At 41.2% G+C, this 576,716-nt stretch overlaps 5 protein-coding genes, 2 long non-coding RNA genes and 1 pseudogene across 24 annotated transcripts in view; 5 read left to right on the top strand and 3 right to left on the bottom strand.

Annotated features, from left to right (window-relative positions):
- Positions 1-7,635, top strand: part of NUDT4 (nudix hydrolase 4) — a 16,275-nt gene extending 8,640 nt beyond the window's left edge. The window contains exons 2-5 of one of the 2 annotated variants that reach the window (XM_082636135.1): positions 1,671-1,781; positions 2,571-2,615; positions 4,426-4,513; positions 4,806-7,635. In XM_082636135.1, coding sequence (XP_082492261.1) covers positions 1,671-1,781; positions 2,571-2,615; positions 4,426-4,513; positions 4,806-5,008 — 447 coding nt within the window. In that variant the 3' untranslated portion in view covers positions 5,009-7,635. The remainder of the gene's footprint in view (positions 1-1,670; positions 1,782-2,570; positions 2,616-4,425; positions 4,514-4,805) is intronic. The other variant, XM_082636136.1, reaches the window with a different exon arrangement.
- A 7,273-nt stretch (positions 7,636-14,908) lies between these two features.
- UBE2N (ubiquitin conjugating enzyme E2 N) lies at positions 14,909-49,149 on the bottom strand. The gene is made up of 4 exons (XM_082636137.1): positions 48,982-49,149; positions 16,839-17,085; positions 16,505-16,645; positions 14,909-15,647 (listed from the first exon to the last, which is right to left on the bottom strand). The coding sequence occupies exons 1-4, from the start codon at positions 49,009-49,011 to the stop codon at positions 15,607-15,609; spliced, it is 459 nt and encodes a 152-aa protein (XP_082492263.1). The 5' UTR covers positions 49,012-49,149; the 3' UTR covers positions 14,909-15,606.
- A 16,281-nt stretch (positions 49,150-65,430) lies between these two features.
- Positions 65,431-98,620, top strand: MRPL42 (mitochondrial ribosomal protein L42). Of its 4 annotated transcripts, none has more exons than XM_082634827.1 (6): positions 65,431-65,453; positions 66,985-67,171; positions 71,671-71,734; positions 72,934-73,018; positions 79,365-79,528; positions 98,453-98,620. In XM_082634827.1, the coding sequence occupies exons 2-6, from the start codon at positions 67,102-67,104 to the stop codon at positions 98,496-98,498; spliced, it is 429 nt and encodes a 142-aa protein (XP_082490953.1). In that variant the 5' UTR covers positions 65,431-65,453; positions 66,985-67,101; the 3' UTR covers positions 98,499-98,620. The 4 variants fall into 4 exon arrangements, with proteins under 4 accessions (XP_082490953.1, XP_082490952.1, XP_082490954.1 ...); XM_082634826.1 differs by having other exon boundaries at positions 65,435-65,488; XM_082634828.1 differs by having other exon boundaries at positions 65,435-65,488; positions 67,033-67,171.
- A 57,179-nt stretch (positions 98,621-155,799) lies between these two features.
- On the top strand, positions 155,800-171,215 carry SOCS2 (suppressor of cytokine signaling 2). Of its 6 annotated transcripts, none has more exons than XM_082634823.1 (4): positions 155,800-156,097; positions 158,561-158,921; positions 160,566-161,017; positions 168,972-171,215. In XM_082634823.1, exons 2-4 carry the CDS (start codon positions 158,783-158,785, stop codon positions 169,056-169,058), a joined length of 678 nt encoding a protein of 225 aa, XP_082490949.1. In that variant the 5' UTR covers positions 155,800-156,097; positions 158,561-158,782; the 3' UTR covers positions 169,059-171,215. The 6 variants fall into 6 exon arrangements, with proteins under 6 accessions (XP_082490949.1, XP_082490946.1, XP_082490950.1 ...); XM_082634820.1 differs by lacking the exon at positions 155,800-156,097 and adding an exon at positions 156,116-157,129; XM_082634824.1 differs by lacking the exons at positions 155,800-156,097; positions 168,972-171,215 and adding exons at positions 156,119-157,129; positions 164,424-166,625.
- CRADD (CARD and death domain containing adaptor protein) lies at positions 169,010-443,848 on the top strand. Of its 8 annotated transcripts, none has more exons than XM_082634814.1 (5): positions 247,886-247,983; positions 248,094-248,281; positions 249,405-249,647; positions 251,445-251,748; positions 440,192-443,837. In XM_082634814.1, the coding sequence occupies exons 4-5, from the start codon at positions 251,451-251,453 to the stop codon at positions 440,491-440,493; spliced, it is 600 nt and encodes a 199-aa protein (XP_082490940.1). In that variant the 5' UTR covers positions 247,886-247,983; positions 248,094-248,281; positions 249,405-249,647; positions 251,445-251,450; the 3' UTR covers positions 440,494-443,837. The 8 variants fall into 8 exon arrangements, 7 of the variants coding, with proteins under 7 accessions (XP_082490944.1, XP_082490942.1, XP_082490940.1 ...); XM_082634815.1 differs by having other exon boundaries at positions 248,094-248,233; XM_082634816.1 differs by having other exon boundaries at positions 247,883-248,281.
- Positions 303,961-310,143, bottom strand: LOC309811741. Its single transcript, XR_014295247.1, has 2 exons — positions 308,707-310,143; positions 303,961-308,488 (listed from the first exon to the last, which is right to left on the bottom strand). It is a non-coding gene; the product is annotated as an uncharacterized lncRNA (long non-coding RNA).
- A 1,306-nt stretch (positions 443,849-445,154) lies between the features above and the next one.
- On the top strand, positions 445,155-446,722 carry LOC309811740. The gene is made up of 3 exons (XR_014295246.1): positions 445,155-445,945; positions 446,056-446,164; positions 446,684-446,722. It is a non-coding gene; the product is annotated as an uncharacterized lncRNA (long non-coding RNA).
- An 86,434-nt stretch (positions 446,723-533,156) lies between these two features.
- On the bottom strand, positions 533,157-534,302 carry LOC309812523 (small ribosomal subunit protein eS6-like; annotated as a pseudogene). Its single transcript has one exon. The product of its transcript is annotated as a small ribosomal subunit protein eS6-like (transcript).
- Between the last annotated feature and the right edge of the window lie 42,414 nt (positions 534,303-576,716).

Consider the following 576,716-nt stretch of genomic DNA (forward strand, 5'->3'; position numbering starts at 1 on the left):
GTTGCTGTGTGCTGGCTTCTCCTTGCGGTGGCTTCTCTTGTTGCAGAGCACGGGCTCTAGGCGCACGGGCTTCAGTAGCTGTGGTTTGCAGGCCCAGTAGTTATGGCTCGCGGCCTCTAGAGCGCAGGCTCAGTATCTGTGGCACACGGCCTTAGTTGCTCCGCGGTATGTGGGATCTTCCCGGACTGGGATCGAACCCGTGTCCCTTGCATTGGCAAGTGGATTCTTAACCACTGCGCCACCAGGGACGTCCCAACAAGCTTGTCTTGATAGGCTAATTCAACTCAATTGGTGGGAAAGCAGAAGAGCTAGTAATGGCCAACAGTGCGTATTTAGTCTAGGATCTAAGGTATTTAATACTAACACTCAACAGTCTTGAAAGGATAGTTACTTCTTTTTACAGAGGACGACACTGGTACCCATCACCATGTGCATCAAGGAATGAAACACATCTTGTTTATGATTAGTAGAGTTATAAACATCTTCCAGTTGAAACCTGTGCTTTCTAGTTCTTGCTAGATTTGTTTACTCTGGCTCTTTAGTTTCTAATTTTGATACATAAGCCCTATTTGCTAATACTTAAGAAAGCTCAAATTTAAGGCTGTCTTACATTTTACTTTACCAAAATTGCTGTATTTGGACTTGGTGGTTCCCTCAGTGTCAGCCATTAGTACTTTAGCTAAGGCTATATCAACTGTTGTGTTAATTTACGGTGCTTTCTCTGGACTTGGCACTGTTCTGCCAGTTATATACTTGGAGGAGTGATGCTGGTAGGAGCAGTAGAGTCCTATCCAGATCAAGAATGAGAGAAATGGAGCTCAGATCACTGGAGCATTAGTTGATCCACTGCTCTGTGGTGATGGTGTGTCCGTAGGCAAAGGTGTGCTGCTTTTTTTTCAAGTTGAGGGGGGTTGTGCACCTGAACAGGTGTTCCCTCATCTTCCAACCCTGTTTTAGAGGTTTGGGGGAAAGGTGGGACTTGCTAAACTACTGCTGTCAGCCGGGAACTTTCCATTTGGGGAAGGTTGAGTTCTGGCAACTTACTCAAGTAGGTGAATTCTGGGCTGGCTGTGAACTCCTGAGGGCCGTCCGTTCCTCTGGCGGTAGGGAGGAAGCCGGGCAGACAGCTGGCACAGTGTCAGAAAACCAGAACCCACATCGGGGATCAAGCTTTGCTCTCAGTTGATTAATTTCTGGTGAGAATTCTTTGCATTTACTTGAAGGCAATATACTAAGGAAATTTTGCAGACATTTTTGTTCAAGTTGGTCAAGATGTTACCTTCGTGAACATTATTTGGTTATTTATCATAGCCTTTCCCCACCCCACCCCCAACTTCGGTGAACTCCAACCCAACCTAGCACACAAATTTTCACTTATAGGATGAATATATATTTCCTGTTTCAGATACCATTAAAAAGTGAACTAATAGGATACTGCTCTGTGATAATAGAGTATTTGTTTTTGTTTGTTTGTGCACGTTTCAATCTTAATGCTGTTCTTGACCCAGATTTGCCGAGTTTCTTGTAAAGGCCAAACAGTGTTTTAGGCTTTGTGGGTCATACAGTTTCTGTTGAAATTGCCCACCTCTGCTGTTGTCGCATGGGAAAATGAATGTGAATGTCCATAGTGCTTCTGGGGCTGGAGTTTACAATTATGGTCGATCTTGCAGGTGCTGTTGGTGAGCAGCAGTCGGTACCCAGATCAATGGATTGTCCCAGGAGGAGGAATGGAGCCCGAGGAGGAGCCTGGCGGTGCTGCCGTGAGGGAGGTTTATGAAGAGGTAAGATGAAGAGTAGCACGTTCTGGGTGAGATTCACAAACAAGGCACTTTGCTGTGTACACCGGGGAGAAGGCAAGAAGACAGGCAGATCCCACAGGTGCTGTTTGGTTGTCTAATTCAACATTTTAAAGCATGTAACTACAGCTAGTGCTTTGCTAAGCAGATTTTTTTTTCTACCTGGTAAAAATAGACAGTAAGTCTGATTGGTGATCAACATATAACATGATGGCCTTGCCCCAGGGCAAGATTTGTATTAACTGAGCAAAAATGCACAGAGACATTCCTCATATGATACAATTCCTTTTCAAATAAATAAAAAAGCCAGTTGCTTTTATTTTACTGGCTTTTTCTTAAAGTTCAGTAAAATAAGGGGGCACACGTGCACAGAAGCACACTTGGCCTGCCTGTCTTCTCACACCTGATGAGAGATAGAACTTGCTTTACTCAGGGGCAAAACAGCATAGATCAAGTGCCATAAAAACTTGAACAGCATTTAGGGCATAAATGAGAAGTGAATGGTAAGGCTCTCATTGGGTGTTGATGCATAATTGGAAAGGTTTCCTAGAGACGGGTCTTAAGGGATGAGCGTCCTCTAGGAGACAGCATGTGCCAGTTTGTTACTTTGCAGTATGGGTTTGAATGGGGCACACAGTGAAGTTCCAGTGTCACAGTACTAGGTAAAAGGAACAGGACTGTGCAGTGGAAGTGTAACACATAGAAAGAAAATAACTTGCATATAAATTTTGTTATGTAGAGGTAAAAATTTTACATTTCATCTTTTTTTAATAGGCTGGAGTCAAAGGAAAATTGGGCAGACTCCTGGGCATATTTGAGGTGAGTTACAAAAGTAATCCTCATCTTGCTGATGATAGAATTAATGACTTCTTCCTTCCTAACAGGCCAGCAGCCTGAACTAGACATTCATCTAAAACTATCAGTAGGCAAGCAAGTCATAAGGATTAGGAGGGAGGGAAGTAAAAGCTGCTTAACTTTCATATACCATTAATTTTATACAGCATTATTACAGTGGTAATTTGTTTTATATGACAGTACAGTGGGGCTGATATGACAGACTTACCTCTTGGTTCACTGTATACAGTTTAGGTATAGACTTTTTAGGAGGTGATATCCTCAATATCACCTAAGGGCTTAGGTCTCTCATGGATACTGTCTTGAAATGTACCCTTTGCCTTCAGCATGTAACATTGGGTGATATACATAATGACTTTATCCTGAAAGGACACCATGAGGATGCATAACTCAGATACACAGACTAGATACTGGAAACGTAGAATTTTCTTGTATAATTTGTTATGACTGAAGTCAGAATGGAATTTGTGGAGAGGAAATTTGGAAGTGACAGGTACTCTATGGAAGGTGGGGAGAAATGAGACCCAAGCTGTTCTCAAATATATTTTCATCCAAAATTCAGACCTAGGTACATGGTATATCAGACACATTGTGACTTTTTTTTCCCCCAAGATACTATTTAAGTGTTAGCTTAGTCCTGCTGGTAGGACTATGTAAATACAGTCCCTACAGATTTTAATTTTACGCCTTTTACAGGGATTCAGAAAAAATTCTGATTGTACAGCACTTGATAGAATTGATGACTTCCAGAATACAGTAATTGTTAAGAATAAAGTTCTTAAGGTACTATTCAAAATTTTGCAGAATTCAGCACTTGCTTTACCCAGTTAAATAGCACCATCTCCTGGTTAAACTGGAAAACATATTGCGGGTTTTCTTTCATTCTCAAAGACATAAGACACTGAATGAGTGGATTACTCAGGTGATTTGTGGTAGGAAAAAAATAAGTCAATTATCTAAAGTCTTAGACTATAGCAAACAAGGCTAACTTTAATCAAGATGAAGATGAGCCCCTTCATCTTAAGGCCAACTTGGGTTTAATTTTGAACCTAGAGACAAGGCTAGGCAGCAGTTTTAATATGGTTAAAAATTGAGTTTGGGCATATAGGATTAAAATATCAATATAACATTCCAGAAATGGACTATCCTATTATTCTATACTATCCTATTATTCTCAACCTTTGCTGTGCATAGTTCACCTGGAAGCTTTTAAATACTTAGGCCTCCTCTCAGACTCACTGAATCAGTGTCTCTGAAAAAAAATTTTCATCCTGGGTGATGAAGTAGATGGTCAAGGTTGAGAGGCCCTGGTCTACGTTAATAGGGCTGTGCTCTGTATGCATCTTGTGACCCTCTGAGAGGCATGTTCTAAAGGAGCTGGGGCTATTTGCTCTTCTACAGAGGTCCTAAAGGAAGCAGTTTCCATTGTCACAAAAGACTGTTGGGATTAGCCCACAGGAATAGGACCTAGGATAAAGATGACAGGAATGCAGTTCTTTTAATATAGATTCCATTCCAATCTTAAGATTTTCTTTATGAAAATTGTCTAATGGACAGAAACCAAAGTGCTAAAAGTTTAGTATTGGGAGCTAATTTCACCATTTTAAATGTTTTGTCTCATATAAACTCACTTTTATGCTGGGTTATATGACTGAGTATACTTGCCTATGTTGGCAAATAGACTATGCTAATGTATGCCACACTGAATTTTTCACTCGAAAATGTGTATATGGCTAGCTCTTGTAGATTAACATGCTTTTCTTTTATATTCAAGCAGAACCAGGACCGAAAGCACAGAACATATGTTTATGTTCTTACTGTCACTGAAATATTAGAAGACTGGGAAGATTCTGTTAATATAGGTAAATTCCCTTTCCTTTTGCTATCTGAATTCTCTTAATTCAAATACTACATATGTGTATTCAGTTTTCACCCTAAATTATTTGGGGTTACTTTTTAGAGAAGATCAATATACATCTCCAAATTTGAATTATCTTAAAATTGTTCCCCAATATATTGTTGTCTAAGCCATTCCCAAAAACATAGTCATTATTTGTGGAGACAGTTGAGGGGGCATTGTTAATAGCGTATAGCTTTTTTAAATTGACCTCATTATTTTTTATTTTTAGTAACCAATTTCATACTGTTTTTTAGGAAGAAAGAGAGAGTGGTTCAAAGTAGAAGATGCCATCAAAGTTCTCCAGTGTCATAAGCCTGTACATGCCGAGTACCTGGAAAAACTAAAGCTGGGTTGTTCTCCAACCAATGGAAATTCCACAGTCCCTTCCCTTCCAGATAGTAACACCCTGTTTGTAACTGCTGCACAGACCTCTGGGCTGCCGTCTAGTGTAAGATAGAGAGAATTGGAAGGACCTCTCCCACCATGTGCAGTCTCGTGGGCAGAGGCTTTATTATCCTTGGCAAACATCTGAATGACGCTTTCAAACTGTCTGAATTTGCCATGCAGGATTTTCAAACAATCTGCATGTTTTTCAGATGCTTTCAAATCTTCTTTTAAAAAAAAATAGTGTAAAATATTTTAATAAGCCAAAGCCATGTGGAATTTTTTTTAGATGCCTTAACTGTGCCCCCAGCTCACCCACCTTATTATTTTGGTTGGCATTTTCACAGCATTTTTTTTTTCAGTTTTTTGTCCATTTGATGTCAGTCTGTGGTTTTTGTCAGTTCAGCTTATTCGTGGGTATATTTTTCCCTTAAATTGTTTCTCATTCACAATATTAACATATTCAACAAATCCTTCTGTTGTGGGAATTTACGACAGTAATTCTTGATATTAAAGCAGTCCATCAACCCAAAAACTTGTTTCATAGGATCACAATTTTGATTCATAGATTCCAGATTTGGACTATTTCTATATGGCCCTGTTTTCAGGAATTTGTCAACTCGTTTGTCTCAGTTTTCACAACCGGTATTATGTCCCTAACTACCTGATATGGCCAATTCCCCTAAAACTCAATAGTCCTTTAACACAAAGTTTAACTCTGTAGAGCTGGTGATTGTTAGGCGGGTACAGTAAGCAAAATACATGTAGTACATAACATCACGAAAACTGTATTCATGGAATTTGAGTTAGCGTGCTCCATTGCCAATTCCTTTCATCCATAATCTCTCTTTACACAGAATACATGAGAACCATATTTCCCTCAATGTAAATTGCTTTTAAAAACATATTTCCAGTTTTTTAATTTAGTGACATCTCTTCAGTTAAACTTGCTGGTTACCACCTTAAATGCCAGTCAGTGCTGACTGCATCACAATTGAGTAAATGGCCTTCTTGTTCAGCTGTTACAGACCTAGATTGTTAAGGCACCTTAGAACATCTCATCTTTTACAGCTGGTTAGTAGGTACTATTTATCATATAACTAAATATTGGGGCACTGGAACATACCTGAATTAAGAATTACTTTGTCTTACACTTGTCTTTATATTCACTTAAATCCAAGAATCCCATCTAAAACACATAAATACCTTGTCTGAAACACCTGTACTTCCCTGACCAAGTCAGAAATGAGGTGGGGCAAGTGAAAGATGATTCCATATGTAGACATTTGTTAGCTTCTTGTAAATAATTGTAACTGGTGGAATATAAAGTAGAAAATAAGCATAGTTATACATTTGTTCTATAAATTGTTAACCTTTAAAAATATAATTGCTGCTAAAAATAGAGTGCTGTTACACTTAAGGGAAATTGGTGCCACTGTTTTGAAAATGAGATCTTGTGCCATAAATGCAGCTGAACTATATAAATATTAGTTCACAAATTAATGCTGTCAGAGGAATGAGTGAAGTAGAAAAACTTTTAACCAATGATATTTCATTCTAAATTATGTAGTGTGATCAAACATGATCATCCAGAATTTTTATATTTTTCTTTGTACAGAGTTTATGTATTCTGGGTGTTTTTTTAAAAGGAAACATTTTAAATCCCACAGATTGACACTTTGTATCAATCTTCAATGGACTAAGAGTTTTTTTCTCAGTGATCTCTGAAGTTTCTTTAAATTATATACTTAACACAGCAGAGAAACTGGATTGTTTTTGTATATAAGACTGTGTCCACCTGAAATGTTGTCAGAAGTACTGGGGGTTGGGGGGAGGGCTGGGTATCTTGTATATGATATTATTAGAAGTAATAATGCATGAACTTATTTTATAAACCCTTGGACTATGTATTTGACATGTAAAATATGTACAGTATTAATGTCAGCCATTTCTTAAAAGTGAGCCTATAAATATTGTTGTATAATTTTCTTTGGTCAGAAACATTTGGACTAAGTAGTGCCACTGGGTTAGGTTTTCTTCAGTGCCGTTTAGCAAACCACCTGTCTTTACTATGCAACTAGCAAAAATTTGTATAATGCATCCGAATATTTCAGTCGTCACACTTTAAATTTCACATGAGGTTCTTCGCTATTCTTTTGGAACCCAGCCTAGCAAAATTAGAGGAAAGGCCCTAAGGAGATTTATGTCTGTTAAGAGAAAGAAGCCTACATTTGCAGACTCAACAGTTGAGTCTACTATAGGTAACGAATAGTGTCTACTATCTCAACTCTTCGAAGTTTACAGTGTTGGGACTGTCATTTGTGCTTTCTGTGGGGTAGTTGGATAAAATTGGGCAGCTAAAATTTTCAGTTCCGTGTGGCTCCTAAATTTTAAAAACTTTGTAAATTGATTCACAGACACAAAGTAGCAACTATCTTGCATGTTTGTTGTTGGGTTTTTGTTCGTTCATTTGTTTGTTTTTTTGTAAACCGGTGAAATTTTCCAACCAGGCACATGCCATTCAATTTTCTGTTGATCACACAGTTGTATAAAGCAGCAAAACTGAAGGGGGAATGATTGTTGTATACACTTTAAATTGCTTTGCATGGTCTCATTTGAGATAATTGGTGTAAGAATCTTGACTTTTTTTATATTTGGAAACATCAAATAAAAAATGGGAATGAATTTTTTTTTAACATATCTTAACACTGTCCAAGTGAAAACTTGTCTGGCATCCCACAGTAACAACTTTACTGTTTTCCCATGGGTGGCCATATAATTATCTCTTAGTAGTTCATTTATACACTTCCCTTTTATGATCCTTACTAGTGGAACTGAGTTAAAAGGAACAGCTCACCAGTAAGGTGTTGCCATTACTCTCCTAATGTATGTTTTCCATCTTATTGGACACCGGTCATGCCACTGTGGTTGTCTTATTTATTGCTAGTCCCCTTTCCTAATGGGGTTTGTGTTATAATTATTTTAACAATTTTAAAGGGCTCTTGGCTTATTCTGTATTTTGCTGTAATATGTTGCAGACACTTTCTACACTACCATCACATTTTTTTTTTAATATTTATTTTGGTTGCGCTGGGTCTTAGTTGCGGTACTCAGTATCTTTGTTGCCACCTACAGGATCTTCAGTTCCTGGACGCGGGCTCTAGTTCCCTGATCAGGCATCAAACCCGGGCCCCCTGCATTGGGAGCGTGGAGTCTTAACCACTGGACCACCTGGGAAGTCCCCATATTAATTATTACAGCTCTGTTTTAAAAGGGTGACTGGTGAGGCCATTATATTTACCCAAAATATTATTTACCTAAGATGAGCTTTAGAATCCTCACATAAAAGTTCTACTCAAATCTCATTTGGTTTTTTATTAGGATTGTTAAATTGGAGGAAAAGAGAAAACTTGGCATTTTCTAATGTCTTCACGTTGGAATACAAGAATTCTCTACATGTCTCTTACACAGACTAAACACTAGTTGAGTTCATTAAAGTATAATTTGTAATGGATTTGTGACAGCTGGAACGTTGCTGTGTAGCTGATTGTCTCGAAGTTTCCATCCAGTACCTTGTTTCATAAATTCTTAATGTAACTGTTTACCATTAGCTGCACAGTAGTCAGCATCTGCTTTATGCCTAGCATTAGAGCTACAGAACAGAACAAGTTTGTACCCTCAAGGATCTTATATTCTAGTGAAGTAGAGATGAGTGGTAATTATTTAAGTTATTTATACATCAGAAAATTCCTTTCAAGGTGTTAGATCTATTTTTTTAAGACAGGTACCATCTTCAAAAGCAAAATTTTATATAAAAATGTGATCCCCATCAAATACTTTTATACATACATTTTATATGGAATTGTAGAACAAAGGTTGAAAAGTGATCTCATCCCTGGTGCTACTTTCCTTATTTTTAATACCTTCCTGACTAGTGCCATTGGCTAAATCCTAGCAGTAAGATGAGAAGGTTCCTAAGGGCCATCTTGGCATTGCATTATGTCAAAAGACCCTAGTTTACTCTGAAACTAGCTTTTTTTAAAAAATAAATTTATTTCTTTTTGGTTGCGTTGGGTCTTTGTTGCCGTGCACGGGCTTTCTCTAGTTGCGGCAGGCAGAAGCTACTCTTCATTGCAGTGCACGGGCTTCTCACTGCGGTGGCTTCTCTTGTGAGCCAGGCTCTAGGCGCGTGGGCTTAGTTGCTGCGCTGCATGTGGGATCTTCCTGGACCAGGGGTTGAACCTGTGTCCCCTGAGTTGGCAGGCGGATTCTTAACCACTGCGCCACCAGGGAAGTCCCCAGAAGCTAGTCTTCAGTTCCTCTACTTTGATGCGATTTCAACTAATTATGATCCCAAAAGTTACTCTTCCCAATATGTGGAATACTACCCTCTGGACATCCCATTTCCTGGTTCTATTAAACACCAGCGCCAGACATTATAATAGCGCCATTATTCTTAACAGCTTTTCTCAATTTTTACTCAAATTCATTCCTTAGTCAAATTAGTGAAATAAAAAACACTTGGCCATTACTGTGTATCAAGAAATAAAATACATTTTAATCAAGTTACTACACTAGGAATCTAATCTCCAGGAACGTGGACACAGATGTACCTACCAAGATTAGGCAACCAAAGTGGCGAGACATGGAAATAAAATGCCCAGGCCCAAAGGGGTAATGGTTAACTAATAATATATGCATAGAATGGAATATTATACAGACATAAAAATGGCATTCAGGTTAAGGATGCAGAGTACACTGGTATGGCCTGTTTGAGAGCAACAGTAGTAGTAACTATCAAAATTTTAAATGCATATAACCCGTTCACCAATTCCACTTCTGGGAATCCAGTCAACAAAAATACTTCAACAAGTTGCAAAATCAAAATATGGTCAAAGATGTGTATTGCATTATTCATAAAACTGGCATCAATTTAAATGCACAAACCGGGGGGTTAAATTATGGTCACCTACTTGATAAACACCACACAGCTACCAGAGAAATGTGCTGCCACAGATGGAGGTCCTTTCAATAGTGCTAATTGAAAAACAATACAGCATTACCTGTTAAGGTCACATTTTTTAAAGGAGCCTGTACAGATTTCATATTTTCTTTAAAAATCCTGTATAGGGACTTCCCTAGCAGTCCAGTGGCTAAGATTCTGCACTTCCACTTCAGGGGGCACGGGTTCGATCCCTAAGATCCTGCATGCCAAGAGGCGCAGCCAAAAAAATAAAATCCTGTATAGTTTTTAAGTGAACGTTCTGAGAAATTTTCAAGGTGAAAATGTTCAATAATCTCAAATGAAAAAACTGGGTTTTATAAGTGCCCAATCTGTATATAACTTACCAAAATATATATGTATTACTATCAAAGCAGAAAAAGGACATCTGCATCACAAATCTTTTCCGTTATTGGAGTAACAGTAACGTATCACTTTTTTTTAAGGGCTTCAAATGCTTGGCTATTATTTTTTATTTATCTATCTATTTATTTATTTATGGCTGTGTTGGGTCTTCATTTCTGTGCGAGGGCTTTCTCTAGTTGTGGCAAGCGGGGGCCACTCATTATCGTGGCCTTTCTTGTTGCAGAGCACAGGCTCCAGATGCGCAGCCTCAGCAGTTGTGGCTCACGGGCCCAGCTGCTCCACGGCATGTGGGATCTTCCCAGACCAGGGCTCGAACCCGTGTCCCCTGCATTAGCAGGTAGATTCTCAACCACTGCGCCACCAAGGAAGCCCCGTATCACTTTTTAAAAGGGGGAGGAGAGACACATCTCCCTCGGTTCTAACACAAGAGCAGTGGAATAATCAAATCACTGCCAAGGAGGTAGGGGTTAACTCAGCCTACAGAACAAATGGAGTCCCCAGCCTGTTTTTTGTATAATTCACAAACTTGGAATGTTTTTTACACTTCTCATGGTTGGAAAAAAAAATACCTTGTGACATGTGAAAAATTAAAGTTTTGTTAGAGAAGAGCACAGCATGCCCATTTGTTTAAAATTGTCCATGGATGCTTTCTCACCACACTGACAAAGTTCAGTAATCGAGACAGACTCATGGCCTGCAGAGCCCAAAATATTTACCGTTTCAAAATGAAAAAACACGGATTACAAGAATTTGGCCCTACTCCTTTGGTTACTCACAGTCCTAATGCTTCCTGCCAAAACATAAGGAAAACAGCACCAAGTTCAAATTTAGTGTAACCAACATATCGTGTCTGACCTGCTTTTGACAGGTCTGAGTAAGTCTTCTTGAGTAGTCTACTGTTGAACCTAAGCCAGAATACTCTGTAAACTTGCTAGGTTATAATGAAACAAGAGTTACTGGGATTTACTAATCTAGATCATGAACTATTTCAAAAGGAGTCACATGGTGGGTGAATATGGATCAGGAATATGTAAAATGGAAATGTGCTAGTTATTCCACATGATAGGAACCTGAGTTATCAAATCTTTCATAATTTCTAAAACTTCTTTTGTCCCATAGGTAAAAATGCTTAGCAGAGCAATGTTAAAGCTCCTTAATGAGCACCATAAAATGTACTTCTATGAGATCATGGGATTTCAGTTGTTGCTCTGCTACGAGACAAGGTCGGTCTAAATATTCAGACAATTACCATATGCTTCTCCAACCAACCAGAAACAACTACATCAAGTCCACAGCGGCTCAGCTTGGTTAGCAAGTCTGCATTCATACGCTTTCGAAATGCTATGCCAACTGGCACATATGAAATGAGATCAGCTAAAGGGTAGCAAAGGTGAAATTGCAGGGAGAAGGGAGGACCCAGACTCTTCATGTTGAGTTCCATACTTAACAGGAAAAACTTTAGTCCAATTCCCAGTTTTGCAGCCAATGGGAACTTGTCCAATTTGTAACATAAAGCTGTAGCAAAGCCAACTCTTGGAACAAATCCTCCCAATTTCCAACCTCAATGATAAAAATGGAAATTAACTCAGGGGGTGGGGGATTTGGTTAAGGAAACAAAGTATCACCAGTCTGGATGGCGGAGTACAGATTTTTATTCTTAATATTTCAAGTTATTACAGTCAACATATTTTGCTTTTGTGATCATTTAAAAATAAACCCCTGATATTTCTTAAACTAAGCAGCATGCTAAATAGCTAAATGAAATGTTGCCCCCAGCCCCAAAATACATTATTCCAATGAAATATTACATTTGTTTAAAATAGACTGTTGAATTAGCTGCCCTATAATCATGGCATTTTTTTCCCCACCTTTTGTAGGTAAGGCTGTATTTTTAAACCTTTGCTACTGCAACTAACAAAAAGTTGATGTGGCTAGAGTAAATAGCCAAAACATTCCTGAACCATCAAATAGAAACATAAAGCCGATTCCTATCATTCCCATGATACCATTTAGTTCCATTTAGCTAAAACTGTGCTTATGTCTTAAAGGATACCAGATTTCCCCGCCACACTCTCCTTTAATAGTGCTAAACCATAGCACCTATGGCTTTTGTGTATTGATCTATTTTTAAATGCTCTGAAACTGTATTAAAAGTGTGTTCTTGGTGTAGAACAGGGTTTAAGTTCTACATAATTTGAAATCTGAGATCTCATTAGACAGCCTCTGAGAGGACCAAGACTAACTAGTCTTGGAAGCAAATCACAGCAAAGGAGACAACAAAATTTAAAAATCACATGAAAAACAAAGCTCCTATTAATACCTCAGGATTTCAGAAAAGCTTCTGAATGGGCAGAGTTGACTTTCAAGAAGCACTTATCAAAATATTCAGATTCTTTTCCTCTCCCAGGGCTTTGCACATGCTGTTCCCCAGCCTGGAGGTGTTGAATCCAGAAGAGTGGCCCCTCCCAAGTGCTTACTTCCCTTCTCCATCAGAGTGGAAACTGCTCTTTGTCCATGCCCCCTCCCCCATTAGATTAGAAGGTCCACAAAGGAACGTCCCATGCCAGTCTCATACACCTAATCATCCCCAACAAGTAGTACAGTGTTGGGCACATATGAGGCACTTTTACTTGACGAATAACTGTGTCCATAAGCTTAGTAGTTACAAAGTCAAAGGCTTACAAGTGAAAAGAACTACATAAAGGAGCAGGTGGGCCAGGAGAGGACTCTCACCAGCTGGAGAGTCACTGAATTAAGAGAAGAATGACAAGCTCTTCTTAGGATGGCTGCTACTCAGCTCCTCCCAGAAGGTACCCTACATAAGGCAGGTCATGTCTGCTGCTGCCAGAACTTCAGATCATTCAAGTTACCAGAATTCTAGACTTTCATGTGAGTCTCCTGATCCTTTTAAATGTTGGCACTGAATTCAAAATGTTTTAACCAACCACACTGTGTGGGCCAAGGAAAATAGGCCCCAAAGCCAGATGTAGCTCTCAGTTTTCGAACTCTTATCTTGGACTCTTCCAGAGCCCCTTAAATCCTAAGAAAGCTCAACACACTGGTTCTTGTTTCATCTCACTGGTTGAGAAAGGAAGTATTACCAAAACAATGGGGACTCTTATCAAAATTACAAAGGAAAAAACCATGATGCCATGAAATTAGGAATTCATGTATTTGAAATGAAAACTGAATTATTTCATTTCTGTATTTCTATAACTCAAAAACTCAGTAGATATCAGAGGCCTATTTTAGATACATTTTTGTAGAGCAACAGATTTAAATCTGGAAGTTTATAACTTATAAATCACTATGTAATACTAGCTATCATCATGAGCAGTGCCATCTGCAATAAATAAAGCTGATCTCTATTTAACTGCTTGAAGTGTTCACTCATTTTGGCCCCAGAATGAGATTCAGTTTCCTCAGTGGCAAGACAACTTCTAAACAGCTCAAGAATTGTTATAAATGACAACTGCTGTTAAGTCTTTAAATTTACAATATTAGGGTTATGAACAATTTTATTCTGAATTAAACTAGCATTTGTTTCCAAGCAATGCATTTATTTGGAAGGATACCAGTTACCAGTCATCAAAAACTTTTGTATGTTGAAAATGTAATTTTAATAGATAATTCTTCATCTTACATAGGAGCACAATAAAATACACCACATTCTGAAAAAACTCCAGAAGTTACGAGAATAAGAGGGGGGGAAAATTCAGATGGGCTACAATATCCATTACCTTAAACTGCAAGAGACAAAGGTTCCAACCCACAGGTTAACATTTACATACTTTATGACTGACTACATTTATGTCTTAAAAATAACAAGAATCAGGAATTAGATATGGAAGGGTGGGAAAGAACAGTTTTGTGGGGGAGGAACTCTGTCAATGCAGAAAAAAGAGTTGATTATCAAATTAAAGAATAAAAGGAGCTCCCGTAGCAAATATTAGAGGGATGACAGTAAGAATCATTAATTGAGGATATGATGCCCTCTAAAGGAGAAATCTTTCTGATGACACTTATGCAAGCTGGCTGCTTGAGATTTGCTCAGCAGGTCTGTAAGAAAGACTCATAAATGGCCTGAGCAAACCCCAAGTGATTATCAGATTGGTGTTTCCTAATAACACACACCAGTGGTCACACATGAAGTTCCGAGACAAGAACTAAGAGCAAGGTCATAATGCAAATGCCAGACACAAATGTGGCACATGTGAAAGTCCCACATAAAGCCAGTCACGAGTGTGGCTGTGCTGTGACTCTCCTCTACAGTAATTTTCAAACATTGTGGCAAGACACCAATGATCATCTAACTAATCAGACAACACAAACACATTTATTTCAAATTTCTAGGAGGTAAAAAATGTCACATACTGATGCTTTAGGCATGCTCAGGGCCAGCTTATAAATACTCCATTCAGTGATATATCTTAACACAAATTTTGCATTAGTGAAAAGAAACGGGCAAAATCTACCTCTCGCCATTCAATTTGTCAGACGTTGAAGACCAAAAGAGAATGTTCTATCAGTTTTAATTTTTAAATACGATTGTCACATTGGGAAAAATGAAATAAACACAGTAAAATAAACTGTACAAAGGCAAAGTAGAATAACAAAAAATATTTTACTAAAACATAAGATTTACAGAAGTTTCCAGACAAGCCATACAAAATGGTCACAAGCTTTTTCTTGAAGGGAGGATTCTACACTTGACAGCAAAGTCACAATGTTATTAGTGAGGGCTGTGATGTTTGTTTAATGTTCCCATTTTGGTTCAAACAATCAAGCTTGTCCATCTACAGTGTCTAAATAAAGTTAGACTTGGCTAGAGAGCATATTCTAAAGAACTGGTTAGCTGCTTTTAACCAATGCAATTAGATCACCATAAAAAGGGGGAAGGAGCCCATAAAATTAAAATAAAACTACCTTCCCCCCCCACCAAAAAAAATAATAATAACAAAGAAAAACACCCACACCCCTGCAGCTAACCCTGACAACTAACTTCATTCACAGTGCTTTACACTCAAACCATGATGGGGAAATGAATAAAAGCAGAGAAGGGCCACTGCTTTTAAACATTTCGCAACAATCCAGATGACACTTCTAGCCTCTGCTCATGCTTTACAACAGTGAATCAGGACAAGACATAGATTTGCTAATGTGCATTTAATCACCAAAGGACTGAAGATGTCTGGGCTTTTATTCTGTAATGTTTCTAAGACTGTGTCCATTAAATGCAAACAAAAAAGGAAGAAGTCTTGGCAGAACAGGAGAAGTGATGCACACTTGATGATCGGATCGATTTAAATATTATTCATGGCATATAGCCTAGTCCATGCTCTAGCTGTAGACAAAAACAAGCACGCAATTATTACTTTACTTACTTCAATATGTTCCTTTCCAAACTCTATAAAAAGTAAACAAACAGTATTAAGTTAATTATGGAAACAGCATGCTGTAATCCCTTAAATTCATGCCATTTTCTATAATCTGGATCAGGGCAGAAAGATTGTCTGTATGTCTAATTACCAAAACACTACAATAGAATTTTAAAGTTCTACAAAATTCAACAGGATGAAAAGAGCTGTCTTCTTTTGTCTCCTTCATTTCTAGACATATAATGCTCCTCATTAATTATGTTAAAATCTGTAGCAAGAAGCTTACTGATTTCAAACTCCCTAACTAAAAACTGACACATAGTTCAGTTTAATCAAACAGATTGCAAGAACAGCTCAAAGAAGCTTAAAGGTCTTCCATTATCTTTAAGTATTGCTAGATGAATGGCAGGCACTCAGGTATTTGTTAAATCATGTGTAGTTATGCAAGAGTCCAAGATCTCCCAATTACAGGTCCTCTTTGAATTTGGGAGTCATGTAGCAGGCTATAAGATGGCGTTTGAACATCTTTTGTTAAGAGGTTATTTACATACTATAAGAAAGATCTGATTTTTTCCTTTTAATGTATTTTTCTTTTTCTTGTTAAGACTCTAAACGATGTTTTTAAAACGGTGGTACAGGGGAATTCCCTGGCGGTCTAGTGGTTAGGACTCGGTGCTCTCACTGCCCAGGAGATCTTAGGCCCAGGAACTAAGATCTGGCAAGCTGAGCACAGTGCAGCCCCCGCCCACCCCCACCCCCCCAAAAAAGGTACAGGTTGTTTTTTAAAGTGGAAGTGGTGTGAAGGAGAATGAATATTAAATACCTGTTTCTATGGCTTGGGCTTCGTTGGTCTTCCACTGCTCCGCTACATCATTTGCTAATGGATCATCTGGATTGGGAGCACTTAACAAAGCCTGGATCGATAGCAGAACTGTGCGGATCTGCAGTGCTGGGGACCACTTATCTATGAAGGCAACAGGCCCAGAATGACCAAGCATGAAAAAAACAGCCACAGAACTGCTGCATTTCCCTCCTACAGAGTTCTGTGGTCTTTATATTATATAAGGTAAGATTACAATATTCAGATTCTCAAAAGGGAATGCTTAAGAGAAAAAGAAGAAATCTTAATAGCATATAATGATAAAGATAACACTTACCTTTCAAAATATCTAAACATATTCTTCCCAACTTGTCTACATTAGGATGATAAATTTTGGTCATGAAACGTACTTTAGGGGCTGCCATTGGGTATTCTTCTGGAAGGAATAGTTCAAGTTTAAAAGTCCCTCCCTCAAAGGGGGAATCCTGAGGGCCAGCAATGACCACATGAAAATAACGGGCGTTGCTCTCATCTGGTTCTGCTTTAATGCCGGGAACTGGCTCTGCCAGCAAACGCTGGGTTTCCTACAACAGAAAAACATAACACATTTGTGAAACAAATATCATTTTGCTAAACACAAAAATAAAAGTTAGAAAATTTATCTCTTGGAATTGGACATAAAAGAACCTCTCCAATCTCCCAAATGGTTTTTATTTAGCTTAATAAAATGCAAAGTTCAAAGGAAAAAACATAAATAATCACAATCAGCTGAAAGCAACTGCAAGCAAATACTGATGACATCATATACAATTCCAGCTACAAATGTCTACAAATATGTTGAGAATAAAATTAGACTAATAAAACTGATCTTATACTCAAGGGAAAGAGAAAAAAAAACCACTATAATTACTACATAGGTAAGGTTAACTTGCTCTGTTTAAACTTTACCAAAATCAAGCTGTTTAAAAAGTAAAATTAGTTTTTAAAGCCATTGAAAATCTCCCCTCTGCAAAATATAATGGAACAAAGTAAGTACAAGTGCCTAGGCACTTAAACAGGGCTAGAGAAATATACACAACCACACCGATTAGTCTCTAAAATTGACAACGACTCAAATGGACCCTTCCTGCTCCCTCAGCAATCATATCATTAGTTCTCTTTTCCATCTTTCTCCCTCTCTCCTAAATAACTGTAATATCCTTCCTCCACTCTGTTCAAACCTCCAATATCTCCATCCACATCCTCACTTTTGGCTGATAACTCTGCTTTGTATTTCACGAGAAAATAGAAACCTCCTTAAGTTCCCACTGTAGCATTTGTATACCAACCCGCATGTGTGTGCCCGTGTGCTCTCCTGTACTAAGGATGAAATGGCTGTCACTCTGGCTAAGACCAACCTCTCCTCTAGATCTTATCTCCTTTTCACCTACTCAAGGACACTGCTCTAGCATCGCTTTCCTCTCTTGAATCATCAGTTTCCCCTTTATTGGATCTTTCCCCAAACTGTACAAACTTACTGTAATTTCTCTCCCCAAAAAGGAGAAAATGACCTTGACCTGACTCTCCCCCACCAGCTACTGCCCCACTGCTTTGCTCCTCTTTTAAAGTTATCTATACTTGCATGTCTTCAATTTCTCTCTTCCCCTCCTATCTTGAACACAACTCTCCAATCAGGCTCTAGCCACCAACCTGCTTGTTGAGGTCATCAATGATTCCCACATGGTAAAATCAAATGGCTAACGCTTAATCTTCATCTTAATTGACTTAAACACAACATCTTACCCAGCTGGTCTGCCCTCTCCTTGGTCTGCAAGGCTTCATCCAGCTTCTTGCAGCCACACTCTCCTGGCTCTCTTCCTACTTGTATGGCAACAGTTTCTTCCCACCTCCCCAATACTCCAATATTGAAGTGCGCCAGGGCTCTGTCCTAGGTCTTCTACTCTGCCTACACACTTCCAGAGTGATCGCATCCAGTCCAGTGAATTTAAATACTCAATCCACTCCATATATGAAGCCCCAAGAGCATATCCTGCACAGATATCTCCCTGAATCATGCCTCTTCTATCCATAACTGTCTGCTTGACAGCCGCTCTTAAATGTCTAATACGCATCCCAAATTTAGCATAACCTTTCCCCACGCTCAACCTGCTCCTCCTCAAAGCCTTCCTCATGTCAGTTAACCAGAAATCCATCCTTCCAACTGACCCACCTTTTCCTTCATACCCCACCCATCTAACCTGATAAGTAAACGTTGTTGGCTTGAACTTCGAAATCTACCCGGAATTGGACAGGAGCCTCCTCACTCCACTGCTACACTTCTGATCCAAGCCACCGCCAGCTCTCACCTGGCAGACTGCAACAGCCAACTAACTTGTTCTACCTGCTTCCGACCCTCAACCCCCATCTGTATTCCACAGAACTTTTAAAAATCAAAGTCCTTATAATGCCCCCCAAAGAAGCTTTACATGATCCCCTCATTCCACCTATCTCTTAGCCATCTTCGGCTATGCTTCTGCCACCCTATCCCCCCTCCTCATCTGCTTTGTTCCAGCCAGACTAGCTTCTCTGTAGTTCTTCAACCTGCGAGGCATACTCCTCCCTCAGGTGCTTTGTGCGCACTTCTCTTCCCCCAACTTTCTATAGAGCTCACCCACCCAGTTCCCAAGATCTCCATTCAAATGTGTTTTCTCAGTGAAGCCTCCATAATTGAATCTGAAAACCCCACTCCACCCTATCCCACACCCTCCCCCTCTATCCCTGCTCCCCCCCCCCACCCCGCCACCAACTGTATCTCCAGGGCCTCCGAACATATTACATCTCACTTGTTTTGTTTGGAATGTAAGTAACACAGAAGGGGAGATTTGGGTTTATTTATTGCTGTATCCTCAGCATTTGGATCAGTGCCTGGCACCATAGATGTTCAGTAAATATCTTACTGATTTATGAATCTAATGTTACAAAGAACGAAGAATAGACGATCGGAAATTTCATCTTTAACATTAATGTTATTCAAAGCAGGATGAGCACATCACGAGAAGAAAAAGAATCCACTCAGGTGTGGGAAGAAATAATCTAATTTATAATTATTTAGCCAGAAGAATGTTAATATTCAATATACAAACTGACAATAATAGTACATGTAGTTTTAGATACTAGTAATATATTTTCAACACTTTGAATACGTCTGTGTCGTCAAAACCATTTAGAACACTGCAGTGTGTAAGCTTTTAGGTATGAAAATCAATGAACGAGAATATGGTATTCACACTGCCTTCACTTAAAAAAATTATACACCTTACACTACTTCACTTTACAGCCTGCAGTGCATATACTAAAAAAAGATTCCTCTGTTGGCATGGTTATATATGGAAACAGTCACAAGATGCAGATACAAAATCAAATCCTTTCCCAAAATGTGTTAAACTTATTTAAAGTAATGCTTTCAGTACTTTAATTCAAGACTGGTTTGTTTTGTTTTGTTTTAATCATGGCAATGCAAGGGCAAATCAAAAACTGAAATGCTATATACTACTTTCAGCAAAATATTCTTTAGATTCAAACAAAGTAAAACATTTTTGGAGCATTAAAAATCTCGAGGCAATAAAGAAGCCTCCCATCTTGGGAAGTCCTCCAGCATGTAACTAGAACAAAAGAGAAAAAGTAAAGATATAAGGATGAACAGCAGGCATGAAGGAATGAGAACAGAAGTGGATGGTAAAATTCCTTGAATTTTGACTCCTCACCTCCATCCTCCTTTGGTTTTACCCCAGGTCTTCATATTTTTAGAAAGCCATAAAGAGAGAGACTGGGGGGAAAAAAGAGAAAGCTGGGGTCCAAGAGCCCCAAAACATCATTCCCTGGTTACACGAAATAGTAGCTCTATTCAAAGCTATAAAAAGCTTCCAGAAGGGCCTCCAAGATCACATCCCAAAATAGCTTCAAAATCACTCTCTGTAGACATTGTCAGAGGCAGAGAGGGCATTCTCCTCATCTTCAGTTCACCCTCAAAATCAGTCTTTCTAAAGAACGTACATACTAAACATATCATGTGGCCTGATCAAGTATCAGATTTAATCGGAACACATTCTAGAATAAGCTCTTGGGTATGGAAAACTTTTTGAAATAGTTTTTATATGCTCTCAAGTCCTAATGGATTTTGATATAATGAATAGATGCATAATTATTTGACGACACAGCACTGATTTCCCAAACCCACAGTATAAATTACAGGAGGAAAAAAAGAATAAAATCCAAACCAAATGGAACAACTCTCTCCCACAGAAGTTGTCCATTTTTTTTCCCTAAAAAGGCAAAAAACTGGGTAGGAAATAAAATCCTTCCTGCTACTACTCGCACACATGGTTAACTGTGAAACACGTTCTAGTTTTATCCTATCCTCTGGTAGAAAGACAGTGAAGTATTCAAGTCTAGAAATAAGGGGTTCAAATTACTAGTGCATTGCTTAACTACAGTTTTGAGCAAGTATTTTACATTGCTCTGAGCCTCAGCTTCCTCATCAATATAGTGAACATTACCTCTCATGCAGAGGTGCTATGAAGAGCAAATGAGATAACATTGTAAAAGGACTTGGCAAATGAAGTCACATAAGAAGGCCACAGTCACATTATAGCCAACTCAAAAAGAATCTAGGGGCCTCCCTGGTGGCGCAGTGGTTGACAGTCCGCCTGCCGATGCAGGGGACGTGGGTTCGTGCCCCGGTCCGGGAAGATCCCACATGCCGCGGAGCGGCTGGGCCCGTGAGCCATGGCCTCTGAGCCTGCGCTCCACAACGGGAGAGGCCACAACAGTGAGAGGCCCACGTACCGCAAAAAAAAAGAAAAAAAAAAAAGAATCTAGGGTAAGAACAAAGCACAGTAACAAGTCTAAAGATTTATTAAATAACAGTGTTTGTTTTTAAAGAAAACAATAACCTTTAGTTGCATTTTGTGATCCTATTTGTTTAGAAGCAACCCTGGGACTGAATCCCAGGTAGAACTTAGGTTAGGCCATGCAGAATAGAAAGTAATGTAGACTAGTTTAGAAAATTGGTTACAAAAAGTAGAAAAGGAAGTACATAAAAGGAGAATATGAATTTAAGTGGAACAAGATTAGGTCGCAAGGAAACTATGTCACCTTACAGAATGTATATAGCAGTTCATGCTACAAATACTTTAATGGATTTAAATAACATCAAATTGATCTGATTATCAATAGATCTATTGGGACTCAAAGAGCAAATCCCAGAATAACACCACAGTAATGACAACACTTGACATTCAATCAACTAAACTCCATTAACTAGGACTTTTCCCATTTTTAGGTTCAGTAATAATTTGTGTGCACTATGAAACAATGTAAGGTCTTACAAATTTTAAGGCAATGAATTATGTACAGTAAAATTTTAGATAATAAACCACTCTTAGAAAAAGAGTGCTAATTTTCATGTAGGAAAAGCTGTCTCACTTATTAACTGTATATACCCCCAACACATTATATCTAAAGCAATTAGGTTTTTCCCCATTTAGAATATTCTCTGAAACACAAAACTGCAGTTGTGGATCTTTTAGCTGATCTCGCCTAAGATCTGACTATACTCAATAACTCTATCAGGGACTCCCCTGGTGGCGCAGTGGTTAAGAATCTGCGTGCCAATGCAGGGGACACAGGTTCGATCCCTGGTCCAGGAGGATCCTACATGCCGTAGAGCAACTAAGCCCATGCGCCACAACTACTGAGCCTGCGCCCTAGAGCCCTCGAGCCACAATTACTGAGCCCACGTGCTGCAACCACTGAAGCTCACGCGCCTAGAGCCCGTGCTCCGCAACAAGAGAAGCCACGACAATGAGAAGCCCGCGCACGGCAACAAAGAGTAGCCCCCGCTCACCGCAACTAGAGGAAGCCCACACACAGCAGCGAAGACCCAATGCAGTCAAAAATAAATTAATAATAAAAAAAAAGAGTTCGCATGCTGCAACTAAAGATCCTGCACACAGCAGTGAAGATCCCGCGTGCTGCAACTGAGACCCAGTGCAGCCAAATAAATAATAAAATTAATTAATTTTTTAAAAAGTAGTGTGGTAAAAAGAAAAAGGTAAAATTTTAATATTTTATTTAACCCAATATATTCAAAATAGCATTTCAACACGTAACCAATGTAAAAATTATTGATGTATTTTATAATCTTTTTTCATAATGAGTATTCAAAATCCAGTGTGTAATTTATACTTAGGGCACATATCAATTTGAACTAGACACTTTTCAACTGCAATCTCTACATGGGACTGGTAGCTACCATATAGGACAGTGAAACACAGGACAATCCTGTTATGTGATGATTTGACTTACAGGTCATTAAGAATAATTTAACTTACTTCATATAGTGAGTAAAATTTGGTAGAGAAATTTTAAAGCATCACTATATTCCCCTCAAAAAATTCTTTATGAAAAGTAACGTCAGGGAATTCCTTGGCAGTTCAGTGGTTAGGACTCGGGGCTTTTCACTGCCAAGGGTGCAGGTTTGATCCCTGGTCGGCGAGCTAAGATCCTGTAAGCCTCACAGCACGGCCAAAAACAAACAAAAAAAAGTAATGTCAGAACATCTGAATCACCAATGACGGGAATGTGTGTTACTGTTTTTACAGTCACCAGATTGTGTTTGAAAATGATTTGTAGCAATTAAAAAAAAAAACACTGCATGGAGAAAAATTAATTCAAACAAGGCAAGTTCACAATGAAATAAGGGTTAATCGGTGAGAAATAATTTTAATTTTTATGGTCCACACTACCCTCTAGTGGACATAAGACATCATCTACTTATATCAACCCCTTTTCCTTGGCAAATGAAAAACCTGACAATCATAAAAGTTAATTATTTTACCCTAATTCACTGTTTTTTAAAATGCTTATCCTAAAGTTAGATGAGAATAATAATTCTAAAGGCACACCCTCCTCCTCCTTTTTCTCCCTCTACTCCCATACCCTTAAATCTCATCGTTTCTTAGGTGGTACACTCAGAGATGGAAAAATGGAGGTAACTGTTTCAAAGGCTCTGGATACCAAGATAGCACTTTGTTGAAAAGCTTTATTTCCGGTCAGACCGATAAGTAACAAACAGTTAAGAAAGTACTCCTGTGTTCCACTTGGAGTAACACCCAATAGATAGGGTGGGATGACTTGGGCAAGAAATCTCTCCATTCTAATTTTTCTCCCCAACCCAAGACCAGATCAATACTTCTGTTAAGTTCAGTGAAAAGGAATGGAGACTTAGGAGCCAGAGAAGGACTTTTCAAAGGCTAAGTATATCCAACCAACTTATTTCTCAGGTCTGAATTTGTCTGGAAGCATCTCCCTATACTTCCAGTTTCCTGCGCATTAATACCTCCACTCCTCTTACTATAACTAGCACAGTAACTTGGTTTACTTGTCAGACCCTACACTATTGGAAGATGGGAACTCCAGCTAGCAAATGGTGGTGGTAAGTGCTAAATAAAGGCTTCTTCCAGGAGTAAATGCATGCACACTCAGGTCCCACACAGAGCTGATGAGAAGGATTACTATACCCGCTGTCAGTTAGTAACTTCTATCCCAGGAACGGCATGTACGATTATTCCAATCAGTGACAATGGACAAAAATCTGAAAATCCTACTCACAAACTGTGCATCCAACAGGGAAAACTATTAGGCTGAATTCCTTGACTTCCTTGTCTACTACCCCCCAATTCTTTTGCCCCCTAAACACATCAGGTTATGTTGCAGTCTGTTTCTTTTCCCCCCGCATCACTAGCCTGTAAATTCCATAAGGTCAGGGACTCTGTGCAATTATCAAGCAATGTTCCCAGATCAGCAGAGAATCTATAGAAGCTCAAGGAATTAAAAAAAAACTAGGTCAAATACCGATCTAAGTGCTTTAAATGTATTACTAACTCATTTAATCCTCAGACCCATTTTACAAATGAGGAAAATGAGGAACTAAGAGTGAACACTTAACAGTATAACCAAAGCTAGCAAGTGACAGAGCCAGGTTTGAAACCCAGGCTGTTGGGCTCTACTCACTGTAGCTTCAGAGCCTGTTTTCTTAATCTCAATGGTAAATAGAAAGACAAGTAATACAAACAGTGTAAATATCAAATGTTTGGCAGGACAATAAATAGCACAGAAGTTAAGGAAGGGCTTCATAATCCTGAGGAAGTGCTTCATGAAAAAGGTAAATTAAGCCATGTCACTTATTTTTTTCTTTTGGGATTGTCAACTGAAGAAGTATATAGTCTTACTAAGATAAATAGGGTAGGAAAAAAATCTGCTATATTTGATTTAAAAATTGGTATAGGGGCTTCCCTGGTGGCGCACTGGTTAAGAATCTGCCTGCCAATGCAGGGGACACGGGTTCGAGCCCTGGTCTGGGAAGATCCCACATGCCGCGGAGCAACTAAGCCCGTGAGCCACAACTACTGAGCCTGCGCATCTGGAGCCTGTGCTCCGCAACAGGAGAGGCCGCGACAGTGAGAGGCCCGCGCACCGCGATGAAGGGTGGGCCCCGCTCGCCGCAACTGGAGAAAGCCCTCGCACAGAAATGAAGACCCAACACAGCCAATAAATAAATAAATAAATAAATATAAATTTATTTTTTAAAAATTGGTATAGACCAATTTTTGCATTCTTTTTTAAATTTTAATAATGGTTTTTAAAATTTATTTATTTATCGGGCCTCCCTGGTGGCGCAGTGGTTGAGAGTCCGCCTGCCGATGCAGGGGATACGGGTTCGTGCCCCGGTCTGGGAGGATCCCATATACCGCGGAGCGGCTGGGCCCGTGAGCCATGGCCGCTGGGCCTGCGCATCCGGAGCCTGTGCTCCGCAACGGGAGAGGCCACAGCAGTGAGAGGCCCGCATACCGCAAAAAAAAAATAAATAAATAAAATAAAATAAAATAAAATTTATTTATTTATTTTTGGTTGCGTTGGGTCTTCATTGCTGTGCGTGGGCTTTTGACCATTTTGACCCGAACTATCTGTTATATGGTAAGCTATTCTGTCTCTGATATTACAAAAACCATTATGCTCTGAAATGTTCTGTGACTTTGAAATATGAACTTACTAACAAATGTATTAATTCCTTATTTTGCTCGTGGTATCGTGGCATCAACTAACTCTAAGTAAAACAGAGTCCCTTGCCTCCTCCCACCCCAGGAATTTATTTCAATGTGAGTATAAATATACATAAAAGTCAGGGTTTTTTTTAAACATCTTTGTTGGAGTGTAATTGATTTACAATGTTGTGTTAGTTTCTGCTGTATAACAAAGTGAATCAGCTATACGTATACATATATCCCCATATCCCCTCCCTCTTGCATCTCCCTCCCACCCTCCCTATCCCACCCCTCTAGGTGGTCACAAAGCACCTAGCTAATCTCCCCGTGCTATGCAGCTGCTTCCCACTAGCTATCTGTTTTACATTTGGTAGTGTATATATGACCATGCCACTCTCTCATTTTGTCCCAGCTTCCCCTTCCCCCTCCCAAAAGTCAGTTTTTGGAAGATGCGTTTTAGAATGGGTATCTCAAGGTCTTAGAGTAGGTACAGGTGTGAGTTAGGGACACTATATGAACAACAGGACTAGACTGGGGGCATATTTTTTCTTGGCTATTTCTAAAGACACTTTAAAAGTTTTCTGGAAAGACAGAAACTTTACATCTCCATCTTTTTTTCCCTTTGTTTTTTTTTTGAAAGATTTCTAAATACTGGCATCACAGTTAAAGACAGTATCAACTACTCCTTTATACAGCACTCATGAAATTCTTGGTGGTAAAAATGTCCTTTGAATACCCAGCACTGTAATTAGTAGACTGATAGAAGTTATGTTTCCCCATTTCTCTTGGTTTCTTATTTGATGATGCCATAACACTTCATGGCTTGAAATGACTTTAGCACCAGCTCAAAAAATAAAAATAAGTCCTTAGTGATCTGAATACTTTAACTGTCCATCTTAATGAATTCTGTGTCTTAGGAATGATATCTTAGACCTCTGAATGAAGAGAGGACCTAATAGCTTAGTAACACTTCATCAGTGGGATTGCTATTGTGCCAAGGTACTTAAGGCACTGTTAATAAACCCATTAAAAAAAAAACTTGCATATTTAAGATTCAGGTAGGGAGTGTGTAACTTAGCAGGTGGGGAAGGGAAAGTCTTCTGAATTCATCCTGAATGGAAACAGGGAAAAATTTTAAATGCCGGTTCCTGTATGGTGAACACTAATTATGAGTGATACATTAGCAAAAACCACTGAATACGTACTTTTAAAAAAATTCATCTTAAGTTAGAAATGATGTAGATTGTGGGTTTCTTTCTTTCTCAAAGTTTTAACTCATTGTTTGAAGTTGATAATTCATTTTAAGGCCCTTATGTGTGAGTTTAGACAGTTGTCTATAAATCTATCCACTATTAAGCAATGGTAAAAATTCCCCATTCGTTCATACCTTTCCCTCCTCTTCCTTAGAGCAATGTTCAGGTTGGGAGCTTAAGAAGAATGCGAGTGACTTCCCTGGTGGTGCAGTGGTTAAGAATCGTCTGCCAATGCAGGGGACACGGGTTCGAGCCCTGGTCTGGGAAGATCCACATGCCGCGGAGCAACTAAGCCCGTGCGCCACGACTACTGAGCCTGCGCTCTAGAGCCCGTGAGCCACAACTACTGAGCCCGCACGCCAAGAGCCCATGCTCCGCAACAGGAGAAGCCACCACAATGAGAAGCCTGCACACTGCAATGAAGAGAAGTGCCCACTCACCACTACTAGAGAAAGCCAGCACGCAGCAATGGAGACCCAACGCAACCATAAATAAATAAATAAATATTTAAAAAACATAACCATTATATAATTTTAAAAAAAAGAATGCGAAAATTTGAAGTAACTGTTGTAGAAAATAGAAAAACTTATCTATGGTCACACAGAAGGACTGTCTGGCAGCAGAAGGCAAAATGAGGTTCGTAGTAGACATTCGTCATTGCTTTTGGCTACCCAACAGCTAGAACACCCTTTTTTGGGAAGCACACTCCCCAGCCTTCATGGATCCTCACCTCCCTCAACAGAAGCTTTAGTATTATTTCCTAACTCTCTTGCAACCTAGCATGTGAGACCTAGGCTCAGTCAAAAACCTGTGCATCAGAAGTTAAGAAATAAGGATCCATTCTGGAGAGAACAGCAGTAGTTACCTCTAGACAGCCAAGTGCAGCCTCCTGTACTTGGCATCAGCAATCACACTGTAGTGTGTGTCGCATGCAATGCCCACAGTGAAGTCCGTGATGTGAGTCTGAGCCTTGTTCCTGACTGTCTCTCTCTTTGGTGCTCCTAAAGACTGTGTTAGATATCTCATAACTCAAAAAATACTACTGCAGATTAAAATAGCCAAAGTTGGCTTCCATTGTTTGCTGAAAACAAAGTCTAAATTAGACAGAAAAGAAAGTGAAGGAAAGGTTAAGAGCTAATAAACTGGGGACTTCCCTGGTGGAGCAGTGGTTAAGAATCCACCTGCCAGGGCTTCCCTGGTGGCACAGTGGTTGAGAGTCCGCCTGCCGATGCAGGGGACATGGGTTCGTGCCCCGGTCCGGGAAGATCCCACATGCCGCAGAGCGGCTGGGCCCGTGAGCCATGGCCGCTGAGCCTGCGCGTCTGGAGCCTGTGCTCCGCCAACAGGAGAGCCCACAGCAGTGAGAGGCCAGTGTACCGCAAAAAAAAAAAAAAAAAAAAAGAATCCACCTGCCAATGCAGGGGACACAGGTTCAATCCCTGGTCCAGGAAGATCCCACATGCCGTGAAGCAACTAAGCCCGAGCACCACAACTACTGAGCCTGTGCTCTAGAGCCCGCCAGCCACAACTATTGAGCCTGCGTACTGCAACTACTGAAGCCCACGTGCCTAGAGCCCACGCTCCACAAGTCAAGCCACCGCAATGAGAAGCCCGTGCACCACAATGAAGAGTAGCCCCCCAGGCTTCTCTGGTGGCGCAGTGGTTGAGAGTCCGCCTGCCGATGCAGGGGACATGGGTTTGTGCCCCGGTCTGGGAAGATCCCACATGCCGCGGAGCGGGCTGGGCCTGTGAGCCATGGCCACTGAGCCTGCACTTCCAGAGCCTGTGCTCCACGATGGGAGAGGCCACAACAGGAAGAGGCCACAACAGTGAGAGGCCCGCCTAACGCAAAAAAAAAAAAGAGTAGCCCCCGCTCGCTGCAACTAGAGAAAGCCTGCGCACGCAACAAAGACCCAACACAGCCAAAAATAAAAATAAAATTAATTAATTAAAAAAAAAAAGCTAATAGACTGTGGGTAAAATGAAGAGGCTAAGAAGCAGCTATCTCTTTGGAATTAAATGGGGCCAAAGGAGGAGAGCCCTGAAGCTGGCTAATTTCTTTATCAAAGAACTTCTACCTAGTTTAGGAGCCTTTAAAGACGGAGCTAATTTACGTTAGAGAGCTTCACCAGGCATCCTGGTGTACCTACTAGGGAAAAAACTTTAGAGCTAGGAATCTGAACTTAATCCCAGTTCTAATTGTACTAAATTGTTATACAACCATGCAAACTCTTTTACCTCCCGAATCTACTAAAATTTAGTCCCTTGAACATTTCAAAGGTTCTCTCTAGCACTAAACTTGGCTAAACATTTTATTATTGGAATGGGTTAAATCTTACTGCTATATGCTTCCTTCTACTGGACGGTCCCTTTTTGTAATACACTTTATCCTTGTAATTACTGTTCAATACTCACTATTTCATCTTCCCTGTTGAGGGAAGGGATATAAATGAATATACTGTATCCCCAGTATCTATGACAATGCTTAATACCTAAATAAGGAAGAAATTTGTTGCAAATGATACCTGCTTTTTCCCCCAAGTTTATTTCACCTGCTCATTAAAGAAAAATACATACGAAATCAACTTAAAATCGCTCTATTCCTAATAACCAAAATCCGGTTAATATTCCAGTACATTTGTATTTGTTCTGACAAAGACAAAAGTCCTTAAAAACAGTTTAATGTGTTTACACTTTTTCACTTATTATGTACCTGCACTTTATAGATAATCGATATTCTTTGCAAACCATATGACATAAACAGGCACTTATCCTGGCCTACCAGCTAGTGGCTACACTTCTACAACTACTATATATTATTTATTCAATCCTTTTCCTTGATTACTAGTTATTTCAGGTTTCAAATGTGGCAATCACACAAAATTTAAGTGCTAAATGCCTGATGACTCCACTAATAGGAAAGGCCTCTGTTGATATTAACACACAAGAAAACAGATGGAAGCTCAGCAGTCGAAATTTTCAGTGAGGCAAACAAAAACAAGTTACAGTTGGTCCAGATTTGAATTCTCAATCCATCTGTGTCACTGACATAATTTTGTCCAAAATCCAAACCACCAGAAAGGAAAAATTAAGTTTTTTTCACACTCTGCATGCAACTGTGTGATAAATTAGGAAGCAATCCGATATTAGGGTCTGTCTCCCCCAAATAAGCATCCTTTAACAAGTCTGCCACATTGCACAGCTCCAAGAGAGGACCATTCACATCACAGTCTGCATGAATAACACCCCTTGAAGTTGTGCAGTGCAAAATCCTAAATACTCTGGATTAAAATAAAACTTCAGTTTAGCGCCTATAAAAATAAAGTTTAGTATTGTCTAACACATGGAAAATTGACTCCATATATGGTAATTCTAATAAAATCAAAATATATTATTTACCCCAAACATCCCATTTCCCTACCCACTGTTGACAAATGGGTGTTCACTATGCTTTAAAAATCTATGCCCCATGGAACTTCCTTGATGGCACAGTGGTTAAGAATCCGCCTGCCAATGCAGGGGACATGGGTTTGATCCCTGGTCCAGGAAGATCTCACATGCCGCAGAGCAACTAAGCCCATTCACCACAACTACTGAGTCTGTGCTCTAGAGCCCGCGGGCTACAACTACTGAGCCCATGCACCACAACTACTGAGCCCGTGCGCCGCAACTACTGAAGCCCGTGCGCTCTAGGGCCTGCGTGCCACAATGACTGAGCCCGCGTGCTGCAACTACCGAAGCCCGCACGCCTAGAGCCCATGCTCCGCAACATGAGAAGCCACCTCAATGAGAAGCCTGCACACCGCAACGAAGAGTAGCCCCCACTCGCCCCAACTAGAGAAAGCCTGTGCACAGCAACCAAGACCCAATGCAGCCAAAAAAAAAAAAAAAAAAAAATCTATGCCCCATTTCAGAGTTATGTTTAATATTAACTATTTTGTTGAACAAATAGGAAATGACAATGATAGGTTTCCCACACAAAAGACGTTCATTCTTCTTAGACTTACAGTGAGGCAGTATCTTTGCAAAATCAGAACACAGTAGTAAGCAGTATTAAATAAGGGTCAGAATTACATTAGGCTGTTCTATGCAATCCAACTCTCCCAACCACCCTAGAGCAAGAGTAGTATATTAAGCAGATAAAGAAACAGAGAGGTCAAGTGAGGATGTCCACACTAGTATTTGGTAGAGCTAGAAATCAAGCCCAGAGAGCCTGGCCCCAGATTCTGTACTCCTTCCACACATAACCACACATCTCCACATACACAAAATCCTTTTGCTCTTGAGAATTAGGAAGTAGACTTAAGCCATTTAAGCCATAAAACATTATTTTGCCCACAAAGCAGCATTTCTACAATTTTGAAAGTCAACTGTCAGTTAAGACGTAAGCAACTGACTAAATGCTACTGAATATTGTTGGAAAGCAGGGGTACCTTCTGTAGAAGGCCATCCCTTACGCAATTCACCACCCTACTGTTGGTCTCCCAGCTATACCAGTTCCTATAGGTCAAGGCCCAGGTCTAATGTTTGCAGTCCCAATGCTGAGCACCACACCGTGTCTCACATTCTGTACCAGCTGAATGAACAGATCTAACTACTACTGACTGGGTAAAGGGGGATCCAAGAACTTCCAAAAATGGTAGGCCCAAGGCTTTAAGGAGCCAGATGGTGGCTGTATATGGCTGGAGCATGCGGGGAAAAAAAAAAAAAAAAAAAAAAAGGACTTTTAAAAAATTCCAAACCCAATCTTCACAAACTATTTCAAACTTTTTGCTCAAAAGCTTTGGCCTTGGTACCTTCCCTACAGGTTGTGCACTTAAAGGACCAAATACTAAGCACCAGAGATAGCAGGCTTAAGTTTCTCTAGCCCCTTTAGCAACTCTGAAGACCCAATAGTCATCTTCCTCAACTTTAATAATGATCATTTGCTCAGTACTAACTGGTTGACATATTAAAGATTCAGTCCTCTACCTCAAGGTTTTTGGAAGAATTTGGAATGAAATTGCTCAAGAAACCAAATTAACATGAGGTTAAGGATTTTAATATTTCAAAGACTATCAATTTGGTTGAAAGTTAAGTAATCTTAAGAGATCCAGCTGCAGTATAACTTAGTACATATAATATTTTTTATTCTTCTGTGATTTCATATGATTATTTTGTCCTATGCTACTGAGCCACAGGAGAAAATGACGACGACAACTCAGATTTTAATATAACTGAAATAAGCACAAATTTACATACTAAGGCAGAAGTATTATATGATACAGCACCTGTGTACAGTAATACTGGTCAAATTCATCCACTTCATGTGGATAGCCTGAGTGTCTGAAACAATGCAACCATACATCTTAAAGAATATGAATGCTAGACTTAGGGCTTGCTGGCAATGTGAGCTAATATATTATGTAAAAATACGTCTGAACAACAACAAAAAAAACAGGCTACAGAATCATAAAATAACTGATTTAAATTGTCCAAATAAACAATGGCTTCTTTGAGGAAAGGAATCACCTGAAAGTGGAGACACTTTTCAATGAGTACCCCGCTTTGCTGAATTCTGTAACATGTGCAAGACCAAAAAAAAAAAAAGTTTTTAAATAAAATCATCTAAAGAAATTGTGCGTTTTGAGTAACCCTATTTTGAAAGTAACAATGTCTCATTATCAAGACAATCCTTAAAACTCAGAATAGTCAAAGATGAAAAAAACAATGCTATTTAGTGCTGTGGAGAAAACTGGATCTCATACACTTGGCTGGTGGGACTACACGCTGGCCCAACCTCTAAGAATTCCACCTCTTGGAACCTATCCTAAAGAAAAACTGTGGATGTGCTCAAAAGTACACCTCCAGGGCTTCCCTGGTGGCGCAGTGGTTGAGAGTCCGCCTGCCGATGCAGGGGACGCGGGTTCGTGCCCCGGTCTGGGAGGATCCCACATGCCGCGGAGCGGCTGGGCCCGTGAGCCATGGCTGCTGAGCCTGAGCCTGCGCGTCGGGAGCCTGTGCTCCACAACGGGAGAGCCCACAACAGTGAGAGGCCCGCGTACTGCAAAAAAAAAAAAAAGACCTTAAACTACTAATAAATGGCCAAACTTTGGGCAGGACGTTAGACTTTCAGAGCCTAAAGAACTGGCGAGCTAGATAAATTTAGTTAAAACTCCCATGTGCAGGGACTGACAACTGGATTAATCCCTAAACTTGAGTTGGATGTTCACGTACATTGTTTCATTTAATTCTCGGAAATGCGCACAGAAGCCTATCCAGTAGAAGTCCGCTCGGGAGTCAAGGGCTCTTTTCACACATCACAGTTAGAGCCTGGAGTTCTCAGCTCCGGCAGTGCTTCACACCTCTGCCTTCATGTTAGGCGACTAACAAAGAGTTTATAACTAAAAGGTGTGAAGAGAAAACATGTCTCTTAACTTGCTCTGGCAGTATATGAAGCACTGTCCTTAGGGCTAACGCAGAGTCAAAGGCAGGTGGAACTTGTCCCCCTTGGCATTTTCTCTCTTTAATCCCCATTTGAAGGCATGCAGCTCTGTCTTTCCCGAGATTTGATGGCTGGCCAAATAAAGTGGAGGATTCCAGTGATTTGGTACAAAGGCATTTCTCTGTAGTATATAATACTTACAAAAAAAAAAAACCCAACAAATCAAAACAAATACACAAATTTTTAAAAACTGTATAAATTCCTAATTCTGTAGGACTAAAGTCAAGCCAAATACTGCCACATCTCAAGAGCTTCTTGCCCTTCCCTATCATGGGCTGCAGCAGAAGGTCAGGCAGCTTTCTATGTTTAAAACGTCTATACTGGGGACTTCCCTGCTGGCAGAGTGGTTAGCAATCTGCCTGCCAATGCAGGGGACACAGGTTCAAGCCCTGGTCCGGGAAGACTCCACATGCTGCGGAGAAACTAAGCCGTGCCCCACAGCTACTGAGCCTATGTGCTGCAACTACTGAAGCCCACGCACCTAGAGCCTGTGCTCCACAACAAGAGAAGTCACCGCAATGAGAAGCCCACGCACCTCAACGAAAAGTAGTCCCCGCTCGCCCCAAGTACAGAAAGTCCACACGGAGCAATGAAGACCCAACACAGCCAATAAATAAATAAATAAATAAATAAATAAATAAATAAATAAATAAATAAATTTTTAAAAATTAAAAAAGAAACCAAAACCCTCTACACTGGGAAATTTATATCTGTGCCAGATGTAAAGTAAGTATCTCTCACTTATCCTTCTATACTTTGTGATTCTGGAGGTGGGACTCTGCAAACCACATTTCTGCTCTGCCAGGGGCTCCCTGTTAAACTCTGCAGATGAGGTGGGCAGTGCCAAAGCTGCTAGAGGGGACTTGCCTCTTCCAGGCTTCTTGTCCACCTAAAGTGCCTGTGAGCATCACCCAACATCCCTGCAGCAATTCATCCAATTCGCAGTTTATCCCACACTGAGAGAGCCAGTTTGTCACAGCACCTCTCCCCGCACCGCCCCACCGGCTCCCCCACCAGAGGGCGAGACTCTCTTCAGAGTTCTGGATCCCAGCCAGGGCTCCTTCTCTCAAGTTTCTAAATTTTAATAACTTCAACTTTTTCTCTTCGTTTCTCCCCCCCCCCGACTTAGGAGACGTAGCTGCTTCCTACAGCTGCTACCTCCACAATACCTTAAAGTTCTCTTTTCATCTTTCAGTCACCTAAGTAACAACTTGACATATGTGACAGCTCCCAGGCGTTCACAGACTGCCAGAGTAAGGATCAGCCCAGCCGCCTGCACTCCACCTAGTACCACCCCACCCCTCTGGCCCTCCACTCAGCAAAAGACACGAAAGACAGCTGGGAAGCAGGAGGGAGGCTGTGCCAGTTAAGGAAATGACAAGTCTAGAGGGAGCCCACACAAGCATCTTGGCCCACAGATGTCTGGGAGCCTTTCCACTTGACACAGGCAAAAGCCACAGTGCCCATATCCAACAACTAGAAAATAATCAAATTCGGGATTCAAAGGTGATTTACTGGTATCAAAGTGAGTTTCACAGAAGTCAGGACCAACCCTACACTAAATAAAAGCCACCTTTCCTTGCCTTTCAAAGCAAAGGATCTCAGCTAGATGCTCTTTAGAGAACAATCTGATAATGTGCTCTAAGTAAGCCACACCCAAGTGTGAATGACCCAACAGAATTTCACAATCATGGGAGAATTCTGAGACTCCCAACCACTATCCAACCAACTTCTCCCCAACCATACTTCTCCAGTACCCTGATAAAAGATTTAAAGTCCCGGGCTTCCCTGGTGGTGCAGTGGTTGAGAATCTGCCTGCCAGTGCAGGGGACACAGGTTCGAGCCCTGGTCTGGGAAGATCCCACATGCCGCGGAGCAACTGGGCCCGTGAGCCACAACTACTGAGCCTGCGTGTCTGGAGTCTGTGCTCTGCAACAAGAGAGGCCCGTGCACTGCGATGAAGAGTGGCCCCTGCTCGCCGCAACTAGAGAAAGCCCTCGCACAGAAACGAAGACCCAACACAGCCAAAAATAAATAAATAAATTTATTTAAAAAAAAAAAAAAGATTTAAAGTCCAGCAATTCTGCACACGGCTTGGTAATACTTTGAGGCAACAATTTCACATATGTGGGCATCAAATGAATCTAAAGAAAAAGGTAAGCTGCACAAATCAAGATTAAGGAAAGTGATCTTCCTGCCAGAGGATATAAATTACGTTTCTCAGTCTCTCTCACTTCCATTATAAAGCTTTTTCAGTGGATGTGAGAACAATAAGACTCTTGATACTGAGCAAAATGGGCAATATTTCTGTAGTTCACAATCACATTTTTGTTTTCCAACAGAAGTTATATGATTAACTCTGTGATATAAATAAGAGAGACTAACTAGTATGATAATGTAAACACCTACAATTTTATAATTACAAGGTGAATCTTTGGACTTGGAAAGCAACATCTGGGGCTTTAAAAAATACAATCTTCATACAATCTTCTTTTTTTTTTTAATGAATGTTAGTGTGTTTCTATACTACCCCTCTCCTCCTGCTCCAGTCATACACTGGCTTTCATTTTACTAAAATCAAATATGTGAATTAAATCATTCTACTACACATGCCAGCTAATGGCAAAATGAAGTAGCTGATATGTACCAAGCAAAAAAAATTATCTTGAGTATTTGTTTTAGTCTGCCATAAACAATAGAGGGACCTGTCAACAATCAGTACAAGGAACACAGTAGATATTCAGTGTACTCACTAATACTCATAATGTTTAAAATATTAACATACATTGGTCATAATTTACATAAATACATAACCCCAATTGGCTTAATGATTCAACCAAAGAAATAAAGTAGCGGGACTTCCCTGGTGGCGCAGTGGTCAAGAATCCGCCTGCCAATGCAGGGGACACGGGTTCGAGCCCTGGTCCAGGAAGATCCCACATGCCGTGGAGCAACTAAGCCCGTGCACCACAACTACTGAGCCTGCGCTCTAGAGCCCTCGAGCCACAACTACCGAGCCCATGTGCCGCAACCACTGAAGCCCACGCACCTAGAGCCCGTGCTCCTCAGCAAGAGAAGCCACTTCAATGAGAAGCCCGCGCGCTGCAACGAAGAGTAGCCCCTGCTAACCGCAACTAGAGAAAGCCCATGCGCAGCAACGAAGACCCAACGCAGCCAAAATAAATAAATTAATTAATTTAATTTATAAAAAAAGAAAAAAATAAAGTAGCACTTTGCAGTAAAGAAGTGTATGTGTGCACTCTTAAAATATTAAAATTGCTGTAACTTATGCACTCTTAAAATATTAAAGGGCTTCCCTGGTGGCGCAGTGGTTGAGAGTCCGCCTGCCGATGCAGGGGACACTGGTTCGTGCCCCGGTCCGGGAAGATCCCACATGCCGCGAAGCGGCTGGGCCTGTGAGCCATGGCCGCTGAGCCTGCGTGTCCAGAGCCTGTGCTCCACAACGGGAGAGGCCACAACAGTGAGAAGCCCGCTACCGCAAAAAAAAATATATATATATATATTAAAATTGCTATAACTTGATTACTCATAAGAGGGAACACATGCAAGTTCTACTTTCTTTTTTCATTATAGTGGACCTAAATATCTGCATTTTTACATCCACACCTGAGGGGCTTAGGGAGTGAAAGCCTGCTGAGTAGGACTGGGTTCTTGGCTATCGGAGTCCCACTGCATACTAATACAGTAAAATCTTCTAGTGAAATCCCTACAACAAACGGAGATGACATTGGACTTCTCCAACTCCTATGTTTATGGCCCTGTTACAACTAAACCACTATTATCAATTAAGCAGTAGAAAACAAAAGGCTAGTGTGTATGTATGGGAACCATGAGGGCAAGGGTATACAGGCTTTTTAAAAAAGTATACATGGCGCTTAAAACCCTGACCCAAGGAGTGTCAAATATTTTTTTCTGACGTCTACAAAGAGCAAATTAAAATATCTTTTCACCAGTTTTTAAAAAAGAATGAAATCTTGCCATTTGTAACAATGTGGATGAACCCAAAAGACATAATGCTAAGTGAGATAAGCTAGACACAAAGACAAATAGGCATGTCACTTATGTGCAGAACCTTAAAAAAAAAAAAAAAAAAGTCAAACTCAAAATAACAGAGATTAGAAAGGTGGTTACCAGAGTCTGGAAGGTGGAGGGAAAGGGAAGATATTGATCAAAGGATACAAGCTTTCAGTTAGAAGATGGAGACCTAATGTATAGCATGCTGACCATAGTTAATAGTAATGTATTATATACTTGAAATTTGCTAAGAGATCTGTAGACCACCAGAACAAAAGAGATCTCTCTGACCATCAGAACAAAAACAACAAAGGTAAGTAAGTATGGAAAGTGACAGATAATGTTAGTTTGTGGTAATCATTTCACAATGTATATATATATCAAAACATCACCTTGTACACCTTAAATACACACACTTTTTATTTGTCAAAAGTTAAAAAAGGGCTTCCCTGGTGGCGCAGTGGTTGAGAGCCCACCTGCCGATGCAGGGAACACAGGTTCGTGCCCTGGTACAGGAAGATCCCACATGCCGTGGAGCGGCTGGGCCCGTGAGCCATGGCCTCTGAGCCTGCGCATCCAGAGCCTATGCTCCGCAATGGAAGAGGCCACAACAGTGAGAGGCCCACGTACCGCAAAAAAAAAAAAAAAAGTTAAAAAAAGTTTTTTTCACTACGATGACTCAATTAACAATAGGACCAACATTTGTTTCCTAGAGTGCCTTTACAGGATTTCAGAAAATAGAGCAAATGAGTTAAATTTTATCCCTGATTTTCTTTTCATGCAGAATATAGTATTTCTAGTTTCTGTACCACAACATACTTCATGCTAGGAATATAAGCAAGATGACTACAGTCAAGATTGTCTCAGAAGGAGAAAAAAAACCCAATCCCAACCAACACAGAGTGCTGGGCAGTCACATTTCATACAAAGGATGTTCCCTTGCCAACATGGCATAATTCAAAAGTTGGAAAATACATCATTTTAACTGGTAAACACCATCAGTATCAGAGGCTGTATAGGAGAGGGGAGACAGGGAAGGAGATGGCAATGAATTAAGATGAAAAGACCAGGTTGTGAAAAAGCCTTGCATATGCCAAGTTAAGGAATCTGAACTCTAGCCTGAACACAGTAGAGAGTAACATGATCACATTGGGTGTTTTTAGAATAATGTGGCAATGTGGAAAACGAAGAGAGAAAGAGAGAAACAGCACGTGTGTGTGTGTATGTGTGAGAGTGAAGACAGATTTGTTCTCCGATTACTGCAAAAACGTGCAGGAGAGGGTAAGAGTCTGAGAGGATGGGAGACAGGAATGGGTTAGAAGGACAGGCATTTCTAAGGTTCAGTCGGCTTATGATTGAATGTCTAAGAGAGAAGAGCGGGGAGGAGAGAAGAGGAAACAGAAGTAAATTGTAGGCAACTGGGTAATGTTAATGAATAAAGAAAAGAAACACCAGAGGTACTAATGCATGGGAGGGGGAGACAGCAAAATGAATACAGTCCACTGTAAAATAAAGTTGATTTTAAAATGTCTGCAAGACATCTAAGTGGAGATAAAAAGTAGGCACCTGGAGAGACCTGAAACTCACCACTAGATTTTGGAATCATTGATCAATGCTGACTGCCGCCAAGAAAATGAATAAATGTGTTCAGGAGAACATACAATGAGAAAAGGCCCAATGTCTGAACCCCAAGAGAACATGAACATTTAAAGGCTTTAAAACTATCATAGGGCTTCCCTGGTGGCGCAGTGGTTGAGAGTCCGCCTGCCAATGCAGGGGACACGGGTTCGTGCCCTGGTCCAGGAAGATCCCACATGCCGCGGAGCGGCTGGGCCCATGAGCCATGGCCGCTGAGCCTGCGCAGCCGGAGCCCGTGCTCCGCAATGGGAGAGGCCACAACAGTGAGAGGCCCGCGTAACGCAAAAAAAAAAAAAAAATTAATTAATTAAAAAAAACTATCATAGCAGATAGGATACAGGCCTTCATATTAGCTATACTGGAAAGCTATTCAAAATTTCAGAATACTGCTACTACTCAGCATTTGTCCTGGGTTGTGTTTTTTTTTTTTTTTTTTTTGAGAATTGCTTAAAGCCCAATTTAAAAGCCAAAAAGGAAAGTCAGCTCCAGGATTAAATGATCATGGCTTTGTCTCAACGAGAAGTTTTTTAAAAGGAACTAGAAATAATGGAGGCCCAGGAAAAGTGAGTTGGCCAAGGTCACAAAGTTTCTTACTACTTAAGACAAAAATAAAAGTCAATGCTGTTCCCACCCATTATTCACCAGAATTGGCTCAAGTTTTTCATTCTCCAGCAATCAAAACCAATCTTTTTTTTTTTTTTTTTTGGCTGTGCTGTGCAGCTTGTGAGATCTTAATTCCCTGACGAATGATTGAACCCAGGCCAGGTGGTGAAAGTACCCACTGGACTGCCAAAGAATTCCCCAAATCCAATCTTTAACGATAAAAATTTACTGGCTGCTGACAATTTAAAAAATAATAATAATGGTTCACAAGGCTAAAGGATACTTCTTAAACATTAGAAAGCAATGCAGCTTGCAAATGTGATTAGTTTTATGGGAACCAATACAGATTTACCTGCTAAAACTTCTGCTTTGCCTCATTCAGCATTGTAATTTCTTAAAAGTATTTACTTAGAGAAATTTCAGCTAAAAAAATTTTTAAAAGGAATGAAGTACTGATACATACTACAATATGGATGAACTTGAAAACATGCTAAGTGAAAGAAGTCAGACACCAAAAGCTGTATTGTATGATTCCATTTATATGAAATGTCCAGAATAGGTGAATCCATAGAGAAAGTAGCTGCACGGGTGCCAGGGGCTGAGGGAGTAGGGACAGAGAGGGACTGCTAAAGGGTAGAGGGTTTCTTCTTCGGACGATGAAAAAGTTCTGGAATTAGAAAGTGGTGATAGTTTCACAACTTTGTGAATGTTAAAACCACTAAACTGTACATTTGAAAAGGTGAATTTTATACGTGATTTGTATCTCAAAAAAATGAAGCATTTTGGTTTTCCTTTCATATTCAGTAAGATTTTAGCATTTTTTCTATGAAGTAGAGACTGGAATAGCAAAAGAAAGTGAAGGGGAAATCATCTGTACTGCTTGATTATTTTTAGTTTGTAACAGTTTGTATATTGACTTTTTACTAATGACTATATATCCATGAATTACACTTCTAAAGGAAAAAAACTCTTTCAAATTAAAAGACTGCATTTGAAGTGTCTGTGGTCCAAGCGAAGAAGTGCTGACTCATGTTACAGTTTTAGCACTGCTCAAATATCTTCCTAGAGTTTGATATGTCTAACCTGGAATGATATTCTTCTCCCCCCACCCCGCTTTTCTACTTATCTTTCAAAATTCAGCTCAAATGTCACCCCCCTAAAAACCTCTTTCCCTAAACCAAACTTGGAGGGTTTCCCCATCCGGAATGTCACATCTTCGGTGCTCCCACTGATGCTTTTGTTTTCTATATATGAGAAACTACTGGCTTTATGTATGATTTTAGTTCTACCACATTCTACCCAACTTTGCATTGAAGCCAAACATATACTAGGCCATTGTTTCTGCAAGGTGCACACTAAAATCATCTGGAGATCTTAAGACAAAATGTAACCAAAAAAACATTCTGGGGCTGGCAACTGTTAAATTTATAAACACCCAGATAATTCTGATGCACTACCATAAACTAACTGCTCAGATTATAGACCAGTAGTCACAGAAAATATCTTCTACTTCCTACCACTCAAGACATCGGCAGCCCGCCCAATTAAACTAAGGGAAGATTCTGATAAGAAATAGGCAAGGTTTGGCCAAGTGTGCACTGACCTCTAATCACAGTCAGTGGCAGGAACCTGAACGGAGATTGAAGCACTTTTAGTTTCAGTTAACCCTTATCTGAACCACAACAATAAAGACAGGGTAGACAGAGTACTTCATTCAGGGGGAAAAAAAATTGACTTAATGGGAATAGCTCTTTTACAGCTAAAGGTAAGAAACTTCAAGCTTTATAGCTGTAAATCACTGTGCCTCCAACTGTGAAAAGAAATGACTTTTTAAAAAAAGCCAAAGCAAGAACTGCAGTGCCAATGTAGGGGGAATTTTACTGGAAAGCACTTTTCCTTATTCTCTCTAAATACAAGTGAGGAAATTAAGTAGGTACAAATACCCTCCGCTTAGTGGAAAACACAAAATTCAAATTAATATATAAACAAGTGTAAGATAATTCTATCTTTAGGCTTACTGAATGAAAAACATCTTGTGTAAAACTCACATTAGAGTGGTTATGGTCTGATGCAGTGATACCTCAAATGTATTTTCCACCTGCTCTTTAGTTCCTTCTCACTGGAATCCCAAACTTCCCCAAATCCAGGGACCCAGGAGAGCAGGAGAGGAATATGCCACCCCAGAGAGGCAGTCCATCTTAAGGTAAACTATATTACTAAACAGGATTCATGCAAAAGCCTGTAATTAAACTACAATAAGACACTATCCACCACACATCATGGATCTCTGGAATATATAATGCAGTCATGCTCTCTTTCTCTTCCTCTCTCCCTCTCTCCCTCTCCCTCTCTCTCTCCCTCTCCTTCCAGCTTTCATATCTACTATTCCCTGCATCCACTCTCCCCCCTGCTCTTCAAGTTTAAAAACACTCAACAGATATTGATACCTTTCCTCAGACTATGGTAAATCCCAGATATTCCTTCTTTTATAACACACCTCACTGTAATTTCTTGTTTCACAGCTCTATTTTTCACCAGACAGGGATGCCTATCTTTTTTACTGGCTTAGTGAATACATACTATGCATTCAATAAATGTCCATTTAATTGAACTGAAACATGTTTTATGAATGGATAATAAAAAGGCAAACAAATCGCAATGTTATCGAAGATTGAAATTTGGCCTTGGGCTCTTACTAGCTTACTAAAGCCACTTTTGCCCCTGCTCCACAATAAGGGGGTAAAGGGGATGGTAATCCCAATGGTCCTTAAAGGTCACTAAAAACACAGTGACTTTACAGCAATAACACTTTTCCTTAGTATAAACTATAAAGAAATCTTAGAAAGCTCTAAAGAAATAAAAAGCACCCATAGTCTCAAGACACAACGATAACATTTGTTAGATTTCTTTCTAGTATTTTCTCCACTACAGTGCCTTCAGTCACTGGATTGTAAAGACTTTAAAAATAAAAACTGATTTGCCCACAACAGACCAAACCTCTGACAGTGACATATTGTGATGGCATTGAAAACTAAAGGAGTTTGAAAATATGAAGAGGAAAGAGCCAATTAAAAAAAAAAAAAGCAAAATATGTCAACATTAGATTCTGAAACCAATGCCTAGAAGTACTTCAAATTATAGCCTAATCCTAATTATTCCGAAACATCTGAGTTACAGGCCAACTCAGAACTATAAAAATTTCTATGCCTAAGTATCCCTAGGGGATTTTAGAATAGCTACATCCAGGATTTTAACAAACACACAATGCCCTGAATAGTGTGGTGTAGCTCTTGGAAAAATGGATAATAAAGAATGCTTTCTGTTGATTCTCTGAGGGCTCTTAACCAGTTACCTACCCATTTCTTCCGATCACACATTAATGGTCTCTGTCACCAGAGATGCCAGGGCCACAGATCTCACTCTCAGACTATGGTGATCCCACATCCTATTTAATCTACAAATTGAAGATGACTACTTAATATTTAAAATAAAAAAAACTTGGGAAGCATTTTTAAAAGTTGCTAAGATTTTAGCTGAAGTTAACTGATTCCCTATTATTCATCTCCTAATTTGTATATCCACGCTGATGTCCTTCATACATTACATTTCTTCCATATAGGAAAAAAAAGAATTATTATTTCTTGAGGTAACACTGCTACACATATTATGCCTTTCAGATCTATTTCGTTTTTAGAAAGTAAAATTATATAATATAGTAATTAGACACCCACATCAGAACTGTGATGACTACAACCATAATGTCCAAAGCTCCTGCTGCATGCCATCCCCATTTCCTTGGTTCTGCTATTTATTTCTACAGTGCTTATGCATCAATGTTCATGACAGCACATTCAAATGTATGTTCAGAATCCATACTACTTGAATCCGAGGTGCGTAAGTTATTTTCTTCTTAAATCCATTTACACACAGGTAAACCAAAACACTAGATACAGCATAGGGAAAAAAGCAAAGATACTGACTTGCAGGCCAGGAATCTTAGTCATCCAATTTCTTTGGCCTACAGTCTCCTCATCAGAGAAGGAAAAGGAGAGTGTTCTCTACTGTATATGGCTGTAAGTCATCACAAGTGTGGGAAAAAACTCAATTTCTACAAAGCAAATGCATAATATTTCTGATATCATTATTTAGCATGCTGGATACTCAGGAAGTACTTAATAATTGGACAAATGTTAATTTCTATTGTGTGAGAGCTGATCAATCTGGACTGAAGAAAGTGCTTGACAAAGAAGTGCTTAAAAAACAACACTCGACTCGATTTTCAGTTATGCCTACATTCCATAATCAAAACATTAGGTAGTATATTAAACAATATCCATATAGCCTGAAAGTTTAATCACTACCAAAAGTAGTTCAGGGATTCTTAACCTGGAATCCGTGGAGACCAAGGGGATTCACAAATATGCTTGTCAAGAATCTGAATCCCCAGAAGTCATATGCAAATACGGTTTATTGTACTAGGAGGAAGGTCAGAAAATTATTAAATTGGGACAACAACCAAAAGAGCTAAAAACTACACTGTTTATACTCAAGTTTTTACTATATGAGTTTATCTGCTTCCTAAGAATGTTTTAATTACGATTTATAACAAGTCCATCTTCATCATGGTAAGTTTTCATGCCTTTTTTTTTTTAATGGGAAAAAACATTATGAGCCAAAGATTCTCAGGGCTTAAAAAAAGGGTCAGTTTTCTGAATTGCTTTTCTTACTTATGTACTAAAATACATATCAAATGAGTGGCTTTTAAATGGTGATAAAAGGGACTTCCCTGGTGGCACAGTGGTTAAGAATCCTCCTGCCAACGCAGGGAACACGGGTTCAAGCCCTGGTCCAGGAAGATCCCACATGCCGCGGAGCAATTAAGCCCATGCACCACAACTACTGAAGCCCGCACGCCTATAGCCCGTGCTCTGCAACAAGAGAAGCCACCACAATGAGAAGCCTGCGCACCGCAACAAAGAGTAGCCCCCGCTCACCACAACTAGAGGGAGCCTGAGTGCAGCAACAAAGACCCAACGCAGCCAAAGATAAATAAATAAAATAAATTTATTATAAACTATAATTTTAAAAATCTGTATTTTGTTAAATAAAAATTATTAAAGTAAAAAACAGAACTCAAGACTCGGTCAGCTCATAACAGGTTTTTAAGAGTTTGAAACTAAACCTCACCAAACAGAAAATAAATTGTAGGGAAGACTGGCGAAATTCTAATTTCAGAAGGTTGGTTTGCTAGGTTTTAATCAAATAAGTCAACTGCTTGAGTAAGTTAACTGTTTCCTAAGCCTATATTTTATTGACTTCATGATTAATTTTGAGAAGAAAATTAAAGGAATGTCATTTTGTCAGTGTAACATGTAAAGCTGAAATAAATCTGTTTTTGACCAAGCCACAACTACAGATTTCATTTATTTGTTCGCAAAATACTCCGGTTCTTTATGACAGAAAGATTAAGGAGGATCTCTTATTTTAGGTGGCTTTCAACTTATGTGACTTTAAGCTTTAATTGCTCTGTCACTTTTAGAAACTAAAAGAGGTTTTGCCCAGGAAAAAAAGAGAAAAAAAAATCCTATAATTCTAGCTAAACACGTAACTGCCAAGATTCAGTATAACTCATACATGTGCAAAATATCACTATATATAAAACCATTCATTACAGCACTGTTTGTATAGCAAAATATGGGGAACAATCTAATAGTTATCAATATGCAATTAGTTAAATTAAGGCCTAATCACAAGGTTCCACAAAACAGCTCTTTAGAAAATTAGTCACCTCGAAGACATAGGTGGGGGCAAGGGGAGGAATCAAGTACAGCATTTACTTGGGGAGGAGGGGAATAGGCCTGACATATATGCACTAAGTCTCTCTGGTCTTTGGGGAATAATATACAATAAAAGTTGTGGCTGTCTGGGGAGGGAAACTGGAATGCTGAAGGACAGATGAGTCTTAATTTTCCTCTATGTACCCTTTAGAACCTTTCAAAGGTGCTCTATGTATTTCCTAGTCAACAAAATAAAAGATTGATTTGTTTTGTTTGTAACGAATTTATGGGTAGAATTAGAAACTTTTAGCTCAGGCACAGATTCAGATAGAATCTACTGAGCAGTAACAATGTCAAATTATATAGAATAACTCTCCTGAAACTTTCTTTCAAAGAGACTGAAGCTCATTCATTCATTCAATCAGTATTTCAGGGCCGAGACATTAGATTTGCAGATTATGTGTTCTAGGCATTTGAGCAATGCCCAAGTCATCCAAGAATTCCTGCTTTCATGGAGCTTTAGTGGGAGTAGAGATAAACAGTAAATAATATAACTTTGAGTAATGATATGTGCTATACAGAAGAGGCGAAATAGGGGCTAAAGAGCAACCATGGGGGAGGAGGGAGGACTGCGTTTTAGGACAGTTAAGGTAAACCTCTCTGAGAATATGACATGTGAGCCAAGAACTGAACATTATGACAAAGCAAGCAACGCAATAAACAGGAGGAAAGCCCTGTGACTGGAACATGCGTAGCCTCTTATTGTTCAGGGTACAGCAGAGCAACAGTGTGGCTGCAATGGAGTGACCCAAGGGGAGAAGTGTGGGAGATGATCTCAGAGGTAGGCAGATCCCAGATGGATGGAGGGCCTTGTAGCTAGGAGGGAAAAAAGTCAAGATTTTCAGTGTGCTGCAGAACCTCTGTGGAGTTCTGAGCAGGGAAGTAACAAGATCTGTTTTTAAAAGTAACACTAGCTGCTGTTTAAAAGGAGATCAATACAGTACGCCAGGTAACAAATGATGGAACTGAACAGTGGTTTCAGAGAGATAGGGAAATGTGTCTGATTCAGGATATAATTTGAAAAATAGAGCCCAAAGAATTTGCTACTGGATTAGAAATGGGAATCTGAGTGGGATAGCAACTGGGTGAACAGTAATTCAAAAAATCATCTTTATATGTATGGTTACAGTTGTTAAGGTACTTTGACATATATCACGTCATTTCATAATAACAAGAGGCAGGGGAAGGTCACACTGGGTCAAGATCCAAGTTCTGCCTCCTGCCAGTTTTAAGACCCTAGGAAAGTCCTTTGAATGGGTTTCTAGCCTATATAATGTATTGTCTACTTCACAAGACTTCTGCAGGTACCAAGTGGTTGAAGAATTTTGCAAATGTAAATAATGCTCATTTTGAGGTAGAAAGCATCACACTGTCCAATGAGAGATGGTACATGCCCATCATTCAGAACAGTAGTGCTACCCCATTATATTCCACTGCCACCACTATTATATTCCACACAGAACCTTGTATTGTAGTTGACAGAGAAGAGACAAGCTTCTTTTTTTTAATTCTGATTAAAAAATAAACATTTTCACAGATTATGGAAAAGCCTATATAATATAAGCATGGGCACTAGGAAAAAATGCTATAAATGGCATTAAAGTAAAACCACCGAACTCTTACAAGATAATACCCAAATCAAGGGACCTTTCATTAGAGAGATGTTATCAACAAGACTGTAAAATTAAGAGTTATCACTGTCTGGTTTTAAATAGCAAAATGCAAAAGCCTGATGTAAACTAAATTATTCTGTGCCAAATGAACTGAATTATGAGGACTTCAACTTATTGCTTCAAGTCATATCTGTAAGTTTATATACAAGGTCCCACAGAATTTATTTTTCTATCTAAGACTTTCATATTATTGCAGAATATCTCCAGCATTAAGCAAAAATGGAAAAATATATGTACAATCTTTAATTCATTATGTATTTTGGAGAATTATCTTGAATGTCAATGTGTACTAGGTACTTAGTCGATAACCTGAATAACAGTAAATAAAAATCCAAGGATATCTGATGTATAGCTCTATCTTCCACCCCTCATTTTCAAGTGGGGCCTCAATAAACATGACCACTGGGGCCATGTGATCGTATTACAACCACATTGTTAAGTACCCTCCAACACAGCCATTAAACTGCCTTGGACGCAGTAGAAGACAAATCTTTAACACAACAAATGAAGGTTTTGTTTTACACAACACTATGAAGGTTCACATCATTAGACTCCAGCGCACAATGACAATCTGTTCTACTTCTCTCCTTGCTAAAACTTGCTACTTTACAAAACACGTCTTACTTCTCTAAATTAAGCACCTTTAGGTCAGAGACACCCCTATCTCAGATATATTTCATTGCAATCGCACTACACAATACACCATCCTTCAATCACTTAGCATGCATCTCCCCCCAAACTTTAAGGGCAAACTAGATTAAATACACGTTCAGAGTTACAGCAAACAAAATGATGCTGCAATTCAGACACTTTAACTCGCATACTGAGCAACACAGAGGTTCAACTAATTTCCTTCACTAAAACTGACAAAAAAGCCCTATAGGTTTTGTCTTCGTGGACTGCAAGAAACATTTCACGTCTGAGGACTTGATATTTATGTGAAGAGTTTACAAAACCAAGATGAATTTTTCATGGTTCCACTGACTGGTACTTGTCCATATTCATGAAGAGCTGAAAAATGGTATTGATAATTTAAAGCGCACAAAATCGAGAGGCAAAAGGTTTCACAAGGTCCCCCGTACCTGTACTGCACCCCTCCCCCAATCCCCGCTCGGTCTCGTGTTAGAACTATTTCCTCTAAACAGAAACAGTCCTAAAAGAGTTTGCCAACTAGAGTAAACTTACTTCGCGGAGATAACGAACGGAAACGCATTTTAAAAAGAGGAGGAGATCGCGGAAGCGAGGGCGGCGGGGCGCGGAGCCCCCACGTCCCCCGAACCCCTGCAGCAAGGGCTGAGCATGTGCCGGCGGCTGCAGGACGCGCGGCGCTCCCGGAGCCGCCTCCCGTGGCACAGGGCCCCGCCCGGCCTCACCCTCCCGGTTCATTCATTCTGAACCTGCAGCTGCCGCACCCCTGCGCTCCCGCCCGGGCCGAGACACGGATCCGAGGCCGAGGGGCCGTGTCGGGCCACAACCCCCGCCTAGAGTCCGGGCCCCGCCACGATTCCCGCGCGCCCGCGGCCTCCGCTCGGGGGTGGTCTGAGAGGCCGCGGAGGCCCGCTCCCAAGACCAGAGCCCCGCAAGCCCGCGGCCCCACCCTCCGTCAGGGCGCGGGCCAGGCCTTCCCCGCTCGCGGGCCGACCGCCTGGGAGCCCCCAATCCCCGCTGCCGGGCTGCCCCACTGCGGCCGGAAGTCTCCCCGGCGCCCCCTCCCCAGCGCCCGACTTCCCTCGCCGCCGCGGCCAGACCCTCTCCGCGCTGCCTCGGGCCTCCCAGCGCGGGCCGCGGGCCGGAGGAAGCGAGGGGCCGCTCCGCCCGGTCCGCCGAGAGGGCAAGAGCAGAGCGGGTAGCCGGAGGCGGGCCCGGGCTGTTACCTTGATAATCCTGCGGGGCAGCCCGGCCATCTTGTCAGATCCCGAGTTCGGCCTCTGGTCTCGTCTCCGGCTCCGCTCGCCTCACGCACGAGTGGAAGTCCCGGGCTCCACTTCCGGGGAACGTTGCCGCGCCCGCCGCCGCCGCGCCGAGGCCCCCCGGGAAATGTAGTCCCTGCTAGGGCGCGGGCGGGCTTCCCTCGATCCTGGCCCCCTCCCCCGCGCTCCCCGCCCCAGCCGCGGCCTGGGGGTGGCGGAAGTGACGCGCCGCGGCGGGGCAGGGACTTGGGAGAGGCGGTGCGGAACGGCGCGGAGCAGCGCAGATCCCCGTCGCTAGTGGCCGGTCCTGCTGCGCGCTGGTGGGACTGAGTGGTCTGCGACCAGCAGGCCTCTTATCCGCGGCCACGCCCGCGCCAATGGGCGACGAAACAGAGGCCCGGCCGCAGACGTAGCCCATTCATTCATTCGTTCGTTCGTTCGTTCATTCAACGCTACTGCAGGGCGCGCGGTCGGGGCTGGCGCTGGCCGAACGACTGAGGTCAAGTTGATCCGCGAGCTCCTTCCTCACAAGTAGGGGAAGACCAAAAGTCAGTAGCAAAGCTCCCAACTGTGGGTCTCGAAAGTTATCTAGGAAAAGCCTAGCCAGAATTTTGAGGTTTAAATTTCGCATAAATCGGGTGTCTTTGACACACCCCTTAGACCCGGGAAAGCTTAAAGGGTTTGGAGAGAGTTGGGGGCGGGGAAGAAGAATGGCCTCTGAACGCCTGGCCCTCGTGGTTGACTCGCGGATTGGAGAGCTGGAGGAATGACCCAGGAGAGGATTAGAGATCCCAGTGTAATCCCTAAAAGAGGGATTACCTTTAGAGTGCGGGGCCCTAAAGGAGGATTAGAGTGAGGGTGCCCGGAAATGGGATTGTTGGGGAAGCATTTCCTAACATCCTGATGATTGATTGCTTGCTCTGTAATGGGCTTTTTGCGAGAATTATTTTACTTTATCGTCAGAGCAATCTTAAAGTGCTTCCTCCACTTTACAAATGAGGCTCGGAGACATTCACTTTTTCCAAGGTTATGAGGGAAATGGAGCTGTTTGCTTCCCACGCAGGTCTGCCAAAACGTGGACCCCTTAACTCCTTAGCCACCGTGTTTCCTAGCACAGTAGCACAGAGAGTAGTTGGTGAATAAAGATGTGCCAGATGCTGTGTTAGTGGATGAGAATACAAAGAGGCTGATCCTAGGGAATTCCTTGGCGGCCAAGTGGTTAGGTCTCGGGGCTTTGATCGCTGCGGCCGGTCCAGTCGCTGGTCGGGGCATTAAGATCCCGCAGTCCGCGCCAGGTGGCCAAAACTCAAAACAAAAAAGAGGCTGACCCTGCCTTCCAGGAACTTAGAGTCCAGCGGAGAAGAGAGGCTAGTGAACAATAATTACAATCCAGTGTGTTAAGGGCCATAATAGAGAGTCCTCCAAGGTGCTATTTGAGCACGAGAGGCATTAATTGCTTGAGAAGTCAGAGAAGGCTTCTCAAATGAGAAGTGGCATCCTAAAGGATGAGTAAGAATCTAACTGACCTGGTGGGGGGAGCATGCCAGGCCTAGAAAAAAGACTGTGAAATGGCATTGAGCTATAAGAGAAAAAAAAAAAAGTGCATTAAAGAAATGGAGAATATGAATGCAAGAAACCTAGTAAGAGTAATAAGAGAAAACATTATCATTAGCACGATGCTAAATGATTACATGGATTATCTCATTTAATGATAAAGTATATAAGGTATGCTTTCTTATTACTGTTGCTTTTTAGATGAGAAACCAAGCCTCAGAGGCAATAATGAGAACTTCAAATAACCAAAAGTCTGAAATGAGTGGTTCTGTATTTAGAAGAATCTGGGAAAGTAAATGACATTGGAGAAAGATACTTCCAGAATATTTTAGAGAGGGTCCAGAACCCACCCTGATAGGAAGAAAGGCAGAGTGAATATGGGGTTAGAAGGGTACTAGTCCAGTTAGCTCTTGCATAACAATTCAGCTCCAATTTAGTGCTTAAAAGAACAGTAATCATTTGTTTAGCTCTTGAATCTGCAGTTTAGGCAGGGCTTGGCAGGAAAGGCACATCGCTGCTCCATGCTGTGTCAGCCTGGGCAGCTTGACTGGGACCAGAACCACTTCTAGGATGGCTCATATAGCAGGCAAGTTGGTACAGACTGTTAGTTCCTCTCCAAGGGCCTCTCCCTGGAGCAACTTGGGCTTCCTCACTGCATGGTGGCTGGGTTCCAAGAACGAGTGTTCTAGCAGGCAAAAGTGGAAGCTGAGTCACCTTTTTCGACCCAACCTTGGAAGTCACGTAGCATCACTCCCACCATAATCTATTGGTTGACTCTTCACAAAAGCCCACCCAGTTTGAAAAGTAGGGGACACGGACCCCTTCTCTTGAAAGAAGAGCCCAAGATTCTGGAAACTAGCTGGGTATGTGTGATACAAGATACGGTTGTGACCAACTTCGAAAAACACAAACTGCCACAGGTATATTTATCACAGTATGCTTACAAGCCACCATGCTTACAATCACCTGCAATGCTGGTTAAAATAAGCATTCCTGGAGCCCTTCCCAGAGATTCTAATTTTCTAGTTCATTGCTGAGGCCTGGGACTCTGCATGTAAACATCACGGGTAATTTTGATAGATCCTAAAATTTGAGAACAAAAGATTTTGAATAAACAACAAAAATTGTTGCTGTGTGCCTTCTTTTGGCTATTCTCTATTGGAATAGATAGTGAGTATCCTGCAGATTAAGAGTGAGGACCCCGAAGCCCTGCCTAGATTTGAAAACTTAGAATTTGCTTAACTTGTCTGACCTTCGTTTTTTTCACCTATAAAGTGTACTTCATGTTCTTGTTGTGAAGTTTCAATATATATTAAGTACTTAGAAGGTATTATTTTCATAATCTTGATAAGAACCAGGTATAGTTTTCTTTAGGAAACCAGATTTTTAAAATTTGACAGTATAACCTTGTTTGGCAGAGATTCGTTTGATGGCATGAAATTCTCTTAGATAAATACATAATTTTTAATGTCTTTTCCCATTCTTTTCCTCCTTGAGAACAACTCACACTATACGCATCTGGAAAATAAAATCCGAACTTCTGATTCATGTAAGTCCTGTAGAACAGGATATATTCTAGAAGGACATGTTGCCACATGGCTGAGATGTAGTGTTTATTCTCAGGTTAGAAAGCTGGTTAAGAATCCTACTTACTATACCCATAAAATATGGTTAAAATAAAGATAACCACAAAACTAATTCCTTCAAGGCAGGGGTGTTAGACAGCTGAAGAATAGAGGTAAAACAGACTTTTTACTTTATACTCTTGTACCTTTTGGATTTTGAGCTGTATGAATGTGTTACCTATTCAAAACATAAAATAATCCAATTCACTAATTTCAAAAGTCTAATCTAAAAGGTGTTCAATGCTCTTTACATGCTGACCAAGAATGATATCATACAACTAAAGGGGAAAAAAAAGAAAAAAATAATTTAAAAAAAGAAAAAGAAAAAAAAGAATTATATCATACACTCAAAATTCAAAAGTTTCTGGTCCATGGTATGGAATAAATAAGAGTGACCAAATAGCTTCACTAAACTGAACAGTGCTAGGCAGAACTCTTAGCTAGTTAATCTTTTTTTGGCTCTTCATCAGGCCTCATTCTTGGCCATTAATTTTTTTCCAGGCTTTGCTCCTTTCAGGACTCAAACTCCAAGTGCCTTTGCATTGTAATATAAGAAAGAGGGCCCAAGAACGCTGTGTTGAAGAAATTAGAGGAATCCTGATCTATGCAAATCTTACTCCCCAGAATAATATTTAGTGCCTCCTGTTCCTTCCCCACCCCCTACCCACAAATATTTCAGTTTCACTACTTTGGTCCTATAATAGCAGATGCATAAGTACTGTTTACCCTGCAGGTAGTATCTTAAGACATTTATACCTGAGCTCCTGAGAGCCATGGATCTCTTCCATCTTGGGCACCCCTCGATCCCTGGGGCCTAGCTCAAGGCCTACAACATGAGAGCTCTCAAAAAGTACTGGTCAAGGGCTTCCCTGGTGGCGCAGAGTGCTTGAGAGTCCGCCTGCCGATGCAGGGGACACGGGTTCGTGCCCTGGTCCGCGAAGATCCCACATGCCGTGGAGCAGCTGGGCCTGTGAGCCATGGCCGCTGAGCCTGAGCGTCTGGAGCCTGTGCTCTGCAGCGGGAGAGGCCACGACAGTGAGAGGCCCGCGTACCGCAAAAAAAAAAAAAGTACTGGTCAAGGGAATGAATGCATGAGTGCAGGATGAAGATAAACACCTGTTTGAGAATGGTTGCCTTAAATTCATGATCCATAAGTGAAACACAGGATGTTTATGTTCATCCCTAAACTTTTCAACTTGACTTCCTGGAAGACAACAGAGCTTTTTTCACAAACTCTCTCATACTTTGCAGAGACAAAATAGAATAGTTTGGAAAATGATAGATCAGTCACCTTTAATAGAAGTCCTGTTTCCATTATGAGCAATAGTCTTCATGGAGATGTATTTGTTTGCAATACCCATATTGTTTCTTGCAGCATAGGACAACTTCTGTGGGCTATCAAGCAGAAGTATCTGTGAGAAGAGGGTTCCTGAACACTGACTCGGAAGAAGTGGGTGGGCAGGGTGAAAAGGCTGCGCACTGATTTTTAAAAAGAAAAAAAACCCGAAAAACACCTGCTACCTCACGTTCATGACTTCAACATACATAGCTGAGGACTTACAAACGGTTAACCAACACAATGCCAGCCCGTGAGAAGGATCTGAGCAGGGCCACCCAGGGTCATAGGAGCACTATCTCAAAGTGGGAGGACTCTGGAAAGAAGACACCCAAGAGAACTGGAGTAATAAGGCTGACCTTTGTTTAGCGCTTCATGCTTTACAAAGCATTTTTGAATGTTATCTCATCCGCAGAGAGCTTTAAGTGCATGTACCACTGGAGGCATTCTGCAAAGCCCATCACTGATTCTGCGATGTTTCTATAAAGGTAGAGGAAGGGGGGTATTCCTCTCTTTGTGCCAGTTCCCAGTGGAAACAGGATTCCAGAGGATGGTGACTCAAGGCTTGGCCAGAAGCCTGGATGGAACAGGAACTCTGAAAGCAAGGCTCGTTCCCATGCCTCTGTGTGTCACCCATTCAGGTTCCCAAGAGAACTGTTTACATTCCATGTCCTTGGGCTCCAGTCGCTCTGTGACTCCAGCTGTGAAGTGCTTACTCAGCCTATCCAGCCTAAACTGTTCCCCCACTTCCTCCCAGCTGGTGTGCCCTGCCCAAGCTTCTTGTCAGTATGCTCCCATCACCTTTCTTCCTCCCCACCATCACCAATCTCTCTCCAGTCCTACTGATTTCTCATATGCTTCTCACTTGTGTCTCTTGCTTTCTGCAGAAAACTGCCCACCTGCTTCCAGTATGATTAGAAATGTTTTGAAAACTTCGTTTTGCTTCTGAGTACAATGATTTGGGATCTGATATACTCTGAAGCAGAGGTTTTCAAACTTTGGAGTGCTAACCACCTCCTAGGCTGGTTAAACATACAGCTGCAGGAGACCCACCCAAGATCTTCCGTATGCAAGTCCCAGGCCCTATGCATCTGTGATTTTAACAAGCTCCCCCGGCACCACTGAAGGGTCCAAAGCTTGAGAGTCACTGTCCCATATGTCCCATACTGCTCAAGAAAACAAAACGGTTCCAAGAGCAACCTTGACTTACACATTTCTTTTATATTTTTTTGAATTTTATTTTTTATACAGCAGGTTATTAGTTATCTATTTTATACATATTTGTGGAATTATATATTTCTTGTTCCTGTTTTTCTAATTCCTGTTGGCCCAATACCCATCTTTCCTCTTGTCTGTTCTAATTCTCTTGATCCAAGTGTTAGATATTCCAGATAGTTGGAGTTTAAGTTGGCCCAGGTGTTCAGTATTCCAGATTGCTGGGTTTTGAGGAGGCCAATAAATAACACCCAATTTCCACTTCTGAAATTATAACCAGTTGAAAGAGATGGAGACCAAAATGTTGCCTTCATTACCAGTAAAGCTGATTGGAGAAAACAGTTCTAAGTGGGCAGTCATTTGCGCTTATTAATAGTCCTCCCACCAGCTCCCCAGTTGCAAGCACAGCCACCCAGTCGCTTAGCACAGCCAGACAACTGCAGGCCCCTTAAGCCAAGACAGAGCAGATGCCCATGCATGAGAGCAGAAGACTACTTTAAAAAAAAAGGGGGGGGGGAGGAAGGAAGAAGGAGAGAAAGAAATAGAAGGGAGAAAGGAAAAGAGAGGGAACAGGGAGGGAGGGAGAAAAAGAAAGGAGGGAAGGAGACAAGGCTGAGAGGACCCAGCTCATTATTTTAAATTCACCAATTAGAAAACTTACTCCTCTCACCTTCTAATCACAAAACCACCTGACATTTTCTTAAACTACTGCTTACTTTCTATCTCAGTTCCCCAAAGGCAACCTCAGCCCACAGTCTGGACAATCTCATCGTTGCTTTGAATATCCTGTGAGCCATCATACATATGCTCTCTCTAACATCATCATTTTCACATCTTGTTGCCTTGTCACTGATGTCGTGTTGCCTTTTTACCCACCCATATTCTTATTTGCTGTGTGTCCAGCAGTAACACAATGCTTAGCACATATCCCCTCCTTCCTGCCTTCCTTCATTCTCTACCTATTATGTACCACACCTTCCCTAGGAGATGTTTTTTTTTAAATGAGCAAGATAGGATCTTTGATCTTGAACTTATGTTCTTATAGGGGAGACAGACATTTAAACAAATTAATATATTTGATGTGATAAGTTCTGTAATTGAGATACCACATAAGATACAGTGAAGAGTATATGTAAGACACAGGGAAGGTGTTATTCACTCAGTTATTCAATAAACATTTAGTAAGAGCCTGCTAAGTGCTAGGCACAATATTAGTTTCTGCAGGGAAAATGATGAGCCAAACCAGACATTGAATTACCCAGGGGGAGAATGGATGCAAATATATATTAATGACATTAATACAAGGTAAGTGTGAAATGTTATTTTAGTCAGGGTTCCTGGGTGCAGGCATAGAAGCTGATTCAGACTAACAAACAGATACAGAATTTATTGGGAGGATATCAGGTGTTTCATATAGTCACAGGGAAGGCTGCAGACCAGAGGATGCTGGCATTCTGGAGGTGGGCAAGGAAGGGAGCCTGGGGACTCACCTGGTCAGTTTCCTGTTGGATGCTTCTCCCTTGCCCTCCTCCAGGTATGTGTGCCCGAGTCTAGAGCTTCTCAGATTCAGATTCCCATTTCTGACCAGGATGGGCTGGCGTGTATGGGAGTCTTGCACCTTATACTGACCTTCAAATATTCCATCAGTTTTCAGCCCCTTCCTCACTCCCTCTTCCTGAATATATGGTGCTACCAATTCCTTGAGCCTTGGTACAACCTGCATGCTTAACTTTCCTCTGCTCTGATAAGTCAGGAGCCATTCCTGCATCTCTTGACTTTCCCATCTTGTTCTCATTGTTGTTTGAGTATAATTTTTGAGAGAGGAGGGCAAAAACATCTTTATGCTGACAAGAGTATTTTTGGTGTCTTTGAGGCAGTTTTCCTGCACAAGGAGATATTTCACAGATTAGTTTTTAATTAACATTCAATTTACTGTAGTGACAGTAAAGTCTAGTTTTTCCTTAAGCTTTCAAATTCAGTTTACAAATCTTATTATTCTGTTTATAAGACTAGCAACTAAAATAAAACTCTTTTAAGGGAATTTTTCATAAAAGTAAATTACCTACATTTAAACATTTTAAATTGCACTTGTAAATTTAACATATTCAGTTTTCTTTTCCAGCCCGTCAATTTTGACAGATAAACATTCCCAAGCACCTAAATAATTCTTATAAATGAAAAAAAATTTTTAATACAGTGAGTCTTCTATTAAGTATTGTAATACTGCTTCCAAACAATATAATTCTTTCACACCCTTCAACACAGAATCATAAACCTAAATCAGTCACCTAATGACAAGTTCAAATTGGAATCACAATTTACAGAAAACACAAGGGACTTAGGAACATGTTAAAGTTTGCTCCAGAATGTACTCAGCAAAGCCCAGATTGTGGGAATCTCTACAGGAAAAACACCTGATTTCTTTAACAAATAAGTACAAGGAAAAAAGAGAAAGACAAATGGAGAAGGAACTTATAAGTTAAAGACACTTAAAAATTATATTAATCAATCGAAAGGTGAGGATCTAATTTGGATCTGATTCAAACAAACAAACTAAATAGAAAATATGACATTCTTGAGCCATTTGGAAAGTTGCATGTTGACTGGATATTTAATGATGTTAAATAATCATCGTCTTTTTTTTTCAGTTGTGTAATATTGTGGTTATGTTAGAAGAAAGGAGGCCTTATCTTTTAGCATTTTTTTACTGAGCTATTTATAGATGAAATAATAGGCTACTTGAAATTTGCTTCAAAATGATATAGGAGAAGGAACATTGTGGGAGTATACATTTACTTATTTATTTATTTATTTTTGGCTGTGTTGGGTATTTGTTGCTGCATGAGGGCTTTCTCTACTTGTGGCGAGTGGGGGCTACTCTTGGTTGCGGTGCGCGTGCTTCTCACTGCGGTGGCTTCTCTTGTTGTAGAGCACAGGCTATAGACGCGTGGGCTTCAGTAGTTGTGGCACATGGGCTCAGTAGTTGTGGCTCGCAGGCTCTAGAGCACAGGCTTTGTAGTTGTGGCACACGGGCTTAGTTGCTCCACAGCATGTGGGATCTTCCCGGACCAGGGCTCGAACCCATGTCCCCCACATTGGCAGGCGGATTCTTAGCCACTGCACCACCAGGGAAGTCCCCAATGGTGGGAGTATAGATGAAACAAAATTGCCCATAAGCTGATCATTGTTGAAGCTGAATGAGGGGTACATGGTGGTTTATTATACTTTTCTTTCTAATTTTGTATGTGTTTGAAATTTTCTGTAATAAAAAGTTTTAAAAAATTAGAATCAAAAAGCTATCTAACAGCAAATTTAACAGTCCAAATTCTCTTATATATTCTAAATACTTAAATATAAACATAGAATACACATGTTTGTGTGTTATATTCTCAATGCTAACTGGAAAATAATACTACTCAGTGGGTTTGATTTACATCATCATTTCTACATTTAATTCAAAATCTTTATGGAGCTAAAAGTCACTTACACCCAAGGAAACAAGTAACCCCCAAGTAACCTGGGGTAACCTACACAAGCAGTTTGGGGTGCCTTCCAGGTTGGTTGTGAGGGTGAGGTCTGGAAGTGCAGTCTTCCAGGACCTTCTTCTATATGACCTGAAAGTAGAAGCAGAGCCCTCTTTTATGGTTGCTGTGCCAATAGGAATTCCAGTCCATACTCTCCAAATGGAGTGGTCTCACCACTCATGTCACTCACCACCCATGTCACCTAAATTCACGTTATACATTTTACCAAATCTTCAGTGTGATTTGAGTTTCTAACCTCCTACCCAAGTTGTTTCACTTATTTATCAACATATTCAATAAAGGTATTTACTGCTGGAAGCTATTCAGAATTCTTTTCACTTTCTATCAGTATGGGAGGGTCACCCTGTTTATATTTAAATAACATCCAATTGGATTACTAAACCAATCTCTGGCTTTACAGTCAGAATACCAAAGGCTTCCTAAGGACACTTATTCTGACATAGTGCCAGGAACCTCCCTTTTGTTCCTCCAAATCCACTCTTCATCTTGTCCACTCTGCTCTCTGCCCAGGAAGCTGACTTGAAAAGACTACACTATATGGAGGGGGTTCCTTCACCTCTGGTTTCTGTTTGGTTTGGGCCAATGAGAAGCCCTTGCAGGAGATTAGAGAGGGAAAGGACGGGGAAGTCAGAGTAATTATTACCCTGGGTTGCTCCTGGCAAGGTCACCTCAGGCTGGCTATGCCCTTCAACAGATGACTGCTCTCCTCAGGGTAGCCAACTACAGGATTCTCTCCTTCTGGGGTCCAGTTACTGCTCCCTCTCTTTGTCCCTTCTGGCCTGGAAGGAACAGCCAGTGGTACTAAGCCCAGGTTATACCACTACTGCTCCTGGAATGATACCAGTTTGAATACGTCATTTGCTTTCCTCTGAGACTAAGTGATATGCCAACTTAAAGCTAGAAATCATTATTGTCCATTTTAGACTAAGTCCATTTTTTCATTTTTAATTACATTCAGTAGATTATTCCTGACAGTCAAAATATATATTTTAATGCCAAAGAAATAAGTAATCTCTTTGGGTCAGATGTTCATAAAATTTATTATACAAATATTTATTAAGCCCCTACAAGATACAATTATTGCTAGTATTGATTGAGTGCTTACTTACACCGCAACCAGGTACTTTGCAAAGCATTTTACTTACCTTCTGTTATTTAATTTACCCAATAATTCTATAAAGTAGGGAATATAATTTTTTTTTTTTCTTTTTTTTTTTTTTTTTCTTTTTGCGGTATGCGGGCCTCTCACTGTTGTGGCCTCTCCCGTTGCGGAGCACAGGCTCCGGATGCGCAGGCCCAGCGGCCATGGCTCACGGGCCCAGCCGCTCCGCGGCATATGGGATCCTCCCAGACCGGGGCACGAACCCGTATCCCCTGCATCGGCAGGCGGACTCTCAACCACTGCGCCACCAGGGAGGCCCGGGAATATAATTATTATTCCCCCTTTTATAAAGAATAAACTGAGACTAAAAAATATTAAGAAATTAAATTTCTCCAAATATCATAGCTAGGAAGTCATGGAATCAAGACTCAAATTTAGGCAGAGATTCTCAGAATCTACATGTTAACCTCTGCGCTCTACTGCCTTCTTAACATTATGCTATACATGTGAGCTATATAGTTGGAAAATAAGGTCCACCTACATGCAGGAAGCCCAAGATCTTATAGGTAGAGAAGACATAAATGTAAAAATCACTTGGAGCACTCATAAGAGAGCTTTTGAAGGAAAAGCGATTTATAACTTGTGCTCCGTATTATGTTCAGTGTTATGGAGGCCCTTACATTTTATTTTATTTATTTATTTATTTATTTTAAGAAGGAATTTCCATCTTCAGGAAACAACTTTATTTTTTTATAAATTTATTTATTTATTCATTTATTTTTGGCTGCGTTGTGTCTTTGTTGCTGCCCCAGGGGCGACTCTTGGTTGCGGTGTGCAGGCTTCTCATTGCAGTGGCTTCTCTTGTTACAGAGCACAGGCTATAGGCACGTGGGCTTCAGTAGTTGTGGCACGCAAGTTCAGTAGTTGTGGCTCGCGGACTCTAGAGCACAGGCTCAGTAGTTGTGGTGCACGGGCTTAGTTACTCCGCAGCATGTGGGATCTTCCCAGACCAGGGCTTGAACCCGTGTCCCCTGCATTGGCAGGCAGATTCTTAACCACTGTGCCACCAGGGAAGTCCGAGGCCCTTACATTTTAATCAGTACTAATCCTTTAGATACATTTTTCTTGAATCATTTGTGATTTGAACTATTTTCATTCTGTCATTTCAGTGAGGATTGGGTTCCACTATTAGAAAAGAGGCTCAAAGTAACACTGAGTTAAACAAGATAAAAGTTTACCTCTCTCTTGTAAAAATCCCTAAGTAGGAAATGCAGGAACTAGGAGATCTGGTCCACAAAGTTATCAAAAACCCAGACTCCTTCCAGCTGACTACTCCATCATTCCTAAGTCTAGGCCCTCTAAATGCTAGTGTTCTAAGATAGTGACCAGAACATCCACTCTCCTGGAGAAAGGATGGAGTAAGGGGCAAAGAGTGCCCACCAGCTATCTTTAAGGAAGAGAGCAAAGCTGCTGCAAGACACATTTGCTTACATCTCATTGGCCAGCACTTAGTCACATGACTACATCTATGCTTGCAAGGGAGGCTGGGAAATGTAGATTTTTAAATTCAGAGTAGACATACACTCAGTAGAAGATTAGGGGTTCTATTAACATGGAAGAAAGGGAGAAATAGCTATAGGGGAATAACAGTTTCTGCTGTAAATTTCTCAGTTTCTGGTGAGATTATTTATCAATGTGATTAAAGGTGTGCAATTAATCTTCACAAGGCAAAACAAACACTTCTTAAGGACAATACTCAATGCATACTAGAAAAACGGGGTCTTGTTATTTTGGACAAGTTTCAAATATATGTGGTCTTCCAGGAAGCCCTTTATAAGCATTACCTGCCAAATGTGAAATAGTTCTTAAAAATATAAAATAGATCTGCCTTTGTCACCAGCCTCATTGTTTTTGCTAGCACTCTGTATTCTAGTCACATTGACCTTATTTTTGTTTCTTGTAAGAATCATACTACTTCCTACCTTAGGGCCCTCACTCAGGCTGTTCTCTCTTGTACTCTTCATCTTTATAACTTCTACCCTTCCTTCAGATTTCTGCTTAAATTCATATCCTCAGGGGAGCCTTTCCTAACCCTAATAGACTAGTCAGACACCAACAGACTAGTTATATGCTCCGTGGCATTTTTTTCCCTCTGAGCACTCAGGACAATGATAATAAAATAACTAATTACACAATTATACATTAACTGTCTGTCATCCCCACTTGATGTATAATCTCTGAAGACATAAACTGTTGCTCTGGTGTTTGGTACATCTAATAAGTGCTCAATAAATAGTTGTTGAATGAATGAACAAAGTAGAATAAATTTAAAATTTAGGAGTCGCAGGAAAGCATCTAATAATGAAATAACTTTAGACTATAGTGTGAGGATCTTTAATAATCTAAATTAAGTCGTGATGATTTCTAGGAGGCTTGCAGTTTGAAACCGACAATATTTAAGCTATTCAGAGGAAAGATGTTCATGATACACCGTTAAGTGGGAAAAAAGATATATTAAGAAAGAAAATCTATTGTGCATGCATGTTTATCTGTATATGTATATTAACAGTAATAAAAGAAAACCTAAATATAATGTGTTTGTGTGAAAGAGAGGGAGACTGAAGGAGAATCAGGCTGGCTGGTTCACATCTCAGCTCCATCACTGGCCAAGGGCTTTAAAATAGTACACATCATGTGTCCAGTAAATGTTAGCTATTATCATAATATAGATATACGAAGAGATAAAAGTGAAAGGTTTTACATCAAAATATTAGCAGTGATTATCTCTTGGGTTTTGTTTTTAAAATCTGTGTTAGCACTTTTTTTGTTTTGGCCACACTGCGCAGCTTGTTGGATCTTCGTCCCACCCCGCCCCAACCAGGGACTGAACCCGGGGCCACAGCAGTGAAAGTGCAGAGTCCTAATCACTGGACCACCAGGGAATTCCCGGTGTTAGTACTTTTTTAATCTACATTTTCTATTTGGAAATGAGCATGGCCTAGTCTACCTCAGTGGTTTTAAGCTCATGGGTGATTCCTGGGTTCAAATCACAGTTTCACCACTTGTAACTTGCATGACTTTGAACAAGTTATTTAACCTATCTGTGCTTCTGTTACTTCATTGTATAATGACAGTCACAATAATTATACCCAACTCCTAGAGCTATCAGAAGGAACAGACAAAAACAATACGTGTAAAGCATTTGAAGAACAATGTCTGATACATAGTAAGTGCTCAAAACCAGAGCCAATTTTTTTTTCAATCCCTGCCCTCCAGCCCCCAGGGCCAGTTTTATGTAATAATTTTTGAAAAAGTTTTTAGAAAGATTTTCTCTAATGGCTTGGCAGTTAGATTGCTCTGGAGTCTTCAATCTCTGATTTTATAAAAAGTGACTTTATTCTGCAAAGTTAGAGAAGAAAAAAAAGTCAATCCCCTTTTCAACTGAAGCCATTTGAAACCAACTCCAAAGTTCTACAATTTTGTCTGTTTTGTCATTTTACTAGCATGAATTTGAACTGCTTTTATGTAGGACAATGTAAATTATTAACTGGTACTTGAAGTTTGTAGTTTAGGAAATTATAGCTTTAAACTTGCTGGCACTGAACTCTAAAGTTATGAAACTCTTCCTGACATACCTCTCTTAGCTACTCTCATATTGCAGTCTCTTGGTTTTCATACTGCCTCTCTCCCTGCCACTTCTGAGAGGTGCTGGATGGCTGTCCTCCTCCACTGGACTGCTAAATGTTGGAATTCTCTGGGGCCAAGTTCTGGGTCCTTTTCCTTTTTTTCTGCACTCACTCCTTATGTGCACTCAACATTCCCATGGTTTTTAAATCTACATCTAGCCCAACTGCTATTTTCCAGACACATTTGTCCAACTACCTGCCTCATTTTATAGGTCTACTTGGATATCTCAGAGTTATCTCACACTCAACAACTCCCAAATGGAATTATTTATTTCCACCTTCAACAGACCCCCCAGATCTGTTCCTCTTTCAGTCTTCCCTATCTCATGAACCACCCACCTTCAAGCCAGTCATCAAGGCATCACCTGAAGTGTCTTTCCACTCTCTCAATTCCCACAGCTAATCAATCCATCATCATGTTCAGTTATCATTTCTGTACTTTTACACTATATCTGGACTCCTTTCCTTTCTCTCCATGCCCACTGTTGCTGCCATCCATCACGTCATCATCACCATCTCTAAACTTGACTGCTGTGCAGCATTAGCCTCATTAGCCAGCATTGCTTGCAGTCTTGCCTCTCTCCAAACTGCTCTGCACAGTGCAGCCGGAGTAATCTTTTTTAAAAAAATAAATCATATCGTGTCACTTCTTTTGTGTTAACACCCTTCAGTGATGCCCTACTGTATTAAAATAATATCTACACAAATGGATCTGTGTCCTAATTCCATTTTATTACCACCAAGGCCTATAAAGCCCAACACGACCTGCCCCTTACCCCATCTCCTGCTGCTCTCCTCCACACTATACTCCAGCATATGATAAGCTGTTTCCACCCCCTTTTAGACTTTTACATTGTTCCCTCAGCCTAGAGCTGTCTCTGCTCTCTTTCGCATGCACATGGCTGGTTTCTTTCCTGGTCTCAGCTTTGTGAACTTTTCCTGGCTGCACTGAGTCTCCCTGTTGGTCAGTGGTCCCCACTCTACTCACAGCCATCAAGACGTGTCCTGTGGAATCATCTTTGATCCGTCCCTCTTCTGCTTTGCACACTGAATGTTTGACAAGTCCAGCTGATAGTTTATTCAAATATGTTTCTCCTCTCTGTCTCTTCCTACAGCATAGTCCAGAAAGACATTACGGGGTGGCTTTGAAGGATGGACAAGATTCGAAAGGACAGAGATGGGTCCTCAATGTGAGCTTCCATAGGAGCAAAGATAAGCAGCAGAACCAGACTGATATTCTGTGGGAAGTGAGGAGAGACATCACAGCAGTCCACGTTTATGCTGTGAATGTAAGTGAACTTACATTCACTTATTTTCGATATTAAGGACTACTTCAGGGCTATGGCCCTTAAATTTTTGAGAGGTTGATTAACCCCCTTGATTACATGTTAAAAGCTATGAATCCTTTTCAGAAAAATGTACATAAATCCGAAATTCTGCAGATCATGGAGGAAAGGAATTCCCAGGTGAAACTCGGCTTTATCAGTCAATCACCTACTATCTTGAATACATGCAGTGTTATTTAATTGTTTTATTCATTCAACAAATATTGGAGGCCTACGATGAGGCCAAGCACAGTTCTAGATATTAGATTTGTATACCGTATAGAACATACCTGTCCCTCTCGGCCTACATGGATCTTGAATTCTGGCATAAGAGACAGACATTAAACAAGGAAACAAATGAAAATATAATGTCATATAATGGTAAATGTTTTGAAAAAAATAAAGGAGGGCAATGGGACAAGGGCGGGTGAAGCTATTTTAATGATGTGGTCCTCTCTGAAATGATATTTGAGCAAGAGCTGCATAAACTAAGGCAGTGGTCATGAGAAGCAGTGAGAGAAGACCACTGCTGGCAATGAGAACAGAAAGTGCACAGGCCCAGGGGCCTTTTCTTCCCTCTAAGATACATGGCGAGGTCCAGGATCCTGCACGTCCTCCTCCCATAATGAATAACTGTGCCGGTTAGCACAGTTCTCAGAACATAGCTTAAAGGCTGTCCCATGCTTCCCCATTTCAAACGTCAAATCCAACCCCACCCCGCTTCAGTACTTCCCTGAAATGCCTCTTCCCCTGGGAAACCTAACTCATCCAAGAAGGGATCTCAAGTTGCTCTAATTATTAGTATAAACTTTAAAAAATAGTGTTCGTTACTTTCTAAGGATATGTGTGGGGACAGTGAATTTGGTTTTTTTGGGTAGCGCCGGTAAAGCTGCAAGCAAACTGCTGCAACTAAACGCGGGCGCACGTTGGATGGATCCCCGCCTTACCCACGGCACCCGGGGCTCTTTCCCGCGGAGACTACATTTCCCAGAGTGCCCCGCGAGCCAGGAAGGCGCGTGGAGCGGTGTCTCTAAGGGCCCGGGTTGAGGTAAGATGGCGGGCTCGCGGTGAGTCGCAGTCAAGGTAACCATTTCCCTCTCCTTCTCCCGTCTAGGAGTCCCTAAGAGCTGGGCAGGCCCAGAAAGTTTATAGGCAGCTGTCGAGGTCTCCTGCCTGTCGTTTGCGGCAAGATAAAGCCTCTGGCATTACCAGACTCGGTCCGTCCTGCAGAAGGGCCGGCGTGTGGCCGCGCGCTTGCCGTGGAGTCTGGTTCTGGTAGCCTGTTCCTCAAGCCTCAGTCCCTCCCAGACTCTCCGCAGTCCTCTATTGCTCCAGCGTTGAATTCCGGGCCACGGGGTTTACCCTCTGAATTCTCTCTCTGGGGTGAATAATGTGACCTCTGGGTCTCGGACAGAGGGGACCTAACGTCCTCTAAAGTGCTTTGTTTCTCATTTCGTGGTTAGAAGCTGTGGGCTTGCGTTACACCCATAGTACCTATTAAGCAGCGGTAAAGTGGCAGGTAAACCGTTGGAGCTTTCGGAGCCTCGATTCTTAGTGTTTTAAATGGAGACGCCTACTTCGCAGACTTGTGAGGGAGCATATAATGTGTAGGAAAATGGGTCGTAAAGTGTAGGAGGCACACTAGGTACTCAGGGACGGCAGTGCTAATGTACCGACAGAGCAAGGAATCAGCCTGCATAGTTCAGCGACTAAGACTGATGAAGTAAGCTTTTATCACTGTGCGGGGGGTGGTGGGAGGGGAATAGTCATCGAGCCCAATTGAAAACAAGTGATGTATGTCATTTATTCACAACAGACCTGGAGCTTGTGGTTGTTTTCCCCCATTTTACTGTGGAAGGAACTGAGGGTTGCTTCGTTAATGACTTGCCCAAACTTTTCCAGTTTGTAAGGGATTGACTCTGAAGTTCTTGGAAGCAATTTATTTAAATTTTGTACCTTAGTTTCTTCATGAATCAAAATAAAGATGCCTCTTATGATTAGGATGAGAGTAAAATGAATGGTAGTGGAAGCACCTTGGAAAGTTAAAAAGCTTATATAAGAGGGTGAAATTTTATTTGGGACTTTGGGTGTTTATATGTGTTTTTCCAAGTCAGTATTTAATAAGCCAAGGCTAGGCCTTCTTGTTTAATATTCCATTTAATCAGAAACAGAATACTCCTTTAAGAGATGTGATAAGATCTTGTGTATGGTACCTGGGAGGTTGTACACCGACACATTTGCTTTATGAAAGGAGGAGAATGCTCTGTGTAGCACGTGTGAGTGACTGTTTCTAAGAGTAATTACACATTGGCTGAGCACTCATTGAAAGAACTACACTAGGTGTTGAGAAGTTTGCATTTAAGAGAAATAGTAATGGACATAGTTCTTGGGTTTCTGATCTTACTGTACATTTTGATGATGTTGCTCTTTATACTGTATTGCCTGGAAATGGAAAGTTGTTTAAAAGTTCTGTTAGGCCACTGTAGTTCTCGGTAGTGATCCTATTTTGTAGTGTTCAGTGTATTGTGTCACTTTAATTTATCATAGGTAACACTGATTTTTCTTTATCTCTTATACAGGGGTGAACATAGGTATACCTAGAAGCAGTTTTCTTTTTTTTTTTTTAGAAGCAGATTTTAAAAGCACTTTCTCTTCAAATCATCTTTCATACCAACTGATAAGCATCTTGGTTCACCATGGCATTGGCAGCACTAAAACGGGCTATATCAAGCAGAACTATCTTGAAACATTTATTTCCAATTCAAAGTAAGTGAGTTTTTTAATGTTTAAAAAGTGTGTTTTTTTTAAATATTTATTTATTTATTTGGGCTGTGCCAGATCTTCGTTTTGGCACGCATGTGGGATCAAGTTCCCTGATCAGGGATCGAACTCCGGCCTCCTGCATTGGGAGTGCGGAGTCTTATCCACTGGACCACCAGGGAAGTCCAATGTTTAAAAAGTTTTAAACTTTTTGAAATTTATAGTAATACATGTTCATTGAAGAACATTTAATTTAGTTATTGTGTATGCCTGCTATTGTATAGGAGTGTAACGTGGAAAGATCTCTGTATAGAAGGGGGAAAAAGTATGTCATAGAACAGTATATATACCGTATGATCTCATTGTGCATTTAAAAGATGATCGACCATATATGTGTGTGTGTATATATGTATAAATGCAGAGTAAAAGATGTGGACCAAATAAACTATCTCTGTAGACCACAAGTGGGATTTAACCAAGGGCAAGGGAGGGATTGATAAAGAGGAACTTTTTCTAGTTTGAATCACTTATATTTATATTTTCACATACTGTTTTTTTAGTAGTTCTTAAAATTAGCAAAGGGCAGATTTACAATTCCATCTTACAGGGTGATTATTGTTACTATTTTGGTGTGTTCTTTTGTGTTTTTTCTGTGTAATTTAAGAAAAAATGTAATTTATTCCTTTCTTTTCTGAAGAAACATAGTCACATATTTTCTTCAAAGCCTATTAATACATGTTTGATAGTCAAAACATTGATCTATATAAATGGTCTATTAAAATCTTATTTCCTGACCAACCTTCTTTTCACTTTACTTTTCCTCTGTCTGTGAACTGCATTCTCCCATTTGTAAAGAAGGCATGGTTAGAAGGCTACAATAGGTTTGCTTATTAATGTTTATTCAGCCAACTTTTTTTTTTTTTTTTTTTTTTTGCGGTACGCGGGCCTCTCACTGCCGTGGCCTCTCCCGTTGCGGCGCACAGGCTCCGGACGCGCAGGCTCAGCGGCCATGGCTCACGGGCCCAGCCGCTCCGCGGCATGTGGGATCCTCCCGGACCGGGGCACGAACCCGTGTCCCCTGCATCAGCAGGCGGACTCTCAACCACTGCGCCACCAGGGAAGCCCCAGCCAACATTTTTTACACATCTCTGCCTGACCTTAATTGCTTCCTTCATGTTTCGTATTGACTACCATTTGTAATTGAACATTTTTATTGAATTAAGAGGAAAAGAGTTGTTTGAAGACTAGGGTAAAAAGCTGTATAAATGAAAGTATAATTAAGTAAACAGAGGAGATTGCCAAGAGACTGTAGGCATACACCAAAATCATAGTGAAAACAAAACTGTAGTCAGCTCTTGATTACCTAGGAGCATTTTTTGTTGTTGTTGAGAATTGGGTGAGAGACCTCTGCTGCTTAGTTTCCCTTTTGCCCTGATAGGAACTCAGCCCCAAGGCTGATGGGAACTCAGACGTCATCAGTTTTTACCTAGCTCATGTCCTGAAACAGCAACTTGTCCTCCCTTAGGTTAATCTGCAAACCAGTTCATCTGCCCCTGGATAAGTTAAAATTGCCTGTGTGTACTTTACCAACTAGATTGTAAATTTGTACAGTGTCTATGTTGGTGTCCTCAGTGCCTCTCATACATGATAGGTGATAAATAAATGTTTGTTGAATGGATCTCAGTGAATCGCAGTTGTCAAAATATCTGATTAGTGAAGAATGAATTTGGGTTACCCCAGAAAATTATTCCATTATCACTCAGTCATCCTAGTAATTAGTGACTACCTAACTTCTTGCATCCTTAAGCCTCTTGTTCTACACAATTTCTATTATTACTATTGAAGGTAAAGTATTATTACTGTTACTATTGATATTTTATATGAAAAGGAAGGACATTAAGATTAGAGGCAAAGAAAACTGTGATTGGAAAGTTCAATGAGCACAGATAAAAAGGCCTCCCTGTATTCCAGAAGGAACATTTAAGACCTTCCAAAATATACAGTCAATGTGGGAATTTTACAGCTGAAGGAGCATTTAAAACCTTCCAAAATATACAGTCAGTGTGGGAATTTTACAGCTTTTAAGCATATGAAGTCATTTGGTCTTTACAACTTTGAATTTTACAATAACTTACCTATCACGTGGCATTATTCTCTTTCTGAAGACGAAGGAACTTGAGTTCTCTTGCCCTCAGAAGCTCAACCGGAGCTGCATATCTGGTAGATTAGAGCTCTGATCAAAACCTATGTCTTCCCAATATATTTTCTGCTACAATGCCTTTGTTGTTGTAACTTAAGATATTCAACATTCGAAAATGAAGTGGGACCATCAGCTTTTATAGATTATGTCAAAATGCAATTAAATGTGTGTGTGTATAAATATATATATGTAAAACAAGAAAAGCTTGGGAGCTGCGGAGAGCTGACTCTCATTGAAATTCTTTTCGGCACATTGAGTTGATATGGATTGATTAATGTTAACTTTGGCATCCGTTCTAATTATGCATTTAGAACCTCTGATATTTAACCATATCTAGAATTTTTCTCTTGATAAAATGTCAAATGCATTTTTCAAGTATTAATTCTGCAGAAATTAACATTTTAGAGGCGGTTTGGCAATCTCTTCTTTATTAGTAGGAACTATAGGGGACATAGTAATGAACAAGGTGAGATTCCTGGCCTTAAGGAACTTATTTAGACTTGTAGTTGAAACAGACACCTATGGAAACAATACCTGGAATATGATGTGGTAGTATGTGATGTATGTCATGAGGGTACAAACAAATGTCTAAGTTAGTGCAGAGTACAAATTTTGCAGTTTCCTCTTGAACTAAATACTGCTGTCTTGAGTTTTCCCTCCTGCCTAGTTAAGAATGGTAAATTCTGTCTTTCCTGCCTCTGCCACCCAACCCTGTTTCTTTCAGCAAACATGTACACCACTTAGCTGGTGTATTCAGAGAATACAAACTGTTTCTAATATTAATCCATACATAATTAAGAAGATCCCCAACAGTGTCAAACAAGAAAATAAAATATGTGTAAATGATTTTTACATTACCCTCTGATTTGTCTTAATAAATGCTCTTCTGTATGAGCACAGATAATTGAAAATTAATAAATCTTTTGAAAGATGAGGTTATATTTCTAATTCTTTGTATCTTGTTATCTTTACATCAATAGAATTTTGGGGTTGACATTTTGCTGAGTAATCTTTTATGATACTAATGAATTTTGTTAAGGTACTTTTAATGCCTTGGAGTAAGAATTTATATTTAGACCTCTAAGTATATGCAATCCTTGGGGAAAGGAGAGTTTACAAAGATGGAAAACACATCTTTGTTTAGACAGCTTTGATACATATAAATAACTGATGCATTACAAAGGACACAGTGATGGTATAGCATTGTCATGTGGAGTGTTGGTTGTGGGACATGTAAAATAGACAACTCTTTCTGTGACGGGGGATGTAGGGCAGGAAGGGGGGAAAGGATTTCATGGAAGGGTAGCATTAGACCCTTGGAAGATGAGTGGTATTTGAACAAAGTGGGGATAGCATTCCACACTGAGGAGTAAGTGGCTCAGCTGAGAGAAGCTGATCCTTGGTTTTAGCCAAGATATATTCAGAATTTTTTTTTTAACCATACTGAGCTACATTTACGTTTTTTCTTTATATTTAAAAGAACATAATTTCTCTGAACATAGAGGGACCTTTCACAAGCTTAAAAAAAAAGTAGTTATGGCTCTTGAATGTGCAGGTATTCTAGAAACGGAAAATATGCTTTGAAATGTTGCATTTTGGTCAAGAAAAGTTGATTTTGAACAGTTTATTTTGTATTTCATTACTTAAACACTCGCCCTTTATGAACTATGCACTCCAGTCACACTAAAGTTTTTATTTTATTTTATTATTTATTTATTTATTTGGCTGAGCCGCGCGGCTTGCGGGATCTTAGTTCCCCAAGCGAGGATTGAACCCAGACCCCAGCAGTGAAAGTGCTGAGTCCTAACCACCGGACCACCAGGGAATTCCCAACACCAAAGTTTTTAGAACACTCAGAAACTTTATGTTCTTTCTTTCCTCTGGTCCTGGCACTTTTTATTCCCTCTGCAAGGAACACTGTACTCATCCCCTAACAACTCCAGCTTACACCGTCATCCTTCAGAACACCTTAAACATCATCTCCACCGGAAGAGCATTCTTGAACCTGTACACTCCTGTTCTGTAATCTGTCCATGTGTCCCTTTCACTCCCAATGCTTACCCTTCCTAGCAGGGCTTATCTTTATATTGGAATTGTTTGTTTTCTTGTCTCTCTCTCACCAGACTTGCACCCTTTTTGAGGTCAGGGACTGGATCTTGTTGAATCCCTAGCTCCATGTGTAGCCCTGTTTCATAGTGAATACAGTAGATAGTGGTTGAATGAGTGAAACTAGCTTTCTTTACATTGGTGTGAGGACATACGCTCAAATTAACTAAATCCATCTTACTGTTTGGGGTTTTTGCAGATGGAGCCTTATATTGTGTTTGTCATAAAACTACGTATTCTTCTCTTCCAGATGACTATAACTGGTATGTATTGAAATCCAATTGAAAAAAAAAGTTCGTTAGCGCTATCTGAAATGATTTAATTTTATTTCTTGTTTTGGTATTTTCTGCTTTTCTGATTATTCTTTCTTTAATTTTGTTTTTAAACATTATTTCAGTGATCTTATTTACCCAGTGTCTGGGCTTATAAATGGTTTAAATAAAAATCATTATCATTGTGTTTCAGTGAATACTTCATTTGTTGTAAGACAGACTTGCTGATAGAAATGCTGTCTTTTCTTCCTGAAACATTCTTTAGCTTTTTGGAAAAGCTAAATACTTTTTATGGTTTTCTCTTAGGGTTCGTATCTGTTAGCTTAAGCAGTTATTTATCTTATCTTTTGTTAACATTGAATAATCCTAAATTACAGATATTTAATTCAACCACAATTTATTTGGTACTTATTCTAGTCAGTATGCTAAGAACTAGGACTAACGTATGAATGAAATATTGTCCTTTATCTTATAGCAGCGTCTTATGTGCAGAAACTACAACATGTTTTCTTAAGTTACATTGTTTTTATTGTGAATTTTAGTAAAAATATATTTTCTTCCCTCTTGACACCAGTTTTAATTGTAAATTTAGTAAGTGTTAGGATAGTGATGAAATAAGACTAGGAAATAGGTAGCACTTTTGAACCTGAAAAGATTGCGTCTTATATGACGTGTTTTGTATTATGCCAAAGGCGCTTGGAGAAATGCTGATCTAGAAAAAGTGCTCAGCTACAATCTTTATGATTGGAAATTCAGGTGATCCTTTACCTGGAAGATTATGTATTTTGCTGATCTTCGGCTTTAATAATTTAAGTAATCTCCTTACAGCTTTTTGAAGGTAGCTTTTAGATAAGGAAAAGAAGGTCTATTAATAGTGATGAATGAACATGAAGATCTCTTCCAAAGGTTAAGAAAACAAGTAACTTTAACAAAACAAATAATTTGAAGAATAATTTAGATTAAATAGTGGGTAATGCAGTAAAGGTTTGTTGTGGTAGTTAAGCTGACATATTGTGTGGGATGGTATGAGTTGTCCCCTGTAATATGTATGGGTACCCTGGTTTGCCAGTCCAGTGACATGATGGCATTTATTCTTCAGGGATTTGTGATTAACAGATTTTGGCTCTAATAATCATTTTTCCTTGAATACAGTATAACTCTGTTTCTAAAACATTCTTTTTTTTTTTTAGCAAAGTAGAGCTTGCTTTGACATCTGATGGCAGGACAATAGTATGCTATCACCCTTCTGTGGACATTCCGTATGAACACACAAAAGTATGTATAAGAAAGTCTCTTGTAATTTTAAATTGTTGTTGGACCATTCACCCTTCTTTACAGTATCCAAAGAGAAGGGAATTGTTTGATTTTCTTTATTTGGTTTAGATCTTTTGGCTTTTTTATTTTACTGTTTTGATTTTTCTCTTATTTCTTTTCATCATTTTTCTCTAAAGGTTTTTTTCAGTACACAAAGTGAAACATTTAAACACAATTACAGCATAAGTTTTCTGGTCTAAAATTTGGTAGATTTCTGACTAGGGATCAAACACACCTAGTATAAATTTTAAAAACACATTGTCCCGGGCTTCCCTGGTGGCGCAGTGGTTGAGAGTCTGCCTGCCGATGCAGGGGACACGGGTTCGTGCCCCGGCCTGGGAAGATCCCACATGCTGCGGAGCGGCTAGGCCCATGAGCCATGGCCTCTGAGCCTGCGCGTCCGGAGCCTGTGCTCCGCAATGGGAGAGACCACAACAGTGAGAGGCCCGCGTACTGCAAAAAAAAACAAAAAACAAACAAACAAAAAACACATTGTCCCATACTACTTACTATATATTGCATTCTAATAAATTATGAAAAGTTTGTATTTTAGTGTACTGTTTCATAACTTTTATATTGTGTTGGTTTTGATAATCCTTTTAATGTTTGGTGAATTTCTTCTTTTTTCAGTTAGTTTTTTCTTTTGGTTTTTTTAAAAAAATAAATTTATTTATTTATTTATTTTTGGCTGCGTTGGGTCTTCGTTGCTGTGCACGGGCTTTTCTCTAGTTGTGAGTGGGGGCTACTCTTCATTGTGGTGTGCAGGCTTCTCATGGCGGTGGCTTCTCTTGTTGTGGAGCATGGGCTCTAGGCATGTGGGCTTCAGTAGTTGTGGCTCGTGGGCTCAGTAGTTGTGGCTCATGGGCTCAGTAGTTGTGGCTCACGGGCTCAGTAGTTGTGGCTCACAGGCTTAGTTGCTCTGCGGCATGTAGGATCTTCCCGGATCAGGGCTCGAACCCGCGTCTCCTGCATTGGCAGGCGGATTCTCAATCACTGCACCACCAGGGAAGCCCCTGGTTATTTTTTTCTAATGGGCCAACATGGGCATATATTTTAAGTGGCCTAGTTTAATTTTTGCCATATTTCTTCAAAAGCCAGCACTAGATAAAGGAGTTTTTGTTTTTATTTTTAATATAATTTAATTTGACCCAAGTCTTTTTATTATTTTATATATGAATAGCTTCCTCTTATTTCTTTAAGCCCTCTTCTACTATATTCCGTAATGTTTGATTTGCTTTTTGAGGAGAAAATAATTCGTCACATGATGCATCTAGTGATACCTATTTTTAAGAATCATGATTAGGGCCAGAGTACCGGTTTGACAAAACAAATTAATGTTATTTTACTAGTTTGTATTCCCTTTTTACAACCTCACCATTTTGTCTGCCTGCTTTGTATTCTAGCTAGATACCGTAGGCAATATTCCAGTATTCCTTTTTTGTTTCATTTCTTTGGACAGTGTGTAGAAAATAGGAGTAAGTCACTGACTTTTGGCCTGTAAACCTCTAGCTCATACTATATTGTGCCTTCTTACATTGTTATTTTTTGTTATATTTCTGGTTACGTGCTTTATCCTTGTTTTAGCAGTTTATACTAAGAAGCCCAGGACTGTGTGGTCATTTCTCAGTATCCAAACTCTCATCCCCATATGGCTCTTTGCATCCCTGAATCTGATGCTTTTCCTATCTTTCCCAACTCTCAAAACTTTTCCATTGTACTTTTAGAACTTACTGTCATCATTAAAATCTCTCATAACCTTAACTTTTTCCAGAATGTTGAAACCTTCTGACTCTAACAGAAACTTAGCTGTACTCTGGTGTCATTGCTTCCCTAGCACTCTTAAGTAGTTGTGCTTTTCTCTCTTAAACCCTTTTACTACTGAGCATAGAGATGGAATAGGTGTCCCTGTGGCTCTTCACTGTCATATCCAGATCATCTTTCCTCCTCCATAACAATTTCTAGCTTTGTAGTTTGTATCATTAAACCATACCATCTACTTATCTTTTTTCTTTTGCTGTTATCTGTCATCACGCATTTCACTTCTCCTCACCCTCACGTGCCCCCATCCCCCCACTCTTCTTTGAAGATTTTAGATGTACTCTCACACTCTCCAACACTGTGTCCTAATTCTTTGTTATTTCAGCGTCCATGTAGATGATCTGTCTACTACCCCCAGCCTCTTAACTTTTTGATCTTTTTTCTGCATGGGAGTGGAGCCCCACTCCTGTGGTTGTACCCTAGAGATGCTTTAATCACAAATAACTCCTCCTCCTTCCTCCCAATCTAGATTTTTAAGAATTCCACTAGCTTACTACCAACTCCCCCTAGTTTCCCAGCTTCAGGAATTATTCATCCCCTCATGAAGACCTGCATCAGTTGATCGAACCACTTGTTCACAGTCCTTCATGTATCTTGTACATTCTCACTTCTTTCCTTACCCAGCATAGATTCCATGGTCATCATCATAATCACTCCCTTGCATACATACCCATCTCCCTGCCTCTTTCTTTTTTTTTTTTTTTTTTTTTGTGGTACGTGGGCCTCTCACTGCTGTGGCCTCTCCTGTTGCGGAGCACAGGCTCCGGACGCGCAGGCTCAGCGGCCATGGCTCACGGGCCCAGCCGCTCCGCGGCATGTGGGATCTTCCTGGACCAGGGCACAAACCCGTGTCCCCTGCATCGGCAGGCGGACTCTCAACCACTGCGCCACCAGGGAAGCCCCTCCCTGCCTCTTTTTCTGTTGAACTCCCTCTGTTGTATCAGTTGTCTGCTCTCCCGTGTCCTCAGTATTCCTCTCTCTAGTCCAGGAGATCACTCCTGTCAGCTCACACGAGTCACTCTACTGCTACCACACTGGCCTCCATGCTGTTCTTTAAAGTACGTACTTAGGAAGCACCTGCCTCAGGGCCTTGATAGTTACTGCTTCCTCTGCCTGGAATGCTTTTCCCCCAGAAATCCTCATAGTTTATTCCCTTTCCTTTAGATCTTTCCATATTTGTTACCTAGAGACCCTCCTTGCCACTACATTTAAAATAGTACCCCTGGGCTTCTCTGGTGGCGCAGTGGTTGAGAGTCCGCCTGCCGATGCAGGGGACATGGGTTCGTACCCCGGTTCGGGAAGATCCCACATGCCGCGGAGCAGCTGGGCCCGTGAGCCATGGCCGCTGAGCCTGTGCATCTGGAACCTGTGCTCTGCAACGGGAGAGGCCGCAACAGTGAGAGGCCCGCGTACCGCAAAAAAAAATAAATAAATAAAATAAAATAAAATAAAATAAAATAAAATAAAATAGTACCCCTGCCCCTGGAATCCCTATTGTCCTTCACTTTGCTTTGCTTTTCTTAATAGCATTTATCATTTCTGGCGCACTGGATATTTTCTTGCTTTTCTGTCTGTCTCCCTCCATTAAAATGTAAGCTCCGTGAGGACAGGGGCTTGTCTGTTTTGTTCCTTGCTATATCCTCAGCACCTGGAATAATACCTGTACTTGGTAGGTGCACAATAAATATTATTGATTAAATAAATAAATTTGGCCCCCTCTCTTCATGCTTAAGAGTTTTCTGTTTTAAGGCTAAGAGATATTTACATGGAGAAGCATGGAAATTTTTTGTTCCTAAAGTAATAAATTATAGATTGGACTTTATTTACAATAAGAAACATTCTCGAAAACATGTTACTGTTAAAATATGTTCCTTTTGAATCAGATTTACAAATTTCATGAAGATAGTACATAACATTAAATAACTATATTTAAAGGTGACTTAAAATTTAGATTTGATTTTCTTCTTTTCTCAAGGAAGGAGCTGCAACTCTAGTGGGCCCTTTCATTCTCTAGGCCCTGGAAAGCATATTGCATACAGAGATCCTGGTCATAAGTAGAAATACCTACTGACACTGGCTTTAGGAAAGTTAAGATGATTTGTATCTTTGGTTTTCTGGTAATTTACATTTGAATCTAAAAGATGTCGATTATTTTCCATGAATCCAGGTAAAAAGATCCTTCTTTCTGTTTCGGCTAGGTATGTGTTTTATTACAACTAAAAATACTTTTCTAGAATTTAGGATTTCTAGTTTAGGAAGATAAAGATTTTAAACCAGGGGCAAGAAATAATGATTTGGAAAAATAAAGTAAAAATGTAAGTACTCAAAATTCTTTTTAGTGGTTGATTTAGTGGAAAATTTCAAAAGTCAAATTTGAAAATTCTTAAGAAAAACAAGGGAAATTCAGGATGACAGTTCTGAATGTTTTTTTTTAAGTTGACATTCAGTTTTGTTTTAGTTTTTACTTTTTACTGAAATATTCATGTACCCTTTCTTTGAAGTTTGATCAAGGAGATCAAATACAACCTAAAAATCAGTTCTGAGTCTGCAGAGGCTTTTGGTTTAGACTTCTAAGAAGCCATTAATTCCAATGTCTTTTATCTGTGTGCCTGGAAAAGAAATACAAAGCAGAGAGAATTTGTGATATATTAGAATTGAGCCTGTTGGGAATAGGAAGAGAGACAATGAACATTTATTAACACTTGAAAATAACTGTTTGATAGTAGTTAAAACATTTGATCTTTAGCAACAAGTAGAGTAACCTAAAAGAGAGAAAACTATAGGCTCTAATCTAGCATTTACTAGTATACCTCAGGGTCTGATAGTAACTTGCAAAGACACAAATATTAATATTTCACTCTACATGTAAGAGATGATCATATAAAATTACTTAAAATGTCTAAGGAGCACTTTTTCTTTAAATAAATTTATATCACTGTTTTCCTGTTTGAGGCCTTAAAATAAATGTTACAGCTACCTACCATTATTGAACTCAAAGAGTACGAGGGACAGCTCAGCATGTTATCATTTCACTTAATCCTCATCAAACCCTTATTAGGTAGATAATTACTCCTTAGATTTTATGAAAGGGAGATTAAGAGCTTAAATAACTATTCCAAGGTCACAGAGATAGTAGTTATTGACCAAAGCCCAGTTCTTAACCTCTTTACTATACTTTCTCCTTATTCCCTCCCACACTAAGGAAGTGATTCCTTATTTCTACTTAAATCAAATTGTTACACTTAAATCTAACTTTGAAAGCTTTTCATAATGTGATTTCTCGAGATCCATTTTTTAAGATCACCTGCTTATTGTATGTTTTTACCTACCTTGCTTTATTTATAATGTTTGTTATTCCTTCTAGAATTCATTCTGCACTCTGTGACAAGGCTCTGACTTGGCTCCTGTTCTATTTCTCACTAATATCTTTGTTAATTTGCATCTCTATAGTACTTAGTCAGTTGTGCCACCATCATGTACCTATGTATTGCCTTTTAAAGAGGTTTTATTTTTTCCTGTACATAAACTAAATAAATATGAGTCCATGCTGTAACATTCAGTACAGTGGTAGAATGTAGCGGTTGTCATTAATAGTGTGTGAATGTAAAGAAGACATCTGTGTTTGAATTGTTTCCTTTTTGATGGTAAATTCAGGTTTTCATTGTGTTGTAATACATATCTATGGTATTTGTAAAGCAAGGCAATGTTACAGTCTCGTGTTACATATGTTATCACTTAATATTTAAAATATAGGTAGCTTGACTTTCCAAGACACTGATTTTTAAGGGCTTTAGTCAGCCAGCGTTGCTGATGGGCATATGTTATATCACTCATGTGTTGGGAGGAGATGAGTTTTTTTTAGTAATTAATGTCTTTGGGGGAAAAAACTACTTGAATTACCATAAAGCATCATTTGATGGCATTTCAGGCACCTAAAATGAAAACATTGAAAAATTTCCTGCTTCTTTTGGATATAAGAAATATCATTTTCTATTAAAGGTTTTTCATTGTATCTCACTTTAATGGTATGCAAGGTAGAGACTAAACTTTTAAGTTAAAAAATAATAATGGGCACAATTTATAGTTTTGAGAAATAGAAACTAAAGTAATAAGTACTTTATTATTGGGGGAAAATAACTTTAAATAAGAACTTTATTATTGGAAAGGGAACCCAAAACTTGATATGAGAAGAAAAATATTTCTGGGGAATTCCCTGATGATCCAGTGGTTAGGACTCTGTTCTTCCACTGCAGGGGGCACGGGTTCGATCCCTGGTCAGGGAACTAAGATCCTGCATGGTGTGACCAAAAAAAAATTCTGATTCTTTAATGAATAGCGCAGCTAAGTGAAACTGTTCTGATGACTTATTTACCCACCTTTAGGTACGATAATGAAGTACTCAGTGTGGTAATTATTTTACTGTAAACTCAATCAGATGCTGGCTAACATTCCTACATTTTGATGTTGTTCATTGCTGATTATTTTGCAGCCTATCCCTCGGCCAGATCCTGTGCAAAATTATGAAGAAACACATGATCTAGTGCTGAAAACCAGATTAGAAGAAAAACGTGAATATTTAGAGCAAGGACCCATGATAGAACAACTTAGCAAAATGTTCTTTACTACTAAGCACCGTTGGTATCCTCGTGGACAGTAAGTTCTATTTTCTTTTCTTCTTCAACTCTCACTGAACACTATAGAAATAACTTTCCTTCTATTAACAAACTTCTGAGGTTGTACTTTGTATGAAGGAATTAACACCCAGTATGATCACCTATTAAATTGTATTTTTAAGTCTACATATATAGAGTGGCTAAAATGAAATAGTACTTCTTTCCCTTTATTTTAGTGGGGGAGTTTAACCAAAGCTTTCAGGGAATTTTGCAAGAGTTCTTGAAAATTTTTCCATTCCATGATGTAGTCATTTTATGTATTGTTTTTATTCATCTTCTTGATGAATACTTCATCTTGTCCTCAGCCCTCTATCCATTTATTTAACAGATTTTGAGTTATTGCAGAAAAAATTGGGGTACAGCAAATGATTGGACAGTATATATATTTTTCAGTTCCTTTAGGAACTACAGTTGCCCCTCTGTTTCCCAGTACTCACATTTTATTACATTGATTCTTACCTCGTATCTAATTCTGAGTTTAATTTGTTTACTTCTTTTTTTTTTTTTTTTTTTTTTTGCGGTACGCAGGCCTCTCACTGTTGTGGCCTCTCGCGTTGCGGAGCACAGGCTCCGGATGCGCAGGCTCAGCGGCCATGGCTCACAGGCCCAGCCGCTCCGCGGCATGTGGGATCCTCCCGGACTGGGGCACGAACCCGTGTCCCCTGCATCGGCAGGCAGACCCTCAACCGCTGCACCACCAGGGAAACCCTGTTTACTTCTTTTGATTCTTATTTCTTTCATATCTATCTTATTCCCTACTAAACTAAGAAACTAAAACCAAGAAGTGGCTTTTTAAAATTGTTTGTTTAAGCAAACTTTGTTTTTATTCACTTGTTTTATTCACTTTGCTTTTATTCACCCAGTAACTAGCACTGGGCTGGCACATTTATGGCAGGACATGCTTATGGAATTAATGAATATGCAATCATCGAGCTGCTTGAAGTGATGAGTGATCAAAAACACAATCGTTGTTTGTCAGTTGTTTATAGTCAAGGAAGGAAGATAGTAGAGTAAATAAACAAATCAAGAGATTGACATTTGAAGGATGGTTAGGAGTTAGCCATGCCGAATGGGGAAAAGGCTTCACAGGCTGAGCACAGTATGTCATAGAGTAAGCTGGGGAAACTGCAAGTAGTTCAGCCGGATGGGACCCAGAATATGAGGAGGGAACGTAAGAAGGGTCTCATGAAGGATTTTGTGTCGTGCTGAGGAGTTTAGGTTTTATTTTCATTGCCAAATTCTAAGAATCAAACTGACATCCCCAAAGTTTATGCATTAGGAAATCCTTAAGTAGGTTCTGTATTTGGGATAAGGTGATACATGGAAAGATTGGAGTCAGAGGGACTTGCTATGAAACTGTTACAATAGTCCAGGTGAAATTTGTTGAAGACCTACATGAAAGGACCAGCAACGGAACAGAAAGGGGGAAAGTTAAAGAGAGAGATAGGAGACCTCTCAAGTTTCTGACAGAGGTGTTCAGGTGGATGGTGGTGCCACTCATACAAGCGGGGAAACAGTAGAGAGTGAGGAAGATGAACCTATTGTTGGTTATGTTGAGTCTGAAGACTCTGGATCATCTGGTGGGGAGCAGTTCTGAAAGCAGGTGCATGTATGGACCTGGAGCTTGGTTTACTTTTTTAGTTTCTCTTTAGAAGGTACTTTCTCCCTTATCTGTAGTTACAGTAGAGATTCCTCAGGGCTCTGCCTTATACTCCATGTCTTGCTAAAATTTGTTCTGAGAGCTTCAGTTACATTCATTATCTAGATGACATGCAACCTGCTCCATTATACATTTTTTAATTTCCTCAGCCTTATTCCCAATGTCATGGTTCTTAGAATATTACTAACTAGATAACTGTCCAAAGTTTTAAATTCATTATAACAAAGCACAGCTCTTCTTTTCCTGTCTTAAAAAAGCCCCTCCCTTAATAATCTTTCTGTAATACAAGTGATATTTCTGTATCAATTTCCCAAGGAAAAAAATCTGTGATTTTTTTTGGACCACTGTAGTGCCTTTTTTTAAAAAATAAATTTATTTATTTTATGTATTTATTTTTGTCTGTGTTAGGTCTTCGTTGCTGCATGCGGGCTTTCTCTAGTTGTGGCAAGCGGGAGCGAGCTTCTCATTGTGGTGGTTTCTCTTGTTGTGGAGCATGGGCTCTAGGCGCATGGGCTCAGTAGTTGTGGCACATGAGCTCTAGGCGCACGGGCTCAGTAGTTGTGGCGCACAGGCTTAGTTGCTCTGCGGCATGTGGGATCTTCCCGGACCAGGGCTCGAACCCGTGTCCCCTGAATTGGCAGGCAGATTCTCAACCACTGTACCACCAGGGAAGTCCCCTGTAGTGCCTTTTTTTTTTTAAGGTAAAACAGTATTTGTTTTTATTTATTTGTTGAAGTACAGTCAACCTACAATGTTACATTATTAGTGTACAACATAGTGATTGAATATTTTTATAGATTATACTCCATTTAAAGTTAATAGAAAATAATGGCTATATTTTGCTGTGTTGTGCAATATATCCTTTTTGTTTATTTATTTTATACATAGCAATTTGTGTTTCTTAATCCCATACCTGTATCTTGCCCTGTCCCCTTTTCTCTCCCCACTGGAAACCACTAGTTTGTTTGCTATATATGTGAGTCTTCTGTTTCTGTTTTGTTATATACATTTGTTTGTTTTACTTTTTAGATTTCACATGTAAGTGATAACATAGAGTATTTGTCTTTCTCTGTCTGACTTGTTTCACTAAACTTAATACTGGGAATCCCCTGGTGGTCCAGTGGTTAGGACTTCACGCTTTCACTGCTGAGGGCATAAGTTCAATCCCTGGTCAGGAACTAAGATCCTGCAAGCCACACTGCGTGGCCAAAAATAAATAGATAAATAAAACTAAAGTTTTAAAAAAAAATATAATACTATCTAGGTCCATCTACGTCACTGCAAATGGCAGCATTTTGTTCTTTTTTATGGCTGAGTAATATTCCATTGTGTGTATTTATCACATCTTCTTTATCCATTCACCTCTTGACCACCAAGTGTCTTTCAATTTCTGCATCTGTTTTATGTCCCCTTCCTTGATTTTTCTTTCTTATTTAGTATCCAATTTGTTTATGCATGCAGTCTGGGTTTTTCCCTCTTTGTAATTGTAAGTTAGGCTATGGGAAAACAAATTAGCAAGCCATTATATAGCCCCGTATCTAAATCACTGCTGTATTCTAAGATTTCTTTCCATGATTCATAACATTGTTCATGTTTATCTTTTATTTCTGTTCCATTAGGTAGATACTTTAGTTCAAGCCCCACCTTGAAATTTTTCTATAATGGCTTTCAGTACCTGTTTCTTTCCTGCATGTTTCATGTTGCTGCAGTTTTTTTGCCATCTTTTGTTCGTAACCAAATCGCTGAAGTTATGAAAATCCTCTGTGGATGTGTAACATGAAGGGGGCAAGACTGAAGGCAAGAAGCCCATTGGGGAGTCTTAAAACCAAACATGTTATCTCCTGACGTTTTTGCCTAGTACCCCACCTATGTTTAATCTTATTACTTACTTAATCTTATTACTGCTAATTAGATTTGACTGCTAATTAATTTAAACTCTATGGTATGTCTTGTCCCATCAGGATTTCTAGGCACTTTCAGTTATAAGCAGACTTTAATTAGACACAATTGATTATCCCAATGTCTCTCCTAATAAAGAGTTCAACAGGAAAACTCCAGATGCTAGCTTATGTATATAAAGAAAATTTTAACCTGTAGGCATTATCCTTGTGATGCATCATCTTTCAAAATTTTAAATAAGCTAATGTGTGATTACTGATACTCAACAAGTATTTATTTGGTATCTACATATATATTTTGGATTAATGTAAGCCATTTTCAAATGTTGGTTTCTAGATGTTAGCACCTCTTAAACATCAGGCAGTATATAGAAGGATGTTTTACTAAATATTTAACAATTTTAGATTTATAACAGAAGAATGGGACCCATTGTGAATTTAATAATTAGAGATATATAACATCTTTCTAAACATTTTTTTAAATTTATTTTTATTTATTTTTGGTTGCATTGGTCTTTGTTGCTGTATGCGGGCCTTCTCTAGTTGGGGCAAGCGGGGGCTACTCTTTGTTCTGGTGCACGGTCCTCTTATTGCGATGGCTTCTCTTGTTGTGGAGCACGGGCTCTAGGTGCATGGACTTCAGTAGTTGTGGCACACGGGCTCAGTAGTTGTGGCTTGCGGGCTCCAGAGCGCAGGCTCAGTAGTTGTGGCTTACGGGCTTAGTTGCTCCACGGCATGTGGAATCTTCCCGGACCAGGGCTCGAACCCACGTCCCCTGTATTGGCAGGCGGGTTCTTAACACTGCGCCACCAGGGAAGCCCCCTATAACGTCTTTTTAAATATGTTACTGAAAGGTATAAAATGCTTGTTTAAGAAATATTTTTAAACAATTCAGAAGTATTTAAAGTATAAAATAAAAATCTTTTTTTATACCTACTAATGCCCTATTCCCCGTAGATGAACACTGTTAAACTCTACCTATGTGAATAGCCCAACCTCATATTATACTCAATTTTGTGCTTTTTGAACTCCAATAAAGTAGAACACTTTGCTGAGAGTACAAGTTTTTGTTAAAGAGGCCAGACTGACTCAAATCATCTTGTCTCTGCTACTTACTAGCTAGTTATTCAATCTTATTATCTATTAAAGAAAGTAGAAATAATAATGCCTAATTCACTTGGTGTTTTTGAGATAAAATATAATCATTTAAGTTAAGCACCTGGCATACAGTATATGTACAGTAATAATGTGGTAATGATAATTATTAACATTGTCTCCTACTCATAGTTTTTCTCTTATTCTTTTAGAAGCGTCTTTTTTTTTTTTTGACTGTGCCACTTGGCTTATGGCATCTCAGTTCCCCGACCAGGGACTGAACCTGGGCCATGACAGTGAAAGTGCCAAATCCTAACCACTAGACCACCAGGGAACTCCCTGAAGCATCTTTTCTTAAATAGGCTCTTTTGAGGTATAATTTACACACTTCAAATTTACCAGTTTTAAGTATACAACTTCATGAGTTTTGACAAAATGTTTTAAGTAAAGCATTCACCAGTTTAAGTACACAGTTCGATGCATTTTAACAAATGTATACAGTTGTATAATTGTTACCGAAAATGGGGGTCCAGCTACTTGCCACTCAAAAGCCAATGAAGAGGCAAGGTTGGTGGAAAGGAAAGTTTGCTTTATTTTGGAGGCTGGCACCCAGGGTGGGGGTGGTTTACTGCTGCCTGTCCAAAGGCTGAGCCCCCCACTGACTATCAGTGGGCAAAAGCTTTTATGGACAGAGGGAGGGAGCTACATGCAAAAACAGCACAGTCACCTCTGACAGTCACCTTGAAATTGGTTATCAGTGGTCTGGCCAGCATCATCCTGATTGTTTTAAGTACAGTTAATCTTCAGTTCCAGGGTCGGTTTGTTCCCATTTCTTTGAGGCCAGCTCTCGGAATTGTGGCAGCTTATGTCATGGCTACAGTCTGCTCATCATGTAATTAACTTCTTCCTCCTGGTGGGGATTTCAGTATCTATAAGACAGCTCACAGGACATGGCTCAGAATATTATCTACAGCCCTTGAAGAGGAACTGAAGGTCCTTGACTACGCTTAATGACTAAACTTGTCTTGTTGGGCTGTTAGTCTTGTTGGGCTGTTTTCCTTTGTTTCTGCATTTTCTCACTTCTCTGATTAAACTTATTCCTTGGCTAAAGTTTTTCCACAGACATAAGGCAGGCTGAGGACATGGGGGGCAAGGACCATAGCATCCTGCTACGTTTCATAATCACTACTACAATCATAATATAGACTATTCTCATAACTCCAGAAAGTTCTTCCATGCCCTATTGCAGTCAGTTCCCTTCCTATAACCCTCACCCTGGGCAATTACTTCTCTGCTTTCTATCACTTTCTAGAATTTCATGGATTTCTAGAATTTCATGTTTTACCCTTTCTAGAATTTCATGTAAATGGAATTATACAGTACGTAACTTTTTGTGTCTGACTTATTTCACTATGTACAGTGCTTTCAAGATTCATCCCTGTTGTTGTGTATACCAGTAGTTTGTCCCTTTTTACTTCTGAGTAGTATTCCCTTGTATGGATAGACCACAGTTTGTTTATCTATTAACCAGTTGGACATTTTGGGTTCTTTCCAGTTTTTTGGCTGTAAATCTGCATAAACATTCAAGTACAAGTCATTGTATGGACATGTTTTTATTTCTCTTAAGTAAATATCTAGGGGTAGGATTACTTGGTCATGTGATAAGGACATGTTTAAATTCATGAGCCACAGTTAAAGTGGCTGAACCATTTTACATTCCCACTTAGCAGTGCAAGAGTTCTAGTTGCTCTACATCCTTCTCAACACTTGGTATCATCAGTTTTTAAAATTTCAAACATTCTGTTGGGTGAGTAGTAGTATTTAATTGCGGTTTTAATTTATGTTGCCCTAATGAATTACTAATCATTTTGAGCATCTTTTCATGTGCTTATTGGCAATGCATACATCTGTTTTTTGGGGGTTTTTTTGTTTGTTTCTTGGTTAAGTATCTGTACAAATCTTTTGCCTATTTTTTATTTTATTTTTATTTATTTATTTATTTTTTTGCGGTACGCGGGCCTCTCACTGTTGTGGCCTCTCCTGTTGCGGAGCACAGGCTCCGGATGCGCAGGCTCAGCGGCCATGGCTCACGGGCCTAGCCGCTCCGCGGCATGTGGGATCTTCCCGGACCGGGGCACGAACCCGTGTCCCCTGCATCGGCAGGCGGACTCCCAACCACTGCGCCACCAGGGAAGCCCTTGCCTATTTTTTAAAAAGCAGATTGGTTTTCTTATTAAGGTGTAAAACTTGTGGATCAAAGTCCTTTCTGAAACAAATGTTTTGCAAGTATTTTCTCCCTGTCTGTGGCTTGGATTTTCATGTCCTTAATAGTGTATTTTGAAGATCAGAAGTTTTTTAATTTTGGTGAAGTTCAGTTTACAAATTTTTCAGGCTTTTTGCATCCTGCTTAAAAAATCTTTGCCTAACCTAAGGTCACTAAGACTTTCTCCTATGTCTTCTTCCCACAGTTTTAATTTTTATGCATGGTGTGAGGCACAGGTTGGGGATCTTTTTTTTGGCATATGTATATCCAGTTGTCCCAACACCATTAGTTGAAGATATTATCTTTCCCCATTAAATTGCCCTATAACACCTTTACTGAAACCATATATGTGGGTCCTGGACTCTATTTTGTTCCATTAATGTATGTTTGTCTTTGGGATACCACACAGTTTTGGCTGTTGTAACTAAAGTCTTGAAACCAGGTAGAGTAAGTCTTCTCATTTTGTTCTTTTTTAAAAAGTTGTCTCAGCAGTCATAGGTCTTTTGCATTTTCTTATAACTTTTAGAATCAGCTTATCCGTTTCTACAAAAAGCCTGCTGGGATTTTGAAGGAGATTGCATTCAGTCTCTAGATCAATTTCAGGAAAATTGATGTCTTAACAGTACTGAATTGTCCCATTGATTAAAATAGTATATTTCTCCATTATTTAGGTCTTTTAAAAAAATATCACTTAACAGTGTTTTGTAGTTTGCAGTGTATGAATACTGTACATTTTTTGTTAAATTTATCTCAAACATTTTGTATTCTTTATGCTATTGTAAATAGTATTTTTAATTTAAATTTTCAGTGGATTATTATTCATATGTAGAAATACAGTGGATTCTTGTATATTGACATTGTATCCTGTGATCTTGAGATAATTCTAGTAGCTTTTTATTTTTTTGAATTTAATTTTATTTTTTTTTATACAGCAGGTTCTTATTAGTTACCTATTTTATACATGTTAATGTATATATGTCAATCCCAATCTCACAATTCATCCCACCCCCCAACCCGCCCCAGCTTTCCCCCCCTTGGTGTCCGTACGTTTGTTCTCCACATCTGTGTCTCTATTTCTGCCTTGCAGACTGGCTCATCTGAACCATTTTTCTAGATTCCACATATATGCGTTAATATACGATATTTGTTTTTCTCTTTCTGACTCACTTCACTCTGTATGCCAGTCTCTAGATCCATCCATGTCTCTACAAATGACCCAACTTCGTTCCTTTTTATGGCTGAGTCATATTCCATTGTATATATGTACCACATCTTCTTTATCCATTCCTCTGTCGATGGGCATTTACGTTGCTTCCATGACCTGGCTGTTGCAAATAGTGCTGCAGTGAACACTGGGGTGCATGTGTCTTTGGGGTGCATGTGTCTTTTTGAATTATGGTTTTCTCTGGGTATATGCCCAGTAGTGGGATTGCTGGGTCATATGGTAATTCTGTTTTTAGTTTTTTAAGGAACCTCCATACTGTTCTCCATAGTGGCTGTATCAGTTTACATTCCCACCAACAGTGCAAGAGGGTTCCCTTTTCTCCACACCCTCTCCAGCATTTGTTGTTTGTAGATTTTCTGATGATGCCCATTGTAACTGGTGTGAGGTGATACCTCATTGCAGTTTTGATTTGCATTTCTCTAGTAATTAGTGATGTTGAGTAACTTTTCATGTGCCTCTTGGCCATCTGTATGTCTTCCTTGGAGAAATGTCTATTTAGGTCTTTTGCCCATTTTTTTTTTTTTTAATTTATTTAGTTTGGCTGTGTTGGGTCTTTGTTGCTGCATGCAGGCTTTCTTTAGTTGCGGCGAGCAGGGACTATACGTTGCAGTGGGCGGGCTTCTCACTGTAGTGGCTTCTCTTGTTGCAGAGCATGGGCTCTAGGCGTGAGGGCTGCAGTAGTTTTGGCACTTGGGCTCAGTAGTTGTGGCTTGCAGACTTCAGAGCGCAGGCTCAGTAGTTGTAGCGCACAGACTTAGTTGCTCTGCGGCATATGGGATCTTCCTGGACCAGGGCTCAAACCTGTGTCCCCTGCATTGGCAGGCAGATTCACCAGAGAAGCCCCTTCTGCCCATTTTTTGATTGGGTTTTTTGGTTTTTTAATATTGAGCTGCATGAGCTGTTTATATATTGGAGATTAATCCTTTGTCCATTGATTTGTTTGCAAATATTTTCTCCCATTCTGAGTGTTGTCTTTTCATCTTGTTTATAGTTTCCTTTGCTGTGCAAAAGCTTTGAAGTCTCATCAGGTCCCATTTGTTTATTTTTCTTTTTATTTCCATTACTCTAGGAGGTGGGTCAGAAAAGATCTTGCTGTGATTTATGTCATAGAGTGTTCTTCCTATGTTTTCCTCTAAGAGTTTTATAGTGTCTGGCCTTACATTTAGGTCTTTAATCCATTTTGAGTTTATTTTTGTGTATGGTGTTAGGGAGTGTTCTAATTTCATTTTTTACATGTAGCTGTCCTGTTTTCCCAGCACCACTTATTGAAGAGACTGTCTTTTCTCCATTGTATACCCTTGCCTCCTTTGTCATAGATTAGTTGACCATAGGTGTGTGGGTTTATCTCTGGGCTTTCTATCCTGTTCCATTGATCTATATTTCTGTTTTTGTGCCAGTACCATATTGTCTTTATTACTGTAGCTTTGTAGTATAAAGTCCGGGAGCCTGATTCCTCCAGCTCCGTTTTTTTCCCTCAAGATTGCTTTGGCTTCTTGGACTAGGCCTCAAACCTATGTCCCCTGCATTGGCAGGTGGATTCTTAGCCACTGTGCCAGCAGGGAAGCCCATACTTAATGTTTAAATACCCACTAAAACTGGGAAAAGGGCAGTGATGTCCACACTCAACACTTATACTCAGCAGTGTACTAAAGGTCCTAAGCAGTGCAATAGGACAAGAGAAAGAAATAAAAAGCATACAGTTTGTAAAAGGAGAAGTAAAATTGTCTTTATTCAATGATGGCATGATCATCTATGCAGAAAACTCCTAGGAACATATTAAAAAGCAGCCAAAAATAAATTAATTAATTTAAAAAATCATCTAAACATTAAGTATGATGTTCAGTATGGGTCTTTTTTTTTTTTTTTAATAAATTTTATTTATTTATTTATTTTTGTCTGAGTTGGGTCTTCGTTGCTGCGCGCGGGCTTTCTCTAGTTGCGGTGAGCCAGGGCTAGCTACTCTTTGTTGCGGCATGCGGGCTTCTCATTGCGGTAGCTTCTCTTGTTGCAGAGCACAGGCTCTAGGCACACGGGCTTCAATAGTTGCGGCATGCAAGCTCAGTAGTTGTGGCGCATGGGCTTAGTTGCTCTGCGGCATGTGGGATCTTACTGGACCAGGCATCAAACCCGTGTCCCAGGCATTGGTAGGCGGATTCTCAACCACTGTGCCACCAGGGAAGCCAGTATGGGTCTTTTTGTAGATGCCCTTTATCAGGTTGAGAAGGTCCCTCCTATTCCTAGTATGGAGAGTTTTTATCATGAATGGGTGTTGAATTTTGTTTGACGCTTTTCCTGTATTTTTTAAGATGATCATATACTTTTTCTTGTTTAGTCTTTAATATGATGGAGTAAATTGAATGATTTTAAATGTGAACCAACCTTTCATTCCTTGGCTAAACCCCAGTTGATCATGATATATTATTTTTTTAATGTATTGTTAGTTGTGATTTGTTAAAATTTTGGGTAGAATTTTTACATCTTTGTTTTTAGGGATATTGGTCCGTATTTTATAATATTTTTCCCTGGTTTTGGTATCAAGTAATGCTTGTATGTTAGAATGAGTTTAGAAGTATTCCCTCCCCTTCAGTTTTTTTGCAAGAGTATTTGTAGGATGGTTATTATTTCTTTCTCAATGTTAGAATTCACCAGTGAAGCTGTATGGGTCTGGAATTTTCTTTGTGGGAGGATTTTTAACTACAAATCCAATTACTGTAGTCAATAGCTAGGGCTATTCAGTTTATTTGTTTCGTCTTGAGGGAACTTTGGTAGTTTATATCAAGGTATTTGCCCATTTCATCTAAATTGTATATTTGTTCATATTTTCTCATTCTTTTAATATTTTTATAATCTGTAGTGAACTCACATTCCTTATTCCTGGCATTGTTGTTTTGATCTTTTTGAGAACCAGCTGTTGGTTTAATTGATTCTATTGTTTTTCTGTTTTTTTATTTCATAAATTTTTTGCTCTCTGTTATTTTATTCCTTCTGCTTGTTCTTTTTCCTCTTTCTTAAGGCTTATTGTTTGGAAGTCTCTTCTTTAAGCATTTAATGCTATAAATTTCCCTTTCAGCCCTCTTTTAGCTACATCCCAGCAATTTTGATACGTTTTGTTTTTCATTCAGTTCAAACTATTTTCTAATTTCCCTGTGATTTCTTCTTTGACCCAAGAGTTATTTAGCAGTGAGTTAATTTCCAGGTGTTTTGAATTTTTCCAATATCTTTTTAAAAATTTGCTTATTTACTTATTTCTTTTGGCTGCACCGGGTCTTAGTTGCGGCATGCAGGATCTTTAGCTGCGGGATCATGGTGTGTGGACTCTTAGTTGTGACATGCGGGCTACTTAGTCGCGACACGTGTGTGGGATCTAGTTCCCCGAGCAGGAATCGTACCTGGGTCCCCTGCATTGGGAGTGCAGAGTCTTACCCACTGGACCACCAGGGAAGTCCCTCCAATATCTTTCTGTTCCTGGTTTCTACTTTAATTCTGTTGTGATCACGAAACATACTTTGTATGGTTTCAGTCTTTAAATTAATTGAGATTTGTTTAATGTTGCAGATTATTGTCTGCCTTAGTGAATGTGTATTTGAAAAGAAAATATATATTGTGCCATGGTTGGGGGTAGTTTTCTAAAAATATTAATTAGGGCTACTTGGCTGGTGGTAGTGTTCAAGTTTTCTACAGCCTTACTAATTTTCTGTTTGTTTAATCAGTTATTATGAGAGGAATGTTGAAATCTGCAACTGTAATCACAGGTTTTTCCGTTTCTCCTCCCAGTTCTGTTTTGTCTTCATATATTTTGAAGCTCTGTTATTAGGTGTATATTCATTTATTATTGTTATATTCTCTTGATAAATCGACACCTTATCTTTATGAAGTGTTCTTTTTTATTTCCACTGATATTTCTTATTATGAAATCTAATTTGTCTAGTATTAATATAGCCTGTTCAGCCTTCTTTTGATTAGGGTTCGCATGATATATCTGTTTCTATTCTTTTACTTTTAACCTACATGTGTCTTTATATTTAGAGTGTTGTGTTTTTTTAACATGGTATAATATTTATTTATTTATTTTTGAAGTTTTAAAGTTTTTATTGGAATATAGTTGACTTACAATATTGTGTTCGTTTCAGGTGTACAGCAGAGTGAATCAGTTATGTGTGTGTGTGTGTGCAGATTTTTTGGATTCTTTTCCCATATAGGTTATTACAGAATATTGAGTAGAGTTCCCTGTGCTATACAGTAGGTCCTTGTCAATCTATTTTATATGTAGTAGTGTGTATATGTTAATTGCAATCTCCTGATTTATCACTCTCCCACTTGTTTCCCCTTTGATAACCATAAGTTTGATTTCAAGATCTGTGAGTCTGTTTCTGTTTTGTAAATAAGTTCATTTGTATCATTTTTAAAATTAGATTCTACATATAGATATGCTATTATATGACATTCTTTCTGTGTCTGACTTACTTCACTTGGCATGGTAATCTCTAGGTCCATCCATGTTGCTGCAAATGGCATTATTTCATTCTTTTTTATGGCTGAGTAAAATTCCATTGTATATATGTACCACATCTTCTTTATCCATTCCTCTTGTTGATGGACATTTAGGTGGCTCCCATGTCTTGGCTGTTGTAAATAGTGCTGCAGTGAACATTGGGGTGCATGTATCTTTTTGAATTACGTTTTTCCCCAGATATTTGCCCAGGAGTGGGATTGCTAGATGATATGGTAGTTCTATTTTTAGTTTTTTAAGGAACCTCTGTCTGTTCTCCATAATGGTTGTGCCAGTTTACATTCCAAGAACAGTGGGGGAGGGTTCCCTTTTCTCCACACCCTCTCCAGCATTTATTGTTTCTAGATTTTTTGATGATGGCCATTCTGACCAGTGTGAGGTGATACCTTAGTGAAATTTTGATTTACATTTCTCTAATAATTAGTGATGTTGAGCATCTTTTCATGTGCTTTTTGGCCATCTGTTTGTCTGTCTTTGGAGAAATGTCTATTTAGATCTTCTGTCCAATTTTTGACTGGGTTTTTTGCTTTTTGATATTGAGCAGCATGAGCTGTTTGTATATTTTGGAGATTAGTCCCTTGTTGGTTGCATTGTTTGCAAATATTTTCTCCCATTCTGTGGGTTGTCTTTTCATTTTGTTCATGGTTTCCTTCGTTGTGTAAAATTTTTTTAAGTTTAAAGTGGGTCTTTTTTAATGAATAGAATATAGTTGGATTTTGCTTTTTTATCCAATGTGACTTCTCATTTCAGTGTCAAGTCATCTTAAGTGCTTTCTGTTTTGATTTTCAGGACTTTCACTCTTCCTCTGCCATTTGCTCTTAGCTCACTTTTTTCATGAAACTTAATTTGATTATAGTCACTTTGAATAGCTACTATACCCCTGTTAGCATAACTATATGCAACATATTAGATATTAGATATCTGTTATTAGAGATCTGTTAATGTTATATTTGTGGGTAATTTTTTGTTTTCATCGTTTGCTCTCGATTATTCTGTCTTTATCAGGAATGCAACTTCTGTTTTGTAGTTTTCCAGAAGACCTCTAATACAATATCTTTAATACAGTGTATGTGTGTTAAGTTACTGTCTGATGGAATATTATCTTACCTAATTATCTTCACAGCTTCTTGAAGGTGTTCAGTTTTCCTTTGAGACCATACTTTATGCTAGTCTTTTTTTTTTTTTTTTTTTTTTTTTGTGGTACATGGGCCTCTCAGTGCTGTGGCCTCTCCCATTGCGGAGCACAGGCTCCGGACGTGCAGGCTCAGTGGCCATGGCTCACGGGCCCATCCGCTCTGTGGCATGTGGGATCCTCCCGCACCAGGGCACAAACCCGTGTCCCCTGCATCGGCAGGCGGACTCTCAACCACTGCACCACCAGGGAAGCCCTATGCTAGTCTTTGGGTTGGTCCACTGGTAAATTTCCCAGTGATTCTTGGAAGTTTTATTCCCAGAGTTCAGCTATCAAGTCATGTGGATTTATCTAATTTCAGTTTTATCTAGGTAGGTCACCTGTGGATTAAGATGTTCTTCATTATCAAATTCTGAATCAAGGTCAGCAGAGGCTTTATGATCCCAGGCTGTTGCCCACCTCATCCAATCCCGAACCTACCTGCATTGAATTACTGGCCTCACCCAAGGTGGGGTGGACTGAGAGTATAGGTAGTATGACTATACAGAATTGATGCTGAAATAGTCTAGTAGGCAATAAACACTGGAGATTAGATTATCTCAAGTCTGGAGATCAAAGGTTAAAATTGTTACCACTGAATTTATGATTTGGATATTACTGTTTCCTAATCCTGGTGATCCTGTTTGCTTTAGGATGGCAATTCAAAGAGTCTTAGATTTAGGCTTTATACTGAAACTGGATACTAGAACTGTTTGAATTTTTAGTGTGAGAAATTAGTGGTGAGGAAATCCAGGACATTGGGTTTGAGGTTAAATTGAACTTTTAGTTCCCTGCTCTCTGCCTTTGCCTGAATGACTATTTTTATATTCAGTTGTGCAAAGGTTGATTTAAAAAAATAGCATATGTAACCATGAGGCTCCTGCTACTTCCTGTTTGATGATATTACAGGTGATGAAAGCAAATTAGACTAGCTTAGCCACTGCATTATAATTTACCTGAACTAATGGGGCTTCGAACATATTCTTTGAAAGGTGCTCCTTATGCAAATCAATTTTTTTGTACTCCTGTAGCAATTTGCATTAGATAGCTCCTCTGTAAATAGTTGCTGGGGACATGATTCTGAGTTGTTTTGCCCTTCTCTGCAACCCCTGAGGTATCTCATGTCGGCCTCTCGTGTTGCCCAGTACTCCGGAAGCAGGACATATCAGTGCCCTCACTTGCCAGCACCTGTGTACAAGCTCTTTTTCCTTTTTTCAGTCTTCCTCAATTGGCATGAAAAAAATAAAGTCAGTGGAGCATTCCTTCCATTATAATTCTTTGCAAAATACATCATTTCAGCAATATGGCAGAGTTCCTAATGGTTTTCTTTGAATTTTCCATTATTTTTCTCATTAATTCAACCTTAATAAGTTTGTTGAAACTCTTTTTATGTACTCACAGTTCATATACTATCTTGGTTTCTCTTGCTGATTCCATTTCATTTCCCTTATCTCTGCTCTAAATTTTGGAGTTTCCCAAGGATCAGTCCTTGGTTCTCTCCTCTTTTCTGTCCCATTCCCTAAGACAGTGATCTCATCCAGTCTCATGGCTTTAAATACCATCTGCATTGGCTCCCAAATGTATCTCTTCCTGTCCCTTCACCTCCAGACCTGTATATCCACGGGCCTACTTGTCTAATGGACACCCCTAACTTAACGTGTCTCTAACTGAGCTTTTCGTGGTCCCTCACAAACCAGCTTCTTTTGCAGCCTTCCCTGTCTCAGTTAATGCCAGTGCCATTGTTCTAGCTGCTTGGGCCAGAAATCTTGGTGCCATTTTTGACTTTTCTCTGTGTCTCACACCCAACATCTGGTCTATCAGCAAATCCTGTTGGCTCTATCTCCAAAATGTATCCAGATTTGACCATTTATCGCCATTCCGTCTGCCATCATCCTGGTACACGCCACCATCTTTTGCCTGGTTCATAGAAGTGGCTTTCTAACTGGTCTCCCTACTTCTGCCTTTGCTTCCCTGCGGTCTGTTCTTAGCACACAGCCAGAGTAATCCTGTTAAAAGTTCCATTAGGTCTTATAATTTTTCTGTTGAAAACCCTCCAACAGCTTTCCATCTCACTTAGAGAAAAGCTATAGGCCTTAACTATTATCTACTAGAACCTATGTGATCTGACCCTCTTTCACCTTTCCATCCTCATTTCCTACTATTCTCTTCCTTCTTCACTCTGTTCCAGCCACATGACCTCTTTTCTGTTCCTTGAACATGCCCTTCCTTCTACCTCAGAGCCCTTATACCTGCTGTTTACTCTACATAGAATACTTTTTCCTACTGATATCAGCAAGATAGCTGTCTTATTTTGCGTTTTTACTCACTGAAGCCTTCCCTGGTCAACTTGTTTATCTTGTTTTTCTATCTAATACACTGGAATGTAATCTCCATGAGGGTGGGGATTTTGTCATGTTTTGTGTACCACAGAAACCTTAGCACCTAAAAATGGTGCCTGGCATGTGGTAGATGCTCCACACATTTAAAAATGAATGAATAAATGAATGAGCAAATGATTCTGATTTTCATAATATCTCTTAAAAAAGAAAATAGCTAACATAACTCCACTAAATGTAAAGTTATGTTGAAAGAAAGAAGGATGGAAGGATTGAAAGAAGTCTGGATAGAAAGTAAGAAGGATCTGGAAAGTAATTCTAAATTTCTGAAATATAAAGCAATTCTATAAATGTATGAATAGCTGCACAACTTTATTTAAAGGACTACTTTAATATTTTTCCATGGAGGCAACAAAAATTAGCTACCACCATGAGTAGGAGACATTTGAACATCTAGCTGCATTGTGAACCAGGAGGTGAAGTTCTGTCTTGGACTAAGAACTGTAGACAAATCTTTTAGATATCACTGAGTCACCGTGTAATTTAAGAAGGGTAACAATATGTTTTGGTTTGCCAGGGACAGTCTCAGTTTAACTCTTTTGTTAATTATTAATAGAGTGGGTTTTTATTCTTTAAAGGATCCCAGTTTGGATGATAAGTTATAAGGGCACCCTAAAATTCAGGTGCTTGCTTCTGAGTGATTATAGCATATATTGACATTCATGCATGATAAGAAATCTGTAAATGCTATTTAACATTTATTGAGCATATTTCAGAGTTTGACTTTGTTAGGTTTAGGGCTATCAGGGTCTCAAGCATTTCCAGTCAGTCTTGAGTAGTGAAAATGGTTGAGCATTGTAAGCTGAATCACATTTTTATAGGATAATGCTTAGATTTTTAGGGCCACAGACTTCATTGAGAATCTGATGAAACCTATGAATCCACTGCCCAGAAAAACACATATAGAAAATTTTTATAAATAATTTCAGGAAGTTTGTGACTTCCCAAACCCCCCTATTCTGGTATCTAACTGCTTTGAGAGAACACCTTTCAGGGATACTGTTGTACTAGTAAAACCTTGATTATCTGACACATAACTGGAACCCTTAAGAAAACCATAATTTTCTCAATGCCAATATAAGCACATGTAGAAATGTTTATTTAGATAAGTGATATTATGCTATATGTATTATTCTACAACTTAGGGCTCCATGTTAGTATATACAGATATGCTGCATTTTTTTAAGTTAATTTCTGTATTTTGCAATTTGTCAAAAAATCAATATCAAAAAACAGTGTATAGGAAAGTTGCCTTATGAAACCTTAAAATAAGCAAAAAATACTGAAGATCATCTTTTTTTTTTTTTAGTTCATTTATTTATTTAATTGGTTGTGCCAGGTCTTAGTTGCTGCAGGTGGGCTCCTTAGTTGTGGCTTGCTGGCTCCTTAGTTGCAGCACGTGGGCTCCTTAGTTGTGGCATGTGGGCTCCTTAGTTGTGGCATGCAAACTCTTAGTTGCAGCATGCATGTGGGATCTAGTTCCCTGACCAGGGATCGAACCCAGGCCCCCTGCATTGGGAGCACAGAGTCTTATCCACTGCGGCACCAGGGAAGTCCCCCCAGATCATCTTAATCACAACTAAAGAGCATAAGAACATGTCTTATCATTTATGGTGTAGAAATCTTTACATTGAATGTCCACACTAGCAAAAAAATTTAAAAATTAGCTCAGATCAACTTGCAAGATTCTGGCCTTAAGGGAATTTTTGAAGAGAATTCATCACCGAAAGCAAATGTACTCTATGCAGACATTTTCTTAACTCAATAAAGAAAATAAGGAAATGTTGAGAAGAAGAAAGAATTCTCCATGGCGAAATCACTTAGTCACTGCTAACAATGCATTTTATTTCTCTTTTTCTTTCTATACATAAATTTTATTAGTTTGCATAAATTTTTACATGGTTTTAATCATACTGTATATATAAATTTGCATCCTGTATCATCCCTTTCCTCATTAATATTTTAATATTAAAATAGTTAATATTTTAACTGCTTACTTATTGCTTTAGGATAGATTTCCAGAAGAGGAATTACTAGGTCAAAAATTACAATTATTAAAAAAAACTTTTTAAAATATCGCCACACTGGTTTTCAAAAGTGTTATACTGATTAATACTTTAAGCAGTTGGGTCTGATATTACTTGCTTCACCATACTCATACTTGGATTGTGCATTATAATTTTTAAAATATTTGTGATTGCAAAAAAAAATAAAAACGTTTCTCACTGTTTTAATTTGCATTTCTTCCATTTTTGTGATATTGCACATTTTTCCATATACATATTACTAATCGTATTTTATTATTAAAACATGATCTTGCAGCTTTAGAGGCCTCCATTTAGAGCTGATCATCCCCTTTTGAATAAAACTTTAATAGAGCACGTTCTGCATGTTCACAATGTTTAAGGAACAGTCATCCAGATTGCCATGTTGAAACTACCTCAAGATCTGAAAAAAGACTTTCCAAATGCTTAATTAATAGAAGATAATTTTCACAGCAGGAAAATGTGACTTATTATTAAGAAGTATCTTCTACCTGAGGTGTGTCTAACTGTGTGTGTGTGTGTATTAGGTTTCACTGATTTTTTTGAATACCAGTAAACAGCAGGGTAATAGAAATTTGATATTTCTATCAGGAACAGTTGACTTTTATTAAAATAATCTTAAATATTTTCTTCTTTTCAAGGTATCATAGACGTCGTAGGAAACTGAATCCTCCAAAAGACAGATGATATTGAGGTTTTCAGGAATCAAAGAGAAATGTTATCCTGCGTCTCATTTGCCATTTGAGAAAATACAATTGGGTATATTAACTAATATGTTACCTAGTAAAATAATAAAATGTCTTCTCATATATTAGAATGTGTATTTCTTTATATATATTAAGTAATTCTGGATTTCACATTCTTATTTACGGAAGCCTATTTTTATTTTCCTTTTGAGTTATTAAAGTCTACTATTTATTTTTATGTGCCTAGTATGATTAAGTACTTTTACATTATCAGCCATATTAGTAGTATAAGTATGATTAATAAAAACGTGCATGATTCTCCTGAAGATTTTTACACTGCCTTTGAAAAGAAACTCATGAGATCCACACAGAAAATAGATGTTACAATGTTTCCATTTTTGTGGCTCTAGGAAATAATTAGTTACATTTTAATCAGTTTCTACTACCTGCTAGGTCCTTAGTTTACATTATTATTAAATTCTCACAATAGTCCTTTGAAGAAAGTGCATCATCCCCATTTTACAGATAAGGCTAAGTGACTTGAAGCCTACCTACCTAGCAAGTGGGAGAGCCAGGATCCAAACTGTCCAGAGCCTTTTTTACAAGGCATCAATCACTATGACAAGAGGTGTTTTCTTTCACCCAAGAATGTGCTTTCCTAGAAAGAATATTATATTATTCATTTTGAGGTTTTTTTTCTGGCTGTCTTAAAAATTATGCTTGCTTCAGAGCACATGCAACTCTGTGATTAAAATGTTAATATAGGGCTTCCCTGGTGGTGCAGTGGTTGAGAGTCTGCCTGCCGATGCAGGGGACGCGGGTTCATGCCCTGGTCCGGGAAGATCCCACATGCCGCGGAGCGGCTAGGCCCGTGAGCCATGGCTGCTGAGCCTGCGCATCCGGAGCCTGTGCTCCAGAATGGGAGAGGCCACAACAGTGAGAGGCCCGCGTACCGCAAAAAAAAAAAAAAAAAAAAGTTAATATTACTAAACTAGTCTTACAAAAATGTTAATAGTCTATTCTGTTGATTATCCCTACCAGCTTATATATGATCCTTAATAGCATTGATGCCCCTGTGATTTCTATTTAGGAGGTGAGGAGTCTTTCTTAAGAAGGTGAAAAGGTGCTTTATTCAAACTTGTGCAATATTTGTGATATTTTAAAATTTGGTGTGAAAAATGATTTCACATTCAAAGTCTATTGCTTAATCTAGTTCTTTGAATAAAGGAAGGTGAAGGGTCAAGTGTTGAGTAAAATGTAAGGAATAGTGAATAGGAAAGAGTAAAGAAAATAATTAATAATGGCCACCCTCTATTACAGAAAGGAAGTGGGTTTTTTTTGTTTTGGTTTGGGTTTTTTAGATGTTGGGGGTAGGAGTTTTTTATTAATTTATTTATTTTGCTGTGTTGGGTCTTCGTTTCTGTGTGAGGGCTTTCTCTAGTTGTGGCAAGCGGGGCCACTCTTCATCTCGGTGCGTGGGCCTCTCACTATCGCGGCCTCTCTTATTGCGGAGCACAGGCTCCAGACGCGCAGGCTCAGTAGTTGTGGCTCATGGGCCTAGTTGCTCCGCGGCATGTGGGATCTTCCCAGACCAGGGCTCGAACCTGTGTCCCCTGCATTAGCAGGGGACTCTCAACCACTGCGCCACCAGGGAAGCCTGAAAGGAAGTGTTTTTAAGTGGTTTATGCTCTTTTCATTAATATATTATTCATTTGGGGGGAAAGATCAAAGGAAAAACAAGTCGATAGAATTTGATAATGAGAAATATTAACTGGCTGTGTTTGGTGACATCGCTTCGAAAACAGTTTTTTTCTGGTTGATTTATATCCAGATTTTTACAAAGATTGAGGTATGCCATGTATTAAAAGTAGGAAGAAAGAATAAAAACTAAATTAATTAAATAACAAATTTTCTTCTAAGTACAAGGATCTACTAAGTAGAGATTGTTCAATTGTAAGCTGCCCAAACCACACATTCACATGTCAGTGTTTTGGAGAATTAACTTAGTTTTTGTTGTACTGGAAATATAGTACATTGTAGTTAACACTGTAGTTCCTGGAATTTTGGTCTTCATGAGTTGCTGAATAAGTACGTATTTCATCACCACTATCACTTCCCCTGTGCGTCTCCACCTCAGAGGAGTAACCTGTTATCCACTATCACTAACACTTTATGAAAGGTCAGTTTGTTTTTTTCAGAAATTTAAAAAGTACATAAAGGCTGATGGTTCTTTAAATGGAATAAATTCAGCTTCATGAAAATCTTACTACCCGGTTCTTACTCTCATATTTCCTTCCATTGGTGATGTGGATTAACACACTTCAAATTCATAAAAAGCATTGTCAGTGAAACCACCAGAGGGCACTCTCACATAGGGTTTAATTTGAACATTCCTCAACCAAAGGATAGTCTCTTAACATTCAACAGACAATATGTGGATTTCTTTAGGTAAGAATGACTAGTAGAGTAAATGACCTAGTGAAATTAAGTGTGGCCGTTATTGTATTCATTCTATTGATCTAGTCATTAAGCATTTATTGAACCCCTACTACATATGGAGAGGCATTATACTTTTTGGCAGGCCAATAACAAAAAATGGGCCCTTCTTAAGGAGCATAGTATCTACTTAACTAGTATCTATTGAGCTACTTAACTTTTCTAATGACGTTGCTTTTTCTTTTTTTTTTTTAATTAATCTTTGGCTGCGTTGGGTCTTAGTTGCTGCGCACAGGGTTTCTCTAGTTGCAGCGATGGGGGCTACACTTTGTAGCAGTGCGCGGGCTTCTCCTCGCGGTGGCTTGTTGCGGAGCACGGGCTCTAGGCACGTGGGCTCAGTAGTTGTGGCTCGCGGGCGCTAGAGCACAGGCTTAGTAGTTGTGGCACGTGGGCCCAGCCACTCCTCAGCATGTGGAATCTTCCCGGACCAGGGATTGAAGCCGCGTCCCCTGCACTGGCAGGTGGCTTCCTAACCACTGCACCACCAGGGAAGTCTGACGTTGCTTTTTAACCTTGAATATGATGCATCATTATTTTTTTAAGTTAGAGACTAAATAAGTAGAAAATAAAATTACCCATAATTGCCCCAGCTAAAGATAACACTAACATTTTTGCTACCTTTCTTTCTTGTTATTTTGCTGCATAAATATATTTCAAAAATAATTGTATTTATTATGCATGTTGTTTTATAACTTGCTTTTTCACTTAATATCATGAATTTTCTTGCCATATCAGTAAATACTCTCACTTAATGGATTCATATTATTTTATAATCTAGATTGTCATAATTTAATTAACTCCATACTGTTAGACATAATCATTGTTTCTGTTTGTTCCCTGTTAGGAAGAATGCTGTTATTAACATCCTGGTAGATACTCTTTATTGAAAGCTGTTTTATTTTGTAAAAATTTTATTCTAATACAGTTGATTTACAATGTTGTGTTAGTTTCAGGTGTACAGCAAAGTGAATCAGTTATACATATATATATATATATATATATATATATATATATCCATTCTTTTTCAGATTCTTTTCCTATATAGGTTATTACACAATATTGAGAAGAGTTCCCTGTGCTATACAGTAGGTCCTTGTTAGTTATCTATTTTATATGTAGTAGTGTGTATATGTTAATCCCAATCTCCTGATTTATCGCCTCCCCCCATGTTTCTCCTTTGGTAACCATAAGTTTGATTTTGATATCTGTGAATCTGTTTCTGTTTTGTAAATAAGTTCATTTGTATCATTTTCAAAATCAGATTATACGGGCCTCCCTGGTGGCGCGGTGGTTGAGAGTCCGCCTGCCGATGCAGGGGATACGGGTTCGTGCCCTGGTCTGGGAGGATCCCATGTGCCGCGGAGCGGCTGGGCCCGTGAGCCATGGCCGCTGGGCCTGCGCGTCCGGAGCCTGTGTTCCGCAACGGGAGAGGCCACAACAGTGAGAGGCCCGCATACCGCAAAAAAAAAAAAAGAAAAAAAAAATCAGATTATACATATAGATGTGCTATATTATATGATATTCTTCTTTCTCTGTCTGACTTCACTTAGCATGGTAATCTCTAGGTCCATCCATGTTGCTGCAAATGGCATTATTTCATTCTTTTTTATGGCTGAGTAAAATTCCATTGTATATATGTACCACATCTTCTTTATCTGTTCCTCTGTCAATGGACATTTAGGTGGCTCCCATGTCTTGGCTGTTGTAAATAGTGCTGCAGTAAACATTGGGGTGCGTGTATCTTTTCAAACTATGTTTTTCCCCAGATATATGCCCAGGAGTGGGATTGCTAGATGATATGGTAGTTCTATTTTTAGTTTTTTAAGGAACCTCTGTACTGTTCTCCATAATGGTTGTACCAATTTACATTCCCACAAACAGTGGAGAAGGGTTCCCTTTTCTCCACACCCTCTCCAGCATTTATTGTTTGTAGATTTTTTGATAATGGCCAGTGTGAGGTGGTACTTCATTGTAGTTTTGGTTTGCGTTTCTCTAATAATTAGAAATGTTGAGCTCTTTTCATGTGCCTGTTGGCCATCTGTATTTCTTTGGAGAAATGTCTATTTAGGTCTTCTGCCCATTTTTTGATTGGGTTGTTTGTTTTTTTGTTGTTGTCATTTCTATCCCTTTATTTTTAACCTATATGTGTCTTTATGTTCAAAATAGGTTTCTTGCAGACAGCATATAGTTGGTCTTGTTTTCTGATCCACTCTGAAAATGTCTGTCTTTTAATCGGTACATTTAGACCATTGACATTCAAAGTGATTATTGATACAGTTGGAATACTATCTGCCATATTTGTTACTGTTCTCTATTTGTTGCCCATGTTCTTTATTCTTATTTTGTCTTCTACTCTTTTTTGCCTTTTGTTTTAAATAATAATTTTATATGATTCTGTTTTCTCTTTCTTAGCATATTTCTCATACTTCTTTTTTTTAAAGATCTTTTATAGTGATTGCCGTAGAGCTTGCAATACATATTTGCAACTAAGCCAAGTCCACCCCCTACTGCTGGATTATTTTGTTATTATAAGGTTCTTGCACTACCCCATAACCCTATACTGCTTCATGGGTAGTGCAAGAACCTTATAATAACAAAATAATCCCGATTCCTCCCTTCTATCCCTTATATCGTTGCTGTCATTCATTTCTCATACACAAGCATATATATGCATAATCAAATACATCGTTATTATATTTATTTATTTATTTGTTTGGTTGCGCCAGGTCTTAGTTGCTTCCCGGTGGGCTGCTTAGTTGTGGCTCTCTGGCTCCTTAGTTGCAGCACGTGGGCTCCTTAGTTGTGGCTCTCCGGCTCCTTAGTTGTGGCGTGCAAACTCTTAGTTGCAGCATGCATGTGGGATCTAGTTCCTTGACTGGGGATTGAACCTGGGCCCCCTGTATTGGGAGAGTGGAGTCTTAATTAGTTCCAAAAAAAGTTTTTATTTCACCTTCACTTATTCCTTCTCCACTGCTCTTCCTTTCTTTATGTAGATCTGTGTTTCTGACCTATATCATTTTACTTTTCTCTAAAGAACTTCTTCAGCATTTTTCACAAGGCAGATCTACTGGCAGCAAATTCCCTCAATTTTTGTTTGAGAAAGTATTTATCCTTTACTTTTGAAGGATAATATTGCAGGGTACAGAATTCTAGGTTGGTGGATTTTTTAATCTCAGCATTTTAAATATTTCACTTCATTCTCTTCTTCCTTGCATGGTGTCTGAAGAGAGGTCAGATGTAATTCTTTTCTCCATAATACTTGATAAAAGTTTTTAATTAGGAATTTTTGCATGTGTGTGATTATTTGATAAATGTCCATCTTCCCTACTAGATTGTAAACTCCATGACTTGCAAAGACCCTTAGTGGCTATGTGTACCACCATGTCCCTAGAGCCTAATATGGCCTGGTACATTCATTGTACCACAAGCATCTTAATATGATTTGTGAAAGAAATTACTCTAGTGCAGAAGATTTTTTTTTTTTGCGGTACGCGGGCCTCTCACTGTTGTGGCCTCTCCCGTTGCGGAGCACAGGCTCCGGATGCGCAGGCTCAGCGGCCATGGCTCACAGGCCCAGCTGCTCCGCGGCACGTGGGATCTTCCCAGACCGGGGCACGAACCCGTGTCCCCTGCATCGGCAGGCGGACTCTCAACCACTGTGCCCCCAGGGAAGCCCTAGTGCAGAAGATTTTAACCTAAGGATTCTGTAAATGGGATTTGGGGTTGGGATTATCTATGAAACTCCTGAAATTGTGTAGAATTTTGAGAATTTTGTATCTGTGGTTTTTCCTGGGAATAGTTTTTCAGCAGTTCCTTAAAGACTGTGTCACATTATGCCCTAGTTCTTATTTGCCTGCAGCTAAGCACATAGTAACATTAGTACTGGAATGATATTGATATGCCTGAAAGAAAGTGTGGTTTCCACATATTCTCAGAAGCAACCTTAATTAGATTCCAGCATTTTTAAGAAAAGAGGAAAACAAGACATCATGTGCCTTCATTTTGGATGGGATAATTCCATCAAGGAATATTTTTCCAGTTTCAGATGTGTATTCGGAAATGAGTCAGCTTGGATATCAGTGCATAAACACAAGAAGTTAGCAAACCATTTCTTCTGCTGAAGGCATAAATAAATATCTCCATTTATGGAGGGAATCATTCAAAGGGAATGATTTCTTAGATTTTTTTTCCACGGAAGTTCAAAATTACTTGCTAATATTTTTACCAAAGTAATTTGCAAATATTCTAGTGCTAAAGACATTTTTCCCTATTACAGCTCAGCTATTAGCCCCTTACTGTTTTCTAATGTGCTGTTTAACCTTTGAAAGTTTAACAGTTAAATGCACTGGGAAGAAATGCTCAGAAAGAGTATGTACTGTGTTTTCTAATTCTGCAGAAAGGCATCCAGTTAGATTTAGTAACATCACCTCACATTTATATAGCATCTTCCTGCAGGAAGCCTAAAATACTTCACAGCCATGATTGCCTGAATTTTTGTTATGTTGCTTAAAAAATGAGTGCCTGTTTTTAGATGGAGAAACTGAGGCAGAATCTCACTGTTACACATGGTAATCTCAAGTAGAACTTCATTTCAGCAGGATTTTATCTTCTTTTCTAAAGTTTTATCCAGGGGCTAATCATTTCAGCAAATTTTATTAAGCACCTACAGAGTTCAAGCCACTGTGGATTCAAAGATGAGATCTCATTCCTGATTGATAAAATATCTTGCCCAGACCTTCTCTTCTTTCCCCTCTACTCAGAATTCACCTCTTCCTCCTCCATAACCCAAAACACATTTAATTACTACTATACCATCACTTTAGTTTGCATTGAATTAGAGCAAAGTTTGTGGTTAGTAGCGTGGTCATTGTGATCATTTGAATTGCTCCCATTGGCCTTTTCCGTCATTGCCATCCAGGTATAATTACCATCATTAGGATCATAGAAGATAGAATAGTAGACCTGAAAGAAACCTTAAAGATAATTTTTGGGCACGGACTGATTTTACAGATATGGGAACAGATTCAGCAAGACTAATTGACTTGCCCAAGATCATATATCATGGCAGAACCAACCAACGTCGTCGTCTTTTTTTTTTAGATTAATTTATTTATATATATTTTTTATTTTTGGCTGCATTGGGTCTTCAATACTTCACGTGGGCTTTCTCTAGTTGCGGCAAACAGGCTTCTCATTGTGGTGGCCTCTTTTGTTGCGGAGCATGGGCTCTAGGTGCGTGGGCTTTAGTTGTTGTGGGCTCGACGGCTCCAGAGTGCAGGCTCAGTAGTTGTGGTTCATGGGCTTAGTTGCTCCATGACATGTGGGATCTTCCCGGAGCAGGGATCAAACTCTTGTCCCCTGCATTGGCAGGCGGATTCTTAACCACTACGCCACCAGGAAACCCTAAGGATGTTTTAATGTATATATGTATGTATACACCTGCTGATGAAATTTGCCTCCAATAGCAGATGTGCCCAGTGGTATACTAGTAAAGGTTTAACAACTGGCTCTGATTGGGAGTGCTTGCCAATTTCCATGGTGTAAATACACTCATCATGGCTGATTTAATCTACCAGTGGTTTAGCAACTGGCTCACAGAATTTCTGAAAATTTAATAATTGGATCTCACAGGTTGGTGTGAACTAGCTCTAGCATTCCTCTGGCTGTGCCCCTGAAATCATACACTTACTATTAAAGCATTAGATTATTTCCTCACTCATTCTAGTTATCTATTCAGAGACACTTTACCTTACTTTCTGATTAATATTTCCAGGGAGAAATAAACTATTCCTTACGTGGCAGCTTCAACCTTCACTTTCAGTTTCTTTTAAGGATTTAATGACTTGTTGATAAGCGTCTAAAATTATTTGGTCTGTCTTTTAAGAGAACTTTGTATGAATTCTTGAGTATTTGTTATCTATTGCTAAGTTACAAATTACCCGAAAACTCATTGGCTTAAAATGACAACTTAGTTCACAGTTCTTTTGGGTACTCTTCTGGTGTAGGCTGGGCTTATACATCTGAAGTTATTAATTGGGTTGATGAGACTGGCTAGTCTTGGATGGCATCATCCATATGTCAACAGCAATTGAATGGCTGTCAGCTGGGGCAATAAGAGGACCTTTGTGTTTCTCATTATCCAGCAAGCCAGCCCTGGTTTGTTCACATGGCTTCAGGGTCTCAAGGGTACAAGACTGGAAGCTGTAAAGTCTCTTAAGTCCAAGCCTTTGAACTGGCTCAGCATCACTTCCACAAGGCCATCCCAGGTTCAGGGAGTGGGGAAAGAGACTCTGCCTTTTGAAAAGAGAAGCAGCAAATATGATGGCCGTTCCATCACAATAGGTATCACTAATCTTAACTGATTTACTTTTGCGTTTAGATCATCATGTGTCTGTAGGACAGAGCTGAATGCACATGGTATGGTTGGCTCTTAGTAAGAAATTGAAGTTTTCTTTCCCAATGTCCAGAAGAAATTGAGACAATTTCTTTTACTTATAAACCAGCTCTCCTTGAATGATCACTCACTGATATGCTCAATAACTGATAATTTCCTTCAATTAAACCATATATATATATATATATATATATTTTTTTTTTTTTTTTTTTTTTTTTTTTGCAGTACGTGGGCCTCTCACTGTTGTGGCCTCTCCCGTTGCGGAGCACAGGCTCCAGACGCGCAGGCTCAGCGGCCATGGCTCACGGGCCTAGGCACTCCGCGGCATGTGGGATCTTCCCAGACTGAGGCGCGAACCCGTGTCCCCTACATCAGCAGGCAGACTCTCAACCACTGCGCCACCAGGGAAGCCCAAACCATATATTTTAATAGTGTCTCTTTTCCACACACACTGGTTAGCTAAGGGTGGGGTGGGGGTGGGAGAGAGCTAAACAATAAGGCAGCATGGTCTGCTTAACAATTGGAGGCCAGAATAAGATGTTAAGTAATCAGCTGATTCAAGTTCAGGAAAAGAAGCAGTCACTGAGGATTACATTAGTTGGGGAAGATTGTTTCTTAGCGAACCATTTTTAAAATCCACCTTATTGAGGTATTATTTACATACAATAAAATGCACATATTTAAACATAGGGTTTAATGATCTTTGATAAATGTATACACTGATGTAACTGCCAGCACAATCAAGATAGAGAACATTTAAAAAAATTGAAGTATAGTTGATTTACAATATTAGTTTCAAGTATACAACACAGTGATTCAAATTTTTTATAGATTATAGTCCATTTAAAGTTATTATAAAATATTGGTTATATTCCCTGTCCTATATATCCTTGTAACATATTTATTTTTTTTTATTTATTTTTTTATTTTATTTTTTTTGTGGTGCACGGGCCTCTCACTGTTGTGGCCTCTCCCATTGCAGGGCACAGGCTCTGGACGCGCAGGCTCAGCGGCCATGGCTCACGGGCCCAGCCACTCCGTGGCATAACATATTTATTTTATACATAGTAGTTTTTACCTCTTAATCTCCTACCCTTGTCTTGCCACTCCCCTCTCCCCACTGGTAACCACTAGTTCTCTGCATCTGTGAGTCTGTTTATGTTTTGTTATTCATTTCTTTTACTTTTTTAGATTCCACATATAAGTCATAATCTACAGTATTTCTTTGTCTGACTTATTTCACTAAGCATATTACCCCTCCAGGTCCATCCATGTTGTTGCAAATGGCAAAATTTGATTCTTTTTATGGCTGAGTAATATTTTAGTGTGTGTGTGTGTGTGTGTGTATATATGCCACATCTGCTTTTTCTATTTACCTGTTGATGAACACTTAAGTTGCTTCCATATTTTGGCTATTGTAAATAATGCTGCTATGAACATTGGGTGCGTGTATCTTCTCCACGGAGTGTTTTTGTTTTCTTCAGATATATACCCAGGAGTGGAATTGCTGGATCATATGGTAGTTCTAATTTTTAGTTTTTTGAGGAATCTCCATACTGTACTGTTTTCCATAATGGCTGTACCAATTTATATTCCACCAACAGTGCACAAGAGTTTCCTTTTCTCCACAATCTCACCAACATTTGTTATTGGTGGTCTTGATGATGGCCATTCTGACAGGTGTGAGGTGGTTTCTCATTGTGGTTTTGATTTGCATTTCTCTGATGATTAGCAGTGTTGAGCATCTTTACATGTGCCTGTCAGAGTATTCTGCCTATGTTTTCTTCTAGGAGTTTTATGATTTCTGGTTTTACATTTAAGTCTTTAATCTGTTTTGAGTTTGTTTTTGTATGTGGTGTGAGAAAACATTCTAACTTCATTCTTTTACATGTAGCTGTCCAGTTTTCCCAGCACCACTTGTTAAAGAGACTGTCTTTTCTCCATTGTATATTCTCACCTTCTTTGTTATAGATTAATTGTCCATAAACGTGTGGGTTTATTTCTGGGCTCTGTTCTGTTTCATGTGTCTGTTTTTGTGCCAGTACCATGCTCTTTTGATGATGGTAGCTTTGTAGTATAGTCTGAAATCAGGGAGCATGATTCCTCTAGCTCTTTTCTTCTTAAGATTGCTTTGGCAAGATAGAGAACATTTCCATCATCCCTCAGATTGACCTCTTGCCCCTTTTGCTGTCTGTCCTCCCCAACTCCCAGCCTTAGACAATCAGAGACAAGTCCAAAGAATTCTCTTTTTCAGCTTCATTGTGACAAACATAACTAACTGTAAACAACAGAAAGCTGTGAAAGATTACATTGTCAATGAATGTGGTTTGAAATTTTGAGTAGGAATACAATTAGATGCATAGCTGCAATGATAAGAAAACATTCTGGAGTAGTTTCTTAAATTAAGGACCTTGACTCAATATAAGTTAACATACCACTCCTTTCTTTCAGAAAGTCTTAGTATAAAAAGTTCATCAGGGCTTCCCTGGTGGCGCAGTGGGTGAGAGTCCGCCTGCCGATGCAGGGGACACGGGTTCGTTCTCCGGTCTGGGAAGATCCCACATACTGCGGAGCGGCTGGGTCCGTGCGCCATGGCCGCTGAGCCTGCGCATCCGGAGCCTGTGCTCCACAACGGGAGAGGCCACAGCAGTGAGAAGCCCGCGTACCGCCAAAAAAAAAAAAAAAAAAAAAAAAAAAGTTCATCAGCTGAATTAAAGTGTGCTAGTGACTTAGTAAATATTATAAATTATGTAAAGGCTAATGCAATAAATTTGAAATTACTCTTTATTATGTGATAATTGGGAAACATCATAAAGAACTATGATTTCATGCTGAGATATGATGGTTATCTGGGGGGAAATTCTATTGAGTATATTTGAATATTTAGCATCATTGCAAGAAACCAGCTTGGTCCCAACTTTTTAGATATAAATTGGCCAGCTAGAGTTATTAATTTGTTTGATATCTCCAGAATTTTAATCTTCAGAATTTGTCCACTCAAAGGAGGAACGCAAGGTGTTTTTCAGTGGAAGATAAAATCAAAGGGCAAAAACAAAATGTAGAAGCCTGGAAGAACAGGGTTTCTACAGATTGTGATTACATGTTCCATAATTTAACAATTGTCAGTGGAAGAGGTGATTATCTTGATGTTGCACATCTGCAAAAAGTTATCATCAAACTATTATTAATTTGACATAATGCTTTGAATTTTATTTTCCATTAAAAGAATGTCCAGACAGTAAATTCTTAGATGTGGTATCCATTTATTTCATCAAAAGATGATTTAAGTTTAATTATAGACTTACAGGATACATTGTTCTAACTGTCAGCTAATGAAGAATTAAAATAATATATATAAAATTTGAAATTGCAGGATCACTCCCTTCATTTTGGACAAAAGTTAAAAATGAATAGTTTGAGCATGCTGAAATTATTTTAAAACCTCTCTTTTCCATTCCCATCATCATCCCTTTATAAAGTCAGTTTTTTTTTTTAATGGTATGAGCCATAGGTTTTTTTTTTTTAACTCAGTTCTTTCTTATGAATGATATTAAAACATCTTATAGAAGTAGTTTAGATGTACATCATTCCCTGAAAGTACCATTGTTGTCAACCCAACCTGGATTAAATTTTTTTTATAATAAATTTATTTATTTATTTAGGGCTGCGTTGGATCTTTGTTGCTGCGCACGGGCTTTTCGCTAGTTGCGGTGAGCGGGGGCTACTATTCGTTGTGGTGCATGGACTTCTCATTGCGGTGGCTTCTCTTGTTGTGGAGCATGGGCTCGAGGCATGCGGGCTTCAGTAGTTGTGGCTTGCGGGCTCTAGAGTGCAGGCTCAGTAGTTGTGGTGCACGGGCTTAGTTGCTCTACGGCATGTGGGATCTTCCGGATCAGGGCTCGAACCCATGTCTCCTGCATTGGCAGGCGGATTCTTAACCACTGCGCCACCAGGGAAGCCCTGTTGTAGATATTTTAACAAGAAAGAAACAAGCTCATTTGTCACACAGTGTTCTAAAATATTAAAACTTTAAAATATTAATATGCAAGGCATTTATTCAAAGTATGCATATATTGGGCTAATCTAGAAAACTGCTAATTCACTCAATTTTTTTCAGTTACAATTGAACAAAAAAATGTTAATAGTTAGAAATTTTCTATATTAATCCTAAATGTACATGTTCAATGAACAAGTTTTATCTTTTTTTTTTTTTTTTTTTTTTTTTTTTGCTGTACGCGGGCCTCTCACTGCTGTGGCCTCTCCCGTTGCGGAGCACAGGCTCCGGACACACAGGCTCCGCGGCCATGGCTCGCGGGCCCAGCCGCTCCGCGGCATGTGGGATCTTCCGGGATCGGGGCACGAACCCGTGTCCCCTGCATCGGCAGGCGGACTCTCAACCACTGCGCCACCAGGGAAGCCCAGTTTTATCATTTTTTAAATTTCCTTTATGTTTGTTCTAATTCTATTTATTAAAATTTAAGTTTATGGGCCTCCCTGGTGGCGCAGTGGTTGAGAGTCCGCCTGCCGATGCAGGGGATACGGGTTCGTGCCCCGGTCTGGGAGGATCCCATATGCCGCGGAGCGGCTGGGCCCGTGAGCCATGGCCGCTGGGCCTGCGCATCCGGAGCCTGTGCTCCGCAACGGGAGAGGCCACAACAGTGAGAGGCCCGCATACCGCAAAAAAAAAAAAAAAAAAAAAAAAAAATTTAAGTTTATATTCATTGAATTAGGTAATAAAACTTTTGAGCTTGTACTTTTAATTTTTTTCTTTTCATTCTACTAATTTAGTTTTATTATAATTTATAAAAGTATTGGACCACAGTGGATTAAAAAAACTGTACTTTTATCACAGATGGTTTGACATCTCCTGTTTTATAGCATTCTTTCCAGACAGTTATTCAGCTTTGGCTTGAACCCTTTTAGTAACCAGGAATTCATTACCTTTCCAGACAGCTAACTCATTGAACAGTTCCAATTGTTAGAAAATGTTTCCTTATACTGAGTAGAAATCAATCTTCCTATGATTTGTAATCCTCAGAATTGATCCTGTCCTCAGAACTATACAAAATATATTTAGTCCCTCCTACATATGACAGCTCTTTGGATATTAGAAAATACTTGTCATATCCCTATTTTTCTTTAAGCTCCACTTTTTCTGATTATCCATATGACATGGTTTCCCTGTCCTGGTTGCCCTCTTCTGGACATATTTTAAAAATAATGTCTTACAATGTATTACCTAGAACTGAACTGAACATCATTTTCTTGTTCTGGACCATATACTTCTGCTAATGGTGTCAATAATGCATTGTTTTTTAGCAGTCATGTCACTCTGTTGATTTGTATTGAGTCATAAGGCGTATCAAAATAGTGTCTAAATTCAGCTGATCCTCGTGTAAAAGTAAATTCTTCCACCCTTCTTAATTCCTTTTAGGGAGAAAAGAAAAGTTTTATTTCAGTGCTAACCTGAGTGATTTTTAATTTTACCATTTAAATGTTAGCAACATGACTGATAATGTAATAACCAAAGAAGATTTTAAGCAGGGATGATATTTTTAGAAACTTCATTCTGGCTAACTGGGGGAGGGTAGAGGATGGACTGGCACAGGAGCAAGATGAAATGTGGGGTGACTGATGTAGTAATTCAGATGACAAATGATAATGGCCTGGATTAGAGAAGCAGAAAAGAAGATGGAGAGAAGGGAACAGATTCTAGAGATATGTAGGAAGTAAAGTTAAGAGGACTTGGTAAGAAATTTATACGTGAATGACAGAGTAATGAATGAGAAAGAGGGGGAAAAAAGCAGCTGTTGACATCCAGAATCTGACCTGGCATTCAGAGTTAAGCCATGTTATTTTCTGTTGGCATAAGAATCTCACAGAATACCAGCATCAGATAAGATTATTCTGAGACCATCACAACATGAGACAAAACAAGTCCAGTTGGTAATTTTGTTGAAGCACAGACAAAAACAGGGTCACTGTGCCATCCACAAAACACAAAACGCCCCGCCCCTCTCTCGGCTAAAATGAGTGACAGCTACTTCTTTACCAATATATAGTGCTATCCTTGCTCTGGGGCGTCCTTCCTGTAGATAAGATGTATTGAGATGCTGATCATAAAATGCCTCTTTCCAACAGTGGCTGATCTAGAGCAGACCCCTGCTTCCTCAGCCCTCTCTCAAATCACTCAACCAAATCTCAAATTCTCTAATAGTTTCCTTCAAACACTCTCTTTCTGAGTCCTGGGGTTCCCTAGGCTGTGTATCCTCCTTCACTACAATGAGTAATAAATTCAGTTTGTTCAACTAGAGATGTGTTTCTGGTGATCTCTGGCTGAAGTGCACTGACATTAAGAATAACCCCAGAGTTTCTTGCTTAGACAGTCAGGCGTTGGTAGTATCGGTAATAGAAATAAAGAATACTAGACGAGGTGACGAAAATGTCTTCAGTTTTTAACAGGTTATCTTAGAGGTATCAGTGGGTTAACTAAGTGGAGATATCCAGGAGGCAATTGGATGGACTTATGGTTCTGGAGCTTTAAGAGAGTTGTCTGTGCTAAATCTATCTCTCCTCTGCTACCTACACATAAATATACTTGGAAGTGTATATTTGAGAGCCATTGTTTATATAATAATTGAAGCTGTGGGATTAGCTAAGATCACCCAGGGAGGGAATAGAATGAGAAAAGCGCTGAGGACAGAACCCCAAGGAACACCTGTATTTATGAGGTGGGCAGAAAATGAGATACCCAGAAAAGGCTCTTAGAAGGAGCTGTTATTGAGAAAATGATGAAAAGTTAGAGGACATGAGAGTTTCAAGAAGGAGGATGAGATTAATAGTTTTATATACTGCTAAGAATTCAGTTAAGATAAGGAGCCCTACAAGCTCTTTGACATTCCCCATCAGTTTTGAGCGCCTCTGTATCTGCTGGTACAATAAGATATTTCAGGCTCCTCTTGTACTTCCCTCCTCTAGCTTTGGAATCAGCCATTTCTAAGGACTCCTGTTTCCTTTGAGTGGAAAATGGTACTTAGAAACCGAGATCTTGCGTATTGCTCCTTTTAAGAAGCATGTCTGTGAAGGGCTGTGGCTATGCAGTGTCACGTAGGAGAATGGAAGGACGGAGAGAGGGGGAAAATTGGCTTAGGTAAAGATGAGCAAAGCAGAGGTCTGATTATTAGAATTGAAACTTAAGGTCAAAAGCAGGTGAAAGATGATTTGATCTTGAGTCCCAGAGTGGCACATAGAACTCCGAGGTTAAGGTTAGGATTCATTTTAGGAAATCTGAGCAGAGCTCTGACTTTCAACAGACATTACATGATCTCAGCAGGGTAGGGAGGCCATCTGACAAGTGTGGACAGCGAGCAAAGCCTGACACCACCTGTGAAATGTTTGGGTTATCTACCTGTGCCAAGCATTTTATCTTGGTGTGTGGTCTTTAGCATTGAAATTGTAACTCTCTCCTTGTTAAAGTGATAATTATGTTTATTGGCATTAATATCCCTTATTATTAAGGAAAAAATTGGATGTTTGATGTGAACATCTCTGGTTTTGTTGACCTAGCGTTTCAACCCTCTTCTGGAAAATGCTTATTTTTCTAACACAAACATCTTGTAGGGAGTCCTAACTCCTGGCCTTAGCAAACTGGACTAGAGATGAGTAACCACATCAAGTAGGGCTGATCAAAATACAGTGTTTTGGTCCTGAGTTTGCAGATAACCTAAACCAGGCCAATGAGAGTCCTTCTTCAGGATTTGAAAAACTGGCCCTGGGCAAAGAGGCTTACTCCCTCCCTAAGACAAATTGAGAAGTGGAACATTCCATTTGTTTTTGGCATAATTCCTAGGAATAAAGCCAGCATACGAGAAACAGAGATAAGGGATTAAAGGAGAAGACTCGGTGGTGTTTGAATCTCTGATTCCTTGTCTGTGAGGCCCAGGTGTGCCCTTGCCATCTCAGGACTATCTGAGCCTTCCCACATAGATTCTTTTTTGCCTAAGCTAGTTTGATGTGGGTTTCAGTCACTTTTTACCCAAAGAGAGAGACCGCACTCATATGACTTCAAGTAAATCTGGGTTTAACTGACATTGTCGAAAGCTAACTTCACTTACATTGTCAAAAGTTAACTTCATTTTGATAAGCATCTCAAACATCCCACCCAAAATGGTAAGAAATAAAGTGACCATAAACGGCTGTTGTATTTTTCCTGATAAGAGTAGCAGTTGTCCAAAATGGTTTTTTTCTATCTATGCCTAACATTAGAACACCTATCCACGCAGTGTCCCAAGGATCTCTTTCTTGTTAGCAACCTTAGTTTAAATTGTATTTCCATTCCTACCTCCCCCATCACACTATTACACTGAATGTGTATTATCTTGTCACTTTATCAAATACTTCCTTTTGTAAAGCAACAAGAAATCAATCAGTTTTGTAAGAGAAAATCTTTCTTTCCTTTACTTACAAACAACTTCCCAAGTGCCTACTCAAGCTTACACTTTCTCTAATGAAGAGTTACTTTAACAGGTTTTACTGTCTCTATTAGCTTTTCTAGTCCTTAAGGCTAAGTAGAAACCCTAATCCTTGTGTTTACCCAGACATTTGCTGAGTTCAAGGACAGCTATCCAAGCTGGTTAATGGCTGCATTCTTTGAAAAGAATCTGGGTTTGGTTCAATGCTTATAATCATCCAATGCCGTCAATGGTAGTGTTAATCATTGCATTCCATCATTTTTCTTTGCCTACCTCTCCTTGCAGGATCAGCCTCCAATTTTCTTCTGGGGATTTACCCTTTCCCCACTCTCAGTCTGTGAGGCCTCAGTGGCATTCTGATCCCTACCTCGAGTGGAGCCATGACCCAGGCCCAAGACAGCCTGCACATGTGTTCCTGAGTGGGTACCTGACCTAAACCAGTGCAATTCAAGGACATTTCAAGACTTTTATGAATGTCACCAGCAGATATATTTTTTCTCTTCACTGGATATGAACTTAAGGGTCTGTGAGGCTGGCATTCCTGCAGCCATCTTATGACCATGTGGGGATTGTCTGAGAATGGAGCCAACCCAAAAGACAGGAAGCTGAGAGATGGAGAAAGAAAAACTACGTTCTAGTTAGTTACTATGAAACTTACCTTTTGCTTAATCACAATTGAATGGATCTTTCTTTTACTTCCAACCAAGAGTCTTAACTGATGTAACAATGATCACGTAAAATTCACTTGAATAAGAGTCAAAATTGGATAAATACATATAAATCTGAATTTTTTAGGAGCAAGATCTGAAAACAAATGAAAACTCAGAATCTATTGGCCACAACAGCTCCTCCTATAGGCTTGCCAAAATTAATTGTCTAGAAAAGAGAGTAAAACATAAGAAAGCAGGCTTTGAATATTCTGAAAAATCCAACCAATTGCTTGGGATAACTGAGAGGCTGAGATTTAATCTACTCCCTTAACAATGCATTACAATGAGAACAGTTCTGAGTTGTGACCATGAGACACTAGAAAGGCACAGTTATCAGAGAGTAAGATTCATAGGGTCATAGAATTTTAGGTTACTACTTAGTAATGCAGGGTAATGAACTCATGCCATTTTCAACAATATACGGATGAGCCTTGAACAACACGAGTTTGAACTGTGTGGGTCCACTTATACGCAGATTTTTTTCAAGAGTAATACTTCAGTACTACACCATCCCCGGTTGGTTGAATCCAGGGATGCAGAACTGCTGATATGGAGGAACTGCATATATAGAGGAACAGGGTATATGGAGGGCCAACTATACATCTTATGTGGATTTTAAACTGTGTGGAGGGTCAGAGTTGGCACCCCTAACCACTGTGTTGTTCAAGGGTCAACTGTAAATTCTTAAATAACTGAAAAATATATGAAAACAATGGTTTTCCAATCCCTTCTACTGACGAAGGCTCTATGATACAAGGGGATTTTACCATGGCTGGGCCATCTTAGGTCTTGGGCAACATAGAAGCTTAAAAACCAACGCCTACCTCTTTTCTCCATCCTATAATTCATATGTGGGATAAATGGTCTACTTTTTAAAGTAACCTTTGAGGAATGTCACACATTTTGATTCACATTATTTGGGAGGAAGCATGTGAAATAGAAAATGGAAGAAATTTAGAGTTAGCAGATTTTCATTTGGGTCTTATCCCTGTCCATAACTGTGTCAGCTAGCTACTAGATGTAAGCCCATGAGGGCACAGCCCAGATCTATCTTAATTCACTGATGAACACACCATGCCAAGCACATATATTACATGCTCAATACATTTTTTTTAAACATCTTTATTGGAGTATAACTGCCTTACAGTGTTGTGTTAGTTTCTGCTGTATAACGAAGTGAATCAGCTGTATGCATATGTATATCCCCATATCCCCTCCCTCTTGCGGCTCGCTCCCACCCTCCTTATCCCACCCCTCTAGGTGGTCACAAAGCACCAAGCTGATCTCCCTGTGGTATGCAGCTGCTTCCCACTAGCTATCTATTTTACATTTGGTAGTGTATATATGTCCATGCCACTCTCTCACTTGGTCACAGCTTACACTTCCCCTCCCCGTGTCCTCAAGTTCATTCTCTACATCTGTGTCTTTATTCCTGTCCTGCTCCTCGGTTCATCAGAACCTTTTTTTTTTTTTTTTTTAGATTCCATATATATGTGTTAGCATACGGTATTTGTTTTTCTCTTTCTGACTTACTTCACTGTATGACAGACTCTAGGTCCATCCACCTCGCTACAAATAACTCAACTTTGTTTCTTATTATGGCTGAGTAATATTCCATTGTATATATGTGCCACATCTTCTTTATCCATTCATCTGTCGATGGACACTTAGGTTGCTTCCATGTCCTGGCTGTGGTAAACAGTGCTACAATGAACAGTGTGGTACATGACTCTTTGAATTATGGTTTTCTCAGGTACATGCCCAGTAGTGGGATTGCTGGTTCATATGGTAGTTCTATTTTTAGTTTTTTAAGGAACCTCCATACTCTTCTCCATAGTGGCTGTATCAATTTACATCCCCACCAACAGTACAAGAGTGTTCCCTTTTCTCCACACCCTCCCCAGCATTTATTGTTTGTAGATTTTTTGATGATGGCCATTCTGACTGGTGTGAGGTGATACCTCATTGTAGTTTTGATTTGCATTTCTCTAATGATTAGTGATTTTCAGCATCTTTTCATGTGTTTGTTGGCAATCTGTATATCTTCTTTGGAGAAATGTCTATTTAGGTCTTCTGCCCATTTTTTGATTGGGTTGTTTTTTTTTTTTTAATATTGAGCTGCATGAGCTCCTTGTAAATTTTGGAGATTAATCCTTTGTCAGTTGCTTCAATTGCAAATATTTTCTCCCATTCTGAGGGTTGTCTTTTCATCTTGTTTATGGTTTCCTTTGCTGTGCAAAAACTTTTAAGTTTCATTAGGTCCCATTTGTTTATTTTTGTTTTTATTTCCATTTCTCTAGGAGGTGGGTGAGAAAAGATCTTGCTGTGATTTATGTCATAGAGTGTTCTGCCTATGTTTTCCTCGAAGAGTTTTATAGTGTCTGGCCTTACATTTAGGTCTTTAATCCATTTTGAGTTTATTTTTGTGTATGGTGTTAGGGAGTGTTCTAATTTCATTCTTTTACATGTAGCTGTCCAGTTTTCCCAGCACCACTTATTGAAGAGGCTGTCTTTTCTCCACTGTATACTCTTACCTCCTTTATCAAAGGTAAGGTGACCATATGTGCATGGGTTTATCTCTGGGCTTTCTATCCTGTTCCATTGATCTATATTTCTTTTTTTGTGCCAGTACCATACTGTCTTGATTACTGTAGCTTTGTAGTATAGTCTGAAGTCAGGGACCCTGATTCCTCCAGCTCCGTTTTTCTTTCTCAAGATTGCTTTGTTTATTTAGGGTCTTTTGTGTTTCCATACAAATTGTGCAATTTTTTGTTCTAGTTCTGTGAAAAATGCCATTAGTAGTTTGATAGGGATTGCATTGAATCTGTAGATTGCTTTGGGTAGTAGAGTCATTTTCACAATGTTGATTCTTCCAATCCAAGAACATGGTATATCTCTCCATCTGTTTGTATCATCTTTAATTTCTTTCATCAGTGTCTTATAGTTTTCTGCATACAGGTCTTTTGTCACCTTAGGTAGGTATATTCCTAGGTACTTTATTCTTTTTGTTGCAGTGGTAAATGGGAGTGTTTCCTTAATTTCTCTTTCAGATTTTTCATCATTAGTGTATAGGAATGCAGGAGATTTCTGTGCATTAATTTTGTATCCTGCTACTTTACCAAATTCATTAGCTCTAGTAGTTTTCTGGTAGCATCTTTAGGACTCTGTATGTGTAGTATCATGTCATCTGCAAACAGTGACAGTTTTACTTCTTCTTTTCTGATTTGGATTCCTTTTATTTCTTTTTTCTTCTCTGATTGCTTTGGCTAAAACTTGCAAAACTATGTTGAATAATAGTGGTGAGAGTGGGCAGCCTTGTCTTGTTCCTGATCTTAGAGGAAATGGTTTCAGTTTTTCACCATTGAGAACAATGTTGGCTTTGGGTTTGTCATATATGGCCTTTATTATGTTGAGGTAAGTTCTCTCTATGCCTACTTTCTGGAGGGTTTTTATCATAAATTGGTGTTGAATTTTGTTGAAAGCTTTTTCTGCATCTATTAAGATTATCATATGGTTTTTATCCTTCAGTTTGTTAATATGGTGTATCACATTGATTGATTTGTGTGTATTGAAGAATCCTTGCATTTCTGGGGTAAACCCAACTTGATCATGTTGTATGATCCTTTTAATGTGTTGTTGGATTCAATTTGCTAGTATTTTGTTGAGGATTTTTGCATGTATGTTCATCAGAGATCTTGGCCTATAGTTTTCTTTCTTTGTGACATCTTTGTCTGGTTTTGGTATCAGGGTGATGGTGGCCTCGTAGAATGAGTTTGGGAGTGTTCCTCCCTCTGCTGTATTTTGGAAGAGTTTGAGAAGGATAGGTGTTAGCTCTTCTCTAAATGTTTGATAGAATTCACCTGTGAAGCCTCTGGTCCTGGGCTCTTGTTTGTTGGAAGATTTTTTTTTTTTTTTTTTTTTTTTTTTTTTTGTGGTACGCGGGCCTCTCACTGTTGTGGCCTCTCCCGTTGCAGAGCACAGGCTCCGGAAGCACAGGCTCAGCGGCCATGGCTCACGGGCGCAGCCACTCCACGGCACGTGGGATCCTCCTGGACCGGGGCACGAACCCGTGTCCCCTGCATCGGCAGGCGGACTCTCAACCACCGCGCCACCAGGGAAGCCCCCTGTTGGAAGATTTTTAATCACAGTTTCAATTTCAGTGCTTGTGATTGGTCTGTTTATATTTTCTATTTCTTCCTGGTTCAGTGTGGGAAGGTTGTGCTTTTCTACAAATTTGTCCATTTATTCCAGGTTGTCCATTTTATAGGATAGAGTTGCTTTTAGTAATCTTTCATGATCCCTTGTATTTCTGCAATGTCAGTTGTTACTTCACCTTTTTCATTTCTAATTCTGTTGATTTGAGTCTTCTCCCTTTTTTTCTTTATGAGCCTGGCTAATGGTTTATCAATTTTGTTTATCTCTCAAAGAACCAGCTTTTAGTTTTATTGATCTTTGCTATCGTTTCCTTCATTTCTTTTTCATTTATTTCTGATCTGATTTTTATGATTTCTTTCCTTCTGCTAACTTTGGGGTTTTTTAATTCTTCTCTCTCTAATTGCTTTAGGTGTAAGGTTAGGTTGTTTATTTGAGATTTTTCTTGTTTCTTGAGGTAGGATTGTACTGCTATAAACTTCCCTCTTAGAACTGCTTTTGCTGCATCCCATAGGTTTTGAGTCATTGTGTTTTCATCGTCATTTGTTTCTAGGTATTTTTTTATTTCCTCTTTGATTTCTTCAGTGATTTCTTGGTTATTTAGTAGTGTATTGTTTAGCCTCCATGTGTTTGTATTTTTTACGTTTTTTTTTCCTGTAATTGGCATCTAGTCTTATAGCGTTGTGGTTGGAAGAGATACTTGATACGATTTCAGTTTTTTTAATTTACCAAGGCTTGATTTGTGATCCAAGATATGATCTATCCTGGAGAATGTTCCATGAGCACTTGAGAAGAAAGTGTATTCTGTTGTTTTTGGATGGAATGTCATATAAATGTCTATTGAGTCCATCTTGTTTAATGTGTCATTTAAAGCTTGTGTTTCCTTATTTATTTTTATTTTGGATGATCTGTCCATTGGTGAGAGTGGGGTGTTAAAGTCCCTTACTATGATTGTGTTACTGTCGATTTCCCCTTTTATGGCTGTTAGCATTTGTCTTATGTATTGAGGTGCTCCTATGTTGGGTGCATAAATATTTACAATTGTTATATCTTCTTCTTGGATTGATCCCTTGATCATTATGTAGTGTCCTTCTTTGTCTCTTGTAATAGTCTTTATTTTAAAGTCTATTTTGTCTGATATCAGAATTGCTACTCCAGCTTTCTTTTGATTTCCATTGGCATGGAATATCTTTTTCCATCCCCTCACTTTCAGTCTATATGGGTCCCTAGGTCTGAAGTGGGTCTCTTGTAGACAGCATATGTATGGGTCTTGTTTTTGTATCCATTCAGCCAGTCTGTGTCTTTTGGCTGGAGCATTTAATCCATTTACATTTAAGGTACTTATTGATATGTATTTTACTATTACCATTTTCTTAATTGTTTTGGGTTTGTTATTGTAGGTCTTTTCCTTCTCTTGTGTTTCCTACCTAGAGAAGTTCCTTTAGCATTTGTTGTAAAGCTCGTTTAGTGGTGCTGAATTCTCTTAACTTCTGCTTGTCTGTAAAGCTTTTGATTATTCCATCGAATCTGAATGAGATCCTTGGTGGGTAGAGTAATCTTGATTGTATGTTTTTCCCTTTCATCAATTTAAATATGTCGTGCCACTCCCTTCTGGCTTGCAGAGTTTCTGCTGAAAAATCAGCTGTTAACCTTATGGTGATTCCCTTGTATGTTATTTGTTGCTTTTCCCTTGCTGCTTTTAATTTTTTTTCTTTGTATTTAATTTTTCATAGTTTGATTAATATGTGTCTCAGTGTGTTTCTTGTTGGGTTTATCCTGCCTGGGACTGTTGGCGCTTCTTGGACTTGGGTGGCTATTTCATTTCCCATGCTAGGGAAGTTTTCGACTATAATCTCTTCAAATATTTTCTCAGACCCTTTCTTTTCTCTTCTTCTTCTGGGACCCCTATAATTCCAATGTTGGTGCGTTTAGTGTTGTCCCAGATGTCTCTGAGACTGTCCTCAATTCTTTTCATTCTTTTTTCTTTAATCTGCTCCCTGGCAGTTATTTCCACCATTTTATCTTCCAGCTTACTTATCCATTCTTCTGCCTCAGTTATTCTGTTATTGATTCCTTCTAGAGTATTTTTAATTTCAATAATTGTGTTGTTCATCACTGTTTGTTTGCTCTTTAGTTCTTCTAGATCCTTGTTAAATGTTTCTTGTATTTTCTCCATTCTGTTTCCGAGCACTTGAATCATCTTTACTGTCATTACTCTGAATTCTTTTTCAGGTAGGTTGCCTATTTTGTCTTCATTTATTTGGTCTTGTAGGCTTTTACCTTGCTTCTTCATCTGTCACATATTTTTTGTCGTTTTATTTATTTTTTGATGGGTCGTGTTGTATTCCTGTCTTACTGGTTGTTTGACCTGAGACGTCCAGCACCGGAGTCTGCAGGCAGTTGGTTAGAGCTGGGTCTTGGTGCTGAGATGAGGACCTCCGGGAGGCCTCACTCCAATTGATAGTCCCTGGGGTCTGAGGTTCTCTGATAGTCCAGTGGTTTGGACTCAGAGCTCCCACTACAGGAGCTTGGGCCCAACCTCCGGCCTGGGAACCAAGATCCTGCAAGCTTTGTGGTGTGGTTAAGAAAAAAAAAAAAAGAGGAAGAAAGAAGGAAAAGAAGGAACAATATAATATCAGAGAATAAAAAGCAAAATAAAATTAGAAAGATAAAAAATATATTAGGAAAAATAAAACTATCAGGCTTCCCTGGTGGCGCAGTGGTTGAGGGTCCGCCTGCCGATGCAGGGGACACGGGTTCGTGCCCTGGTCCGGGAAGATCCCAATATGCCGCGGAGTGGCTGGGCCCGTGAGCCATGGCCGCTGAGCCTGCGCGTCCGGAGCCTGTGCTCTGCAATGGGAGAGACCACACAGTGAGAGACCCGCATACCACAAAATAAATAAATAAATAAATAAAACTATAATGGAAACAACTGCAAAAAGGTCAAATAAAACCACAACAGAAAAAAGAAAAAAATAAAAGAGGTGTGTGGGGGGAAACAAGCCAAAAGGAGAGAACAATAACAAAGTATAAAGAATAAAATAAAATTAGGAAAATAAAAGATTTATTAGGAAAGATAAAACTATAAAAGAATCAACAACAGTGAATCAACAAGGTAAAACAGAACCCCAGTCTAAAAGAGGAAAAAAAAAAAAGCCTTGGCTATGGGGGCGGAGTTTTGGCAGGGATGGAACTTAGGCAGGAGCAGGGGCCTAGGTGAGGCAACGTTCAAGCGTGGGGTGGGGCCTCTGCTTAGGACCTGCGTGGAAGGGGAGAGGCAGCTGTGGAAAGGAGGGCCTGTGGAGTGTGGAGTTCCGGAGTTTGGAGGTAGGGCCCTGGGTGAGGGTGTGTGGGTGGGGTTTGGGCCCAGCGCATTGGAGAGGGCCTCCGAGTGTAGAGGTGGGGCCCTGGGTGGGGGTGTAGGGGCGGGGCTCAGGTTTTGCGCAGCAGGAGGGAGGCTCCGAGGGCAGAGCATTAGGCCTAGGAGCCCAACAGGCTCCCCCATGCCTAAGTGGACAGGGAAAACACTGGCCCTGTTCCCTTCCGTTCTTTCGTGCCCCTCCCACACCATCTCCTCCAGGGTCTCTGTCGCCGCTGGACCCCTAACCGTGGGTGGGTCCCACTGGGTGTAGGAACTCCTCCCGTCCCCCCAGCCACCCTTCAGGGGTGCCAATCCCTGAGGTCCGGCCTTTACTTTTGCTCCCCCTTCCCTCCCTCCCTGTCCCTTAGGCAGGACCCATGCAGCTGGAGGGGGCCTAGGTGGGCCGAGGATCAGGCCCGAGATCTCAGCAGGTTCCTGGAGACCCGAGTGGGCAGTGGAAACCTGGCCATGCTCCCTTTTGATCCTCTGCCCTCCCAGTGGTCCCCCAGTTTCCCCCTTTGGGTGTGGGATCCCTTCCCCTCCCCCAGCCGCCCCTCAGGGGCCCCAGTCCTGTCCCACCTCCACTTCTCCTCCCCCTTCACTCCCCCCACATCCTACCCAGTTGCTGGGGGTTCCTCCCATCCCCTTAGGTGTCTGTGGTCCTCCACCAGTGCCTGGTAGGTGCCCTTCCATTATTTTGTTAAATAATATATGGATTTTGCACGAGTCCCTTAGTTTTTCTTATGTTACTTTGGCTAACTGGCGCAACCACGTCAAAATGTCCTGGACAGAGGAAGGGCTTATTTCTCTTTACTGCTGTACTCTCACTTGGGTCAATGAATGGGAAGAACGTCTCTGCTCCACAGAGTCATTCAGAGACCCAGGCTCCTTCCAGTGGGTGGCTTCACCATCCCTTGAGGCCACGAACTCCTCTACTGGATACCATGCATCTGGATGCCAGGCAAAGGAGAAGAGAAAATGTGAAGAGAGGATTGTATGGTGGGTCAGCCCTAAAGGAGGGGGCTTCTGCCATATTTCATCGGGTAGAAACTTAGTTCTCTGCTGTTCTACCCCTCCAACTGCAAGAGAGCTAGGAGCAGTGATCTAGTGACACACCCTAGAAGAAGAAGAGAAACTCATCCATCAGTAAGAATTCACGTTCTCTGCTTCACTCTCTGAGCCCCAACTTCTGAAAAGAATTAACAATTGCTATTTGTCAGCACTTTATGGGGATTTAATTAGGCAATAAATGTGGAAGTACTTGGTAAAGTGCTAATCAAATGTTAGTTATGAATATTCCTGGGTAATTTAGTCCCTTTACTCCTGCTTTCATGGGTGAAATGTATAGGCTGAAATGCCCTCTAAGAATCCTTTCCAGCTCTAAAATGCTTAGCTTCTGTGGTTCTTTTAAACCTTCAGCAAGCAGGTGCCTTTCTGACTTTGTGGTGGTGCCTGGGATAAGCCCTTTAGGATCCTACAACCCAACCCGCCTGTCCCCAAACCCTCTTTTTTTTTTTTTTTTTTTTTTTTTTTTTGCGGTATGCAGGCCTCTCACTGTTGTGGCCTCTCCCGTTGCGGAGCACAGGCTCTGGACACGCAGGCTCAGCGGCCATGGCTCACGGGCCCAGCTGCTCCGCGGCATGTGGGATCTCCCTGGACCAGGGCACGAACCTGTGTCCCCTGCATCGGCAGGCGGACTCTCAACCACTGCTCCACCAGGGAAGCCCCCCCAAACCCTCTTTGATTGCTATAATATTGCCTGTGTTCTTTCTGAGACATAAGCTGACTCAGTCTTATTTTAATTCTGTTCATTCCAACTATGGGTAAAAGATAACTTTTGCTTCCTGTTGCATCAGCAAGTTGTAGCCCGTTAGATTCTTAATTTCAGAAGAAAATTGTAAAGGGTGAATAGAACCCAAGAAAGCATTCTACAGATTTGAAATACTAAAAACAAACAGGATTACTTTAATCCTGCCTTGAAAGATTCTGTGTAATAGATTTGGTTCAATCTACTGCCTTTGTGGTTTCTTCAGTCTCTTACCCCAGCTTCCCAACCTTTTTCTCCAGCTAAATTCCCTTTGTGGTTCATTGACAACTGTTTTGTACAACTCCTAGAGGAGGTGAGCAAGGAGAAGTCTGAATTCTCCTCTGTTAAGGACAGAATATGCATTGATGATATGCATTGATGCTCAGGGGTATTCCAGCTTCTAGATAATTTGAATAAAGCAGAGGAAATGATCTTCCCACTTCCATTCAGGCCCCTTCTTATCTCCCCCCCCCCATACGCGGGCCTCTCACCATTGTGGCCTCTCCCATTGCAGAGCACAGGCTCCGGACGCGCAGGCCCAGCGGCCATGGCTCATGGGCCCAGCCGCTCTACGGCACGTGGGATCCTCCCGGACCGGGGCACGAACCCGCATCCGCCTCATCGGCAGGCGGACTCCCAACCACTGCGCCACTAGGGAAGCCCCCGCTTCTTATCTTTTTCCAGACCACAGCAAGGGGGCTTTTTTCACATTGCAAATCTGATGTCATTCCTGTGGTTAAACAGTTTAATGTGTATTGTACTTTTTAAAAAAACTTTGATATATATTATACAAATAATACAATGCACAGATCTTCAGTACAGTTTGAGGAGTTTTGATAATTGGATATGCTTGTGAAATCACCACCCCAAACAAAATATAGAACATTTTTATCACCTCAGAAAGTTCTCTTGCTCCCCTTTTCCAGTGATTTCACTCCTTGCCCAGCCCATTTTTGGATCCATACAAATATAAATACACAGTATGGACTTTTTTTGTGCCTGGCTATTTTTACTCAAAATAATCTTCTGGACAGCATTCTGTGTTGTGTGTTCATTCCTTTCAGTTGAGTATGAATATACTGCAATTTATTTATCCATTCTCTTGTTGATGGACATTTGGATTGTTTCCAGTTTTAGGCTATTTTAAGGCAGCTGTGAATATTCATGTTAAGTCTTTTGGGGATATAAGTTTTCATTTCTCTTGGGTAAATACCTAAGAGTGGAATTGTTAAGTAATAGGGGCTTTAACAGTCTAAAGACCCATTTCGGATGAAGACCAAAACCCTGCATGACCTTGATCATGGGGTCATCCCACAAACTCCCCCCTTCTCTTCACTCTGTGACTGCAGCCCCTCTGTTCATGCTCTTCCCTCTGCCTGATACACACTTTCTTGCCTCTTTTCCAGTTCATCCTTCAGATCTAAACTCCAGCAACAGCTGCCCGCCTTCCCCATTAAGGTAAATCCTTTATCACAGGCATCCACAGCCCTGTTTTCTCGATGCCCTGCACACACCAAGACTGTGGTTTTATATTCATGGGCATGAGTACAGCTGACCCTTGAATAACTTGGGGGTTAGGGGCACTGACCCTCTGCACAGTGGAAAATCCACATATAACTTATAGTCGGCCCTCCCTGTCCACAGTTCAGCATTCACAGATTCAAACAACCCTGGTGGTGTAGTACTGTAGTATTTGAAAAAAAAACTAAAAAAAATAATCTGCATATAAGTGGACCTGCGCAGTTCAAGCCCATGTTGTTCAAGGGTCAACTATATTTGTTTAGTGTTTGCTTCTCCCTCAGCTCAGGCTCCATGAGAGCAGGCTATCTGTCTGTTTCACTCACACAGTGCCTGGTCTAGTTTCTGGCACACACTAAGCATTCAGTAAGTCCCTGTTGGATGAATGAATGCTGGTGCTGTCCCTACCACACTGCAGATTCTGCCCTCCACTTTGGTAAAACCCCTTTTGTTTATCCAGAGAAGAAACTCTTTGTCCTCCTCATGGATTTCTCCATAGCCGGGACTCAGCTGGAGAAAAAAAAATACCAGGCAATCAGTTATGTTTAGGCTGCCTGGCTTCCAGGAAAGAGAAGAGCTTGAATTTCAATCTTAATCATCTTTGTCCTAAGCAGACCATTATATAAATGAAATCCCTGCTAAAGGGGCTTCTGATTCAAATAAGACTACGAAGCAATGCAGTTAGCAAGTATTCCACCTTGAACTACATCGAAGGGGACTTGCTCCTAGTTGTCTTTGTTTCCCCTAGTTTTTCTTCTTGAGGACGAAATACTGGGGGCATTCTCAAGACAGCACTGGTTTTCTTGGAAAGCAGAAATTCTTCTTAGTAGAGAGGGAATGAAGTGGTTCCAGAAGAAAAATTAAAGGATAAAATGCTATGCAATGAAATTTGCTTATATATTGAAAAGCGCCTCCGTGAGGCATTTTTACCAGTTGACTTGCCAGAGCAGAGGTGCTGTTATTGTGAGCAAGGCTAATCAGGGAGATGCTTAACTATACATCCTGTCTCCTCCTCAAACCCCCCCAATACGTAGAGGAATGAAGATGATTACTCGAATCTTACATACCTTTGCATGATTCCATATTTCTCATGAGTGATTTCCTTTCTGAGTTGAGCCCTTGTTTGCATAGAGTGATAACAATGAGCAGATGAGTGTGTGGATACTCTTTCTTCTCTAAGTATTTTGCCTTTGCAAAAAGAGTGCAAAAATGTGCTCCTAGAGGATGAGTATAGTACCAAAAGGACTATAGGTGTTCAAGAAAACAACTGGAGTTCTATCACGCCAGATTACTTTTATTGCCACGAGGAAATGAAATTATTTTAGGAATCAGCAAATCTCTGTAGAAGGAATGGAACATACTCTCCTGTCTTTAAATAGGGGTGGGTGATTCTCCCTTTGATGAAGATTTGAGGAAGTCAAAGGTGGTAATATGCATCAGAAACTCTGCCAGGATGTTTATTAAGAAACTTTAGAGTGTTCATACCCTTTGATCTAGTAATTCCACTCCTAGATATCTGTTCTGAAGAATTAATCATAGATATAGACAAGAGACTATTGCAAGGAAGGTCATTGCTGCATAATTTACAATAGGGAGATATTGGAAATGGTCTAAGTGTTTAACAAAAAGAGAATGGCTAAATAAATTCTGGGGTCTGCTTATCATAAATATTATGATATTAAAGTGTTTACAAAGTCTAGTTAATACGATAGGGAAAATTCTCCTAGTGAAAGAAGTACCTAGAATAGGGCCTGAGATATTGTAGGTACTTTGTAAATATTTGTTCAAGTAATAGATGGATAGATTATTTTTATAACCAGAAAAAATGATTTGAAAGTCTGCCAGAGAAATGGAGGTTAACATTTTTTTTAAAAATAGGTAGGGTTAACACTTCTGGAAAGGCATGTTGCAGAGGGAAAGAAGATGAAAGCAATTCTCCCCTCTCCTCCCTAAAAACCAACAAAAAACTTGACCTTGAATGTAGGCCAACAGAAAGATGTCTCTCCCAGGACATTTTAGATGGAAACAGAGTCCATTTGCAGTGACGGCCATGGTAGGGGGGTGCTTTGCTCTAAAAGGAGAATTTGTTAACTTAATAGTTCTTGAGCACTTTTTTTGGTGTATGTGCTAAAAATTTTGCTGAGATATTGGTTTGAGAGATTTTTCTAACTTAAAAGAGTTTTGTTCCTTCACTGTTGTGTTAGGTGAAGAGTTGGAAATATTTCTGCCTCATCAAACAGCCTCAGTTCCAGAGAGACACCCAGACAGAACATCTGCCATGTAAGCCTTTTTCCTCCTCTTGCCCTCTAAAGTTGAGACTGGCAGCTGTGGGCATTCTTAGAAGTGTTTGCCTTGTACATTTGAGCTCAAACAACTGGCTCATTGCCAGTCTGCACTCCAGATACTTAAATCTTAAATACTTAGTATTCTTCTGAAACTTAAATAGAAGATGCAACTTCACCAGATATAGATGAGTGTGTGCGTGTGTGTGTGCGTGCATGTGCGTGTGTGTGTGTGTAGGGGGGCAGTGGGGAGAGGCACAAAAAGAAAATCGACAGAGGTATAGATTGGAAGCTATACTCTGAGCCAAGCGCTGCGCTTCAGTGGAATTAGGGGTCCACCTACAACAGGAACATTTCAAAACAAAGATCAGGACAGAGCCAGCAAGGTCCAAGGTCACCCCTAGTGATACATGGATTCTGAAGCAAATTTCCCTGGGCTTCACTGACTGGGAAGACCCAGCTTTGGGAGGTGAAGGGAGGCATTATAATTTTGGCAAACCCTCTTTAAGAAAAGAATACAATTTTAGGATGCAAATACTATAACAAGAAGACATGACAGTGCTTACATCTACTAAACCCCTCTATGTGTATCCCCAAGCCAACTTTCCTTTAGCCAGATCCCAACATGTCCAAGGACTCTCCAAACCTCCCTGACACGTGGGAGATTGTGATAGGAGGAACGTCAGAGAACAAGGACAGAGGTCTTAACTGACTGCGGTTACAATGTCTTAATATTGCAAATTTAACAAAAACATGTGCCCTTGTGAGCACTGTTGGACTTTTCCTAGGGCCTTTACAAGGTAGGGGCTTTGAAACTCAAACTTCATTAACTTTGAGATGAATCCCCTCTGACCATGCCCCCACCCTTAGCATTTTTCTGCAGATTACATCAGACTAAAGTTAAAGGCAGCCATAAGTGTAACGCAGAAATTATAGAAAGGGAACTCATCACATACATTCTTATAAGTCCTGTGATCTGATGAAGGACATGTTAGGTCTTCTGGAAGATTCAGTAAAGGAATCTTGGGGCTGAAGATCCAGCCTCCTGAGATAAGCATTAGCACAAGTTGGGAAACAAGGCTGCTTCAACCCAGTGGCGAAGGGAAAGTGACTTAGAAGGGCAGAGGAGTTACTTGGAGGTGAGAGCGGTAGCAGATAGTGCCTTGTCCAGGGACCTTACTTTGCTACTTGGCTTGGCAATCATTGCTAGCTTTGCAGTTCCCTCCAGGAGGGCAAATGAAGACCTTGGAGCAAGTTTCTCAGGGAAGAGGGCTACACACATGTTGACTTTTGGGTGGTCTAGTGAACCTTAAGTTCTGGGGATTGGGAGTGAGCGGTTGGCGGAGGGACGATGGAGAGCACTCTTCCAACTCTAGGAATCCCTGAGGCAGCAACGGCAGAAACAGTGAGAGCGGCAGAAACAGTGAGAGCGTTAGGTGGGTGCAGGCACCGGATGGGTGATTGTGGGGGGCGTGTGGCAGAGAGAACTCTTGAATGAGATGTGAAGTCAAACCATTTAGGTCAATTAAAAACACGAGCTTACCAAACAGCACATATTTTATAAGAACACACAGAAACAAAAGAATGCAAACTAAATACATGAGAAGGGGTGTCTGTGGGAGAGGGTTAAGAGTAAGACTGGGGTTAAAACGGAACATATTACTCACCCAGTTCTTAATAAACAAGAGAGGAGCCATGAAAACAATCAAGTAAAACAAAACACTCCAACAGCAATGGGAGAGCATCAGTCTTTTGTGAAATGGCGAGATTTCCAGTAATAACTCTGGGTGGGATCTGCATACAACAGTTTCAGACTCTCCGTAGTCCCAAGGTTGTGTAGCTTTGGGAAACAAGAGCTGCCCATGTATGAGAATAGAAGGGATATTTTAAAAAACGGCTTCATAGTTTTTTGGGGAAAATGATACATGATTTTGGTGTTCTTAAAAATGCAAACCTGGGGCTTCCCTGGTGGCGCAGTGGTTGAGAGTCCGCCTGCCGATGCAGGGGACACGGGTTCGTGCCCCGGTCCGGGAAGATCCCACATGCTGCAGAGCAGCTGGGCCCGTGAGCCATGGCCACTGAGCCTGCGTGTCCGGAGCCTGTGCTCCACAACGGGAGAGGCCACAACAGTGAGAGGCCCGTGTACCGCAAAAAAAAAAAAAAAAAGCAAACCATACAGATTATTGAATGAATTTAATCCATGTAAAATACTTGAAAGAATGCCTGACACATAGTATGCCCCCAATAAATGTTACAAAAATAACCTGAAATTCCACCACTCGTAGATAACTAGAATTAAGATTCTGGTAAACGTCCTTTCCAGGAAATATAGCAATTTACTTCTTCAATTGTATATAAATGAGATCAGACTCTACATGATGTTCTGTAATAAAATGAAACTCAGTCTCTATATACACACATCCTGTCTGTTCTGCTTCTCTGGAGAACCCTGACTAATACAGTTTGTTAGGTTGCCCAGCTCAAATGTTTATTGACTTTCTGTATTTATTTCTTTTCTTTTAACCTTTCCTTTCTCTTTCTCTCTCTCTTTCTCCCTCTTTCTTTCCTTTTTCCCTTCCTTCTTTCTTTCCTTTTCTTTCCCCTCCCTCCCTCTCTCTCCCTCCTTTCCTTCCTTCCTTCCTTCCATTCTAAAAATTATATCCTAGCCCTGTGTCTGGATCTTTTTCAGCCCCTCTGCTTATGCCTGACATGAGGCAGCGTGACCTCGGGATCCCCCAAAGTGAGGGGCTCTAACCTATAATCCCTGGGTTTTTTGGGGAGTGAGGAGCCTTTTTGACTAGGGACTTGTACTTCAAATGAGATTATAGAAATAAATAGGTCGAATAAATAAAGCCAAGTAATTGAGAATTACTGGCTTTAGTTAAGGGAACTTACTTGAACAACCAGTTCCTCCTTCATTTATCAGTTTACAGCTGAATGTAGAATTTCCTGTTGTTTCTTTTTTTTCCCCCCCTTGTAGTAGTTGATGTCATCACTGCCACCTAAAAGAACAATTTTCTACAGTGATGGAGGTTCTGTGATGTCATTGGGATTACAAAAGCTGGCAAGGAAATCTGCTATCAGCACTTATCACCGGAAATTACAAAGGAAATTAATTGTAAGCTTTCTAAGAAAGGACTGTTCAGTGAAACTAAACTTTCTTTTTTCTTCTTAATTTATTATACAACGAGTCTTTCCTCTCTCTACAGAGAGAATGCCCTACAACTTCAGGAGACTAAATAAACAGGGTTTGTGTAAGAGGTAGATTGTCCTACTTTGTGAGTGCTTGATTGGCTAAGTATCTGTGCCAAGATGGTAACTATCTTCATACTGGATGGTTTGGTGATGGGCTGTTTTTCAAGCAATCAATCAGACCTTGCCTGAGGAAGCTTTGAAATTTCCCCCTTTCTGTATCTTAGGTCAGATCTCCTAAGCAGGGATCCCCTGCCCCCGCCCCCCCCACCCCAAGCCATTAGAATGGAATTAGCATGTGTTGTAACCAATTACCACAAACAGCGTGGCTTAAAACAACAAGAAATTTATTTTCTTACAGTTCTGGGGGCCAGAAGTTCAAAATCAAGGTGTCAGGAGGGTTGGATTGGAAATCACACCTGAACAACACCGAGCAGGGAGAAGCAGTTGCTGCAAGTAAGGGCAATACTGTCACCAGAAGGAAGGGGACACATGCAGCTGGGCAGCTTCAAACACCAGACCAAGAGTGCAAGGACAAAGGCAGGGAGTTCAGTTCAGACATGCTGAGTTGTGGCGTGGCTGGTGAGGCACCCAAGTGGTGATGCCCGTCTATTGGATTTGGTAGCAGGTGCACCGTGTTTGCCTTCAGGGAGAATGCTTTCAGTGGCATGTAAGGCAGGGGGACTGTCGAAGGGAGGTGAAGAATGAATGGGAATTGAGGAAAGCTGAGATGGGGGTGGTCAGAAGCCAAAGAGAATGAGGATATTTTGCACTGAGGACAGGCTTTCAGGGCCCAAGGCGATGCCCTAGAGCAGTAGCTGTCGAAGGCTGGTACTCAAACCTGCAGCAGCAGGCACCCGGTAACTTACCAGGAAAGCAAGGGACCTACCCAAGACTTAACTGAATCAAAAACCATAGGCTAGAGCCCTGAAATCAGTGTTTAACAAGCTCCCAGGTGATTCTGATGTGGGCTAAAGTCTGAGAACTAGGCCCTAGGAGGCAGGAGAAACAAGCTTTGATAGAGCTGGTGGGGCCATCTGTATCAGGGAGGCATCTGTGCGGGTTGTGAATGTGTTGAGACCGGCTGGGCTTGCTGGAAGCAGAAAGTCTGGTCTGGGGTGGGCGGGGGGTGGTACTGGACCTAAGGGCATGCATTTCTGTAAAGCAAGCAAATGAGGAAAGGGACTGGTTCCTTCCCAGGGCAGGATCCCTGCTGCTTGAGTATGAAGTACACCTGTTTTGATCTTTCAAGCAGACCAGCAATTCGACATCTTTCCACTCCTCTGAGCAACATAATAGTGAGCGGATCTCTTGAAGCAGGAGCCTGGTGTTTGGCTGAAGCTGTCACAAAGTGGCATTTCTCACAGTGTTTGCAGAGCCCCTGGGAAATGTTAACCAGAAACTCGGTCTGCTCTTTGACTTCACTCTTTATGGTTGAAAACCTTTCTAAAATGGATATTTTTGTCACTTCAGAGACTAGGGTAATATCCAAAGTAGCAAAGTTGTGAAAGATTTATTATCTTTCACAGATAAAGATAAAGCAGAGTGGCTTTAAGATGAGCTCTCTAATAGTGGCACTCTTACTTGTGTTCTGATTTGCCTTCTCGAGGGGAAAAGATTGGGATGGAAGGAGTTCCTGCTGGGTGCTGGGACTTGCTTATGACCTTCAGGATACATGATCTATGGCACACTCTGTTCTGAATGTCTGTATCGGATTTCCCTTTAATGGCTATAATGAAAGTCATCTGTCCAGTGGCAGATAGCAGGAAGGATGGCACAGTGTAAACCTGATGAGAGCAGGGCTGGTTAGTTCTTGATTTTCTCTCTAAAACATAGAATTATAACAGCACCCAGTAAACATGTTGAATGAATAAAAATACATGGTAATTATGGGGCTTCCCTGGTGGCGCAGTGGTTGGGAGTCTGCCTGCCGATGCAGGGGACGCGGGTTCGTGCCCCGATCTGGGAGGATCCCACATGCCGCGGAGCGGCTGGGCCCGTGAGCCATGGCCGCTGAGCCTGCGCGTCCAGAGCCTGTGCTCCTCAGCGGGAGAGGCCACAACGGTGACAGGCCCGCGTACTGCAAAAAATAACCCAAAAAAACATGGTAATTGCAATTGAATTTTGGATCATTCTGGAACCTACAGGTCTCAGGGCCACTATTCCGAGCATTACTTCTATCATCTGGGACCATAAATACAACATGTATAGGCAGGACTGGCTACATAATCTGTGGGGGTCAGTGCAAGTTGAAAATGCAGGACCCCTTGGTCAAAACATAAAGAACTTCAAGATACAGGAGAGCATTAAACCAAATGTGGGGTCTTTCTGGGTGTGAGGTACTGTGCTCCTGCACAAATCCCATGAAATCAGATCTACAGTTAGGAGATGGGGTGAAATCTTTCTAATCCTGGTAATGTAAAAAAATTTTCTGCAGAAATCCTTGAAGTGACCTCTTTATGTACTTATTTTCTCCTTTTCTATGAACGAGAAGGACAATATCAAAATGGAGGGTGTCTATGATAGGATTAGATTATCCCAATTCTCTCCCACCTTGGAATGCATCCAGTCTTTGCCATGTTGCTCTACAGTGCCTCCCACTGGAGAGATCAGAGTATATTTCCCCACCCTCCGATGGACTTGGCATATGACACTTTTTGGGCAATGGAATGTTAGTGGCCATGACATGAGCACAGATCTTGAAGATGCTCCTGTAGTTTGGCTTGGCCCCTTGTGCTCCTGTCCTTTACCACGAGAAGAACTGTCCCAGGTAGCTGTTGGTCCAAGGAAAATGAGAGAAATGTGGAGTAGACCTGATCCCGATCCGTAACCCAAAGCAGAGCTGCCCCAGCTGCTCCACAGACCTGTGAGGAAGAAAAAGAAATGCTTTTGTTAAGCCACTCAGACTTTGGAGAATTTGTTACACAGCATTTAGGTAGCAGAAACCTAATTAAGAAGGGGTCTTTCAGGTGAATCCTAGTAAACGTATTTTACTGCATTAAAAAAAAAAAAAAGACGACTTTGGGGATGCTGAGAATGACAAAGGGGAGGCTAGAGAAAGAATCCAAATCAATGTTGGACATTGATGTACCATCCTGATGCTCAGCTCAAGCCAGTGAGTACTAAACAAAGGACCAAACAGTGCTAAGCTGAATATCATTAAAGAGATCTTATTCTAGTTGTCTTTGTTTTTTAGAGAGTATTTGCATACTTGCATAGTACCTCCCTGAAAGCAGCAGCAGGAGGAAGAGGCTTCATTTTTAAGAATGCTGGTCCGGTCTTTTGGCAAGGAGGATCGTCTGGTTATTTAACAGCCAGAATGGAAAGGGCTCCAACCAGTCAGGGGGAGGCCCCACCCCTGACCGGTCTTCAGAGCAGGTGAGCAGTGATCTGTTCATCAAAAGCGGGATGTGAGGGCTTCCCTGGTGGCGAGGTGGTTGAGAGTCCGCCTGCCGATGCAGGAGACACGGGTTCCTGCCCCGGCCCGGGAGGATCCCACATGCCACGGAGCGGCTGTGCCCGTGAGCCATGGCCACTGAGCGTGTGCGTCCGGAGCCTGTGCTCCGCAATGGAAGAGGCCACAGCAGTGAGAGGCCCGCGTACCGCAAAAAAAAAAAAAAGTTAAAAAAAGCGGGATGTGGGCGTAGGGGCTGTTTGCCAGAAAATCCAGTAAAGGTCCCAAGCCTGCGCTGTGAGCCAGGGTTGTTGGGTTGGATAAACCCAGAATATATGACCCAGGAGTGAAAAGGAGAGTTTCACTGTGCCACATAGAGTAATGCTCTCAACCCCACTCCAAAGAGGTCTATATCCCAATCTGGAAGGAACTGTGAATAGGTTACACGGCAAAGAGGAATTAAGGTTGCCAATCAGCTGACCTTAAACTGGGGAGATACTGGGCAAGCAAACAGACCAGACAGATGGGTGCTGTGGACTAGATCTCTGGGATCTCTTGTTCTGTGTCTCCCTGGATATTTTCCTAGGGGAGACAGAATATACTAGACAAAGTGTTGTCAATAGTAGCATGCACATGTTCCAAAAAACCGAAGTTCACGGCACTTGCCAGCAAGAGCAGAAAAGCCTGAGAGTGTTGCTCTGAAGGCACTCCACCTAGCCTGGAAACCTGGTTCCTTCACCCATCAGCTGAGTTACTGTAGGCAAGTTAACCTCTATGTGCCTTAGTGAAAGAGGATGATAAATATGTATCTGATGGAGTTTTTATGAGATTTAACACTGTTAATACATAAAATTAATAATCATGACTGGCATGTGGTTAAGGCTCAGTAAATGTTAATGGTTGCTGTTATGACTAGGCAGTATGTATAGAGGTTAGTAACCCTGGATCTGGAGCCAAACTCCCTGGGGTCAGAGCCAGCTCTGTCACTTACGTCATCTATGCTGGGGCAAGTTATTTAACATCTACGAGGCCTAGTTTTTTCATGTGTAAAATGGGGATATTAAAGGTACTCACAGTTGTGTTGGGAATTAATCAATTAATACACGTAGAGTCCTAGAACAATGTCTGATACATCCAATAAAGGTCATCTGTCGTCATCATCATCATCGTCATCAGTATTATGGGACCACTGTCCCTCTGGATGATTAACAACGAAACAACCCCCATCATGAATTCAGTAGCATCTCATGTGATCATCCAGACCTTTTAGGTTAAGGAGAAGCATGGTTCCCAGACTGTGGGAGTTACAGGGAGCAACACCATCTTTCTTCTTATCAGGAAATCAAATCATAGTAGCACCTAGATAAGATGCATATGCAAGGAAAGTGAAAAAATTAGTCATCAGAAACACCAGTAAGGAAAGGCTCTTAGATAAGAGAGAGCCTACCTACTTCTCTTTTTTCTCTACTCTGCAATTATGCAGGGCTGTACTTCCCTGTTGCTTTTGATTCAATGTTTTTACACTTCGTAACCTAGTAAGAACATTAGGTTAAGGAACCTTGCCACTTTCTTATTCAGAGTAGTCCTCTTCACAATGCCAAGAATTCTCACTTCGGTAGATAATGACAAGAAATACGACACCCCATTAGTAAACAGGCAAATCATTTCATGGCAACAGCCGATTTAATCAAAACATTCTGGTTTTTCCCTCATCTGAACCCACACAAGGGATGAACCAATCCAATGGGAAAAAATATTTGTTTTATCTTTGCCACATTTATTTACTCTTAGGGACTGTTTAACTTCATCGGGCAGAGAAGTTGGAAAGAACAAAAATCCTCGAGGCACTGAACAGCCTTCTCTGTCTCTGGCACCAGATGGGAATGGCCTGGAGGTATTTCCACAGGGACCTGTTCTTAAGCTTTTTCTTGAAATCCTTTGCCCTCTTCTTCACTGGGGAGAATTAAACTGTTTGTGCACCACGTTTTGGGGGGTAGGGTGCAGAATGGGAATTGAAGGATAAGTCAGTCGTTTAACAATCCTGCCCATCCATGCAAATGATTTCAAAATATGAAATACTCATTCCAGAAAATTTATTGACCATTTATTATGCAAGGTATTGTGTAGGTGTTACAGAAAGACAAAGGTAAATTTCATATGGATCAAATCTCAAGGAACTCCCTGTCAAAGAAGTCATGTAAAAGACACACAGATACCTGTGGGGAGTAGAAAGCTATGGGTGTGTTTTAGGTTGGATTCCTGGAAGTACAGCTAGAGCAGGGCTTGTGGGCTTTATTGAGGGAGGGATCTGGGGTGAAAACTTTGAGGCTGTGAGCCGAGAAGGACAGAGCAGGAGAGAAGCTAGGCCAAGAGGTGGGTGTAGCTGGAGCCTGATCCCATGAGGAGCTCTAAAGGATGCTTTGTGCCTGTGGTATAATAAAAAATATATATCTGGTCTTTGTCCCTGATTTTGGAGTACAGAGCTCCTAAAACCCTTAGAAGTTATCTTTTTGTATGCTAATGGGGTGAGTCCTGTGGAGGCCCCAGATAGCCTCAGGATGGGAGCTGGTCACAAGAAAAGCCAGCTATATGATCAGAGGGTTGGAACTCTCAGCCCCATTTCCCAACTTCTGGGGAGGGCAGAGGGGCTGGAGATTGAGGTCAGTTCCCCAATGGCCAGTGACTTAATCAATCATGCCTGCATAATGAAGCCTCCATAAAACCCCTAAACAATGGGATTCAGAGAGTTGCTTTTTTTTTTTATTGACGTATAGTTGATTTACAATGTTGTATTAATTTCTTCTGTAGAGCAAAGCGATTCAGAAATATATATCTATATAAGTAGATATAGATACATATACATAGATATACATATATATACATTCTTTTTTAAAATATTCTTTTCCTTTATGGTTTATGACAGGATATTGACTGTAGTTCCCTGTGCTCTACGGTAGGACCTTGTTGTTTATCCATTCTGTATATTAAAAGCTTACATCTGCTGACCCCAAACTCCCACTCCATCTCTCCCCCAACCCCCTCCCCTTTGGCAACCAAAAGTCTGTTCTCTATGTGAGTCTGTTTCTGTTTCATAGATAAGTTCATTTGTGTCACAGTTTAGATTCCAAATATAAGTGATATCATATGGTATTTGTCTTTCTCTTTCTGACTTACTTTACTTAGTATGATAATCTCTAGTTCCATCCATGTTGCTGCAAATGGTATTATTTTGTTCTTTTTTATGGCTCAGTGGTATTCCATTGTATATATTATTATATCTTCTTTATCCATTCATCTGTCGATGGACATTTAGTTTGCTTCCATGTCTTGGCTATTGTGAATAGTGCTGCTATGAACTTTGGGGTTCATGTATCTTTTCAAGTTATAGTTTTGTCTGGATGTATGCCCAGGAGTGGGATTGCTGGATCATACGGTAATTCTAGTTTCTGAGTTGGTGAACACATCCATGTGCTGGGGGGATGGCTCACCCCAACTCCATAGTGCAGAAGCGCCTGTGCTTGGGACCCTTCTGGAACTTGCCCTATGTACTTCTTCATCTGGCTGTTCATTTGTATTCTTTGTAGTAAATTGCAACATAAGTGGAGCACTTTCTGGAGTTCTCTGAGTCATTCCAGTGAATTATCAAACTTGAGGGGGCATCATAGGAACCCTTGAATTTGTAATCAGTTGGGCAGAAGTGTGGGTCTCCTGGGGATCCCACTTGTGACTGGCATCTGAAGCGGGGGGCCGTCTGGTGGGACTGAGCCTTTTAAATTGCGGGATCCAGTGCCAGCTAACTCCAAGTAAATAGCGTTAGAATTTAACTGAGTGGTTGGATACCCAGTTGGTGTTGGAGGATTGGTTGGTGTCAGGAAGAACCACACATTTTGTGTGAGAAGTGGTGTCAGAAAACAACATGTAGTACCACAAAGGGGAACAGCTGTTGTTCACTGTATCAGCTAGCCATCGGCTGTGGGCTGCCCCTGGGGATAGAATAACCTCCCAAACACTTCTGGGCAAGGTGGCTCCCATGAGTCAAGGGCAAACTCTCCAGAGAAGGAGGCAGCTGTAAGCCTGTAGCAGCTGACACAGCAACTGTGGGATGCCCACATCTGCCTGGTAAAAGCAATCTGGACAGGGCACAACAGCACTGACTACAAGGGAGCATTCAGAGGAGGATAGGGAAGTGCTGGGGGGAGTTCCAGTGAGAAGTGAACTGAGCCGTTGAAATCAACAGGAGAGAGGTCATTCAAACGGAGGTTCTTCCAAAGGAAGTTAGACGAATACCTTAGACCAGTCATCGAGGAAGCTCCTGCCTGGAGATTCCAGTAAGACATAGGTGATTGTATCAGCCAGGGTTCTCCAGAGAAACAGTACCAATAAGGGCAAGTAACTTGCTAAGGGTCACTCAGCAAAGGAGTGGGGTTCCTGCCCAATCCGTGACTCCCACTGCCGCTGCTCCCCACACCATGCCACCGCCTCCTCCTTCACGCTTTCTCCTTAGCTTCCCTATGACTCAGTGGTTCTCAAACTTCAGTGTGCATCAGAATCACCTTGGTTGCTTCTTCAACCAGACTGCTGGGCCTGGCCATAAGAGTTTTGATTCAGGTGGTCTGGACCCAGGCAGAGAGACAGTCAGCTGCAAAATTCACTGCGTCCAGTGCAAAAAGAAAATGCAGGGCCCTGTCCTGGGGGGAAGTCCATCTCCCCTTCTCACAGGCCCACGGCCCTGGTCCACCCTTAACAGATACCCTCGCCTCTTCCTAAGGAAATGCAACCTCCACACCAGGATGCGCTCAGCACCCGGATCAGGGCCAGCGAGAGGCCCCTGAAAAGTTGCTGTGGCACTGCCCACCTGGGGTAGGGACGGCGCCACCTCGCCCTGGCCTGAGCACCGAGGGGGCGAGGGGTGCGTGTCCCACCCCTACCCTCCCTGTGTCTGTGCCCAGGGCCCAGCCAGGGGCAGAGGACAATGGCAAATGCAAGCCTCCCCTCATCACTGCCACTTGGCTGCCCACCCCCCTTCCCTGAGTTGGGGGAGGCAGGGTCCTGGGGCAGGGAGGGTGGAGGCAGAGGGCCTAGAACCCGGGCAGGGAAGCGCTGGGAGGCTCCAAGGTCCTGAACTTACACCATTGTCCGAGCGGACTTCACTTAGGAAACACTCAAAGATAAACTTCAACTGCCGGGCTCTTCTGAACCCGTGGCTGTGTGTAGCTACACGGGTTGCACGCCGTGAATCCCGCTCTGGCCACAGGATATTTGCATTTCTAGCAAGTTCCTAGGTGTTTCTGAGAACCGTGTAATCGTTCTTGTTTTTTTTAAGTGAGGCAAAACATTGCTGCATGCTGTGGCTTTCCTTCCCTTCTCTGTAAAGTGGTGACACTTCTGCCTCACTGGATTGTGGGAGAGCACACAGGGGAGCAGGCTTAGCACAGAGCTGAGAGCACAGGCCACGCTCCAGCATACTGACGTCAGGAGCAGCAACGGCAGTAGTGATGATCGCTCCTGTCCTCACTGCGTCTGCTGTTGCGCAGGCTACCGTGTCTGATGCTTCTATCTGTTGTTTGTGTCCTGCTTATTTCCTCTCCGCTGTCTGTCGCCTCAGTTTTGAGAAGGAACTGAAAGGTGCGGGGGAGGGCTCGGGCTGGGAGTGGGGAGGGACACCTCTGGCCAAAGCCAGCGATGGCAGGAAGCCGCATCGAGAGGAAATGTATAAGGATGCTGCCATTTGCCTTAACAAATATCAACCTGGGATCCTCTGAAATTGGCACTAGAGGGAGAAGCTAAGTGCGAGGAGGCGTGGGTGGACCGCTGCACCCCATGTTCCCCTGGGGACTGGGCTTCTGCTCTGTAAAGGACATATGAATATCTTCAGGGAGGAGACAGCTCCAGGTGTTATTCAGAAAAGGACAAGATACAGTCCTGAGGATGGAGATGCAGTTCTCACTGCCACCCCTCCTCTCCCTTCAGGTGTGAGTGAAGAGGGGCCACTTGCCCATCGGCATCTAGACCAGGTTAGGACGTCCAGAAGCACAATACTGCAGCAAGGCTGGTTCATTTCCACAAGGCTTTATTAAAGTCAGGCTTACGGGGCCTTGCTTGCTCTCCAAGGCTTGCCCCATCCCATCCCCTGTAGAAAGAATACACTGTTCTCAAATTCTAGTGCGGGGAGACTTAAGGCCCAGAGAGAGAATGAGACTGAGTGCCTCTGCAATGGGTCTCCACCTTGGAATCTTCCTAGGAACTAAAAAAACACCAGTGCTTAGGGCCTACCCCAGGGGTTCTGATTTAATTCCTTTGGGGGGCATTCTAGGCACTGGTGTTTAAAAAACCTCCACTGGTGTAACGACTGTGTGTGGAGGTTGAGAACCACTGCTCTACAGCTCACTCAGCTCTGGGTGGCTCTGGGGACCCTTCCGTGCAGAATGAGCCACCCAATCAAGGGCACATCCATTATTCACAATGGTGTGTCCTTGCCTGAGTGGCTATCCAGGAAGTCCTCAGGACACACAACATGCACACAAGAGAGGGCCACTATAAGGCCAGATGAGGATGGAGTGTGGAATCATTTTAGGGGGAAGTAGGAGGGTCACTGGGTCACAAGTCACCACAGGGTGAGTGCTATTTTTAAACCTGTTTTTCGTACTGAAGGTAAAACAGTATCTTCTCCTATCTGAGGAGGGATTCTAGGGTTGTATCTAGAGTACATCCCCTGGAAATAAAATGAATGATATAGAAAATCTTCCTCTTGCTGTTCTGATTGGCAGGAACCCCTTCCTCATGGCCTTAAAGCATCTGTGCTGGAGGGTGTTTTTACCACTGTGTCCTGAGACCTAAGCCTGGGGTAGGTGCCGGATGTTTATGAGAATTTTGCCTGGTCTGCCCTCTCCTCTTTGCCAGATACAAGCTGCCAACTTGAGTACAATCTCCTCACCTGAAATCAATTCTACAAACATTTATGGAACATCTTTTCTCTGACGGCAGCACACGAGGAACTAGGGAGCACACGATAAATAGCTGTTGTCATTGTTGATTAATACTCTTCTTCGAATGTTGACCTCAAGCAAGTTAACTTGCCTCGCAATATTTTAGTTTCCTAACCTGAAAACGTGATAATAATAGGGCTTACCTTGGAAGGTTGTCTGAGGTCTAAATGAGTTATCACATCAGAACACTTAGAAGGATGCCTGGCGTATATTAAGTACTTAACAAGCATTAGCCAGTGTTATTATGATGATTAATATTAATGTTACTAACTGGGGCTACCACAGTGAATAAGACAGGCATAGTCTTTGGTCTTAGGAAACTTACAGGCAAATGGAGAAAACAAGCAATTATAATAGAGTGGTGGGTGTTAACATAGCCAGAAATAGAGGTGCTGTAGGAACATTGAGGAGGGGCCCCGTACCAGGCTTGGGGGAATATTGAAGTTTTCCTGAGGGAAGCAATGGCTTGGCTGAGACCTGAAGAATGATTAAGAAATTTGCAGGTACGGGAAGGACTGTGACGAGGGAGAGGCAGAATGACCTTCCAGGCAGAGGGAGTAGCAGTGTCAGCAGGTGAGAGAGGACTGGCTCAGCAGAGAAGAGGGGGACACAGGAGCAGGCTCCTTCAGGCCTGGGAAGCACGCTAAGGAATTTGGACTTGATCAAAAATGGAGAAGACACAGGTCCTGCCCTTGAGTAGCTGCCAGTTACGTAGGACAGATGGACATAAAATAGATACTTTATTATTTTTATTCATTATTTAATGTGAGACTAGAGAGGAAGGGCCTGTGGCAGAGAAGGAAGGGTTTATAGAAAAAACCAAGATGAAACACCCAGATCGACATGGAGGAGTGCTACATGGGAACACTTCCTCTATCTAAGCATGTCCTCTTGCCTTTCTTCCCAGGTTCTTTTGCTGTAACAACATCCTCTACCAAGTCAGAACCTTACTGTGATCCCCAGTGCCATTTTCTCACTCACTCCTCACATTCAAACCAATGGCCAAGTCCCACTGAGTTGCCACCTCTCATTGCCCTGAGTGAGGGCTTTATCATCCCTTAAGGGATGCTTTCAACAACCATGTCTGTCGATCTTGCGTTGCCCTAATCAAATTCGGTTTCATACCACGACTGCCAGAGTGATCTCTGCAACATAGAAATCCAGCCGTATCCCCTCCCTGGGGCAAAACTATTCAGTTTTACAGCATCTTGCTTTCCCTGCATTTCTACCCATGCACAGAGCTATTGTGAGCTAAGGATACACATGTGTAAAATACCTTCAGTCCCTCTGGGGAAATGTAAGAGTGCTATTTTTATCATTTATTTATATTTTTAATTTTAAAAATTGATATAACTTACATAACATTGTTTAAGGTGTACAACATGATTTGATACATTTATAATTTACATGATTATCACCCCTTCACAAAATTATCATTTCTTTTTTGTGGTGAGAACATTTAAGATCAAGTTAAGAGTGCTATTCTTAAACCTGTTTTTAGTACTGAAGGTAAAACAGTATCTTCTCCTATCTGTAATTTCACTGAACCTGAACTATTCTCTTTCTTGAGTAACCTGAATTAAAATGGAGAGGTGTACCTAGACCTTTTAGTTGCAGAGATAAAACTCACCCTTACCTCCCTTATTTGTCTTCCCAGAGTGAGAACCATACAAATGCCAAAATACAGGTTAGAGGGAAGGTTATTTAGTGATGGAGTCTTGCATGTACACTGACCTAGCCTGAATAACATAAGATTTCAGCCTTTTCCTGCTTTTTGTCCTTCTCCAAGGTAGTTCTTTTCTAGTTTTACCGTTTTAAGAGTCAGGTTTATTGGGGAGTAATTCACATAAAATAAAATTTATCCCTTTACAGTGTATCGTTCAATGAGTTTTGTTGATTGTATACAGTCATGTAACTACTGCCTTAGTCAAGATATAGAACATTTCTATCAACTCCAAAGGTCCCCTCATGCTCTTTGCATTCAATCTCCTCACCCGCCCTCATTTCCTGGCAACATATGACCTGTTTTCCAGAATGCCATGTAGATGGAATCCTGTAATATTAGCCCTTTGTGTCTGGCTTCTTATGCTTAGCATATTGCTTTTGAGATGAATTCATATTGTTGCATGTGTCTGTAGTTTGTTCTTTTTTTATTGCTGACTATTATTCTATGGTCTGGATGTAGACAATTTGTTTATTCACCTGTTGGCAAACATTTGGGCTGTCTTCAGTCTTTAGCTATTATGAATAAAATTGTTTGAAATATGAGAGTTTCTGTTGGCTTTATATACTCACCAATGTTTGGTCATGTCAATTTAAAAATTTTTAAACATTCTAGTGGGTGTACAATGGTATCTTCTCGTGTTTTAAGTTACATTTACCTAAACTCAAATTAGCATCTTTTAAAGAACTAATTTGCCATCCAGTTATATTCTTTGGTGAAAGTGTCCGTTTAAATATTTTGACCACTTTTTAGTTGGATTTTTAAATATTATTCTTATTGAGCTGTAAAAGTTTTTTGTAAGTTTTCTGGATATAAGTCCCTTATCAGATATAGAATTTTCTAATAATTTTCCAAGTCTGTGGCTTTTTTTCATTTTCTTAACATTATTTTTATAACAACTTTATTGAGATATATTCATTTAACGTTATCTTTTGAAGAGCGGAAATTTTTAATTTTGATGAAGTCCAGTGTATTATTTTTTTCTTTTATGGTTTCTGATGTTTGTTGCCTATCTAAGAAACCTTTGCTTAACCCAAGGCAACAAGATTTTCTATGTTTTCTCAGAAGTTTTATAGTTTTGTTTCTTAACATTTAGGTCTATGATCTACTTCAAGTTAATTTTTGAGTGTGGTATGAAGTAAGAATCAAGGTTAATTTTTTTTGGATATCCAATTGTTCCAGCACCATTTTTAAAAAAAATTTATTTATTTACCTTTGGGTGTGTTGGGTCTTCGTGGCTGTGCGGGCCTTCTCCGGTTGTGGCGAGAGGGGACCACCCTTCTCTGCGGTGCCTGGGCTTCTCATTGCGGTGGCCTCTCTTGTTGCGGAGCATGGGCTCTAGGCACGTGGGCTTCATTAGTTGTGGTGCGTGGGCTCAGCAGATGTGGCTTGTGGGCTCTAGAGCACAGGCACAATAGTTGTGGCGCATGGGCTCAGCTGTTCCCTGGCACGTGGGATCTTCTTGGACCAGGGATTGAACTCGTGTCTCCTGCATTGGCAAGTGGATTCTTAACCACTGCACCACCAGGGAAGCCTGCACCATTTGTTTTTTGTTTTTGTTTTTTATAAATTTATTTATTTTTGGCTGCGTTGGGTCTTCGTTGCTGTGAACAGACTTTCTCTAGTTGTGGCGAGTGGGGGCTACTCTTCGTTGCGGTGTGTGGGCTTCTCATTGTGGTGGCTTCTCTTGTTGTGGAGCACGGGATCTAGGTGCGCAGGCTTCAGTAGTTGTGGCACGCGGGCTCAGTAGTTGTAGCTCGTGGGCTCTAGAGCGTAGGCTCAGTAGTTGTGGCACACAGGCTTTGTTGTTCCACGGCATGTGGGATCTTCCCAGACCAGAGATAAAACCCGTGTCCCCTGCACTGGCAGGCGGATTCTTAACCACTGCACCACCAGGGAAGTCCCCAGCACCATTTGTTGAAAAACTGTTGTTTCTCCATTGAATTACCTGGACACTTTTGTTGAAAATTAGTTGACTGTATTTTGGTAGATCTGTTTCTGGACTCTGTGGTCTATCCCTTTGATCTGTATTTCTATCTTTAGACATATGCACTGTCTTGATTACCGTAGCTTTAGAATAAATCTTGAAATCAGAGTGATTTCGACTCCAACTCAACTCCTCCAACTTTGTTATCCTTTTTTCAAAAATCATTTCTAGGTCCTTTGCATTTCCAAAAACTTTTTAGATCCAGTTTGTTAATTTCTACACCACCACCACCAACAAAAGCTGATCAATAGTTCAATTTAGGAAGAATTGACATCTTAACAATACTGACTCTTCCCATTCATGAGCATGATTTGTCTCTTGGTTTGTTTAGTTCTTCCTTGATTTCTCTCAGCAATAAATCTACTTTTCGAGGTGCAGCTCTTGCAAATAGTTGATTATATTTATCTCTAAGTATTTCATATATTTAATCTTTTGTGAGTGATATTTTTAATATTTTCAATTTCCAATAGTTTGTTGCTAGTAAATAGAAAAACATCATATTTTTTATATTGACATTGTATCCTAAAACCTAGCTAAACTCATGTTTTTGTTGTCATAACTATCTGTATTTTTGATTGCTTAGAATTTTCTATGAAGATGATTATGCTATTTACAATTAAAGACATTTTAACTTTTTTTTTTTAACAATCTGTATACTTTTATTTATTTTCTTGTCTTATTGGACTAGCTAGGACCTCCAATATAATGGCGAAAAGAAGTTGTAAACGTGGGCATTCTTGTTTTGATCCCAATCTTAGGGGCAAAGCACTCAATATTTTACTGTTAAAAATGATGTTACCAATTTTTTTTTTATAGATAAGGTTTGCCATATTGAGAAAATTTCCTTCTATTCCAAGTTTGCTGAAATTTTTTATAATGGATGGATGTTGAATTTTATAAATGCTTTTTTTTACATGTATTGAGATAATTATATGATTTTAATATTTTTGTCTGTTGAGATTGTGAATTTTACTGGTTGATTTTGAATGTTGAACCAACTTTGCTTTTCTGGAACATACCCAAGTGGGTCATGACATATTATCCTTTTTATAGATTTCTGGATTTAATTTGCTAATATTTTGTTACTATGCTCATGAGAAATATTGGTCTATAGTTTTCTGTCTTACCTATCTTTGGTATATAGATAATGCTGGCCTCCTAAAATGAGTTGTGAAATCTTCCCACTTCTATTTTTCTGGAAAAGTTTATGTAGAATAGGTGTTATTTCTTCATTAAGTATTTGGTAAAATTCACCAGTAAAGCCTCCTGAATCTGGAGTCTGTTTCTTTAACAGGGCTACACAGGTTATCCATTTCTTTCTTTTTTTTTTTTTTAATATTTATTTATTTGGCTGCTCCAGGTCTTAGTTGCAGCATGAGGGATCTTAGTTGTGGCATGCATGCGGGATCTAGTTCCCTGACCAGGGATCGAACCTGGGTCCCCTGCATTGGGAGCATGGAGTCTTAGCCACTGGACCACCAGGGAAGTCCCTATCCATTTCTTTTTGAGTGGGCTTTGGTAACTGGTGTCTTATTCCCTTGCGGTGGTCTTTGTGTGAGATATTGGCATATTATAACAGCCTTCTGATTTCCCAGTTGCTATCAGTGATATTTGTTTATTCATACCATCTTTACTTATTGTGCCTCTTTATTTTTGTTCATTTAATGGCTGCAATAAACAGATCACAATAAAATGAATCTGGTTGACAGTGAACACGTGGCAGGGGAAGTTTGGTGGTTGTGGCAGAGTAGAAGGCATTGTAGACTTTGGCTAAAAATTTTTATGTCATGAAAAAGAAGGATTTGCCTGATGACTTTGTCAGACAAATTTATCTCTTTTAAGTATTGGCTTTAAAAACAGGAGAAAAAAAGGGAAGTTGCAATAAAAATCTCCTTCCCGGCAAGCACTGGAAAAACCAAAGGGAAGAATAACAGGACTTACAACATGATGTGCACAGAGTTATTTCTAAACAGGTTTTTTGTTCTTGTTTTTTTTTTTTTGGCATTTTATAAGAAATAAGACTTTACCTTAGTGTTTATTTTGGAGTTAATGGCACATACTGAAATGTAATAATTTATTGATTGGGAGTATTTTAAAACAAAACAGAAAGAACCCAACTGTCCCCTCAATTCCTTATCCCTAGCCTATGTTTAAATATTGTAAATAACCTTTGAAAATGTAACAGCCATATTTGTTGGAATAGCACTCAGTGATTTGAATGACCTATTTTACAAGCAACTTACCCTACAAGTTACTTTTCCATTTAAAATGTTTTTTTTGTTCATACTAAACCCCATACTGTTTTCCCAAGGACAATTTGGTTACAAGTACAAAATAACCTACTTAATCTACTTCGGTTTAATTTACTTACAGGTAAAGTAGATATTTCTTTTCCTACCACCGTCAAAGGGTTTTTATAAGAGTAAAGTCAGATATATGCTATAATATATTGGTGAAAAAAGAGTAAAGCCATCATATAAAGGCAAACTGATGATATTATATTGCTTTCCTGTATGGCAGGGCATGATCATTATAATTTAATGTGCTAGGAAGCAGAAAAGGCCTGTATGTGTGATCAGCTGGCCTTTTCACGTGGGATGTATATGGAGCTTGTCCTGTGGCTTGAGGAGGTGGCTACTGTTTGTCTGGTTTAGAGCTTGCCTTTTGTAGCTCTGGTTGTAACATGCCTTTGGTTAAAGTTAGTCTCACCCATGATTGCCAATCTCCAGCCTGGTTCACTGGGTGCTGCTACTTCTCAGAATTCCATGACTAAGCCAGGAGTGGTGTTTGTTATTTACTAATAGGTATTTCTTCTGACTGTTCTGCTTACCACATCATCATACCAGGCCTTGACCTTTGTGAACTCCTCTGGAAAATCAAACATACCTAGAAGCTGCCCCAGCTTAGGTCTAATAACACCATCAATTGCTCTTTGGGAGGTTGTGGAACAGAGCTTGGAAGGTGATTTGAATGAGAAGGAAACATAACAGCTCATCAAATCCAGATTTTCCATGAGAAAAAAAGAATCCAGAGAAGTTAAGGGTCTTGATTAAGGTCCCTTCTTCCAGGAAGCCTTTCTGGACTTCCCAAGGTGGTTGTACTGGTGCTTCCCAGCTGTTTGCAAAACCACTCTTAATTCCTCCACAACTTTTCACTCTTTGCTAAAATGATTTCCTGGTGGCATCTCTCACTAAGAGAGGGCTGAGTTACATTTGTTCACAAGGCCTAGAACATTTTAAGCCCTCATGAACATTTGTTGAGTGGCTGAGTCTCTCACATACTAGCTACTAGGTACTATAGATGTGAAGTCAGGCTCATGGAAATTAAGGAGAAACTCCAGGAAAGCCCAAGCTCTTCTTGGTAGCAGATCAGAGTCTGTAGGCTAAGCCAAAGACTGAGCTGAGAAGCACATGTAAGCAAGGGAAGATGAAAAAATTAAAGGGAGCCAAGTCCAGAAAGGAGCTAGTGAAAGTGTTTCAATTTCCCTACTTGCAGATGCATTTGTTTAATTGATTCATTCAGCAACTTTATACTGGGCATCTACTATGGACCAGGAGCTATTTCAGGCATTGGAGATACAGTAGTGAATAAAACAAAGTTCCTCTTATATTTCCAGTGGGAGAGAAGCATTAAACAAATATCAAGTGAAAAATACTGATAACGTCAGGTAGTGATAAATGCTGAGATGGAAAATAAAGCAGGGGAAAGAAATAATCACTGATAAAAAAACAGGAAGGTCTCTCTGAGCAAAGACCTGAACAAAGTGAGGAAACCTGAACAAAGTGAGGGAGCGATGCCATGAGAATATTGGAGAAAGAGCATTTCAGAGAGAATAAGTACAAAGATCCTGAGGCAGGCTTGGTGTGTTTGAGAAAGAAGGTGACCAGAAGTTTAGAGCAGTGTGGGGAAGGAGAAAGGAGATGAAGAAAATTCTTCTGCACTAGTGAAACTGTCCTTTCCAGCACCAAAGTGTTATGATTGGTGATCCTCTGACTATATAGACCAGTTCCAATAAAGAACGCCCCGTACAGTGCTGAAACCAGACCTTTATCTCTCATGAATGCTCTGTTGAAGACTATCCACCCTCTAGGACGAGGGTTCTCACCTGAGGTCAACAGGCCCCTGGGGGCTCACAGTCAGGCTTCATATGGTCAATTAACCCCCTCCCCAATCTGTGCCTCCCTCCTGAACATTTTTCTGCAGATAAAGTCTTAGATGGAACCTGTCTGCAAATGCCTGCAGGACCAGGTAGGAATATAGAAGAATGAAATAGGCCAATGTGAGAACCCAGCCATACTTTGTTTGCCTATTAAACAGAGGAATATTCTTCACCTCCACAGAGAAATAAGCTCTCTCCCATTTGTCTTGAAATATTCAATCTTTTGGTTCTATTTTTAATTTCCCTCACTCTGGTAGAGACTTAGGGCCAGAGAAATACTTCTTCACCATAAGAAAACCAACAATGTAAGGGTGATGACAGATGGCAAGTAATGTTCGGTGCTGGGGATCCACAGAGGATGCTGAGGATTGTGGAGAATGGGAGGGGATGTACCTTCCAAAGGCGGCAGCCACTACTCTGCTTCTGCTGCTCACTGCCTTGAGGGAATGGGACCCAGTGAGGACAGATCTTAGGACTGGTTAAGAGAAAGCAAAAATCTGGATCTCTTTGGAGGTGAAATCTCCAGAGATTTTATTTGCTTCACATTTTTTTTTTTAGAACCCTGGTAGACCACCCATAACACTCAGGGTCAAATATGGCCCATATGCAGGTGGTTTGTTGAACTCTGATCTATAGATTTTACCAGAATTTCTGAGAGATCTGTGACTTAACATTGACAACTACTGTCCTAGAACATGATTCCCTTCCACTTCTGTGGGTAGAAAGACCAAGGACACAGCCATCAACCATGTCCCAGGGTCCCAGGAGTCTAGGAGACGGCCATCTGCCTGGCTTCTCCCTCCCCCCATCCATGACCCAGAGCACAGAAGCCAGCAGGATCTGCTCCTCTTCCTCTGTCCCCGAGTGAGTGTCCTCCACTATAGGGGTGGAGCAAGCAGGACATTGTAAAGGGAATTGGTACTGAGAAGCACCAGATGAAGTTTAAGAGATGCTCATTACTGTGAAAGGTAGCTCTCTCCTTTGTCTTCTCAATTCTCCACTCCACTCCCTCCCATACATCCCTCCACACCCAACCGACTACACCCCATGAGAGTATCTTTGATTACAGGTTAGAGAAACCCAAATCAAACCCTGTGGGGAAAAAATAAACTCTTTCATTCCTGTATTTGAGAAGCCGAAGGGCAGTGCAGCTCCGGGCATGTTGGGTTCAGGTGCTCGGGCATCTCTCCCTCTCACTCACACCTGAGCTCTGCTTTCTCCTCTGTTGCCTTTGTCCTTTGACAGACTCTCTCGAAGTGGTGGAAAAGTTGGCTTGCATGGTCATTACTGCTCATCATCTCAGAAGGGGAGGCACTTACATCGAGTCCTAAAAAAAATAATCTGCTTGGGCTGTGATACTGGACAAACCCCTGTGTCCAGGGGCACGGGGTATTCCTATTGGCTAGCCAAGGTCATATGCTCTCCAGAAGAGTGGGTTCCAGAATCACAAGGAGCTTTGAAGGTGCTGAGTGTGAGTGTGTGTGTGTGTGTGTGTGTGTGGTGGTGGTGGTGGTGAAATGGCAAACTCTAAAAGGAAGGGATGGTGGCCACTTAAAAGGGTACCTTCTACCCACAGGCACTTCAGATACAACAGCCAACAGTCATTCCCTCGGCCCCCAAACAAAACCCAAAAAGCTCTCTCTGCAACTCAGCAGAAGCTCAGTGCAGATTGCTCATCAATTCCAGTATCAGAACATCTGCATTGCAAAACCAAGAAGGTGCAGTTCGGGTTTGGTACATAGAGATTTTCAAGCCTTGGCAATTCCTCCACGCAGGCAACAGAAGACACTCTCCAGCTTTGTGAAAATCACTCTCCCTTCCCTTCCCAAGTAGAATGAAAGTTCACCACTGCAGCCATGCACGTACCCTGCTGAACAGAACAGATGTACTCCTGAAAATCTAGGAACAAACAGAATCACTATTGTACCCTATACATTTAAAGCTGAAGGTGAACTCCAGGGGATCAGCTAACGGGAAGTTCTTGGGCAGTGACCAGAGAGTGACTGTTGGGTTTCATATAGGCAAAAATAAGATAATCTTACCCCTAGGGAGAAAAATCCAAACTCACTGAGAGTAAAAGAATGAGAGTTGAAATAATAGCTAATCTTTATTATTTGCTAAGTGCCAAAGCACTTTTTATAGATTATCTCATGTAATTCTCACAATAGCTCTATATGTTTAATTATTATCTCCATAAGAGGCTAAACAATTTGCCAAAGATTACATATGCAGCCAGCAGTGGCAGAGTGAGGATTCATGCCTGGGCAGTTTAACTTTAAAGCCATTCTGATGGAGCATCAATTCATTCATTCTACAGTCATGTGGAGTGCCTACTACATGTTGGGAACTACTCAAGGTGCTGAGATATACAGCTGTAAACAACGTAGATACAAATACAGATATATGTCCTCATGAAACTTACATTCTTGTGGGGGAGAAAGATAGGAAACTGGACCAATGGATAAAACGTAAACTAGGTTAGATAGTGATCAGTGTAAGGGAAAAAACTATGGCATGGAGGAAAGAGAAGTGGGGGGGAGGGGTGGATTCTGAAGAGTCCAGTCTCACTAAGAAGGTGACACTGAATAAAGATCTGAGGAAGTGAGGGAGTGAACCATGCAGATTATCTGGAGGAAGAGCATCACAGGTAGAGGAAACAGCAAAGACAAAGGCCCTGAGGAAAGAGCAAGGGCAGCATGCTCTACCGATAGCAAGAAGTCCACTGTGACTTGAGCATTGTGATCAAGGAACAGAACAGGAGCAGATGAGATCAGAGGTACCAGATCTTCTAGGGCCTTGCAAGTGGCTGTTAGTGTTTTGTCTTTTACTCTGGTGCAATGCAGCCACTTGGGTTAGAGCAGAGGCGGGACGTGAAATGACTTAGTTTAAACAGGATCTCACTGCTCTGTCAGAAATAGCCCATTGGGGAGCAAGGAGGCCAAGAGGGGGGCTGCAGCAGTACGCTGGGCAGAAACGGAGGTGGCCTGGACTAGTGTGCAGTGGAGATGCGGCAAGTGCTTCCATTCTGGGTGTATTGTGAAGTCAGAGGGTTAGCTGACAGGTGAGATGTGGGGGTGTGTGAGAAAGAGCAGTCAAAGATGGCTCTAAGGCTGTTGGCTGGCCTGAGCAACTGAAGAATGGAATTGACATTTTCAGAGATGGGGAAGGGTGCAGGAGGTATGGCTTTGTTTTTATTTTCTTTTTAAGGGTGGGGGGGAAGGGTTATCTAGGCCCCAGTTTGTGACCTATTAAGTGGGAGATACCGATTAGACATCTAAAGGGTAATGCCGGGTGGCAGGTCTGGGGTTCAAGAGGGCAGGCCATCAGCTCTACAAACTACACTCTACCCCTGAGAGTAAGTGAAGAAACATGCATGCAATTTTGGGAAACTGATGGCTGTATCAGAAATACTAGAACAGTATTAAGGAAAGTCAAATTTAAAAATTCACCCACATCCTGCCACCCTAAAAACAGCTGCTTTTATTTCTTCACGTTCTGTTTTTGCCCACATGCATACATACTTCTATAATGTCAAAATCATAGCATGGATACAATTTCATATTGTACTTTTTTTCTCTTAACATGATTTCATAAATATTTTCCTAAGTGGCTCCCGTATGTGCTTCCTGGGGCCAATAAAATGCAGGGCATTGCTGAGACCTTTCAGAAACAAAAGTTAAAAATCCTACTTTGATACAAAGCTTGGTGCCCCTACAGCTGGCATTGTGTTTATTGCAGTCTTTGTGGACAATGACTCTGTGGATGTGACTTTGAGCTAGGCCCTGAATGATGAGAGTCCGCCATGCACCCAGTCTGGGGAGGGGCATTCCAGGAAACCAGGAGGGTGTGTGCAAAGGTCCTTAGGAAGCAACAGGACAGCACGTTAAGAAGTGCTGCTGGCAGATCCATTTCAACGGACAAATAGAAATTATTTTATCTCTGTAAAACTTTTAAAATATCTTTAAACTACAGAAAAGTGGGTACACCCTTCCTCTGGGATGCTCTACCAAGGAAGGAGAGGTCAAATGGAATAATTTAGAGCATAATGAACCCTAGTAGATGTAGTGGCTCCTAAAGGTTCTGGGCCTCAGACTACACACAAACTCCACATGGGATCTTATTTTTTCATTCACACCAGTCCCTCACCCAGAACCAGAGCCCAGTCCCTTAATTTTATAGAAAAGGTCTAGGGTCCAAGGACGATAAGCGACTTGTGCAAAATTATTCATCTCCATTATAGAGGGTTTTAACTAGGATTCAATTAGCTCTGCCCTCCAGTTCAGACTCTAAGAAACAAAACATGATTCAGTGCACGCGACTCCATCGTTGACAAAACCCTTTGTTAGCTGGCAAATGCAACCCCCCCTTGCTCTCCAGCTAATCTGCCTATCGTTTGCATAATTATTTACTCAAAAGCAGGAAAATTCTTGAGAAAAACGTTTGTCCAGGACTCCCGTATGCTTCCTCGTAGAGCCAGCAGGGGGGTGCACCAGGCAAGGTTTGTGAGCCGCGCCTTCCCCTACGCCTCCTCCCCTTTCCTCGCCCAACTTCCCTATAGCCAACGCTTCAACTAAAAGTGGCCATTGACCTTTCAAGCTTTTGAATAGTGATGCAATAGAATAGTATTTCAAAGAAAAATGGTTATCGAAATTTTGGATCCGGTTTTCCCATGAGTGTTAATGGTTTTTAAAAAGTAGGTCACATTTAAAGTAGGTCACATTTCGGGGGCGGACGTGCAGGGAAGGAGATGAGTTTCAACTGAGGCCAGGTGGCCTTCAACCAGGTGGGAGGAGGTGAGGGTCCCTGGGCAGGGAAGAAGAGCCGGGATCTTTCCGCATTCCCGGGCCCCGGGTGCAAGCTCTGCGGGAAATCGCAGAGTCGAGCGCTCTCGGCCTGCGGACACCGAGGCGGGCCGGCCAGGACCACCAGGGCGCGCGGATCTGGGCGTCCCTTCCGCGATCGGCGCAGGTGAGCCGGAGGGCCGCCGGGCGGCCGGAAGGAGACAACGGAGCGGCGAGGAGGAGGAAGGGACGGAGGAGCCGGGCTGGGCCGGTGCGGGAGACAGCGAGCAAGACCGCCACGGGGAGGAGACAGAGCGGCCGGCGCCGTTTAACGAGGCGCCGCTCTCCGCCTGCTGGCAGCCAGATCTAGGACCGGACCCGAGAGGACCGCCATCAGCCCGCTCCCTCCGGGTCTCGGGCGTGGGCGCGGGGGTGCTGAAGAGGGAGCTCTCCCACTCCATTAATGTGTCTTAGAGCGGGAGGGGCCGTTTCCGAGGACCTTTAGTCTCTCCAGCCACCACCACCCCCAAAATGTGCGGCCTGGAAAGTCGCCTAGAGAAGGCGCGGAGGGGATGGAAAAGACAACCAGCCGCGGCGGGCCGAGGGGCGAGAACGTCTGCTAACCGCTCGACTCCGGCGCACAGCTTGCATGGGTTGGGCGCAAGCTCCAGCCGCCGAAACCGGGACGGTGATGGCCTGGTGCTTCTCCTGCGCGTCTCCGAGAACTCCGGGGCGTGGGGTCAGAGGAGGGCGGATTCCCAGGCATCCACCCCGCCCTGGCCGGCACCCGAACGCTCTGAGCCCGTCTCCCCTGAAGCCTGCGCATTAGCACCGGAGTCTCTTTAAAGCAGTAGCGGGGGCCGCGGTCACGTGAGGTGGATTCCTGGAAAGTTCCTGGAAAGCGGCCTCCGCAGCCGCGGGGCGGGGCGCGCGGGGAGCGCGGACTAGGGAGAGAGGCGGGGAGCGAGGGAGGCGCGTAGGTCTGGGAAGTCGCGCGCACACAGCGCTCCGGGGACAGACATTTAACTCTTGTCTAGTCTCGCCGCCGCCGCGGCTCGCGGGCCTTGGGCTTCCCTTGAAGCATGAGCCTTCTCGCCCGCCGCCACTGTCACTGCGCGGGCCGCGGACAGTGCGCGCCGGGGCCCCGGGCGCACAGCCTCAGGATCCCCGTCGCCTACAGCTGGGGCGCCGGAGGAGCTCGGGCAGGGGCCCGCGGCAGGTATCGGGCTGGGGAGTCCAAAGGCTCCGCCCCTAGGAGGGCTGGGGAGGGCACTGGGGCGCGGCCGAGAGAGCGGGGCAGCCTTGGCTTCCGCAGTTTCGAGTCTCTGGGCTAGAGAGCCCGAGCTGCGGCTCTGCCCCGAGGCTGGGAGCTACTGCCTGCTTTCTCCGGTTCTTTCCCGGCGTCTGGAAGTCTCCAGAGTTTTTGTTTTTGTTTTTCCTCCCCTAAACTGCCATCCAGATTAATAATCCTCCTAATAAGCTGATCTCCCGCTCCTCCCCACCCGCCTGCCTCCCGCCCTCTTTCCTCCCTCCCTCTCTCCTTCTCATCTCCTTGGTTGCAGCCGGAGGGAACCCAGCAGCTGCCCCGGGTCGGGGGTGTCCGAGCCCGGAGGGGGTGTTAGAGCCCTGAGAATCGAGGCGATGGTCCCCGGGGCTCACGTTTGCCCTCTGTGCAGAGAACTCCGGCCGCCCCCGCCGCTGAGCACAGGGCTCGTCACATCCCCAGGCATCTCGTTCCCAAATTAAAAGTCAACAGGGGAAACTCGGGCAGACACCCCTCCTCCCGGGCCCCTCCCGGCTCCCCCGCCCCATGCCTGCTGGGGAGGCTGCCTGGTGCGGAGGCGGCAGCGGCGGCCGAGGCCGAGGTAAGGGCTCAGCGTTGGTTGTCTAGCACGTCCCGCAGCGCTCTCTGCCGCCTGCTCGGCCCCCGGCTCGGGTCAGGGCTCGGAGCCCCCGCGCGGGCTGCGCGCTCGGGCAGATTCCTCGACAGCGCTCGCGGCGGCAACAGCAGCCTCAGCCGCCCGGCCTCGGAAGCGGCAGCCACGGCGCCCCCAACCCCTGCCCCAAGCGAGCACCGGGAAGCGGGGGGAGGGGAGCGAGGCAGCCTCTCCTGCTGTGTTGCGGCAGCTCCCGCACCTCCGCGTCCCGGGCTGCCGGCTCTGCCCGGGAAGCCCCGCGGCGCTGTAGGGCCGGGAACTAGGTTTGTGCGGGGTGCTTCCTCCTGGGGCTCCCCGGGCTGTGCGGAGTGTGAGATAGGAATGCCAAGTGGGGACCTCTCCTGTTCTTTCCTTTTTACATTTTTCTACTTGTCCTTGACTGAGGCCTGTTTACCACCGTACCCGCAGGTGACTCTTTGCTCTTCTCATCTCCTAGTCTGCGATTTCAGCGAGCAGCCCTGGGCGGGAAATAAGCCGGTCCGCCACCCTCATCCTGTCCCCCGCCCCAACTCTTGCGTCTTGGATCCCTGCTCTCTCTTTATCCCTCTTTCTCTAGAACGGGCCAGGGCAGTAACTAGATGCTCGGGGTTAAATGGTGCAGGAGCGCAGACGCGGAGGATTCCCGGGATTTTCCACGTCTCTGTCCCTCCACCCCCGCCCCGGCCGCAGGGGTCCAGTTCCGACTGACCCAACCCTCCACTTTCTCTTTGCAGGCAAACTGTGCGTGACCGCGCCTGCGGGGGACTTTGCTATCCGTGCACCGGGACCCGGGGAGGAAGAACCAGCGGCTCCCCATTACTTCCCCCTCCATTTCCATTTCGCGGACCCCTCAGGGACTCGTTTTGGGGTTCCCACTGACTTCTAAGGAGGACGCGTGCCCCTCTCTGACCCCAGCTCGGGCGGCCACCTGTCTTTGCCGCGGTGACCCTTCTCCCATGACCCTGCGGTGCCTCGAGCCCTCCGGGAATGGCGCGGAAGGGACGCAGAGCCATTGGGGGACCTCGGGGTCGGCGGAGGAGCCGTCCCCGGAGGCGGCGCGTCTGGCGAAGGCCCTGCGGGAACTTAGTCACACAGGTAGGGAGCGGACCGGCCGCAATGCGTGCGAGAAGGGGGCGCCTCCCCAAAGACAAGGATGCGGTTGTGCTAGCGAGGCTGGGAAGCAATCGCTACCGTCCCCGCCCCAGCTCAGGGAACCGCGGGGAGAATGCCCCTACGGACCTGGATCCTTGGAATGCGAAAGAAAAGTGGTTCTCGAGGGACTCAGAGGCCTAGGGGAGGTTAGAGCGCTAGAAGGGCTCTTTGGAAATAGACTCTTAGGGCGCTGGAATTTTTGCTGTTTTCCGCGGCCGTTTGGGGGTCGGCACTCGGGCTCGGACCTTAGCCGGAGAAAGTGCCCCGGCGCCTTTCCTGTCCGCGGGGTGAGAGGGCGGCGAGTGGGCGCTGCGCTGCCCGCAGCTTCAGCTGCATCTGGCTCCCGGGCCGGGCAGCTGCTGCAGCCTGGAATCTTGGCGGCCAAGTTCGGGGACCGACAGATTGCCGCTCAGGACTGCCGCAAAGCCGGGAGGAGGGCGGGCTGCGAAGCCCCAGCCGAGCTTGGCCTCGCTTGTTTCAAGTGCAGTCTTGCGCTTTGCGCGGCTCGCTGTCGTCTCTCGGCATCTGAAAGAAGAAAAGATGGAAAAAAAGATTCTGGCAAACCTGCAGGCTTTCAAAATCAGGATCCTCAAAGCTTACGTTTGGGGCAAAGTTGAAGTTTTGGTAGCAGTAGGGAGAAGGAAAAGTTCCTTCACTTGCGGTTCCGGTCTTTCCGTGCAGGCCACGGGCTTTCCCTCAGCGGGAGGAACCGGCAGATTGCAGGTACCCGAGCAAGTTTTTTTTTTTTGGGGGGGGGAGCATTGTTCAAACTTTTAAACTGTAAGATGTTGCTAAGTCACTTTTGAAAACGGGATGGGAGATGGAACTGGCAGGTAGACTCGAGAATGCTGGGGAGACCGACGGTTGTGATTGGATTTGAATTAGGGTAAAGTCCAAAAAAGTTTATGGAAGACTGTAAACTGGAAGTACTAATTATCAATTGGGCTTTCTCTCATTTCTCAATGGCTGATAAGGTAGTTGTTATCAAAGCAGCGAACAGAAGCTATTGTATCATACTAGAACTGCACTCTTAAAACAGGTAAATAGCGGTGCTTTACAGGACTTTGAAAAGAGATATGGATGCAGCCGCTAACAGATTTGGGGGGGTGGGGTGGGAGTGGACACCAACCATCCAAAAAGTTGCTTCTTTTTATCTTGTTGGAATTAACTGGAGTTGGGTTTTCCACTTTTTTAAGGGCATGGCTTTTATTTCTAACTTCTGACTTAATTTACATTAAATCTTTGATTTCACTTGACTAGTGGAGAAGCATCATGCCCGGTCAGCCAGTGTGTCATATTGCAAACATTCTTTTGTTTCGTTAGGAGAAAGTCTTAAGAGAGTTTAAAGAACAGCTACAGAAAGTTACTTTTAAAAAAGAAAAGTGGCTTGCAGTTTGTTCAGAAAATAAAATGGACCTATGTTTTCATCAAATTTCTATAGAAAGTATTTATGGTAGCCTCTGGTAAACTTTCACACACTTCTTTTTAGAGCTAGAAAAGTTGTTGCCAAGTATTTACCCTATTTAAAACATTCTCTATAATAACTATTTTACTCTCTTTTCTTTTTCTTTTGAACAAAAACCCCAGGTTGGTACTGGGGAAGCATGACTGTTAATGAAGCCAAAGAGAAATTAAAAGAGGCGCCAGAAGGAACTTTCTTGATTAGAGATAGTTCGCATTCAGACTACCTACTAACAATATCTGTTAAAACGTCAGCTGGACCAACTAATCTTCGCATCGAATACCAAGATGGGAAATTTAGATTGGACTCTATCATATGTGTCAAGTCCAAGCTTAAACAGTTTGACAGTGTGGTTCATCTGATCGACTACTATGTTCAGATGTGCAAGGATAAGCGGACGGGCCCAGAAGCCCCCCGGAACGGCACTGTTCACCTTTATCTGACCAAACCGCTCTACACATCAGCACCACCTCTGCAGCATCTCTGTAGACTCACCATTAACAAATGTACCGGTACCATCTGGGGACTGCCTTTACCAACAAGACTAAAAGATTACTTGGAAGAATATAAATTCCAGGTATAAGTGTTTCTCTTTTTCTAAACATGCCTCCTATAGAGTATCTCCGAATGCAGCTATGTAAAAAGAGAACCAAAACTTGAGTGACGGCTCTGGATAACTACGCAGCATTCTAAGAACAGCTGAAGTCAATCTAATTTAAACGTGTGGAGGGGTAGCTAGGTATTTAAAGGTCCCCCAAATATTTTCACCTGAGTGATGCTTCCCTTCCTAAGGCTGACCAAGACCAGTTTATCCTTTTAAGTTAAAAATAAAACGTCCCAAGTAAAGGCTGAAGGAACACTTTATCAGAACTCTTTGCCTTTCTGAGGTTCCTGTTAGGTGGAAGGTGCCAGCACCGGCAGTAGAGAAAGAGCTCCACTTAGGAGTGCTGAAGAAGTGGAAGGAACCAAACTGACACAGGCTTAACTTCAGTTTTGTATGCCTGGTGATCAGAGTCTATTTTAGGACATTTGATACTTTGCATTCTGATGTACTTAGGAGATTTGTTAAACAGATACGCTTGTGAGTATTTATCCTTCATTTTATGCAATTAACCAAATCAACCAAAAAAAAGTGACCATGAAATCCTGTATTTGTCTTTTTACTACGTGTATGAACTCTCTCATGTGAATGAGTACTGTAGTAATCTATTTCAAGGGAGCCTTATTTCAGAAATATTTCAAACTGGTGCAAATGGAAAAGACTTCTTCTTTTCCTTTAAGGCTAAAGACAAGAATGTCATGCTATACAGGTGCAACTCAATCCCTGTTAATAAAACCATGTAGATAGAGACATTTTACCCTTTGAAGTAGCTGTGTCCCACAACCTGTTGCCATTGATTTTTCAGAAATGGCTTTAGAAACTTCCAGGTGGTCTAACCATGGACATTAGCAATTGTCTCCCTTCTACCATGTAGAATACTCTGACTTAACTTTCTTCCAGATACAGGGGGATACCTGCCTGTTTTTCAAAGTGTTTATTTACTGCTGTTACTATTTGATTAGAATGTATTAAATAAAAAACCTGACTTTCACAAGTTGCACTTAATTACTTTGAATCGTAGAGGACATACACTTTCATGGTAATGGAGGGTTGCCATAAAAACTTACATCAAGTGAAATAACTAAATATTCAGCCAGAGGTAGAACATTACTTGCCCTTCTCTAAAGTTACAGGTCACGCTTGCCCTTTGCATTTTGGAAAGCATGGTGTAGAAACTACGAGAATTGCCAAGTGGCCTGGTCTTTTACAACTTGAAAAGGCATAATACTAACGCCCATTGTGTTTCCAAAAAACCTGGTTTAGAAACTACAAAAATTTTTACAGGTTGAATAGGCACAATACAAAGTAAGAGTTTTATGGCCTTTTTTTTTTTTTTTTTTTTGCCACACAGTCTCACGACTGTTGCAAATGCACCATCTTTTCTGGAGTTCAGATATATTCATTTTGCTGCCTTTAAAACAAAATGTCCTGCATAGCTGCATACTATGGTGTGTCACTGGGAAGGTGAGCCTAGTATATGATGTGTGTGCCCCAAGTGAACAAGAAAATTCAGTTATAAATTATAGTAAAACCTACTAATTGCATATCATGAAAATATGAATATTTTCATGAAGCTCTTAAAAACCGGTTTTGTGCCTGGAAGGAAAACATAACTGTGCATGTCCAAACAGCAGAGCCAAACACAAAAGATTGCTAGGTGTGCCTTAGGAAGAATTTATTTGTAACCTAAAATTTACAGAAGAGCTAGACTTTTAAGGTCTGGTCTCTGATGGGGAGGTAACCTTCTCATTAGGATGCTCAGAGTCTGTGCTTTATTTACCCTCTTTTTCCACCAAGAACCATTGTGTGGTGTGGGCCGTTTGGCTTTTCTGGCAAAACTTCCACATGATTGGTGCCAAGGGGCTTTGTGGAATTTCTTTAAGGTCTTTTGCATTTCTGTCCTCAATGTTTCAAACGCTCTGCTACCTCTCAGTTATTGAGAGTTGGATGTCTGGTGGGGTGTGAGTGCCCGTGGCATTGTGGAAAGTTCTTCCTAACGGCTATCAAGTGGCTGATTACAAGAAACCCAGAGGACAGCAAAAACATCTCTGGACTGTGCTAGGGAACTACTGTTGCCTTACGTTTCGATCTTCCCTATTCTAAGTAAGCTGATAAGCATCAGGAAACAGTCCCCGCCCCCCGCTGTTGTTTTGGTTTTGTTTTGTTGTTTGTGTGTTGTTGTTTTTACAATTAGGAACACCATTGATTTATTGAGTTTGTTGTGTGCCAGATGCTCGCTCAGCACATTCCATGCATTATCTCATTTAATCTTCACACTGAGCACAGTACAGTGATTACAGGAGGTATACCTTCTAATTTTGTGAGTGAGGAGGCATTCCAGGAATATCCTAGTCCTTTTCATTCCTGGAGAGGAATTATGAAGAGCAATTTGCTGCTATTTCTACCTTGATCTAGACGAACAAGTTAGAGCAGGCTGTAAGAGGAACCCTCAGCCTTTCTACCGGCGACTCAACGGGAAAAGTATAGGTATCTTGATTAGCGTTGTGGTCTGTGGGATTGGAGCCAGCTTGGCCTAGTGGTTTTTTCCTAGTGTCGGGGTGGGTCAGGAGAGGGTTAACTGTTTTACCTGGTGGCTGGTAAGTGATGCCAGTTACCAATTATCGGTCACCCCATTTTACAGACTGGCCAACAAAAGAGTTAAGATTGTACACTTGTCTAAATTATTCTCAACAGAATCAAGAAAAAATATCAGTGTTCTCCTTCTATGAAGGGCAGTTTGGGGCATCAGTAAGGGTTTGTTATTGTCGTTATTGTCGAAGAATATAGTATACAGGGCTTACATCCCCACAGATTTAAAATATTTTGATCTGAGTTTCCATTCTGAGCAGAGTTGAGGCGGTGGAGTTTTTCATTCCGTCTCAGTGGGCACTGGGGACTGCTTTTTAGGGACTTGGAGGTTTTTTAGGGCTTTGGACAGTGGAGAAAAGGCAGTTCAGCTTATGAGCTGTATGAGCTGAGAGGTCTTTTCTGGCGTGTCAATAAGAAAGTCTTGACTTCATAGCAATTATGTAATCCAAATAGGTAACAGAATGGGACAGTTGTTTGGGAGTGTTTATTTTCTTGGGAAGGATTTTTCTCTGCTTTTAGAAAATTGTACTCTGGGAGGAGGGTAGGAGAGAGACACGTCATCAAATAATCCATGGGATGGAATGTCCCAGGACCAGGCCATGCCCTTCTCAGCTGAGGGTTTAGGCACGAGGAGTGGGGGTGGAGTGGCTGTGGTGACATCTAACAGCTAGGCAGAGGCCTTCCTGTGTCCGAGGCTCCTAGCCTTTGGAGCAAAAAAGTGTTGTCATTCATTCTAGGCCTTTTGTTTACTAAGTGGCCTGCATTCTCCTCTCCCAATTTTTTCACTTCCTAGAATAAAGCTTGAAACCACTTTTCAGATGACATAATTTAGTTCCATCATTTTACTGAGGAAGACACCCAGCCCTGGGGAGATCAGGAGAATTGCGTGCACATGTGCATAGAGACACACACCATCAACCCAGCAAGTCAAGGGCGGAGTCCATATTGGAACACAGATATTTTAAACTCAGGTTTAGTATTTGTAAAAGCTGCACCCTCCTACCCTTTGTTTCAATCATCAGTACTTTTCTTTGGCGACCCTGTACGCCCTACAGTTCTTTGAACATTGGGTTTTCCTTCCTTTGGAATTTAGACAGTGGGCCTTGGGAATACTCTGCGGGCTAATTCCTGGTTCTTGGCTCCTTCCACCGAACTCTGGAAGAATCAGCTTCTGCTGGTTTTCATGATATTTTGATTCACATCAGAGTTTTGCATTAATTTTTAACTCTTCAACGTTTCTAATCTACTTGCTGTTTTAAAATCGAAACCCTGCCATCCATGCTGTTGTGTGATCTCATTTTTGCCTCTGCCAGATGTGACTCACGCCCAGCTGGTGATGCCTGTTGGCCCAGTGACTGCCTACCCTCCTGTCCTCACCAGGGGACCCGTTCTTTCTTTCCCCTCCTCTTGGTCCTAATGGCTCAGTTCATTCCTGCTTTACTTTCCCCCTTTTGTAGCATGAGGTTGCTCTGTTTGCTCATCTGACCCAGCCCTGCTGGCCAGATTATACTCCAGTGAAAGGGGCTAGTTAATTACCTTCTCCCTGAGTTGGGTAACTGAGTGATTTAGGATCGGTAAGATTAAATCTGTCTCTTTGTCTCATTCTTTGATTCCTTTCAGGTTTTGAAACAAGTAGCCAGCCCCAGATGCCACACTTTTGTCATGTGCATTTTTTAACTCTTTTTATGTGAAGTATCAGAAGCTGCTTCTTCACTAAGTTGCCCTTCATTTGAATGGAATGGAAATACCCTCTGTTCCCTCCCTTTTGGATATCTATCTGTAAAAATGAATCTGTGATAGTTTTGTTTCACTCTCCTATGTAGGCATGGTTTTCTTGTATTCTCATCTTCACATATTTTTGATGTTTCTAATTTTTTCCTCTATGTGGCTTGAGTTCAGGTTACTTTATTACTAAAGTAAAGTAACAGCTGTTGCCACAGAAGCTTCTTAAAAGCCCCAGAGTACCAAATGCCTAGATAGTAAGTCAGCTGAAATCATGGAGCAAAACCTGGATATTCCTTTGTCAATGAGAGAGGCTGGATCACACGAGTGTTGTCACAGAGAATGGGGTTTCATCAATAAACATCTACTGAGCCATAAAACTGCTTTCATAGACAATTCTCACTCTGAACTGCGTCCTTAACTTATAGGAACTCTGACTTGCCCTAGAGATCAGGAGCATATTTCGTGAAGTATTATTACTCATGTAGTGCTGCCTCTGTTAGAAACAGAGGGAAGGGGAAGGCAAGCCAGAGTCCTAGTGAGAGGGAAGGAAATATTGCCAGCTGCCTTCCTCTTCTGTCTAAGCAGAAATACCACCCAAGGAGCCCCTTTCCTATGGCAGAGAGAGTGAGGCTTCATCACAGAACTTCATAAAATTTATATGTCTCCAGTTTCCAACCATGTTAAGATAAAAACTTACATTTTGCTAAACGGTTTTCCCTTCTGTTAGTTTGGTGTGCTTTTTCCTGTTTAGATTTTGGTCCAGAGAGCTGCTGTGATCTTTAACATTCAGAAAAATATTTTCCCTGTTTATTTCCATCCAGAGGAGTTGTCTGATTTCCCATTTTAACATGCCCTGTGCCACCTTTTTAAAAGTTGAACTCTAGTTGATGTACAATATTATGTTAGTTTCAGGTGTACGACATAGTGATTTGACATTTAAATACATTTTGAAATGATCACCACAAGTCTAGTAACCATTTGTCCCCATACGAAATCATTACAGTATTATTGAGCATGTTCCTTATGCCGCATTGTACATCCCCTTGACTTATTTTATAACTTGAAGTTTGTATCTCTTAATTCCCTTCACCTGTCCTGCCCATCCCCCTTCACCCATTTGTTCTATCTATGGGTCTGTTTTCATTTTGTTTTGTTTGTTTTGTTTTTAGATTCCACATATAAGTGAGATCATATGGTATTTTTCTCTGACTTATTTCACTCAGCATAATACCCCCAAGGTCCATCCATGTTGTCACAAAAGGCAAGATTTCATTCTTTTCTTTTTTAAAGTCTGAGTAGTATTCCATTGTGTGTGTGTGTATATATATATATATATATATATATATATATATATATATCACATCTTTATTCATCTATGGCTGCGCACTTTGGTTCTTTCCATATGTTTGCTGTTGTAAATATACTGCAATGAACATGGGGATGCACATATCTTTTCAGTTTAGTGTTTTTGTTTTCTTCAGGTAAATACCCAGGAGTGGAATTGCTGAATCGTATGGTAGTTCTAGTTTTAATTTTTTCAGGAATCTCCATACTGTTTTCCAAAGTGGCTGCACCAGTTTATATTCCCACCAGCAATGCATGATGGTTCTTTGCTCCACGTCTTTGCTAACATTTGTTATTTGTTGTATTTTTTGATGATGGCCATTCTGACAGGTGTGAGGTGGTGTCATTGTGGTTTTGATTTGCATTTCCCTGATGATTAATGACATTGAGCATCTTCTCATGTGCCTGTTGGCCATCTGTATGTCTTCTTTGGAAAAATGTCTATTGAGGTCCTCTATCCATTTTCCCTTCTGCCATTTGATGAACTTGACCCTTCTTAGGTTTCTAGCATAGCTTTTTTGGCTTCATTTCTATTACCAGGTTGTGGCCATTAATTCTATATTTGATCAGAAAGTATGTTTATATTTTGCACATTTGATTAGGGCATCTGCTCAGTTATCTGCAGTAATAAGGGGCAGAGAGAATAGGGGTAACTGAAACCCATAAACACATAGCAGTTTAGCTTCCTCCCTCTTCAGTCTCCTTTGCTAGAACCACTGACAGAAAAATCATCTGCTCTCTCTTTTATTTTCCTTGTCCATCAGGCCATAAGGATGTTAAAAAAACACAGTGACTGAAAAGATGGCAAAAATGGGAAAATTAAGAGGAATGGAGAATCAGTGGTGTGCTGAGGGCTCCTGAGAGCCAGTTGTTAAGTGCTTAGGGATTTTGGGAGCTAAATTACTATAACTGTGTCATTAGTAGATTAAAATCACCCATGGTGGGAGTATTTACACCACAGAAACTGGCAGGCACTACAAGTTAAGGCTTCTTTTCCCCCTCTCTGGTTTAATAACATATCACTGATCTACGTGTGTTAATTGAGACCTCACTAGAGTAAGATCAGTTTATTTGTATTCTCGTTTGTGTTAAGCCCAGCATTTAGAGTGGAGTAGGAATGAACAATTTGGGGAATGAACATTTTTTAAAGTATGTGTGCCAATCCTATAATGGACTACAATGCCTTCTGCTGGTAGATCTGCCAGCCTCTGGATTCAGGGTCTTTCCTTATTGACAGTAGTATCTGCAGATATCCTTTCAGAGTTTATTAGTAGCGAAGGCTACGACATTCTCACCGTCATATGACCAGTGTGTATAGTAACTTTGTTCGCTCTAACAGATCAGGGTCTCTTTTTGCGTCTAGCTTCATTCATTCATTCATTCATTTCATTATTTAATTTCCTTCTTCCTTTCCTCCCTTCCTGCCTCCTCTGCATTCCTCCCTCCCTCTTCTGTTTTTTTCCTGCCAACATTTATTAAGTGCCTACTGTATTATTCACCAGGAATACAAAAGAGTAAAAAGAAAGTTCTAGCATTAAGGGAGCCCTTATAGCCAATGGGAAGGGATGGAGAGGAGAGGAACTAACATTTATTAAACCATCGAATATCTTTTCTACCTCATACTGTCATTCCATTTAACCCTCCCAGCAAACTGTTAAGGTATGCATTTCCCCATTTACTGAAAATGAAACTGAGGCTTGGCTTCCCCAGTAAGTGGGGAAGTCATGGTTCAAACCCAGGTTTTTGTTGGGCTCTGAAGCCCAGTTCTGCCTCTCAGGATACCATGTTGTTTAGGCGCTTTAACCACATGAACAATTTATTGTGAAACGCCAAGATAAAGGCAGTAATAATTACCTGTGGACAAGGTGCCATCAACTTGCTTTGAGGGGTTAGGGAAGACCTTGGAGGAAGGTGCCTTTTGTTTGAGTATTAAAGGGCGGAAATGAGTCATTAGACCCCTCGGTGAGGAAGGTCTTTCTCCCGCAAGGCTGAAGAGGAGGCACAGGTAAGTCGGGGCAGATCTTATAGGCCTTGCTGAAGCGCTTGAATTTTATCTGGAGGGCAGTGGATAAAAGCTTTTTAAATGGGGAATAACTGAACTCGGTTTGTGTTTTATATGATCCCTCTGGAAGGGCCCTTTGGAAAATAGCTTGGAACAAAGCTAGAGTGGAGTTAAGGAGACAAGTTAGGTGTGAGGGGATGGGAAGGAGGGGGTGGCTGGGAGAAGATTAGTGGGAGGGTGCAGACATCGACTCCTTTTCCTTGTCTGCAGGCTCACATTTGCCCTGGAGTTTGGGGCTTTGGGTCCCCCAGATGCATGCTTCCCTTTGAAGGCCGGCTTCCACGCCAGGCAGGCTGAGGTAAGTGGCAGATTCCATTCTCAGGAAAGGAGGAAGTGGTGTTACAGTGGGCAGAACCTTGAACTAGCAACTGGAAAATGTGGAGTCCACTTCTGGTTCTTTGACCTTGGGTCAAACACTGAATCTCTTAGGGCCTCTTGGTGGCTTCATGCTTTTTGTTCCCTTCCAGTGAGGTACCCCAAGTGCCAAGATATAGGGGCAACCTCTCTGCCATTGGGGTGGGCGTGGCCTGAGAAGGGGCAATCTCCATGTTCCTGTGGAGTCTAAGTTTCAACTTAAGTTGTAATGTAGATTTTGCCTCTGTGCCATAATATATTCTCATTTATTTTGAAAAAATAGTAACACCCTCTTAACTCTGCACTTTTTCACAGCTGGAGTCAGTTGACTCCATTTTCATCCTGGTCAGAAGAATTTGTGTGTTCTCCTGGCTATGGATCTTTGTGCACTACCCTAGAATCATAGAGTTTGGACTTGGGTTTTTAAATCTTGGTTGTGATGAAGAAACAGAAATCTGATGTGTGTCAGCCATTATCACAATAACCCTCTGGATGAATTTTCATTGTTTAGGGACCTGGAGGTCTGTGTGTGCTCTGCTTTCTGGCCAACACAATAGATGTGCTCCCAGAAAATTGTGGGCAGAGGATATGCTTTTGGAAGTCATTTTTCCCACTTACATAGATTTTTCTCATTTTTGATCAATCATTAATGGATAAAGAAGTCATTGAGTTTTATTTTTCCTTTTCTCTGTCAAACAATTTATTAAAAGGAAAGAAAGAAACCTGCAAAGGACTAAGGAAATTTTTGGACTCTTTGGCATAATGACAAGAATCTTGGAGCATGAATAATCCTGCCCCAGTCTATCACCTTGCATATTTGGATTTTCCTGGATCTCTTTTAAAGTGGGGCACTGGTCTTGATAGCCTAGGAGGGTGGGAGTGTGCAGAAGTCATAGGCAGAGATACAGCACTGAGCCTGGTAATGGCTGAAAGCTCCCATGAGATCCAGTTTGAAGCTGCATTGGGTAGGCATGGGATTCGCTATGTTCAAGGCAGGACAGTAAGGCAGTCATTCTATAACCAGCCAACCTTGGGCTTCCAGGGGACTGGAAAAAGCTAGAACATTTAGTAATACCAGGCAGTGCACTTGACACTTTACAGATATGACCTCAATTAGTGCTCCCATCAAACCTTTGAAGTAAGGTTCTGTTTTTATCTCCACTTTAGAGATAAGAAGACTGACACTTAGGCTGATTTAAGAAGTAGAACTGAGATTTGAATTCAGGCCCATCTAACTCCAAAATCCAAGCTTTTATTCACTCTTCTATCCTTTTTCTGAGTAAGCTTACAAATGCTTTTAAGCTCTGAGGCCTGCAGCCAGCATATACCTCAATGGTGTTTGCTAGGCCATGTACCTTTAGTCATATGTAGTTAATATCAAGAGTGCTATGACTTTGCCCAATTTGTAATTATAGTATTATTAGGACTTTGATTTCAGAAGTAATACAAGATCTCCCCAAACCCTGGGCACCCAGTTTGGAAGGATCCTTTACATCTGAATTTACACCTTTCCTCTCTTCCACTAATCTCCTTTAGAGCTCTATCCAGGGCAACCATAACACACCATCTCTTCCCTATCACGCTTTTCCTTTCTCTGGAGGTAAATTATTTGAATAATGTGTCAGTCATAATAAGCTAGGTTATGCTGCAAAACAAACAATCCCAAATTCTCAGAGGCTTCAAACAACAAAGGTTTGCTTCTTAAAGTAACACAGATTTCTCTACCCATACATGTGTCACCAGGGAAACTCTTCTCTTAGTCATTCTGGCACCAAGGCTGGCAAAGCAGCTACCTCCTCAGACGTGATGGGAGCCAGTGGGAAAGGAGAAAACCAAGGCTGTCTTGTTGACATTTAAATGCTGTCACTTCTACTCCCAACTCATTGGCCAGAACTCTGCAAAATGGTGCCACCCAACCACCAGGGCCAGGCAGTCCAGTCCTCCCTGTGCCCAGGAGGAGGAGAAAAACAGACAAATTAGGTGAGCAGCAGTAATCATCACCACATATTTCATGCCATGTATACCTTGCTTCTTTTTTTTTTTTTCCTCCCCAGCTTGACCAATTTGACCTCAGGTAAACTTTACATAACACACATAGCCCCCCCCCCGTTTTTAACATCTTTATTGGAGTATCATTGCTTTACAGTGGTGTGTCAGTTTCTGCTGTACAACAAAGTGAATCAGCCATACATGTACATATATCCCCGTATCTCCTCCCTCTTGCTCTCCCTCCCACCCTCCCTATCCCACCCCTCTGGGTCTTCACAAAGCACCGAGCTGATCTCCCTGTGCTATGCGGCTGCTTCCCACTAGCTATCTGTTTCACATTTGGTAGTGTTCATATGTCCATGCCACTCTCTCACTTCGTCCCAGCTTCCCCTTCCCCTTCCCCATGTTCTCAAGTCCATTCTATACGTCTGTGTCTTTATTCCTGTCCTGCCCCTAGGTTCTTCAGAACCATGTTTTTTTTTTTAGATTCCATATATATGTGTTAGCATGTGGTAGTTATTTTTCTCTTTCTGATGTACTTCACTCTGTATGACAGACTCTAGGTCCATCCACCTCGCTACAAATAACTCAATTTCATTTCTTTTTACGGCTGAGTAATATTCCATTGTATATATGTGCCACATCTTCTTTATCCATTCATCTGTCAGTGGGCACTTAGGTTGCTTCCGTGTCCTGACTATTGTAAATAGAGCTGCAATGAACATTGTGGTACATGACTCTTTTTGAATTATGGTTTTCTCAGGGCATATGCCCAGTAGTGGGATTGCTGGGTCATATGGTAGTTCTTTTTTGAGTTTTTTAAGGAACTATCATACTGTTCTCCATAGTGGCTGTATCAATTTACATTCCCACCAACAGTGCAAGAGGGTTCCCTTTTCTCCACAACCTCTCCAGCATTTATTGTTTGTAGATTTTTTTTACAACTTTATTGGAGTATAATTGCCTCACAATGGTGTGTCAGTTTCTGCTTTATAACAAAGTGAATCAGTTATACATATACATCTGTTCCCATATCCCTTCCCTCTTGTGTCTCCCTCCCTCCCACCCTCCCTATCCCACCCCTCCAGCCAGTTACAAAGCACCAATCTGATCTCCCTGTGCTATGCAGCTGCTTCCCACTAGCTATCTACCTTATGTTTGGTAGTGTATATATGTCCATGCCTCTCTCTCGCTTTGTCACAGCTTACCCTTCCCCCTCCCCATATCCTCAAGTCCATTCTCAAGTAGGTCTGTGTCTTTATTCCTGTTTTACCCCTAGGTTCTTCATGACATTTTTTTTTCTTTCTTAAATTCCATATATATGTGTTAGCATACAGTATTTGTCTTTCTCTTTCTGACTTACTTCACTCTGTATGACAGACTCTAGGTCTATCCACCTCAGTACAAATAGCTCAATTTCGTTTCTTTTTATGGCTTAGCAATATTCCATTGTATATATGTGCCACATCTTCTTTATCCATTCATCTGTCGATGGACACTTAGGTTGCTTCCATGTCCTGGCTATTGTAAATAGTGCTACAGTGAACAGTGTGGTACATGACTCTTTGAATTATGGTTTTCTCAGAGTATGTGCCCAGTAGTGGGATTGCTGGTTCATATGGTAGGTCTATTTTTAGTTTTTTAAGGAACCTCCATACTGTTCTCCATAGTGGCTGTGTCATTTTACATCCTCACCAACAGTGCAAGAGTGTTCCCTTTTCTCCACACCCTCTCCAGCATTTATTGTTTGTAGATTTTTTGATGATGGCCATTCTGACCGGTGTGAGGTGATATCTCATTGTAGTTTTGATTTGCATTTCTCTAATGATTAGTGATTTTCAGCATCTTTTCATGTGTTTGTTGGCAATCTGTATATCTTCTTTGGAGAAATGTCTATTTAGGTCTTGTGCACATTTTTTGATTGGGTTGTTTGTTTTTTCAATATTGAGCTGCATGAGCTCCTTGTAAATTTTGGAGATTAATCTTTTGTCAGTTGCTTCAATTGCAGATATTTTCTCCCATTCTGAGGGTTGTCTTTTCATCTTGTTTATGGTTTCCTTTGCTGTGCAAAAACTTTTAAGTTTCATTAGGTCCCATTTGTTTATTTTTGTTTTTATTTCCATTTCTCTAGGAGGTGGGTGAGAAAAGATCTTGCTGTGATTTATGTCATAGAGTGTTCTGCCTATGTTTTCCTCGAAGAGTTTTATAGTGTCTGGCCTTACATTTAGGTCTTTAATCCATTTTGAGTTTATTTTTGTGTATGGTGTTAGGGAGTGTTCTAATTTCATTCTTTTACATGTAGCTGTCCAGTTTTCCCAGCACCACTTATTGAAGAGGCTGTCTTTTCTCCATTGTATATTCTTGCCTCCTTTATCAAAAATAAGGTGACCATATGTGCATGGGTTTATCTCTGGGCTCTCTATCCTGTTCCATTGATCTGTATTTCTTTTTTTGTGCCAGTACCATACTGTCTTTTTTTTTTTTTTTTTTGCTGCACGCGGGCCTCTCACTGCTGTGGCCTCTCCCGTTGCAGAGCACAGGCTCCGGACACACAGGCCCCGCGGCCATGGCTCGCGGGCCCAGCCGCTCCGCGGCACGTGGGATCCTCCGGGATCGGGGCACGAACCCGTGTCCCCTGCATCGGCAGGCGGACTCTCAACCACTGCGCCACCAGGGAAGCCCCATACTGTCTTGATTACTGTAGCTTTGTAGTATAGTCTAAAGTCCAGGAGCCTGATTCCTCCAGCTCTGTTTTTCTTTCTCAAGATTGCTTTGTTTATTTAGGGTCTTTTGTGTTTCCATACAAATTGTGCAATTTTTTGTTCTAGTTCTGTGAAAACTGCCAGTGGTAGTTTGATAGGGATTGCATTGAATCTGTAGATTGCTTTGGGTAGTAGAGTCATTTTCACAATGTTGATTCTTCCAACCCAAGAACATAGTGTATCTCTCCATCTGTTTGTATCATCTTTAATTTCTTTCATCAGTGTCTTATAGTTTTCTGCATTCAGGTCTTTTGTCTCCTTAGGTAGGTTTATTGCTAGGTATTTTGTTCTCTTTGTTGCAATGGTAAATGGGAGTGTTTCCTTAATTTTTCTTTCAGATTTTTCATCATTAGTGTATAGGAATGCAAGAGATTTCTGTGCATTAATTTTGTATCCTGCTACTCTACCAAATTCATTGATTAGCTCTAGTAGTTTTCTGGTAGCATCTTTAGGATTCTCTATGTATAGTAGCATGTCATCTGCAAACAGTGACAGCTTTACTTCTTCTTTTCTGATTTGGATTCCTTTTTTTTTTTTTTTTTTTCCTTCTCTGATTGCTGTGGCTAAACTTCCAAAACTATGTTGAATAATAGTGGTGAGAGTGGACAACCTTGTCTTGTTCCTGATCTTAGAGGAAATGGTTTCAGTTTTTCACCATTGAGAATGATGTTGGCTGTGGGTTTGTCATATATGGCCTTTATTATGATGAGGTAAGTTCCCTCTATGCCTACTTTCTGGAGGGTTTTTATCATAAATGGGTGTTGAATTTTGTCAAAAGCTTTTTCTGCATCTATTGAGATGATCATATGGTTTTCTTCTTCAGTGTGTTAATATGGTGTATCACATTGATTGATTTGTGTATATTGAAGAATCCTTGCATTCCTGGAAAAAACCCCACTTGATCATGGTGTATGATCCTTTTAATATTCTGTTGGATTCTGTTTGCTAGTATTTTGTTGAGGATTTTTACACATAGACTTTTTAACTCCATTCCTCCTTCCTCTTTGTCTTACAAAACTTTTTCAAGTATTGCAAAAATAATTTTTCTTTTTCCTTTGTGTGAGACATTTGTGAGCCAAAAGGAAATGTCTTAAGTCTTGAAATGAAATTATACATATTACAGAGCTAGGTACAAACTACTATACATATAATACATAGGCAACAAGGATTTACTCTACAGCACAAGGAATTACAGTCAACATCTTGTAACAACTTATAAAGCAATATCATCTGCAAAAAAAAAACCCAACACCCGAATCACTATGCTGTACACCTGAAATTAATGCAATGCAATATTTTAAATCAACTATACTTCAATTGAAAAAAAAAAAGATCTAGGGCTACTATCTTTTGCTGCTGAAATAACCAGAAGTTTCTTCTGATCTTCACAAATACCTCCCTGGGCTTCCTCACCCTGCTAAAATTAAACCTATCTTTCTTCTAGTTGTTAATATTCAAGATAAATGACGTTCACATTCACTTCTGCTTACTCTTTTGCTTAACTGGCTATTGCAGTAGTATTGAATAGTATTATTTTCTACCACTTTACAATTAAACATGGAGCCACAGGCACATTACAAATCAAGTGGGCTTTTGTATGATCACCGGTTTTAACTGGCTTCTGAGGGAAATTGTCTTCTAAATTCTAGACAACTGGTTTGCAAACCTCGTTTTGGAATGCAACCTATTTTTAGGTTGAGGTCTTTTTATATAGCATATTTATGTATAATCGGAATACCAGAACAACTGCTGTGTTTTAATGGACAATTATCTTCTACTGCATTCATGGATGATCTTTGAAAAAATTAGAATATGTGAAATGTCCTTAACGTAAAACTTTATGAACACAGTATTTTCTTTTATATTCCATTTCACTTTTTCTCCATTAACCCAGATTAGACACTGTAATCTTTGCCTTTTCCCTCTTCATATTTAGCTCTTTGATTTATTTAGGCATTCATTCACTGCATCATTCAACAGATATTTTCGGAGCATCTACACATGCCAGGCAGGAGGCAAAGTCCTAGAGAAAGTTAAAACACAGTCACCACCGTCAGAGAGATTGTGAGTAGTAGGGAGACACATGCCAGCAATTATAATGCAATATAATAATCAATATAAGAAGGTATGTACAAAAAGCAGTGGAAGCTGAGATGAAACACCTGGGTCTAGTTGAAGGCATCAGAGAGGAGGTGGCTTTTGACCTGGCACTTAAGAAAGAGTTGGCCTGACAAGGAGGGTGAAGGAGTCCCAAGGGGAGAACATACCATTGTGGATGGAGCTTCAAATGCAAAAGACGAAACCCAAGTGTGGATAAGCCTCAGTTGGTAAGCAGAGAACAGGGCAGGGGCTTTACCTACCTTTTAGAAGAGTTTGTATTTTACCTGGGAAGCAAGGGAGTTATTGAAGAGTTTTGAGCAGGAGAATGACAGCATAAGATTTGTAACATTGTGGAGGGTGGTTTGGTTGGCCATGACCTTAGATCGGGGCTTCTTATCCCAGTCCTTTGGCTTGCAAGAGACCCATGGATAGAACGCTTGGGATCTATGAACTTGGATAGGGAAAAAATTATCATTGTCACTAACCTCTAACTGAAATTGAACATTTTTTTCAAATATGAATCTGGGCAATAGATCACAGTAGAATTAGCAGAAGATGTGAGTTTATCACCAACAGAAATCAGGTATTTTGGTATAATAATACAGGTGTTGCAGATATCTCAAAATATCCTTTACACTTTTCACGAAACCAAAATTACTATAGCCATGGCTTCCCTGGTGGTGCAGTGGTTGAGAGTCTGCTTGCCGATGCAGGGGATACGGGTTCATGCCCTGGTCTGGGAAGAGCCCATGTGCCGCGGAGCGGCTGGGCCTGTGAACCATGGCCACTGAGCCTGCTCGTCCGGAGCCTGTGCTCCGCAACGGCAGAGGCCACAACAGTGAGAGGCCCCTGTACCGCAAAAAAAAAAAAAAAAAAAAAAAAAAACTGTAGCCATGAGACCCACAGCTACATCTTGTCATTTAATGAATTAATAAAGAAGTATGCATGAACTTATGTCAGAACTTAAAAATAATTTGACATATGCATTTTTTAATAGAATTCATCTTTTGTGATTTGTGTATTTAATTTTATGATGTAAACACAGTATTCTGAGATGGGGTCCACAGTCTTTTCTGGACTGCTGAAGGGGTCAGAAAATGTCAGAACTCATGCATCAGAGGAAGGTGATTGTGGGGAGGTCATTGCAGCCCAAGGCAGTGGTGGGGAGGAGGGTGAAGGGGAAGAATTTGTGGGAGATTCTGGAGACAGAGTGAACTTGATCTGGGACATAAAGCAGCGGGAAGGTTCTGCATGTACCCTATTTCCCCCATCAAGTTTCTGGCTAAAGCAGAATTCTTCGTATTGCTTGTTACCTGCTCCTTCCTTCCCTGTGCTATCGTTATATAGCTCTTACACTTTTTTTTTTTTTTTTTTTTTTTTGCGGTACGCGGGCCTCTCACTGCTGTGGCCTCTCCCGTTGCGGAGCACAGGCTCCGGACGCGCAGGCTCAGCAGCCATGGCTCACGGGCCCAGCCGCTCCGCGGCATGTGGGATCCTCCCGGACCGGGGCACGAGCCCGTGTACCCTGCATCGGCAGGTGGACTCTCAACCACTGCGCCATCAGGGAAGCCCAGCTCTTACACTTTTATCAAAGTCATGCATGCAACGTGATTCAAAAAAACCAAGGAGTGTGGAAAGACATAAGGAAAAACAATCATCCCTTGCTCCCCTCCTCTCCACCTCCAGTCTTACAACTTTTTGAACTCTTAAAGTGGTATCTTCTCTAGCTAGATGGCAAATTCTGTACAGGAAGTGCCTTTTAATCCCCACTATGTTTTTCATTTTAGGTGTTGAACAAATGACTGATAGATTCCAAAGACACTTTCTGTTGCAAGGTCGCTATGTACATCAAGTATACCATACTCTAGTTACAGAAGTTATACCCATGGTGACATTCTAGGAAATGGTTCTTTTCCCTAAATTCCCATGTTTTCTGTCACTTGTCTTCACATGAAATAACACAGAATGTGCAAATAAAAATTCCATTTACTTAGGCTTTCTGATTGTCTTTGTGAAAGTGAGATTAGAGTGCTGGTGGGCTAAATAATCCTGTGGAATCACAAACCAGAAATTGAGAAGGTGGATTTGAAATTTCCACCCATTACTTTTCTTGGTGGGTTGGGGGGCAGGGGTATTACTGTGTTGGTAGCAGTGGTTAATTTCAGTGTTGTTACCCAAGTGGTACACTACAGATGGAGTTGCCCCTGAACCCTTTGGTTGGCTGGCTGAAATTCCTTGCCATGCTTCTTGTGAGGTCCAGGAATGTATAGTTTTGTGGTCTGATATACTTTGATGGTTGCCAGATAAAATTGATGTCTGGCACTTTTTCTAGGAAAAACACATTTAGATGTTTCCAAATTGATTCGTAGGAACTTAGTGTTATTAGAATTTTGTGGCAGAATTTTTTCTCAAGTGGCAGAAGAAATAAAGGAACTTCAGTTTTGAGGGCTGTTAACAGCACCTTCCATTAGTGCCAAAGCTGAGAAGGCTGACAAACAAATCCATTGTTACTATGGATTTGTGACAAAAATAAGCAAGTATCTAGACTTTTAAGAGTTACCGATATAGTACAGTTTTAGCTACTGACACTAGACTAGCCCCCAAACTTTTAGAAAAAGGCACCTTTTCCCCTTATTTTCTGATAGCATTTCTCAATCTAGTAACCAGAGAGACTACTCTGGGGTTAAACCTTGAGATTTGATTGGCATTTACTGTTCTTACTGTTTTATTGGAGGGAGGGAAAGCAAGGCTTGGGAGAAATAGACTGCAGAAAAGTTAGCTTCCCAAGTTACACGTGAGAATCACAATCCTTTCCTTCATTTATGTTATAAATATTTGAAGAGCAAGTTAGAGATTGTTTGTGAAGAAATGAGAGAGATTACTAAGTAATATGATGAGTTAATTCTTTAAACGTACTGGCTTCCCCCTTAACACTAACTGGCCAGATAACAAGTTTCTACTTGTGGTACTGCAGTTAAGCCTCAGAATACTCGCAGCAAAATGACTATTTTTCAAAAACTGCTTCATTGAAATATAATATTAGTGGAGGAATATTTTAGATTTAGAAGAAATATTTAACCTACAGAACGTCAAACCCAACATTTCTAAAAGACTTTCATGAGCAGGTTAATGAAGCCCCAGAGGAGAGAAGTTTGTTGGTTAATCAAGGAGGTAAAAACCAAGACTCAGTAGGAGAGACTGGAAACAGTTGACTTTGATTTATAGGCATAAGACTAGAAACGAAATAGCCCGGGTGGATATTTCTAGGAACTAGTTAAGGGAGAATGAAAAAGACAGGCGTGAGGAGAAGAACGTGTGTCTGTTTGCCGGAGGAGGAATCTTACTTATGAGAGTTCCTGCCCTTTCTACATGAGAATTTTCAAACGGAGTTGCCACAGGGGCTGGCTCTAAAGTCTGCGACGTGCACACAGGCTGTTGACAGGGAAGTGATCCTGGCGCCACTGGGTGATGTAGAAAAAGTTCTTTGTGTGTAGCCGGCTTGAGTGCGGAGATCAATCGCGCAATCGCGGCTGTGGCGAGGCAGCTCCTCCCAGGCGCGTCCCGGCGGCGCTGCTCCGGGCTCCTGGATCTCATGGAACGTAGCGTCGGAAGAAAGATGTTTAGAAACTGACCGACGTCAACGTGTTTAATAGTGGAAACACCCCAGGTGACTGTGGTATGCAGAGTAAACGGCTGTGTTGAACATTCTGCTGTGTAGTTAATGGGTTAACGTCCGTTCGCGTAGGCTTAGTTATCCTGGTAGAGATGAGAACGTGATTAGGCAAAGTGGCTTCCGAGGACTGCCCCATAAAAGAGCATCGCTCTGTTTCTGTTAATGTAGGTTTAGTATAAGCTCTTATTATTAGCTAGTTTTTCAGTTATTCTAAAAGTAATAACGTGGTTATTACCATGATTAGAAATCGAATCTGTTCAGAAGGGTATGAAGTGAAAAATAAAATTGCAAACACTCCTAGTCCCACTCTCCAGAGGTCACTATCATTAAAAGTTTCTTTTATTTCTTCCAGAATTTTTTTTAATGCAAGATACTTATATATTTAAATCGTTTTTAAAAAGCATAAACAAATAGTATCATACTATGCATTCTGTTCTGCAGTTTGCTTTTTTAATTTAAAATTGGGGGCCTCGCTATAGCTGGATAGCTTTATATATCTTTTATGGTAACAAAAAACTTTACATCATTCTTTTAACATCTGTACAGTATTTCATGGTATGAATGCACCATCGCCGATTGAATCAACCCCCACTACCAGTGGGCATTTAGGTTGTTTCCAGCTTTCTGGTGTTATGAACAATGATGCAGTAAACATCACAGAGTAAATCTCTGTGCTAATGTTGCTGTGTATCTGTGGGAATATATATGTTGAGTAAATTTCTAGCGATGAAATTTTAGGGTCAAAGGTTATAGACATTACCATTTTAATGGATATTTCAAAATCATATTCCAAAAAGGTTGCACCAATTAATATTTCAGGTTTAAATCAGTTACTGTCTTTTAAATTGTTAAGTATAAATTGACGGTTTTCCTTAAAAAGCTGTTAAATTTTAAACAGCATATTTAGTATTCAGACCAAATAAGCTTGTTCATTTGCTAATTAAATGACCTGGAAGTTAAGTCTCTGTTCCACAGAGGATGTCTCTGGAGTGTTACGTGTCTGCCCCAGGCCTTTAGAGCCAGCAAAAGGCCTGGCCCAGCAGCCTGAGAACCTCAGACCCCGCAGGACCAGAGACATCCAGAGCTATGAGATATGCATATGGCTTCGTGCTTTGCCTGTGGCTCCAGTTAAAACAACTGACTGTCTTGAGAAATCCTAGGGCAGAATCTGAAAACACATTTTTTTAAATGTGCAATAATACCAGCTTCCATTAGTTCTGATCAAAAGACATTGATTAAGCACAACTATGGAATAAAGTTCCTTCTTTAACAACTGTCTGTCATCCCCACTCTCTATCTCCTTATCCTAGTTCTCTCTCTTCTCTGTCTCTCTTTCTGTGTTTGTTTCTTTGCATACCAACCACTTATCCTCTGCACCTACTCATGATACCAGAGGAGTGGCCAGTTCAAGGGACAGCTAAATTGACTTCCTGCAAGTGAAAGGTGGTCCTGGAGAGGGGATTAACTTTGCCTGTGGTTATTACCACAGTGATCAGACTCTGTATCTCGATTCTACCCCCCATGGGATATTTGATCTGCTTATGATGTCAAATGCTTAAAGCATTCCACCTATACAAAAACACTTCATTTCTTATTTTTAAGTTTTTAAATAGTTAACACTTATTACAGATGAAACAAAGATATAAATCAAGTTTCAAAAATGTTGTGACTCAAGTTGTTCTTAAATTTTTTCATAAATGATCATAGTAGCTCCCCCAAATACCTTTTAGATTATAGCCAACTCTTTGGGAATTACAGAATGTTGACAAGTATTTTATTTCACAAATTACCTGCTTTTTTGGAAAACAGCTCTTTCAAAACCCAGCTCTTTCACCACCCTCAAAACATCTTAAACAAGGACACAGTCACTTCAGAATAGGATTTGGCTGTCAGCAAAAAGGGGGAAACAACTAAACTAAACTAAATTTCCCATTTAATGTCTGAATCTCAGTGGCTTTGTAAGCTACTTCATTATCATACAGAGACTTAACGCCTTAAAGGAAATAAACCAAGAAGCACAGAAAGCCTGTCTAATCAAAACTCTTAATTTCAAACTCTCAGTTTCCCAGTGACACGTTAGAAGCCAGCAGGAAGAGAGAGGAGGTGAAATGTGTTGTTTCATGTTGTCCCTAAATAGAATGTTCTTCCCAACTGGCAGGAAGCACCTGGGGGATTACTTGGTTTAGAAATCTGTAAATAAATTGTTTTCGAAATAAGAAGGGAAAAATAAATTGGTTTCTAAGTTCAGGTGCTCTTAACATTTTCACATACATGGATTTTTATAATCTGAATTCTCATGAGAATGAATTCAAGTTAAAAATGGTTTTAAATTTAGGGAAGAATGTAGATAACATCAAGATAGGGAATTGAGATAGGAAATTTTAGCTTAACTTTGAATCTCCTTTTCTTACTGACTAAAATTGACCTTCATTATTACAGTACTTTCATTTTTACAGCTCTTTACATATTCTGTAAGAAAGCTTAAAAGTGAAACAAAGATGTTTCTTGACTATTATAATCTCTACTGTCCAACTTTTCTAATTTTTAAAATCCATTAAGACTTTAGAAGATACTCTTTCCCAAATCCATCTTTTAATTAACAATTTACTAATGGAATTGACAAGATTTTTTCATTTTTATTGTCTATGAGAAGAAATATTCTGGTTCCTTTTATTATTCTTATCTTATTTCTTTAGATGTAATTCTTTTTTTCTTTTATAGTTAATATGAAATTAATTCATTGAAGAGAATTCTGTTGTTCTGACTGACAATATGAATACATATTTACCCACATTGCTAGTAAGAATGTTGTATAAGAGAGTTAGTGGGAAGTATCAGCTCCCGAACACTGGAAATTAAGGGAGAAATTTGTACTTGTAGACCACTGATCTTTGTGTTTTAAATAAAAATTTTAAAAGAATTTCACCATTATATAACCAGTACCTTAAGAAAATTTTACTACATTCTGTTAACATTGAATTAACAATGGACAATTAACAGAATTAGCAAATTGAATAATCCAACCAGAAACACGAAGTACCGATTCTTCTGGTCAGCAATACTTTAAAAGTAGGGATTTACTGAGAGTTCTTTTATTACCTCGACTTTATTTCTTTTGCAAAATATGTGATGGATATTTAACTTAGATTTACTCGTGTTCTTAAAATCCTGTAACACTTTTCGTTATAAGTGTTACTGATTTAAAAACGTTTGTGAGGGGGTATGGTCCTGCTTTTGGAGTCTCACTCATTACTGAAAATAAAATATTCTTGACTTTTTTTTCTTTTTATAGTAGACATGTATTTGACTGATTCCAAGTTGATACTTCAGGAATACTTCACATATTTTAACTAATTTTTGTGATTTAGTTTTAAAAATGAGTTGCATTTTAGATTGTTCCTTCTTTTAGATACCTGATTTATGTATTTCTAAAGACATGTTGCAGACCCTGTCATTACAAATTCAGTTGAAAGACCAGTTCTTTTTACCATCCTTTGTTGTTCTGATTTCAGAATTTCAAGTGGGATTGTTGTCAACTTTAATGTACCTTTTGAGAATAAATGCAGTCTCCAATTTCTTGTGTGTGTGAACGCTCCTGGAGCTGGAATGCTTTTCTTCGGCCAACTGAAAGTGGAGCCTGGTCCGTCTCCTCTCACAGATTAAATCTAGTTTCAGTAGTTTTAAGTTTAGTTGGTCCATGACCAAAAGAAAAGAAATGCCCTCATTTTTCTTTTTCATTTTAAACAACCATAATCTATAGTCTTGCAGTAGTCTTTGGGAACTTTAAGTATACAGCTATTTTGGGCTTTATGTCTGGTTAATCTAATAGAGCCTACATATTCTCTTGGCATTGAATTTGGGATTATACCTTATTGTCGTCTATAGGGTTACACAAACACAGTAAGCCATTTTGGTTTATATTCTTTTCTTTTTCTGGTGGGGATATGGTTCTCCCAGCTATTTTCTAATAGGCAATTGTGGTAATTTTATTGAGTTTGCCTCACCCCTGTCCTTATCCCTACCTCCACTTACCCACAATTTAATACTTCTCAATAAGACCCTTCCTGTTTCGCCTAGCACAAAAACCTGATTATGTGGTTGGACAGTTTCATGCGTAGGCCCATCTTTGGGACCAATAGATGTATTTGGGTTTATTTCTCAGGTAATAGGCTGTGTTTCTTGACTTTTAATTGCGCTCTTACCATGTGGCGAGTTTTATGCTGAGCCCTTTACATGTATTATTTGATTTAAACACCATGAGTGGCATATAATCACATGCAGATGAAGAAGAGGAAGATGAAGAAGATGAGGCTCAAAGAGGTTGAAGTAGAAGGCCATCCCTTTACCGAGTGGCAGAGCTGGGATGTGAAGCCAGGTTATGCAAGTTTAACATCTGATCTATGATCTAATATCTGGGAGCTCCAGCCTTGCTATGCAGCCTGAGTCAGTCCCTGGGAGTCACTGTTATATCAGAGGAAGGACTACCAAGGGATCTAGACCCGTGCATTTGCCGACTTGATTGTTCAAAGAAAACTACAGGTGCTGCAGACCTCCCTGCCCTGCCCCATACACCACCTGCTACAAATCACTTTTGTTCTTAGGGGCCTCACGTGTCTCATCTGTTAACTATGTTATTTTGGGTAAACTACATACTTTTCTATTTGTAAAATTTTTGAAATAGTTATAAATTTATATTATATAAAAATTATAAAGGTAGTTGCAAAGATAGTACAGAGAGGGACAGAGAGGAACTGTGTACCCTTCATCGAGTTTCCCCCAGTGGTTACATCGTATATAACTGTAGCACAAGCCGAACCTGAAAACTGACATTGGTATAAAGTGTATGCATAGTGCTATGCCATTTTATCACCAGCAGATTAGTGTAGCCACCCCCGAAATCAGGATGCAAACTTCTTAATCACTGTTAAGATCTCCCTCATGCTACCCATTTAGAGTCACCATCCTCCCATCCCTAACCCTTGGCAACTATTGATTTGTTCTCCGTCTCTATAATTTTATTTCAAATTAATCTTTAAAAAAAAACAACACCCGTTTTCATTATGAAATACCTTGATCAGAAAAGTACAGAGAATACTGTAACAATACTTCATAACCACCACTCAGATAAACAGATTTCATACATGTTGTTGTATTGCCTTCAAAATTAAAAAAAAAAAAAATCACAGATTGAGTTTAAGGTCTCTTTGTCTTACTCTCTGAGCCTATTGACCACCTACCCTCCCCCGAGATAAACTCTACCCTAAAGGTATTGTGTATCCTTCCTGTCCATGTTTTTAATCTTTTACAACATAACTAGGAGCCTATAAATACCATGTAGCATAGTTTTGTATGTATTTAAATTTTACATAAAGAAGTCAACAAATATTTATCGAGTACCTACTATGTACTAGGTGCTGCTCCAGACCCTGGGAATATGGTGATAAATAAGGCAAAACCCTTGTCCTAAATATATAAATATATGAATAAATGAGATAATTGTACATATCTGTAACTGTGTGAAAATGATAAAATAGGATACTGTGGTTCGGATTATCAGAGGTGGGGGAGTGAGGGAGCTGGCAGGGCCCTGAGGAATGGCCTTGCTGAGGATATTGCTCTTCTAAGTTATCTTCGTTATTTTTTTTTTTGTTCTGATATTAACTTATGGATCAACTTATCAAGTGCCATGGGAAAAAATTATGGATTTTAATTGTAATTACAATGAACTTATAGATTAATTTGGAGAGAATTGCCATCTTTGAGTCTTCCCATCCCATACATGAACATGGCATATCCTTTAATTTATTTAGATCTTTTACGTGCCTCAATCAAGCTTTATCCATAAAGGTCTTGTATTTCCTTTGTTACATTTGTTTATAAGTTCCCCAAGTTTTTTTTTTTTTTTTTAAGTTCCCCAAGTTTTTGTTGCTGCTGTTAATGGAATCTTGTTTTTAAATTATACCTTCTATTAGTTTTCTGTTGGGATATGGGATAACTTTTTTTTTTGAATGTTCATTTGTATCCAACAGGCTTTTTAATTCTAGTGGTTTGTCAAAGAGTCTTAGATTTTTTAATGTAGACAGTCATATTGTCTGCAGATTATTGTGTTAGTATTTTTCAGTTAACCAATGTGTGGATAATCTTAAATCCCTTTCAAACCCTAGGATCTGTGATTCTATTCAATACTTTTGTATCTATGTGTGGGTAAAAAGTAAGCATGGGTACTCACTCTTGATGCATCATATAATATCTTGATATACTGTACAACAATCTTTTTTTATTCTTGCCTCCTATTCCCTTCTCTATTGACTTTACTGGGAAATTTTCACCAAAATTTTGATAACAAAAATAAAATAGCTATAATAAAAAAGTCTTTAAGAGATTAGACATCATTCCTCACTTGCTGGTGACTGTGACACCACTATAGGCTTGGATGTACATGGCACATATCATAGATTGCAAGATGTGGGTCAAGACAAAGTGAGAAAAAGAAAATTGTCAGTCCTCCGTATTTGTGGAACACACACACGTACACACATACATAACACACATACATACCATATGTGTGTGTGTATGAAGTCAGGTGAGCTACACAATATATTGGCATTTAGATCATATTTTCTATAGTTGGAAACATCAAATCCAGGAAATATGTACAGTTTCCAATTAAGGTTCAGAGGCATATGGCAGGTCTCTAAGAGACTTTGGGAGGTATTGTTTCTGGAGGTGAGTCTCTACTCTTTGATGGGTCCCTTGGACCAGGAGTGGATCAAGTTTGGGTGGTTCTCAACTCCTAGGATTATGGTCAGGATGGTCCGCAGGGTAGGTTGTAGCATAAGTCCCCTTCACTGCTCAGCTCCTGGGAAGTAAGGAGGCTATGTTCTGCCTCAGAGCCCTGTGTTCTGTGATCCCCTAAGACTTTGGACCTAGCACTACATGGGGTGCTAGGTGGTGGTGGTGAGATGAACACAGGAAGTGCCATTTTGGCATTTTCCTAGGTAAAAAAGGAAAGACCGTAGGCCCACTCCTCTTGGGAAGCCTTCTGAAGGGCTGGCCTATCGAACTTTGCTTGGGCTGCTTTTCTGGGTTGTCCAAACCTCCCTGGAGTGAGGTCCAGTCAGGATGTGGTCTGAGCTGAGAGGCAGTTGGAAGGCCATTTATTCCACCACTGAATCTACTTGGTCAGAGACCAAGTCATAGCTGTTCCCCGAAGCTATGAGAGTAAACACTGCCTCCTATTTTTAGTAGTTTGTTGCTTGCAAAAATAGCTCAAAATCCAGACCTTTGAGTCTAAGCCGCCTTCAGCTTAACAGGCTACCCTGTGATAACAACCGCCTCAGCAATGACCATGACAGTCACCACTACCAGTTACCCGGGGTTACTGTGTGCAGATGTTGTGCTAAGTGCCCTATATGCATTATCTTGTTTCATCCTCACACGGGGTAGTCATTGTTATTATCCCTATTTTCCAAATGGGAAAACCAAGATTCAGTGAGATAAGGCCATCTGTCCCAAGTCGCACAGCCCTCCAGAAGCAGAGCCTAGTCCTGAACCCAAGTCAGTCCAGCTAGACGCCATAGGTCACATTTTAAAAAATTATTTATTCATTTATTTATTTTTGGCTGCATTGGGTCTTCGTTGTCGCGCGCGGGCTTTTCTCTAGTTGCGGTGAGCAGGGGCTACTCTTCACTGCAGCGCGCAGGCTTCTCATTGCGGTGGCTTCACTTGTTGTGGAGCACGGGCTCTAGGCACGCGGACTTCAGTAGTTGTGGCACGTGGGCTCAGTAGTTGTGGCACGTGGGCTCAATAGTTGTGGCTCATGGGCTCTAGAGCACAGGCTCAGTAGTTGTGGCACACAGGCTTAGTTGCTTCGCGGCATGTGGGATCTTCCCGGACCAGGGCTCGAACCCGTGTCCCCTGCATTGGCAGGTGGATTCTTAACCACTGCGCCACCAGGGAAGTCCCATAGTTCACATTTTTGTCTACTTGTTATTCCTGCCTTTCCATGTTCCATGATGGCATCTGTGGTGGTATGTTTATTACATGGGATCTGGTCCAGGTTCCTCAATGAACTTTAGTTGGTAATTGGATTCAGGTTAAAAAATCAAGAGATTTATGTCAATCTCTATGGGAGATATTAAATGTCATTTTTCGTATCGTTTTCTTATTTTTTAAAAGCCATTGGATTTACAAGTTACCTTTTTCTTCTCACCATGTTCTCTTTTTACGGAGAAACCCAAGATATTTTTCCAACACAGTGTTATTTGGGGTGCTTGCTTGACAATTTGAAGGGAGTCCAGCAGTTGTGTAGAACGTAGTCTTAAAATGGCCAATAATACCATCAGAATATGAGCAAGCTCCAGGGGTGGAACCAGAAATGTGGCTGCGTGCTCCTCGTTGATCGCTTTAGCAGAAAAATCAAGCTCAGGATCTTGTGTTTACTGAGATGACCGGCGCACATGATCAGAGTAGCTGTACCTGGAAATTTTCTGACTTAAGTCTACTGATGTCATGTAAACGGCATTTGGGAAACAATAAGTGATGGTTTGGTTGCCAAATAAAAGTCCAGGGAACACCCACATGGAGACAATACACTTGTTTCTAATTTGACAGCTCTCAGAGGGCAAACATGGTGGTGCTGGCCATTTCCTGATGAGTCCTCATTGTGTAGATGAGTAGATAAAAGCTTCACTATTTATGCGGTGAGGTGAGGTGGCGGGTGGCAGCTTCACAGAATGCCTGTACTGGGAGTTGTCAGAGTCAAGGCTCTTTTGCTTGCAAGTAACAGAAATCTACTTCAAAGTAGCTTAAACAAAAATAAATGAAGGATAATATTTATACATGTACATACATACATGAGATAACATAAATAGGACAGGGGCTTTACTCGAAGGATACAGGGTTATCTCATGGAATCCAAGGATGACCAGTGTTGGGGGCTTCGGTAGAGACCAGAATGCCTGCTCTCTAGGGTGGCTGTCCTCTCGGGCACCTCCTCTCTGGGATCCATGGGCCCTTGTCCCTGCTTCTCCATCCTTCCTCCTCTTTTCTCTTCTCATTGTCTGTGGACCAGCTCTATCTGCTTCTCTGTGCACGGCTGCCGCACAACTCACAACGTTACCCTTCCTTCCTTAGCTTATGAGACTAAAAGACCCTGACTCTGTACCTCAAGTCCAGATTCTGAGTCAGAGGATGGAACTGACCCAGCCCAGCTCAGATCAGCAAGCCCGGTTGTCAGCTCTGGCTTGCGGGGGATGGGCACAAATGGGCAAGAAGGCTCAGTTTCCAAACACATTCTTTTCTTTCTACTCTTCTGAACACATATATTCTTTTTTTTTTTTTTTTGCTGTATGCGGGCCTCTCACTGTTGTGGCCTTTCCTGTTGCGGAGCACAGGTTCCGGACGCGCAGGCTCAGCAGCCACGGCTCACGGGCCTAGCTGCTCTGCGGCATGTGGGATCTTCCCAGACCAGGGCACGAACCTGTGTCCCCTGCATCGGCAGGCAGACTCTCAACCACTGCGCCACCAGGGAAGCCCGAACACATACATTCTTAAAAAAAAAAAAAAAATCCTGAATTTTTGTCACTGTTACTCCTCTCATGGTGGGAGAAAATTGAGAAGTAGTTGTTATCTTTGCATGAATAAGCCATGCATAAACTACGTATGAGGGGAGATACCTGTTTTATAAAATTGATCCTCCAATAATCTGCATTTTTATTCCTCAGACCAAGAAGAAATGATTCATTTTATCCAAATCTAATATTTTATATTTGAAAGAGTTTCACTGATCACCTATCAAAATTAATTACAATAACTATAATAAAGAAGTAGTTTTTTCAGACATTATTTTATAGGTACAGTTATGTCTATCCAAACATACCTGAATTGTGTGCTTTAAGAAAAAAAACTGTGGTGGGTATTTTAGAAAGTTAGACTACATTTGTAAAGTCATCTATTCACATATCTTCTGGGGAAGTTCAGAATTTTTACATGTTGGGTTTAAAAGCAAAAAATATATTTGCTCACATATGTAGGGTAAAATATTTAGGAAACAACAAACCATGCCCTCCTACCTACTCCCATCCCCAGCCTGAGTGGTCTTGGTGATTCTGTAAGTCAGTACAGCTTCTGAGTAGTTCTTTTAAATTCCCTTACTTTTTATTTAAAAATTGTGCTTATAATATATTTTAAATACAGATAAAGCATAGAGAAGCATATGACACCCCTCTCCCCACATTCAACAAGGATGATTGTTGTGGCACTGTTTGTTGTGGTATTGCTTTTCATAGTCTCCTAAATGAGCAACTTGCCAAGCGTTACACCCAGTGTATAACCAATATATGTAAGATTAAAAATTTTCCAAAGCTATACTATATATTTCTTGGGATACATATACTTGTTAAGACATAAATACACAATGGGGAGGTACTCAGCTACTTCCGAAGGGTTGTTACCTGTCAGAAATTTGATGGGTGACATCAGAGGCTTCAACCACATCTGGATGCTTTATTAAAAAAAATCATCTGAAGCAAATATGGAAAATGTTAACAATTGTTGATTCTTGGAGGTTTTCAGTATAAAGCATATGGTGAGACAATTTGACTTTTCAAGTGGAAGCTTAGAAATGTTTTTCCTTCCACTCAGCCATGTTTGTAATTAATAAAAAGGAACCACATGAAAAAATCATGGGTGGATGTCTATTGTAAGAATGTCACTTGAGTCAGAGAATGGAGTAAAGGGGGGAAAGGAAATGTCCTTCAAATTGTGTAGCTCTTCATTTTATTCTATTCGATGCTCTTCTGAGGGGTAGTAGAGGTAGAATTCATAACTATCACCATCATCTTCCTAGCTGGCATTTACTGCATGCTTTATAATGTGTCCGTCACTTGCCAAACATTTTACATGGGATATTAGTTAGGATACAGGTTCATTTGCCATAACAGAGACCCAAAATAACAGTGTCTTAAATAAGACAGAATTTTATTTGTCACTCACAGAACAGTCTGGACGTATGAGTCCACAGGCTGATACGATGGCTCCCTGAGCACCAAGGATCTGAGCTCCTCCTGTCTTGTTGCTCTGCCACTGCTAGGGTGTTACCCTTATACTCATAGACCAGGATGGCACTTGGCTCTCCATTACTAGTTGTTGCTCATATTTCCTTGACCAGAAGTGAGTCAGATGAGCACATCTGGCTGTAAAGGAAGCTGGGAAATGTAGTCTTTATTCTGCACAGCCATGTATGGCAACTACAAAAACTGGGGTTTCTATTCCTATAGAGTAAGAAGAGATGGGTATGGGAGGCCATAAGAAGTCTGTGCCACAAGCAGAGAGTTTCTTTTCTTTTTTTTTAATTTTAATTTTATTGGAGTATAGTTGATTTACAATGTTGTGTTAGTTTCAGGTGCACAGCAAAGTGATTCAGATATATATATATATATATATATATATATATATATTCATTCTTTTTTTAGATCCTTTTCTCATATAGGTTATCACAGAATATTGAGTGGTGTTCCCTGTGCTATACAGTATGTCCTTGTTGGTTGTCTATCTTATATATAGTAGTGTGTGTATGTTCATCCCAAGCTCCTGATTTATCCCTCCCCCCACATTTCCCCTTTGGTAACCGTAAGTTTGTGTTCAAAATCTGTATCCAGCCATTGGCTTTTATTGTCCCATAGCTCTTGGATGCTCTGTTCTGTTTTTGTTTAATTTGTTGTGTTTTCCACTCTTTTTTGCCTTTGTGTTTCAGTTTGTTTAATTTCCATTGACCTGTCTTCAAGTTCACCAATTCTTTTTTCTTATTTTAAAATTTTTTATTGAAGTATAGTTGAATTACAATGTTATGTTAATTACTGCTGTACAGCGAAGTGACTCAGTTGTACATATATATACATTCTTTTTCATATTCTTTTCCATTATGGTTTATTACAGGATATTGAATATAGTTCCCTATGCTATACAGTAGGACCTTGTTGTTTATTGATTCTGTATATACCAGTTTGCATCCGCTAGTCCCAAACTCCCAATCCAACCCTCTCCCACCCACCTCCCCCTTGGCAACCACCAGTCTATTCTCTATGTCCCTGATTCTGTTTCATAGATAGGTTCATTTGTGCCATATTTTAGATTCCACATATAAGTAATATCATATGGTATTTGCCTTTCTCTTTCTGACTTACTTCACTGACTATGATAATCTCTAGTTGCATCCATATTGCTGCAAATGGCATTATTTTGTTCTTTTTTATGGCTTAGTAGTATTCCATTGTATGTATGTACTGCATCTTCTTTATCCATTCATCTGTCGATGGACATTTAGGTTGTTTCCATGTCTTGGCTGTCATGAATAGTGCTGCTATTTACATAGGGGTGCGTGTATCTTTTTGAATTATAGTTTTGTCTGGATACATGCCCAGGAGTGGGATTGCTGGATCATATGGTAATTCTATTTTTAGTTTTCTGAGGAACCTCCATACTGTTTTCCATAGTGGCTGCACCAACTTACATTCCCACTAAACATGTAAGAGGGTTCCCTTTTCTCCACACCGTCTCCAGCATTTGTTATTTGTAGACTTTTTAAAGATGGCCATTCTGACTGATGTGAGGTGGTACCTCATTGAAGTTTGATTTGCATTTCTCTAATAATTAGTGATGTTGAGCATCTTTTCACGTGCCTGTTGGCCATCTGTATATCTTCTTTGAAGAAATGTCTCTTTAGGTCTTCTGCCCATTTTTGGATTGGGTTGTTTGTTTTTTGGTTGTCAAGTTGTATGAGCTGTTTGTACATTTTGGAAATTAAGCCCTTTTCAGTTGCATTGTTTGCAAATACTTTCTCCCATTCTGTAAGTTGTCTTTTCGTTTTTGTTTACGGTTTCCTTTGCTGTGCAAAAGCTTGTAAGTTTGATTAGGTCCCATTTTTTAATTTTTGTTTTTATTTCTATTGCCTTGGGAGACTGACCTAAGAAAACAGTGGTACAATTTCTGTCAGGGAATGTTTTGCCTATGTTCTCTTCTAGGAGTTTTATGGTGTCATGTCTTGTGTTTAAGTCTTTAAGCCATTTTGAGTTTATTTTTGTGTAGGGTGAGAGGGTGTGTTCTAACTTCATTGATTTACATGCGACTGTCCAACTTTCCAGCACCACTTGCTGAAGAGACTGCCTTTTTCCCATTGTATATTCTTGCCTCCTTTGTCGAAGATTAGTTGACCGTAGGTGTGTGGGTTTATTTCTGGGCTCTCTATTCTGTTCCATTGATCCATATATCTGTTTTTTGTGCTGATACCACACTGTTTTGATTACTGTAGCTTTGTAGCATTGTCTGAAGTCTGCCTCCTGCTTTGTTCTTTTTCCTCAGGATTGCTTTGGAAAAATTCTGGGTCTTTTATGTTTCCATATGAATTTTAGGATTATTTGTTTCAGTTCTGTGAAAAATGTCATGGGTAATTTGATAGGGATTGCATTAAATCTGTAGATTGCTTTAGTAGTATGGCCATTTTAACAATATTAATTCTTCCAGTCCAAGGGGATGGAATATCTTTCCATTTCTTTGAATCATCTTCAATTTCCTTTATTAATGTTTTATAGTTCTCAGCATATAAATCTTTCAGCTCCTTGGTGAGGTTTATTCCTAAGTATTTTATTTTTTGTGCTGCAATTTAAAAAGGTATTGGTTTTTTTTTTACATTCCCTTTCTGATATTTCATTGTTGGTGGAAAGAAATGCAACTGATTTCTGTGTGTTAATCTTATATCCTGCTACCATGCTGAATTCGTTTATCAGTTCTAGTAGTTTTTGTGTGGTGTCTTTAGGGTTTTCTATATATAGTATCATATCATCTGCATATAATGACAATTTTACCTCTTCCTTTCCAATTTGGATACCTTTTATTTCTTTTTCTTGTCTGATTGCTATGGCTTGGACTTCCAATGCTATGTTGAAGAGAAGTGGTGAGAGTGGGCATCCTTGTTTTGGTTCAGATTTTAGCAGAAAGGCTTTCAACTTTTCACCATTGAGTATTATATTGGCTATGGGTTTGTGATAAATAACTTTTATTATTTTGAGATATGTTCCCTCTGTACCCACTTTGGTAAGAGTTTTTATCATGAATGGATGTTGAATTTTGTCAAATGCTTTTTCTGTATCTATTGAAATGATCATTTGGTTTTTGTCCTTTCTTTTGTTTATGTGGTGTACCACATTGATTGATTTGTGTATGTTGAACCATCCTTGTGAACTTGGGATGAATCCCACTTGGTCGTGGTATATGATCCTTTTTATGTGTTGCTGGATTCGGTTTGCCAATATTTTGTTGAGAAGAGAGTTTCTATTTAACCTCACAACAAAACTAAGAGTCAAGCCTGAATTGATCTGTTGAACACAAGAGAAAAAGAGAGATTAAGTTACTTGCTGAAGGTCACACAGCTAGTACTTTTTGGAGCTGGATGAGGCTTTATTTTGATTACTTTTTGCATTTGCATCCAGTTTTCTGAGAAGTTCTAACACTGGGATCTGGGCTGGGAGTGCTCAGCCTTCTTAGGACTGCTACACCTCATCAGTACATACTTGATTTCATCACACCTTTTAAAACAATCACCTGGGAAGGAGCTGTGTGCCCTGTCCTTTAGAGTTGAAAGCAAACACACATTTAATTGTGTTCAAGGAATTCTGTGACATTTCTTGAGCAATGGATAGTACATTTGGATGTTGTCCAATCAGAACTGGGAACCTAGACCAGGGATATATCATTCTTTAGTTCAGATTGTACCTGGCTTCTGGTTAGTGTAGAAAATGTGTCTCCAAAATCTTCTTAGTAAGAAGGAAATGCTTTAATTAAATATGTGTTCTAACATCTTGTACTGAGCTCAATATTAAGGCCATAGGCTATCTCCTGAGCTTTAAATAAAAAGTGGCAAATTTTCTAGAAATGATTTTAAGGAGAAAAAAGTAGCATCGAAACCAGATGTTGCTTTTTGACACCATCCAACCACCAGCATCTTCCATGCAACAAAACGTGGCAGAAGAGTGACCCCTTTCTCCCACTAGATCACAATTTCCAAGAGATGCCATGTGCTGAAAACAAAATTTCAAAAGGGAAACCTGTTTTCCTGAAGGTCTACATCTGACATTATTCAAGTTCATGCTAGATCAAAATGATACACCCTAGGAAAAGGCACACAATTATACCTGTTATACATCCCTGCCTTTGGAAATGCTAGAAGTTGAAGTCTTTACATGATGAACTCAGAACCAAGGTCAGGATTAGGGTAAGGCAAGTGAGACACTCACTTCTTGCAGCAAAATTCATAGGGGTACTGAAAAACTTATTAATCAAGTAAAATAGTATTTTAATGCAAAAAATTAAAAATAAAAATAAATATGAAATAAATTCATGGTGAAAAAATAACAAAATTTTAAGTGAAGACTGGCTGTTGTTGCTTGTGTTACTAACCTGTATTGTTGTGTGATGGGAACAGCCATGTCGAGTCAGCCCCTAGGTTCCTGGCTCCAGGGTCCTCAGATTGCCCACCAGGAAGGTTTATAAGGTTTGACAACGTGTGCAAAACGATTGGGCAATGCAAGGCTTTATGTACTGTCATGACTTTTGATCACAGAGCTTTTATTAACTTTTCTCAATTTGTTCAAAATATTTTGGAGGATATTTTGATGAGTGTATATAGGAGTGCATATTTCTCCATTGTCTCAGGCTCCAGTATGGCTCCAGAGGACACTGCTTAGGACCTCTGGGAAGCCTGCTCTTCGTTCTAGATGATGCTTTGCTGAAGGAGTTCCAAGCTGTTGGGAGTTCTAACAGTGTTGGTTCCTTCTCTGAGAACATTTGACTAAACACGTGCCACAAATGCCCTTATCCCTTCAATCACCATGCCACAAATGCCCTTAGCCTTTTTCATTTATACCAGACCAAGTCTTTGCTTAGTTTGTCTAGAGATGCATTAATACCATCTAAACTAGGCTGGAAGTCCCTTGATACCCATCTCCGCAACCCTTCCCTTCACATATTAGGTCCCTCTTTTTTCTCTCCCTTTTCAATGCTTATTATAATTTTACCTGTGTGTGTTTATTTCACACCTGTCTCCCCTGCTAGACTGAGGCATTATGAGGGCAGGGAGCATGTCTGGCTGACATCACTGTGCCCTCAGGACCTAGCAGAGACTCTGCATAATGTAGGGAGTGCATACAGACTTTTTAATAGCACAATGAATTTGTAACTGACATGGTCCAATTCTAAGTGAAACTTTAGAGGCTTAATAAATATTTTCGGTATTGACGCTACAAGGTTTTATTTTTTAATCAAGAATGCCTTCAGGGCCTCCCTGGTGGCGCAGTGGTTGAGAGTCCGCCTGCCGATGCAGGGGATACGGGTTCGTGCCCCGGTCTGGGAGGATCCCATATGCCGCAGAGCGGCTGGGCCCGTGAGCCATGGCCGCTGGGCCTGCGCATCCGGAGCCTGTGCTCCGCAACGGGAGAGGCCACAACAGTGAGAGGCCCGCATACCGCAAAAAGAAAAAAAAAAAAAAAAAAAAAAAAAAAAGTATGCCTTCAAGTGTCAATGAATTAATTCTCTTTCTTTTTCTCTTTTCTGAGTTAGATCTTGATTAAGCAATATTTCTCCTACCTGACAACCACTGTTATACTTTAAGTGACGCTTTGCAGTATCTGAAAAGGTAACAATACAAAGGCAGTTTGGCTTAGTGGGAAGAGCGTTGGATTGGAAGTTGGGAGGCCTGGGTATGACTCTAACAGAGAATGAGATGCTTTTGATAGGGTGGGCTGGGTTTCCCCCTACAGTCAAGTAGGCCTCATTCTCATTCTCTTAGAGGTTGCTAGCCATTAGCAAGTCCCTGAAGTCCAAAGACCCTTTGTTTTCTTTAGGTCTGCCTTGCCCACAAGCTAATTCTGACCACAAGTCTTCTTCACACCAGAGCCCATCCATGACCCCATTTTGCAGCCAGTGAAGCTTCCATATCCAAGTTCATTGTCTTCTCTGAGTGTCTTCTCTTTGGAGCTCTTTGATAGTGTCAGGGGAACCTGGGAGCCACATCCTTGAGGAGGCCAGTGGGTCAAAATGTTTGGCCAACTGAAGTTATGCTTTTGCGCCAGATCAGGCAGGGAGTCCCTGTCTTCTAGGGCTGTCTTATCAGGCCAGGAGAGGCAGGATGGTGAGGGGGAAAGAGCCCTGGCTTTGGAGTCAGACAGACTGGGCTCTAGTCCCAGGATGACACTCACTACCCAGGTAGTCTCAGTTTGACACTGAGAAAGTAGAAAGAGAATAATATAAATACTCTACCAGCCAGAACTCTTGGTGGCACATGACAGACACCTAACTCAAAGTAACTTAAATGGGTATAAATAACTTAAACGGCATAAATGGGAATTAACCAGAGGGGCTTGTCTGGTTTATCTCCTGTAAGCCCAGCAAAGGTGGGATATAGCTGGAGTTTGGTGACAGTTGGAACCAGGATCTGCAATATTGTTAGGGCACCTCTTTCTGTCTCTGTTTTCTGCTTGTTTCTATGTGCAAAGATTTTAGTTGCTAAGGAGGACTGCTTCTAGTGGAGGGAAACATGACCTCGTATTTCGCAGCTTCTGCACTAGAGAGAGATTGCTTCTCTTCAAATGACTCCATTTGAAAAATCCTGAGAAGGATCTGATTGGCTTGACTTGGGTCCCATGCTGACCCATGGACCAATCAACTTTGGCAAGGGTGGGGTGGGTTACTGTGATTGACAACCTGTAGTAGAAGCACATGTTGGAGTTGGTGGAGGGGCATGTTCCTCAAAAGAAGGGAGGTTGCTTTTTTCAGAATATGGAGAAGTGCCAGGAGGTAAACAGCAGATGTCCACCACACATATCTACCCTTTAGGCTTGTTTGCGAGGATTAGAAATAATATATGCAAAGTACCAGTGGTGCTGATGACGGGAAGAAGTAGTATCTCTCCATCTCTGGATACCCAGGCTCTACTTATGGTACCAAAATACCTCACAGATAGAAGCACACTCTTTTCTTTGTTATTCTCTTGACCTTGGGACAGTCATCATAATAGACTCCTGTGAAGCCCCTTGGTCACAGTTGAAGAAAATAAGACCTAAGAAGAATATGTGATTTGCTCAGGTATGTGAAGCTGGTTAGTGGAACGGTGAGGCCTAGACCCAGCCTTTAAGGCTCCCAATCTCCTGTTATATATCATGTGGTGATTAAGTGCTGGTTTTTAAGCTGGCCTGCCCGGTTTAAAGCTCAGCCCCTTTTACTGTGTGACCTCAGGCAAGTTCCTAACCTCTCTGATTCTCAGAGAGTCCCTTTGCAGGGCTGTTTTGAGGATTAAATGAATTAACATGGGTATATTAGCTATTATGATGTTCCCATCCTCAGACGTTTGCAGTTAAGCCTCCTGCCCTAGGGCTTCTCCAGGTGTGTCTGCGGACATGCCAGGCACTGCAATGGGGCCACAGTTTAGTTTCATTGGGCACTAGGATTGGAGTGGGAGCAGCCATTCAAATCACTTAGGACTCTGAGTGACAAATGAAGTCATCGCCAACTCTCTCTGTCCCAGAAGTAGCATATTAAGCAGTTTTAAAAATAAATATGTTCCCAACATAAAAGTTCTTAATGAACTATTGATGCTTCCAGGCCGCTTCACTGATCTCACAGGGGATGTTCAGCAAACAGCCTAACCTCCCTGTGTCCTTTCCTCCTCTGAAAGAGAGCCACAGCCACGCCTGTGATTTCACGAAGAGCATAGGCTTTGGAGTCAGATAGGCCTGGGTTTGAATCCTGCCTCTGGCACTCATTAGCTGTGTGACTTATACAAGATGCTGGACCTTCTTTCATGTCTGAATTGAGAACAATATCAATATGCACCTTGTTGGGAGGAGTCTCCAAAGGGCAGGCATAGTGTTTAGTACAGAGGGTGCTCTTTAGATGGTGGCTGTTGTTAGCGTTAAGTATCACCTGCTGGGTATGTGTTTGAGAACATGCAAAATCATTGAGCCAATCTGGAGCCTCATTTTTATAAAATAAAGACAATTGTGTGTATAGTTTCTCATAATCATGCTACTTCTTTTTTTTTTTTTTTTGCGGTACGTGGGCCTCTCACTGTCGTGGCCTCTCCCATTGCGGAGCACAGGCTCCGGACGCACAGGCTCAGCGGCCATGGCTCACGGGCCCAGCCGCTCTGCGGCATGTGGGATCTTCCCGGACCGGGGCACGAACCCGCATCCCCTGCATCGGCAGGCGGACTCTCAACCACTGCGCCACCAGGGAAGCCCCATGCTACTTCTTTTAATAATGCAGAAGGCTCAACTAGACAGAGCCTTGGGTAAGAGTTTTTTACATGATTTTAAAAACGACAACAACAGTAAGAAAATATACTCACACACACAAGAGAAGTGTCTTCTTTGGTTCTGTGAAAGGCTGCAGGGTTAATTTTGACAACAGAAACAAATAGGAACCTTTCCAGATCAGCAAATCATTTTCACCCTTGGCTTCAGGGGAGGATAACGACTCCCACATTTATCTACTAGCATCATGCTGAGCACTTCTATCAACCTCGAAGCTGGAGGCGGGCTGGCTCTGGAAAAGGGATATTTTCTTAAAAATAGAATTTGCAAGATTCTTTCAACTTCCCTTTGTATCCTCCACATCCCTCATCCCCCAATCCTGCCTGGGGTCCCAGTGTGTTGGGACCATTTGTTGAAGGCTCAAGTCCTACAGTTTCAAGTAATCCCTGTTTGCAAAATCCTCTTGAACATTTTAGGAATTTCCTTTGTACTCTAGAGAAAAATACTCTCCCAGTAGTGGAAAGTGCTTTCTAATGTAATAAATAATATCTTGATGAGATATGCTTGTATTGGCCAGGAAAGGCTAGGTCAAGTGTGGTAACAAACCAACCCCTGCTGGGCTTCCCTGGTGGCGCAGTGGTTGAGAGTCCGCCTGCCGATGCAGGGGACGCGGGTTTGTGCCCCAGTCCGGGAAGATCCCACATGCCGTGGAGCGGCTGGGCCCATGTGCCATGGCCGCTGAGCGTGTGCGTCCAGAGCCTGTGCTCCGCAACGGGAGAGGCCACAACAGTGAGAGGCCCGCGTACTGCAAAAAAAAACCCCAAAAAACAAAACCCTGCTATCTCAGTGGCGTCACATATGAAGTTTATTTCTCACCCACCCAAATCTACTGCAGGTCTGTTGAATCTCTGGGGTAGCTTCTTTCCAAGTGGGAGCTCAGGGACCCAGTCAGCTTGCATCTGGTGACTCAACCATGGAGCTCCCAGGCCGCTGCAACAGAGGAAGAGACATTCCCTCTCAAATGCTGGCCATCACTTCTCTTCACAGCTCATTGGCCAGAATCAGGTCTCACAGACACACCTAATTACACGGAGGCCTGGAGGTGTAGTTTTCCAATGTACCCAGGAAAGAGAGAGAACTAAAAATGAACAGCAGAAGACTCTGCTCCCATACTTTTCCAGTGCAGAGATCCTGGTTCCTGCATCAGGGCTCCCTGTGAGAAAAATCTGAAGGAGGCTTGAAAGTCTGAGCAGAAGGAAACAAGGAGAACCAGTAGTGAAATGGGAAAGTATTTTCTAAAGAATGCTGACTACCTTTCTGTCAGCAGTTCATGGTTCTTTAAAATAGCAGGAGAACTCAGAGAACCCAAAAAGCTTGAGAATGGAGACCAGTGGAGCATCGTGCCGAAATGCAGTACGACCCCCAGTACGGTCACTCGTTCACCTCCTTCTCAGCTTTTCCCTCCATCCTAGTACCACGCACACCACCAGGTATCACCTTCACAATTCTCTGTTATTATTATCAACTTAAGTTTTTCCTTTCCATAACTCGCTTTTCCCTTAAGTAAAAGGAACTTTATGCCTCTGCCTGAGTGGAAGTCCAATACTATTTACCATACATAGATGGTATCCAGTAGGAACAAATACAATGTCAGCCAAACAGAGGGTTCTGAACCTGCAGTTTGCTCTCTAGTTAGAGAGAAACTAGCAAATATTGGAAAGATGAAAAAGACAAGTCAGCTCTAAACCTGAACTTCCTTTGTGGAATGGGATTGAAAGAGAATTATAAAGGAAGAGGCAAATAGCTCAGTAGTGGACTCCGTGTCAAGATGCCTGGGCTCTAATTCCAGGGCCACATCACCTACTAACTGTATGACCTTGGTGCCTCAGTTTTCTCATCTGTAGAACTGAGGAGAGAACTCTTATAACAGTGCCTGGCACATACATAGTAAGAGTTATATGAGCATCAGCAATTTTTAGCATTATTTCTCACAACGTGATGTCTTATTTAATACTGCCCTGTCTACCTTCTACAATCATGTCCCCTAACACATTAAATCATCTCTCCTTCCCTGGTAAGTTGCATTCCGCTCTTGAGAAAACATGGGTTTAATGGAACCAACACAGGCTCTAGAAAGTGACATCCTTGAACCCCAAGCCCTTGGGCTTACTGGTGATCCTATAGGCAGGTTACTAACGTCTTTAAATCTCAGTTTTCTTTTCTTTTCTTCCTTATTTCTTTCTTTTGACTACGGTGGTTTTTATTATTTATTTATTTTAAAATTTTTATTTTTTTTTGGCTATGTCGGGTCTTAGTTGTGGCACACAGGATCCTTCGTTGCGGCGTGCGCAGGCTCTTCGTTGGGGCACACAGGCTTAGTTGCCCTGCTGCATGTGGGATCTTAGTTCCCCGACCAGGGATCGAACCCGCATCCTCTGCACTGGAAGGCGGATTCTTAACCAAAGGAAGTCCCTAAATCTCACTTTTCTAGGTGAGGATTAAAATACCTACCTCCCTGAGGATGCTGTATGATCACAGAGGTAAAACAAAGGGCATCCGTCCAAACTTTTGACCTGTAAAGGATGCTGAATACATATTGGCTTACCTTAAAGCAGTAATTCATAGCCGTCCCAGAGGGATTTGTGGAAATCTTCACTGAAATCTTCAAGTGTGTTGTCCACTATATCATATTAATTTAAAAATATGCATACATATGTTAGAGCAGTGGTTTTCAGACTTTAGCACACATGAGAATCACGTGGAGTTAGAGTAACCAATCCATCTCAGATCACCCTGGACTCTGCAGTTTTCACACTGGAAGTTCCTCTTCGACGGACGCTCCTCTGCCTGGGGCAAACTTGGACGCTTGGTCACTCTGCCTGGAGAATTGCTCAAACCCAGTTTTGTGGGCTCCCACCTCCAGAGATTCTGAGTCAGCAGTACTGGTGTGGGATGGAGCCTGATAATTTGCATTTCTAACAAAGCTGCAAGGTGCTGCTGTGAGTCTGAGGACTATTCTTTTAGTAGCACTAAGAGAACTTTCTCATATTAATACCCATGCTTGGTATTCCATTTCTAAATGTTGAGAATTGCTCAACTTTCAAAACTTCACAGGGGTTCTCACAGCCCATTTTATAGACAAGAAAACTGAGGCTTAGCAGGGGTTTGGTAATTTGGTTGAAGTCACATAACTAGGAAGTGACTCAAACCCCGGTCTGACACCAAAACAGTTTTTCTCAATCCTGTCTTCTTAAATCACAGATTTCCAGGCTCCCACTGCCTTAGTTTGGGATGAATTCTCTCCAGGGAGGCTCTCTAATCCCCCCGCCCCCCACCCCCACCCCACCAAGACGTGCACTTCTGGCCGATATTACCATAGGTCTGCAGTAGACACAGCAAAGACTCAAGTGGGGACTTCTGCTATGCAAATTTTGCTTACATATACATAGCTTTTCCAATGAAAAAACAGAAATTGTCACAATGTGATTTTTGTGTTGCAGATTGCCTTATTTCAACAGATTTTGCACCCATCAGATATAGAAATCAGCTACATAATTGTTTACCAAAAAATATTTTTTAAAATCCTCTTTCATTACAATGTATTATTAGTTGCCTTGAGAGTCATTTTATTCTATGTTTCAGCACAGTCTACTTGATTTCTGCAGTTCCCAAAATGCAGCATTGCTAAATGAATGTAGGAGTAAATCAAATCTAAAACTGTATTGAATTTTTTAATAATGATCAATGCTATTATGTGTAAATTTAGTAAACCTTGCTCTGGTCTTCAGTTTATATTGATTGCTTTCCTTTTTCATATTCCACAAAGGAGTCCTAGTTCAGCTTGTGTCTGTGTTTTCCTTATGACTCCTCTCTCTGCTCAGAGAACTGGCTAGTTTGATCTCAACCCCCATCAATTGGTTGTGCTTTTGACTCCGTGACCATCGGGCCTGTCACTTCTGGCTTCACATGTTTCCAGGGAATATTGTTCTTTGATCTCAAGAGATGCTAGAAGGACCTGGGAACAATACCTACCTCATGGGGTTGTTGTGAAGTGAACTAGAGGATGTATCAAAAGTGCCCAACATGTACCTGGCATGTGGTGAGCATTCAACCATCTTCCCTTCAGAGAGGCTCTCCAACCTATTTCCCTTCCCATGCCCTCCCAATCCAGGGCTTTGCAGATGTGCTTCCCATGCCTGAAGCCCAACCCCTCCTTTTGATCTTGGTTGCGCTTTCTCAAGGTACCATGTACCTCTCCTTTGTAGCACCAATCACAGAGCATTATACATTTTTCTGTGATTATGTTATGGCTGCTGCCCCTCTACCAGACTTTATGTGCTGGGGGCTGTGATGAGCCACGCAGATCCACCTTCAGGATTAAAGGCTCTTATTGCCTCCACTGATGGAAGTGTGACCCCCTTGGCCTTGCCTCAGCTGAGTAGAGCTGCCCCCCAAGGCCACACCCCCTTTCAATGATTGATCTACATGGGGGTGTGAAGGCCTGGCCTCTCACTCACCTGGGAACAGCTCTGAAAGGTCATTTCTCTTTAGAACCCCGTGTAGGGCTGGCCCAGGCTTCCCTTGAGACTGTTTCATATTTTGACTGCATTCTGGGCTCACTCCTGCTTACTTTCCTTCTCTCCATGGGTGTTAATCCTAAGAGCACTCTGTAATATGATGTATGCATTCTAATCTATCTCAGAGTCAGCTTCCTGGGGAACACTGTATCCTCAATAAAGGTAGGGATTATACTGGTGTTTGCCAATTGTGTACATTCTCAGAGCCTATGAAAGTCCCTGGTACCAGCTGGATCTCAGTAAATGTTTGTGGAATGAGTGAAGGAATCATGGTAGTAGTATCATTTCTGTTTTATGCTCCAACCCCTCTCCTTTCTTCAAGGGGAGATATAACTTTTACACAGAATTTGTTGGCTTTCCATCCAGGGATTGATTTTCTTTCTTTTCATTCCTCTCTCCTTGCATGTTCCCTGTCCCTTTTCCCCTCCCTCTCCCCTTTCTAAAATCCCTGTCTTAGAATCCCTGCCTAGCAATCGCCCTTAGATGTGGCTGAGGAGGGAGGAAGAAGCCTTGGGAATGCAGCTGAGAGATGGTGATGGGAAACAGCTAAATTACTTCAGAGGCCAATTCAGAAATTCCAGCTTTCCTTTCTATCAGGAGCCTGTGTGGAGCCCTATGAAAAAGGGTAATGCCGAGAACAGAGGAAATCAATATCTGAAGGCCCTGCTAATTGCATGGCTGTCAGAAGGTATTTTCTCATTTTGAATGAGAAGAAAGGGCCTTTTAGAACAACAAAGCTCTTGTACAAATAGAAAAAAAAAAACCCCGAGAACTCACATTTTGAGTCCACATGAAAAATGACCTCTTTGTTACTAATTTCTCATCCTCATGTAAAGCTTCGGCAGTCAACACTTTTTTTTGCAACCCAGTTTTTTGTTTTGTTTTGGCTTCTTTCACCTCCTCATAGAAAAAATCCTGAATTCAAGTTAGAAGCCTGGGTTCAAGACCTAGCTCGACCGCTTTAGTAGCTGTGGAGCGTCTCTGAGCCTCAGTCCCTCATCTGTAATGTAGGCATTTGCTAATCAAGTCACTGAGTTGGGTTATTGAGAAGCTCAAATGAGACAGTGGATATAAATAAGCTTTGAAAATTGCGACAGACTCTAAGGAGAGATTGTCATGGTCACTGTCATTGCTACTTAATCTTCAGTGAAACAGAGCTTGAAAGTTAAAGCTAGTACAAAAAAAAAATGGAATGCACTTCCAAGCCAAATATAAATTTAAAAAATTATTCCTCATCCTGCAGGGTGTTTGGCAAAGGTCCCTGTCATCCCGCATGATTAAGAATTGACTGTCCTTGTAGTGGACTGAGAATGTCAGACTTCTATGGAAATCAGCCATTTTTTCAGTTATTCATTAATTCATGACAGATTTGGGAAGCCACCTGTTCTCCAGACCAGGTTTTAGGTTGATTGGGTAGATGTTGTTTTCACAGCTCAATTAGTACTCTTCCTTGTTTCTCTTTGGTCTAAGGCAGCCCTGGCATTCAGATGCATCTCTGCTTTTCTTCCAGATGCGTGATGCTCTGAGGATTTATGCCATTAGGAATAATCTCCTCTCAAGCCTGGGTGTGCAGGAAGCCATGATTTCCTTTGTGCAGAGCAATTTTCTGAGGAATATAGAACTTTCTCCCTTTTGCAGGAGGCAGACCCATAAGGCTCCTTGAGCAGCCAGCAGAGGGTCCCAGGTTTGCCCCTTGAATGCTGATGGATTGTTAAATCCTTGTCATAATATTTGGGGGCTGCAGAGATCTTGAGTTGTTTTATAATCAGGTGTGAGGTGTGGTCAGATTTTCAGCAGAGACTTACAGATCACCTGTAAGCATTTTTAGACCAGGGATGGGCTTTTTAAAAGTCTTTGTCCCAGGTGCAGGCATTTTTCTGAAGAGCGAGCTTTACGTGGAACAAGGTAAAGTGTGAATAAACAGACATACATAACACAAAAACTACAGAAGCAAGTGGTCAGATACTGGGCATGAAGTCCTTCCTCTATCGTTATGATGGTATGATCACAGACTTCTTGAAGACAGCTGGTCTTATGTCTCCCTGACCCCACATGATACTGGTAGACCCTTTGTAAAAATGAGAGATATTGTGTTACCCTCCTGCTTAAAATCCTTCAGTGGCTCTTCAGTGCCTCCAGGATAAAAATCCACCTTCTTGGTTTGGTGCTCCAGTTCCCTACCACGAAGCCTGGCCTTACCTCTTGCCACTGCCCCATTTAAACTCCACAGCGGCAGCCACTTGCAACAAACTGCAACGCTCCAAGACTGCCCCAACTTGCTGCATTGTGAATGCCTTTCTCAACTGGCTAAATTCTTCTCTTTCGCCTTCCAGGCCCTCTTCAGGGTCTCCTTAGAAACAACGTCCCTGATTATTCTCTCAGCTCCTCAGGCCCTAAACCGTATCTATCTCCTAGTGGGTTACGTGCCCGTCATCTGAGCCACCTTACCATCCTGCCACAGCCCTTGACCTTCTGAACTGTCAATCAGCGGTGTGCTTGTCTGTGCCCACCTCAAGACTGTTGTCTTAGAGAACAGGGGCTGTGCCTTGCTCACGTTCATTCCCAGAGCCTAGTACAGTGCTTGAGATACAGGAAGTGCATAATAATTACTGGTTGAATTAATCAGTGAATGGCTGGTTCCGATTTCATCCCTCTCTCTCCATTGGTACCAGCCTCTCTGGTTTGTTTCTTTACGGGGTCACTGGGCAGGGATCTTGCAGAGAGCATGGGGAAGGCCTGCACTATGGGGGGGGGGTTTCCCCTTCCAAATGGCTTATCACATCGGTGGTTAAGTCTCTGCTGTGCCCCATTTTAATTGGATTAAGAAATTATTCTCTAAGAGGTAAAAATACTACGTAGCATGCCCATGAGCAATTAGGTGGAATCATAAAGTGTTAAAGTAGAAGGGATCTTAGAAGCTGTAGGGTCCATCCCTCTCTTTTTGCCGTTGAGAAACCAGTCCCAGAGGTGGAAAGATTTGTCAAGCTCTTGTGATTAATTAATGACTGGAGAGGACGCATGTGGCTGCTGCCGGCCTCAGTCCTTATGGGGTACCAGCCCTTCCCGCTCTCACTTCTAGCATTTTGGGTGGTGCTGACTTTACCCCCAAATCCACCATGAGCAAGTGAGCTGGGCCTCACCAACCAGAGCATCAGGACATGTGTTCCCAGGAGGCCAATCAAAGCTAAGGAGACTTGATTTCAGGACCTTGGAATAGAGAAGTTCATGTGCTCCCTTGGGGTTGCTGGGAGGATAGGACTGTTGGTGGAGAGCCAAGGAAAGCAGTGCCAAGATGTGGAGAGAGTGAGTCTGTCTTAATGACGTCGTTGGAGACCCTGATATGGCTGTATCTGATCACTGACCCCCGAAGGAACTCATTCAGTACTGGATTTTTTGTTTCTTTTTTGCTTAAGTTGAATTCTACCACTTTCAGCTAATTAACTATCCTAACTGATGTAATGTTAGAACTAGAACCAGGCCTCTTAACTCTCAAATGCAGTGCTCTTTCTACTAAACCATCATGGGCATTCCTTGGATTAAGCTGATGCCACGCATTGTCACATAGCAGAAAGTAGAACTGGGAGAGAACAGGAGGCGGGAGGGCTATGTTATGATGGGTAGGGCTGTGCGTGCTTCCGGTGAGGGACTCTGGGGCCAGTGGGAGGCAGGAGGTCACTGGAGTTAATGGGAGGGGCCAGAATTGGAATGAGCAAAAGAGTGCATCAAAACCAAACCTTGGGCTTCCCTGGTGGCGCAGTGGTTGAGAGTCCGCCTGCCGATGCAGGGGACGCGGGTTCGTGTCCCGGTCCGCGAAGATCCCACATGCCGCGGAGCGGCTGGGCCCGTGAGCCATGGCCGCTGAGCCTGCGCGTCCAGAGCCTGTGCTCCGCAACGGGAGAGGCCACAACAGTGAGAGGCCCGCGTACCCCCCCCAAAAAACCCAAAAAACAAAAAACCAAATCTTGCCTGCTTCCCTGTTTTGACCCTGGCAGTGTAATGAGGGACCGTGGGGGCAGGGGTCGGGGCCTACATGTGACCAGAGGCAGATCCAGCTGGACTTTTCATCTGGATTAATGAAAACACCCTTTAGTCCGGACCTGGGAAAGCTGCTGGAGTGCAGCCTGGGAAAGCAGGGGCAAAAGTCAAGACATCATCATTTTACTCTTAACATCTCATGACTCATCGAAGGTGTGGGAAAATATTATGCTGCATGACCGCCACCGCTATGATAAACAGACATTCTAATACATAGCCAGCGCTACTGATGTGACCGTGCTGGACCGTGTCCACTGATGGGGATCCAGGCTAATGAGGTTGCTTCATGCCTTGGGGATAATTTGGGTTCCAGTTTCCTAGGTCAGATCTTCATCACAGTGCCCAGGAAGCATGAACTGAAACTGAGGGCCCGTCCCTGGTGGGAATCCCATGCTGCCCACACACCATGATGGGAGTTTTAGAGGTCTGCTTCATCCCACTTACATAACTCTCATCTCTGCATTCATGTAAAGTTCAAAAACAAGCAAAACTAAATTATGGTGTTAGAAATCAGGATGATAGTTACCCTGGGGGTGGGGTGGGGAGTGACCTGGAGAAGGTGCCAGAGGGGTTCCTGGAGTGTTAGGTTCTTAAACTGTGTGCTGGTTATGGAGATGTTCAGTTTGTGAAAATGTATTGAGTTATGTACTTGTGAGTGGTATACTTTTCTGTGTGTGTGTGTTATGTGTGAATAAAATCATCACATGATGTTAAGTGCTGTCATTGTAGGCAACCATTTGGTGCTGTGGAGGTCTTAGAATCCACATGAAATGGCGCCACTGAAATTATGTGATCATACTGCTCTGTTATAAGGTGGGCGTGCAGATGATCCAGGATATGTTCACCTAGTTTTGAAATATATCGTCATTAAAATGAAAATATAAATAAATAAAAAATAGTGTGCTCACCATCCTCCAAGGATCTAGGACCCTGGTTGGGAAAGACTAAAGTATTCTGATACCTCAGGATCATAGTGTAAATGGATCTCAAGTCCATTCACATCTCTCCACTGCCATTGCCAACACTCTAGTTCACGCCACCAGCAGCTCTGGCCTGGACCATAGCAATAACCTCCCACTCTTTCCTGATGTACAATCCATTGCCCACACAGTAGAAGACTGTAGATTCAAAACATGGCTCAAGTTACTCCCCAACCTTCAGCCCTTCAAAGACTTCCTAATATACTTAGTCTTTAAGTCCAGATCCCTTTCCACGGCCCACCACGCCCAGCACTGACTGGTCCCTCCTGCCTCTCTGACCATCCTCCCACCACTCACCCCCCAGGTCACCAATTTCCAGCCCCACTGGCCTCTTTTTATTATTCCAACGCCCCACACTTGTCCTCACCTTAACGCTCTTACATATGCACCTCTGCCTGAAACAGGGGTCTCCCAGATCTTTGGATTGCTGGGTCCCCCTCAGCCTTTAGGTCTCTGTTTAAATGTCATCCCCCTCAAGTAGCCTCTCCCAACCATTCTTTATCACATTACCTTATTTTCTTCTTAGTACCTGTGGCTATTTTGTTTATGCAATTGTGTATCAGAACATAGGAGGCGAGGGCTTGTCTGCCTTCTTCATCATGTATAGCAGAGTCCCAGTGAGCTGCAAGCGCAGAAGAGTTTAACTGGAGGGGACTGAACGAAGAGACCATGTACAGTGTGAAGGGAGCCCACAAGACATGGTGCAGGCCCCAGGGATTGTCTTCCCCCGCCAGGTGTGAAGGGGCCGGTGGAGGGAGCTGGGTCTCACACGAGCTGGGAGCTGTGCTAGGGAAGAGGGCCTACCCACCACCCCCAAGACCAGACAGGGAGGAAATGGAGCACGGGGTAAATTGCCCAACTTCTTTCTCCTCCTGCCCTCAGAGTTCCTGCCAGTGTTTCCAGCTGGAAGCTAGAGGGCAAGGGAGGCTGGGTGATGTGGTCCACGGTTGTCAGGCTCCTGGGGCACAGCACAGGGCAGGGATGAATGTGGAGTGGAACTGGATGGGAGCAGACAGACAATAACCAGCCCAGTGCTTGTACAAGATGGGTGCTCAACCCGTGACGAACGAATGAGTGAATGGATGACTAAGTGGCTGACTGACTGAATGAATAAATGAACAAAGACAGCTGAAGAGGAAGAGAAAGATATCAAAAAAATTAACATTTAACAAGTTAATGGGCCAGGCATCTTATACAAATGATCTTGTTTAATCTGCACAAAGATCCTATAAGATGCATTATGGTTGGAAAACCTATGACCTCAGAGGTTAGCATAAGTCATTCAGGAGAAATCACAGAGCCAGGGTTCCAGCTCAGGGCCTAAGTTCTTTCCCCTCCATCACATTAAACATAACTTGCATGTTTCCATACCTGCATCAGTACAGACTCTGCATCCCTTCCTGCCTGGAATGCCCTTTGGCTTCCTGAAATCCCGATAAACCTCTGGTTCAGCTCCCACTTCTCCTCTTCACAGCCTGCCTGGATCACCACAGCCAGAGGTCATCTTTCTCTCCTCTGAGTATTATAGCAACTGTTACATATTGTTCATATTCCAATTACCACCTAATTTCTTTTTTTTTTAATTTTATTTTTTTAATATACAGCAGGTTCTTATTAGTCATCAATTTTATACACATCAGTGTATACACGTCAATCCCAGTCGCCCAATTCGGCACACTACCATTCCCACCCCCCCCGCCGCTTTCCCTGCTTGGTGTCCATACGTTCGTTCTCTACGTCTACCACCTAATTTCTTTACGATGTAATTGTTAGAGAGCATCTCATCTCCTTAATTATTTTGAAAGCTCTTGGAAAAGGAAGTAATTTTTTTGTTTCTTGTCATTACTTTGCATCTACAGTACTTAGTAGGTAATCAGTAAATATTTGTTGGTTTGTCTATTTACGTGTAGTATATGGGTCATTTTCAGTGTTTTTTTTTGTCTAAGAAAAATTCATTTAAATGATGCATTTTGATATATGCTGTATAAACAACTTGTGTCCTTTTTTATTTATTATTGGTTCATAAGTATTTTTCTATTGCACATTCTTTGTAAGCAGTGTTTTTAATGGTGATCTAATGGTCAACCCTATGGTTGTACCAAAATATACTTTTTATTGCTGGACATTTGAGGGCATGGCTTTCCCACACTCCCCTCACCCCCACCCCCATCAAAGTTATGAACATTTTTGGAGTTGCATTTCTCTCAATGGAATCATTTCTCTAAGAGCCCATTTTTAGGGAATGTTTGGTTACGACTGATAAAGCACTACAGTTGTGAATTACACCAAATGGATTTAGCTTTGAGACTATCTTGGGACTGACTCTAAGGAAAGAGTCAGAATAACACTGTCTCCTGTATATGCAGATGTGTGTATCTTTGGAGCCAATCCATCATCCATCCATCCCCCCCATCCAGTCCACACTACCTAGGAGTCCTGGTTGGGAGTGTGGCAGTCACCATGGGAGGTTGGTGGCCTCTTCTGAAGATACAACATTTCACCATGTTCAGAGCATCCCTGTTGTTTGGTGGCCAAGAAGCTGAGCACAAATGTCATCACAGCTGTTCCACCTTCCAGTCAAGTCCACGTAGATTTCATTTATTATGATACTGATCACCTGCCTGGATATTACGGCAGCTTTTGAGGCACCGAACTGAAATGACAACTGTCATTAATATCTAAAATGGCAAGCTGTCCTCTTTAGCATCAGAAAAATCCCTAATTCTTTCTTTTATTTTAAAATGTATTTATTTATTTTGGCCGCGCTGGGTCTTAGTTGCGGCACGTGGGATCTTTAGTTGCAGCATGTGGGATCTTTAGTTGTGGCATGTGGACTCAGTTGTGGTACGTGGGATCTAGTTCCCTGACCAGGGATCGAACCTGGGCCCCCTGCATTGGGAGCACAGAGTCTTAGCCACTGGGCCACCAGGGAAGTCCCCCAAATCCCTCATTCGATTCTTGAAATTGCTTCAAAGCATTGGAGGGGATGGGGGAAGGGAACTTACATGGACTGAGCATCAGTTACGGGCAGAAATTTGTACTGAATGTTTCACAAGCATAATGTATTGATTAAGAGTAGTGAAATCTGGAGCCAGGTTACCTGAGTCCAGGCTCACCTTCCTGCCCTACTTCATCAGGACTGTGTGACCAGAGCAAATTACTCAACGTCTCTTTTCAGTACTTTCCTTATCTGTAAAGTAGAAGTAACAGTTACATCTCCCACAAGGTTGTTGTAAGACCCGATTACATATGAGTACTAGATTGGTAAAGCAAGTACTCTTGTTTTAAACATAGTTAATTCAGTTCTCACAACAACTGTCAGAGGTAGATCAGGGGTTGAAAATAGTGAGTCTGTGGGCTGAACTTGGCCTCCACGTGTATTTTGTTTGGCCTGCACATATTCCTTTAATCTGAGCCAACGTTTTAAAATCTGGAGTTTTATATAAAAATCTGGATTCCTAGCTCTTCTTGAAAAATCCTCATCTGGCAGCAACCAGCAGGAACTGAGTGCAGCCGACTTCTTTAGATGAGGAATGCCCCTCAGTAGTATGTCAAGATGAGGTGGGGATGATTTCAGTGTGACTGATAGAAAACCCAACTAACAGCTTCACGTAAGAGTATATTACCTCAATTAAGATAGGGGAGCTCCAGGGTTCATACAGTGGCACAAAATTGTCGTCAAGGACTGCTGCCCCCACCACTGATGTTGTCCACCTTTCCCCCGACATCTTCAGTAAGTCAGCTGTGATGTTCCCCTCCTTTCTACCAATGCCTCCAAAAGGCGCACGTGTCACATGCAGACACATACCCAGAAGAGGAAAGCATGTCCTCCCATTGGTTTCTCTTTCTTGTAAAGGTAAAACTTTTAAAAAAAGTCCCTAACTGACTTCCCCCTGAGCTCACAAGTGACCAAGACTGGCTCATATGCCAACATCCTAGCTGCAAGGGAGCCTAGGAAAGCATGTCTCGCACTTCCTGCTGCTCTAAGTGGGAAGGCAGGATCTGCCTACAGAAGAGGCAAGGTTAGTGATTCAGCCACCAAGAATGCCAGGTATATCTCACTTAATAATTGCTCAAGTGCTTATACCTAGCTCCCTCTACTTAGCTACCTGTGGGCAACTGAATTTGTGATTCCAGTGTTTTCTGCATTTTACAGATGAACTGAAGCTCACAGAGAATACATGATGTACCCAAAGTGATACAACATAAATGCTTAGAAGGATGCCTGCCACAGAGGAAGCATTCAGCAAATGATAGCTACTAATTGTCTTCTGGCAGCTTTGAGGCATAACTAATTTAGATAGATTTTTAGAAAACAATTTGAGTTCTTTAGAAAGGAGGCCCACATAAGTTCAAAGTGGCATGATGACTTTGCTGTTTAGAGTTTGATATTCAATTGGGATATTGACTCCTGCCTGGATAATCAACAGCACCAAGCAGTATTTATGGTGTCTCCAGGTGAGCATGTAAGATGACATGTAAGATGCTATACAGGGAGGGACTTCCCAGGTGGTCCAGTGGGTAAGACTGCACTCCCAACGCAGGGGGCCCAGGTTCGATCCCTGGTCAGAGAACTAGATCCCACATGCACGCCACAACTAAGAGTCCACATGCCTCAAGTAAGAAGCCTGCATGCTGCAACTAAAAGATCCCACATGCCACAACTAAAGATTCCACATGCCGTAATTAAGACCCAGAGCAGGGGACTTCCCTGGTGGTGCAGTGGCTAAGACTCTGGGCTCCCCATGCAGGGGGCCCGGGTTTGATCCCTGGTCAGGGAACTATATCCCACATGCATGCTGCAACTAAGGAGCCCACATGCCGCAGCTAAGGAGCTGGCGAGCTGCAACTAAGGAGCCCACCTGCTGCAACTAAGACCCAGTGCAACCAAAAAAAAAAAAAAAAAAAAGACCTGGAGCAGCCTAAATAAATAAGTAAATATATAAATATATAGAAAAAGAGCAAATGTCAATTCTCTAAAAAATAAACAAACAAAAAAAGATGCTATACAGGGATGTGGTCACCAGTGTCTAGGTACTCATCACCAAACAACTCTGGAGGGTGTTGTTTTATAAAAGAACAGTGTAGAGCATGTGAATGTTGCAAGCATCAGAGATTGTTGGAGATTCTTTTTTTTTTTTTTTTTTTTTTCCCGTACGCGGGCCTCTCACTGCTGTGGCCTCTCCCGCTGCGGAGCACAGGCTCCGGACGCGCAGGCCCAGCGGCTATGGCTCACGGGCCCAGGCGCTCCGCGGCATATGGGATCCTCCCAGACCGGGGCACAAACCCGCGTCCCCTGCATCGGCAGGCGGACTTTCAACCACTGCGCCACCAGGGAGGCCCTGTTGGAGATTCTTGAGAGGGCTCTCAAGCCATTCTATCAACAAGGGGCAGGGGGAAAGATTTCATAGAAACTAAGTATGTAAAGTTGTTTTTGATTCCATATGAAAAATGGAACCCGAAACAGGTCCAGCAAGAGGTTTGTTGCTGAAAGGATCTCCTTGGCTTAGCAATCATAATGGCTGATGCTTCTTACAGTTCTTTTCATCTATACCTTATGAGCTGCCTTTAGAGCAAGCAGGTTGGAGCCCAACCCTTCACTAATCCCCTGAGGTAATCTTTTTAAGATTCTCAAGCGGAAGGTCCCACTTTTTCCCCCACCTCTGATGTTTCGTTCAGATCCCTTCACCAATCACGCTTGCTCTTACTGGCTATTTCCCATGCTAAATCATTCACCGACGATCTGGCCATCTCCTAGGGGAGCCAAATGGTTTTAAACATTTTCTGTGACTCATGTATGCTTACCAGTTCTCTATTTATTTATTTTTTGTTGATGTCTCACGCACACACATGCAAAATTGGATGCTAAAAGAAGAGTATCAGTCACAGAAAACCAAATCTCCACTTTCTTAGTGCGTCTTCACTTGTATTTTAGTTTTTGGTTTATACAATTGAAATAAAAGTTGGCTTATTTAATCTTTAACCAAGTCCCAAGTTTAGCCAAGAGTGTCAAATTCAGGATTCAGCCCTATGAAGCTTAAGAATTTCTTGATGAAAAATAATGCCATATCATTACTATTTGGCCCACGGGTGATCAGTTGCTCTGCTGCCTTCAACTGCACTGGCACCAAACCCTGCATCTGAAATCACTCAGTGATGAGGCTAACAGAGCCAGTGATGCAATCTTATTTTATTATTTTTAAAAAGCCCTTGAAATATAGGGTGCTGAGTAACTAAGAGAAGAACGCCTGATGAAAGTGACAGTAGAAATGAGAGGGATGCAGAATAGACACCACAGTGAATACTTAACCTGGCTCTTAGACCGGTCTAAGGCTTGGCTCTTTCCAGCTTGAGATCATTGCTTAGGTCTTCCTAGGGAGTACTTAAACTAAAACGAGCCTCTTTTTGTTTATCCCACAGCTGCAATTTTGTCTTAATGTACTCCTTGAAGGCTTCTAAAGGTTAATGCTGATCTCTGTTGAATGCAGACATACCTTTGCAGGCTAGCTAAGTCCTGCCATCCCTAGGCAACCACTTATCTATGCATTGCCTCTGTAGATTTGCCTCTTCTGGGCATTTCATATAAATGGAATCATACAATATCCAGTTCTACAGCTCTTTGTGTCTGGCTTCTTTCACTTAGAATATTTTCAAGATTCATCCATGTTATAGGATATATCAGTACTTCATTCCTTTTTATTGCTGAATTATATTCCATTGTATGAATATACTACATTTTATTTATCCATTCATCAGTTAATGGACATTTGGGTTGTCTCTACTTTTGGCTATATAAGATATATGAGTTGCAAATATTTTCTCTCATTCTCTGAGTTGTCTTTCCACTTTCTTGACAGTGTCCTATGAAGCACAATAGTTATAAATTCTGATGAAGTTAAATTTATTTTTACTTTTGTTGCTGTGCTTGGGTGTCGTATCTAAGAAATCATTGCTTAATCCAAGATCATGAAGATTTCCACGCACATTTTCTTCTAAAGGTTTTATAGTTTTAGCTCTTACATTTAAGAGGTTTTTGATCCATTTTCAGTTAATTTTTATAAATGGTATGAGATAGAGGTCTTACTTTGTCCATGTAGATATCTAGTTGTCCCAGTACCATTTGTTGAAAGAATTATTCTTCTTCCATCCAATTGCTTGGGCACCCTTGCTGAAAATCAATTGACTCTAAATGTGAGGATTTATTTCTTACTCTCAATTCTATTCTGTTGACCTATATGTCTGTCCTTGTGCCAATAGTACACTATCCTGCTTACTGTAGTTTTGTACTAGGTTTTATAATTGGGAATTGTGAGTTATTCTTCTATTTCAAGATTGTTTTGGCTATTCTAGATGTCTTGACTTTTCATATGAATTTTAGGGTCGGCTTGTCAATTTCTACAAAGAAACCAGCTAGGGTTTTGAAAGGGATTGCATTGAACCTGTGGACCTGTTGGAAGAGTACTGCCATCCTAACAATATTGTCTTTCCATCAGCGAACATGGAGTGTCTTTCCATTTGTTTAGGTCTTCTTTAGTTTCTTTCAGTAATATTTTGTAATTTTCAGTGTATATACTTTGCACTTTTTTTCTTAAATTTATTCCTGTGTATTTTATTCCTTTTGACGCTATTGTAAATGGAATTGTTTTCTTAATTTCATTTTCACATTGCTCATTGCAAGTGTATAGAAATACAGTTGGTCTTACATAGTGATTTTGTATCTTACAATCTTGCCAAACTCATTTTTCAGTTCTAGTAGTATTTTTTTAGTGGTTTCCTTAGGATTTTCTATATACAAGTTCATGTCATCTGCAAATAGAGACAGTTTTACATCTTTCCCACCTTAGTGCCTTTTATTTCTTTTCTTGCCTAACTGCCTAATTCACTGCAGTATGGTTTTGAATACAAGTGGTAAAAGTGAACATCCTTGTCTTGTTCCTAGTCTTAGGGAGAAAGCATTCAGTCTTTCACCATTAAGTATGATGTTACCTGTGGGTTTTTCATATACGCCCTTTATCAGATTGAGAAAGTTTCTTTCTATTCCTAGTTTGTGGAGATTTCTTTTTTTAAATTTATTAAAGGGTGTTGGATGTTGTCAAATACTTTCCTGCATTTTTGCTTCTATAATCATAAGGAATATTGGTCTGTAGTTTTTTTTGTTGTAATCTCCTTTTTAAAATCTCAAATTGCAACTTTATTTTTCAAATACTCAAGAACCTAGAAATCAACTTATTTATTAACTTCTAAGATACTTGTGCTAGGAAGAGTTCTATATTACCACATTTATTCTGTACCTTCAATATTTCAAATCCAATAAAATGCTGTTTTAGTATTCCTGAAAGCAATTGTATTTGTGTAATGCTCGCACAGGAAAACAAGTTGTATGATGGCATTTGAAGAATGAAAAAGCAAAATGACATTGTCACAACCATTTCTGCCTTCACTCTACATACCTTTTCCTTTCATTAATAGAATCTATAAAAACGGCAAGGAGAGATATAGGAAAGTTTATCATAGACACAGTAGCTTTTATAGAAATTTGGAATTTAGCAGATGTTTTATGTAAGTCAAAACATCCATCTATGTAACAGAAGTATTTGCAAAGTTTTCTGGTTTTAGTTTCAGGGGCATACTGGCCTCATAGAATGAATTGGGAAGTTTTCCCTCTTTTTCTATTTTTTTGGGAAGAGTTTGTGAAGAATTGGTATTATTTCTTCTTTAAATATCTGTAGAATTCACCAGTGATGCAATCTGTGCCTGAGGTTTTTCTGTGGATAGTTTTAAAATTATTAATTGTTTAAAAACATAGTTTTATCAGGACTTCCCTGGCGGCACAATGGTTAAGAATCCACCTGCCAATGCAGGGGACACAGGTTCGATCCCTTGTCTGGGAAGATCCCACATGCTGTGGAGCAACTAAGCCCATGTGCCACAACTACTGAGCCTGCGCTCTACAGCCTGTGAGTCACAACTACTGAGCCCGTGTACCAGAACTACTGAAGCCTGTGCGCCTAGAGCCCGTGCTCTGCAACAAGAGAAGCCACCGCAATGAGAAGCCCATGCACCACAACAAAGAGTAGCCCCCGCTCATTGCAATGAGAGAAAGCCCGCGCAGCAACAAAGACCCAACACAGCCAAAAATAAACAAGTAAATTAAAAAAAAATAGGTTTTATTATTATTCAGGTATGGTGAGGCCATTTGATCAGGAGATGATTGCCATTGAAAAGATAGTTTGTTACTCATAGTTCTCAAGTTCCCACACATATGGGGGAAATAACAGGGTGAGTCAGGAGGCAAAAGGAACAAGGGGAAAACATTGGCATGAACCCTTTTGTTTTTCCCTTGGAAGCCAGTGCAAGCAGGTTTAGGGTTAGCTATTTTGAATAATTTCAGCAGGTTCTGGGGCCTGGACCTGGGGTGATTAGGGCAGACAACATATGAGAGAAGAAAAGAGAGCAAGTATATATTTACAGAGTTTGTTATATTTTCCTTCTTGTTTACCTTTCCAGTCCTCTTCATTTGATCCTGTGGATTTGGTGTCGTTTCCTTACTCTAATATAGCTTTTCTCCCACCCACTTTGTGCTCTTATTGTTAAATACACTATGTTTCTATATGCTGAATGCCCATCAGTACAATTATATACATATTATTTTATACAATTGCTTTTCAAATAGGAGAAGAAATATGCATTTATCCTTTCTTATCATTACTGACATAATTACCTCTCCTGGTGCTCTTTGTTTTTTGTGTGTGGAATCAAATTATTCTCTAGGGTCACTTGCTTTCAGCTTGAAGAACTCTCTCTAGTGTTTCTTATAAGATGAGCCTATATATTTTTTATTAAATCTTTGTTGTTGTTTTTCACTTAATAATGTACCATGTCATTTCCCATCAACTCTTCTTCAAAAACACAGCTTATTACACCTACATGATGTTTCATGGCCAACATATATCTATTACCCTAAGGGGTTATTTTCAACTTTTCAGTATTACAAATGATGCTATCATAAACATCTTTGTATATGCATCCTTTAGGAAACATTCTTTTTTAAAGTAGGTAATTAATCTGAGAATACAATTATATCTAAAACCATTCAGACTCCCTTCAGAGGTGTTCTCCCTGCCCATCCCCATCTCCTCCTCAAATGTAATGATTCTTATAGTCTTGGTGTGTGTACATTTTCATGTACTTCCCTATGCATTGAGAGAGAGAAGAAAGGAAGGAGGGAAGGAGGGAGGGAGGGAGATAGAGAAAAAGAGAGAGAGAGAAAGGGGAAGAGAGAGAAAGAGAGATGCGTTTTGTTTGTTTTGGCACTGGTTTTAGTTTTACATCAGTGGGATCATCCTGTGTGTCCTGATTTTCACCTTGTTTACTTTACTTAACAACAGGTCTAGGAGATCTTTCCATATCATAATTTGAACTCATTCTTTTTTTAACTGCTATGTAGAATTCCAGAGCCATTTAACAAACATTTATTGAGTCCCACTGTGTGTCAGAGTCTGGGGATTCAGAGACTATTTTCTCGTGAAGTTTTACTGTCACAGGGTGGATGTGCTAAACTTAATATTCCCATTTTGATGAATGTATAGGTTTTTTCCCAAAGACAGATGCTTAGAAGAGGAATTACTGAGTCAAAATATATGAAAATTTAAACGTATTTTGACATGTAATATAAAATTACCTTCCAGGAAGGGAGACCAGTGTATATTCCCAAGGGGTATGCTAGCCTGCTAATTTGGTAGATGGAAAATTTCAGTTTAAATGTGCATTTTTAATATTACTACTGAGATTGAATAGTTTTCCATATTTATTAGCCAACTGTATTTTCTTTATGGATTGTTAAAAAGTTTTTTTTTTGCCCAACTTTTAATAAGGTCTATTTTCATGTTTTATTATTTATTTGCATAAATATTTAATATATTGTGGATATTTTTCTTTTGTGGTTTTTGTTGCAAATGTTCTTTCCTATTTGTTTTTTGTATCTAATTTTTTAAATGACTCCTTGATGGACAGAAAGATTTTATTTTTTAAAGGTTTCATTTTAATGGTGTCAAAGCATCCACTTTTTCCTCTTTTTTTCCCATTGTATTTATACTTACAGAGTCCTTCCATAAATCAAGATAAGATAGAAAACCATATATTTATTTAGCTGTTGGTTTCATTTTTAACATCAAACTTTTTAATCTACCTGAAAAAAATTACTACTTTAAGTTTATTATTTTTTTTCCCAAACTGTTCTCATACAAATTACTGAATGACTCCTATGCTCACTGTATCTGATGCCACAGAACTCTATCTCCATGCAGCCACTTAAGACCCTTTTTTTGTTTACATTTTTTACTTTCATCATTGATCCCACTCCTATTTTTTATGTACCATAGACACCTACCTTAAAATGTGTTATATAAGTCCTCATATAATATATACATTCTTATAAAATAAGGATTGCTCGTTGCACGTGCTTAGAATATATATTCAGTGTAAAATCCCACAGATCATTCTGTGTTTTACTGTATGTCTCACTAGAGCTGTGTCTATTTTGTACATCTTTTCAAATAATCCATTGTTGGTTTATTCATGTCCTCTATTTTATTTCTGTCTCTACCTTTATTATTTCTTCCTTAACATTTCACCAGGCTTATTTAATTTTTTTCCCAATTCCACAAATTAAGAGTTCAGCTTATTTTCTTTCAATTTCCTGTTTTCTAATAAATGTATCTAAAGCTATAAACTCTCTTTTTGGTACTACTTTAACTGTATTTCATAATTTCTTTCACGTAGCATTTCCAGTGTTTTTAATTCCAAGCATTTTTAATGCTCCTTACAGCTACTGCTTTAATCCAAGCATGACTTTAGTAGAATATATTTTAGTTTTCAGACACAAAGAATAATTTTTAATATCCTTTTGTTATTGGTTTCTAATTTTGTTAGAACATTATTGGTAAGATGTTAACTGTACTTTGTTAAGATTGCCTTTGTGATTAATCTTTTTTTTTTTGCGGTACGCGGGCCTCTCACTGTTGTGGCCTCTCCCGTTGCGGAGCACAGGCTCCGGACGCGCAGGCTCAGCGGCCATGGCTCACGGGCCCAGCCGCTCCGCGGCATGTGGGATCTTCCTGGGCCGGGGCACGAACCCGTGTCCTCCGCATCGGCAGGCGGACTCTCAACCACTGTGCCACCAGGGAAGCCCTGTGATTAATTTTTGTGGGTGTTCTATGTTGCTTGGAATGAATATGCATTACCTGCTTGTTCCATGTTTAAGTTTATTATTTGTTTTTTCAAGTAAACCATACATTTGTGTGTGTGTGTATATGTTTTGTTTTTTTTTGTTTTTTGTTTTTGGTCTGCTTGACCTGAGAGTTTCTGCCAAGGACATTTGAAATATCCCGCAGCCATTGTATCTTCTGTTTCTTCCCATAGTTCTGTCAGCTGTTATTTTATTTAGTGGGGAGATGGTCACAGTCATTGTATTTTATTGAACTGGGTTCCTTTCTCTAATGCATGATGTCCCTTGTTATCCCTTGTGCTTTTTGGTCTTGAATTCCGTTTTGTCTGACAACAAATATTTCTAAGTAATTTACTTTCCTTAACCTTGTAGCATCCTTCTATATTTATATCTCTTCTTTTAAGAGTTTCTTCAAAAAGGTCTTGATAGGATAAACCTTCTGAGTCTTTTTTTCTTTTTTATTGCACACACTCACATGGAAAAGATAATTTAGCTGGTTATAAATGTCAACATAAGGCATCTTGGTTTTGTTTTTCCCTGATCTTTGGCAGTCTCTAAGGGCTTTCAAGCTGAAAAAAATTTCCTTCATCTGGTAACTTCTGTCATCCCTTCAAACATTTCCTCCCCTTTGTTTTTTCTCCTTTTGGGATTCCTATTGAAATGGAAGTTCTCCTAGCTCAGCAATTTTTTCTTTAGGTGTATTTCTTGAGTTATTAATCTCATTTATTGAGTTATTTTTATAAATCATGTTTCAACTATCACTTTTTTTTGTAGCCAGGTTTTCCACTCAGTTCTTTATTCTATTCGTTCTGATATCATGTTACCACTATTGTCTCTTATTTGTTTGAAGATTTTTATGCTTATTTAGCAATAGTTATTTATCTACTCATTAATTCTGTTTCTTCTCTTTTTGTTGTCTTTCTTTTATAGTGATGCTCTTCTTTTCAGGTTTCTGTTCCACTGGGAGCATCAGCTTCAGTGTATGGCAATATGTACTGGGGAGCTGTTAGGCCTTGGGTTATGGCGGGTCAGGTCCTTGGAGGGCGTGGGGCTCCACCCTCAGGATGGAGAGTGCCCCTCACCCTCCCACCCCTGTCCCACAGTATGGGCTTGAGCAACCTTTGTTGTCTCCTGCCCACCACCCATAGAGCAGGTCACCTGTCCCTTAGGGAACCTCCATTACTTCTGTCCTTCACTCGAGCTTTTTCCAAGAGTTTCTCTCACCTAGGGATGGGCAGGAGAGCAGGAGGGAGTACCTGGTGCTCGGCCTGTCCACCTGTATCTGTTGTTTTCTCCTTCTCACCCGGCCAGCTCCAGGGCCATCTGCCAATGTGTTACCCTGCCAACCTGGCACTACGGGGTGGGTGCCGCTGTTTTTCTGTTTCTCTAGAGGCATCAGGCACACAATCCACCCAGGATATTGTGAGAGAGAAGGAACACAACTCCTAAATAACCCCTGGCCAGGAGGCCAGGCCTCCTGGATTGTCCTCTCTCCCCCCACTGGCCCTGTCCTCCAGGGGGTTCTCGCAGTGTTCTTGTGGGGTTTGCAGAGCAGCACACACCACTCATATTCTGGCCCATGGCTGCTCTGAACTCATCCCCTGCTGCTCACCAGCCCCAGCCCCTTCCTGTTCCTGGAGGCATCAGACACATTCCCTCCCAGGGTCCCTGTGCTGTTGACTTGTGCTCCTCTGCCTGGAGGACTCTTCTACCTGCTGGAATCTGGTGGAAGGAATTCCTTACCTCCTTCAGGTCTCTGCTCGGTGAGGCCTTCTCTGAGCATGCCCCACGAACACAGGCCTGGTCGTTCCCCATCCTGCCAGGGCCCAGCACCCTCCAGATAACACGAAGAGTCATTTTGTTAAGTTGTCCCCTCTGCCAATTCCACTGAGATTTTGATTAGGATGGGGGGGGTCTTAGGTATTTTATTGGAATTGCATTAAATATGAATTTGGACAGAATTAGCCATTTTACAATAGTTTAGACTCTCTTATTGAAAGAATGTGCTAAGTATGTTAGTTTCCCAGGCTGCTGTAACAAAGTATCACAGTGGGGTGGCTTAAAATAAGAGAAATTTATTCTCTTACAGTTCTGAGGCTAAAAGTCCAAAACCAAGGTGTTGCCAGGGCCATGCTCTCTCTGAAGCCTCTAGAGAAGGGTCCTTTGTTGCCTCTTTCTAGCTTCTTGTGGTTGCCTGTAATTCTTGGAGTTCCTTGGCTTGTAGCTGCATCATTCTAATCTCTGCCTTTATAATCACATGGTCATCTTCCTTCTGTGTGTGTCTGTGTCCAAATTTCCTTCTTCTTTTAAGGATACCAGTCATTGGATTAGGGCCCACCTAATCCAGCATGATTTCATTTTAGCAAAGACCCTATTTCCAAATAAGGCTATAGTCACCGGTTTCAGGGAGACATTATAGGGGGGCACTATTCAATACAGTACAGTAAGTGCCTCTCTTTTTATGTCTTTGTGGCTGTTTGGGAAGGGGATAGATACCTAGTTTTTTAAACCATCATATTTTGAACTGGTAATTACTATGAAAGGAATGCATTTTGGATAGTGGAAGTAGAAGACCCCACCAGATTCCTACTAGGCTCCCCTGTTAGTAGACATGAGATTCCCATCAGTAGAATCAGAAAGAGATTGTTAATAAAGACAGGACCATTATTTCTACCCTGCAGAGGACTTGTTCTTTTGTCCTTTTCTGTTAGTAGATAACTATGTATTTTTTGATCAGATAAATGCTTTTTTGACTTGGCACACAGAAGTGACTTTCTGGGCTGACCAGAAAGGACACGTAAATTAATTTTAGTGTGAATTAATCAGAAGGTTCAGCAGTAGGTGGGGCAGACCCAGGCGTATGGAACTGACACCTCAGGTGATGGAAGAGCAACAGTGGGAGGAGGGAAGAGGGATTCTGAGAGAAGGGGTTGTTTCCATCTCAGGTTCTGTAGCCATTCATTCAGCCTCCAGGCAGAGAGAGTAATTGGATGCTGAGAGTAGTGATAAAAACACATGCTTGACTCTGACACTTAGCAGTTGACCTCTGGGTAAGCATCTTATTGTCATTGAGGCTTAGTGTTCTCATCTGGAAAACGGGACCCTAATACCTCAGAATGTGGTTGTTAGAAGTTTACGAGATAATATAGAGAGAATTCCAAGTACAGTGTCTGGTCCATGACAGGTGTTTAAAAAATATTAGTTCCTTCCCCCAAACACTCCTCAATCTTTTCCCTTTCCATTGAAACGTTAAAAACAATGGGTAAGAGAATGAATGCTACAATTTTCAGGGAATGTGAGTATCTTGATATTACATTTACAATTCTATTTCTCGTTATATCCTAGCCATGTTTCTTTCAGTTATTGCCAAGTCAGGAACACAATTGGCAATTAAATTGGTGCATGGGTATCTGAAATGCAAGGAAAACCAATCAAGGAAAACATGCTTTACTCTTTCATTCTTGTTCTTCTGCATTTTAGCCCAAGCCTTTTACTTTCTCAAACTGTCTCATTTTGTCACGTATCCGGCTCCTAGAGCATAAGCAGGTGGTGGGTAGAGGTAGTCCCCTTTGTATAGAAACATTTATAGCGTCTATTCCCAGAGTTACATGGCACATTTTCACTTTGTTCCTCTTGTTCTTTCACTCCGCTTTCACACTTTTGCAAAACAGCTGCTGTTGTTAGCTCTTCTAAGTACCCTTCTGAACACTGGGAATTGTCCTATTGTCAAAATCTTTGCAGCTGGCTCCTGGCTAGTATTTCATAATCCATTCTGAAAATTTTAATAGCCCTTAGTTTTTCATGTCAGTTGTGTTTCCTGTCTTACAGATAATTGTGAGTCATGGTCAAGGCTTGGTTGGCCCAACTCTTCCCTTTTTCACGTGACTTTAAGACATGCTGGGAATTCAGATTCCTAAGGCTGATAGAAACTAATTCTTTTCTGTTTGGTGTTACAACTTTCCTCAAAGACATTATTATTTATTCCACTTCTAAGCATTGATTCATCCTCGACATCTGTGTGATTTATCCTTGTGATATGCGTGGGTGTTTTCTAAATTTTCTTCTTTTTTTTATTTCTTTGTGAATAATTCTTAAAGAGCTTTGGACTTTTGAGTGGGTACCAGACTTTTCAATTTCACGGACCAGTGAGAAAGAAAACAAAAAAGTTGAGGACTGAAATCATGTTGCCAACATTTTATTTTGCCAGGAGTATATATTTGAAAAAAACAACCCACCGCTTTCTACCATTGTCATTTCATAAAAGAACATTTTAACATCAAAGCAAGTTAGGAAGTAATCCTGCGATAAATGACAGTCTTTTAAGTGGAATGCATTTAAAAAAAAAAACTTGCTACATTGTCCTTTTTCTCTTTTTGCCTGGATCCAGTGAAAATCTCTACAAAGACATGTGAGAACTGCTACCTTCAGAGCCTGATCTATATCCTCTCCCATGCTGGCTTTGAGCGTTTTCTGTTACCTTCATTGTGTCAAGGTTGTTCCTACCTGGCATTTTCCCCTCAAGCTCCAGCAGCATTCAAAGACCTCTCCTTCTGGCAAAGGCTTCACTGCCACACTGGAGAGCCTTGATTGTCAATTCTGCGAGGCTAGACGTCAAAGGAGCTGGTGGTAGAGAAAGCCCAGCAGAGGCGGCAGCTGTTAGCTCTGAGGACACGGAGCAGCTGTTTGCTGTCGTTCCAGAGCTGTCCCATCATTTATTGTGCACAAAGGTGGCTTTACAATTCTCCACCCTTGTTCTTCTCCCCTAGTCCAGGAGAACCCAATGTCTTTTTTTTTTTGCGGTACGTGGGCCTCTCACCGCTGTGGCCTCTCCCGTTGAGGAGCACAGGCTCCGGACCAGCAGGCCCAGAGGCCACGGCCCACACGCCCAGCCGCTCCGCGGCATGCGGGATCCTCCCAGACTGGGGCACGAACCCACGTCCTCCGCACCGGCAGGCAGACCCCCAACCACTGTGCCACCAGGGAAGCCCTCCCAATGTCTTTTATGGTGCCATGACTCAAGATCTTTGCCATTTGTCTTCCTTTCCTTCAGGGCTTTCAATAGATTTTTGTGTCACAGACTAGAGTGTTTCTATGTCAAATACAAAACGCAGGCCTCCATAGAGCAAGGATCCCTACCCTTTTGGCTTTGATTAGATTTTCTTTCTGAATTCCAACTAACAGCCTCTGCACAATTGGGAAGAAGACGAAGTGTCAGGTGTGGCTGGACTTTCCTCTCCGCCTTCTCCATTTCCGTTCCATCCACCTTTCCTCCTGAGAGCTGGTGACTTTGTGCTGTCATTTGCTCTTCCTCCAGAGGGCAAGTAATCTGATAAAACCACTCCTAGTAAGGAGCTAGAAGCATAATTTCCCCCCTGCCGGATGTTCTTACACACTGTGAAGTAGAAAGAGAGCTCACCTTGGGAGTCTGAAGGAGTTAATTCCAGCCCTGGCTGTATGTGTTGCTATGGGACTTGGGCAATTGATATAGTTTCTCTGAGATTCTGTTTCTTCACCAACAAAATGAGAATGATAATCATATCTATCTCACAGGCTTGATGTCAAAATTAAACACGATTGTGAGTAGTCAAAATACTTTATAATCTGAAAAGTGTTTTGATGATTTGTTAGTCTTTTCCTTGGGTTGTAAACAGTAGAAACCTACTTGAGCTAGCTTGAGTAAGGATACTGGGTTTGACCAAGTCTCATAAAAGGCAAGATGGAGGGCCTGTGGGAAATCAAGAGGTTCTCTTCCTCTTGGAGATCCTTCTAGTGTTCAACAGTATCTTCTGCTCTCCTTCATAGACGCCCAGTTAAGTTGTATTCCCTAGTCCTCCTGACTTCTAGGTGGAGCTATGTGACTGTGGGAAGAAGTGATATAGGCCTCTTCTAGGCCTGGTTACAAAATGTCCCATGTGGTTTTCTATGTTCCCTCCCTTCAGTATTGGGATGGGGTGGAATGATGCCCAGGGGATCTTGAAACCACAAGACTGTGGAGACATGAGATGAGAGGAGAACATCCTGGGTCCCTGAGTCACCACTTGGAGAGAGCTGCACAGGAGAGCCACCCAACCACAAACATTAGTGTTGGACTTTGTGTGAACAAGAAATAAACTTGTATTGTGTGCAGTCACTGAGATTTGGGATGGTTTCTTACGGTAGTTAGTCTACCCTAATACACTGTATCTTGAGTCTGCTTCCCCCTCCCCCCCGGCATCATTTATTTCCCTTGCTGCACACCAGCTTTCTCCGCCTTCTTATTCATCACAGTGGAAAATGGCCACCAGCAAAAGCAACCCAGTTGACCCCTCTTCTGTTCCAGAGAACGGCTTGATCGCAACTAAGACACATTTCATATTTCAAATTCCTTTGAGAGAACTGAGTGAAGTCCAGCTGGTTTTGGATGCTGATCCCTGAACCAACCCATATGTGCTATCTGTGAGGATAAGGAGGAGGGGCAGTTTCCAGAAAGGCAGTGCTGGGCAGCCAGCTCCAAACATACTTACCACAGTGCTCTAGACTTGTGATAACATTTTTAAAAAGGAACATGGGAGGAGTGGAGACATACTTTTCTTCTTACATACCCCCCAAAAGAATGAGTCTCTAAGGAAGGCTTGGCTTTTCAGTCATCAGGTAATGGTTTACTTCTTGGGGCAGGATAGCCTTTCCCAATTGCCCTCAAACAATATTGGTTTAATGTAACAATATTGCCCATCCAGTGTCACGAGGCACTGGGTTAGGGGCTGCATGTTCTGCACCACACCAGGCGTGATGCCCACGCTAATATCTGCAGTAGGTAAGGGGCAGGAATCATTGTCGGGTGCACTGGTACTTCAAGTGGGATGCAGCAAAGCCCATAAAGTGACCTTGGGATGGTGTCGTAAGAGATGGCAGACAAGAATAGGAGTTTGATTCCTTCCAAAGCACGGAATGAATTTCACAAAACAAAAAAGTAGCTCACAGAAATGTCTGCTTTTCTGTGTAGACAACTCTCCATATCAATGTCACCTCCCACTACCTAAAAGGTAAAAGTCAAGTTTCTGAGGTGGCGCACAAGGCCCTTGGTTGAGTGGCTCTTTCCAGCCTGACCTCCCAGTGGGTCCTCACACACTCCGTCCACTAGCCTCTAACCAGACTGAACCAGGAGCATTTCCCTGAGAGGATCATGTGCCCTAAAGCCTCAGTTTTCAGTGTATGCTTTCCCCTCTGCCTGAACTACCCATTTACCCTTACCTACAAAGAATCCTGCCTGATGTCAGGACTCAGCTCCAGCACACCTTCCAGGACTAGCAACCCATAGTTAGTGTTAAGCCATCTCTCTTTCCTGCTCCATTGTAATAGCTAAATATGCCTTGTTTTTTTTAAACGACATTTTTTCTAAGCGCAAAATCAAAAAAGGTTGATGCTACCAACTTTGAAAAGTTCAAATAAGTCCAAAAAACAAAATAAAAATCTCCCATCATCCCACCCTTCAGGGGGAATATATGTGCAGTACACACATTTATACAGAGCACACAACACATGTACATATACATATAATTTCCAAAAATATTTTGCTTTTGTACTCGCTTTTCCCTCTTAACAAATGTATCATGAAGTTCCTATTCATCTACAATACAATTTTTAATGAATATGTAATAACTTGTGGATATCCCATAATTTATTTGAGCAAACTTATTGTTGGATGTTTATGATTGTTTCTAATTTTTCATTGTAGTAAATAATGCTGGGATGAATAACCTTGGATGTAAATCTTTGCATATCTCTCTGGTTATTTCTTTAGGATAAAAACCTAGAAAGAGAGTTACTGGGTCAAGGGGTATGCAAAAAAGATCCAAAGGCAAGAAAGCAAAGAAAGTTACTGTCTTGGGTCCCTTTCTCAGAAAGAGAAAAACTTTCCGAGGAACCCTCCTCCCCAGAAGATTACTCTTTTGTCTCAGGGACAGAATTGCATCATGTGTATATGAAGAAACCAGGTACTGGCAAGGGAATGGAGACTACCTTTGGCTTAGACCACCCAGATGTATCCTATCACACCCAATACCTCAAAAAAATGGCCTTTTGTTATTAAGGAAGATTTGAGAGTAGCTGTTTTATTTCACATATTGTACAAATATTCATATCCTTTCAAAAGTGACTGTGTTTTACTTTGTGCACCCTACAGAGCCCAAGGCTGTGTCTGCCATATAGTCAGCCCCAAATAAAGGCTTGTCAGATGAATGAAGCCTACATATACATGTCCCTATATACAGTTTGGTGTGTGTTTTGTAGTAGTAGGTAAGAACAGGCGGGAGAGTGGTTCACCATACAATTGACCTCTAGAGACTGGACAGTTGTGGGATATAGACACAAGGAAGCCTGGGAACAGAATAAGAGATTTTCCCAGGACATATCAGGCAGTTACATCCAAAACTCAGCTTACTTTTCTATTAGTTCAATGTATTTTCCATTGGTCAGCTTTTGAATCAGTTTTACAATGACCATTACAATTCCATCCTTATTTAAACCAAGACCTTTGATGGGCTATGGAGAAAAATATCCATCACCTGGAGAAATAAAGCAACCCAGATATTAATTATAGAATTGTTCACCTTGACAGAGATCCTTATGTGAATGAGTCCTTGTATAATTATTATTAGAATGAATTTGCAGTTAGAAAAGTTGTCATGGTCTCTTAAGGCTAGAGTTACAGAACTCCGGGGAGCAATAGAAAGAAATATCAGTCTATTGTTGAAGAATTAATATGGTAAGTCATCAGTTTGAATCCTGAGGTTTATGGGAACTGAATAAGTGTTTGTGTGTAGGGGGCACTGCTGTAAGCTTCTTTTGACAATGGAAGGCTTGGAAGTTTGTCTTACAAACCCAGGACCTTGCGTGAGAAAAGTGCAAGTTTTAAAATTTCTTGATTAAAAATAAAAGAGGAATTTTTTTTTTTTTGGTTTAGGGACAGAAGTTAAGAACAGCCTTCTAATGGAGCCTTAAATAAATGAACCAGGCTTCCTTTTTTATGTGGTTAATGATGTACATCAGCACAGTCATATATTAGCATCATCTTCCAAGATGATGAATAATTATGCACCCTTTGGTCCATCAATAACTGACTACCTCTGCGTCTCTATTCCTGCCCTGCAAATAAGTTCATCTGTACCATTTTCTAGATTCCACATGTATGCATTAATATAAGATATTTGTTTTTCTCTTTCTGACTTTACTCTGCGTGACAGAATCTAGGTCCATCCACATCTCTACAAATGAGACTTGTGGACACAGGCAGGGAAGGGGAGGGTGGGATGAACTGGGAGATTAGGAATGACATATATACACTACCATGTGTCAAATAGATAGCTAGTGGGAACCTGCTACATAGCACAGAGAGCTCAGCTCAGCTCTCTGTGATAACCTAGATGGGTGGGATTGGGTAGGTGGGAGGGAGGTCCAAGAGGGAGGGGATACATGTATACATATAGCTGATGCACTTCGTTGTACAGCAGAAACTAACACAATATTGTAAAGAAATTATACTCGAATAAAAAAAAATAACCGACTACCTAGTTAACGTTAACATAACCAACCTTCCTTTGAAAACAGTTATTTAGTTGTGTAATTATTGATAATGCAATTAAATTTATTTTTACAATAATTTATCTAAATCTAACAGTTTTTATGGTCTGCTTTTTAAAAAAATAAACCATAGGGAATGAATGCATCAAATCACTCTTTCTTCGCTTTACTGGGATTTTTCAATAATTAAACATTGAAATGACTTTTGTTTGAAGGAGATGTGGACTGTTCAAGGCTGTGTCATTGATTATGAAATTCAATAATTGACTGCAAAATTCTATAATCCTCCATCATCCAGACATGAGAGCAATCAATGAGAAGCTGATGAGAATTAACGAGTGAATTACAAAGTGTTAAGTGTTAAAATTCATTGGCACTCAGGTGTGTGAAGAGATTATAGAAATGCGCTGGTAAGAAAAGAGCCATGTGGTTTTGCCACCCCTGTCCTCTCCTTGCCTCACCCAGACAGAGTCTCTGAGCGTGGGTAGTCATCCCCAGAGCCCAAGCCTTGCCTGCTCACTTTTTTTTTTCTTTTTTTTTTGCGGTATGCGGGCCTCTTGCTGTTGTGGCCTCTCCTATTGTGGAGCACAGGCTCCGGACGCGCAGGCTCAGCGGCCATGGCTCACGGGCCCAGCTGCTCCGCGGCATGTGGGATCTTCCCGGACCGGGGCGCAAACCCGTGTCCCCTGCATCAGCAGGCGGACTCTCAACCACTGCGCCACCAGGGAAGCCCTGCCTGCTCACTTTGATATAATGTTCAGAGGTGGAGGATTAAGTTTGGACTGATGTTATGGACTGAATGTTTGTGTGTCCCTCCTCCTCCACCCCGTACTCCCAAATTCATATGATGAAGCCCTAACCTTCAATGTCTTAGTATTTGGAGAAGGGGCCTTTGGGTTAGGTTAGATCATGAAGGTGGGTCCTCATGATGGGATTAGTGCCCTTATAAGAAGAGAAAGAAACAGCAGAGTGCTCTGTTATGTGAGGACACAATGAAAAGGTGGCCAGAAAGAGAGCTCTCACTGGGAATCGAATTGGCCAGCACCTTAATCTTGGACTTCTCAGCCTCCAGAACTGCGAGAAATAAATGTCGTAGGTTTAAGGCACACAGTCTATGGCATTTTGTTATGGCAGCCTGAGCTAAGACAGACTGAGATCTAGGCTTCTGAGGATTTGATGAACAAATTGGACTTCTCAGGTGTATATTGTCCCATGACTATACCTTTCTTTGTATTAATATCCTTCCTCATTTTTATTAGCAACCTTATCACACTTCATCAGCACTTATAGAATATGCAATTTGGCTTCATTACTTTATTGCCTAAGTATTTATTAAACACATACTAATGTAGCCACTCTGGCCTTCGGCTTTGAATAAGATATGAAGGGGACTAAGCATCAGTCATTGCAATTGATAATTTAGACCTCAGTTTACACCTGAGTCATAAAAAAATAACTGACAATAGAGGACTGTGAACTAGGTGCTATGGGAACCCAGAGAGTGCGACTTCCAGAGCATTCCAGGAAGGCTTTCAAGAGGGGTGACTTTTGAGTTTTACTAAATAACAAAAATGCATATGAAAATGAATATTAACACTCTAAATTATGAAACATATTAAACATACAGAAGACACAGAAAATACTATAACTGACATCCGTATATCCACTACTCAAATGAAATACAAGTAAGCTTTGTTTTAGATAGCTCCCCCTTACTCTTTTTATTTTTAATTTTTAGAAATAAAATGCAAGAGTTACAGGTTAAGTTCCATCCTTCATCCCTTTTGTTTTTTCCTCATCCAGAAGTAATATCTATCCTGAAATTGATGAGTGTCATCATATATATTTTGCAATGCTTACTACATAGGTGAGTGTGTATACATAGAATTGTTATATGTATGTTTTAAATGCACTTCATAGTGTTCTAAAATTTGCAATCTTATTTTTAGCACATGTTTTTGAGATTTAGTCACATGTAGATAGGCTATTCCTCTACTTTTTCTGGGGGTGCTGTGAATCAGTAATGAAATAAACTTTCGTATCAATATCTCATGTGCATTTGAAAGAGTATTCTCTAGTTTAGATGCCTGCAAATGGAGCTTTTAAAAACCATTTTAAAGAAATTCTCAGACTACATATTAATCATTTCAAGAAAGTGTTGTTCTAACCCATGGAACTGCTTCATCACTTGAACACAAATTGCAGTATGAATCTTGCTGGTAACAAAACAACACAATCATTATTTATTCAGGCTTCCTATATGCCAGGCACTGTTATATGTGGTATATATGAATTACTTCTTTCATATATAACTTCACTTGTTCTTTTTTTAAATTTCAACTTTATTTGTATAACAAAAGCTTTCATTTTAATGAAGTCCAACTTATTTTTTTTCATGGATCATGCTTTTTAAAAATTATCACTGTAGGGGCTTCCCTGGTGGCACAGTGGTTGAGAGTCTGCCTGCCGATGCAGGGGACATGGGTTTGTGCCCCGGTCCAGGAAGATCCCACATGCCACGGAGCGGCTGGGCCCGTGAGCCATGGCCGCTGAGCCTGCACGTCCGGAGCCTGTGCTCCGCAACGGGAGAGGCCACAACAGTGAGAGGCCCGCGTACTGCAAAAAAAAAAAATGTGTTCAAGTCCTTTGCCAATTTTTTTCTTTTTTTTTCTGATTTTAATTCTTTAAAAATAATTTTTATACTATTTTAAAGATTACACTCCATTAACAGTTATTAATATTTGCTATATCCCCCTGTTGTACAATACATCCTTGTAGCCTATCTTACACCCAGTAGTTTGTACCCCTGCCCTTATATTACCCCCTCCCCTCCCCACTGGTAAGCACTAGTTTGCTCTCTATATCTGTGAGTCTGCTTCTTTTTTGTTATATTCACTAGTTTGTTGTTTTTTTAGATTCTATATATGTGATATCATACACTATTTATCTTCTCCATCTGATTCATTTCACTTAGCATAATGCCCTCCAAGTCCATCCATGTTGCTGCAAATGGCAAAATGTCATTCTTTCTTATGGCTGAGTAGTATTCCACGGTGTGTGTGTGTGTGCATACATATACACATATATGTATGTGTATATATTGTATTCCATTGTGTATATATATATATATATATATATATATATATCACATCTTCTTTATCCATTCATCTGTTGATGGACACTTCCATATCTTACCAATTGTACATCATGCTGCTATGAACATTGGGTTGCATGTATCTTTTCGAATTGGACATTTGTATATCTTCTTCGTAGATTTGTCTGTTCAAGTGCTTTGCCTATTTAAAAACAAACTGGGCTATTTGTTTATTTTGTTACTGACTTTCGGGGTTCTTTGTATATTCTGGTATTAACCGTCTATCAGATATGTGGTCTGCAGGTATTTTCTCCCACTCCGTAGGTTGCCTTTCCACTCTGTTGGTTGTTTCTCGGGCTGCATAGAGCTCTTTAAATCTGAGGTAGTCTCATTTGTCCATTTTTGCTTTTGTTGCTTGTGCTTTTGGTGTCATATGAGGCAGATCTTGAGATGATTATAACACAGTGACTAGAATTAAAATCAAGCTTTCCGGAAGTTAGCGCTCACATAAAACAATGTTGGGGAAATGGGATCTGTGCTCCAATTTGAGATGGCAGTTTTATTTCCTTACTGGGGTCTCCTTTTTCTTCCATCCTTACCTTCAGAGCCTGCTACCAGCTGTTAGTCAAGACTTTCATGGCTTGAGGTTCCATTAAATTGGGTCTTGAGGACAGAAATTTTGTTTAGGGACGAGTTAAGAAACCTGCCTGAACCATGATGAGCCACCTACAGAGCTGGACTTGAACTTAATCTGGCTACATTGACCCTGCTCTAAACTACCTCAGGCACCACCCTTCAGTCACTGAAGACCCAAGTAAGAAGAGGGGCCTTGGGATGCTTATCATGGCTAACAGTTATTGAAGGCTTCCTACATATCAGGCACAGCTCCTTAAATCCTCACAACAACCCTATTCAATTATTAGCCCATTTTACACGTGAGGAAACTGAGGCACCAAGGAATTAATTTACTTGCCCAAAGCCACATGGTTTTTAAGTGGTGAGGAGGGATTTCAATCTAGGCAGTCTCCAGAGTCTGGTCTCTTAACCATTATCTTCCCTCACCCACATTTCTGAAATGTTCCTGAAGCCTTATTTGTCTGGGAGTGAGGGCCACCTGGGTTAAGAGCCACCTCTACAAAGTTATCAGTCAATCCTGGGCTCCTGGGAACACAGAGAACAGGCTGTGTTGAGATTTGAGCTCCAGACAGTCCCTGGCTTTGCTGCAGGAACTGTCCAGGCAACTACCCAGTTGCTTGGTGACAATTTCTCTTAGGCATATCATATATTCAAGCCAGAAAGTAGGGCTGGCTACATGACTTACAGGGCTCAGGGAAAAATAAAAATGCAGGTCCCTTTGTTCAAAAAGCCAGAAAAGAAGTGCCAGTAAATTTGTTAAAATATAAAGCCTTTTCCTTCTTTCACAATCTCTCTCAACATGTCATGATATTTTTTGTGTGCTATTTAATGTCTTTCTAAGTAAAGAAAATTTTAAATTATTAGCATAAATCTTACCATGCATCTTTACATCATGCAATGCCAGTTTTAAATGCAAATATTGGAGCATTTAACTCATGTGTGGAATCACAGAAATCACACAACTTATATTTAGTATCTCCTACATGCTTATGTGTTTTTTTCTTATCATAACCGTGGAAATGCTGCAGAAAACTAAACTAACTCAATTGTTTTTATTTCACTTCTTAATATGCACACTTTCTATCAACACTCTGTGGAAGCTGGCAACTTTTGTAATATTATATTTGCTTCGAGTCTCACTAAATTTCCACACATCATGGGTCTGAAATTTTGTGTGAATGGGACAGCAAGGAACTATGAGCATGCATACTGTGCATGTCTTATCTGTTCATATGCACACTCTATCATCCCATCAGATTTCACTTATAAAACACAAGTTCAAAGATGAAATATTATGAATTTCAAGACAGTGACATTAGAGCATTAAACTAAGCGTGGGGTCCTTCTGATCAGAGCATGAGGTGGTGTGTGACTATACATGTCTCATGCTTAGGAAGACCACCTTGCTAGAAGGGACTTCAGGGCTTCACTGAAGCTCACCCATTTGCTTCAGTGGGAATACATAGGCCAGAGCAAGGTGACTTCCGGTACCTCCTACATCAACCAGAATTAGGTCCATCTTAAGCCTCTAATGGAAACGCATGACATTCCTAATTATCCAACTCTAAACTTCAGAGCTGGAAAGGGCAGCTCTTAGCTCTTTGTCTCTCTTTTTTTAATGAAGCCTGTGTTTTTAAATACAGGAAAACACAGAATACTGTAACGAACTTCAATTAATTTCAGAACAAATCATTGTTAATATTTTGTTTTTCCGAAGCCTTTTTTTTTTAAATTAAATAACTGGGACATTTTAGGTAAGAATGAAGCACTCCCTATCCTCCACCCCCAGTCGAATTCCACACTCTCTTTAGAGGCAGCCATTACTGTGAATTTGATGTATATCCTTCCAAGCCATTTAAAAATATTTTTACTTATATATAGTAACCATAAACAAGACAGATTTTTCTGTATACGTGTTTGGTTATTTCCTTAAGATTTATACAGTGGTATCTTATAATCCATATTGTTCTGCAACTTGCTTTTATCCTCATGCAATGTTGTATTTTTGAGATCTATCTTAATGTATAGTACTAGTTTACTTCTATTAAATGCTATAGTGCATTTTATGAAAGTGCCACGTTTTAGTTATTTACTACCCTGGTGGATGGTATAGTTGTTTCCAGAGGTTCACTGTTGTAAACAATTCTGCAATGAACATGTTTTTTGCACATGTGAGAGAGTTTCTCTAGGATGGGATGTGCCATGTGCCAAAGTGCTCTCCAGAGAGGTTGTACTAACGTACTCTCGCATTGGCTGTGTATGAGAGTTTGCACTTCACTGCATCCTGGACAGTGCTGAAGAGTGTTAGAGTTTTTTCATTCTTTTCCCCACATTTTATGGACTCTAAAAACCTCAGGACTTGGGCAGAAACAGTTCTAGAGCCTAGGACTCCTCATTCCCAACGCAGGGCTTAGGTATCAGTTTAAATATTCACCGTTGATGCTCTTTTTCCTCTACTTTGAACAACACTTTCAGAGACATTTTAAGTTAATTGACAAAGTTCTGGGCCTGGAGTTTGGCTTTTGCCCTGACACTCCCCCTCACCCCAAGTGTGGTGGTGAGGGGATGCAGCCAGTCTATCCTCCATTTCAAAAGCCTCCTGAAAACACGACTGCTTGTCCTGCTGTGTTTTTCTGAGTGTGTGTGGTGAATGGGGGAAAAGTGTCAGGGGAGAAATTAAATACTGTTATTTGAAGAGTCTGGGGCACTTTAAGACAGGGCTGGAGATAAAATTCAAGGAACAGTTGAATTTTAAAAGTTTCATCAGAATAGGCTCAGGCGTTATTAATGCAATTGAGGAGAAAGGTTGTTTGGATAGAGGTGCTGAACAATTCAAATCTGGAAGGTTGATGTGACTTTGCTAGTATGAAAACAGCCTGTGCTTTTACCTATGAACATACTTACTTCTATACAAATCATGTATCACGCTACAGAACTCATTGTTCAAAGATAATATACATAAAAAGAAATCCTCCTTCCTTTACCCTGTTCAGAGGACTTTCTGTTGGCTGAAAGGGCGGAAAGGATAGGTATTCATCCACAAAGTTTTATAGACATGAATTAAAGCTTACGTCTTTTCCCAGAGGAACACCTGCCTGGAATTAAGCCCTGCATTTATGAATAATGCAGAGAGATACCAGGGAAAAGGGCAGCATGATGGGTGGGTCTCTGTGTAGCCACACTCCACGAAGCTCTCCTTTACTTAACCCAGACCTGGGTTTGTTTACTCACGAGCTTATTAACCTTTAAGCCTTAGTGTTCTCATCTGAAAATGAGGATAATAATAATTCTGACTTCACAGGGCTGTTGTGCCAATTAAAAGAGATAATGCATTTGAAGTGCCAAGCATATAGGAAGCACTTGATAAATGCCAGCTCTCCTTATTGTTAGTTTCTACCCTCTCTGAATTCTTAAAAGGCTTTTGGTGGAGTGCCTCATCATTTAGTTTGCTACAGTTTCTTCTAAGTTAATCATATCTCTCTTATGCATCAATCTTATGAAGGAGATAACTGTCTTAATATCTAAACCTGCACCTTTACAATGTACAAAATGTGTCTAAAGATATTCTTTTACATGTCTTTTGAATCTCCCACTTGCCCAGCCCACAGCTGAACACAGATGAGGCACTCTACAATATGTACTGATGGATTGATGGTTCTTTGTCGGAGAGATAATCCCTCTAGAAGTTACTGAAATGATTGTGAATCAAAGAGCTTCACTTTTTTTTTTCAAAGAGCTTCACTTTGAAGAAAGCACAGTGCATTTTAAAACATCCTGAAAGAAAGCTTCTCATCTTGACAATTTTTGTCTGCTAGATTAAATACAAAATGATTTTTCATCCTTTTTTTTAATGGGAGCACTCTGGTGAAGTTAAAAAGTACCTGTGGCACACTGTCCCTTTTTGAAGAGGAAAACACAATACTGTAAAGGTTCGTGGAGCGCATTGCTAAGCAACAGAACCAGGTCTGGACTGCACAGGAGTAAAAATTCTTTGTTCAGTATGATGAAGAATTATGAAATGGAAAATCCTTAATAGAATCTTACCTGCAACAATAACACTCATTATTTTTCAAAGCACTAATCAGCAGTTGATAACTAATTTTCATGGGAGTCTCCCAAAATAACTCACAGTTCTGTTCTCTGAGTGAAAGAGTTCAGCAAGAAGGTTTTGAATATTCATTCTTATGGAAGACATGGATCTGTCATCTGGATTTCAACTCACCATTCCCTGTGTTCTAGGAGTAATTTCAATACTGCTTAATCTTGATGGAAATGTGTTTATCACATAATTTAAAACAGTGGTCTCCAGACAGCATCACCTGGGAACCTGTTAGAAATGCAAAATCTTGAGCCCCATCCATCCCGGGTCTACTGGATCAGAGAATCTGGGGTCAGGACCCAGCGCTCTGCTTTCCTCCTGGTGATTCTGATGTTGTATGAAGTTTGAGAACTTAGAGGATCAGGATAACTGTGTGAAACACATAAAAGTAGACACAGTGAAGAGTAAACTTCAGTTTGGCACTCGTGGATCATCTTGAACCACTGTTGAACTGTTGGACCATTTTGAACTGGGAATAAAATTTTAGTTGTAACTCAGAAAGTAACTGCAGAGAAAAAAAGCACACGTAAGGGAGGAGAGTCTTCAAGGTAGCTTTCAATTACTTCCTGCTGAAATTGGAGCCAACTATAAACGCCTTGCACCAGTTACATCTGTGACAATCAATGTTTGAAGAGTTTAGTTACCAAGAATATATAATAATTTTTCTCTTATTTTCCCCCAGAGACATGAAGGAGACATGATGTCCATTGCTTATTACATGAGAGATTGGTAACCTGAAATGTTTTAAATAAAATAGAAAGTCTAGAAAAAATATGTGCACATCAATATCATAAACTTGGCGTAATCTTGAAAGTTTGAAGTCGTGAGTATTAACTCAGGAAAAATGACTGAAAGGGTTATTGCTCAGTTACATATTGAGAACAAATTTGGTAAATGATGTAATTTCATTCTATCAGCTACTAGCCCTGCAGCCACAAGTCTCTTTACCTCTCTGTGCCTCCTTTTATACTTTTGTGAAATAAGAGGTCATTTCTTAGTTCCTTTCCATTTCCAGAATTTTGTGATTGTATAAATAATGGACACTCTGTGAAATATCTCACATTTTTTTTTCAAAGAGAGATATGCACTAGCTCACTTGACCTTTACAAGAACCAGGTCCTTCTGTACAGTAAAAGAAATGTTTAACTTTGTAGACCTGAATCTTAGAAAGCATGTAACAATCATTGTATAAGTTCTGCAGAAGGTTCAGACATGTAATAATTAACTAACTTGGAAAATGCTGTTTTGGATAGTGTCTTGCTGTGCTTGCAGGATGTGTATCCTAGGAAGAATGTTCTTGTGTAGCCAAGACTTGATCTCCATGTGCTTTCCAAGTGAACACTATCTCTGTTAACTTCCAGGGAGGGACATGAGCTCTAAGTTGAGGCTAAGCTGCCCTGACCTTACTCTCCTGGGTGAATGTTCCCAGGGAACCTGGCCCATCTGAAGGGAGCATAGTATCAGTAGGCAACCTAACCTCGGTGGGGACTTAGGTCTTTGGGATAAGACTGATTTGTATTTGAATTCTGGCTCTGCCACTTGGCTAGTTGTACCTACTTCATAAGGTTGTGCAAGGATTGAGCAAAACTAAATGAGATGGTGTGTGTAAAGAATGTCCATAGTTCCTGGCATGTGTAAATGTTCAGTAATTATTAGCTTTAAAAGTTAAGGTTAAAACTGTTGAGGGAAACTGGAAAATTTAAATTGGGTCTCAATGAACATATTACTTTACTTAAAAACCTGTGTTGTTTTGCATTCTGCTTATTTTTCATGTTCAAATGCATTTTAGGCTTATTAGCTAATTGATTCATTGACTTCTTATTTAAAGAACTATTTATTGAGCACCTATATGTGTCACATTCTCTTGTAGACAGTGGAAGTATGACAGCAAACAAGAGAGCAAAAGTCTCTGCTCTTATGGATGTGCATTTTAATGGGGAGAGATGAAAATACTCCCCTTCCCAATAAACAAACAAATAAATAAAAAATTAACTGGTAGTGATAAATGCTAAGAAAAAAAAATAAAACAAGGCGATGTGCTTGAGTCTGGAAGCAATTTTGGATCAGGTGTTTAGAGAAGGCTTCTCTAAGAAGGTGACATTTAAGATGTCACGTGAATAACAAGATAGAGCAAAGTTCTGGAGTCTGAGCAAGACATGGTAGTGATTTATATGAGGTTAGTGGTGGTTAGAATGGAGAGATGTGATTGGATTAGGAGATGTTACAGTGATAGAATCAGTAGGACTTACTAATGGATTGGATGGGAGGTATGAGGGAATGAGAGGAATCAAGGATGACTCCTCCAGTCGTACCATTTATAGAAGTGGAGCAGGTTGGGAGAAGTGGGTTGAGGGTAAGAAGAGTCCAGAGCCTAGATGTGGAAAGATTAAATCTGAGTTGCCTATTGAACTCCAAGTGGAGATGTCAAGTAGACAACTGGATACATGAGGACAGGACTAAACATTTGGGAGATTTTTTTGCCTTTGCATAATATTTAATGGAGTGGGTTGGTTGAGAATACTTAGGGAAAAGAGTACAGTTAGAAAAGAGGAGAAATTCTAGGAGCATTCTTAAAATTTCAGGTACTTATGACTCATAACAAAATCTTATAGTAATAACATATAGCCCTTGTAAAGTTTGCTACATAAAAATATACTGAGAGGAATTTTTGACTTTCTTATGTTCTTTAGTATACGTAAGTGGGGACCAAAAAGAAGTCTGGTTGTGATACATTGGTCTTAAATACATTCATTTGATCCATATTTTTGAGTGCCTACTGCAAGGTACCATATTATGTACTATGTGTAAAATGAAACCAATAGAACAGTCATATTGTTAGTCAAACATATTTACTGAGCATATGCTGTGTACCTACTACTAGATGATTTGAATAGAGACCACAAAAATGGAAAATCAGTTCTCTGCGCCTAAGAGAAGACAGTCTAAAACTGCCACTCAAAAGGAGAACAGCGGGCTTCCCTGGTGGCACAGTGGTTGAGAATCTGCCTGCCAATGCAGGGGACACGGGTTCGAGCCCTGGTCTGGGAGGATCCCACATGCCACGGAGCAACTAGGTCCGTGAGCCACAATTGCTGAGCCTGCGCATCTGGAGCCTGTGCTCCGCAACAAGAGAGGCCGTGATAGTGAGGGGCCCGTGCACCGCAATGAAGAGTGGCCCCCACTTGCCGCAGCTAGAGAAAGCCCTCGCACAGAAACGAAGACCAGACACAGCCATAAATAAATAAATAAATACATTTTTAAAAAGGAGAACAAACCACTCAAAAATCATAAGGAGAGTGTGTTTCCTTTTCCTTTTGCGTATCTGATGCTCTTAGGCCATTAGGAGAAATCTGTGTAGGCCAAATGAACTTGGTGAAGTAGGCCATAGTTCATAATCCATTTTGTCTTTTCCCCTTGCTTCTACTTCTGGTCAATGGAGAGCTTCCCTGGGTGGAGAGAAGCTTATTTTAGCCCATGTCATACTTCTAGTTGACTGGTCCTCCAAGCATCCCAGCATTCATATTCTCATTATCTGGGGAGAAGAGACATAAAGAATCCATCAGCACTTGTAATGGCTAATTTCTTTGCCCTATTAACTCAAACACAGTTTCCCTGAAGAACAGTTCTAATTTGTTCAAAATTCTATACTCCCTGTATAGCTAGTGGATGGAGTGGATGGATTGGACGCATGCCCACTTATCAGTGCAGATGGGAAGGGAGGGAAGCACCCTCTTCTGGGCTAATGGTTGTATTTGCTTTATTAAGATCCAGCCTAACCTTTTGGAGGCTTGTTACCAGAAAGAACAGTCTAGCATCAATTACGCTGAAACAAAAATCATTATATTTAGTAGTCATTGTCTAATTTCTAAGTGGACTTTATTAAATAAATCCAGATAAAAGCTTAGTTCATTCAACTACATGGTGCATTTGCTGATAAATCATCCAGGCAGACTCATGATGATGTAGTTCTTCTTGGAAAGAAATTCTCAGTACAGTAAAGTCCATGTGAAGTTTTTTTTTTTGTCGTCAATGTGGTCAACTGGTAATAGAAATACTTAGGGTTTTTTTTTTTTGGTGGGGGGCAAAATAATTTCTTTGTGCTTTATGATGTCAAATTCTGTGGTCTCAGCCAAATACTTGGCCATATGCTTAAACAGGTTCAAACATTTTGTTGTTGTTCATTGAGAAACATTTTGACCCTTTTCCCTGATACCAGCATAGCTTGCTTCTGTGTCATTTTGCTTGAACAAGAATGGAAGGTTAGCTACTAAATTGTTCATCACAAAATGTTGAAAAGCCCTTTATATATTCTATCTGAAGTGTATGGATTTCTCTTCAATCAGTGATACATGATGTCATCCCAGTAGATATTCAGCAGAAAGAAAATTCAGCTATTAAATTTTACCATTCAGAATACTTAGGTTTGGTTGTTAGGTGGTACTTGAGAGGGTCTAAATGGCATCCATTTACTGGTCTCTTTCAGTCACTGCATTTGGTTATATGACCAGAAAGTCGGTACCTAGACTGTATTATCTTGTGCTTTATAGTGGGTCAATACCGAGAATGTACATTTGAAGAACATTTTGGTATCTTCTACAAAAGAACACAGGAAAATCATAGTTTATTAGTTTATTTGATGTTCCTTATATAAAGAATCATATGATAAATTCCTTCTTGAAACTAGTGTCAGAGACATATTAGTCTCTTTGGATGACTCAGTATGTTTTCTTTCTTTGAGAGATAGGAACTATACAACACAAATGGTTTTCTTTTTTTTATTGTGAATGCCAGGAAACTAAGAACTTATTTTAGCAAATCCTAATATCTTTAGGTATCCTAGTACTTTAAATTCTCAACTGGTTTCTTATCCATCTTTTAAATGTGTGTAGTACAGTTTTATACCTACTGCAATAGTTTGGGGGAAGAAAAATAGGAGAGGTCACTTCCTCAAAGAGGCTTTTCTCTGAAGACTCCGTTGAAATCAGCTCCCCTCCTCCAGCCCCCTGGACTGGTTTTTCTTATCAAAGCACTCTTCCTTTATTGCACTTACAATAATTTGTAATTATCAATTTTATTTGTTTCCTTATTTATGTTTGTTTCCTCCTCTAGACTCTAAGCTCCAAGAAGATAGAGATCATATCTCTTTTTCAGTCTGTTAGACCTAGTTGACCCTAGCACATAATACATGCTCAATAAAAACTGATTGCTGTCAAATTCTGATAAATTGTAATCATCCTAGTATTATCAATCGCTAAAGTTTCATAGCATAAAACTTCAAACATATAGAAATATTGTTGGGTATTAAATTAGTACACAATAATTTGAATAACAATGTATTTGGCCCTGTTAAAAGGTTTGCAGTTTTAGGTTTCTGTGAACTACCCCAGGATTTTTACCATAAGCAGTAGTTCACCTAAGATCAAAATGAGATATCAGAGAACTGAAGGAATCATTAGAATTCATAACTTAGTAAACGAATAATTAATTAGCGCACACAATTCAGGTAATATTATCTATAGCATAATACCTATATTAACAGTTATACAGAAAGAGGGGATAGCATGGCTGCATATTCCAAGTGTAGTTTTAGGATTTCTAGTTACAGGGATAGATGCCTATATTTCCTTTGGCAAATTCTGTTTTTTTCTTTTTGCGGGGGAGGAGTACAGGGAAGGAGGCTACATGGGATTCCAGTTGCACATCAAGGAGATAACGAAGATGAAATGGGAATAAGAATTTAGCCCAGAAGTCTTCATATCTTCCTGATGATGGGAAAGTCCTTTGCCATCTTCCTTTTCTACTTCTTTCTTCTTCTCTTCCCTCCTTCGCTCCTTCCCTTCCTTTAGTTGTCATATCTCCTTCGTCTCCTCCAATCCGGGACAGTTTCCCAGTCCTTCCTGGTCTTTCATGACCTTGACACTTCTGAATAGTAATTTTCAGATATTTTGTGGAGGGTCTCTCAGTTTGGGTTTGTCTGATTGATTCTCATGAAAAGACTAATATTATGGATTTTGGGGAAGAATAACACAGAGGTGATGGGCCCTTCTTGTCACATCGTATTGGGGCACATGATATCAATAGAACTTATTTTTTTTATTGGACTATAGTTGATTTACAATATTGTGTTAGTTTCAGGTGTATGGCAAAGTGATTCAGTTATATATATTGTATATATATTTATATATATATATGTATGTATATATTCTTTTTCAAATCCTTTTCCATTATAGGTTATTATAAGATATTGAATATAGTTACCTGTGCTGTACAGTAGGAACTTGTTGTTTATCTACTTTATATATAGTAGTGTGTATCTGTTAATCCCATATTCCTAATTTATCTCTCCCTCCCCTTTCCCCTTTGGTAACCATAAGTTTGTTTTTGAAATCTGTGAGTCTGTTTGTGTTTTGTAAATAGGTTCATTTATATCATTAAAAAAAATTAGATTCCACATATGAGTGATATCATATGATATTTGTCTTTCTCTGTCTGACTTACTTCACTTAGTATGATAATCTCTAGGTCCACCCACGTTGCTGCAAATGGCATTATTTCATTCTTTTTTATGGGTGAGTAATATTCCATTGTATATATGTACCACATATTCTTTATTCATTCATCTGTTGATGGACACTTAGGTTCTTTCCGTGTCTTGGCTATTGTAAATAGCCCATAGCTGCTGTGAACATTGGGGTGCATGTATCTTTTCAAATTAGAGCTTTTGTCTTTTTAAACAGGACTTATATTTGATGTTAACCTTGATTACTTGGTTCAGGGAATGTCTGCCAGATTTTTCTGCTATAAAGTCTTTTTTTTCTTTCTTTCTATACTCTGTTGGTTAGAAGTGTGTGACTTTTTGTCTCTAGCTTTATTGAGGTATAATTGACAAATAAAAATTATATTTACATTTACAATGTGATGTTTTGACATATGTATGCATTGTGAAATGATTACCACAATCAAGCTTATCAACGTACCCATCACCTCACATAGTTATCTTAGTTACCTTTTGTGTGTGTGTGTGTGTGTGAGAACCTTTAAGATCTACTCTCTTAGCAAATTTCAAGTACACAATATAGTATTATTAACAATAATCACCAGGCTGTACATTAGATTTCCAGAATTTATTCATCTGCATAGCTCAAACTTCATATCCTTTGTCCAACATCTCATTTCCCACACCCTCAGGCCCTGGCAACTACCATTACACTCTCTGCTTCTATGACTTCGACGTTTTTAGATTTCACATGTAAGTGAGATCATGCAGCATTTGTCTTTCTGTGTCTGGCTTATTTCACTTAGCGTAATGTCCTCGATGTTCACCCATGTCGTAGTATATGACAGGAGTTTTTTTTTTTTTTTTACTTTTCTTTTAGTTAAGCTTTTATTTTTTTAGAGCAGTTTAAGATTCACAGCAAAATTGAAAAGAAGATGTAGAGATTTCCCATATACCCTCTGCCCCACACATGCACAGCCTCCCCCATTATGGACATCCCCCACCAGAGTGGTCCATTTCTACAACTGATGAACCTACATTGACACACCATAATCACCCAAAGTCCACAATTTTACCTTAGGCTTCACTCTTGGTGTTGTATGTTCTATGGGTTTGGACAAAGGTATAATGACATGCATCCATCATTGTGGTATCATACAGAGTATTTCCACTGCCCTAAAAATCTCCTGTGCCCCCTTCCCAACCCCCTGGTGAATACCAATCTTTTTGTTGTCTCCACAATTTTGTCTTTTCTAGAATGTCATATATTGGGATTATACACTATATGGCTTTTTCTATGGGCTTCTTTCACTTAGTAATATGCATTTAAGGTTCCTCCATGTCTTTTCATACTTGATAGCTCATTTCTTTTTAGGGCTGAAAAATATGCCAGTGTCTGGATGTACCACAGTGTATTTATCCATTCACCTACTGAAGGGCATCTTGGTTGTTTCCAAGACTTGGCAATTATGAATAAAGCCGCTATAAACATCCGTGTGCATGTTTTTGTATAGACATAAGCTTTCGGCTCCTTTGGGTAAATACCAAGGAGCATTAATTGCTGGATCATACGATGACAGTGTATTTAGTTTTGTAATGAACTGCCAATCTGTTTCCCAAAATGTCTGTACCACTTTGCATTCCCACCAGCAACGAATGAGAGTTTCTGTTGCTCAACATCCTCACCAGCATTTGGTGTTGTCAGAGTTCTGGATTTTGGCCATTCTAATAGATGTGATTTCCATCTTTTTTAAGGCTGAATTATATATATACAATATATATATTATGTATTATATATATAAATTTATATTACATTTCTTTATGCTGAATGATGTTTATATCTATCTCTCTATCTATGTTTATATGTATCACATTTTCTTTTTCCATTCATCTGTCATGAATACTTAGGTTGATTCCATATCTTGGCTATTGTGTGTAATGCTGCAGTGAACATGGGAGTGCAGACATCTATTTGAGACACTGATTTCATTTCCTTTGTATCTATAACCAGAAGTAGAATTGCTGGATCACATGATAGTCCTATTTTTAATTTTTGAGGGCTCTCCATACTCTTTTCCATATGGCTATACCATTAGAAATGTGTGACTTTTTTTAAACTCAAGAGTTTAAGGGTATTTTATTTAGTCTCCAAACTTATGGGATTTATGGAAGCTATTCTTTTGTTAAAATTTCCAATTTTATTGTAAAATGATAGAGTACATAGTCTGTAGGCTATTGATTTTTTGAATTTATTGAAGTTTCTTTGTGAATTAATTCATGACCTATTTCTGTAACTGTTTCACATGTGCTTGAAAAGAATCTGTTTTTCTCCATGGCATAATTTCCACATCTATGAAACAAGAAGAACCAAAAATATCCGACTCCAAACCAAAGACCAAAATGAAAGAATATACAACACTTGTTCTTTTTGACTCTTTCTTTGGCAAACTCACAATGGGTATATCTTGACACCAGAAAGCACGTAGGGGACAGAGAAAAAGGAAAATATCTGTCCTTCCTGAAAATAGATTTGTTACCACTGAGTAACAGGTGCTTAATCCTCTGTGGGGGCATAATTCCAGCCTATAGACAGGGACTAGATGGAGTGAAGGAGCAACCACCTGTGTTAGTGATTCTGCTCTGTCTTTGATTCCTTCAGGACCTGCTGGGCTTGGATATTTATAAAAGTGAAGCTGAGCCTTTGACGTGCTACTCAGACTATCATTATATGCTAGGGTGGGGTGGTGGTCCTCCAACAGGCTGATTGATAGCAGCTGGCTAGCCAATTAGAGAGCCAGCCTAGTCACTTAGGAGGCAGCATGGATGCTTAGCTCAATTTTCCGAAAGGGGAATTTGATGGTCAAGGGCTTCACCTTATGGTTTTAGGTGAGATCCTTAATAGCCAATCTCTCAGGTTCTTCACCATAAGAACTCCATGTGCCTCAGCTCCTGCACTGACTCTTCTCATGCCATCTCTCACTCTCTTCTGTGAGCTCTCATGGAACCCACTGTTGGCTTACCACCTCCCCCTGGAGGTCATCAGCAATGTCTCCTTCTCTTTCCTAGGAGATCTCAAGCCTTTCCAAATACAATGAGTCATTAAGAAGCTTTTTTTTTTTTTTTTTTTTTTTTTTTTTGCGGTACGCGGGCCTCTCACTGTTGTGGCCTCTCCCGTTGCGAAGCAGGACGCGCAGGCTCAGCGGCCATGGCTCACGGGCCCAGCTGCTCAGCAGCAATGTGGGATCTTCCTGGACCAGGACACGAACCCGTGTCCCCTGCATCGGCAGGCGGACTCTCAACCACTGCGCCACCAGGGAAGCCCAAGAAGCATTTTTAAAACAGGTAGTTTTATATGGGTGTTTTTGGTGTTATTTGTTTCAACTTTGCTATTTGTTTGAAAGTTATCAAAGTTTACAGTTGGAAAAAATCCTTTTTTTTTCCTTCCCCCAAAGTCAGTAACCTCAGCTATTGACACTATCGCAAGAGGTTTGTACTTTATCTGGATGAAGCCAGAATATTGCTAACACCTGTCCACCAATAGAAGGAGAATCTTGCCCAGGAAAGGACAGCAGTTCCAGAGTGAAAGAAGACGGTGAGAGTGAAGAGAGTACCTGGAACTCAAGAGTATCAAGAGTAGGAGGTGGCACCAGAATGATTTATTAATATTTTTGGCTGTCATTAGAATAGTAGACACTTCACCATACAGGGGTGTGTCGTGTTCTGTGTACTGGAAAGAGCATGAAATCAGAGGGACCTGGTTATAATTCAGGTTTTGCTATATATTAGCTTTGAGATTTTGGCTAAGACACTTGACCACTTTGATTCCACGGTCCTCACATGTGGAATGTGTAAAATGCTAATGATAATAATAATACTTGCCACCCAATGTAAAAATATTGTCACTGGCATAGTAAAATGGTATATTGGTATAGTAACCCTTTAAACTTGTTACAATAGTTAGAATGTTTTGAGGATGGAGGTTTAGAAGTGCTTTCCATTGATTTGCTTACAAAGATATTTTCATCTTCCACTAGAAGTGTTGGTTGTGAAAAACCTCTATAGAAATAATGATTTTTGAGGTTTTCTTCTGTTACTGTCAACCACTGTTAGCAGGTGTACAACTTTCTGTGTATGTCACCCAATTGACTTAAAAGTGACTTAATGAATGTATTTACGATTGCCTCATTTCATAAAGGAATCTGAGTAAGGACCCTCAATTTGACATTCTTTTCTCTATATATATTTGGAGCAGGCATTTGTCTTGCCTTCCAACTCCAAACTACATGCCCCAGACACCCTTACTGCTAATGTCCCTAGTTCCTCATGACAAATCCCTATCTGTGCAGAATAGCTGGTTGATTGCTGTAACTGAATCCTGACTGATTTGTACACTTTTTTTGGGCAGGACCCCTGTGATATAAAGGAATGAACTTGCATTTTAGTGGGGGGGAAACAGATGATAAACAAATAATTAAGTAAAAGTTTTAGTAAGTGATATGTCCTTCAGATAAAAATAAAGCTGGAAAAGGGGATGGGGAGCGCAGGAGGTGAATGTTGCGAGTTTAAATAGCGTGGTGGTGGGCACTGCAGTTTTAAATACAAATGGTCATGGAAGGCTTCCCTGATAAGGTGACTTTTGAGACCCGACTATTATGTCAATTGGGTGCAAGTCCCTAGTGGAGTTCATGTGTTAAAATGCAATTATCCAATTACTCCTTTCCTTAGATAACTCCCTAAATGATGCTACTATTTTCCATCTCCAGGTGGTTATATTCTCTACCCACAGCAAACATGGCGGAAAAGGCTTCATCCTGATATCTGGGCCACCAATAAAGATGGCCACAGCACTTCCTGTGTTTGCCCTTAACAAAGATGGCGACAATACTTCCTGTTCAGGGCTTTTGCCTTCAACAAAAATGGTGCTTACGGTACAGGTTCCCTGACACTTTGGAGTCCGGTTGCAGTTTTTTTTTTTTTTTTTTTCCTTAAGATACGTGTTTGCAGACGTAAGTAACAGGATACCAGAACCCCCGTATGCATCTTTTCTCGAAGGCCCCGCGCCGCGGCGTCTGCGGCCTGGGCCCTGCGTGGCTTCCCCGCCCGCTAACTTGCTCGCGGCGTTCCCGAGCCGCTCGGGCTGGGGTGGCGGTGGAGGAGCTCGGGGCCGTGCTCTCCCCTCGGTCTTCTCTGCAGGTCATTCCCAGCACCCCCTTTATAGCGGGTCAGGTGGCCCCTAAAATCTTTCATAGTTCTTTCCGTTCCTAATGCCACAGGGCTTCAGCTGGCGAGGCGGGAAATAAAAAGTTCCACATGGGCGGGGACAGCCCGGAGGGCACATCTTCCCGCTCACCTGCCGCCTCTCCGGGTCGCCCGCTGTGGCTCTACTTTCTGTGGGTGTCATAAAGCCCCATTTGCCTCCCCCCGTCTCCCCTCCCCGCCACTTACGTACCCTCTTAGCCGTCCCTCTGCTCACTGGTGCAGTGGTCTTGGAAACAAGCCTTCCGTGGCGTGTGGACATTAAAAAAAAATCTTTTAAAGGGGGAAAAAAAAAAAAGCACATTAAATGTCCCGTGCATGTGTGGCCATAACAGTGTTGTGATGGAGATTCGAAATTCTTCCAGAGGAGGGCTGGAGTCTGTGACTATATATAAGATTTACTGTAGACTGGGCATGAACGCCTAATGTTCTCCTTGAAGGCAATGGTGTATAGGCCTTTTCTCTTAGGGAAAAATATCCTTAAACTTATTGGGACCTGCCGGTTTATTGCCCCACTTCCATTGATGATCAGCTTCTGCAGATGCCCGCGGTCTTAAGGGCACTTGTGTGCATATTGGCGGTTTCTGCGGTGGTGCGGTATCTCTGATGAACGCAATGTTAAAGGAAAAGCACTATTTCTTCTCAGGTATGTTAGAATGAAATGCTCCTCTGTAATCCTCAGGTAAAAGTTGCTTTTTTTTTTCAGAAGATGTTAGGGGTAGGAGTTTATTAATTTATTTATTTTTGCTGTGCTGGGTCTTCGTTTCTGTGCGAGGGCTTTCTCTAGTTGCGGCAAGCAGGGGGCCACTCTTCATCGCGGTGCGCGGGCCTCTCACTATCGCGGCCTCTCGTTGCGGAGCACAGGCTCCAGACGCGCAGGCTCAGTAGTTGTGGCCCACGGGCCTAGTTGCTCCGCGGCATGTGGGATCCTCCCAGACCAGGGCTCGAACCCGTGTCCCCTGCATTAGCAGACAGACTCTCAACCACTGCGCCACCAGGGAAGCCCCAAAAGTTGCTTTTTTTTTTTTTTGCGGTACGCAGGCCTCTCACTGCCGTGGCCTCTCCCGTTGTGGAGCACAGGCTCCGGACGTGCAGGCTCAGCGGCCATGGCTCACGGGCCCAGCCGCTCCGCGGCATGTGGGATCTTCCCGGACCGGGGCACGAACCCGTGTCGCCTGCATCGGCAGGCGGACTCTCAACCACTGCGCCACCAGGGAAGGGAAGCCCCCTCAAAAGTTGCTTTTTAAGCAGGGTCTCTAATCCACTTTTCCCCAAATATCTTTATGGAACAAGGAATGGAGCTAGGGCTCCATTGTGTGGAAAGTAAAAGCAGAGAAGATGATTCATTTTCAGTGCTGTTCATCATGTTCTGAAGCATTCGAAATTAATTCAGCTTGGCGTAACAGCCGTGTATTAAACACCATGGCCTGGCGTTCTGCTAGGGTTCAAAGATGTCCGTGACCTTAAGGAGCTTGCACTGTAAGACACCATCTTTAGGGGCTCGTCAGGCTTCCTGTGATCTGAACTACCATTTTGTCTCTTCCCAGGGGGAGATGGAGGCTAGAGACAAGCAAGTGCTTCGCTCCCTTCGCCTCGAGCTGGGTGCAGAGGTACTGGTGGAGGGACTGGTCCTCCAGTATCTTTACCAGGAAGGGGTCTTGACGGAAAGCCACGTTCAAGAAATTAAAGCTCAAGCCACAGGCCTCCGGAAAACAATGCTGCTGCTGGATATCCTACCTACCAGGGGTCCTAAAGCATTCGATGCCTTCCTAGATTCCCTGCAGGAATTCCCCTGGGTAAGGGAGAAACTGGAGAAGGCCAGAGAAGAAGCCATGGTTGAGCTGCCTGCAGGTAGGCCTCAAAAAGATCACTCCAGACCACCTCCAAGATTGTTGGAACTGTGCCCTTTGGATTTGAAGTTGGGGTTTTAGGCTGGGTGGGGGTTGGCGGGTCCTGAAAGTGGGAAAGGAGTTTGGTTTGCAAGCATGTGGCGCTGGAGGGACTGGATGAGGAGGTGGAGTTAGGAAGTGCAGGGAAGGAGGGGGGAATGGAACATGATTGAGAGGGTGAGGAGGGAGTTCAGAGGATACATTTAGAAATGCTTCCAGGGAAAGTTGGCAAGTCCCTTGGGAGGCATGTTCTCATCTGAGAGCCAGGTCATATCTCAGCCCTTGGCGCTGGGAGCCATTTGGAAAGTGCAGATGGGAAAGCAGGCTTTAGGCTTCCTGATAACTGATTCGTGGGGTGCCAGAGCGGCCGGCTGGAAAAGGTCAGACTCATGAAGAAGGAGACAGCCTCTAGGAAGGCATGCCTTGCACCTGTTCCCTGGGCTGTCCTGCATGGCCAAAGGGGATTATTTGGAAGGCTGGCTTAGTTTGTTTTTAAAGACTATTGATTTAAAGTCATCCTTTTTAGTTTGGCTTTGTTCAGACACCTGGAGTATTTAATTTTATAAGGACAGTAGTTTTTTTGGGGGGGAGTGTGTCTCATTTTGATTTTAAGGAACGTTGGAAACTATGGAAAAGAGAAACAGTCCTAGTGCTATCAGCCTGGCTTGTAGCAAGAAGAAGATGTGAGATGAAACACTTGTTCCCTCTCAACACCTCCCATGACGTCTACTTTTTACAGAGATTGAGGAGCAGATAACTGGACTGGCAAAAAAAAAAAGAAAAAAGAAAAAAGGAAAAAAGAAAGTTGACTTGTAAATTTTTAACAGAGTTAGGAAATCGACATTCTCAGTTTTTTATAGCAGTGATAGTTAGAACTACTCCAACTCAGGGGTCCCCATAATTTGTTGTTGCTGTTTTTCAAATACCAATATAACTAGTATAAAAAACAAATGCCGGTAATAAAGAAACTACTTTTATTATTTTTACCCCATGGACCTCATATTTTGAATGATTTTCCAGACCACATGTATTAAGTAATCATGACTAATTCTTCTAATATTTTTATTAATGACATATGTCTGAATATTTGATCAACATGAGATAACTGGTTGACTTAGGAAGGCCTGGTAAAATCCCAGTGGAAAAAGCAAAAATATTTTCATTTCCTTGCATGGCCAAATTATAGGTAAATGTATGTTTCAGGCTTTTTGAAATACCGAAAAAAGCTGGCCTTTGGGGACCACAGGAATTTTCAGGTTGGATTATTCTTACAAAATAAAATACTCCAGGTGTGTGAACAAAGCCAAACTGAAGTAGGTAAAATGTTTCTACCACTTGATTGAAAGCAGAATATATAACATAGAAGTGGGGAGATGTTAAAAGAAATATTAGGGTGTCCAATATCTTTTCATGGTGTTTGACTTAGAGCTTCCTCTTGGCAACACATAGTTGGAAACAACAAAACAGGCAAACTGAAAGCCTGTTACTGCTGAAATACTTAATTTAATTTTAGAATCATTGTAGGTGTTGTAAATAGTACGATTGTATGTTGTTCAAAGAGGTGTGACCCCATTTTCATTTCTTCTGATTCATTCAAAGAACAAGAAAAATTAAAATTATTTTTACCAAATGGTGAAAGTTACAATGATGTTGAAGGAAAAAAAAAAACATATATTTTTAAGTGAGCAGTATGAAACATTGCGGAGCGGGAAAAAACTGAGTGTATCTGTGTTGAAGTTTGGAAAAATAACGTTAATACGTTAATTCTGTGGAAGTGGTCAAATGGAACGATAGGTTGGCTACTGCACAAATGAAGTCCTCTTAATTGTTTTACTTCTTGTTGAGTAACACTGCTACTGAAAAAAATATCCTGAAGAGAGAGTTTGATTTACATAGCGTTCTGTATACTTTCCACAGTGGCAGTTACACAAACTCACTTTTTAAATAGTTTTTGTTAATTGTTGAATATTTTAAGTAAGATTACAAAATATAAGTAAGGTGTGAAGAACAGTGATACAGTGAACGCCTGTCTCCCCATCACTCAGTTAAAAAAATATTACGTGGCCTTTGAGGACCCCTGGGTGCTCCTCTCAATCCTAGCTCATCCCCAACCTCCACTCACCGATAAACCCTGAATTTGGAGTTTATCATTTCCTTCTTCACTTTGTAATTTTCCATCTCATAAAACTCACTTTTAAAATCCACATATGTTATGGAAAATTCACTACACCATAAGTTTCAGCAATATCTATATACGTAAGGCGTGGAGGAAATGGTATCTTTTAAAGGAGTTGTTAGTTAACAGCCTTCTTTATTTGAGACCTTAAACTTTAAGTGTTAAATTAACTTGATGGCTGTATTTTAATTATAAAATTAAATTAGGACTTAATTAATTGGAAACCTATTTTTTTTTTAATCCTGGAAAGAGTATATTAGACTTGAAATGCCTTCAGTTTTAATGTAAAAAATGCGAATGTACCCAGAGGCCTATTTTCCAGGACCCCAGTGCTTCTCCAGTGTCGTAATGGAGTAATTTTAACAAGGTTTTAAATAGTCCATTTAAATTTTTGTAAAGGCATATTTGAACTTTGAAGAATTAGAATGTAGGAAAATGTGGTGCTTATATAGGTATGTGTATACAATAACCTCTTCTGACTTTTTACTCATTTCAGTTGCAGTTATTAATTTGTACAGGTTTGATGGTCTTCTCTTGGGAGACTTTGAAAATGAATGGGGAGGAATGGCTTTCTCTTTGGCTGAGAGGTCTATCCTGATTGATCTGAATGAACTGATGTTATTTTATAAAAAGTTTTCTTGTTTTGGCCTTTTCAGAGATTCTTGGTTTTCCTTTTGTTTGTTTGGTTACTTTTTGTGTTTCACTTGTAAACTTTGAGCTACTTCAGAGGCCTTATTTGGTGACTGATCCCGGTTAGTTGCTTTTAATTTATATTCCGGGTGTCATTTTTTATTTTATTTAATTTATTTTTAATTTTAATTTTATTTTTTTAATACACATGTAGCCATTTTATTTTATTTTATTCTTGGTTGTGCTGCGTGGCATGTGGGATCTTAGTTTCCCCACCAGGGATAGAACCCATGCCCCCTGCAGTGGAAGCCCTGAGTCTTAACCACTGGACCACCAGGGAAGTCCCTGGGTGTCATTTTTTAGAGAAGAATCAAGTTGTATCTTGATTCTCTCTATTCTTCTAAACTGTGCCGCCAGGAAATCCCAAAACATTAAAAAAACCAAAAAGTTAAACCTTTGATTCTCTCAGTGTGCCTAGATGACTGGTATCCTTATCCCTATTAAAAAGAAACAAAAACAAAACCAAGATGTTAATGGATAACTGATTTTGTGTTTTTTCTCACCTTATAAAGACATATTTTATTATTTTTAATCTTTTTTCATAAATTTATTTTATTTATTCATTTTTGGCTGTGTTGGGTCTTCGTTGCTGCGCATGGACTTTCTCTACCTGCAGCGAGCGGGGGCTACTCTTCGTTGCGGTGCACAGGGTTCTCGTTGCGGTGGCTTCTCTTGTTGCGAAGCACAGGCTCTAGGCGTGTGGGCTTCAGTAGTTGTGGCTCGCCGGCTCTAGAGCACAGCCTCAGTAGTTGTGGCACACAGGCTTAGTTGCTCCGCAGCGTGTGGGATCTTCCCGGACCAGGGCTCGAACCCGTGTCCCCTGCACTGGCAGGCAGATTCTTAACCACTGCACCACCAGGGAAGCCCAAGACTCTTATATTTTAAAAGAGGAATTCTGGCAATAAAATGACTTAATCCCGCTTGGCACCATGGAAGGCACACTTCATGGTATGTCCCCTCCTGGCCAAGGTCACGTAGTAGACACTAGATTAGCTGGAAATCCTCCCTGGGCTCCTGGCAGGTCACTTAGGAGATGAGGATAGTGCTGAATCTGGGTAAAGGCAGCATGTGTCTTCCTGCCTGGCTTCCCGCTACTCATGGGCCCTGTCTAGGCTGACAAGCTCGCTCTGGTGCCTGAGCTAATCTGGATCTGGAAAGGAGGTTTGTCAGCAGCCCCTGTCTCACCAGCTGGTAGGACTTAGCCTTAGGTCATGGTGGGAGTGACGTCTGGGCCCAAGGACTCCCTGTTCTACCATGTTGGCCCTGGCTGTGGGATTGGGTCTCTGCCATGATTCCCACTTAACAGTCAGCCTGGCAACCCTTCCTTTAACTCCAGTCTTTTTTAGGCTTGGGAGTTTTTTTTGTTTTTTCTTTCTTCCTAGGCTAAATTTCTGCTTTATATTCTCTTAACCACCAGCAAGGATGAAAGATAAATATCTTATAATGCAGCTCAGTGACTCCTATTTTAGCATCAGATGCCTCAACTCTCTGGCCTGCTGGAGTAGCTGTCCTGGGGCTGACATTTGTTGTAACCTTGCCTGAGCCTGAGCTGGTCCTCGCCATGGACCCTGTGCCCTGGACTCTGTGGCTGCCCTCACTGGAGCAGGATGCAGGGCTGGCCTGTTTCCCCTCTGCCCAGAGGGTCCAGGGCTCAGCCTGTCCTTTTTGGAGCTGGCCTTGTGTGACCACGTAGAGCTACGTCAACCACTGTTTCGAGATATACTCTGGCTGTCAGATGTATACTTGGATACATCTGAAGTTACTGAGCAGTAAAGTTACTGAGCAATAAAAAAGCAATGAAGTTTTTACTCTAGGTATTGTAATAGGTTTATTAGAGAGATTTCTAGCCTGGGATTTTTTAATCATACCATGAATTCATACCTACTCTGGGTATGGTAATTTCAGTGTTGATCTTAGTTCATCAGGCTTGTGGTCTGTCCAGGCACTTCCACTGTGGCTGAGTAGTGTTCACTCTGTGGCATCCTGTGTCCTAGAGAGGGGATGGTGGGTCAGCATTCAGAGCAAGACCCCTCCTTGTGCTAAGGGCAGATTCTACAGAGAGCCCAGGTTTCTATGTGTCCCCAATATGATTATCATATACTTCCTGAGGACCAACTAGATGCCAGGCACTAGGTGATAAAGATACATGAAGATCTCCAGATCAGCTGAGAAGACTCGTTCATTCATTCAACAGATATTAGTCTTGACCATGTGCCAGACATTGGGTGCTGGGTATATTGTAGTAAACAAAGCGCCTGCTCTTCTGGAGCTCACTATATTCTGTAGTCTGATGGGGACCGACAACAAGCAAGTGAATAAATAATACATCAGGTGGTGAGAGTGCTTTGAAGAAGAACAGTGTGCGTGGTGTTGAGGAAGGGCTTTCCGTAGTATGTGGGGTGGTCAGAGAAAGCTTCTCTGATGAGAGGACGTTGAGCAGAGACCTGAATTCTTCAATAGAGTGGATACCTGGAGGAAGAGCTTTCAGATAGAGGGGACCACAAGGGCAAAGGAACTCAAGTGGAGCCCCAGTGACAGGGTAGCTAGAGCCCAGGCCCTTCTGGGAGAATAACCTTTCTCCCAGAGAGATGCTACGTCATATTGCCAGTCGTAAAGGCCCAGTCTCGACTGTCCTTGTGTTTCCCAGAATGTGAGATGTGTGCACAGCCATGATCTTGGGTGACTCTTAAAATGATTTTAGATGATATGTGGACATGGGATTAGATCACAAGGTGAAAGAGCTATTTCCTTTTTCTTTCTGTTTCAATCCTGATAACATCCAAGTGAAAACCTCCATTTGGTACAAGTGTTTCTGTAACATCTCTTGACACTTGCCAATTTTTCTTCCTAACAGACAGCAAAAGCTCCTCATGCTTAAAGCCTTCTGTAGACAACAGTATTTAGTTACAATTTAGTTGTTGTGCTTGTTGTTTCCCCTTGTATCAATTTAATGGTTTTCTGACATTATGGCAAGTAAAACTGTTTTCTGTTTACTTTAAAATACATTGTATTTAAGTAAAAATCAGTCAACATAAAGAAAAATACTAAGAAAATAATAATGGTATGACAATATGGCAAAAAGTGTGAAGATGCGTGTCATGTATTTTCTCATGTGAAAAGAGCTACAGGAGTTTGGGGCAGGAAGCATCGTCTGGCTGGCACAGTTGGGGCAGGAAGGCTCTGGCTCTAGTTCAAATGGAAGATAACACCATATTCAAGGTACTTTACTGTTTTGTGTATTCAGTGGATGCACAGTGGCTGGGAACTGGTTAAATTTATTAGCAGAATTGCCAGAATGACTTAATTTTAAGTTGTCTAAATTGTAAGTGCATTCGCTTGCTAATGTAACAAGTCAGCAAAATGGAGACACATCCCAGTATTCCAGACTTTAAGACTGGGAGGGTGATGGTCGCAGATCATCTGATTTTTCTCTGAGAAGACGAGTGCTAGAGAGATTAAGACAACTTGCCCATGATCACACAGCTAATTAATGTAATTTATTGCCAGGACTGGAACCCAGGCCTCCCGACTCTGGATTTAAGACTTTTGCTATGCAGTCTTGGCTCCCTGCTGGGTTTGAAATGGAATTGTATTATACTGTAGTGTTAATCATTGAAATTAGCCTTTAAAAAAATTGTACTAATGCTTTTTTCTTCATTTTAAGAGGAAAATTTCAAGGGCTTTTAGAGGTATACTGGGATGAGGTTTTACTAAAATATTTTATTTTTATCAGTGCCAATTTTAATCATTTAAAAGGAAATTTTGATGGTTCAGTACTGCATTTTGTCAGAAGACTCCACCCCTCACCCTCCCACCCCCTTCTGCAAGGCTGACATACAGAAAGGGCGGAAGACTTTTATCAAGTATTTATGGGACTGATGAAATAATGCATCTGTTGGCAGCAAACTGCAGCTCTTTCTAGGAATAGCAAACCGTGTGACAGGTCTCTCCTCAGCAGGGATGCCTCCATATCCATCTAAAAAATGGATTTAATGTTCTTTCCTTTTAGAAATTCTCACTGTGACGTTTTTTTCTCCCTCCTGTGGGTGTATGGGTCGCTTGACTACATCAATCACCCTACTGACCCTCAGGGTTGATTTAGCTCAGTGTTGTTTAACTCTGGCTTTTAAAAAAAAGCCTAATGATCCTCAGGCTTCACCCCAGGCCAGTTCATGCCAAAATCTGTGGAGGTGGTGTCTGGGCAGTGGTATTAAAGACACAAACACGCATACACAGGCACAGACACCTTCCTAGGTTAATTTTGAAGTGCAGCCAGGATTGAGAACCTTGAGATTCGACCAGCAGATTGTGCACATGGCTCCTTTCTCACTTATTACTTCCTGGGTATGGGCCTCCCAAAGCTGTGTGCTTGCTTGAAGAGTTGCTGTTGTTTTCAGGTGGGGGAAGGTGGAAGGGAGCTAGGAATAGAGATGTAGAAGGATAGATAGCTTTGTTTTAAATCTGTGCTCACCATTGTTGTTAATTCTTTGAATACCCTGAACATTATTGCTTAAGAATGTTCTAGCATCTCAGACCCCATGCAGGTGTGACTCTACTACCAACATTAAACTCCATTAGCTCTCCTTGGGGATTCATAGGCTTCGTGTTCACAGAACAGAACTGAAGAGAGGGTTTTGAACTATCTGGTGAATTTGGATTTGGGGGAATTTCATTCATTGTCTATTCACATTGTTTGGTAATTACAGACCATCCACAATACTGTGTGCCCTGTAGATCAAGTTATGTCCAAATGGAGACAGAACCTGCTGGAGGAGAGTGAGTTGGGTGCTGCTCTCAGCTACAGAGGGAGCTGAAGATGGCTTGAGGATGGATGAGAGGAAGAGAGACACAAATGGCCAGTTGGGAAGACTGGGACTGGCTTAGTTTGTCCATCTGTGGGTTGGTCAGACAATCTGCCCAGTTTCTGTTTATAATTAAAAATGAATTTTAATCTTTTCTGTGTCTCACCAAGAACCTCAAATAATACCAGTGAAATAATAATCATAGTATTTATCAGCAGCTTAATTTACCATGTGCCAGGCACTGTTCCAGGTCCTTTGCATTTATTAATTCATTTAATCCTGACAGTAACTTAATGAGGTAGAAGGTATTATTATCCTCTTTGCACAGAGATGTTAAGTCACTTGCTCAAGGTCATACAATGTAGTTAAGCCAAATTTGCAATCTAGGCACTTTGACTTCAAAGCCTACTGATTCATGTCCTGTAAAGACACTTTCTCAAAATTTGCTTTTCTCTCCTCCCTAATTCTGATAACCTGTGGCTGCTTCAGAGCCTGTTATTTACCAGCCCCCACTTTTTCCTCCCCCCCCCACCCCACTCCAGGCTCTCCCAGACATGCAACCACAGGGTCTTTTATGTCTTTCTCTTTCCCACCTATTGTCCAAAGACTAATTCCTGGTTGGTCTCTCTCTCTCCCCCATCTCTCATTTTATCCTTTTTTGGGGGGGCCGGGGAGGGGTAGGGTCTAATGTGAGGCCGTAAGGGGTCAAGGGACAGGGCCCTTGGGTTGCTTCCATCCCACTTGCTACCTTGAGAGTAAAAAAGGAAGATGGTGTGTTGGCTCTCCTGGTACTGGAATCAGGTCCCACTTTTCCAGCTCCTAAATCATGCTATGGAAAGTCATCAGTTCCAATAACCAGCTTTTCTGGTGGCATGGCCTCAGAGTTTAACTGTACGTTTAGCAAGGTAGTGTTCTCTTTTTACGGGTATAGTTCAAACTTGTAGGCTGCTGTTTTAGCTAGCTGCAGGAATGTTTGCCTTTACTTAATTTTAATAGGCAGCTGTGTTTATACTTGTTCCTCAGTTTGAGCAGTAAGGAGTATATGAATATGATTCTTTGGAGGACTTTTCCCCTAGAGGGAAAAAAGAGTACATTGTACTTTTCCAAACAGTAAATTTTAATTGAGAAGGAAATGTAACTTCTAGAAGTTTGGGGCAGGTTTTAGTCTTAGGCTTTACTTTTGTTAGCGTTATAAAAGAAATCTTAACTCCTTGTGAGAAGCGCCAAGTTGACAATTCCTGGAAATGTTCATGTTCTATTTATGCTCAGCACCATAGCAGAGAGGGTGGCGACACTGTTACCAAAATAAAACTGCTGAGATGTAGTAAGTGGCAAACGAGAGCTTATGGTTTTATAACCTAAATATGAGACTTTTAAAGCATCTCTCAGTCCCACCATTTGTCCATAAGGTATATGGGGGCTTAGTGGTAATGGTGCAGTTGTTACGGAGAATTACAGAGCAAGCAGAGCACATCTGTTGGGACTTGCCCTGTTGTTAGAACTGGGGAAGGTTAGAGCCGGAAGGTACCTCAGAGACTTTACAGATGAGGGAACTAAGAGATGCAAATCAGTCCAACATGTATGTGGGCTCTTTGGTTCAACCAGTAGACCTCTTGCTAACATAAGCAAAAGTGGAAATTTCTCTAACGTGCACTGGGTAGTTCACAACTTTGAAGTAGTTGCTAAAATTTCAGGGCTCAGTAAAGGCAGGAGTCAGGCAACCCTGGGGATTTCTGGGCATTGATGACCATCTCCAGCTCAGTTCCTCCACTTTGTCTTCTCTCGACGTTCAGAGTCTGGTTGGCCTAGGCTGAGTCATGAGCCCTTCCCTTAGGACACCAGAGTCACCTGGAGTGGGGAAGGGACAGTTCCAAAAGGAAGAGGTGACAGCTCATTAAGAGATATCTGCTGTACTATATCATGCCCATTCTTTTTATATTTAACAGGTTCCACACTTGTGGGCCTGGAAAGAACTGGTAGCCCTTTAAGGAAGGAGAATGTTCTACATCTTTTTTCTTTTTCTTTTTTTTTTTTTTTTATAAATTTATTTATTTATTTTTGGCTGTGTTGGGTCTTCGTTGCTGTGCATGGGCTTTCTCTAGTTGCGGTGAGCAGGGGCTACTCTTCCTTGCGGTGTGCAGGCTTCTCATTGCGGTGGCTTCTCTTGTTGTGGAGCATGGACTCTAGGCATGCGGGCCTCAGTAGCTGTGGCACGCGGGCTCAGCAGTTGTGGCTCACGAGCTCTAGAACGCAGGCTCAGTAGTTGTGGTGCATGGGCTCATTTGCTCCGTGGCATGTGGGAATCCTCCCGGACCAGGGCTCGAACCCGTGTTCCCTGCATTGGCAGGCGGATTCCCAACCACTGCGCCACCAGGGAAGTCCCTGTTCTACATCTTAATGTAGCAAGGCCCAGGTTGAAGGCCAGAGGTGGTAGGAAGAGTAAAGGAGAACAGTTTTTGAAAGAAGATAGGTCTTCTGAAACCTTTTCAAAATCAGACGATATTGGGGGGAAAATGGATTGAGAATGTTGAAGTAGAGAGGAGGTTAGAAGGAGAATTTGGATTGAGTTCTAGCCTAAGGGCTTTACATATATAAACTCACTTTATCCTCATCGACCTTTGAAGTAGGTACTATTACTGTCAGTAGATAAATTGCCCAAAGTCACACAGCTCAATAGTAGCAGAGCTGAGATTTGAACACTGACAGTCTGGTCTTCCAGTCTTATTGATCACTAGGCAATTCCAGCTCTTGGTTCTGATTGGAGTCATGTGCCTTAGATTACCTGACCTGGGCTAGCCACAGCTTCTTTATTTCCTGACCCCTTTTTGCCCTGGTCTCACCTGTGGCCAACATTTTCATGCTTTTCTTGTTGTTGCTGTTTGTTTTCATACAGTTTACCAAAAGGGAGATTAAAAGAAATACCAAAGAGGATAAAAAATGTTTTCCAAGAAATGTGATTAGACAAAGATGTTAAAAGAGATTGACATGGCAGTTTTTGTTTGTTGAGTCTTTAAACTTGTCTCTTCCCTTTCAATGTCTTTTTATTCTCAAATAGTCATTTGATGGTGCCATGGGAAAATGTGCTTTCTTCAGGCCTCTCCTATTTGTTTGAGCCCTTTTTTTCCTTCATGTGTCTGTCAGGATCCATTCTAGAGACAAAAACCACTAGTTATTTGAATAAGGAAAATTTAATATAAAGAATTATACACTAGTAAAAAGTTAACAGTGGTTAACTACTAACAGAGGTAAAAGAGGTCTCCAAGGAATACAGGAATAGCAAGTGGAAGAAGCTACTTTTTCTAGGGCTGGAAGAGAGTACAGGTTGAAGGCACTACAAGCTTGCACAAGGCCCCTCTCCACTCCCAAGGCTGTGGTTCAGACCTCACTGGAGGTGAAGTGACTGCCACATGAGTATGCAGCCTGCCGGTGGCCAGGGAACTAGCCAGAGGTTCCAGACTGGAGCTGATCTGTAAGAGCAGCCCACCAGGTTGAGAAACTTGTTAGAGAATGTGGGTAGAGCAGAGTTGATTATCAGAAAGCAGACTGCTGAGTGGTAGAGAAATTCCCTGGAGAGTGAGCACCTTTTGTTTCCCAAACACCACTGGCAGTGGTACCCTTCAGAGGGGATAAAGCATCCCAAACCAGAATGAAAAGCCCCTTCCTCTGCAATGGCCTTGCAGTATCCCTCTAGTGCCCTCTACTGATGAAAACTAACACTGCACCACCTGACAAAGGAGAAATATATGCAGGGTCCAGCCCCAGTATCACAAAGCAGGGCAAAGAGGGTGAATACATTGTATTAGCAAGAAGTAATACATTGCTACTTGGTGCACCTCATCTGTAAAAGGATGATAGTACATAAATCCCGAAGTACTTCTTAGAAGCTGATTCATTCATTCATTCATTAGGCAACATTTATTATCTACCATCTGCTAAGGCTTTGAGATTATGATTGTCATTGTCTATTTTTTTGTGTTCCTCCCTGCAAAAAGAGTGCAGTCTTCTCTAAGGCAGAGGCTGTTTTGTTTTTTGTTTTTTTTTGCTGTACGCGGGCCTCTCACTGTTGTGGCCTCTCCCGTTGCGGAGCACAGGCTCCGGACGCGCAGGCTCAGCGGCCATGGCTCACGGGCCCAGCTGCTCCGTGGCATGTGGGATCTTCCCGGACTGGGGCATGAACCCGTGTCCCCTGCGTCGGCAGGTGGACTCCCAACCACTGCGCCACCAGGGAAGCCCAGAGGCTGTTTTTATCTCTGTACTTGCAGAATCTATCTAGCATAGTGCTAGACACATGTTAATCCTCACGTTTATTGAATGAATGAAGGAATGACTATAAAGATGAATGTAAAGGCAGAGTAGTACCCTCGAAGAGTTTATTTATTTTAATTTTTTAAAGTTTTTTTTTGGCCGTGCCACACAGCTTGTGGGATCTTAGTTCCCTGACCAGGAATCGAACCTGGGGCCCCAGCAGTGAAAGCGCCAAATCCTAACCACTGGACTGCCAGGGAATTCCCATCAAAGAGTTTAAATTGCAACTGGGGAAAGATAGAGGCAGGTACTTAAGTATTGATATAATCCGGTATTCTGATTATCTTTTGTTGTGTAATAAGCTACTCCAAAACTTAGTGGCTTAAAATAACAGTCCTGTATTTTACCCATGAATGTGCAGTTTGGCCAGGGCTCAGGTGGGACAGCTCATTTCTGTTTCACCCAGTGCCAGTTGCGGTGGTTTACCTGGGCTGGAGGATCCATTTCCCAGGTGGGTTGCTCACATTTCTGGTAAATTGGTGCTGCTTGTTGGTTTCTCTCCACATAGGCCTTTCTACAGATAGCTGGGGTTTCCTCACAGTATGGTGGTTGAGTTTCAAAGGGCAGGAAGTAGAAGCTGCTTGTTTCTTAAGTCCTGGATCCAGATACTGGCATAGTGTTGGCTTTCACTGTGTTCTTTCAGTTAAGCTGTACCAAAGCCCAGATTCAAAGAGAGGAGATAGAGACCTCACATTTCCTGGGGGTGTGTGTCAATCATTTTGGGGCCTTACTGTACTTATCAGATATAGTGGTTTAAAATATGTATATTTCTTATCACAAATGGGAAATTAGCTGCCCCGTATGAAAGTGACTTGTAAATTAATAACAAATGTTATTTGATGTTGTTAATGTTTAACAAAAGAGTTTTTAAAAGTGAAAATAGATTTTCTTTCCGAATATAAAAGCAACATGTATTTGTTGTTTAAAAAAAAGCTCTAGAAAGATATCAAGAAAATGGAAATCACCCATAATCTTATTGCCCAGAAATAACCATGGTTTATAATAAATGAGTAGTGAAATGCAATATTTGGGTTTTTACCACAGGAAATTTTGTTTTAGAAGCTCGCTCTTTTCTGAGCTCTAGTCATTTTGAGAAAGTTATTATTGATACTAACACTGAAATCCATGTGATGCCAAACAAAGAAAAAAATTCAGATTATATGTGTGTGTGTAAAAATATATACTTTTCTTCAGAGAGCGAAACTTTCTGAATCAACCTGAACTAGTCTTTTCACATTATTATTAAGGCTCGTTGCTATTTCAATTAGCAGAGGGTGGGTGTGGGAGCACTGGACTTAAATGACCTTCTCCAATGACTCTTAGGGAACTACGAGTAGTATTTTTCACTCTGCCATTTAAAGTATTTTTCTGTTTATCTTTCTGTGAGTATTCTATTTCAAAGTATTGCACTAGATGATTATATAACCTGATTTTTTCAAAGTCTCCTGTTTGTATGCTCTTAAATACTACTACATTTCTAAACCTTTCTTCTTCACTGTTTTTCCCAAACTGTTGGGCTATAGGTGATTAAGCCTTTGCCTGTGGCATGTTAATATATATTGATGTCCTTCAAATTGACTAGATTTGTAAATATGTTAGTGTTCTGAATTGTAGATTAGATTTTTTCCCCCTTGCCCTTGGAAAGGCATTCCTAATACCTTTTTTTGTTTGTTTTTAAACAAATCAGTATATTTCAAAGAAACTGTTAAAACCTTTGGCAGAATAGTCATATCCCACGCCCCTCACTCTTTATTACCAGGGTAATACCATAAACCATTGTAGGAGGGGCTGGATAAGTCAGAGAAAAGAGCAGGTATGAGAAACACCAGAACTTTGCTTCCTGCATGATTTCAGCAGGCACTTATTGAATATCTACTATGTGCCAGGAGTTAAACAGGTATACAAAAATTAAGGTATAATCCCTGCCCTCAAGTTGCTCCAGATAAATGAGATGATACATGTAAAGTACTTAGGGCTTCCCTGGTGGCGCAGTGGTTGAGAGTCCGCCTGCCAATGCAGGGGACACGGGTTCGTGTCCCGGTCCGGGAGGATCCCACATGCTGCGGAGCGGCTGGGCCTGTGAGCCATGGCTGCTGGGCCTGCGCATCCGGAGCCTGTGCTCCGCAACGGGAGAGGCCACAACAGTGAGAGGCCCGTGTACTGCAAAAAAAAAAAAAAAAAAAAAAAAAAAAAAGTACTTAGGACAGAGCCTGGCATATCTTACACATTCAGTTAATGTTTGCTGAATGTTAGTTAGTAAAATTCCATAGGAGGCATACAACTAGGAAAAAAATGTCTAGAAAGTCTTCTTAGGGAGACAAGAATGAAAATAAGGTTGAGAAGCACTGGATGGGGAAGGACTCGTTACCTGATTGGACTCTGGGCTGAGGGAGAAGGAGGATTCTGGGATGACACCCAGGTTTCTGGTTTGGACACTTATTGAAATTCACCAAGACCGGATACACAGGAGGTATGGTAGATGTACAGAGGATGCTCTTTGAATTTAAGCTAGTAGTGACTCTCAGGTATTGGGCACTTATCGTGAGCCAGCTCCTTTAGGTGCTTTACATTTGTCAGTAGTGCAAAGTAGATACTATAATATTATTGTTCCCATTTTAAAGATGAGGAAGCTGAGACCCAGCCCAGGGCCACGTAGCATATCCTTTAGTGAAAATGCTTGGTAAGCTTTTGGAGATGTGGGTCTAGGTTCAGGATGGAGTCCTGCTTCTACCTTTTGTTTGCTGTTTGACCTTGGGGATTATTATTATTTTTTTCTCTGAATATAATTCCTTTGTTTGTAAAATAGAGCTGCCTCTTGCTCTTCTCCAAGAGTAGTTGTTCAGGTTAGATGAGAGGAGATATGAACACGTCTTCTAAAGCGTGTGTGTATACGTAGGTAGTATTTTTACTGTTAGCTGGTGCCCCACAGGAAATGCCGCTTTCTCCCTTGCTGGACTTCTTACCTTTCCCCTCTGTGCTCACGTAGCTCCCAGAGGTGCTGGAAGGACAGAGTGAAGGCCTCCCACCCTCATCCCTCCACCATTTTTGTTGCAATTACGTCCATATCATCTGATCCTTCCCCGATCATCCATCCCAGAAGATGACTCAGGAAGCTTTTATTTCCGTGGGGTTTCATGAACCTCCTCCCACCTAAACACAGTGATTCACTTCTCAAGCTGTAGTCATTTGACTTCCGCCCCTTACAGCTGTTTTCACAGAGGTCATCGGTGACCTTTGGTTAAGTCGACCGACATTTTTCAGGTTGCCACTTGCTGTCTTGGCAGCATCTGACGTTGGGGGCCACTCTCTCATTCTTGATGGTGCCTCCTTCCTTGGTCGTGTTTTTCCTCCTGCCTCTCCGTCTACCATTTCTCCGCTTCTTCTTAGTCTGCTTGCCTCTTAAATGCTTGTCTTCTCCTGAGTTCTGTCACATCCTTCTTCTCCTCTCACTGGCACCATTCTTCTTGGGCAAAGCCCATCTGTACTCCACTTCAGTAAGAACTGCTTCTGAATCTCTGTCTCCAGCCCAAATAGATAGCTGCACTCCAGTCCTCGGTACCTTAGCTCAACATGGCCAGAATACGACCCCTCATTTCACACATCAAACTTCCTCCTCCTCAATGAGACTTATTTTTCTCCAATTCAAAAATATATTCCTATATATGGGCTTTTCTTTCTTTTTTTTTTTTTTTTTGAGTTCCCCAACCAGTGATTGAACCTGTGCCCCCTGCAGTGGAAGCATGGAGTCTTAACCACTGGACAGCCAGAGAAGTCCCAAAAGTGGGCTTTTTAAAATTGTTATTTTATTTATTTATTTTTTAAAGCACTTATTCCAGACATCACTTCTTTCTTGAAGCTTTGCATGACCCCTTCATGGCTAGTGAGAAAGTCCTCTTCTGTGTTTCCAGAGGGCTTGGGGCATATATCTGTTATGGCACATCCATACTATGTTAGAGTTTTGTCCTCAAGCTTACTAGGAGTTTGGTGAGGGCAAGAGCTTAGTTTTACAACCTTATAGACTCAGAACCTAACATGTGGCCAGATACCTAGTGGGACCAATAAACGTCGGTTGAATGAGTGATCTGTGGTCGCCTTATTCGCTCCCCTGACTTCCCTCTGAATCTCTAAGTACCATAACTATTTATCTTAGTTTGCTAGGGCTGCCATAATAAAATACCCAGGCTATGTGGCTTAAACAACAGAACTTTATTTTCTCACAGTTCTGCAGGCCGGAAGTCCAAGATCAAATTGTCAGCAGGTTTATTTTCTTCTGAGGCCCCCTTGGCTTGTAGACGACTGCCCTCCCGCTGCCTGTTCACACAGTCATCCCCCTGTGTGTGCATCCCGGTGTCTCTCCGTGTGCACTCATTTCCTCTCTTATCAGGATACCAGGCAGGTTGGATTAAGGCCACCCTAATGGCCTCATTTTAACTCAGTTACGTCTGTAAAGACTCCAAGGACAATCACAGCCTTAGGTATTAGGGGTTAGGGTTTCAACATATGAATTTTGGAGAGGCCGTTCAGCCCATACACTATTATTGCTTTTTGAAAAACTTTATCTTCGTTTTCAGCTCATCCTGGATAGGCAGCAGATAATAACTCTTTAGTTCTTGACCCTCCGTGAAAGTGATTCTTTGGCATTTCTTAGTGGTTTCTATTCAGTGTTTGCTGAATACCAGCCATTAGCCATTCAGTTTACCAAACTTAAAACAGAGTTTGTTCTGGTCTCTGTGTAGCATAAGTTCTGAACTGTCTGTCTGGGTATTAATCCATTTTATCAGCGTTATTAGTAATTGTTGTAATAATGAAATCTCACATCGGGGGTGGTGTTCCTTAACTTCCTTATTGCTGAAAATTCCAGTTGTGGAGGTACAGGTTAAGTATAGGAGTGGGTACAGCAGTCAGAACCCTTGAAGCCCAGCTCTGCCCAGGGCCAAATCATTTTAAAGATGAGGGGAATTCAAAGACTGAAGATCTGAGGCTTTCAGGATTGAACTGATATTCCTAGGAACACTGTACAAAGTAAAAGCAAAATGAAAATCACCCCCTCCAACATGCACATATCACAGGAGACTTCTAACAACACGTCTCCTTGCCTGCTAAGAGAATAGTTTTGTGCACATAGTAAGTAGCCTTGGTCCTTCCGTTCTGGGCTCCTTCATTAATCTGCAGTTCAGCTTTCTTACAGTTTAATCTATAGCCCATCCCCTGGGCTAGTTACTAGCTGACTTCCCTTTTACCCCTTCATTTCCCGCAAGTGCCCTAGAGTCTTGGCCTCCTGCTTCTTTCTTCTTTTCTCCCCTCCCCAAGTACTCCCCCGCTCCCCCAGCTGTCACCTCCTTTGCTTGGGTTCCTCTCCCTCAGGCTACAGTCTTGTCATCTCTCACGGGCATCCCTTCTTTCTGTTTCATTCGCCTTCTGTTCCATACTTCTTCCCTTCTCCAACGGACTTCTCCTTTGAGACACAGGCTGAACAGTTTCTAAGCTCATTTTGACTTTTCGTTGCTACTTACCTTTGCTGTAAAGCAGGGGTTGGCAAACTAGGGCCAAATCCTTGTGAGCCAAATTCAGTCTACTACTTGTTGTAGCGTGGCCTGTGAGCTAAGCATGGTCTTTCTATTTTTAAAGTATTGAAAGAAAAATGAAACAAAAGAAGAATATTTCATGACCTGTGAAAATTATATGAAATTCAGATTTAGTGTCTATAAATAAAGTTTGCTTGGAAGGTAGCCGCGCTTGTTTGTTTATCTGTTGTCTGTGGCTGCTTTCACGCCCTGCCAGCAGAGCTGAGTAGCTGCAGTAGAGACCCTGTGGCCCGAAAAGGCTAAAAAATATTTACTCTGGGCCTTTACAGATGAAGTCTGCTCATTCTTCGTATAAAGAGTGAGAGGGGCGGAAAATAGTCTTGCATGACAGGAATCAGCTTTGTTTACCTTTCTTTTCTTGGTGCTTACCAGAGGGCTGGATTAAAGCTAATGCTTAGTTCTAAAATTGTTTTGAGAGTCAAAACCGGAGAGGCCTTTCTTCAGGGCAGACTTTTCCTGTGAAAGTATGTCATTATCTTTGCCATTTCTTTTGACTAAAATTTTGCCAGAAGAGATTTGTCATACCAGAGCCATTGAACCTTTTCTTTCATTTCTAAAATTGTACAGAAGAGAAGAAGAATTAGGTAAACCAAACAGATAAAACTCCTTTTTACTGTGCACAGTCACACCAGGATTTAATTTCAGCTTATCGTGTATACTCACTCATGGTTTAGTCTCAAGATTTTTAAGTATTAAGGTGGTGAGATAATGTTAGCATTTAAGTACTAACCACAAAAAGAGTTGAGCAAGGTTTGCAGTCATGAGCATTTGCCTTTTGTTCCCATCCATTAGGTATTTTGTGTATTTTTTTTAACAACTCCCCACCTTGTCTTTGTTTTCATGTCTTTTAAAGGAAATTATCACTGACACTCAAACCTCCTGACAAGTAATGCCAAGCAAGGGTAAGAATTTCTTCCCATTCGTTCTCCGAGATAGCCATTGTGCTATTTCTGTCTGTTATTCAGAAGTGTGGCTGTATTGGGTTTCTCAACCCCTTAAGGCATTTGTTAACAATACATTCTGAGTGTTCACAGAATGCTGTGGGCTCCAAAAGGCATCAGAGGATTTCATCAGAAATAGAAGGTGGAACAAGGAGTCTGTACTCGCTACCACAAAAGAGGGGTGACATGTATGTGAAATTCTGAACATTTAACAGCAGGCTACAAAGAAAGACCAATGGATGGAGGTCCACCAGAGCATGCAACAGGAAGGCATGGTCTCAGTGGGGTGGGGAGGCTAAAGTAGGAAGTGCTTCTAGGGTGACACTGGGTTTTATGGAATGTAGTCATTGCTTACCCGGGAAGAAGCCAGTCCAGACAGAGTAGATGCTGAGTACTTTCTCCTAGACATCTTCTCAGGGTGCCTTGCTGGATCATTAAACCCATCATGTTGCAAATGGAACGAATTTTTCCCAATAAATCCAGCTCCTCCTCCTGCCTTTAGACTTCTCATTCATGTCATTTTTGTTTTCTGAGTTATATACCTGCCCTCTTTACAAAGTAGGTTCTTGAATGAGTGGGTTCTGTTGGGGGAAGGACAGCACATAGATTGTTTGGTTCAAAGGAAGAATTGATATATTTTTTTAAAAAGAGAGAGAGATAGGTAAGAGAGAGAAGATGAGTTGGTGGATGATCTTGTTTTCTAAGGATTGGATTTGGGCTCGATAGGGTAGTGGAGTGAGCCTGGAGTGTGAGGAAACTGGCCTAGGGAGAGAGAAGAACTCTCCCAACTCCCATCTTCCAGGGCTGACTTCAGTAAATGCCCCATATCTTCCAGATTTCCCCAGATTTTAGTCGAGATTAGAGACTTGCGTTGCATTACTCATCGTAACTAAGAAAATCCTTCCTGAGTTGGCTTCAGGTTGGTGCTCCTGCTAGGTCCTGATAGTGATAGGCTTTGATGGGGGACTGAAAATCCCACATTCGAGGTGGCATCCGACTGTGGCTCTACCTGACATGACTCTGCAGTTTCCCTTGTGAGAGGGAAATGTCTCCACCTGTTCTTTGACTCCTTTTCACGGGTCTTCTTGCCTCCAGGCTTCCCTCCAGGCTTCGTAGAGCATGGTTCACACTGTCCCACTGTTCCTTCCACCCTTCCTGTACACTCTACGAAACAAACGCAAGCAAAAACCCCACAGCCCTTTTCAGGCCAGCACACTGTATAGGTGCTGTGGTGGCCTGCAAATGGGAATGCAGCTGTTGGTCTTTGGCATTATTGATGGTTCTCTGCAGGGCCATGAGAGCAGTGGTCCTGGACAAATAGGGTAAAATCTCCCACTCCGAGGTCACTGGTTTTTCCGCACTCTGGGCCATTCAGATTTGGTAAGCTCCATTCTGATTCATTCCACAAAAGGCTTAAATCATTTACATTGTTTTGTTCAACTCACTCAGGAAAGGAAAGCATAGACATTTTAATTGTTTTACAACAGTGTTTCACACCTGCTGCAGACTCCCACAGCCAGCCAAATGCAGATCTTTGCTCCAAGGTTGCTGACTGCATGCTGTGTTTTGAGGGCAGAAGTGAAAACCTCCCAGGACAAAACAGCCGTTTCTCTTTAGAAGGTGAGGGGAGCAGAATAGGCTGCCCCCAGAGGTGCTACTTCGGCACGTGGATTATTCTGAGCTGAAGGGAATCAAGGCCCAGAGGACTGAAGAAGAACTTTTACCTCTCCCTTAACTATCTACAAGAATTTAGACAGGGGGCCTGGCCCAGAAAGAGAGCTATTACCAGAGATAACTTTTTATCTGAATGACCTTATCTGTTTGGCAGGGCAAATATCTATTTACCAAACATCTGGTCTTCTTATTGTCCTGAGAAGTACTCTCTTCCCCTTTGAAGCTCCAGACTCCCAGCCCATTCTTTAGCTCAGGAATCTATATAAGGCTCAATCTCTCTGCTCACCCTTGGGTCTCATATTTTTATGGGGCTCCAGTACATGTAAAATTAAATTTCTTTTTCTGCTGCTAATCTGTCTTAGGTCAATTTAATTATTAGGCCAGCCAAAGAACCTAGAAAGGAAGAAGGAAAAATTTTTTCTCCCCTACAAAAGTAAGAAAACAGGTGCCATGAAGGATAGAGGTGCCAATTAGGTATTGCTTTTTTTTTTTTTCCACATAGGATCCTTTTAATTTAAAGGACATTTGAAACAACAAGGATTTACTGTATAGCACATGGACCTATATTCAATATATTGTAATAACTTACAATGGAAAAGAATCTGAAGCTGTACACCTGAAACTAACACAGTATTGTAAATCAACTATAGTTTAATTAAAAAAAAGAACTTTTGAGTAATTGAGAATATAATCAAAAGGACTAGAAATCAGGTGATCTAGGTTCAGATGTTTCCTGTTTCCTACTAGTTCTGTGTCCTTAGACAAGATTTAAAAAAGAAAAAACTTTTTACTTTGAAATAATTTAAGACAAGTGAGTAAAACAGTTCCCAGGTACCCTACACTCAGTCCCCGTTCCCCTCCCACCCCCACAATGAAAATATCTTACATAACCATAGTCCATTGCCAAAACCAGGAAACTGACATTGATTTAATACTATTAAATATATTATTGGGATAGTTTTTATGTGTACTCTGTGTGTGTGTGTGCGGCTCTATGAAATTATGTCACGTGTAGATTCGTGTATGCTTTTGGGTTTTTTTTTTTTTGCGGTACTCGGGCCTCTCACTGTTGTGGCCTCTCCCGTTGTGGAGCACAGGCTCCGGACGCACAGGCTCAGCGGCCATGGCTTACGGGCCCAGCCGCTCCACGGCATGTGGGATCTTCCCGGACCAGGGCACGAACCCATGTCCCCTGCATCGGCAGGCGGACTCTCAACCACTGCGCCACCAGGGAAGCCCTGCTTTTGGTTTTTAATGCACTTATCTTGAAATTATTTTGAGCCTTTGTGTAAATAATTAATAGTAGCAAAATAGCAAAACTGGAAATTATTAATTTGGAAATCTGAATTTAACACTCTTAATTAAAAGACTTCTGGATTAGGAAGTAGAAGGTCAGGTTCTAATTCCATCTCTCCAACTGGAGAGGAAGTGAGGGAGCTGTACCAAACAGAAATCTTGATTTCCCGTGGTTCCAGCCAGGCACATAGAACTCATCCTTCTTTCATCTTGCGCTGCACCAACCGTCCTCCCCAGTGTCTATCCCATGAGCAGGGCTTCTAAAATATCCCCCACACGTGTCTGCTAGTCTCCTTCCCTTGCCTGGATGACTGCAGTAGCCTCACGTGGACTCCCTGTACAATCCATTTTCCATACAGCAGCCACAGCCATCTTCTACAAATACAAACCAGATTATGTTGTTGCTCTGCGTAAATCCTCCTCCAGTGGCTTCCCATTGCCCCGAGAATCCGATCGGAGCTCCTGCCCAGAGCCACGAGGCCACTGTGGTGGGCTGCTCCCATCCCACTGACGTTCTCCTGCCTTCTCACTGTGCCACAGCCTCGCAGGCCTCCGTTGTCTGTCCAGCTGGCCACCAGAGTCCTCCTTGTGGGCTTTGTTCTAGCTCTTCCCTCGGTCCGGTATGCCCAGCTCCTAGTTTTGCTGTGATAACTAGCCCCTTCTGGGCACTTATCTAGGTGTCAGTCCAAATTAGACACGTCCCAAGTCACTTTCTATCATATCATCATCCTGCTTTATTTCCTCCATAGCATCTAACATAATCTGAAACTAGCCTCTGCACTTGATTGGACTTGTTTTTACTTGACGAGTGAGTTACCCTTCCTTCAGCTGTAAGCTCCTTGAGAAGTGGGATTGCAGTAACTGTTTGGTTCACCCTCCATCCCAGAGCCAAGGACCGTGCCTGCCCCATAGAAGGCATCAGTAATTATTTTTTGAGTAGATGCATTAAAGCACCAGGTAATCACAGAGGTTCTTGAAATTGAAAAAAATTATTTAATTAAGTGAAATAATTTGATGTTTAAGATTATTAATTTTTAGGGCTTCCCTGGTGGTGCAGTGGTTGAGAGTCCGCCTGCCGATGCAGGGGACACGGGTTCGTGCCCCGGTCCGGGAGGATCCCACATGCCGCGGAGCGGCTGGGCCCGTGAGCCATGGCCGCTGAGGAGCCTGCGCGTCCGGAGCCTGTGCTCCGCAATGGGAGAGGCCAAAACAGTGAGAGGCCCGCGTACCGCAAAAAAAAAAAAAAAAAAAAGATTATTAATTTTTTCCCATATTTAGGACTCTGAGAACATTGTGATTAAATTCCTATATACTATGGATTCCCTTTTGTGTGCCCGTGTGTTAGTAACAGGTCTTTTTCGGAGGCAGGACCATTTCAGATGGGAGAGAGAAGTCCTCTGTGCCCTGGTGATTAGGTTCCTGTTTGCCTGAACATGTCAGACAGACCGCCTTAGTGCTTTTAAGTGGTAAAGTTGAAATTCCCCCCATTCACTTCCCCCCCATCAACTGAGCTTTTGCATTAGAGAAGACCATTGAGCAGGTTTTCATACAGTAGGTGCAAGGAACTTAGTATCATGTGGTTTGGCATTTAGCCAGACTTGCTTTCATTATTTAGTTTAGGTTGAACACATCCCTTTTCTTTTGAATTTAACATGTAAGAAAAGCTCCCAGAACTGGAAGACATGGAGCTGCTAATGTTCTGACTTAAATGGAAAGAAGAGAATTTATGTCCTCTGCTTCGTTTCTTAAATTCCTGTTTAACTTCCATTTTATTGATTGTCAGAGCCACATCACCAAAATATCACTCTATTTACTTTTGATGGTGTTACCAGCCACTTGTGCCATTTTAAGCAGTTTTAGAAATGTAATGTAGTGTAGGAATACAAATACATATGTTTTTAGACATGTGTTATGCTGAATTAGTGATTTACTGCTGCTGAAGGAATGGTTTTTGCGTGAAAGACATGGTTAGTCTTTCACTGACTATTCTTATCAGAGGTTAATACACTTTCTCTTCTCTGATTAAATTCTGGAGTTCTCTTTAGAAAAATGCCTGTACCCATATAGCTTCCAGTGACATAAATGTTGATCTTTTGTTTCCTTTTGTTATGTTTTTATTGTCGTTACTGCTAATGAATTAATTTCCAAGCAAATATATACTTGTAAATCTGGAAGATGATATTTTACTCTTAAAAGCATTTTGCCATTTTCACATTGTTAGGCCCCTAGCTTATAGGGTATTTTCTTGATAAGTCATTTTCTTCTGTGGATTTTTTAAAAATGGTGTACTCATAGGGACTGTGATCATATTATGAAAAACGTGAGTGATAGAATATGATTCGATGTACTTCAAAGTCATAGTCTATGTGAAAAATCGATGCTTTAAAGCATTTATTACCAAAATTTGTTCTTTTTGTGTTACCCTCTCCCCTCTCCTCAGGTCCTCTTAATGTTTCTGTATTTTTTTGGTGAACCAAACATGACTTGAAGAAGGTAGTGGAGGGGAGGGAGGAGTTGGAGGGGTATAAAATGAGCAGTCTGCTTTCCCAGGAGCCTCTCACTTGCAGGGTCTGAAATGACTGCTTTTGGGGAGAAGTGATATTCACACTGAGGGAGGTAAAAATGCCTGCCCATTTGGAGGAGCTTTTGCTTTCATAATAGAACTTCATTGTACAAACAGAAGGATGTTTTAAAGGAGAGGACCATTTGCAATTGAGTGTTTTCCATTCGGGTAGCATCTGACAGAGAATAATTTTCAGAGATTTTTAGTATTGCATGCAATCATAGCTTAGCAGTTGGATCTTATTTATTTATTTATTTTTGGCTGCACTGCACAGCTTTCGGGATCTTAGTTCCCCGGACCAGGGATCGAACCTGGACTCCCTGCAGTGGAAGCGTGGAGTCCTAACTGCTGGACCACCAGGGAATTCCCGGTGAAAATGTACACATTTCATTTCTGGGAATTCCCGGTGGAAATGTACACATTTCATTTCTATTTTAAGTCCCACCCATGCTTTTTAAGTAGTGTAGTAAGCTGTTTTCTTACCTGCAGGGTGACTGAGTGAAAGAAACTATGTATAATTTGCCCAATAGTAATTCTGCGATCTGTATAATCCAATGTATGCTATGGCTTTTGCACTGGATAACTTTCAGATGACTTTTATTTTGGCCTGCAATCTTATTAGTAAGATTGATTCAGGGTACCCATTCAAAGTCACCTAATTTGTCTTCCTCATGTCCTAAGAATCAAATCTCTGAGCAGAGCAGCTGTTGGATACAGGACAAACCTTGGACTGTGTGTATCTGTCATTTTAAAAAACGACTGGGAGAGAGACACTCTGTAAGTACTGATGTTCTATGATGATTTTTTAATTAAAAAAATGATTGCTCTCTAACAAACTACCCCAAAACCTGGCAGGTTCAAACAACCATTTTATTTTGAAGGTTAGGGATTCAGGAAGGGCTCAGCTGGGTGGTTTGTCTCTGATCCATGTGCTGTCCGTTGAGGTGGTTGGAGCTGGAGGATCTGCTTCTCAGATGGCTTTTTCACTCATATGTCTGGTTCTGGGGCTGGGATGGCTGCCGGTTGATGCTGACTCTTGGCAGGGGGCTCAGTTGGGAGCTGTTAGTCTGAACACTGCCACGTGCTTCTCCATGTGCTTGGGTTACTCAAAACATGGCAGCTGGGTTTTTAGAAGGAGCATTCCCAAAAGGTGTGGGTGGAAACTTTAAGGCTCAAGGCTTCTTATGACATAACCCTAATATGTAATCCAATGTGATCTGGGACATAGTAAGTCCCAGAATACCACTTTCCCTGCATTTTATTGGTCGAGTAAGTCACTAAGACTGACCCAGACTCAAAGTGAGGGGAATTATCCTCCACCTTTCAGTGGGAGAAGAAGCAAAGAATTTGCAACCAAGTTTAATGGCTGATGATGGAATCACATCAGGATAGCATTTAGTTAATCGCAATTTATGCCTCTCCTAAGGTTCAAGTGGCTTAAAGTACAAATACTAATAAGTAGTTTCATGTACTGGTACCCCCATTCCAAGTGGGGGCACCAATTAAACACAAACTCTGAGGTCCTCCATTCCAGTCATGTAGTGCCCTAAAAGTGGCATGACTGTAATCTCATCTCATAATATCTAGAAAGATGTCAGTCCTCTGAGTCATTGTGCAAACTGGTTTGTCAAAAGAGTTCAAAGGAATCATAGATCTTACAGCTGGAAGGGACTCTAAGGGATTACATCATCATTATCACCTTCCAAAGAGATTTATTGAGCTCTACTGGGTGCCAGGCCCTGGGAATGCAGAGGCGAATATGACAGAATTCTTGCCCTTGAGACATAGTTGAGAAAATAGGCCTGATGTGTAAGAGATGAATAGAAATTCGTAGACTGAGTGGCAAATACAAGTGCAGGTGAAATGTGTACAAGAAAGAGAATTGATCAGTAGAGGCTGTTGGGTCTGGGAAAAGATGTAAAGAGATAGGCTCCTCATCACAATGAAACATAAAACCGATTACCTGCAAGTCCCTATGTGACCTGGGTCCCTGCTTCCTCTCAGCTCCTTTTCTGCCTCTCTTTTCCTTGCTCACTGGCCTCCTTCCTTGAATATGAGACATTTCAGGACCTTTGCATTTGCTTGTTTCTCTATCTGGAATGCTCTTTCCCCAGATATTCTCATGGCTTCTTTTCTCACTGCAATCAGATCTCTGGTCAGATGTGCCCTCCTCAAGCCTTCCCTGACTACCTACCCTGTCTACTTTCTACCCTTCATCACCATTTATCTCCATGAAGGCAGGGCCATTGTCTGCCTTGTTCATTATTGTATCCTCAGCAACACGAAGAGTGCCCGGCAAATAACTGGTGCCCAATAAAAAATGATTGGATGAGTAAATGAGTAAGTGAATGTAGAACCTTGAAACAGGGGAAGGATTTAGCAAAGTGAAGAACAGATGATGTTGCTGGCTGCCTGCAAGGTAGAGTGAAAGAGAAACGAAAGTGTACATGGTACATTCATAAATTATCTGTTTCAATACCCTGACATCAGGGGTCATTGTTTTATAACCTTGGGTCCTTCAAACTACCTTCTTCTTAGCTCTATGTGATAAGCACTAAATTAGGGCTTACGCAGGGAGTGATTCATTCAGACTAGAGTGGCTGCGTCATACATGGCCTCAGCTGTAGGAGAACTTGCCGTTCCTGAAAAATACTCTGTACTATACCACTTCTTTGTCTTTACTCCTGTTCATATTTCTATCTGAGATATCCCATGTTTTGTTGTGATGTTGAAATTCCACATGAATGATCCATTTCCTCCATTGTACTTAATATTTACATGACTTGATTATCACATAAGGACATTCTGCTTCAACTGGATGTATTTGTGTACATGTATTTCTTTCATTTGAATTCAGACTCTTAGAGGGCAGAGCCTGGGTCTAATTCGTCTTTTATTTACCTATACAGTACATAAGAGATTCTTAATAAAAATGTGTTAAATTTAATTAAATATGAGAAATGAGTGTACTTCAGCTTCTAATGTAAAACAAATGCGTATGCCTAGAAATCAGAAGAGGCAATGCTAAATTCCCAAGGAAACAAAACAATAATAAAGTATCTTCATCCATGGATTTTCCTGGTCTATTTGATCTGTTTAGCTTCTTCATATTGCATTCTTGATTTGCAAAGGGTCTGTAGAATCAACAACTTACACATTTTATTTCAGTTATCTCTTGCTGCATAACATACCACCCTAAAATGTAGTGGCTTAAAACAGTAACAGTTTATTATTTCTCACAATTTTGTGGGTTGGCCAGGCTCAGCTGGGTGGTTGTTTTGCTCCATGTGGTATTGGCTAGTGTCATCAATATAGCATATGCTTTTGGTTTTGAAGCTTGGCTGGGACTAGAATGTTCAAGGCACCTTTACTCACATGTCTTGTATTAGCCGTAGACAGGAACAAGTTTGCTCTCCTCAATAAGGCCTCATTTCCTCTGGTATCTAGACCAGCATCCTTAGAGCACAGTGGCTGGATTCCAAGCGTGTCAAAATGGAGGTTGTCACTTCTCTTGAGGCCTAGATCTGGACCTGGCACAGCATCACTTTCACCACATTTTGTTGCTCAAAATGAGTCACAAATTCAGAGGGAGGGGAAGTAAATGTCACCTCTCAATGGAGTGGGGATCATTCAGGGAAGGGAGGAATTATTAATGGCAGTGTTTACAGACTATATACATCAGCATACTTAGATATTCATTAATATTATCTTGTCAATGAGAAGTAGGACATTTTTAGTAAAGTCTCAGGCCTTTGAGTATTATTTGAACCCTTTGGCTTTGAATTTTGAATGGATTCTAGAGAGAAGTGCTGTGAACATTTTGGGCATAATTCAGTAGCAGCTGAAGACAATCATTGACTGTGTTGACCTTGTTTTTTGCTCTGCTTGCCATTTATATTGTGTTGTACTTGTTCCCTTCATTTGTGTGGAAGTTGGAATCACAAGCCAAGAGATCTGAAGGGTGGTCCTGAACTCTTCTCTGGTTCTCAGTGTAACTTAGAGCAGGTGACTCCAGCAGCAGGACAGGTAAGCACAGGCCACAAAGCAAAAGGAAACAAGCCAGTTGCTCTTGGCTGATATTATAATGTGAACAGATGGCAGAGGGAAACTTGAATTACTCAGCTGCTGTTTGGCCTCCATCTTCTCTGCCCTAACTGGTTTCTCTGATTCTATTCTTCCCACATAGCAACCAGAGATCTTTTTTTTTTTAATTAATTTTTTTTTCAGAGATCTTTAAAAAATGTAAATCAGATCATGTCATTCTCCTGCTTAAAACACCCCAGTGGGTTTCCATTGTACTTGTAATAAAATACAGACTCAACATAAATTGGCTCCTGTTCCCACCTCTTCAACTTCCCCTCCTATGACTCTTCCCCGCTCTTTATGTTTTAGCCACATTTTGTTTTTTTTCTGTTCCTGGAGCCCCCCCCAGGTTTATCCTGACAGGTTCATCCCACCTTAGGTCCTTTACACTTGTTGTTCCCTCTCTCTGGAACACTGTTCCTCTAGATCCCTGTGCGGCTGGCTCTAGATGACCTCAGAGAGACCTGTCATGACTCCCAGACTATAGTAGTGCACCCAGCATTCTCCCTCACAATTTCTCTGTTCTGTTCTTTCTAGAGCTGAACCCGTTTCTCAATTTTCACGTTTATAAAAATGGGGTTGATAATAACAGAACATACTTCATAAAGCTGTTATGAGGATTCAATTAGTTAATACTTAGACGGCTGTCTGGCACATGATATGCTCTCAAGTGTGAGCTGTATTATTATATCACTGTTTACTACCTGCTCCCTTATTTGCGTGTTTATTATCTTTCACCTAGCACTAGATTGTCAGCTCTTTGCAAGCAGGGACTGGTTTTGCCTGTCTTGTTCATGTCCCATTTGTATTCCCATTCTGTTGGCATATATAGTAGATCTTCAATACGTACCTGTAAAATGAATAAATGAAAGGCAGAATGGTCATCCTGAACAGGCTAGTAAAATCCATGGTAACATGAAATTAAAGCTTGAGAAAGTTGAGTGGATTGTAAGAGACTTTTTAGTTGCTCAAAATGAGTGTAAGATTTTTGATCCAGAAGAATTGTACTCCAGGACACTGAAAGAACTTGGGGATAATTAATTATTGTTTTATTTTTATGGAATTTTGAAGAGTGGAGAAATATGAATGAAGGTAAATGCAATCCTGAGTTTCAATAGTGAGGAATATGGGTTCAAAAACCATAGACTGAGGGGTGGGAGGAATTGGGAGACTGGGATTGACACATATACATTATTGATACTATGTATAAAATAGACAACTGATGGGAACATGCTGTATAGCACAGGGAACCCTACCTAATGCACTGTGGTAACCTAAATGGGAGGGAAGCCCAAAAGGGAGGGGATATCTGTATGTGTATGGCTGATTCATTTTATTGTGCAGTGGAGGCTAACACAACATTGTAAAGCGACCATACTCCAATAAAAATTAAAAAACAAAAACAAAACAAATAGGAAAAACCCCCCATAGACTGAGAGGGAGACTTATGTTATTTGTGGGTAGAGTTCTAGAATGGATTATTGAAAGGATGGTTTGTGAATGCTTAGAACAGTGTTGCTTAGTGGGAAAGTGGGGCACCCTTAGAGAAAAGAGACCTAGAAAAATAAATTGTTTTTTTTTTCAGGTCACCACTTAGTTTGGTGGCAGAATCAAAATGAGAATAAAGACCCCCTGATTCTGTTCCAAGGGTGTTTTCAAACTGAGATCTTAGAGCTCCTCAAATTCTATACGCCATAGAATCTTTTTTGTATGTTTTTATTTTGAGGATTAGCTGGGAAAAAAAAAACTACTTTTGAAGACAGTTTCTCATTTGGGGAACATTGACCCCTGGAAGTTAAAGGACATAGTCTCAGGGGCTTCCCTGGTGGCGCAGTGGTTGAGAGTCCGCCTGCCGATGCAGGGGACACGGGTTCGTGCCCCGGTCCGGGAAGATCCCACATGCCGCGGAGTGGCTGGGCCCGTGAGCCATGGCCGCTGAGCCTGCGCGTCCGGAGCCTGTGCTCCGCAACGGGAGAGGCCACAACAGTGAGAGGCCCGCCTACCGCAAAAAAAAAAAAAAAAAGGGACATAGTCTCAGAGGTCCATGAGATTTAATTCCCCTCCCCACTCCTTTAAAAGAGATCTGTGCAGTACTCTAGGTTAAGAAACTCGGCATTGTGATATTTTGCCAGTATATCTGAGTAACCAAACAGTGCATGTTGTCCATGTACGGAAAACAGCACGTTCTTCCATTAGACCTGTGTTGTCCTGTACAGCAGCCTCCCATGTGTGGCTTTTGAACAGTGAAACTGTGACTGCTTCAAATGGATATGTCCTGCAGTGGAAAATGTATTCTGGATTTCAAAGACTTAGTACCAAAAAAAAGTGTAAAATATTTCATAATTATTTACTTTATTTTGAGTATCTGTTGAAATGATAATATTTTGATAAATTGGGCTACCTAAAAAATATTATTGGGGCTTCCCTGGTGGCGCAGTGGTTGAGAGTCCGCCTGCCGATGCAGGGGACACAGGTTCGTGCCCCGGTCTGGGAAGATCCCACATGCCGCGGAGCGGCTGGGTCCGTGAGCCATGGCCGCTAAGCCTGCGCATCCGGAGCCTGTGCTCTGCAACGGGAGATGCCACAACAGTGAGAGGCCTGCGTACCGCAAAAAAAAAAAAAAAAAAAAAAAAAAATTTATTAAGATTAATTGCACCTCATTTTTCTTTTTTAAAATGTGACTGCTTAGGTCACTAGAAAATTTAAAATTGTGTGTGTGGCTTGCATTGTTGGATGGTGCTGCATTAAACCTGTTGCCTCTCCCAGGAGGAAAGGTGAAGGAATTGGTGAACATCAAGTGTGCAGGTGAGGTGATATGACAGCTACCTTCCACCATTTGGATGGCTCTCATTCATAAAAGAGATTCTCTCTGTTGTGTATTTCTCAGAAGGTGGAAGGAAGACAAATGGTAGAAATGTCAGGGTAATACAAGAAACACCTTTCTAAAACAGTTGTCCAAATATGGTTATGGGCTCTTTCTAGAGGTAGTGAATCCCTCATCATTATGCATAATTCAAGCAGAGGCTAGATAGCTGCTTAATAGGTTATTTTGAGAGAGCTCAGGTAGTTAAAATGAATTCCCCTTCCAATCCTGAGATTCTGATTCTGAAATAAAATCAGGCAGAGGGCTGTTTTTTACAGAAATATAAAATAGATGGATTCTGTGGGCAAGAGAAGAAAACAAAATTTACTTCACTCTTTGTTTCCTTTTCCTTTAAACTTTCATATGAATGTTTTTTAGGAGCTTTGAGGAGCTTTGCATTCTTGGTTACAGACAACCGTTTGGTTCTCTAAGCCTGGTGAATCTGGTGAGCAGTGCATTGGTTAGGAATGTGCTTGCCAAGAAGTCAAGCAAACAAACAAAATCCACCAAACTGACGATGGCAAAATAAGTAGAAACTTATTTTAATCATGTAACAGGAAGTCTGGAGGTCAGCTGCTTCTGGCATTGGTTCGTTGGCTCAAAGGCATCAGGACAAGTGTCTCTGTTCTTCTCTTGGCTTTTATTTTCCTTCTGGTAGCAAGATGGCTGCAACTACCAACAGTGCATCTCTAAGGCTGGAAGGTAGGGGAAGGAGTAGCTCCTGATGCATCTGTCAGTTTTATCTGGAAAAGCAATAGTCTTTTCAGAAATTGCCAGCACACTTCCCATTTTGTTTCAATGGCTAAAATAGTCATATGGCCACACCACTCCCAAATCTGATTCAGGTGCTTCGGAGTCAAGAAGGATGATCATCCAGTGGCCACTGATGATTTTTGCCTAGGTTGAGTTTTATTCAACAACTCCTTTTTAGAGATGAGAAACTGAGGACCAGAGAAGTTTATGCCTTTGAACTTGTAGGATAGGACTAAGACTTCTCACTTTGCCCCTTCTACCTCACTAACTTCATTAGCAAGGAGAGCATATTCCCCCCAAATGATAGGGCATGTTGGATATAATTGTCACTATCTTGGATCTTTTTAATGTAGATGTAGACATTTTGTCTTTCTACGAAAGAATTTTGAGTAGGTGAATGTAACGTGTACAGTAAGGAACAGCCTTATAGTTATTTTTGTTTTGTTTTGTTTTGTTTTTTGCGGTACGCGGGCCTCTCACTGCCTTGGCCTCTCCCGTTGCGGAGCACAGGCTCCGGACACGCAGGCTCAGCGGCCATGGCTCACGGGCCCAGCCGCTCCGCGGCATGTGGGATCTTCCCGGACCGGGGCACGAATCTGTGTCCCCTGCATCGGCAGGCGGACTCTCAACCACTGCGCCACCAGGGAAGCCCCCAGCATTATAGTTTTTACGTTTGTCTCCCCATTAATTTGTTGAATTTCCCTATCAGTGTTCCCTGTGCTTCTCTTTTTAAATCAGTGGCCCATTATAAGTATGAGTGGGATAATATATGTGTAAGAATAAAACAGTTTTAAGCCACCATGATTACTGGCAGTGTTCAGCTGAGTATCTGATTGTCACCAGCTGCTATACATACTCCTTGGATATGCAGTTGCATATTCTCAAACAGTTCTGCTTGGAAGGAAAAAAATATTATTGATTGATTAAAAAAATAATAATTGAACCAGATTCCACTACCTCCTTTAAAGACTCAAGTCCCCCCACTGCCTGCCTCCTTTCCTGCCCCATTGCTCCTAGCAAAATCCCTTGTGAACTACTTTGGGAAATGATGGTGGTGGCAGTTGTGCATTGGTATTTGTGCGAGCAAGAAATGAAAGGTTGGAAATAGATAAGAAAATCAAGTTTTGCTGAAGAGGAGAATTGACCTCTGGACTTTTGTAAGGCAAAATGAGGTTGGTGTGTCATAATGGAAAGAATTTGATATATGAAATAGGGTCCATTGTGGGTTGAGAAGCTGGGGACATTTACTTTGACCATTTAGAGGGCAGAGAATTTGATAGGAAACTAGCTAGTTGTGGAATGGCTCCTCTGTCTATACATTATATATAACTCGCTCTTAATCCTCAAAAACCTCTCTCTGCGAGGAAGGTATTTCCCGCATTTTGCAGGGAAGGAGGCTCAGAGAGATGAACTTTTCCAGGGTTTGAAAGCTAATACATCATGGTGTTGTTATTTAAACCCAAGGCTGACTCCAAGACCTGTGACTCTCCTACTGAGTTAATCTGAATGTTTGCAAAATCTGCAGCTCCAATTGTTTTTGCGGTTAATGTTCTTGAACTGGCAACAAGTAAATAGTTTAGCTATTTGATGACCCTCTCAACTTTTTGGGCTTATTCATTTGAGACCATGTATTATTTATTTGGAACAATGTATTTTTACATTTAACTACATATTTGATTTTTCTCAGGTCTTACTTTTTGTATTAGTGAACTAAGCTTTACTAGTACTCTTTTTTGGAGGGGTACGTCTCTTATCAGGCAAAAATCTTATTCAGATAAACAAATACATGCCATGACAATAAAGAACTACAAGTTATTATTTTTCCCCATTCTTTTCTGCTGTGCATCGTACCAGGTAGAAGTTTAGTTTTCATAGCAGGAAAGAACAAGTAGCAACTTTGTGAATTGTGGCATTTGAGATTAGACTGATAAGACAGTGAGTGACCTACAGCAGAGCAGTTAACAGAAAGGAACAGAATTGTTGCGGAAGACAGAGGAAGGTCTATTGTAACTGAAAGAGTAATCTTTGGCATTTGGCCATCTCAGTTTCATGATAACACGAAGAAGCAGGAACCTTGGAATTGCTCTTCTTTATATTCCATTCCTGGATAATTACCAACCATACTCAGATTTTGCAAGGTCCTTTTATTTTGTGATTGCATCTTTCAGCAACAACTCTTATTATCCTATTATGCAATTTGTCTCATTTAAGATGCTCAGGTGGGACAACTTTCAGCCTCAGCAACTGTAAAGATCACTATGATTGAGCATTTCGTGGCACTTTCACTCACTTTGCTGTTGAGCAAGCAGGATTCAAGGCAGGTGAATTCTTTCCAGATGTGCTTTTGAATAACTGGACAGACCCCTGGGGTCTCTTAAGGAGAACCCAAGTGACTGTGTATCCTTGCCCCCTTTGTCCACACGTAGCTTCCTGTGGTCACTCTGCAGAGGGCTCTGTAGTTGTGGGATGATTCCACAGCTCATTACTGAATCCAGGAGGACAGGTAGATAGTCCTCCAAGCAGCGGATCCCCGAGCTTTCCTAGGTCTGCTCGTTTGGGTACCAGAACCCATCCCTCTCCAGGAGACACGCAGCAGTTTTGCTTTCATTTGCTTTGGCACCATTTTAGGCATGAAATGGAACCGTTTTCTCCCAGAATATAATGTCCCTGTGTAGAAGTAAGTGATAGCAGTGAGGAGTCTAGAGCCAGGCCTGTTAGTAACTAATGGTGAATGACTCAACCTGACACTGATGGCCGTCTCCTGAGGTTTTACCGAGGAGGGGAGGCATGGGAAGTGTGGTTCCTGTACCCACTGTGCCCAGCCCCCAACTCAGCGATGGGCTGCCAGGAGGGCTGAGCCAGTGGGAGAAGCCAGCACGTGGACGGGGTTTGCTGACGTGGCCTGACGTGGAAGACAGGGCACACCCGGCTCTTTATTAATGGCAGGCATTAGGTCTGAAGGACTGAATGCAGCTTCTAGATGTGCCTCCTCCTTGCCAGGCATGTTCAGGGGAGAAACTGGGACCCACCTTAGGGGTTGGCGTCAGCTCTTTATGAAGCTTTTCCTGACAATACTCTGTATTCCTGGAGGAGGACTTTGTGTTGTTCTCATGGGCTTGCCTCTAACACAGAACTTACGATGCTGTGTTAGGCTTGTCTGTTTCCTTTTTTATCTCCCTAGACTGTGTACCCTTGAAGATAGGGATAGTATATCTTATCACTGTTTTAATTCTCAGTGCTTAGGTCATATTATGTGTTCACTAAATGTTTGTTAAATAAATGAAATAATAACGTTCAGCCCCTTTATTCCGCATGGTACTCCATCCTGTCCAAGGACAGAATTTTATCAGAAATTATATTGGTTATCCTCAGTTGGTACTCAGACTAATGAAACACAGTAGCATAGATATGAGTAGAGCCGAAAAATAAAGGTGATTATAAAATACATAGAAACAGGGCTTCCCTGGTGGCACAGTGGTTGAGAGTCCGCCTGCCGATGCAGGGGACACGGGTTCGTGCCCCGGTCTGGGAAGATCCCACATGCCGCGGAGAGGCTGGGCCCATGAGCCATGGCCGCTGAGCCTGCGCATCCGGAGCCTGTGCTCTGCACTGGGAGAGGCCACAGCAGGGAGAGGCCCGCGTACCGCAAAAAAAAAACCCAAAAAACCCCCAAAAAACCCCCATAGAAATAAACTTAATAAGAATTGGGCAGAATTTATGAGAAAAAGACTTCCAAACTTAGCTGAGGCATATAAAAGAACACTTGAATAAATAAACATATCATGTATGTTGGTGAGAAGAGTTAGTATAGTAAATGTATCAATATCATTTTTGTCCACATTAGTCTAAAATTTAATGCTATTCCAATAGAACTTGCAATGGGATGATTATTCTGTGGAACTTGGTAAGTCCAGAATAATATTATTTGAGACTAATGAAGAATGAAAAGCAGGGGAGAGTTTATCTTATTACGTATTAAGACATTGTAAAATATAGTAAATAAAAACAAAATAGCACATAAGATAGAAGCCAGTATAACCTGGATTCCAAAACTTGATGAAGACATTATAAGGAAAAAATATGGACTTCATTAACATAGATGTAAAAATCCTTAACAAAATAGTAACAAGTTGAATCTAGCAAAATAGAAAAAAGATAATACATCATTACCAAATGAAGTTTATCTCAGAAACTCAAGGTCAGTTTAACATTTGAAAGCCATGTAATTTATCATGTTAACAGAATAAAAGAGAATTTAGAATCAGTCTAAAAACAGACTTGAGTATACATATGGAAATCTGGTACAAATCTACAATCCCTTATTTGAAACATTTGGGGCCAAACATGTTTCGGAACTTAGGGTTTTTAACAACATCTCATAGTCAAATTTGTGTTTGTTTCCACAGCAAAACTGATTAATAGTGACACTAAATGGAATAAATAAAGGCCAGAAATAGCATCAACATTACCTCAGGTAAGGCTTTGCTACCACATAATTTTGACACCAAACTTTAGAAAACATAAACAGAAAGTTCTTTGTTTTCAAGACCTTTATGATTTCAGAATCTCAGGGAAGGAATTATCAACTTTTTAACATAAAGTTGGCACATTTCAAATCAGAGATGAAAGGACTTCTGAAGGGTGTTGGGATTACATACTAGTCATTTAAGAGAAAAAGAAATAAAGTTAAATCCCTACTTTATAGTAAAATTAATGTTTTTTTTTTTTGGCTGCGCCACACATCTTGTGGGATCTTAGTTCCCCAACCAGGGATTGAACCCAGGTCCTCAGCAGTGAGTGAAAGTGCAGAGTCCTAACGCTGGACTGCCAGGGAATTCCCAATGATTTATAGAGATTTCACTGTTAAAAAATTAAAGAATCTATAAAAGTAATAGAATAAACTATATACCCAGTCTTTATTTATAATCTTGTGATAGTGGAGATCTTCGTAAGCATTAGACCAATGGTAGAAACTAAAGAATTAAAAAATAAAGAAGAAAAAGAAAAGAGAGATTAAACTATGTAAAAACTTCCGTACAACAAAGAACACCATCATGAAGTTAAAAATGAATGCCAACACGGGAAAAATGTTGGCATCATATATAATAGCAGCCAAAGAGTTATACCCATAATTTATAACAAGCTCTTCCAGATTAATAAACAAAAGATGAATTCTCCAGCACAAAAAAGGGCCAATTATATGAACAGGCAGTTTGCAAGAGAAGAAATACAAATGGCTGCCAATATTCTACCAGTACTCAGACACTACTTAGGACTACTACAGCCTCTTTAGCTACTGCAGCAGCTACGGCCAGCCACTACCATTTACTGCGTGTTTATTGTGCACCAGGGACTGGGCTAAGGGCTTTACACATAATGCTTAAGAAAATACCGAGACAGGTGTAATTATTTACACTTTGCAATGAGGAGCACACGATTTAGTGAGTCGACGCAGCTTGTCCTAGGTCACACATTTAGCAGGGCTTTTGTAACTCAGAACTGTTTGCCTCCAAAGCGCTTGCTTTTTAGTAGACACTGACTTACTCCCTCTATATATCAATGTACTTATGAAAAGAAAATCAAATGAAAGCAGCCTGAAGTTACCATTTGTTTTGTCTATCAGATTGGCAATGATTTGAAAAGAATACTCATTGCCAGGGAAGGTCAGGATGTGGAGAAGCCTGGTGGGAGTATCAATTAGCATGATCCTTCTGGAAGGCAGTTAGGCAATATGTATCAAAAGCCACATCCTTTGACATAGTGTTTCTACTTCTAGGAATTTATCTGAAAGGACTAATTTGACAAATACTCGTATGTACAAGGATATTCAATTCAATATTGTTTATAAAACCACAAGGTTGAAGGAAACTTACTTATCCTTCAATGAAAGATTGGTTAAATCAGTTAGGGGAGAATTAATGATATAAAGTTATATTTATTAACTTTTGAACATTGTCCTATTCAAATTCATTATTGGATGGAAAAATAAAACAAAACAAAGCGGGTTGCAAAACAATCCATGTGGTGCAACCCTATGTTTGAGAAACTCAAATTGTTTATACATGCATGTACGCCAAGAAAAAAGTCTGAGAGGCGGTGTCGACAGTGGCGTAATTATAAGTGATTTATTTTCTTTATATGTTTCTGCAGTGTTTATTGATTTATTTTTTGCTGTTACACATAAACTCTGGTTTTTAAAAAGTACTTAAAAATACATATAATTTCCCCGTACTGATGGAACATCCCAACTTGAAGATTAAGCACAAAGTTCTGGGGATCTAATCTAGGTCTGTAAATTTACTTTGCTTTTGTTAGGGGGTATTTAGGTGCTTTCCATACTTACATTTTACTCTTTGAAAGTTGACATGGGCATGAGTTTACACATACACATGATTTCCCACATGTTTTTCCAAGAATTGCCAGACTTCTTTTCTACTGATTGTGTTTAAAGTCATAGTTTGCCAGCTCTTTGGTTTACAAAATCCAGTCGGTGTGAAATTGACAAGAATAAACTTTTTAATAGATACACGGAAGTCCTTTTCATGTTTGCCCAATCAGTAGATCAAGGTCAGATTTCCTTATTGGGCTGACACCTTCTTAATAACAAGTGGAGTTTTTAAAAGTAAGCTTAACAAATGTAGCTGAGGAGTCCTGCCCAAGGGAAAGGTTTAGAAAAGTGTTACTTCTGATAGGGAGGTGGCCATGTTGGGAATATCTTAAAAGGCTTGATATAACCTAGAATTTACTATGAAACTGTGAAAACTAACATATGGCACGTGAGCAATTTGCACAGTGCTTTTCAACATCTTTCTAACCACTCAGCATTGTTTAGTGATGAGAATGGTGGACTAAGGAGTGTACATTTTGGTGGTTTTTGAAGATTTGGATATAGGGATTTGAGTTCCATTTGATTGAACTGGCAGTTTAAGAAATAGATTTTTAAATTGCTTACCAAATGAAAAAGGAGAACACTTGGAGTGAAAATGCTGGTTGTAGATAGTTCTAAAGGCCATTTGGGGCAACAGAACAGGGTAACAATTACCAAGAAAATGGTTAGTAATGGGCTCTTAGAGACAGTGTCTTAATGCAGTTGTTATTTTAAATTATCTTTAAAGTGGTTTATTGACCCTGTTTTTCTGTTTTGACATTCTCTTTCAAAGGTATATAAGTTACACTGATACTATTTGAATAGTGCAACTCTTATGTAGCAGTTAAGAGGGTGCATTTTGGAGTCAGGCGGACCTGTGTTAAAATCCAAACTCTACTACATAGTAGTTTTTTGACCTTTGGCAAGTTACCCAGTCTCTCTAGGTCTCTCTCAGTTTCTGCATCTCAAAAATACCAGCCTTACAGGGCTGTTGAGAAGATTAAGTGAGATAATTTTTATAAAGAGCTTAATAGCATCTGACACAGGTAAATGCTTAGGTTGCTTTAATGATTATGTATTGTTCAGTCTTATTTAGAATATTTTATAATAATATGTAGTATAATGGAAAGAATGTATGTTGTACTGTCTAATGAACCCACATTTGAACCCTGGCTGTGCCCCTTAATAACCCCATAATCTTGGGCAAGTCACTTATGTGCTGAGCCCGAATTTTCTCCTCCATGAAACGGGGTCCTCCATAATGCTTACTTTGTCAGATGTTGTGAGGATTAGAGATGATAGGCCAAGTGTCAAACTCTGTGTTTGGAGAAAAGCAGGTATTCAGTGAATGGTAACTATTGTCATTGCTAGGAAAGCTAATAAATATCAAAGAACTTCTTAAGGGCTTTTTATATTTTCCCTCTTTGTTTTTTACCTTTAGTTTCAATTCTTTTTTTTTTTTTTTTTTTTTTTTTTTTTTTGCGGTATGTGGGCCTCTCACTGTTGTGGCCTCTCCCGTTGCGGAGCACAGGCTCCGGACGCACAGGCTCCGGACGCACAGGCTCCGCGGCATGTGGGATCTTCCCGGACCGGGGCACGAACCCGTGTCCCCTGCATCGGCAGGTGGACTCTCAACCACTGCGCCACCAGGGAAGCCCTAGTTTCAGTTCTTTAAGAACCTGGGTACACATAGCCAAGACTATGCAATATAAGAAAAGCGAAAGAAGTTATATAAAATTGATCATAGTACTACATTCGGTAAACCAAAAGAATAAGAGTCTGAAGTGATGGACTGTATTAATAGAGAATGATGTGTACATAGGGCCTGGCCTTGGGGCCCCTGTCAGGGTCTGGTCTCTCAGGAAGAAGCAGCATGAAGGGCTGTGGTTTCATTTCTCATAGTCGCCCCCTGTCACTCACTACACTGAGGAAGTGTATGTCATGGGCTTCCGATCCTGTGCTGGCTGACCAACTGGCCAGTCCTCTCGAACAGCTGCTGGAGGTGCCTGGTGCACTGGCACTGAGGGCAGGCCCGGCTGGCTGGCAAGCACTTGTGATGTTATGCTAATGAGTCCTTCTGTGGAGGCTGCCCTCCCAGGTGGGCTCTGTCCACACATGGTCCATCTTGCTTCATATTTGCATGGTATGGTGCTTGATGTATCCATTTGTCTGCCTGTCCTCCTGCCCTCCCTCCCTTCCATCCATCCATCCATCCATCCATCCATCAAGTGCTAGCTATAGCAGTGAAAAACAGATAAAATCCTTGCCTCAAAGATCTTACATTTTAGAGGTTCAGAGCATATTTATTTATTTATTTACTTGTTTATTTATTTTAGGCTGCGTTGGGTCTTCGTTGCTGTGCGCGGGCTTTCTCTAGTTGCAGCGAGCGGGAACAGGGGCTACTCTTTGTTGCGGTGTGTGGGCTTCTCATTGCAGGGGCTTCTCATTACAGCGCCTTCTCGTTGTGGATCAGGGGCTCTAGGAGTGCAGGCTTCAGTAGTTGTGGCTCACGGGCTCTAGAGCGCAGGCTCAGTAGTTGTGGTGCACGGGCTTAGTTGCTCTGCGGCATGTAGGATCTTCCCGGACCAGGGCTCGAACCCGTGTCCCCTGCATTGGCAGGTAGATTCTTAACCACTGCGCCACCAGGGAAGCCCCTCAAAGCATTTTGAAATGTCAAATGTAGTATCTCATTTGCTTTTTACAATGAATATGTGAGTTTTGAACTTTTTAGTACTTTTATTTGATAGATGAGGAAGTGGAGATATTTTGAGATTAAATGGCCTACCCAGGATAATAGGACTATGAGTAGAACCCCTTAGTTTTCATTCTTGGTTTAGTACCCTTTCTCCTATGACACTATGCTTTCTATTCTAAATATGTTTTCCTTTATCAGAGCACTTTTTCATATGTTTTCTTCTTGATATATCAATCACAGGTAGCCAAGGGAATTTGAGTTCAGTGGACAAGCTTTAACCTTTCAGCGTGTTCCTATTGCTCTTAGGGTGAGATTTGAATCCAAAGTGTCGTCTACAATGTCCTGAAGCATCTGGCTATGCCACCTTCCCAGCTTGTCTTGGGACACTTTCCCTCTTATAACCTGCCTTCTTTCCTCACCTCAGAAGCACTGTGTTCTTTCCAGCTTCAGGCCTTTGCATATTTTGTTCCCTCTGCTTGGAATGCTTCTCTCTGTTCCCCCTCCTGTCCCTCCATGCCCACCTTCATCGAGTTTCACTCAACTCATAGATCTCAGCTTTAACGCCACTTCTGTGGGGAGGCCTTCCTCATCCCCCAGCCAAAGGTCAGGTCCCTGTGCCATACATACTTTCTCACAGCATCCTGTGGTTTTTCTTCGTAACAAGCCTGTCACAATCCATGGATTTGTTTGCTGCCTTCCTCCCGTCTTGGAATGGTTAGAAGATAAGCTCTATGAGGGCAGGAACTCTGGTTATCTTGTTTCTACTACTGTTTCCCCAGCTAGCATTGGGCCTTATATTAGATGCTCCAAAAATATGGAATGGAGAGTGCCTGGAGCAAATTTATGGTTTGTTCAATTTCACTTCCCTCTGGAATCTGATTCTAACAATGAAGGCGGTTTATGAAATGGTGTAGGTTACTCATGTTTCATTAATGTTTAAATAAGGAATGGGAAAGCAACTACTAAGATTTGGAAAGTTAGTAAAGTGGCAGCAAAAAGTGACAAAGGGGAGAAACAAAACTCCATACAGAGCCTGGGGGGAAAGAGAATAAGACAAGTTATTTGTTTTTGTGTCCCTTTCCCACTAAACTCTGAGCAATTTGAAGTCAAGCACCAGAACCTGTTTATGTTTTATATTCTGAAAGAAAGTACAGTGCCTGGCTCATAGTAGCTCTTGAATAAATGTTGAATGAATGAATGAATGAATGAATGATATACCTCTTACCTTTGAAGCTGCCTTCTTGTGTTCTTAATGCTGAAATTAGAAATAGGAGTAGTATGATTTATAGAAAGAATACTGGATTTAGAACCAGATAGATATAGGTTTAAAACTGCATTGAGAGTGGGAATAAGTATGCCTACCAAGTGGGCTTATTGGGAGGGTGGTGTATAAAGTGACTGGTACATGTAAGAGGTCCTCGAGAGATCTTAGCTCCCCTTTTCTGCCTCTCTCCCTTTGATCTAGTCCCAGCAAAACTTTTGAGGATTATGGTACCTAAATTGTTAAAATAAATAAAGAGAACTTCAAAGAAAATCATGCCACTGGAGCTATGACATGAATCAGTACGTGGCACTCACATTTATCAGAGCAAGCATGACACTAGATGCTTAAACAGCAATGCAGGACGTTGTGTAGGAATTGGAGAATAATGTTCTTCTTATTCTTGTCTGTGGTCAGCCTGTTACTAGAAAAAGAAACCAAAATGATTTCTAAGGTCCTTAGGTTCAAACCTTTCTGTTTTGACCTCCGTCATTTATGTTTTTCCCATCTTTACTTACAAACATCACCTAACCCCAGCTCTTCCTCAGATTCTTTCTTCTAATAGTTTTATTTTGTTCTCCACAGTAAATTCTCTTTTATTTCCATCAATGGCATTTCAGATACTTTTGATGGGTGGATGGAAGGTGTGTTAAATTTTGATAGATCCACCAATTTCCTTGAGTTCCACACTGATTTCTTTTAGGATGTGACTAGGTAGCCCGATTATTCTCCCGTACCCCAGCTCCCATCCCCATCTAATTATGATACAGAGGACAGAGAAGTGTGACCAGTTTTTCTTTTTCCTCTGAGGATAGAGCAAGAACAAATGGTTTCAGACTACAGCAGGACAGACTTTGGATCAACCAGCAGGATCTATATGAGCCTTACACTAGGCTCATTTTGTTTAAAAGCTAGAAGTCATTTTACAGCCACATCAGGTTAGTTCTCATTTATAGCACCTGGTTTTTTTTCGTGCAAAATATGCAAGGCTCTGGAGATACAAAAACAATTAGTTCCTCGAGGAGTTTGAGTCCAGTAGGGGAGACAGACGCACGAACAGACATGGTACTATCTGATAGAGGCAGTGCAGGTACGTGTACAAGTGACACAGGAGGCAGAGATGGACTCAGATGTGGGACAGGTGAGGGGTGGTGGCTGAAGAGTAGGGTTCACTGTGTGGACAGGGTTGGAGAGGCTGTTCTAACTAGAGGAAAAAGTGCGTGGAGAGACACAGAGACATGTACTAGCGTGGCGGGTGCAGGGAACTCCAAGTAATTAGATATTGTTTGATTGTCAAGTACGAAGGCTGTTGTGAAGTCTGGCAATGCCAAGGTAGGTTATAGAATTTCTTTCTTTGAAGTCTTAAAAATCAAAATGAAGCATTTATGTCTGCTTAGGATGGTTTGGGTAGTATTTTTGCCAGAGGTAGAGGCATATACTGTATGTGTCAGAGAAAGGCCAATGACTATTTCTGTAAACGTTGAAGTTGTATTAAATAATGTAAGAGAAAGGACTGAAACTTGGCACTTTCTGGGATGTACAGTTTTCAAGTCACTTAACTAAGGCACTCTGTTTTGTGGAACTCCTCTCCCTCTTCATGAAACAAATGCATTCACAAAAAGCAGTAGAAATTCAGTGTCCCCCTTTCTCCATTGGAGGGGTGTTTTCTTTTGGAGCAGAGGTAGTTCCCAGGGAATCAGTGTAAGAGTCAGAAGAAAAAGGGAGGGTGGCCTCTCCTGGGCCACTCTTGGCTGCCTGGGAGTGAAATGGAACCTCGGATATTGTGTACCTTTAAATCGTCCATGTTGCCTGTTTCACGGCCTCCCCAGGCCAAGGAACTGGCTAGTCAGTTTCTAGTTCTCAGAACTGGAGCAGGACCGCTGTGCTTGCAGTTGCATGCTTTTTATGGAACAGGGAATGTTGTTTAGGGAATTTAGGCGGCTGGAACCTGCCACATTAGCAATTTGGACTAAGGAAAAATTTCAGTGAGAAAATAAAGCTTATTATATAATTTCACTTGGGTATTTAGGAGGCTGAGAGGGGAGGTGAGAGTATTACGAAGGCAAGTAGGAGAGTTTCATAAACAGCTCCCTCCCTCTCTATTCCTTTTTACTGTAAGAGCTGGATTTAAATAGGGTGATCACGTGGCCCATTTTGAAAAGGGCAGTCATGTTCTTCTGCTGTTTCTTAGCTGTTTTGTCAGTTGGAGCAAAACAACAGCGCTGCTCACTTTTTGCAGGGTTAGAGGAAAAAGGAAGGGCTGGCAGAAGAATGGGGTGGGAAGCTAGAGGAGAGAGGAGAGGCCAAGAGTGTCAGACTGTGGGGACGAGGACCTGAAGGAGGCCCCTTTGGCCTCAGGGATGGGGCCTGGAACTCTGCCTTTTTGAAGCCTGTTGACGATCTCATCCTAATTTAGCCTTTTGTGGAATCTTCCATGAGATGTGGTTGCCAACTTCAGCCTTCCTAGAGAATAGAGCCTGCTGAATCTGTTATGAAGTCTACCCAGAAGAGTTGGCAAAGCAGGCCCCCTCCTTAGAACCAGGATAACACTGACAGGAGGTGAAAGTCCGCTCCTCCTTTAAGAAAACACAGTCAATGCCTCACACCTGTTTCACCCCCACTGCACAAAAGAAAAAAAAAAAAACCACCGGCCCTCAGCATAAACTAAAACTGACGTCACTGTAACCTTTGGTTATTCTTTTTTTGTGAGTAAAGTGTCAGCCTCTTGTTTTATCTTGTAAACAATGGAAATCTTATTTCTTTCCAGAAAATTACAAAAGGTAACAGGGACCAGATTCAAACAGAATAAAAATCATAAGTAACCCAGAGAGTCTGGATGAAAAAAAGAAAAAAAGAAAAAAGAAACGTGTCCTCTCGGCCTTAAAACTTGTCTTAAAGGGAAATCATTTAGGTTCCTGGTGGCTTCTTTCTTCATCATACTAACTTCTGTTAGCAAAGTGTGATTTTGAAAGGATGCAGGGAGTTTGGGAAAAGAGAGCTTTATATATTTTTTGTTTTTCCCTTTCTTCTCCCGGCAAAATACAAAGGTATCTGACCGTAGAGATGCTTAAACTGAGCTATTCTGATTGACAATGGTCAGGACATGGAAGTGTGGTGCCCCGGGATGGGCAGCTGCCCAGATAAAGGACCTGGCTGGCTGTACTTTCCACCTCTCTCTCCTACACCCAAACGGGGAGATTTGAGCAGTGGTTAATGTAGCCTCTTCTCCTTTTAAAAAAATGTGTCCCCTGCTCATTTCCAACACAGATTTGAGGTTGTTACTCGCTTATCTTAACAGAACATGTGTCTTGAAAGTATTATTTAATATAGAATATAATGTTATTTAGATCTTATTAAATTATCCTGTTTTTAGGGTATGCCAATGGACTAAATTTGTCTGAACTACTGAGATTTAGATTATCTAACTTTTATTGGCATTGGAGGATTTCTGTAAAAAAACTATTGAGATTAAATATCAATATCATATAAATCTTTCTAGGAAAATATAATTGAAAGCATCAAGGCTCCTACAGTTGGTGGTTTCTGTTATCTTGGTTCACAGAGCTATGACAATGTCATTGAATTTCAAGAATTCAAAAAGATAAAAATAAAACCCATAGTTTTGAAATGGAGAAAGAGAAAGATCCTGGAAGTTGTCTTCTGTTTTTAAAATAGTCATTCTCACCTTAAAAGTACAAAAACTATTTTTCATTTATTAAGAAAAAACCCTGCCAACTTATACTCCTGAATTAATGCAAAGACCAGTATTTTATAAATAAACACTACTAGTAATTGAGGAGGCTACTGTTTACAACTCTGCTTTTGATTTATTGCAAATATGCCTTCAATTTTCTTCCTCATTACCAACCACCTTCTTTAATTATAATAGGACTTTCATACAATATTTGTATTGTTTATTTTGAAGCATCTAACTTTAAAAGAAGTTTACTGATTTTTATAGCAAAAAATACAAATGTTGTTATTTTAGGATACAGACCATAAACTAAAACGTTACTGGGGGAGTTTGGCCAAAGATACAAAAATATATGGGAGGAAAAGTATACTTGCCTAATACTGTGCACATTTTTACAACAGAGCAAATGACATCTGGATTTAGAGTTTTAATTAGTAGTAACCTCATTTGTTTAGTAATGACTTTTAAAATAGAAAAAGAAAAATCTGCCGAAGCAGACCAGGCACTTACTAGATATTGAACTTGGATGAGCTGAAGTTAGTGAAGTAGGGTAATTAGACTAACTTTATCAACATCTAAATATTTCTCCTTTTCTTTAACATTTCAATTAAGTGTGAAGAAGTCCCAGAAATGAGATACCCATTAGCCAAATGAAAGGAATTCTGAGGATTATAAGCTAGCCACACTTTTCTATGGCATGAATACTGCTTTTTTCTTTCTTTTTTTTTTTTTTTTAGTAATTTGGAGGGGATTTTAAAATTTGTTAAGCTTCCCTAATGCTGTGGTTTACCACAGGTTTTGCTTTTAATAAAAAAAAAGAAAAACTTTTAAAAGAAGCTATCTGAATCAATTCATTTTTGTTTGTAGTCAGTCATTTTTGTTTGTTATTGTGATTAAAAATAAGTGGGCTATATTTCTGTGAAAACCACATTCTTAATGTCATTACCTACCTAGAAAATATAGGAGTCATACTTGATCATTCCTAATCATTTTGAAATTCTCTGGTCATTTTTTTTAGGGCCAGCATTGACTAATAATAATTGTGTGGCTCGTTAATATTCTTGTCATAGTAGTTTAGTTATTTTTGTATAACTATAGTTTTTTCAAACTAGTTGGAAATGATTCTACTTGTGATTATCAAAGTATGTACATTTGATAATTTTGTTGTATAAAATACTTAATACCTGTTCAAAGCTGTTTGAGTTTCGGTTTTAAAACAGCTCTGTAGTTTGGTGAGTCCTGCAAAGATTCCGGCTTTCTCCGTGGCCTGCCAGCCAAATAATTTTTGCAGCATTTTCCTTTGCTTTCTTATAAACATTTAAAAAATTTCCTTGCTTTTTCATAATTTCAATGATTACGTTAGAAAGCACCGAAGTTGCTATGAAATTGCCCTTTAGTTTTCATATATTAGGGAGGAATGATAGATTTTTGCATATCCCCTGTAAGTTGTTAAAACAAATACTGAGGGCTGCTGTTCTCATGGAGCTGTATACTTGCCCTATTACCGATGAAATGATTATGTCTGACTGTATTGCTTTAAAATGAGTTTTGTTGCTTTCATGCTTAGGCAAAGATATTTAAATTTATTTTTGTTCAGTGTATCATGTAATATACTTCTCCCCCATCTTGTGCTCCCAAATTTGGGATAAGCATTGAATCCTTTTTGGACTGCAGGTTGCTGTCTGATTTAGTAGAAAGCATGATGCATGTAAAACAGTGGCTAATGATTATGGAGTCCCACCTTAAAGGTTATCAAGAGAAAACGTTAAAATATCAAGGAAGGTGCTACTACAGTAAAAACCTATTTCCTCTGTAAAACCGTGGTATCTCATAGGAAGCCTTGGATCTTATTCTCAGCTACCAAAAATGTTTAAATATGAAAGTAAAGATGACATGAGAGGGTAGTACATTGTTCTTAAGGCCCACTGTTCTCAAGGTGCATGGTTATTAATCTTGGTTTGAATGTATAAATTATATAAGATTAATTTGCAGATAGGGTCGATGGAGGTTAGTGCATGGGGTTTTAGAATGAGGAAGCTGATAAAGTATTACTCATCAGCCTTTCTGCTTCCGTTTTTGACGCTTTGGAAATGCTGTTAGTTTTACTTTTCTGTGTTCTTAAAGCTGTGGTCAAAGTAAGTAGGCTTAGAGATAAAACTTACATTATTTTCTCCTTTGTAAAATAAAGGGGCTGGACCGTGCTCTTTCTAGGCAGTTTCCAGAGATGGGAATCTCAGATACTGAACTCTCACTACTCTTTCGGAGCCCTACCTTTCTACTCTGCACGCCCTGCTTTTTGTTATCTGATTTGCAAGTCAGTGTTATGGAAAGTCTCTATTGTAATGCAAACAGCCTCAGCTTCAGGTCCCAGCTGATTTCAACAACCCAAACACGCTATTCAAACCACCTCGGAAAGAAAAATCGTTTTAAAAGATGGCAAACTTTGCTTTCATGTTCACCCAAAACGAAGTTCTCGAGAAGCATCTGGCTGTGCAGAGTAATCCAATCTATTTTAACGCAAAGATTTTCCAAGAAGGCAGGAAACAGTCAAGGGGAAGGCTTTCAGGCATCTGCTGTTTCGTTTCCAGATCCCTTGTGTTAATTTAATGCTTCTAGGGAACCAGGCTCTTTCTTTTTTCTCAGAATCCCTTCTCTAGGAACTGGTGAGTGCGGTGGCGCTGTGCGAATAGCAGATAAAGCAGAGAGCTTGGCTGGGGCGCTCCGCGGTCCTTTGCAGCCTGGTCATCCCGCCACCCCGGGGGCGCCCTGGGTGTGATCTGCGGGTGACTCGGCAGTTTCCCTTCGTTCCTTGCATCTTACGCAAAGGCGGCGCCCGGAGTGACAGAGGTATACTTGAAAGACGTGTTTACTTGCATTTGTCCAATTTGGCCTTAGTGAAAGGTAGCTAGGAAGCGACTGGCTCTTCCTCGCTCTACCAAAACCAGGGAAACTCAGCCAATCTCCAGGAAACAAACCAAACCAAACACAAACCTGAGTGAAGTGTGAATCTTGCATTTAAACGCTTGGATTTGTGTTCGGGAAGAGAATCCCGGGAAAACTGGCGTTCCTTTCAACAGCCTGCTGCCCGTCCTCGGTAAATTAGCAGTCCCAGGTTGCCGGGAAATTTCTTGTCCTTGTGTGATGAGCAGGTCCGGCAGATTTTGTTTTGAAGGGTCAGACTGCTAGTGGGGTCAGGTGTTTGTGCGGCGCCAGAATATTAACGCCTTGTGTTCCGGGGCCCTTATCTTCCGGGCAGGGACTCTTTCCCATTCTCGTCTCCCACTTCAGAACCAGAAGGGTGCATCCGAACTTCGCCTTTGAAAAGGAGTTCTGCAGAATCAAAAACAAAAAAAGGCTGCCCTTTAAAATAGTTTCGTTTTTGGATATTCGTATCTGTCTAGAAACGTAGAATGGTAGTGATTCCTGTTGCTGTGAGAATTGCCCTGGTACCTAATGTTAAAGTTTAATGAGTTCACATGTAACTTACCTAGTACTCTGATAATGCCAGTATTCTTACAGCAGCCAGTCTAACTGTGTTACTAAGTTGTTGGAATCACAGAATTTGAGTTGGAGTAGAGTGTAGAGGTCATTTAGGCCAATTTTTAAATGGAATTGTAAGAATCTCTTTTATAACATTTCTGACCGCGTTTTGAGGCGGTCCATTCTGTTGCTGGAGAGCTGTAATTATTAAAATGTTATTCCTTTTATTAAATTGAATTCTCTCCTTGGTTCTTGTTCTCCTTTAAATAATAAAAGCCTAAAACACCTTTTCTTCATATATTTTAGTGAGTGTGGTATATACTTGAAGATCATGATAAGATGAGAGATTAGCTTCATAGTCATGATAACCACATTTTGGGCTCCAAATTCTTGCTTTGTGCCTTATGAATCTTCTTTTGAACTGCTTAGAAACAATGGCAGAACTTCCCATTTCAAGGTAGTACTTGAGATTAAGCAATAAAATGATATATTGGCAACATAGTTTTCATTTTAAAAATCCCTTTGATTTCATACTTATATCCTAATTTTCTGTTATGGTCGTTTTGGGTTTACTTTTAGTTTTCTATGGAATGTTCTGTGATTTAGCCGAAATCATTAAATAAAGATAAATAAGTTTACTAGGCTCAGAAATGTGCATCTTTTGGCTCTTTTTTGCTTTACCTCTGTATTAGTTTTCTATTGCTGCTATAACAAATCACCACAAAGTTAGTAGCTTACAACAAAACCCATTTGTTATCTCACCTTCCTATGGGTCTGAACTTTGGGCACAGTATGGCTCTTCTGGGTTCTCTGTTCATGTCCTCACGAGGCCCCATGTCAAGATATCAGCAGGCCTGGACTCTTACCTGTAGGTCCTGGGGGAGAATTCAGTTCCACGTGGTTGTAGGCCTGATGTCCCGTTTCTTTGCTAGCTCTTAGCCAGTGGTCTTCCTCAGCTCCACATTCCTTAACTCATGCTCCCCCACCCCCCATCTTCAGTGTCAGTAATAGTGTGTGGAATCCTTTTGCTTTGAATATCTCTGCCTTCCCTTTCTGTTTCCTTCTTATGCTTTTAAAGGACTCATGCAATTCCATTGGGCCCACCTGGATAAAGTCAAATGATTAGTAACCTTAATTACCCAACAAATTCTCTTCACAGCAGTACCTAACTTAGTGCTTGATTTATGACTAGGGGGATGGGAATCTGGGGGGCACATCTTTAGAATTCTGCTTACCATATCCTTCTAGGTACAGATTTCCTGGGATGGTTATAGTCATAATCCAACATTTTAAAGAGATTTTAAGCATCTTAATTCTCAAAATTTTGCGAAGTGAAATTAGAACTGAAAAAGTCAGGTAGCATTAAATATTACTTACAAAGAATTTTTAGAGGTTTAATAAAACAATAAACCCTTTTTTAAAAAAATTCAAACTTCTATGCTGCAAAACCTTTCCCAATCTTCTTGTTTTGTTTTGTTTTGGGCATTGTAATAAGATAACATCAGATAGAAGTCAGTTTGTAGTACCAATACTATATATACTACTAATAACTGCATTTAAGAAAGATTGGTTTTCCTCTGCAGTCTCATTTCAGCCTTGGAGAGTTTTTGATATATTCAAATAGAATTCTACTAGAATCCAATTTTGGATAAGAAACCAGGTCCCCTGACCTAGCTGCCACTTACTCATACCTAAAATGTGCTTGAATATGCAACTTCCTAATTGTAGGGCACATGTAAACCCCCTCCTCACTTTTTGTAGAGCTGCATAGTTCTTACAGCTTGGGGTCAGGGGAGTGCAGGTTTACATTATGCATCCTAATTTACTATTTATGAATACTGATTACCATTCGTTATTTAAATTCTAATTTTTCCCTTCAGAGGTTTTAACTAGACAACTGTTCAGAAGTACGGATTATACATGGGGAAATTCTAGTGCTTTGGAGCTACTGAAAAGAAAATAAAAGGATGATCATCAGTTGCAGCAGTAAAACAGAAAATGTTTGGCTCTTGGGGAGTTTTGTGAATACTCTTTAGGACTTTGTCACCTTCTTCCAGCAACTCCAGCAAGTAGGGGGCCTGGTGCAAGAAGTGGCGATCTGCCAGTTTCAGGCTCAGACGTGGTGCTGTGAGACATAACTGATGGTCTGGAGATACAGGGCAGAGAGATAGGCAGCATGTATGCTGAGACTTGAAACTCGTGCCTCCTTAGCCCTCGGGGTGAGGTGATGATCAAATCACAACCACACATCTCGGGTGACTGTATATTTGAAACACGCAATTTAGCTAAGGTGCTTCTTTTGCTTTCCCTAATTTATGATTATTTTCATGTAATGAATGATGGTCATGGGCATTCTGATATATAAGGTTTTAATTATGACTCAGGATCTGTGCAATTAATCAAGCAAAATGATTTAGAGTTCTGTTATTACTGAAGTCTTTTCAGCTGGAATTAAGTGGATCCACACCAGTGCATTATTAACCATACAGTTACTTATTTGTTTATTTATCTGGACTCCACCTTATTATAAAAAGATTTTGAGGAAATTTACACATACATACATACCCACCACCACCACCACATAAAATAAGTAGATGAAGAAATTAGGCAAAAAGAAAATAAAATTAGGAGAAAAATAACAAGGCTGCTTTGGGTAGGCTTAATGCAAAGAAAATATAGTATAAAATTCTATACAGGTGCTAGAACTAGGCTATAAATTTGGCTCTGATTTTTTTCTAGCAGCCAAAACAAAATGGCAGCAAAGTAATCAGCTATAGGATTCATCACATTCATAAAATTATTACAAGAAGATTGGAATTTTCCTTTGAACTCATCTTGTGTTGAAAGGGACATTTTATGCTTTCCTTCTGCTAGAAAGGTTAACTTTGAATTGCAATTAAACTTATAAAAACATAATTTTGGCAGAAATAAGAATGAACAGAATGGCAGAATGGGAGCAGTTAGCAGGATTTCTAGTATTCCCTCTCTTTTTCTTGGTTCATGTTCTAATGTTCCAATACTCTCCTCAGTGCACAGAGAGGTCCAAGAAGATTAGCCGTTCTTTTTGGAAGCTGAAGACTTCCCTGAAGATTCTGTGAGAATGGGAAGCAGAATCTGATTTTTTTTTTTTTTCAGAATGGAAACCTTTTATCATGAAGAATTTTTTCTTTATTGTATACTTTTATATAGTTTCCAACCCATGAATTAGTGGTGTTCCAAAAGTTCATTTTTAAGTTGCTTGTTTGAAATTAAGAATATATTTTCCCAAAGAAATGATGTTGTCTGCGACCTAATTTCAGACTTGCAATGAACCCGAGGTTCAAGGAGGTTAAATCTGAATAAATACAGGTCTTCAATTCTGTATTCAAAACCTTTGAGGCCAGATTTGCTGACTTTGAGTTTTGTTTTGTTTTGTTTTTTGAGAAGGATAATATTGTGCATATACCAGTTATTACATCGCACTGCACTGTGGTCTGGAGCAGGATCCTATAATCAAACACATTAATACTTCTGCAGTGAAACTGATGAATATTCACACTCAGTGGGATAAATAAAAACTATAAATAGCCTCATGTCAGTTCAGGTCGGGTTTTGTCGCCAAATGAGTTCAGGCCAAATGAGTTCAGGTCAGGTCAGGTTTTGCTGCCAAATGAGTTATGAAAAAACTTCTGGTTTTCAGAGCGTTTTGGATTTCAGATTAGTGTATCTCTATTATACATTTTTTTTAAATAAAAAAGCCACTGGTATTATAAACTCTAACCACAATGTAATGTTCTTTTATGGAAAAATGTGTTGAATTCCAATTAGGGAAGCCAGAAAGCCATCACTATATTGCAGCTGTACAGCAAGAATGAAGTGTTTCCATTAGGCAGGACCCAGAGCAGAAATGCCCTCCTATGTAACCCAGGAGAGGGCTCTTGTCAGGCAGCTGCTAGTGAAGGTTCAAGGTCAAGGGCAGGGGACTGGTAAGAAGTATGAGAGAGGGGAGGTGGGAGAACAAGGTGGGACTTCCCCTTCTATTATTCATTTCTCTCCCCCCCACCCCTTAACTCTTCCTTTCCTGTTAATGCAGGGAGCCCGACAGTGATGTCAGGCGTGGCATTTCCCTCCCCTCCACTCCTACCCTTTCCCCAAAACTGCCTATAAAGACACCAGATAGTGTCAGAAATGATAAAGCTTCTAAAGGTAGTTAAACTTAGGTGTAGATCTTGCCCCTGCCACCCTCTAGCTGTGTGACCTTAGGTGGTTTGCTCAACTTGTGAAAGAAAAAAAAGAAAAAATCCGATCTGCTTCCTAGGGTGGTGGAGAAGACATTAGGTTCTGAAGTCAGTGTGCTGTTATGTGTAAGTGTCTCACACAGGATGGAGCTCAATAAACGGTGGCATCCTTCAGCATTGTGGTCCCCTCACATATCTTCTGGTAATTCCTTCCTCCTCCCCCTGAACATTGGCTGAGAAGCAGGGAGCCAGGACCCAGTGGAGATGCAGTGTATGTGTGAGCAGGAGGGGAGAAGCTTCTCAGGTGGTGAGTGTGGCGGTTGTGATGGAGAGGTGCTCTGCGAAGGCACGAGGGCCCCAAAGTGTAGGCATTTGCATCTGGCTCGACCAAGGCATCCAGCCCCTCTTTAGGGTCTGATCTAGGCTTGGTAAACCCTCAGACTTGGAAGTTTCTGGAAGAAAAAATCATCTGCAGGCTCTTGTGGGAGTTAGGCTGGAACCAGTTATCTTTGGAGCTTACCTGAAAGCTGTTTGCAGCCATGAGGGTTGATATTGCCCCATGGGCCAGGCTCAACAGGAGTAGAAATAAGACTTCTAAGAAGCCATTAGAAATTTCACAGCTATTCTAGGGCTTTCACACGGGCGCTGCTTGGTGGCACTCTAGCTCTTCATATTGATTACATGCATTCTTTCAGTGATATTACGTGCTTAGTTAATGCCAGGCACTGTTCTGGGTATATAATGGTTAATGACATAGGCAAGATCCCCGCTGTCATGGAAACAGATGAGGGTACTATGTTAGCAAAGAGTAAGACGTGAGTGGGTGGGTGGGTGAGTTGGGGTGGTTAGGGAAGGTCTGTTTGAGGTGGTGACATTGAAGCTGAGACCTGAAGGATGGGTTGGAGGTAGCCATGCCAGGAGCATCCTCGATAGAGGGCCAGCAAGTTCAAAGGTCCTAAGATGGGGAGGAGCTTGGTGTGTCCTAGGACCTTTCAGAAGCCGGGTTGGAGCTTCATGAGCAAAGGGGCAAGGATCCGGGGTAGAGGGAAAGGCAGGCTGGGCTAGACCTTGCTGAACCTTGTATGCTCTGGACAGGAATATGAATTTCATTCAGAGAACAGGAAACCCCTGAAGGTTTTTAAGCAGGGGAGGAACATGGTTTGCATAAGTTCACTTGGCCTCTCAAGTGGATGTCATGCGATATTAAAAACTAGGCTAGGCTCCTTTGGGAATATTCCAGTGTTTCCCTTGTTTTTAACTCAAATGTGAAAACTTTGAAGTCACTTGTTTCTCTTTAGTTTTTAGGTTTTCTCTTCAAATCCAATTAACTGTCATAAATTTAGCTTTTTGGTGAAAGAATGCATGAGCAGTCACCTCTGTAATATTGAGCCATTCTCCTGTTACCTGTTTTTTGTTTCCTACTATGGCCTTTGTCTGTTTATCTTCCAACACACCCATCCTTTGCTGCCAGCACTGGCATGCTTTCTCTTTTAATCCTTTCTCTTTTCATCCCTTGGTTTTGCAGTTGCGATAGACTTTTTGTGTTTGTCCATTTCTTGCATGACTGTTGGGGCATTCTCTCTTGGCTATACTGATTTCCTTTAAAGAACTCTATTCAATATAACAAACCTAACACGGCTTCTTGTACATAGTAGGTACTCAGTAAAGTTTTGTTATGTGAATGAAGAAACAGCAAGATCTGCTGGGCTTTTGTGATGAACCTGAAGATGAGCAGGTCATGTTTATGCCCTTAAGCAGGCCACTTCAGGATCTAAAGTCAGTGTTTGTCATAGGACCCTGATAAAGGGACGTAAGCACAGCGTGGAAAGGAACTTTGGAGGATGAATTTGACACTGAACCTCAGATCCAGCCTCTGTTCTGCCTTTTTATTTAGGTGGATTTTTCAGGGAGAGAAGTATAGTTGTTATTATTATGGACAACTGAATCAGGATTTTATGGACATTAAGAAAAATGTTCTGAAACTCGGTAATAAGATGTTAAGACGGAGATACAGCCTTTCAGAGTCATTGTCTAGTAAGACCTAAGAGTCATCTGATTCTCTAGAGAATGTAACTTTGTTTTACTTACTATTTGCTATTAATTAGTCCCCAAACTCTGTTAAAGTTAGAACTTATAGAAAATTGTTATGATGCAAATGACTTCTTGCAAGTAGAGAAGATAACCCCAAAGGTTATATTTTATTGCCCTATAGAATATTAACTAGTGTTCTATGTAATTTAGCAGTCTTGTTCCAGTATTCTTTTTTTAAATTTAATATATCAATTTCTTTGCCACCTTGCTATTTTCCTCATTATGAGTTACATAAGTCTTTGACATATGTATATTGCATACATATACATATGTATATTTGTATGTGTATATATACTCACTGTATATTTACATGTGAATTATATTTCTAACCTTTTAAAAACTGTATTTTGACATTCATATTCAGTAAAGTCCTTAGACATGAATGTGCAAGTCGCTATCCAAATTTCCTCATTTTATGTATGCTACCATGTAATTTCTGAGTGGAAACATCATGGATGTCACAATAAAGGGCCTTATAGTATGAGATAGAGGTAAAAATTTTACCTACAGAAAACCTGTACTTTTAGAGGGCATCTGTCCCTGTACAAGTTCAATATAAACAATCTTAAGGAATTTTAGGGCAGTCTCAGGGAAAGGTCTTATTGAACTGATCTGGGAATGAGTTTGTATTTACCATGCTCTTTCTTGTATGGTGGCAAAAATAAATAAGTAAACTTGAGAGACATTCCACAAATACAAATCTTGCTTTTTTTTTTTTTTTTTGCTTTAAAAAAAAGCATGAACATCATTATAGGAAAAAGTAGATTCTGAAATTTTTTTAAAAATTATTTTATTTATTTATTTATTTTTGGCTGTGTTGGGTCTTCATTGCTGTGCGTGGGCTTTCTCTAGTTGCAGCGAGTGGGAGCTACTCATTGTTGTGGTGCGCGGGCTTCTCATTGTGGTGGCTTCTCTTGTTACAGACCACGGGCTCTAGGCATGCGGTCTTCAGTAGTTGTGGCATGTGGGCTCAGTAGTTGTGGCTCATGGGCGCTAGAATGCAGGCTCAGTAGCTGTGGCGCACGGGCTTAGTTGCTCTGCGACATGTGGGATCTTCCCAGACCAGGGCTTGAACGCGTGTCCCCTGCATTGGCAGGCGGGTTCTTAACCACTGTGCCACCATGGAAGCCCGACTCTGAATTAATTACCATAAAGAATCACTAGGGCTTCCCTGGTGGCGCAGCGGTTGAGGGTCCGCCTGCCGATGCAGGGGACACGGGCTCGTGCCCCGGTCCGGGAGGATCCCACATGCCGCGGAGCGGCTGGGCCCGTGAGCCATGGCCGCTGAGCCTGCGCGTCCGGAGCCTGTGCTCCGCAACGGGAGAGGCCACGGCAGTGAGAGGCCCGCGTACCGCAAAAAAAAAAAAAAAAAGAATCACTAGACCAATAACGTAGTTAGTCCCGAAGTACAGATCACAAAAATCTCATCAATCGCATTTGAAAGTTCAGCCCTGGATGGTGTCTATTTCCTCAAAGATACTTCACCTGCAGTGAGGGCAGCCTGTCACCAGCTGATGCCATGTTTATAGCCTCTTGGTCTAAACTGGAAGTTCAGTTAAAGTCACTATTAACTGAACCTACATTAATATGTATTCTGCCCCATTAGAAACTGTTAAGAAAGGTAAGATTGATACTGTATTTGAACAGATGACACATTAAGAGAAGAACTAAGGAAATAAAACATTCATTTATTATCTTTTGGTAAATTATTATTTTTCCATCACTGCTTAAAGGAATCCTAGTAGTGACCTCAGTCAGGGTTTTAGTATAATGCTTTACACACTTGACTCAGTCTTTATCTTTGCTCCTCTCAGGATAGCTCTGGAGTTTGAATCTCCTTTTCAGAGCTTCGTTCTCAACTTCAGCAGTTTATTTATGCTGTAGTCACTTAAGGGTGTTTATATACCTGCTTTGATAGGGACCGCCCTGTTTTATGCTTCTTTTCTCAACATGATTCTCAGTAGGGCTGCTTTTACTCTCAGAAGTATCCATGTTTTTCATGATAAATTATATGGCCACACTTCTTTGCCCTGGCTAGATGTGGTTAAAGGCTTTTTTTTTTTTTTTTGTACGCGGGCCTCTCACTGTTGTGGCCTCTCCCATTGCGGAGCACAGGCTCTGGACGTGCAGGCTCAGCGGCCATGGCTCACGGGCCCAGCCGCTCCGCGGCATGTGGGATCTTCCCGGACCAGGGTACGAACCCGCGTCCCCTGCATCGGCAGGCGGACTCTCAACCGCTGCGCCACCAGGGAAGCCCGTTAAAGACTTTTTAGCCCCAATCTTGTCTGCCTTCTTTTGTCTCTCTGCCCTTTTTTTCCTTCTCTACATGTGGCAGGGGCCAAAAAAACGTAAGAGTAACAGCCAGATGAATGTGTTTCCTCAATCCTTTCTACTATCATTTCCCCCCTTTTATAAAGAACAGCCTCATTTATTTATTCATATGTCATACTAGCTTGTATTTATTGAGCTCTTGCTGTGCTCCTGACACTGCTCTTTACTAGGATTAATTCAGTTCTCACAACAATCGTATGAAATACATACTATTCTTAGCCCCACTTTACAAGACTGGGTAGATGAATAACGTGTCTTGGGTCACACAGTATGGAGCATACCTTTGAACCCGGTTAGTCTGACTTCAGAGTCCATGCTACTGACTACCAGTATATAAGAATTGTTTATTCAAGTGTATGCAGTTGCTGGTCTTAGTATGAATTGATAGTTAACATCTAATGGTTCATTTCAGCTAGCAACTTAACAATATAAAGTTTTACATTAGTAATCTATTGCTGCATAACAAATCACCCCTGAATCTAGCAGCTTAGAACAATGAGCATATATTATCTCATACAGTTTCTTTTGGTCAGGGATTTGGAAGTTCCTTAGCTGAATAGCTCTGGCTTGGTGTCTCTGATGACCTCTCAAGATGTCAGCTGGGACCAAGAGTCATTCTTGCATGGCACTGCTGCTTCCAAGGTGGTGCACTCATGTGGTGTAAGTGCCTAGCATTAGGCTTTTTGATTGTGATGTAAGCACCTGGCTTTAAGCTTTAGATTGCTGAGGCATCCATTTCAAAGACATCCATCTTGAATAAATATATTGCCAGCTGCATAGCACTGCTGCTATTAGCAAAACAATGAGATGAGGAACTGGCTGCCTCCACCCATGAAGTTCCCCTTTTATCTGGGTAACCTAGATAACTGACCACCTGAGTGACCCTGCTTCTCCTTTCCCATGCCCTAATGCTTTACATTTGCCAATAAAGAGTGAACCCGTGAAACCCTAGGCACCCCACCCTCAGACCCTAATAAAGGCAGAGCCCCAGGTCTTTACTTCCTTCCTCTCCCTCTACCCATGACCTCGCTGTGTTGCCCTTGGACATGCCGTGTGTCCTCCAGGACTTGTGAGTGATAAATCTTGTTTTTCAAAGTTCCCTCATGAATTGCTGAAGTACATCTTGAGATCATAATAAACACCACAAGGGCTGGTCCAGCCACAACACTGGCTTCAATCAGGAAGATATCCGTGGGGCCTCATCACAAGTCATACAGACCTAGGTGATGCCGTAGGTATTCCTAGCCATAGCATCACTATCGATAGGCTGAGGCTGACACAGCTCACATGGTGTTGGTTGTTGGCAGGTCTCACTTCCTTCCCATTTGGGCTTCTACCTCAGCTGCTTGAGTGTCCTCACAGTATGGAGGCCAGCTTCCCCCCGAGCGAACAAGCCTGGAGAGCAAGGTGGAAACCAAAATATCTTTAAAAACTTAGTCTAGGGGCTTCCCTGGTGGCGCAGTGGTTGAGAGTCCACCTGCCGATGCAGGGGACATGGGTTCGTGTCCCGGTCCAGGAAGATCACACATGCTGTGGAGTGGCTGGGCCCGTGAGCCATGGCTGCTGAGCCTGCACGTCCGGAGCCTGTGCTCCACAGCGGGAGAGGCCACAATGGTGAGAGGCCTGTGAACTGCAAACAAACAAACAAACAAAAAAACCTTAGTCTAGGAAGTCACATTTCCCTGTCATTTTTGTGATATCCTATTGGTTCCCTGGGTCAGAGAGGTGAGTGGGACAGCTACACAGGGTGAATACTAGGAGGAAAGAATCACTGGGTCATTTTGCAGGCTGGATCTTACAAAAGGGCTAATGTATTTTAAAGCAAACAATTTTTAAAATTATTTTTCATATTCTTTTCCGTTATGGTTTATTACAGGGTATTGAATATAGTTCCCTGTGCTATACAATAAGACCTTGTTGTTTATCCATCCTATATATATTAGTTTGCATCTGCTAGTCCCAAACTCCTAATCCAACCCTCTCCCACCCCCTCTCCCCCTTGGCAACCACAAGTCTGTTCTCTATATCTGTGAGTTTGTTTCTGTTTCATAGATAAGTTCATTTGTGTCATATTTTATTTTATTTTATTTTATTTTATTTATTTTTTTTTTCATATATATCATTTAATTTGTTCATGAATCCAGCTTGAAAGAAAGGAAAAAATACATAAAAGGAGCAGTGTAAGGAGATTTAAGAGGGAACAATTCTTTGAAGACATTTTAGACTAAGATGAGAATCTCTGACTTCATACAGACCAAGGGAGGGAGCCAATATCACCCTTTGAGAATGGCAAATGTGGGCCAAGGAATGGAAGAGAATGATTTGTGAAGACAGTTTTATTGAAAACCGTCCAATTATGTGCTCCTTGAGAGCTGACATCATGCCTTTTTAGTACGCATTAGTAATGTGTTTGGGGTACTCATTTGGTGCTTTTTGAATTATCCTAATTCCAGAAATTGAAACCTGCAAGGAGATGGTATGGATTTAAAGGAATTCCACTTCTCTATTATTTGAATATAATGATTATTATGATGCCAGCTACAAAATTAAGCCAAGTCTTAGGAGCTCAACTCTTTGATATTCCAGAGCCTTGCCCCATGCTACTGGTATATTTTTCTTTCTGCTTTTTGTCCACTTGAGATTGAAAATTGATTCAGAGGTGTGTCATATTTTAGATTCCACATATAAGTGATATGGTATTTGCCTTTCTCTTTCTGACTTATTCATTTAGTATGATAATCTCTAGTTCCATCCATGTAGCTGCAAATGGCATTTCTCATTCTTTTTTATGGCTGAGTAGTATTCCATTGTATATATATATATATACACTACATTTTCTTTATCCATTCATCTGTAGATGAACATTTCGGTTGTTTCCATGTCTTGGCTATTGTAAATAGTGCTGCTGTGAACATAGGGGTGCATGTATGGTACATGTATCTTTTCAAATTATAGTTTTATCTGGATATATGCCCAGGAGTAGGATTGCTGGATCATGTGGCAACTCTATTTTTAGTTTTTCGAGGAATCTCCATACTGTTTTCCATAGTGGCTGCACCAATTTACATACCCACCAACAGTATGGGAGGGTTCACTTTTCTCCGCACCCTCTCCAACATTTGTTATTTGTAGGCTTTTTAATGCTGCTATTCTGACCAGTGTGAGGTTGTACCTCATTGTAGTTTTGATTTGCATTTCTCTAATAATTAATGGTGTTGAGCATATTTTAATGTGCCTATTGGACATCTGTATGTCTTCTTTGGAGAAATGACTGTTTAGGTCTTCTGCCCATTTTTTTGATATTTTTTTTGTTTGTTATTGAGTTGTATGAGCTGTTTTTATTTATTTTTTTGTTAAAATTTATTTATTTTTATTTATTTATTTTTGGCTGTGTTGGGTCTTTGTTGCTGCACGGGCTTTCTCTAGTTGTGGTGTGCGGGGGCTACTCTTCTTTGCAGTGCTCAGTAGTTGTGGCTTGTGGGCTCTAGAGCGCAGCTCGGTAGTTGTGGCGCACAGGCTTAGTTGCTCCGCGGCATGTGGGATCTTCCCGCACCAGGGCTGGAACCCATGTCCCCTGCACTGGCTGGTGGATTCTTAACCACTGCGCCGCTATGGAAGCCCTGAGCTGTTTTTATATTTTGGAAATTAAGCTCTTGTTGGTCGCATTGTTTGCAAATATTTTCTCCCAGTCCATAGGTTTGTCTTTTCGTTTTGTCTGTGGTTTCCTTTGTTGTGCAAAAGCTTATAAGTTTGATTAGGTCCCATTTGTTTATTTTTGCTTTTATTTCTATTGCCTTGGCAGACTGACCTAAGAAAACATTGGTATGATTTCTGTCAGAGAACGTTTTGCCTATGTTCTCTTCTAGGAGTTATATGGTGTCGTGTCTTATGTTTAAGTCTTTAAACCGTTTTGAGTTTATTTTTGTGTGGTGTAAGGGTGTGTTCTAACTTCATTGATTTACATGCAGCTGTCCAGCTTCCCCAGCACCACTTGCTGAAGAGACTGTCTTTTCTCCATTGTGTATTCTTGCCTCCTTTGTCAAAGATTAATTGACCATAGGTGTGTGGGTTTATTTCTGGGCTCTCTGTTCTGTTCCATTGATCCATATGTCTGTTTTTGTGCCAGTACCATGCTGTTTTTTTTGTTGTTGTTGTTTGTTTGTTTGTTTTTTTGCGTTACGCGGGCCTCTCACTGCCGTGGCCTCTCCCGTTGCGGAGCACAGGCTCCAGACGCACAGGCCCAGCGGCCATGGCTCACGGGCCCAGCCGCTCCGCGGCATGTGGGATCTTCCTGGACCGGGGCACAAGCCCGTGTCCCCTGCATCGGCAGGCGGACTCTCAACCACTGCGCCACCAGGGAAGCCCCATGCTGTTTTGATTACTGTAGCTTTGTGGAATTGTCTGAAGTCTGGGAGGGTTATGCCTCCTGCTTTGTTCTTTTTCCTCAGGATTGCTTTGGCAATTTGGGTCTTTTGTGGTTCCATGTAAATTTCAGGATTGTTTGTTCTAGTTTTGTGAAAAATGTCATGGGTAATTTTATAGGGATTGCATTAAATCTATAGATTGCTTTGGGTAGTATGGCCATTTTAACAATATTAATTCTTCCAGTCCAAGAGAGTGGAATAGCTTTCTATTTCTTTGAATCATCTTCAGTTTCCTTTATTAATGTTTTATAGTTCTCAGCATTTAAGTCTTTCACTTCCCTGGTCAGGTTTATTCCTCGGTATTTTATTTTTTTTGGCACAACTGTAAAAGGAATTTTATTTTAACTTTCCCTTTCTGATATTTCATTGTTAGTATAAGGTAATGCAACTGATTTCTAAAGCAAACAATTTTTAAGGCTTAACATTTTAAAACCTAAAACATAGATTCTTTTACCCGCAAATTAACAGTAACTTTTTTTTTAAGTATACCCATATCTAGTTGTTTTTCTCAGTTTTCCACTGATACTAGAATATTTTTGTATTCATATAAAAACTGCAGTTACTATTAATCCTGTGGTACAGACTGAACTCAGAAGTTCTGTCCAGAAATGTGTGGTGACAAAGGAGCAGCTCCTGAAAACCTGATAACAATAAACAGAGTGCACATAGGCACCTAACTGTGAAGAAAGTAGTGAGGAAACAGAAGATAATATAGTTTTTTGCCTTCAGAGGTTTGAGGTGAAGTGGCAGGCAAGTAACTGCCAGCAGTGTGCTCGAGGGAGCCTTGAAAGCATTTTTATTTGCCAAGGGTGGGCCATGAATGTTTTCCTGGATACTTGTTCCCTCTGAACTCCAGTGGAGGGTAAAGTAGAGTCTTTGCTGAAGGTTTCCGGGTAGGATTCCAAAGTACAGTTAGCATTAAAGATTGGGGATGGTGACCATCTAGCTTACTCATAATGTGGAGACCCTTTGGGTCACTTATAAGGCCTTTCTGTTTAGGACTGCTAAGGATGTCAGCCATGTTAATATTAAAGGCAGGGAATTTAGGTTGTGATAGTGATCACTGAGGAATTTTGGTAGCTCATTTTGTCAAGTACTGAGACCGCATCCCCTGTTAGGTCTTCAGGAGAAATAGACTGGTCAAATTAACACTGTTTAGGCTATGAGAGCCTGAGACCCCTGTGAATTAGTGGGTTAGCAGACATGAGGCACTTGGACACATACTTTTACTAAGGGCTATAGCTTTTACTTATCTTGGGTAAGATATACTCCAACCAGTTAGGATGAAGGCTATATCTGACGGTAAAATGGATAAAGCTCCTGAGTGTTACCTTATCCCTCACAAAGGAGTGGTGGGCTTATGAGGCCACATGTCAGAGGAGTCCTGCATCTCCCCTATGCAGGCTTTTATCTCCTGATTTGGAAGGTCCTTCACCTGTGTCCTAGCTTTACTTTGTACCCTACAGAACAACACAGGCTTAGGGCAGAGCTGGTGTAAGTTGCTTATTCCAGGGCTTTTCTTGTTCACTGCCACATCCTCAGCATCCAGAACAGGGCCTGATAGGTAAGAGATGCTCAAGAAATATTTTTTGAATGAAGAAGGGTACAGTCTTCCCAAGTAGTGGGTAGCCATTATGTACAGGATAAAAGAGGGAGGAGCAATCCAAAGAGGAAATGGGTCCAGTGGGAAAAAGCTAATGAGATATGCTATACAGGCATAAAACCATAACCTCTTAGCTTGTTAGGTATCAGGGAATTTCCAAGTAGTGAGGACACATAGCCTCCCTGCCTTCATCTGTAATAGTATGCCTCCTTTCTCCTCCTGGCTTACCTGCAGGTGGGAAGCCTTGAGCGCCCTCTTGAGGCTGAACACGCCACTGACAAATAATTCAACTTAACCAGAAGATTAATTTCTTCAAAAGTGAGTCATTATATTTGCTCACTTTATTACCATTGTCTTGGAGGAATCCATTTTTCATCTAAGGGGTGAATGAATTGTAACCTTTTAAGCACAATCACTTAAAACTATTCCAACCATTTTGTTGGAAACTTTACTAAAACATTGTATATTTCCCCATCTTCTTAATAAAGTGTTTGGAATATCATCTAATGTTTTCCTATTATTTCAGGATCGTTTTGGAAATACCATGCTGTAAATACAGTGATACACTTAGGGTTTACTCCAGATGGGGTTTTTCCATTACACTGAAGACCATATATTGTTGTTTTTTGAATTCTCTTGTTCATTTTTCATAGTTTTGCTGCCTCCTTCTCTCTGGTAGGCTATTAGTGTTCACTTCCTGATGCCACTCATATGCCTGCCCCAAGAGCTCCCGGTCCCCAAGAGTATATTCTCTCTGGTTATGTGTAGGAAAGTAGATGACTGAGTTTATGAGGTTTGTCTAAAACACAAGGGAACTTTAGTGGATGGACTTTGTGGTATCTATGAGTCTCCTTTCCAGTTTCTCCCATCTCTGGTTCTTCTCAGGAGTGTTCTGGAAAGTTAGGCTCATCAGACGTGTGGCTTCTGGATAAGTGAGGTGTTGATGACTCTTGTAGTTATTCTGTTCCAAATTTTGAAAGTAGTAGGATATCAGTACTAAAAATGTGCTACTTTGGGGGGGCACTTTTCTTAGCCCCATTCTCATCAGAGCTTGAGCAGGAGGAAACAACAGTAGGATGTTGTTTATCCAGTCTCTCTGTTTCTGGGTAAGAAGGAGGAAGAAGTGAAGGGAAAACGTGCAGGGTTCTGTCATGTTCTAGTAGATAGTTTTGAAAGATTCCTCTAGGTTTGGAGTGGAAAAATGGATTGTAGAGGATTAAGGAGGGAGCATGGAGGCTGGTCAAGAGGCCCTGGAGGTTGTCCGTGTGAGGGATGATGATGACTTGGACAGGCGTGGAAGTGGTGCATGTAGTGAAGGATGGCTGGACGCAGAGTATGTAATCGAGGTAGAGCCTGTAGGGTCAGGTGTTGGCCCTGAGCAGATAATATGGTACGTTGCTCTTACTTTTAGAGGTTAGTAATGAGTATTCACATCCTACATTTGTTTGTGCTAAGGAATTAAGTGTATCAGTTAATACTCATTGCTAATAATATTACCAGGGTTGGATTTTCTCCGGAGGTAACATTACCACATACAGTATAGAATGAAAAACAGTCCCTATCTTGTGGGCAAGCGTTCCAAATGTTTGAGGTTAGAATCTAGAATCTGGTGCTGAAGATGTATCAGAACATATGTTTAGCAATAAACAAGATTTTTCCTTCTCTCAATTCTTATTATATAATTTATCAAACAAAGATAATTTGGGGGCTTGTTTAGAAACTCCACCATTTTTAAGGAAATAAATATAAATCTCCAAATAAATAACTAAATATTCCTCATAGGATAGTAAGAAATATAACTTACAATTTAACTCATTTCTTTTAGTTAAATTTTTTGTTTCTTTATAGTTCATGGCAGCATTGAATGAAATAAGGGTTTTAGATGCAGTGGAAGGCTTTACATGTGGCATTACTCAAATTCTTTGATTTATTGTTAGTTTGATTTACATGAAAATATTATCATTAATTTTAGATTTGGTAGATTTTAACCTGATATCACTTTATGTGGATTTATATTCAAAGGCTTTATTAAAATCCTGGGGGTACACATTTTAAGTACAAGTGTCCAATCTTATTATATTATTTTATTATAAGAACGAAAAGTATGGAACCTTGAGGCTAGGACTGTTCACGCTTTACTCTTATGAAATCAAGTCCTCATAATCATTTTGCGGCCCTTATTTGTTGTGCTTTTGTAGTACCTGTTTCTTCTTAGCTATCCTTACAGGTTGCTAGGAATTCAAGGGCCAAGAAACAGTCTACTAAGAATTTGCAATACCAAAGCACTTAATTTTGTGTGAGTATAGAGTGTTTATTCCTTTTTAAGTTTTGAGGACCAGCAAAATGGAGAAGTGTATTGTGTTATACACATGTTATATTGTAAATAATTTTACTTTTATTGCACATGATGTAACCAGAATGGAAAAAAACACAGAAAAAAAATAATTGTTGATATAATCTTGCCGGGGGAGGGTGATGGGGAGTATGACACAAGAAGAGAAAAAAAATCTGTTACAAATTACAGTAAAATTATTAGAGTTAAAAAGAGCTGCACAGATGAGTGAGTAATAATCAAACTTTCACGTAGCTTTCCTGAAAATTTGTAATCTTCTTCCATCTTTCTTTGCTTAGGTACGCGGTAAAGGAAAAAAAATCCTCTTGGGATTTTTGGATGAAAAACTAATTCCGTTATTTTGCTCTCTGTAGCTCTTTGTCTTTAATTTTAGTCCCCAGAGAATACCATTTGGCTATTTTGAAATCATTTCTGTTTCCAACTGAGCTTGCCCTTGGCCTGCTGAGAGCCTTTCCCCGTCTCATTCTGCCTTTTCCTCTACCCCACTGCTCCCCGTGCTCCCACCTCTTTTCCTAGAGCCAAGGAAGGAACTTGTTAACCACCACTTTCTCTTTTATGAACCAACTGAAAAATCCCTTCTGTACAATACATTCCCGGGCAGCTTACCTCAGTCTGATCCCAGAAAAACACACAACAGGAAGCACAGGAAAACACGCAGCTCAACTCAACCCAGATAGACAGAATTAGCCAAAGGAAAATGCCAGAACAACAGAGACTGTTCATTTAATTTCCAGGAATGGAGATTATTGGTAGTCTGTTCTTTTCAAAATAAACTTTGATCCGGAGCTGGTCACCTTGTTAGTTACTCCCGTCTGATGCTGAGGAGTGCCAGCTACCCTTGCTGGGTTTTTAAGGTCAGTCTGTTAATTGTAGACATAACGGGCTAACCCATCCACTAGAGAAGTGGAGAATACTAGTCACTTGTCAAATCTGGGCCCCAAGGTAAAAGCAGCATAAGGGTGTGGGGGGTTATTCAGTTGAAGTGGAAAGGAGATGGAAAAGAGGCTAGGGAAAAGCACAGAAATGTGGCCCCAAAATTACAGCTAGGAGAAGACTGTTATCTTACCAATCTGTGTGTTATTCATCAATTATAAAGGAATCTTCTCTAATGTTCATGTTCACTGTAGACTGTCCTTTCTTATATCTTTCTTACAATTTCCCGATTTCCTGCCCTTTTCCCCTCTCCTTTGTTTTCTCTCTTCCTTCTTTCCTCTCTCCTGATCCTCCCTCCTTTTGTTGTTGTTCTTTTTGAGCTTAACCTGGTGCTGTGGCGAAAACAAAGATGATTAAGAACAAATCTAGCTTGGCTGATGGCAAGTCCACATACAAATAACTATAATACAAGGCACCCCATGAGAATACTGCTAGAGAGATAGAAAACAAAATTCCATGAGGATTCTGAGGAAAAGGACTTTATCTGCTTGTGGGGAGATGTGACTTTTTGCACTCATTTGTTCATTCATTCATTCACTACCCCCCCCCGCCACGCCCCATATGCCAGGCATTCTGCCAGGAACTGAGGGGACAGTGTAACAACAGGGGCAATTTGTAGGTATGGTCACTGCCTCCCAGGAGTTTATATGCTAATAGAGAGACTGGAAGCAAGCAAACGAATATCAGATAGTTACAGGTTGTGAAAAGGGTTTTGAGGGAAACAGTTATTCTTTTTTTTTTTTTTTTTTGCGGTATGCGGGCCTCTCACTGTTGTGGCCTCTCCCGTTGCGGAGCACAGGCTCCGGATGCGCAGGCCCAGCGGCCATGGCTCACGGGCCCAGCCGCTCCGCGGCATATGGGATCCTCCCAGACCAGGGCACGAACCCGTATCCCCTGCATCGGCAGGCGGACTCTCAACCACTGCGCCACCAGGGAGGCCCCAGTTATTCTTTTTTAAAAATAACTTTATTTATTTATTTTTGGCCGCGTTGGGTCTTCGTTGCTGCACGCGGGCTTTCTCTAGTTGCGGGGAGCAGGGGCGACTCTTCGTTGTGGTGCGCGGGCTTCTCATTGTGGTGGCTTCTCTTTTTGCGGAGCACGGGCTCTAGGCGCGTGGGCTTCAGTAGTTGTGGCATGCAGGCTCAGTAGTTGTAGCTCGCAGGCTCTAAAGCGCAGGCTCAGTAGTTGTGGCCCACGGGCTTAGTTGCTCCGCGGCATGTGGGATCTTCCCGGACCAGGGCTCGAACCCATGTCCCCTGCACTGGCAGGTGGATTCTTAACCACTGTGCCACCAGGAAAGTCCCGGAAACAGTTATTCTTTGCAGTGCAGAGAGTAAAGTGGAAGCTGCCTTCCTTGTGTGGTCTGTGAAGGCTCCTTGAGGAGGGATATTGCAGGAGACATCCGAGGGATAAGAGGAAGCCAGTCCTGGGGAGAGCTAGGAGAAGAGTGGCCTGGTCAGAGGGACGGTAAGTGCCAAGGCCCTGAGGAGCAGAGTGGGTAGTGGCTCTGTAGAACTGACAGGAGGTCGGGATGGCTGGAGGAACAAGGTAGGAGTGGCCAAGGCGAGATCCAAAAGGGCTGCGGCCTGGAGCTGCGAGGAGCTGGGCTTGAGTTCTAGGTGGAGTGGGAAGTCATTGCTGGGGTTTCATTTTTAAAAGTCCAATCTGTATGATGTATGGAGAACACATTTTAGGGGGCCAGAGTGGAAGCATGGAAATCACACACACAAAAATCTCCTATAGAAAAACAAAAGGAGTATTAGGAAGTTATGGGATTAAGAGTTGTGTTATGAACATGGCGATATTTTATCTATAGGCTTTTAAGACTGGTTGGAATTTTGACAAGCAGAGATTTGGAGTGAAGGGAATTTCTAGAGCAAGAGACAGAATGATCCAGGTATGGGGGGCGAGAGGCATGAGGTGATTTGGCAAAAGGCCAACTTACTTTGTATGACTGCAGGGGAGTGTGTATGTCAGGGGAGGAAAGTGTACCTTTCTGCCTGATAATATGAGGTCTTGAATGCAAAGCCACATTTTTAGGAGTTTGGCTAACATAAATAGAAGGTTAATTGTTCATTTTATTTAGGCATGTATTATTTGCTATGGGAAGTCTTCCCAGTTCTTGGTTTTGTATTGTAGAAAAATTAGCCAGATTTGCAGGTCTGTTGTCTGTTTTTGGAAAATAAGATGTCTGAGGTGTTAGACATCATACAATCTGCCTTACCCCATCGTCACTGGCTTAATATCTCACTGACATGTATGTAGTCACAGCCTGGATATATAATGGGGCTCCTCAGTGGGAGCTTAACATTTAAAGGTTCATGTCTTTGTTGTTTCCCTTTGTTCATTCATTCATTCGACAAGCATCCACTGAGCACCAGACTGTTGCAGGTACTGTTTATCCTGGGTGCATGTGAGAGGCTCCCTACCCTCCATGTGCCTTGCTGTTTTTGACAACTTTCTTTAGTGATGATTTAGGATACTGTGCACAGTGGCAGGCAGCTTTCATCCAGGTTGAGAAGGTCTCCCTGAGGTAGTGACATTTGAACTGAAGCCTAATTGATGATCAAGGGGAAGATTATTGGTTCAAACAAGTGGGCTTGCATGCCAGGGCTATAAGGTGGGCATGAGCTTGGGGCATGTGAGCAGGACAGAGGCCGCTGTGGATGGGGTCCAGTGGCCAGATGGGACTGGATGGTGGGCCAGCAGCGCTCTAGCCCTGGCTGCACACAGCAGTCCTCTAGCTGGCCTAGGCCACACCCCAGACCACATACATCACAAGTTCTGGTGGGACCCAGGCATCAGCATTTTTACAGAGCTCCCCAGGTGACTCTAATGTGAGCTTGGATTTATTCTGATTGTACTGGGAAGCTTTTGGAGGGGAATGATATAATCGGATTGTCCTTCTTTCAAAGACCACTTTGTAGTATGGACAGTACCAAGTGTGTAGTGTGTAGTGTGTAGTGTGCCAGGGAAGCAGAAGGAGAAAGGCAAAGGGTGTCATCAGGGAGACTAGTCACAGGGTTCTATCAGTGCTGTAAGCAAGAGGTGATGGTGGCTGAAATGAAGGTGGCAGTGGTGGCGACTATGAGAAGTGGTTACTTCCAGGAACGGGGCAGTGAGGCTAAGAGAGAAATCAAGGACGACCCCTAGTTTTGGGGACAGAGCAGTGGGCCATTAGTTGAGTGAGGGGCAACCGAAGGAAAGGCAGGTTTGGTGATGCAGGGCGAGGGGAGAGGGATCCGTTGGCCTGGCTTGTCATCTCCTTCCCAGTGTCTCCTGGCAAACTCATACTGCTCCCGTGGGACGCAGCTCATCTTGACTTTCTGCAGCTCTTTCCGTTCATTTCTCTATTGTAGTACTATTATGTTGTATTGCTTGGTCTGGACTCTGCCATAGTTTCAGCAAAAATCACTATGTGACCAAATCGGTCTTATGAGCACGAGTTTCATTTTTATGCCAAATAGGAACATAGAGAAAATTCTCAGTAATTTCCCCAACTTTAATTCTCTGTTTCTCAGTATGCTTTGGGCCCTGATGGATTTCTTGCTAATTTTCAGAAAAATTCTGCCCATGCTTTATTTTATTTTTAATTTTTTTAATTTTTTGGTTTATTTTTGGCTGCGTTGGGTCTTCATTGCTGGGCGCGGGCTTTCTCTAGTTGAGGCGAGTGAGGGCTACTCTTCGTTGCGGTGTACAGGCTTCTCATTGCGGTGGCTTCTCTTGTTGCGGAGCACGGGCTCTAGGCGCGTGGGCTTCAGTAGCTGTGGTGCACTGGTTTAGTTGCTCTGCAGCATGTGGGGTCTTCCCGGACCAGGGATCGAGCCCGTGTCCCCTGCATTGGCAGGTGGATTCTTAACCACTGCGCCACCAGGGAAGTCCCTCTGCCCATGCTTTAAAATAAAGGAGGGGCAGGTGAATACTGTGAATTCAGAAAGCTGCGGTGTCTTCTTGGAGGATGAGCTTTGCTTTCCTGCCATCTTCTGTGCTTTGTTTCTTCTCAACATTAAAGGAAATACTACCCCAGGGCAATAAAAACCTGAAACTAAGATCCAGCTCAGCAGAAAATAAAAGACCAATAAACTGAAAATAAATTTGAAAAGGTTAAAGATTGGAAACCTTTTTTTAAGCTCAAGAAAGGATTCATTGTCTTAAAGTGATAGTTTGCTTCTTCTGGGTTTCATCATATCTTCTGAATAAAGATAACCTGCAGGTGGTGTGATCAGTTGCGACTGCTACTCTCTGAGGTATGTCAGGCAGTGATTAATCAATAAATATTTATTGCCACCATTTCTGGGATGAGTCTGAGAGCAGTAAAGAATCAGGAGGCTTGCTCCTTGCCTTTTAGGATTTGCAGCGTGCTGGAAAAATATGCCTGGCTTTCTTGAACCAGTTCACTACTACATTCGATGTGATTGGAAGCTAAATTATGGAGATGAGAGCAGTGGACATTCAGAGCAAGGGGAGGTCAGCCAGGAAGAGCCATGAGGTCAGTGAAGTCCTTATGGGCCATAGGACTTGGCTCTCAAGTGTTTGGTTGAGTCAAGGTGGAAGTTGAGCTGGACCTTAAATGATATATAGACCTTTATCTAATGTTCTGTGTTAATAATGAACATTTTACTTATTTTGAATTGCTAACGTGCACAAGTTACAAATGCTGAAGGTCTCCTTTCTACTCCTGTCCCCAGTCCCTCAGTCCCCCTAACCCAGAGGCAGTGCTGTGGCTCATTTCTTACAGTCCCTCCTGGATAGAATGTAATACTTTTACACATATATAGGGTTTATTATTTGAATTGATGAAATATTTTCATTTTTAAAATGTTTCCCTTCCTAAGCGCTAAAATGTAGTAAAGAATGTGAAAGCTAAAAAACACCCAAACCAAACCAAAAGAAATCCAACAAACTTCTTTCCTGTTGGGAGGCCACAGCTGTGCTGGTCTGGTTTATTGGTGGTGGGCAGCACCTGACTGAGATTTGCTTTCCCTGAGAAGTTTGCTTCCACACCAGTTGGAATATTGGTAACTGAAAGGTGAGCAACCGTGAACCCTCCACAGCCTGGAGAACGATAATTATTGTCTTGAATGCGATGCTGCGCTAGAACTTCACCACTCTCTTCTCTGATCTCCGTGTCAACTCCGCAAGGTGGTCTTTTCCCTCTTCTCAGATGAGGAAGCTGAGATTCAGGCCACAAGGGAAATAGGAGGTGCTGTCAAGGTTTGCGCCAACTTCTAAACCCGACCTTTCTGTGCGCTTATCAGGCTGCCTCTCTAGATGGGAAGGTCTTGGGGCTATATTTCTGGAATCACTGCTGCCATGTTTCTTACCTGTGGCTTTAAGTTCTGAGACATTGGTGTGAACTTGTGGTGACCTAAGAGAAAAAAGTGAGCAGACACCTTCTTCCTCTCTATTAAAAAAAAAAAAAAATCTGCTCACAGGAAAAGAGCAAATTCACAGCTCAGTTACAGGGGCTGTAAGTCAAGGCATGTATTTTTTTTTTTTAATGTGGATAAACTGCCTCTCTCATCTTGAGTTTTTGAACCTGAAATGATGAGAGTCTCCTGAATAACAAATATATACTTCCAATGAGCATTTTGGATTCAAGTTTAGAAATTCTTTTTGTTATTTCTTTTTGTCCAGCCTCTCCTTTGAAAAAGATTGTTTTGAAGGCATAAAATACAACAAAATTGGGTAGACAATCGTCTTCTTGCTTTTTTGCACAGGCCACATTTTTACTCGTGTGCATGTGTGTAACTGTGGTCCCAGGCTGTACTCCCAATGTCCAGACCCTGTGGCGGAGAGGACTCCACGCCCCTCCTGCAGCATCTCAGCAGTGACACATGGTGAATTACAACCGGAGGCTGGGGAGAGAGCTCCCATCTAGCACATATTTGACAGGCCATTTTTGTTCGTCTGGGGGCGGCTGAGTAGGTCTGGTTAAAGAACATGGACTCTGGGTTGGAATCCTGGATTGTCCACTTTCTAGTCATGGAACCTTGGGCAAGTTATACCCTTAAAAGTGAGGAACAGAATAGAATGTCTACCTCAAAGCTTTGAATGAATTAAATGAGTATAAAGGACCTAGAACAGTGTTTAGCCCAAAGTAAACATACTCTTGGCTATTGTTATTATTTTTCTTAGTCCCACCCTATTTTCTAGTTTCTCTTCCTGCGTCCTTCATGCCTAGAATATGAATGCAGCGTCTGGGGCTTCCATCTGGGCCCTTGAGGGAGAGGCCAAAAGAAGAGCAATTCACTGGCTCTGAAACCATCGAGAAGTTCACCAGTGTCTCCTGCCCTTACTTGTGACCTACTTGTTAAATGAGAGAAATAAACCCTATTTCTTTAGGTTGCTCTGTCATTCCCACAGCCCAGAAGCAGAGAGAAAGTATGACTTGCCCAGGGAATTGTAAGGAGCTCAGCACAGTCAGGGGCCAGCTCATGTTGAGAGATGACACTGGAGCCATGGGCATGGCTCAGATTGTGAAGAGTTTAGTTGGATTTAGGACTTTTTTCCTGGTGAGCTATTTTAATCAGGGGGTCAGACATGACCAGGTTTTTGGCTTAAGAAAGATCACTCTGGCTGCTCTGTGAACAGTGAATTGGAAGTGATAAGATTGGGGTCAGGGAGATCTCTTTGAAGGCTACATATAACCCCAGTGAGTGTCGATCGTGGGGATGGAGGCAAGTGAGAGAATTCTGGAAATGTTTAGGGATAGAAGAGAATAGGGATTAATGTGGGGAAGAGAGAGGAGGAGGAGGACTCAAGAGTAACTTGGGAGTTTCTGGTTTGTGTAACTGGATGGTGGTGTTCTTAGCTGACAAAGGCCATGCAGAGGAGGTGGTTCTTAGTCTTTCTTTTCTTGATGGGGTTTAATAAAGTCATCCAGAGTTTCATATCATACTTCATTTCATACCATATTTCTTCATGCTCTTTTTGGCCACCCCCCCTTTTTTTCTTTCTTTTTACTTTTTCATGGGAGGAGGGTTTAAGAGTCTCAGTTACGCAGGAAATTCACCTCCCTGCTAGGAAAGTGTCTGTGGTATCCTTAGAACAGTTTTCTTCCTAATTGCAGAATTCTCTGTGGTATTTAGTTATTATTATTATTATTATTTGTCTACAGGGAGTGGAACAGAGATGATTATAGTATGTAAAAAATGTTATCTCTCCTAATAATTTTTTTGATGCAGTTTTATGTGCCAGGAAATTATCTTTATGGAATTCAGCTTTCTATGAATGTGGTAAAGAGGGTAATGCCTCATCTTAGTGAAAGGCATCCATCCAATTTTGTATTATTTGGGAAAGAAATCTCTATGGAGACATGAACTTAAGGGATAATCAATTTCTCTAATTCAGAAATTCAGAAATTGAGATATGGCTGAATGGATATTTTAAACCTTGAGCATGGTCATAAATTAGAAATGTAAGATGTAGACTAGGTCCAATCCGGAAAGCAAAAAAGGCTCAATATTTTTGAAATTATTAATGATTAGACTGTGAGCTTGTTATGCTTGAAGATAAACATCATTTTAGCACAAATTGCCTGCTGCTCAGGGAGTAAAGGGCTTTTTGAAGTCATTCAGAGAGAGGGTAAGAGGGGATTACTGGTTTCCTTTTTTGTTTTTAAGGAAGGTTTGTTTAATAATAATCATAAAAATAATGATGCCTTCTATTTGTATAGTGCTTAGTAGTTTACACTGCTCTTTAAAATGCATGATCCATTTAGCCCTGTGTGAAGTATGCAGGGCAAATATGTTTAACTCCACTTCAGAGACGAGGAAACTAAGATCCAAGGAGTTTACCTCAGGTCATCTGATTCCTGGAGCAGTACTTTTTCCAGTAAACACCAATTTCCCTGTGCCTTACAATGGTCTCCACAGTGCAGCTGTGTGGCAGGGAAGCGGGGGAGCCTCTTTAGGGAGGGTGAGGGAGTGAACGGTCTCCTGGGTGTGCTCTCCCAGGATTATGTTAGCTCCAGTCACATGTGTGAGTGGAAACAAAAAAGATGTTGGACTAAGCATGATCAGCTATTTCTCTTTTTTTTTCCAGTACATTTTAGTTCTTTGTCTCTTATCTTCCTCTAGCATTCTTTAGGGAAAACATTCATTAATTAGTGCCACAGGTTTGTAAAAAATGTGAAAAATACATTGAGAATGTTTTAATTATCAACTTCTTTTCTGTGAATTAGTAAAAGATTGCTGTGTATGATCTTAGCAGAGTATCTTGGTTCAGATTGAGGAATTCCAACCAGTAATCCTTGGGGGCATAGTTTGAGAAATGCTAACAAACATTTTGAAAGTGATTGAAATGGACGTCCTTAAAAAGGTAGTTTATTGCCTTCTGAGGAACAGTTGTATAGATTTTTCAATTATTCATATTTGAAAGAATAGCATTATACAGGCAGCCTTATTATTTAAAAGGGAATCCATGTTTTGAGTGCCAGTCCTGGATGGTTCTTTTTTTTTTTTTTAATATTTATTTATTTACTTCTTTGGCTGCATCAGGTCTTAGTTGCGGCACGTGGGATCTTTTGTTGCGGTGCGTGGGCTTCTCTCTAGTTGTGGCACATGGGCTCTAGAGCGCACAGGCTTAGTTGCCCCTGCAGCATGTGGGATCTTAGTGCCCCGAGCAAGGATCGAACCCGTGTCCCCGCATTGGAAGGCAGATTCTTAATCACTGGACCACCAGGGAAGTCCCCAGGAAGCCTTATTTTTGAGATAGAGCTGGTAATTATCTTGTGGAAAACTCCAAATGCCTGCCTGTTCCACTTATCATCCATCTTCTGACAGCTTAAACTAGTTTCTGCTTATTTTTGAGACTTTTACCTCAAGCCTTGCTTAGTGAATCTTAAGGTTCTGTGGTCAAGTTTAGTGGATCGACCATTCCACGTTGCGTCTTCTCCTTCCCTCTCCCTCTCTTACAATGTCTGTCACTGTACATGATTTAGCCAAAAACGTGTGGTCTTTTAGTGATGGGGAGGTAGTAAGGGAATACTCAAAGTAATTAAAGATACTGCTTTTTCTGATTAAAACGAAAGCCAGAAGGCTCTCATTTGTCACCTGTAACAGTATACTTTTTTTTTTCTGCAGTTGCCCACTGGGCTGTATCATCTGATTTGAATGATCAGCTGCCTCTGGCTGCTCTGGGACTTTTTTCTGGCTGATGTCTTGCAGTCCTTTTATCGAATTGTCATAGCTTCTAATGCTTCTTTCTAGTATTCATTCTCCCTCTGGTCAAGGTTAAAACTAACTCCAAGGTGCAGCTAGGCCTGGGGAAAGTGGTGTGTCTCACTCTTTCTCTGATATTCCTCCTTCACAGAAGATGGCTAGTTTAAGAGTAAATGGCCCCAACTATCTTTTGCTGGGTGGGAGAGAGTCAGACCTTGTAGAATATAAGCTGTATGAGGGCAATGAACTTGTTCTATCCATCCCTTTCTTCCCAGTGCCCAGAACAGGGCCTGGAACACTGTAAAGAAAGATTGGTGATGAAAGGAATGAAACTTTCCTGTCGGACTCTCTGGAGACAGCTGGCTCAGGGTAGAGGTCAGGACTCATGGTTGCAAGTGACAGATATAGAATGGGCTTGGAACAGTTCCATGATTCTTTCCTTCTCACTTGTACCCAACCAGAGACAAAGCCCTTGTCCTTTCTGTCTAGGCCCAGGGAGAAAGCCTATCACCTGTGCTTCCCAAAATATTAAATCTCACATTCACAAAGAATCTGGTTTCTTCAGGTTTATCTATATGTTCCAAGCTCCAGCCCATATGCAAAAGGTCTCCACAAAAGTATTTATTATTCATATCCTTTCTATTCCAGAGACTGGGTGAAATGTTAAACTGTTGGTTTCTACTCTTCACTTCTCTTAAGCCTTAACCGGAGCCCCTTTTTATATAAGAAGCCTTCCCTGATTAACCCCATCTCCCTTAGACCTCCTCATACCTCACTTTGTGTTTCCTCAGCATATTGCCAGTAGGTTGTGCTGTGCTGCCTTGCATTTATTTTGTTATTCTGTTTCCCCTGTTTTGTTTTTAAAAATAATGAATTTACTTTATTTCATAACATACACACAATAGTCTCAATGTAACAATACTCACACTTACCACCAACAAAATGATTACTGAGAACAACTTAAGATTAAAAAATTCTTCAATTCCGTTTCCTTCCTTCCTTCCCTCCCTCCCCCCCACCTCCTTCCCGCCCTCCCTTCCTCCCTCCCTCCCTCACCTCTTTCTTCCTGAGAACACTTAAGGTCAACTCTCTTAACAAATCAAATTTCAATTATACAATATGGTATTATCAACTATAGTCACAATGTTATACATTAAATCCTCAGACCTCACTCATCTTATAACTGAAAGTTTCTACCCTTTTACCAACCTCTCTCCTTTCCTCCTGTCCCCCAGCCCCTAGCAACCACCATTCTACTCCCTGTTTGTATGAGTTTGACTTTTTTTTTTCAGATTTTAGATTTTTTTTTTTAGATTCTACATATAAATAATACTAGGCAGTATTTATCTTTCTCTCTCTGACTTATTTCATTTAGCATAATGCTCTTTAGGTTTATTCATATTGTTGCACATGGCAGGATTTCCTTCTTTTTTAAGGCTGGATAATATTCCATTATATATCTATATATCACATTTTATTTATCCATTCCTCTGTCAACAAACCCTTAGGTTGTTTCCATACCATCACTATTGTGAATAATGCTGCAATAAGCATGAGAGTACAGATATATCTTTTCAAGATAGTGATTTCATTCCCTTTAGATATATATATCCAGAAGTGAGATTACAGAATCACGTAGCATGTACATTTAAAATTTCTTGAGGAACCTCCATACTGTTTTCCATAGTGGCTGTACCAGTTTACATTCCCACCAGCAGTGTAGAAGTGTTCTTTTTTCTCTACATCCAGCATGTCTTCTCTCTTCTCTTTTAGATAATAGACATCCTAAGAGATGTGAGGTAATATCTCACGGTGGTTTTTTTTTTTAAGATAATTAAAAATAATTTAATAAAATAATTTAATATCTAGGCCATGTTCAAGTCAGGATGAATAGTTATAATAGTAGAATTTTCAAAACAACTTTTCAGAGTACTAAACTGATTTCTAGTAGTGACAAAAAGATGAATTAATGACATTTTGGTGTGTCACCTTAATACTTTGGGGTGTTGTATATGCCATTCATACCACTGGATAATGATGAAAATAACATCAATAACAAGAAGGGATACTTATCCAACCCTCATTGAAGCCAGAAACATATGCCAGGCATGCCCTATGTATTTGCTCTCTTAATTCTTATAACTATCCTTTGAAGTGTTATAGATTTAAAAAAAACAAAGCTCAGAGAGCTTTAATATGTTTCTCAGGATCACACTGCTAGGAAGGGCAGAGGTGGCACTTAAGCCTGGTTCTCTGACTCCAAATCCCCCTCTCAACATGCTGCTTTCCTGTATTATCACACTTAATCCCATTCTGATGGCTTCTACAAGTGGACCAAAGAGAAGAGAGGCATGCTGGCAAGGAAGTGTAGACAGGGATGTGTGTGTGTGGATTGGTTTGGGGAGGGAGTACTTCTAACCCCTGTGCTTATGTGCAAAGGAAGAAGGAAGTTTCCAGTACTCTGGATCCGAACTCCCACCCAGCACTCAAAGCTTACACACAGGAGAGAGCAGTGCCATGACTAACAGCCTGCCACATCATGGGCCACTGAAACACCCTATCTGTGTCCCTGCTAGGGTCATCGGCACCCCCTTCTATCTGATGGAGTACTGCCCAGGCCTCATCTACAAAGACCCCTCTCTGCCAGGCTTGGAGCCCAGCCAGAGGCGGGCCATCTACACTGCCACGAACAGAGTCTTGTGCAAGATTAATAGTGTGGACCTCAAGGCCGCAGGCTTAGAAGACTATGGGAAACATGGTGAGCACGGGGCCGCTTGTCTTCTGTGCTGATGTTTCCTCACTGGTGCCTCTGCTTTCATGATTTCCATGGTGCCAAGGTTTTTGTTTTTGTTTTTGTTTTTTGTTTTTTTGGTGTATTAGTTTCTGCTTTATAACAAAGTGAATCAGTTAAACATATACATCTGTTCTCAAATCCCTTCCCTCCTGCGTCTCCCTCCCTCCCACCCTCCCTATCCCACCCCACCAGGCAGTCACAAAGCACCGAGCTGATCTCTCTGTGCTATGCGGCTGCTTCCCACTAGCTACCTACCTTACGTTTGGTAGTGTATATATGTCCATGCCTCTCTCTCACTTTGTCACAGCTTACCCTTCCCCCTCCCCATATCCTCAAGTCCATTCTCAAGTAGGTCTGTGTCTTTATTCCTGTTTTACCCCTAGGTTCTTCATGACATTTTTTTTTCTTAAATTCCATATATATGTGTTAGCATACGGTATTTGTCTTTCTCTTTCTGACTTACTTCACTCTGTATGACAGACTCTAGGTCTATCCACCTCATTACAAATAGCTCAGTTTCATTTCTTTTCATGGCTAAGTAATATTCCATTGTATATATGTGCCACATCTTCTTTATCCATTCATCGGATGATGGACACTTAGGTTGTTTCCATCTCTGGGCTATTGTAAATAGAGCTTCAATGAACATTTTGGTACATGACTCTTTTTGAATTATGGTTTTCTCAGGGTATATGCCCAATAGTGGGACTGCTGGGTCATATAGTAGTTCTATTTGTTGTTTTTTTAAGGAACCTCCATACTGTTCTCCATAGTGGCTGTACCAATTCACATTCCCACCACCAGTGCAAGAGTGTTCCCTTTTCTCCACACCCTCTCCAGCATTTATTGTTTGTAGATTTTTTGATGATGGCCATTCTGACTGGTGTGAGGTGATATCTCATTGTAGTTTTGATTTGCATTTCTCTAATGATTAATGATGTTGAGCATTCTTTCATGTGTTTGTTGGCAGTCTGTATATCTTCTTTGGAGAAATGCCTATTTAGGTCTTCTGCCCATTTTTGGATTGGGTTGTTTGTTTTTTTGCTATTGAGCTGCATGAGCTGCCTATAAATTTTGGAGATTAATCCTTTGTCAGTTGCTTCATTTGCAAATATTTACTCCCATTCTGGGGGTTGTCTTTTGGTCTTGTTTATGGTTTCCTTTGCTGTGCAAAAGCTTTTGATTTGCATTTTGCTGATGATTAGTGATGTTGAGCACCTTTTCTTGTACCTGTTGGCCATTTGTATGTCTCATTCAGAAAATGTCTATTCCAGTCCTTTGCCCATTTTTTAATTGGGTTATTTAGTTTGTTTTGCTATTGAGTTGTATGAGTACCTTGTATATTTTGGATATTAATTCCTTATTGGATATATGGTTTGCAAATATTTTCTCCCATTTGGTAAGTTGCCTTTTCATTTTGTTGATGGTTTCCTTTTCTGTTCAGAAGAAGCTTTTTAGTTTGGTGTAGTCCCACTTGTTTATTTTTGCTTTCGTTGCCTTTGCTTTTGGTGTCAAATCCAAAAAAAATATTGCCAATACTGATGCCAAGGAGCTTACCATCCATGTTTTCTTCTAGGAGTTTCAGGTCTTATGTTAAAGTCTTTAATCCATTTTGAGTTGATTTTTGTGTATGGTATAAGATAGGGGTCCAGTTTCATTGTTTTGCATGTGGTTGTCCAGGTTTCCCAGCATCACTTATTGAAGAGACTGTCCTTTCTACATTGTATATTCTTGGCTCCTTTGTCAAAAATTAATTGACCATATATGCATTGGTTTATTTCTGAGCTCTCTATTCTGTTCCATTGATCTGTGTGTCTGGTTTTATGCCAATACCATACTGCTTTGATGACCATAGCTTTGTAATGTAGTTTGAAATCAGAAAGTGTGATGCCTCCAGCTTTGTTCTTTCTCAAGATTGCTTTGGCTATTTGGGGTTCTTTGTGATTCCATACAAATTTTAGGAATATTTTTTCTATTTCTGTGAAAACTGCCATTGGAATTTTGATAGGGATTTCATTGAGTCTGTAGACTGCTTTGAGTAGTATGGACATTTCAACAACACTAATTCTTTCATTCCATGAACACATATCTTTCCATTTATTTGTGTCTTCTTCAATTTCTTTTATCAAAGTATTACAGATTTCAGTATATAGATCTTTCACCTCCTTGGTTAAATTTATTCCTATATGTTTTGTTCTTTTTGATGCTATTGTAAATGGGGTTGTTTTCTTAGTTTCTCTTCCTGATAGTTTGTTGTTAGTTTATAGAAATGTAAGTGATTTTTGTATATTGATTTTTTATCCTGCAACTTTACTGAATTCATTTATTAGTTCTAAGAGTTTTTAGTGGAGTCTTTCAGGTTTTCTGTATATAATATCATGTCATCTGCAAACAGAGACAATTTTACTTCTACTTTTCTGACTTGGATGCCTTTTATTTCTTTTTCTTTCCTAATTGCTTTGGCTTGGGCTTTTAGTACTATGTTGAATAATGTGGTGTGAGTGGGCATCCTTGCTTGTTCCTGATCTTAGAGGAAAAGCTTTCATGTTTTCACCACTGAGTATGATGTTAGCTGTAGGCTTGTCATATATAGCCTTTATTATGTTTAGGTATGTCCCTTCTATACCCAGTATGTTGAGAGTTTTTATCACGAAAGGATGGTGAATTTTGTTAAATAATTTTTCTGCATCTATTGAGATGATGATACATTTTTTTATTCTTCATTTTATAATGTGGTGTATCACATTTATTGATTTGCATATATTGAATCATTTTTGCCTCCCAGGAATAAATGCCGCTTGATTATGGTGTTTGATCCTTTTAATGTACTGTTGAATTCAGTTTGCTAATATTTTGTTGAGTTTTTTACATCTATGTTCATTAGGGATACTGGCCTGTAATTATCTTTTCTTGTGGTGTTTTTCTCTGGCTTTGGTATCAGGGTAATGCTTGCCTCATAAAATGGGTTTGGAAGTGTTCCCTCCTCTTCTAATTTTTGGAAGAGTTTGAGAAGTATTGGCATTAATTCTTTAAATGTTTGATAGAATTCACTAGTGAAAACATTTGGTCCTGGACTTTTCTTTGTTGGAAGATTTTTGATTACTGATTTAATCTCCTTACTAGTAATTGGTCTGTTCAATTTTTCTGTTTCTTCATGATTCAGTCTTGGTAGGTTGTCTGTTTCTAGGAATTTATCCATTTCTTCTAGGTAATCTAATTTGTTGGTGTATAATTGTTCGTAGTAATTTCTTATGATCCTTAGTGTTTTTATGTTATCAGTTGCAATGTCTCCTCTTTCATTTCTGATTTAATTCTAATTTATTCCATGTTGAGTGCATAAATATCTACAGTTGTTATATCCTCTTGATGAATTGACCCTTTTATCATTATATAATGACCTTTGTCTCTTGTTACAATTTTTAGCTTAAAGTCTATTTTGTCTGATATATTATAGCTACCTCTACTTTCTTTTGGTTTCCATTTTTTATGGAATATCTTTCCCCTTCACTTACAGTCTATGTGTATCCTTAAAGCTAAAGTGAGTCTCTTATATGCAGCATATGGTTGAGTCTTTTTTTTAATCCATTCAGCCACTCTGTGTCTTTTGATTGGATAATTTAATCCATTTAAATTTCAAGTAATGATTGATACATATAGACTTACTCCTGCCATTTTGTTCATTGTTTTCTGGCTGTTTTGTAGTTCTTTTCTTCCTCTCTTGCTTTCTTTCTTTGTGATTTGATGATTTTCTATAGTGGTGTGCTTAGATTCCTTTCTCTTTATTTTTTGTGTATTTACTATAGGCTTTTGCTTTGTGGTACCATGAGTTTTACATAAAAATCTTATATTTTTAACATTTTATTTTAAGCTGATAGCAACTGAACTTCAAATGCATACAAAAGCTCTACATTTTTACATTCCCCTCTGACCACATTTTATGTTTTTCATGTCACACTTTACATCTTTTTATATTGTGTATCTGTTAACAAATTATTGTAGATATAGTTACTTTTAATACTTTTGTCTTTTAACCTTTACACTAGAGTTAGAAGTTATTTATCCACCACCATTACAACATTAGAGTATTCTGAATTTAACTATATGTTTACCTTTACCAGTGAGTTTTATGCTTTCATATGTTTTTCTGTTAATAATTAACATCTTTTTATTTCAGCTTGAATAGCTCCCTTTAACATTTCTTGTAGTCTGGTGGTGATGAACTCCTTAAGCTTTTGTTTGTCTGAAAAACTCTTTATTTCTCCTTTAATTCTGAATGACAACATTGCTGGGTAGAGTATTCTTGGTTGGCAGCTTTTTTCTTTCAGCACTTTGAGTGTATTATTTGCCTGCTCCCTTTGCACTGAGCCTCTGGGGAACAGCCTTGGTGAGTGCTCACATGCCCATTAAGAACTGCTTCTTTGTTTGCTCTAGTCTTGTGGTCTTGTGGACACAGCCCCATCGGCTTCCAGAGCTAGGTGTTTGGGAGCCTGTCCCTTGGTTTGGAGTCTTAAAAGTTGGGGCACTAGATATGTGGTTTAAACTCTTAGCTCCTCAGGGAGAATCTGGGAGTTGGAAGTTCCTTCCTGATTGAATGGCACTGTGCTTAGGGTGGGGTTTATGGTGAGAGTGTGTCTCAGCCTTTCCTACCCATTTCAATGTGGGTATTTTCTCATTCACATTAACAATGTGTAGTTGTCACTCAGTTTCTGGATTTTTCTTAGAGGGTATTTCTCAGTGTGTAGCTGTACATTCATTGTGTCTGTGGGAGGAGGGAAGTTTAGGATCTTCCTATGTTGCCATCTTGGTCTCTCCCTTCTGTTTTCATTTTTTAAGGTAACGTGTATTGAGGCTTACTATGTATGAGGCATTGTGCTTAGGGTTTAGATCCTGCATTGTCACATTAATTCTCATAGCAACTGTTTGTGGTAGGTGGTATTATTCCTATTTTACAGAAAAGAAACCTGAGTTTTAGAAAGGAGATATGCCCAAGAATGTACAGCTAGTAAATGACAGAGCTGGAGTTTCAGTTTTGATCTTTTTCATTTAAAAGACTTAATCACATTTCACATTCTCTTAGGGAGGACAGGGCTCACGTCATCTATTTCCCCCTATTTCTACCATTCTTCGAGAGTATTTTATAAAGTGGTCTTATAGCCAGCTTCTTAAGACTTGAAAACATGTGTGAATACAAGTCCTCTGAAGAAATACACACAAGCAAATTGAAATAAAAATTACCAGAAACCCCTCCAATCAAGATAAAACAGTATTAACATTTTGGAGCATATCATTCTATATTTCTTATGCAGAGAATTAAGTATATATATTAGAAGTGCACTTAAAGCTAAATGCATGCTGCTAACAAACAAATTTCTGTGCACTATACCCAAAGCTGTGTGCTTTCTAAGAGCCATTTGTATTTTTTCTTAGCCCTGTTTATGCCCATTGAACTTATAGCAATTTGTAATGTAATTAAATATTACATAAACCAGTGAAATATGAGTATAAAAATAGAGCTGTTTTCTCCACTAAAATTAGGTTGAATGCTTTAACAAAATTTGATCGACGAATCTCTAAAATAATTGCTCTGGAAATCAGAGTGGGTGAGACAACTAAATGATTCAAAGAGAAATATTAAAAGTCATGAAGGATTCCATATTCATATTGCTTCACAAGTGTAATTAATTTTTTTTCATGTTAACAAAACTAAAACTAAAAATAGAGAAGATAATGGATATGATTTATACAGGAAAGATGATGTGGAATTCTAGTAAAGCAGATACTCAAGTCCTTACTGTTTAGTGAAAAATAAAGTGTTTTAGGCTGCAGTGTTATTTTATGAATCCTCACTTTCACTAGCTTCTGAAATTAAGTAATTAACTTCTAGTCCTAGACGCATTAGATTAAGAATGCTTCTACTCTTTACGTCTCAAAAGGAGAATTATATAATTTGCTAAGCTACTTTTTTCACTTAATACATACATCATGCACATATCTCCAAGCTAATAAATACAGATTAAAGTATTCTATGGCAATATAACATATGTTCAGAAAAGTGCATAAATTCTAAGTGTATAGCTCAATGAATGGTCACAAAACGAATACATCCATGTGACTCACACCCAGGTCAAGAAGCCACATTTTCAGTGTCCTGGGAGCCCCCCATGGCCTCTTCTTCCCCACCAGTGATAACTGCTATTTTGACTTCTAATGCAGTAGTATCTGTTTTTAAACTTTATGTAAAAGAAATGAATGTAGGTTTTTTTTTTTTTGATGTTCTTAACATTTGTTTGTGAGATTTGTCCATGTGTTTAGCATGCATTATTTGGTTATTCATTGTCATTGCTGAATATTTTTTCATTGAAAGAACATGGCAAAATATTTACTCATTCTGTTGTTGATAGTCATTAGAGTTGTTTATCGTTTGGGACTATTATGAAAATATTGCTATGAACTTTCTTGTACTTGAATTTTGGTATACATGAGCAGGCTTTAATTTTTTGTTTGTTTATATGGCTAGGAATGGAATTGGTGGGTCAGAGGATATGTTTCTGTTCAACTTCAGGAAATACTACTAAAGAGGTTGTACTGATTTATACCCCATCATCAGTGTGTATCAATTTCTGTTGCTCCACAGCTTTGACACCACTTGGTATTGTCAGTTTTATTGATTTTATCCAATCCGGTAGGTTTGTGGTAGTAGGTTTGTGATTTTAATTTGCATTTTCCTGATGACTATAATGAGGTTGAACACTTTTTCATGTATTTATTGGCCATTGGGGTATCTTTGGTTGGGGGCGGGGGTTCGAAGTGCTTCTTTAAGTCTCTTGCCCAGTTTTCTATAGAATTGGAAGACTTTTTCTTATTTATACTTCATGTATCCTAGATATAAGTTCCTTTGTTAGTTATACGTATTAACAATATCTTCTCACACTCTGTGGCTTGCTTTTGTTACTCTTTTAATAGAGGTTAATGGAAGCTCCTAATTTTAATGTAATCCTGTTTACCAGCTTTTCCCTTTATTATTAGTGCTTTTTGAATCCTGTTTAAGAAATCCTTGCTTACACACCCAACCCCAAGGTTGTGAAGATATCTTCCTGTATTATCTTCCATCAGTTTTATTGCTTCACCTTTTATAATTGCTCTGTAGTTCACATGGAATTAATTTATGTATATGGTGAGAAGTTAGGGTTAAGTTTCATTTTATCCCACATTTGTATCCAGTTGATCAAGCAGCATTTATCAAGAAGACCTTCCATTCCCCATTGCTTTGCATAAATCAAGTATCTGTATATGCACAGATTCAGTTCTGGACTCTATTCCCTTCTATTTCTGTATTTCTCTTTTGCTTGTATTGATATATGCTTTGATTACTGTAGCTTAATAAACTGAAGACTCAGTCTTCTTTGTACCAATTCCTGATGATATTTTCTGACCCTTTTCCTTTCCAAATAAAGCTTAGAACCAGTTTTTCAGTTTCTACAGACATGCAGGGTTTTTGATCAAGATTGCTTTGGCTCCATGCATCAGTTGCTTTGACAATCAAATCTATAGGGGAATTGACATCTTTGCAGTAGTGAGCCTTTCAGTTCATGTGTGTGGAATATCTTCTATTTGGGTTGTCTTTAATTTGCCTGATGTTTTACATTTTAATTATTTGGCTTTAACGTAATTCTTTTCAATAGCTACAGAATTTTGTGGATAACATATCAAAATTTATTTAATCAATACCCTTACATTAGTACCTTTCTGTCTCCTTAGAATTAACTCCTGAATGTGGAATCTAGAAAAATGGTACAGATGAACCTGTTTGCAAGGCAGAAATAGAGACACAGACGTAGAGAACAAACATATGGACAGCAAGGGGGGAAAGGTGGGGGTGGGAATGAATTGGGAGATTGGGATTGACATACATACACTAATATGTATAAAATAGATAACTAATGAGGACCTGCTGTATAGCGCAGGGAACTCCACTTCACTGTATAGTAGAAACTAACACAGCATTGTAAAACAACTATACCCCAATTAAAAAAAAAATTAACTCCTGAAACTGGCACTTTGGGGTCAGATAGCATGCACTCTTACCTTCCCCTGTGAACTGTGTCATTTTAAACTTTTCGCTCACAGTTATAAAGGATTCCACTCTTGCAACCTAGAGAGTTAGTGATTTTTTTTTTTTTTTAGTATTTTTCAACTTGATAGGAAAAAATATGCATTGTTCTTTCAATTTGTACTTTTATTACTAGTGAGACTGAGCAAGTTTTCAGTTGGCCATTTGTAGTTTCTTTGTGAATAGCCTATTTATGGCTTTTACTTATTTTCTATCAGTGTTTTTATTTTTTTCTTATTCATTAGTAAGTGCTCTTTATATATCATAGATAAAAATCCTTTGTTATGTATATTTTCAAAATATAAATCTGTACAATAAATGAATCAACCAGTATACTTTTGCTATTAGAGTGGGCCTTTGCAACGGAACAAAAAGGAAGACCCTGTTTAGTCTGTCTAAATTGTGATTATTCCTCAAATATTTGTGTCCTTTGCATACTTAGTAATATCACAATAATAATGTGCTTGGTAGCAGAGACTATCAGCAACTAGATAAAATAGAAGAAAGATAATATAATAGAGTGGGAAGATCATTAAAATTAGAGCTGGAAACCTGGGTTCTGGGGCTGGCCCCACCATTCTTTATCTCTGTGATCTTGGTTAATCCACATAGTCTCTCTGAGCCTTAATTTCCTCATCTGTATAGTGGGCAAATGTATATCATATATCTCACAGGGTTAAGATGAGATCATGTGTGAAAAAAAGTATTGCAAACAGTAAAAGTTAAATAATACAAATTATAATGCTAATAAGTGTGGTATAAGTGTAGCAACCTGAATGTATACTTTATTAAAATTATCATCTTTTGAGGTAACCTAATTAATAAAATATTCAGCCTAACATCATTCTGAGTCTGTGGTTTTGGGGTCTGTACTAATTTGCAGGACTCCTTTAAAAAGAAATGACTTGTTGTTCAAAAATTCAAGCTGATGTTCTTTGTGACAATGCAGAGTGTGTTTGTGGTGTATCGGCTTCTAGGGCACTGGGCTCTGTCTACGATATTGACAGCCTTTGTGAGGTCATTAGCCACCTTTCTGGTAAAAGCCATTTTGATCTGCGATGCGGGCATTGCATTAAATGGGCATTGATGTTGGAAATCTATATTTCGGTCCTTTCATTAAAATGCATTCTTCACAAAAGAGGCAATATGAATTTGCATTGCAAAGGATAGCTTATTTCTTTTTAAAACTCTTGAAACCAGGTAATTTGATTACGTCTCTGCCACAGCCTTTCATCTTCCTCTGCAGAGGAACTCTGTCTCCTCTTGACGCCTCGTATTGGAAGCCAGTCTTCTTCTTCTCAGAATTAATTAACATGCAAATACTTGTCTAGAGACATGGGAACCCTGCTTTTTCGATTAGCACTTAAATGTCACTCTTAATGATGTCAGATTGACTCTTAAGGGCAAATTAAAATGGTAGAGTCATCATCTGATTATTTCCTAGGGCGTGTTATTGGTATTTCTGATGATTTGGTCTTAGTGGGAGCTTTAATCTTCTACTGTTCACAGGCTGAGTCAGATCCAAGTACCCTCTTATCCATGGTTTCACTTTCCACGGTTTCAGTTACCTGCGGTAAACTGTGGTCTGAAAATAGTAAATGGAAAATTCCAGAAATAAACAATTCATAAGTTTGAAATTGTATGCTGTTCTGAGTAGCGTGATAAAATCTTGCCCTGTCCTGCTCTTTCGCACCCAAGATGTGAATCATCCCTTTGTCCAGCGCATCCCACCTGTTAGTCACTTAGTAGGCATCTCAGTTATCAGATACACTGACTCGGTATCACAGTGCTTGTGTTCAGTTAACCCTTATTTTACTAGTAATGGCCCCAAAGCACAAGAGTAGGGATGCCAGCAATTCAGATATGTGAAAGAAAAGCCGTAAAGTGCTTTCTTTTAAGTGAAAGTTGAAAATTTTTGACTTAATAAGGAAAGAAAAAGAATTGTGTGCTGAGGTTGCTAAGATCTACAGTAGGAATGAGTCTTCTATCTGTGAAATTGTGAGGAAGGGAAAAGAAACTTGTGCTACTTTTGTAGCACCTCAAATTGCAAAAGTTATGGCCGCAGTGTGTGATAAGTGCTTGGTGATAAGATGGAAAAGGCATTAAATTTGTGGGTGGAAGACGTGAACAGAAAATGTCTTCCGATTGATAGCAACGTATTATGCCAGAAAGCATTGAGTCTACACGAAGTCTTCAGCAAGGGATCCCCTGAAGTGAGTGACACTAAGCTGTTTACTGGAAGTAAAGATGGTTACACAGATTCATGAATAGGTATGGACTGAAAAATATAAAGATTACTGGAGAGGCTGAGCCTGTCCATGAGAAGCTGCTGCCGTATTTCCAGCAGAGTTTAGGAAGTTGGTTAAGGAGAGAGATCACATTCAGATAACTTTTATTACAGTATATTGTCATAATTGCTCTATTACTAGTTATTGTTGTTAATCTCTTACTGTGCCTAATTTGTAACTCCATCATAGGTATGTACGTATAGGAAAAAACATAGTATATGCGTTCAGTACTATCCATGGTTTCAGGCATCCACTGGGGGTCTTGGAACGTAGGCTCTGCAGATAAGGGGGGACCACTGTCCTTGATTGCCGCAAAGCTGGGTTCTGGCCTTTCTTTGATTATGGCTTCTAGAAAGGCCTACTTGGCATACCTTGCATTGCTTCTCAGCAACAAGTTTATGCAGTAGCAGCATCTGCAGGAGCTGTTAGCAACAAGTCAAGGTACCCAGGGAGGAGGTGCAGAGGGACTTGGGTAGTGACCGTGTGGTAAAGAATAAAGAAGAGGGGCTTTGGAGTTAGAGATTCATAGGTTCAAATCTCGCCTGTGCCACTTTGAAGCTGTGTGACCTTGAACAAATTACTTCTCTGAGACAGTTTCCTCATCAGTGAAATATAAATAGGAATAACTACCACTCAGGCTGTTGGGAGGGTTAAAGGTGATAATGTATATCAGGTATTACACAGTCAGAGTAAGCTATCTACTCTAACAAAGAACCCCCACATTCCATTGGTTTAATTAATTAATTAATTAATTTTTAACATCTTTACTGGAGTATAATTGCTCTACAATGGTGTGTTAGTATATACATATATCCCCATATCTCCTCCTTCTTGCGTCTCCCTCCCGCCCTCCCTATCCCACCCCTCTAGGTGGTCACAAAGCACTGAGCTGATCTCCCTGGGCTATGTGGCTGCTTCCCACTAGCTATCGATTTTACATTTGGTAGTGTATATATAAGTCCATGCCACTCTCTCACTTCGTCCCAGCTTACCTTTCCCGCTCCCTGTGTCCTCAAGTCCATTTTCTACATCTGTGTCCTTATTCCTGTCCTGCCCCTAGGTTCTTCAGAACATCTTTTCTTTTTTTTTTTAGATTCTATATATATGTGTTAGCATACGTTATTTGTTTTTCTCTTTCTGACTTACTTCACTCTGTATGACAGACACTAGGTCCATCCACCTCACTACAATTAACTCAATTTCGTTTCCTTTTATGGCTGAGTAATATTCCATTGTATATATGTGCCACATCTTCTTTATCCATTCAGCTGTCGATGGACACTTAGGTTGCTTCCATGTCCTGGCTATTGTAAATAGAGCTGCAATAAACACTGTGGTACATGACTTTTTGAATTATGTTTTTCTCAGGGTATATGCCCAGTAGTGGGATTGCTGGGTCGTATGGTAGTTCTGATTTTAGTTTTTTAAGGAACCTCCATACTGTTCTCCGTAGTGGCTGTATCAGTTTACATTCCCACCAACAGTGCCAGAGGGTTCCCTTTTCTCCACGCCCTCTCTAGAATTTATTGTTTGTAGATTGTTTGATGATGGCCATTCTGACTGGTGTGAGGTGATACCTCATTGTAGTTTTGATTTGCATTTCTCTAATGATTAGTGATGTTGAGCATCCTTTCATGACTTTGTTAGCAATCTGCTACGTCTTCTTTGGAGAAAAGTCTATTTAGATCTTCTGCCCACTTTTGGATTAGGTTGTTTGTTTTTTTGATATTCAGCCACATGAGCTGCTTGTAAATTTTGGAGATTAATCCTTTGTCAGTTGCTTCATTCGCAAGTATATTCTCCCATTCTGAGGGTTGTCTTTCGTCTTGTTTATGGTTTCCTTTGCTATGCAAAAGCTTTTACGTTTCATTAGGTCCTATTTGTTTATTTTTGTTTTTATTTCCTTTTCTCTAGGAGGTGGGTCAAAAAGGATCTTGCTTTGATTTATGTCATAGCGTGTTCTGCCTATATTTTCCTCTAAGAGTTTTATAGTGTCTGCCCTTACATTTAGGTCTTTAATCCATTTTGAGCTTATTTTTGTGTATGGTGTTAGGGAGTGTTCTAATTTCATTCTTTTACATGTAGCTGTCCTGTTTTCACAGCAGCGCTTATAGAAGAGGCTGTCTTCTCTCCATTGTATATTCTTGCCTCCTTTATCAAAAATAAGGTGACCATATGTGCGTGGGTTTATCTCTGGGCTTTCTATCCTGTTCCATTGATCTGTATTTCTGTTTTTGTGCCAGTACCATACTGTCTTGATTGCTGTAGCTTTGTAGTATAGTCTGAAGTCAGGGACCCTGATTCCTCCAGCTTTGTTTTTCTCTCTCAAGATTGCTTTGGCTATTCGGGGTCTTTTGTGTTTCCATTCAAATTGTGCAATTTTTTTGTTCTAGTTCTGTGAAAAATGCCATTGGTAGTTTGATAGGGATTGCATTGAATCTGTAGATTGCTTTGGGTAGTACTGTCATTTTCACAATGTTGATTCTTCCAATCCAAGGACATGGTATGTCTCTCCATCTGTTTGTATCATCTTTAATTTCTTTCATCAGTGTCTTTTTTTTTTTTTTTTTTTTTCTTTTTGCGGTATGCGGGCCTCTCACTGTTGTGGCCTCTCCCGTTGCGGAGCACAGGCTCCGGACGCGCCGGCCCAGCAGCCGTGGCTCACGGGCCCAGCCGCTCCACGGCATATGGGATCCTCCCAGACCGGGGCACGAACCCGTATCCCCTGCATCGGCAGGCGGACTCTCAACCACTGCGCCACCAGGGAGGCCCCTCATCAGTGTCTTATAGTTTTCTGCATTCAGGTCTTTTGTCTCCTTAGGTAGGTTTATTCCTAGGTATTTTGTTCTCTTTGTTGCAATGGTAAATGGGGGTGTTTCCTTAATTTTTCTTTCAGATTTTTCATCATTAGTGTATAGGAATGCAAGAGATTTCTGTGCATTAATTTTGTATCCTGCTACTCTACCAAATTCATTGATTACCTCTAGTAGTTTTCTGGTGGCATCTTTAGGATTTCCTATGTATAATGTCATGTCATCTGCAAACAGTGACAGCTTTACTTCTTCTTTTCGGATTTGGATTCCTTTTATTTCTTTTTCTTCTCTAATTGCCATCGCTTAAACTTCCCAAACTCTTTTGAATAACAGGGATGAAAGTGGGCTACCTTGTCTCGTTCCTGATCTTAGAGGAAATGCTTTCAGTTTTTCACCACTGAGAACGATGTTGGCTGTGGGTTTGTCATATATGGCCTTTATTATGTTGAGGTAAGTTCCCTCTATGCCTACTTTCTGGAGGGTTTTTATCATAAATGGGTGTTGAATTTTGTCAAAAGCTTTTTGCATCTATTGAGATGATCATATGGTTTTTCTCCTTCAGTTTGCTAATATGATGTATCACATTGATTGATTTGCATCTGTCGAAGAATCCTTGCACTCCTGGGATAAACCCCACTTGATCATGGTGTATGATCCTTTTAATGTGCTGTTGGATTCTGTTTGCTAGCATTTTGTTGAGGATTTTTGTATCTATGTTCATCAGTGATATTGGCCTGTAGTTTTCTTTCTTTGTGACATCTTTGTCTGGTTTTGGTATCAGGGTGATGGTGGCCTCGTAGAATGAGTTTGGGAGTGTTCCTCCCTCTGCTATATTTTGGAAGTGTTTGAGAAGGATACATGTTAGCGCTTCTCTAAATGTTTGATAGAATTCGCCTGTGAAGCCATCTGGTCCTGGGCTTTTGTTTGTTACAAGATTTTTAATCACAGTTTCAATTTCAGTGCTTGTGATTGGTCTGTTTATATTTTCTATTTCTTCCTGGTTCATTCTCGGAAGGTTGTGCTTTTCTAAGAATTTGTCCATTTCTTCAAGGTTGTCCATTTTATTGGCATATAGTTGCTTGTAGTAATCTCTCATGATTATTTGTATTTCTGCAGTGTCAGTTGTTACTTCTCCTTTTTCATTTCTAATTCCGTTGTTTTGAGTCTTCTCCCTTTTTTTCTTGATGAGTCTGGCTAATGGTTTATCAATTTTGTTTATGTTCTCAAAGAACCAGCTTTTAGTTTTATTGATCTTTGCTATCCTTTCCTTCATTTCTTTTTCATTTATTTCTGATCTGATCTTTATGATTTCTTCTGCTAACTTTGGGGTTTTTTTGTTCTTCTTTCTCTAATTGCCTTAGGTGTAAGATCAGGTTGTTTATTTGAGATGTTTCTTGTTTATTCAGGTAGGATTGTATTGCTCTTAACTTTCCTCTTAGAACTGCTTTTGCTGCATCCCATGGCTTTGGGTTGTTGTGTTTTCATTGTCATTTATTTCTAGGTATGTTTTGATTTCCTTTTTGATTTCTTCAGTGATCTCTTGGTTATTTAGTAGTGTATTGTTTAGCCTCCATGTGTTTGTATGTTTTACAGATTTTTTTCCTGTAATTGATATCTAGTCTCACAGTGTTGTGGTTAGAAAAGATACTTGATACGATTTCAATTATCTTAAATATACCAAGGCTTGCTTTGTGACCCAAGATGTGAACTATCCTGGAGAATGTTCCGTGAGCACTTGAGAAGTGTATTCTGTTTTTTTTGGATGGAATATCCTATAAATACCAATTAAGTCCATCTTGTTTAATGTATCATTTAAAGCTGTGTTTCCTTATTTATTTTCATTTTGGATGATCTGTCCATTGGTGAAAGTGGGGTGTTAAAGTCCCTTTCTGTTGTGTTACTGTCGATTTCCCTTTTTATGGTTGTTAGCATTTGCCTTATGTATTGAGGTGCTCCTATGTTCGGTGCATATATATTTACAATTGTTATATCTTCTTCTTGGATTGATCCCTTGATTATTATGTAGTGTCTTTCTTTGTCTCTTGTAATAGTCTTTATTTTAAAGTCTATTTTGTCTGATATGAGAATTGCTACTCCAGCTTTCTTTTGATTTCCATTGGCATGGAATATCTTTTTCCATCCCCTTACTTTCAGTCCGTATGTGTCTCTGAGTCTGAAGTGGGTCTCTTGTAGACAGCATATATACTGGTCTTGTTTTTGTATCCATTCAGCCAGTCTATGTCTTTTGGTTGGAGCATTTAATCCATTTACATTTAAGGTAATTATCGATATGTATGTTCCTATTACCATTTTCTTAATTGTTTGGGGTTTGTTATTGTAGGTCTTTTCCTTCTCTTGTGTTTCCTGCCTAGAGAAGTTCCTATTGCATTTATTGTAAAGCTGGTTTGGTGGTGCTGAATTCTCTTACCTTTTGCTTGTCTGTAAAGGTTTTAATTTCCCCGTCAAATCTGAATGAGATCCTTGCTGGGTAGAGTAATTTGGTTGTAGGTTTTTCACTTTCATCACTTTAAATATGTCCTGCCACTCCCTTCTGGCTTGCAGAGTTTCTGCTGAATGAGCAGCTGTTAACCTTATGGGGATTCCCTTGTATGTTATTTGTTGCTTTTTTCTGCTGCTTTTAATATTTTTCTTTGTATTTAATTTTTCATAGTTTGATTAGTATGTGTCTTGGCATGTTTCTCCTTGGATTTATCCTGTATGGGACTCTCTGCACTCCCTGGACTTGATTGACTATTTCCTTTTCCATGTTAGGGAAGTTTTCAACTATAATCTCTTCAAATATTTTCTCAGACCCTTTCTTTTCCTCTTCTTCTTCTGGGATCCCTATAATTCGAATGTTGGTGCATTTAATGTTTTCCCAGAGGTCTCTGAGACTGTCCTTAATTCTCTTCATTTTTTCTTTATTCTGCTCTGTGGTAGTTATTTCCACTATTTTATCTTCCAGGCCACTTATCCATTCTTCTGCCTCAGTTATTCTGCTATTGATTTCTTCTAGCAAATTTTTAATTTCATTTATTGTGTTGTTCATCACTGTTTGTTTGCTCTTTAGTTCTTCTAGGTCCTTGTTAAACGCTTCTTATATTTTCTCCATTCTATTTCCAAGATTTTGGATCATCTTTACTATCATTACTCTGAATTCTTTTTCAGGTAGACTGCCTATTTCCTCTTCATTTGTTTGGTCTGGTGGGTTTTTACCTTGCTCCTGCATCTGCTGCATATTTCTCTGTCTTCTCATTTTGTTTAACTTACTGTGTTTGGTTTCTCCTTTTGCAGGCTCTAGGTTAGTAGTTCCCGTTGTTTTTGGTGTCTGCCCCCAGTGAGTGAGGTTGGTTCAGTGGCTTTTGTAGGCTTCCTTGTGGAGGGGTCTGGTGCCTGTGTTCTGGTGAGTAGGGCTGGATCTTGTCCTTCAAGGGCCACATCTGGTGGTGTGTTTTGTGGTGTCTGTGAACTTAGTATGATTTTAGGCAGCCTCTCTGCTATTGGTGGGATTGTGTTCCTGTCTTGCTAGTTGTTTGGCGTTGGACGTCCAGTACTGGAGTTTGCTGGCTGTTGGATTGAGTTGGGTCTTACTGTTGAGACAGAGATCTCTGGGAGAGCTCTCGCCGATGATATTACATGGGGCCACGAGGTCTCTGGTGGTCCAGTGTCCTGAACTCGGCTCTCGCACCCCAGACGCTCAGGCCTGACACCAGGCCAGAGCACCAAGATCCTGTCAGCCACACGGCTCAGAAGGAAAGGGAGAAAAAAAGAAAGAAAATAAATAAATTAAAATTAAAAAATAAAAAGATGTTTACAAGTTATTAAAATAAAAAATAATAATAGGGCTTCCCTGGTGGCGCAGTGGTTGGGAGTCTGCCTGCTGATGCAGGGGACATGGGTTCGCGCCCCTGTCCGGGAGGATCCCACATGCTGCGGATCGGCTGGGCCCATGAGCCATGGCCGCTGAGCCTGCGCGTCCGGAGCCTGCGCTCCACAACGGGAGAGGCCACAACAGTGAGAGGCCCGTGTACCACACACGCACACACACACACACACAAAATAATAATAATAATAAAAAAAGAAGTGAGCAACCAAACCAGTAAACGAATCCACCAATGATAAGAAGCACTAAACACTAAACTAAGATAAACATAAAAATCAGGAACAAATCAGTCGTAAACAGCAAACCCCAAGACTACAGTTGCTCCCAAAGTCCACCACCACAATTTTGGGACGATTTGTTGTCTATTCAGGTATTCCACAGATTCAGGGTACATCGAGTTGATTGTGGGGATTCAATCCTGTGCTTCTGAGGCTGCATGGAGAAATTTCCCTTTCCATTCTTTGTTCACACAGCTCCTGGGGTTCAGTTTTGGTTTTAGCCCCACTTCTGCGTTTAGGTCACCCTCAGGCATCTGTTCCCCGCCCAGACAGGAGGGGGTTAAAGCAGTGGCTTATTAGGGTGCTCTTGCTCATTGTGGCCGGAGGGAGGGGGGGTACTGTGGTTATAATTGGAATGCAGGGTGAGCCCGCAGCAGCAGAGGGCTGCACAACATTGCAGGAGCCTGGGGCGTACTGTGTGTTCTTCAGGGAAGTTGTCCCTGGATCATGGGACCCTGGCAGTGGCGGGCTGCACAGGCTTCCAGGGTGGGAGGTGTGGGCTGTGGATAGTGAGGTCCGCACTGATAGCCATGGCTCACACCCATCTCTGAAGCTTGTTTAGGCGGTGCTCTGAATCCCCTCTCCTTGCGCACCCCGAAACAGTGGTCTCTTGCCTCTTAGGCAGGTGCAGACTTTTTCCCGGACTCCCTCCTGACTAGCTGTGCCGCACTAGCCCCCTTCAGGCTTTGTTCACGCAGCCAACCCCAGTCCTCTCCCTGGGATCTGACCTCCGAAGCCCAAGCCTCAGCTCCCAGCCCCCACCTGCCCCAGCGGGTGAGCGGACAAGCCTCTCAGGCTGGTGAGTGCTGGTCGGCACCGATCCTCTGTGCGGGAATCTCTCCGCTTTGCCCTCTGCACCCCTGTTGCTGCGCTCTCCTCCGTGGCTCTGAAGCTTCCCCCCTGCCCACCCCCCATCTCCACCAGTGAAGGGGCTTCCTAGAGTGTGGAGACTTTTCCTCCTTCACAGCTCCCTCCCCGAGGTGCAGTCCTGTCCTTATTCTTTTGTCTCTGTTTTTTCTTTTTTCTTTTGCCCTGCCCAGGTACGTGGGGAGTTTCTTGCCTTTTGGGAGGTCTGAGGTCTTCTGCCAGTGTTCAGTAGGTGTTCTGTAGGAGTTGTTCCACGTGTAGATGTATTTCTGATGTATTTGTGGGGAGGAAGGTGATCTCCGCGTCTTACTCCTCCGCCATCTTGAAGGTCTCCACATTGGTTTAATTTAGGTTATTTCCTTCTGGGTGGGGAGGGCTCTGCTCTGTACAGACAGTCAGTGACCCAGACTTCTTATATCCAGTGGTCGTGCCATTCCCTAAGGCCATGGAGCCCTTCAGTGGATTATCTGTCTCCGGTAGGCAGGTGAGGGAAGAGTGTGAGCATATGGATTGCACAGGAGACTTTATGGGCCAGGCTGGAGACGGTGCACAGCACTGCCACTCGTCTCCCACTGGCCAGAATGCCATTCCATAGATGCACCTACTTTCAAGGGAGCCTGGGAAATGTGTGTCTTAGGAGGAAAATAAAATGGGTTTGTTTGGTGAACAGTTAGTCCTCTACTACTAGCATCCAGTAATATTCGTTGAGTAAATGAAAGAAAGAATAAATGGATTCTCTGTTCATTTTCTTCTCCATGGACTTTTAGAGTGTTAGAGCTGATACGGGGCCTTAGAAGTGATTACGTTTTACCCTTTCTTTTTATAGATGGGGAGCCTGAGGGCCTGGGGAACTTAGTGACCTACACAGGATCTTCCAGATATTAGTAGCAGGACTAGAAACCCTGAATCTGTTTTCCCGAAAGCTGCTGTTTATTCTATGTTTAATTATTTGAAACATCATTGTTTGTTTTCTGCCATAGGGTTGCCCTTGCACTTTGGCATGTGAAGATGAGAAGTTTTAAGATATGTTAGTCTGGTGATTGTAGGTAGACTTCAATTTTGTTTGGAAAGAGGAATTTGGTATTTTAGGGTGGTGGGAGAGATACCCTCAGAGGCTGGCGACTCCACAGCTTTTTAGTATTTTGCACTAAGTGTGAGAATTAATCTTCATTCACCCACTCTCATGTTTAAGCAACCTTTCTTTAGGCCCCTTCTATATGCAGTGAGTTATACAAGGTGATGTGGATGCAGCAGTGATTAAGACAGAAACATTCACAGCCGAAGGAAAGTCTCAAGTATTTAAATACTACATAAAATGAGACTGCAGTGGAAGCAGTAAGGTAGAAGAGACAAGCTGCTGGGGTCGGAGGGAGAGGGAGTATGGGAAGCTTCATGGAGGAAGCAGGTCTTTGAACTGGATCTTAAAGAATCCAGTTTATTGGGAATTTGATCTGCTTTAAAACGTACACACTTGTGTATGTATTTATATAATTGGTATAGATAATCTTGCCTGGTTGTGACTGTGCATTGAGAAAAATGGGGTAAGAAAACCAAACAGACAAAAAAACCAAAGCCGTGATCAAGTTTCCTGTGTTAAATTAGCATTTAGCACTCACATTTTGTTGAGTTATTACCAGTAAATAATTACAGAAAATAACTCTTGAATACAGGTCAATCATTATCAGCAAATATTTTATTGTGAGCCAGCAAGTTCTTGACACTGTCATTTTAGGTCCAATGGGCTTTGTGTAATTTTTGCTTAGGTACAGACCCTTAAAAGAATTTGTAGAGGCAGGGATAAGATGCCAGAGATACCAGAAAACTGTGAATCAGTATGAAGGCGAGGGGAACAGAGGCACTACATATGACACTTGAAAATGTACATGGGTTTAGATTAGGGGCTTGATTTTCAGAGAAGCTTCTCTGAGAGGTACTGTTTGGAACCCAGATTCGTAGAGTTCTTGGAAATGCATGGGAGTTGGCATCTCAGGTATAGCTGTTAAGTCATGTTGAAAGAGCACGGGCTATTTCATAGTCTGGCAAGGAGAATTCTCGGCAAGGAAAGATTGAATGAAAGCTTCACAGAAAGCGGCAGAGGCTGGCTGAGCACTCAGGCTTGTCTGACGTCTGTCCTTCTCCCACAGCTCCATCCTGCCTCTCTGAGAATGCAAGGAGCAGTCAGAATCCTATGATGCTGTCCAACTTACAGGTTAGAATCAGGGTTGCCCAGGATCAGCTAGGAAGCAGGAGGTGTTTGTTTTCAGCGCCCTGGCTCCTCTGTGGTGTGTCTCTCTTCTCTTTGGCATATATTTTCTCACATCCTCATATAACCTATTCACAGTGGAGTGTCAGGAAGACTCGTACTATTTTAAAATATACATTTTAAACTCTAAAGGCATTCTTATACAGTAACAATTCAAGTTGTACAAAAAGGATATAAAATGCAAAGTAACTGTCCCTCTTTTCCGAAACCTTTAATCCTCATTTTTAAAAAAAGTATCTTTTGGCGGGCTTCCCTGGTGGCGCAGTGGTTGAGAATCCACCTGCCGATGCAGGGGACACGGGTTCATGCCCCAGTCTGGGAGGATCCCACATGCCGCGGAGTGGCTGGGCCCGTGAGCCATGGCCGCTGAGCCTGCGTGTCCGGAGCCTGTGCTCCGCAACGGGAGAGGCCACAACAGTGAGCGGCCCACGTACCGCAAAAAAAAAAAAAAAGTATCTTTTGGGGACTTCCCTGACGGTACAGTGGTTAAGACTCCGTGCTTCCAATGCAGGGGGCATGGGTTCCATCCCTGGGTGGGGAACTAATATCCCACCTGCTGCGGGGCGTGGCCAAAGAAACCCCAACAACTTAAAAAAAGTATCTTTCTAGACATTTTATTTGCACATAGTAGCACACACAGATACATCGTTTTTTATTTAAGTGGACTCAGTTAATATATGCATTTTCTGTAACCTTCTTTCTATAATTAACATGTGAATTAAAAGCTAATTAATAGCTTGTCCTACTACTACATAGTTCTATCTTATGTTTTAAATCAGCAGAATAGTCTCCGTACTGCTTCTACTTGATTCCTATTGAATAATATTTAAGTCTATTTTCTTAATCCTTTGCTATTTACTACACACTCTGCTGCAGAGAGCATCCTTGTAGCCATCTGCAGAACTGTAGAGGAGTTATTTGTAGGGTATTTGCAGTGGAGTTCCTAGGTCAATAAAGTTAGATAGATATTGGTGCACTGTCCTCCAGAAAGGCTGTACTTATTTTCATTCTATCCACAGTGTATGCAAATTCTTTTTTTCTGAGTATTTTTCTTTTTAAAGAGGATCCTGGACTTAGGGCCGGAGAAGAAGAGGCAAAGAGGAGAGAGCCTGCTAAAACTAAGTGGTGGCCAAGAGAAATGAAAACATATGTTCACACAGAAACTTGGACATAGCAGCACTCTTCATAACAGCCAAAAAGTGGAAACAACCCAAATGTCCATCAGCTGTGGAATGGATGAACCAAACGTGGTATATACGTACAGCGGAATAGTATTCAGCAACAAAAGGAGTGAAGTGCTAATACATGCTATATAACAGGAATGAGCCTTGAAGGCATTATGCTAGGTGAAAGAAACCAGTCACAAACACCACACGTATTTATCTGAAATGTCCAGAATAGGCAAATCCATAGAGATAGAAAGTGTAATAGTGGTTTTGCTTAGGCCTGGGGAGGTAGGTGGGAGGGGGATTTGGGAAGTGTCTGCTAATAGGTATAGGGTTTCTTTCGAGGGTGTTGAAAATGTTCTAAAATTAGATTGTGGTGATGGTTACACAAGTCTGTGAGTATGCTAAAAACCACTGAACTGTACACTTTAAATGAGTGAATTTTTGTGTGAATTATATATCAGTTAAGCTGTTGAAAAAAAAAGAGTGGTGGCAGAATGCATGGAATGGAATGGAAAGGATGAAGATGTGGCCAATAGCACGGGCCTGTGGGACAGACAGGAAGACACTGTTCTAGCCACGTGGCAGGGAATTTGGATGCGGAAGGCATTCCTCTGAGCAACACCGAGCTGAGTGTTCAGGTGGCTGATGATAGCCAGCTGCAGAGGTGGATGGTGGGTTTTCTTCCCCCACCCCAGCAGAATGGGGACAAGAGGCAGTTAACACATGCCCTGGGCAGGGTGAGAATGGGGGTTAGGACACTGAATTACTAACTTCTTGTCGTTGTTCAGTCCTTCGAATACACAGAAGATACTGTTCTCCTGGAAGGCAGTAATAGTTTCCTTTGCTGACCTAGAAATGCCTGCTGTGCTCCAGCGTTTGGAAAAGGAAGGTCAGAGAGAGGAAGCTGAGCTCAGCTGCTGAGTCAAGGAGAAGAGGAGGAAGACCTAGGGTCACAAAGGACAATAAGGCCCTCGTTTGTGAATAAGAGCAAGTCGTCAGTTTTAAATCAGCAATTAAGCTTTTTCTACACAGTGGAAGTGACTGTTCTTTTGGAATGTGTTCGCTAGTAAATATCATGCTAAGAATGTTTAAAAGGAAGTTATGATTTTAAGTGGCCTATGAGTTGCACTGATTGATAAAATTTCGCTCAAGGGAAAGAGGGTTAATGTTGCAGTAAACACTGAAAAGTAAAGGAAAATTAACACACCTTTCTGTGAAAGCCCAGTTTTCTCTGTAATTGTGGCTTTTTGAACATGCTCTTTACTTCTCATGCCCTACCCTGACTCTGTAGCACAGATTAGATCGAACTGTAACGTCCGAAACCTTCTTAATTACTTTTAGGTCCGAAGCTTTTGGCTTCAAAAAGAGCTGAAGTACGTCTCCATGGTTCTGTTTTGAAGGTTGATCGTCTTTAGGTGGCTACGACTGGTTTACCAGCAGTTTACTTTAGAAGCCCAGGACAGCACATGTGTGGATCAGTATAGATCCTAATGGCAAAATTATTTTGTGTCAGGTAGAAGTCTTTTGCTTTGTCACTGTATTTGATTCACTACCCTGGCTGTGCTTTATTCTCCAGAAAATTCATATAAGTATATATGATGGATATTAGACTCTTAGTCTTGGTGCTTGATTAGGATGTAAACAGGCATCTCATCCACTTTTAAACCTTCCCAAGAGGTAACTTTTTCTCTGATTTTATTTGACTTTCTAAAGAACCTTTAGCACTGAGAGAAAATTTGGTTGATGATTCAGAGTGTAAGGGAGGGGAAGGGAGCGATTCTGGCACATGTGCACAAGTTGAATAACAGCTGGTGGATATTTTTATATTTATTGCTCTTCTTATTCCAAGGCCTGTAGTTAACTAGGGGGTAACTAAGCTCAGCTACACTTATCAGACTTAGAGATTTTAGTTTGAATATGTCATTATTTAGGCCTTTGGGAAAACTTAGTGTTTAGCTGATGGTAGAAATGCAAACCTTCTCTCATGGAATTCCCTCTCATTCAATAAGCAAAGAAGAAACTTTTAACAGGTCAAACTGAGATAATTAAAATTGCTCTTTATTTCTTCTGGCTATTAACCAAATCCTAACCATTACACATAGCTACACAGGGTTTTTGTGTGGTTTTGGCTTGTTTTACTTTTTGGTTCGTTTCTCTTAAATATATTTTAAGGGTAATCAGTTATGGCCTGTATTAGAATTCCTTCTTGTGTTCTTTTTTTAATTTATTTTTTATTAGTTTCTGCTTTATAACAAAGTGAATCAGTCATACATATACATCTGTTCCCCCATCCCTTCCCTCTTGCGTCTCCCTCCCTCCCACCCTCCCTATCCCACCCCTCCAGGCGGTCACAAAGCACCGAGCTGATCTCCCTGTACTATGCGGCTGCTTCCCACTATCTATCTACCTTACGTTTGGTACTGTATATATGTCCATGCCTCTCTCTCACTTTGTCACAGCTTACCCTTCCCCCTCCCCATATCCTCAAGTCCATTCTCAAGTAGGTCTGTGTCTTTATTCCTGTTTTACCCTAGGTTCTTCATGACATTTTTTTTTCTTAAATTCCATATATATGTGTTAGCATACGGTATTTGTCTTTCTCTTTCTGACTTACTTCACTCTGTATGACAGACTCTAGGTCTATCCACCTCATTACAAATAGCTCAGTTTCATTTCTTTTTATGGCTGAGTAATATTCCATTGTATATATGTGCCACATCTTCTTTATCCATTTATCCGATGATGGACACTTAGGTTGTTTCCATCTCCAGGCTATTGTGAATAGAGCTGCAATGAACATTTTGGTACATGTCTCTTTTTGAATTATGGTTTTCTCAGGGTATATGCCTAGTAGTGAGATTGCTGTGTCATATGGTAGTTCTATTTTTAGTTTTTTAAGGAACCTCCATACTGTTCTCCATAGTGGCTGTACCAATTCACATTCCCACCAGCAGTGCAAGAGGGTTCCCTTTTCTCCACACCCTCTCCAGCATTTATTGTTTCTAGATTTCTTGATGATGGCCATTCTGACTGGTGTGAGGTGATATCTCATTGTAGTTTTGATTTGCATTTCTCTAATGAGTAAAGATGTTGAGCATTCTTTCATGTGTTTGTTGGCAGTCTGTATATCTTCTTTGGAGAAATGACTATTTAAGTCTTCTGCCCATTTTTGGATTGGGTTGTTTGTTTTTTTGCTATTGAGCTGCATGAGCTGCTTATAAATTTTGGAGATTAATCCTTTGTCAGTTGCTTCATTTGCAAATATTTTCTCCCATTCTGAGGGTTGTCTTTTGGTCTTGTTTATGGTTTCCTTTGCTGTGCAAAAGCTTTGAAGTTTCATTAGGTCCCATTTGTTTATCTTTGTTTTTATTTCCATTTCTCTAGGAGGTGGATCCAAAAGGATCTTGCTGTGATTTATGTCATAGAGTGTTCTGCCTATGTTTTCCTCTAAGAGTTTGATAGTTTCTGGCCTTACATTTAGGTCTTTAATCCATTTTGAGCTTATTTTTGTGTATGGTGTTAGGGAATGATCTAATCTCATACTTTTACATGTCCCTGTCCAGTTTTCCCAGCACCACTTATTGAAGAGGCTGTCCTTTCTCCACTGTACATTCCTGCCTCCTTTATCAAAGATAAGTTGACCATATATGCGTGGGTTTATCTCTGGGCTTTCTATCCTGTTCCATTGATCTATCTTTCTGTTTTTGTGCCAGTATCACACTGTCTTGATTACTGTAGCTTTGTAGTATAGTCTGAAGTCAGGGACCCTGATTCCTCCAGCTCCGTTTTTTGTTCTCAAGATTGCTTTGGCTATTCGGCGTCTTTTGTGTTTCCAAACAAATTTTGAAATTTTTTGTTCTAGTTCTGTGAAAAATGCCAGTGGTAGTTTGATAGGGATTGCATTGAATCTGTAGATTGCTTTGGGTAGTAGAGTCAGTTTCACAATATTGATTCTTCCAATCCAGGAGCATGGTATATCTCTCCATCTATTTGTATATTCTTTAATTTCTTTCATCAGTGTCTTATAATTTTCTGCATACAGGTCTTTTGTCTCCTTAGGTAGGTTTTTTCCTAGATATTTTATTCGTTTTGTTGCAATGGTAAATGGGAGTGTTTTCTTGATTTCACTTTCAGATTTTTCATCATTAGTGTACAGGAATGCCAGAGATTTCTGTGCATTAATTTTGTATCCTGCTACTTTACCAAATTCATTGATTAGCTCTAGTAGTTTTCTGGTAGCATCTTTAGGATTCTCTGTGTATAGTATCATGTCATCTACAAACAGTGACAGCTTTATTTCTTCTTTTCCAATTTGGATTCCTTTTATTTCCTTTTCTTCTCTGATTCCTGTGGCTAAAACTTCCAAAACTAAGTTGAATAAGAGTGGTGAGAGTGGGCAGCCTTGTCTTGTTCCTGATCTTAGTGGAAATGGTTTCAGTTTTTCACCATTCAGGATGATGTTGGCTGTGGGTTTGTCATATATGGCCTTTATTATGTTGAGGAAAGTTCCCTCTATGCCTACTTTCTGCAGGGTTTTTATCATAAATGGGTGTTGAATTTCGTCGAAAGCTTTCTCTGCATCTATTGAGATGATCATATGGTTTTTCTCCTTCAATTTGTTAATATGGTGTATCACGTTGATTGATTTGCGTATATTGAAGAATCCTTGCATTCCTGGAATAAACCCCACTTGATCATGGTGTATGATCCTTTTAATGTGCTGTTGGATTCTGTTTGCTAGTATTTTGTTGAGGATTTTTGCATCTATGTTCATCAGTGATATTGGCCTGTAGTTTTCTTTCTTTGTGACATCCTTGCCTGGTTTTGGTATCAAGGTGATGGTGGCCTCGTAGAATGAGTTTGGGAGTGTTCCTCCCTCTGCTATATTTTGGAAGAGTTTCAGAAGGATAGGTGTTAGCTCTTCTCTAAATGCTTGATAGAATTCGCCTGTGAAGCCATCTGGTCCTGGGCTTTTGTTTGTTGGAAGATTTTTTATCACAGTTTCAATTTCAGTGCTTGTGATTGGTCTGTTCATATTTTCTATTTCTTCCTGATTCAGTCTTGGCAGGTTGTGCATTTCTAAGAATTTGTCCATTTCTTCCAGGTTGTCCATTTTATTGGCATATAGTTGCTTGTAGTAATCTCTCATGATCCTTTATATTTCTGCAGTGTCAGTTGTTACTTCTCCTTTTTCATTTCTAATTCTATTGATTTGAATCTTCTCCCTTTTTTTCTTGATGAGTCTGGCTAATGGCTTATCAATTTGGTTTATGTTCTCAAAGAACCAGCTTTTAGTTTTATTGATCTTTGCTATCGTTTCCTTCATTTCTTTTTCATTTATTTCTGATCTGATCTTTATGATTTCTTTCATTCTGCTAACTTTGGGGGTTTTTTGTTCTTCTTTCTCTACTTGCTTTAGGTGCAGGGTCAGGTTGTTTACTCGAGATGTTTCCTGTTTCTTAAGGTGGGATTGTATTGCTATAAACTTCCCCCTTAGAACTGCTTTTGCTGCATCCCATAGGTTTTGGGTCGTGTCTCCATTGTCATTTGTTTCTAGGTATTTTTTTATTTCCTCTTTGATTTCTTCAGTGATCACTTCGTTATTGAGTAGTGTATTGTTTAGCCTCCATGTGTTTGTATTTTTTACAGATCTTTTCCTGTAATTGATGTGTAGTCTCATAGTATTGTGGTCGGAAAAGATACTTGATACAATTTCAATTTTCTTAAATTTACCAAGGCTTGATTTGTGACCCAAGATATGATCTATCCTGGAGAATGTTCCATGAGCACTTGAGAAGAATGTGTATTCTGTTGTTTTTGGATGGAATGTCCTATAAATATCAATTAAGTCCATCTTGTTTAATCATTTAAAGCTTGTGTTTCCTTATTTATTTTCATTTTGGATGATCTGTCCATTGGTGAAAGTGGGGTGTTAAAGTCCCCTACTATGAGTGTGTTACTGTCGATTTCCCCTTTTATGGCTGTTTGTATTTGCCTTATGTATTGAGGTGCTCCTATGTTGGGTGCATAAATATTTACAATTGTTATATCTTCTTGGATCGATCCCTTTATCATTACGTACTGCCCTTCTTTGTCTCTTCTAATAGTCTTTATTTTAAAGTCTATTTTGTCTGATATGAGAATTGCTACTCCAGCTTTCTTTTGGTTTCCATGTGCATGGAATATCTTTTTCCATCCCCTTACTTTCAATCTGTATGTGTCTCTAGGTCTGAAGTGGGTCTCTTGTAGACAGCATATATATGGGTCTTGTTTTTGTATCCATTCAGCCAATCTGTGTCTTTTGGTGGGAGCATTTAGTCCATTTACATTTAAGGTAATTATTGATATGTATGTTCCTATTACCATTTTCTTAATTGTTTTGGGTTCGTTATTGTAGGTATTTTCCTTCTGTTGTGTTTCTTGCCTAGAGAAGTTCCTTTAGCATTTGTTGTAAAGTTGGTTTGGTGGTGCTGAACTCTCTCAGCTTTTGCTTGTCTGTAAAGGTTTTAATTTCTCCATCAAATCTGAATGAGATCCTTGCTGGGTAGAGTAATCTTGGTTGCAGGTTTTTCTCCTTCATCACTTTAAGTATGTCCTGCCACTCCCTTCTGGCTTGTAGAGTTTCTGCTGAGAGATCAGCTGTTAACCTGATGGGGATTCCCTTGTGTGTTATTTGTTGTTTTTCCCTTGCTGCTTTTAATATGATTTCTTTGTGTTTAATTTTTGACAGTTTGATTAATATGTGTCTTGGTGTATTTCTCCTTGGATTTATTCTGTATGGGACTCTCTGTGTCTCCTGGACTTGATTAACTATTTCCTTTCCTATATTAGGGAAGTTTTCAACTATAATCTCTTCAAATATTTTCTCAGTCCCTTTCTTTTTCTCTTCCTCTTCTGGAACCCCTATAATTCGAATGTTGGTGCATTTAATGTTGTCCCAGAGGTCTCTGAGACTGTCCTCTGTTCTTTTCATTCTTTTTTCTTTATTTTGCTCTGCATCAGTTATTTCCACTATTTTATCTTCCACCTCACTTATCCGTTCTTCTGCCTCAGTTATTCTGCTATTGATCCCATCTAGAGTATTTTTCATTTCATTTATTGTGTTTTTAATCGATGCTTGATTCATCTTTAGTTCTTCTAGGTCCTTGTTAACTGTTTCTTGCATTTTGTCTATTCTCTTTCAAAGATTTTGGATCTTGGAAATAGAATCTTGGATCATCTTTACTATCATTATTCTGAATTCTTTTTCAGGTAGACTGCCTATTTCCTCTTCATTTGTTAGGTCTGGTGGGTTTTTATCTTGCTCCTTCTCCTGCTCTGTGTTTTTCTGTCTTCTTATTTTGCTTATCTTACTGTGTTTGGGGTCTCCTTTTTGCAGACTCTAGGTTCGTAGTTCCCGTTGTTCTTGGTGTCTGTCCCCAGTGGCTAAGGTTGGTTCAGTGGGTTGTGTAGGCTTCCTGGTGGAGGGGACTAGTGCCTGTGTTCTGGTAGATGAGGCTGGATCTTGTCTTTCTGGTGGACAGGTCCACGTCTGGTGGTGTATTTTGGGGTGTCTGTGGACCTTTTATGCTTTTAGGCAGCCTCTCTGCTAATGGGTGGCGTTGTGTTCCTGTCTTGCTAGTTGTTTGGCACAGGGTGTCCAGCACTGTAGCTTGCTGGTCGTTGAGTGAAGCTGGGTGCTGGTGTTGAGATGGAGATCTCTGGAAGATTTTCACCGTTTGATGTTATGTGGAGCTGGGAGGTCTCTTGTGGACCAGTGTCCTGAAGTTGGCTCTCCCGCCTCAGAGGCACAGCACTGACTCCTGGCTCCTCAATTTGGGATGATTTGTTGTCTATTCATGTATTCCACAGATGCAGGGTACATCAAGTTGATTGTGGAGCTTTAATCCGCTGCTTCTGAGGCTGCTGGGAGAGGTTTCCCTTTCTCTTCTTTGTTCTCACAGCTCCCGGGTCTCAGCTTTGGATTTGGCCCCACCTCTCCGTGTAGGTCGCCGGAGGGCGTCTGTTCTTCGCTCAGACAGGACAGGGTTAAAGGAGCAGCCGCTTCGGGGACTCTGGCTCACTCAGGCGGGGGGGGCAGGGAGGGGCACGGAGTGCGGGTGGAGCCTGCAGCGGCAGAGGCCGGCGTGACGTTGCACCAGCCCGAGGCGCACTGTGCGTTCTCCCAGGGAAGCCGTCCCTGGATCCCGGGACCCCGGCAGTGACGGGCTGCACAGGCTCCCCGGAAGGGGGGCGTGCACAGTGACCTGCGCTCGCACACAGGCCTCGCGGCGGCGGCAGCACCCCCAGCATCCCACGTCTGTCTCTGGGGTCCGCGCTTTCAGCCGCGGCTCGCGCCCGTCTCTGGGGCTCCTCCAAGCAGCGCTCTTAATCCCCTCTCCTCGCGCAGCAGGAAACAAAGAGGGAAGAAAAAGTCTCTTGCCTCTTCGGCAGGTCCAAACTTTTTCCCAGACTCCCTCCCGTCTAGCTGTGGCGCATTAGCCCCTTCAGGCTGTGTTCACGCCGCCAACCCCAGTCCTCTCCCTGCGCTCCAACTGAAGCCCGAGCCTCAGCTCCCAGCGCCGCCCGCCCCGGCGGGCGAGCAGACAAGCCTCTCAGGCTGGTGAGTGCCGCTCGGCACCGATCCTCGGTGCGGGAATCTCTCCGCTTTGCCCTACCCAGGTACGTGGGGAGTTTCTTGCCTTTTGGGAGGTCTGAGGTCTTCTGCCAGCATACAGTAGGTGTTCTGTAGGAGTTGTTCCACGTGTAGCTGTATTTCTGGTATATCTGTGGGGAGGAAGGTGATCTCCGTGTCTTACTCTTCCGCCATCTTCCCCAGAAGTCTCCTTCTTGTGTTCTTGAATTAGCATTCTGGAAGTAGCAGTGAATTCACAGGAGGACTCAAGAATGTAAGAGATCATATGTCGATTATATCTCAATTTTAAAAATTAATAATAAGACAAACTAGAACAAATACAGGAGCAAGGTGTTTCTACCACTTACTGAGTTGGAGGTATAAACTTTCATCCTTTGCCAACCCACTTAGAAATCGCGAGTGTGAGCTGTCATGACCACTTCAAAGCACAGCTTGTTCTCTTGGTGGCAAAGCCAAAACATTTTAATTATGCCTGAACAACAATTATAGGTTAGTGTACACAAGTGAGTGAGAGTCTTTACTTTGCTGGTTGATGATACTGCACATATTTAGATTGAGCTAAATATCAAAATTGCCCCAAGCCAAGATATACTCATTGATCAGGACTTTCTTTAACCTTCTCAGTGTCTGATAGATGTTTCATGGAAAGCAAAACCCTTTCTGTCATTTTCTTTTTTTTTTTTTTTTTTTTTTTTTTTTTGCTGTACGCAGGCCTCTCACTGCTGTGGCCTCTCCCGTTGCGGAGCACAGGCTCCGGACACACAGGCTCCACGGCCATGGCTCGCGGGCCCAGCCGCTCCGCGGCATGTGGGATCCTCCGGGATCGGGGCACGAACCCGTGTCCCCTGCATCGGCAGGCGGACTCTCAACCACTGCGCCACCAGGGAAGCCCTGTCATTTTCTTTTTTAAAACCACAGATTGAGGAAGCCATGAGATAGAAATACTACTCTGAACTTGGTTCTAACCAATGAGAAAAACTGTTTCTTGAAGTAGAATTGACTGAAATCTTGGGAGGGAAGTAACCATGATGGTATTGTTTTGTAACCGCAAAAGAAAGGAAAGTGAGGTGTAACCATATAGTAATGTTGACTTGAGGAAAGTATACATTTAGAGAAAGGATAGGTATTTTTCAATGTCCAGAGACCTGAAAAGTGAAAACAGTACAAAAAGAAAGGGGGAAAGAAAGAGAAAGAAAGAAAGAAAGAAAGAAAAAAAAAATTCTGACAGCAAAAGTTACAATTTGGGGGGATGAGGGAGAAAAAAGAAGGATAGAACCATTTCAAGAACAAGGACTTTGTGATGGGCTTGGATATTAAGAGAACGTGTATGGAAGATTGAAAGACAAGCACATGCTCAAGGACAAATGCAGAAAAGTGGTATAAAACCAGTAAGAAAATATCTGCAAAGCTCAAGTCCAGACTGAACTGAGGCTGGCGAGAATGCTGAAGACAACAGAAAAGGGCTCTTTAAAGCTATGTTCCAAACAAGAAGAACAAGTAAAGGCTAAGCTCATTGCTTGGGGCAGATGGAATAATGTTAACAGATGAAAAGCAGACCTACTCAACTACTTGATTTCTCTCTTCCTCTATCAAAGAGAGTGATCTTCACACTGGAATGTGTAACATAAACATGGTTAAGAATAAATTGAAGCATGCAGGATCAGTGATGATAATAATAGTTGCAATTATAATTTGTTGAGTTTCTACTCAGGACTGAGTATTAAGCTTTTTTTGTTTTTGTTTTCAAGAGCTTATGGCAGCTTTGCATGGTAGGTATTAGTGTCATCAACCCCATTTTACAGGTGAGAACATCGAGGCTCAGGAAGATTCAGTAACAAGCCTCAAGTTACATACCCAGTAAGAGATGGGCTAAAATTCAGATCCAGGCCTGACTCTTTGCCTGGACACCCTGATTCCCATGCCTTTCAGTCCCTAGCTGTTTTAAATAGGATTGTGTCTTTCAGCTTAAGTTATGTTCTAAGACACATAAACAAACAAAAATCCAGTAGATGTTATTGGAAAACCACAGTGGGTAATCACAGGGGAAACAAGGAAAACGGACTATCAAAACGATGAAAAACAAAGACTGTCTTAATCTCTTTTTTAAAGGTTCCCCTTAGACTATCTAGAGCAAAGAGCTGGATGTTGATCCTCAGCACGCTTGAGATTTTGTTCTGCAAGTGAACAGTTGTAAATGAAAGTAAGGATCCTTAGGAGGCAGCAGAGGTTCACAAAGCATCCCAAATGAGACTCTTCCCTCCTCCCTAATTATTTAACTGGTAACCCTGTCATTTGACAGAGAGTCCCGTATGGCTTATAAACAAGTTGAATTAATCTAGGCTCAGTTGAGTAGATTCATATTTGTTTGAACTACTTTATACAGATTATTGACTTTAGACAAACAGGCTTTAGTGAAATTAAAATACCATATTTATGGCATTTCCCCTGTCTATCCATATAGCAGCTCTGTAAAAAAAGGAAATGAAGGTTTTTTGGCCTGAATTGTTCTTGCTAAACCCCTGTGGTTTCTGGTATTTACTGCCTTCTAAGTGCTTATGAATTATCTATGTCAGCGTTCCTCAAGCTGTTTTCTCAAGAACTCTATAGATGTTAGAAAAGTTAATAGGTGTCATCTCACGAAAGCACAGTTTGGGAAATGCTGATCTGTGTAATAATTTGTTCTTAAACTTTGCCAGGGATAGACATCAAGTTCATTGATCTGTGATTTAGGGAATCAAACTCTTTACTCATTTTTAAAATCTGGGCTGGATTGTCTGCCTTCTCTTTGATTGCTCAGAGTATTGCACATCCTTATACCTGTCAGTTCATTCAGCATCCTAGAATATAATTTACCTTGGCTTGGTGACTTGAAGTCCTTTAAAGGAATTAGGCATATTCTTACTTTTGGGGGGCTTTAACCCTTATTTATGCTTTACCTTTTGAGGTTTGAGGAGGAATTAGATATGGCATGCGGAGTGTCTGATGGCTTAAAGTAGGAGCAGTAATTGAAGTTACAAATGAAGAGATTTCACATGAATATAATGAAGTGCTTTCTAATAATTTGGAGGGGTCAAGCAGAGATTATATTATATCTGGTAGAGATATGAAGAGGAAATTCATACATTTAATGGGGTGTTAGAGAAGATAACCTTCTCACACTAAGATTTCATGATTACAGACATGTTCGTTTCATTTATAGTCAAAAATAGGATAGCCCTTGGATACTGTCAAAATCTTAGAAATCAAAGACTATTTTGTTATGGTACCATTATTATCCAAGAAAAGTATGTGCAATCTCAAGTTCTGAAGAGTAACTGCTGCCTTGGTTATTCAAAGGGGGTGGGTGGCTGGGCAGTGGATCTATTTTAGGGACCCTTCAGTTCATTACTGTGAAATGATTGGTTATCACCACTGCCTGCTCTTCCAATAGCAGTGTTCTAAGTGGTTTTGTTTTTATTGATCGTCAAAGAAGAGAAATCAGATTCTGGTTAGGACCCTATTTGAATATAACATGACTGTGTTGAGATTAAAACTTTGCAGAAGTTTGAAATGAAATGGAATGAATTAATGGCCTCGCCCTGTAGGTAGGTTGGAAGCAACACTTGTGAGATTTTTGCCAGGACAGAGAGTTGCAGTCAGTATTCACTTTTTCAAAACAAGTAGTGGTTCTTTGATAATAGCTCATTTCCCCCCTGCAGTAATGAATAAATTACCTAAAATAATGGGATTAACAGGATTGTATTTTGTTGTTGAAACAGAACATTGCCAGGCGTTATAGCTGGTATTCAGGACCCGTCTTTGGGCGAATGCCATGGCAACATCAGCATTTGAAGAACATAACAGAGAATAGGTTGATAATGTTCAGTGCACACTTGGTGCTTAACAATACGAAATGAACAAGGGACTCATAAAATACAACTGTTGTTGGATAAATTTGCAAGGTGAGTAATGCTGGAGTCACCGTCACTGGTCTTGCCTGATGATGGCAATTGTGGGACATGGATTATGATGGTGTGGACAGTTATAACGTGTTTTACGGGATTTTGTAACTTTTACTGCCCTGTTCCAAAGCACTTCAGATTAGTGACCATACTGTGTTGTAAAAATGTATTCATGTGTCTCTTTCCGAGTAGATTATAAGCTCCTTGAGGGCAATTATGCAGTGCGTCTTAGTCACGTTGCACTGTACTCTGATCCCGACTGCTGCACGTAGCCACTAGGCTGATGATCACGAAGCTCCAGGGGGCCATTACATCACGATGGTCCACGCCCTCACATCTCCTCAGTTGTGCAGGCGTCTAGCCAAGCTCTGTGGCTGTAACCAATGCTTGCTGAATAAACAAAGGGAGGAACGAATGAACAGGCAAACTGCTTTTGCTATGTACTGGCAGACCCTTCTGGAATAGGACTGACCAGTACAGACATCGGTATCCTACTGTGCATGTGGCAAACAGGCTGTCTTTAGTGGCACTTGTGACATTGCTGCAGTCGTGCCTCCCTTTCCTGCCAGTTTTGCAGCCCTTCCTGCCAATCTCCCTATCCTAAGATACAGCAGCTGCTGTAGTTTCCCTCCCTCCCTCCCTCCCTCCCCTCCCTCTGTCCCTTCCTTCCTTCCTCCCTCCCTCCATCCCTCCCCTCCTCCCCTCCCTCCCTCCCCTCCTCCCCTCCCTCCCTCCCTCCCTCCGTCCCTTCCTTCCTTCCTCCCTCCCTCCCTTCCTCCCCCCTCCCTCCCTCCCCTCCTCCCCTCCCTCCCTCCCTCCCTCCGTCCCTTCCTTCCTTCCTCCCTCCCTCCCTCCCTCCCCTTCTCCCCTCCCTCCCTCCCTCCGTCCCTTCCTTCCTTCCTCCCTCCGTCCCTCCCCTCCTCCCCTCCCTCCCTCCCTCTCTCCTCCTCCCCCCTCCCTCCCCCCTCCCCTCCCTCCTCCCCTCCCTCCCTCCCTCCCCTCCTCCCCTCCCTCCCTCCCTTCCTCCCCTCCCTCCCTCCCTCCCTCCCTTCCTTCCTTCCTCCCTCCCTCCCTCCCTCCGTCCCTCCCTTCCTTCCTCCCTCCCTCCCCTCCTCCCCTCCCTCCCTTCCTCCCCCCTCCCCTCCCTCCCTCCCCTCCCTCCTCCCCTCCCTCCCTCCCTCTCTCCTCCTCCCTCCCTCCCTCCCTCCCTTCCTCCCCCCTCCCCTCCCTCCCTCCCTCTCTCCTCCTCCCTCCCTCCCTCCCTCCCTTCCTCCCCCCTCCCCTCCCTCCCTCCCTCCCTCCCTTCCTTCCTCCCTCCCTCCCTCCCCTCCTCCCCTCCCTCCCTTCCTCCCCCCTCCCCTCCCTCCCCCCCTCCCTCCCTCCCTTCCTTCCTTCCTCCCTCCCTCCCCTCCTCCCCTCCCTCCCTTCCTCCCCCCTCCCCTCCCTCCCCCCCTCCCTCCCTCCCCTCCTCCCCTCCCTCCATCCCTTCCTTCCTTCCTCCCTCCCTCCCCTCCTCCCCTCCTCCCCTCCCTCCCTTCCTCCCCCCTCCCCTCCCTCCCTTCCTCCCTTCCTCCCTCCCTCCCTCCCTCCCTTCTTTCCTCCCTCCCTCCCTCCCTCCCTCCCTTCTTTCCTCCCTCCCTCCCTCCTTCCCTTCCTTCTTTCCTTTCCTTCCTTGTATTTTTGGAACACCTCACACATGCCAAGCACTGTGCTAGTGCTTTTGCATATATTCTGTATTTAGTCATATACAATGCTTTCAGTTTGAAAAATATCTTATTTTATTGGTCTGGAAACAAAGACCCAGAGCTACCCAGCACATGGTCACACAGAAATAAACAGAAAGTGCCAGGGTTCAACCCGAGTGTCTCTGGTTCCTGATTCCATGTTCCTTCTGTTACACCATGTAGCCTCCCTGGATTGAGCCTCATTGTTGCTCTTTTATTTCTCTCCGTTCTCCCTGTCCTCCCTCACATGCTGTTTCCTCACCCAAAACACAGACTGGGGTGAGTCCTTGAAATAACACTTTTCAAAGGATACTGAAATTATGCTTATTTTATATGATGTCACCAAATGTTCAGTGCTGTTTAGCCCTTTGGTTAGAACTAGGCCATTTCCCACTTTGCTTATCATGACTTAGTCTTTGTATTTCCTGTTTCTTCTCAGACAAGTCTGAACACTGTGGAAGAATTCATCTTTCTGCCAGGCCAACTGTGCCATTCTCCTCCAGTATATCCTACAGTAACTCTCCATCTTTTCTTGCAGAGGGGCAGCATTGAGGGCTGGTTCAGGTCATGGTCTCTGGAGTCAGAATGCCCGGGTGGGAACCCTGACTTTTGCTCCATGCTAGCTGTTTTACATGGGATAAGTTACCTTTGTACCTCAGTGTCCTCTCCTGAAAAATGGAGATGAGAATGATACTGCCATCACAGAACTGTTGAGTTAATCTACTTAGAGCCCTTAAAGCCAAAAGCCCATAATAAGACCTTCAATAAATGTTAAGTATAATTTTGAATAAAGGCCAAGAGCCTCACTCACGGTTTAAGACTCATCCATGAACTGCTTGGGTTTCCTTGATCTTTTGCTTCCCATTCATTCTTCCTTCTCCTCTGGCCTCCCATCTTCTGCCTGTTCCTCCAGTCTGTGTCAGCAAATCGTCTGCCCACCCCCGAACCTGGACCTCATCTTCTGCTTCCATCTCACTCCCTGTGGGCTGGTCCCCCTTACAGAGCATCTAGAGCCTTCCAAAATCCCTTGTCTTTCATGAAATCTTTCTTACTAAGCGGGAGAGAGATGAGTCACTCCTCCACTTGTACGTTTTCTGAACATACACCTTCACCTCACCAAAACACAGTGGTATTGATGTACGTTTGTGAAAAGAAATAATTTGATTTCACTATTTGCTCTGTACCTAAATGTGTGTTTGGAAGATCAACATTCATTTAGGAAAGGGCACTCGTTTCTGTTTGTGCCTGTTCTGAGTCCACAGCTCATGGGGAATAGAGGCTCTGACTTCAGACATCCCAGTCCAGTGTCACCTGGCCATCTGTGAATAGTAAATTCTTGATTCAGAGAAAAGGCAATTTGAATTTAATTATCCACAAAAAACCCTAACCCCTAACATGCGTTTTGAAAATGCATGTTTAATGCTTTACTCAGATCTAACAGTTGAAAGATCATCTAAAGCCTTCTCATCTTGCGTTAGGGGTTTTAAATTTCTCTGAAGTCTCAATAAATATTGACTAAAGATATTTCCCCTAGAGTAGACATAGAAAACATCCATGCTTCTTCCCACCCATCCAGCACCCCGCTCCCTCCTGAAAACTTTCATATTTACCCCTGCATATCGTTGGCCCTACCTTGTACTTCAGGCCCTGTATTGGAGGAATGACTTTCACAATCACATGGTAGGAACTGTTCTGGATCCTTAAGGAAAAAACTGCCACTGAATAGTGCATAGTCTTCTACTTTGGAGAGATGACAAAAATTACAGTGGTTTTGCCTGTCATTTAAAAAATAAACAGACTCTGAACCTGTCTGGATTTATTGGCTTTACAGAACCAGACTGAGAGTACACCATGCACCAAATTGTGGCAGAACAAATTCTTCTATAGGACATTGATGATGGGTTGGGCTTTTCTTTTTTTTCTTTGTGTGTCTCATTACTGGTAATGATTTCTGAAGCATCAAGCATTTTCACCTTTGTATAAAATTAATCAAAGGCAGACTCTTAGTGGCCTGGAGCTATTTTTCCTCTCTATGTTGGAACAAATCCTTGTCATGGCTGCCTTATGGTGTCCTAGATGGAGGTGGGTATTCCTGAAGAGCAGCATATAGTCTATAAAGAATGCCTTTTGGATGCCAACTGGTCAGGTTGTTTTACGTGAACCTTCAAAAATGAAACAGTGAAGGAATATAGGCATTTAGGGGCAAAAGGTGGGTCCTTATTTTTATCTTTAAGATGGAATGTGGGAGTAGGATATTTGTTAATGGAGAAGATGGGGATATTGCTTGAGCAGATGCCCTTCTTTTTGCTACATCTTAACACTTAAATTTGCTTTAGTTTCCAAACTGCTCTCTCATACATAGTTGAATTTTAACTTCCCAGCAATCCTGTGAAGTTGTAGGAAAGATATTTATTATCTCCAACATGCGAAGAATCATTTCTAAAGAAACCAGATTTGATCAAGTTGGCTCAGGTCTCGTGACTGAACCCAGATGGCAGTCTTCCAGTTCCCTGTGCAGTGCTTTCCCCACTAGATCAGGGAATCTCACACTTGACAATTCAGAAGGTCTGGGTTTGGGCTTAGAAATCAACATTTTTGTCACACACTCCAGGAGACTGATTGTGATGCAGATGTGTATTGGACCACACTTTAAAAAAACCTACTCTACACCATATTGTATTTTGGGTTTCAGCTTCTTTTTAATTGTGATGTACTAAAAATAGAACTTTTAAGATGGAACTTTCCAGTCTTCTCTTAAGAGAAGACTGAAAAGTTCATTTAAATGTTGTGGTAAAAATCGAAAATGATACAAGCACAAGTTTATTTATTATAACCTTGCTGGTAATAGCTGAAGACGGGAACCTTTCAGATGTCCATTAATAGAGGAATGATCGAATAACCAAATGGTACAATCATAAAGAGGAATAATATGAATCTAAGAAGGAATGAGGAAGACTTCTACTTTTTGCCATGAAGTTATCTTCAGGATCTATATTAAGTGATAAAAATAAAGCAAAAAAAAAGTGTTTATATAGTATGCTACTTGCAGGAAGGAAAATATAAATATATTTATGTATATGTGTGTGGATACTTTAGGGTAAATTCTTAATAGAGAATTACAGCTAATAAATACAGAAGGATGCTGGAAATAGAAAACCACTATTTCACAACATCTAATGAAATAATGGAGTGCGGCAACAATCATTAACAGATGCTAAAATCACAAGGTGAAATTGGAGCTTTCTAATGGAGAATCAGCCTGACAACACTTGAACCCACCGAGCAATCTCAACATCACTACAAGTGGAACAACTAAACACTTATACTCCTCCTGATGTGCTCTGATAGAAAAGAAACAACACCACGTGTGAATTATTGTTGCCCACACCCCCTCCCTACAGATTTGAACCAGAATCTCATCAAGCTTCTGTATCTAAGTACCCGTTTACAGGAAATATAGGAGACAGAGGAACATGTTAAACACCACCAGGAGAGTACACATCAGTCAAGTCCTAAATGTGGGATATTCTACAAAACAAATGACCCAATGTCTTCAGCAAATAAATGTTACGGGGGGGAAAAAAAGGAGGGGGAACTGTTTGTTATAAGTGAAAAAGACTTAAGAGACCTATAAACAAATTCAGTGTATGAACCTTGTTTGGAATTTGATTTGAACAAACAAACTATAAAAATGCCTTTCTTTTTTAAACAACAGGAGAGAATGAGACATTTTCTGTTTATTGCATGTTATTAAGAAATGATTGGGGCCTCCCTGGTGGCGCAGTGGTTGAGAGTCCGCCTGCCGATGCAGGGGATACGGGTTCGTGCCCCGGTCTGGGAGGATCCCATATGCCGCGGAGCGGCTGGGCCCGTGAGCCATGGCCGCTGAGCCTGCGCGTCCGGAGCCTGTGCTCCGCAACGGGAGAGGCCACAACAGTGAGAGGCCCGCAAAAAAAAAAAAAAAAAAAAAAAAAAAAAAAAAAAAAAGAAATGATTGATAATTTTATTGATTCTGATAGTGGTATTGTGAGTATTTTTTTAAAGCCCTTACCTATTAGAAACATTTGCTCTTGAATTGTTGTGATGCCTGAGATTTTCTTTTAAAATACTCCATCAAAAGGAAAAAAAAACGTGTTTAGGCAAATAGAAGAAATCAGAATGGTAGAATGTAATCACTGTTGAATCTTGGTGATGTGTTCATGGGGGTTGTTTACAGTTTTCTCTCTACTTTGTTGTATATGGAAATTTTACATAGTAAAAAAGATGAAGTTGTGCTATTTTAGAGGCAGAATCCTGGCAAAAGGGCTGAATTGTAGCCTCTTTTTGTATAACTCAGGGACAGTCATAGCTACTCACTCCTTTTCCTCCTCCCTCCCTTCCTTTTTACATTTCTTCAGTTCCTCTGTTTCTTCAAAAATTATTTACTGAACCACATTTTTTCAACAGGCACTATTCTGGTGCCACGAGCCTTACAAGATATAGAGACTCTTACTATTCTTACTTTACAGATGAGGAAACTGAAGCTTAGAGGGGTTAAGTTTCTTGCCCATAAGTCCACATCTGCCTGTCACCAAAATCTGAGCTCTTATGCATTTTGTGCTGCTTCCCAGGAGTAGTCCTTTCATTTCATAGTTTTTTAATTTTAATTTTGTTTATGGATACATTTTTCTCAATGAGTAAATAAGGATAAATCAAGTGGAGTAGCATCTATATATTACTTGCGTGTGAGAAAGATGTAAGATATCTTTCTTATCGTAATAATTACAAAGACCTAATCAAAGGCAAAGTGGCAATGAAAGAGAAATCCATAGCAACTTTCTTCATATTCATAAAAAAGTAAAACTCTGTGAATTGTAACTTTAAGCCACAAAATAAGGTTTATTTATGCTTGTTCTTCAATGTCATGTATTTGATCGTCTTCTTACTAGAAAGGAAGGCCAGAGAAAAAATGACTGATTAATTTCTTTTGCATTTGTACAATACGTTTAAGACCGATGAAATAAAGAAATCCTTTCAAACTAACAAAGCAAACAAATAAAATCTTGAACTTCCCTCGGGCCACTGTTTGCTTTACTGCCTTGCAAAATTATTTTGGCATTTGTAAAACGCTGTTGTGCCCGTGGACATGTGCAGTCATGACACTGTCATCTGTCATGTGTGATGCTCTAGTTGTAAGATATAGCAGTCATCAGTCAGGGAACAAGAGCGAGAGCTTCCCTGAGTTCCTGCTTCCGGGCGTCTGTGAATCATACCCTCTGCTTTACAAGATTTAGTGTGACTTTCCAAAACACTGGCCTGTGCTGCTTCGTGGCTGGTCCCACATAATGATTTATGCCCTAGAGCTGTCTGACCAGAATCTTAGAAAATTAGACTGATGGGTCTGACATTGTTGTTTCCTTCAAGAATCAAGGCACTAAATTCAGTCAAGCTGAATGAAAAAATTTTACCCATATCCAGGGCGTGCTGGTGAGGTCATCAAAAATGGATGAATAATAAATACTGTTAGTATTTATTGAGTCTACTGGATGCCAGGAGCTCTGCTAAGCCCTTTAAATACCTAATTGCATTTAATCCTCTCAGTAATCCCATTTTAAAGCAGAAGTGGCTGAGGCACAGAGAGGTTAAGTGACTTGCCCAAGGTTACACAGTTAGTAAATGGCAGAGCTGTTAGTAAGTGGCAGTCTCAGAGCACCAGCAGAAAGATGTGAACACCCAGTAATCCACACTGCCATGACTTGTCCCTCTGAATTTTCAGGGCACCTTAAAAACCTTTGCTGTGTGACAGAGCTCCATTTTACAGTTTTACAGATGTCTGGAGCCAAGCAGAAAGAGATGAAGAGACTGATAAAAGTACATGTGGCAAATCTTTGGTATTTGGTATTAGATACACAGAGTTGGTGTTAGAACACAGAGTCCCAGAGTGATTACTGTCTAGTAGGAAAGCCAGCTGGCCTGGCTACCTTGCAAGATGGTTAAAGGACATAAGCATGGATATTCATTCAAGACTATCAGAAATTAGTTCAGAAATGAAATGAAAACCAATGGCAAAGATACCATCCTGGTATAAATTTAAAAACCTGTCCTGATTATTGAAAGGGGTGTCTATTTCTTATCAACTTATTAGAAAAGCATGGAACCTGCCTGCTTTAAAATTCTAAAACCTCTTCACGCCCAACTCAGTATTCATTATTAATGTGGTGTACTTTTCTCAGAAGAATAATATTTTCACAAATGCTATTCCTGGCTTCAGTCACATATAGAAACATTGGAATGAGTACAACATGGTGTTTTGCTTTTTTTTTTTTTTAATGGGAACTGTATTTGATAATGCATATGCTACAAACACCTCTAAAAATAATTTGCAATTGGCAGGCTGTTTCTTTAGTGTCTTCTCCTAGTCTTGGAGAGGAAGTTTTAAAATTTAAATTTGATAAACTTGGTACCATTGGGAGTAAGGAGGAGAAATTTTGCCAGCTTATAGGATCAGAATATGCGTTAGTATTTATGTAATAATTGAGAGTGACTCAACATGATTTTTCCCTGGCTAACATCAGAAATAAAAATAAAAATTATGTCTCCTCCAGAGGGTGGTAGGCTTGAGTCAGCCACTGGTATGCATGACCTATGAGTCACCCACTGGTATCTTCCTCATCTTCCCAATCCCTGACCTGTGGGTTAGAAGTCAAGGATGCTTCTTTGGGGCATCCTTCATAGCTTCTTTTACCCTTCGGTATTTTTTTTTTTTGAATTTTATTTTATATTTTTTATACAGTAGGTTCTTATTAGTTATCTATTTTATACATATTATTGTATATATGTCAATCCCAATCCCCCAATTCATCCCACCACCAACCTCCCCCCCACCCCACCCCGGGCTTTCCCCCCTTGATGTCCATATGTTTGTTCTCTACATCTGTGTCTCTATTTCTGTCTTGCAGACCAGTTCATCTGTACCATTTCTCTACATTCCACATATATGCGTCAATACACGATACTTGTTTTTCTCTTTCTGACTTACTTCACTCTGTATGACAGTCTCTAGGTCCATCCACATCTCTACAAATGACCCAATTTCGTTCCTTTTCATTCGCTTTTATGGCTGAGTAATATTCCGTTGTACATATGTACCACATCTTCTTTATCCATTCGTCTGTCGATGGGCATTTAGGTTGCTTCCATGACCTGGCTATTGTAAATAGTGCTGCAGTGAACATTGGGGTACACGTGTCTTTTTGAATTATGGTTTTCTCAGGGTATATGCCCAGTAGTGGGATTGCTGGGTCATATGGTAATTCTATTTTTAGTTTTTTAAGGAACCTCCATACTGTTCTCCATAGTTGCTATATCAATTTACATTCCCACCAACAGTGCAAGAGGGTTCCCTTTTCTCCACACCCTCTCCAGCATTTGTTGTTTGTAGATGATGGCCATTCTGACTGGTGTGAAGTGATACCTCATTGCAGTTTTGATTTGCATTTCTCTAATGATTACTGATGTTGAGCAGCTTTTCATGTGCCTCTTGGCCATCTGTATGTCTTCTCTGGAGAAGGTCTTCTGCCCATTTTTTGCTTGGGTTGTTTGTTTTTTTAATATTGAGCTGCATGAGCTGTTTATATAACTTGGAGATTAATCCTTTGTCCGTTGACTCGTACGCAAATATTTTCTCCCATTCTGTGGGTTGTCTTTTCATCTAGTTTATAGTTTCCTTTGCTGTGTAAAAGCTTTTAAGTTTCATTAGGTCCCATTTGTTTATTTTTGATTTTATTGCCATTACTCTAGGATGTGGGTCAAAAAAGATCTTGCTTTGATTTATGTCAAAGACTGTTCTTCCTATGTTTTCCTCTAAGAGTTTTATAGTGTCCGGTCTTACATTTAGGTCTCTAATCCATTTTGAATTTATTTTTGCGTATGGAGTTAGGGAGTGTTCTAATTTCATTCTTTTACATGTAGCTGTCCAGTTTTCCCAGCACCACTTATTGAAGAGGCTGTCTTTTCTCCATTGTGTATTCTTGCCTCTTTTATCAAAAATAAGGTGACCATATGTGCATGGGTTTATCTCTGGGCTTTCTATCCTGTTCTATTGATCTATATTTTCTGTTTTTATGCCAGTACCAAGCTGTCTTGGTTACTGTAGCTTTGTAGTATAGTCTGAAGTCAGGGAGCCTGATTCCTCCAGCTCCCTTTTTTTCCCTCAAGATTGCTTTGGCTATTCGGGGTCTTTTGTGTCTCCATACAAATTTTAAGATTTTTTGTTCTAGTTCTGTAAAAAATGCCATTGATAGTTTGATAGGGATTGCATTGAATCTGTAGATTGCTTTGGGTAGTATAGTCATTTTCACAATATTGATTCTTCCAATTCAAGAACATGGAATATCACTCCATCTGTTTGTGTCATCTTTGATTTCTTTCATCAGTGTCTTATAGTTTTCTGAGTACAGGTCTTTTACCTCCTTAGGTAGGTTTATTCCTAGGTACTTTATTCTTTTTGTTGCAGTGATGAATGGGAGTGTTTCCTTAATATCTCTTTCAGATTTTTCATCATTAGTGTATAGGAATGCAAGAGATTTCTGTGCATTAAGTTTATATCCTGCAACTTTACCACATTCATTGATTAGCTCTAGTAGTTTTCTGATGGCATCTTTAGGATTCTCTATGTATAGTAGCATGTCATCTGCAAACTGCCAGTTTTACTTTTTCTTTCCAATTTGTATTCCTTTTATTTCTTTTTCTTCTCTGATTGCCATGGCTAAAACTTCCCAAACTATGTTGAATAATAGTGGTGAGAGTGGACATCCTTGTCTCGTTCCTGATCTTAGAGGAAATGGTTTCAGTTTTTCACCATTGAGAATGATGTTTACTGTGGGTTTGTCATATACGGCCTTTATTATGTTGAGGTAGTTTCCCTCTATGCCCACTTTCTGGAGAGTTTTTATCATTAATGGGTATTGAATTTTGTCAAAAGCTTTTTCTGCATCTGTTGAGATGATCATATGGTTTTTCTCCTTCAATTTGTTAATATGGTGTATCACATTGATTGATTTGCGTGTATTGAAGAATCCTTGCATCCCTGGGATAAATTCCACTTGATCATGGTGTATGATCCTTTTAATGTGTTGTTGGATTCTGTTTGCTAGTATTTTGTTGAGGAATTTTGCGTCTGTATTCATCAGTGATATTGGTCTGTAATTTTCTTTTTTTGTAGTATACTTGTCTGGTTTTCATATCAGGGTGATGGTGGTCTCATAGAATGAGTTTGGGAGTGTTGCTTCCTCCACAATTCTTTGGAAGAGTTTGAGAAGGGTGGGTGTTAGCTCTTCTCTAAATGTTTGATAGAATTCACCTGTGAAGCCATCTGGTCCTGGACTTTTGTTTGTTGGAAGATTTTTTTTTTTTTTTTTTTTTTTGCGGTACGCGGGCCTCTCACTGTTGTGGCCTCTCCGGTTGTGGAGCACAGGCTCCGGACGCGCAGGCTCAGCGACCATGGCTCACGGGCCTAGCCGCTTCGCGGCATGTGGGATCTTCCTGGACCAGGGCACGAGCCCGTGTCCCCTGCATCGGCAGGTAGACTCTCAACCACTGCACCACCAGGGAAGCCCCTGTTGGAAGATTTTTAATCACAGTTTCACTTTCATTACTTGTGATTGGTCTGTTCATATTTTCTGTTTCTTCCTGGTTCAGTCTTGGAAGGTTATGCCTTTCTAATGCCTTTGTCCATTTCTTCCAGGTTGTCCATTTTATTGGCATAGAGTTGCTTGTAGTAGTCTCTTAGGATGCTTTGTATTTCTGTGGTGTCTGTTGTAACTTCTCCTTTTTCATTTCTAATTTTATTGATTTGAGTCCTCTCCCTCTTTTTCTTGATGAGTCTGGCTAATGGTTTATCAAGTTTGTTTATCTTCTCAAAGAGCCAGCTTTTAGTTTTATTGGTCTTTGCTATTGTTTTCTTTGTTTCTATTTCATTTATTTCTGCTCTGATCTTTATGATTTCTTTCCTTCTGCTAACTTTGGGTTTTGTGTGTTCTTCTTTCTCTAGTTCCTTTAGGTGTAAGGTTTATTTGAGATTTTTCTTGTTTCTCGAGGTAGGCTTCTGTAGCTATAAACTTCCCTCTTAGAACTGCTTTTGCTGCATCCCATAGGTTTTGGATTGTCGTGTTTTCATTGTCTTTTATCTCTAGGTATTTTTTGACTTACTCTTTGATTTCTTCAGTGATTCCTTGTGTTTGTGTTTTTTACATTTTTTTCCGTGTAATTCATTTGTAATCTCATAGCGTTGTGGTCAGAAAAGATGCTTGATATGATTTCAATTTTCTTAAATTTACAGAGACATGATTTGTGGCGCAAGATGTGATCTATCCTGGAGAATGTTCTGTGCGCACTTGAAAAGAAAGGGTAATCTGCTGTTTTTGGATGGAATGTCCTATAAATACCAATTAAATCTATCTGGTCTGTTGTGTCATTTAAAGCTTCTGTTTCCTTATTTATTTTCATTTTGGATGATCTGTCCATTGGTGTAAGTGAGGTGTTAAAAGTCCCCCACTATTATTGTGTTACTGTCGATTTCCTCTTTTACAGCTGTTAGCAGTTGCCTTATGTATTGAGATGCTCCTATGTTGGGTGCATATATATTTATAATTGTTATATCTTCTTCTTGGATTGATCCCTTGATCATTATGTAGTGTCCTTCCTTGTCTCTTGTAACATTCTTTATTTTAAAGACTATTTTATCTGATATGAGTATTGCTACTCCAACTTTCTTTTGATTTCCATTTGCATGGAATATCTCTTTCCATCCCCTCACTTTCAGTCTGTATGTGTCCCTAGGTCTGAAGTGGGCCTCTTGTAGACAACATATATATGGGTCTTGTTTTTATATCCATTCAGCAAGCCTGTGTCTTTTGGTTGGAGCATTCAGTCCATTCACGTTTAAGGTAATTTTTGATATGTATGTTCTTATGACCATTTTCTTAATTGTTTTGGGTTTGTTTTTTTAGGTCCTTTTCTTCTCCTGTGTTTCCCACTTAGAGAAGTTCCTTTAGCATTTGTTGTAGAGCTTGTTTGGTGGTGCTGAATTCTCTTAGCTTTTGCTTGTCTGTAAAGCTTTTGATTTCTCCATCAGATCTGAATGAGATCCTTGCTGGGTAGAGTAATCTTGGTTATAGGTTCTTCCCTTTCATCACTTTAAGTATATCATGCCACTCTGTTCTGGCTTGTAGAGTTTCTGCTGAGAAATCAGCTGTTAATCTTATGGGAGTTCCCTTGTATGTTATTTGTCATTTTTCTCTTGCTGCTTTCAATAATTTTTCTTTGTCTTTAATTTTTGCCAATTTGATTACTGTGTGTCTCGGCGTGTTTCTCCTTGGGTTTATCCTGTATGGGACTCTGTGCTTCCTGGGCTAGGGTGGCTATTTCTTTTCCCATGTTAGGGAAGTTTTCGACTATAATCTCTTCAAATATTTTCTCTGGTGCTTTCTCTCTCTCTTCTCCTTCTGGGACCCCTATAATGCGAATGTTGTTGTGTTTAATGTTGTCCCAAAGGTCTCTTTGTCTGTCTTCATTTCTTTTCATTCTTTTTTCTTTATTCTGTTCCACAGCAGTGAATTCCACCATTTTGTCTTCCAGGTCACTTATCCATTCTTCTGCCTCAGTTATTCTGCTATTGATTCCTTGTAGTGTAGTTTTCATTTCAGTTATTGTATTGTTCATCTGTGTTTGTTTGTTCTTTAATTCTTCTAGGTCTTTGTTAAGCATTTCTTGCATCTTCTCTATCTTTGCCTCCATTCTTTTTCCAAGGTCCTGGATCATATTCACTATCATTATTCTGAATTGTTTTTCTGGAAGGTTGCCTGTCTCCACTTCATTTGGTTGTTTTTCTTCCGTTTTATCTTGTTCCTTCATCTGGTACATAGCCCTCTGCCTTTTCATCTTGTCTGTCTTTCTGTGAATGTGGTTTTTGTTCCACAGGCTGCAGGATTGTAGTTCTCTTGCTTCTGCTGTCTGCCCTCTGCTGGATGAGGCTATCTAAGAGGCTTGTTGCTCTGGTGGGCAGAGCTCAGTAAAACTTTAATCCGCTTGCCTGCTGATGGGTGCGGCTGCGTTCTCTCCCTGTTGGTTGTTTGGCCTGAGGCAACCCAACACTGGAGACTGTCTGGGCTCTTCAGTGGGCCTAATGGCAGACTCTGGGAGGGCTCATGCCAAGGAGTACTTCTCAGAACCTCTGCTGCCAGTTTCCTTGTCCTCATGGTGAGCCACAGCTACCCCCCGCCTCTGCAGGAGATCCTTTAACACTAGCAGGTAGGTCTGGTTCAGTCTCCCCTGCGGTCACTGCTCCTTCCCCTGGGTCCCGATGCGCACACTACTTTGTGTGTGCCCTCCAAGAGTGGGGTCTCTGTTTCCCCGAGTCCTGTCAAAGTCCTGCCGTCAAATCCCGCTAGCCTTCAAAGTCTGATTCTCTAGGAATTCCTCCTCCCATTGCTGGACCCCCAGGTTGGGAAGCCTGACGTGGGGCTCCCCAGTGGGTGGATTTCTGTGGTATAAGTATTCTCCAGTCTGTGAGTCACCCACCCAGCAGTTATGGGATTTGATTTTACTGTGATTGCGCCCCTCCTACAGTCTCATTGTGGCTTCTCCTTTCTCTTTGGGTGTGGGGTATCTTTCTGGTGAGTTCCAGTGTCTTCCTGTCGTTGATTGTCCAGCAGCTAGTTGTGATTCTGGTGTTCTCGCAACAGGGGGTGAGAGCACATCCTTCTACTCTGCCATCTTGGTTCCGTAGTAGGCACATTCCAAATGTTAATTGTGTTACCTTTGCCATGGTGGTAGATATTCTATATATATATTTTTTCATTTTTATCTTGATGGCCAATTGCTCAAAATTTAGAAAAGAATGGTAAATACCAATGCTTTTTCATAGATTCTGAAATTTCTTTAACTTACATTTCAATTATTTAAAAATAAAGATTTCACCTTGAAGAGACAGCCGTTCAGAGGGATAAGTTATCCATTTGCCAGTGGATAAAGGAGGCCGTTTAATCAAAGAGAACATTCGTTACTCTTGAAAACCGCCTTTGATGATGAAGAAACATAAGACCGCATTTCCTCCATAGGAAAAAGTCTGGTGGATAAAGGCCCTGTTGTTCCATAGTTTGATTATTCTTAAGGGAAATGTATTTTGAAAAGCATTTGCTACATGCCCTACTATGTGCCAGGCTCTGCCAGAGGAATAATATAAAGATTACTGAGACATAGTGGAATTATTATGTACAAGACCGTCCCGGCTTTTCAGATCAGTTTGTGCAGAATTGTGTATGAGTTCTCCTTGAGAGGCTACAGAGATCGTCCCATAATGCTGCTCTTGCTAAGGTGTCTTTGAAATCTCTCTTTGGAATTTGCCTTTGGAGCCATTTTGCTGAAGATTTTTTACACTGATGGTATTTATTTTTTATTTTTTGAATTTTATTTTATTTATTTTTTATACAGCAGGTTCTTATTAGTTATCTATTTTTTACATGTTAGTGTCTGTATGTCAATCCCAGTCTCTCAATTCATCCCACCACCACCACCCCACCTGCCACTTTCCCACCTTGGTGTCCATATGTTTGTTCTCTACATCTGTGTCTCTATTTCTGGTATTTATTCTTGGAAGGTGGATTTGATTCAGGGGACTGGCCAAAAACTGTTCATCACTATGTCTGCCACATAGGTGGCGATCAAACTGGCTAGAATAATGTTTGGTTAAAAATAAGCCAGGACTGTGAGGACTGCAGAGCACTGGCTAATTCATGCCCTTTCTAAAGGCTTTTGTTGTTAGGTGCTATGTGGGAATGCAAGCTAACTGTTTTCAATTTATCATATTTCTCCAGAGAAACTGAAATTCCCCATTTTGGGTGAAATCTCCCAATTTAAAATATGACAGTTGATTACCTTTTTTTTTACTTCTTATGGAAACAAAACCCTGATCTCTGTTCCAAAGTTTACTTATATTATTTAAGATAAGGACTAAAACCAAGGATGACAATTTAAGGTATAGTTGCACATTGCACAATGCATGTTTCCTCAAAAAAGAGCATGTAAATCACATATAATTAAATCAAGTTCTTAGTGCATTGGAGATACTTGTGATTTAAAGGAAGCCCATGATGAATCCTTTTGTCTTGTAAAGAATTATTCCCAGTTTTGTTTTGATAAATTATTATCGAAGGGATAGAACAAGACTGTAGAAAGAGTAAAGAGCAAAGGCAGTGGCGTCATACAAATATGTATCATATACTAGGTTTGCGACACAAATTTTGTGGACAAAACCTTATATCATTTTTGTGCAAATTAAATCAGATAATGTATTTAATAGTTTTAGTGAAAATTAAATGATATGTTTAAGCAAAAAAAAAAAAAAAAAAAAAAAAAAAAAACCAGGACCATAAGTAATATGACAGGTTTTCTTGTATGTCATGTAAACTGATTTTAGAGATGAAGGCATCTCCAAAAGAGGCATTCTGTAAGTTTTTTGCTCAAAACCAGTATCACTGGAATATATTTGTAGCTTCCCAACAGAGTGTTGCTTTGAAAGGAGTGGTGCTCATCTGTGCATATGTTATAATATGTGTCCTTAAAGAGCCTTGTACTTACCTCTTTGTAAACCCAGTTGTTTGTTTATTTTTTCCTTTCAAATGTATGGCCTTCTACCAAGCTCAGAGATATATTCCAAGAAAATGAAGCAAGTTAGATCTACTCTAAGGAGACTTTAATGGGAAAAAATACATGTTTATACCAAGTTCTTTAAAGTTACCTGAACTGCAAACAGTTGCCTCATTATTGACTATGAGTATTTTACCATGATTTAGGGACAAATAAATTGCCCATCCATTGTTGAACATTAAAATTAAAGAGTCCTGTGGTGGCCTGTTGACCTCATTCAAGCATTCCACAAATACATACATCTTTTGAGGCCAACTGTATGCCAGGCATTATCAGGCACTTGTGATGATGATAATGATGATACAAACATGCTTCACCTCAAGGAAGCCCGATATGCAAGAATACAAACTTATGCAACAAGTAATTTGAGTATATTTAATAGTAGTATTGTCAATTATCTCTTTCCTTAAAGGATAATTTGGAGTTCTATGAAGTGGCAAGTCTCTCTAGTGCATTTGAAATATGGTTCATCCTAGGACCACTGGAATGTGTATACACTCTTGAGGAAACACGACTCTGCCATAGCACCTGGTTGCCATGTGTATGGCCCCTGAGGTCCAAGGATCAATCTCAGAGCCCATCTTTACCAAATGCGAAGTCTTGGTTAGATTGATGTTCTTGGCTCTAGAGGGAGGCTCTGAGGTGGTTGTCACATTTCGTCACCTCTTAAGGATGCTATCTGGGGAAGTAGGCACAGCAGTACCACTGGGATCAGAAGACACACTTTCTAGTCCCAGCTCTCCTCTCCTTAGTGGTCACTTGACCTAAGCCTCAATTTTCTCACCTTCTAAGGGAGACCTATAACATGGTTTCATTCACAGCATTGTTGTGGGGAATGTGAGAGATGGGGTACGTGAAAGCATTCTGGGAACTAGATGTTAGTCCTTGAAGTCTTCATTGTCCTCATAGTGAAGCCTTGGCTGCACTGAGGTGGGAGGAGCTGTCTTGCCCTTGGAGTCCTGTAGCACTTTGTTTCATGGCTCTTTGCTCTTAGCACTCTTCCTCCTATGGGTTATTTGTATATCTTATCTTCTGAGGTCAGGCTTTACAAGGTCAGAGATTGTAGTGCTGTTCCCCTTACCCCCAAGCATTCTGTCTTCCCACTTCCTGTGTTACTAACAAAATCTCTTTTTTTCCCTGAGTTGCCAAAGTTTTTCTCTGGGAGGCTAGGTCCATGTTTTTCTCCAGGCAGAGGTTCATAAGTGCCTGATGCAATCATTTACTTTCAGAATGTGGTTAGTTTAACTCCAGAGTGTTACCTCGGAAGCTGAAGCTTCCAGGGAAAGGTGGTCACCCCATCTTCCCTGAGCGGGCTGTGTGTGCCGCCTTGATACACCAGGCTCTGTGATAGCATGAAGGAACCAGAAGACAAAGCATTGAACTTCCAGTAGTTTATAATTTTAGAGGTAGAACATAGGGTAATTTTTTTTTTCTTTTTATTAGTTTCTGCTTTATAACAAAGTGAATCAGTCATACATATACATCTGTTCCCACATCCCTTCCCTCATGCATCTCCCTCCCTCCCACCCTCCCCATCCCACCCCTCCAGGCGGTCACAAAGCACCGAGCTGATCTCCCTTTGCTCTGCGGCTGCTTCCCACTATCTATCTACCTTACGTTTGGTAGTGTATATATGTCCATGCCTCTCTTTCGCTTTGTCACAGCTTACCCTTCCCCCTCCCCATATCCACAAGTCCATTCTCAAGTAGGTCTGGAACATAGGGTAATTGATTGAATTAGAAGATACAGGGAATGACTAAGGAACACAGGCAAAACAATAATGTTAAATTTAGATTTTCATTTTTGATTAAAAAAATTTTTTAATTGTATAGCTTTAAAAATTGAAAGCAGAACAGTGGTTGCCCTGGATTGGGCAGGGGAACAGGGTGGGAGGGAATGATGACAAAGGGGCATACAGAGACTTTGGGGGATAACGGATATGTGTATTATCTTGGTTGTGGTAATTGTTTCACAGATATATACCTATATCAAATTGTAACAAAATGCATACCAAAATATATGCAGTTTATTGTATGTCAAGTATACTTCAGTAAGGTTGGTAAAAATTGTACAGTTTCATTATTCTGAAAGGAGGGAAATTTTGGAAAAGAGATTTTGCTGTAGAGAATAGCATTCTAGAAAGAAAAACCAAACACAGTCCAAGTTATTATATTTTGTTTCATTTTCTTCTTCCTTCACAAATTCTCTATTTTGGGCTAATTGGTGATTTCACAACATGTAAAAGTAGTCTGAACTCTTTAGAAGTTCTTTTAAATTTGTAATCTAGGTAGTAGACGTGGTTTTAGAAAATAGTGTGCATATGTTTCTTCTGTAAATTGCACACAAGCCTCCTCCACCCCTCAGGGGAGCTTGTCACTTAATGGAATTTTGTGACAATTTTAGGAACTCCTAAACAGTGTGGCCAGGGCCCAGGGTCTCAGAGTCGAGGATGTTGTCAGCTCTGTTATTCAAGGTCACAAAGTTATAGCCCATTTGAAAAATACTTGTGGAATTCAGCTCAGGAAGAGCTTTGCTTCTCTGGATGGAAACAGTATGTATTCTCCTTTCTGATAACTGTAACAGATGCTACTCCTTTCTTCTTTCTGGCCCTCAAGAAACTCAGAGGTAAACTTACTTGAAACTAAGTTCTAACAACCATAGTCTGCATACTTGTGTTCATATTTCCACTGGTCTTGAGTTTCTATTTTATTTATATTTCCCTGTCTTAAGACTGTATTTTTTTGAATATTGATACCTTTATATGTTCTTGATGGAAATCCCCTAAAATCTTTTTGTAATTGGTCAGAGAACAAAATCTATGATTTAATCTGTTGATTTTTCTTTGGGCAAGGGATACTTAGGCTAGAAAAACCAAAGATTATAGTAAATTTGAAAAACCAATATGTTTCTTTAGGTTTAAACATGATCAGTCCTCAAATTTGCCCCTGACCTTAGGAATTAACTCTCTTGGTCCCAACTTTTAACTAGGTGTGAATTTCTTATGAACAATAATCATATTTAAACCCTCCCCCCAAAAAAGAAAAGAAAGAAGCCACTTAATTAACAGATTATTGAGTATCAGTGTCTCCTCCAAAAGTAAAATGTTTCTCTCTCTCTCTCTCCCCCTCTCTCTCTTCCTCTCCCTCCCTCCCTCCCTCTCTCCCTTCCTCCCTCTCTCTCTCCCTCTCTCTCTCCCTCCCTCTCTCTCTCCCTCCCTCTCCCTCCCTCTCTCTCCCCCTCCCTCTCTCTCTCCCCCTCCCTCTCTCTCTCTCTCCCCCCTCTCTCTCTTCCTCTCCCTCCCTCCCTCCCTCTCTCCCTCTCTCTCCCTCTCTCTCCCTCTCTCTCTCCCCCTCCCTCTCTCTCTCTCTCTCTCCCCCCTCTCTCTCTTCCTCTCCCTCTCTCTCTTCCTCTCCCTCCCTCCCTCCCTCTCCCTCTCCCTTCTTCTCTCTCCCCCTCCCTCTCTCCCTCTCTCTCTCTCTCTCTCTCTCTCTCCCTCTCTCTCTCTCTCTCTCTCCCTCTAGTCATGCAGATAGCTAACTCCAGCCCCCTCAGCCCCTTTTCTTCCTTCCCTTCACTACCACAGGAGCTGTTGAAGAAAAAAAGAAGTTAGATTAAATAAAATACTCTATTGTTTCAAAATAGAAGAAACCATGAAAATAATACTGATAAGTTTTTCTTGTCAAGGTCCTCTTCCAGAAAAGGCTCTATGGTGGCCCTGACTGCTTGAATTTTTTCACTTAACTTTGTTACTCTGCCTAAATTTCTAGTAATTACGTATTTTGGTAAGAATTTTCTTTCAAAAACAGAGATACTTCTGAGACTCTAAAGGTGTTAATAGTCGTATACAAGTAATTGTAGATTTTTAAAAAGCATTTTGCTCCTCATATAGCTGGGGGCAGGAGATCCTAGAGAAGGAATTCATTTCTGAAGAAGAGTGTACTTTGGGGGAGAACTGGCCTGGTGAGCATCACAGTAAAAGACTCTGACAGAATAAGGGTACTTGGAGTCTTAGAAAGAATGGAGCTAGAAAGTAGGGCAGGCTTGCAGAAAGGTGAGAGGATGCTGAAGACCCCCCTCAACATATTTTATAATGTTCTCTAAGGCTGGCCCAGTATTCACGAAAGGATTCATACCTTTTCTCTGCTTTCTGCACCGGAGTTCCAAGATGCAGAATTCAGGCTAATACTCTTAGTGAATACTTGGGTTATATTATGGGTTCAGTAGATTGGGGTATAAAGCTAGTCACCATTTATTCTCTTATATCTACCACTTAGGTTGATTTCAGGTTACACTTTAGTGATTTTCAAAGTGTCCTGTTTTAGATCCCTAGTGTCACGAGCTGTAATAATAGTAGCAGTTGTTGTAAGAGGGTGTAGTAGTAATATTTTCTATGGAAACATTTAGAACTTAATAGGTGCCAGGTATTGTTCCAGTTATGGATATTCACTCATTTAAAGATATTTATTATCCCCATTTTACAGATGACGAAACTGAGGAACAGATAACTAACTTAGTTTTCCAAGGTCACACAGGTTACTAAGTAGCAAAGCCTTGATTTGAACCTAGACTCTCTAGATCCAGTTAGTGCTCATAACTGTTATGTTGTCTCCACAGGACTGAGGTTTTCCACAGCCAAAATAAAATTATAAAGTCCCCCTTAATCCACAGAAAAAGTTAACAATATATAGAATTTTCTAGGTTTTAAGCTTTATGTCTCAAGTCTTTGTATCTTGAACCACAGTTAACCAATGAATGAACAAGTGGCAAATTAACATTAATAATACAAATATGCATCACTGTATACTGAGGGTTTAGCCAAACAACCCACAATAAACTATGTTGTTGCTGATGAAGCTAAGTAATTTGTAGTCAAAAAGCAAAAATAGGAGAATTGCAAACATAAGTAACTCAAGACACGCACAGGTTATTAGGCATCCTTCCCCCCAATTTACAGAAATTCCCACCATCTGTAAATGTTCTGCAGCAGTTCCAGGCATTGTTTGGTAGTCAGACTGCTTAGCATAATTTTGAATAAGAGTCATTCGCAAACTCTAGTAATGTACTGATTTTAGTAAACCTAATCAACTTACTAAATAAGTTAGGCGACTTACTCATGCACAAAAACAAAACAAAGACCATGAACTTGGACTGTCTCTTCCTCCATCCATGAGAGCTGATGGAAGAAATTGGGTTTGTCACAGTTTGCTCTTCATCTGGAAGCCCCCTCATGGCTCATCTGTGGACTGTGGGCCATAGTTTGAGAATCCCTGCTTTAAAGGAAAAATAACTTTTATACCTTTTATTGAAGATACTCTGTTAATGTCATGGAGCTTGAATTTTCTCAGTGATAGCATTGTTTAATAGGGCTTCCTGTTTTCCTTCTTTATAACAAATAATATTTCTCAATTAAAGCAAAATAAGAATAATCTTTCCTTGAAATTATGTCTGGGATTTGCTTCAAAATAACCCAAAGGGTGGGGAACTGGGAATGAGTTGGGGATGGGGGGGAATAGATAAGAGGTGTGGTGAGGAGGAGATAGCTGTGAAAGCCGGGTGACACAGGGGATTCATCCACTGTTCTCTCTACTTTTCTGCATCTTAGGACATAAAAGTCAACAACAAAAACAAACCCCTCCTTGACTCCCATCCTACCTACTTCATTTCTCTGCTCTCTTTCATAGCAGAGCTTCTAGGAAGAACTGTTCATATAAGCCATTTCTCTTTCCTCATCCTCCACTCTGTTCAACCACTTCGTTTAGCTTCCATCCCATCAGTCCACACTGCAGGGACCTCTGTCAAGGGCACCACTGATCTCCATCTTGCCATATATGTGGTTAATTCTTTTTTTCTCATGTTAGTTGACTTTTAGCAACATTTGCTTTAATAGGCCACTTTTTCCTTCTTGGAATAGTTTCTTTTCTTGGCTGATGTCAACTCAAACTTGTTTTTTCTGCACTTCACTGGTTGTTCCTCCACCTCCTGGCCTCTGGCTATTGGAAAGCCTCTTGGGACTTCTCTGTACTCTTTCTCTGGGTAATCTTAGTGGGTCCTATTGCTTTACGTACCTTCTGTTTACTAACTTACATCTTTAACCCTGACTTCCAGACTTGAAGTCTGAGAGGCATCTCAAATTTAATGTATCCAAATCAGAACTCTTAATCTTACTCCTCCTTTCTCCATCATACCTGTGCCTCCCCGTTATCCCCATCTCAGTAAATAACCCCACTATATACCCAATTGCTTGATCCCCAAGCCTCCATGTCATCCTTGATTGCTCTTTCCCCTTCATCTCCCACATCCAGTCTATCAGGATCACATACTGAAATACCCCCGCATTTACCCAGATCCATCTCCTTCTCTCCTCTCCGCTCCCACCCAGTCCAAACCTCTGATCGCTCACTGGACTTCCACATCGCCTCCTAACCTGCCTGTCTGCTTCTATGCTTGCCCCTGCAGTCTACCCGAGATAGCAGCCGGAGGGGTCTTTTTAAACAGAAATGTCACTCCCCTGCTTAAAATCCTCCATCACCTTCTTGTCGAACTTAGAAGAAATTCCAAACTCCTTTATGCTGTGGCTCCTGCCTACGTCTGTCCCTTATCTCTTATCACTCTCCCATGGCTCACTACTTAAGTCAGATCAGATATTTCTGATCTTCACATATCCCAAGCGGGGATCTTACCTCAAGTCTTTGCAGTTCTCTCCTCTCTCGCTGGTATACAGGCCACTGTATAAGGCTGGCTTCCTCTCGTTATTTAGGGCTCAGCTCAAGCCCCCTCTCCCGGGAGGTTTCCCCTGACCACCCTATCTAAAGCACCCTAACCCCAGGTCACACTCTAGCCCATACCTAAAACAGTATCTGGAATATATGGAGACCGATACTTATTGCATGAATGAGCAAACAAAGGACTTCAGTTTCTGATTCTCCATCAAAGAACTTGGCTCCCAAGAGCTTATTGAAGCAGCCTTATCCTTACTTCTTCCCCCATCCTCATCCCCAAACCTTGTTCAACATTCCTTTTTATCTTTCTTTTATAAATTTATTTATTTTATTTAGTTATTTTTGGCTGCGTTGGGTCTTCATTGCTGCGTGCGGGCTTTCTCTAGTTGTGGCGAGCGGGGGCTACCCTTCATTGTGGTGTGCAGGCTTCTCATTGTGGTGGCCTCTCTTGTTGCGGAGCACGGGCTCTAGGCACACGAGCTGCAGTAGTTACAGCACGTGGGCTCAGTAGTAATGGCTCGCGGGCTCTAGAGCCTGCGTAGCTGTGGCGCACGGGCTTTGTTGCTCTGCAGCATGTGGGATCTTCCCGGACCAGCGCTCAAACCCCTGTCCCCGGCATTGGCAGGCGGATTCTTAACCACTGCGCCACCAAGGGAAGACCCTTGTTCAACATTCTTAAGTACGTTAAAGAAATACTGTACTTTAGGATCTTTGTAATTTCAGATTCTATCTGGGGTGCCACGTGGAGAGGTCTTGTCCCGTTTCCCAGTTTCTCAAAGACTGTTTCATGGTTGCTTGCATCTCCTCTTCTCCAGCAGTATTTGAACTTCACACCCTTCATTGGCAGAGCTAGGACCTTTCCTTCCTCAGAACAAAGAGCAACAGAGATCTGTCAGTTCCATTTACTCTGATCTAAGACACACTTGTTTCTTATCTTTCTCTGCCTTTTTTTTCATTGTCAATTTGCTCCTTCCTTTCCCTTCCCCTCTGTTTTTCTCTTCCTATAGAAAACAACTCATAAATTTCTAGTTTAGTGAGATCAGGTGCTAGAAACACCATTTCCCAGGCTTGTCTATATAACTGAAAACTATGCTCACATCCTAATTTTAATATAATTGAGCAGCCTTCTGTAAAATAGCTAGAGCAAGGGTAACGTTACGAATCTGACTGTCAGGTCTGACCCAGGGATTTGAGCAAATTCTCGTCTTCTCTGAAGAGGGCGTAAGGAAACTCCTGACCAAAGTGAAATCCTTTCTTATGTCTCAGAGTAGATCAATACTTGAGGAGTCTTCTGGACTGGGGATAAGTTGGAACCACCAAATTTTGTTTACTTATCTAATGAGTATAGTAATAGCTATCTGTGTCTACTTGATGGAGTGGTTGGGAGGTTAAAGTGTTCTCTTTCCTGAAGACTTTTAGGCTCTTTCTCAAAGAATTATATCTTAAGGAAAAACTTTATAGAAAGCTTTGCCATTGGGTTTTTTTTTTTCCTGCCACAGCTGACAATTTAGTACTCGACATTCTTTGCATGGTATACATAGAAGACTGTTCTTTTGTCAAGATCATTCTTTATGAATTACCATATAAAAATCATCTGAATAATACTTATTCCTTATAAATGTTAAGTATTTACTATTAGATCATTGAAAACATTTTTATGGGGCTAGAACTTTCCTTGTCAAGGTTATAATTTTTCTTAAGAGTTTTTACTTGAAGCCCCTGTTTCCTAAGGCCCTAGGGTTAATGGGTCTCTTTGACATTAATAATTTTAATTTTGCTAGTTTATATTCCCTTCTGCCTCTGTTAGAGCTCCAGCCCTTTGCAAATCTCTCTTCTGCCCTTGAGCTTAGCCCTGAGGGCATGTGACATGTCCTGGCACCACCTCTGCTACTTGTACTGGCCACTGTTGCATCCCTTGGCACAGCTGCTGCTTCCACTGGGATCAGCCCCTCCTCTCAAATATAACTTGTAGCTAGGGAAGCTAGGCAAAATGGAAATGCTATCATCTGAACATCTGGAATTTGCTTTATGAAGGAAACAACCTTGGAGAAAACACCTTGATGAGTGTTTGAGAAAGAATATGAGGCCCCAAAGGCCTGCATGTTGGCAGAGCTGCTCTGTGAGAGTCCAGGGGAAGCATTTATTGGTTGTTGAGAGAGGGAGGGGGATAACATGCAGGAACAAAAGAGAGGGAAGGGAGGAGGAGGCACAGAGCATCAGCTAAATGCAGGAGGTTGTGGGGAGGACCATGCAGCCACTGTTCCTTGTGATCCCCAACTTTTCTGTGAGGTCTCCTCTGCCTGCACATGCCTGGCATGGAGTGGATTTCAGAGGTGAAGTTGGAGATGCAGAGATTCACATCACAGTTGATGCAGTACAGTGTGGAGATGACACGCATACGATCAGGAGCCCAGAAAGTAAAGGAGGCCCTAAGAACATGATCTCACCAAATGTTGAGAAGGGCTTTGGGATCTCAGAGGGCATAGAGTTCATGGAGGCTTGAGCCAATTTCTTGAAGGTCAGTGAGGGCCCCAGCTAACATCTGGGCTACATCTAGGTAGTACCTGGTATACTTTTGGCCAAGGAATTTTACCACCTACTGCAATAGGTATCTCAACTACTAATATTGTATTTTATGTGTGTTTGGTGTGTTTGTGTATCTGTAATTCTATTAAAAATTTCTTTATTGCACAAATAACATTAGAACAATTCCTAACTATGTACCAAGAACAATATTAAGTCAAAAGACAAAGGGACACATTCAGCCAAATGTGTCTCGAATGTCTGGCAGAAGGTCTTCAGGGCAGAGCTGTGTGAATAGAGAGCCCAAGGGGATACAGTTCCTGTCTTTCAGCAGCTTTCGGATTTGAGTCCACAATCCCAGCAGCATGTGAATCAGCTTTTTTTGTTTTTCCATTCTAGGAACATCTTTCAGGCTTTGCGTAATTTATTAAGGGAACCAGTAAAGTTCTGTGCAAGACCAGAAACAGTCTTTTCCCACACCATGTAAGCCTCAGTCGAAGTGTCACCTCCCTCACCACTCTCCTTAAGCATCCCTGAGACTCCTCCTGGTCAACTCAGTTGCTTTCTCTTCCCTGGTCCGGTAGCACTTTGTATATTTCTCAGTTTCTATACTTGGCACATTATTTGTAATTGGTTACATGTATTTGTCTTTGTTTCCCAGGAGGTTGTACCTATCTTGAAGGCAGGAAACTGTATCTTGTCTGTATTTTGTGGCTCCCAGGAAATATTTGCTGAATGAATGTTTTGGGGGACGTGAGTAAGGATATAGTAGAAGCAAAAGTGTTTTCATTTCTTCCTCCTGGAATGAAGGATACGTGAAGAGGTGTAGTGAGAAATAAGATTGATGGAGTAAAAGAAAGGCTATGTCAGTCACTGTTCTAAGCATTTTATATATAATAACTTCCTTATAACAACCCTATGAGATAGCGATTATCATCCTCCATTTTATAGGGGAAGAAACTGAGACGCAGGTCAAGTGACTTGCTCAGAGTCACACAGCTAATAGGTGCAGTTGGGATCTGAACTCCACAGACTGGACTCTTGTTAAATTATTTTTATTTCTAGCTGCGTTGGGTCTTTGTTGCTGTGCGTGGGCTTTCTCTACTCGTGGTCAGCGGGGGCTACTCTTCGTTGCGGTGCACGGGCTTCTCGTTGAGGTGTCTTGTCTTTGTTGTGGAGCACGGGCTCTAGGCACGTGGGCTCAGTAGTTGTGGCTTGCGGGCTCTAGAGCGCAGGCTCAGTCGTTGTGGCACACGGGCTTAGTTGCTCTGCGGCATGTGGGATCTTCCCGGACCAGCGCTCTAACCCATGTCCCCTGCATTGGCAGGCGGATTCTTAACCACTGCGCCACTAGGGAAGCCCCACAGACTGGACTCTTAGCTGTTATTCTTTCTGTCTGAGGCTGGAAGAGACTGCGAGAGCTCAGGTCCCCAACAGGTATTACTGGCCAGGTCACGGCTGTTGCTATTACTGCAGCATCACTAAGGAGCTAAACTGAACCATGTGGCTGACTCCTTTTGCAAGCCTTTCCCCTACTTAACGCTGAGATAGTGAGGACAGGTGAGTCCTAGGAAAGCAGGCCGAGGAATTTCTCTCTGTGGCCCTGGGAATGCCGGCAGCCCACCCGAGGTCTTGTAACCTGGCTCCGTAGCCCTCTTCCAGCTTGCAAAAGAGAAAGGGACTCCAGGAACAGAATTCTGAGAGCATAGGTGGGGACAGGGCGAGGGATGGAGAAGGGGCATGTATTCCCACCTGTCTGCGTTTTGGTTTCCTTATCTTACAATGAATGGCTTGAACTAGATTATTCTTTCTCAACTTGGGGTCTAAGGACCCAGGGGATCCAAAAGTTCTGTGAGATCTAGGTATTTTTATTTAAATGTTAACTAAGAAATTAGTATAACCTTTTTGGGGGATCATCTTCTAAGGGACTCCTGCCTCTTGATTTCAGTTTCTAAAGTTGCCTTTGTGATGGTGACTGTGTTGGGGGTGTATCAGTCACTAAAGCAGCCACGTTCAGGCTTTTTGAAATACATTTTACATTTTAACCCAGCACACACAGCCATGTGAATATAAATGCAACAAAACATTTCCTAAAGTATTATTTACCCTTTTACAAAGGAAGTACCTGTTGTTCCCCTCCCTTCCCCAGCTAGTCACGACCCACAGACTTCAGTTAGAAAGACTATGGCATTCAACAGTGAGCATGTCTGGGCTGCTGTTTTCTTTTGCAGTGGAAACTTTCCACTGAAAGAGACATATTATAGAATAAATCTTCAGTTTCTTAACTGATTTCAGAGATTTCAGTAACTTAAGAAACGGAGTCATTGACTTGAGGTTATGAGAAGAAAACTAAGGTATAAAATAATGACTTTTGTTCTGGATTACTGAGGAAAATACACAAGCAGTTTTAATCTGTTTATGTCTGTGAATCAGAATTACAGATGAGTCTTGAACAACATGGATTTGAACCATGCAGGTCCACTGATTCATGGATTTGTTTCAATAAATACGTACTGCAGTACTACACGATCTGTGGTTGGTTGAACCTGCAGATGCAGAACCACTGATGGGGAACGGGGTACGGAGGGCTGAGGGCTAACTGTAAAGTGATATGCAGATTTTCAACTGCTCGGGAATTGGCGCCCTTAACCCCCACCTTGTTCAAGGGTCAACTGTACTCACCCCAAAAAAGCTAAATCAGAATCTCTTTGCTATAAGAAAAGCAAAGTTTTGTAGCAGAGGTCAGGAAACAGTTACATCAAAGCAACCTGGGCCACAGCACCCAGTGCTGTATTTATTTGCTTTGTGAGTAGATATAGTGCATGGGTCCCATCTCTGAATACACCAGCTTACAGCATTCATTAGCAGATAACGTGGTAACAAGTGGATAGGGTTTTTTTTTTTTCATTACACTTAAATTTTTTATGTTATTTATTTTGGAATACTCTATTAAGGTGGATGGATCATTTGTCTTTTACGTTTTTACACATTCTGGATTTGGGTAATTTTATTCTTGTGGTGGTAGTTAATACGTTCTTCCATTCCCTATATTCCCTATAAACTAGTAGTTGGATCTAGAGGCTTGATTAAATTTAGGCTAAATAGTTCAGGCAAGGATACTTCATTGGTGGTGCTGTATGCTGTCAAATATATCACATCAGGAGATACATAAAGCTAGGCAGTCCCATTTGTAATGCAGGGAGGAGGCCCACCTCTTCAGCCTGTTCACCCGTCTAGTGCTGTTTGTGAGCAAGAGAAGAAATATCTATTGTATTTGCACCTACCTTAACAAGTACACTTTCTCTCTTAGTCATTCCACATCCACCTTTTGGCATTAAGCATCTAAAACCATCCAAAAGACTGTAAGTGCCTTGCAAGTGCCTTGCCTTACCAATAAGCTGTTAGCAAGTCTTAAGTCAGGAGATGTCTCCCCTGGCATTCTGAGAAGCAGAAGTCTCAAATTACTTCCAGCTGAAATGGAAAATAAACACAACAAAATAGAAACTCATCTGTGGTCGGCAGAATAATGATCCTACCACCCCCAAAGCTGTACACGTCTTAATCTCCAGGACCTGGTGATATGTTACCTTATCTGGCAAAAGAGACTCTTCAGAGGTGACTGAGGGTACTCATTTTGAGATGAAGGGATTATCCTGGATTATCTAGATGCTCCCATTCTAATCACATGAAAATAAGTAGGAAAGGAAGGCAGAGGAGTGGGTCAGAGAGATGTGATGTGAGGATTTGACCCACTGTTGTAGTCTTTGAAAATGGAGGAAGGGGCCATGAGCCAAAGAATGCAGGCAGTCTCTAGAAGCTGGAGAAGGCAAGGGAACAGAATCCCTCCTAGTGCTTCCAAAAAGGAACACAGCCTTGCTGATGCCTTGATTTTTAGCTCAGTGAGATCCATGTCAGACTTCTGCCTTACATAACTGTTAGATTAAATTGCTAGGTTTTGTAGTCATTTGCTATGGCAGCAATAGAAGACTAGTATACCATCCCACAAAAAACCCCACAAAACACTTTAATTTTTATCTATCTATCTACCTATCTATCTATCTATCTCTGTACAGTACTCACATTTAAAGGTCCTTCGTATCGATCCCTGGAAACTTGGGTACTTACTTAATGCATTTTGACAAGATGGATGTCAATGAGCATGTTCCTCAGTAGCTGAAATATATCCAGGCTGTTAAAATGATGCCAGACATTCAGGGGCAAATGGTAGCAAGTATAACAATACTGGAAATAGACAAAATAGAGTTCAAGGTGAAAGTATCAAATATAAGAAAGATATTGTTCATGTTGATAAAATTTACAGTTGATAAAATTTGCAGTATGCAAAGAAGTGCTAAGAGATACACTGTGAACCTGATAACATTGCATCAAAATGTAAAAAGGTAGTCGAGGCATACAAACATAAGGAGAAATTGTTAGATTTCCACTTTGCTAGGTAAATCACTTTGAGAATTGAGAGCTTAATTTTATAACAAGATGGCAAAGAAAATTACAACTAATTCCCAAAGCAGAAATCATACAGGCCACATGTCTAATTACAACACAAAATCGATTAATTAAAATAAAATGTAAAAATTACTAAGGAAGGGCTAAAATGTTTTTTAAAACAACATTTTAAATAATTATAAAGTAAAGAGAAAATAAAACCTGAAATTATAGTAGAAAAATAAGAGAACTACATATTAAACACTGGGGGTATTCAGCCGTTGAAGTTAGTACGGAGAGAAAAAAACATACAGCCTTAAATACATTTAGGACAAATGGAAAGTAAATGAACTTAATATTCAATTCAGGAGGCTAGGAAAAGCAAAGCAAAAAAAAAAAAAAAGAAAGACCCAAGAAAATAAATCCTAAAATAGTAGAAGGAAGATAATTAACAACAACCATAGGCAGAAACTAATAGAACAAGTACAAAAATTAGTAAACTTTGTCTATAAAACCAAAAGCTAGTCCTTCAAAAAGACAGATTAGATGGGCAAACCTTTGACAGGTTTTATCATGTAAAAGAAGCGAGAACAACAATATGGAATTTTAGGAATGAAACATGAGATATGAGAGGGATAGGTTTTTTTTTTTACCTTTTAATATTCTTTTAAGTATAGCTTTATGCAAAGAATTTGAAAATCTGGGGGAAATGGATATTTCTAGGAAAATATCAGTTTCCAAAATTGACTAGAGAAGAAGAAGAAAATTTGAATAGACCAAACTTTATTATATTATTTAAAAGTTTCAGTAGGATCAAAGATAAAGCCATAAAAGCACTAAGAAGAAAATGTAAAGGAATTTAATTATAGTTTTGGTAAGGGAAAGGCCTTTATAAGCCTGTCTCAAAACCAAAAAGCCATAAAGGAAAGAATTAATAAATTTGATCATGTAAATATCTAAAACTTCTGTTCAGTGAAACAGCTATAAGCAAAGTGAAAATAAACAAGTTAAGAAATATTTCTAACACAAATGACAAAGGGCTAATATCCTTAACATAACTGCTAATATAACAATATCCTGAAGAATTTACAATTTTAAATTAGGGTAATAGCAGCATAGATGGTAAGATATAGTTGGATTCGTGTATTTTAGGAGTAGATCCACCAGGTCTTTCTGATTGATTAGAAATGTGGGGCAATGAGGAAGCAAAGATGGCCTAGTCTGAGTAAATGAGTGGAGGGTAGTACCATTTACTGATAGAAAGAAGGCTAGGCAGGGAGATTTGTGTTAAGAAGTGGATGTGGGTGTAGAGTAGGGAGAGAGAAATAAAGCTGATTTGGTCATGTTAAATTTAAGACTCCTATTTGATATTTCAGTGGGCATGTGAAATACACAGTTAAATACAGGTCTGAAACTCAGGTAAGAGATCTTGGCTGGAGACTTATGTTTACGAGTCATTAGCAAATGAGTGAGTAATATGTGAAGCCATGGGCATGGATGAGGATGATAAAATAATAATAATAGTAAAAACAGCAATAATGGGTAACATTTGTTGAGTACTTGATAAGAGTCAAGGCTTTGGGGAAGGTGACCTCAGATGCAGTTGGAGGTGTCATGGCACTGGGAAAACTGGCAGTTTGATGTCTTCATCCTGCTGGTCTTGCTCTTGGGAAGAGGAGGTAGATGCTGGGGCTCATGTGACCTCATGGCAGCCTGTCTCTCCCATAAGTATTGAGGCATTCAGGAAGAGAGGGTTCAGTACTTGATGGGATTCTAGTCTGATCACTCTTCCAAGTCAAAAATTTTTAAAATAGTATTTCTTTGATTATTTCCTGTCCTCCATTCTTGCTTTCCTCTTCTAACTTCTTTTAGATTGATATTAGAATTTCTGAATCTATTCTCCCTGTCTCTCAATTTTTCTTGCATACTATCAATCTTTGTCATTTTGAGCCATGTTCTTCCAGAGAGGAAGGAGGATCCTTTGTCAGTCTTCCAGCTCTCAAATTCTTTCTTTTTTTTTTTTTTTTTTGCTTCAACTGTGTCTATTCTGCTGTTGGTTTTATTTCATAACCATATTTTCTCATTCTCAAGATTTCTAATCAGTTTGTATTTTTTATGAAACTGATATCTTCTTGAGTCTCTTTGGTAGCATTTTATACTTGTTTTAACTTAGAGACACAGAATATACTAAATATATTAAATGTTTCCATTTTTTTGTTTGTTTCCAAGGCTATTTAGCAATAAAATTGAAAGCTGCGGAGACTGCATTATGGTGACCAGATATAAAGGCAGGTGGCAGGAATGCTATCTATTATAAAGATTTTATAATAGTTTGTAGAACTCAGGAAAAAATGATAAAAGATATATCTTTTTATTTTCTAGACTGGATTAAATGTAGTGAAATTCCATTTTCTTAGCTCTGGCAACAAGAATAAAATTGAAGTTCAAATTATACCAAAGAGTCTAGGCAAACACAGAAAACCATGAGATTAAGTCACTGTATAACATGTAGATGACCTGGGAAATGTTTTTGCCCTTGGGAGAGTAGGTATTTAAACTAACTGATAGTGGTCAAACTTGTTTTTCCCATTCAAGTTTGATATATTCCAAGAAGTCAGTGATTAAATCATATAGTTTGTCCCCACTAATTTTAGTAACTTTAATGTCTAGAATTTAATGTTTAAAATTGTAGAAATTTTAACGCTTCTCTAAAATATTTGTATTGGAGTCATGAAAGTTGGATTTTGCAACTTCAATGTTTACTATAAGACCTTTCAGCATAAATTTGATACTTCCCATCAAATATGACTACTAGCCATGGATTAGAACAATAAAAAATTATTGAATGAGGCTCTTTCACTTGTGAGTATGGAAGAAATATAATTTCTGAGACCTGTCTTCTACCTTGGGAGAAGATAGAGTACAAGTAGAATTGGTTGGGTCTTAGATAACCCATCCAAAGCAGCCCAGAGCCCAAAGAGCCACAGGATTAGATACAGCCATATTTTTTTAGAGGGCATAGGGGGTCAAGGTGGGGAATCCAAGGTCGTTCAAAAGCACAAAGAGCAGAAATCCAGAGTCTGGACTTGGTAAAAACTGTAATGGAGTAGGCAGATCTGGAGCCAAGGAAAGAGAGGGCTGGGGGTGCTCTGAAAACCAGAGTGACTCTTTCTTTTAGTGACCTTCGAGCACAGATGTGTGAGCTGGTCATCCTGGATTACCAGTACAGGCATGCTGTGTAAAAAAATGAGGAATTAAGACATATAGATACACATAAGCTGTTTATTCCTATCCTATATAAATAGGACACTGTCCCTAGATGGTTTCAATTTTATTAACAGGATAGGACTGAGAAACTAGTGTTTTTGTCTTTCAAGAAAATGACTATGAAGTAAGGAAATATATATTTACTACCTAAAATGTTTTCTGAATTTGATACAGTGCTGTGTGTAACCTTTACAGCAGAGCATATCGCCTCTTCAGTATCTAGGTTCTAAACAGGCTGTATGGCCCCATAATTTGGAAACAAAGTTAAAAAAAAAAACTTTTAAGAGCTCAGTGTCACCCATGGCTCTTTTCCAAATTCCATCCTGGAACTGGGTTGGTTCACAAAACTCAGAAAGTTATTTTATTTATAAATTCATTGAAGTTGCCATTTTTATCCATCATTCACTCATTTCTGTGACAAGTTCGTGAGAGGAGTGGAAAAATACAGGAAATAGCTGATTTAGAGAAATTATTAAAGAAGTTTTGTCATGAAGGGATGGAAGAAGTTATCCTGATTGGCCAGTATAAGTATTTAGTTCCTTTGGAGAGGTAACATCATGCCATTGTTATAGATTTGTTTGATTTTACTAGGTCCTGAAATTATGCGTCTCCCCTTTACTCCAACACTGCTCCTACTCAGTTTCCAAGGAGGCCAGTGAGACTAGGTGTTGGTGTGTGACAGTATTTTGGACTGCTCTGCATTGTATCTTATCAGCATAGCTCTTTGCTAATACATCTCCAGTCCCTGGTCACCTGTGAGTAAAACAATGTTATTGAACAGCCAAACACCATGAATACTTGAATGCTTCTCCTGGTTTGCTCTAAAGAACCTCCACATCAGACTGACCATGTTCCTAGGAGGGTCTGGGAAGCTAGACTGTACTAGCTCATCTCAAGCCCAAAATCTTGGGGAAACCTTCCTTTTTTAAAAAAAAAATTTAATTTTTTGGCTGCATTGGGTCTTCGTTGCTGTGCACAGGCTTTCTCTAATTGCAGCGATTGGGGGCTACTCTTCATTGCGGTGTGTGGGCTTTTCCATAACATTCTTGTTGTGGAGCATGGGCTCCAGGTGTGCGGGCTTCAGTAGTTGTGGCAGATGGGCTAGAAGTTGTGGCTTGCAGGCTCTAGAGTGCAGGCTTAGTAGTTGTGATGCATGAGCTCAGTTGCTCTGCGGCATGTGGGACCTTCCTGGACCAGGTATCGAACCTGTGTCCCCCGCATTGGCAGGCGGACTCTTAACCACTGCACCACCAGGGAAGTCCTGTGAAACCTTCTTTTTATCTTAAACATTTTTTAACTTCCATTCTGTACTATATGCATTTTAGTTTTTTTAAATTTTTAAATTTTTAAAAAATTGAAATATAGTTGATTTACAATGTTGTGTTAGTTCAGGTGTACAGCAAAGTGATTCAGTTTTATATATATACAAAACTTTTTCAGATTCTTTTCCATTATAGGTTTTTATAAGATGTTGAATATAGTTTCCCGTGCTATACAGTAGGTCCTTGTTGTTTATTTTATAGATAGTAGTGTATATCTGTTGATCCCAAACCCCTAGTTTATCACCCCCCACTCCCTTTCCCCTTTGGTAACCATAAGTTTGTTTTCTATGTGTGTGAGTCTGTTTCTGTTTTGTAAATAATTTCATTTGTATCATTTTTTTAGATTCCACATACAAGTGATAGCATATGATATTTGTCTGACTTACCTCACTTAGTATGATAATCTCTAGGTCCATCCATGTTGCCGCAAATGGCAATATTGCAATATTTCATTCTCTTTTTATGGCTGAGTAATACTCCATTGTATATATGTACCACATCTTCTTTATCCATTCATCTGTTGATGGACACTTAGGTTGCTTCTGTGTCTTGGCTGTTGTAAATGCTACTATGAACATTGGGGTGCATGTATCTTTTTGAATTAGTTTTCATCTTTTCTAGGAGTATGCCCAGGAGTGAGATTACTGAATCATATGGTAGCTCTGTTTTTAGTTTCTTAAGGAACCTCCATACTATTCTCCATAGTGGCTGCACCAATTTACATTTCCACCAACAGTGTAGGAGGGTTCCCTTTTTCTCCACGCCCTCTCCAGCATTTGTTATTTGTAGACTTTTGATGATGGCTGCATTTTTTAACTATAAAAAATGCTTATCACTGAATAGTGTCAGCCCTCCAGGAAAATGCACCATGTTTATCCTGTTGCCTTGCATACTGCTTGTGCCCCAGGGAGTGATTCTGCTTCGGTTTGAGGAACATGGATATACTGGAAAGCATACTGGGTCAGGGATGGAGATATTTTGAGTTCTTAGCCCCATCTTTGCCGTAAATTAGCTGCGTGACCTTGGGAAAATCATTTAAAGCAATCTGTTTTCATTTTCCTTTATCTTAATTCAGGGGAGGTGAGCAATAAGACCGGATAATCACAAAGTCCCTTCCTTCTGTCATTCTGAAATGACATAGAATCTGGAATGCCAGACCCATTACTCTGTAGGGCCTGAGTGGTTGCGTTTTAAACTGTAAGGTCCAGTTTGTACAACTGGCTGCCCTTACCTCTTTGCTATTCATAATCGCAGTAAATATTTTCATTATTGAATGAATAAAGAATGAGTGGGCATCTTGGCATAGCTGGTTTACACATTCCTTTTCCCCTTTTCTATCTTGAGGGAAATATGAATTAAATCCATAGCCCTCCCTTGGCAAATAAAGACATGGGCATAAGATTTCCATGAATTTAACCTGCTTTCATATTCAACAGTCTCATCTCTTCCCCTCAACTTGTGTCCTTTCTGAATGAAATCTAGTCACTTCTACAAGTAGCAGCCAAAGAAATATTCTCTTATAACCTCTACCAACAGCTAAAAAGTTATATCCCTTTTTAATAAATTTTTAAAGAGATGACAATTAGCACAGGGTGATGCTTCTAGGCTCATCCAAATTGCTATGTAAAGCATACTCCCTAAATTAACCAGATTGTATTATCCATGAGAACAAGCATCACTGTTCTTCTTAGGCTTCTTAAGCTATTTCTCCAGGCTGTACCTGATTGTGCTCTCTTGAAGCAGGACATTCTGTGCCACGTTTGAAGGCTGGATGACTAACGTAGCTAGAATTGCTGAAAGGAGGAGAGAGGAAGAGAAAGAATTGATACACTTTAAGAATAGGGAATTTCACTAGGCTCTTTGCAGTATACAGTATGGCCGATATGTGTATTACTATGTGGAAAATATTCTCTACCTTCTAGTTGGTGGGATGGTCTCCATATCATGCTTCAAGCTCCTACTAAGTGACTAAGTAAGCCTAACAGTGAACGTAGGCTGGCTGTGGCCTCTGCTCTCCCCAGCCGTCCCTGCCTGTCACTCCTCCCCGACACCTGCAACTGTATGTTGTGATGATCCGTTAACTGAATTGCAGGTGTATCTGGATTTCTGCCCTGCTTGAAAATTAGGAGTATCTCAGATCATACCTCAAGAGTGCAATGCAAAAGTCCCCTGTCTTGAGTTAAAAATATAAAAACATTTTTAAGTCACTTAATCTCTTAGTTAGCTTACAGGTACGAGTCTATGATTGTCATCTTAGTTGTTTCTGGCAAAAAAACTTACAAGGGGCAGCCAGTGACTTTTCCCCTCAGCCTCCCATCCTAACCAGCTGCTGGTGTTCTAGATCTTTGAAAGAAGCCCTGAATTCAGACACCTGATGCTGAGGCTTTTGGTTACAATACTAATATACTGAAAGTGTTTTTATGGGGTGTTAATAAGAGTTTAATGTCTTTGCCTACAGCTAGAGTTGTATTGTATTGAGATATTGAGGCAAGGCTCCTCTAATACCTGCCCTCTGCCGTATTCACAGGGCCTGTAGCCTCTTCCTGGAGCTGTGGCAGGGGAGGAGGAAAGAATGCCTCTCTGGTGTAGGGGAGGGGGAAAGTTACAAGGCTTGTGCAATAGCATGTTTCCCTGGTGTCTGGCTTTAGACTCAGGACAGGGACATTAACACATAGAGTAGGGATTGGCTACATACACTTACACCATTGAAGGACCCTGACCTGGCTGATGTTTGGTTTGCTTGGAGATGCAGCATTGTAGCAAGACCACCACCTTTAAAGCCAGATCAACCCAAACTTGAATCCCGGCATTAGTCATTACTCTTCTGTGTGACTTTGGGCAAATTATTTAACCTCTTGGAATCTCAATTTTCTCATCTAACAGGCATAAAATACCTATATTGAAGGGTAGTTAAAAGTTTAAGCAATAGGAAGCAAAATAGAACAGCCACTTTGGGAGACAGTTTGGCAGGATCTTAAAAAGCTAAACATAATCTTACCACATGATCCAGAAGCCCTGCTCCTAGGTATTTGCCTAAATAGTTGAAAACTTATGTCCACACAGAAACCTGCACACAAATGCTTAGAGTAGCTTTATTCATATTTGCCAAAATTGGAAGCAACCCAGATGCCCTTTGATAATTGAAAAGGATAAACTGTGGTACATCCATGTGACGGAATATTATTCAGCAATAAAACAAAATGAACTATCAAATCATGAAAAGACATGGAGAAAGCTTAAATGCATATTGCTAAGTGGAGGAAGCCAGTCTGAAAAGGATATACACTGTATAATTCCAACTATGTGACATACTGGAAAAGGCAAAACTTTAGAGACCATTAAAGATCGGTGGTTGCCAGGGGTTTGGGCTGAGGGGCTGAGGGATGAATACATGAAGCCCAGGGGATTTTCAGAACAGTGAAACTATCTGTATGCTTTAACGGTGGACACATGGCATATATGTTTATCAAAAGCCTTGGAATGTACAATACAAAGCCTGAACCCTAGTGTAAACTATGGACTTAAAAGGTTTTTTTAAAAAAGGCACAAGGCATTGTATGTAAACTAACAACCTACTAATTAGTACATACTAGACTCTATAAAGATTTTATTATTTTTATTCTTACTCTAAGTTCCAATAATGTCATTTAGACATAGTTTCTGTTTGTGTTAGATGTATCAGTTTTAATTAAAAGTGATATTATTTAAAAATCTAGCTGTTTACCAAATGAGAATTAGCTGTCCTTTATAACCATTTCCTCCTCCACTGTCTATCCTATGCAAACTTAATAACTCGTTGCCAAATCCAAGGAAAGCAACCTCTGGCTCGGGCATGAGTTTTATTTCAGTCCATGATTTACAGTTGGTGTAAAATTTGGGTCTGGAGTTGGTTAGTTATAATGCAATTGCAATACAAGGCATCTTGAGTTGATTTTTGCCATATCCTGTATTGTTATGTAAAATGCTAACTTCATCAGGAATTGTTTCAATACAATATCCTTACTTGTCCTAGATGCAGTTTCTCCTCTTTTGTGTAAGTTTTTTTGTATGGTTCAAATTAGTGTGGGAAGAATAGGCAGGAAATATAAATTTAAATGACACATGTTAAATCATAAAAGAATTACATCATGAAGCATTAAAATGGTGCACAGAGAACTTTGCCAACATCTGATAGAGCAGCGAGGATTGTATAATTAAGTAAGAACTAACACCTATTCTCTAACTGGAAATCGAGTGTGTTGGAATCCCTTTCCTTTTTTCACTAGATGCTAGGAGTCCAACCATGCAAAAATGTCCAAATTGGCCAAATCCCACAGAACTCGAATCCAGCGCGACCCTGCAGAAGTTGTCAAGCATATGCAATAAATAGTCTTTGGGCTCTTACAAAACACTGAAAATTAAATGTGACTTTTATGTCCTTATCCTCTACCTCTTGCTGGGCAGCTTTTCTTGGCTCATTTCAGGGACATGGAATTACAAGCAATTAGGGGAAGTTGGGAGAGATACTTCTCTCTTTCCTTTTCTTTTCTTTTTCCTCCATGTATCTGCCTAAATACCTCCTCTCACATTCGCGTTATCCACTCCTGTTAGAGAAATCTGAAAGACCAGTTTCACTGGTTTCTTTTGTTCCATCCCTGTAACTGTTTTAGGTTGAGGTCTCTGGCTCATGTACTGGGGCCTGTATGACAGAGTATCTCAAAGCCAAGGGGACCTCAGTGGTACAAATGCCAGCAACAAGGGGCACTTGCTGGCATGGTGTGGGCTTGGCCTGGGTTCTGTGGATATTGGGGAACCACTGGCCTGAGGAAGGGCATGGAGCTGAGCCAGGGAAGGGGTCAGAATGAGCTTCGAGCTCCCCGAGAAAGGGGAAGAACACATGCTTGAAAAAAAAGATGATTCTGGGGAATCTGAGAGCAGGTTGGAGTCCAGGGCAAGCCAGAACCACCTTTTACCCTACCTGCTGAAGGTGTCACAGAGAAGAAGTTGACCTGGAGCCAGAGAATATTTCCTGCAGACCAAATGCTCAAATTGAGGGACGTAGACAGGGGGAAGCAAGGGCAGTAGTCAAGTTGGCTGTCAGAGCCTGCTGCTCATGCAAGGTTTCTCCACTGCCTGCCGATTCTCTGCTGGGGCAATGCCAGCCACAAAGTACAGACCATACTTTGGTGCTGGCTGTAGACATATTGTTTTCCCATAGCTACTGTCATTCAAACAGGATCTGGTTTCCTAGGGTGAGCAGATTTTCCCACTGAACACATACTGTCTGCTCTGAGCAAGGCCAGGAAATCCTCTGAGGAACTGGAATGGCATCCCCGTTCTGAAATAAGCAGTTGAGGGGTCGAGGGAGGAGAGGAGCTGACTTCACCTTCTGTTTATATATAAAGTTTTGAATGAAATGGGAAGAACGCACACTCCCCCCAAAGTAAACACGATTCAAGTGGGGTGACCCAGTAGGACTGCAGTTTGACTGCAGTTTAACTTGTTTGAAGGATCTAAGTATTTACTCTTATCACGAATCCTAGAATCACACGCAGGCAGCAATGACGGAGGCTCTGAAAGTAAACACCTGCCGCTGGAGATATTAGACAGGTGTTGCGACTAGTACAGCTTCTGCTGTGACACCCTAGAAACTTTTAAATATATAGAGGAAATGAGCCTGAAACAAGGACCTGGCAACCGGGAGCCCTGGCCTCTCCAGCTCAGCCTGCCTCTGACGCTCTGAGCCTCCAGGCCTCTTTTGTCCAGTGAGAATGCGGGCAAAGCATCTCAGAAGACAAGTCTTTTTTATAACTTGAAACGTGGCAGAACCAACAGCGATCAGCCACATAAATTGTGAAACCTAAGTTCGTGATTCCCTTCATTCTATCATAGTATATATACACACAACTTTCTTGAAAATAGACCATCAAAACTTAACATTACTGTATCTGATATCTGTGCCCCTACATTTTGTTCAAATTATGCTAGTAATTAAAACGTTTGGTCTATCAGAGATTCTCTACAGAGGTTGGCCTCACCCCCTTGGGTGCTTCTAGAATCCTGTGGGAGTATTTTTAGATGTCACAGTGGTTAGGGGTGGGGTGCTAGTGACATTTGATGGGCAGAGCTGCTATATAAGACTCTGGAGAGTTCTGCAAAGAGAAGAATTGTCCCACAACCTGCATGGTTTCCATATGTTCTGTCAGATATTCTAAGAATCCAACTTTGTTTTACAAATAAATGTATACACTGAATTTTCCAGGAATAGGTATAAAAAGAGGTAAGATCGTACTCTCTTTTGCTCAGAACTTTATGGAGTTATTCATCATTTCAGAAAAATCAGATCACCAATAGCAAACACTAAAGATGTTTGAGTCACCAAAACAACACACCTGTAAAGTCTGCATTGTAGCTGTCACATTCATGGTGATTCTATAGGTGCGTGAATCTGAGGCTTCATTGCACTTTAGAGCAGTCATACAGAGTATTTATATATTGAAATACATATTATTTTATAGAAGTTATTTTCTTTTCATTTCTCCTGTGTATTACAATTTGCACATTAATTTAAAAATATGTGTATAGGTAGGTTATATTATTTTATACTGGATTAGTAAATACAGTACTCTAAAATGTTATAAAAATGCATTGTAACTGATTGGATTGAAAACCACTGGGCCATAGGATTGTAAGGTCCCTTTTAGCTTTAAACTTCTGTTAACCTATCAGATTATTTGGCCTTCATTTTTACAGGTGAGTAAACTGAAGCCCACTAAGTCTTTCATGCATTGCAGTCAACAAATATCTATTGACTACCTCCTAGAGGTGTGGGTACAGAGCTGGGTGCTACGGACAAAAACGTGATCCCTGTCTTTGAGGAGCCTTCAGCTTGGCAGCCAAGATGAGATATATGCCAAGAAATAAAAAATAGAAAATCCCAGAGCTGGCTAGTAGCTCAGCTGCATCTAGAACCCACCATTGCTTTGAAGACTGGTTCGTTTTCTGTGCCTGGTGCTCCAGGGGCCTGAGGTGGGAGCCTGGTATTCTGAGGCCAGGAATGTTTCTGGCTGTGATCATTGGAGGGGGGGTGGGCTGGGAGGAGTATACCACCAGCCAAAAGAACATGATTTTAGTTTACTTTCTACTTTTTTTCCCCCAGAGTAACAAAAGCCTAGGAGTGGCTAGTTAGCTTCCCACTGGTATCACTGCTCACTCATGTGAAGGGTAAGGACTGACCATGAGGATGGCAGTGGTGAGAGGGAAAAGAGTACAGAAAGCTGGTTCCACAGCCGTGTCATCTAATGGAAATATCAAAATAATGCAAGCCACAATGTGAACCACATATGTAATTTACATTTTCTAGTAGTTACATTTTTTTTTTTTTTTTTTTTTGGCTGTACGCGGGCCTCTCACTGCTGTGGCCTCTCCCGTTGCGGAGCACAGGCTCCGGACACACAGGCTCCGCGGCCATGGCTCGCGGGCCCAGCCGCTCCGCGGCATGTGGGATCTTCCGGGATCGGGGCACGAACCCGTGTCCCCTGCATCGGCAGGCGGACTCTCAACCACTGCGCCACCAGGGAAGCCCTCTAGTAGTTACATTTTAAAAAGTAGAAAGAACATGTGAAATTAGTCTGAATGATTTAAGCCAATATATCCAAAGTACTATTATCATTTCAACATGAAAGGAATAGCAAACAATTATTAATGAGGTATTTTACACTTTTTTCCACACTAAGTCTTCACATCTGGTGTGAACTTCACACTTACAACACACTTCGATTTGTATGGGGCTCATTGTAAGTGCTCAACAGTCACATGTGGCTAGTGGCTAGCATATTGGACAGTACAACTCTAGTGAAATAGCTTTCGGCCCTTTTTCTGCCTCCACCCAGTTCCCCTATCTAGGCACTCCCATTGGAACCTCTCTCATTACATGCAGTGACTCCTAATCTAGAGGACACCCCCATCCCTGTGAAATGACAATGGATGGAGAATGGGGGTAGAGGAGGTGGCTTACCATTACCCACCCACTCTCTGAACAAGAGTGAAAGGCTTTGAAAATACAGGAGGTTCCCACTGAGTGTTACTTGCACAGTTTAGTGTTCTGGAGTGACGGCTCCAGAAGGGAGGACTGATCTGGAATGAGAGATCTGAATTTGGAGAAGTGGTTGAGTGGCCAAGAAGTGGCCAGGAATTCGAGGGATCAGTACTATAGAATGTTACAATAGAATTCCACAAATTTATTATTTTTTTAAGTAATTCCTTTTTCTTCTCATTCTGTCTTCATCTTTTCATTTAGCTCCTTTATGGAAAGCACATACAAAGGGTATTGGTCCAGATGATTTCCCAAGGATGTTCCCTGTCCATGTTACTGTCTCCTAGTTTGGAAGGCAGTCCATCAGAACCTTGGACCTGGTCCTTCAAGGGGCTGCAGCTTCTGGCCAGGTCTCCCTGACAGTGGCGCTGAGGTATTTGAAATGTGTTTTCAAAATGCCTGGGAGCCAAAGCAATCTACAGATTCATTGCAATCCCTATCAAACTACCAATGGCATTTTTCACAGAACTTGAACAAAAAATTTCACAATTTGTATGGAAACACAAAAGACCCCGAATAGCCAAAGCAGTATTGAGAAAGAAAAACAGAGCTGGAGGAATCAGACTCCCTGACTTCAGACTACTACAAAGCTACAGTAATCAAGACAGTATGGTACTGGCATAAAAACAGAAATATAGATCAATGGAACAGGATAGAAAGCCCAGAGATAAACCCATGCACATATGGTCACCTTATTTTTGATAAAAGAGGCAAGAATACACAATGGAGAAAAGACAGCCTCTTCAATAAGTGGTGCTGGGAAAACTGGACAGCTACATGTAAAAGAATGAAATTAGAACACTCCCTAACACCATACACAAAAATAAACTCAAAATGGATTAAAGACCTAAATATAAGGCCAGACACTATAAAACTCTTCGAGGAAAACATAGGCAGAACACTCTATGACATAAATCACAGCAAGATCCTTTATGACCCACCTCCTAGAGAAATGGAAATAAAAACAAAAATGAACAAATGGGACCTAATGAAACTTAAAAGCTTTTGCACAGCAAAGGAAACCATAAACAAGAAGAAAAGACAACCCTCAGAATGGGAGAAAATATTTGCAAATGAAGCAACTGACAAAGGATTAATCTCCAAAATTTACAAGGAGCTCATGCAGCTCAGTATTAAAAAAACAAACAACCCAATCAAAAAATGGGCAGAAGACCTAAACAGACATTTCTCCAAAGAAGATATACAGATTGCCAACAAACACATGAAAAGATGCTGAAAATCACTAATCATTAGAGAAATGCAAATCAAAACTACAATGAGCTATCACCTCACACCAGTCAGAATGGCCATCATCAAAAAATCTACAAACAGGGCTTCCCTGGTGGCGCAGTGGTTGAGAGTCCACCTGCCGATGTAGGGGACACGGGTTCGTGCCCGGTCCGGGAAGATCCCACATGCTGCAGAGCAGCTGGGCCCGTGAGCCATGGCCGCTGAGCCTGCGCGTCCCTCCGCAACAGGAGAGGCCACAACAATGAGAGGCCCGCGTACTGCAAAAAACAAAACAAAACAAAACAAAACACTGAAAGGTGGCCCGGCCCCAGAGTAGCTGTGCCATACAAGGTCAGTCGTATCATGTGGTGCAGCCAAGTAATGTGCCTTCCAGCTTCAATGCTGTGACCTGGAGACAGTGCTGGAGAAGGTCTGCAGCAAGATGGAGCAATGTACCAATTCATTATGTTGGCATTTCTAGCCACAAAATAAGGCCTTGACCCTTAATTAGGGTTGTGACAGATAAAAGTATATTCCCAGTGGACTCCTGTTATTCACGCGAGCAGGCCTGTTACCCCTACCTGGTTTGGCCCTGTCCGTGTATGAGGGCTTGCTCTGTGTGTGCGCTCTTGGCAGCTTTGTAAAGGATTCAGAAGGAATAAACACAGGGCCTGCTTCCTGCCCTTTGTCCAGAAAAGAAGACTCATTCATACATACGGTCCAAGCCAGCAAACTTTGGTGGTTCAAGAGCAGGAAAATAGCTAATCAGGGGGTGGGGTGTCTAGAAACCAGTACATGTGAGGAAAATACAGCTAATGAGAGATCTAGAATCCAGTCAAGTGAGGAACCAGGGGTAGTTACTCTGGAAGAGGGAGACTAAAGCCATGAACATCATCATCTCAGATGTTTGAAGAGGTGGTGAATAAAGTGTGTGGTGGTTAAAAGCCAGATTGCCTGAGTTCAGATCTGGTTAAGGCACTTACAACCTTTGTGACCTTGGACAAGTAACTTCACCTCTCTGTGCCTCAGTTTCCTCATTTAAGAAAGTGAGGATAATATGATACTGAGTTGGCCAAAAACTTCGTTCGGGTTTTTCTGTAACATCTTACGGAAAAACCCAAACAAACTTTTTGGCCAACCCAATACCTATCTCATAGGGCTGTTGTGCGAATTGAGCAGGTTAATACATGGTGAGCAGCTGTAACAATGCCTGACAAGTTGAGCCCTATATAAGTATTTGCTACTATACATAAGAAGGTAGGGAGCAGATAGTGGGTTGTACCAGATAACCAAAGTAGAATCAGGGATGGAAAATCTACTGTAATATATAAATTAACTTCTTTTATTATTAGAGTTACCCAGTCAAGGACTTTGAAAAATAATGAGCAAAGACAATGCTAGAGTTTGAATGGATTTATTCTCCAACCCAGAGCCCTTTGAGTTCTGCATATCTAGTCATCTTGACGTTTCTACTTGGATATCTTCCAGGCATCTCACCTTTAACATGTTTAAAACTCACCTCTGGATCCTGTTTCCACATGCGCCTCCCTCAGCCTTCTCCATTTCAGTGCCAGCAGTGGCAATACCAGCCACCCAGTCACCCAAGATAGAAACTTGACAGTCATCTTTGATGCCTCCCTCTACTTTGTCCCCAGATTTAATCAATCACCCAAAGATGTCCATTCTACCTCTTCAATATCTTTGGAGCCCATCTACTTTTCTCCATAGCCACTGCCTCTATTCTAGTCCAAAGAATCATCATCTCTCCCTTGCAGTAACTTTCTAACTGGCCTTCTTGTCTTACCTGTGCCCCAAGGCCAGAAAGCCTACAGGGAACCTTGGTGCAGAAAAGTACACTGCCCATAGGAGGAGATGCAGCCCTGGGCCAGGCCTTTGTGAGCAGACTGCAGCCAGATTTCACCCCTCCCTTGTCTACTTAGCTGGCACCCTTGTGCTTCAACACCTCAACCATGTGCAGTGGCCCTTCCTTCTAGTTGAGTCTTCCAACAGCAGTTGGAGTGATTTTATTAAAATGTAAATTGGATCCTGCCACACTTCTCTCCAGTATCACCCCATCCCCAGTCATTCATGGCTTTCTGTTGCCCTTGAGCTCTGAATCAGATCTGAGATTCATCCTGTCATCTGCAGTGAAATATTAATATCCATCGTATTAATAGACATTAATCAGGTAGGAGATCTTGCTGTAAAAGCTAGCTCTGGGGTGGATTGTGGAACATAAGCCCTTAAAGAGAATGGAGAGATACTCCGCCTAGTGCAGAGGCCATAGACTGAACACTTAGGGGCTGTAGCCAGCCTGCAGACACATTTTGTTTGGCTCACACAACGTTAAACAATTTTTTTAAATTAGTTGACACTATTTCAAATTGAGATTTCACTTGAAGTATAGATTCTTGGCTTCTCCTGAAAGATTAGAAGATGCGGAGATGATGGACCCTCCTCCTCTCAGGGTGACAGTCGGCTGGTGTTGAGCAGCAGCTGCTCCCTCCAGCTGGGGCATGCGCACTCTGGTTCTCCCCAGCTCCCACGGCTCCATAGTTCATACTTTATTTCATGCATGCTATCTGTCAGGCCCTGGTAGACATCTGCCTTGGCAGCCTCTAAGCTCGCACAACCCCTTCGCTTTATGCGGGGGGAAGCTGAGGCTAGACGAGTGGCACGTCGGTCTCCAGATCTTGTACTGGATCATGAACCATCTCATGGCTTCTGCTCTCTCTGCTGAATCACAGCTGCCTCTCAGTTACTGACGGAAGGAAAACACACCGTACAACTTGGTTAATTATTCTTCCTGCTGTGATTGCTAGACGACACGCCCTTTAGTTATCTTGCTTATATATCAGTGACCACATGAAAATTAGAACATTTGGTCTAGAGGATTGAGATGACGTTCTGTGAATATCACCGACTCGGCATGAGAGTCTAGCCCAAATAGGAGAAAAGGAGAAATGGGGAGGATTGGAAATGACAGGAAAAATAAAACCTGGACATCTTTTGCGAAGGGCACAGTCTCTTCCTTGTGGTATTACAGAAAGGGGGGAGCCAGCTGGGTTGTCACCTTTTCAGGGATGTAGACATCGAGATGCAGATGGCAATGAGTCAGGGGCGGGGAAAAGACTGGAGAGCAAATCTTAGCCTCAGGGCCCCATACCACGCTGTCACACCCTGAGAATGATCATGGACAGATCCATCACTGCAAAAAAGGGAAATTTGCATTTTACCGTGGCAAACAATGACTTTGGTCAATCAAGAGGAATGGGAATGAAACACAGCCCTAGAGCCTTGAGTCAGATGGAAATTGTCTTCCTGTGTTCAAGAGAAGGCAACCAAATCATGCCGTAGGGAAATTAGCTGCCAGGTCCTCCTGGATACCGCATCCTCTTTGTACCACACTGAGTCAATGCCATGAAGCCGAGAGACTGCTCCAAGTCATGAACGACTCAAGACTCCATCCTCATGGCAACTCTGGGCTCCTTCTTCTTAAGCTGTAGAAAGGCAGGCTGTTTATGAGGAGAGAAAGGAGTTACAAGATGGGTTCCCAAAGGCAAGGCATGGGAAGGAGTTGGTGTTACACGAATTCCCCTTGGGGTCTGTGTCTCTATTGTATTATTCTCTTTTTGTTTTGCTTTGGAGTCTAAAAATGTTTAATGATACCTAGTGTCATTAAATAGTACTTTAAAAAATCTGTATTCAAATGTATCTAAGAACTTCTGCATATATTAACACTCTCATGATTAAGCCAATGTAATTAGAATATTTTATCAGTAAGAAAATTTTCCTTTAGACATAGATGTAGAAATCAAATTCTCTCAAATCTCTGACTCATTGCGCAACAATGGAAATCAGATTTATGATTTCATAGATTGTCTCTCCTTACAACAGCAGACTAATGAACACGGTGATATATGCAAATGAAATGTACTCATTGAAGAATAGGCTCACATTGTTGATTTCATTTCTAGAATCCCCTTTTATCTGTTTTCCCCCCTTAAAGAATATACTAAAAGAGTGAGTAATGGATCAATAACTGTCATCATCCCCCTCTAGTCCCTCCCCTTAGACAAAAGTAATTTTCAAAATTCAGACTAAAATTACTTCTACTAATGGTGTATCTCATAATTGGTTGGATCAACAGGAATATTCAATAGAAAGCTTTTTTCCATTTCTTTTAAGAGTTTTCTGCCACCAGGTTCTTTCAGCTAAAGAATATTCGTTTGTTATAATACCTCTTCAGTTCAGGCATTTCCTTTGTTCATCTGAAGTGTGAATCCATTGCTATTCTCGACTTTGTCTGACTTTGTCTTTTTAAAAGCGAGGCCTTTTTCCTTGCCTGTGGTTCATGCAGAAGTGGAGACATGATTGTGTTGAAAGTGCAGGGAGAGTCTAGAAGTAGGTAATGGAGGTGGGTGTGGAGTGGGGAATTGTTCAGAAGGGAAAGAAGTAGGGTTGTTGGAATGGAGTGGTGCAAGGAGACTGAGCTGTAAGGGAGTCCCAGCATAAAAACCCAGCTGCTCAAGTCTGGGAAATTATCAACAGCAGAGAGTCCGTAGTCAAAGCAGCTTGGGCGCAACTGCTCTCGGCAGTAAAATGCTGAGTTGTGGAGAACAGTGACTCACGCTGACAAAATAATGAAATCGATGGCTTTTCCCCAGTGAATGGAAATTTGCTTTTTTCCATGTTCCAAAACACTGGCTCCAGTTTGGTGCATGTTGTGTTTTCATTTGTAATATTATGCATTGATGGTTCCTGAAAACTCTCCTGGAGTCTGCGAGTTTTGATTCAGGCTCTATGGCGGCCTTGTCCTCACCTCTAGCCGCTGTTATGACACACCCCAGCTCTCATTTTCAGTGTCTCGGCATACTTTCCAAGGCTTCCAGTAATTGATTGTGCAAAACACAAAACCAAAAGCAGATGGGACATGTGTAGATAAGCTGTTTTGTTTTCCATCCCTGTAATTTCCTAGGTTTGATAGCACTTCAATTTTCTGACCATAAAAACTACTTCTGTGCTCTTTGGAACACACATACACACACAACGCTGCCAGTAAGTAGTCTAAAAGAATATTACAAAAAAAAAAAAAAAAAGAAAAAAAAAAGAATATTACATATGTCTTTCTGTTGTTTTTATTGTTGTTTCTTTCTTTCTTTTTTAAAGAAGTACCTTGCTTCTAGAGAAGGAAATTCAAAAAAAACTACTTTGAGTGTGTTTGTTAGAGTTCAGTTTACTTAATGGAACTACTGTGTTAACACAGAAGAATATTTTAGAATGACATATCATAGCTGAAGCTAAAACCTAGGCTTCTGCTGAGCAGTATTCATTTACCAAACTTTTAGATGCCGGTCCTGGGGTCTGCATCTCCTGTACTGGAGGGAAATGGCTCTTCTGTCCCCAGAATGTGACTGGGCAGCAGGAGGTAAAAGCTGCCACTAGACAAAGCAGAGCATGTTGTGGGGAGAGAGCACGTTAAAGTAGGTGTCCCTCTGGACCCATCCATCTTTTTGTCAATTAAATGCTCACTTTTTCTTTTCAGTGAGATAGACATTACAGGCGTGAATTTACAAGGGATTTAAGTCCATCATGAACATAAGTTTTTGTTGTTGGTATTATTTATTAAAGTGCACCTACCCCTAAATTTCAGTCTGTAAAGTGAATAAATTCTTCTCTTCAGACAACCTCCTTACACATTGGCTCCAGGCTCAACCATTTAGTAGGTATCTCTGGGTATCTGCACAGTTTGGGAACTACATTAAACCAGCACAGTAATCCTCTATCTCTCTTAAGGGATTTGTTGACACTCATCTAATCAGACAGAGAAAAGAGAGTGTAGAGAAACTCACAGGAAGAGCACAGACTCTGGGGCCAGACAGACCTGAGTTTGAAACCAGACTGTCACTTCTCCGGCTGAGTGATTTGAGCCAAGTCCTTCATCTTCTCCTAATACTAATGCCCTCTTTACAAAAAGGATATGATGATAATACCTATCTCATGGTGATGGCTTTAAGAGTAAAAGTGTTTCCTTTGTCTTCCCTTCTTGTTTCAGAATGACACAGGATGGAACACACTTAAATGAGAACTCTCTGAAACCAAACAGGGCTGTGTTTGAGACTATTTATAAGCATGGAGCAGGGCATTTGTCATATTAGTAATACAGTGAGAAGGAAATGACTTATATTGCTTGTCTTCTCTGTTATCCATCCAGTAGCTAGGCAGGGAAACGTAGGGGCTGGTTAAGGAACAGCAGCAGGAGGCCAAGAAAGCCCCTTCCGTGTGCTCTTTCTCAGCCCCTCCCTGGTGGTCAGAGGGCCACCGCACCAAGGACGGGTCAACAGGATGTCCCATGCACGACCTTTCAGGCCCTTCACTGCACAGACCCCACCCACACAGGAGGGCGGGCATGGGAGCCATCCCACATGTCGCCTCTCTCCCTCCTCCTCATATCTGCCTGATGGAATTGTTTTTCCCATGAGTAAAAGTACAGTTCCTTTTAAATGAACAGAAAGTGAGGCGAGTACATCCCGAGAATCCGACAAGTATTTACGGAGCACTGTGCTTTTATTTTCTGTTTGGCCTGCAGAGTGCATAAATGGAAGGGCTAAACCGTCTTCAGGAAAATCTGAAAGCCAGGAACTTACTAACAGGCTTGACACCTGTCTCCGTGAGGAACTTCTGAAGCCAGAGATAGTCTCTGTAACCAAAGTCCATCTGTTGCACAGATTTTTTAATTCAGATATTCTTCCTTCTCGAGCCAAGGCTGAGAAAGCAGCCAGTTTTGTGGAAAGATCTCTTTAATAAGAAATGAATAAAACTATCAGTGCTAAATAAAATAGACCACTGTGAAACTTGGGTTAAATCCCACAGGGAAGAGTATGTGAGATTAACTGCATTATATAACAAGACTTCCTTTAATAGCTGGCATGGTTCTTTTTGTTGTTCCAGAAGGGAGAGGCAGCCAAGGCCGGGGCCAGAGCACATGATATTATTTTAAAGTACTGCAGTCTCTGGAATGTTTCCTCAGAGAGATGTCAGGAATCAGAGTTGTACTATGATTTTTGGTTGCTTCAAATGTTTAACACTTTTTACATTTTCAAAGCTACATCCTCTGCTTCTAGCAGCCTAGGGTGTGTTTCTGTTGCTTTTGAAAGATCATTTTCAAACAGGAAGTTTTAAAATTATGCAAAAGGAGGTTTTAGCCTCCAGGGTGTTTGAGTGATTTTAAATGGATAAAAGGGATGAGGCCATAAAGGCAGGGACCCGTAGCCTTTTTTCTCAGCTGCTTGTGACGACCCAAAAGAGAGTGGGCAGCCGGAGAGAAAAGGATTTTCAAAGTGACAGTACATTTACTCAGCAGACATTATTGGGCCAGATCTTCCTCAGACCTCAGAGAGCTCACCTTCAGGGACAGTTGACAAGCAAGCACTGAGGTTGAGCCACACGAAGCTGCCAGTTTTTAGATCAGAAATGGTAGAATGTTGCTAGTGTCATACTGGCTCAACTTAATAGTTAAATGAAAACTATACACAGTAAGAAAGATTGCACTGGGGCCAGCATATGGTGCTATGGGAAAGTCTAGGAAAGAGGACCTAACACAGTGACATGGGGTCAGGGGACAAGAACAGGACAGCACAGCTGAGTGTTGTTTTTTTGTTTTATTTTGTTATTTGTTTTGATTTTTTAAGAAACAAAACACTTTATTGAGGTATAATTGGCATGCAATAAACTGCACATATTCTTGGTGTCCACGTTTTGACATATCTACACCATGAAATCTTCACTACAATCAAATAATGAGCATATCTATCACCCGCAAAGCTTCCTCATACCCCTTTGTAATTCCTTCCTCCGGGCACCCCTACCCTGGCAAACACTGATGTGCTGTCCTTATACATTCACTTCATTGCCTAGAATTTTATACAAATGGAGTTATATAGTGCTCTTTTTTTGTCTGGCTTCTCTCACTCTGCATAGTTATTTTTAGATTCATTCTTGTTGAAGTGGGCATCAATATTTCATTTTTTTTAAATTACAGAACAGTATTTCAATGTACAGATATACCACCGTTTGTTTTTCCATTCACCTGTTGATGGACACCTGTGTTGTTGGCCATTACAAATAAAGCTGCTCTGACCATTCATGTACAAGTCTCTGTATAGACATAGGCTTTCTTTTCTCCTTGGTATCCACATATAAGTGGAATGGCTGGAATGTATGGGAGGTGTATGTTTAACTTCTTAGGGGACTGCCAAACTGTTTTCCAAAGTCCCATTTTACTTTCCGACCAGCACTGTATGAGCATTCCAGTTCCTCCACATCCACACCAACACTGTATGACTGGTCTTCTTAATTTTTACCACTTAATAGGTGTATAGTGGTATCCCATTCTGGTTTTAATTTGCACTTCTCTAATGACAATTGATGTTGGGCATTTTTTCAGGTGTTCATTTGCCATCCGTATATCTTGTTAACTGAAATATATGTTCAAGTCTTTGCCCATTTCTAAACTGAGTTTTCTTGTTAAGCTTAGAGAATTCTTTGTATATACTATATACAAGTCCTTTATAAGATATGCTGAAACTGCAGAAATGTGTCTGGGGGCGGGGGGCTCCAAGGAGCTCTGGTTCTTTATGTCTCAGTGCAGAAAGAATTCAGTGAGAGGCAAAGCGATAGATAAGAAGTGATTTATTAGAACAGGATGCTTGTGAGCTTTACAAGTGGGTGGGTAAGAGGGTGCTGCCCCAAGAACCTAGTGGGCTGCAGTTTTATAATCAAAGGACAAGTGGGGAGGGGGAGAAGACCACCTTCTTCCTCATTCTTGAGTAGACTTCAAGCTTCCACCATCAGTTCCTCCTCCACGTCAGGCAGGGGGAGTTTTCTTGTCCCTTCATGGTCAAGCCAGGACTGTCATGGTGCAATGGAAATGAGCAAAAAGGCAGTAACATATACTAAAATATGGTAAATCATCTCAGGTTTCAGTATGATGTCACCTTTTCCTTATACTTTTGTTTTTACTGTGTGCAGAGGCGCATGTCCTAGGAATCATTAACTTAATGACCTCACTGGGCAGGATGTGGGTCTCATTCCACCATTGTTTTATTGTTTTGGGGCATGTCTCATGCTTCTGTTGCACAGTTTTATTGCTATGCAAGCCTGCTTGGTTTTGTGGTTAAGCAAACCTGCATTCTTGGGTGATCAGTAACTTACAGGGATCTCCCATACTTTTTTCTTTACTTACGATCCCTTGGTGGGATTAACTATTTAGTCACCTATTTTGTCCCTTTACTCTGTCCCTATCAATATGATTTGCATGTATTTTCTTCCAGTCTGTAGTTTGTGTTTTCATTCTCTTAACAGTGTCTTTCAAAGAGCAGAAGTTTTGCATTTGGACAACATCCACTTTATTAATTTGTTCTTAAATGGATCATGCTTTTGGGTGTTGTTTCTAAGAAAACCTTACCTAAGCCAAGGTTGCGAATGTTTTTTTTTTTTTTTGCCTGTGTTTTCTTCTGGAAGTTATATAGTTTTAAGTTTTTCATTTGGGTCTATGATCAATTTTGAGTTAACTTTTGTATATGGTATGAGGTGTGGATTGAACTTCTCTTTATTGTTGTGCATATAGATAGCCAATTGTGGTTGCATCATTTGTTGGGAAGACTGTCCTTTCTCCAGTGAATTGCCTTTGTACCTTTGTTGAAAATCAGTTGTCCATAAAGGTGTAGATCTGTTTCTGGACTTCAGTCTGTTCCATTGATCTATATGTCTATCATTTTTACTAATAGCACACTCTCTTCATTTCTTTAGTTTTAGAAGAAGTCTTGTAATCAACACAGTGCTAAACAAAATTAAAGTTGCATACATACGTAATTCAGCATCCTTAATTTGGTGTAAGTGTGACACATTTTCTTGCTTCCCTAGGTAGTATAATTTCTCCAACTTTGTTCTTTCTCAAAATTATTTTGGCCCTCACATCTCCTTATAAGTTTTAGACTCAGCTTGTCAATTTCTAGTTTTTAAATATGCCGGGATTTTGATTGAGAATAATTTTGATTGAGAGTCTTAGGGCTTTCGTGAGGATGTGTCCATGGGAGGAAGGCATTCAAACATCATTTTTATATCTGAACAACTGGAATTTTGAGACCAGTGCAGCATTTAAAAAGTTTTCCACAGCCTTGCTTCCAAGTTTATTGAAAACCCACCTGTGCAAAATGGTGTTATTCGATGCCAAAGGATACAAGGAAAAATAAAATGTTCTGATTTTGGTCCTTATTTCCTATGATTCTGCCTTTTTTTCATCTCTTCCCAGAGAGAGAGAAAGAGAATAAAGACAGTTCTCTCGAGCAGCCTTTCACCCCTGCGAAAAGATCACAGATACGTGGATGTCTGTGCTTTCTTGAGTGGGAGGGGTCCTTTTTGCTATGCTCTCTTTCTTCCCCCGGATGCCTGGAGGCTCATTCACTCCACATGCTTTTCTCCCATTGTTTGGTACAAGAGTCACGAATCACACACCTGTAGGACCTGAGAGGTCCTGGACATGGGAAAGCAGCCCGGCACCTGGCCTTTCATGTGTGCCTTGGAGAGAGTGGAGATTCGGAGGTGACGAGCCTGAGGATGACTCTGGTGAACTGACAAGCAAAGCCACCAATCTAGAATTTTGTGAAATCTCCGGTCAAATGCTGTCTCTGTAGTTTTTTGCACTGCACAGGCCAAATGAAACACATATGTGGGCCAAATTCAGTCCATTGGCTCCCAGTGTGAAGCCTCTGATGGATGGGCTCTTTTATTTGCTTTCAGGGTCAGCTCTTTCATCAGCTCCCTAAAGGATTTATTTCAACAGTTGCTTAATGAGTGCTGATGATGCTCCAGGAAGTGCTCGGTGCCCAAGAAATCGATCAGGGGTGAGAAGCCCCTCTCACCCCTGAGCTTGAGGGACTCCTGCTCCGATGTGGAGCTCAGGTGTGGCACAGAGAGGCATTCCAGCACTACGTCCTATTCTCTCCTAAATCTGCCCCTTTCCCATATCCTCACTGTCACTCATGTCCAGCTTTAAAGAAGGACATGGTCGATTGTGCTTGGAGGAGTCCTGGAAGGCTTCTCAGAGGAGATGACGTGTGAGCTCATTGTTGAATGGGAGAGTAGTAATAAGCCAGCAGAATGTACACTAGAACAATGTTGCTACATGTTAGTGGAATATGAAGTCAATTTAGTGGTTGCTGATCAGGATTAGAGTAAAATAAAATAGGATAACATATAGTAAAGGTAAGGATTTGTTGTTTTGTTAAACTTTTCTTTCAGTTTCACACACACATACATGCACATGCTTCTAATACATCTATGTTTGTAAAAGAAATTGTTGGTTAAAAAACATAGTCTGGATAATTTTTCATTTGGGGGAATGTTAAAAAGGAGATTAAAAGAATATTTATTAACTATGATCTTGTATTATTTCTGAGATCCCTTCATAAATATGCTCCCAAATTGTTAACTTCAGCTGCTCATTTGCAGCTGTAAGCAGGCACTGAATCCCCGCTGGGATAGGCATCTGTAGGTCACTGTCTTCAGAGCTCCATGGCCAATTAATTGTGAGAGTGAGCAAGTAACTTTAATTCCTTTCATTTTATATTTTCATTGGTGAAATCAATGGATTGGTTTAGACAGATAGCTGTAAAGCCCTAAGTTCCATGGAGGTGCTTTAGACAAACTGCAGACAGTTTACATAAATAGCTAAATTTGCCCAGTGCTGAATGATTAGCACTAAAAGGTAGCCGGTACATAATAGACCTCAATTAATCTTTGCTAAATGAATGTATCTATCCTCAGAGTGCCCTTGCATTTTATTGATATTAGGCATATTCAAATTAGTTGGTAAAAATTATTACTGAAGTCACACTTTAGGCACAAAATTTGAAATAATGCAAATCCTAGAAAATTTAAATTTTGCCAAGAATCACAAAACTCCAAAGCCAAGTGGAATTCTCTGCGGTGCTTAAGCTCTTGCTACAAGGCAGTGCTCCTGTGCTTTGCCAGGTTAGTCTCCCATTATGTGAGTTCTCCTGAATGCATCCCCTGTATAAAATGCAACTGCTCCATATGTTTTTAAACTAAAGTCTTAAAAGTTATTTCTCGGAAGCTGTGATGTACCAGATATGTGCTAGGTCCTTGCTATGAACAAGACAGACACAGTTTCCACCTCGCTAGAGCTCATAGTTCACCGTGGTAGATGCCAAATGCTTGCTTTCATACTGAGTTCATACGCGCTTACACGTTAATGTCTTTGGGCAGACCTTCATTCAGGCTTTGCCTGCTTCTCAGTCCCAATAATATGCAATCAGGTCATTGATTTGGAAGGGGTCAGTCTGACTATTGCGAATCTGTGAGACTGTCATCTCCCTCTTCCTGATTCCAAAGTTATGTACAGTATTTGGAACTAACATTGTGTCAGTTTTTCTTTTTTTTTTTTTTTTTGGCTAGGGTCACATTGCATTTTCAGTCAATTAAAACATCTGAACCTTTCTCCTACTGCATTTGAGGCAGGTTAAAACTGTATCTTTATGACTGATTTTTTTAAGTTTGGTAGGATGTCACGTTTATCCCCAAACAAATTAAATCTTGTTAGTGTCATTCCATCAATCTATCCAAATTATTTTGAGTCCTGATTATGTCAGTCACCACATTCATTGTCCCTTCCAGTTGTGGGAAAGGGAAGGCAGTAAATTAAAAAGTTTGACTTCTATCTCTCTCCCTAGGTTGCTGATAAGAAGACTGAGAGTTTCATTTTTAAGATTATTGTTGTATCATAGCTTTGAAAGATTTTGCTTGGCGAAGTTACGTGACCTTCATCCTTTTTTATTTCTTTGGTCTTATCGCCAAGCCACTCAACACAGCTGAACTCCCTTCAAAGGCATGTACTTTTGATGCCTGAAGTCAAGTTCTGTAAGCACTCCTTGATTCTCTTGTCCTTCTCCTAAGCAGGTTTAGGACCAAGAAGGAAAACTTAAATCTATCAAAGTTGTTATTTTATAATTTCAGTATGCAATTGAAACTTCTTAAACTAACTCTCTTTACTGCCCAGGGACCAGCAGCAAAGACAGAATCAAGGGACCATGGGGGCAGCTTGTTTTCTTCAGTTTGACTATCAGTTTAAATATTTATGTATTTGATCTCTTGAAGACTAAAATAAATTTACTCATATTTTTAAACAATTTTGAAAACTTAGGAGAACAATTATCTGTGGGAAATAACGTGATTAATGTGATTAAGGAGTTCATTTTTCCCTATTTAGAAAGGAAAAAACCCCCTCAAAACCTTATATCCTTATAATGCAACTTCATATAAAGGAATCTTTAATGTCGTTAGACTGTGAAAAAAGTGTCATTAACGTTGAGAATTAACATTAGCCATCTGTGCACTCTGAGGAACTGACAAGGCACTTTGGAATTTTGTCTCTCAACAACTACACTGTTTTTCATTTGGAAAGGTAGTGTTTTAAGTACATGTTTCAATAAACCAAGTAATTTTTGCCATCTGCCAATGAATCTGTGACTTAGAAACAGGGCCACATTATGAACTTTCATGGATTTGAGGCACTGCTGCCTTTGTGGGCCTTTTCCTCCATAAAAAAATATGAAAAAGTACAGTTTATGACTGGGTTGTTATATAGATGAATATATTAATATTATATATTCAAATATTTTCTTTGACCTAAAGTTTATTTTTTCTTCAGAGTTTTACAAGAAATTAAAACATTTTCACAGGCAAAACATTTTCATGGGCCCTCAAAAGTACCATGGGCTCTCAGCACTATCCCCACTGTGCATAATGGGTAAGTCTGCTCTGACTAAAAGATATATTTCCTCTTCAATTTATTAATTGTACTTTTGCATTTAATGTCCATATTTTTTAAATGGGGAAAACCAACTCTGTTTCTATGGTACACCTCCATTAAACTCAATAAGCAACTGCATATTTGGTAAGAATGACCTGTATCAGCAAGATATAAAAGACTTAAAAATTGGTAAAATAGAAATGTATGTCCTTTTACATACCTGATTCAAACCAGCTGCCTGGCCTGAAGCTATGAGCATTTACCCATTTTGTAATTTCAAACAGTGTATAGCAATCATGAAATACCACATTTTCTCCTACCCCCTCCCTTTCCTAGTGCAATGTAAAAATCTCCTTTTTTTTTAGCATCTGGTGATTTTAAGGCTTGATAATTGAAAGCCAAGTGTTATTTTGGCTAATTCATATTCTAATAATGACTCTGTTGTGTTTATAAAAATGATGCATTCTCATTATTAAAAATCCAAGGAATGCAGAAAAGTAAAAAGAAAAAGATAAAAAATCCTAACACTCAGAAATAAGCCTCACTAAGTGACCATCCTGTTGGACATTTGGACATCTCTCTAAGCATGTTTGTAGATGAAAATATGGATGGATGGATGGTAGGTAGATAGATGGGTGGATAGATAGATACATAGATAGAAATGCTTTCATAAAAGTGGAATCGTGCTAATTTTTAAATTTTAAAACTAAGTACATTTAATTTTATTTGAAGTTAATTGGATAAAAAGAAGCTAAGTGAAAATTAAGAAATTACTGAAATTTAAATAAACATTTTTTTTCACAGTAAGAGATGTTATTTTTTTTTCTTAGGTTCAGAAAAGAGGTGATGAACTTGATGTTTTTGGCTCTGGCTTTTCTTTTTCTCCATATATTTCTTGGTAGACGTTATTGGTGTTCACCCAGTTCTCTCCCTGTTCTGGGGTGTAGGAGAATTGTACTTCTTCACTCCCTTCAAGTTAGGTGTGACCTTGTGACTTGCTTTAGCCACAAAATGCAAGCAGAAGTGACTAGCATCACTTACAGATGGATGTATTTAATTGCCAGATCTCCAGTCTCTTTCCCTTTCTTTCCCTGTCTTGGTGAGCATGAATGCTTATGCGATATGTGAATGTGGAGGAGCATAACATCAGTGTGGCATGGAATGCAGCACCAGCTCACAGAGGCACTGCCCTGAAGAGTCACGTGGGCCTGCGGTGGAAGGTGTGTGAGTGAGAACTTAACTCGTTCTGTTAAGTCATGAGATTCAGGGCTTATTTCCTACTGTAGATGACAGCCTGTCTGGACTGCCACCATCTCCATTTCAGACAGTATAGATTCCCTGCCATGATAAATGGGCTCATAGGCACTCTCACTCTCTTTCCTCTCTTCCTTCTAGATTTTGGTTAGTTACGTTGTTATTTTCACACAGGGTAATTTAGTGTTTACATTCTATTCTATAATCTAGCCTTGCTTTTGATTAGTTATATTATTGTTTTCATAGAATCAAGATATGTAACATTATGTTCTGTTCAGGTGTTTAAAATTAGTTTTATATTTAAATAAATTCAATATCCAGTACTGATCTTTTTACTGTGGCTTTCCAATCACAGTTCTTAAGAAACAGGTCAGGGGCTTAGAGGATCCTGACTGCCTGGTGGGGGAACATTCCACCCCAGAAAAGAGGGATGTCTTATCATTTGCGTTGCTTAGATTGTTGGTACATGGTGATATGAAAAGCAGAGTGAGTTTTAGTGGTTTTATTTCTACTTTTAAATTCTCTATAAATAATGCATTCTTTATTGCCTGCATCTGAAGCAAACCATTTCCATCTACCCACCCTTGGTATGCCACTGCTGATATTTTTACTTTATTCATTGCACTGACTAGATTGTCAAGGCTTTTTTTTGCTTTTTTTTTTTTTTTTTTTTTTTTTGCAGTACGCGGGCCTCTGACCGTTGTGGCCTCTCCCGTTGCGGAGCACAGGCTCCGGATGCGCAGGCTCAGCGGCCATGGCTCACGGGCCCAGCCTCTCCGCAGCATGTGGGATCTTCCCGGGCCGGGGCACGAACCCGTGTCTCCTGCATCGGCAGGTGGACTCTCAACCACTGTGCCACCAGGGAAGCCCTGTCAAGGCTTTTAAAGGAAAGTTTGGAACAAACAGTGAATTCTTGAGTTGTTTTTGTGTTCAGCAGTATCTGCTGATTACCTTTTTTATATGAAAATCATCTTGGCTAAGAATAATATTCAGAGACTACTCTTTATTCCCCTTAAAATGTTGGTGGAATTGCATTATCTTTTGCATTTAAAGCACTGTTGAAAAATTTGACTGACTTTCTTCTTGTAGGCAACTTGCTTTTTCTGCTTGAAGAATTATATTTGGGGACAGGAAATTCAATTATTTAACCAGTATATGTCTCATAGTTGATTATTCTATATCAGATTTTTCCTAAAACAGAGTATGCTCTTTCAATTTAGAGATTAGATTCCATCATATATTCATTTTAGGGATATTTTCTTGTGTTAGATTTTTGAATACTTTGGGCTGGATTTTCTATCTCAGGAATATCCATTAACCTTTTTTTTCTAAATTCATGTATTTTATTTATTTTTGGCTGCGTTGGGTCTTTGTTGCTGCACGCGGGCTTTCTCTAGTTGTGGCGAGCAGGGGCTACTCTTTGTTGCGGTGCGTGGGCTTCTCGTTGTGGTGGCTTCTCTTGTTGTGGAGCATGGGCTCTAGGCGCACAGGCTTCAGTAGTTGTGGCACACGGGCTCAGTAGTTGTGGCTTACAGGCTCTAGAGCACAGGCTCAGTAGTTGTGGCACATGGGCTTAGTTGTTCTGCGGCATGTGGGATCTTCCCAGACCAGGGCTCGAACCCCTGTCCCCTGCATTGGCAGGCAGATTCTTAACCACTGCGCCACCAGGGAAGGCCCCCATTAACATTTCAATGGACTGTGTTTTGCTCTCCTCCATATCTATCATTTTTCTCTAATTGCTTTTTTTTTTTCTCTAATTGCTTTAAATTCTGCCCTTATCTCAAGCCTTTCCTGAATATGTATAATTTGGGGTCACGTTAACACTATTCCTTGGTATTTCTAATTTATGTGTTAGTTTCATGGTGATGCTATTTGGTCGTCCATTTATCATTTTAGTATGACAAGCTTCTTTTAAAATCTCATTTTGTTATTTTTATTGTCTCATTGTTAAGCTCTTGTTTTACTGTATTCATGTTTCTATTATGCTTTTAAATTATTCTGTGACAAATTACTTTCTCTTATTCCTTGAGGATTGTGAATTTTTTGTCAGTTTTTTTCCCATATAATGTTCCCTTTTTAAATCACTTACGGGACTTCCCTGGTGGCGTAGTGGTTAAGAATCCACCTGCGAATTCAGGGGACACGGGTTCGAGCCCTGGTCTGGGAAGATCCCACATGCCTCAGAGCAACTAAGCCCGTGCACCACAACTGCTGAGTCTACGCTGTAGAGCCCGTGAGCCACAACTACTGAGCCCATGTGCCACAACTACTGAAGCCCGTGCACAGCAATGAAGATCCAGCACAGCCCAAAATAAATAAATTAATAAACGAATTAATTAAAAAATAAATAGAATAAAATAAAATAAATCACTTGTTACAATAGTATGTTAGTTGCTGTTCCATTTCATTCCATCTTGCCCATGTTGGGGCAGCCATGCTCAGCCTTTGGTGCTCTAACAGACCAGAGTGGTTTCTCCTTGGCAACCCTGTGATCCCCCTATTTGTTGCCCCTTGAGGACTGGATATTTCCTATTCTGTCCACTTTCTTTAGCTTAAGGGCACATGTCAGCAGAAGAGTTGGGCAGAGAGGGGAGCTCATCTGAGTTGTTTGTGTGGGCCACGCTGTAACACCTGTGCTCTGCAGTCTCTCCTGAGACCCTGTGAAATGTCTCATCACTTCTGCCAGGAACAGTCAGTCCTTGTTCTTATTTCTGATCTCTGCATCCTTCCCTGTGGCAATTACCATCCCCAGTCTACTGAAGTCAGAGGAGAAGAAGTGATAAGAAAGCCCACTTAATTCATTGTTCCTCTCCAGATTTGGGGATCTCAGTCTCTCTTTTAGAGTTGAGTTTTATTGAATGATTGATACAGCTTCAGGGGGGTATTGGACTGTGGTTCTGCTATCTTTTTTTGGGGGGGGGGCTGCCTTTCTATTACCTTTTGTTTGTTTCCTTAGGTACTGGGAGGTTGGAATCAGAGTATTTACCCAGAAACCATCTTGGGGTCTGTCAGTGGTTCTAACTCTCTTAAAATTAACCATCTATGTAGAGGGAGGAGTTCATTGTGGCCCAGTTCAGTACAGAGAGTGGGAACCTGCCTACCCTGAACCTTGACAATATCTTACTGTTATAGAGTCGCCCACCCCCCCTTAAAATTTTCTATATACTCCCAGATGATACAGTATGATTTCTTTGGTTTTTAAGTGCTAAGTAACTAAAAGTAGGAGCACTTGGTAACACTGTAGCCATAGAGAGCACAGCTAAATGAGTATGCTGTCATTGTAATGGATCATTCCTTTTAATTTGTTCATTTATCCAACAATATTCATTTATGTAATGAGAACCTACTATGTGCTAGGTACTATTCTTGGTGCCCAGGATACATCATTGGGCATCACTGAACAAAATGGACAAAATTCCCCTGCCTGTGAGGAGCTTACATTCTAGCAGGGATGGGATGAGTGTGTGGAGTGGGGCCAGTCAGCAACAACAAATACAGTGCATCCATAAAATATATGATATGTTTGAAGGTGATACGTGGATAAGGGGGATCACAGAGTGGAATGGGAGTTGTCACTGAGAATAGGGCAGTCAGGCTGGGTTTTATTGAGAAGTCACACTTGATGGAGGAAGTCAGAAGAAGAATGTTCCAGGGAGAAGGACCAGCTAGCACAAGACCCTAAGGTTCCAGGCAGACTGGTGTGTTCAGGGGGCAGGATGAATGGTAAATTGATGGAGTTGGGTCAGGTCTGCGCACGTGTGTGAGAAAAATGAGTGGTTCGGCAAGTTGTAACATGAACTTTTAAGGTTTTAAATCCTGTTTTGAAAAAATTTACTCTACCAATGTTCAATTAACTTTTTTGCAATGGAAGGATAAGTTTCCATGAGTGATATTTAGAAAGCAAGAACAAGCAAAAAAGCATCACTAAAACCCCAAAGATCTTGGTTCTCTCTTAGAAGACATGTAGGGAAAAGTGATGCAACAATATGTGAATAATTATTAACGAGAAGTCAAAAAGCATGAGATCTGCAGAAAATAAAATTGCTTTTCTAAAAGATAGTATAACGTGTCATATCTAAATAAGGCCTTGAAAGTCCTGGTTTTACCTTTTCCAAATGAGAAAACAATCCAAGAGAAGCTAAATGACTTATCGCCAGTTTTATGGCAAGTTGGTGGCAGATTCAAATGTAGATAGTAGCCAGGCCTGCCAATTCTTAGCCCAGACCTCTGTCCACCCTGCCTCCCTCCTTTTAACTCAGTGAGAACTCAATTATTGCTCATAGTTTTGTTGTTGACGTTCCATGGACTTGATGGCAAATCAAGTTTTCCATGACAGTAAGTATGATTTACTTGCATTTTGCAACAGGGCATTCATCTAGCTGAAAATCGGTTTTAGAAAGACCAGTTTATTTCTCCACCTCTCTGTGAGGACCAGATTGTTCTCTGTGATTATATACCAGAACAAGGGGTTCTAATTAGTTTTCTTTTCAAGGTGCTTTTCGTCCATTTCCAGGCAGCCAGTCAGACCTTGGGCCAAAGGGATTTCTCTGCAAAACCATTGCACTCAGGGATGCAGGTTAACATGTGGGCCCTGGGAGGTGGCCTGTCATGTTAGTTTTCTCAGCCTGGCAGCCTCCCCCTAGTTCCTCCCCTTCCATAACTAATTACTCTGTCCGATACATACATATTCTTATTTATGTGTGTTTTTGTAAATGGTGTTGTTTTAGACATATATTTTAAAATTCACATTGTTATAGATATCATTCTTCTTTTAACATTTTCACCTTAGTCCATTCTTTCTAACTGCATGGTATTCCCTATATGCTCCTTCATATTTATTTATCTGCTCCCCTAGTATTGAGCTCTTGTATTGCTTCCAGCTCTTTTCTTCCCAGTGTTACTTGATATAAACAACCTCATACATGACCCCTCACGGGGTCTGATCTGAATGAGAATTCTTCTGGGATATATAAACCCCAAAACAGGATTGCTGGATTATAAGGTATATATGTTTGCTAACACAAATGATTTAGCTTTGTACAAACAGCCTTCTGCATGTCCCTTATCGATCTTTTTCAGAATTTTTCTTGGGTACATACACCTAGGAACAAGATTGTATACTATATTCAGTTTTATTCACACCGCCACTTGCTTGTAGAATGGCTGCTTAGTCTTCATTCCCACCAACAGTGAATAAAGTTTCCTACATGGCCACATCCCAGCCAAAACTTGGTATTGTCTAGATTTCTATGCACATAAAGTAATTTATCATTGTTGTTTCAATTGTTATTTCTTAAATTTCTGCATTTGAGCATCTCTTTATATGCTTGCTTTTGCATTTCCTCTAATTTGAATTGCCTGGTCATTCCTTTGTCCTTTTTCCTTTGGAGATTCTTATCTTTTTTCCTGTTGGTTTCAGGAGTACCTTATAAATCCAGAAATTTTTCCCTCGGTTTTAGACATCAACAGATATCTTTTCCCATTCTCCTCTGTCAACTTGAATCATAGTCTCCTTTGATGTAAAAAATTCATCTTTGGGGGATTCATTTAAAAAGTCACTTCTGGGGTGGGGGAGGGATAAATTAGGAAGTTGGGATTAACATATACACACTACTATATATAAAATAGATAACCAACAAGGACCTACTGTATAGCACAGGGAACTGTACTCAATATTTTGTAATAACCTATAAGGGAAAAGAATCTGAAAAAGTATATATATTACACACATATATAAAACTGAATCACTGTGCTGTATACCTGAAACTAACATGACATTGTAAATCAACTATACTTCAATTTTAAAAAGTTAAGTAAAAATTTTTCTTAAACTAGAAAAAAAAAAGGTCCCTTCCCACCACAGGTCATAAAGATAATCCAGTGTTATTTTCCATTAAGTTTATAGTTTTGCCTTTTATGTTTGGGCCTTTATCCACATGGAATCTGTCACTGTTTATGGTGTGATGTAAAAGTCCAGTTTCTTTTTAAATATTTATAATTAGCTAGCTTTCCCCAATTTGGAGAAAGCCTCTCCTTACCCCATTATGAAATTTTAATTGCCATTACAAGAATTATTATCTTTATTTAATAATAATGCCTTCCCAGCCAGCACATGAATGATCATTTATTCAGATCTTGCTTTATGTCTTTTAATAAAGGCTTAAAATTTTCTGCATGGAGGTCTTATGTGATCTTTGTTAATTTAATTTCTAGATCCTTTATAGTTTTCATTGCTTACTTTATTTTATCTTGTATTTGATTATTGCCAGAACGTAGAAATGCTGTTTTGTTGATTTTTGTTTTGAGTTGATCTTGTATCTGGCAATTTTGTTCAACTCTCTTATTTGTTCTGATGGATTGTTTATTGATCCTGGTCTTTTTCTACATATTAAATCACACTCTGAAAATGCTTCCCTTCGAATGTTAATACAAAATTTCTTTTTCTTTTTTTACAGCATTGGTCAGGACTTCCACTACTGTATTCAATAGTAATGGTGCTAGTGGGCATAACTTGTCTTGTTCCCATTCTTAAAGGGGATACATTTTAAAGTTCTTCATTAAGTCAAATGCTTATTGAAGGCTTTTATAATTTTATCAAGTTTTAAAAGTTGCCCATATTCCTAGTTAAAGAAGAAAATTTTAATGATAAATAGGTATCAAACTTCATCAAATCCTTTTTTTTTCATGTATTAATATAGTGCCTTTTCTCTTTAGGCTAGTGATATGTTGAATTAATTGATAATTTTTATGATGTTGAAATTATTGTAATCGTGCGATAAATTCTACTTGTTCACAATGTATTATTTTAAATACATTTTTAAAAACTCAAATAGTTAATGTTTAGGATTTTTACATCTAAAATTATAACTGAAATGAGCCTGTGATTTTTCTTTTCTATATTCTCCTTGTTGTTTGGAATAAAAAGTACAGGAGCTTAGTAAAATGGGCTAGTTTTGTTCCTTTTCTATTTTCTGGAACAACTTACATAAGTTAGGAAATGAAATGTTCTATGAATATTTGATAGAACTAACCTATAAGACCATTGGGGCCCAGGGCTCTTTAGCAGGGGAGGGCTTTGATTACCACTTTGGTATATTTAATACGTTGGTTTATTGAAGTTTTCTATTTTGTCCTGCACCAACTTTGGCATTTTATATATTCCCAGTAATATATCACTTCATCTACATTTTAAAAATTTATTAGTTCACTTGTGAGTGTTTACAGATTATTGCTCAGCACATTTTCACTCCTCCCACCCTGTGAGAAGATTTAATTCCCTGTCCTGTTGGTCTTGGGCTTGGCCACATGTCTTGCTTTGGTCCATGGAACATTAGTAGACTTGAACTGAGCAGAGGCCTTACATGTCCTTGGGGAAGAGGTTAGCCTTTTCTCCTGAAAAGTGGCTGCACCAGAAGGGGACAGTCTCTTAGCTCAACTTTTTTTTTCTGGTCCAACAAACCTGAAGCATATGGCACTTCCATCAGTGAGTTAGGGAGAGCGGTATATATCACCAGCTCTCCAAAGGAATGTGTATGGTTTTGCAAAGTGCTACCCCATGTCCAGCTGAGTCTCTTTATAAAGCACTCATATGTGCTTACCAAATCTCCAGTTATATTTCAAAATAACTGAAGTTTAAAACGGAGTTCTACAGTTAAAATGCTTGCTGTTATTCTAGACTTCTGACCATGGCTTTATCTGACTTTCCTAGCAGCTGTTTACATGTCTGCCGTGCCACTCCTTTACTCCATGGCCTTCAGTCTTTGAACTGTACTTTTGAACTTTGTATAGGTCCTCTTCTCGGGTCACCATTAAGGTGGCCACATATCGTAGGATGCAGGGTACAAAGCAGAGGTCAACCAGACAGGATACTGGGCCTGTGAACTTTCCTTCACTCGGAGAACCCACACCCAGCCAGGGTGGACCAGGGAGTGCTGTCTGCACAGAGGTTTGTTGGAAGAGTTGACATTTTTTCTGGAACAAGTAGACAAAGTCAGAAACACATAGCTAGTAGAGATGGTGAGTTGGAAGCTTGACTTGGAGGAACTTTTTGATTTAAGAATATCATCAATTTCTGAAAAAGTATACATTAAGTTCCATATTGCACTCAGCAATGGGCTAAAGGTTGGAAAGGAAGGGCACAGAAGTAGAAGACATGGTCTCTGCACATAAGGAGCTTGGGAGACAGCAATGTCATATAAGGAACAGAAAAGTTATGTGTGAGTCTTTTAGATTTGAGCCCAGAGCAGCTGGGCTGATATGCTGATAAGTATGAGTGTGGGAGGAAGAGTTGGTTAGAGAGGAGGGGTCACTATGCTGTTTTCATCCATGTCATGACCACAGAGACGGAGGGTAGAGGGGTGGGTGGCTAAGTGGGGAGATGGGGGGTGGGGACTGAGGGGTGTTGAGCCCTTCAAATGGATTTTTGGCTTCATCATGGTAGATGAGTTTATCAGAGAATGTTGTTTCTTTTGAAACAGGTGAGTTTTAACTTCACTGAGAATGGAATTAAAGGATTGCATGAAAGAGATAGGATCTGTATAAGGGAGAGCATTTTGTCAGTATAAAAGGAGTAACTCCCTGCTTAGGATTTTTTTATAGAATAGCCATTCTTGTGTCCCAGTATCTGGTGGTTCTTAACCAGGGGTAGTACTGCCTTGCGCCAGGGTATGTGGACATGTGTGCTAAGGCTTGGGTAGGGGATGTTACTAGCACTTAGTAGGTGCAGGCCAGGGATGCTCCAGACCTTGCTGTGCACTGGGGACAGCACTGCACAATGGATTGTCCTGCCCGAGATGCCAATAGCACACTTGTTGAGAAACACTGGACTTCCCAAGCTTCAGTCATTTCTGTTCTTCTTGTACAATTCTTGCCTTATCTTTTAACACCTGTACCACTAATTTGATGCTTTTATTTAAATTTACTTTTTATTTTAAAACTTACTTTTCTTTTTTGTTTACTTTTTGGTCATTCTATATCTGCTTTTTTATTTACTTATCTTAATCCTTGCAGTCATGGGTTTGAAATGCTATTTATACTTTTCTAATCGTGTTAAAATAGATCCATGACTACTCTAATACAGAATGTTCCCCTCTGTACCCCCGGCATCACCTTGCCCACCACCAGTGGTGTGCACATCAAGCTTTGAGGAACAGTGGCCAGGCGGTCACAGTGGATTGATTTATAGCTCGACCTGATTTGATGTAGTATGTCCTTGGGAGTTGACACTACCGCCTTAGGACTCTCATTTTTAATTAACCACGTATTCAGCAGAATTCATGAGCTGGAAGGCTCATGAGGATACTTTTCCAGATAGAGGTCAGACGACACAAACAGCTATTATTGTCTCTCTCTGTGTATAAGATCTCCTTGGAAGGGCTTGATTTGTTCTTGGCTGGGTCGCGCTTATGTGCCAATTATCTTTGCTCAAGCCTGTGTCCGTAGATTGCTGGCCACCTCCCAGTTATATGGCAGTATTCACAAGGGATATGTGACCCTGAGAGTGTAGAGGAAGGAGAGCAAATACTGTCCTCACTTCCACATCTTTGGCTCAAAGCATATGTTGCATTAATAGTTGGCCAGGAGTCAGAATGATGACAGAGTGTAGCAGAATCACAGATGCTCCCGCCCCAACACCCAATGAACTGACCCAAAAAGCAGTTCACAACAAAAACATTCGCCAGCAACAACCCAACAGACAAGAAAACCAATCACAGCTTTGTGCTGTGCACTTTGCCCAGTGGCAGGTAATGAAGGAAACCGTCCATCCCGACCCCTCAGGAGCAATGCCGGGAGAGGAAGTTGAGGGGACAGCATGCTGAGGATTCCCACTAACACAGATCAGTATGGGAAGAAGCTGCCTGAGAAGGTGAGTGGGTGGCCTCGGCGAATGTCAGGCAACGGCCACAGCAGAGTCAGGAAGGCAACTCGGAGCAAGCCATCTCCCCAGTTACGGGAAAGAGATCACAGGGGTGAGTGCACCCTGGCAGAGCGGGCTCTGTTGTCAGACATTTAACTGGCTTCCAAAAGAGAGGGCAGTGCGTAGGACCCCCGGCACGGGCTGGCCTTGTGAGTCCTACCTCTCCTTCACGGCAGAGCATAGAAAGCCACAGCCAACCTCAGAGTGTAGCTCAGAGGGAGAAAGGCAATGGGTCCCCTGTGGAGTGAGCAGAGTGTCAAGGATGCATCAGCTTACTGTACAAGACCAAACAGAAGTTCTGGACAGAGATACTCATGTTAAGTATCAGCAAGATGAAACTACATGTCATGAAAACAATGCGAAAATGCTACAGCAGAGGAATGAAATATAGGAACACGGCTTGCAGAAAATAAACATGCAACCAGTCTGGTCTGGGAGGAAACCCAGAGTCCAAAGAAACTCAACCTCACAACGATTTCATGCTGTAGAAGAGCTCAGTATCAATCCAGGAGAAATAAAAACTCAATGTTATGATTAAACAGTAAGATTCTTTTTTATTTTTAATTATAAAATAGAACATAAAACTTGCTATCTTTTCCATTTTCAAGTGTACATTCATGTCGTTGTGCAACTAACCTCCAGAACTCTTATAATCTTACAAAACTGAAACTCTGTCCCTATTAAACAGCAACGCCTCATCACACACCCCCAAGCCCCTGGCAACCATCACTCTTCCCGTCCCACTGAATTTGACTATTCTAAGTACCTCATATGAGTGGAATCATGGAGTATTTGTCCCTTTCGTGACTGGTTTATTTCACTGAGGATAATGTCCTTAAGAATCATCCATTTTGTAGCATGAGTCAGAATTTTTTTCCTTATTTAGGTTGAATAATATTCTAATGTATAACATACCACATTTTGTTTATCCATTCATACCTCAATAGACTCTTGAGTTGCTTCTACTTTTGGCTGTTGTGAACAATGCTGCTAGGAACATGGATGTACAAATATCTCTTCAAGTAACTGCTTTCAATTCTTTTGGGTAATATAATCCAGAAGTAGAATTGCTGGACCATAATTCAATTTTTAATTATTTGAAGAACTGCCATACTGTTTTCCATAGCAGCTGCACCATTTTACATTCCCACCAACAGTGCATAAGGATTGCAATTTCTCCACATTCTTATCAATGCTTATTTTGTTTTGTTTTGTTTTTTGAGTAGCCATCCTAATGGGTGGCAGTAGAAAGGGATTTTTAAAAGATAGATTGAAGAGCCAATAAAAATTAAGAACAAAAATATGATATAATATTCGAACCAGGAGGAAAAAAATACAGAATAGCCATAACTGTCAGTCAAATGAATGGCGTGGGGGAAAGGCATGAGATAATCACAGGAAAGGAGTTAAAACAGTAAGAGAGAAAATGATAGCCATGGAGGATAGACAAAGCCATCCAGTATAAGGAATAGAAATAAAGAATGCAAAGATATAACGCAGGGAGATTTTTCTGAAAGGGAGGAAGAACTAAATCTTTGGTGAGAAGGCCATGCCACATACATGGAAAGGCTGATGAAGAGTGACCAAGATAAACCCTGGTCTAAAGTTTCAGTACTGTAAACTCCAGAGAGAAAAAGCAAATAATACAAAAAGGGGGATGTTCAAGTCAGTATCAGAATTCTCCAAACCAGCATTCTCTACCATAAAATATGAGCAAGTTCTACAAATGTAAGAGGAATAAAATTATTTAAATAATATAAAATTATATTCATAATTTAGAATATAATAATATAATATGACATTATTTTTATAAATATTGTTCAGCAGTGAAGGCAGTAAGCAGACAGTCTTGATCTGAAAGAACTCAAGAAGTATAGTAACCATGAACCTTTCTTGAAGAAAACCACCCGATGAAGAGATTCACCCAAATGACTCAAATCAAAATAACAGACTCAAAAGTAGAAAAGCCATGGTTAAAAAACAGTAACAACTATAAAAAAAAACAATGGTGAAGATTCAAACCATTATAATATAGTTTTAAGACTAAACAGCTGGGAGAAGATTATTGTTACAGAAGCATGTAAATGTTATGCATCCAAGAGAATAAAAATGATAGAAGCAAAAAAAATCTAGAGGTATGAGGAAAAAGAGAGGAAATATAAAGTGTTCATTATAAAGCATCAGTGTGAAAACATGTAGTTTACCTCTTAAATTTTCATTAATTTTTTCCTCAGCATTAAATTTTTTGTTTGTGTGTATGTGTTTTTTGTTTGTTTGTTTGTTTTGTTTTTTTAAGCATTTAATTGCAGGTCAGAAAGCCATTTAGTTTCACTTCGGCTGCTTTTCCTTCTGTTATATTCAGGCAAAATTAAGTTACTCTTATTAGAAAAATAACTGTTATATTCTCCTTCTCACAGTATACACACATAAAGAGATGTCCCGAATGATGTTCACAGACTGTCAGTAAGATGGTAGGATAGTGGATAATTTGTTTTCTTCTTTGTACTTTTTTGTGTTGTTTGAATTTTTTAAATAAGCCTATATTTTTATAAAAGCTGTAAAAGTGTCAGTTAATATAAAATATTTTGGTCAGTAGTATCATTATTCTAATTTGCTTCTTAGTCATTTAAAAAAAAGCAGTCTTGACAGATACCAGAGAGAGTCCTTGACAATATTTTTGCAACTCATGCCGAAGGTATTGGCAACTGCCTAGAGACCAAAGGCACATGCTGTGGAAAACATCAGCTATTCTAACAGGATGCTTTTAGCCTTCTCATTGAATTCATAAATCAAAACAGTGAGCTGGTGAGTGTGAAGTGGGATTGACCTGAATTTCTGTGATGCTGGTGACAAAAAGTATAGTATAATGTGCTATTGTACTGAAGTCTGAGGTTCCAGTCCTGGCCTAACCCATCACCGGCATCATCATTTTGGGTGTTTGGAGTCCATGTCAACCTCTGCTCTTTGCTACAGTGACTGTCACTTCCTTGAACCTGCCACATCCCCCTGCCTCAGGGTCTTTTCATGCGCAGTTCCCATGCACAGGGCACACCTCCTTTCCTTTCCCTTCACTGGGTTCCTTCTTACTCATGCTCGGGACTTAGCTTTAACCTCCTTCCTCTGGAAGGCCTTCTGTATAACCCAGTGGCACTTCTCAGCACATCTGTAGTCACTCGCTCAGTGTCAGACTTCCTCAGCAGACTGGCCTCGGGGAGATAGGGCTCCAGTTTAGGAAGTGCAAGGTCAGGTTCTCTCATTGCCCCTTCACAGCACGTACTTCCTCTCGTCTCTGGGCTCAGCCAGGATGGTTACTCTCCTCCTGTGATTTGTGCTGGGATGGTGAACTCTGCTCGCCTCTCTTCCTGCTCCCTCATGGCCTCTAGGTTTTCTTTTTCTCAGGGGGCCTCTTAGCCCCTGCTTCTGTTAGAAGCTGTCACTTTTTTTGGTGGTGTTCAAGTTTGTTCGGATAGAGTGGCTGTTCTGTTCAGCCCCTTACGCTCTAGCACTAGCCATTCCTGCAGGAGAGAGTGTCACCCCTCCGCCCACAGGCCAGTGCCAGAGGGAGGTGGGCCCTGCAGGCATCCTTAGATTCCCCCAGAAGCCTTGGGTTGACCTCTCTAGTAAAAGAGATGGAGATGAAAAAAGCATGTTACAAAGCAGTACCTGCAGTGTAATCCTAAATGTATGTTTTATTTATAAAAGACTGAAAAAAAATAGATCAGTGACCCAAGTTGTGATCTACCCTGGAGAATGTTCTGTGTGCACTTGAGAAGAAAGTGTATTCTGCTGTTTTTGGATGGAATGTCCTATAAATATCAATTAAGTCCATCTGGTCTAATGTGTTATTTAAAGCTTGTGTTTCCTTATTTATTTTCTATTTGGATGGTCTGTCCACTGGTGTAAGTGGGGTGTTAAAGTTACCTACTATTACTATGTTACTGTCGATTACCCCTTTTATGGCTGCAAACAGATGGAAAGTTATACCATGTTCTTGGATTGGAAGAATCAATATTGTGAAAATGACTATACTACCCAAAACAATCTACAGATTCAATGCAATCCCTATCAAATTACCAATGGCATTTTTCACAGAACTAGAAAAAAAAATTTACAATTTGTATGGAAACATAAAAGACCCCAAACAGCCAAAGCAATCTTGAGAAAGAAAAACGGAGCTGGAGGAATCAGGCTCCCTGACTTCAGACTATATTACAAAGCTACAGTAATCAAGACAGTATGGTACTGGCACAAAAACAGAAATACAGATCAATGGAACAGGATAGAAAGCCCAGAGATAAACCCATGCACATATGGTCACCTTATCTTTGACAAAGGAGGCAAGAATATACAATGGAGAAAAGACAGCCTCTTGAACAAGTGGAGATGGGAAAACTGGAAAGCTACCTGTATAAGAATGAAATTAGAACACTCCCTAACACCATACACAAAAATAAACTCAAAATGGATCAAAGACCTAAATTAAGGCCAGACACTATCAAACTATTAGAGGAAAACATAGGCAGAACACTCTATGACATAAATCATAGCAAGATCCTTTTTGACCCACCTCCTAGAGTAATGGAAATAAAAACAAAAATAAACAAATGGGACCTAATGAAACTTAAAAGCTTTTGCACAGCAAAGGAAACCATAAACAAAATGAAAAGACAAACCTCAGAATGGGAGAAAATATTTGCAAATGAAGCAACTGACAAAGGATTAATCTCCAAAATATAGAAGCACCTTATGCAGCACAATATCAAAAAAACAAACAACCCAATCCAAAAATGGGCAGAAGACCTTAACAGACATTTCTCCAAAGTAGACTTACAGATTGCTAACAAACACATGAAAAGATGCTCAACATCACTAATCATTAGAGAAATACACATCAAAACCACAATGAGGTATCATCTCACACCAGTCAGAATGGTCATCATCAAAAAATCTACAAACAGTCAATTCTGGAGAGGGTGTGGAGAAAAGGGAACCCTTCTCCACTGTTCGTGGGAATGTAAACTGATACAGCCACTATGGAGAACAGTGTGGAGGTTCCTTAAAGAACTAAAAATAGAATTACCATACAGCCCAGCAATCTCACTACTGGGCATATACCCTGCGAAACCCATAATTCAAAAGGAGTCATGTACCACAATGTTCATTGCAGCTCTATTTACAATAGCCAGGACATGGAAGCAACCTAAGTGTCCATTGACAGATGAATGTTTAAAGAAGATGTGGCACAGATATACAATGGAATACTATTCAGCCATAAAAAGAAACGAAACTGAGTTATTTGTAGTGAGGTGGATGGACCTAGAGTCTGTCATACAGAGTGAAGTAAGACAGAAAGAGAAAAACAAATACTGTATGCTAACACACATATATGGAATCTAAAAAAATGGTACTGATGAACCTAGTGGCAGGACAGGAATAAAGACGCAGATGTAGAGAACAGACTTGAGGACACGGGGCGGGAAGGGGAAGCTGGGAAGAAGTGAGAGAGTAGCAGTGACATATATACACTACCAAACGTAAGATAGGTAGTGGGCAGCAGCCACATAGCACAGGGAGATCAGCTCGGAGCTTTGTGACCGCCTGGAGGGGTGGGATAGGGAGGGTGGGAGGGAGATGCAAGAGGGAGGAGATATGGGGATATATGTATACATAATAGCTGATTCACTTTGTTATACAGCAGAAAATAACACACCATTGTAAATCAATTATATTCCAATAAAGATATTTTTAAAAAGGAAATAGATCAAATTATTATGAATGGGTTTCTCTGATGGAATTTCAAGTTATTTTTATTTTCTTGTTTTCAAATTTTCTGTCGTAAACATTTCCAAAGATGCTGGGTGGTACTTCTTAAGCCCCTATGTATGGCTTTGTACTGAGTAGCTGCCATGAAGACTAGGAGAAGTTGGCCCCTGCCATTTGGAAGTGTGTGTCATTCCTCCACATTTTTAATTTCTGCCCCTGTCTGATGTGTTTACTCGCTCTCTTCACCCTCGTGTCTTTCTCCTCCCCAGATGACCGGATGGCTGGAATCCCCCCGCACATCCTCCACAGTTCCCCTTCTGACCAGCAGATCAACCAGCTGGCCCAGAGGCTGGGCCCCGAGTGGGAGCCCGTGGTGCTGTCCCTGGGGCTGTCCCAGACCGACATCTACCGCTGTAAGGCCAACCATCCCCACAATGTTCAGTCCCAGATGGTGGAGGCCTTGGTTCGCTGGAGGCAGCGCTTCGGGAAGCAGGCTACCTTCCAGAGCCTGCACAGGGGTCTCCAGGCCGTGGACGTGGACCCCTCGGTGCTCCAGCACATGTTGGGATGATGGCGCCCCATCAGCACCTGGGGAGTCCATCCCCTAGTCTCGTGTGCCGAATCCTGAGTATCACCCAGGGCAGGTAGATTTGGGGGGACTGGTTTGTTTGTTTTAGTGATTTCTTAGATGAAAGGAGATAATGGGATTTCCACTTGACGTTACTTGAAAGGCGGGATTACTCAGTTGATCTCCCATGGTGATTTGTCAATTCATTGTTTCTAATTGCTCGGAGATTACATTATTTGAATTGTGCAGGTTTTAATTGTGTGGTTGCCTTTTAATAGACTGGTAAATCCTAGTGGCTCAAAAAAATACAGGTGTTCTATATATAAAACATCTACTTTTATGTTGCCTGGGAACTGAACTGTGGACTTAGCTATTAATCATGATGTTAATAATAAAAATTGAATTACTGTATATAATGTGGCCCTCTCATGAGAAAGTATTGCTTGTGTTTTTTTTCTTTCATTCTTGTGTTGCATAGATTCAGGGTGTAAAACTACAGTAGTCATTTCTTTGGAACAGAGTAGTAACAGCGAAATGGTTACTTTCTCTAGTCAAGATAAATCGCTCAGGCAGGGTGTCTGCATTAAATTTAAGACACTGAAGCTCCCTGCAAAGACCAGTTCAAGTACCAGCATGCATACCTGAGCCCTTTATCTGTAAAAGATTTGCTTAAGAAAATCCCGTGCCCTTTATTTAAAGGACTGGGGGTTGGGGGGCCGTGTGGTCTTTCCGTTGAAGCCTTGATGGTTGAAGTGTCATGCTCCTAAGGACTGTGATTTAATTTTCTGACTTTTTACTAGTAACACGTGGTATGTGTCAAATGCTTTACTGTTTTCAAGGCTTTTCACACATGTGATCTCATATGGACCTCACAAAAAGCCTATGAAGAAGTTGGGTAAGAGAGGTGAGCCCTGTCCTGTATCAAGATGAAGCGATTTGCCTGGGGCGGATGAGTGAGCGTGTGTCTTTGCAGCACTGGTCCTGTGTGCCCTTTCCAGCTGCTCCATGCTGCTCCATCCTCTCTCTCACATGCTCTGGAAGTAGCTTGCTGCCCTCCTCCTGCTAGCAGCATCTCCTCAGACAAGTTACTTCACTTCTCTAAGCCTCAGTTTCCTCATTTGTAGAGTGAGGCAATGATTGTCCCCACCTCCAAGATTTTTGTGATGATTAAAGGAATAACATCTGCCACGGGCTCATCTAGTGCCTGGCCCATCATCAGCTCTTGGGAAATGGTAGCTGTTAATTCACTGCTGTGGCTGAACACAGATGCAGTTCCCAGACCAAGCTGAACAGTGGCTAAAGCTGAGGGCACTGTAGGAGGAAGTGTTATTACCATGTTTCTTGCTAAGCTTTAAAATGTGATATGGCTTTGTTAATGCTACAGTGGGTCCAATCAAGAGAGAGACAGGTGAACATTCCCAATCTGTGATCCATCCTTCTGAATAATTAAGAGAATCTATTTCCTAATACTAACTTAACTCAGAATTTTTCAGAGGGAAAAAAATTCTGAGGACAAGCATATAGAGTGCTGAGGTTGGACAGAAAGTGGGTGCTCAAAATGATGACAGTCCTGAGTTAATTACATCCTTTCAGATGTCTAGTAACCATATTCCCTTTCCTAAAAAGAATCGGTTATTTTACGGTTCAACAAACAGTTCAGAAGGATGGTCCACTGGCCTTATCAGCTCTAATTTTCCATTTTGTAGTCCAGCCGTTAATTCATTATCTTGTAAAATCCTCACACCTTTGGCCCCATCACTGCACCCAGTGATAGACTGTTCTTCCACGGCATTTTCAATAACTGCTTGTCATTTTGAACCTTGGACTTGTTACGTCGCTCTTCATCCCCCTGGGTTTGTTAACAGAGAGTGGAGCTTTTGTTTTCACCACATGTATGGACGAGTGAGTATAACTGGGCTCGGCTGCATCCGACTAGATGGCATTTTAGAAGTGGGTCTGATGACTCCCCAGGGCATTCCTACCATTTGTAGGGCATCTGTTATGCACAGGTACCTTTGTCCTCTGTCAGCAGTGAAGGACAATTTGTGAAGAACTTGCCATGATGAGCTGGTGGAGTTATCAGGGAGCTCTGACTTGTTGCCCTTAATGAGCAGGACATCTCCACCATCAGATAGCAGCTGCAGCTCTTTGCAGCATGGGCCTGCTCACACTCTTGCAGAAGATTTGCAGAATGGAAGAACCGAACATCAAATCACTGCCTAATTTCTGCCTCTTACTGAGAAGAGTGATGCTACATGGCATCTGCCTACCTCCCAAGAGAATCCAATAGGTGATTGCCTACAAGGAGTCCCTGTGTTTTTGCACGGAAGAAGGTTCTACAATCCCAGAGATTGCCTACTCCCAGTAAAATTCTTAATGAGTGCAGTGAGGTGGTAGAACATTTGTAGGTGCTGACAAAAAAAAAAGATTAAAAAGTCTTACTCCACTTTGGTTTGGGGTATATGTGTGTGGTGTGTGTGGTGTGTGCGTGCGTGTGTGTGCACACATGCACGTGCGTGGGTATGCCCCTTAACTTTTTAAAAACTGTAACTTCTATGAAATTTTCTCAGTACAAAAATAGTACATCTTTTTTATAGCAGTGAAAAATACCAATAAGCAAGGAAAAAAAAAAAAGAATTGCTCCCACTCCCATCGTCCAAAGATAACTACTTTTACAGCCCAGTTTTGGTCTATGTCCTCCTGTTACTTTCCCATGCCTGCATATTCTCTCTGTAACAAAAACAGGATTGTATCGTACATGCTGCTTTACAATGGGCTTCTTTTATTTAACATATAACTATCTTTCCATGTCATTAAAGAGTTTTCTATACCTTTCAATATCCTCTGTGATTTTCAGCATCCTCTGTGTTTGGAGCACACTTTAAAATCCTATAATTTTTAGCAGCATATTTGAAGAAATTAAAAGACACTAGCTATTAAGTATAACAATGTCTTTTTGCTGTCAAAACATCCACCATAATCCCACTGTTTGCTTGGTCCCCCTTTAGAGCCCTGTTGTTACTTGAGTAGAGCTATTGACTGTCCCCACTGTGCATTCTTACATCCTCAAGAAGCAAAGTTGAACACATTCCCATAAATGTTCTGGGCTTTATTCTGAGTTTTTAATCTCTTTCTTACAGCAAGATGCCTTCTCCACTGTGGCATGTGATCCACTCAGCTCAGTGTTCTCTTCCTACAAGTATGTATCCTGGGGGACAGTAATATTGTGCCTGTCAATCCGAATTTGGTGGGACACCACATTTGATCTGTGTGCAGCCGCTGGTCTACACCGTCATTTTTAGTAGTGGCACACTTTCCAGTATATGCACGTGCCATGACTTGTAGATCACTTTCCTGTTACGTTAGATGGATCTTTAAATGGTTTTTCCTTTTTCACTATTACAAACAGTAATGCAAGGAAAGTCCTTGTTAAATATTTACATTCCACCAGAGGTTACAAAGGCAACTGACGCAGTAGAATGGGTCTGTCTTCATCCCTTTCTTTGAGGAATTCCTCAGAAGTGGTAGTTTTAGAAAGAGACTTCCCTCATTCAATTATTCAGCAGACACTTACCAGGAAGCTCCCGTGAGCCAGTTACTCTGCTAAGTGGCGAGGCAAAAAGATGACTGATACACCACAGTCCCGGTCCTCCAGAAACACTGTTCGGCCAACGAGACCGACACGGATCTCTAATCACAATATGAGATGATGAGGTCCATGCCTGAGTAGTGAGTCTGTGGGAACACAGGGGAGAAAGGATTCACTCTGCCTTGCTTCAGAGGTAAGAGGCATGGAGAATACTCATATAAGGCTCATCTCTTGGGCAAGTTACTCTACCTTTCTGTGCCAGTTTCTTCATATGTAATGTGGACAATAACAGTACTGTGCTTACAATTGGGCTCCCACAAAATAAAAGCTTAGAACAGTGCATGGCACAGCAAAAATGTTTTGCTAAATCACTGAGTTGAATTATTTCAGCTGTCAGGGTTGGTCTAATATTCTCCACCCTACCGGGTCCCTGAGAAGCGTGAGGGTCAAAATCACCATTTCCTGCTGTGCTTTGCATATGAAAATAGGAAGTACATGGTCCTTCAGTACTTTTATCAAGACTTTAAAGACAAGGAATGTGAACTGGTAGGCACAATTCAGAGCATATTCAGAATTGGGATGGGATTCTGATCTAACACTTGGCTATCATTAAATGAATCTCTACAATCAGCAAGCTAGCAATTTGTATGCGCTACCAGAGATGCGAAGAAAAATAAGACATAGTCCCTGCCCTGTAGGATCTCAGCCTGTTGAGGAGACAAACATAACAGCCAGCAATTACGATAACTGTTTGGCCAGTATCACAGAGGAGGGAGCAACAGAATTGGCCACTGAGGAGGTGACACTTCAATTGAGATTTGTAAGTGCTGCCCAACTTGGTATGTCGGTCCCTTAAAGGGAAGTTAATGCATATGGATACCAGAATTCCACTTAATTTATTTTACATCCAATGTGACAAATGGCACTTCTTGCCACGGGTCTACAAGATGCCTCCAAGTTACTGTCTCAAAGCAATCTAGAAGCTAAGAGAATCATATTGATAGACTAAGTGGCCAGTATTACATCAAGTTCTGATGTACACCAGTTCTGTACATCAAGACAACAGTGACATTGAGAAGCATGTGTTTTATTTAACCACAGGGGGATCAGGTCAGGCTTCAGGTTTTAGATGTCAGGCATATTTGGGGGTCCTTTGTGCCATCTCTAGCCCTTAGTTCTTCCTCTAAAAGTCCCACAGATTAAAATTAGATGTTGCTGGCATACAAGGAATGTTTTTAATATAATAACTGCCTGTTTACTTCTTAGAACTGTAAACAGCTTAGAATAGGGATGTCTATCTTGTTGGCATTTGCTGTTTTATAGGAAAATTAAAGTCTCACAAAGACACAGTTCATTGAGCCAATTAAGCCTTGTCTGTTAAAATTATGCAGAATATGTGGCAATAACTCTAAAAGCTATTATTAATTCAAAGCGTAGACCATGAAATCCAGGTTTCAGTACTGAAAAAGAACAAAGTGGACCCAACATCTTGGTAATACTCATATGTTTCCATTTCATTTTTACATTCCGTCTCTAGCCAGTGCTATTTTGGGTGTCAGATTACACTGTTGATGGAGAATATTTGTGGAAAATATCTGCTCTGCCAAGATGTTTGTATCCCCCCTGCCGCCAGAATTCATATGTTGAAATCTTAACCCCCAAAGGTGAGGGAATTAGGAGATGAGGCCTTTGGGAGGGATGAGGTCATAAGATGGAGCCCTCATGAAAGTGACCCCACAGAGCCCCTTCCAGCATGTGAGGACACAGTGAGAAGGCTCCAGCTATGAACCAGGAGAGGACCTTCACCAGAACGCGACCATGTTGGCTTCTTGATCTCGCACTTCCCAGCCTCCAGAACTATGAGCAGTAAGTTCTTGTTGTTTATAAGCTACCCAGTCAGTATTGTTTTTTTAGAGCAGCCCTAACAGACAATATCAGACGGGTTGGATTAGGTCATATAACCTCCCTCTTGTCAGCTTCTAGGAGATGAACTGACTTAATCAGACTTAGCTGATACCAAGGTCCTTGGCATGACTTAATGGCTCATTGTGGATTCCGGGAGAAGACTGAGTGCCTACAAATGAAGTAAGTAAGCCTACTCATAGACTGGTGGTGAACTTGGTGCTCCTGGCCATGTCAAAGCCAAGGATGAGGGGGCTCTGCCTAGGGAATATTTCTTTGAAGGACCAGAATATCTGTAATAGGTAGTGGTTCTTATCCATTCAGGGGGCATGGATCCCTTTAAGAATGTGAGAAGACTGTGGAGTCATTCTTTAGAAAAGTGCACACGCATGCACGTGTGCACAAATACACACACCCCATTTGGCATATAATTTTTAGGGGATTTCCAGTACACCTGAATCCAAGTTACTCACCCCAAGAACCCTAAGCCTATAGGTTATAAATAGGCACCAGACCTCACTAGCATCTAAGCCTGACTGATCATTTTTTGGCTTTGTAGGGTATTTGGAGGGCTTGTGTCCAACAGAATGGGGCTAAGTGTTTCTGTGGGGTTGCACAAGAATGTAAACTCTGGTATGAAGGACTAACCAAGGTATTGGAATAAAGTTGAAGCCACTTATCTAAACCGTGATCTTTATACAGCTGACCACAGATTTTCTGCCCTATGGGAGGGCAGGCTGGTGGACCTCTTGGACCCACCTCTTGGAAAGGTAAGAGCTTGCAGACATGTAATGTATGACGATCTCTAGCTTCTAGGAGCATCCTGCCTCCATCCCGTTTCTTTAGAACCAGGAATCCTAGACAGGGCAAGACTGAGACTTTTGTGCCCAGCATACTGGAGTTAATTAATTTCAGGAGAAAATTATATAGAGCCACATCTACTTTATATACTAGGAAATTATTTCCAACATTATCTTTTTGTCCAGCCACCTGCTTGAATCAAGTTTCTGTCAGCCTCTGGAAGTAGTAATTATTCCCTGCTCTGAAACTGAGCTCCGTGCTGGCTTTCTGCTAAGGGAGTGGACCCTTTGGTTGTCTGTGGTCTATTGTCAAGAATTATCTTGTCACTTACTATTGTCAGCTGTTGATTTTCCAAGGGATACTATCTTTGAGGCTAAAAATAAATCCTCGCAACACAAGTCCCCTCTTTGTGAAGTGTGAAAGACAATATGCACCAGTCAATTATGGATATAATTTTGCAATAGGGAGAACATTTGTTAATGAGGAATGTCTCAAAGAGAAGGAAGGAGGCCTGGGTTTTATAGAGGCAAGTGAACAAGGGAGTCATCCACAAATCCTGTGGGACTCCTGAGAAAGGATGGAGGCGGGTCTTATCTGAGAATATGGGAAGGCTGGGTTGTCCTTTGTGGTGGTTAGCTGTTTCTTGGGACACAAAAGGGGGGCATTTCTTTACCATCACTGCTTTCAGGGAGCACAGGGTTCAGATAAACTTTATCATTGTCAAAAGCCATATCTTCTTCAACTTTTAAGAGCCTAAAGCAAATTTGAAAGAAAAAAAATGTTTTTGTAAGGTTTGGGTATGAGATAAAATCAGAATTCTGGCATCTCGATTGCCTGTTCTAGAAAAGACACTTAAGTTGCTCCTCCTTTAATTTGGGTAAAGAAAACTGAATAACCTGCATGACTAAAGCTTAACAAAAGAAGAGGAATCAAAGCTGTTATGGCTTTCTTAGGGACCTAGAGAATCCATGGAGTGATTTTCAACTTGGGCCAATCCTGGAAACTCTTTCTGTAACTTACAGAAGTTCATTCAACATCTGTTTTTTTGAGCACATATTATGTGCTAGGCATGGCTATAGATACTAGGGGTACAGCAGTCAATGCAACAGTCCAGAATTTCTTCACTTGTAGAGCTCCCTGCTATGGAGAAAAAGGATGCAACAAAGGGACAGGGAGAGCCAGGGGCTGGAGTAGAAGGTGACATGAGTAAAAACCTGGAGGAGGTGAGGGAGAGAGCCATGCTGAGGCCTGAAAGAACATTCTGAGTGAGGGGAAGAATAAAATGTGAAGGCTTGAGATGAGAGCTTTCCAAACATTTTCAAAGAATAGCAAGGGGGTCAGAGTGGCTAAAGTGTGGTGGGCAAGAGGGCAGGTAGTAGGGGCTGAGGTCGGAGAGCTGGGAGGAACAGAGGGGGAGCGTCTGACAGGCTACTGTGATGACTTTGGCTCTTACTCAGGGTGAGATGGGAAGCTACTGCATGGTTTTCAGCGGAGGCAATGACATCATCTAACTTAGAGTCCCAAAGGATCACTCTAGCTGACATTTTTAGAGAGCTGGAGCAGGGAAAGAGTGAAGAGGCTGTTGCACCCATCCTGAGGAGATGGAGGCTTGGGTCACGATGGCCGTGGCGAAGTGCAGTGGATGCGTGGTACCCTGCTCAGGTCCCCTTCAGGAATGAAAGAGTTATTCCTCCTGCAGCAGGGAGGTCTCCAGCTGATAGCCTTTGGCTGTCAGCCCTCTTCAAGAATTGCCCCCTCTGAGGAGAGCCATCTTGCACAATGGCCTTGCCCCTTCCTGGGCAGCCTCCATTCAGTGACTATAGGTGAAGAGGTATAAAGGCCTGGCTGCCCACCTCAGTTCAGAGCAGCTCCCAAGGGCCATCCCAGCTCAGGGCTCCTTGTGGAGTCAGCTCAGGCCTTCTTTGTGACAGTATCTCAGCCCCACTTCCCTCTTTTTCTAAGCCTGTTTCCTTCCCTTTCACAGGTGTCGATCCCAGGAGCACTCTCTAATCACCTTCCTGCCCACCCAGCTCCATCTCAGAATCAGCTTCCAGGGGCATGCATCCTGTGACGTGGAGGTGGTGAGCAGTGGTCAGTTTCTGATTACATTGTGAAGGTAGAACCAAATGGATTTGTTGATGGATTGGATAGGGTGTTAAAATGAAAAAAACTCGTGGTGAAACATCAAGATTGTATTTTTAACAAATGGAAAGATGGAATCATTATGAACTGATATGAGAAAGACCGTGGGAAAGGCAGGGATTTTTTTGAGGGGGGTGGTGGAAGTTAGGAAATATATTAGAAATAAAAAAATTCTTAATATTCATACAGGTAAAAAGTCAACTTCCATTTCCAGGAGCACACTCTTAACTTTGAATACTCCCAATGTTACTCAGTTTTAGATATAATCTGTTGTAGCCAACATTTCATTTAATTGGAGGAACATCAGAGTAATAAAACATAGACAGTGTGAACACATATGTTCAGTCATTACCCAGTGGTTGCTAATTCATAGAGACACAAATAGCGTTAGGTGGTTTTACAAGGGAACAAAGCCAGCCATTGGCACATCCACCAGGATATATATCAAGAAGTGTTTTTTCTGCGAGACCCATAGTATCCATAGTATAGTAACAGGCTCCCATGAGAAGCTGAAAAGCAAAGCTGCTTACAGACTGCATATATCACACAACCAGACAATAATCCCAAGGCAACCTAGAAGGGATCACCATGACATGACACCACCCCCTTTTATAGATACAGTTCTGAGAAAATTCATAGTAGAGAGAAAATTCACTGTGGGGAACAGTAGTTAGGACACGAATCTTGAGCTGAGGCTTGACAAAAGTGTAGAGTCAGTGGAGAGGCTGGGAATGGGGTTTCTAGAGGAGGAAGGAATGTGCGAGAAGCAAGGATGGATAAGACGGATGCTAGGAACAGTAGTGATGAGTATGCTTCCCAACAAAATTACATCGATTGGGTAAAGTGGGGCACGTCAGCTGACTTTTAAAACCAGGCAAGGAGTTTGGATTTTGCATTTTAAATTACCAAGGGAACAGAAGAAGTCTTCTCAAAAGTTTTAAGGTGCCAGTGTGCATTGTGAATCTCCAAAATGGAAATGTGAAGTATTTACCAAACTTAACATTGGAAGCATTTTTTCTATGACCACCTATTAACAACTTGGGAAAGATTTGTTCTACAGACACACTGAGGCAGAGGACACAAAACCTTGGAGTGTGCTGGGAAAAGTAGGGCTCAAAGGTACCAAAAATAACCAAGATTTTTAAAGGGCGCGAACGGTATCTTGGGTGGTGTACAAATAGCATCAGTTTGTTCTCATCCTCACAATTCATCCTCACTGTTAGCAGCACATTATGGGTCACTTGGAAAGAGACTCGTGGTTTTCTGGGACCTTCTTTCCCTCTTTAATGATTGATAAGTCTGTTGCATTTTTCATCATATGATTCTTGTATCCTTGCAGAATACCTTCCTGGCTTGGTGTCACACTGCATTTAGTTCAAGCAATAGGTTGCACTGCCTGTTCGTCAGCAGGTAGCGGGCACTCTCTCTGGTCATTGTCAGGTGCCAGGTGGCACCTGTCAGACAAGCAGGAAGAAACTGGTCTTGCTCCTAACAGCAGCCCCAAACCAGGAAGGCTCTGTGTGCAGCTCCAGGCCTTTTCTGTCTCTCCCCACTCTTGCCACGACTTTTTATGTCTTTGCCGTCTTCTCATTTGGGTTCTCATTTGCTTACTCTGATCCCCGCCCCCCACCACTAAGCCACTTGGTAATTGAACTCGACTTTCATTCTATTTTAAAAAATCTGAAAATAGCTTGTTTTCCCAGTGAGGCCTCCAGCAAGACCTTAACTTTAGTTTAGCAATAGTTCCCAACCAGGAGTGTTACCACATCCCCCCAGCCTTCTACCATGTGGCATTTGGAAATGTTTGGAGGCATTCTATGTGGGGAGTTATCACCCACCATGCGTTATTGGAGGGGGGGGTGCTATTACCATGGAGTGGGCAGTGGCCAAGGGTATTAGGCATCAGCCGGCAGTGTGGGCGCTAACCCTACACAGTGAAGAGCTGCCTCCCCCCAAATGCCCTTAATGACCCCAGTGAGAATCACTGTGTGCTTCCCAGACTCCAGTCATTTGAGTGCCACTTGGATAATTTTTCATGTGTAATGCACCACCTGTGGCGATATTTTTTTTAGTTAACTCAAAAAGTTGTTTTCTTTAAGCAATAGTATGTCTGAAGTAATGGGTCGGTGCTATTTTTAAAATGTGATGTGAAGTACACGTAAAAATAAATACCTAACCCCTCATACAAAATATTCTTCATTAGTGATACACATATGAAGTTTGGGAACACCAGGCAGTGCTTATGGCTGCATACCTTTTTGGGTTTTGGGTGAGGACATTAGCCTTACACACATTTCTCTTCTGAAATATGAAGGTCTAAGCAAGTGTTTGATGGACTCCTTAGCCCGGGCCTTATAAGGGCAAAGGCCACGTGTTTAATGTCCCATAAAGGTCATTTATTTTATACAAAGAAGAAGTCTATTCCACTGGCATCCTTGACCCAAGTCATCTGTCTCTTTGCTGGTTGCAAAGTCAAAGGATAAAAATGAGGCTCCCTTGGCATTCGCCTCCTTGGATTGTAGGCTCCGTGAAGACAGACCTGGGTCTTGTGTCCCCACCTTTCCTAAAGCAGGGTCTGGCACATGCTTCGTGATTAATGCAGTTCTCAGTAAACGAATGAGATCCTGAACAGATGAGTGTATGCGTATCCCTCCTCCAGACGTACAATGGAGGACTGTAAATGCTTCTGTCACTGAGTCCAAAAAGTCTTACATACGAGTTTCTTGGGCAAGTTCTGTAAATTCTCTGTGCTTCAGTCTCATTACCTCTGAAATCAGGTTGTAATAACACCAACCTTAGAGCACTGTTACGAGGAATCAATGAGATAATGTTTGCAAAGTGCTTCGATCAGTGTCAGGCATAGAATAAATGTTATAGAAATATTTGATGACGAATGGATGGTGTCTGTCTTCTCTTCAGGTTTTCAATATTTGTTGGAAGAGTGAATCAACAGATACTGGGCCACAGTGTTCCTACACTCCAGGTCCAGATCCTCAGCTGTTCCCAGGGGCAGCAGCAGATGCTGAAACAGAACTTCCCTAGCCTTAGCCAGAGGGTCCCGCTACAGTTCTCAGCACAGGAAGAGCTCTTCCAGGACAGGTAACCTAGGGCGATAAGCCCCACCCCCTCCTCAGTCACAGGCCGCACAGAGATGCGTCCTGGTGTTTGTTTAAGGCAACGCTAGAACATGTCCAATTAACTCAATTCCTGGTCGCCTCAGCTGACTCACCGTGCAGGAACACTGCATTCACACACAGCGAGCACAGAGGTGGGGGAAGGAGGGCCAGGGAGGGAAGGCACCGCTGGTGGAGCATCTATTAGGAGCCAGGCTCAGGGAAGGTGATTTCAAGTGCGCTGTGTCATTCCACCCTCTGACAACCTTAGGAGTCAGGATTTTAGCCTTATTTCCCTTATTTTACAAGTCAGAAAACTGATGCTCAAGGAAGTTAACTCACCCAGCCAAGGTCATACGTAGCAGTGCCAGAATTTGAACTCAGGCCCATGCGAGTGGTTTTATAACCCCAGTATATAGTCCAGGCACTGCCAAGGACCCCAGCATGGCTGTGTCAGCTTCCTACTGAACTGTGTCCAGCCCACCTGCTGGGTGTTTGGTGTGGGTAGCTCTCTCCCCTCATTATTACAGACAGCAAGTGGGTGATGTTCATAAAACAGATGATCTTTAATAGCTCCTGCCTGCTGCCAGCCATGGAGTCATGTGAAATAACACAGCAGAGTTGAGGTTGCTCTTATTACCCCGTGGGATTTCGTCAAAAGCCAAAATAATCCTGGCTGAGACCGTGTGTGGGCAGGGCACCGCAAGAGCTTTTGAATAGGGTGTTTGTCTCATTGGCTGAAGGAAAAGTGCTCTATTCATGACCTTCTCCTGATAGGTCTTCTGCATGAGAAAGCGTAGGAAAAGCCAGATTCTCAGAGAGAAGAGGCCTGTCCCCTTTCTCTGAGCAGGGAGATCCCACATCCCATCCCTAGCAAAACAATTTTAGATGAACAGTTGAAAGTTTTTTCTCCCACAATTATGGGGCAGTACTAAGAAGTTGTCTTAGTATCTGAGTGTTCTGAGGAGTATTCTGGCTGTTTTTAGCCAAATGAAATCTGAGCTTCTTCTTGACGTCACTCAAAATCCTCATTGCTCTCTATCTCTACCTCAAAGCCTTCCTATTGTCCCCATGGAGCAGACTCCGAGACTGTTTTCAAAGTGAAACGTCATTAGCCTACTCTACCCTCTGAGGAGTAATCCTCCTGCCTTCTACAGATGACTGTGACTGTGTCCTGCCTACCAAACAGCTCATCTTGTTAAATCATCCACAGGATTGGGAAATGACCTATCATCTGAGTTTATTAATTCCAGCAAAGATGATGTGAGGTGGTTTTGGTCAACCTGAAGTTTGGGCTTCCACGTAAAAACCTGAGGCGTGCCCTTTCCAGCCCCATGTCTATGAACTAAACAGGTCTCCAACCATGGTGGCCCCCTTGTAGGGCAGGGCTTGCCTTGGCAGGAATGGCACCAGTGTTCAGGATTCACAGTGACTGTTTCAGGCACAAACCCATGCGTATGTGTCTAACTGCTGGAATCTCCAGACACAGTTGGCACCTCTTCCCTCTCCTGTCCAGGCTGTTGGCATCCCGTATCAAGTCACCACGGTTTCCTCTTCTTTTTAGTTCAGGAAGTTTCTCTGGGCTCTGTATCTCACTTGCCAGCTCAAACTTTCCTGCTCTTACCTGGATCTTTCGTTCACTCATTTAACAATTCTTTGGTAGCACCTCCTAGTGCTGAGGGCAGATGAGTGACATCAAAACAAAACAAGCATAGATACCATCCTCATGGACCTTGCAATCAGCTTGAAAAGTTACAAGCTGTGACAAGTGATAAGAAGGAAAAGATCAGCAAGCTATGGGGTCATGCTGAAGGGAAGCCTCAAATGTTCCTGTGAGGACACTCTGGTTCCCCACTCTCTCCCTCAGTGCTTGAGGCCTGGTCCTGGGTTTCCTTCATTTTGTTAACCTTCCATTAGGGTGACTCAGTTGCACTATTTATTGGACTTTTGGGTCCTTCTCTCCAAGATGGCACCTCTCATAATGCCCCTTGGTTCTGTGAACTACTGCCAAAGATGACAGGGTGAAGGCTATCAATAATGATCTCTTTTACGAATGCTAGTCAGTGGCTGTGGAAATGGGGAGAAGAAGGTCGGCGTGATGCACAACGACTTGTAACCTGGAAACATTACCATAAGTTCAATGTCCCATTTCGGTAGCCCTGGCATGGAGGTGCCATTTCTTGTGCCCTGGCCCCTCACCCTAGCTGGGCAGCATATACTGTCCTGAGCCCTGCATCCCAGGACCCCAATATTTCAGAGGAGGTGTCATATAATATGACTTCATTTGCCTACAGGACTTAGTTTAGGAGTGTTGTTCCACTTATTAACTAATTCAGAAAACATCTGAGCCAATGATTTTTTCCCAGGCTTAAGCATTATCTACTGCCTTCTCACTGTAGAGTCACTATAGAGTCATCTCATCTTCCTTTTGTGATTTCATTTCTTCCATTTTCTTTTTTTTCCCTCTTTCTATGACTCATATTGGGTTTAGATATCAGGCTTCCTGGCTTCCTCCTTAAATGTTATCTTTTCTGTCCTATTTTCTATCATTTTGTTGTTTTTTGGAAATTTTATCAAATTTTTCATCCAACCTTTTTATTGGATTGTTTAATTTATGCCATATTTTTTCATTTCTAAGATGTTTTTGTTTTATGGATACTCCCTTTAAAATAGCATCCTATTGCTTCATGTTTGCAAATATTTTCTTAGCTCTCTGATAGTTTTCACCTTCTTTTACCTTCAAATTACTTTAATCTCTATGTTTGTAATCTCTGTTATGTTTGAGTCTTTCTTAATGTCTGGTGATCCTTGGCTGTCATTTATATTTTAAGTTGGAGCACTAAAAAGCTTAATGCTAGCTCTCTATTGTGGGTGGGGCTTGAAGACCACCAGGTCACATGCAGGGTGATGAGGCTGGGCTGTTTAATTTGATAACCCAAATCTCAGTATCTTTAGGTCTTTTCTTTCGGCTTGTAAGATGCTTTTCAGTGAAGAATCTTCTTTGTTTTTTTTTTCAATTTGAATTTTATTTATTTTTTTTATACAGCAGGTTCTTCTTACTTAACTATTTTATACATATTAGTGTACGTATGTCAATCCCAATCTCCCAATTCATCCCACCACCACCCCCTGCTTTCCCCCCTTGGTGTCCATACGTTTGTTCTCTACATCTGTGTCTCTATTTCTGCCTTGCAAACCAGTTCTGTACCACTTTTCTATATTCCACATATATGTGTTAATATATGATATTTGTTTTTCTCTTTCTGACTTACTTCACTCTGTATAACAGTCTCTAGGTCCATCCACATCTCTACAAATGACCCAATTTCTTTCCTTTTTATGGCTGAGTAATATTCCGTTGTATATATGTACCACATCTTCTTTATCCATTCATCTGTCAATGGGCATTTAGGTTACTTCCATGACCTGGCTATTGTAAATAGTGCTGCAGTGAACACTGGGGTGCATGTGTCTTTTTGAATTATGGTTTTCTCTGGGTATATGCCCAGCAGTGGGATAGCTGGGTCTTATGGTAGTTCTATTTTTACTTTTTTAAGGAACCTGCATACTGTTCTCCATAGTGGCTGTATCAATTTACATTCCCACCAACAGTACAAGAGGGTTCCCTTTTCTCCACACCCTCTCCAACATTTGTTGTTTGTAGATTTTCTGATGATTCCCATTCTAACTGGTGTGAGGTGATACCTCATTGTAGTTTTTGTTTTTTTTTTTTTTTTTTTTTTTTTTTCTTTTTGCGGTATGCGGGCCTCTCACTGCTGTGGCCTCTCCCGTTGCGGAGCACAGGCTCCGGACGCGCAGGCCCAGCGGCCATGGCTCACGGGCCCAGCCGCTCCGCGGCATATGGGATCCTCCCAGACCGGGGCACGAACCCGCATCCCCTGCATCGGCAGGCGGACTCTCAACCACTGCGCCACCAGGGAGGCCCCTCATTGTAGTTTTGATTTGCATTTCTCCAGTAATTAGTGATGCTGAGCAGCTTTTCAAGTGCCTCTTGGCCATCTGTATGTCTTTGGAGAAATGTCTATTTAGGTCTTCTACCCAGTTTTTGTTGGGTTGTTTGTTTTTTTAATATTGAGCTGCACGAGCTGTTTATATATCTTGGAGATTAATCCTTTGTCCGTTGCTTCATTTGAAAATATTTTCTCCCATTCTGAGGGTTGTCTTTTTGTCTTGTTTATGGTTTCCTTAGCTGTGCAAAAGTTTTCAAGTTTCATTAGGTCCCATTTGTTTATTCTTGTTTTTATTTCCATTACTCTAGGAGGTGGATCAAAAAAGATCTTGCTGTGATTTATGTCAAAGAGTGTTCTTCCTATGTTTTCCTCTAAGAGTTTTATAGTGTCTGGTCTTACATTTAGGTCTCTAAACCATTTTGAGTTTATTTTTTGTATGGTGTTAGGGACTGTTCTAATTTCATTCTTTTACATGTAGCTGTCCAGTTTTCCCAGCACCACTTATTGAAGAGGCTGTCTTTTCTCCATTGTGTATCTTTGCCTCCTTTGTCATAGATTAGTTGACCATAGGTGCGTGGGTTTATCTTTGGACTTTCTATCCTGTTCCATTGATCTGTATTTCTGTTTTTGTGCCAGTACCATATTGTCTTGATCACTGTAGCTTTGTAGTATAGTCTGAAGTCAGGGAGCCTGATTCCTCCAGCTCTGATTTTTTCCCCAAGATTGCTTTGACTATTCGGGGTCTTTTGTGTCTCCATACAAATTTTAAGACTTTTTGTTCTAGTTCTGTAAAAAATGCCATTGGTAATTTGATAGGGATTGCATTGAATCTGTAGATTGCTTTGGGTCCTATAGTCATTTTCACAATATTGATTCTTCCAATCCAAGAACATGGTATATCTCTCCATCTGTTTGTGTCATCTTTGATTTCTTTCATCAGTGTCTTATAGTTTTCTGAGTACAGGTCTTTTACCTCCTTAGGTAGGTTTATTCCTAGGTATTTTATTCTTTTTGTTGCAATGGTGAATGGGATTGTTTCCTTAATATATCTTTCTGATCTTTCGTTGTTAGTGTATAGGAATGTAAGAGATTTCTGTGCATTAATTTTGTATCCTGCAACTTTACCAAATTCATTGATTAGCTCTAGTAGTTTTCTGGTGGCATCTTTAGGATTTCCTGTGTATGGTATCATGTCATTTCCAAACAGTGAAAGTTTTACCTTTTTTTTCCAATTTGTATTCCTTTTATTTCTTTTTCTTCCCTGATTGCCGTGTCTAGGACTTCCAAAACTATGTTGAATAATAGTGGTGAGAGTGGACATCCTTGTCTTGTTCCTGATCTTACAGAAAATGCTTTCAGTTTTTCACCATTGAGAATGATGTTTGTTGTCAGTTTGTCGTATATGGCCTTTATTATGTTGAGGTAGGTTCCCTCTATACCCACTTTCTAGAGAGTTTTTTATCATAAATGGGTGTTGAATTTTGTTGAAAGCTTTTTCTGCATCTATTGAGATGATCATATGGTTTTTATTCTTCAGTTTGTTAATATGGTGTATCACATTGATTGATTTGCATATATTGAAGAATCCTTGCATCCTTGGGATAAATCCCACTTGATCATGGTGTATGATCCTTTTAATGTGTTGTTGGATTCCCTTTTGCTAGTATTTTGTTGAGGATTTTTGCATCTATATTCATCAGTGATATTGTTTTATAGTTTTCTTTTTTTATAGTATCTTTGTCTGATTCTTGTATCAGGGTGATAGTGGCCTCATAGAATGAGTTTGGGAGTGTTCCTTCCTCTGCAATTTATGGAAGAGTTTGAGAAGGATCAGTGTTAGCTCTTCTCTAAATGTTTGGTAGAATTCACCTGTGAAGCCATCCGGTCCTGGATTTTTGTTTGTTGGAAGATTTTTATCACAGTTTCAATTTCATTACTTGTGATTGGTCTTTTCATATTTTCTGTTTCTTCCTGGTTCAGTCTTGGAAGGTTATACCTTTCTAAGAATTTGTCCATTTCTTCCAGGTTGTCCATTTTATTGGCATAGATTTGCCTGTAGTAGTCTCATGGTGTATTTCTGTGGTGCCTGTTGTAACTTCTCCTTTTTCATTTCTAATTTTATTGATTTGAGTCCTCTCCCTCTTTTTCTTGATGAGTCTGGCTAAACGTTTATCAATTTTGTTTATCTTCTCAATGAACCAGCTTTCAGTTTTATTGATCTTTGCTACTGTTTTCTTTGTTTCTGTTTCATTTATTTCTGCTCTGATCTTTATGATTTCTTTCCTACTGCTAACTTTGGGTTTTGTTTGTTCTTCTTCCTCTAGATCCTTTAGGTGTAAAGTTAAATTGTTTATTTGAGATTTTTCTTGTTTCTTGAGGTAGGGTTGTATTGGTATAATCTTCCCTCTTAGAACTGCTTTTGCTGCATCCCATTGGTTTTGGATCATCTTGTTTTCATTGTCATTTGTCTCTAGGTATTGTTTGATTTCCTCTTTTATTTCTTCAGTGATCTCTTGGTTATTTAGTAATGTATTGTTTATCCTCCATGTGTTTGTGTTTTTTACGTTTTTTTCCCTGTAATTGATTTCTAATCTCATAGCGTTGTGGTTGGAAAAGATGCTTGATATGATTTCAGTTTTCTTAAATTCACCGAGGCTTGATTTGTGACCCAAGATGTGATCTATCCTGGAGAATGTTCCGTGTGCACTTGAGAAGAAAGTGTATGGAATGTCCTATATATATCAATTAAATCTATCTGGTCTGTTGTGTCATTTAAAGCTTGTTTCCTTATTAATTTTCTGTCTCGATGATCTGTCCATTGGTGTAAGTGAGGTGTTAAAGTCCCTCACTATTATTGTGTCACTGTCCATTTCCTCTTTTATAGCCGTTAGCACTTGCCTTATGTATAGAGGTCCTCCTATGTTGTGTGCATATATATTTACAATTGTTATATCTTCTTCTGGGATTGATCCCTTGATCATTATGTAGTGTCCTTCCTTGTCTCTTATAACGTACTTTATTTTAAAGTGTATTTTATCTGATATGAGTATTGCTACTCCAGGTTTCTTTTGATTTCCATTTGCATGGAATATCTTCTTTCATCCCCTCACTCTCAGTCTGTATGTGTCCCTAGGTCTGAAGTGGGTCTCTTGTAGACAGCATATATATGGGTCTTGTTTTTGTATCCATTCAGCAAGCCTGTGTCTTTTGGTTGGAGCACTTAATCCATTCACATTCAAGGTAATTATTGATATGTATGTTCCTATGACCATTTTGTTAATTGTTTTAGGTTTGTTTTTGTAGGTCCTTTTCTTCTCTTGTGTTTCCCACTTAAAGAAGTTCCTTTAGCATTTGTTGTAGAGCTGGTTTGGTGGTGCTGAATTCTTTTAGCTTTTGCTTGTCTGTAAAGCTTTTGATTTCTCCATTGAATCTGAATGAGATCCTTGCTGGGTAGAGTAATCTTGGTTGTAGGTTCTTCCCTTTCATCACTTTAAGTATATCATGCCACTCCTTTCTGGCTTGCAGAGTTTCTGCTGAGAAATCAGCTGTTAACCTTATGGGAATTCCCTTGTATGTTATTTGTCATTTTTACCTTGTTGTTTTTAATAATTTTTCTTTGTCTTTACTTTTTATCAGTTTGATTACTGTGTGTCTTGGCATGTTTCTTCTTGGGTTTATCCTGCCTGGGACTCTCTGAGCTTCCTAGACTTGGGTGGCTGTTTCCTTTCCTATGTTAGGGAAGTTTTTGATTATAATCTCTTCCAATATTTTCTCAGATCCTATCCTCTCTCTCTCTCTTCTCCTTCTGGGACCCCTATAATGCGAATGTTGGTGTGTTTAATGTTGTCCCAGAGGTCTCTTAGGCTATCTTCATTTCTTTTCATTCTTTTTCTTTATTCTGTTCCATGGCAGTGAATTCCACCATTCTGTCTTCCAGGTCACTTATCCGTTCTTCTGCCTCAGTTATTCTGCTGTTGATTCCTTCTAGTGTATTTTTCATTTCAGTTATTGTATTGTTCATCTCTGTTTCTTTGTTCTTTAATTCTTCTAGGTCTTTGTTAAACATTTCTTGCATCTTCTTGATCTTTGCCTGCATTCTTTTTCCAAGGTCCTGGATCATCTTCACTATCATTATTCTGAATTCTTTTTCTGGGATGTTGCCTATCTCCACTTCATTTAGTTGTTTTTCTGGGATTTTATCTTGTTCCTTCATCTGGTACATAGTTCTCTGCCTTTTCATTTTGTCTATCTTTCTGTGCATGTGGTTTTCATTCCACAGGCTGCAGGATTGTAGCTCTTCTTGCTTCTACTGTCTGCCCTCTCGAGACGAATCTTCTAATAATCCTGCATTGTATTCTGAAAACCATGTTATGGAATAGGGCCAGGAGCTTTAGCGGGAGGGTTTCAATATTTAGTATTTAATCCTTCTGCTTTCAAAATGGTTACTGCCCTCAGCTATACCATGTGTCCTCATCTCAGAGACCTTCTGTTTTTACTTTCTCCAGAACACCCATTTTCTGCTGAGGTAGAAGAATTTGTCACCTGGTTGCACAAAGTAAGAAAGAGGATTTGGGAGGGAGGTCTAGCTGCCCCTTAGACTTCTGTCCTTTCCTTTTTCCCTGAATCATAAACCCCTGATGCTTCTAATTCTTGAGACTTTGGGGTTCTGTATGTTTTGGAAAATGGGCTATGACTTAGCTTGTTCACTTAGGACATAGCTTCCCTGGGTCTGCTAGATCAGTTGTCTTTCCTTCTTCTGTTTTCTAATTTGCAACATTTTGTGGCTATTTTGTCTCCATTTCTCTTTTCCCTCTTAGGTTTATGTCTTTACAAAAAAAATCCCTTCATGTCAGTTAGTGGGAATCCAGAGAAAGTACAGGAAAATATGTATGTTTGGTTTCTTATATTTAAAGTGCTTTATACTCTTCCTTCACGTATATTTTACTGAGAAAATGTTCCAAGATGTTATTTGCTCTCGTAGTGGTTACTTTTTTAAAGTAAGGAAGCTACAGCAATAATTTTGGAGACATTTTAGAGCATTTCCTACTGAGACAGTACTTTTGAACCAATTGTTGCACATATGTTGTTCAGATTGCACTGACCTTAATTCACAAAGACAAAAATGTCTACTTTAGATTGGGGGAGTGAGGTAAATTGTGAAGATAAGTGAGGGGATGTGAAGGGAATGAGGTAAATTGTGAATACTCATGGTAGAGCAACACTAAAGAATAAAGCCCTGGGCCAGGTTGAGCTGGAGATGATGTTTTACCAGTAAAGTCAGGAAGCATGCCTGGAAGTAGAATCCAAATGGTTTTTTATGGAGAGCCCAGAGACAGACATCAACGGTCTAGTTCAAAGGGCAAGACAGAGACACAGTGTTGGGAAATTGAAAGGGACAATAGCTCAGAATCAAGACTGAGGACAGCAAAGGAGGGCTGGACAATCCCCCTCTTATGAAATGCCATTAGGGTGGTTTGTGTGTATGGGAAAGATTTAAAAGAGTAATATCCAGTGTTGTTAAAATTATGAAGAAGTAGGCATTCTCATATACTCTTGGACTGTATATATTTGTATAGCTTTTATGGAGAGTACTTGGTAATTATATTGAGTATATTAAAATTTAAAATGTGGATTTACTGTTACTCAGTGATTCCATCCCTAGGATAATGATTCTATAGAAAAATTAACATACAAGGATGGATGTTCATTATATCATTGCCTGTAATAAGAAAAATTGAAACAACCAAAAAAACATTAATAGAAGATTGTTTAAATTCATGATGCTGCATACCCAAATATAACTAGTCTTCATAAGGTGCTGCATTCAAAAGAAGGTAATTTAGTATCTTTCAACAAACATTGAAAGAGGTCTAATTCATAACCCACAACTCCATTTAACAGTTTATCTCTGTTATACAGCCTTATCGTCGAATACTTGGAGCACCCATATGTCAGACAAAGGAAATCAGGTCAATTAATATATACTGACACAGAACAATATCTAAAATATGCTGTTCAATTTTTAAAATGTTATAAAATAAAATATGTAACATGACCTTATTTATGTTTAAAAATATATAAAGCCTTCCAGCTTCAAGTAATGGCAAGGAGTTTGTATCAGACTAAATATCCTACTAATAATAATTATAAACTCTGCTTATGTATCTACTTCAGGGCACTAGAGAAGGACCAAAATCAGGCACAAACAGGAGGAGAGATAATTCGTATTTAACTGGCTTTTCCCCTGCAGACATTCACTAGTCTGCAGAACACAGACTTATGGGACTAAATAGTTAGAGACCAGACTACAAGGCTGCCAGAGCAACTGCAAGTTGAAGGGAGCAGGGAAATCCCAGAAGGTTAGGAGTGATGGTTGGGAGGAACCCCCAGATCTATGGACAAAACCTTCTCAAAAGCTTGGCTGACTCTTCAACTGCAAAGGCACAGGGCAAGTCTCCAAGGAGCAGAAAACAACAGCTGGATGGCTGAAAGAACTGAGCAGGGACTTCAGCAGTTGCCTGGTGCTGGGGAGACAGAGTTTGAAGTTAAAATCTACCATATTAGAGGGGCTTGGTAAATATGTCTTGCATTTCTATGATATGCCAGAAGCATCATGCCTTAGATATAAGGACCCTATCTCAGGACTGTGAGCTAAGGACTATGAACCTAAGAGTAAGAATAAAATTAAAATATAACTAGCCTAACAAAACAGAGAAACCAGCCTGCAGAAGAGTAATGTTATCCTCAAGAAATTTAGCTGCCTTCTGGAGCAAAACCCCAATACTCATCAGAGGAAGATAACAGAATTTAGATTGTCCACAGTATGTCATTTACAGTGTCCAGTGTACAGTAACAATTACCAGACACACAAAGAAGCAGAAAAATGTGACCCATAATAAAGACACCAAAAAACAAAAACAAAATAAAAGGAGACCCATGGACAAAGCAGATGTTGAAATTAGCATATAAAGACTTTAAAATTACTATTATAAATATGTTAAATAATTTACACAAAAGTGGATATAATATGTGAAGACATGGGGATTTGGGGAAAGATATGAAAATGCTGAAAAAAAAAAAGATGGGAATCACAGAACTGAAAAGTACAATATCTCAAATAAAGACTAGAATACCTGAAAAAACACTGGGTGTGATTAACATCAGTTTGGAGATGGCAGAAGGAAAGATCAGGGAACCTGAAGAAAAGTCAACAAATATCACCAAACTGAAAAGAGAAAAAAAAAAAAAAACTTGAAAAAAAATGAACAGAGCCTCAGTTACCTATAGGAAAATAAGCAATCTAACATATGTGTTATTCAGAAGGAGAGGAGAGAACTAATGGGGCAAAAAGTATTTAAGGAACTTTTGGCTGAAGTTTTCCAAATTTGCTTAAGAATATCAGTCCATAAGTCTAAGAAACCCAGTAAACCCCAGAGGAAAATACATAAAAGGAATTCATATCAAGGCACATCATTGTGTTAAATGGCTGAAAAGGAAGGATAAAGAAAAATATCTCAAAAACAGCCACATAAAAGATACAGCATATACATAAGAATAAAGATAGAATGACTGAAGATTGTTCCTCAGAAATAACAAATAGGGAGTTGATGAGACAGGACTCCCCAGACCCTCTTCTCGGCACAACAGTAAGTCACAGGAGCTCTATTCCAGGGAGTCATGGTGGGGAGGGCCGGGTCTCACTTCCCCCATTATGTCCTAGAAGTCCTACTAAACAGGTTTTTTTTTTTCATCTGAATCTTCTATATTTCTTTTCTCTCAAAATTTTTTTCTTTGATTTTTTTGCTCTATGTTTAGGGAAAAATACTTTGACTTGGTCTTGCAAATCACTACTTCTCTTTTCAGTTGTATCTATTCTGTAATTCATCTCCAACGCTGAGTTTTAGAATTTGTTCATCATTATTTTTAATTTTTAAGATGTCTTTCTTTTTCTCTGATTACTGCTTTTTCTATGGCAGCTGACTCTTATTTAATGGATGTGATATCCATTGTATCTCAGGTACTAAATAAAATATTTTCAAGCCTTCTTACATTTGCTCATTCCTCAGATGTCAGTTTGTTGCCAAAAACCTTGGCTCCCTGTTCACCAATGCTGAATAGAAATATGGAGACAGAGATCTGGAGGAAAAGAAATAGAGAGGCTTTTTTATTTCTCTGCCAGGCAAAGGGAAGACACAGCAGGCTAGCGCCTCAAGAACTGTGCCCCGGTCTCCTGAGGAATTACAGGGGTCTTATAGGTGGAACTCGCAGTCCAGGGTAAGTGATAAGATCAAAGTGGTGAAGGTCTTGCGTTCTTCTTCTTCTTGCAGTATTTTAAAAGTCACTGCTGGCGTCAGGCAGCCTGGTAATTGGGCCTGGCAGCCCCATAATTGAGTCCATTTGTCTGTGGGTTATCGGCCTATGACCTTCTTTCTGAAATGCAAACAGCTACAAGGGGTGATTTGCTACAAGAAAGTGTAGGGAGAGTAAATACCAGGTGCAGGATGTAAATTACACAGAATTAGGGGGTAATAGGTGCAAAACGTAATTTACATCAAGTTGGGGGGGGTGACAGGTTAACCTTGTGAAGGACAAATCTAATTACACACACTACAGATTAGTAACAGTTAAAATACAACTAAGATTGATTAACTCTTTCAGGCCAGTTTATGTTTCTTCTCTAGCCTGTTGACTGTTCCCTTTACTTTCCCTGTTATCAGGAGAGGAAGAAAACCTCAATTATATTTTTGTTGCATCAAGTTCTCTACTGGTTCAGCTTTTACTGGTTCTTTGAGTTTGGTTCAAAGGTCTGATGGTTCTGGATTGCTCATTTTCAGATTCTCTGGGGGCTTCTCCTCCCACTGCCAGACCCCCAGGCTGGAGAGCCTGATGCCGGGCTCAGACTTTCAATTCTGTGGGAAAACTTCTGTGGTATAATTATTTTCCAGTTTGTGGGTCGCCCACCCGGCGTGCATGGTGTTTGATTTTATCACTATTGCGCCCCTCCTATTGTCTTGCGGTAGCTTCTTCTTTGTCTTTGGATATAGGGTATCTTTTTGGTAGATTCCAGCATCTTTTTGTTGATGGTTGTTCAGTTAGTTGTGATTTTGGTGTTTCCGTAAGAAGAGATGAGGTCACATCCTTCTACTCCGCCATCTTGTCTCCCCCTGTGGGTTGTTCATTTCCGTGTGTACATTTATCAATATTTGTAGCTATATCATTTCCTGAGCAATTGTTACGGTTCTCTTCCAACACCCCTTACCAGGCATGCCCCTGGAATGTGATGACTGACTGACAGATGTGTTGTGCCCCAAGGTTTATGGGCAGGGGGATGGGCCAGCAGGGTGGAGGCATGCCTCAAATAAGCAAGTAGGGAAAGTTACCCCTTGGAGCACCTCAGAGGATTTCACACTTGTTGCAAGTTGCCTTTCCTTACGTAACAATTCAGTAATATCTGGGCCATGCCCTACTGTTGTGTCTGGCCCCATCCATATTCTAGGAGGCCCCCATGGCTGGTTCTTTACTAAGAGCCTGAGGGCAAACACCATAACTAGCTCCTCAGTGTGCAACTTGGGGGACACTGGCCTGGCAGTGCTTCAACTCCTCGGTCGATATCCCGTAATACACTTCTCTTCTGCTGACCTTGAGTTTGTTTTTCTCTTAGGAAAACCAGTGTATTCATATTTAATAGTCACTATTGAACATCCACTTTGTGCCAGGAGTGATACAAGGAAGAGAGGATACAATAATGAATAAGACAGATGATGACTTGTCCTGATGAAGTTTACAGGCTAGAGAATTATTCATCCAGCAGCCCCCTCCTTCAGCTGTGTTTCTCATCTCTCTGGTATTTCTGCCAGTCTGCTACTACTCAGAACTTCTTTAGTTTCTATTCAACTGGCATTTTCTAGAACTTAGTCTTATCTAGGACTAAGACTTAGTCTTATGTTATGTATCTCATTTCCCTAGTGTTTGGGAGGAAGGAGAAGTAGCCATCTTGGCTCAGTCCATGATCTTGAACTAACCAGCTTTTTTTTTTTCTTCAAGTAGAAGAGGGATGGCAGTTGGAGTTCAGATGTACTCTATGACCCAGGAGCAAAATAGGTAGTTGCCACACCCCGAAGGAAGGCCTTGAATACACTTTTTCTTACACTGGCTCTGGCTGTGGAACTGGTGTCTCTTTGGAGATCAGGGGAAAAAATTACAGAATTCTAGACCAATTCTAATGTTAGGGAACAAGCCTAGGATGAGACTATGCAGCTCCCTGTTTTGCTTTCCGATTCTGCTTCTTCTAACATTCTTCATGATCATCTTAACTGTGAGTTTAAGAATATGATTGAGAAAGTGCCGATTTGGGAGCATAAGAACAAAATATTTGACCCCCTCATGGCCCACCATATATTCCTGACACACACACCCTATCACCACCCAAGGAACACTTCTGAAGAAGAAACTTTTTTTTTTTTTTTTTTTTTCTTTTTGCGGTACACGGGCCTCTCACTGTTGTGGCCTCTCCTGTTGCGGAGCACAGGCTCCGGACGCACAGACCCAGCGGCCACGGCTCACGGGCCCAGACGCTCCGCGGCATGTGGGATCCTCCCAGACCGGGGCACGAACCCCTGTCTCCTGCATCGGCAGGCGGACTCCCAACCACTGTGCCACCAGGGGAAGCCCTGAAGAAGAAACTTTTGCTGACACTATTCAAATATTGCTTTACTCCCTGACAGGTGGAGTCTTTGGGTCTTTTTTGGAACCCAAAAATCTCTTTATGCCTTTCAATTGCTCCTGTAGCTTTGACAGAAAACCTTATTTTCAACTAGAAATTATATTTATTCTAGTTGACCTTTGTTGATAAGTCCCCTTTCCCCTACTGGTTTTGGGAGATTTATTTTTGTTAGAATCAAACTGAGTGATAGGCTGCCTTCTCAGAAATAAAGACAAACACCTCACTAGGAGACTTGTTTAGCTACCCTTAGGCAAACACCAAATTGAATATTTAGCAATTCCTTTTTTTGAAGCTGGAAGGAGGGGGAGATGGTCCAAGGAAGCCAACTCCCAGTTCCAAGAAAGTAGAGACAGTATATGTGTACTTTTCTTCAGATGATTATCATTTTTAACCAACAGCTGCGTGGTCAACCTCTAATACCTCTGTGACCACATCAAGGTGAAAAAGTCAACCAAACCTCCGTTGACTGTCTGCCCCAAAGCAACAGATTTTGTCTTCTGGTGATGATTTGATGAAGCATCCTTGCAGGGAGGAAGTGAAAAGGGATGCAGACAACGCTTTTTTGGCAGCAACAATGTTTCTGTGGCTGGTTTCTTTTAACACAAAAGAGATCATGGTAGATAGATATGTCAGAGCTTCTTAGAGACATGTCCTATTTTATGTGTGTTTTGCAGCACTCAAAAAAAAAAAAAGTAAATTGGTCTTTTGTCGCTTCCAAGAAAACGTCCCTCTTCTTTTTGTTTGTTGCACATCTAAATCCCAGAATCATCTAGGAAAAGGGAGGGGATGAAGATTTTCAAAAGATTTGGCTTCCTCACTACCAACATCTTATTCCATCCCACATACCCAGACACTGGCACGTGCAGAGGAGAAGGTACTGTTTGTCTTACTGGATCTCAGTTTGGACATTTGATTTAAGTAGAGAAGCCTTGTGTCATAGCCAGTATGTATTGCATAAAGTTGCCCCTGAGACTAATCATCAGAAACTGGATAAATAGAACTGTGTGTTCAGATAAAATGGCTCCTTGGGAGATTATCCCAGAGTAATATGAGAACTCTGTACCCTATACCAAAGAAGTGGGTGATTTAAAAATATATGTGTATATAGTATTTGTATATATGTATATACCTATGTGTATATATACACATATATGTATGTATGTACATACACACAGTCACCTAAGTTTGTGTACAGAAGTTTGACTGCTTTGTTTTTGTATACACACACACACACACACACACACACACACCCATACCTAAATTTGTATAGAGAGGTAGATACAGCATGAGTATAATGTCTATTTATACCTCTTCCTTCTGGTAACTCTTCATTTTTCTTCTTAATCATCTTTAAAATAAATTTGGCCTCTTTCTGAGTTTTTGAACCTTTCAGTACCTACATATAAATCAACTGATCAACTTCTGAAGACTGCTTTTGAGAGAAGGAGAAGGCAGGTACAGAAAGATGGGAACAGATTTCATGGGGCCTTTGGCTCAATTCTGAGAATGCAAATTTGGGGACAAAGAAAATGTCAGACTGGCCTTCGTGGTTTGCCCTCCATTCTTTTGCTTCATCGAGGTCCTCTCAGTCTTTGGAATTAATATCCACCAATCTCAGGGGACTGTATAATTGAGTAAAAACAGTTACACCCAAAGTGGCAACAGTAAGAGACTTAGAATTAATACATCTTTGGGGCCAAAATAGTCAGCTTGAGTATAATTTGATAAACCCTGGGTATAATTTAAGTAGGCATATGGACACAGAAGGGAAAAAATAAAGTTCTCCAGTTATGAAGAAGGGATTCACCCTATGGTACACACTAGAACTAAAATTATGAGGGCGAATTTGGAGACAAAATAGAAACCCCTACTTAAGTTCCAGAGATTTCTTTAGACTTGTCTCTTATTTCTTTTTTTTTTTATTTATTTTTTTATTATTTTTTTTATTAGTTTCTGCTTTATAACAAAGTGAATCAGTCATACATATACATCTGTTCCCACATCCCTTCCCTCATGCATCTCCCTCCCTCCCACCCTCCCCATCCCACCCCTCCAGGCAGTCACAAAGCACCGAGCTGATCTCCCTGTGCTCTGCGGCTGCTTCCCACTATCTATCTACCTTACATTTGGTAGTGTATATATGTCCATGCCTCTCTTTCGCTTTGTCACAGCTTACCCTTCCCCCTCCCCATATCCTCAAGTCCATTCTCAAGTAGGTCTGTGTCTTTATTCCCGTTTTGCCCCTAGGTTCTTCATGACATTTTTTTTTTTAATTCCGTATATATGTGTTAGCATACGGTATTTGTCTTTCTCTTTCTGACTAACTTCACTCTGTATGACAGACTCTAGGTCTATCCACCTCATTACAAATAGCTCAGTTTCGTTTCTTTTTATGGCTGAGTAATATTCCATTGTATATATGTGCCACATCTTCTTTATCCATTCATCCGATGATGGACACTTAGGTTGTTTCCAGCTCCGGGCTATTGTGAATAGAGCTGCAATGAACATTTTGGTACATGTCTCTTTTTGAATTATGGTTTTCTCAGGGTATATGCCTAGTGTCTCTTATTTCTACACACAGACTTATTCAGTGATCTTAAATGTCTATGAAATCTAGTATAGATTTCTATATTTGGCTTCTACTGAAAGAAAAATTTCAAACCTTATACTTTTGACATTTAAAATGTGAACATTATTTAGCCTTAATGAAGAAGGAAATTCTGCCATTTGCAACAATATGGATGTACCTTGAAGACATTACACTAAGTGAGATAAGCCAGTCACAGGACAAATGTTGAATTATTCCACTTACATAAGGTATCTAAAGTAGTCAAACTTAGAGAAACAGAGAATACAATAGTGGTGTCAGAGGCTGGGAGGAGGGGGATATAGGAAAATGTTCACTGGGTATAAAGTTTCAGTTATGCTAGATAAATGCATTCTAGAGATCTGTTACACAACCTAGTGCATATAGTTAGCAAGACTCTATCGTGCACTTCAAAATTTGTTAAATGCACACTTAGATGGGTAGATCTTGTGTTAAGTATTCTTACCTAGAAAAAACAAACAAGCAAAAACAACAAAAAATCCCAAAGGGACACAAGGAAACCCTGGGAGGTGTTGTGCTGGAAGTGTCTGTTACCTTTTTTTTTTTTTAAGGGAATTCTTTTTTTTTTTCCATAAATTTATTTATTTATTTTTGGCTGCATTGGGTCTTCGTTGCTGTGCGCAGGCTTTCTCTAGTTGCGGCAAGCGGGGGCTACTCTTCTGTGGTGCTCAGGCTTCTCATTGCCATGGCTTCTCTTGTTACAGAGCACGGGCTCTAGGGCACTTGGGCTTCAGTCGCTGTGGCTCACAGGCTCTAGAGCGCAGGCTCAGTAGTTGTGGCTCACGGGCTTAGTTGCTCTGCGGCATGTGGCATCTTCCCGGACCAGGGCTCGAACCCGTGTCCCCTGCATTGGCAGGTGGATTCTCAACCACTGCGCCACCAGGGAAGCCCTGTCTGTTACCTTGATTGTCATGAAGGTATCACAGGTGTGTGCATATGTCCAAACTTATCAAAATGTACACATTAAATATATGCAGTTCTTTGTGTATCAATTCTGTCTCTAATAAAGCTGTTAAAAATTGATACTTGAACAAAAGGAAAAAATTAGTTACATATGAGGTATGATTATCAGTATAAAACTAAATTTCCTTCCACTTGTTGATTCAACAAACATTTATTGAGAGACTGCTCTGTGCCAGGCACTGCACTAGGCACTGAGGATTCAAAGACTAGTAAGAAATAGTCCGTTCCTGGCCTCATGGAGCAAGGGAGAGTCAGACAAGGCCTCATATCAGGATGATGAAGTATAATGAGTGCTGCTGGGCACTGGCGCCGTGCAGGGGCGGGGTGGGGGGGGGCAGAAAGAGAAGAGTATGGGTTTGCTCTAGAAGGAATCACAGAGGCCTCTCCACAGGGCTTCTCAAAACGTGGCAGCTGGCTTTCCCTGGAGTAAAGGATCCAAGAGAGAGAGAGACCAAGACAGAAGCCACAGAGTCTCTTACAACTAGTTCAGAAGTTACATACCATCACTCATCCCTTATTCTCTTGGTCACACCCATCAACCCTGTACAGCGTGGGAGGGGACTGCAAAAGGGTATGAGCACCAGGAGTTTGGGGACTCACGGGGGACTGTCTGGGAGACTAGCTACCTCAGTTCCTAGAAAGAGTCAAAGAAGACAGTACTGCTTTTTATTAACTGAGCCACCATCCAGTAATCCCCATTAAAGTTTTGATTAAAAGTGAATAAAAGCACATGCCTTAGGCCTTGAGGTCTAAAGAAAACCTCTTACTTCTTCCTGAATCTAAATCTTGGGATCTTAGTACCCTCTAGAAGGATGCATGGAGGAAAGATGACAAAATGACAGAGAAAATAAGGTAACTAATAACTTACCTTCTTAGGCACTTACATAGCGGAGGTGGAGAGTCAGAGAGAAGGCTGAGTCCTATTGCCCACCCAATTGTATATAATAGAAAAGAAAGAGAACCACTCCTAGGGAGGGCAACCCTGCCCCCAATTACAGTTGTCCCTTTGTATCCACAAGGGATTGGTTCCAGGACTCTGCAGATACCAAAATGCCTGGATGCTCAGGTCCCTTATGTAAAATGGTGTGTGTTTGCATATAACCTCCTATATACTTTAAATCATCTCTACTTATAATACCAAATACAATGTAAATGCTGTGTAAATAATTGCTGGCGAGTGGCAAAGTCAAGTTTTGCTTTTTGCAGCTTTATGAAATTTATCTCCAAATATTTTTGGTCCACAGTTGGTTGAATCTGTAGACATGGAACCCATGGATACAGAGGGCTGACTGTACAAGGTTCTATTTCTGGTCCCAGACACGGACCAGTCAGGTTAGCAACTCCTTTTCCCTTGGGTTGGTGGCAGGGAGGCTAGGAAAAAGCAAGATGGCAGGGAGGAAGGAGTAGAAAATTCCTTTTGCCTGTACTGAAGGTATCATCATCCCTGTTTTTCATATGAGAAAACTGAGATGTGGAAAGGTTCATTGAAGTTTAGTGAGGCCTAATTCTAAGAAACCATGAATGAAAATCTCAACTTTTAAATTCAGCCATAGTGGTCACATCAGGTCAAAGGTACCATCATTGCTACTGAACTTGTGATGTACTCCAGAATTTTTTTTGGCATTTCTTCTAGGTTATACATTAAAATAACTAAAGACACACATTCAAGAAATAGAAACACAAGAGGGAACTTTGAATCATTTATTGCTGCCTATTCTTTGCAGAGGTAAGGAGACTGACATCTCAAGAGTTCATGGTTGGGAATGGAGGCGAGGTCTTTTATACCCCAGTCTCGTGTTTTCCCTCTGTGGTACTGTGATGGGGTTCCTGAATATATGCTCCCCCTGACATTCGGTGGAATCTTCCTCTTCCCCAGCTGTATGAGAGGCAGGAGAATGTGGTAGAAAGAGCACTGGTCTTAGAAGCCCCAGGTTAAGTCCCAGCTCCATCTTGTGTAAGCTTGTGTGACCTGGGCACACTCTCCTCAGTTTCTTCTTCTAAAAAATTGGTATAAAAATATTTGCCAACCTCTCAGGATAGTTGTAAGGATGAAAGGAGATACTAGCTGTGAAAAATCTCTGTAGACTGCAGGTACTGGGCAAAGGTAAAGAATCAGTTTCGGGAAACCTAAATCTATGCAGTTTCCAAGAGCCAAGCTAAGATGGCCATGCCCCCAGCTTCTTATATTTTGCCTCCTCTAGAATTTTTTGACTCTCAACTTTTGCACATTGCACCCCTTCTTCTTTGTATGATTTTATTTCCCCTGATGGTGGTCCAGCTGAATTCTGGACCCAGCGTCCAGAGAGGTCAGTGACTCAATTCTGGACCCAGCGTCCAGATGAGGTCATCCCTCATGTGGGATGGTTTTCCCCTCCCCAAGGCCACGAGAATGAGCAGAGTGTGTGAGTACTGCTTTGCAGGGAAGAAAGCAAACAATCCTATCATTTAATAGGAGTCTTAAAAGTTTTAGCTGCTTTAGTGAGTATGAACATTGAGACTGGATGGCAGCTGCTCCTACTAACGGTGGAGATTTATTATCCCAGAAAATCATTTCAATCTGTGGAGATTCCACAGAGACCATTGTATGATCATGGGTATAATTAATAGCAGAACTGTTTGGGAAGGTTATCAACATTTATGCGGTGCCTCCCACACCCAAGGCAGAGAGTGAGGTGTGAGGTTGGAGTCGTTCTTGCTTTGCAGAGGAGAAAGATGAAGTTCAGAGAGGTTAGGTAGTTGGTCCAAGGTCCCAAGCTTGTAAATGGTAGAGTTAAGGCTTGAATCCAGGTCTTTGCACTTTCTGTAGTGTAGACACCAGGGAGAGTCTGATGCATTTTGAATCGTTTACCTGTGTTTGAAAATGAGAGAAACTGTGTGGGGAGATACAATAATTAAAATAGTTTAACCAGTTGCCCATAGTTTGGAAACTTTGGAGAAAGAGAGGTTAAAGTGTAGATTAAACATGGAAAATAAAAACCCCACGCTTCTCCTACCTCTGGACACCGGACATGGATACACTTTTAATAACAGCTCTTTTTCAGACACTGCCATCAGGAGGAGATTTCAACACCATGGCCACTGATGAGTGGAGGGTACAGAAAGTCACAACAAAATACAGAGGGCCTAAGACAAGGATTTAAAGGTGTGTCGGTCTGGCAAAAAGAAATTAAGTGAAACTCAGAAAGTTCTCAAATACATAGAAAGAGATTTTGTTTCACAACTTCTATAAACAAACCCCAAAATACGTGGACTTCTAGGAAACAGAGAAGTTATCAAATTGCCAAGGTGTTAATGGTCAGTTCTTGGTGTTGTTAGAGCACAGTCTGACTTGCACACCTGGCTGAAATGTTTTCCTTAACAAGCATATGCTTTCTCGCTAGTGATTCTTAATGTTTCTGCTACAAGGCAACTCATACTTTTGGTAGTCTGATCACTCTGGTCAGAAAAATAAAACTTATTGAGCACATCCTAGGTGCCTGGCTATGACCTAGGTACAGAGGATACAAATGAAAACAGAATATATGGTTTCATGGAGTTTTTAGCCTGATGGGGAAAGCAGTTAAGTCACCAAGGAATTATAACATGTGCATTATGATAAGAGCTCGATGAAGGTAGGACAGGGTGCTTGTGGAAATGCAATAGAAGGGGAGCTTCCTCAGTCTTAGAAGGTCATTGAAAGCTTCCTAGAAAAAGTGCCATCTAAGCTGAGACCCCCAAGGATGAGTAGGAGTTGGTGGGAGTGGATTAGTCAGGGTCTCCTGAGAAGGAGAACCCACAGGAGGTATACAGAGATGGATATAAGAGGGGAGTTATTATAGGAATTGGCTAACACCATTATGGAGGCCTAAAAGTCCCACAATCTGTGGTCTACAAGGTGGAGAACCAGGAAAGCCAGTGGTGTACTTCAGTCTGAGTCCAAAAGCCTGAGACCCAGGGGAGCCAGTGGTGGATGTCCCCGTCTGAAGATAGATGTCCCAGCTCAAGCAGACAGCAAATTCACCCTTCCTCTATCTTTTTCTTCTATTCAGACCTTCAACCGATTGGAAGGTACCCACCTGCATTGGTGAGGGAGATCTTTACTCAGTCTACTGAGTCAAATGATAATCTCTTCCAGAAACACTCTCATAGACACAGCCAGAAAGAATGTTTTACCACTTATTCCTTAGCCCAGTCAAGCTGACACATAAAATTAACCATCACTGGGGGTATATATTCTCAGCAGATGGAGGAACATGTGCAAAGGGGTAGAAGTGAGAAAATAGAATGTGTTTGGGGAACTGAAAGAGATGCAGTTTGGCTGGAATATTGAGAGTAGAGATGGCTGGAGAGATGGGCAGGGGGCTAACCTTGCCATGCAGGTTAAAGAGTTAGGATTTTCCTAAGAAAAACTGGAAACCATCAAAGGGATTTAAGCATGAGGCTAAAATGATCATGCTTGTGTTCTAGAAAGATCATTATTCTGTATGTATGTGTTTCAGAAAGACCTAAATGGTGATTTGGAGCCTGAGACTCAGGATGGGGGACAAGACCAGACGCAGGATAACCAATAGGTGATAATTGTAGTCTTCCAGGCCAGAGATGGGCACAGTCTAGTCCACGTCACACCATTAGAGGTGGAGAGACTGGAGAGATCCAAGAGCTTCTTAGGGAGTGAACTGAATCCACAGAACCTTGACACTGATTAAACATGAGAAATGAAACAGGGAAGCAGTCAAGGATGGCTCCCAGGTTTCCGGGAGGTATGGATGGGATTGCCAGTTCCTGAACTAGAACATTGCTGAAGGAGCAGGTTTCAGAGAGGTGTGGGTGAGTTCCATTTTGGAAATTGCTGGGGGAGTGTGCAGGACATCCAAGTGGAGCTATTCAATACAGAGTAGGAACCATGTGTTGGAATCTCAGGAGAGAAATCTGAATGAGTTTTGGATTTGGGAGTCATTGGTAAGTGGATGGCCCTTGAATCCAAGGCTGAAATCACATTGGCAAGGCTAGCTCCAGCATCCTGTCTTCAAAGAGGATCTGGAATCTCCCACTTTTTCTTGATTTTCTTGATCAGACTACATGTAATTAAAACACAATATCCATTCTTATGTCACTTTATGCTTTTGAAAGTAGTCACCGTATGTCCCTACGACTGTTGGGTGAGGTACACAGAGAGAAACAATGCACATTTTATATATGTCCAAGGTCATAAATTGCCATGCACTGAGAGAGCTCAGCTCTGGTTCCGCCCAGGGCTCTTTTCACTACCCTGTATAGTCGTTGAGGCCACCTGTCCTGACACTGCATAAAAGAATACCCTCAATTCACAGACAGCCATGACAGGACTAAAATTCATGATGACCCGTAAAAGACCTAAGAGAAGCAAGGGGACAGCCTCTCTACCAGGCTCAGTGGATTTTAGTTTCTGCTGCCCTCACCCCATCACCCTTGTCCACCCTGTGTTGACCTCAGCACAGTTTCAGACTGCCCCTGTCTGCCCACAGCAGGTCTGTGAGGAACATCCATGGCTCCATGGCTCTTAAGTCCCTGGATACTTGGCCATTCACCATTTGTAAGAGGTGGCCCAACAAGCACCCAAATGCTCAAAGGCAGAACCAGAGTGATGCGATAACATGGAGAGAGATCTGGTAGGTTGGGAATGGGAGAAGGAGGAAGTTTTCCTGATGATCCAGGAAATCATAGTATGCGGAAAAGAGATAAAAAGATAATTTGGGTTTGCGGCTTTGTTTTGGTTTTGTTTCTGAGCAGTGGAATTCTCTTTCCTCAAAGAATTCTTGAATCGGACTCCAATATATCAAATGGTTTAAAAAAAAAAAAAAAAGGAACTGTTCCGATAGAAGCAGGAGCCCTGGGACCTGAGCCAGCCACCTGGCGAGGGTGGGGGCATCCCACCCCCTTAATACTCACACAGGGCCTTTTAGGCTTCTTGGAACACTTTTGAAAAACGGTAGTTTAGTCCATGCCCCCAGGATGGTGGAAGATACAGAAGAATGAGAGATTGAGCTTTAGAGTCAAACTCCCCTGGTTTGAATCTGATCGGGCTGCTTATTAGCTGTGTGATTTGGGACAAGTTATTTAAGAGTTCTGAACCTCAGGTTCATTATCTGTAAAATGCGGGTGGTAAGTACAGAATTGCTGTGACAGTTAAAAGAGAAAAAATATCTAAAGTACTGAGCACTGAGCTCAGCATTTAATATATTCTCAATAATGGAAATTATTATTATTGTTGTTGTTATCAGTTGCCAAACATTTGGATTTTTACAGATTTTTCAAGCTGGAAATTTGGCTTTTTTTTTAATTAATTTTTTTTTAATTTTTATTTATTTTTGGCTGTGTTGGGTCTTCGCTGCTGTGCGCGGGCTTTCTCTAGTTGCGGCAAGGGGGGCTACTCTTTGTTGCGGTGCATGGGCTTCTCATTGTGGTGGCTTCTCATGTTGCCGAGCACAGGATCTAGGTGCTTGGGTTTCAGTAGTTGTGGCACGAGGGCTCTAGAGCGCGGGCTCTGTAGTTGTGGCACACGGGCTTAGTTGCTCCGCGGCCTGTGGGATCTTCCCAGACCAGGGCTTGAACCTGTGTCCCCTGCATTGGTAGGAGGATTCTTAGCCACTATGCCACAAGGGAAGCCCGAAATTTGGCTTTTTAAAGATAGGCTAGAAATTTGGACTTTTTGGTGAAGATCTCCCAATTTTTAAGTAATTAATTGAAAAAAAAACCAACAACAACAAAACTGAGCTGAATAAGATGACCTCCAGCAGTCCACTGGAGACCTCTGGAGTAAATAGTTAATGCATGATTATACATGGTATGTACCATATATGATTAAACATGTATATAGATCCATGTATGGCAGAGGCTGAATTGTCCTGGAGGGGAAGGGGCGGGAGGCTGAGCAGCTTGGAGGGAGGAAGAGGCCTAAAGCTGTGCCTGGGTCCATGGGGTGGGGTTGTAGGTTACTTTAGTTGGTACAGGTTGGACCCTGCCATCCTGCTGTGGGATAGATTCATGTTTCCGGATTGAGGCAACATTTTCTTCCCTGACCTGTCATGGTGATACCAGGATTCACAAAGGAAAGGCTGATCCTCGCACTTCCCAGTTGCATTCAACTCAGGAGCTTTTGCATGGACCCCTCTTTATTTGAAATATTGATATTTGTTTATCATGGATTTTTTTGCATCAATTTGGATTTTTTAAAAATATTGCATTTAAAATTTTATTTTTAATGGAAACTTCTATTAAGTAGGAAGATACAATATCTTTATTTTATTTTTTATTTTTTGAGACCAGGGATAGTATTTTATCCTTCTTTTTTATACATCCATACTACTTAGCATAGAGCTATGCTCTTTTTTTTTTTTCCCTGTGCTATACAGTAGGTCCTTGTTGGTTATCTATTTTAAATACAGCAGTGTGCACAAGGACATAATATCTTTAGAGGATAGTTGCTAAGGAGGTAGGTTCTATAGTTAGACTACCTGCATTTTATTTTATTTTTAAAATTTTATTTATTTATTTAATTGAAATATAGTTGATACACAATATTATGTTAGTTTCAGGTGTGCAACAAAGTAATTTGACATTTAAATACATTACAAAATGATCACCAACATAAATCTACCAACCATCTGTCCCCATATAAAGTTATTGACTTATTTATTTTATAACTGGAAGTTTGTACGTCTTAATTCCCTCATCTATTTTGCCCACCCTCTGTCCTCCACCTCTCTGGCAAACACCCATTTATTTCTTCTTTGTATTTATGAATCTGTTTTCATTTGTTTTGTTTTTTACATTCCACTTTTAATTGATATCATATGGTAATTGCTTTTCTCTGTCTGACTTATTTCACTTAGCGTAATACCCTCTGGATCCAACCATGTTGTTACAAATGGCAAGATTTCATTCTTTTTTATGACTGAATAATATTCCATTGTATATATATATACCATACCTTCTTTATCCATTCATCTATTGATGGGCACTTGGGTTGTTTTCATATCTTTGCTATTATAAATAATGCTGCAGTGAATGTAGGGGTGCATGTATCTTTTCAAATTAGTGGTTTTGTTTTCTTCAGAAAAAAACACCCAGAAGTGAAATTGCTGCATCCTATCATAGTTCTCTTTTTAATTTTTTGAGGAAACACCACGCTGCTTTCCACAGTGGCTGCATCAGTTGACAGTCCCACCAACAGTGCATGAGAGTTCTCTCTTCTCCACATCACCGTCAACACTTGTTGTTTGTTGTCTTTTTTTTTTTTTTTTTTTTTTTGCGGTACGCGGGCCTCTCACTGTTGTGGTCTCTCCCATTGCGGAGCACAGGCTCCGGATGCACAGGCTCAGCAGCCATGGCTCACGGGCCCAGCCGCTCTGCGGCATGTGGGATCTCCCCGGACCAGGGCACGAATCTGTGTCCCCTGCATCGGCAGGCGGACTCTCAACCACTGCGCCACCAGGGAAGCCCATTTGTTGTCTTTGTGATGACAGCCATTCTGATAGTTTAAGGTGATATCTCATTGTCGTTTTGATGTGTGTTTCCCTGATGATTAGTGACATTGAACATCTTTTCATGTGTCTGTTGGCCATTTGTATGTCTTCTTTGGAAAAATGTCTATTCAGTTCCTCTGCCCATTTTTAAATCAGATTGTTTGGTTTTTTTGATATTGAGTTGTGTGAGTTCTTTATGTATTTTGGATATTAACCCCTTATTGGATATGTCATTTGCAAATATCTTCTCCCATTCAGTAGGCTGCCTTTTGTTTGCTGATGGTTTGCTTTGCTGTGTAAAAGCTTTTTAGTTTGATGTAGTCCCATTTGTTTACTTTTGCTTTTGTTTCCCTTGCCTGAGGAGACGGATCCAAAAACTATTGCTAAGACTGGTGTCAAAGAGTGTGCTGCTTATGTTTTCTTCTAGAAGTTTTATGGTTTCAGATCTTAAATGCAAGTCTTTAATCCATTTTGAGTTTATTTTCTTACATGGTGTGAGAAAGTAGTCCAGTTTTATTCCTTTGCATGTAGCTGTCCACTTTTCCCGGCATCATGTATTGAAGAGGCTGTCTTCAACATTTTTCTTGCCTCCTTTGTCATATATTAATTGACCATATTAGCATTGGTTTATCTCTGGGATGTCAATTCTGTTTCACTGATATATGTGTCCTTTGGGGTTTTTTTTGTTTTTTTTTTTTTTTTTGGCGGTATGCGGGCCTCTCACTGCTGCGGCCTCTCCCGTTGCGGAGCACAGGCTCTGGACGCGCAGGCCCAGTGGCCATGGCTCATGGGCCCAGCCGCTCCGCGGCATATGGGATCCTCCCAGACCGGGGCACGAACCCGTATCCCCTGCATCGACAGGCGGACTCTCAACCACTGCGCCACCAGGGAGGCCCTACCATACTGTTTTGATTACTGTAGCCTTGAAGTATAGTTTGAAATCATGAGCATATATCCTGCAGCTTTGTTCTTCTTTCTCAAGATTGCTTTGGCTATTTATGGTCTTTAGTGGTTCCATTCAAATTTTAGGATTATTAGTTTTAGTTCTGTGAAAAATGCCATTGGTAGTTTGATAGGGATTGCATTAAATCTGTAGATTGCCTTGGGTGGTATGCAATATTAATTCTTCCAAACCGTGAGCAAGATATCTTTCCATTTGTCTGTGTCATCTTCAATTTCTTTCATCAATGTCTTATACTTTTCAGAGTACAGGCTTTCACCTCCTTAGTTAGACTTACTCCTATGTATCTTATTCTTTTTGGCGCACTGTAAATCAGATTGTTTTCTTAATTTCTCTTTCTGATAGTTCATTATTAATGTAAGACATGCAACAGATTTCTGTATATTAATTTTGTATCCTGCAACTTTACTGAGTTCACTTATTAGTTCTAATAGTTTTTTGGTGGAGTCTTTATGGTTTTCTAAATAAAGTATCATGTCATCTGCAAACAGTGACAGTTTTACTTAACTTAGATGCCTTTTATTTCTTTTTTTCTCTGATTTTGGTGGCTTGAACTTCTGATACTAGTTTGAATAAAAGTGGTGAGAGTTGGCATCTTTATCTTGTTCCTGACCTTAGAGGAAATGCTTTCAGGTTTTCACCATTGAGTATGATGTTGACCATGGATTTGTCATATATGGTCTTTATTATGTTAAGGTATGTTCCCTCTATATACACTTTGTTAAGAATGTTTGTCAAAAAGCTTTTTCTGCATCTATTGAAGTGATCATATGACTTTTATCTTTCATTTTGTTAATGTGGTATATCCTATTAATTGATTTGCAGACATTGAGCCATCCTTGCCTCCCTGGGATAAATCCCACTTGATCATGTGGTATGATCCTTTTAGAGGAATTCTGTTTGCTAATATTTTGTTGAGAATTTTTGCCTTCGTATTCATCAGTAATATTGGGCTGTAATTTTCTCTTTTTTTGTGGTGTCTTAGTCTGGTTTTGGATTCAGGGTGATGCTGGCCTTGCAGAATAAGTTTGGAAGCATTCCTTCCTCTTCAATTTTTTGGAATAGTTTGAGAAGGATAGGTGTTAACTAATCTTTAAATGTTTGGTAGAATTTGCTTGTGAAGCCATCTCATGCTGAACTTTTGTTGGGTGTTTATTACTAGTTAGATTTCATTACTGGTAGTTGGTCTGGTCAGCTGTTTTATTTCTTTCTGATTCAGTCTTGGAGGATTGTATGCTTCTAGGAATTTATGCATTTCTTCTTGATTGTCCAATTTGTTGGCATATAATTGTTCATAGTAATTTCGTATGATCCTCTGTAGTTCTGTGATATCTGTTGTAACTTCTTCTTTCTCAGTTCTGATTTTATTGATTGGGCTCTCTCTCTCTCTCTCTCTCTCTCTCTCTCTCTCTTTGATAAGTCTGGCTGAGGTTTATCAATTTTGTTTATCTTTTCAAAGAACCACCTGTTAGTTTCTGTGATTTTTTAATTATTTTTTTTAGTCTCTATTTCATTTTTTTCTGCTCTCATCTTTATTATTTCTTTCCTTCAACTAACTTAGGTGTTTTTTTTTCTTTTTCTAGTTCCTTTAGATGTAAGGTTAGGTTGTTTATTTGAGATTTTTTATTTGTTTGTTTCCTGAGGTAGGCCTGTATCACTATAAACTTCTCTCTTATAACTGTTTTTGCTGCGTCCCATAGATTTTACAATGAGTTTCCATTTTCATTGTCTCAAGGTATTTTTTGATTTCCTCTGAGTTCTTCAGTGAGCCATTGGTTTTTTAGTATAGTTTAGACTCCATGTGTTTATGTTTTTTCCAGTTTTTATCTGGTAGTTAATTTCTAGTTTCATACCATTGTGGTCAGAAAAGATGATATGATTTCAGCCTTCTTAAATTTATGGAGCCTTGTTTTGTGGCCTAGCATATGACTTATCCTTGAGAGTGTTCCATGTGCACTTGATAAGAATGTGTATTCTGCTGCTTTTGGATGGAATGTTCCATATATATATTAAGTCCATCTGATCTAACGTGTCATTTAAGGCCAATGTTTCCTTGTCTGGATGACCTGTCCATTGATGTAAGTGGAGTGTTAAAGTCCCCTACTATAATTGTGTTACTATTAATTTCTCCCTTTTTAATATTTGCTTTATGTATTTAGGTGTTCTTATGTTGGGTGCATATATATTTATAAGTGTTATATCTTCTTGTTGGATTGATCCCTTTATCATTATGTAGTGCCCTTCTTTGTCTCTTTTTAGAGTCTTTGTTTAAAAATCTGTTTTATCTGATGTAAGCATTGTTACCCCGGCTTTCTTTTCATTTCCATTTTGGTGGAGTGTATTTTTCTATTCCCTCACCCTGTGTGTGTCTTTAGATCTGAAGTGAGTCTCTTGTAAGCAGCATATGTATGGATCTTGGGTTTTTTTTTTAAAACCATTCAGCTACTCTGTGTCTTTTAATTGGAGCATTTAGTCCATTTACATTTAAAGTAATTATTGATAGGTAGGTACTTATTGCCATTTTGTTTTCTGATTGTTTTTTTAGTTCTTCTTTGTTTCTTCTCTTGTTCTCTTCCTTTGTGGTTTGATGACTGTCTTTAGTGTTATGTTTTGACTCCTTTCTCTTTACTTTTTGTGTATCTATTATAGGTTTTTGATTTGTGGCTACTAAGAGGTAGGGGTGTGTGTGTGTGTGTGTGTGTGTGTATGTATGTGTGTATATATATATATATATTTTTTTAAGTTGACAATCTCTTAAGCTTGAACACATTATAACAGCCATATAATTTTAACTTTTAACCCCCCACCACATTTTATGTTTTTGACATAATATTTTACATGTTTTAATTTTGTGTCTTTCTTCACTTATTGTAGATATAGATGATTTTACTACTTTTTTCCTTTAACCTTCCTACTAGCTTTATAAGTGATTGATCTACTACCTTTTCTATTGTTTGCTTTTACCAGTGAGACATTTCCTTTCATAATTGCCTTATTTCTAAGATGACTGTGGCCTTTTCTTTTCTACTTAGTGAACTCCATTTAACATTTCTTATAAGGCTGGTTTAGTGGTGGTGAACTCTTTTAGCTTTTGCTTGTCTGTAAAATTCTTTATTGCTCCTTTAATTCTGCACAGACTCCATCTTTATTTGAAATATTGATATTTTGTTCATCATGGATTTTTTTGCATTAATTTTGATTTTTAAAAATGTTTCATTAAAATATTACTTATCTCAATTTCTGAGTTTTTGGATGTCCCCTTAACCTTTGTGTCCAAGGTGAACACCTCACTTGCCTCACCCTAGTCCCTGCCCTAAATCCCAGCCCCAAGTCATGATTTAGTGGATTGTCCATGTAACAGGCTGTCTGTTGGAGGCAGGTACTCAGCCCTCATAGCTGCTTGAGGGAAGACAATCACCCTACAGAGCAGGTGGATGCTGGGGAATGCAGACCAATTTTGATTGTAGCCAAAGCAAACAGTCTCTAAGAAACAAATCTACTGAAGGATCAAGGCATTCCAAAGGCAAACAGGAACAGTTTCCAGAAGATTTATTCTTTTGGATTCCTGGAACTTCTTATTTCTCCAGTTCCTTAGAAAGGAAATGTACAGACTGACTTGTAAGGGATCAACTGTGACTGTCAGCCCCCCAAGCTTACAAACATTTTCCCCCTTTTTCCATTATGAAAGGTACAGAGATTTGATTCAGAGGAGCTCAGATGTTAGTGGAGAAAACTGTTTTCCCTTCAGCATCTCTCATCCAAGTCGTCCACAAAATCCCAGCACTGGGTCTGGAACTGCCTGTGGGGCCTGGCCTTGGGCTTCCAGTCAGGGCAAGATCTCAGGTAGCGGTGTCTGTCGGGGAAGCTGCAGGCCTGCTAGCTGCATCTCAGTCAGTGTGGCTTGACCTTCACTCCCCTGGACAGGCAGAGCCACTAGGTGCATGGTCCCCCTGTGTGGCAGTGTGGCTGCTGGGCAGACTCCGGCAATGTGCCCACTCTACTCAGACCCTTCATGTGGATGTGCTTCATCCACCCCCAGAAATCCCACCTGTCTCTGAACTGAAGAGCAAAGCCAGGAAGTTTGACCAAATCAGTAGGAGTTCTAGATGAGCTCAACTGTTTCAGACATAGAAAACAAGAAACTAGGATATTGAACTTCTCCATACCTTCCACCCAACTTAAGAAATGAAGTATTACTGTTACAATCGAAGCACCCTTAAACAACTTAAATGTCCACCCTGAGAGAATGCATATGTAAATGGAGGCATGTTCTAAAATATTCTACATCAGGTAAAACAAAAGAATCAGGGGTATGTGTGTCATCACAGGTAAATCTTAAATATGTTGAGCTTGATTCTTTCCATGGCTGTTTCCTAGGAAACTTGAACTGACTTGCCTATGAGAGCTCTCAGCTTAGGACAGGACTGAGTGTCCCCACTTTCTTGTCTTCCTTTCCTTCCTCCTTTCTTTCCTCTCTCTTTTCCCCCTCTCTATTCTATTCTCTTACCTCCTCCAATCTTCGCTTATATTCTTCCTTCCTCTCCTGTTTCTCTCCTTACCCTTTCTTTACTCTTCACGGGAGAAGTCTGGGGTGTGGGTGTAAGCACGCAGGGAGGTGTGTGTGTGTGTGTGTGTGTGTGTGTGTGGTGAAAGGGGTTAACACCTAGTTTGTACCAGACCATACTGGGTGCTGTGCACACATTATTTCACATGGTCAATCCATTATTGTCCCCATTTTAAGAATGAGAAAACTGAGGCTCAGAGAGCCTGGAAAATGGGCCGAAGCTCTGCAAATTGTAAATAGCTGAGCAGAGACTTGAATTCAGGTCAGAATCTGGAATCTGGGCTCCTCCCAGTTCCCAGCACACAGCCTGCCCTACCCCTCCACCCTTTTCTTCTCTCCTGCCTTTTCTCTCCTTCCCTCCCCAAGTATGTCCCATATCACCTTCTACTACAATTTCCAGTATTATTATTATACTTTCTGTTATCCATTTCAAGGATGCCTTAGGTTACTTTGTTTATCTTTTCAAAGATAAACAGTTTATCAAATGCTCTCATGAACAAGACCTTATTTGGTCCTAACAACCCCTGTGAGGCAGGTGAGGCCAATATTAAGCCCACTCTACAAATGAGAACCAGAACTCAGAGAGGCTGGGAATATGCTGAAAGCCACATAGCCATAGTCTGATCTTCTGTCTCTGACTCTGAATCCTGGCTCCTTTGGTTACCCTGCTTCACCGAGACCTATGAGTCCATTCGAAGTCAAGTGCTGGTCACTGGGAACACACAATACTTGTGAAACCAGATCCTGTCTTTAAATTTTGATATTTTGTTCATCATGAATTTTTGACATTAATTTTGATTTTTTTAAATATTGCATTAAAATGTTATTTATATTATTTATTTGATGGCTGGGTTTATTTGGTATCTTTAAATTTTGCACCAGAGATGATGCCTCACTGTCCTCACCCTAACCCCAACCCTACCTGTCTTTACCTAGCACAGTAACCCCTCCCTTATCCATGCTTTTGCTTTTCATGGTTTCAGTTACCCACAGACAACCTCAGTCTGAACATGTTAAGTGCAAAATCCCAGAAATAAACAACTCATAAGCTTCAAATTGCATGCCATTTTGAGTCACGTGGTGAAATCTTGCATCTTGCTGCTCCATCCTGCCTAGGACGAGAATCATCCCTTTGTCCAGCACATCCCACCTGTTAGTCAGTCACTTAGTAAATGTCTTGGTTATCAGATCAATTGTCATAGTATCACAGTGCTTGTGTTCAAGTAAGTTTTCTTTTACTTAATAATGGCCCCAAAGCACAAGGGTAGTGATGCTGGCAATTGGGATACTCTCTTCCTGTGCCTAACTTATAAACAAAACTTTCTTACAGGTATTTACGTGTAGGAAAAAACATATTATCTATAGTATATATATATATATATATATATATATATATATATATATATATATATATATATATATAGTATTATCCGAGGTTTCAGGCATCCCCTGGGGGGGTCTTGAAATGTATCCGTCCCGGGTAAGGGGGAACCACTGTGCCAGAATTAACACTGTGTTTACTTCTAATGAGGTAAGCATGTGGTAAGAGTTGGTTTTACAACAGTGCTGCTTGGCTGCCTTTTCTGACACTTCTTCATTAGTTTGGTTCAGAGTCTCACTTCCCAGGTCCCTTCTGGGAATCCTGTCTGATCAGAATAATTCTGTAGAAGAAGGTGAGTTCTTGGGTCGGTACAGGATCAGTGATGCCTCAGAAAGAGGAGACTTGATTCTTCCACGGGGCCCCTGCTGTTAGCTGATGCTCAGCGCTTTGAGTTAGCACAAAGCGCACAATGAAGTCTTTTTCTGGAAAGGGACTATTTGGGAATAAACTTCCATGGATACCTCCTCACACACCCCTCCAACCCCGTCCCTTGGCTGTAAGCCTTTAGGTAAATAGAAGGAACAGCTTGATCGGGGTTTTCCTAGAAAAGCCCTTCGATGGGCCCATTATGGAAAAGAAGCTGTTTTTGTTTTCTTTGATTAATAACAGTGTCTTGTTTCCCAAAGCAGATGTGGCCTTGGATCTTCCAATGGACAACAGCCACAAAGGAAGGGCCATGGCTGCCTGGAGCTTGACAAGGACCCCAAGACTAGGGCCGGTACAGGGGTGGCATATGTAGCCCTGTCGTCAAGGACTTGGCTCTTCACTTTTTACCATTGAGGTAGTTCAGGTTGCCCATTTCCTTTGTGTTTTTCTGCCAGTGTGAATAAGAGAAATATTAGCGTTTAAAGATTTCTTTACAGTTCCTTGAAAGCTGGCTGGGTGAAGTCAGCCAGAGAATTATATAACAGCAAAGCTCATTTAAAGCAACAGTGTCTTTCTATAGGGCCGTAGGGTTTCATTTATTGGTTTTGTTATAAATTATAAAGAAAAAGGTACTAGTTTTATGAAGAAAATAGAAGGACCCTCCCATTCTTACTTTCTGTTCTTTCACTGGAGGGGTGCGATTTCTAGGGTGTTGGTAAAAAAGAAAAGATACAAAACCTCTTTCAAGGAAGATAAGAAAAAATCATGTTCATTAACCTCAGGCAGTCATAGCATACTTAATCTTGTTTGAATTCAGAAGAAAAAATAATAAAGAGAAAAGCTTTCTAAAGTATCTGTTTCTTTTTTAAGAGTCTTGGGAATTTTATAAATGTTCAGCTATTTTTTCCTTTCAAAGGGAGGCAGACCCTTTGAGGTAGGGAAGGATTCAAGCATCAGGTAATCTTACTGCTCTGATGTTCTCTGTGGTGCTTTAATACCTCTCAAAGTGCCTACCATGCATTATCTCAACTGACCTCCCCACTCCCTTGGTTTGCCCTTCTGTTTCTTTCCATTTTAGAGATAAGAAAACTGAGGCCCAAGGTTTCTCTGACTTGCCTGGCATCACACAGCTCGAATGGAGACCAAATTCTGCGATTCTGCCTTTCTCTTTCTAGCATCACCCTCAAAAGGCCCCCTTCTCCTTTCCTGTATACCAGTGAATCTCAACCAACGGCAACTTTGCCTTTCAGGGGACATTTGGAAATGTCTGGAGGTATTTTTGGTTGACACAACTGGCGGAGGAGGGCACAGGTACAGGTGCCACTGGCATCCAGTGGGCGGAAGCCAAGGATGCTGCTAAACATCCGATGGTGCTCAGACTACTCCCACAAAGAAGTATCTGGCCCTAAAGGTTAATAGTGCAGAGGCAGAAAAGCCAAGGTCGGGACTGCGCCCCACATCAGACGGAAGTTCCAACCTCTGGGAGTTGCCAGGGCTCCTCTGCCCAGCGACAGGCTTGGCCTCTCTCCCGAGGCTGCCACAAGAGCTGAAGCCACTGTCTAGAATGCCCTTTGGCAGCGGGCAAGTGTCCCCTGTGGAGTTTCCTGCGGGACAGGCAGTGCATCAGCTGGAGCTGCTGTGTGTTATAATTTATAGTCACAGGACGCCTGTCTTCATTTAGCAGCAAGCTCGCTGGCAGCTGCCCTGCCAGGGAGGAAGTGAGGCCTGCAGAGGCCCGCAGCACCCCCACCAGCTGACAGCCCGTGGTATTTGGGGACGGCTGTTGCTCGGAGGCACCTGGGAATAGGCCAGGGTGGAGATGGCGCTGAGCACGTGGTCTCCCCTTCCGACCCATCCGTCAGCAGCGGCCCCTGCCAGAGGATGGCCTATTGAACATTTCCAGGAATAGCACTGCCAAGCCTGTCAACTGCTTTCTTGGAAATACACTCAATAAGGATGGCGGGCCTCCAGCAGGGAGAGCAGAAAGCCCGGCCTGGACCACGCCACTCAGAAACGGCGGGGCCTGGCTGCAGGCCCTGGCAGTGCCTTGGGGAAGAGGAGCTGTAGCTTCTGGAGTCGTTTAAAAATGTTCTCAGTGTGGAGGGGAGATGACCACTCCTTTCAGAAGGTCGGGCCCTGCTGACCTCCTGCAACCCCGTGACCTTTAAATGCCTGCTGTGTTTGTTCAGACACCAGCGGACTGGAAGGCTATCCGGCTTGGAGGCCAGGTATTAACTAGGTATTAACTGTCAGCAGTGATTGACCTCAGTGTCATCTGGGGAGCCTTGGCCATCTCTCCTTCTGTTGTAAGCTTCACTCGCAAATAGCGCCAAAGGAACATAAGAAAGGGGGAGTATTCCCCACTCCACCCCACCAACCCCACGCACACTGTGACTGTGGGGGTCTAGCAAATAAGAGGCAAAGATGTGGTAACGAGAGAAAAATAGTATAATCCACCCTTCCCCTCGCCCCCTGCAGAAGTAACCTTCCCCCTCACAGCGGCCTGACATTCCTGTTGAAATGTGACCACTTGGAACTCTTTGCTGTCTGAGCTACGGCCTTCTCCAGCCTCTGGGGGGTTGCCCAGGGGTTGTCAGGCTTAGGGATGCCCTAAGAAGGCCAGCTGCCTTCAAAGAAAAGCTCCTTGAAGATGTAGGCATTGTAAAAAAGCAAGAAATCAAAAACTGCTATGTGGAGGGTTCAGGGAATATTGGTTCCTCTCCTTTTAAAAATAATAAGAGCATTATGAAGTTTACCACAGAGCAAGTATGGGGCATCTATTTCATTTCTAAAAGCCACTGATTCACAGGACAAACATTATTTGAGACCCACACTGACCTACAATTAGTTGGTGGTAGGGCTGCCAAATACACTATCAGATGCCCAAGTAAATTTAAAGTTCAGAAAAACAACAAATAATCTTTCTGGTATACGTGTATCTCCAAGTCCAATTTACCTGGGCGTTGTGTGTTTTTATTTGTTAAATCTGGTCACTTCTATTTGGGGGGATACATTGTCCTCGTTGTTCATAACAGGGAACAGCAATACAGATTCAACACATGAAAGATCATAGCTGTTAGAGGAGGAAGGCAGGGAAGGAGGAGGATAGCAAGGAAGGGGAGAGGAAGATCGAGAAGAAAGGGAGATAGGCAAAGTGAAGGAGGAAGGAACTAAGTGAAAGAGGAACAGGAAGTACTGAGGAAAGATGAAAACAGGAACATCTCTGGAAGACCTAAAATGCGGCGACAGTTCACAGGATGCTCTTTCCCTGGGAAAGGCCGTTTCCTTAGCTAACCACTGTTCCTGCATCTTCTGCTGCTCTTTGTTCTATCTGGTAAAACCCACGGTGACCACTAGGGAGTAATGAGTCCTCAAGCTAGGATGGCAGCATCTAGGCCAATATTACCCTGGAGGCAGGTTGAAGCCAAACCTAAGACTATATCCAACCCTCAGACCTGTCCCCCATCCACTCACCCTACGCACCCGCACCCACATTGCTGTCTTCAGAGGATTGTGGATTTTCAAAGAATTGGCATCTGAACAATACAACGGGGCTGGTTGTCATGATTCTATGGAACTTTTTTGTTGTTGATGATGATTCGGAAAATCAGTAGCTTCTTTTGCCTCGGGGTGGAAGTGGTAAGGAGCAGGGAGTGCATGCAGACAGCAGAGATTTCCTCAGTTGTTAATCCCCTTGTTCTCTGACCTGCAGATAGGAGGCCAGGTGGGCCTGACCCAAAGAGAGAAGCCTTAATAGGCTTCTAGGGGGATGAGAGAGGCAGGCCTCATAGGGAAAAGCTGTCATGGTGGTGGTGGTGGGATGGAGGGGACCCTGCTTTGAGCCCCCCATCCCACGTGTATCCTGGGGAATGGAAATGGGGCTGCCCTCGGTTACCTGGGCTGCACTATTAGATGTGTGATGCCAGAGCAAGGGAATAGGTCTCCCCATAAACTCCAGTGAGGAGCAGAAAAGACTGACCAGAGGCCCACCATGTTGTGACTCTATTCCAGACAGCTGCTCAGACTGTGGCCACGCGCGATGTCGTCAGTACAACAGTAGCTAACACTCAGCAAGCATCTCCTCTGGGCCAGGCATGTGGGAGGTGCTGTATAAACACTATCCCAGCTGGCCTTCGACAACTGCCTGATGTTGTAGGGATTACTATTATTTTTCATATTACTATTTCCCTAATTTAAGAGATAGAGAAATCACGACCGCAAAAAGTTAAGTTGCTGTTTCAAAGTCAACTGATGAGTGAGTGTTCAGGCTGAGATTTGCCTCCAGTCCGCCTAACTCCCAGCTCAGGAGTCATCCCCGTCCCTCCCGTCAGACTGCAGAGGTCAGATCCCAGCTCCATTACTTACTAGCTGCATGACCTTGGGTAAGTTATTTAATCTCTCTGTGCAACTGCTTCATCATGTATAAAACGGGGGTAGAAATAGTATCTAGCCCATGGAGTTGCTGTGAAAATTTAATGAGTTTGTGTCAAGCACTGAGAACCCAGTACTTTACTTCCCTTACTTCATCCAGTCCTCTAACAATTCTCAAAGTAGTTAATATTATTATCCTTATTTACATGTGAGGAAACTGAGGCCCAGAGGGCTAATTAGCTTGGTCAAGGTCAGTAAGTGGGACAGCTGAGATTCAAACCTAGACAGACTGATCCATAGTCCGTACTTAGAGATTCTGCCTCTGTACACTTTTTTTTTTTTTTGCGGTACGCAGGCCTCTCACTGTTGTGGCCTCTCCCATTGCGGAGCACAGGCTCCGGATGCGCAGGCTCCGTGGCCATGGCTCACAGGCCCAGCTGCTCCGCGGCATGTGGGATCCTCCCGGACCAGGGCACGAACCCGTGTCCCCTGCATCGGCAGGCGGACTCTCAACAACCGCGCCACCAGGGAAGCCCCCCTGTACACTTTTATGTATTCATTTCATAGTGTCTGCCTTTTAGAACTGGGACGTTGTCAGGTGGCGTTTTTGTATACTTACACCTGTGGACAAGGTCCAGGGTCTTCCTTAAAGCTACCAAATACATATCCTTCATAGTAGAATTGCTCAGAAGATACAACTTTTCTGAATTTGCTCTCTATCTCTGCTTGTTGATAATGACCCTAGTCGTCAGGCTAGGCTAGGCTACAGTGCAGTAACAAATAAACCCTGAAATCTCAATGGTGTTATCACAACAAAGGTTTATTTCTCCCTCACAGAAAGCCTAAGGAACTTTCCTCTCTGCATTGACCTTGTGGCTCCACACACACGTGCACGGTCACAGCCAAATGAGACGGAAGAAGTGGAGGAGATACTCCCATTAACATCCATGGTCTGGTCGTGCCTCTACTACTCACAGTCCTTTGGGCAGGATAGTAACGTGGCCTCAACCCCTGCAAGCGAGGAGGTGACGGAGCACATGGACTTTCCCTTCCCAGAGCTGTGGTGGTCTCTACCTCCATGAATAAACCCAGCTCATAGCCTCAAGTTAAGAACAACTGCTAGCAACTTTATTAACCAGGTTAGGAGAACCCCTTTCTTATTCATTATTGTCATGTATTTACTTGAATTGAAACCTCTTCATTTGTTCATTCAATAAATATTTATTGAGTGTTCCCTCTCTACCAGTAGTTTTAGGCCCCCGGGAATATATCAGTAAATGAAACAGAATAAAACCACTACTTTTGTAGAACTAGCATTCCAGTGGGGAATGGGGGAGGATAGACACTTAACCCGAAAAATAAGAAAGTGGTATAATATATTAGGTGTTGGTATGTGCAAGGGAGAAAGATAAAACAGGGAAGAGGGGATCAAGGTGTGAGTGTGGGTATGTGTGCACTGAGGGGATGATTTTAAATAGGGGGGCTAGGGAAGGCCTTCCTGAGAAGGTAACATTTGAGCAGACATCCGAAGAATGCAAGAGAGCTCTGGGGTGAAAGCATTCTAAGAAGAGGAAGTAACTGGCGCAAAGGCCCTGAGGCAGGGGACTGCCTGTCGAGTCAGAGGACGGCCCTGTGGCTGAGACGGACGGAGAGCAGTAGAAGACGAGATCAGGAAGGGGATGGGGGTGGGATGTCCTGACCCTTGAGGACCTTGTGCTTTTACTCCTGCTTAAAAACCTCCATTTTCTCCTCCTTGCCCTAAGAACCTGGTCCTGGCTCCTCCCCCACCTCCCAACACACCCACTGTTCTCTCAGTCCCCCTGTAGCAGTGCCTCTCAGACTTGAGGGGCATCAGCACCACCTGGGGGGGTGTAAAATCAGATTGCAGGGGTTCCCCCCACACACCCCTATTTTCCATGGTGGGGCCTGAGAATCTGCCATTCTCACAGGATCCCAGGTGATGCCCATGCTGCTGGTACAGGGACTACCCTTTGAGAAGCACAGCCCTAGTGTGACAAGCTCTCTCTTGCTTTTGGGCTTTTCTACTTATTTCCTCAGGAAAGCTTTCCTGAATTCCTGGACAGCACCAACTGCATAATTTGTGAGGTCCAAGGCAAAATGAAAATACAGACCCCTTGTTCGAAAAGCAGGGAAAAAAGGGCAGTTAAAGGTAAAATATAAAGCTTTTCCTTTTAAAATATTATATTATTTATAATAATTTTATTATTTATAAAATGTGATAAGTGTAGTGATACATGAGTAACAATACAAATGGTTTCTTTTTTTAGATGTTGGGGGTAGGAGTTTATTAATTAATTTTTTATTTATTTTTGCTGTGTTGGGTCTTTGTCTCTGTGCGAGGGCTTTCTCTAGTTGCGGCAAGCGGGGGCCACTCTTCATCGCAGTGCGCGGGCCTCTCACTATTGCGGCCTCTCTTGTTGCGGAGCACAGGCTCCAGACGTGCAGACTCAGTAGTTGTGGCTCATGGGCCTAGTTGCTCCGCGGCATGTGGGATCCTCCCAGACCAGGGCTCGAACCCGTGTCCCCTGCATTGGCAGGCAGACTCTCAACAACTGCGCCACCAGGGAAGCCCACAAATGGTTTTTTAATGGTAAAACATATTTTTGATGTCATAATTTTATATAATACAATGAATAATACTGATTAATATGATACCGAGATTCTTCTGGTTTGCTTTCCTACATATTCATTCATTAGGTCATAAAAGTGTGTACTTTTAATAACTTAATTTTCAATTTATATAATTGAAAGCAACGTCAGTTGCTGTTGGCAAATGTAAAATTGCAAATTTTTTTTGATAAATTTAATTTTGACAATTAAAATCTACTAATGCAATTGTTACCAGAGCAGATAAGAGAGTTTTATAGGCTATGACAACATTGGGATACACATCTGGTAAATTATTTTGACATGTAAATTTCAGTACATCTAGAGGTGATGATTCCTGTGGAACTATTTTCTACAAAGAGTTAACTCTTTATACAAATCAGTTTCATGTAATTCTGAATTTAATATGCAAATTTGTATTATTTATAAATAATTAAATAAGTGCTATTTACATATAGCATTCAGATTACCTAATCAGTTAATTATATGATTTTTATACACAAATTTAATGTTAATTAGTATTTTCTGACAGTTCCTGCAACTTGTGAAAATCTACAAGAAACCAAAAGTGGCTTCATGATTTTTATATAATTCAAAATGCCTGATATGCATTCTATCACTGTATCTTCAAATATAAGGAAATTCATTTACATATTGTCTTCCTTGTTAGTTGTTTATCTGAAACTTTGTGTGAAGACAGTGTTCTATTCTATTGAATGGAACACTCTTTACATTTAATTTCTATTTCTAAGCCCATGTATGTTTGGTTTGCAATGCTGTAACAGTTTTCAAAACCAGAAATTCTAAAGTCTTTGAAGCATTTTCATAAGTCCCTGATATGCTTTATTGCCATGTCAATGTGTACACCCTTAATTTGTAATAATTTACTGACAAGCTTTACCACCTGAGTGCCTGAGTGTCCTGGTGCTCATATTAGAGAGTTAATATTTGTGCAGATGCCACAGGGACAGGCTCCGGGGAGAAATGGGTTAGCCAGTCTCCCGCCATGCGTCCCGGCACCGCCCCTGGAGCCGCTCCACTCTCCCATGGCTGCCACCACCACTGCATCTGCTGTTGCTGCTGCCGCCCTCACCCAGTCTGGGCCCAGGTCCCAGGCAGGGCTGCCCTCATTGCTCCGAGGGGCTCTGGACAGCCCCAGGTGTGCACATGCTCACCAGAAGGCCAGGCTGGGTGCTTGGTGCTGCCCGCTGACACACTTTGACAAGGTGTATCAAAGTCCACCCTCTCAGGAGCTGTGTAACTAGCTGTGAAACCAGTAGGTTTTATGGTGTAGACATGGTGAGTGAGCTGGAGATGTCACTGAGATCTCCATGGAGCTCCATCCCCCACGTGTGTGCACTAACACCTGGCACAGCAGCTCTGCTCACACGCATGCTCCACTGTCCTTTCTGACTTCACAAGTTCAAATATAACGTAATTAAGAATTTCAAGACGCTGACAACAGAGCACTAAACCAAGCACGCTGTCCCTTCTGAGTGGCCCTGCTTGCGCACCCACAAAGTTGGTCCTGCTCCTGGGCTAAGTGTCTTACCCTGGTTTTGCCCATAGAGCATCTTATAGTATTCTCTAACAGTGTGTCATCCTAAATTATTTAATGTCTGTTTTCCCTGCTAGACAGGATCAGCAAACTATGACCCATTGGCTGAATCCTGCCTGCTGCTTGTTTTTGTAATGAAGTTTTACTGGAACATAAAAACTCATTTATTTTGTTGTTGTCAGTGTCTGCTTTCATATTACAAGGAAGAGTTGAGTAATGCAACAAGGAATGTTTGGCCCAGGAAGCTTAAAACATTTGCTGTCGGTTCTTTATAGAATTCTGCACTAGACTGTAAGATCCCTGAAGGCAGGAGTCAGGTCTGTCTAGAACAGTGCCAGGCATATAGAAGATGCTCAGTCAATACTTGTTGAAAAACAAAAGAATTAAAAAATGAATACAGGGCCTCCCTGGTGGCGCAGTGGTTGAGAGTCCGCCTGCCGATGCAGGGGATGCGGGTTCGTGCCCCGGTCTGGGAGGATCCCATATGCCGCGGAGCCGCTGGGCCCGTGAGCCATGGCCGCTGGGCCTGTGCGTCCGGAGCCTGTGCTCCGCAGCGGGAGAGGCCACAGCGGTGAGAGGCCCGCGTACTGCAAAAAAAAAAAAAAAAAAAAAAGAATACAGGGCTTCCCTGGTGGCGCAGTGGTTGAGAGTCCACCTGCCAATGCAGGGGGCACAATTTCGTGCCCCAGTCCAGGAAGATCCCACATGCCGTGGAGTGGCTAGGCCCATGAGCCATGGCCACTGAGGCTGCGCGTCCAGAGCCTGTGCTCCGCAACAGGAGAGGCTACAACAGTAAGAGGCCTGTGTACTGCAAAAAAAAAAAAAAAAGAATACATAGAGAGCCTAGTATTTTTTGAAGTAATTTATCTTAAAGAAAACCATGTACATTTTGTTTGATTTCATTTTTTGTTTTCATATAAAAATTGTGTTTAAAGTTACTTACCACACTGTGAAATTGACTCTCCAGGGAAATGTAAGGTGTTTGTCTTGTAGTTGGCATACCCTCCTGACATGTCGCTATACTCCTTAGTCTAAAGAAGCACAGGCATTAAAAATCCATCATTCCTCATTAAATAATATTTATTGAGCAAGGCGTGGGGCTAACCGTTACGACAGGAATGATAATAATTCGCACTTGTATCTTACCCAAGAGGATTTTACAGGCTATCGACCAAAGGAGAAAAGACTTACAAATAATATATTATATACACAAGCAACTATGATAAATAGTGTTCAGTGCAGAAGGAAATTTCTGGATCAAGTGCTATCATCTTTCAGAGTCAGGACACGTTCCTCTTGACTGTGAAATCAGAAGAAGCTTCTCACCTGTATCTTACCCAAGAGAATTTTACAGGCTATCGACCAAAGGAGAAAAGACTTACAAATAATATATTATATACACAAGCAACTATGATAAATAGTGTTCAGTGCAGAAGGAAATTTCTGGATCAAGTGCTATCATCTTTCAGAGTCAGGGCATGTTCCTTTTGACTGTGAAATCAGAAGAAGCTTCTCACCAGACATTCTTTTGGTCTCAGATCCAATCCCTGTTCTTCTTCTGCTTTGCTCTGTACCACAAGGAACTAACTCCTGCAAACTTTATTTCCCTGGCTCCCCTGCCAACTGATTCCAGCTGAGTTCCATCGGTGGGTGGCCACAGAGAAAGACCAGTCGACTGGAGGAAGGGAGGAACCAGGGTATTTCTCCTCACTCTCTGAGCCTCCGTTTTCTCACCTATACAATGAAAAAACCAATGGAGTATTTTCACAGGGTTTCTATGAGAAATAAGATAAGGCATGCAAAATGCTTAGCACGATGCCTTATATATAAAAGAAACACTCAAGGAGCAGATCTAGTATGGCTTTTAGCCTTGCTTAGGTAAGTGGGAAAGAGTGCAGTGCTCAATAAGTGATGTCTGCCAAGAGTGAAGGGTTGGCGGGTAGTGCTATGTGAGAGGAATCTTTACCCAACCCTGATATCTTGGAGCTGTATTGTGGAGATAGAATTGAGAGGACCTGGCAAATGGATTGACAGACTGGTAAGGTATTGGGAGAAATCGAAAAACTGGGATGGTGATACCAAAAGTAGACATAGGCAATGAATGAGAAAGAGTAGGTTTGGGAGAGAGGATTATGAATTCATTTTTAGATAAGGTGTTGGGCTTTTTCCAATGACCAAAAACCAAAAACCCCAAAACAAAAAAACAAAAAAATGATACACTTAAGAACACCACAAGAGATGGGAGATTTTGACAGAAATACACGTGTGCAGTGAGTTAGCAAAGAAAACCATCTCAGCAGCTACACGCTCAGACCTAATGGACAACTGGAAAACTATGCGGGAGACCACAGCAATTCCAGTTACTATAGTCTAGTCTTCTCTTAAGAGGAGAAACCACTGTTCTTTGCTTACTGAGTCTTCCCTGCTCAGGACTCTCTCTGCTTCTGGCTCTGGCTCTAGTTATCCTCTTCCTGCCTCTGTGCTGTGGTTATATTCTTGGCGTCCAGCATTCAAGATGATCAGACTGCATATTTACCATTTAGTGTGGGGCTTCCCAACTAGGATGCATTCTCAGTTCAGACCACCTCACAGTTTCCTTAGGTCTGGCCCATATTGGATGTCTTTGGCTTGGAGTGGCAGCTGTGGCCAGCACAGCAGTCACCTGACAAGGTGTGTCAAAGTCCACCCTCTCAGGAGCTGTGTAACTAGCTGTGAAACCAGTAGGTTTTATGGTGTAGACATGGTGAGTGAGCTGGAGATGTCATTGAGATCTCCATGGAGCTGAAAAAGTAAGATTGGTTCATGTTGAGAGAGCATTGAGGAGAGTTAATTACTCCTAATGTTATATATCCCATGCAAATTCAATCATACAAGATCAAAATCTGTCCAAGGTTCAGGGCAAAGAAGTCAGAAATTTAAAAGGTGGTTCTTCCAGTGGAATCCAGAAAGTTAGACAATTTGCAGAGGAAGGGATTTTCTTACTGTCCTTTATAGGGACTTCACCAATTTTTTTTCTGGTTTTTTTTTTGGCCATGCCGCATGGCCTGCGGGACCTTAGTTCCCTGACCAGGAATCGAACATGCACCCTCAGCAGTGAAAGCATGGAGTCTTAACCACTGGACCACCAGGGAATTACGTGGGACTTCATGCATTTCTTAGAGGAACAACCTAGAAATTGGCTTGGAAGGGTGGGTGTGGTGAGGTTAGGGTTTTCTTACTGCTTTGAGAATAAAATAGTCTACAGTTTAGGAAAACAAACAAAACAACCCAACCCTCTGTGATTCTTCCCAGAACTCTTCAAATCCAAGACATCCATCACATTGAAACTTGAGGGGCCCAGAGCTTGCAACACACATATTCCAAGGATAAGTTGATATGAGCTCACACATATGTATTTCTTTAAAAACAAAGAGAGGAAGGAAAAAAAGAAAGAAAAGAAAAAAATTTAAAAATCAGTGTTTTGAAGATCTATTATTGATGGAGACAGATGGGGCTGTAAGGGGGCAGGTGGATGCTTGCTCTTAAAATCCCAGGTGAGGACAAACACGCCAATTCTTTAGGCAGCAATACCTGATAGACGGTATATGCACTTTTTTTTTTAATCCTTCAGAGAGAAGTGCCCCAGCATGCAAAGTCTTATGTTAGAATAATTTAAATTAAAAATAATGAATTCCACAGACACTATTGAAGAAGCGGAAAATTTTAAATGAAGGAAAATAGCCATATCCTGTCCTCTAACCATACCCCCTTATTATATAAGTACTTTTATCATTTTATTCATATTCATATTTAATTTTTATGTAATGGTCATTGGACCCCCTTGGGCTCACCATGCAGAACTTCTGGGTCTGAATGCTGACTCCAGCACTTGGCCTGTCTATGACATGGCAAGTTACTTAAACTCTCTGGGCCTCGGCTTTCTCATCTGAGCACTGGGATAGTAATAGTACCAACTTGAGGATTAAATGAGACAGCTTCTATAGGGTGCCTAGTTCAGTGCCTGGCACACAGTCAGTTATAACCGTTACGCTCACCCATCATTAAAATAAGGCAGCTGTGAAATCTCAGGTTGGCTGGGACAGGAGAACTTAGCAGTTGAAGTCTGTGTTAGCCTCCCCATCTTTTCCCTGTCCTGCAATGATGTGTTCTTGGGTCTCCTTCCTCTTGCCGTCCAAGCCCCCACCCAATCCAAGATGAAAGAAGTAACACACGTTGTTAACTGTGCACTCAACATGTGCTGGAAAGACACATACTAGGATTTGGGAAAACGTGACGCTAGCTGATCTCGTGGAGAGGTGGCCATGCTCCAGTGCCGTGCCAAGCTCTTCATGGGCATCTTCTGAGCCAGCAACCTATGGGGTGGCCACAGTGATTTTCATACAGTTGAGGAATTTGTTTCTCAGGAAGGTTACTGTTATGGGCTGAAGCGTTTCCCCCTCAAATTCATATGTTGAAGCCCTAACCCCCCAGTTCCTCAGAATGTGACTGTATTTGGAGATAGGGCCTTTAGAAAGGTGATTAAGTTAAAATAAGGCTATTGGGATGGGCCCTAATCCAGTCTGACTGGTGTCCTTATAAGAAGGGGAAATTTGAATACCAGGGATGCAAGCACACAGAGGAAAGGCCATGTGAAGACACAGCAAGAAGGCAGCCATCTGCCAGCAAGGAGAGAGGCCTCAGAGGAAACCAAACCTGCCGACACCTTAGTGCTGGACTTCCAGCCTCCAGAACTGTGAGAAAATTAATATCCATTGTTTAAGCCACCCAGCCTGCTATATTTTGCAGCCCTAGCAGACTACTGTAGTTACATAACTTTTAAAATCTTATGGAATATTCATCCTTTAAAAAGGATATTCTGACATAGGCTGCAGCACAGATGAACCTTGAAGACATTACGCTAACTGGAATAAACCAGTGACAAAAGGACAAATACTGTATGATTCCACTCAGATGAGGTACCTAGAGTAACTAAACTCACAGAGACAGAAAATAAAATGGTGGCTGCCACGGTCTGGGGGAGAGAAGAATAGGGAGTTATTGTTTAATGGGGACAGAGTTTCAGTTTTGCAAGATGAAAAAAGTTCTGTAGATGGACGGTGGTGATTGCTCCACAACAATGTCAATGTACTTAATGCCACTAAACTGTACACTTAAAAATGATTAAAATGGTCCATTTCATGACGTGTATATTTTACACAATAAAAATTTAATTAAAAACAAAAACTTGGGGGGGCTCCCATTCTTCCTGAAGTTCGGTCTCACTGAAATCTTGGCTAACTGCTTTTGGGAGGATGAGAAAAGGAAGGTTGAGGAGGAGGAGGGAGTGGGGATGGGATGAGGAAGGCCTGCTGGCTTCTGCTGCTCTGCCGGAACACCAGCCTGCAGATCCAGATGAAAACTATCCTGGCCTCACCTGCTTCTGAGCACTGGAACCATAACGTGTGCATGTGATCCCTGCCTTTTCAATTACGACGATGGAGGAGAACGTGATTTCCAAATGTGAGGCTAAATTCCCTGCGATGTTTTTTCTTTTAATGCCTTTTACCTCCTCCTGTTTCCCCACATGTCCTGGCCCTGCTGTTTATCACACACAGAAAGAAAACGTTCTCAGTGGTGGTCAAAGCGCTTTGCTAATTCTTCCACAGCAACAACAATCCGATCAGCCTCTCCTCACAGCCACCTCAGATTCGCTCACCCTTTCTCTGGGTTCCCTGCCAGACCTACAGCCTGAGGGGTTAGGCCCTCCGTGTCTGCCTGCTCTTTTGGTTTGAACTCACCAATGTGGCCCTGCCCAGGGAACCCCCAGGCACTCCACGCTTGGACCCTAAGAAAGACACTTGCCCAGGTGCTGCCTCTGTCTGCACTCTGCCTCCACCTCCCCGGGTGGCCCCTGAAGGGGTGCCATGTCCTTCCTCCGGGACCTGCGAGTTATAAGTCTCTCTGTGTCAATTTCTCCTATGATCTGTTTTGAACCGCGTCTCACCATCCAGCACCCTGTGCTCCAACCTAACAAATGTTAATTTAACAACGTCACAGCACAGAGACAAACCCAAACTGAGGGACATTCTACAACATAACTGGCCTTGAAATCTTCAAAAGTGTCGGGTTGCAAAAGACAAGACTTAGGAACTATTCCAGACTAAAGGAATAGTCTGAAAAGAGACAGACAACGACTGTCGCTCGGTTCTGGACTGAGTCATTTTGCTGTAAAGGACGTGATCGGGACAATTGGCATAACTCACATGAGGTCTGAGGACTAGACTGTGGTGGTGTATCAGTGTGCATTTCCTGATCTTGATGCTTGGACTGTGGTTATACAGGATGATGTCCTTGATTGTTGGGATTGCACATGAAAGTATTCAGGAGTGATGGGCCATCAGTTAGGCAACTTAACTACCAAATGGTTTAGAAAAAAAAATAATTGTGCTGTCCTCCAAGTTTTCTATTAGTGTAATTTTGGTTCAAAAAAATAGAAGAGAAAGAAGCAGTACCTTGTTTGTTTAGAAGGTAGCCATGCTCAGCTTTTTTTCAGGTGATTTCAGGTACCAGCCTGTGATCGTTCCTGAACTTGAGTCACCTTTGTGAGTTTTCCTGGTGGTGGAGATGCCGGCGAGATTTGGGAGGCTCTTGAACGCTGGCCGGTGACAGCATGCCTTCCATGTTTGATGTCTCTTGGTCATCCTTTCCTTTCTCATTGTTTTCTTCTTATACTTCCTTGTCCTCTTCAACTTTTTTCTTCCTTTAAATGAATAAAAATATGACTTCACAGAATAAACGATAAGGTGTTAATTTGTCGTTTAGAAATCTGAAAAATGAATGCTCTGATACTGAATTTTTATTTTAAATTTTCCCTTTTTTCCCAATCTAAAAAGGAAATATTTTTAAAAAGAGTCACTGACACAGGTAGGCTAAAATCAGCTTTAAGGTATTTCTTCTAGTAAAAAATAATAAATCAGTCACATAAAGGCTATTAAACTTGATTTTTAAAAATATTTAAAAATATAGGGATCTGGATGGAAATGGGGGAAAGGAGAGCCATCAGATGAACGAATCTGTCCGTAATCTTGCTATTCAGGTAGAAGGACTCATGATGATTTGATGTGTGAGTTTCCAGTCGTGTGTGTGTGTTTAGAAACTTATTTTTTTAATGGAAATTACACTATACATGCTGTTTATGATCTCACCTACTTAATAATATTCTTCTACAAAATCATTTTTAAAGGTTAGCTAGTAAGATCCCACTGGGTATGAATCTTAATTTAGTTTACTAACCCCAGCTGAGGTTGGATTTGACATTAGACGTGGACTCCCTCCATGCCTCAGATTTTTGGCTCACATTGTGCGTCAATGTGGAAGAAAAAAAAGGAAGACTTGCCAGGTTCTTTCTGGGAGGACTTGTATTGCTTCCCACTTTCCCATGAACAGAATTGGGCTGTGAGAGGGAAATTTCGAGGAGTGATTGAGATCACACTCCTGAACAGATGAGCTGGGTTCAAATCCTGATTCTCTCATCACAAGCTGTGTGAGGTTGGGCATGTTACCTAATACCTTTGTGCCTCAGTTTCTTCATCTGTAAGACAGGATGAAATGAATAGTGTCCATCTCACAGGGTTATTGGATGATTAATAAGCTCTAAGTAGCTAGTATGTGGTAAGTGCTTACTGGTGTTGGCCATTGTTAATACTCTGAACAAATGTAAGAAGCAACTTTTGAGGTCTGCAGAAGGCTAGAAAGACACCAAGTGGGGCAAGCTCCTCCCTAGGAAAGGAAATAGTCTTCTGTGTTAGTGGCGAACAGTAGTTATGATGGAAAAAAACATTTTCCAAAGTCTGGAGCTGACGTGTACTCCTTGTGACATTTTAATCTCTGAGTAATAGATTCCATTGCCTGCAGAGCTGTGATTTTTCAGTTTATTGCTTTTTTCCTCTTCTCTCTCAAACCTGATTCCTCCTCCTCTCGGCTCCAGCCTGTCTCCAGCGACTGTGAACTGTTTCTGGACAGTCCCCATTCTGGAGCCAGGTTCTTTACACAACTCAGACAAGGGAGCCTAAAGCCCCAGCAAGACACACTGCCTTCCTTGAGGAAGGTAGAGAAGGCCTACTGTGTTCTCCATCCGTCACATTCCCTTTCATGCTCCCAACAACCCTGCAATGCTGATACTGCTATGATCTCCACTTAAGGTGTAGCCAAGGGGCCCGTGCTTGGGCTTTGGAGTCAGCGAACCCAGGTCTGGTTTTATGACTCACACGTTCACTGTGAACATGGGGCAGGCTACTTAACTCCTCTGAGGCTTGGTTTCCTAATCTCTAAAATGAAAGGGACAATAATAATGCCAGCCTTAGAGGGTTGTTGGGAAAATTGAATTAAATCATATGTGTAAAGTATATGGTATAGCCCCTAGAGCATGGGGCATGCTCAGTAAATGCTAATTACCATTGTTGTTATTGTTTAGAGTTGAAAAAACTGAGTCAAGGTAGTTATGATTATTATTATATTTTGCAGGTGAGAAAACCCCTCTATACCCATCTCTGAGTTTAGTCCTTTTCCCACTGTACACAGTGACTTGCCTCTCTGTGGCCAGGACTACCATTGTCCTGTCTTACTGCTAATGGAAATTTTAGATGGGTGTAAAGACTACATTTCCCAGCACTCCTTGTGGCTGGATATGGCCATATGACTGTTTGGCTAGTAGAATGTTCCTGGAAGTGATATCTAAAGCTTCCTGGTTAGGTGTTTACAGGAAAGGGATTTGCTTTCCTTTGCATCTTCTTCTCTTGAATTGACTACGCGGACTTTTACATAAGAAATATAATCCTCTATGTGTTTACACCATTGTATTTGGGGTCTTTCTGTTGCAGCAGCCCAAGTGACATAGAGAAGGAGCAGCGGTGTCAACAGTAGTAGCGTCGATAGCCAAGAGTCAGAAGATCTGGGTTTCCTGGCCCTGCGCCTCATGTGTCGCATGACCAAAGTATTCGTTTTGCTCCCTCATCTCACAACATTTACTTTGCAAGCAACTGTACTAGACATTAGCAATACAGAGACAGATAAGACACAGCCCCAGAAATGATCTAATCTACCTGTGGTCTTAGTGATGTTATCCATGTCAATTCTTGAGGAGATTATACTCCCTCAAAGAGGATAAGGATTCAGTTTTAGATGCAGGCCAGGGCTCAAGTAATTTCTCTGCTGGTTCCAAAACGTTTGTGGGTCCCAAATGGACTCCAAATCTGTTAACATAGTTAGAAAAATCCTTGGTGCCTAGACACTTACTAGTTGCAAATCTTTGGAAAGATATTGAACTTCAGCTCCAGTGTTCAGTGTCAAATAGAAATAATGGCACTTGGAAGATTAAATGAGAAAACACGTGTGAAGCACTGAGCTCTATAATCTGACATTTGAGAGACACTCAGTAAATGATGATGAAAGTGTTAGGCTCGATTCTCTGCCGCATGTAAAGTGGGCTGTGGAATGAGCTGGCTGAGAAGACCCTCTGAAGGATGAGCATCACCTTTACCTCATAGGGGCTATGAGGCTCAAGTGAGGCTGTGTCAGTTAAAACCCTTTTTGAGGGGTGATGTGGTAGTGGAGTGGTCTTAACATTCAAATCTGCAACATTCCACCCTACTTACCTCGGTCCCTCAAATTGCTTTCCTTGTCTTTGCCAAGATCCCCTCTGACAACTGCTGCTCCATTTTGACGCTTTATATGCAATTCTGAGAGTTTATGTTACTGGCTGTTGAGCATCTAGTCTCTGTGTCCATTGGGATCTATCCATATAAAACCACAATTAATCAGAAATCATGAAAAGAAAAAATTTTAACCTAATCATTAGATTATATGGACTCTACATTTGAATATTCATAACAAGTTACATATATATATATATATAAAATCTTGTGTTGAGAGCATTTGGAACTCAAAAATTATATATATAGACAGATCATATATATATCATATATATATATATTCCTTAATTCCACAGAGTAATGATTGTTATCCTAATTTTATAGGTAAGTATACTATCGTTCAGAACAGTCATGTAACTTTCCCAGGTACCTAGAGGCAGGTCTCTAATGAAGCTAATAAAGTTTAAGCTCAGTCCTCTCACTTATACCAGCCTCTTCCAAGCCTCTGTATTGATTTTATTTATTTATTTATTTATTTATTTATTTTTGGCTGCATGGGGTCTTTGTTGCTGTGCACTGGCTTTCTCTAGTTGCGGAGAGCAAGGGCTACTCTTCATTGAGGTACGCGGGCTTCTCGTTGCAATGGCTTCTCGTTGCGGAGCTCAGGCTCTAGGCACGCAGGCTTCAGTAGTTGTGGCACACAGACTCAGTACTTGTGGCACATGAGCTTAGTTGCACTGCGGCATGTGGGATCTTCCCAGACCAGGGCTCAAACCCGTGTCGCCTGCATTGGCAGATGGATTCTTAACCACTGTGCCACCAGTGAAGTCCCTCTGTACTGATTTTGAATCTGTGCATTTCATATTCTTTTTCTTAAAAGGCTCCCCAACTTGTATACACTTCAGGCCCTACAAAATCTAGATTCTTCCCTGTAGGGTCACACAGATGCTACAAAATGGAGCTAGAATTTGAGCGGTAATCATTTGAGATTTCAATTGAGTTTAAATTTGCTATAATAGTTGTTTGTAATTTATTAAAATAGTGCCATTGTCACAGATAGTTGTGCCAGTGGACCCATATTGATCCATGAGGTTGGGATTAGAATCTCACCATGATGTGCCCAGATGCTATGCTGGATAAATTTTATAAGTCCATTTGTTGATACCAGTACTTCCTAATACTCTCCAAGGTACTACACTGTGAAAAGGACCATACCGTGGTTTTACAGAACATATTCCCTCTGACTTGCTCAGTGATTGCATGCATTTTTCTTATGGGCCAGAATTATCACTTCCATTTTATAATTACTAATTGAGCCAAGAAGTAAACATCTTAACAGGAGAACCAGAATAGAGGATGAGGGGACTGTCATGAGCATATATGAGACACCTCTGGGAATTCCCAGATTTGACTCAGTGACGTGTTGAAGGTGCTAGGCAGCTTGCCTTTAAAATGTCAGTAATTCCTTACCTGACTCCAGCATGTCTGCAGCCTGAAAAGTTCTAACTGATCTCATTTCTTCCCTCACATCTTCCAGCCTCAGGCTCCTTCATTCCTCTCCTCTGAACACCCACCATCTTTCAGAACTAGGACTGAGCACGGCAGAGGAATGTGGAAAAAGGAGCTGGTTACTCTCACCCAAGAGTACAGGAATGTGAAGGTGGGGGAAAGACGCGTGTAGCCACCTTTTGCCTCCTATTATGACTTGGGTCATTGTGGAGGCTTCAGTCACCTTCAGAGCTTTACTTGGTAGAGAAAGACAAACATACCTTGAAGCTTTTGATTTCCTCTAATTCATCCCAGGAAAAGTGCTGTCTTCATACCTTCAGTATCAAGGTCTATCCTTGTCTTATGAGAACAGTAAAAATGGACTCACATTCAAAACAAATCTCACGGTCTTAAAGATGTGGAGATGTTGTTTTCTTTATCCCTTGAGAGTAGAGGTAAGACTGATTCTGATTTTCTAGGAAAGCAGGGTGAAGGTTGGGTAAGGAGATGGGCAGAGAACAAGCCAAAGCATCTGAATCCTGTGCCAACTACTCTGAACTTGGCAAGGGCATGGTAAGAAAGTGCAAAGACATGCTCGAGGTGATCCACAGGTGGGGTCCCTGTGAGGGCATTCAGAGGAGGCAGTGGCCTCTGCCTAGCCCAGGAGTCCAGGGGCGATCCACCAATGGAGGGAGTCTTGCTTCCTCCCTTGGAGTCTGAGACAGGGACGTTAGGTAATATGCCAGTTTTCAGAACAGCTTCCAGAGCTTATTTCTGTCTATTTAAGATGGATTTGAAATTCTGAGCCATCTCCATTATAGACAGGCCAACAATCTTTATTTTTCCCTCCTCTTTAACATTAAAAATTTTATCAATTAATAAATACACACCGGGAAAAAACTAAGAAGTTAAGATGAGTTTATGACAAAAAGAAATAGTCTCCTTTTCTACTTCTCCCTAGCCTGGTCCCTTTTTTTCCCAGAAACCATTTCTCTTTTTAAATTTCAAAGTTTTAAATTTTCTGATGGTTGCCTCCACATTGATAAATAATTTGCTATCGTACTGCCCTTTCATGATGTACCAGCTTTACACTTTTTTTTTTTTTTTTTTTTTTTTTGCGGTATGCAGGCCTCTCACTGCTGTGGCCTCTCCCGTTGCGGAGCACAGGCTCCGGACGCACAGGCTCAGCGGCCATGGCTCACGGGCCCAGCCGCTCCATGGCATGTGGGATCTTCCCAGACCGGGGCACGAACCCATGTCCCCTGCATCGGCAGGCGGACTCTCAACCACTGCGCCACCGGGGAAGCCCTGAGCTTTACACTTTTTACACTGACTTCCTGTTAAGATATGAGAGTTTTGCTTACTTAATCCCTCCTCTAATCCCTCACCCTTCACATACTTACATCACTATTTTCATTTCCCAGATTTTGCAATTTAAAACACTGTAATTAAATTTCTATTTATCTTATTACATCTTATCAGTTGAAACCAGCTCTTGCTAAAGAGTCAGGCTTTAGAAAAGCAAGGAATAAGAATTGTTGTGGGAATCCAAAAGGAGTAGGAATTAATGCACTGTGTCTTTAGGGCACTCCCCGATGTGAATTCGTGGGGATTCTTAATTTACCAGGAAGAGAAAGTCTGATTGGCTTACATTGGGCCACACACTCACCCACTGGCTAGAGAGTGTAGGTCATGTGGATGAACAGTCTCACTAAGCCTGCATGTTGTGGAGGGGAAATGACCCAAAGGGAAATTGAGGTGTTAGTACTAGCAGAGGGGGTTAAGGATGCTGGGTACTATACTCCTCGATTTGTAAGGCGTCATATATTACATAGTCACCCCTTCCTTCCTGTCACCTCTCTCTTTCCTTCTTACATCTCTCATTTGAATTTGTAGTTTTACACTAACAAGATTCATAATACTCCTAGTCTTTTCTGTGTGTACTATGTTTTGCTGATTTGAAAACTTAGAAATCATTAGAGTCTTTACAGTATTATCTTTCTGGAGAGCAGAGTAGTGTGCTATGACTACATTCATCTTCTTACAGTTTTTAATTTTTCCTGGAATTTCTAATTGCCTTAATTTTTGTATTCTCTGCCTTTATCATCTGCCAATGCTCCTAAAATGTCTCCAGCATACTGTGTAGTTTATGGAGGTTCTTTTCTCCCCGGAGCCTTCCTCCTGGAACTCTCCATTTACCTACCTCCTCTAATGTAGACTGATGGTCTTCTGGGACTGATAATTAGCTGTTGTTTTCCTTCCCTTCGGTTCTCCTTTAAATCGGGCCCACCATTCCCTGGATCGTATGACTTCCTCTTTCTTGATTTACTTCCTGGTTTGACTGGAGCACATCTTCTCAAGTAACTCCCAACTGAAGAATGGATAGGAGGTAAACCTTCTGAGCCCTGCATATATAAAGATATCCTGCCGTCATTATTTAATGACATTTTATCTGGGATAGAACTCAAGTCAAAGACCATTTTTCTTCAGTTTTAAAGATATTGTTCCATTTTCTTTCAGCACCCAGTGCTGCTATGCCCATCGGTTTCTTTCTTTTTCCTTTGTAGATGACCCTTTTCTCTCTCTGAAGCTTTTAGGGTCTTTATTTTTGGTGTTCTGAAATTTCACAGAGATGTATCTAGGAGGGGTCTTTTTAAATTCTCACCTTTCAGTATGGAAACTCCTGTCCTTCATCTTGGGAAATTAATTTGTATTCTTTCTTTCTCTCCTATTTCTCTGTTCTCTCTCTCTGGAACTCTTATTGGTCACATGTTGGATTTTCTGCATTGATCCTCCATGGTGCTGATTTTTTTCTCTCAGATTTTAGGGAATTCATACCGAGCGAAGGAGACAGTGGCGTCATGGAGCGTAGCACATCTAGAGTTGGATGACTCACTCAGCATACCTTCTAGTTCACCTTCCTCTGCTACAGAGACTGGACAACTGAAACGTACATTTCCCAGAACCCCTTGTGGCTATATGTCAGGTACGTGGTCTACATTCTTCTAATTGGATGTGCTCGTCCAAGCGGAGGTGGAAGTGATCAACATGGGATTGCAGCAGTGCACAGGTGATGGGATCCTCTGATGAGGAACGTGGTAGAGGTGTCTAGTTATTCTGAGGGGGTAGTAGCCATGCTTACATCCTCAGGTCTACACTGGCTGATCAGTGCTAAGCAGCAGCTGTTGCCGTGTCTCTCTCAAGCAGCTGGCGTGGTTGGGCTCTTTCCTGGCTGTTACATTTAGGTAGGTAGCATTCAGACCTGGTTCTCCATCCCTCCCCAAAATTCTGGGAGCCACCCAATATCCTTTAACAAGTCACTTTCTGCTTGAACTCGCCAGACTGGGTTTTGTTGTTTGCATATAGAAAACTTTACATGGAGACATGCTCTAGATTGTATGGTAACAGAGGCAAAGAGGTCTACTCCTTCCTGAAATGAAAGAAATGATTTCACAGAATGAATGGTAACTGAGCAGAGACTCTTAGGGTGAGTAGAAGTTTGCTGAATGGGCAATGGTAGAAAGAGATTTCAGATAGAAGCGCAAAAGTGAGTGAGCTCATATACATTCATTCATTCTTTATTTAATATTCATGAATACATACTATGTTCTAGATACTGTGCTAGTTTCTTTGCATACAACAGTGAGTAAGATAACCAGGATTCCTGCCCACAGGATGTTTACATATTTCCAAATTTTGCAAATTGTGTAGATTATGTTACCTTGAAAAAATTTAGATATGGAGGTCACAATAAAGGAACTGTGTGTCCCTGTTCCCATTAAGTACTTGCGTCTTGGGAGGTAAAGAAGAATATACTTTCTTACCTGCATTCCTATAAGTAGTGGTGAGATAATTGTCAGAATACTGGGCATATTTGGTTTTATCTGGGTGATTGTCCTTTTCTGAAGAAGGATCGTCTTGTCTATCTTCCTTAATCAATGTCTTAAGTGATGTGTGTTGGTGCTGCAGAAAATCAGGGCTAGAGGAAAAAGATAGGCATTGAAGAGAGGGATAAAAACGTGCCAGTGCCAAGGCCCACTTTTCTATGTCAGATTTCATAGTGAAAACTATCCAGTTGCGGAGCCTCAGAGCCACTCTAGATGCCCACTCTCATTTCAGTCTCTTGGCTTTGTTTCTTGGACTCCAAATGGCCAAGACCAGTGATGGCATGACAAGCCCCAAGGGACAACACGTAACGCTCCTAGATCCAAGGAAATTTTCAGCCAGCCACCTCTGTGTGCTGATGATCCCCTTTCATGCCTTGGCTTCATGCCTTGGCTGGGTTTTGTTTTTTTTATTATTATTTCTGGCTGTGTTGGGTCTTCGTTGCTGCGCGCAGGCTTTCTCTAGTCGCGGTGAGTGGGGGCTACTCTTTGTTGTGGTGCACGGGCTTCTCATTGTGGTGGCTTCTCTTGTTGTGGAGCATGGGCTCTAGGCGTGCGGGCTTCAGTAGTTGCAACATGCAGGCTCAGTAGTTGTGGCGCACGGGCTTAGTTGCTCTGCAGCATGTGGGATCTTCCCAGACCAGGGATCAAACCTGTATCACCTGCATTGGCAGGCGGATTCTTAACCACTGCGCCACCAGGGAAGTCCCTTGACTGGGTTTTTAATTCAGTAATGACTAGGAAGATAATGTCCCTTCCTGATTCACAATGAGTTATTGTCTATAATACCATCCCTACCTTTCTTTGGCTTTCTCCCTTCTGGAAATTGGCAGTTATATGTTCATTAATTAAATCATGAGAACTGGTGGGGATCCAATGGCATTGGCAATCCAAGAGGCAAATTCCAGATTCCAATAGTCAGTTGCAGAATCAAATTTTCAAAGATTTCATTGCTAGGACATTTTGTGAAGCCAGTTTACCAAACAATAATAGTTAACATTTATAGAATGCTTTTTGAGTGCCAATAGCTGTGATAAGCATTTGTATTCATTTTCACCTTTAATCCTCGCAACATCACCATGGCAGAAGTATTCTCACTGTTGCCGTCTTAAGATGATGAGGTTGGGGGTGGTTAAGTTTAAACTGAGTCAGTTAATAAGTGGCAGAGCCAAGATTAGGACCCCAGGCAGTGAAATCTAAGGCCTGAGCTCTGATCCACTCACCTCTTTTGTCTCCTGTGGAGAGCTGGTGTTTTTATTCTGATAATGTATCTCTATTGGACATCCTTCCTCACCCCTGAAATAGAGTTTGAACAGAATTAAGATTTAATTAGGCCAAAGGTTTGATCAAATAAGAATTGCCCTTAGTCAGATTAGTTTCATGTGTAGGCATAGCTTAAAATGAAACACTGGAAGGTCTTTCTCTGATTGCTCTGATGGGCATAAATTGCAAATTTTATGGTTCTAAAATAGTTTAGATTTTAACTCAATAAATGAAAGAAAAGGCAGTGACACATTCTTGAAATTTAAATTGTAAGTATATCCTCTCTAAGGTACCATCAGGTTACAGGGTGATATTTTACAATGTTCAGTGATAACCCATTAGTGTTGCTACTATTTTAACATGTAGATTTATTTCCAAGATGTTTAAATGGCCTATTGCAGAAAGACAGATGGATTTTGATTCTTAAAAATCTGGAAATGAAAAAAAAATCTGTAAATGATGGAAATGGTTTTTTGGATTTAAGTGAGAACATCCTCCCTGCTAAAACAGCACTCTGATTAGATTCATTTCTAGAACTGCATTACTAACACATGCAAATGGTATAAATTTGTTGCTAAACCATCTGCAGATGGTAGGGTTTTTTTCCCAGTAAACACCAGGGGCTGTGATAGTTCCCTTTAGAACAAACGGGCTCAATTCTGCAGCCTCTTCATATGTTGCATAGCAATGTCCTGCTCATTGAACTGGGGCCCTCGTTCTTGAAAACAAAGGCTATTTAACATTAGTGATGGCATCTTGAAAATTGAGAGCTTGCTTCATGGTAAAAGAGGACTGGTTTTCTACCTTGTCCTATTCAGCAAGATAGGGACTGCCGTAACTCTATGAAGAAACAAAGTAACAAACTATTGGAATCACAGAATCTTAAGAATTGAAATGTGCAGTAAGCATCACCCGGGAGAAACCTCTACAATGTCTGAAAGATGCTTATTTCTTCTGCTCTGGCTGAATACTTCCACTGATAAGATACTTACCACCCTGCTGAGATGGCCAACAAGAGTTTATTGAACACCTGTGATGTGACAGGCTCTGTGCTAGGTATTGAGGATTTGGAGGCAAACAGTATACCCATCCCTGTCTTCCTAGCCCCTGCCCTCATGGAGTCAGTGATCTAGTGGGGGAGGAGGCGAGTAAGCAAGCAGTTATGGTGCGTGTGGGCTGTTTTAGTCACCTCCTATTCACCCTATTGTTGAAAGAGGGATTCCCGACCTAGGGTTAGGGGGATGGCTGAATATGCAACACTCAGCACTGGACAGCTGAGACTGATAGCAGTTTATCAATCACATATCCTCACAGCCTGGTGGGGGGCAGGGGACACCACACGCCATACAAAGTCACACAAGGATGGCACTCAGGAACCGAGTGAACCATCAGGGGCTGTGAGAGGTAGGCTTGTAGTATCAAGAGGGTGAGGAGGCCCCTGGTTCCTGCAAGAGGATGTGATTGGCTTGTTTGACTAGTTCTGTGAGCTGGCAGGAAACCGAAACCCACTGCTCAGGGATTAATGGGAACTGCACCTGGGGGGTTTGATAAGGAGGGCTGTTTGACTAGGGGAATTATCCATGGGAGTAGGGTGAGGAGGGGAAGTTGCTGTTATGCCGTTTGAGACCCCCCTGATTTCACCGGACGTCAAGGCAGCATGTAATATTGAGTGTCAAATTTAGTTCTTACACCATAGGGGATTCTAAGGAGGGACAATTAAAACATGACTTGGGGATGGGGCCTGGGTAGGGGAGGTCGGGGCAGACAATCCTAAGAAAGAGAACATTAAAACTGAGACCCAAAGAATGAGTTAGAATCAAACATTCCCAAATGTGGGTTCCCTCTACAGAGCAGCAAAGTGAGAGAGAGCCCAGATTGTGCATATGAGGGGGTGGGATGGGGAGAGGGAGACTGAGAGAAGTTAGCTCCCCAGATTCTCCCCCCAGGCCTGTGGGGTGGGGAGAGCAGTGAGAGAGGGAACAGGAGCGCCATCGGGGCCCAGTAATGTAGAGCCCACCTGTCTGCATCATCAGACAGGTAGCGTCCGTGAACCAGAGGAAGGGTATATAGCAGGCATGGCGCAGACTGGGAGAACTGGAACACAAAGCCCCCATCCATGTGGGAGGCCCTTTCCATGTGGGAACCTGTGCCCAGAGTTACCAGATACCCTGAGTTTTCAAGAGAAGCCATATGTTTGGATTTGTACACAAAGTTTTCAAAATTATAAACATTGGCTCTACTTGAAATTTATAAAAGCACTGTGTGAGCCAAGCAAAACCTATCATTCCACAGGCTTCTGGTTTGTAATCTCTAAGGAAAAGTCTTGAAAGCCATGAGAAAGAGTTGCAAGTTTACCCTAAGAGCAACGGGAGATTTAGAAGCAATGGGGATCTACTGCAGAACTTCAGAAGGGACCAGGGCAGGATCACACCTGTATTTTAGTAGGTGGGCACCTATTGAAGATCAGGTAGGAAGCTAAGATGGCAGTGTCTCTGTCTGACCTGGGGAAGTGACTATGAAGATGGAGGAGAATTGTTTTCATTCAAGAAACATGTAGGAGGTAGAAGTGATAGGACATGGGTGTCTGGGGGAAGGTAGGGGAAAGGAGTCAAGGCTTTGACTTATCACATTATCAGGAAGTTATTAAAAATCTCCATCTAGCAACCTCTAGATGTTGAAAGCCATCAAGACTCACCCTGAGCCTTTTCCTCATTATTCCATATGTAGGGGCTGAGGTAGGTAGTAACTAATGGTGTGAAATGTGCAAAATCCTTTCAGCCTAGAACTTTGAAACCAGAATGAATATCATTTTTTTTTTTTTGGCAATAAATTTACTTGCTGAGCTATAGACCAAGATTTAAGTGAATTTTCATTTTTGGGGTTCTCACAGAGTGATACAGGGGCCAGGCTATCCCCAGAGGCCTGCTGGGTACCATGGGGATTCCAGACCATGATTAGAAACATACAAGGTAGATAGTTCACATGATGGTTAATCAAATTCCTTATCGGATGTTCATATCAAACTGAGTTTCCAACTGAAACTGAACATGACTAATTTAGCCATTTCTCTACATTACAGGGAGATGGGAATTTAGCACAATCCCCTCCTCTTGATAAATGCCCTTGATATTATTTAGATTTTGCCCTCAGATGCAAATGTGTAAGTTATTTTAGCCTCCCAAGTACAGGCAAGTAAGAGGGCCAGCATCCTGCTTGGATGAAGGAGGGAAGTGCCTTAAATGTACTTTGAGCTGCAAACTCCCAAACCGTGAAGGACAAAAGCCAGTTTAGCAGATACAAACAGCAGGTCCTATGCAAAGAATATTCTTGGAGGTTTTCTAGAAAGCCCAGATCCCAGATATGTATGGAAGAGGAGGAAGGGTGAAGGATAGTCCAGAGCACACAGGAGATCCTTGGCTTGTCCCGGGTCTAACAGGAAAATCAAACACATGTCAACAGAAACTCCTTCATCCTCGGAGTGAAACGGAATAAACCCTGAATGCTGATTATTTTTCATTTTTCTTTTTCTATTGTGTTGCTTTTTCTTAACAAAACAAGTTTATTGGAGAAGATTAGAAAATAGTTCATTGTGAAAAATTATAAAAGAAGATACATAGAAAGAAAGAAAAAGAGAGAAGAAAGAAAAGAAGAGAGGGAGGGAGGGAGAGAGGAAAGGAAGGAAGGAAGGAAAGAATAGAGAGGTTAGAGAGGGGAGAGCTCTAGTAATTCCACTGCCAGAGGCAACCACAGTGAACTTCGGATGTATATCTTTTCAGTGTTTTTTCAGTGGACCCAAGTATTATTAAATTTTTTCCAAGAGTGGAATTCTACTCTTAATAGGATATAAGAATATCAATCAACTCACTCGGGTAACTTAATTTATGTCATAAGCTTGCATTTTCTTGGGGGAGCAGGGATGGAAATGTAATCTCGGGTCAAAGTTTCCTCACCTGCTTCAGTGCTCAGTCACCAGTCCATACAGTGTGCTGCTGAGCCCTTTCCTGTCCTGATTGCTAATGCTCCAGACCCCCATCCTTTTAGCTATGTTTGTGCCCCTCTTGGGTCATGCCCAGCTGCAAGAAACTCAGTGAGCTTGTCTGAGGGGCCCTATCGATTCACTCTCAGACACAGAGGTCAGTTCACCAGGGCCCAGGACATGCTCCCTGGTTACCTAAAGCCCTTCCTGCACACACACATCTCTGGGCCATCTCTTCTTGCTCTTGACCACCTGCCCAGGCTGTGCCTGGGAAGAAAATGCAGGCTCCCCTTTCCCAGGGTCTACAAATGCCTGTGGAGTCATGGTTTTCCTGCTTAGTTGACCCCCTCCACCCAGCATCTGAAGAGAATTCAGAAGAAGCTTTCCTCTTCCTCAAGGGACCTTCCAAATCTATTATTCATCCTCTGAATTTTTGTTGTCATTGTTGTTCCTCTTAAGGGCACAGCTTTCAAAAGAAAAAGTCAGGAGAGGGTCCCATTTTCTCTCTTCTGCTGTTCAGTTCCCATCACTCAGGCAAAAACTCCAAACAGCCTCATTTGAAGGGTAGAAGGGGCATGAGGTGAACTATTAGGAAGGTGGAAGGAATGCCAGATACAGTTTTACAGCGGGGTCACACCACTGTGCTTATAGGACCCTGGGTCCCAATTCCTCCTAGCAGGCTGGGAGGTGGCAACCTGGAGGACAGCTTTCTAAGAGGAGGCATGGGGGGCCGTCCCCTTGGCTGTTCTTTCTACCCAGGTCCTGTGGTCCATGCTCTTGCCCATCTGGATGCAAACACACAGAGGGCTCCCTGGGTCCTAGTCCTCGCCCCTTGGAGCCCAGGACAAAGGTATCCATCCAAGAAGAATCAAGTTTTCTTTTTTTTTTTTTTTTTTTTGGCTGCATTGGGCCTTCACGGGCTTTCTCTAGTTGCAGCGAGCGGGGGCCCCTCCTCGTTGCGGTGCGCGGGCTTCTCACTGCGGGGGCTTCTCGTTATGGAGCACGGGCTCTAGGCGTGTGGGCTTCAGTAGTCGTGGCATGCAGGCTCAGTAGTTGTGGCTCGCGGGCTCTAGAGCACAGGCTCAGTAGTTGTGGTGTACAGGCTTAGTTGCTCCACGGCATGTGGGATCTTCCCGGACCAGGACTCGAACCCGTGTCCCCTGCATTGGCAGGTGGACTCTTAACCACTGCGCCACCGGGGATGTCCCAAGTTTTCTTATCTCGCCTCTCACCCTCACTGTGGGGATGGAGGTAGGAGGGGAGGCGAGGGGAGGAGGGCAAGCCCTTGAAGGGATATAATCTCCTGGAGAAAAATGCACTTTCTAACACTAATGTAAATATGATTCATGCAACTCCTGCAGCCAGGCTCCTTTTATTTCCCTGACTCGGAAACACAGGCTGGACGTTCTTACTTATCTTCCATCCCAGAAGGGGACCCCGAGCAGGGCTTGGTCCTGTTCCAGTATCTGAAGTAGAAACCACAGCCTTGAGACAGTGCCAAGGCAGCCAATTAAGAAGGTGTTGACGACACTTCCCAGGAACATTTTTCTAGATGTTTAACTTTGACCAAAAGTTTAAGCTTCTAATAAACCCCAGGAACCTCACATTTTCCAGGGAATAGTGCCTGGGCTCTTAAAAACTTCCAAGAAACTCCGATTCTCAGAAGACTGCAGCCTTCGGAACTCACCCGCCCATTCAAGAGCTTTCTGGACAAAAACAAAGGCAGTGAAAGCCGTGGTTTCTCAGATGCCCTGAGAGTTTACACAACTAAAGTCAGATAAGAAGCCTGGCGCCAATTAGGCCACCGCACTGGCTTTGGGAGGCGAGGCCCCGCCTTCAGTCCCGCGCTTGGCCGCAGGGTAGGACAGGGCTGGCAGTGGCAGACAGCAGCAGTGTCTGTCAGCCCAAGTGGCTGGGGTTGGTGCTGGCCGGGCCTGGCTTCCTTTATCCGGAATTTTCTTAGTGTCCTTACTCAACTTTGTGTCCGATTCAAAGCTACCACAACCTGGCTATTGAAATCTGAACGTATATGCCCATAGACCGAGCAGTCTTACTGGGAGCCCTGCAGGGTGGGCTTCCATCTCCATCTTACAGACGAGAGAAGTCTCAGAGGAGCTAAGGGATTCACAAGCCAGAGATGAGACTTGAACCTGGGTGCCGACTCCCACTTGGGAATTCTCAGGACTAGGTGAGAGCAAGAGAAGATCTTGGCCAGGGAGCTGGGGAGGGTCCTGCTGCACCTGGCACCAATCTCCCCACGTCCTGGGGTGGTCTGGAAAGTGCAAGAGGAGGGGCCAGGCTGAGTGGGAGCAGGGGGGAGGGGGCATTGGGGGTCTTGGGATAGAAGCTTTTTTATCAAGTTGTTCAGAAGTAACTGAATAATTTTACAACTGGTACAGCCAACCTGGTGTGTAATGGCAAATATGAACCCTAGTCATAAACACATGAATTGGAATATGGAGTAGTGGGATAAAAGTGGGAGGAATCAGCTCTCCGGGTGGGGAGTGGAAGGATTAACAAGATGGTCCATTAAACCATTGGAAGGAGGGCAAGGGAAGGGCATTTCAGGGAGGCTGGAGGACAACAAGCAACAGGGTCTGCAAACCGTTTGCTGCTGCCAACTGAGGGGGTGGGGCGCCAGGGAGAACATTTACAAGACCTGAGACTGGAGGGGCGCCCAGAGACTTGGCACGTGACGTCTTGACTGGGGAATTTCGGTAAAACATTTTTATGCTTTGGACACTTGTAGACATTTGTGGGTTGTTTCTTGTCTCTAAGCACAAATTACTAAACTTTCAAAAAAAAGTTTTTAACCGAGTATTCTGTAAAAGAGACATCTTCATCCCATCACGATCTCCACTGCATCTTTGGTGACTTCTGTGCCCACTGAGTGGCCCGCTCACCACTCCTCATTGGCCTTATCCTTCTTCATCTCACCTCCCAACAATCTTGCTGGAACTGGATCCCCTTTAAAACTCCAGACTACTTAGGTGAGCACCTGACTCCTGCCCACATAGTCCCAGGCCCCTCCCCAGGGGCTGGGGGCTGCTCTCCTTCCTCAACCATGGGCTGTGGGTTTGCTGTGAATGAAGTTATCACACTATGAATTCCTACCTGCTTTTAATCCCTCCCATCGCCTGGATTCCCACTGCCTCATTCCATCGGATGGATTGGATCCCCTTATACACCAACTCCTGCAGAACGCACACCTGAGGTCAAGATGGGTAACCGTAAAATGTGCTTCCTGCCATTCCTCTCAGGGGCTGAGCTGCAGCCAGGCACATTTCTTCAGTCCCCCACCCCTGTCCCATCAACTCCAGATATCCCACAGGTCCTACTCTTGTCCACTCTTGTTAATGAAGACCCATCATGCATTGTGTAAGGGTCTCATGAAGTTACAAAACAAGGACAAGCCGAATGGAATCACGCTTATCTGAACAAAATGTCCAGCTCTCAATGCAAATATTTAGATGGGTTCCATCTTTGTGAATTTGAGTGTTCTGGAAGGAGAAGGTCAGCAGTGCCCCAGGCAGTTTAAGAGCCAAGTAGAGACGTCTTCAGTGCAAGGAGGGATGTGATTAAGTCCCTGGCTTTTGCCAGTTGTTCTTTGCTACTCATTTTTAATGCTGATGACCTAGGTTTATAGACTCAGAGAGGAAATAAGATGTAGTAGAAAAATCACTTGACTGGGTGTCCTGAGGCCTGAAGTTTCGTCCTGGCTATGTGTACCCTAATCCAGCTGTGTTGCTCCACCTCAAATCCCTTCTCCTCTTAAGACTTTCGTTCCTTAGCCTTAAATAGGGGACTGGGGGTTTGATACTCTTTCTAAGTTGGTGATCTCATTCTTTTTGTGTTTGTAGCCTACTTTCAAATAGCAGACTATGGAGTAGCAGTATTAAAAACTTTAAAAGACTCAAAACAACACTAAAAATGTTGGCAATCACTAAATACACTTCAGACTCCAGTACAGCAGTGTCTCCCAGTGACTATAAAATCACCCACAGTTATGGTTCCGTCTTCAGCTGTACTTCACCACTTTATGGTTCTTTGGGTCTTTGAACTGTTTACTGCCCTGACCTGCTTCTCTTATGGACACAGAGTCAGAGCTCTCACATGTTCTGGAAGCTCCGTGACTTTTCATTAGCCCGGGCTTGACATCGCACCCATGCCTCTCAAAGCCTATTTGTTCCAAGTCACGTGATCCACATATCTCAACGTTCCATCTGACACAAGAACTAAAGCGACTTAAGGACTCAGATATAACCCAAACTGGTTTTCCACATTGATCAGACTTAGGCTAAATATGGAGAATGACTGCTCTGAGGGCCATGAGAGCTATGAAGTCCTATATTTCCATGAATTAAAACAAAAAAAGTAACATTTTGAGAAGAGAACTAGTTGAGGTGGAGTGCTTCATTAAGGCACTGAGTCCAGACCAGATGAAGAAAGAAGTCCTCATGGGTGAGAAAGTGAGCTCAGAGGGCCCAGAGTGGCCCACGGAGCTTGCCGAGTTGGAGAGGCATTAGCAGAAAGATGAGGGGAATGAATCACACAGAATGTGAGTAGCCAGACATAGAACCTCAGTTTCTCTCTGTTTCTAACAGTTATATATTTTTTTAGAAGGTGGCATTTAAAGTTTTTGGTAATAGGAGGCAATTATTTTTAGGTTCTGTTAAAAGATAGACTGAGGCATATTAGAAATTTTAAGAGTTTATTTGAGCAAACATCAGGCAGCATCCAATCCAGCAGATGGGATCCTGGGAACACAGGTGTGTGGGGTGTCCCAGAGGGTCTCATCCTGGTCACTAGAAACTGTAGAGAAGGAAAAATAATTTGCCCTCTACCCTTTATGGTGAGTGCCTGGCTGAGACCTTTTCTCTAAGGTTCCTCGTAAACAGATAGGCTTATCCAGGTTAAAAGTTCTCAGCTGTGGCCACTGTAATTAACGATTTTCCTGGGTGAGGTTAACCTGCTCGTTCAGCCTTAAAACAAAATTGTATTCACCTGACGCCTCACGCGGGGCCAATCCAGCTAAGTCAGAACCGGTCCCACTCTGAACCCAATCCGGCTTTTCAGTCGGACCCACTCCAGCTCTGGCCGTTTCCTAACGGAGTCTGGAAAAGAAATGCTCAAAGCCTGAAAGCTCCTCAGGCAGAAGCCATGGAGGCTCCGCGAGGGACAGACCCAGCACCTCCTGAGGCGGGAGAGGCAGCGAGCTCAGGGCTCAGCAGGTACCACGTCTGGTTGCTCGTTGCTCCTGGGGCCGTCGGGGGTCTCCTTCGGTCCCCGCTTCTTACTGTTACTAACAGAACTGTTAAGAGAGAAACTGAGGCATAGAAAACATTTTAAGAGTGTATTTGAGCAAAAGTCAATTTGAATCGGGCAGCATCCAGTCTAGAAGATAGAAAGGAGCTCCAGGGAGCTGTTGAAAATGAAGGAGTTACAGGAAGAAGGGAGCAGGAACGAGGAAAGTAAACTAGGCCAAGAAACGGTGGGTTAATGCAGTTACTTTCCTTCAGGGGGATGGCAGGGGCCTGTCAGGCAGACGACCCCAATAGTGCTGATCAGGTGGTTCCTGACTGACTGGTTTAAGGTTCCATTTCTGGGAGAATCAAAACTGTAATTAAGTCTCAGTTTGGTGACGGGGGACTTAGCATAAGCGATTCCATTCGGGGCCTGTTGTCTTGTTTTTAAGTTCTTAAATATGATTGTTTTGGGGGTCCTGAGTTGTGGGTTCCATTGTATTCCTATAAATTATTTTTCGTCTCTTCAAACATCCTTTCCAGACATTGGCTGGTTGGTTTATTGTTCTGGGCACAGAAAATTATGATCAGTTTAGTGGCTGCTTAATACAGATTGAGTTTCGTTTGTCAGAATGGTGAGGATCAAAGCTTTTCAGAGCTAAGCAGGAGCCAGATCAAAGAAAATCCTTATTTCACATCTCATAGGGTGTGACTTATCTTTAAATAACAGAAAGTGGACATTTGGAATCAGGTTTTTATCATAAAAATGCTTTCTTCTGGGAAAACAAGTTACCCAGCCACCAACTCATATTTGTGCCAGGAAATGGTGTGGGGTGTAGCAAAGGCTGTGAGCTTTCTTTCCCTCTCTAGTGAGCCTCCTGCATTGGTTCAATGATGATATTTTAGTGTCTCCTCTGTGCTAGATGTGTGCCCAGGTGCTGGGGGTACATTGGTAAGTGAAAATGGCCCTCATGTAGCCTGGCTGGGAAGACGGGCAATTGTGTAAATGATTTCCTTAAACTGTGGGGAGTGTTACAACCAGGGACACAGACACAGAGTCGGGGACAGGAGGAGGGACACTTAACCTGGTCTGGGCAGCCAAGAAGACCTCCATAAACAAACACCTGGGGGCCAGGAGACGTGAATAAGTGAGGGATGGGCAGTGGAACAGCACGTAACAGGGAAAGGAGATGAGGTTCCCAGCAGGAAGTGAGCAAGAGAAGTTCGGTCTGGGTGGAACAAAGCATGTCAGATGGCATTGCCAAGAAGGGACCGTGAGGGGGAAGCAGCAGACAGATCACAGAGGCGAACTCATCAGCCAGCTTAGAGTTTGTCCTGTGTTCCAGGAACCATGGGAACCCCTGGAGGATGTTAGGTAGGAGACTAGCTTGATTGGATCCGCGTGTTTGAAGATTCCCAGGAGAGGACTGGCAAAATCGTGTGTGTGTTGGTAAATCTGAGAGTCTATGTGCAAGGCTGCTTTCTCTCTTTCTTATAGTGAATTATCACTTACGTAAGGAAAAATATATCGTGTGCGTAGGCATGGGTCATCTCTGGAAGGACACATAAGAGGCACAATGGTTGCTTCCTGGAGGGGAGCTGAGGCCTGAGAGACAGAAGTGGAAGCAGACTGACTTTCCATTGCACACCTTTTAGCACTTTAACAGTGACGTGACTCTGTTATCCCATGAAAAAGTGCTTTTAAATCTGAGCCGTGAAGAATTCCTTAAAGGGGAGCAAGTCCATTTCCCAAGGCAATGGAGGAATCCTTTCTTCATTCTCCCTGATAGACAGGCATCTGACTGTGTCCAAACACTTTCTTTGACGGTTTCAGGACTGAGAAGTCAAACGTCTAAAATTCATTCTGACATTGAGCTAAAGTCCATATTCCCTTCCCCCTCCTCCCCCTCCCTCCCCTCCCCCTCCTCCTCCCTCCCCTCCCCCTCCTCCTCCCTCCCCTCCCCCTCCTCCTCCCTCCCCTCCCCCTCCTCCTCCCTCCCCTCCCCCTCCTCCTCCCTCCCCCTCCTCCTCCCTCCCCATTGGCACTAGCTCTTTCTCTGCAGTGCTGAGCCAGCCTCTTCCTCTCCCAGCCTTTAAATCATTTGTGGAAGGATATTGTGGTTTTCTCTAGTCAGAGGTAACAAGCAAAAAGCTGGCAGGTCAGGCAGGTGATGTAAATGAGCAAAGCAGGCCTCGCCAAGACCACGCAGTGCACCCTTCCACCTGGAGACAAGGACACCATGAGGGGTGGTGAGCACTGTGGCAGGGAGACAGGAAGAGGTAGCAGCTATTCCTCTCCAAGGAAATACTGCCCTAGAAGGAAGAGGGCCAGATGTTGCCATATCTTCCCAGGGATGTCAGAAACTGAACGTTTATTTTAAACACCTCAACTTTAAAATGTTGGCAACTAAATTAGTTTTTTAAATGCTGAGCAGACCAAACACAATACATGCATAGCTGGGTGTGGCCACTAGTTTCCCATGTGTTCTGTCATCTTTCCTCCGGGTACCATGAGAATTTCTCATTTTGTTGTTGGATTTGCAATGGGATGCTTGTGCCTGCGTCATTGTCCAAATTGGCCTATTTATCAGTCTTTCTAGAGCATTAGAGGTAGGAGTCAGGCAGCTGGGTTACAGTTCTGGCCAAAGGCACTGTAGGACCTTGTGGAAACCAGAAAAACACATTTTCCTATGTTTGCGTTTCCTCACTTATTAAACGAAGAGAAGACCTGGATCCTAGTGGGGCTGCTTTACAGACTGTCTCAATGAGTTTCCCTTCTTTGCTGAGCTTCAGAAAGTTCTGGAGCTGGAAGTCTGAGATGGGGTGCCTGTGTGGTTGGGTGAGGCCTCTTTTCGGGGTCGCAGGCATCTCCTCCTGCCCTCAGCTGGTGGAAGGGCCAGGCTGCTTTCTCTTTTCATTATCCAGCCACAAGTTTGATTGATTTCAGTTGGGGAATTGAAATAGGGCTCTTCATTTGGATAAAATCAGCTAGCAGGGGCTTCTGCTGATGACTAGGGACTGAGCTCCAATTCCCAAGATTTTTTTTTTTTTTTTTTTTTTGCGGTACACGGGCCTCTCACTGTTGTGGCCTCTCCCGTTGTGGAGCACAGGCTCCGGACGCGCAGGCTCAGCGGCCATGGCTCACGGGCCCAGCCGCTCCGCGGCATGTGGGATCTTCCCGGACCGGGGCACGAACCCGTGTCCCCTGCAGCAGCAGGCGGACTCCCAACCACTGCGCCACCAGGGAAACCCCAATTCCCAAGATTTTGAGAGACTGTTAGGCAGTAAGTAGCAGGAGACTTATTACTAAACTGTGCTCAGGCACGTGTTTTGCCAAAGCTGCCTCCAGTGCACTGTCAGTCAGCTGCCCGCCTCCTAAGAAATCCCTTCAGAGGAGCCTTGCCCCTTCCTTTCACTGTCCCATATCTACCCCTCCAGTGCTGGAGAGTTCGTTCCCCAGCCCTAGGCCAGAGGCAATGTGGACGACATTGGTGATGCGGAACCCCAGCTCCCAGCTCCCCCTGCCTCTCTTACACCTGTCTTCTTTCCCATCTTATTCTGTTCTTGTCCTCCAGGCACCCTCACCTGCCTCCCATCTTTAAATAGTATCAAGAGTCCCTGAAGACAACTCAGAGCATTTTTTTAGCTGCTTCTAGTTTCCCTTTTCCTCTCTCCTGCCAACCCCTGTCAGGGTTGGGTAAAAACTAGCAATTACAGCATTTATGTACCATCCACGCCTGGTTGCCATACAGCACAGTAAGGACGACTATGCATATCTGTGATGGTGCATTTTACGCGTCCATTGGATGAATCAAGGGATACCCAGGCATCTGTTTAAAGGTTACTTCAGGGTGTGACTGTGAGGGTGTTTCCAGAAGAGAGTAGCATTTGAATCAGTGGAATGAATAAAATGGATTGCTGTCCCCAGTGTGGGCTCATTAGGCAATCCACTGAGGGCCTGAATAGAACAAAAGATGGAGGAAGCGGGGATTGCCTCCCTCTGCCTGACTTCTGAGCGGGACATGGATCTTCTGCCCTCAGTGCTCCTGGTTCTCGGGCCTTCAGACTAGGACTGGAATCTACACCATTACGCCAGCTCTCAGCATTCCAGCTGCACCACCAGCTTCCCCAGGTCTCCAGCCTGCAGATGGCAGATGGTGGCACGTCTCGGCCTCCTTCTCAGCCAGTTCCTTATAAACTATCATATATACTTGTGACGTATGTAGTAATCTATATGATATTTCATATATGTGTATACATATACATATGTTTCTTTACACTTGTATACGTTATGCATCATGAGATTTAGTACAAGGGATTGACTGTAGGATATGTGGGTATGTATCTCCCATTGGTCCCATTTCTCTGGAGAACCCTGACTAACACAACAGCATTGTGTGTTGGATTAATTTGGGCTTCAGTTGATTGGTCAGTGGTGCCATGTTGCCCATAGATGTTCAGTCTTTGTTCTCATTGCTCATGTAGACTGGCTGTTTTTATACAACTTTAAACAAAATGTAGGGCAAGGGTCACAGTCAGGTCGCAAAGTAGGAGCTAAGCTGTGTCCCATCTCAAAAACTGTGGGGTAGTAAAGATGACTGTTAGGCGTATATTAAAGTTATAACTATTGGTGGGCTCTTGGGAGACATCCTGTTGAATGATAAATTAATGAATGAATGAATGAATGAGTGGGAATGGGGAGCTGCAACGCTAAGATTAATACTCATTAACAAAAACAGAGTGAGTAGTGCCTGGGTAAGTGAGGAGCTCCTCCTGGGAGAGGAGAGAATCCAAGTGCCTTCATCGGCACTGGTACCCTGGTTGATGACACAGGGGAGAGAGTTTTTGAATATGATACTGTTGGGGCCATGCAATGAGCCCTTAGCCTCTGAGGTTCTTGTCCCAAGTTACCCTAAAGAAGGGATATAAAAATGGAAAAGAGTAGGCTCCCATTTGGTAGTCTAAAAAGCATGATAATATGTTAGAAGCACACCCTCTTCTAAATTCCAGGGCTTTGGCAGGGGTAACAGTGATACAGCAGCAAAGGAAAATGACCAGATCATTTGAACTGTGGGGATAAGGTAACAGCAGAGATCAAGAGGTGCAGGGGCAGTTGGAGTATAGCAGTAGCCACAGAGGAAGGCAGTAAGCCACACAGGGAATTCTGGAATAAGGGGAAGTGGCTTGGGGGGCTTGTAGTCTCAGTTGTCTCATGGGGTTGAAGCTCAGGGTCACTCATATTATGGCTGTCACCAGTGCTTTCAGTCATTCATTTATTTTTAATTTAAAAAAACGTGTTTGAGTATCTTACAAGTGTCAGGCACAGTGGATGTGTTGGCCTAGGCCAGGGGTCAGTGAATTTATTCTGTGAAGGGCCAGCTGGTCACCTCTGCTGCTATGGCACAAAGGCAGCCATAGACAATAAGTAAACAAATGTGTGCCTGTTGAAAGTATTCCAGTAAAACTTTATTCATAGAAACAGGTGGTGGGCCAGATTTGGCCCATGGATTATAGTTTGCTCACCCCTAGTTTAGAGAAACAGTGTGCTGGTTATTCTCTGATGCCTCTCCAGATCTAATCTATAGCCCTTTCCACCCTGCTCTCTATCCCAAGAGGCTGACTTCTGCAGACTCTGTCACCCAGACTCCTTGCCCTCTGGCTTCTGATTAGATTTAGCTAATGGGAGGCACTGGCAAGAGATTGGAAGTTGGGAGGGGAGAGGGGTGGAGGAATTTAGTCCCTCTACTTCCTGTCTTCCGGACTGTGCTTTGGCGACGGCTGTGTTCCTCTTCCTGTGGCCACAGCTCTGACGGGTAGTTCATACCTATGGCTACACCTCTCACCCAGGTGCAGTACCGGCTCTTCTCCTTGCCCTTCAGCCCTAAAAGTGGTACTGATTTCCCACTATTCCCAGCCCTGAGAGCTTCTCCATCCCTTGTTGGTTTCCATACCATTGCCCACACCTCATGTGTGGTCCCTTCATTAAACTTTCTTCAATTCTCCCTTCAAGTGTGCAGTCTCTTCCCCACTGGGCAGTGTCTGAATATGCCCTTGTTGTGGACATTCACTGTTTCCAGGTGTAACAGTATTGGTTCCAAACTCAAATCCAGGTTAAAACGTGATCTAGGCCAATCAGCACACTGAATCACCCAAGCCATAGTAATTGGTTCTGAAATGGTCTCATAAACCAAGTTGTCCCCACTGGAGGGAATAACGATATTTATGGAGAAGCTACCAAGCAGTGCTGTCTATTCCACTGAATTTGAGCCTGGGAGCATATGAATTTGGAGCTTCCAGTAGCTATTTAGTGAAACCTGAAGACAAGGCCCAACACCAAAGATGGTAAAGTCCAGAGATGACCTTGTTTGTGGCCCTGGAACTAAATCCACTCCTCAGTGTTTTTGTCAATGAGACAATAAAGTTCCTTATATTTTCTTAAGCCAGTTTGGGTTGAAGTTTCTGCCATTTGTATCCTAAAGTTTAACTTAAACAAAACCAAACCTGGGACCACTTTACACAAATTTCGTTATACTCACTGAATTATCTACACAGAAAACCAGCCTTATTTCATCTTTGGATTAGTTACACATTAACAGGGTGTAGTGAAACCTACTGGATTTCAGTAGTGACGGCAGCTATGGAGATGGTTTGCCACCATCCCACTTCCAAAGGGAAATAACCGGAGCCCAGCTGCATCTTTGCAGAGATTGCCTCCCGTGCCAGACAGACACACCTCCCAAGCCATAATCCCACCCACTTTGACACTTGACAATAGCAAAAAGAGAAAAATCTTCATCTGAATGAACGGGGAGATTGGTGTTATTGTTGGCAAGACAACAAGTTGAAGCCTGGTGTTTATTAACTGTTGTAAACAAATTGTGAATTGGTGCCAGGAACCAAAATAGAGACAACTGGGCATAATAAACATTAATTCTCAAAGAGATCATCTAACAACCTAAAAGATCTTTTGTGGGCTCCAAGGCATTAATTATACGAGACCTTGTTCTGTTCGTTAATTCATTTAAGAATTTGTTGAGTAAATGTCAGCCTGATGCAGTACAGGCACGGCAAATAGTTTTCATTTCTTGTGCCAATTGTGGTTGTGGCTGCCCAGTGGGCTGTGTTGAGGAAGATTGTGAGGCCAAATCTGGGTTCAAGAAGAATGAAGATTATAGTTGATTCAATGTGTCTTTGGTGGAAGTGGAAGAAAGGGGTGCCCAAGGAGTTTGTCATTTCTGTGAGTTGAAAAGGGCATTGTCTAGAGTAAGAAGGAGTAGATTTGGGGGTAAGTCACTTCCAGTCTATGTGCATTTATTTCTGCAAATTTGTAAAATTGGGGAATTGATCTAAATAACTTACAGTGTACCTCCTTGCTTCCCTTATTCATTTATACATTCTTTTTTAATAGTTTTCTATAGTTGATGTACAATATTGTGTTAGTGTCAGGCGTACTACATAATGATTTGATATTTGCATGCATTATGAAATCACGACAATAAGTCTAGTAACCCTCTGTTACCATACAAAGTTATTACAGTATTATTGACCACATTCCTTATGCTGTATATTACACCCCCGTGACTTATTTATGATGTAACTGGAGAGTTGTACCTCTTAATCCCCTTCACCTGTTTCATCCATCTGCTACCCCCCTCCTTTCTGGCAACCCATTTGTTCTTTGTATCTATAAGTCTGTTTTCATTTTGGTTGTTGTGTTTGTTTTGTTTCTTGGATTCCACATGTAAGTGAGATTATGCGATATTTGTCTTTCTCTGTCTGACTTATTTCACTTAGCACAGTGATTGCAGCCTTTTTGGCACCAGAGACCAGTTTCGTGGAAGACAGTTTTTCCACAGATGGAGGTGGGGTGGGGTGGGGGGATGCTTCAGGCATCAGTAATGCAAGCGATGGTTCAGGTGGTGATGCAAGCGATGGAGAGCGATGGGGAGTGGCAGATGAAGCTTCACTCGCTTGCCTGCCTCTCACCTCCTGCTGTGTGGCCTGGTTCCTAACAGGCCACAGACCGGTACTGGTCCGTGGCCCGGGGGTTGGGGACCCCTGACTTAGCATAATACCCTCTATATCCATCCATATTGTTGCAAATGGCAAGGTTTCATTATTTTTATGGCTGAGTAATATTCCATTGATTGTACCATATCTTCTTTATCCATTTTTCTGTAGATGGACACTTAGGTTGTTTCCATATCTTGGCTATTGTAAATAATGCTGTCATGAACATTGGGGTGCATATATCTTTTTGAGTAAGTGTTTTTGTTTTCCTCAGGTAAATACCCAGAGGTGAAATTGCTGGATCATATGGCTGTTCTATCTTTAATTTTTTGAGGGCTCTCCATACTGTTTTCCACAGTGACGGCACCAATTTACAATCCCCCCAACAGTGCACGGGGCTTCCCTTTTCTCCACATCCTTGCCAACACTGATTATTTGTTGCCTTTTTGATGATGGCCATTCTGACAGGTGTAAGGTGGCATCTCATTGTGATTTTGATTTGCAAATCCCTCATGATTAGTGATGTTGAGAGTCTTTTCATGCATCTGTATGTCTTCTTTGGAACATGTCTATTCAGGTCCTCTGCCAATTTTTCAATTGGGTTTGTTTTTGTGATGTTGTTGAGTTGTATGAGTTCTTTGTATATTTTGGAAGCTATCCCCTTATGAGAGATGTCGTTTGCAGATATCTGCTTCCTTTCAGTAGACTGTCTTTTCGTTTTGTTGATAGTTTCCTTCGCTGTGCAGAAACTTATATGGTCCATTAATCTATGACAAAGGAGGCAAGAATATACAATGGGGGAAAAGACAGGCTCTTCAATAAATGGTGTTGGGAAAACTTGACAGCTACATGTGAAAGAATCAAACTGGACTACTTTCTCACACCATATACAAAAATAGACTAAAAAATGGATTAAAGGCTTAAATATAAGACCTGAAACCATAAAACTCCTAGAAGAAGATATTTATCCATTCTTTTATTCATTGGCTTATGCTTAGCAGCTATGGTTGATATTTGTCCTTGTGTTTGGGGTGATATTCCATTTTATGAATGCAGTTCTCTCTAATGTAGAAGCCAGAAACTTACTTTCCCACCATCCTATGTACTAAGAATGCAACCATGGAATCTAGGTCCACCAAATTCAGGCATATCTGTTCTGAATTTGTTTGGAAGCTGGTGATGGTTAGAGGTAAGCTCTGCACAGAATCCATCTGGCAAGGATGAAGGCAGAGGCATCAGTTTGTTGAAGCTGCAGCCTCAGAGGGTCTGGAGGTAATGTCCAGTGCTTGGCTGTGAAGGGAGCTCCAGTTGGGGGGACCCAGCTTCATTGGAGCAGCTCTGCAGTACAGGTGGAGACATCGTTCCTGCCTGCAATCCATCTCTGGGCCCCCTTTAGTGACCTTTAGCTGTTTAATTCTTTTTAAAATAAAATCCTTTTACTGCTGAAATGAGCCAGAGTGCGTTTCTTAGTTCTCAAAAAGCTCAACAATTTATGATCAGGAGTGAATGCCTTCAAACAGACTTTTTTTCTCCTTTAAAGATGAAAATATTAATTCTCTCTTATGAATTATAAAGAGTATGCTTAGCTAATACTTCACAATGTATTATGTGGTAGTTATCAGTAAGATAATTGTTGCAGATGGCTAAATATGAATCTTATGGGGAGATGTTTCTCACTTTCATCTTCTTCATTACTCTAAGTGCACTAAAGAAAACGAAATTCCTTCAGTATTTATGGTTCACAGTTTTAAATTACGAAAAGGACCCCTCTTCTAATTATTGTTAGTATGATTATCAGAGTTTGCAGGAGCGCTTGGTTAGGTTTCTATACTTTAATTATTTTCTTTAATTTCTTTCTTTTTTTTTCTCTGACTACATGTTAGATCTCTTTCTTTTACTTAACCTTTGCTTTCCACTGCTTTTCTTTTTTTTTTTTTACATCTTTATTGGAGTATAATTGCTTTACAATGGTGTGTTAGTTTCTGCTGTATAACAAAGTGAATCAGCTATACATATACATATATCCCCATATCTCCTCCCTCTTGTGTCTCCCTCCCACCCTCCCTATCCCACCCCTCTAGGTGGTCACAAAGCACTGAGCTGATCTCCCTGTGCTATGTGGCTGCTTCCCACTAGCTACCTACTTTACGTTTGGTAGTGTATATATGTCCATGCCACTCTCTCACTTTGTCACAGCTTACCCTTCCCCCTCCCCATATCCTCAAGTCCATTCTCTAGTAGGTCTGTGTCTTTATTGCTGTCTTACCCCTAGGTTCTTCGTGACATTTTTTTTTCTTAGATTCCATATATATGTGTTAGCATACGGTATTTGTCTTTCTCTTTCTGACTTACTTCACTCTGTATGACAGACTCTAGGTCCATCCACCTCACTACAAATAACTCAATTTCGGGGCTTCCCTGGTGGCGCAGTGGTTGAGAGTCTGCCTGCCAATGCAGGGGGACACAGGTTCGTGTCCCAGTCTAGGAAGATCCCACATGCTGTGGAGCAGCTAGGCCTGTGAGCCGTGGCCGCTGAGCCTGTGTGTCCGGAGCCTGTGGTCCGCAACAGGAGAGGCCACAACAGTGAGAGGCCTGTGTACCACAAAAAAAAAAACAAAAAAAAAAAACCTCAATTTTGTTTCTTTTTATCGCTGAGTAATATTCCATTGTATATATGTGCCACATCTTCTTTATACATTCATCCGATGATGGACACTTAGGTTGTTTCCATCTCCGGGCTATTGTAAATAGGGCTGCTATGAACATTTTGGTACATGTGTCTTTTTGAATTATGATTTTCTCAGGGTATATGCCCAGTAGTGGGATTGCTGGGTCATATGGTAGTTCTATTTGTAGTTTTTTAAGGAACCTCCATACCGTTCTCCATAGTGGCTGTACCAATTCACATTCCCACCAGCAGTGCAAGAGTGTTTCCTTTTCTCCACACCCTCTCCAGCATTTATTGTTACTAGATTTTTTGATGATGGCCATTCTGACTGGTGTGAGATGATATCTCATTGTAGTTTTGATTTGCATTTCTATAATGATTAGTGATGATGAGCATCCTTTCATGTGTTTGTTGGCAATCTATATATCTTCTTTGGAGAAATGTCTATTTAGGTCTTCTGCCCATTTTTGGATTGAGTTGTTTGTTTTTTTGTTACTGAGCTGCATGAGCTGCTGGTAAATTTTGGAGATTGATCTTTTGTCAGTTGCTTCATTTGCAAATATTTTCTCCCATTCTGAGGGTTGTCTTTTCATCTTGTTTATGGTTTCCTTTGCTGTGCAAAAGCTTTTAGTTTCATTAGGTCCCATTTGTTTATTTTTGTTTTTATTTCCATTTCTCTAGGAGGTGGGTCAAAGAGGATCTTGCTGTGATTTATGTCATAGAGTGTTCTGCCTCTAAGAATTTGATAGTTTCTGGCCTTACATTTAGGTCTTTAATCCATTTTGAGCTTATTTTTGTGTATGGTCTTAGGGAGTGTTCTAATCTCATACTTTTACATGTACCTGTCGAGTTTTCCCAGTACCACTTATTGAAGAGGCTGTCCTTTCTCCACTGTACATTCCTGCCTCCTTTATCAAAGATAAGGTGACCATATGTGCGTGGGTTTATCTCGGGGCTTTCTATCCTGTTCCATTGATCTATCTTTCTGTTTTTGTGCCAGTACCATACTGTCTTGATTACTGTAGCTTTGTAGTATAGTCTGAAGTCTGGGCGCCTGATTCCTCCAGCTCCGTTTTTCATTCTCAAGATTGCTTTGACTATTCGGGGTCTTTTGTGTTTCCATACAAATTGTGAAATTTTTTGTTCTAGTTCTGTGAAAAATGCCATTGGTAGTTTGATAGGGATTGTATTGAATCTGTAGATTGCTTTTAGGTAATAGTCATTTTCACAGTGTTGATTCTTCCAATCCAAGAACATGGTATATCTCTCCATCTATTTGTATCATCTTTAATTTCTTTCATCAGTGTCTTATAATTTTCTGCATACAGGTCTTTTGTCTCCTTAGGTAGGTTTATTCCTAGGTATTTTATTCTTTTTGTTGCAATGGTAAATGGGAGTGTTTTCTTAATTTCACTTTCAGATTTTTCATCATTAGTGTATAGGAATGCCAGAGATTTCTGTGCATTAATTTTGTATCCTGCTACTTTACCAAATTCATTGATTAGCTCTAGTAGTTTTCTGGTAGCATCTTTAGGATTCTCTATGTATAGTATCATGTCATCTGCAAACAGTGACAGCTTTACTTCTTCTCCGATTTGGATTCCTTTTATTTCCTTTTCTTCTCTGATTGCTGTGGCTAAAACTTCCAAAACTATGTTGAATAAGAGTGGTGAGTGTGGGCAGCCTTGTCTTGTTCCTGATCTTAGTGGAAATGGTTTCAGTTTTTCACCATTGAGGATGATGTTTGCTGTGGGTTTGTCATATATGGCCTTTATTATGTTGAGGAAAGTTCCCTCTATGCCTACTTTCTGCAGGGTTTTGATCATAAATGGGTGTTGAATTTTGTCAAAAGCTTTCTGTGCATCTATTGAGATGATCATATGGGTTTTCTCCTTCAACTTGTTAATATGGTGTCTCACGTTGATTGATTTGCATATATTGAAGAATCCTTGCATTCCTGGAATAAACCCCACTTGATCATGGTGTATGATCCTTTTAATGTGCTGTTGGATTCTTTTTGCTAGTATTTTGTTGAGGATTTTTGCATCTATGTTCATCAGTGATATTGGCCTGTAGTTTTCTTTCTTTGTGACATCCTTGCCTGGTTTTGGTATCAGGGTGATGGTGGCCTCGTAGAATGAGTTTGGGAGTGTTCCTCCCTTTGCTGTATTTTGGAAGAGTTTGAGAAGGATGGGTGTTAGCTCTTCTCTACCTCCATTTTCTTTAATTTTCTAACGATTAGTAGTAAATATCTCATGAGGGGGAATTGCCACAGCAAAGAAACTCACTTGACTAATTATCTTTATGAGAGTTTCTTTAGAAAATTTGAAACATACTCCCCAAACTCTATGGGCGAGAAAGACCACATTGCTTCATTTTCTTTAATCAATTGAAATTTCACTTCAACCTCCAACCTGCAATACTGTTGAAAAACAGGTGTTTAGTAGTGATGTGTCAAAGTAAGCTTAAGGTGCTCTCTACCCCCTTCATATTATCCATCAACAAGCCATCCTCCCATTCTTTGAAATAGATAATATTTTCTTGACTTTTTATGCAAAAGTGGTATTCACATGCAAATTGAAACTCTTTTTCTGGAACCTGATTGTTGCTCTTTTTGTGTGTGTGTGTGATGTCTGACCTTATTTATTTGTTACTCTTAGAACATCTCATTTCTGACTGGACTCAGAAGTAGAAGCTCTCAGAGAGGACAGCCTCTGTCTCTTAGCATTCTGTGCCTGGCCTTTCTCTTTGGCCTCCTTCATTCTCTTGGCCAAAAGGTTAGCATATTCTGAAGCCTCTTCCTTATTTTTCTTAGTACACTGTTTCTTCAGAGTAATATGCTGACATTTGTGTTGCAGAACACTTGGAGTAACGATGCTGAATCTTGGGTGCTTTGGTCCTAGGTTTCTTACCTTCTTTGTTTAGGGGCTTTCTCACAACATACTGGCGGACATCATTTTCTTTAGAGAGATTGAAAAGTTTGTGGATTCTGCTAGCTTTTTTGGGCCCCAGGCGACGAGGCACAGTAGTATCAGTGAGTCCAGGGATATCCTTCTCCCCTTTTTTTACAGTGACCAAATTGAGAACGCTCAGATTGGCATCCACAATGCAACCCCGTACAGATTTGCGCTTTCTTTCTCCAGTCCTCCTTGGTCTGTAACAGGAGTGCCCCTTACTCAGTAGCAGGCGGACTTAGCCATGGGTCAAGACACCCTGCTTCATGGGGAAACCCTGTTTGTCATTCCCACCACTGATTCAGACCACATAACCCTTCCATTCTTCACCCAGAACATCAGCAGCAACTTCTGTGGCCATACGCTTCTCATAAAAGGTACGAAGTTTTTGTTCATCGTCCACTTCAGTGAGTTTCTGGCAGCCAGTGGCCAGGAAAGAGATGTTCAGCTTCATTTTGAAGTGGCCGACTGCCACCAAGGCGCCACGAAAAAGAGACCCCCTGATTGTTGCTCTTAAGGTCTACCAGTATGGGAATTTTGGAGCCTAAACATTAGAGGCTTCATCCTCCTCTTGTCCTCCTAGCCCTTCCTCCCCTAGGGCCTTAGATTCCCAGGGTCCTACAGCAGAGCAAAAACTTAATGAATACAGCTTCCAGTTCCAGCTATGATAGAAAAATAGGTATCAGATTGGTTTCCTACTTTAAACAACTATAATGTTGGGAAAAATGTATGAAGAAGCAGTATGTGGGCATTAGACAATAGGCAATAAGGACCATAATCCTTGAGAGAAGGAAACTACATGAAGTGAACTTCCCATTCATCCCTATGAAAAATTCAATATGTGAAAAAAAATCTGCCTGTTGCCATGTTGCAAATCAAGGCACAGGGAAGTGGAACCCAAACAGAGTGCAGTGGTTTCTTTGGGTAGAGAAAATATAGATCAGAATTCAGTGACACTGAGGCTGCTGGAATTTTTAGGGTAGGGCACCCGAGAGGAGAGAGGCTTAAAATTATGGATAAAGATCTCCTTGAGTCTTGGCTGGGTACTAAGCTGCACACGTTCAGGGTGAGGCTCCAGAAGGACTGACAGAGAACAAGTACTTGTGAGGTGTGAGCTGAATGGGGATTCCAGAGATATTTCAGTTCTGATAAACCAGAGACTAAATCCCTCGCTAAAAATCCACAGCAGTTAGTTGAGACTCCAGAATAACCACACATTAGGAGTATGGCTACTCTAGCCCTAGAGTAAGAACAACTTTAGACCTGCCCTAAAAAAGCCTAAAACCAAACCTTGACAAAATCAAGCTAAGCTGCAAATAAATTAACTGCCAGCCAGAACAAAATTCAATACTTATTAAAGGAAGACTCTCAACCAAATAGCATCCCAAAAGTCAAGCACACAGTAACAAATTACTACATAAACAAAGAAGCAGGACAATGTGTTACATATTTTGGAGAAACAGAGAGTCAATAGTAATAAATCCAGAGTTGACAGAGATATTAGCATTAATAGGCCAGGACTTCAAAACAGCTTTTATAAATATATTCAAGGATTTAAGAGAAAATGTGGACATTATGTGTGGATAGAAGAAGAATCAAAGCGACGTGGAAACCTTAAAAATGAAACAAATGCAAATCCTCAAAGTGAAAAATACAATCTATGAAGTTAAAAATTCACTGGATAGGTCTAACAGATTTGATATTGCAGAAGAAAAGTTCAGTAAACTTGAAGACAGGTCAAAAGAAATTATTTAAACTTCTTAAAAGAATTTTATAAATAAGCACAACCTCAGTGATTCTAGGACCATATCTAGGAAGCTAACATACTTGTAATTATAGTCCCAGAAGAAGAGAAAGGAGACAAGGGGACAGAAAAAAATGTTTGAAGGAACAGTAACTGAAATTTTTCTAAATTTGATGAAAAATAACCTGAAAGCCTCAAACCTCAATAAATTCCAAGCAGGATAAATAGACAGAAAACTAATTCTATCTAGCCATATCATATCCCAGTTGCTGAGAACAACAATGATAAAATTCTGAAAGGAGAGAAATATCACCTACAGGGGACTGATGATAAGAACAAGAACTAACTTCTCATCAAAATCAATGCCAACCAGAGGAAAATGGAATAACATTTAAAGGGCTAAAAGTAGGGGGGAGACGCTGTCAACCTACAATTCTATCAATATATACAGCAAAAAAAGTCATTAAAAAAATGAAGTAGAAATAAAGACATTTCCATATAAACAAATGCTGAAAGAATTCATTACAATAGACTGTAGTACAGGAAATGCAAACAGAAGTCCATCAGGCTGAAGTGAAATAATAACAGAAAGTTGAATCTATGTGAAGGAATAAAGAGCACCAGAAATGATAAATACACAGGGAAATATATGAAATACTTTTATTGTTTATTAATTTATTTAAAACACAATGGACTAAGGTAGAAATAATATATCAAGGGAGTTTATAACATATACAGAAGTAAAATATATGACAATAAAAGCAGAAGGAACAGGAGAAAGTGAAGGAAAGTATATTGCATAAGGATATGGCATACAGGCATACCTCGTTTTATTGCACTTTGCTTCATTGTGCTTCACAGATACTGCATTTTTTACAAATTGAAGGTTTGTGGCAACCCTGTGTCCAGCAAGTCTATTGGCTCCATTTTTCCAAAAGTATGTTCTCAGTTAATGTCTCTGTGTCACATCTTGCTAATTCTCACACTATTTCAAACTTTTTCATTACTATATTTGTATGGTTATCTGTGATCAGCAATCTTTGATGTTACTTTTGCAAATTTTTTTGTTTTGTATTTTTAAATTAAGGTATGTACATTGTGTTTTTAGACATAATGCTACTGCACACTTAATATACTACAGTATAGTGTAAACATAACTTTTATTTTTTTTGTTTTTTTTAAACATCTTTATTGGAGTATAACTGCTTTACAATGGTGTGTTAGTTTCTGCTTTATAACAAAGTGAATCAGCTATACATATACATATAGCCCCATATCTCCTCCCTCTTGCATCTCCCTCCCACCCTCCCTATCCCACCCATCTAGGTGGTCACAAAGCACCCAGCTGATCTCCCTGTGCTATACAGCTGCTTCCCACTAGCTATCTATTTTACATTTGGTAGTGTATATATGTCCATGCCACTCTCTCACTTCGTCCCAGCTTACCCTTCCCCCTCCCCGTGTCCTCAAGTCCATTCTCTACATATGCATCATTATTCCTGTGCTGCCCCTAGGTTCTTCAGAACCATTTTTTTGGTTTAGATTCCATATATATGTGTTAGCATATGGTATTTGTCTTTCTCTTTCTGACTTACTTCACTCTGTATGACAGACTCTAGGTCCATCCACCTCACTACAAATAACTCAATTTCGTTTCTTTTTATGGCTGAGTAATATTCCATTTTATGTATGTGCCACATCTTCTTTATCCATTCATCTGTTGATGGACACTTAGGTTGTTTCCATGTCCTGGCTATTGTAAATAGTGCTGCAATGAACATTGTGGTACATGACTCTTTTTGAATTATGGTTTTCTCAGGGTATATGCCCAGTAGTGGGATTGCTGGGTCATATGGTAGTTCTATTTGTAGTTTTTTAAGGAACCTCCATACTGTTCTCCATAGTGGCTGTATCAATTTACATTCCCACCAACAGTGCTAGAGGGCTTCCTTTTCTCCACACCCGCTCCAGCATTTATTGTTTGTAGATATTTTGATGATGGCCATTCTGACCGGTGTGAGGTGATAACTCATTGTAGTTTTGATTTGCATTTCTCTAATGATTAGTGATGTTGAGCATTCTTTCATGTGTTTGTTGGCTGTCTGTATATCTTCTTTGGAGAAAAGTCTGTTTAGGTCTTCTGCCCATATTTGGATTGGGTTGTTTGCTTTTTGATATTGAGCTGCATGATATGTTTGTATATTTTGGAGATTAATCCTTTGTCAGTTGCTTCATTTGCAAATATTTTCTCCCGTTCTGAGGGCTGTCTTTTCTTCTTGTTTATGGTTTCCTTTGCTGTGCAAAAGCTTTTAGTTTCATTAGGTCCCATTTGTTTGTTTTTGTTTTTATTTCCATTTCTCTAGGAGGTGGGTCAAAAAGGATCTTGCTGTGATTTATGTCATAGAGTGTTCTGCCTATGTTTTCCTCTAAGAGTTTTATAGTGTCTGGCCTTCCATTTAGGTCTTTAATCCATTTTGAGTTTATTTTTGTGTATGGTGTTAAGGAATGTTCTAATTTCATTCTTTTGCATGTAGCTGTCCAGTTTTCCCAGCTGCACTTATAGAAGAGGCTGTCTTTTCTCCATTTCATATTATCGCCTCCTTTATCAAAAATAAGGTGACCATATATGTGTGGGTTTATCTCTGGGCTTTCTATCCCATTCCATTGATCTATATTTCTGTTCTTGTGCCAGTACCATACTGTCTTGATTACTGTAGCTTTGTAGTATAGTCTGAAGTCTGGGAGCCTGATTCCTCCAGCTCTGTTTTTCTTTCTCAAGATTGCTTTGGCTATTCAGTGTCTTTTTTGTTTCCATTCAAATTGTGCAATTTTTTGTTCTAGTTCTGTGAAAAATGCCATTGGTAGTTTGATAGGGATTGTATTGAATCTGTACATTGCTTTGGGTAGTAGAGTCATTTTCACAATGTTGATTCTTCCAATCCAAGAACATGGTATATCTCCCCATCTGTTTGTATCATCTTTAATTTTTTTCATCAGTGTCTTATAGTTTTCTGCATACAGGTCTTTTGTCTCCTTAGGTAGGTTTATTCCTAGGTATTTTATTCTCTTTGTTGCCATGGTAAATGGGAGTGTTTCCTTAATTTTTCTTTCAGATTTTTCATCATTAGTGTATAGGAATGCAAGAGATTTCTGTGCATTAATTTTGTATCCTGCAACATTACCAAATTCATTGATTAGCTCTAATAGTTTTCTGGTGGCATCTTTAGAATTTCCTATGCATAGTGTCGTGTTATCTGCAAGCAGTGGCAATTTTATTTCTTTTCCAATTTGTATTCCTTTTGTTTCTTTTTCTTCTGTGATTGCCATGGCTAGGACTTACAAAACTGTGTTGAATAACAGTGGTGAGAGTTGGAGCTTTGTCTTGTTCCTGATCTTAGAGGAAATGGTTTCAGTTTTTCACTGTTGAGAATGGTGTTGGCTGTGGGTTTGTTGTAAATGACCTTTATCATGTTGAGGTAGGTTCCCTTTATGCCCACTTTCTGGAGAGTTTTTATCATAAATCGGTGTTGAATTTTGTCAAAAGCTTTTTCTGCGTCTATTGAGATGATCATATGGTTTTTATTCTTCAATTTGTTAATATGTTGTATCACGTTGATTGATTTGCATATATTGAAGAATCCGTGCCTCCCTGGGATAAATACCACTTGATTGTGGTGTATGATCCTTTTAACGTGTTGTTGGATTCTGTTTGCTAGTATTTTGTTAAAGATTTTTGCATCTATATTCATCAGTGATATTGGTCTGTAATTTTATTTTTTTGTAGTATCTTTGTCTGGTTTTGGTATCAGTGTGATGGTGACCTCATAGAATGAGTTTGAGAGTGTTCTTTCCTCTGCAATTTTTTGGAAGAGTTTGAGAGGGATGGGTGTTAGCTCTTCTCTAAATGTTTGATAGAATTCACCTGTGAAGCCATCTGGTCCTGGACTTCTGTTTGTTGGAAGATTTTTAATCACAGTTTCAGTTTCATTACTTGTGATTGGTCTGTTCATATTTTCTGTTTCTTCCTGGTTCAAACTTGGAAGGTTATACCTTTCTAAGAATTTGTCCATTTCTTCCAGGTTGTCCATTTTATTGGCATAGAGTTGCTTGTAGTAGTCTCTTAGGATGCTTTGTATTTCTGTGGTGTCTGTTGTAACTTCTCCTTTTTCATTTCTAATTTTATTGATTTGAGTCCTCTCCCTCTTTTTCTTGATGAGTCTGGCTAATGGTTTATCAAGTTTGTTTATCTTCTCAAAGAGCCCGCTTTTAGTTTTATTGGTCTTTGGTATTGTTTTCTTTGTTTCTATTTCATTTATTTCTGCTCTGATCTTTATGATTTCTTTCCTACTGCTAACTTTGGGTTTTGTTTGTTCTTCTTTCTCTTGTTCCTTTAGGTGTAAGTTTAGATTGTTTACTTGAGATTTTTCTTCTTTCTTGAGGTAGGCTTGTATAGCTATAAATTTCCCTCTTAGAACTGCTTTTGCTGCATTCCATAGGTTTTGGATCTTTGTGTTTTCATTGTCATTTGTCTCTAGGTATTTCTTGATTTCCTCTTTGATTTCTTCAGTGATCTCTTGGTTATTTAGTAACATATTGTTTAGTCTCCATGTGTTTGTGTTTTTTACATTTTTTTCCCTGTACTTGATTTCTAATCTCATAGCGTTGTGGTCAGAAAAGATGCTTGATATGATTTCAATTTTCTTAAATTTACTGAGGCTTCATTTGTGACCCAAGATGTGATCTATCCTGGAGAATGTTCCGTGCACACTTGAGAAGAAAGTGTAATCTGCTGTTTTTGGATAGAATGTCCTATAAATATCAATTAAATCTATCTGGTCTATTGCATAATTTAAAGCTTCTGTTTCCTTATTTATTTTCATTTTGGATGATCTGTCCATTGGTGTAACTGAGGTGTTAAAGCTCCCCACTATTATTGTGTTACTGTCCATTTCCTCTTTTATAGCTGTTAGCTGTTGCCTTATGTATTGAGGTGCTCCTATGTTGGGTGCATATATATTTATAATTGTTATATCTTCTTCTTGGATTGATCCCTTGATCATTATGTAGTGTCCTTCCTTGTCTCTTGTAACATTATTTATTTTAAAGTCTATTTTATCTGATATGAGTATAGCTACTCCAGCTTTCTTCTGATTTCCATTTGCATGGAGTATCTTCTTCCATCCTGTCACCTCAGTCTGTATGTGTCCCTAGGTCTTAATTGGGTCTCTTGTAGACAGCATATATATGGGTCTTGTTTTTGTATCCATTCCACAAGCCTGTGTCTTTTGGTTGGAGCATTTAATCCATTCACATTTAAGGTAATTATTGATATGTATGTTCCTGTGACCATTTTCTTAATTGTTTTAGGTTTGTTTTCATAGGTCCTCGTTTGCTCTTGTGTTTCCCACTTAGAGAAGTTCCTTTAGCATTTGTTGTAGAGCTGGTTTGGTGGTGCTGGATTCTCTTAGCTTTTGCTTGTCTGTAAAGCTTTTGATTTCTCCATCAATTCTGAATGAGATCCTTGCTGGGTAGAGTAATCTTGGTTATAGGTTCTTCCCTTTCATCACTTTAAGTATATCATGCCACTCTGTTCTAGCTTGTAGAGTTTCTGCTGAGAAATCAGCTGTTAATCTTATGGGAGTTCTCTTGTATGTTATTTGTCGTTTTTCTCTTGCTGCTTTCAATAATTTGTCCTTAATTTTTGCCAATTTGATTACTGTGTGTCTTGGTGTGTTTCTCCTTGGGTTTATCCTGTATGGGACTCTCTGCGCTTCCTGGACTTGGGTGGCTACTTCCTTTCCCATGTTAGGGAAGTTTTCGACTATAATCTCTTCAAATATTTTCTCAGGTCCTTTCTTTTTCTGTTCTTCTTCTGGGATCCCTGTAATTTGAATGTTGGTGCATTTAATGTTGTCCCAGAGGTCTCTGAGACTGTCCTTAATTCTTTTCATTTTTTCTTTATTCTGCTCTGTGGTAGTTATTTCCACTATTTTATCTTCTAGGTCACTTATCCATTTTTCTGCCTCAGTTATTCTGCTATTGTTTCCTTCTAGAGAATTTTAAATTTCATTTATTGTGCTGTTCATCACTGTTTGTTTGCTCTTTAGTCCTTCTAGGTCCTTGTTAAATGTTTCTTGTATTTTCTCCATTCTCTTTCCAATATTTTGGATCATCTTTACTATTATTACTCTGAATTCTATTTCAGGTAGACTGCCTATTTCCTCTTCATTTGTTTGGTCTGGTACGTTTTTACCTTGCTCCTTCATCTGCATATTTCTCTGTCTTCTCATTTGTTTAACTTACTGTGTTTTGTTTCTCCTTTTGCACGCTCTAGGTTAGTAGTTCCCGTTGTTTTTGGCGTCTGCCCCCAGTGAGTGAGGTTGGTTCAGTGGCTTGTGTAGGCTTCCTTGTGGAGGGGTCTGGTGCCTGTGTTCTGGTGAGTGGGGCTGGATCTTGTCTTTCTGGTGGTGTATTTTGTGGTGTCTGTGAACTTAGTATGATTTTAGGCAGCCTGTCTGCTATTGGGTGGGGTTGTGTTCCTTGTCTTGCTAGTTGTTTGGCATGGGACATCCAGCACTGGAGTTTGCTGGCCATTGGGTGGAGTTGGGTCTTAGCGTTGAGACGGAGATCTCTGGGAGAGCTCTCGCCAATATTACATGGGGCCATGAGGTCTTTGGTGGTCCAGTGTCCTGAACTCAGCTCTCCCACCTCAGAGTCTCAGGCCTGACACCAGGCCGGAGCACCAAGATCCTGTCAGCCACATGGCTCAGAGGAACAGGGAGAAAAAAAGAAAGGAAAAATAAATAAAAATTTAAAAATAATAAATACAAAAAAATTTTTAATATTAAAATAGAAAATAAATAATAATAAAAAAAGAAGAGCACAACCAAACCAGTAAACAAATCCACCAATGATAACAAACACTAAAACACTAAACTAAGATAAACATAAAAATCAGAAACAAATCAGTCACAAACTGCAAACCCCACGTCTAAAGTTGCTCTCTAAAGTCCACCACCTCAATTTTGGGTTGATTTGTTGTCTATTCAGGTATTCCACAGACGCAGGGTACATCAAGTTGGTTGTGGGGATTTAATCCTATGCTTCTGAGGCTGCACGGAGAAATTCCCCTTTCTCTTCTGTGTTCACACAGCTCCTGGGATTCGGCTTTGGTTTTAGCCCCACTTCTGCATTTACGTCGCCCTTAGGCATCTGTTCCCCACCCAGACAGGAGGGGGTTAAAGCAGCAGCTTATTAGGGTGCTCTTGCTTATTGAGGCCAGAGGGAGGGAGGGGTACGGTGGTTATAATTGCAACACGGGGTGAGCCTGCGGCAGCAGAGGCCTGCACAATGTTGCAACAGCCTGGGGCTCACCGTGTGTTCGCCCAGGTAAGTTGTCCCTGGATCACGGGACCCTCGCAGTGGCGGGCTGCACAGGCTCCTGGGGTGGGAGGAATGGGCTGTGGATAGTGAGGTCCTAGCTGATAGCCACAGCTTGCACCCGTCTCTGAAGCTCATGTAGGTGGTGCTCTGAATCCCCTCTCCTCGCGCACCCCGAAACAATGGTCTCTTGCCTCTTAGGCAGGTCCAGACCTTTTCCCGGACTTCCTCCTGGCTAGGTGTGGCACACCAGCCCCCTTCAGGCTGTGTTCGTGCAGCCAACCCCAGTCCTCTCCCTGGGATCTGTCCTCCAAAACCCAAGCCTCAGCTCCCAGCCCCACCTGCCCTGACAGGTGAGCAGATAAGCCTCTCTGGCTGGTGAGTGCTGGTCGGCACCGATCCTCTGTGCAGGAATCTCTCCGCCTTGCCCTATTGCTGCATTCTCCTCCATGGCTCTGAAGCTTCCCCCCTGCCCATCCCCGGTCTCTGCCAGTGAAGGGGCTTCCTAGTGTGTGCAAAGTTTTCCTCCTTCACAGCTCCCTCCTAGAGGTGCAGGTCCCGTCCCTATTCTTTTGTCTCTGTTTATTCTTTTTTCCTTTGCCCTACACAAGTATGTGGGTGTTTTCTTGCCTTTTGGGAAGTCTGAGGTCTTCTGCCAGCGTTCAGTAGGTGTTCTGTAGAAGCTGGTCCACATGTAGGTGTATTTTTGATGTATTTGTGGGGAGGAAGGTGATCTCCACGTCTTACTCCTCTGCCATGTTGAAGGTTCCCCTCTGGGGTCTTCATTAATATTACCAAGGACCCTCCCCTTGGGATTCATGGCCTTCCTGGCATAAGAGAGATAAGATGGATACAGCCTGGCTAGAGAATCTTAGAGGACTTCATTGACTCCATAATGGTGGCATTGTTCCATGTAGCTTGCAAGTACACGTGATTTATGACTTAGACCATGGAGGCTATGTCATAGTAGACCATGTGACATCACAAACTCAAGTTAAATGTATAAACTCTCAAAACAGTTTTTACAGGTTAAGCCTCTTTGCCTCACTTAGATGTCTTCTCATACTTGTCTCCTCAGCCTGGCCCCCTTATCGTCATCTTAATCACTTACACGCCAAAATACGTGGTGAGGCCATTGTGAGTGGTGATGGTCTCAGCACAGCTGAAAACATGACCTCTGCCCCAATTTGGAGATGTCTGTTAATGTTGGGCAGGTCTCACCTGGTGATCTTATTGTCTTAAGGTTTCTCAGCCTCTTGTCCCATACAACATCAGTTCGTAGCATTGGAAAAACCCCAGATGGATCATGAGGCTCCAGATGTCTCACCTGCAAGGACATTATTTAGAACCTCCTGAGTCTTGTTCAATATTAAGCCAACTCCAAAGTTTTCATAAACCTTAAACATTCTAGCTCTTTCTGTGTAATCATACTATGATCACAATTGGAGACTGACTATACAACATCTTATCTGAAAGGGAATTTGGGTTCTAAACAGTGGTGAAAGCACCCTCCAGGGGAGCCAAGGGAAGGCATACCCACGCCAAGTTGCATTTTTTACATACCTCAGCCCTTTTAGCTCGTTCTATTTCCATTTGAGGAGTTCCACTTGTAAAGTATCCACAGTAGTTACTTTCTTTGGATCTTTTTTGTGGATGACATAGTAGACGTTCCCTCTCCCAGGAATTTGAACAGTGGAATTGGGTTATGATTCCCCCACCCCCACCCCCGTTCTAGTCAGTGGCCTCTGCTGATGATCGATAGGCTGTTGCCTCCGTTTCTATGGTTTAGTCTTTAGGGTTTTGCTAGCGATACCCTGGCAGTCAGCATCTTCCTATTTTCTGGAGGGAGTTGAGTTTGCTCACTCTCCCCCTCCAGATTTGGGTTGATCTAGTCTCAGCTTGAATTGCTGCATTCATGAACTCTTGCCATGATCATTTCTGTACCCTTTGCAGTATTCAGAGATATCTGACCATAGCAGCTGCCAGTGTTCTGGCTCTTGCTTTAGTCATTCCTTGACTGTACCATTCTGAGACTCCTGGCTGCCCCTCCCATTCATTGGCTAAAATGCTATGGCCTATTTCAAGCATTTTTTTTCTCAGTGTCTCTGTAAGTTTCATGTTACCTTGTTCTTTGGTCAGTTTCATGGCTTATCTTTATCTGATGATTATTTTAACTTCCTACTTGTTGGATAATTACTATCTCAGGACTGTCACATTGATGTAGTAATCAAATTTTGGCTTGGTGCTCTGGTATATTTCTCATAAATTCTCCTGTTCTGTTTCCCCTTCCCTCAGTGACCTTCTCAGCTGATGTCATATTTGGGCTGGTTACCCCAAGAAATGGGAGAAGTTGGATAGGATGACACTAAGCAAGCATCCCTAGGCCGTGTTGAATTATAGAATGATAGAATCTTAAAGTTGGGAGGGTATCTAAAGTTTGGTTAGTTCAACTTGCCTCACAAAGGTGAGAATTTATTCTACGGCAGCCATAATCCCCTCTTCTGCTTGAATCCTTTCAAGCAGGGAGAACTCATTAGTTTGCTAAGTAAATTGCTCCCTTATTTCCCGTTAACTGATAACGGGAATTTTTCTTTTTCTTTCATCAAAGAAGGTAAGCGTTCCTTGATGTGTGGCCACACCACTCAGCCTCTGCCTCCATGGTCATATTGCCTCCTCCTCTTCTTTCTTCTGTGTCTCTTTTAAAGACACATGTCATTGGATAGGTCATAGGGCCCACAGGATAATCCAGGACAATCTCCTCATCCAATATCCTTAAATTAATCATATCTTCAAAATCCTTTTTCCAAATATGGTCACATCATAGGTTTGGGGAATTAGGACATGGACGTACCTTTTTTTTTTTGGAGGGGGGCAGTATTCAACCCACTAGGATGGTGAGTAGTCTTGAGCATTACAAAGTTCACAATTCAGTTGATTTTTATCATTTTAGGATGAACTTGATTTTATGTGTAACCTTTTTCTTTTAGTGATCAAGTGTTTTATATAAACCCAGAACTCAGTGAAGAGATTTCACTTCCACTGTAGCACTTTGTGACTTAAGCAAGTGGCCAAATGGAGGTCCACACTATCATATCAGGAAAGCAAAAAGAGTAATTATATTACAACCCCCCCCAAAAAAAAATCAAGAAAACCCTCTCCTCTTTTTTACTCTTTTTTCCTGTAGGATTTGTGGCTCATCAAGTGTAACTCCTTTTGCTAAGGTTGCTCATTCAGACTATGTTGGTGTTTCTAGGAGTTCTCCTTATTAAAAAAGAAGTCAGGCTTTCTACTTTATTTAAAATGGAAATTCTCCACCTAACATTGGGTTGACTGAGGTCTTCTGGGAAATTCTCCTGTGCAGCCTCTTTACCTGAAACACAAAGTCTTTATAAAAGATACTCTGTGGGGCTTCCCTGGTGGCGCAGTGGTTGAGAGTCCGCCTGCCGATGTAGGGGACATGGATTCGTGCCCCGGTCCGGGAGGATCCCATGTGCCACGGAGCGGCTGGGCCCGTGAGCCATGGCCGCTGAGCCTGCGCATCCAGAGCCTGTGCTCTGCAACGGGAGAGGCCACAACAGTGACAGGCCCGCGTATCGCAAAAAAAAAAAAAAAAAAAAAAGATACTCTGTGATTAAAGAAAAATCATTGTAATTCCAAAGGACTTGGCCTATAATTAGTTGTATTTTGAAGTGAATTGCATTTGCTTTACTGTTTTTTGGAAGAATCAAATGTACTTTGTATCTCTGGGGTAAAAAGATCAACTTCTTCATGTATATATTTGTCTTTTTCTAGTGTTTGGTAATCGTTAATGGCACATTTTTCTTGTTCACACAAGTCCCTCTTCTTGGTGTGAAAATATACTGACATTTGCTGCCCCTTCTATATCCTGTGTAAGTGATGCAGGAAGGGGAAAAGGGAGGCTCAGTAATTTGTTGTCATGGAAATGAGTTACTACAAAGCTGGTGGTTTGAACTATGACTCGAGATGCTTAGGAGGGGGAGGAGAAAGGATGACAACATCTATATCATCATGAAGTCAAAATCCTTAGAGAAATACTGGCAGGTTTTTGTACCCTCTCTCTCTGTTCCCCTCATGTGAGTATTCAGCTGTTGAGCCTTCGTTGATCTAACAGAACCAGACAAGGTCCCCAGAGTTCTTAAGCCCTCTGAGCGTGGCATGGCCAAGTGTGGTGCTGAGCAGAGACAGCATTCAGTCTGTGTGTTTTTTGGACAAGTGCAACTCCAGTAAAAGACCAAAAACATGGAGACATTTGTATCAGCTCCCCTTCACTCCCTGCAATTAGATTGATTGCCTGACTTCCAATGATACCCCTTGTTCTAGGAAGGACCCTAAATCACAGAGTTGTCCTCTGTGGCCGTGTCTGGATTATTGGCCTTGACTTTTATCATTAGATACCACTGGTACAGAGCTGGCACCCTGAATATGGGCCCAAATTCAAGTTGGCCAGTCGTGGTAATTTGTCTTTCTGGTCATGATAGTTGGTCTGGGAGTGGCTATCTAAGCCAAACCAGACCAGCCAAAGTTGTTCCCCAGAACTTTTCAAGCTGGAATTAAGAGAAGACCACTGGCTCTAATTTGGAAGTAAAGATGTGAGATGTGAGTCCTGGCACCTGAAAGTGGCCATGTTGAACACCTTTTCAAAGGAATCCTTATAAGAGAATGAAGTGTAGAGTGGCAGATGAGAGTTGGAGACAAAACTCTACCGGCAGATTCTAAGTCCCCAATCCAGTTGTCCCCGAGGTCCAGCTGCACTTCTATCTAACCTTGCCTCAGTTATGAGACTGTACCTGTAATAAAGTCCTGTTGCTTGACCAGGTTATTTAGAGATGGGATTCTATCCCTGGAAGTCATGAGAGTTTTAACACTTCTCCTCATCTTTTTTGGTTGTGACTGAAAGCAGAGCTCTTTATATTTTTCATATCTCCTACAGCACTTTCACAGCCATGATCATATTTTACCCCTGAAGAGCTCTTGGAGGTGAGTGAGGCCAAGTGTCACCATTGCCATTTTAAATGGAGGAGACAACTGCATTCCAGAAGGATTAAGTGTTTTGTTCAAGGCTGCTGAGTTAGTCCAGGACAAAACCAGCCTAAAAATTGGGTTTCCTGACTCTCAGAACTTTATCTTTGCTCTATTCACATTTGACTGAAAACAAATGTGTCTTGTGGCTTTCTCTTCTGGCTCTTAGTCTGAGGAAACAGAGAAATGGACCTGGGAAATGCCCCTCTAGCTGGCATATGTGGACTTGTAACAGCCGTACAAAGATCATGATGGGACATAGGGGCAAGGCCCTTTCTGCTGCCTTCTCACCAAGTGGAATGAGAGAATTAGATGCTCAATACTAACAGAGTCTGGTGAAGGAGGTCATGAATATGACAAGAGCAATGTGGGCTAAGGCTGAGGAGGATAATCTGACCTGAGGGCAAAAAGCAAAAAATATGTGTTTCTACCATCCATATATGCCTCAGGAGAGGTTGCCATCATGACTGGGGCCATTTTCCAAATCAGGAGAAGGGATTTCTCCTTGCCAGGAGGGCTCAGCAGGCTCCTAGGAGGCAGACATTTGCCTGAAGAATTACTTGGTTGTATTGTTAGATGTGGTCAACTACATTTCCCTTTCAAAAAGGTAAGGAATCAGAGAGGGCTAGGGTTTACAGACAGGTCTTCCCAGCCACACCCCTGGGAAAAGGAGCCACTGAGGCTCCATTAGCAGGGAAAAGAAACAGTTGGAGGGTGTCTTCTGCCAGCAATGAAAACCAGGTGGACCTAGGAATATACTGTGAGTCTCCTCTTTCTAGCTCAGGGCCCTGAAAAGAGAAAGAAGCTTTATTGATAGTATTTGACTTGTTGGTATTTAAGGGCCCCAAAATTCAGAAATGAGAGCAATGGGACTGACTTTTTGAGTGCTAAACTTTAATAACAGTATATGTTAGATTAGATGGGAAAGGTCAATGAAAAAAGACAGGATGGCTTCCAAGGCTCTTGAGCTGGCTGGGAGACACGGGTCTCCTCTGGTGCTCTGATGGCCAGTTTTGGCTTGAGAACTCCGTAGCTGCCTAGGCAAACCTTCTCTAGACAGCATGGCAGTTCAGAATGCTTCCATCCAGCCCTCCTTCTCACTCCCCTTCACTCAGAGTCAGATTTTCATCATATTTCTTACGCATACAGTCTTATCTCGGTATCTGCTTCTCAAATGCCCCCAGATTAACAATGAGGAATGTACACAGTCAGGATTCCAGCAAGAAAGAGACGAAGCACTCATATTGGGATCCTTTGAGTAGAGTTTGATAAAGAAGCTATTTTCAAAGGTATGGGCAGGGTATAGAGAAACCACAAGGGAGGGTGTAGTTGCTCAGGGCTTTGTAAGGCACTCTTCCCCATCTTAGGCATGAAGGAGCAAGGAGAGGGAGGGGGCACTTACTGGAATCCAGAGACTGAGAGGCCTGTGGAGAGAGGCTTGCCTTATGGGAGCTGAAAACTGCAAAAGGAGGCAGCCCTCAGCAAGACCGCCAGCTGGAGGAGCTAAAGGAATCAGTACTCTTGCTTCACTGTCTTTCTCCCTCCCGTCTCTTGCTGGTGCTCCCATTGGCCCAACCCAACCGGAAACTGCAGGGAAGGTAGGCCTATTGATGCAGTTCTTAGAGGTCAGCTGTATACATCCAGCAAAAGGGAGGTGAAAGATGGGGAGTGGATCCGGAAAAGCTAGAGGGACATCTCCAGCTAACAGACAATAGCAACCTTTTGTGTGGTGATAGCAAACCTTCCCTCTAGGCTTCCCTGCAGCAGCAGCAGCAGGAAAAGAGAACCCCAAGCCTGGCAAATTAAAATGCTCTGGCACCTCTTCCCACTGCATCTCTTAGCCTCAAACTCCCCCCTGTGGTAGCTTTATCCTCAGGCTAGTGGGTTGATAACCATAGCCATTTCTGGTGTCATATCCAGTCCCTACAATGTCCAGAGATAGAAAAGGCCATCTCTTGTGATTCACTTAGGCATGAGAAAACCTTTCTAGAAGACCCCTAAGGGAATCCCCTAGGCACATGGCCACCCAGAGGAGGGAGATTTTTGAACAAGCTTGGGGTTCTGCTAGGAAGGAGCTGCTACATCTACTTTCTACATAGCAAACAGTGCTCATTCAAATGCACGAACGTGAGCAGATCACTTCCTGCTTAAAATCCTTCACTGGCTCCCACTACTCTCCTGCCAAAACCCCACATTTTTATATGAGCACACGAGGCCCTTCATGCTATGGCCCTAGTCTACCTCCTCAGCCTCCTTGGCCTGTGCTCCGTCCTGCGGTCATATCAAACCACTTGCTCACACAAATCAGCTATGCTCGCCCCTCTATCACTTGCTTCTGGGCTTCCGCTGTGTCTTCTGTCTGGAGAACACACTGCTTCTTCTGCTCTTCTCAGCTTATCTTGGGAAACACCCCATAGCTATCACTTATTCTCGGGAGACTTCCCCGGCCCTGCTGTGTGCTCATGGCACATTGTGCTTTCCCTTATGGTATCTGTCTGTATTCAGATGAGCAGGAATCTCTCCTTCTGGGATCTGTGCTCCAAGAGGGAGAAGTTTGTACCTACTGAGAGCAGCTGCTGATGTCCAGGCTAAGAGCTCGGGTTCTAGCATCAGACAGCCTAGATTTGGCTTCACTACTCATAGCTAGTGACCTTGGGCAAGTTATTTAAACTCTCTGGGCTTCTATTTCCTCATCTGTAAAGAAGGAACAATAATAGTAACTACTTCATAGGATTATTGTGAGGGTCAAATGAGATGATTCGTGCAAAGCATTCAGCACACTGGTTGGTACCAAGTCCGTGCTCCGAAACTATTTGCGTAATGAATGGCAATATGGTAAATGGAGCTGGGCCTTTCCCACTGTTCTGGGAGTGCTACGGGGTACTAGGCACCAAGTGCTACTGGACTTCAAAGGGGAAGAACTCTACATTGAACTTGGAGGACAGGTGGTATTTAGACAGGTGGAGAGGGAAGGAGACAATGACCCAGATAATGAGGAGAAAAGCAAGGGCAGGAGAGTTCATGGGTAGCATGTGACCTCTGGGTGACTGGAGGGTCCCATAGGGAAATACTGGGACACAAAAGTACCCCCCTTGAAAAACGTGAATTCACTTAAAGTTGATATCACAGAATTTTAGATCCCGAAAGGAAATTTTTAATCCCCTTATTTGAAGAAACTGGATCTCAGAGACATTAAATATCTTGACCCAAATCACCAAGCTGGCAAGAGAGAAAGACTATAAATCCAGATCCACTACCAAACCAGCTCTTAATTAGCTTAGTTTCATTTCTTCTTAATAAGCAGCTGAGATAATGGAGTGAGAGAAATTGGGGTATCATTGTGGATGGGGAGAAAAGCGGAATCTTTGAGGAAGTGGAGAGGTAGGGAACATGAGTCTCTAACATTAAGCCTCTTTTTCTAATACTCTTGTCTTTCTGAACAGTCTAATCAGTGTATTCCCACTGAGGTGTAAATGACCCAAAAGCCCAAAAAAGGCACCGTGCTCCAGTGGTCTGTTGGCAGGAGGAATCTATGTTGCAGGGACCAGCACTGAGGAAATCTTTTTTTTTTTTTAAGATTTATTAATTTATTTATCTATTTTTGCTGTGTTGGGTCTTTGTTTCTGTGCGAGGGCTTTCTCTAGTTGTGGCAGGCGGGGGCCACTCTTCATCACGGTGCGCGGGCCTCTCACTATCGCGGCCTCTCTTGTTGCAGAGCACAGGCTCCAGATGTGCAGGCTCAGTAGTTGTGGCTCACGGGCCCACTCGCTCCGCGGCATGTGGGATCCTCCCAGACCAGGGCTCGAACCCGTGTCCCCTGCATTGGCAGGCGGACTCTTAACCACTGCACCACCAGGGAAGCCCTGAGGAAATCTTGAGTTCTAGTCAGTTTGTCCGTGGATCATGCTATGACCTCGGAAAAAACATTTAGCCAGTGGAACCACATAAAACATTTTACAGGGATAATTCTTTTTTTTTTTTTTTTTTTGCTGTACGCGGGCCTCTCACTGCTGTGGCCTCTCCCGTTGCGGAGCACAGGCTCCGGACACACAGGCTCCGCGGCCATGGCTCGCGGGCCCAGCCGCTCCACGGCATGTGGGATCTTCCGGGATCGGGGCATGAACCCGTGTCCCCTGCATCAGCAGGCGGACTCTCAACCACTGCACCACCAGGGAAGCCCAGGGATAATTCTTAAGATATTTGGGGACAGTTGCTCTATGACAACCCCCTCCCCGCCCCCAAGCCTTCAGTTCTTCCAGTTGAACCCCTCCCATTCTTTATGGTTCTTTAGTTTCCAGTTTAGCCTTGTTGCCCTCCTCTGGTTGGGTTGCAATCTGTCAGGGTCTCTGTTCAAGGCACCATGAATGGAACATCAAAATTGCAGGTGTGCAAAGGATGAGTACAGTCCTCTCTTTGTCATGCACTCTGTACTTCCATTAATGGTGGGTAAGTACTGGGCCTGTTGGACAATTTTGTCTTATCAGTAATTTCTTGCCATGTGCTGATCCACTTGGCTACATTTGTATCCCTCCAGCTGGGCTGTCATGGACTACAGATCCTTCCAATCTCTCCAAAAACAAATTCAGAAAAACTTTGTTAAATGCCTTGCAGACGTTCAGATCAGTTATGTGAACAAAAGTACCTCGGTTTACCTGTCTACAGTCACAATCAAAATAGGAATTGCTATCTATCTATTTATTTATTTATCACTATTTATTTATTTACTTAGGCCGTGTTGGGTCTTCGTTGCTGCGAGCGTACTTTCTCTAGTTGCGGTGAGCAGGCTTCTCATTGCGGTGGCTTCTCTTGTTGCAGAGCACAGGCTCTAGGCCAGCAGGCTTCATATTTGTGGCTCGCAGGATCTAGAGCGCAGGCCCAGTAGCTGTGGCACACGGGCTTAGTTGCTCCGCGGCATGTGGGATCTTCCCGGACTAGGGCTCAAACCCGTGTCCCCTGCGTTGGCAGGCGGATTCTTAACCACTGAGCCATGAGGGAAGCCCAGGAATTGCTGTCTGTTCTTTGTGAGCTTACCTGGGCTCCCGCTGGTCTTCTTCCCCTGTTCTAATACTCAAGGATCTTCCTGTATAAAACAGGAAGGTGCTGGATCACCTCCAGGCTCACCAGGCTCTCATTGTCAAGACCCACCTGCTTCTCCTCTTTTAATAAATTGTTTCCTGCCTTGGGTTGTCTAGTTTTCTGACATCACCTCTATTTTTCTGATCATCAAGAGGATTACCCAAAGCAGTTCAATCATCTCACTGCAAAATGCCTGATTATGGGACATGCAATTTTTAATACATTCCTTGTAGAAGTTAGTATATAATAGGGGCAGGTGTTATAACAAAGACCCCAAATAACAGTGAATTAGAAAAGATAGACACTCTCCTCCACCCCCAGTAATGGCCCAGGTGTAAGTAGTCCTATCCTTATAGCAGTGCCAAGGATCAGAATCCTTCAATCTTGCTATCGAGTTGCATCTCTATAGAGTAGTCCTTGCCCACATGGTTCAAAATGGCTCATCACATCACCTCAGATGCCATCTATGTAGCAGAAGGAGAAAAAAGGGAGGAGGAAGGTACATACCTTCTCTCTGAGTACAAACCTGAACTTGCACATTGTCGTTTCCACTTAACAGCCCATTGGCAAGAATTTACAGACCTGAGCATCCAGCTGCAAAGGAAACTTGAAAACGTTGTTTTTACATAAGCTGTAATGCACCCATCTAAAAATGTGTGGCTCTAGTTTTATAGGAGAAGACGGATATTCAGGAAAATTTAGCAGAAACTGCCATACTCCAATCCTGCTTCCTTTCTGTATCTCTTAAAGCTTCCTCCATTCTCTCAGATCTGAAAGTAAAGTGTTAATTCTACTTTTTCTATGTCTTTTCTGGTCACTCACAAAATCCTGTTCATTTTATTATATTTTAATCACTTCTTAAAATATTTTTTAGCCATGCCTTTTTTCTATTTCACACTTATCGCCATCTGAATACAGATTCTCATCGTTCTTTGGCTTTGTCAGCCCCATCCAGAGGTCCAAGTTGATCACCTTCCATCTGCTGACTGCTTGGTAGGAAGGGATACAGGCAAATTCTCTCCATTGGCAAATGGTATTGGGCATAGTTTTCTGCCGCCTTTAATGTGGATGCCTCTTTGAGTTTGGAAGTGGGGGCAGTGGATGTTCTGACTTGGTCCCTCCTCAGGAGGGATAAGGAATCCCTGCTTCTATGACTATGACCTTCTGCCCACATTCAGCTAATTCCCAACGACCCTGGCTCCACCCCGTGTTCCTCCCAGAGAATGGTGCTCCACCAGTTTGTCATTTTTTTTGCCCCCTTTGGGAAATTGTGTTTTCCCATTTTGTCATTTCTTGTCCAGACTACAAGAGCCTATTAACTCATGTCTCTGAAAACAGACTGTCCTCCTCTGATCCACTCTGTTCTGAGCCAAATTAATCGCCTTAAAATACTGATTACATTTTTTAAAACTCTTCCACTTAAACATTTCCAAATGGTGGGTCATTTATCACAGCACGCATGGCAAATGCATGTTGCCTCGTTCAAGGCCAACCTCACTAATCAAGATACTCTTTCCTGCTCGACCTAGATGAAGCTTTAGAATCCTTTTTCCACAGTGGGTACTACCAACTAATTGGAATTGGCGTGGGAGATAAATCTTATTTATCACCTCTAGCCTACAAAATTATTTCCAAAAGTTGGGTTTCAACAGTCCTCCATCTCTGAACATGAATTATATGCTGTTCAACAAAATCTTGCTGTTCAACATATGCAGATCCTGTTTCCTCCAATAGACTATAAGTTCCTCATTCTGTTTTTGTTTTTTTCATTACATGTCTGGGTCCTGCTCACAGAGTTGAGGCAGGTGCCATTTGCAGGCATCCTCAGGTCAAAGAGGAGATGTTGAAGGTGCTGAGATCTGAGCTGATGGATGAAGGAAACAAGACCATAAGGAAAAATCTAAATTCTCATCAAGAAAGGCAGTGCCAGGCTGTAATTAGAAAACTGGTGCCAGGTGTGAAGTCCAAGGACCGAGGCAAGGTCACACATGGAGAAGGCAGAGCCCAGGGGCCAGAAGGCAAGCGAGTCGGATTGCAGAGTTCAAGTTGGGACAAGGCAAATGACTCAGAACTAAGCTTGTGGGGATACTTCTTGGAACTGTCAGAACTGCCTCTGTGCAGGATCAGCTGATAACACAGAATCATGCATGTAACATGCATTAATGCAGAGATAAATAAAGATAATCATAAAGTAATCCCTTCCAATCCTACGTTGAAACACCATGTTGAACAATAAATTTCTGTAGTTTCAGTCTCTTATATCCAGTTTTACACAAAAATATTGACTGGGCAACTTCCCTTTAAATTTTCGTATCTCTCGATTCTTTAAGACTGTATTTAAAGCCAGAGTGGGAAAGGTAGCTCTCAACATATGCGCTAATAATAGAGCAGACCCTAAGACAAGTGGCAGATGGAAACAGGACTGGCTCTACCCGGGGACTTTGGCGGATTAGACCCCCCCGAAGCCTTTGTTGCCCCCCTGCTCCCGCCAAGCCTGAGGGACAGGCTTCTTGCTGCAGCCGCCTTTGCAAAAATTAACATCTTACTCCTGCCAGGAAAGCAGGTGACACACTCAGCAGCCCTCCTTGGGTTTGCTCTTTTCCATGGCAGGAACATGTGCCCCGCTGAGTGGGCATTTGTTTGTATAATCAGTAGGACTGCAAAAGCAAAGGTAAGGAGACGAAGGTGAGTCAGGAAGGAGAGAGCAGCACCAGGGAGGCAAATAAAACGCCAAACAGCCGGGTGATGGAAACAGAGCCAGCCAGCATCCCCCCAAGTGAATGGAAGCAAGTTGACTCATGCAACCCTGGGAACAGCTAAGAGTGTTTGCATGCACACAATGAATCATCTAACGTGTAAGTCAAGCCACCAGCTATAAGTAATCTTGTGCATTAAAGCAAGTTTGAGTATTTTGAACGTGAGCTGATGAGATTCACCTGTATGGTCATGTAGCGCTCAGAGCTGGGTAAGCGTGGCAAGGTTAAAGGAGGAATCTGGGGATGTCCTCAGGAAGTGCCTTTCTTCGTGGCCTGCAGTTTCAGCCACGTGGTGCTCCATGTGGTGTGTGAACATTGGCAGTAGGTTGGGCTGGATGGTGTTTGCCCCACCCTACGCTGCCCTCAAGTCCCCCTTTATTTACCGTGCTGTGACCGGGACAATGCCTTCTGGATACAAGGACTGTAAGGGGTGCTTATGGTTCTTTCCACTTTGCAATGGACTTTCATACTGATTGTGGAATGTAATGCACTAGGATGACCCGCTGCTGGTTGTTATTGGTCAAACTGGTAGTGGACGTTTGTTGGCTTTTGGCAGGCTAACATCTGTTCCATGTTCCCTTAATAGTAACACCTGGTTTCTCTTGAAGATTTATTTCTCCGCCGTGGGTACAGCTTGATAAGCCTGTAATCAAGGTGCCCTGCTCTGCTTCAGCTGTGGAGCAGGCACATGACCCATGCCACTCATTCCATACAGCAGTGGCTCCCAGGAAAGAAAGCCAGGTGTTCTTGACACCGTAAAGATCTATAAGGTTTCTCTGGTGGCAGGATTGGTTCTCCAGCCATTTCTGAATTTGGTTCTAAGCGTCTATTCTTTCTTGCTGTTTCATGTCCTTCTAAAAATCTCCCTTTTTGCTTAAGTTGCCAAGAGTTGGTTTCTGCTGCTTGTAACTGGAGAGTCCTAATTGATATAGATTCATGCACCCAAAGTTTCCACTACAACAAAGATGCTCACTGGAAGGGAGATTATTAGTAACCCCGGCAAGTTGATTACGTCTACGTGTTCTACAAGGCTCATTACACCAAGTCTTCTCTTCCTTACCATTCCTGCCTTGAAGTTTCTCTTCTGATTAATTTGTTGTTTATTTCAAATCTTTTATCAGATATTACCCAAGCTATAATAAATGGGCAGTATGTCATCTGAAACCTTGCTTATCCACAAATATCTTTCACCCTGACGGGTCTTGTAGGGGTAGGGGTGGGAGGGTGTTTTGGTTCTTATAATATATGAGGTACGTATTTGACTATCAGTGTGTAAAAAGAAAGGTACTCACTTGTGGAATAGAAAAATACAGCAAAACATCCAAAAATAATGAAGAAAAGGAAACAAGACATAATAATAACATATTTTATTGAATTAAAGGCACCATCAGTTGTCAGAAAATCTATGTACTACTAAGAAAGAAAAAAAAGTGTTACCAATCAGGTTAAGGGACACTATCCCAACTTCAGAGATGTTGCAACAATGCAAAAAAAGTATGTTTTAAAGGGGTGAAGTTTGGTAATAAAAATGATAACTAAATGTATGGAGCCCTAACTATATAATATATCGTGTTCTGAATGTTTCACATGTATAAATTCATTTAATCCTAGCAATCTGATGAGGTCTGATGAGGTATTATGATGTGTTAACACCACTGACATCCATAGGTAGCCAAACAGACAGCTTAGGCTTAATGAAAATTCAAATTAAAGATTTTATCTGAACTGACAATTTTATGTTTTAATCAAAGCAACAATTACAATTGTGTGAGAAAGTATTGCTCTGACGTTTCCTTTCAGGAGATCAATTTCTAAAATGTAACCTTATTTCATGCTCAAAAGTTCATTCTTAGTTTTGTTTCAGTCCTTACCATTTAAAATAAATATGCCATTGTTTCTAATCTATGTTCTATAAACCTTAAAAGCCCTTGGGCCAAAAGCAATAAATATTTTAATTCCCTACCTCCATTCCTGGTTGCGTGCATTGAAAAGCAGTGTTACTCAGCCATTCTCTAAAGATACTACTGGTGTGAAGGGGTTCTGCTGTAACCTGAATAAATCCCAGGGCTCCAGTGGCCAGTCTCAGCACAGTGAACATTCAAAGAAACACAGTCCAGTAATGATGTGTGATTGCTATCTTTCCCTTTTTTGCGTTTCTCAAAAGACATTGAGAGATCTAATTCATAGTTCACAACATCATTTCTTTTTTTTTTTTTTTTTTTTTTTTTTGGCGGTACGTGGGCCTCTCACTGTTGTGGCCTCTCCCGTTGCGGAGCACAGGCTCCAGACACGCAGGCTCAGCGGCCATGGCTCAAGGGTCCAGCCACTCTGCGGCATGTGGGATCCTCCCAGACCAGGGCATGAACCCGTGTCCCCTGCACTGGCAGGCGGACTGTCAACCACTGCGCCATCAGGGAAGCCCACAACATCATTTCTTAAATTTTTCTTTTCCTCATTCTTCTCCTTCTAAAATTGTCTCACATCTCAAAGCTTCCCCAAGACCTCTCCCATTCTTTATATTCAGCTCCTCCCAAACTATCCTGGGTACCCCTACCCTTATAGGATCTTCACTTTACTTCCTCTCCTCCTACCTTTCCATTATTTTAAATTTCTTTCAAGAAAGCTGCAGCCCTGCCTGACGGCAATTACCTATTCCAGTTACTGAGTCTTCCACCCTTATGGGTAGTTTGGTTTGTGTAGGAAGAACCATGAGGTGAATATCAAATTCAGGGAGAGATGCTGAATAAACTTAGTGAGAAGTTTTCATAGAGGGTACAGGTCAGGAAAGAGGCAGGACATTTCCTTCTACATTAATGATATTTTGTTTCTTCCTTAAAAAAATGTATTGTCACTTATATTGATAAACACTAGGTACCTCTTCAAGATTACAATACATTAGCATATGAAAAGCACTGAGAAGTCTTGCAATAAAGAGTTCTATTTATCTTTGTTTTATCCAGTATTTCTCAAATGTGTTTAAAAATGTTATCTTTTTTAAGATTGACCCCATCCCCTCCCACATACACACATAAGTACCCATGGAATGCCATTTGGATAAAGTGGCCTTAAATTACAAAAGCTATAACAGAAGTAATTGAAGGCACACTTGGAATATACACATAGAATGGTAGGATGGATGTTTCAATGAGGATAGCCATAGTTTGAATGTGACCTGCCCTTTTCACACAACATGGAAAGCAGTGCCACGTTGCCTCTCATCTTGCAGTTGTGACAAGACAACTTTGCTAGAATAACCACTGACTGAGTTTGGCCAATATTTACAGAGATCCCAACTGGTTCTGGAGAGCAGTTGTCCTTGAATTTGATTTTGCCAAGATGTTTTGTGTTATTACCTTCCTGGGTATCTTGATTTACCTTGGACACTAGCCAGACCCTAGAGCTAATGTTGGATATTAGCCCATTAGCTCATTAGCTGTTAAATAAGTGTAATGTCCTTGGGTGTGGAGGGTATAATTAGACTGTAGATGGGCTTGTCCATAGCTAGAGGTAATAGGTACCTCGGTGTCTGAGCAGGTTTCCATGTGGGATCATCTGGAATAGATTGGGAAATAGCCCCTGAAGCCACATGTGCTCACTTAGGCATCCAAAGAATTGTGTAGATTCAGAAGGAGGGGCAACAGCTGATGAATAATTTTCAAACTGGTGAAGTTTTTGCTGGATCTAATCACACTGGAAATCTTCCTGTACAAAGGTGTAGCCAATTCATTGTTAAGTTTAAAAAAAAAAAAACAGACAATAGATAAACAATTTTTAGACAATCTAAGAAGCAGATTTGAATAATAAGACTCTTTTATTGCCTACTTTACTTTGAACTATTGTTATTTGGAGCAACACTGGAGGCCAAGACCCATTCCCATATCACTGCTTGAGCTCGTAATTTGTTTAAGTTTTGCGCCAAGTCAGTATGAATGACTGTATTCACTAACATTTTCATCTGAAATTCTTTGGAAGTTATTGGATATCTTAAAGAAATACACAACCATAAAGTTATTCAACTTAGTGCAAAATTTGGAAAAAATGTCCAAAAATAGGGTTTACTATGTTATTTGTTTACTATGTTATATCCATATACGGTAATCATAGTGCTATCCACAAAACGTTTCTGGTTTTTCTTGGGTACACATGGCAGGATTACATTTCTTTGCCCACTTTATGTTAAGTGAGGCCACAAAACTAGCTTTAGCCAAAGAAATGTAAACAGTAGAAAAACAAATAACATGATGCTTCCAGGCAGAAATTTTTTGTTTTGTTTTGTTTTGTTTTGTTCTTTTTGTCTGTGGTACGCGGGCCTCTCACTGTTGTGGCCTCTCCCGTTGCAGAGCACAGGCTCCGGACGCGCAGGCCCAGCAGCCATGGCTCACGGGCCCAACCGCTCCCCGGCATGTAGGATCTTCCCGGACCGGAGCACGAACCCGCGTCCCCTGCATCGGCAGGCGGACTCTCAACCACTGCGCCACCAGGGAAGCCCCCAGGCAGAAATTTTAAAGACCATTGTGTAATTTTCCATGGTCACTTTTCCTTCTGCCTGGTCCTAGAGTGAGAACAATATGTAATACAGCCCCTAGCTGACCCACAATAGACAAATAGAGTGAGCAAGAAATTAAGTTGTTTTAAGTCACTGAGATTTGGGGGGTGTTTGTTACTGCAGCTTAACCCAGCCTGTTCTGGCTGATATACCGTGCAATGGAACACTGAACAACAGTCCATGAAAATCACAGAGTAGAAAAATATTAGATAATGAGCAAATGTACAGTACTATATTAAGTAGAAATATTAATTTTAACAAACTTTTATTCAGTCATTGCAAAACATACATGAAATAGGGGTTCCTGGGGTAGATAGGATCTTCAGAATTTTAAAGTTGGAAAATATTCCATTAAAATGGTGCCTCTGTGGTGAAGACTAATGGTTGATCTTTGGGTTTAACTGCCTCTCTGGGGACACTTTTAGATTTGGATCTGAAAGGCAACTATATATTCTTTTTCCTTGGAAAAAAAATCATGGTCTCTTTCTGGGATCAGGAGAGGGCACTGGACTCCAAGGGGTGGTGAAGCTGATGATTCCTGGTGTCGGGGAGTGAGCCCACCCTGGCCACAGAGGAGTCAGTTGGTGGCCAGGCAGGAACCATCCTGGCCATGGACTCTGAACCCAGACCTCAAGCTGAGACTCTAACAAGAGCCAGCTGACCTAGGAATTGGAGGGCCTGTCTTGCAGTTTGAAGGAAATAGCCAAGGAATGAGCATTTCCCTTCATTAGGCTCCCCGTGGACATGTAAAATCAGTCAACCACAAAGGATATCTGACTGCAGCAGGGCCAGCAGGGGAGGGTTCAGCCTGAGAGAAAAAGAATGGAGGACCCTCAGCAAGGGTCATGTTCGAAGTATTAAAATTCAGAAGTCCCAGGGAGATACAGGCAATACTCAACATCCAGTGGGTGCACACTCATCCCTTTCTCTAGGGGACAATTCTCAGCTCTCAAAGTGCCCTGAGACATGTTGTCACAATGACGAGGCAGGAGAAAGCAGGTGTATGACTGGGCTGCACCCTGTCTCACTTTTGTGCTCTCCCTGGAGACAAAAGAGGATGACAAGTAAGAAAAGCTCACCACAGGATGCTCTTTTCTGAGAACATAAGCAGTCCCAACAAGGTAAAAGAGAAAATAATTATCTGGAAAGGCTGCAGTTAATAGTGTCAGATGTAACCTTTGTTCCAATATGAAATGTCTGCACTAAGACATCACCCAAGACCTAGTGCTGTCTTTTCAGGAAAGCTTTTGAACTTAGAGGCAGAAGTCAGTGCTTACCCCGTCTTCTCAGAGGACGGTGTTCTTCCTAAGGCAGGCTGCCAAGGACCCCCAAATTAAGCAGGGGTCTTGAGGCTTTATCTCCTAACTGTCAGCAAATTAGCCCTTTCTGTATTGCTCTCAAAAAACCTACTGCCAAACTCATGCAATTGCCACTTCTGGTGTACATTAAAAAGGTGAAATAATTACCTCAAAGCCATGGCTATGAAGCAAAAATAATCAAAATACAAGTTGGAGAATTTGTGTGAATAATATGTCATGTGAACAGCAAAGGTGGAGAGTACGTATGCATGTGCATGTGTGTGCGTGTGTGTGTATTTAATAGAGAAATATCCATCCAGGAGAGCATTAACAGTAGCTCCAAGAGCTTATATATGGGAGTGGGAGTGGAAATCCACATTTTAGTGATTTTTCTTTTCCTTCTTCACAGACAAATGGCATTTTTTCAAACATCTATTCTGCAAGCAAAAAGGGGAGGGACATACATCAGTGTTAAGTGCTTAGAAGTGGAATCATGGAGAAATGCTACCCACTTAACTGATCTCAGCTCTATGAAAGATTATAGGGCTTGAACTATTTCTGGCCACATCCAAGCATCTGTGACAAGTGGGAGCGAAGTCCTTAAGTGGACTGGGCATTTATGCATTTGGTAATTTGCCTCGAGTCAGAAAGTCTAGATACCCCCTTCCGCCTGGAAATGTAAAAAATGTGCTTCATTACTATGACCTTCAGGACACTTTTGAAACAGGAAAGGCAAAGACCATCTGGAAGACCCCTGAAGTGAATAGGCCCAGTAGATCTTGATTAAGGCACCTAAAGCAAAGTGAAGGTGCAGTGATCTGGCATCTGGTTCCCACAGGGGCCGGGCCTCACACGACTGGGGGAGAGGCAGCCTGAGGGTCCAAGACTTCAGCTAGATCTGGGCACCACCAACTTCCTACCTGGGCAATGTGGGAACAGTAATTTAGTCTCTCTGTGCCTCAGCTCCTTATCTAGTAAGCAGGCACAATCATTTTAACAGCTGGAATAGCTAACATTTTTTAAGAACAGCCTATGTGCCAGGCACCAGAATAAATGCTTGATTCATTTACTCTTCCTGGCAACCCTGTGAGGTAGGAAATATTAGTATATTTTACCGATTCTAAGATGTTCATTTTTTTCTTTCATATTTTAACGTTGCCTATTATCAGGATGCATCACATAATTGATAAGAAAACATATATTTCATGGCTTAATTTATATTTTTAATTTTTTCTTAGTTGCATGTACATTGGTGGTATGTTGGATTCTATGAGGAAACCGAGGCCCAGATAAGTTAAATAACTCACCTAAGATCCCAAGCTAGAAAGTGTAGAGTTAGGACTTGAATCCAGGCTGTTCTAGAGTTGACTTTCTTGTAAGGAGCTAAAGCTCCTGGTTCCTTCACTTACTAGCTGTGTGATCTTGGGCAAGTTCTTAACTTCTCTGTGCCTCAATTTTTTCATCTGTAAAATGGTGATAATAATAATAGTAATGCTGCATAGGATTGTTATGGAGATTAAGCAAGTCCATACACATAAAGCTCAAAATAGTGCCTGATGTGGTAAGTGTTCAAAATTTAGCTATTATTAGCTTTAATTAAAGTGAAAACCAGCATCACTTGTGAATAGAAGGCAATAGGAAAAAAAGGGTGTAACTAGTAAAAGAAGAATATGTTTATCGGTGTGCCCCTAAAATCCTCTTGGATAGAGGTGTTTACCATAATTTGGGAACTGCTTTTTTGTTCTGTCTCTCTAAAACTGAGAGCAGGTAACAGTGAAATGGGAGAATGGGCTGAGGGGGATGGTCCTTAGAGGTGAGGGAGAAGGGGGAGGTGAGACACAGGATTTGCCTGAGGAGTGGGAATAGCATCGGTGCTCATGCTGGACGTGGGCATAGCTGTTGGGAAGGAGATGTGCTACAAAAAATGGTGGCTGAACCCCTAACCAGGACGAAAAAGTGTTTTCAATCTGCAGATTAATATTCATTAGTAAGTCAAGGAATCCATGTGGTGGATCATAACCAGCATGTTTAGAAATACAAGAAACAGGAAGGGAAGTGAACACAAGGGAAGGCAAGTATCAGAGGGTATCATGTATAATCACAATAAACATTGGTTTTGGGAACTTGGATTTCAGTTAAGAATGAATAGCAGGCTTCCCTGGTGGCGCAGTGGTTGAGAGTCCACCTGCCGATGCAGGGGATGCGGGTTCGTGCCCCAGTCTGGGAGGATCCCACATGCCGCGGAGCGGCTGGGCCCGTGAGCCATGGCTGCTGAGCCTGTGCGTCCGGAGCCTGTGCTCCGCAACGAGAGAGGCCACAACAGTGAGAGGCCCGCGCACCGCAAAAAAAAAAAAAAAAAAAGAACAAATAGGTGTTTGCAATGGGTTCTGATGTAAAATGTATTTCTCTTTGTGGGTCTCAGTTCAGAAGTTTGAAAGCTAGTGGATTAAAGGATACAAGAGTAGGTGTTGGCTGAAAAATAAATACATGGTATATGTTTAGTGTGTTTTCTATTAACAACCAAGAACCCCTGCTTCTGCAAGAGTGTAGCCTTCCGAAAGCTATCAGGGACTCCGACACACCTTAAGGCCCCCGTTTTGCATCTCTGCCTTGAGGAAACTCACCATCCCTCCCCCATCCTGCAGCTGACTTTGCCTGTCCTTGGCTCAGCCTTTTTGCTTTAGACCCAGTTCCTGCCCATGCTTCCCACATCCTTTCCGATGTCATACTCCAAGCCTAACCTGCCCTAGGACAAGGCCAGCTCTTGTTGATCCACAGAGCCTGGAACCTCCACACAGGATGCTTGGTTACCTTGGGAGTCTGAGCTGTTTGTCCTCTTTTAAGATTTTGTCAATGTCATTGAAGTATAAATGACAAAGAGATGGAGAAGTCACACTCCCCAGGAGTGATATCAACTTGGGGGGCCCGAGTCTGAACAGATTGATTTAGCTCTCAGATCAAGGGGTAGATGGGAGTGGATCCTAAACCAAGAACCATCTCTCAGATTAGAAACAGGTAAAGCAGCTATGGAAGCATAGGTCTAACCTTACATATACTAAACAGTGACTAATGACAAGTATGAAGTCTTCCTCTGCCACTGAAATTAAATTAACATTGTTTTAAATGTGCACAAGCAAATTTCAGAATAACATGGGGTGAAAATGCCTGTTAAAATTTTGGGAGGCTCTTTTACTGGAACATAGCACAAGGCCGAGTGCAAATGGTATGAAGCTACTCTCAGCAAGATGCAGGGCATGGAATCAGCCATTCCCTCCTTCGCTCCTAAGGCCATGTGATGCTGCACTATTCAAGCTACAAGAACTTGTGTTTTCTAAATTATTTTTATCTTCCACGTAAAACAATTACTGGAAATTATCAGTCAACCTCATGGTGGGGGGTCCCATAAGAAAAAGCAGTGAAAACTTGTCAATATGTAAAATTGGAGGTTGTCAGACTATCTTGCAAAAGGTGAATGAAACACAGACATTGGCAGATTCAGATTAGTTCATTAAAATCCCCCCAAGGTTAAAGAAAATGCAAAACCTGTGCATCACTGAGTATAACAAAGACTTCACATGCAAGAATTTCATAATGGAGGCATTTAAAACACAGCCACTGTAAGTTCATGTTGTCTATAATTCAATTAAATATTATTATCAGGTGACTTCTTTTTGGTTACTCTTACACAGTTAACCTTTTTCCATTAACTATTTATTCTTCCTATTAATATGAAACAAGAATAAAATTAACTTCTAGAACATATCCCTTTATACTTAAGAGAAAATTGTTTCTTAGATAAGCATTTAAAAGTTTGCACATGGGCTTCCCTGGTGGCGCAGTGGTTGAGAGTCCACCTGCCGATGCAGGGGATGCGGGTTCGTGTCCCAATCCGGGAAGATCCCACATGCCGCGGAGCGGCTGGGCCCGTGAGCCAACGGGAGAGGCCACAGCAGTGTGAGGCCCGCGAAAGTTTGCACATATAGGAACCTAATTATTGAGTAAATTGAGAAGTGACTGTATTACTTCTTAAGTCTTGTGAGAAATCCAGGTAGAAGTTGGCAGCAGGCAGGAGAAAACTTTGGCTAAATCTCTGGGTTCTTAAGAGATAAAGGGCAAGCTGTTCCAACCTGAGGAGCTGAGCTCGGAGGAACCCATGTTCCTTTATGGACATTCCTCAAAAGCATTTCTGGAACTCCTCATCTGTAAGCTCCTTTAGAGCCTGCAGCACATTTGGGGGGATTTCTTTGGAGGTGACCAAACTTCATCCTTTGAGAATGGGTTTCATTTTTTGAAATGGCCAGAAGTTAAGTTAGAGTCAGATCACGTGAAACCTGGTCAGGTGGGTTAAAACAAGCTACAACTTCGAAGTGACAAAGACTGTCCTCATCTAGTTCATAAACAGACCCTGTAGGAAGGAATACACCAGTTCATTAAGGTGCATGGAAAATGGCCTGAGGGTAGGAAGAGGGAATAACCAAGGAAAATATTAATCTCGGTGGCATGCAGCCATGATGAAAGCGAATAAAATTGACATCACATTTTCCTGTGTGCCTTTAAAGTTTAACAACAAGGGGGAAAATGAAAATAAGGAATATATTCTGTCTCTCTAATGAGATCTGAGTTCCAGGACAACCAAAAATTCTAGAACTGAGAGTCAGCTCTCCCAACAGTGTTCCATTCTGTGGGTGACTCCTTCTAGAACTGAGAGTCAGAAAGCTCTCCCAACAGTGTTCCGTTCTGTGGGTAACTCCTCTTCCTCTTCAGGACTGAGGAATGACCAACTCAAATCAGGGAAGGACAATGGGAAGAGAAAAGCAAAGTTCAGCACCTTCTTGGTTGACATAAGCACACATGATATAATAGGGAAAATTGGAAAATAGAGATAAGTAAATAAAAGCCTGGCACCAAAGGATAAACCTTGTTAATATGTTTTGGTATACCTCCTTCAAAATGTTTATATATAATTTGTAAGTGTAAATATATATTTATATATGTACATATAAGTAGACATATACACATTAAATGTATTTTCCTCCCAAATGGTACACTCTAGGTGCTTTTTAATAGTTTTGCTTTTCCATTAACAATAAAATGTGAATATTTTACATGTCATTATAATTTTAGATGGCTACTTTGCAGTATATTCATTGATGGATCATAATTTATTTAACCAAATCCTAATTTAAGACATATTTTTTACAGGTTTTTACTGTTTATAAATAATAAATGAGGTTTCCCTATTTGGGCATAGAGCTTTAAGCATTTGTCCAATTTCTTCCTCCCCACAATGAAGAAAAGTCTATTGTGTTTGCCTTCTCATATAAATTGAACATATTCATTGCCAAAAACAACAATAAAAAAAATCAAACAGTACCTTGAGGAAAAAACTAAAAGTCACCTGAAATCCACCTTTCTGAGAGAAAAACTATTAACATCTCAGTTACCATCCTTTCCCATAATTCTTTATGTATTATGTACACATAGGTATATTTTTACAAATGCACACATGCATATAATATTCATGTAAGGTTTAAGAGGGCATTTTGAAAGGGGTTGGTGGTATATAATTCTCTGTATCTTAACAGCATATAATGGAAATTTCCCCTGGTTAAGTAGTATATAGATCATTAATTTTTAATTCTTGCATAATATTCTACTGTAAGTATGATTACAATTCATTCAGCAATTTTTTAATTAATGGACTTTTGATTTGCTACCAGCTTTTTATTATTAAAAATAATTCTGCAGTAATCATCCTCGAATATGTGTACTTAAATACTAGGGCATTTATTTCTATTCTATAGAGTCCCAGGAGTGGGATTGCTGGGTTGAATTGTATATGCATTTAAATTTTTAACAGAGATCATGAATTGCCTTTTCTCATTTCCACCAGTGATATATGAGAGTGCCCTGCCTTGCCTCCCATCTCTGCTAATAATAGGTGCTATTACACTTTTATGTTTGCCACTCTGATGGGTAGCCTCATGGTAATTTAAATTTTCATTTCTCTGTCTATTGTGAGAAGGCTGAACATTTTAGCATACTTGCTTTTCTGTCAATTGCCTCTTCATATCCCCAACCCCAGTTTTGCTACTGGTTGATTGTCTTTATCTTATTAAACTGTGAGCTTTCTGTATAGCATAGGTAGTAATTTTTTATCTAGCATTTGAATTTAAACTATTTCCCCTAAATTGTTTGCCTAGTGACTTTGATTTTGTATCTCTTGCACTACAAATACCCCAAATTTGATGTGTGTGTGTGTGTGAGAGCAATATTTATGTGTGTATATGTACTTCACATATTCTTGTCTTAGAAAGATTTCTCCAGTGCCTAGGAGTACTGAAGGTACTCATTTTCTTCCTAAAATTGTTCTCATTTATTTTTACTTTCTATAATACATCAGGAATTTATTTTTGGAATTAATGTAAACCAGGGGCCTCAAATTAATTTTCTTGTAGGAGTATAACCAATTGTGATGAGACTATTAATTAAATTTCTCCACCATGAAATACACACACACATCTCTAATACTGAGTTCTCTATTATGTTTTACTGATTTTTTGGTACAGTCCTATGCTACTACTGTATTTTTTTTTATTATAATGGCTTTTAAGTAGTTTTAATTTAGTGTTTTAATACCACCATTTTTTATTCATCAATTTAAGAGCATTTTATCCAATTAAAAATAACATTGGGATTCTACTGGAGTTGCACCAAATTTATATCTGTTCAGGAGAACAGATTTTTTTATAATAATAAGTATTCCTTTCCAAGAGGATAGTATAGATTTCTATTCATTCAGATCAGATTTTTGCCCTCCAGTAGGATTTTATTTATTTTTATATAAATCCTGTTTCTTTCTTGTATAATTACCTATCTATTTTATGATTTTTGTCACTATTATGAGAGGAATATTTTCCTCATTTCCATTTTTATATGGGTGTTGCTCATACAGAAAATGCTAATAATTTTATATCTTTATTTTGTATCCACCCAGTTTATCAAATTCTTTTAATACCTCTACTTGTTTTTTCATTAGAGTTTCTTAGTGATAGCAGGTATGAAATGACATTATCAGCAAAAAATTTCACCTCTTTTTTTTCCATATTTATATAGTGAATTTTGTGTTTATTGCATTTACTAAACTCTCCAGACAGTATTAAATAATCATGATGATAGTAGGCATTCCTGTCTTGTTTTTGATTTTAATGGAAACAGCTTTAGCCATATAAATACAAATGTATTAGCCCCACATTATTAATTAATTATGCTGCAATAACAAAACAACTGTAAAATATCAGGGCTTCATAGCAACACAAGTTTATTTTTAGTTCGCATAACACATTGGCTGCTAATAGGTTGTGGTTCTGTTCCATGAGTTTTTTTGTGTTTTTTTTTTTGCAGGGGGATCTAAACTAAAGAGAGAGTATCTATCTGGGATGTGTCATTCTGTAATAAAAAGAAAACGTCAATGGCCATACCATGAAATGGTTCTTAATGCTTCTGCTCAGAAGTGACATACATCATTTCTACTCACATTCATGGGCCACAGCAAATCACAAGATGAGGCTTAATGTCAGTGTCATAGAAAAGAATACCCCAAACAGGGAGAGCAGCAAATAACTGGAAATAATAATACAATTTACCATGTTTACCCCCAGGTCAAAAATATTTTCTTTCCTCCCTTTCATTCACAAAATAAACATACCCATTCTTCCCCAAAAGTCCCATCTAATTATGAGTGTCAAGTCTATTCAAGATTTTGTAGTAGTCCCTACATCATATTTGGATGTGGCTCCTCTTGATCTTGAAGCCTAAAAACTACCCAAAAAATCTACCCACTCTCTCTCCGTATATATACGTATACACCCTCAATACTCCCAACATACAGTGGTAGAAAACAGACATGGGACAACCTCTATTCACACTCCCATTGAAAGGTGGGAAGATACATTGGTCACTGATCCATAGCAATTCTGAAATCCCACCCAGGAAATGCTGCAAGGACCTCAAGTCCTGGGTAAAGGAGTTCTTTTTTAAAATTTTTTTTTTTTTTTTTTTTTTTTTTGCGGTACGCGGGCCGCTCACTGTTGTGGCCTCTCCCGTTGCGGAGCACAGGCTCCGGACACGCAGGCTCAGCAGCCATGGCTCATGGACCCAGCCGCTCCGTGGCATGTGGGATCTTCCCGGACCGGGGCACGAACCCATGTCCCCTGCATCGGCAGGCGGACTCTCAACCACTGCGCCACCAGGGAAGCCCCTAAAAATTTTTTTTATTGAATGAAAAATTCTTTAAATTCTACAGTGCTTTACAATTTTCAAAAGTTTCACACACAAGGGCTTCCCTGGTGGCGCAGTGGTTGAGCGTCCGCCTGCCGATGCAGGGGACACGGGTTCGTGCCCGGGTCCGGGAAGATCCTACATGCCGCGGAGCGGCTGGACCCATGAGCCATGGCCGCTGAGCCTGCACGTCCGGAGCCTGTGCTTCGCAATGGGAGAGGCCACAACAGTGAGAGGCCCACGTACCGCACAAAAAAAAAAAAAAAAAAAAAAAGTTTCACACACATGATTTCATATAATCCCATAATAACCCTAAAGGGGAAGTTCTTGATAAGACCTTATCTCTGCCCCCCATAAGTAGCTTTCCAGTCCAAGTAATTATTGATAGGTGTGTACTTATTGACATTTGTTCATTATTTTCTGGGTAGTCTTGTAGTTCTTTTTTCTTCCTTTCTTCTTCTTTTGCTCTCTTCCCTTGTGATTTGATGACTATCTTTCATGTTATGTTTGGATTCCTTTTTCTTTTTGGTGTGTATATCTATTATAGATTTTTGCTTTATGGTTACTATGAGGTTCATGTATAACAACATATATATACATATATATATGATTATTTTAAGTTGATGCTCTCTTAAGTTCAAACACATTCTAAGAACCTTGCATTTTTACTCTCCCACTCCACTTTTAATGTTTTTGACATTATATTTTACATCTTTTTATTTTGTGTATCGCTTAACTACTTATTGTAAATATAGATGATTTTACTCCTTTTGTCTTTTAACCTTCCTACTAGCTTTATAAGTGGTTGATGTACTACCTTTACTGTATTTTTGCCTTTACCGATGATTTTTCCTTTCATAATTTTTCTATTTCTAGTTGTAGTCCTTTTCTTTTCTCCTTAGGGAAGTCCCTTTAACATCTATTGTAAAGCCAGGTTAGGGGTGCTGAACTCTTAATTTTTACTTGTCTGTAAAACTCGATCTCTCCCTCAAATCTGAATTATAGACCTTCTGGGTAGAGTATTCATGGTTGAGGGTTTTTTCTTTCATCACTTTGAATGTATTGTGCCACTATTTTCTGGTCTGCAATTCTTCTGCTGAAATATCAGCTAATAGTCTTATGGGAGTTTCCTTGTACATTGTACATTTCCTTGTACATTGCTAGTTGTTTTTCTCTTGCTGCTTTTAAGATTCCCTCTTTAATTTTTGCCATTTTAATTATAATGTGTCTTGGTATGGACCCTCTTTGAGTTCATCTTGTTTGATACTCTCTGTGCTTTCTGGACCTGGATGTCTGTTTCCTTTCCCAGATTAGGGAAGTTTTCATCTATTATGTCTTTTAATAAGTTCTCTCCTCCTTTCTCTCTCTCTTCTCCTTCTGGGACCCCTATAATGAAAATGTTAGTATGCATGAAGTTGTCCCAGAGGTCTCTTAAACTATACTTATTTTTAAACATCCTTTTTTCTGTTCGGCTAGGGTGCTTTTCACTACTCTTTCTTCCAGTTTGCTGATTCATTCCTGTGTATCATCTAATCTATTATTGATTCCTTCTAGTGTATTTTTTATATCAGTTATTGTATTCTTTGGCTCTGTTTAGTTCTTTTTTATATTTTCTAACTCTGTTAATCATCTTTCTTCTCCCAAATTTATTAAGCATCTTTATGATCATTACCCTGAACTCTTTATCAGGTAGATTGCTTATCTCCACTTTGCTTAGTTTTTCTGGGGTTTTGTCTTATTCCTTTTTTCAGAGCTTAGTCCCTGTCTCCTCATTTTATCTAATTCTTTGTGTTTATTTCTATGTATTAGGTAGGTCAGTTACATTTCCCAATCTTGGAGAAGTGGCCTTATGTAGGAGACATCTTATGGGGCCCCACAGCACATTCCCCTCTGGTCACCAGAGTTTTATGCTCCAGGCATGCTCCCTACGTTGGCTTTGTGGGCCCTTCTGTTTTGGTGGAGCTGACTACTGTGGACACACTGGTAAATGGGGCTACCCCAGCCTGGTTGGCTACCAGGCCCAGTATCATGTGGTGGCCGCTGGCCTGCTGGTAGGCTGGGCCAGGTCCTGGGGCTGCTGGCTGCCTGGCCCAAGGGGGACAGAGCTAGTGCCAGCCTGCTGGTGGGCACGTAAGCCCTCAATGCTGATAGGCTAGAGATAGGACTATAAAAAGCACTTGCCAGTACTATTGTCCTCATAGTAGATTGAGCTCCCCCAAATAGCTGCCACCAGTGTCTATATCCCCAGGGAGAGTCCCAGTTGCCTCCTGCCTCTCTGGGAGGTTATCCAAGTTAAGCAAGTGATTCTGACCCAGACTTCTTTCAAATGACTGCCTCTACTCTGGTACTCAGAGCATGTGAGATTTTGTGCACACCCTTGAAGAGCAGAGTCTTTGTTTCCTACAGCCCTCTGCCTCTCCCATATACAAGCCCTGTGGGCCTTCAAAGCCAGACGTTTTGGGGGCTTATTTTCTCAGTGCAGGACCCCCAATCTGGGGAGCCTGATGTGGGGCTCAGATCCCTTGTTCCTCGGGGAAACGTGCAGTTGTAATTATCCGTGCAGTTGTAATTATCCATCCATTTGTGGGTTGCCTACCCAGGATATGGGTCTTGACTATACCATGTCTCCACCCCTTCTACCCAGCTTATTGTGGTTCCTTCTTTATACCTTTAGTTGTGGAAAATCTTTTCTGCTAGTCTTCAGGTCATTCTCATAGATAGTTGCTCTGTAAATAGTTGTAATTTTGGTGTGCTCGTGGGAGGAGGTGAGCTCAGGATCTTCCCACTCCATTATCTTGGCCACACTTCCATTTGCATTAAATTCTTGGTAGTTTATTAACATCCATTTTATTAGTCTCATTTTTTATCTTCAGACACACTAAAATTAAACTTACATATTTTCTTTATGGCTAATCTCATATACTCTCATGATTTAAGCTATGACTACTTTTAAACTGAAGGCTTCCACATTTCCCTGAAGCTTCAGGCTCAGATATTCAACATGCCTTATGGATACAACTAGCTCAATATGCCTGAACTTGTTAACATTTCTCTAAATCAATAATGACTATATTTTTCTCTATTTGTACCACTACCCTACTGCATGTAGATGCTCAAGCTAGACACATAGGATTAATCCTTAACCCCTACCTGCTCCTCTCATCCATATCCAATTAAACACCAAATCCTGATTATACCTTCTAAATAAAATTTACCTTCCATCTTCTCCATCTCTGCTGTTGCTGTCCCCATTTTACCTGCACATCTATAGCAGACTTTCCTTCCTTCTCTCTGCTGCCAGCCCCATCCCATCCCAAATATATCCCACAAAACCTCTGGGTTGATTTATCTAAAAAGCACATCTCACCATATGGTAACCTCACTTAAAAATCCCTCAGTGCTCCCTATTTTCTACACAACCTCGATGTAGCCTATAAGGCCTTTTATATCCCCTCCTGAAGAGGAAAGCAGCTAACATTAATAAATTAGTGTGAACCATTTAATGAGTTATTCTGTTAATGTGTCTTTGTACTTAAAGACACATGGAAAGCATTGGGTAGAGAAAGGGGCTAACATGCATTCTCTGCCTACTGTGAACCAAGTCCTGTGCTAAGGTTTTATCATTTCATTTAATCATTATAACCTGTTTGTGAGATGGGCAGTTAGGAATGCTTTCAGCTACAAGAATCAGAATATCTCACTGATAGTAGTTTAAACCTCAAAGACAGTTAATTCCCTCACATTACAATAAATGTAGAAGTTGGCATTTCTTCAGTTCTGTGATGCCATCAAAGACTCCCAGAGTCTTTCTACTTTTCCATTCTGCTCTACCTAGCAAATTGGCTTTTCATTCTTATTCATGTTTCTTCATAATACAAGATGGCTAATGAAGCCCCAAGTTTCAGAGAGAAGAAAGAAAAGAGATAATACCAGTGAGCTCTCTTTTCAGGCCTGGCCCCTTTTCAAGGAAGCAAGAGTTCTCTCAGAAGCCCCGACCAGGTTTCCATTTACCTCTAATTGGCCAGAACTGGGTCAATGGCTACCCCTGTCTGCAAAGGAGATGAGAAAGCAAGAACTTCGGGTCTTCCAGCCTCTATAGTGAATTGCAGTAAGGGACAGGGGGAGTGGGAGTGACCAGAAAGTAGACCCAGGATAGTGATTCCACAGGTATCATTATCTCTAGTTTATAGATGAGGTCAAGGTTGCCCAAAGTTCTACTGCTGGTGAGTGATAGGTTCTGGATTATGAATTGAGTTTTGTTTCCAAAGTTTGTACTGTCTTCTTTATACTACTGCAGTCTCTCCATATACTATAAGAGTAGAATTTCAGATATTTACACATGATTAAGTGACATTTCTTGGCACCTGCTATTTCCCCAAAATCACACCACAACATATTCTCAGGCATTGGATGGAATCGCCTAGAATGTTCCAAAGATGAAGCACCCTCCTGCCTCTTTGATGAAGCCACATGTAAACTGTGTTCCTTTTGTAAATGGAAACATTAGGGACTACATTAATCCTGTATTAGATTGGCATTGAATTATAATACTTAAAAAGAAATCACATTCAAAGTATTTAAACCCGTACAGCATGCATTCTCTAACCTTCCTGATCCCCCACTGAGAATCCTTGTCAAAATTCATCATTTAGTTGTGAGTAAGGTTTGGGACATAGTCATCCTGACCTTTGGACAATTCACTTAGCCTAATGAATAGCCTGTAACTTATTTAGCAATGATAGTTAAATCTCCTCTACTATATTAAAGAAAAAAATTTTAAATACTCACCTTAGGGGCAGGTTCATTTCAACATATAATTTCTAAGAGGGAAAATCTGCATATGAAGTTTTATATCTTATGTTTCTTTCATTCTTGCTTTCATAAAATGAGAATCCACAGGGCAATAGTCCAATTTTTGGCTTCTGAATCACTAGGATGTAAACCTTTTATTAGTTATTGTGCAATGATTGTGACATCACAATGGAAAGATTATGACTTCAGCTCATAAGAAGTGGAAGAAGTGTATGTGTACAGTAAAAACATAAAATGTGTGCTAATTCTAACGCCCCTGGAAATCAGTCTTTCCTGACAGTAATTTTCAGTTCCACCTGCTGAAAACGAATTTTAAATAAAAATGAAACTGCAGGCAACTTAACAGTCAGGGTTACAAAAAAAGGTCTCAGGAACTTGTAGATGGGAAATTTTTTCATGTCTCAAATCTTTTTTCTTCTGAAGCAAACCAATCTCAGCCATTAAAATGGACTAAAGAGACCTGCATTCATCATCAAAGACTGGATAATCAAGAACGTTCATGCCACTCTCTGAGCACCATTAGGTTAAAAATTAGTGCATTGTTTCCAGCCTTACTAATAGTTTTAATGATGTCCTCATTTTTCATTCAAACTTAGTCAATTTTCCTATGATGGAAGCATATTACTATTGGAGAAATAAAATGCCTCGCATAGAAATTTACAGCTTTGAATGGGGAATAGTTATTTCTTTATGCAGTTCTTTTTCACAAAACCATTTGAAAGAATTGAGTTTCTATTGTTACCTGAGTTTTCACGTGAGAATAATGTTAGAAAATACAATTAAAACAGGCATATGTATAATATATAAAATCTTGAGACTCTCTGTAATAGATGGTACAGAGATAAAAGAAACACAGAAGCAGGGCCTCCCTGGTGGCGCAGTGGTTGAGAGTCCGCCTGCCGATGCAGGGGATACGGGTTCGTGCCCCGGTCTGGGAGGATCCCATATGCCGCGGAGCGGCTGGGCCCGTGAGCCATGGCCGCTGGGCCTGCGCGTCCGGAGCCTGTGCTCCGCAACGGGGGAGGCCACAGCAGTGAGAGGCCCGCATACCGCAAAAAGAAGAAAAAAAAAAAAAAAAAAGAAACACAGAAGCAAACCCTGCAACATTCTTCAAACTTAGTTTATGCCACAACAAAATGTTGCTATAGAAACATTAAATCTTCAACAGTATTCCTGGAAGTTAAAGATCTGCCTGCAGACTTGCTTCCAGATGCTGTCTTCCTTGCTTGTTAAATAAAATTTGGCATTTATCATATAGGAGATTTTATCTTGAAACATACTATGAAAACTACCTGGGACCTTGAGTGCAGTGCTCACAATGGGGAGAAAAATATTAATGTAATGAGAATGTCTAGTCTGGTAGATGTCTCAGGATTTTGGATTCAGTGCCTGTCAGCCTGATGGTTTTTCCTCTTCCCTTGTCAACACTCCCTATAAAGAAATAGCTCTAATATAGGATTAACCCTTAATAACTGGGTGATGGGAAATCACTCTGTTAATGCAATTGTTCATCCCTGTTAAGCAGGTTAAGTCTTCTGAGTACCAGTGAGAAAATCAAGTTTTCCTATAGTCCAGGGGCTTTATTTAAGAGTAATTTTCCTCTAGTAATTATACAGCAGTTTGATCTCAGAAAACAGACTGATTAATTAGGAAGCAGCTAAATGAGTTCTTTTAAAATGTCTAAAAATGTTCCTGCTTCTTCTTTTCTAATCCTCTTCAATCAAACTGACAGCTTTTAAAAAATCCCCTTAGGGCTTCCCTGGTGGCGCAGTGGTTGAGAGTCCGCCTGCCGATGCAGGGGACACGGGTTCGTGCCCCAGTCCTGGAAGATCCCACATGCCGCGGAGCAGCTGGGCCCGTGAGCCATGGCCGCTGAGCCTGCGCATCCGGAGCCTGTGCTCCGCAACGGGAGAGGCCACAACAGTGACAGGCCTGCGTACCGCAAAAAAAAAAAAAAAAATTCCGCTTAAATAGTGAATGCATAACAATTACATTGGAACTCAAAGAATTACCACTGGCCTTAGTTTAAGAAGGGATTTAAAATCATATAGA

This window comes from Mesoplodon mirus, assembly GCF_964341445.2.
Source record: "Mesoplodon mirus genome assembly, chromosome: 11".
Taxonomy (NCBI): Eukaryota; Metazoa; Chordata; class Mammalia; order Artiodactyla; family Ziphiidae; genus Mesoplodon; species Mesoplodon mirus.

Coding starts and splice junctions, on each gene's coding strand:
- UBE2N (XM_082636137.1), bottom strand. CDS start 49,011: ATGGCCGGGCTGCCCCGCAGGATTATCAAG. Junction 17,086..48,981: donor TGCCCCGCAGGATTATCAAG/GTAACAGCCCGG, acceptor TTTCTGTTGTAG/GAAACCCAGCGTTTGCTGGC. Junction 15,648..16,504: donor AGCCCAAGCCATAGAAACAG/GTATTTAATATT, acceptor TTTTGTCTACAG/CTAGAGCATGGACTAGGCTA.
- MRPL42 (XM_082634827.1), top strand. CDS start 67,102: ATGGCATTGGCAGCACTAAAACGGGCTATATCAAGCAGAACTATCTTG. Junction 71,735..72,933: donor CTTCCAGATGACTATAACTG/GTATGTATTGAA, acceptor TTTTTTTTTTAG/CAAAGTAGAGCTTGCTTTGA. Junction 73,019..79,364: donor TTCCGTATGAACACACAAAA/GTATGTATAAGA, acceptor ATTATTTTGCAG/CCTATCCCTCGGCCAGATCC.
- SOCS2 (XM_082634823.1), top strand. CDS start 158,783: ATGACCCTGCGGTGCCTCGAGCCCTCCGGGAATGGCGCGGAAGGGACG. Junction 158,922..160,565: donor GCGGGAACTTAGTCACACAG/GTAGGGAGCGGA, acceptor CAAAAACCCCAG/GTTGGTACTGGGGAAGCATG. Junction 161,018..168,971: donor TGGAAGAATATAAATTCCAG/GTATAAGTGTTT, acceptor CCTTGTCTGCAG/GCTCACATTTGCCCTGGAGT.
- CRADD (XM_082634813.1), top strand. CDS start 251,349: ATGTCCGTGACCTTAAGGAGCTTGCACTGTAAGACACCATCTTTAGGG. Junction 251,749..440,191: donor CATGGTTGAGCTGCCTGCAG/GTAGGCCTCAAA, acceptor TCTCCTCCCCAG/ATGACCGGATGGCTGGAATC.